General features: G+C 42.7%; 1 protein-coding gene across 8 annotated transcripts; it reads right to left on the reverse strand.

Moving 5' to 3' along the window:
• Nucleotides 1–1,128: 1,128 nt before the first annotated feature.
• On the reverse strand, nucleotides 1,129–452,728 carry clasp2 (cytoplasmic linker associated protein 2). Of its 8 annotated transcripts, XM_067981098.1 has the most exons (38): nucleotides 452,083–452,728; nucleotides 402,837–402,915; nucleotides 381,579–381,682; nucleotides 378,468–378,559; nucleotides 377,632–377,707; nucleotides 360,700–360,797; nucleotides 347,246–347,316; nucleotides 281,580–281,714; nucleotides 240,181–240,251; nucleotides 210,225–210,317; nucleotides 208,730–208,875; nucleotides 206,565–206,700; nucleotides 205,291–205,361; nucleotides 198,376–198,435; nucleotides 197,007–197,084; nucleotides 195,796–195,963; nucleotides 182,029–182,078; nucleotides 177,239–177,403; nucleotides 168,560–168,583; nucleotides 165,175–165,279; nucleotides 151,355–151,525; nucleotides 141,850–141,957; nucleotides 138,177–138,239; nucleotides 136,304–136,416; nucleotides 129,811–130,055; nucleotides 129,664–129,727; nucleotides 103,307–103,470; nucleotides 99,656–99,734; nucleotides 98,929–99,072; nucleotides 73,790–73,933; nucleotides 65,822–65,931; nucleotides 60,945–61,101; nucleotides 42,147–42,366; nucleotides 26,705–26,898; nucleotides 21,723–21,851; nucleotides 14,208–14,414; nucleotides 10,608–10,724; nucleotides 1,129–2,854 (listed from the first exon to the last, which is right to left on the reverse strand). In XM_067981098.1, the coding sequence occupies exons 1-38, from the start codon at nucleotides 452,281–452,283 to the stop codon at nucleotides 2,768–2,770; spliced, it is 4,539 nt and encodes a 1,512-aa protein (XP_067837199.1). In that variant the 5' UTR covers nucleotides 452,284–452,728; the 3' UTR covers nucleotides 1,129–2,767. The 8 variants fall into 8 exon arrangements, with proteins under 8 accessions (XP_067837199.1, XP_067837206.1, XP_067837216.1 ...); XM_067981105.1 differs by lacking the exon at nucleotides 168,560–168,583; XM_067981115.1 differs by lacking the exon at nucleotides 138,177–138,239 and having other exon boundaries at nucleotides 136,304–136,413.
• Nucleotides 452,729–484,367: the final 31,639 nt, after the last annotated feature.

The following is a 484,367-nucleotide window of genomic DNA, read 5'->3' on the forward strand; positions in this document are numbered from 1 at the left end:
CAGTGATCTAATCAATGTTTAAAAAGATAAAGAGATTCAATAGGGTAGATAAAGACGAACCACTTCCGCTTGTGGGGGAATCCAGGACAAGAGGGCATAACATTAGAGCTAGGTCATTTAGGAGTGAAATCAGGAAGCACTTTTTCACAAGTGGAAATCTGGAGTGCTCTTCCCCAAAAGGCTGTGGATGCTGGGTCAATTGAAATTTTTAAGACTGAGGTTGATACGATTTTTGTTGGGTGAAGGTATCAAGGAATATGAAGAAAAGGTGGATAAATGCAGTTGAGCTACAGATGAGCTGTGATCTAATAGAATGGCAGAACAGTTTTAAGGGGATCAATGGCCTACTCTTGTTCCTATGTTTAAGAACATCTACTGTGACTGTGTGGCAAATATATCACAGTTCCGAGAATCTCTTGCTCCGTCCTCCCCCTCCCCCTCCCCATAGGCGCACACACATCCTAAGACACAGTGCTCATTTTATCCATTTTATCAAAAACTAGGCAAACCCAGGGCCCACTGACCCCAACTGACTAATACCAAGTGCTATTTTTGGATACAAGAGCATGGTAAGTCTTTCAAAATGCAATTTATTTTTGTCCACTATGAATTCTGTAAGAACTACTTATCCAGACATCAAACAAGGCATATTGATTAACTATACCGTCCAAATCCCTGCAAGAGTTCGAACAACTAATATTCAGAGCAGATAATTCTCAACTTTTTCCCCTACTCTCTACAGATTGGACGATCGGGTTGGTAATATCTGAAAACAAATTTTCAGTGAAGTGAGACTAAGCGTAGAAGCCAGTTGGTCACAGGTGTCCTAAAAATGAGCCCCAAACACATATAAATGATTCAGACTTACACCAAAGTAAAAATACAGTTTATAAGAACTGACTGAAGTCATCCAAAGGGCATCAAGTAGAAATAACGAACACAGATGGTGGAACCCATATTCCACAAATTACTAAATTTTCACCATCATGGTAACAGAACAATGAATTGCATCATCTTCCACATGGACCACTCAGGATTACTCGATTTATTTCCCATTCCAGTCTTTTTCAAAACTTCATGAACATGGATGACAAAATAATCAATTTTGGTGACTCAAGAACGAGTTAATAATGTTATATACAGTTTATTGCCAGTGTATGCACATTTGTAAGCACATAACTATAAATACATCAAATAATACAGTGTAAACCAAATAAACATTCACATAACACTATATCCTTGATGCAGGTGCTAAAAAAAAAGCCAGTAACAGATAGAGACGGTTCCCTTAAAATCTTTAAATACATTTCTACAAATTTTTCATGAAACAAAAAAAGGGCAACTTTCTAACAGCAGCAAAACAACAGTCTGATCATGTTTTGCTTTTTCAGTTAGATTCAATTTTACTGGATGCATTCACTTTAGTTTTGGACTTCACACATCCAGCTCCACGAGCATCACCATCACAGAACAACTGGCAACAAAACTATTTCCAGTATCGACTTAGGACACGTTATTGAATGTTAGTCATTATAAAGGATTTTTATGACTCAAATGAGCAACCAGGTAAAATTAGTAGACTTTTTTTTAAAAAGCGAAAGGTACGTTAGCAGGTTGAAAGAATACCTGTTTGCAACAAGAGGTAGAGAGAACACTAATGCAATGTGCTGACATCTCCCTAGTGATCCATCTTATTTGCTTTCCCAATAGGACATTGTCAAAATCTTATGACCTTCACAGATGTATGGCGTACACATAGTAGCTATTGATGTTAAGCTTCCTGGAACGTCTACACAAAGCCATCACAGACAAGCAGGCCAGTAGCACCATCACCACAATTGTTGTCTACCTACTTAAAGTTACTGCTGAGGCAAAACTTGCCACATAGGCTTTTCTACCTGATGAAAGTGTGCATTCTACTAGAACTTTAGAAACACATACTAAATATAAACAAGTTACATACTGAGTGTGCTTGTGTGGAGCACTCCACTCCGATGCACCCTGCTTGAAGAAGAGGTGATGACATGTGTGATTCATGTCCATTTGGTAATGGTACAAGCCTCACGCAACCTGTACCTAGCCTCTTAAACCTACTACTGAGAAATAGGACACAGAGACGACTCGCTGCTGCTCAGGAATGCTCAGCTCTTCTACCTTTCTTCTGTTTAGTTTGCATTACTTTTATTGAGGGAACAGCAGAGTAAATTGGTGAATAGGCAAGTATATGGGAAAACTAGACAATTCCAGCCCCAGGTCTTGCACGACATGAAGTTACAATCCCTAAAGTTTTGTTATGACAGCATGCACCCAAAACAAGGCAGTTTGTTACTGCTTCAATCTGGTTCTGGTCTGACTTACTGGAGGCTTCTCCTTTACCGATGATTTGTGAAATCTAACCAGAAGTAAATTATGTAGTAAAAGGAAATTGTAATGCCACTGGATAGAAGCAAATAACTTTTCTGAAGCTTAAAGCATTCCTTTTTAATCATAATTAGCATTTTATTTATATAACTAACACTGGTAAACGTTAATTAGAAGACACGCAGGAGTCCGAGTGAGAAGAAAGATGAACTGATCTGAGTTTTATCTGGACTGACTGAAATACTGTCTCCTCTGATCTGGAATAAATTCTAGTGCAACAGTCACATGCAGGCTGAGGGAAGCCATTTGTTGTATACAGCTGTGATGAATCAAGTTCCAAAGAAGAGTCTGATCTTGAAAAATTGGTTATTCCTTCCCCAGAAGACCTATTTTAAAATAGCTATCTCTAGCTTTGACCAGTGAGGTCTGATGCTGAGCCACTTGTGCTGGAGCCAGTTTGTGCACGTTTAATGTACAAGTTTAACAATTTCATCTGAAACACAAAACAACATTAAGGAATGTGTTACTTTTTCAGTATACAGGGTTTGAACAGGGCTACAAACACTGTAGATAATCTAACTGCAAAAATTCAGAAGAAGCAACATTAGGTCAATAAGCTCGTTCCAGACACTCAAAGGGTGGTGAGTGTCTGGAACGAGCTGCCAGAGGCAGTAGTCGAGGCGGGTACAATTTTGTCTTTTAAAAAGCATTTGGACAGTTACATGGGGAAGATGGGTATCGAGGGATATGGGCCAAGTGCAGGCAATTGGGACTAGCTTAGTGGTATAAACTGGGCGACATGGACATGTTGGGCCGAAGGGCCTGTTTCCATGTTGTAACTTCTATGATTCTATGATTCTATAAGTAGAAACAATCTGACAAATAGGTCCTAGTATTACAACCAATATTTTACAGCAAGAATATGGAGATTTATGCTTTTGCATAAGATAATAAATATTCCACACGGTGTAATTTTTGTTTCAAATGTTGTCACCGGAAAAAGAGAAGAAAAGGAATTCACAAATAAAGGATCGAGCCCTGTCAAGAATACGAGCATTTGAACTAATTCAGAAAGACACCCCTGTTTCAGGATTTTTAAAAATTTGTTCATGGGATGTGGGCGTCGCTGGCAAGACCAGCATTTATTGCCCATCCCTAATTGCCCTTGAGAAGGTGGTAGTGAGCCGCCTTCTTGAACCGCTGCAGTCCGTGTGGTGAAGGTTCTCACACACATTTAAACAGTTCACCTGATACACCAATCACAAATACTTATGATAATACAGTATTACCAGTTATTCTCTAGCTTGAGAGAAGTGCAAGGCTATATATAAATTAAATTGCACAATATTACAATTTTAGCATTATTCTAATTTCCAACATTGATTGCATTCTAATCTGCATAAATGGCATCAAACGTGGCTTGTGCAAATTACTAGCTGCAATCTTGATTGGTGTTGTGGGACATGAGAGATGATTATAACAGAGATTTAAAGTACTATAGGATTGATAGAAAGGTACTTGTGGCGAAGGCACAGTAGTCCTTGCTGTTTATTACATGAAAATGGTGTCAGCAGTGTCATTGCACCACTGATTGCAACGCTATTGTAGAGAAAAAATAAGAGATACAGGCTTCAGTTTTTGTCATGAAGAAAACACGGAGTATTGAACTCTCATCCATCCATCGATAATGGGTGCACTGCGATTCACAGGCTTCATCATACACCTCATGTCATTTAAAGGGCTTTTGAGTCAGTTGGAAATTGTAAAATATTGCTTTCCATCAACTTTACAATCAAAAGCAGCACAAAAGAGTATAGGTTTTTTTCTAATTTTTGTTGTGGGGATGCTGGCAAGGCCGCATTTATTGCACAATCCTAGTTGCCCTATTTTGCAACTCACTGGCTTGTCAGGCCACTTCAGAATGGCATTAAGTCAATCATTTAGTGTGGGACTGGAGTCAGTGTGGGCCAGACCGGGTTGGGGTGCAGGGTCCCCATCCCGGAAGTGTTTTTACGACAATCATTTTCTTTTCTGGTGTCAGCTCACAAATTACCAAATTTATTGAATTCAATTTCACAACTTGCCAATGGTGGGATTTGAACTCTCTACCTTTGGGATGCTAAATCAGGTACTAGAACCATTACACTGTATTGATCAGGTCAATAATTAGTTAAAGGAAAAAAAAAAGTGTTTAATGATAGAGTATAATGCTTTGTAGCTTGGCTCCAGTGCAGTTGGATGAGGTTCTAGTTTGTTTATTGTGTGATGTGAATTTAGACTGCTTTGGATAGTCCCCTCAAATTCATTCTGAATGGAAGAAGAGTCATGAGGATGCTAATGTCTCTTTCAGGAACTTAAAATATGATGTCGATAAAATATTGACTTTTTTGCTTTTAGCATTGTAACAAGGAAGATAGCGAGAGTTCAAAATGGATGCCACAGAGCAAACACCTGAATGGCTCAGCAAATCAGTGCACCAATATGCTGCCCAACAGTGTTGACAGGACAAAGATTCACAACCTAAGTTCGTTGCACAATGCACTCTGATCTTAGCCTGGTTACAGGGTTAAAAATGAAAAAAAAAATCAAGCAAAGTAAATTCTTCTGGCAATCTTAATGTTCGATAGCAGTAACATTGGCAGTGGTCTGGGAGAGAATCACCTGTCTATCCTCGCAACACGGAATGAACTATGGAACCCTTAAGGTGGAATCCAGCATTTAGTGGAGACAGTTTTTCACTGCTTATCTAATGATTCTCGAAGAATCGATGAACAAGGCTAATTTCTTTCCCATTCTGCTCCATTTTAATATTAAACTTGTTAATCTCCTGTGGTACTGCACATTGAAACTGTTAAGACTGAGGTCAATACTATTTTTGTTGGGTAAGGGTATCAAGGAATATGGAGAAAAGGTGGATAAATGCACTTGGTCAACTGGTCCAAGACATGTAGACATAATTTAGTCCCTATTTTAAAGTCATATATTGATTGATATTTCCATTATAAATTCCTATATAAACATTTGTAATGGAACTGCCTACGAAAACTTGTCACACTGCAGTGCCTCAAGTAGAAGGTAGGGAGAATGAAATTAGAGCGTGGCATGTTTACATAGACAGTTCCCATTATAAATAGGGACACTGGAATTTATAATGGAAAAGTTGATAACGTGCATGCAGATGTAGGATTTTTAATTTACTTTTTTTTATTCGTTCATGGGATGTGGGCGTCACTGGCGAGGCCGGCATTTATTGCCCATCCCTAATTGCCCTTGAGAAGGTGGTGGTGAGCCGCCTTTTTGAACCGCTGCACTCCGTGTGGTGAAGGTTCTCCCACAGTGTTGTTAGGAAGGGAGTTCCAGGATTTTGACCCAGCGACGATGAGGGAACGGCGATATATTTCCAAGTCGGGATGGTGTGTGGCTTGGAGGGGAACGTGCAGGTGGTGTTGTTCCCATGTGCCTGCTGCTCTTGTCCTTCTAGGTGGTAGAGGTCGCGGGTTTGGGAGGTGCTGTCGAAGAAGCCTTGCCGAGTTGCTGCAGTGCATCCTGTGGATGGTACACACTGCAGCCACAGTGCGTCGGTGGTGAAGGGAGTGAATGTTTAGGGTGGTGGATGGGGTGCCAATCAAGCGGGCTGCTTTGTCCTGGATGGTGTCAAGCTTCTTGAGTGTTGTTGGAGCTGCACTCATCCAGGCAAATGGAGAGTATTCCATCACACTCCTGACTTGTGTTTTGTAGGTGGTGGAAAGGTTTTCGGGAGTCAGGTGGTGAGTCACTCGCCGCAGAATACCCAGCCTCTGACCTGCTCTCGTAGCCATAGTATTTATATGGCTGGTCCAGTGAAGTTTCTGGTCAATGATGACCCCCAGGATGTTGATGGTGGGGGATTTGGCGATGGTAATGCCGTGGAATGTCAAGGGGAGGTGGTTAGACTCTCTCTTGTTGGAGATGGTCATTGCCTGGCACTTGTCTGGCGCGAATGTTACTTGCCACTTATGAGCCCAAGCCTGGATGTTGTCCAGGTCTTGCTGCATGCGGGCTCGGACTGCTTCCTTATTTGAGGGGTTGCGAATGGAACTGAACACAGTGCAATCATCAGCGAACATCCCCATTTTCGACCCTTATATTGGCGGGAAGGTCATTGATGAAGCAGCTGAAGATGGTTGGGCCTAGGACACTGCCCTGAGGAACTCCTGCAGCAGTGCCCTGGGGCTGAGATGATTGGCCTCCAACAACCACTATCATCTTCCTTTGTGCGAGGTATGACTCCAGCCACTGGAGAGTTTTCCCCCCCGATTCCCATTGACTTCAATTTTACTGGGGCTCCTTGGTGCCACACTGGGTCAAATGCTGCCTTGATGTCAAGGGCAGTCACTCTCACCTCACCTCTGGAATTCAGCTCTTTTGTCCATGTTTGGACCAAGGCTGTAATGAGGTCTGGAGCCGAGTGGTCCTGGCGGAACCCAAACTGAGCATCGGTGAGCAGGTTATTGGTGAGTAAGTGCCGCCTAATAGCACTGTCGATGACACCTTCCATCACTTTGCTGATGATTAAGAGTAGACTGATGGGGCGGTAATTGGCCGGATTGGATTTGTCCTGCTTTTTGTGGATAGATAGATTTACTAAGATAGATTTACTAATCAAGTTGAAGTGATATCAAGGAGCTTAAGTTGTGATGTCTACTTTATGTATGCTTTCAATTTCTAGAGGGAAAACGATTTTACCTAATGGGGCTTCTGTTTTGGACCAATTAAATCACAGAAAAATTACTTTTTTAATATATAAATTGTTTCCAGTAAGAATAAATATTTTCATGGCAAAATTTCTTCAACTAAACTGAGAACAACACTGAAGCTTCAAAAGTTAGAATGAACTGACTGCAATAGAAAAATTGAGGACTTTTTGCTACTGTTGTTGGGAAGAAAAAAAAGTCCTTATATGAGATGGTCAAATGACTCTTGCAAAAATTCATAATGTGCAAAATGCTTGAGGATTCTGCTCAAGTAATTTTCCCCAGTTGGTGATGGATCTGTCACAATTAGGAGTAGGAAAGGCCATTAAACCCAGGAAGCATGTTCATTTAAAAAAAATATATAGTTCCATCCATCCAGCTACCCCATCTGACCATATTCCCTTCTCGCTTCAGAAATACACCTCATTATTTCTCAAAACTATCGATGTTGTCTGCTTCATTAGTTTCCCCTGGTAATTTGTTTCACAATTGTACTATGTTTGTGGTAAGCTAAATATGAACTCCCTTTCTTGAATCCTTTAACAGTGTGCTTTTCCAAATCACTAAGTCCATCAAAATTATTTCAAAGGCTTTCCTAACAGATTTTAACCTTACTGGTCCTAAGTTTCCAGATATATATCTTGACTCTTCATTAATAACAAACCTCTGTTAGTTACTTTTTAGTCCTCAGGAATGGCTCCCACATTCAGCAAACTTGCAAAAATGTTAGCTAAAGATTCACTAATTTCAAACTCATCTCATTTAAGATTTATAGGTGCATGCTGCCTGGACCAGGCACTTTGCAAGTTTTAATAGTATGTAACTTTTTCTTTTAATAACCATACTATACTAATCTCCTGTGGTGTTGCATGCGGGGAGTGAAGATCAAATGTAATCTTCATGTGATCGATGGCGGAGGATAATTAGAGCACAAAATGCAGATCTAAGATTTTTCATAAGATACATAGGTATATCCATCAATATTTGCATACCACCTAACTCCTCCAGTGCCATTTCTGGAAATCTTATGTGACTTATGCAACCTTCCTTCCTGAGTAATTAGCTATTTAATAATTACTGCCCCTTTGTATCTAGATTCCAGGGTTTTACATGGGACAATGCTTTTTCACTCCTTGTTTACTTCAATGGAAAAAACAGCTTCACTGGACTGGAGAAAACTCATGGCAATTTAAATTCAATGTTTCTTGTGGCTTCTCATCCTTTGGTTCACCTTTTTGTTTGTACTTTTGCTGCCTGCTGGATTCTTTCCAGGTTTTGAAAGTCTTTTGCTTATTCCTCATACTTTTCTTTATATTCCCACTTCATCATCTCGACCTCTATCGCCCTGTAACCAGTTTTGATTTGGCTGGAATGAAATTAAATTCTAGCCTCACCAATACTTTCTTAAATACTCCTCTATTGAAGGGCTGCCAAACATTGTCTTTAATTAACCGTTTGTAAGTCATTTCACATTCTCTGAAAGTCTGCTCTTTTGGAGTCCAATATTTTTGTATCACTACTCTTTTCTGGAACCTCATGAGTATTTTGGTTCGAAAAGTATAATAATCACTGCATCCTAGATAGTTCTCTAATTCCACTATATGCTTTAATAACTTGATCACTGCTAAACATTACATCCACAATAGCCTCTGGTTGTATTGGCTGTTTGTTTATGGAGCTGGTGCAAGACGGCTTCTGTACTCAGTTTGTCAAAGTTTTTCCCCTGCTATTTTTCCAATGAGTATCTGGGCAATTGGAATCCCCATGATCAATATTTTGGTCTCTTCACAAGTCTCCCTGATCTGAAATAAAATATCCTTTCCTGCTGCACAAGGTGCCTTCAACAACCTTCTTTTCCTTATTATCCTTGACCTTTGTCCAAACTGTCTCTGTTGCACCAATTCTCTCTATGGACACTATATCCTTGCTTGCTCTCATTGCCACTTCACCACCTGTTTTGCTTTGCTTAGTCTTTCTGTAGATCTGCACCCCGGTATATTAATCTTCCAGTTAATTACATATTACATAGAATGTACAGCATTGAAACAGGCCATTTGGCCCAACAGGTCCATGCCGGTGTTTATGCTCCACAAGAGCCTCCTCCCTCCCTACTTCATCTAACCCGATCAGCATAGTCTTTTATTCTTTTCTCCCTCATGTGTTTATCTAGCTTCCTCTTAAATACATTATGCTATTCACCTCAACTGCTCCTTGTGGTAGCGAGTTCCACATTCTAACCATTCTCTGGGTAAAGAAGTTTCTCCTGAATTCCCTGTTAGATTTATCCTTTTTATAATATGGAGACCAGAACTGTGCACAATGCTCCAAGTGTGGTCTAACCAAGGTTCTATACAAGTTTAACATAACTTCTCTGCATTTCAATTCTAGCCCCCTAGAAATGAATCCCAGTGCTTGGTTGGCATTTTTATGGTCTTATTAACCTGCATCGCTACTTTTAGTGATTTGTGTATCTGTACCCCCAGCTCCCTCTGCTCCTCTACTCCATTTAGACTCTTATTATCCAAGTAGTATGTAGCCCCCTTATTTTTCCTCCCAAAATGTAATACCTCACACTTATCTATATTGAAATTCATTTGCCAATTACACGCCCATTCTGCAAGTTTATTAATGTCTTCCTGTATTTTGTTGCAGTCCTCCTTGATATTAACTATACCCCCAAATTTGGTGTCATCTGCAAATTTTGAAATTGTACTTTTGATTCCAGAGTCCAAATCGTTTATGTAAATGGTGAACAACAGTGATCCTTGGGGAACACCACTTCCCACCTTTTGCCAATCTGAATACTCCAGCTTTTCAGAGTTTCAGCTATTCCTATAAATCACACATTTCCTTCAATGTTTTTTCAAATTCACAAACTTCTCAGGATTTATTTCAACAATGAAAGCATAAGGTGTGTGGGGGGTGAACAAATGAGGAAAATGACTTGGTAAAGAATTAAAGGAAAAGCTTGAAAAAAATCTTGACTTGAAGGCTAAAATGCAGATCATTCTGCCACAAACAGATGTTGAGCAAGATCTATAGATTTCTTTGAAAGGGAATTAGATGGTTGCTTGCAAAAGAGGAATATTAAATGGTACAATAAGCAAGTGCTGTCATATTAGGTGGCTGTTGTGAAGACAACCAGCACAACTGATGGGATGAATGCCTGGTTCTGTGTTGTAACGTGCTATAATTCTATTCTACTATATTTACTTTTCTTCTGTAACTGGCAAGAAGAAAAAAATTCTCAATTATGAAGTTAATGTTCTGTCAGGTACATTGTTCAGTAATTGAACTTTAACATCTCTCCTTCAACACTTAATTATCAGCCTGAAAAGTTGCCACATATTTTTGAAGAAAATTATATAACCAACATTGGCCATCTTAGCTGAAATTTCTGATGCATATGTTGCTATACCATGGAACACAAAAAACTATTTATAACTTTATTAACAAGTCTACAGCCATAGGTGCACAATACAAAATAGACAAAAAGCAAAACATTTAGTTTACCTTACTGCCAGTGAGTTGACCAAGATGGGGTTTAAGGTCTTCACCAATAACTGAATAGATGGCTACTAGGCAAAAGACACTTGCTTTGCGAACACTGCTCTCCGTATTGTCATAACCCTGAAAAAAATTGTGGTTGATTTAAACAGATTATTGTTATATTTTACTGCAACTGTGAAAGTTAAATTAACCTTTCTAGATCATGTGTAATGTTTAGAGAAACTTCAGTATTATATGTTTTACATGATTGCAGATATTCAGGGTAAATGTATTATAGAAATAGTTAGAGGAAGATAGGGGCAGTGTTTCATACCAAATTCCAAATGGGAGATGTTCCAAACTGAGGGGGAGGGGGGGGGGGCACCAACCAAGTGGGGAGCGACGAGGTTATCGGGGTTGGGGGGGGGGGGTACGAGGATGAGGTTGGGTCTGAACAAATATGAGTTGGGTGCATTTAATAAATGGCAACACCCACACCCAGGAATGAATGCAATGCAGTAAAGGGTAACTTTTTTGTTGCTGTTTTCATAGGAACAGGAGTAGGCCATTCAGGCCCTTGAACCTGTTCTGCCATTCAGTTAGATCATTGCTGATCTGTACCTCAACTCCATTGATCCGCCTTTGTTCCATATCCCTTGTTACCCAACAAAAAACTCCATCGATCTCAGTCTTCAAATTTTCAGTTGACCCAGTATCTACACTGGCGGGGGCGGGGGGAAAAAAGAGTTCCAGATTTTTTCACTACCCTTTGAGTAACAAAGTGCTTCCTGATTTCACTCCTCAATGGCCTAGCTCTAATGCCCTCTTGTCCCCCACCAGAGGAAATATTTTCCCAGCATCTACCTATCAAATCCCTTTATCATTTTTAAACATCTCGATTAGATCACCCCTCAATCTTCTATGCTCAAGGGAATGTAAGCGAAGTTTATGCAACCTGTCATAATTTAACCCTTTTAGCTGATCCGTTACCATCTGTTTTACGCCACTGTCAATGATGAAAGTTCCGTCCACTGTTTCTTAGAAAGACAGGGGGCGTATGAGATATGAATCTATAATGAGGAGCTCAGCAAAAAAGTTTGGTCACCTCTGTCAAAATGGATACTGGAGCCCAGCTATCCGCAGGACCAGGCAAGGCACTCTGATCTGTGGATTAGCCAGAATACTGAAGCTTGGTTCTAGATGTTACTGAAATTATTTTTGCTTTGAAGGGCAATAAGTGGGATTTGTAGATTCAAACTACTTAGACACGGGAATTCAATTAACATGGGTTCAGTTGTTCACAACAGTCAAAGTAACTGAGTTTACAGATGAAATTCGTTAACACTAATTGCTGAACTATCAATGTAGCTGTTTTAAGAGTTACGTTGGGCATTTTTTCAAAGCGGATATGGTTTGACAGTGTCTTTCAGGCAAAGCAGGAGAATGTGCAGGGAATCCCATATGGTCTCCTGTGAATTATACCTCTATTAAGTAGCAATTGATGGATAGTCAGGCTGTATTCATCAAAGTAGACATAAGGGTGCATGTTTCAATTCAAAGGAGACTTGGTCAAGCTTATGGAGATGGTTTTTCATAGAATCATACAGCACATCATGCCCATTCGGCCCATTGTGCCTGTGCCAACTCTTCGAAGGATCTATCCAATGAGTCCGACTCCCCTGCTCTTTCCCCATAGTCTAGCAAATTTTTCCTTTTCAAGTATTTATCCAATTCCCTTTTGAAAGTTACTATTGAATCTGTTTCCACCACCCTTTCAGGCAATGCATTCCAGATCATTACAACTCGCTGCTTAAAAAAATTTCTCCTCTTCTCCCGTCTGGTTCTTTTGCCAATTATCTTAAATCTGTGCACTCTGGTTACCAACCTTCCTGCCAGTGGAAACAGTTTCTCCTTATTTACTCTATCAAAACCCTTCATAATTTTGAACATCTTTATTAAATCTCCCCTCTATCTTCTCTGCTCTACGGCGAACAATCCCAGCTTCTCTAGTCTCTCTTCATAACTGAAGTCCCTCATCCCTGGTATCATTCTCATAAATCTCCTCTGTACCCTCCCTAAAGTGTGGTGCCCAGAATTGGCCACAATACTCCAGCTGAGGCCTAACCAGTGAATTACAAAGGTTTAGCATAACTTCCTTGCTTTTGTACTCTGTGCCTCTGTTTATAAAGCCCAGGAACCCACATGCTTTTTTTTTTAAAAGAACAGCCTTCTCAACTGGTCCTGCCACCTTCAAAGATTTGTGTATGTGAATCCCCAGGTCTCTCTGTTCCTGTACTACCTTTAATTTATATTGCCTCTCCTTATTCTTCCTTCCAAAATGCATCATTTCACACTTCTCTGCATTAAATTTAATCTGCCATGTATCTGCCCATTTCACCAGTCTGTCTATATCCTCCTGAAGTCTGCTACTATCCTCCTCATTGTTCACTACATTTCCAAGTTTTGTGTAATCTGCAAACCTCGCAATTATGCTCTTTATACCCAAGTCCAGGTCATTAACATACATCAAAAAGAGCAGTGGTCCCTGGGGGACACCACTGTATACTCCCTCCAGCCAGAAAAACAACCGTTCACAACTACTCTCTGTTTTCTGTTCTTTAGCCAATTTTGTATCCACGCTGCCACTGCCCCTTTAATCCCATGGGCTTTAATTTTGCTAACAAGTCTATTATGTGGCACTTTACCAAAAGTGTTTTGAAAGTCCATATACACAATATCAACGACACTAGACTCATCAATGCTCTCTGTTACTTCATCAAAGAAATCAATCAAGTGTTCCCTTTTATGTTACCTATTAATCTTTACTGATACATTCTCTTTGCCCCTCTTATTTTCTTTTTGATGTGAACACAATTAAATGTACTGGGAGAAAGCCCAAATCGTAACACCGTGTCCCCAAAATCAAATGTTATTCAAAGCCATATTAGATATAGACCATAAATTCAAATAACTGATACTCTGTGTTTAATAAAACAAGCAAAATACCAACTTCAAGTAATCCAATCTTCAAATTGAAGAGACAGAAATTAGAACCATGGTGTAGTTTATAATAAACTGGTCGATCTCCTATAGCATTGCACAAAAGCAGTTAAGACCAAGTGCTGTCTTTAGTTCAAGCAGGGTTAGAGGGTGGGAGCATATTGGGACCAAGGTGCAGGAAGGGGGTGGATGTGGCAAAAGGGGGAAAGGGAAGAAAGGAGGAAGGGATATGGTTGGGGGGGGGGGGGGGGAAGAGGAAAGAAGGAGGGAGTGGGGAAGCCAGGAGAGAGGAGGAGAGGGGCAGGATGGGTGGGGAAAGCAGGGGTGGGTGGGGGGGGGGGAAGAGGGTTAGTGCCTCAGTGAATGTGAGCCATTTATCAATTTTAATATATAATGTATTAATTTGCACTACATATCCAACACACCTTTCTCAACTTGTCCAATTCCCCTTTCAGATTCACTCAAACTACGATGTCACCTAAATGCTTTGATTGCTTTACATCACTAATACTCTGAAGCCAGTTATTTACCCACCAATTAACTTTTCAACTATAACTGATTTATTTTATGGGGGTTTAAATTAAAATTGTTATTTATATTTGAAGTTCAACTGCAGCTACATACCATCAACAGACCAGGAATCATTTCAGGCAACAACTGATTTAGAGTTTCTTTATGGACTCTCTCTATGACCTTGGTTTGCATTTTGATTGCTGCTAGGTTGATAGGACATTCTGCAGTCTGGATAATAGGACAAAGCACTTTAATACACTGCTCAGGGTTGATGGATGTCGCCAGGGCTGAAGCAGCTTCTTCGGCAGCTCTTACCACCTAATGAACAATACAGAGATGTTAGAACTCCATGAATCAACTCAGCAAGCACAATATTGCTTTTACCAGTACTGAAGGGGAAAAAAAAATCATTAATAAATATGTATAAAGGTCCTAGAGCTGTACAGAGTGATTAAAGAATAGCTCAATGCTTCTAATTCACTGAGTGAGCAGCTTTGTACCATTCCACTCTTAAATTGACTGCATCTCGGTGAGTAATAACAGTTTATTTGCCCCTAGATTCTCCCTTCTCCACCTTGTCTCTATTTGATTTCTTTCCAGATGGATTAGCTGAGATTAGTGGTCATGCCGAAGTATCATGTAATCATTCCACTGCTTAGTTTAAGTGGACAAACTCACTGTGCTGCAAAACAATCATCTCAATTTGTTATGTTACTGGACTAGTAATCCAGAGGCCTGGACTAAAATCCAGAGTCATGAGTTCAAATCCCGCCACGGCAGCTGGCGAATTTAAATTCAATTAATTAATTAAATTCAATTAATTAAATAAAAATCTGGAATTAAAATACGAGTATCAGTAATGATGGCCATGAAACGACCGGATTGTTGTAAAAACCCATCTGGTTCACTAATGTCCTTTAGGGAAGGAAACCTGCCGTCCTTACCCGGTCTGGCCGAAATGTGACTCCAGACCCACAGCAATGTGGTTGATTCTTAATTGCCCTCTGAAATGGCCGAGCAAGCCACTCAGTTGTAAAATCTCGCTACGAAAAGTCACAATAAGAATAAAACCGGACGGACCACCCGGCATCGGACCACTCGGCACCGGACACGACAACGGCAAAACACCAAGCCCAGTCGACCCTGCAAGGTCCTCCTTACTAACATCTGGGGACTTGTGCCAAAATTGGGAGAGCTGTCCCACAGACTAGTCAAGCAACAGCCTGACATAGTCATACTCACAGAATCATACCTTTCAGCCAACGTCCCAGACTCTTCCATCACCATCCCTGGGTATGTCCTGTCCCACCGGCAGGACAGACCCACCAGAGGTGGCGGTACAGTGATATACAGTCAGGAGGGAGTAGCCCTTGGAGTCCTCAACATTGACTCTGGACCCCATGAAATCTCATGGCATCAGGTCAAACATGGGCAAGGAAACCTCCTGCTGATTACCACCTACCGTCCTCCCTCAGCTGATGAATCAGTCCTCCTCCATGTTGAGCACCACTTGGAGGAAGCACTGAGGGTAGCAAGGGCACAAAATGTACTCTGGGTGGGGGACTTCAATGTCCATCACCAAGAGTGGCTTGGTAGCACCACTGCTGACCGAGCTGGCCGAGTCCTGAAGGACATAGCTGCTGGACTGGGCCTGCGGCAGGTGGTGAGCGAACCAACACGAGGGAAAAACTTACTTGACCTCGTCCTCACCAATCTAGCTGTCGCAAATGCATCTGTCCATGACAGTATTGGTAGGAGTGACCACCGCGCAGTCCTCGTGGAGATGAAGTCCCGTCTTCGCACTGAGGACACCTTCCAACGTGTTGTGTGGCACTACCACCGTGCTAAATGGGATAGATTCAGAACAGATCTAGCAGCTCAAAACTGGGCATCCATGAGGCGCTGTGGGCCATCAGCAGCAGCAGAATTGTATTCCAGCACAATCTGTAACCTCATGGCCCAGCATATTCCTCACTCTACCATTACCAACAAGCCAGGGGATCAACCCTGGTTCAATGAGGAGTGTAGAAGAGCATGCCAGGAGCAGCACCAGGCGTACCTGAAAATGAGGTGCCAACCTGGTGAAGCTACAACTCAGGACTACATGCATGCTAAACAGCGGAAGCAACATGCTATAGACAGAGCTAAGCGATTCCACAACGAATGGATCAGATCAAAGCTCTGCAGTCCTGCCACATCCAGTCGTGAATGGTGGTGGACATTTAAACAACTAACGGGAGGAGGAGGCTCTGTAAACATCCCCATCCTCAATGATGGCGGAGTCCAGCTGAAGCGTTTGCAACCATCTTCAGCCAGAAGTGCCGAGTGGATGATCCATCTCGGCCTCCTCCCGATATCCCCACCATCACAGAAGCCAGCCTTCGGCCAATTCGATTCACTCCACGTGATATCAAGAAACGGCTGAGTGCACTGGATACAGCAAAGGCTATGGGCCCCGACAACATCCCAGCTGTAGTGCTGAAGACTTGTGCTCCAGAACTAGCTGCGCCTCGAGCCAAGCTGTTCCAGCACAGCTACAACACTGGCTTCTACCCGACAATGTGGAAAATTGCCCAGCTATGTCCTGTCCACAAAAAGCAGGACAAATCCAATCCGGCCAATTACCGCCACATCAGTCTACTCTCAATCATCAGCAAAGTGATGGAAGGTGTCATCGACAGTGCTATCAAGCAGCACTTACTCACCAATAACCTGCTCACCGATGCTCAGTTTGGGTTCCGCCAGGACCACTCGGCTCCAGACCTCATTACAGCATTGGTCCAAACATGGACAAAAGAGCTGAATTCCAGAGGTGAGGTGAGAGTGACTGCCCTTGACATCAAGGCAGCATTTGACCGAGTGTGGCACCAAGGAGCCCTAGTAAAATTGAAGTCAATGGGAATCAGGGGGAAAACTCTCCAGTGGCTGGAGTCATACCTAGCACAAAGGAAGATGGTAGTGGTTGTTGGAGGCCAATCATCTCAGCCCCAGGACATTGCTGCAGGAGTTCCTCAGGGCAGTGTCCTCGGCCCAACCATCTTCAGCTGCTTCATCAATGACCTTCCCTCCATCATAAGGTCAGAAATGGGGATGTTCGCTGATGACTGCACAGTGTTCAGTTCCATTCGCAACCTCTCAAATAATGAAGCAGTCCGAGCCCGCATGCAGCAAGACCTGGACAACATCCAGGCTTGGGCTGATAAGTGGCAAGTAACATTCGCGCCAGATAAGTGCCAGGCAATGACCATCTCCAACAAGAGAGAGTCTAACCACCTCCCCCTGACATTCAACGGCATTACCATCACCGAATCCCCCACCATCAACATCCTGGGGGTCACCATTGACCAGAAACTTAACTGGACCAGCCATATAAATACTGTGGCTACAAGAGCAGGTCAGAGGCTGGGTATTCTGCGGCGAGTGACTCACCTCCTGACTCCCCAAAGCCTTTCCACCATCTACAAGGCACAAGTCAGGAGTGTGATGGAATACTCTCCACTTGCCTGGATGAGTGCAGCTCCAACAACACTCAAGAAGCTCGACACCATCCAAGACAAAGCAGCCCGCTTGATTGGCACCCCATCCACCACCCTAAACATTCACCACCGGCGCACTGTGGCTGCAGTGTGCACCATCCACAGGATGCACTGCAGCAACTCGCCAAGGCTTCTTCGACAGCACCTCCCAAACCCGCAACCTCTACCACCTAGAAGGACAAGGGCAGCAGGCGCATGGGAACAACACCACCTGCACGTTCCCCTCCAAGTCACACCCCATCCCGACTTGGAAATATATCGCCGTTCCTTCATTGTCGCTGGGTCAAAATCCTGGAACTCCCTTCCTAACAGCACTGTGGGAGAACCGTCACCACACGGACTGCAGCGGTTCAAGGCGGCGGCTCACCACCACCTTCTCGAGGGCAATTAGGGATGGGCAATAAATGCCGGCCTTGCCAGCGACGCCCACATCCCATGAACGAATTTAAAAAAAAAAATACCCTGCCTGGTTAAATATGTGTTTCCGGAATATTGAAAAGGGTCAATTTTACTCTCCTCCTTCCCATACGCACAGTGTTAGTATTGCAAAATGTTACTTATGGTAAAATTAGTTCGCTATATTGGATAATACAACCTCCTACTGTCGGGTAAATTTTCTGATATGTGCACTCTTGGAGCAAAACACAGCCTGCCAAGACTGCATGTCGGGAAGTTACAGGTTGGGTGCAGATGATTTCCTGATAAGTGCTCTTGGTAATGAGGTTTCACTCGGAACGCACAATTCGAAAAATTGCCCTCGTGTTTCTCCTCCTCACTTGCACTTTAATATTAATCAGAACCTGTTTAAATTGCTGGTCCTCTGTCTTTTCTGGCCACCTGAAAGCTGATCTTAGTCAACACAATCTCTGTTCTGCTCACCAGCAATGTTTAAAATTAGAGTCTGAATTAAACTTCTGGAGAGCAGATTGGAATGGAACATGTGACAAATATAAGCCAAACTGGTATGGTAACCTACAGTGGGGATCTTTTATATTTAGTTTGTCAATGAGAGAAACATAATTGAGGCTACGAGGTTGTGCAAACATGCATTCCTCACTGGTGGTGGGAACTCCATCTATATGTCTGGTCTCAAGGCAACTCTGGTTCTCCAGTACCATTCAGCAGCAATCACACAAGGAGAATCTTGAATCAATTACATTAGGAGAACCTGGAACACTTGGGAAATAGTGACCATAACTTAATTTGGAATATTTTACTTGAGGATAACTCCATCAGGTCTAAAATGGAGTCTGTCACCCATGTTCCTTGGGATAGGAAATATAGTCCCCACCACTTACACAGTCCACACTTATCCCGGGCAGCCACCTATATCGAGCAAATGGTGCTAACCATTTGCCATTACCATAGGCGTCAATTACAAAGGTGCCGCTTATACTGTATTTAGCACGCTGACTATGTTGGGCAGCTGTACGCACCTCGTTAAAGTGCGGCTGCGTAGCCCCGTTCAGCTCTCCAACAGTACAGGTGGAAATGATCAGACCGCTCGCTCTCTCCTGTTTGGATCATTACTGGGGCATTTAGACAGAGCGGGAAGTGCAGAAACAGAGGATGAAGATTCCCTCTGTGCTTTTAAACAATTTCTTGTTTACACTGGCCACCGCATATAGACACCAACGCACCCGCTATAAGCGGTGGGGACTATACCAGTGGAAGGCAGAACTTGCAGTTACCACATAAAAAAATGACTAGATTTCTGAGCGAACAGTGAAGAATAGTTTCCATTTTTTCCTCAATGTCCTTTAAAAACATACATTTCCTTTCTGCTACTCAAAGAAAATGAGAATTTCCTTCAGCCAAAATGGACTTGGTTGGCATCACAGAACCAGCAGTAGATAGAGCCAATGTAGGGTTTTATCTACTGCTGGCTGTGATGCCAACCAAGTTACATAATACAGGGTATTGAGGTGCCAATGTCCCAAGTGTCAGCATTTTTTAAAAAAAGGTAGTGATGATGAAGCCCATCGTAAATACTGTATTTATTCACTACGGCTCAAAGTGCAGTGCTGAAGGCATCCTTCAAAAAATATGAAAAATGGACCTATAGTCAACAAGTTATTCTTGCATTGTGTATTGGTAAGGAGGTCTGTCAGCCAAAAGCAATTACTGGCGTTCTACACTACAGCAGGAATTTTAAATCAGTGCTGAGCTGAATTAGATAACACTGGGTAAAGCAAATAGTTGAACCAAAGGTTTCAATGATTAATTTGGATGAAGACAAAGACTCTTATCATCACTCTGTCAGATGATAATGGAGCAACTGAAGAACCCGGAGATGAAACTGGTTTGTGAATAATGTTAGAGGAGATTTTGAAAGCCTTAGAGGAACCCAACACTTTCTGTCTGGTCACACAAGTCAATATGCAGTGTTATTGTGCTGGTGAACCTGTCTCAGAATGCAGTGAGGGAACACTCTATCTGAACCAGATTCATTTTCAGACCTGAAGCTAGAGTTCTCTGGAATTTTAGGTCTTTGAGTTTGGAAGAATGAAGTTTATACACTCTTGCCAATATGATAACCTTCTGGTGAGCAAGATGGCCACAATGAATTTGAAGCGATCGTTGCAGTTCTTCAAGTTGCATAATATCAAAAGACAATGCAAGTAGGTAGTGTGGTTGTTAACCAGTGGGAAGGATCCATGACATGTGATATAGATGTTGAAACCAGAAATTGAAATACAAGATGAATTGACAAGAACTGATCCAACCGGTGGACTGATCCTGAGACACAGAAAGTTGTATTAGCAAAATGGCAATTTTACATTGGCCATTCTAAAAATCAAATTTTACTGAGTTTTCAACTACACTATTTTAAACTTCAGGAAATTTTAACACTAAGTAGTGAACTACACTGTAAAACTGCACCATTTGACAGTGTAGAAAAGCACTGGAAATGGGAACAAAAAACCTTAATTCCTTCCTACATGCAGAAGTAGCAGTTCTGACTGCCGTCAACAATATAGGTAAAGAAAAATCCCTAATGCTGCAGTCCAGAAAAAAAGCTTTACATACAAAGTGTGAGGCAACTCAAACAATATGGCTGTGCAAGGGTGGAAATTTCTTCATGGAACATTCTCCTGAGGTGATTCTGCTCTTGCCCACCCCATCCCAAAGAATGGTACAAGTCTTAATTGCGTGAGAAGGTAGAACAAATAGCAGAATTAAGGGAGCGAGAAAGTGTGAACATGATTGTGTCCAGTTGATTCATCTTTGGGCTCCAGTTTCGGATTGCAGTATCTGCACCAAATGTCATAGTTCTCAGTGACTGTTATCTAAGATACTTCCATAAACTGCCTTTCGGAGTGCTCCAAAATTAACAGCCATTTTGTTTGCTGCAGGTGCAGAGAAAAAGAAAAGTATGGAATGACTGACCCAAGTAGGGAAAGGGTAGCAGGAGGAAAAAGATCATCAAACACAGTATATTTTGGGGAGGAAGAACATACCAGACAGATTGTAAAAATCAAAGGCAAGTGAGGTAGAGAGAAAAACTGGAATAATAAAATAATAATAAGGAGTAGCAGAGTTATGCAGAAGCCTCAATAAGATCCAACATCAAGATTTATTTCTTGTGCTCTGGTCAGCACAGTGGAGACATGATGGTAATGTACACATATGACAGTTTTCTCCATGTCCTACTGCTAGAACACTATTTTCCACAAATGCACAATTTTCAGCTATTTTTAAATGTACAAAGAACAATGGGTCCTCTCAGCAGTAAGTTCTTTCAGGCTTAACTGAAAATAATTCTATAAAAGGTATTATTATAGAATTTGTTTTCTTTTAAAACAATGTTTTCATTTTTTGTACATTTAAAATTGCTGTGAGCTCCAAGGCACTGGCTTGTTTCCACATTTACGAACTGTGCTGAAGGACAGCTTTGCCCAGTACCCCTTACCATAATTTGGTCTGAAGCACCAAAGAGTATCTTGAAAAGATTGCATGCAATCAATACAGTTGTAAAACTTTTTTTTTTGCTAGGTGATCAGTTAAAGAGTAATATTTGCAGAGAAACTTTAAAACAAACTAAATTTGCTATTCCTCCACTTTCAAAAAAAATCTGTAAACAACCAACCTCTTTTTGGGGATCTTTGTGAGCTTCCAGTGTCCTTATGATAGTGAGTTCTGCATAATTTTTGAATCTTTCTGGCTGGTGTTTTAAAATCTCTTTTAAAACTCGCAATGCCAATGCTCTGATTGTATGCTGTAATATCAAGAAAAAAGAAACTCAAAGCTAACAAATTTTTCATTTCACGAACTTTGAAGACAACGTATGTACACAAAGATGAACAGGAAGAAGGTTTTCAGAATTTGAAGTAATAGTTCACTTAAAGTGAATTCCAGAAAATATCAAGTCCCATCCAACAACAAAAGTTTCACACCATAATTATGGTTATTTGAAGGACAGGATGCCCCCAAGGGGTATGGCATTCTCCTAAAATGGGAAGGATGAAAGAAGAGAGAAAAAAAATACAAAAAACTTCAACATATTAACACATTGGGGTCAATCAGCTTACACATGTTCTCATGGCACGACACACATTGACATCATGCACACAATACATAAAAAAAAGTTAGCATTGAGAAAAGGAGATTTAGCTCATGAAATTTCAGTACCTTACTTATGGCACCTCAACTGCATCTTCTATACCCCAAAGTTTTTCCTCATTATCTTGGTTGGTGGAGTATTCCAAACATTTATCACTATGAATAAAATTTTCCCTGATAGCTGCTCTAAATGTGTTCCAGAAATTTCCATTTTGTTTCCTAGTCCTACTTTCTTGGCATTTTGATGTAATACTTTGGGTTTGTCTTTTTCGGTTTGTTTTATCTATACCATTTAATATTTTGTATACTCTGATGAGGTCGCCTCTGTAGCATCTTCCTATTAAAGTGCTAAATTTAAGCTTTTCTAACCTTTCCTCATAGCTCATCCCCTTTAAATCTGACAATAGGTTATGTTATCTTTTTTATGCCCTTCCTAATTGTTTTCCCTGGTGTGGTAACCAAAACTGAACACGATACTCTAAATGTGGTTTGCCAGTGCAGTGTAAGGCCTTTGCATAACTAGCGTAGACTTGTATTCTATTGTGCTAGCTTTCTGTTAACTTCTTTAAATGGCTTCACCACATTTTCTGGACATTGCAACACGAGTGTCAGCTTGGCTCAGTGGTAGTACTCTCACCTCCGAGTCAGAAAGTCGTGGGTACAAACCCCACTTCCAGGATTTAAGCACACAATACAGGCTGACACTTAAGTCTTGTACTTAGAGAATGCTGCATTGTCAGAGGTGTCGACCTTCAGATGAGACATGAAACCAAGGTCCCATATACCTGTTCAGGTGGACGTAAAAGATTCTATAGCACTATTCAAAGACAGAGGAGTTCTCCCAGTGTCCTAGCTAACATTTATCCCTCAATGCCATCAAAACAGATTAACTGATAATTTATCCCACTGCTGTTTTTAAGGCCGATGTGCAAATTGACTGCTGTGTTTGCCTACATAACAACAGTCGCTACACATCAAAAGTACTTGGAATCTTTAAAAGAGCTATCCAATTAGTCTCATTCCCGTGCTCTTTCTCCATAGACCTACAAATGTTTCTGTTTCAAGTATTTATCCAATTCCCTTTTGAAAGTTACTGTTGAATCTGCTTCCACCACCCTTTCAGGCGGCGCATTCCAGATCATAAGTCGCTGCGTAAATATTTTTTTCCTCATCTTCCATCTGGTTCTTTTGCCACCTACCTTAAATTAGTATCCCCTTGCGAGTGGAAATGGTTTGTCCTTATTTACTCTATTAAAACCCCTCAGTTTTGAAAACATTTATTAAACTTCCACTTAACCTTCTCTGCTCTAAGGAGCACAATCCCAGCTTCTCTAGTCTCTCCACATAACTGAAGTCCCTCATCCCTTGTACCGTTCTAGTAAATTTGCTCTGCACCCTCATCATATAACATGCTGATGTCTTCCTTTATGTGCCGTGTGAGTCAGGAGCAGTCAGTGCCTTGACATCCTTCCTAAAGTGTGGTGCCCAGAATCGGACACAATACTCCAGCTGTGGTCTAACCAGTGATTTATAAAGGTTTAGCACAACTTCCTTGCTTTTGTACTCTAGGCCTCTATTTATAAAGCCACATTCATTGAATATGAAACAATTTGGGGCATCCTGAGGATGTGAAAGGTGCTGTAAAAATGCAAGTTCTTCCTTTTTTTTGCTAATGACTGCTACTGACTTACATAGCACATAAAGGAAGACATCAGCATCTTATATGATGAGATTATTTAAGTACTTGTATAGCTAACAATGGGTCACTTCAACTAACCCAATATTAACTGATTGAGTACCCAAATGGAAGTGTGGTGACAGAATGTGAACTGGTAATTGAGACTGCTCAATGTGTTGAGGATCCCACCAGATAGAACTTGGTTCTTGCAAGCTATCAGGATGGCATTCATAATTTGTGAGCAATAGAATCTTTAGGGAACAAGTGACCATAGTATGATCAAATTTGACATCATCGGGCAATCCGTGTCAACGAGGAGTATGACATAAGTATGTAATTTCAAGAAAGTAGACTTCAGTGAAAGAGGGGCAAACCAAAATAAATGAAGAACGTAGTAAAAGGATGTGCCACCACTGAGCAACGGCTGACACAACAGCCACCTTCTTTCAAAGTTCCAACTTGACTCAATCAGTTGAACAGTCCCTGTTCTTAATCAACAATTATGGATTTGAATAATTGACAGCTAAATTCAAAAAGAGCTGTCAATCATACACATAATTGAACAACACAGCATTATTTATGTTTGAATTATGTGGCTTGGTTCCTCCCTCAAGTCTGTAGCCTTGGGAACAACTGAACAAATCTAGTCAACACTTGTGATGAGTTAAGCTGGGGATAGGATTTTGAATGTAGATGATTTTAAAACTCTTAGTTTTGTGACTGATTTACAGGGACTGCTACCAAATTGGAGACAGAAATGCTTAACCTTTGTCAAAACAGGTGTAGAATGAAGGGAATGGAACTTTGAAAGGAACTTGGGAGTAACAATGAACTTGATACTTTCAATGTCAAGACCAAATTGAGAGCAAATCAGAATTGCAAATAAAATGTTGGGATACATAACCAGAAGAGTGGAGTATAATTCTACTGAGGTTGTGCTGAGGCTTTATAAGGTACTATACAGACATCACGTGAAATACACCATGCAGTTCTTGTCATCACAGTTCAAAGGGATATACATTAGAAAGGGTGCAGAGATGGCCAATAAAAATGATCCCAAATGTAAAGGAGATAGGCTATGAGGAAGGTTAGGGAAATCTAAACTTTACAGTTTAAGAGAGAAGGGGATTAAGGAGTGACCATATTATTAAATGGCATTGTTAAGGTGAACTCAGATTATTTTTGTGAGGCGAGTTGAACAAGCAGCATAAAATTAAATAAGCAAAAATTACATTACAAAGCAGATTTAAAAAAAATTCTTGACTCCAAGAGTGATAATCTACCAAGCAAGGTAATGGAATCCAAAAACTTAAGGGGAGTTCAAGATGCATTTGACTGCTAGGCTCTGTTGATATATTGGAGAGACCAGCTTGATGGGTTGAATGGCCTTTTCTCTTCCTTGATTTTTTTTTCTTATGAGTGAAAGGAATCAACCTATTATTAATCCCAGATCCCTCTCAAAATCTCCCTGTAGTAATTCAATTCCATTCCATGCCATTCATTATGTTATGCACAATGTGCTGGCAAAGTTCTGCGTGGCCTGCGTGGCATTGGGCTCGAAGGGGTGAAACAGATTCTTGGCTGTGCCTCTGCAAGAAGGTAAATGGGGAGGGAGGGCAGAGTGTGAGTGGGGCATCCTGGCCGCTGTGGATGTGATTGTTCTGCATTTCAATTTGAAACGTGTTGCTCGGACCTTGAGACAGGAGACAGTGCTTAGTAGTGGTATACAACATGTCACACTGATCCTGAGAAGGAAATACTCGAAGATGAATGCATTTCCCTACATCCTCTATCTATATCCATTAAAGTCCTGGCACAGCAAGTTCACTTTCCTCAAACTCAGACTGCAGATGTAGTGGTTCCAATTTAATAACTGAAAGCTTGAACAATAAGGTGGGTTTTGAGAAAGTTTTTAAAAGGAGAAATGTCAGATGCACAGGTTCAGAGCGATAATTCCAGAGAGTAGGGCTGACTGAGGTGGCTAAAGACTCTGCCACTGAAGATAGGGGTGGGAGGGAGGGACGAATGCACAAAGGCCAGAGTCAGGCAGTTGAGTGCGGGAGGGTTTTTAGGGTTAAGAGACTTCACTTTCATAGGAAATAAACATATTCAGGAATGGTGGTTCTACTCCATGCTCTCTCTCACTCCTCTCGGACTGTTTTCCTGGCTTTTTTCACTGCCTTCCATTTGAAGCTAGGTTCATTTTTTGTTCTTTCCCTTTCTGAACTGCTGTTCAAACAATCACCTATCCAGGCCTGATCTCTATAAAGTGAAGGAAGGAACATAACAATATGGACTTGCACCAATCACAGAAGAACATCAGCTGCAGTAGGTTTTCCAGTTAAATAGATTGTGGGGACCAAATGTGGGACACACATTTGCTAATAGAAGAAGAAATATTCTGAAAGCAATTAAGCTAAATGGTAAATACCATTTAAATGAAAAGCCTGTGTACAAAGAAGCTTCAGAAAACAAACTGGAAAAAACAACTGCATTTTGGACCAGATTGATGCATCAAACTGGGAATTAAATTGCACCATTCCACAGAGTTGGCTGTGGACTTAGACCCATGATTCCCTATAAGGGGAGTCCCTGATCTCAACTAGAAGCCAGGTGTTTACCCACAGGATGGGAAAATTGAAGGCAGCATAAAAGGAAACTGCTCTGCACACCTCCGTGACCCAGTCCAATCCTACATTGGCCAGCAGCATAATCTGGGGAAATGGGTGAAATATAAAGGCACAGCATATACGTATATACGTAGATACAGACACAGCATACATGGAGACACACTGAAATGGCCAATTAAAATAAGAACCAACTTAACTTACCTCTCTGTCTCCAAGTGTCTCGAGAAGCAGCAGCAAAACAGTTTTGAAATGTTCATCCCACACTCCTAACGACTCTTCTTGAATTGATTTAAGGAGTTCATACATTGCTGCTTTACGTTCTTCTATTCTCTCATTGTGATTGGAAAGTTCCTTTAGCAGCTCTGCAACCAAATCAGACTGGTCCAAAGAAATATCTGATCACAAAAGATAAATAACTATTAATGCTTAAAATATGGGGCTGAGCAAATGGATGGAAATGTTTTTTCCTGTTCCTGAATATTCCTATGTTCCTTTTCACCAAGCACATAGATACAAGATTAAATATAAGAGATCTGGAACAGAGAACAGGAGAAACCTTTTTACACATAGGGTTATGAGGCTGTGGAATGTACTACTGGAGTTAGTGATTGAAGCAGAGAGCACGTCAACATTTAAAAATAGGATAGATAGGTGATTGAAAGGAAAACGGAATAAGGGTATGCAGGAGCAGGGTGGGCACACAGTATTAGGACTAATAGTTGCCAACAATGGGGCAAATCCAACAACGAAAGGGGAAGTGGTACCTCAATCAAGGACTTTCCAGCACACACGACTGCCTAACCAAGACAACCATGTTCAATTTTCCTTCCTCTGGGATGATAAAGTATCCACTCATCAGCTCAGTGCAACTAAGATTGGGACCAGAGTAGAGTGGCTGATTTGAATCTGCATCCTTCCACTTTGTGGCACTGAGCATTAGTGCTTCACAACACCAGCACAAGATAGTGCAGTTAGTTTAATCATTGCTATATAAATGGCAAAAAATGTGAAAAGCGCAGGTTAGCAATACAAGTCACACAAACCACTCCTTCCTGCAACCAATGTGCACTATGCAAATCTTTTAAATAGATTAGTTTCTAATTCATAGAATCATAGAAGGTTACAGCATGGAAGGAGGCCATTCGGTCCATTGAGTTCGTGCCGGCTCGATGCAGAAGCAATCCAGCTAATCCCACTGCCCCGCCCTATCCCTGTAGCCCTGCACATTTTTTCATTTCAAGTACTTATACAGTTCCCTTTTGAAGGCCATGATCGAATCTGCCTCCACAGGGCACAGAATGTACTCTGGGTGAGGGACTTCAATGTCCATCACCAAGAGTGGCTTGGAAGCAGCACTACTGACCGAGCTGGCCGAGTCCTGAAGGACATAGCTGCCAGACTGGGCCTGCGGCAGGTGGTGAGCTAACCAACACGAGGGGAAAAACCTACTTGACCTCGTCCTCACCAACCTATCTGTCGCAGATGCATCTGTCCATGACAGTATTGGTAGGAGTGACCACCGCACAGTCCTCGTGGAGATGAAGTCCCGTCTTCGCATTGAGGACACCATCCAATGTGTGTGGCACTATCACAGTGCGAAATGAGATAGATTGAGAACAGATCTAGCAGCTCAAAACTGGGCATCCATGAGGCGCTGTGGGCCATCAGCAGCAGCAGAATTGTATTCCAGCACAATTTGTAACCTCATTGCCCAGCATTACCAACAAGCCAGGGGATCAACCCTGGTTCAATGAGGAGTGTAGAAGAGCGTGCCGGCAGCAGGACCAGGCGTACTTAAAAATGAGGTGCCAACCTCGTGAAGCCACAACTCAGGACTACATGTATGCTAAACAGCGGAAGCAACATGCTATAGACAGAGCTAAGCGATTCCACAACCAATGGATCAGATCAAAGCTCTGCAGTCCTGCCACATCCAGTCGTGAATGGTGGTGGGCAAACAACTAATGGGAGGAGGAGGCTCTGTGAACATCCCCATCCTCAATGATGGTGGAGTCCAGCACGTGAGTGCAAAAGACAAGGCTGAAGCGTTTGCAACCATCTTCAGCCAGAAGTGCCGAGTGGATGATCCATCTCGGCCTCCTCCCGATATCCCCACCATCACAGAAGCCAGTCTTCAGCCAATTCAATTCACTCCACGTTATATCGAGAAATGGTTGAGTGCACTGGATACAGCAAAGGCTATGGGCCCCGACAACATCCCGGCTGTAGTGCTGAAGACTTGTGCTCCAGAACTAGCCGCGCCTCGAGCCAAACTGTTCCAGTACAGCTATAACACTGACATCTACCCGACAACGTGGAAAATTGCCCAGGTATGTTCTGTCCACAAAAAGCAGGACAAATACATTCCGGCCAATTACCGCCCCATCAGCCTACTTTCAATCACCAGCAAAGTGATGGAAGGTGTCGTCGACAGTGCTATCAAGCGGCACTTACTCACCAACAACCTGCTCACCGATGCTCAGTTTGGGTTCCGCCAGGACCACTCGGCTCCAGACCTCATTACAGCCTTGGTCCAAACATGGACAAAAGAGCTGAATTCCAGAGGTGAGGTGAGGGTGACAGTCCTTGACATCAAGGCAGCATTTGACCGAGTGTGGCACCAAGGAGCCCCAGTAAAATTGAAGTCAATGGGAATCGGGGGGGGGGGGGGGGGGAAACTCTCCAGTGGCTGCAGTCATACCTAGCACAAAGGAAGATGGTAGTGGTTGTTGGAGGCCAATCCTCTCAGCCCCAGGACATTGCTGCAGGAGTTCCTCAAGGCAGTGTCCTAGGCCCAACCATCTTCAGCTGCTTCATCAATGACCTTCCCTCCATCATAAGGTCAGAAATGGGGATGTTCGCTGATGATTGCACAGTGTTCGATTCCATTCGCAACCCCTCAGATAATGAAGCAGTCCGTGCCCGCATGCAGCAAGACCTGGACAACATCCAGGCTTGGGCTCATAAGTGGCAAGTAACATTCGCACCAGACAAGTGCCAGGCAATGACCATCTCCAACAAGAAAGAGTCTAACCACCTCCCCTTGACATTCAACAGCATTACCATCACTGAATCCCCCACAATCAACATTCTGGGGGTCATCATTGACCAGAAACTTAACTGGACCAGCCATATAGATGCTGTGGCTACAAGAGCAGGTTAGATGCTGGGTATTCTACAGCGAGTGACTCACCTCCTGACTCCCCAAAGCCTTTCCACCATCTACAAGGCACAAGTCAGGCATGTGATGGAATACTCTCCACTTGCCTGGATGAGTGCAGCTCCAACAACACTCAAGAAGCTCGACACCATCCAGGACAAAGCAGCCTGCTTGATTGGCACCCCAACCACCACCCGAAACATTCACTCCCTTCACCACTGGCGCACAGTGGCCGCAATGTGTACCATCCACAGGTGCACTGCAGCAACTCGGCAAGGCTTCTTCGACAGCACCTCCCAAACCTGCGACCTCTACCACCTTGAAGGACAAGAGCAGTAGGCACATGAAAACACCACCACCTGCACGTTCCCCTCCAAGTCACACACCATCCCGACTTGGAAATATATCACTGTTCCTTCATCGTCGCTGGGTCAAAATCCTGGAACTTCCTTCCTAACAGCACCGTGGGAGAACCTTCACCACCTGGACTGCAGTGGTTCAAGAAGGTAGCTCACCACCACCTTCTCAAGGGCAATAAATGCTGGCCTCACCAGGGACACCCACATCCCATGAACGAATAAAAAAAAACACTCCCTCGGGCAGTGCATTCCAGATCCTAATCACTTGCTGTGTACAAAAGTTTTTCCTCAGATCTCCTTTGGTTCTTTTGCCATTCACCTTGAATCTAAGCTCTCTGGTTCTTGACCCTTCTGCCAATGGGAACAGTTTCTTTCAATCTACTCTGATGTTAGACCCTTCATGATTTTGAATACCTCTATCAAATCTCCTCGCAACCTTCTCTGTTCCAAGGAGAACAATCCCAGCTTCTCCAGTCTATCCATGTAATTTAAATCCCTCATCACTGGAATCATTCTAGTAAATCTCCTCTGCACCCTCTCTAAGGCCTTCACATCCTTCCTAAAATGTGGTGCCCAGAACTGGACACAATACTCCAGTTGTGGCCGAACCAATTTTACAGAATAAATAAATTATGGTGCAATGAAACTAATAATATTTCAAACTTCTTGGGAATTCCTTTGTTACAACTGTAGATTTTTACAGATGCTGATTTATACAGCAGCTGTTATATTTTACAGAATGTTTTTGATAGTAAAAGCTAAAACGCAGTTAATAAGCAAACAATAACATTAAAAATTATTTCAAAATATCCTGAAAACAAGTCAATGTTATGTAATCTTTTAGTTCTACAATAAGGCTGGAACAAAGGACCGTGGAATGAAAATCAATGAGGGTTGAATACAGTCTTCCAGAAAGGAGCAAGTGTAAATATCTGCCCCTATCGTATTCCAGAAATGTAAAAACATGCAACAATCTCTTTTAGGAGTCCCATGGAGCAGCAAGCACATGGGGAAATTGCGTTAACCCGTGCTGCTGTCACCTTTTAAAAACTGCATCTGCTGGCCAAAATGTTTTGTCAACACAGTATTACCTGATTCGATGTTTGTGGTGCTAATATGTCAACATACATACATCAAATACAGGTATAGCACTTTTATATGCTTACATAATTTTAATTCATGACCTTGTGATAAACTTGGTCAGAACTAGTTTCCTGTAAATTTACAACACACCAAGTGTCCTGTTTTGCATTCATGAAGCCAAACCACTGAAATGTTAATTTACTGTTCTAAATATCTTTCTTCAAAGTGTTCAAGACATGCATCAATCTACTCAAGCAGTAAAAACATTTTTCCCATACAAGTCACCTTTACACAAAAGTATCACACACTACATTCAAATTACAAAACATTAAGATAACCAACTTATCAATGTAATCTCTCAATTCTTCCTGACCCTATCCCAAATTCATAGCTGTTAATAGTCATTGTCAGTAGCATATTGCAATGACAGACACTGACCAGCAAGTCCAAAGTTTGTATCATCAGCTTTCACAAGAGGTATGTATTAATCTTCCAGAAACATCACTTGGAAAAATGAAGGAACAAGACAAAATGAAAAACATTCTTGCAAAGTAAAAGATTGAAAGGCCTTTTCATTTGTTGTTTTAAACACAAATCATTTCAGACAAGAATCAATGTAGCTTGGGGGCCCAAGTAATTAAGGAATATAGCCAAATATTATTCACACAACATGCCACAACATTGAAAAACTTAATTTGACAATATAGCATGTCAACTCAATGTTCCTAAAAGGGCCCCTCAAACTCTTGAATTGCTTCATTTCAGTACAGTTCAAACTGCAAAAGTATTTCCCATGAGAGCCTACACAATTTTTTTCTCTCTTCTAACGGAATTATGTTGCAACTTCATTTAGTGTGAGAACCGCACCTTGGAAATGACATCATTTAATCATTCTGCATAAAAAAGTTAATTCTTGTGGAAAACTAATTGGAAAGGGATTTTTTTTTAGTAAAAGGTAGCATTATTTTAAATAAAATGGACATTCTCACTCAATGGATGGCTGATGCAGGAAATGGAAAATGTCACACCTGGTGCTTTTTCTATTGGGGCCAAGGCTTACTGTTCGAACAGAGGGGGCTTTGTTCTGCATCTAACTGTGCTATACCTAACCAGACAATGCTTGATGCTGACACTGGTTGCCCAAAGGAGAACATTTTGCATTCCCCAGTATTAACATCCTTCACCTTTAAAAACAAAATCACCTTCGCACTAGTCTCATAGCTTCATGAAAGGGATGGGTTCTGCAGCTGTACAACTAAATCAATGAGGTAGTTAATGGAGGAAAGGTAATAGTAATGGGAAATTTTAATTATCTACTAAGAGGGTGGATAAACAAGGGGCAGGCACAAGAAATGGGAGGCCCTCTAAAGACATTTAATGATTAATCAATTCTTGCTTCTAACGCAGCATATTGGGACGACAGGCAGTAATTGATTAGATTTAGTGTTTAATAATAAACCACAGCTGGAGGTGAGGAAACACATGTCCACCCCTACAAGGCAGTGAACATTCAGGGGGGTGATATGGAATGGGCCTGGGGAGATCAGAAGGGGGCAGTGGAAAAAGAGGCACAGGGAAGAGATTAGATTAACCGTAAGGGCATGAACGAGGCAAGACATTTGCTGAGAAAGGCAGTTGGAGTTGCTGTGGTGGGAGCCAGGAATGGGTACTGTGGAGAACACCTAATGCAAAGCAGAGGAAAGCTGTCCTGCAGGGCTTGAGGCTGGGACGCACCAGGAAGTGAGGTTGGCTGCAAAGAAGCATTTGTTGTGGTGGGAGGTTGAGAAGGTCATGAAGGGGGGAAATGTAGGATTCTGGCAGATAGAGGCAGAAGGAGATGGAAGATCAGTGAGAGCACATTGCGGACGGAAGGCAGCTGATACACGGACAGGGTGCTCAAGTCCAGAGCGGCAGCCAATATGTACATGCAAGTGGAAAGAGAGGAAGAGCATATAAGAACTTAGAAGGAAAAGTTTAATGTAGCTTGGAAATTCTTTGAGTAGGGCAATGAAGAGTACAGGTCGAAATCTGGAACAAATGGTGAGGTCAAGAGTCCGGGCTCGCCTCAAAGCTGAAATCGGTGTGATGATCAGGGCCAGGGCTCACGGTGCATGGAGAGAGAAAGCTGAAAAATATTTTTCCTTTCTATTCCCTCTTTTCTTGCAGTGTCATACTCTCTTCTTAGACATTGCACTCCTGGGAAGAGTTTAGTAATGACCAATCCACAACCACCGTCAAAACAGGACAAAGAGTTTACTCTTCTGGTGACACCTTGTGCTCATCAAGATAAGCACCAGTGAAATGAAAAGAGAGTATTTTTCCACTTTTTGCAGTTAAAATAAACATCAAACTCGCCTAGATCAGATAAAGGTGAATTAGATACAATGGTTAATTCCACAATCCTGTGCTCCCAGCAGGAATGGGCACATCAAAAATAGGGCTACAACACTTTAACCCTGATTCTCTGATCTGAGCTCCCTGCAAGCATAATTCCCTCACTGGGAGTGTAAAATTAGCCCTACAGAACAAAGTTTCTTCTGCTCCCACATTTTGCTTTAACCGAGAGACGTGCTCAAAAATTTTCAAACAAACTCAGCTCCCAGAACACAGGCCAAGTGGCATTCCTCCTGGGCAAAGAAAAACTTGCCCTTTCTGCAACTTTGTTTTGCTCTATTCTCTACTGCCCTCCATTCTGTCTCCTTTTCTATGTCTCTCAATTATTTTCACTTGTTGCTTCTCTACCGGTTTGATTCTTTTTCTCACACTCTCCTTTTGTGTAAGTCTCTCCTTGTATCCTCATGTCTGCAGGTCTCTTATCTCTTTATCTGCCTCTCTCACACATGGTTTATCTGTCTGTATGTCTCCACTTTTCTGTATGTTTGGCACCCTGTATGCCCCAGACATTTTCTCTTCTGCGGACTGCACGGTGTGCGGATAATACACAGTGTGCTGAGAGTTCGGTAAGTGTGGGAGTTTGGTGAAGTGGGGGAAGGAGGTGCTGCTTTGCCTTGCTTTTCCAAACTTTTCCTGCAGAGCGGTAGTGGACCTGAGAGTAGAAAACTGAGATTGTGGAATAAAAGCAGCAGCAGACCTGCACCAAGAGACAACTACTGTGCGACATCACAGGGACTTAACTCCTGGATCTAAGATAAATAAGAAGCAAAAAGTAATCCAAGTGGGACGTCACCAAGGAAGAGGTAAGTGATTGGCTGGTGAGTATTTTCCTGCTGAATTTGTCTAAGGTTAGACTTTGTGGATTCTCTGGTCTCTGTTGTGTAGTGGGGGACTGCTGTTCAGCAAGGGCCCTTGAGTATACCTTTTTAATTGAAGTGAAATTGGTGGGATTCATTTAATTTGAATTAATTAGTTAAAGGGTAAGTCATGTCAGGACAGCCCAGCCCCGTGTTATGCTCTTCCTGCTCTATGTGGGAAATCAGGGACCCTTCCGGTGTCCCTGACGACCATGTGTGCGGGAAATGCATCCAGCTGCAGCTACTGACAAACCGCATTGCGGCACTGGAGCTGCGGATGGATTCATTAAGGAGCATTCGCGATGCTGAGAACGTCGTAGATAGCATGTTTAGTGAGATGGTCACACCGCAGGTAAAGGTTGTACAGGCAGGAAGTAATTGGGTGACCACCAGGCAGAGTAAGAGGAGCAGGCAGGCAGTGCAGGGGTCCCCTGTGGCCGTCCCCCTCTCAAACAAATATACCGCTTTGGATATTGTTGAGGGGGATGACTTATCAGGGGAAGGCAGCAGCAGCCAACGTCCTGGCACCAGGGGTAGCTCTGCTGCACAGGCTGGGAGGAAAAAGAGTGGAAGAGCTATAGTGGTAGGGGATTCTATCGTAAGGGGAACAGACAGGCGTTTCTGTGGCCGTAAACGTGACTCCAGGATGGTTTGTTGCCTCCCTGGTGCCAGGGTCATGGATGTCACTGAGCGGCTACAGGGCATTCTCAAGGGGGAGGGTGAGCAGGCAGAGGTCGTGGTCCACATTGGGACCAACGACATAGGTAGGAAGGGAGATGAGGTCCTGCATCAAGAATTTAGGGAGCTAGGTAGCAGATTAAAGAGCAGGACCTCAAAGGTTGTAATCTCTGGATTACTCCCAGTGCCACGGGCTAGTGAGTATAGAAATAGGAGGATAGAACAGATGAATGCGTGGCTAAAGAGTTGGTGCAGGAGGGAGGGTTTCAGTTTCCTGGATCACTGGGCCTGCTTCTGGGGAAGGTGGGACTTGTACAAGTCGGACGGGTTGCACCTGAACCAGAGCGGGACAAATATCCTTGCGGGGAGGTTTGCTAGCACTGTTGGGGGGGGTTTAAACTAACTTGGCAGGGGGATGGGATACAGAGTGGAGCTACAATAGGGGGTGATGTGCAGCCAAATATAGAGAAAAAAACAAGTCAGCTTGGAAGACAGGGCAAATATGTGAGGGCAAGGCTGGATGGCATCTATTTTAATGCAAGGAGTCTTGCGAATAAGGTGGATGAACTGAAGGTGTTGATAAACACATGGGAGTATGATATTGTTGCTGTCACAGAGACATGGTTGAGGGAGGGGCAAGACTGGCAGCTCAATATTCCGGGGTACAGAATCTTCAGGCGAGACAGAGGGGGAGGTATAAGAGGAGGGGGGGTTGCAATATTAATTAAAGAATCAATTACTGCCATAAGGAGGGATGATATATTAGCAGGTTCCTCTAATGAGGCCATATGGGTGGAGCTTAAAAACAAAAAGGGGGCAAGCACTTTGATGGGAGTGTACTATAGGCCCCCAAACAGTCAGGGGGAGATAGAGGAACAGATATGTAGGCAAATCTCAGAAAATTGTGCAAATAATAGGGTAATAATAGTGGGGGATTTCAACTTCCCCAATATTAACTGGGATACTCAGAGTGTAAAAGGCTTAGAGGGTACAAAATTCTTAACGTGCATCCAGGAGAGCTTTTTGAGCCAGCATGTAGAAAGTCCTACAAGAGAGGGGGCGGTACTGGACCTAATTCTAGGGAATGTGGTCGGCCAAGTGGAAGAAGTGCTAGTAGGTGAGCACTTTGGTGACAGTGACCATAATTTGGTGAGATTTAAGGTGGTCATGGAAAAGGACAGGGAGGGGCCAGAAATAAAGGTTCTAAATTGGGGGAAGGCCGATTTTAATAGGATAAGGCAGGATCTGGCCAAAATGGACTGGGATCAGCTGCTTGTAGGAAAATCCGCATCGGAGCAATGGGAGTCTTTCAGAAGGGAGATTGAGACCATACAATGGCAACATGTTCCCGTAAAGGTCAAGGGTGGTTCCAAGAACTCCAGGGAACCTTGGATGTCAGGGGATATACGAGAATGGATTAGGAAAAAAAGGAGGGCTTTTGGCAGATACAAAAGGCTAAAGACGGAGGAAGCCCTAGAGGAGTACAAAAAGTGCAGGGGGATACTTAAAAAAGAAATTAGGAGATCAAGGAGGGGCCATGAAATAACACTGGCGAGCAAAATAAAGGAAAATCCTAAGATGTTTTATAAGTATATTAAGGGTAAGAGGATGACTAGGGAAAAAATAGGGCCCATTAGGGACAAAAATGGCAATCTGTGTGTGGAGCCGGCAGATGTAGGAGGGGTTCTAAATGAATTTTTTGCATCTGTTTTCACTATGGAGAAGGACGATGTAGACATAGAAATACGGCAGGGGGACTGTGATATACTCGAACATATTAACATCGAGCGGGAGGAGGTATTGGCGGTTTTAGCAGGCCTAAAAATGGATAAATCCCCAGGCCCGGACGAAATGTATCCCAGGCTACTGTGTGAGGCAAAGGAGGAGATTGCGGGGGCTCTGACACATATATTCAGAACCTCTCTGGCCACAGGGGATGTGCCAGAGGACTGGAGAACCGCTAATGTAATACCATTATTCAAGAAGGGGAGTAGGGAAAAACCGGGGAACTACAGGCCAGTGAGCCTAACATCAGTGGTAGGAAAATTATTGGAAAAAATTCTGAAGGAGAAAATTAGTCTCCACTTGGAGAAGCAAGGATTAATCAGGGATAGTCAACATGGCTTTGTCAAGGGAAGATCATGTCTGACTAATTTGATTGAATTTTTTGAGGGGGTGACTAGGCGTGTGGATGAGGGTAACGCAGTGGATGTGGTATACATGGATTTCAGTAAGGCCTTCGATAAAGTCCCCCACAGGAGACTGGTCAAGAAGGTACGAGCCCATGGAATCCAGGGTGCCTTGGCACTTTGGATACAAAACTGGCTTAGTGGCAGAAGGCAGAGGGTGATGGTCGAAGGTTGTTTTTGTGACTGGAAGCCTGTGGCCAGTGGGGTACCACAGGGATCGGTGCTGGGTCCCTTGCTGTTTGTGGTCTACATTAACGACTTGGATATGAATGTAAAAGGTATGATCAGTAAGTTCGCTGATGATACAAAGATTGGTAGGGTGGTAAATAGCGAGGAGGATAGCCTCAGTCTGCAGGACGATATAGATGGGTTGGTCAGATGGGCGGAACAGTGACAAATGGAATTTAACCCGGAAAAGTGCGAGGTGATGCACTTTGGAGGGACTAACAAGGCAAGACAGAGGGTCAGAGGGATCTTGGTGTGCAAGTTCACAGATCCCTGAAGGCGGCGGAACAGGTAGATAAGGTGGTAAAGAAGGCATATGGGATACTTGCCTTTATTAGCCGAGGCATAGAATATAAGAGCAAGGAGGTTATGATGGAGCTGTATAAAACACTGGTTAGGCCACAGCTGGAGTACTGTGTGTAGTTCTGGTCGCCGCACTACAGGAAGGATGTGATCGCTTTGGAGAGGGTACAGAGGAGATTCACCAGGATGTTACCAGGGCTGGAGCGCTTCAGCTATGAAGAGAGACTGGGAAGATTGGGTTTGTTTTCCTTGGAGCAGAGGAGGCTGAGGGGGGACATGATTGAGGTGCACAAAATTATGAGGGGCACAGATAGGATGGATACTAAGGAGCTTTTTCCCTTCGTTGAGGGTTCTATAACAAGGGGACATAGATTCAAGGTAAAAGGCGGGAGGTTTAGAGGGGATTTGAGAAAGAACTTTTTCACCCAGAGGGTGGTTGGAGTCTGGAACTCACTGTCTGAAAGGGTTGTGGAGGCAGGAACCCTCACAACATTGAAGAAGCATTTGGATGAGCACTTGAAATGCCATAGCATACAAGGCTACAGACCAAATGCTGGAATATGGGATTAGAGTAGACAGGGCTGATGGCCGGCGCGGACACGATGGGCCGAAGGGCCTCTATCCGTGCTGTATAACTCTATGACTCTATTCTCTCTCTACCTCTTCTGTTTTAGCTGCATGACTCACATCTTTCCTCCCTTGGGGCTTCAAAATTCTTATAGGTAGAAAAATTATCTTATCTTTCTCAGGGAGCGAAGGAAGAGGATTCCTGGCATCCAATTTGACTACGGCAGAGGAGGATGGGATTAAAAACTTCAAAAGGGCTATCTTGCTAGTGCAATTGATTACAGGATGACACTAATTGACGACCACTGTTTTTCAATCCCATTCTTGGAGGACTCGATACCTCCCAAACCTGCCCCATCAGGTGATAAGTCAATGCAATTGCACACAAACAATTTCACCCCACCAATACAGCACCAACTATTGATAAAACATACCCACAGTCAGGAAACAGTGGGAATGCACAGTAATTGCTTTCAACAAGACGAGAAGGAGGGGGAAGCTTGGATGCACTGCTGTTGACAGCACCTGAGCTCCTATTGCTGAAGTATAAGCTTTAGTTGATAAATGTACAGTTGGAGAGCTGCCACCTAAACATTGTTCAGTATTATAGCCATCCTGATTCACATCCCATATATTTTGCAGAACTATTGCTACTTGAAGCGGTTTTGCAATGTGTTGGTTCTGAACTCATCCCACCATGAGGCAGAGTAAGAGCAGCAGCTGTCTGATCCATCGTGGGCACGACAGTACATTACTGGCTGTAGAACTTTGCCGATGATGAGGAAGATCCGTACAGGTCAGTTGTGCAGATATGGAGTACATTCGGCTGAGAGCTCAGCCTGCCTGGACTGACTCATGCTGCCACCGGCGGCCAGTTACAGGGACTGGATCCACTCGTGGCCCCTGACACGCCCTAACGCCGCCCCTGCTGTGAGGGCATCTTCAGAATTCAAAAGCAGTTTTATGACGACTTGGGGTCTGATCCAACAGGCTGTAGCAAAGTCCCATCTGCATGGAGATTACAAAAGGCACTGGAGTGTGCTACATAAACAGAAAGCCTTAATGAACCTGGGAGAAAGTGATCTCCATTCTGTTTCTTCCAACGAACGGTAAAACTGCAGCATTGGATTCATGCCAAATTCCTATAAGCTGTTGTGTGAGAGAAGAACACCACTAGTCTTGAGAGATCAGTGACTGAACCACAATTTATTGCAGCGTGACTGTGTGGAGAGAAAAAATACAAGAGGCCAGTCAGAGGACTGGATGTCCTAGAAAGGTGGCATAAGGCTGAAGCCGGTTGCAGAGGTAAGAGGGGAGGGTTGTGAAGTGGTGGAGTGATTTGTAGGCGAGGGCCTATGCAGGACAGTTTACGATGTGTCAACTACCTTGATGTTCAAGATATCCAAGTCCAATGTACCAGGGTTACTTATTACCAAATGATCTGGGTCACCATATAAAGGGCTTTGGCAAATAGATATGATAACCATGTGTAATCCTGATTTATTTTGCAAGCAAGAAAGAGTTGTTCACATTGTTAATTCTGTGATCAGAAACAGACCAGACGAACACAAGTTGCTTTTTAGGTTATAGCACTTATATTAAACACTTTTCTTTTACACTTATGAAATAAATAATTCATAGAATCACAGAAAGTTAAGGCACAGAACGAGGCCATTCGGCCCATCACGTCCACGCCGGCCGAAAAAGAGCTATCCAGCTTAATCCCACTTTCCAGCACTTGGTACGGAGCCCTGTAGGTTACGGCACTTCAAGTGAACAGCCAATACTTTTTAAATGAGTTGAGGGTTTCTGCCTCTACCACCCTTTCAGGCAGTGAGTTCCAGACCCCCACCGTCCTCTGGGTGAAAAGAATTATCCTCAGCTCCCGTCTAATCCTTCGACCAATTACTTTAAATCTATGCCCCCTGGTCACTGACCCCTCTGCTAAGGGAAATAGGTCCTCCCTATCCACTCTATCTAGTCCCATCATAATTTTATATACCTCAATCAATTCTCCCCTCAGCCTCCTTTGTTCCAAAGAAAACAACACCAGCCTATCCAATCTTTTCGCATAGCTAAAATTCTCCAGCCCTGGCAACATTCCCGTAAATCTCCTCTGTACCCTCTCTAGTGCAATTACATCTTTCCTGTAATGTGGCGACCAGAACTGTACGCAGTACTCAAGCTGTGACCTAACCAATGTTTTATACAGTTCCAGCATAACCTCCCTGCTCTTATATTCTCTGCCTCGACTAATAAAGGAAAGTATCCCGTAGGCCTTTTTAACCACCTTATCTACCTGACATGCTTCATGGATCTGTGGACATGCACTCCAAGGTCCCTATGTTTCTCTACATCTCTCAGTATCCTCCCCATTTATAGTGTACTCCCTTGCCTTGTTTGACCTCCCCAAATGCATTACCTCACACTTCACTGGATTGAATTCCATTTGCCACTGTTCTGCCCACCTGACCAGTCCATTGATATTGTCTTGCAGATCTCCTTGCAATTGTCAACATGGACAAAAGAGCTGAATTCCAGAGGTGAGGTGAGAGTGACTGCCCTTGACATCAAGGCAGCATTTGACCGATTGTGGCACCAAGGAGCCCTAGTAAAATTGAAGTCAATGGGAATCAGGGGGAAAACTCTCTAGTGGCTGGAGTCACACCTAGCACAAAGGAAGATAGTAGTGGTTGTTGGAGCCCCAGGACATTGCTGCAGGAGTTCCTCAGGGCAGTGTCCTCGGCCCAACCATCTTCAGCTGCTTCATCAATGACCTTCCCTCCATCATAAGGTCAGAAATGGGGATATTCGCTGATGATTGCACAGCGTTCAGTTCCATTCGCAACCCCTCAAATAATGAAACAGTCCGAGCCCGCGTGCAGCAAGACCTGGACGACATCCAGGCTTGGGCTCATAAGTAGCAAGTAACACTCACGCCAGACAAGTGCCAGGCAATGACCATCTCCAACGAGAGTGAGTCAAACCACCTCCCCCTGACATTCAACGGCATTACCATCACCAAATCCCTTACCATCAACATCCTGGGGATCACCATTGACCAGAAACTTAACTGGACCAGCCATATAAATACTGTGGCTACAAGAGCAGGTCAGAGGCTGGGTATTGTGTGGCGAGTGACTCACCTCCTGACTTCTACCATCTACAAGGCACAAGTCAGGAGTGTGATGGAATACTCTCCACTTGCCTGGATGAGTGCAGCTCCAACAACACTCAAGAAGCTCGACACCATCCAGGACAAAGCAGCCCGCTTGATTGGCACCCCATCCACCACCCCAAACATTCACTCCCTTCACCACCGGCGCACTGTGACTGCAGTGTGCATCATCCACAGAATGCACTGCAGCAACTGGCCAAGGCTTCTTCGACAGCACCTCCCAAACCCACCCCTACCACCTAGAAGGACAAGGGCAGCAGGCACACGGGTACAACACCACCTGCACGTTCCCCTCCAAGTCACACACCATCCCGACTTGGAAATATATCGCCGTTCCTTCATCATCGCTGGGTCAAAATCCTGGAACTCCCTTCCTAACAGCACTGTGGGAGAACTTGCACCACACAGACTGCAGTGTTGAAAAATGGCGGCTCACCACCACCTTCTCAAGGGCAATTAGGGATGGCCAAAAATGCTGGCCTCGCCAGCAGCACCCACATCCCATGAACGAATAAAAAAAATAATTAAATGACCATTCAGAAATTTAAAGACAGATCTACGCAACAGTAAGCCATCAAATAATAGCTTCTGAACAAACTGTACTACCACCAACTAAAGGTTCTTAATCCTGAAAAATGTCTGTTACTTACCATCAGGAAACTGTTCAGCATCATCATCAAACATGGCTTCTTTTAAGGCAGACTTATTGACAGAAGTGCTATCAGAATAGTTGTAGGGATTATAATCGCGTGGTCGTGGACTACTGCGTTGGGGCATGGTGTTCAGTAGTGAAGTCTTATTGTCTAGGGCTGTTCGCCCTGAGTCAGTGGCATCACCGCCTCCTCGGATATCGGCAACACCACCAGTGGCCTATTGAACAGAAGCGGAAAAATAAGTTCCGTTAGTAAAAGCAGGGTTTAAGGAATTGCAAAGAAAATATTCCTCCCCTTTTTCCCGCACTTTTTTCCCCCCACACCCTACTTTCTCCCCATCGCTCCTAAAAAGAGTGACTCGTTTTGAATATACTTACATTCGTAGTGCTTGCTCGTTGGTACCTCATCCAAGTGCCCATTCTAAATGTGTGAATCTAGAAATTAAGTGCTTGGCAACTCGCTGAACTGTGGGGTGCATCACACCCAAGTGTGACCCTGTCCTCACCCGACATCCACATTTGCCCACAAGGAACACTTAACGAAGAGTGATCAGAAGTGGGAATCATTGCTGATTTTTACCCTCCCTAACCCAGGCACATGTAGGCCAACTATACCAGCTCACCTTCAACGAGATCAGCTAACTCAGCACAGACCAGGGATTGAACCTTTACCTTGCTGGTCTGTATGGATCAGTACCATGGGCACATTTCCTTATTTCATCTTTGAGGAGAAAGCTTTTTAAAAAAATTGGAGAATGTAAATCCTTGTGTCATACCTCTTTATCCATATTATATTTTACCTCTTCTCCCAAGCCAGATAACATTTCCCCAGATAGAGGATGAGCAAGTCCACTGTTCAGTGGATTCTATTATTATCGTTCTTAAGTTGGCCACTAGGTGGCAAGTCAGAGTTATCCAGAACAAACACTTTGATTTTCCCTCCTTCACACTCAAAACTTGTCCAGTTTACAAAGAAGTTTACATAGAATGGACAGCACAGAAACAGGCCATTTGGCCCAACTGGTCCATGCTGGTGTTTATGCTTCACACGAGTCTCCTCCTACCCTACTTCATCTCACCCCATCAACATAATTTTCTATTCCTTTCTCCCTCATGTACTTATCTAGCTGCTGCTTAAATGCATTCTCCTGCCCAAGGTGGTCCACCTGCACTTGCTTGTAATCATGTGCAGACAATCCGCAGATGCTTACTGTGCGACAACCAGTCAGGATAACTTGCATTCACAGTCTCACCCTAGCAGCAGAATTAAGACCAAGAACTCATAACATCCATGTCCCATTACAGGCACAGCATGTTGCAATATCATTGCCGACCCTCCTGGATTGGGGCATGAATCAGGCCGGGAGAACTATGTGCTTTGAATTTCCGGCAGCAGCAGTCTCTTCACTCCGTGATGTGACCCACCCGCCGCCACAGGAAGCTGGCCCCCACTTAGAAGTGACTGGAAACGGGACTGTCTGGTTGCCGGTGGGGAAGAGTCGGAACGGGGAGAGGTGCAGGGCGAGGTGAACAGGGGCGAAGGGTAGAAAATAGGTGACTGGGGCTCGGACGGGGAAAGAAAGTGACAGTGAAATGGACACCAGGGAGGGAAATGGGACTGGGCGGGTTGGGCGAAGGGAGACTGGGGAATGGGGTTGAGGGATGGAGCTCAGCATTTCCTGCAGGACCAGCAGCAACGTGGTGAGTAGGACCGCGGTGCTCAGAAAGAGTCATAGAGTCATACAGCACGGATAGAGGCCCTTCGGCCCATCGTGTCCGCGCCGGCCATCAGCCCTGTCTACTCTAATCCCATATTCCAGCATTTGGTCCGTAGCCTTGTATGCTATGGCATTTCAAGTGCTCATCCAAATGCTTCTTGAATGTTGTGAGGGTTCCTGCCTCCACAACCCTTTCAGGCAGTGAGTTCCAGACTCCAACCACCCTCTGGGTGAAAAAGTTCTTTCTCAAATCCCCTCTAAACCTCCCGCCTTTTACCTTGAATCTATGTCCCCTTGTTATAGAACCCTCAACGAAGGGAAAAAGCTCCTTAGTATCCATCCTATCTGTGCCCCTCATAATTTTGTACACCTCAATCATGTCCCCCCTCAGCCTCCTCTGCTCCAAGGAAAACAAACCCAATCTTCCCAGTCTCTCTTCATAGCTGAAGCGCTCCAGCCCTGGTAACATCCTGGTGAATCTCCTCTGCACCCTCTCCAAAGCGATCACATCCTTCCTGTAGTGCGGCGACCAGAACTGCACACAGTACTCCAGCTGTGGCCTAACCAGTGTTTTATACAGCTCCATCATAACCTCCTTGCTCTTATATTCTATGCCTCGGCTAATAAAGGCAAGTATCCCATATGCCTTCTTTACCACCTTATCTACCTGTTCCGCCGCCTTCAGGGATCTGTGAACTTGCACACCAAGATCCCTCTGACCCTCTGTCTTGCCTAGGGTCCTCCCATTCATTGTGTATTCCCTTGCCTTGTTAGTCCCTCCAAAGTGCATCACCTCGCACTTTTCCGGGTTAAATTCCATTTGCCACTGTTCCGCCCATCTGACCATCCCATCTATATCGTCCTGCAGACTGAGGCTATCCTCCTCGCTATTTACCACCCTACCAATCTTTGTATCATCAGCGAACTTACTGATCATACCTTTTACATTCATATCCAAGTCGTTAATGTAGACCACAAACAGCAAGGGACCCAGCACCGATCCCTGTGGTACCCCACTGGCCACAGGCTTCCAGTCACAAAAACAACCTTCGACCATCACCCTCTGCCTTCTGCCACTAAGCCAGTTTTGTATCCAAAGTGCCAAGGCACCCTGGATTCCATGGGCTCGTACCTTCTTGACCAGTCTCCTGTGGGGGACTTTATCGAAGGCCTTACTGAAATCCATGTATACCACATCCACTGCGTCACCCCCTCAAAAAATTCAATCAAATTAGTCAGACATGATCTTCCCTTGACAAAGCCATGTTGACTATCCCTGATTAATCCTTGCTTCTCCAAGTGGAGACTAATTTTGTCCTTCAGAATTTTTTCCAATAATTTTCCTACCACTGATGTTAGGCTCACTAGCCTGTAGTTCCCCGGTTTTTCCCTACTCCCCTTCTTGAATAATGGTACTACATTAGCGGTTCTCCAGTCCTCTGGCACATCCCCTGTGGCCAGAGAGGTTCTGAATATATGTGTTAGAGCCCCCGCAATCTCCTCCTTTGCCTCACACAGTAGCCTGGGATACATTTCGTCCGGGCCTGGGGATTTATCCATTTTTAGGCCTGCTAAAACCGCCAATACCTCCTCCCGCTCGATGTTAATATGTTCGAGTATATCACAGTCCCCCTGTCGTATTTCTATGTCTATATCGTCCTTCTCCATAGTGAAAACAGATGCAAAAAATTCATTTAGAACCCCTCCTACATCTGCCGGCTCCACACACAGATTGCCATTTTTGTCCCTAATGGGCCCTATTTTTTCCCTAGTCATCCTCTTACCCTTAATATACTTATAAACCATCTTAGGATTTTCCTTTATTTTGCTCACCAGTGTTATTTCATGGCCCCTCCTTGATCTCCTAATTTCTTTTTTAAGTATCCCCCTGCACTTTTTGTACTCCTCTAGGGCTTCCTCCGTCTTTAGCCTTTTGTATCTGCCAAAAGCCCTCCTTTTTTTCCTAATCCATTCTCGTATATCCCCTGACATCCAAGGTTCCCTGGAGTTCTTGGAACCACCCTTGACCTTTACGGGAACATGTTGCCATTGTATGGTCTCAATCTCCCTTCTGAAAGACTCCCATTGCTCCGATGCGGATTTTCCTACAAGCAGCTGATCCCAGTCCATTTTGGCCAGATCCTGCCTTATCCTATTAAAATCGGCCTTCCCCCAATTTAGAACCTTTATTTCCGGCCCCTCCCTGTCCTTTTCCATGACCACCTTAAATCTCACCAAATTATGGTCACTGTCACCAAAGTGCTCACCTACTAGCACTTCTTCCACTTGGCCGGCCACATTCCCTAGAATTAGGTCCAGTACCGCCCCCTCTCTTGTAGGACTTTCTACATGCTGGCTCAAAAAGCTCTCCTGGATGCACGTTAAGAATTTTGTACCCTCTAAGCCTTTTACACTCTGAGTATCCCAGTTAATATTGGGGAAGTTGAAATCCCCCACTATTATTACCCTATTATTTGCACAATTTTCTGAGATTTGCCTACATATCTGTTCCTCTATCTCCCCCTGACTGTTTGGGGGCCTATAGTACACTCCCATCAAAGTGCTTGCCCCCTTTTTGTTTTTAAGCTCCACCCATATGGCCTCATTAGAGGAACCTGCTAATATATCATCCCTCCTTATGGCAGTAATTGATTCTTTAATTAATATTGCAACCCCCCCTCCTCTTATACCTCCCCCTCTGTCTCGCCTGAAGATTCTGTACCCCGGAATATTGAGCTGCCAGTCTTGCCCCTCCCTCAACCATGTCTCTGTGACAGCAACAATATCATACTCCCATGTGTTTATCAACACCTTCAGTTCATCCACCTTATTCGCAAGACTCCTTGCATTAAAATAGATGCCATCCAGCCTTGCCCTCACATATTTGCCCTGTCTTCCAAGCTGACTTGTTTTTTTCTCTATATTTGGCTGCACATCACCCCCTATTGTAGCTCCACTCTGTATCCCATCCCCCTGCCAAGTTAGTTTAAACCCCCCCCAACAGTGCTAGCAAACCTCCCCGCAAGGATATTTGTCCCGCTCTGGTTCAGATGCAACCCGTCCGACTTGTACAAGTCCCACCTTCCCCAGAAGCAGGCCTAGTGATCCAGGAAACTGAAACCCTCCCTCCTGCACCAACTCTTTAGCCACGCATTCATTTGTTCTATCCTCCTATTTCTATACTCACTAGCCCGTGGCACTGGGAGTAATCCAGAGATTACAACCTTTGAGGTCCTGCTCTTTAATCTGCTACCTAGCTCCCTAAATTCTTGATGCAGGACCTCATCTCCCTTCCTACCTATGTCGTTGGTCCCAATGTGGACCACGACCTCTGCCTGCTCACCCTCCCCCTTGAGAATGCCCTGAAGCCGCTCAGTGACATCCATGACCCTGGCACCAGGGAGGCAACAAACCATCCTGGAGCAGCAAGTAAAGTGGTGAGTGAAACCTGGGGACTTTACTGTGAGTAAAGAGTGAAAGATTGTTCCCACTGGTGGGCAAATGAGGAACAAAAGCACAGAGGCCAAGGATTCTCACTGGAAGAACCAACGGGGAAGGGAGAAGGAAGGTTTTTGAACTGAGGGCTATTATTGGGATGCTTCACCACAAGTGGCTATTGAGGCAGAGACTAGATCATTATATAAATGGGAATGGGATAAGCGTTTGAAAATAAGAAACATAAAAGGATCTGGGGAATGGGGGTTACTGGAAAGAGCACCGCAAGTGCCAGGGGCCAAATGACCTCCTCCTGTGCTGTAATTTCTATCATCCCTCCCAGCCCAGGGAATGGTTCAGAAATGTTGTTGCTGAGCTGAATTTAGGACAATGTCCCTTGAGAGAAGTGTCCCAAACACCGAGCCCACTGCCCTTAGTGCGATCACTCAGTTTGGTTCAGGTGTGCCAGCCGGATTTGACATGTGACATCTAAGTACAGATTGGCTCTGACTAAGGCTCCCAATTTAGAGTTGTTACTTTCATATCGAACCCAAGTCCAAGCCAGAGCCCAAGGAGATAGAGAGAGAGATGGGCCAATTAAAAGTGGCATGGACTGGGGAGCCTGACCACATCTTGTGCAGTGCTGGGGGATTCTAGCTGTAGTTACAAGGGGAATATCAGAGGGTTATAGGATTGCTACGAGATATAGATAGATATTGGGATGTTACACCAATTGCTAACAGTTACATATAGACTCTCAGTGAGTTATTGTATTACTGTTGGTTATGAGGGGAATCCGAGAGTTACCAGTATTACTATTAGTTATCAATGCAATTTCAGTGAGTTACCTATTAGTTACTGGTGGAATCAAAGTTCCTCCCACCTCTGGTTTCCCCCCTCCCCCATCTTTGGTTTCCTCTCTTCTCCACCCTTGGTTTTCCTTCTTCACCTGCTCATGGGGAGCCTCCTGATTCTCGGAACTTCTCAAACAACGGCTGCGGGCGTGAAACCACGAGCAAAGATACTCAACTGCAGGAGACCCAACCGTTATAATGTAAATGCAGTAACATTTGCAGGCATCACGTGATCATTCATCATGTGATCAAACCTCCAGGAATACTTCCAGCCAGAGTTGGAATGCCTAATACACAGCATTACCAAGCTACTTAATAAAATAAATTGGATTTTTTAAAATGTGCATTCTGAAAATATGCAGAAGTTGATCCATTTAGTCTCAAAGTAAACTTCATCAACAGCAAGAACAGATTTGGAACATATTCCACTGTTACATTGAAGGTCTTGCCTTAGGTGTTCTCTTGGATACGGCAGGACTGGTTACGTCCATAAGTGGTCCGAGCATCTTACATTTAGGGGTGTGACTGTACTGCTTAATATTTGACCATAGGATGGTGTAACTTAGGGGTGTAAGAATTGTACCCACTTATGATCTGAGCCAGACTCTCATATCTTTTTGCACGTGTGCTTCTTCAATCTCTAGATGTGGACCGAGAAAACACTGATGAGATAAGGCCAGATATGAATTGTTAAGATGCTTTATCTCACAGTGAGTGAACATACAGAGCAATAGTTATGATCAGATTCACTTGGTTCAATCAGTATTATGTGTCTTTACATAATACAAAATAATGAACCATCCCCATTTTTCCACATCATGTTTGGCTTAAGCAAAGTAACTTCCACTTATCCTACATTCTAATCTTCTTGCAGACTTTCCCAAACTTGACTGCCTTTGCCGTTTCCTGTTTTTTAAAAAAATGTTTATACTAGTTCCTTACTTATAATTTTAGAACAGAAAAAGTGACAGTAAGTATTTCACAATATAAAAAATAATGCTCTTTGGTTCTTTACAACACTAGCTGTCTCTGCTTTCAACCTATCAAATTAAACATAGCTTTAAGGAGTGTAGTTCAATGCATTTGTGCAATTTCCAATGCTATTGGGATTTAGTGATCTGTTTCAAAATATGGGGGAGAATCAATATGCTGGGGAGCATAAGCTTGTTAATGTACCCATGCCATAATGCACCGTTTGGGAACAGAATTTGTTGCATATTCTGGGAAGACAGTAAGCTTATTTCCTGGCTTTAGCTTATTTCTAACCACCCAGCAATGTGATTTATGCACTTACATAACTGAATGTGACGTAGTGATTTAACACTTGTGCAAACTACAAGGGGATGAGAGTCATGCACCGGGACTACCCATCAAGTATCAAGGAATGCAACAAGCAGTGAACATAATAAAGAATTCAGTTTCTCTATCAAGAAATCATAGGCATGATGTGGAGATGCCGGTGATGGACTGGGGTGGACAAATGTAAGGAATCTGACAACACCAGGTTATAGTCCAACAATTTTATTTTAAAATCACAAGCTTTCGGAGATTGTCCCCTTCGTCAGGTGAGTAAAGAAATCATAGGAACAGATGTAGGCCATTCAGCCCCTCAAGCCTGTTCCACCATTCAATTAGATCATGGCTGATCTGTATCTCAACTCCTGTATTTGCTCCATATCCTGATTTGCTTACCTAATAAAAATCTGTCTATCTGTCTTGAAAATTCCAGTTGGCCCAGCATCCACAGGCTTTTGGGGGAAGAGTGTTCGAGACTTCCACTACCCTTCGTGTGAAAAAGTGTTTCCGGGTTTCACTCCTAAATGGTCCAGCTCTAATTTTAAGATTGTGCCCCCTTGTTCTGGATTCACCCATCAGAAGAAATAGCTTCTCTGTATCTACTCCATTGAATCCTTTTATCGGTCTTTAAACCTCACATTTGCTTGTGTGCACTCAAGGAATACAATGTTTTTTCTGCTCCATGCAAATCTCATTATTGGATAGCCGCAAGGAAACTATTGGAAACAATTAAATAAGTACTGTATATTTAAGATAGTTCGAGGGAGAGCAGAATATATTCTGACTACAATTCCTTACTAAATCCAGGAAAGCAAACCACAGGAAATAACAACATGTATTTACATGAAACTTTTAATGTAGAAAATGTCTCATGGTATTTTACATAGAGGGAAGAAGAAAATAAATAGAAGGACTAAAGGAGCAGATGGTGAGAGAGATAGGACAGGTGACTGTAGGATTCATCAAAGATGGGTTTTGAGAAGGTTTTTTAAAGTAGGGCTATGTGGCTGAAGGCTCTTCCTGCAACGGTGGGATGAAGAAATGGATGCACAAAAGGCCGGAGTCAGAGGAGTGAACTATGCAGGTGCAGATATAAGGCTGGAAGAGGTTGCAGATAGAGGGTGGGGCAAGGCACGCCCTTAAGGCATCTGAAGACACGGACGAGAATTTTAAATTTAATGCTTTGCAAAATACATTGCCAATTTGGTCAACGAGGGTGGGAGTGAAGGGCAAGCTGGATAGGATAGGGACATGGGAGTTTTGAACAAGTTGAAGTTTATGGAGGGTAGAAGGTGGGAAGCTGGCAAAGAGAACATGGGACATCAAGTCCAGAGATGATAAAAGTGTGTTTAAGGGTTTCAGTACAATGGCAGTGTAATATGGACAGAGGTGGCAATATTGCAGAAATGGAATTAAATGGTTTTGGTGAGGAATGTGATGTGGGTTTGGATATAGACAGGGTAAGTGAGTGGGCAAGAAGGTGGCAGATGGAGTATAATGTGGGGAAATGTGAGGTTATTCACTTTGGTAGGAAGAATAGAAAAACAGAATATTTTTAAAATGTTGGTGTGGAGAGAGACTTGGGTGTCCTTGTACAAGAAACACAAAAAGTTAGCATGCAGGTACAGCAAGCAATTAGGAAAGCAAGTGGCATGTTGGCCTTAATTGCAGAAGGGTTGGAGTACAAGTGTACAATTGTACAGGGCTTTGGTGAGACCTCACCTGAAGTATTGCGTACAGTTTTGGCCTCCTTATCCAAGGAAGGATATACTTGCCTTAGAGGCGGAACAACGAAGGTTCACTAGATTAATTCCTAGGATGACTGGGTTGTCCTATGAGAAGAGGTTGAGTAGAATGGGCCTATACTCTCTGGAGTTTAGAAGAATGAGAGGTGTCATTGAAACATATAAGATTATAAGGGCGCTTGACAGGGGAGATGTCAAGAGGCTGTTTCCCATGGCTGGAGAGTCTAGAACCAGGGGGCATAGTCGCAGGATAAGGGGTAGGCCATTTAAGACTGAGATGAGGAGGAATTTCTTCACTCAGAGGGTTGTGAATCTTTGGAATTCTCTACCCCAGAGGGCTGTGGGTGCTGAGTCGTTGAGTATATTCAAGGCTGAGATACATAGATTTTTGGACTCGAGGGGAATCAAGGGATATGGGGATCGGGCAGGAAAGTGGAGTTGAGGTCGAAGATCAGCCTTGATCTGATTGAATGACCAAGCAGGCTTGAGGGACCGTGTGGCCTACTCCTGCTCCTATTTCTTATGTTCTTATGGGTTTGAAGCTCAGCTCTGGGTTGACCAGAATTGCAAGGCTGCATAGTCTGGTTCAATGTTTTAAAAAATATATACTTTTTGTTCTCGGCATGTGGGCGATGCTGGCATGGCTGTATTTGTTGCCCCGAAGTGGTGGTGGGCCTTCTCCTTGAACCAATGCAGTTCTTATGGTGATGGTACTGGGTATGGAATTTCAGTGTTTTGATACAACCAAAAAACACCAGTGTATGTCCAAGTCAGGAAGTGGTGTGATTTGGAGGGGAACTTGGAGATGATGGTGTGCCCATGATATTGTTGCGAGTCTTTCTTGGTGGTACAAGTTATGGGGCTGGAAGGTGTTGTCGAAGTAAGCTTTGCCAGTTGCAGTTCATCCAGTTGATAGTACATACTGCTACCACAGTACACAGGTGGTGGAGGGGGCAGTTATTGAGTGCAGTGGTGGGGGTGACAATTAATTGGACTGCTTTGTCCTGGATATTATTGAGTCTCTTTAGTATTGGTGCAGCTCCACACATTTAAGTGAGGGGTCCACATTCCGCACTTGAGCGTTGTAGATGGTCAAGAGGCATTGAGTGGTTAGGATGTGAGCCACACTGCAAAGTACCCAGCCTCTGCCCTGCTTTTGTAGCCAGTGTTGATATGGCTGGTTCAGTTAAGCTTCACTGATAACCTCCAGGATGTTGATGGTGGAGGACCCAATGATGGTGGTGCCATGAAGGTCAGGGAGATGTGATGGGTCTTTTCTTGTTGGAGATAGCCATTACCTGGCACTTGTGATGTGAAATGTTATCTGCCATTTCTCAACCTAAGCCTGTATGTTGTCTAGGTCCTCCTAAAGGCCGGCACAGGCTGCATCATTATTGGAGGAGTTGTGAATAGAAATGAATGTGGCAGAATGATTATCAAACAGCCCCACTACTGACCTTATGACATAGGTAAGATTATTGATGTAGCGATTGAATGCAGAGAAGGCTGTCTGACAGCGATGTCCTGGTGCTGCGATGTTTGACCTCTGACAACCACAGCCATCTTCCTGTCCATCAGGTACAATTCCAGTCACATGATGGTTTTCCCACTGAGATCAATTTTGCTAGGGCTCCTTGGTGCCATACTTGGTTGAATACTGCCTTGATGTCAAGAATAACTAATCACATCTCAGCCTGAGCAGATGACCGGGGAAGGAGATAATGGCTAAGAAATGGAGTTTATGGTGGCGGCCAAAAAACAATGGGCCTGAGATACCTCTTAAAGCAACACTTATTGTGCAATGGAAGAAATGTTCATCTTTTATACTGAGCACAAAATGAAATGCTTTTGTTTGTAAGACGATGGAAGCTATTCTTAACTTTCAAATTAAGTTGTGACCTAATTCACGATCAGCAAAATAGTTTTTAGGAATGGGCATTCCACTGGTTAAATTATTGTTTATGTTATGTTTTTTTTATTCGTTCATGGGATGTGGGCGTCGCTGGCAAGGCCAGCATTTATTGCCCATCCCTAATTGTCCTTGAGAAGGTGGTGGTGAGCCAGCCGCTTTCTTGAACCGCTGCAGTCCGTGTGGTGAAGGTTCTCCCACAGTGCTGTTAGGAAGGGAGTTCCAGGATTTTGACCCAGCGACGATGAAGGAACAGCGATATATATCTAAGTCGGGATGGTGCGTGACTTGGAGGGGAACGTGCAGGTGGTGTTGTTCCCATGTACCTGCTGCTCTTGTCCTTCTAAGTGGTAGAGGTCGCGGGTTTGGGAGGTGCTGTCGAAGAAGCCTTGGCGAGTTGCTGCAGTGCATCTTGTGGATGGTACACACTGCAGCCACACTGCACCGGTGGTGAAGGGAGTGAATGTTTAGGGTGGTGGATGGGGTGCCAATCAAGCGGGCTACTTTGTCCTGGATGGTGTCGAGCTTCTTGAGTGTTGTTGGAGCTGCACTCATCCAGGCAAGTGGAGAGTATTCCGTCACACTCCTGACTTGTGCCTTATAGATGGTGGAAAGGCTTTGAGGAGTCAGGAGGAGAGTCACTCGCCGCAGAATACCCAGCCTCTGACCTGCTCTTGTAGTCACAGTATTTATATCGCTGGTCCAGTGAAGTTTCTGGTCAATGGTGACCCCCAGGATGTTGATGGTAGGGGATTCGGTAATGGTAATGCCATTGAATGTCAAGGGGAGGTGGTTAGACTCTCTCTTGTTGGAGATGGTCATTGCCTGGCACGTGCCTGTGCGAATGTTACTTGCCACTTATCAGCCCAAGCCTGGACGTTGTCTAGGTCTTGCTGCATGCGGGCTCGGACTGCTTCATTATTTGAGGGGTTACAAATGGAACTGAACACTGTGCAATCCATCAGCGAACAACCCCATTTCTGACCTTATGATGGAGGGAAGGTCATTGATGAAGCAGCTGAAGATGGTTGGGCGTAGGACACTGCCCTGAGGAACTCCTGCAGCAATGCCCTGGGGCAGAGATGATTGGCCTCCAACAACCACTACCATCTACCTTTGTGCTAGGTATGACTCCAGCCACTGGAGAGTTCCCCCCCTCGCCCCCGATTCCCATTGACTTCAATTTTACTTGGACTCCTTGGTGCCACACTCGGTCAAATGCTGCCTTGATGTCAAGGGCTGTCACTCTCACCTCACCTCTGGAATTCAGCTCTTTTGTCCATGTTTGGACCAAGGCTGTAATGAGGTCTGGAGCCGAGTGGTCCTGGCGGAACCCAAACTGAGCATCGGTAAGCAGGTTATTGGTGAGTCAGTGCCACTTGATAGCACTGATGACAACACCTTCCATCACTTTGCTGATGATTGAGAGTGGATTGATGGGACGGTAATTGGCCGGATTGGATTTGTCCTGCTTTTTGTGGACAGAACATACCTGGGCAATTTTCCACATTGTCGGGTAGATGCCAGTGTTGTAGCTGTACTGGAACAGCTTGGCTAGAGGCGCAGCTAGTTCTGGAGCACAAGTCTTCAGCACTACAGCCGGGATGTTGTCGGGGCCCATAGCCTTTGCTGTATCCAGTGCACTCGGCCGTTTCTTGATATCACGTGGAGTGAATCGAATTGGCTGAGGACTGGCTTCTGTGATGGTGGGGATATCGGGTGGAGACCGAGATGAATCGTCCACTCGGCAATTCTGGCTGAAGATGGTTGCAAACGCTTCAGCCTTATCTTTTGCACTCACGTGCTGGACTCCGCCATCATTGAGGATGGGGATGTTTACAGAGCCTCCTCCTCCCGTTAGTTGTTTAATTGTCCACCACCATTCACGACTGGATGTGGCAGGACTGCAGAGCTTTGATCTGATCCATTCGTTGTGGAATCGCTTAGCTCTGTCTATAGCACGTTGCTTCCACTGTTTCGCATGCATGTAGTCCTGAGTTGTAGCTTCACCAGGTTGGCACCTCATTTTTTGGTACGCCTGGTGCTGCTCCTGGCATGCTCTTCTACACTCATTGAAACAGGGTTGATCCCCTGGCTTGTTGGTAATGGTAGAGTGAGGAATATGCCGGGCCATGAGGTTACAGATTGTGCTAGAATACAATTCTGCTGCTGCTGATGGCCCACAGCACCTCATGGATGCCCAGTTTTGAGCTGCGAGATCTGTTCTGAATCTATCCCATTTAGCACGGTGGTAGTGCCACACAACACAGTGGATGGTGTCCTCAGTGCGAAGACGGGACTTAATCTCCACGAGGACTGTGCAGTGGTCACTATTACCAATACTGTCATGGACAGATGCATTTGCGATAGATTGGTGAGGACAAGGTCAAGTAAGTTTTTCCCCTCGTGTTGGTTCGCTCACCACCTGCCGCAGGCCCAGTCTAGCAGCTATGTCCTTCAGGACTCAGCCACTTTGGTCAGTAGTGGTGCTATCGAGCCACTCTTGGTGATGGACATTGAAGTCCCCCACCCAGAGTACATTCTGTGCCCTTGCTACCCTCAGTGCTTCCTCCAAGTGGTGCTCAACATGGAGGAGGACTGATTTATCAGCTGAGGGAGGGCGGTAGGTGGTAATCAGCAGGAGGTTTCCTTGCCCATGTTTGACCTGATGCCATGAGATTTCATGGGGTCTGGAGTCAATGTTGAGGACTCCCAGGACCACTCCCTCCTGACTGTATATCACTGTACCGCCACCTCTGGTCGGTCTGTCCTGCCGTTGGAACAGGACATACCCAGGGATGGTGACGGAAGAGTCTGGGATGTTGGCTGAAAGGTATGATTCTGTGAGTATGGCTATGTCAGGTTGTTGCTTGACTAGTCTGTGGGACAGCTCTCCCAATATTGGCACAAATCCCCAGATGTTAGTGAGGAGGACTTTGCAGGGTCGACTGGGCTTGGTTTGCCTTTGTCGTGTCTGGTGCCTAGTGGTCCGCTGCCAGGTGGTCCATCCGGTTTTATTCTTCTCTGTAATGCTGCTCTTTAACACCTTAGTGAATCATCCTTCGGTGCCTTGGCTTGTTGGATAACTCAAAAGCCAATAAAAGTGTTTGGCACTATGAACTTTTAAACACGTTAGCATCATATCGCCTGCACCAAAACGATGCTCAGGGCCGTCTAGATACTTCTGGTTTACTTTAGAGATTGCCAACCACCCAGCCTGTGGGTTAAATCTGGCTTGTTTCTCAATTTTAAAATGGGCTGCAAAGCAGCTCCTGACTGAAGAAAAATTGCTTTGCCAACCCTGCCAGCAGAAGCAGCTGATCGGCAATTCACATTATTCATGAGTGACATCCAACCTTTTGACTTAATAGGCCACTTAATTGCACATCATGGAATCCGACATGCATTATACTCTTAATAGTACAATTACCAAATTCAAGGCATATACGTAAAATGATTTTTGTATAAGCCAAATTACAGGCTTAAAATTTAAAATTAAACTTAGGCAGTTTAAAAAAAGCACAAAAGCATTCTCCCTTCCCCAAGCTAATTTGCAAATTAACTTTTTGAATTTGCTGTTCCATTTCAGGAATGCAGTGCAAGATCAAAAATCAACTGAGCTTTCCAGGTTGGGTAGTGAGGTTGTAGGCCTCATTAGGCTCACCGATTGTAGTTTAGATAGCTCTGACACAGAGTGTGGACTTCAGTGATTATAAAATTTGCTGATGATGCCGCGCTACGCTGGCCATCTGAATAATGTAAGGAAGATTAATAGCATTCAAAAGGGCCAATTAATGTCTAAAGAGTATGAAATGGATTTTCATGTAGATAACTGGCCTGAGGGCCACTTTGAAGCCTGCCGGCCCCTAGCTACAAGCTGGAAAATTTGTATAGTGTCCTGGGTTAGCTGACATCTGGGTGGTTTCATTACAAGCAACATGGGCCTCAGCTTCAAAGTGGCCAGAGAGCCACTCTGGAGCCAGCTGACTCAGGGACAGCATGCTGCAGGCGTATAAATTTGCATGGTTTCCTCGGTCAGCAAGCTCCAGAGTGTCCTTCAGCTGGTTCAAAGTCTTTGTTTGTAGTGGTGTTGCTCCACGATGCTCCCTATAATTGTTATGATCGGAACATTCTAGGAGGGCGGGAGACACAAATGAAGTGTCTCCACCTTGGCCGAGAAATTGCTATGTTTTTTGCAAGTCAGATAAATCTAAACTAAGAGCATGATTTTCTTCTTGAAAGATAAGTCCCCAACCCTGTCAACATTTTGCTTCACCATTTAGATTGATGCAAGGGTGCAAAAGAGTTTGCAGTGCCCACTCATATTGCTGTCATGTGGAGGCAGCCGATGTATATGTATTTGCAGATATATGTATAATTTAATGCAGGTGCACAGCACTGCGTTTCACTCTGCAACTATGGTTAATACTTTTAACCACCACAGAGCTGGAGAAAGTGGTCAGCGTTTTTGGTGTTAGAAAATGTACACCAGAGTTTCCATTTGATTAACATTTTTCAAACTGCTGCAGTTGATGCACATTATTATGTGTACCAACTCTCCTTAACAAATGCCATTTCCTTGGCAACCAAGATGCTGGAATATTGCTGCCAAAGTATATAGTATACTCAGTCAGGTTTGAAGCTGGAATTTTGTGTAAAACTACCAGTCGTGACATCACAATGTTGCACTCCTAGCTTTTTTTAATTGAGCCCATCTATGATCCCCTCTGGAATATGATTGTTTATGGTCAACCTTTTGATCTGACCGACCAGTTAGACACCTTCCAGTACAGCGACTGTTTGAACCAGCTTTAGTTCTGACCTCTGGCCCAATTCATGCCTTCACCCTTCTGACTTGAGCTACGAGTTCAGCTTGAAGCTGTTTTATTTAATTTTACTGCTTTTTAAAAAAAAACACTTTGCATAGGACTCCAGGCATAAATTGACATAGGATATAAAAAAAGTCAGTGGAGCTGAGGGCAGGTGCATCGAGGGGAAGCTGGAATAGGTCAGAAGTCTGGAAGGAGGAACATGATCACTGAGAAGGGTGAAGAAGTGAGAGAGAGCAAAAGAAGAAAGAAAATGAGAGAAAGTAAATAAAAAATGAGAAAAGAGGCAAGTTGAGGAGATGAGAGAAAATGAAGGAACTCGAAGAAGAGAAAAAATCTGAAGCAGAAAAGAATTAAATCTCCTCTTTTGATGAGGAACTTGCTGATGGTGGAGGTAATGAGTTGAGTGAGCACGTGTTAGGATATAAGTAGATGGCAGATTGCTTCACATTATGTCCATGTGTTCACTTCCTGACATTTATGCTGATGAAGCAATCTGACATTTATATACATATGCGCCTAATTTGATGTTTTCCCCATCAAACTGATGACATGAAATTCATGTTGAAAAACTCAAGGAGGAAATACTTTTTTAAAAAAAATTATTCATTCATGGGATGTGGGCATCGCTGGCAAGGCCAGCATTTATTGCCCATCCCTAATTGCCCTGGAGAAGGTGGTGGTGAGCCGCCTTCTTGAACCGCTGCAATCCGCGTGGTGAAGGTACTCCCACTGTGCTATTCGGTAGGGAGCTCTAGGATTTTGACCCAGTGACGATGAAGGAACGGCGATATATTTCCAAGTCAGGATAGTGTATGACTTGGAGGGGAACGTGCAGGTGGTGGTGTTCCCATGCGCCTGCTGCTCTTGTCCTTCTAGGTGGTAGAGGTTGCAGGTTTGGGAGGTGCTGTCGAAGAAGCCTTGGCGAGTTGCTGCAGTGCATCTTGTAGATGGTACACACTGCAGCCACAGTGCGCCGGTGATGGAGGGAGTGAATATTTAAGGTGATGGATGGGCGCCAATCAAGCAAGCTGCTTTGTCCTGGATGGTGTCGAGCTTCTTGAGTATTGTTGGAGCTGCACTCATCCAGGCAAGTGGAGAGTATTCCATCACACTCCTGACTTGTGCCTTGTAGATGATGGAAAGGCTTTGGGGAGTCAGGGGGTGAGTCACTTGCACAAATGGAGCAAGTCATACAATTGGAGCAAGTAATCCCATTTGGTTTTTTTATAAATTAATCTTGGGTAATGTGTCAATTAGGACAGCTTCAATTTTTTTACAATTTCCCAGCACTATTTCTCGCTAACCGTGACATGTTCTATGTTCCATTAAGATTGATGTCATATTTTTGTATTTACCAGTTCTTCAACTTGTCCAAAATTCTGTTGCACCCACCCTGCCATGAATGAAGTCCCGCTCACCTACCACCTCTGTCCTTGTCAACCTACATCTACTCCCAGTCTCCCAACAGATCAAATTAAAAATCATCGCCCTCATTTAAGAGTCCCTCCAATGTTGTACCTCACCCTGTCTCTGCAACCTCCTCCAGCCTTATCATTCAGACCATATTCTTTGCAGCAATGACTCTGGCTTCCTGTGCACCCCATTTTTCCATTCTACTATTGTGGCAGAGTATGAAGCCGTCTGGCCCCTCTCAACCCATCTGACATGATACCTCTTTCCTTGCATTTAAAAAAAAATCGTCCTCAAAATCTGTCTCTTGAAAATATGCCTTCATTCATCTCCTAACTTTTCCCTTTCTGCTTGCATCTGTTTTTTTTCCTCTGTGAAGCACCTTGGGACATTTTCTATGTTATAGGTATTATATATTTGCAAGTTTTGTTGTGAATTCTGATATCTTCATGTACAATGTTGCAAATGATTGTATTTTTATCTCCAAACATAAAGCCTTAGAGAGGGTGCAGAAACGATTTACTAGAATGATTCCAGGGATGAGGGACTTTAGTTATGTGGATAGACTGGAGAAGCTGAGGTTGTTCTCCTTGGAACTGAAAAGGTTGAGAGGAGATTTGATGGAGATATTTAAAATCATAACTGGTCTAGACAGAATAGGTAGAGAAACTGTTCCCATTGGCGGACAGGTCAAGAACCAGAGGACAAAGATTTAAGGTGATTGGCAAAAGAACCAAAGGTGACACGAGGAAAAACTTTACACAGCGAGTGGTTAGGATCTGGAATGCACTGCTGGGAGGGGGTGATGGTGGAGGTAGATTCAATCGTGGCTTTCAAAATGCAACTGGATAAGTACTTGAAAGGAAAAAATTTGCAGGGCTACGGGGATAGGGCGGGGGAGTGGGACTAGCTGGATTGCTCTTGCATAGAGCTGGCGCGGACGGCCTCCTTCTGTGCTGTAACATTTCTATGATTCTATTTCTATGATAAATTGCAAGGCAATGTAAGCATCCATCAGCAAAAGGTGGGAATTGGAATTTTAGAAGAATTCAGGATCATTCACTGAAATTATCTTGTAAATGCCGTTTCCAGCAGAACTATACAAGTACTGGAAAACAACTTAAGAACATTTACAATGTCTACATATTTGGGAACCTTACCATAAAAGGCATACTAATGCACTGAAGATTCAAGCACGGGTAGCTATTTCATTGTGTAAAGTATTATAGTTAAGCCTGATCCTATCCTCACCTGACTTCCACAGATTCATAATTGCCAACTATGGTCACTGGATAGACTTCAGGAGTGGAAACCCTGGATGATTTTCCCACACCCAGCCCAGGAGTGCTGACACCAACTGTAGCACCTCAGCTATTGCCCCAGCTCAACTAACTCATTACACAGGCTGGGAATCGATTTGGGGCTTTCTGGCCTGGGTGCCTCAATTATTCATTATCTTTACGGCCATTTGGGAGCAGGGGGAGTGGTGGAAGAGGGGGGAAGCACTACATATTTTTGCATATTCAAAGAAATATCCTCCCCAAGTTCGCATCAACTGAAGTGAAATACTTTTAATAGAAATGCATAAAATGCTCACCAGTTCCCCATCATCGTCTTTTTTAGCATCCCGTCTCAAGGGTTCATTCATTTCTTCTTGACTAAGGAAACTAAAGTTCTGGATTGCTTCGGTCATTCCTCGAAGAGAGCTGTATATTTCTTCTGAATTCATGTTCTCTGTGTCATAGTTAAATGCACTGTTTACAGAACAAAAATTACAAATTGTTAAAGTTTTATTGCAGAAGTTTCTGTTGATTAAAATCTACATGTAATTAAAATCACATCTAAATTTATTGCATTATGTTGGATAAGGAAAGCACAACACAAAAACTAACCAAGGAAAACATGCTCATAGGTTCTGTCGAAACTTAACACTATACCAATGCATTAACACCCAAACCAGTAGTACAAAGAGAAACTTTATTAAGCCCAACTTGTATACAAGTGAAAGAGCACCTCAAAACAATGGTTGAGGGTACAACTTCTTCGAGTCAGTGAAACAGCTCATGTTTATACAGTCCAATAAAGAATGCCCATCTGCTACAGAATATGGGCATACACATACATTCTTTATTGGCTCAGGTAGTTGGTCAATCAAGTAGCGAGCCTGCCCCCCGAACATCCATAGCCATCTATTACTTTTGCACGTAGGCCTGAGCATTCCCTTCCTCTCTACATTCCTGTCCTTGTTATCAGTAGGGCTGAAGTCAGTCTCAAGGCCACATGGCCATTCAAGAAACTGTATTCTCATTGTATTCTTGTAGTCAGCAACACCCTTATCTGCTAGAGAGGCCAGGCTGTACTAAGCACCTGTTCAACTAACTTAATTATCAACATACCAAGGCTTAAACGTAATTACACAATTGTGCTTCTCTGTGTGCTGTAGCTAAACCTATTATGTGAGTTAAGTGAGTTAATATGGTCAAGTATCCCTTCATGCACTTCCCAGTTCCATATTGCTACAACTGCCTGGTTTTGAGATCATGTACGGTATTGATAAATAATAATACTAATATGACTTAAGGCGGGGAGGAAATAGGGTCTGGGAGAGATTGGCTGAAAATTATGATATGCCATTTATTTGTTAACATGGCCATTTAGGTTTTAGATTTGATGGCCACATTTGTTACATGGTAAAAGGAAGATTTTGTTGATGGAGAAGCTGCACAGGAAGGAAACCAATAATGCCAGTCTCTCCTTTTTGCCCCAATCCCCTGCCCTACTGTCACCAAAAGAACGTGCATATATTTTTTTCCTTTTTTGTAATTTTTGTAGTCAAATGCATCTATCTTCTCCTCAACCCCCAGATGCTGAGCCACACACTAGCCAACTTATAAATGCAGCTCAAACTTGTCCACTAATTTGTACAGGGCACTGCTTACTGTCACAAACATACATATCACACCCACTTGGAAAAGTATTACGCAAACTGACAGAAAGAAAAACATGAAAAGGCACTTAAGTATTGTGAATAGGTAGAAAACAATAAAAAGGCAGAGATGGTTGGGCAACACGGATAGTGACCTCAAAAGGTAACAAACAGAAGTAGGATGATTTTCTAAATTTCACAACAACTTGCATTTATATAGCACCTTTAACATAGTAATACATCCCAAGGCGCTTCACAGGAGCGTTATCAAACAAAATTTGACATACAGATATTAGGACAGGTGACTAAAAGTTTGGTCAAAGAAGTAGGTTTTAAGGAGCATCCTAAACAAGGAGAGGTAGAGAGGTGGAGAGATTGAAAGGAATGAAGTGTTCAATGAGCAAAGGACACATTTTAAATTACTGAGGTGACAAAGTTACATTTACAGACAGATGGGTAGCAGAGAAGTACTGCAAAACAAAATATGTAATAAACATATTAAAAATGTAATTTTGCTTTTCCTTAAACCTAATTGCACATGCCAACATTCTTACCAAACCCTAAAGAATAACAAATTCTCATTATTTTTTCTCACTGAATCCAATGACTAGGGTACAGTTCCAAAGGTGGTTACAGCCCACCATACCTCATGCAGGTAGCTATTCTTCATGTGTTCGCCTAGATAGTGTTGGTTGGCCATTAGACCCATGAAGGAGAGCATCACAGCCAAGTCCGATTCTATCCGCACACGTTATCCACATACACGTACATTGCGGCAAGCGTACAGCAAGTAGAAGCTGGAACCCTGCCTGATGTTTTGCTGTTTTAGCCGAAGGACACTGGCAACTCTTAGCTCTCCACTCTGCTGCCCAGCCGAGATTAGCTAACTCAGCAAAAATTAGGGATCAATCTTGTAACCCGCGTGATATGCATGATTAGAATTTGCAGAGAAAATTCTAATCACATTCCCTTGGATTAAAAAAAGCAAATTCCCCGTTCCAAGTACGCAAACTAAGCAAATGGGATTAGAAAAGCAAACACATGAAGTGGATAAACTGATTTATGTCAAAATATATCACTTTCTAAGCATAGTTGTGCACATATGTGTTAGCCGTGGCTCAGTTGGTAGTACTCTTGCCTCTAAGTCAACCCACTCAGTTGCATCAATCTACATTACTTTCTCATAGGGCATCTAGTGATTGGTAATAAATGTTGGTCTTGCCAGCGATGCCCACATCCAGAGAATGAATGAAAGAGAGCTGGACCACAGATCTATCTACAATTGACCAATGCCAGGTTTTTCCTGCCTGCATATTTCAGTATTTTTCGTTTTCCTGCTTACGATAAAGGAGCATTCTTCTGAAAGTGAGGCACTTCATTAGCAACCTGGTTGAAAACTGACAAAACATATTTCAACACTGAACAGGCAGCCTCAGGAACAATTGTGGTAAAAGCAGAGTTTTCATCCTGCTTCCAACAGGAAAAAATTCTGTAATATATGTACAGAAATTATATATGACTTTAGATGGACAGTGTAACTACAAATTATAAATTGCCTTTCATAGCTGTATCTTGAAAAGAATTCCTTTGTCTCTGTGCTAGGAGAATGGCCAGTCACAAAACTGTCCTAACTCATCCACATTATTTATGAAAGTATCTACAAGACGCAGGCAGGCTCTTTGATCTGCAGATCAGCTGGGATGCAGGTTTGGTCTATTATACATGGACAATGCATTAATTAATGTCAGCCTTGGCTCTGTGGTAACACTCACTCCTGAGTCAGGTTTGTGTTCAAGCCCCATTTGAGACTTGGGCACATGATTTAAGCTAACACTTCAGTGTAGCACTGAGGGACCATTGCACTTTCAGAGGTTCAGTCTTTTGGATGAGACGCTAAAACAAGTTCCTGTCTACCCTCTCAACCGCACATACAAGATTCCAGAGCACCTATTCGAAGAAGAGCAGGGAGTTCTCCCCGTGCCTAGGCAATACTTATCCCTCATCCACCAAAAATAGATTATCTGGTCATTTATCACAATTGCTGCCTATTGGACCTTGCTGTGCACAAAACTGGCTGACATGTTTCCCTATATTACAACAGCAGCTACATTTCAAAATACTTCATTGGCAGTGAAGCGCTTTCGGATGGCCGAAGTTATATAGGCGCTATATAAATGTAAGTTCTTTATTCTTTCTTAAAAGATATGCAAGGTCTGGGGGGTTTGTGAATAGTAGCACATGAAGTGATTCAGACACAGGATGCACATTGTATCTTTGGATTTGATTGGCAGCTATTCATTCAGACTCCTCTTGCCAGGGTTTTATTGTATCTTCAGTTCAGTTTATTCAGCTTCTAAAACAGATACTTGGATTCGATGCAGTGGGCAGGAATATCACTTCACCCATCTACTAACAGGGAGTTAACACAAGACCGCTTCCACCAAAAGTATTGCAGATTATCGAACTGTGTAAAATATTCTCAGATATTTTAACTCCTTGTGGACTGACTCATTATTGTTTTCCAAGTATTTGTACCATTAATAATTTCCCATCATTTTGCTTCTGGGCAATTTCTGGTTGCAAATATTGATTTTAAAACCAATATTTACCACCTTTCAGAGAAGACAGGAGAATGCAACGCATATTCCACATGGTCATTGGTGTAATGCACTTTAGATAACAATTAATGGTTAGTTCCGTCACATGCCTTCCCACTCACAGCAAGCCTGAATGTGCAGTCTTGGGTTCAAAGGAGACTTAATCTCCATTGGAAATTGCTTTTTTGTCATATTAGTTGGGAGAGAGCTCGAATTATAACAGCAAACTTGGAAAAAGGCTCAAAAATTCCGATGTTTCTAGCTTACCCTTTAAACCAGGGATACTTACAGGCCAACGCAATTCTTACACATCTGTGCTACTGCCCTCAGCAAGGTTCAAGGCAGTCTTGCTTTTCTGCACTGCTTTTGCACATTGCGCTTCAACTCTCAATCCCGCTCTTGAACGAGTGTCACTATTTCTATTCACGTGCAGAAATAGCAAAAGGACTAATCTACCAGTGGATGTCTGTTCACATACAGTTGGATTGATGAGTGTTATTTAGTATAGCCAGTTCATCCCGTTGCATTTTGTCTCCTTTGTGTTGTAGCTAAACGCGAAATTCCACGCATGTCTGCTCCATGGCAAGGAGAAGGATTTAATTCCTAGCCTGACTACTTGAAATATGTGAGATGCCCAAGATGAAGCCATTGGTGCTGTTGGTGTTTAAAGGCAATTCAGTTCACTATCGATCCTGCTAGCGTCAGAGGCTCATGCCTCCTGCATTCCCCCATTAAGATCTTCCCTAAAATACACAAATTCAAGTGGACATTTATGATTTGATATTTTAATCAATCAATGCTTTTAATTAAATCTACCGACATGAATGTGTAAATAACCAATGAGAACTTATTTCTGGGGCTGCAAAAATTCTTAGAAGTGATGCTTGAATACAAGTCTGCTAGCTGATTCATCAATAACTGGAGGTGTCTTGCCTCTTCAGTTCACATTACCTTGGTGGTAGAGTATTCTGAGTTGCGTTGGTTGGTGAAGTGAGGGGACTGGACCACCCTGCAGGTGAACGCGGTGTGCTTCGTGCTATAGAACTGTTGCCAGCTCCCTGCTATGTAAAACAAAAAAGTTAAATGCGATTAAAATTTAGTCAAGCAATTTCCCAATTTTATCTAAAGCAAAAGTTACCATCAGAAAATTATTTGATATTTCAAATCAATAGGTGTAACATCTCAAAAAATATTTTTTTCCAGTTCATTAGTTCATGATCTTATCCAGTTTGGTAATCTACATGACCGACAGATCACCATTTAGTTATTTCCAACATTACATCAAATAGCGCAATACATGTATCTCGCTTTCTCAGAAAATGCTAATATACTTTAGCCAAAAACAGTTTATGTTCAAGAATACAACTAAAATTCACTGACAATAGCTCATGTGTATGGAATGATGGTGTGTGAGCCCTCCTGTAGAGCTTTACAGCACAGAAAGAGGCTTTTCAGCCCATCAAGTCTGTTTTTCTTCACGAGCAACCTAGTTGAATCTAACTCTCCTGCTTGTTCTCCAATATTCCTCTTCTTTAAGCAACTTTTTAATTCCCATTTGAAATTGCTTATGGACTTGGCTTCAACAACCCCTTCTGTGTAAAGACATTTTTTTTTACAAATCTCCCTTTTAATTCTTTTAGTGATTTATCTTAGATTTGTGCCCTCTTGTTACTGTTTCACCAACCAGTGAAAACAATCTATCATGACTTAGTCTGTCAAAACCCTTACTAATATTGAAGATCTCGATCAGGTCACCCCTCAGCCTTCTTAGCTCCAGTGAAACTTCTCAAGCCTCTCTTCCATAATTGTAACCCCTCACCTGGTAACATTCTAGTGAATCTGCACTGCACCTTTTCCATTGGTTTTGTATCCCTAATATAATGGAGTGTCCAAATTTGCACACAATATTCCACAACTGCGGACTAATTAGGGTCTTGTACAAGATCAACATTACCTCCTTGCCTTTGTAATCTATAGATAAAAAAAAAATAAAGATTCTGGTTCCATTTTTAATGGCCGTACCTGCTTCCAGTGCCTCCAATGGTCACCTCCAATTACCTATTTGCACACCAACGCCCCTCTGCTTCTCTACTCCATTTAAAATCTTACCATTTCTTTTACCCATTTTTGATTCCAAAATGTAATTACTTGACATTTCTCCACATTGAGTCACATCTGCCACCAATCTGACCATCCTGCAGGACTATCTGTGTTCTTCGACAGTCTTTGAAGTCCTTGTCACAATTTTCCATACCTCCCTATTTTGTGTCATCAGCAAATTTCAATATTGTTCCCTCAAGATCAAACTCCAGATCATTTATATATACAGTAAAAGAACCCTCAACTCAGACCCATGTGGAACATCACTCATCACGTTGTTCCAGTCTAAGGAACATCCGCCCTTTGTTTCTGCCTTCCAATCATCTCTTTATCCATCTGGCCATATTCCCTTTAGTTCCATGTGCCAATCCAGGGGACTGGAGGCCAATTAGCTTAACGTCTAAAGATCATGGAATCCTTACTCAACGATATAACAGAAAAACATCTAGAAACCGAAAATATAATAAAGATTAGTCGGCACGGATTTCAAAAGGGAAGGTCATGCTTGACCAACCTTATTGAATTCTTTGAAGTAGTAACAGAAAGGATAGACAAGGGTAATGCAGTAGATATAATATATTTGGATTTTCAAAAGGCCTTTGATAAGGTACCACACAGTAGACTCATGACTAAGGTCAGACCATATGGAGTCACGGGACAAGAAGCAGAACGGAAAGCACGCTGGCTACAAAACAGAAAACAGAGAGTAGGGGTTAAAGGTAGTTACTCAGACTGGCAAAAGGTGGGAAGTGGTGTTCCACAAGGTTCGATGCTGGGACCACTGTTGTTCACCATTTACATTAACGATTTGGATTCAGGAATCGGAAGTACAATTTCAAAATTTGCGGACGACATCAAATTGGGGGGTATAGTTAATACCGAGGAGGACTACGACAAAAAAACCAGGAAGACATTAATAAACTTGCAGAATAGGTGTATAATTGGCAAATGAATTTCAATATAGATAAGTGTGAGGTGTTACATTTTGGTAGGAAGAATAAGGGGGCCACATACTGCTTGAATAATAAGGGTCTAAATGGGGTAGAGGAGCAGGGAGACCTTGGGGGTACAGATACACAAATCACTAAAAGTAGTGACGCAGATTAATAAGGCCATAATAAAAAGCAAACCAAGCACTGGGGTTCATTTCTGGAGGGATAGAATTGAAAAGCAGAGAAGTTCTGTTAAACTAGTATAGAACCTTGGTTAGACCACACTTGGAGTACCGTGAACAGTTCTGGTCTCCACACTATAAAAAGGATGCAGAGGCACTGGAGAAGGTGCAAAAAAGATTTACTAGGATGACAACAGAACTGAGAGATTATACCCATCAGGAAAGACTGAACAGGCTGGGGCTCTTTTCTTTGGAAAAGAGAAGACTAAAAGGTGACCTGATAGAGGTCTTCAAAATTATGAAAGGGTTTGATAGAGTAGACATGGAGAAGATGTTTCCACTTGCAAGGGTGACCAGAACTAGGGACCATAAATATAAAATAGTCACTAATAAATCCAATAGGGAATTCAGGAGAAACTTCTTTACCCAGAGTGGTTAGAATGTGGACTCGCTACCACAAGGAGTAGTTGAGGTGACTAGCATAGATGCATTTAAGGGGGAGCTAGATAAACACATGAGGGAGAGAGGAATAGAAGGATATGTTGATAGGGTTAGATGAAGTAGGGAGGGAAGATGCTCGTGTGGAGCATAAACACTGGCATGGACTTGTTCGGCTGAATGGCCTGTATGTGTGCTGTAAATTCTATGTAATTCTTTATCATAAGTCTCTTATGTCCTACCTTATCAAATGCATTTTAAAAATCCATATAAACCTCAAAAGGACACTTCTGAAATACTAGGTCTGAAGCCAAGTAATAATACTCATAGCTTTTCTCTAGGACACAGAATTGAAAAAAAATGTCCTGTGTTGTGGTATAATGGCCAAGTGGCAGTCTCCTTTAGATGCACAGTGGTCAACTAGTCTCCTGGACAATCTGTCCAGATGATAAATTGGCAGGTTACTATCCTGAACAGCTACTTTTTTGGAAGTGTGTTTGTTCAAATGATAAAGATGAAGGATGGGTGACATTCTCACAACCTTTAAGATATGACAGCAGCAGGAGTACAATGCTGGTCTCCTGGGGGAAGGAAGGAACTTGGTCTATCACATGTGCACACACTGCAAATTGATTTCACTGCTCTCAACTCAGAGCACTCCCACCCTGCAGAATTTGGGGAATCCATTGTGGAATGTTGGCGATATTCTGGATCTGTTGTCTTAAAACACAGGCATCTGATGATAATTATCTGAAAACTAGGCTGCTTTCTAATAGAACCTATCTATGCAGCTATGCTTGGATGTGGGGTAATGTCAATGCTGAAAAGTAGAGGTGGTGGGTGGTTGCATGCTTCTGACTTCCTGCCAGTGACTGCCCTATAACACCTAGCAAGTGGGACAGTGGCCTTCAAAGGGCTGAATACTGATCTGAAGCACATTTCGTTTCAATTTGAAACAACATTTGGACGGTTTTGGTGAAAATTATTCTGGTAGGTTATATTCCAGGAGTGCCAGAGATGTTTTTGTGCCCTTTCTAGCCCCCAGAATCACATTGCAACACAATTGCCAGAACATCATAGTTGACCAGGAAATAATCTGGGTTGATAACAAAATGATACGTGTGAATCGAAGTGATTTTATAGAACAGGCATTTACCATTTCTTTTCTTTTGAGGTAAATCAGTACTATGTTGTGATTACATTAATCATGCAGTTTGGTGGAATATCAATAGCTACATTTTCTGCTTTTAGAAGGAGTTTGTAATCTCCCCCTTCTTTATATTGATGGAAACAAATTTGAACGATGCTGACCTGTGCACTCAAAAATGTACATTTTGCACCTCCCAAGGGGCGATGCAGCCACTTAACTAGCCAAGGCCATTCATCCAACTGGAGGGAGGTCTTGGAAAAGTGTTACAACCTTACCAGGGGACCATGCGGAGTCAGTAACATTACAGGAACATTGTCTCAAAGGACAGATATAGGGAGGAGGATCATGTACGATAACAAGTTGCAAGTTTTGTGCCTCTACTTTTGTGGTCTGCAAAGGAATTCTTTACATTAGTTCATTATTTTTTTAAAATTCGTTCATGGGATGTGGGCGTCGCTGGCAAGGCCAGCATTTATTGCCCATCCCTAATTGTCCTCGAGAAGGTGGTGGTGAGCCAGCCGCTTTCTTGAACCGCTGCAGTCCGTGTGGTGAAGGTTCTCCCACAGTGCTGTTGGGAAGGGAGTTCCAGGATTTTGACCCAGCGACGATGAAGGAACGGCGATATATTTCCAAGTCGGGATGGTGTGTGACTTGGAGGGGAACGTGCAGGTGGTGTTGTTCCCATCTGCCTGTTGCTCTTGTCCTTCTAGGTGGTAGAGGTCGCGGGTTTGGGATGTGCTGTCGAAGAAGCCTTGGCAAGTTGCTGCAGTGCATCCTGTGGATGGTACACACTGCAGCCACTGTGCGCTGGTGGTGGAGGGAGTGAATGTTTAGGGTGGTGGATGGGGTGCCAATCAAGCGGGCTGCTTTGTCCTGGATGGTGTCAAGCTTCTTGAGTGTTGTTGGAGCTGCACTCATCCAGGCAAGTGGAGAGTATTCCATCACATTCCTGACTTGTGCCTTGTAGATGGCGGAAAGGCTTTGGGGAGCCAGGAGGTGAGTCACTCGCCGCAGAATACCCAGTCTCTGACCTGCTCTTGTAGCCATAGTATTTATATGGCTGGTCCAGTTAAGTTTCTGGTCAACAGTCAATATTATTTGGCTTTTGTGCTATTTTCAGAAAGGACAGTTACTATTCAACGTTCATTTTGTTGTAATTTGTTGTAAAGCTTAATCTTTCCCAAATGCTGAGAAAGACCGCAAATAAATAGCTAATTTATTTTCTCATCCAAAAGTGAAGAAAAGTGACTTTTAGAAGCCCACTTTTTAAACACAGCATGAAAAGCCATATGTGAAGGTAAATTCAAACAGTTTCTTGTTACTCACTTATACAAATTAAAGACTTACCAATGAATACCTAGGAGCAACAAGCACTCAGTCATACGGGCTACTGTTCCTATTTTCATAGAGATGGTTGACCCTCCTATTTCCTATGCAGCCCAGAACTGCTTTGCAGCAACCCCTCTATGATATTTCTTTGATGGGAACATCGAGTTTAAGAACAAATCACAAGGTCCCTTGCCCAAATTTTCAGTTATTATTTTTGAAACAATTCTTTCAACTTTTTTCTAATCTCATCATTTATTTTGTCTGTTTTACCATATCTCTTTTCCATTAGTTCATACATTCAACATTTAACTGTACACTTTTAGCCTCAGAATTTCATGTCTTCTCCCATCCTCCTTTCTATGATTTCCTTCTTGTCAGACAAACTCCCGTTAAGAATCTCCTTAGTCACAGCTGAGCATAAGACTCTGGCCCCATTCAGAAAAAGGCATAGCTTCAAGGTGCTAATTGCATCAGAGCAAAAACCACATCATTTAGGATCATTACTATCATCATAATTATCACTGGATGAAATTACTTTCACTGTCTTCCTTGGAGAGGTCAGAAATGCAGGTGTCAGCACAGCATCTCTTAGTCACAAATCAGATGTGGAAAATGATTGTTTATATGTCCAGAATTATTCCAGCATTCATTTTGTCAGTACTGCAATGTTAATTCTGCATTTTAGCAAACCGTCATTAAGCTAACACCATTACATTTCACTCTTGGTAGAAAATAGTGTGTTTCATTCAAGTCATGAGGAATAGTTGCACAATTTCCCAAGTAATGAAGCATCCTCACCCTCACCCCCCAACATGATCCTTGATTATTTGAACACGATCATTATTTGGTCTTGGCATTAGAACCAAGGACCAAGAGATTGGCTTTATTTGGGCATTTTATTCAAAAGCAAAATAAACTCAACAATTTAAAGACTAAACTCAATGCTTTCATTGGTGCCAACATCTGATGGGTGCAACCTTTTAGAAAAAGGTTGTTTCTTTCCGGCAGGACAATGATTAAAGTGTACATACTTACATTAATACAAGCAAAACAAAAAAGTCACTTCTATTAAGTTGCTGGAGTGAAGAGGGTACAAAGTAGTTTTATGTAGAATCAAAGAATGATACAACACAGAAGGAGGCCATTTGGCCCATCGTGCCTCTGCCGGCTCTTTGAAAGAGCTATCCAATTAGTCCCACTCCCCTGCTCTTTCCCCATAGCCCTGCAAATTTTCTCCCTTCAAGTATTTATCTAATTCCCTTTTGAAAGTTATTATTGAATCTGCTTCCACCACCCTTTCATGCAGTGCATTCCAGATCACAACAACTCGCTGCGTAAATTTTTTTTTCCTCATCTCCTCTTCGGTTCTTTTGCCAATTACTGTAAATCTGTGTTCTTTGGTTACTGGCCCCTCTGCCACTGGAAACAGTTTCTCTTTATTTACTCTATCAAAACCATTTATGATTTTGAACACCTCTATCAAATCTCCTCTTCACCTTCTCTGCTCTAAGTTCTCTAGTCTTTCCACGTAACTGAAGTCTTTCATCCCTGGTACCATTCTGGTAAATCTCCTCCGCACCCTCTCTAAGGCCTTGACATCCTTCCTAAAGTATTGTGTCCAGAATTGGCCACAATACTCCAGCTGGGATCTAACCAGTGTTTTATAAAGGTTTAGCATAACTTCCTTGCTTTTGCACTCTATACAGCTATTTATAAAGCCAAGGATCCCGCATGCCTTTTTAACAGCCTTCTCATCTTGTCCTGCCACCTTCAAAGACTTGTGTACATACAGCCCAGGTCTCTCTGTTCCTGCATCCCCTTTAAAATTGTAACATTTAGTTCATATTGCTTCTCTTCATTCTTCCTACCAAAATGTCTGACTTCACACTTCTCTGCGCTAAATTTCATCTGCCATGTGTCTGCCCACTTCACCAGTACGTCTATGTCCTCATTGAGTCTGCTACTATCCTCTTCACTGTTTACTCCAATTCTGAGTTTCGAAAGAATAGGATGGATTTCTAACAGGGTTTGATGAAAGTTATGTAATATTCCAAATATGTAACGAAACAATACCTTTCATGCACAATATAATGAATAAGGTAGTCCGTGCCTTTTCTAAATTTTTCCCTCCCACAGAAAAAAGTGAATTATAAGAGCACAGCAACAGTCATTATGCTTGTTTTGTGCATCTACTGGTCTTCCCATGATCGAATAATTGGAAAGATGCTCAAATCTATACACTACAAGAATTTTTCCACAAGGAGTACTCATTTTAATTTTATTAGGTGCTTATGTTGAGCTCAATTGTTCACAGGAAAAATATTGAAAACCAATTCAATAAAACAAAGATGCTGCAGGAAAACTGTTTTCTCTGGTTGCTGAAATATCTCAACATATAACCAGAATCCACAAGCCATCTTCAGTTACAAAATACTACAGGGTAAAGATACAATGTCTCCTGCAACAGCTGTGTTGTAACATCCTAAAAACCTGATCATCAATACTTTTCATGTGCTGAGGTCAAAAATAAGCCACATGGCAAGCCTATCTCAAATGAGATGGTTGAACTACATTAACTACCTGCTTTAATTAAATCAAAGTTAAACAAATTATCCGTTATATAAACAGGTAGTTGGAAACAAGTGTGCTAAATTTGCAGTTTAGATGATCACATGAGCTAGGCTTGTTCAAGTTTTGCTCTTGTAGTTCATGATTATCCTGATTCTCTAGTGTTCATCTGCCAGTAACTCACTGAGTTATCCATTATTGTAAATGCCATATAAAATACCTGGGTAGTGCTGCTTGAATTACGAAGATGAGTTTGAAGAAGTTTGGTGGCTCCATCCTGGAACGTTTTGGGTAGAGCTCCAAGTAGCATGCTGAATTCTGGAGTGTTGAGTTGAAACAGGCATATCAAAACTGCTTGAGCTGCCTAAAAGAAGAAAAACAGTCTTTAAAGTGTCAGCAAGAGGAAAAATTAGTTCCATCCATTATCATATCTATAACTTCAATAAAACAACTTGTGCAATGTTTCTCCAGTTTCACATTTATCTTTCACTATCATTCATTTAAATATCTTTTTGCTTAAAAGGAGCAGTAATCCTTAACTGACACTAGCAGTCAGAATTCTGGTACTATGGCCATCAACAATTTTCATATTAAATTCATTTTAACCAATTTCTAGCAGAATAATACTCCTACACCCCTCCCTGCAATGCTGTTTGCAGAAGAGACTTCATAAACTACAGATGCACATTATTGTCCACTAAGTTGGAGATGTTAAAAGCTCACCTGAATGATGGGCTAAAGATATCCTTAAAGTTTCCTAGGTCCTCAATATTCCCTAAATATCTGTTTCTCACTGGAAGCTGACATTTCAGTGCAGTGTTAAGGTACTACTACACTGTCACAGGTGCTGCCTTTTGGATAAGACAGTAAAACTGAAGCCCTATCTGCCTGTTTACAGCACTATATCGAAGTACGGTGGAAAATTCTCAGAGTGCACTGCACAACATTCATTGCTCAAACATCACCAAAACAAACTACCTGGTCACTTATGTCATTTGTTGTTTAGGAGACCTTGTGTGCAAAATAGTTACCGTATGTGTGATCAAAACAGTGACAACACTTTTAAAAACAATTCAGTGGCTACGGAGCACTATGGGGTTTCCTGAGGATGTGCAAAGTGTTATATAAATGCAAGATCTTTAATTGTTCCTACTGCTCTGCAGACAGTTTCCATTTTAGGCATCAATACCAACATCAAACCGACAGATATAGCACAGCTAGAATCAGAGTAAAGCTCCGTCTACTCTGTCCAACAACGTGCCTCAGCACTCACGACTACACCAATGTGACATTTTTTCCATTTCTTGCACCAACTGTCCTTACACCTGAGTGTAGATTCAGATGGGACAGAATCAGAACTGGAGATAGAAGGCAGGAAATTAGTAAGTGACTTAGAAAGGCAAAGGAAACAAAGGTTAGAAAATAAACAGCAAGGGAATTTGGCAGTGCTTAAAGGTATATACCTTAATGCAAGGAGTATAGTGAATAAGGCAGATGAGCTGAGGGCACAGAGAGACACGTGGCAGTATGAGAGAGGAAGTATTAAGGGGATAGCATCTTTGAAAGTAGATAAATCACCAGGGCCAGACGAAATGTATCCCAGGCTGTTACAAGAAGCAAGGGAGGAAATAACAGAGGCGCTGACCATCATTTTCCAATCCTCACTGGATACAGGCGTGGTGCCGGAGGATTGGAGGACTGCTAACTTTGTACCATTGTTTAAAAAGGGAGTGAGGGATAGACCGAGCAATTACAGGCTAGTCAGTCTAACCTTGGTAGTGAGCAAATTATTGGAATCAATTCTGAGGGACAGGATAAACCATCACTTAGAAAGGCATGGAGTAATCAAGGACAGTCAGCATGGATTTGTTAATGGACGGTCGTGTCTGACTAACTTGATTGTATTTTTTGAGGAGGTAACGGGGGGGTTGATGAGGGTACTGCTTTCAATGTTGTCTACATGGATTTTAGCAAGGTTTTTGACAAAGTTCCACATGGCAGACTGGTCAAAAAAGTACAAGCCCATGGGATCCAAGGGAGAGTGGCAAGTTGGATCCAAAATTGGCTCAGTGGCAAGAAGCAAAGGGTAATGGTCGACGGGTGTTTTTGTGACTGGAAGGCTGTTTCCAATGGGGTTCTGCAGTGCTCAACACTAGCTCCCTTGTTTTTTGTGATATATATTAATGATTTGGATTTAAATGTAGGGGGCATGATTAAGAAGTTTGCAGATGATACAAAAAGTGGCCGTGTGGTTGATAGTGAGGAGAAAAGCTGTAGACTGCAGGAAGATATCAATGGACTGGTCAGGTGGGCAGAAAAGTGGAAAATGGAATTCAATCCAGAGAAGTGTGAGGTAATGCATTTGGGGTGGGCAAACAAGGCAAGAGAGTACACAATAAATGGGAGAGGATACTGAAAGGCGTACAGGAAGTGAGGGACCTTGGAGTGCATGTCCACAGATCCCTGAAGATAGCAGGACAGGTAGATAAGGTGGTTAAGAAGGTACATGGAATACTTTCCTTTATTAGCTGAGGTGTAGAATATAAGAGCAGGGAGGTTATGCTGGAACTGTATAAAACACTGGTTAGGCCACAGCTTGAGTACTGTGTACAGTTCTGGTCACATTATAGGAAAGATGTGATTGCACTGGAGAGGGTCCAGAAGAGATTTACGAGGATGTTGCCAGGACTGGAGAATTTTAGCTATGAGGAAAGATTGGACAGGCTGGGGTTGTTCTCTTTAGAACAGAGGAAGCTGAGGTGTACAAAATTATGAGGGGCCTAGATTGAGTGGATAGGAAGGACCTTTTCCCTTAGTAGGGAGGTCAATAACCAGGGGGCACATTTAAAATTATTGTTAGAAGGTCAGAGGGGAGCTGAGGAAAAATGCTTTCACCCAGAGGGTGATGGGGGTCTGGAACTCACTACCTGAAAGGGTGGTAGAGGCAGAAACCCTCAACTCATTTAAAAAGTACCTGGATATGCACCTGAAGTGCTGTGACCTACAAGGCAATGGACCAAGTGCTGTAAAGTGGGATTAGGCTGGATGGCTCATTTTTGGCCGGCGCGGATACGATGGGCCAAATGGCCTTCTTCTGTGCTGTAAATTTTCTATGATTCTTTCTATGACCTGTCTGAATGACATTGTCAATTGTTGCCAAATGAGGGGCAGTTTTGTGCTCTGGCCTATGTTTAGTAGGAACTGGATTGAGAGTACCCAAACTCATTTCACATAGTTATCCTTACAATCAGCAGGTCAACAAAATTTATCAAAATCAGCCCGGGCTTAATTTAAAACTGCGCCCAGAGGTGAAAGGACAGTGTTCAACCCACTATATAATATTCTTCTTGCAAATATCCCTATACACACTTATTGTACACTGCCCATTGCATATGCTTTGCCAAAGTTTAAGGATCAGCCTTGGCTCAGTGGTAGCACTCTCATCAATTAGTCAGGACATCGTGGGTTCAAGTCCCACTCCAGAGATTTGAGCACATAATCTAGGTTGGCACTTGAGTGCAGTACAGAGGGAGAACTGCACTGTTGGAGGTGCTGTCTTTCAGATGCAACGTTAAACAGAGGCTCGGTCTGCCCTCTCAGATGGACGGAAAAGATCACATGGCACTATTCAAAGAAGAGCAGAGGAGCTCTCACTGTGTCCTAGTCAACATTTATCCCTCAAACAACATCACGAAAACAGATTATCGGGTTATTTATTTCATCGTTGTTTGTGGGAACTTGCTGTGCGCAAATTGGCTGCCGTGTTTCCTAGATTACAATAGTGACTCCATATTAAAAGTACTACGTTGGCTGTAAAGTGTTTTGGGACGTCCTGAGGTCATGAAAGACACTACATAAATGCAAGTCTTTCTTTTAACAATGAACAGTTTAAAAAACTTTTTAGCCTGGTTGGAGTGGATTTAGACAAATCACCTAAAATTTCTGCAGGATTTCTCTTGATCTACTGCCATAACCTCAGTGGAAAATTGGGCCCCCCAGCGAAATGGTACATATTGCTAATAAAAGGACTGTTTATGCCATTTCTCCAGGGTTTTCACCAATCTTATGCTGAAGCTACGGTAGCAGATTGGGAGAACCTCCATAGAAATTGTCCCCCAATATCTTTTGAATAAGCCAAAGAACTGCTAAGATTAACAGATGCTCCTGGTACTGAATACTTAAGTTGCAATAAGAATAAATTAAAACTTTCTATCAAGTGAATAAGTCTCAAATGAATTTTACCAGTTTGGTAAAGACCCAATCTTTGGTTGGCCCTTGAGTGGTCAACTGCTATCTAGTCTATGCTCTAAATTGTCAATAGATGGATGTGTAAAAATACAAGTGCTTTATTTGCTGGATTTTCTTGAGTTGCAAGGAAGCACATGTCCAATAAGTAGGATCTGCTGGACTGATGTATGCAACATCTTTGACAATCTCATCAATTAGATCTGGAGCATCCAAACTTCGTTTACACAATGCACTTAGTTCTATACCTGTGTGTAAACATGTAAACAATTATAATGCAAGGCACCAATCCAACTTTGCTAATTTGAAAACTAACTGAGAAAATTCACATAAAAACACTTAACCCAAGGTAAGTTACAGATGGATTTAAAAGATTTCCACCAATATATTGGAGCAGTACAGAGAACAGACTTTTCTAAACTGTCACGCGCATCATAGGAAGAGTAGGCCATTCAGCACCTTGAGCCTGTTCCGCCATTCAATCAGATCATGGCTGATCTGTACCTCAACTCCAGTTATCTGTCTTTGATCCATATCCTTTGATACCCTTAATTAACAAAATTCTATCAATCTCAGTCTTGAGCATTTCAATTGACCCAGCGTCCACCGCATTTTGGGGGAAAGAGTTTTCCAGATTTCCACAACCCTTTGTGTGGAAAAAGTGTCTCTTGATTTCCCTCCTGAATGGCATAGCTCTAATGTTAAGATTGTGCCACCTTGTTCCGGATTCCCCCACAAGAGAAAATAGTTTCTCAGCATCTACCCTATCAAATCGTTTTGTCATTTTAAACACCTCGATTAGATCACCCCTCAACCTTCCATGATCAATGGAATACAAGCTAAGTTTTGCAACCTGGCTTCATAATTTAACCCTTTAAGCCCCGGTATCATTCTGGTGAATCTGTGTTGTACCTGCTCCAAGGCCAATATATCCTTCCTGAGGTGAGGTACCCAGAACTATACGCAGCACTCCAGATGGTGCCTTACTAAGGCTCTATTCAAACTGAAGCATAACTTCCTCCCCTTTATATTCCAGCTCCCTTGAGGTAAAGGCCAACATTCCATTAGCCTTTTTGATTACTTTTTGTACCTGTTCACTAGCTTTTAGTGATTCATGTACACTGACACCCAAATCTCTTTGCTCCTCCACAGTTCCTAGTTTCTCACGATTTGTCTTTCTTGGATCCAAAATGGATGACCTCACACTTCCCTACATTGAACTCCATTTGCCACAGTTTTGCCCACTCACATAATCTGTCCATGTCCCTTTGTAACCTCCTGCTCCCATCTGCACAACTTTCTGTACCTCCTAACTTAGTGTCATCTGCAAACTTGGATATACAACTCTATTCATTCATCATTGATATACATGGTGAAAAGTTGAGGCCCCAGTACACGTCCCTGGGAAAAACCACTTGTCATATCCTGCCAATCAGAGTACATTCCCTTTATCCCTACTCTCGGTTTCCTACCTCCCAACCAATTTCCAACCCATGTCGCAAGGTTGTGTCCAATTCCAAATGCTTTCATATTTGTCAATAATCTCTTGAACGGAATCTCATCAAATGTCTTGAAGTCCATATAGACAACATCTATAGACACTCCCTTATCAACTATGCAAGTGGCCTCAAACATTCAATTAATTTGTCAGACTTGATTTACCCTTCAGAAATCCATGCTGACTCTCCCTGATCACCTCATACTTGTTCATGTGCTCAGGCAGTCTGCCCCTGATGACAGATTCCAGTAACTTCCCCACAACTGACTGCACTTGTCCAATAGATACGAGGTTCTTGCAGCCCTTGTGGACGAGTGCAGGGACTGCAGGGAGGATGAGCAAACTGGCCACGGCATTGTGGTTCAGGAGACCATTTAACTGGGGGGAGTAAAAAGGAATGTGGTTGTAGTATGCGATAGTATAGTTCGAGGGATAGACACTGTTCTCTGCAGCCAAGAGCGAGAGTCCCGAAGGCTGTGTTGCCTACTGGTGCTAGGGTTGTAGAGGAACTTGGAGTGGGAGGAAGAAGATCCAGTTGTCGTAGTCCACGTAGATACCAACGACATAGGTAGGACTAAGAAAGAGGTTCTGCTGAGGGAGTTTGAGCAGCTAGGGACTAAATTAAAAAGAAGAACCACAAAGGCAATAATCTCCGGATTATTGCCTGAGCCACGAGCAAATTAGCACAGGATAAATCAGATCAGAGAGATGAATGCGTGGCTCCAAGATTGGTGTGGGAGAAGTGGGTTTCAATTCATGGGGCACTGGCACCAGTACTGGGGAAAGAGAGCATCCATCGGGACAGGCTTCACCTGAACAATGCTGGGACCAGTGTTCTGGTGAACTGAATTACTAGGGCAGTAGAGAAGGCTTCAAACTAAATAGAGGGAGGGAGGGCGGGGGGGCGAAGTTTAGATTCGTAAAGAGAAAAGACAAGGAAGTAGTACAGGAAAGTGATGGGGGTAATGATAAACAGAGTGTATCAGGAAGGGACAGGGCATACAAACATAAGAGTGCACTAGCAAATGGGGCCAGGGTAGGAAAGAATGGTAAAAAGACAAAATTAAAGGTTCTTTATCTGAAATGCGCGCAGCATTCGTAATAAGATAGATGAATTGATGGCACAAATAGAAACAAATGGGTATGATCTCATGGCCATTACAGAGACATGGTTGCAAGGTGACCAAGGTTGGGAGCTAAATATTCAGGGCTATTTAACATTTTGGAAGATTCTGAGGGGACTTGATAGGGTAGATGCTGAGAGGATGTTACCCTTCATAGGGGAATCTAATACTAGGGGGGCATTGTCTCAGAATAAGGGGTCGCCCGTTTAAGACGGAAATGAGGAGGAATTTCTTCTCCCAGAGGGTCATGAATCTTTGGAATTCTTTACCCCAAAAAGCTGTGGAGGCTGAGTCATTGAATACATTCAAGGCTGAGTTAGACAAATTTTTGATCAGCAAGGGAGTCAAAGGATACGGGGAAAAGGCGGGAAAGTGGAGTTGAGGTAAAAAAAAAATCAGATCAGCCATGATCTCACTAAATGGCGGAGCAGACTCGAAGGGCCAAATTGCCTACTCCTGCTCCTATCTCTTATGGTTAGAGAGATATGCCTTCTTGAACCGCTGCCATCTGTGTGGTGAAGGTACTCCCACAGTACTGTTAGGTAGGGAGTTTCAGGATTTTGACCCAGCGACGATGAAGGAACAGCAATATATTTCCAAGTCAGGATGGTGTGTGACTTGGAGGGGAATGTGCAGGTGGTGGTGTTCCCATGTGCCTGCTGCTCTTGTCCTTCTAGGTGGTAGAGGTCGTGGGTTTGGGAAGTGCTGTTGAAGAAGCCTTGGTGAGTTGCTGCAGTGCATTCTGTAGATAGTACACACTGCAGCCACGGTGCGCCAGTGGTGGAGAGAGTGAATGTTTAGGGTGGTGGATGGGATGCCAATCAAGCGGGCTGCTTTGTCCTAGATGGTGTCGAGCTTCGAGTGTTGTTGGAGCTGCACTCATCCAGGCAAGCGGAGAGTATTCCATCACACTCCTGACCTGTGCCTTGTAGACGGTAGAAAAGCTTTGGGGAGTCAGGAGGTATGTCACTCGCAGCAGAATAACCAGCCTCTGACCTGCTCTTGTAGCAACAATATTTATGTGGCTGGTCCAGTTAAGTTTCTGGTCAATGGTGACCATCAGGATGTTGATGGTGGGAGATTCGGCGATGGTAAGGGGAGGTAGTTGGACTCTCTCTTGTTGGAGATGGTCATTGCCTGCCACTTGTCTGGCGCAAATGTTACTTGCCACTTATCAGCCGAAGACTGGATGTTGTCCAGGTCTTGCTGTACATGGGCATGGACTGCTTCATTATCTGAGGGGTTGCGAATGGAGCTGAACACTGTGCAATCATCAGCAAACATCCCCATTTCTGACGTTATGATGGAGGGAAGGTCATTGATGAAGTAGCTGAAGATGGTTGGGCCTAGGACACTGCCCTGACAAACTCCTGCAGCAATGTCCTGCATCGGAGGGGTGTTGCTTCGTTGGTGGATAAATTCTAACGAACAACACCATGATCTGTTACAATGAAGAACATTAGATACATGCAAACTAATGGGAACATCGATTTAGAAGGATATCTTTTCAATAAGTAGGCTTTTTTTTGGGTCACGCATGTCCATGTAAAAAAGAGAACTGGATCTTTTACTGCCAAAACAAACGTATTTTTTTTATTTGTTCATGGGATATGGGCGTCGCTGGCGAGGCCGGCATTTATTGCCCATCCCTAATTGCCCCCGAGAAGGTGGTGGTGAGCCGCCTTCTTGAACTGCTGCAGTCCATATGGTGAAGGTTCTCCCACAGTGCTGTTAGGAAGGAAGTTCCAGGATTTCAACTCAGCGATGATGAAGGAATGGCGATATATTTCCAATTGTAAACAATTTTACAACACCAAGTTATAGTCCAGCAATTTTATTTTAAATTCACAAGCTTTCGGAGACTTCCTCCTTCCTCAGGTAAATGTTCAGGAGCTCCTCGAAGCCTCCGCATTTATACATATAGAACAATACATGGTGTTTACAGAATGCCCCTGCAACTGCCCGTTGCCAAGGCAATCACCGTGTTCAGACAGAGAGGTGTCACCTGCAGAACCCCCGAATACACATTCAACAAAAAAACAAACAGGAAAAAAAACAGAGAGAGGCAGAAACATCCGGAAGGCAGAGAAAGCCAGCAAATGACCCATTATATTAAAAACAGATAACATTTGTTCGCTGGTGGGGTAACGTGTAGCGTGACATGAACCCAAGATCCCGGTTTCCAAGATCCCGGTTTCCAAGTCGGGATGGTTTCCAAGTCGGGATGGTGTGTGACTGGGAGGGGAACGTGCAGGTGGTGTTGTTCCCATGTACCTGCTGCTCTTGTCCTTCTAGATGGTAGAGGTCGCGATTATAATCTAGCTTTCGCTGGCTTTATTCAGATTATGTAAAATTTTAATGCATATATTGCAATTTACACTACAAACATAGCACAAATTATATTTACACAGAGGAATTGGTTAAGTCACCAAGCCCTGATGGCTTGCACCCTAGGCTATTGAATAAAGTTAGAGGAGTTATAGCAGAGTCTCTGACCAAAGTTTTTCAATTCTCAGATTTGCAAATTGTGCTATGGGACTGGAAGTTGTTGATGTAAGGGGGAGAAGGATAAACTGGGTAATAGACCTGTTAGTATAACATCAGTTGTGGGCAAACTCTTAAAGCCTATAATTTAAGATAAAATTAGCAAGCATTTGGAAATGCAAGGGTTAATCAAGGACAGCCAGCACAGTATGTGTTAACTGATTTGTTTATATAAAACACAAATGAACACCAAGCAGTTTTCATATTGAAAACAATCAATTTACAACACCTTGGTTATGAAAAATAAAGCTGCAACTTACTGGCTCTCTAAACATCTTGAGGTAAGCTAATTGAGACAGATCAGAGAGAGAAAAGAAAAAGAGAGGAAAAAAGAGAGCCCCTCTTCTTCAGTCTAAAATGGGGGGAGCTGGTGTTACCAAGCTCAGGGAAACATTTGCTTTAGTGTGAAAGGAACGGATTGACATCCGGGCCTTTGGGGGTCGAAAGGAGGGATCTTCTCAAGCTATATGAAATATTTGAGATGTACATAATAACCTTACCTCTGTATACTATAATTTTTGTTCGGTAAGGGTATCAAGGGATTTGAAGCTAAGGCAGGTTAAATGGAGTCGAGGTACACACCAGCCATGATCTAATTGCATGGTGGAGCAGGCTCAAGTGGCTGAGTGGCCTTCTCATATTCCTATACTAATTAACACTTCAAAGCACCATTTTGTGTCTAAACAAACTTTTAATATGCTGTCATTTTGAGCCAAAAGGTTGAATCTAGATTACAGAAATATTATAAATTTTAAAAATCTAACTCAGGCAAAGATAAAGTCCAATTTTCTACAGTCAGGTTAGGGAACAATTGGAAGCAGACACCCTCACAGGCCAGTGCTGGGTCCACTTTTGTTCTCCGTATAAATAGATGATTTTCACTTGGGCATAGGGAACACAATCCTGAAATGTACTGATGACACAAAAGTTGGAGGTTTGGCAAACAGTGAGGAGGACTGTACATGAAATTATGAGAACATTGACAGGTTAGTAGAATAGGCAGAGAGGTGGAAGATGCAATTTAATGCAGAAAAATGTGATTTTTCTCCCCTCCCATAATGTATTACAAGGAACCTGAGTGTACGCTTAATGAAATACATAATTCCTAGAAAGTGCTAAAGCAGGTGGATAAAGCCATAAAAAAGACAACATCATTTTCAGTTTTATGAAAAGTGTCACAGAGTGCAAAAATAAAGAAATAATGATAACTTTGTGCAAGGCAATAGTTTGACCACATGTAGAGTGTTGTGTGCAGTATTGGGCATCCCATTAGAGAAAGGACATTAAAACTATGGAGAACTTCCAACATAGATTAATAAGAGCGATGCCAAGGATGTGAAACTATAATTTCACATTTTTTGTGATATTCTGTGGGAGAACCTTCACCACACGGACTGCAGCGGTTCAAGGCGGCGGCTCACCACCACCTTCTCAAGGGCAATTAGGGATGGGCAATAAATGCTGGCCTTGCCAGCGACGCCCACATCCCATGAACGAATAAAAACAAAAATTAATGATTTGGACTTAAATGCAGGGGACATGATTAGGAAGTTTGCCGTTGATACAAAAATTGGCCATGTGGTTGGTAGTGAGGAGGAAAGCTGTAGTCTGCAGGAAGATATCAATGGGCTGGTCAGATGGGCAGAAAAGTGACAAATGGAATTCAATCTGGAGAACTGTGAGGTAATGCATTTGGGGTGGGCAAACAAGGCAAGGGAGTACACAATAAATGGGAGGATACTGAAAGTGTATAGGAACAAAGGGACCTTGGAGTGCATGTCCACAGATCCCTGAAGGTAGTAGCACAGATAATTAAGGTGGTTAAGAAGGCATATGGAATACTTCCCTTTATTAGCCGAGGAATAGAATATAAGAGCAGGGAGGTTACATAGGAACTGTATAAAACACTGGTTAGGCCACACTTGAGTACTGTGTTCAGTTCTGGTCACATTACAGGAAAGATGTGATTGCACTCGAGAGGGTATTGAGGAGATTTACGAGGATGTTGCCAGGACTGGAGAATTTTAGCTATGAGGACAGATTGGATAGGCTGGGGTAGTTCTCTTTGGAACAGAGGAGCCTAGATGTGCACCTTTAGTGCCGTGATCTACAAGGCTATGGACCAAGTGCTGTAAAGTGGGATTAGGCTGGGTGGCTCATTTTCGGCCACCAAATGGCTTCCTTCTGTGCCGTAAATTTTCTATGATTTTATAGTTATGAAGAGAGATTTGAGATGCCAGGACTCTTTCCACTGGAGCAGGGAAAGCTAAAAGGAGATTTAAAAGAAGTTTTTTTTAAATTATGAAGGATTTTAATAGGGTGAATAAGGATAGACTATTTTCTTTGAGAGGGGTCATCAATTTAAAATAGTCACAAAGAATGAGGAGAGATGTTGAGAGCAATTTCTTTCCTCAGAGGGTTGTTGCTGTGTGGAATGATCTGTTGCAGGGAGTAGTTGACCAAGAGATCATTGCATATTTTCTTGAAAACTTGGATAACAAATTAAAGCTGAGAAAGATCCAGGGCTGTGGGGAAAGAGCAGGGCAGTGGGATTAGCTTTGGACTGCTCTGGCAACAAAACAGCATAAACTCAATGGGCCAAATGGCTTCCTTCTGTGCTGTAAACTTACAGTTCTAGGATAATTTAAAAGCCGGGAGGAACTATTTAACAGAGCACTGAAAATCCTTAACAGATTTCAAAATATGTGCATATTTTCTTTCGTACATCATTTCAGCTATTTCCTTTCATTCTTTGAATGTAGTTCAACTTCCCCATACAAATGAATACTCTGCAAACTGGGGGAAAACCACTTGGGGCAGAGTCCATTTGCAAGATTAGCATTGAAAATACATGGCACAGTTGATAATTCTGATGCCCGGTATAGAATTGAGCCACACAAACTATGTCCCAGACTACATCCTAAGTCATTGGGTAACATCAGCGGTGCTACAACTGGTTGGGGTGTGTGGGGGGGGAGGGTAGAAAGACATTAAATCAGCCGTTGTTCCCTGTCCCTATCACTATCTAGTGAATCCTACTGCAATGTATAGTTGTGTGGAAAGTGGTTGAGGAAAGGATCAATCTCAGTTTTGAAACTATTTATGGTTGAATATTCTGCCAACAATCACTATCTAGGCTCATGGGAAACAGCTACTTGGGCATGGTAGACTCAGTGGCCAGCACCTGTGGAACCTCAACCCTTCAGAAGAGGAAAGAAAATTGGTTTGATGGTGAAGAGGGGAATAAGAGAGACTGGCACTATACAGGAGCCACTTCGGTTTGCTGGTCTTTCCAGCCCCTCATCATACACATACAGTCTTTTTCTGAATAATAGCTCTGTTCTCAATTGAAGGAGGCAGAAGAGAGGCAGTTGAAAGACTTAGAACGTGGTTATGTTGCACTACCAATCTGAGACAATAGCTGCACCATGAAGCACAGTCAGCAGATGAGATACGCTGAAGGTTTCAAATGGCACGCTGCCTGGCATAACATGGGTGCTGTGAACTGTGCTTTACGCTGCAGCTACCAGTTTCAAATTATTAGCGCAACTTAATCACATGTTGGCCTTTCAGGAAAGAGCTTTGTGTGTGCATGCATACATTTTTAACATTGAGATTGTGGGCAAGGAACATCAAATAGCCAACTGGTCCATAGTACACTTTTTAAACCTCACGAGCAGGTCAATCCCAAGCAGTGACACTGCCTTCCTTAACAGGCACACCCTGCTTCACTTCAGTGTTATGGAGTCAGCTCAGGATCTGACTCTAGAGTCTTGCTGCCACTTCTGTGAACTGCAGTTGAAGCTGCTGTGCATCAATGCAAAAAGTGGTAGTATAAATGAACTTTACAGTATGGTGGCAAACTGCAAGATACACTAAATTGGAAAGCAAGTTGAAAGGAAACAGGGAGAGGGGTGTTTTATGTGAAGGCAGAATCCAAGTATTTCTCATTTGTGCAACCTCTATGTAAAAATGGATAACACCACGATGTAGTCGAGGGGTCAAAGACAGAATCTATTTGGTTAGAATTAAGGATCGATAGAAGAGCTATTACGCTACTGGGCGTAAACGAAAGGCCACCAAATATTGGGAAGGAGATAGAGGAGAAAATTTGCAGGCAAATTACAGAAAGATGCAAGACCTATAGAGTAGTGGCAATGTGGAACTTCAATTATCCCAATATAGACTGGGACAGTAACAATGTAAAAGGGGAAGGAATTCCTGAAATGTGTTCAAGAGAACTTTCTGAAACAGTGTGCTTCCAGCCCAACCAGGAAGGAAACAGTGGTGGATCTAGTTCTGGGGAATGAAGCTGGCCAGGTGCAGCATGTTTCATTGGGGGAGCATTTGGGTAACAGTGATCATAATATTAGGTTTAGAATAGTTATGGAAAAGGACAAGGAACAATCAAATGTGAAAATGGTCAACTGGAGGAGGGCAAATTTCAATGAGTTAAAAGGGAATTTTGCCCAGGTGGATTGGAATCAAAAATTGGTGGGCAAAACAGTGACTAAACAATGGGAGGCCTTCAAGGAGGAAATGGTTTGGGTACAGAGTAGGCACATTCCTACGAGGGGTGAAAGGAAAGGCATCCAAACCTCGAGCTCCCTGGATGACAAAAGACAGAGATTAAAATGAAACAGAAAAAGGAGACTTATGACAAATGTAAAGTTCATAATACAATAACGAACCAGGCTGAATACAAAAAGCACAGAGGAGATCTAAAAAAGGAAATAAGAAGGACAAAGAGAGAGTATGAGAATAGATTAGCAGCTAACATAAAAGGGAACCCAAAAGTCTTTTATAAACATATACATAGTAAAAGGAAGGATGGGACCGATTAGGAAGAAAAAAGAAGATCTTCTTGTGGAGGCAGAGGGCATGGCTGGAGTACTAAATGAATACTTCGCATCCGTCTTCACTAGAAGAGGATGGTGCCATTGTAGCAGTAAAGGAGGAGGTAGGAGCGATATTGGTTTGGATAAAAATAGATAAAGGCGGTATTTAAAAGATTGGCAGCACTCAAAGTAGAAACGTCACCCGGTCCAGATGGGATGCATCCTAGGTTACTGAGGGAAGTAAGGGTGGAAATTGCTCTGGCCACAATCTTCCAATCTGCCAGAGGACTGGAGGATTGCAGGATTGCAAATATTACACCCCTGTTCAAAAAAGGAGAGAGGGATCAACCCAGCAATTACAGGCCAGTCAGCTTAATGTAAGTGGAGGGGAAGCTTTGAGACACAATAATCTGGGACAAAATTAATTGGCACTTGGAAAAGTATGGGCTAATAAATGAACGTCAGCACAGATTTGTTAAAGGAAAATCGCGTTCGACTAACTTGATTGAGTTCTTTGACGAAGTAACGGTTGATGAGGGTAGTGTGTTTGATGTTATGTATATGGACTTTCAAAAGGCATTTGATAAAGTACCACATAATAGACTTGTTAGCAAAATTAAAGCCCATGGGATAATGGCAGCGTGGATACTAAATTGGCTAGGGCACAGAAAGTCATGCTGAACGGTTGTTTTTCAGACTGGAGGGAAGTATACAGTGGTGTTCCCCAGGGGTTAGTATTAAGGCCACTGTTCTTTTTGATATATATTAATAACCTAGACTTGGGTATGGAGGGTATGATTTCTAAGTTTGGAGATGACACTAAATTCGGAAATGTAATAAACAGTGTGGAGGATAGTAATAGACTTCAGGACATAGACTGGTGAAATGGGCAGGCACATGGCAGATGAAGTTTACGGCACAGAAGTGTGAAGCGATGCATTTTGGTAGGAAGAATGAGGAGAGGCAACATAAACTAAATATTAGAGGGACCTGGGTTGCACATACAAAAATCTTTGAAGGTGGCAGGACAAGTTGAGAAGGCTGTTAAAATGCATATGGGATCCTGGCCTTTATTAATAGAGGCATAAAGCACAAAAGCAAGGAAGTTATGCTAAACCTTTATAAGACTCTGGTTAGGCCTCAGCGAGAGTATAGTGTTCAATTCTGGGCACCACACCTTAGGAAGGATGCCAAGGCCTTAGCGAGGGTGCAGAAGAGATTTAGGAACGTAGGATCAAGAGTAGGCCATTTAGCCCCTGGAGTATGTTCCGCCATTCAACAAGATCATAGCTGATCTGAGACCTAACTCCATAAAAATACCTTTGCTTAACAAAAATCAATCTCGGATTTGAAATTAATTGAGCTAGCATCAATTGCCATTTTGCGGAAGAGAGGTCCAAACTTCACTACCCTTTGCGTGTAGAAGTGTTTCCTAACTTCACTCCTGAAAGTCTTGGCTCTAACTTTTAGCTCATGTCCCCTAGTCCTAGTGGAAATAGTTTCTCTCTATCTACCCTATGAGTTCCCCTTAATATCTTGAAAATTTCAATCCAAAACTGAGCATCCATGACGCGCTGTGGGCCATCAGCAGCAGCAGAATTGTATTCCAGCACAATCTGTAACCTCATGGCCGGGCATATTCCTCAATCTACCATTAGCAACAAGCCAGGGGATCAAGCCTGGTTCAATGGGGAGTGTAGAAGAGCATGCCAATATCAGCACCAGGCGTACCTAAAAATGAGGTGCCAACCTGGTGAAGCTACAACACAGGATAACATGCAAGATAAACAGCAGAAGCAACATGCTATAGACAGAGCTAAGCGATTCCACAACCAGATCAAAGCTCTGCTGTCCTGCCACATCCAGTCGTGAATGGTGGTGGACAATTAAACAACTAATGGGAGGAGGAGGCTCCGTGAACATCCCCATCCTCAATGATGGCAGAGCCCAGCATGTGAGCGCAAAAGACAAGGCTGAAGCGTTTGCAACCATCTTCAGCCAAAAGTGCCGAGTGGATGATCCATCTTGGCCTCCTCCTGATACCCCCACCATTACAGAAGCCAGTCTTCAGCCAATTCGATTCACTCCACGTGATAGCAACAAACAGCTGAGTGCATTGGATACAGCAAAGGCTATGGGTCCCGACAACATTCTGGCTGGAGTGCTGAAGGCTTGTGCTCCAGAACTAGCCGCACCTCCAGCCAAGCTGTTCCAGTACAGCTACAACATTGGCATCTACCCGACAATGTGGAAAATTGCTCAGGTATGTTCTGTACACAAAAAGCAGGACAAATCCAATCCGGCCAATTACCGTCCCATCAGTCTACTCCCAATCATCAGCAAAGTGATGGAAGGTGTCGTCGACAGTGCTATCAAGCAGCACTTACTCACCAATAACCTGCTCACTGATGCTCAGTTTGGGTTCAGCCAGTAGCACTCAGCTCTAGACCTCATTACAGCCTTGGTCCAAACATGGACAAAAGAGCTGAATTCTAGGGGTGAGGTGAGAGTGACTGCCCTTGACAGCAAGGCAGCATTTGACTGAGTGTGGCACCAAGGAGCCCTAGTAAAATTGAAGTCAATGGGAATCAGGGGGAAAACTCTCCAGTGGCTGGAGTCATACCTAGCACAAAGGAAGATGGTAGTGGTCATTGGAGGCCAATTATCTCAGCCCCAGGACATTGCTACAGGAGTTCCTCATCTTCAGCTGCTTCATCAATGACCTTCATCCCATCATAAGGGTTGGAAATGGGGATGTTCGCTGATGGTTGCACAGTGTTCAGTTCCATTCACAACCTCTCAGGTAATGAAGCAGTCCATGCCCGCATGCAGCAAGACCTGGACAACACCCAGGCTTGGGCTGATAAGTGGCAAGTCACATTTGCGCCAGACAAGTGCCAGGCAATGATCATTTCCAACAAGAGAGTCTAACCACCTCCCCTTGACATTCAACGACATTACCATTGCCGAAACCCCCACCATCAACATCCTGGGGGTCACCATTGACCAGAAACTTAACTGGACCAGCCACCTAAATACTGTGGCTACAAGAGCAGGTCAGAGGCTGGGTATTGTGCAGCGAGTGACTCACCTCCTGACTTCCCAAAACCTTTCCACCATCCACAAGGCACAAGTCAGGAGTATGATGGACTTCACCATTGGCGCAACGTGTACTATCTACAGGATACACTGCAGCAACTCGCCAAGGCTTCTTTGACAGCACCTCCTAAACCACCTCGGATAAGGGCAGCAGGCACATGGGAACACCACCACCTGCACGTTTCCCTCCAAGTCACACACCAACCTGACTTGGAAATATATCACCATTCCTTCATCGTCGCTAGGTCAAAATCCCGGAACTCCCTACCTAACGGCACTTGTGGGAGAACCTTCACCATACGGACTGCAGCGGTTCAAGAAGGTGGCTCACCACCACCTTCTCAACGGCAATTAGGGATAGGCAATAAATGTTGGTCTTGCCAGCAACGCCCACATCCCATGAACGAATAAAAAAAAAATCAAATCACCCCGTAATCATCTAAATTCCTGGGAACACTTTACTGGAATGGTACCAGGGATGAGGGACTTCAGTTATATGGACAGACTGGAGAAGCTGGGGTTGTTCTCCTTAGAACAGAGAAAGGGAGATTTCATAGAGGTGTTCAAAATCATCAACGGTTTTGACAGAGTAAATAGGGAGAAACTGTTTTCAGTGGGAGAGGGTTTGGTAACCAGAGGATACAGACTTAAGGTAATCAGCAAAAGAGCCAGAGATGACATGAGGAAACATTTTTTAAAAAAATGCGGCGAATTGTAATGATCCGGATTAGACTGTCTGAAAGAGTGGAAGAGTGGTGGAAGCAGATTCAATGGTAACTTTCAAAAGGGAATTAGATAAATACGTGAAGGGAAAAAATTTACAGGGCTATGGGGAAAGAGCAGGGGAATGGGACTAATTGGATAGCTCTTTCAAAGAGTCGACAGAAGCAAAATGGGCCGAATGGCCACCTCTTGTGTTGTACCTCCTATGATACCATAGTGGAACAGAAAATCAGAAGTAGCAAACTGTTAGGTTTTTAAGTTGTTATACTAGATATACTACTTGGGTTCAGTATCAAAGACCATTGCATAAGGGGACCTTGCACCCCCTACAAAACAGAGTATGTCTTTATCTGGCCGATATCTAGGTAAATGTAGCAAGACCCCAGGATTGTCAGGGAGAACTGTTGCCACTCTATTCCAGCTTCCTGGAATGTGTCACGTGCTGTCACACGGCCTCGTCTTCAGTAAGCAGATGAACATAAACCAACAGGCTGAAGCTCAGGATATAAATCAACAGACAAATTAATTTAACATTAAATAGGTAAATGAACAGCATGCATTACAGTGTATTTGCTGTAATTAAAATCTTTACTAATCTCTTCAAAATGTCAAAGGCTCTTTTCCTGTGCTCTTTCAACATAAAATTGAACTTTCCAACATTTCTTCTTACTTGGCAAAATGCTACCTTATTGTCAGATCTAGCTTATTGTCTTTGCTCACTTTAAACTCATTGACTGACTTCCAAGGTAAAGACAGCCTCAGATATATTATTCAACAACCTTTGAAGATATACTGAAACAAAGCTTGAACAACTGTATCTCTCAATTACAATCATATCAACAGCCATTCACAAGTTATCAATTAATAATATCTTTGGTTATCAAAAATCTATCAATCTTGGATTTAAAATTAACAATTGTGCTAGCATCAATTACATAGAACGTTTGTCCACACAAATTCGTCTACCATTTCAGACCAAGTTCTCAAGATGTCCAAACTGAGCAGAATGACAAATAAGCAGCAAGGTGTCAAGTAGTAATTTTCTGGAACTATGCATCTAAAAAGAGAACATTTTACATTCCAAACCCACTTGTGTTGAGACCATGAAATTTACAAAATGTTCATAGAAAAATGTTGCCTCTGTCATATGTCTATAATGTACAAATACAAAGGTTCTAAAGGTAATTTGTTATGGTTTTCCTCTACTCCCCCTAATTTCATAGCAAAACTTATAAATTGAACACTACTTGCTAGATGTATCCAATTATCAGCATCAATTTAAGATACTGTTTATTGGTACCACCTTCCCAGTCGTCTTTCACCAAGCCCACTGCAACCCTGAACAGTCTTTGGGTAATGCATGGTATCTGCCCAGATTGCAGTGTCAAATTCCCTACCTGGATAAGTACCTGACCTCCACTGCTGCTTTCCCACCAATCTAGCTGAGAGTTTATATTTGGATTGTAAGGAATTGCCAGAATAAACTGCACCCTTGCCTCCATGGTGCAATGTAGTGTGTTACGGCTTTTTAATTTAATAATGTTAGAATGTGGATTGCTGCCGATCTAGCAGCCAGATAACATTTTTAAAATTAGTTAGTATTCTAAATGTCTAGGACCTTTAAAGATTATATCAGAGCTATATCATGTTAAGAGTGGATTCAATACAACAATCTGCCCTACACAGGTGGAAATGATGCTCCAAATGTTTTTTACCAGTTAAGTCAAAAGACCATATGGTAGCGTTAGACTTGTGGTTTGCCTCCTTTAACATACTGCTATTAATTACCTATTTTCGATGAGAACACAACTTATGAACGCCGGGAATTAAGCTGGTAAATTCTTTGTTGGATGCGCAAGTCCAATAAATACAAGAATGCCTTTTTATTGCCAATCCTAGTATGTGTTAACCTATTTTTAATACTGATCTAGATGAGATTTTTAAAAATAATATTCAATGAAACTGAATGCCTCAATGTTGTAAATGTCTGAGAGAATGCTTCCAATGTGAAAACATTTTTAAAAAATTTTTAAACCACTTCTAGAAAACCCATAACTAAAGCAGTCTATGTAGGAGTTTATTCAGCATGTGACCACTGTTTGGCTATTCTTCATTGAAAGTAGGAAAGTGTTATTTTTTGGCAGTGTTAGCAATAATCATTGAGCTGTCTGATGATTCAAATTACCATTTTCTGCTGGCTATTTCAACTGACTGCAGACAAGCATAGCTCTGTGTCATCCACTGTACCAGGGTGTACAGGCAATAATTATGTTATCTTAACCATCATGGTGCTGGCTCATAAAACATAATTATTTGTAATTACTAGAAATTTATAAAGACAACAAAGCAACTTCTCAAAACTAGATGTTTAGTCATATTCTGGGGGCAGGGGAAACTGCAGCAACACTGCTAAGTTCTCTAAAGGAAGCTGCATCTTCATATTTTTGCCAATCTGTAAATTGTGCTGACTGATTTACTCAAACATGCACAACCAAAAGCTGTGCTACATAAACTGAACAAAACAGCCCTCTCGTTGCAATTGGGATGAGCTCCAATTTGCAGAGTATTACAAAACAACAAAACTATCATCCTGATGATGCAAAAAGGAAATATATGAATGAACCTTCTTTCTTCCTGTTGACTAATCAACATCTTGCATTTAGGTAGTGCCTTTACCATGGAAAAAACATTCGAAGGTGTTTCTCAGAAGAGCAAGGAAAAAATGAACATCGAGCCAAATATTAGGTAGGACGACCAACAACTTGGTTAAACAGGTGGGTTTTATGGTGCATCTTAAAGGAAGAGAGGGAGGTGGAGTGACAGAGGGGCTTAAGGAGGGAATTCCAGAGCGTGGTCCTAGGTGGCTGAAGATACAGCTGCCAATGGTGGAGAGAAGGAAAATACACAATAGACCAGAGTCAGAGAAGCAGAGTTCGAGGGCGGGAAGTGTAGGGCTGGAGGAGGTTATACAGATAGGGAAGGGTGAGGCCATGAAAGGATTTAAACATGAGGAGAATTCTAAATTTGAGGCACTGGGGACTGAGAGTCAATGTAGCTCAGAGATAACAGAGATGGATGAGCAGGTCTTGGTGCGGGACAGGATACAGACAGCAGAGTTTTGGATGAGCTGAAGTTATCAGAGAGTTGAGGACTGGAAGCTAGCTAGATCACCATTGGAATAGTTGAGTCTGGAAATGACAAAGACATGAATGAGGGTTTCAGCGGCAGATTGTCTACCTGTTTCCCTGCCTCAGCCAATGTTATAGTTGGAAGTCGGTGGTCTCTGTGATGGAGGATATATGGGGTCAGAAACTCAGCACAGGGTCTAACAAGATGGCGAGGCTGCAAACAGTCTGGTTCAGCTTGAGACAGTAGATGGGGAGGGGGATGAAATCGATGGCAAAGGTATGGAGTTTGTGGTGGGGACTGATGATGATGCCTTTGGTTTTGCTATGTTAAGCTCATGGAAACTCTGGCTCATCCGAGGCTGGATGTTGGACAAGCAGTCTGACAACATAGAGGCAGCGGAGGGGTTGAGAGAGGTGATGGAGAAGTAGAACTGGGTGTTGTCAACATACATGTACTAAGATTATCAAAAAACCCGTGTTGCTTATAAACTTAACTCTTGTGTAAGGTGGAATATGTTACACAGCTGAGGGAAGGTGTCAGTCTGACCCTTATGGAGTGGCTGGCCTACTAACAGTATAAGTCAATGTAACATGTTCACTTTCCTTAACAACTCTAGAATTTAGACACTAAGCCACAATTTTAATCATGGCCAAAGATATTTTCCAAAAAAACAATTCTCATTGTTTTGTGTTTGCAACATGTCATTGAACCTTTATTTTGTGTTTGGTTAATCTTTTGTTGCTTTGTCCTTTATCAGCCTGTACCATTTTAAACTTGTATATTTTTAAAGATTATTCCCTTTTAATTATCTCTCCCTTCTCCTAATGTTGCTAATTTCTCATTATGGTACGTTTCATCTGTCTAAGAGGCCATTCTTCACAGGCGAGCCTAGGCCATGTGTGCAGACAGCTTATTTGACCTCCGGAGACTGAGTCTGGGGAATTAATAATGGAGAATAAGGAAATGGCGGATGAACTGAACAGATATTTTGCGCCGGTCTTCACTGTAGAGGATACAAATAACATGCCAGAAATAACTGTGAATCAAGAGGAGGGAGGAACTTAAAACATTTACAATCACAAGGGAAAGGATTCTGAAAAAAATTAGAACTAAAAGCTGACAAGTCCCCAGATTCTGACAGACCTCATCCTAGGGTCTTAAATGAAGTGGCGGCAGAGATAGTAGGTGCATTGGTATTAATTTTCCAAAACTCCCTAGATTCTGGAAGGGTCCCATCATTTTGGAAAATAAGGAATGTAACTCCTCCCTCCAAGAAAGGAGGGAGACAGAAAGCAGGAAACTACAGGCCAGTTAGCTTTACATCTGTCATAGGGAAAATGCTAGGATCTATTATTAGGGAGGTTATAGCAGGGCACTTAGAAAATCGCAATGCAATCAGGCAGAGTCAACACGGCTTTGTGAAAGGGAAATCGTGTTTGACTAATTTATTAGAGTTCTTTGAGGAAGCAACAAGAAACGTGGATAAAGGGGATCTTGTGGATATGGTGTACTTGGATTTCCAGAAGGCTTCTGACAAAGTGCCACATCAAAGGCTACTACACAAAATAAGAGCTCATGGTTTAGGGGGTAACATATTAGCATGGATAAAGGATTGGTTAGCTAACAGGAAGCAGTGAGTAGGCCTAAATGGGTCATTTTCAGGTTGGCAAGATGTAAGGAGTGGAGTGCCACAGGGATCAGTGCTTGGGCCTCAACTATTTACAATCTGTATCAATGACTTGGATGAAGGGACTGAATGAATGGTTGCTAAATTTGCTGATGACACAAAGGTAGGTAGGAAATTAAGTTGTGAAGAGGGTATAAGGAGTCTGCAAAGGGATATAGTTAGGTTAAGTGAGTGGGCAAAAATTTGGCAGATGGAGGATAATGTGGGAAAATGTGAACTTGTCCACTTTGGCAGGAGGAATAGAAAAGCAGTATATTATTTAAATGGAAAGAGACTGCAGAACTCTGAGGTACAGAGGGATCTGGGTGTCCGAGTACATGAATCACAAAAAGTTAGTATGCAGGTTGAGCAAGTGATTGGGAAGGCAAATGGAATGTTGTCATTTATTGCAAGGGGAATGGAATATAAAAGTAGAGATGTTTTGCTACAGTTGTACAGGGCATTGGTGAGACCACATCTTGAATACTGTGTGCAGTTTTGGTCTCCTTATTTAAGAAAGGAGATAATTGCTTTGGACGTGGTTCAGAGAAGGTTCACTCGACTGATTCCTGGGATGAGAGGTTATCTTATGAGGAAAGGTTGGACAAGTTGGGCCTGTATACACTGGAGTTTAGAAGAATGAGAGATGATCTTAATGAAACATATAAGATCCTGAGGGGACTAGAAGGGGTAGATGCCGAGAGGATGTTTCCCTTTGTGGGAGAGACTAAAACTAGGGGCCACAATTTAAAAATAAGGGGTCTCCCATTTAAGACGGAGATGAGGAGAAATTTTTTCTCTCAGCGGGTCATGAGTCGGACCTGTGGAACTCCCTTCCCGAGAGTGGTGGAGGCAGAGTCATTGAATATTTTTAAGGCTGAGTTAGGTAGATACATGATTAACAAGGGAATCAAAGGCTATAGTAGGTAGGTGGGAAAGTAGGGTTGAGGTCGCAATCAGATCAGCCATGATCTTATCAAATGGCAAGAGCAGGCTCGAGGGGGCGAATGGCCTACTCCTGTTCTTAATTCGTATGTTCGTAAGTTCGACAGCTGGTGGGACATCACAGCTGAGGCCAATCTTCTCCTCACCTCACATACTAACTTCCAGCAGAGGTTGGTTGCTAGACAGTGATCAGAAAAAAAGAGGCGCTCCTGGCCAATTTTCCTCTCCCTAACCCAGAAGCATTGAGGCCAATTGTACCCTTTGCTTAGCTGAGATCACCTAGCTTACCAAAAGCAGAGCATTAAAAATCTCAACATACTTTGGAGAAACATGTATTAAAAATACATACGCAGCAAAATTTAAGTTATGTGACCATAAGCTGAATATCTGCCAAAATTGTCTGCTCTGGTAACAGGACATCCAACTTGAATTAACAGCAGACCAATAAGGTTAAACTGCAACCTCAGAACCTCCCTTTACAGCTGACAAAAGTGAAAAGGGATTGGAATGTATAAAAAGAGTAAATCAATGCCTCAAGGATCATGTAATTTTATCTAAATTATCCCCAAAATAACCCTAAATTCAGAATGCAAAGGCATGGTACTTGAATTCTGATTGATGGGATTATTCTTAAAAGATAAGCACATGTTGTTAACTACAGAAATAAATTCTCTTTCAATGACATCCCAGTCAAGAGAAACACTATCCAGGACCATAGATATGAGTAACTCTGAAACATTCAGAAGGATACGGGCAAGACTAAAGCACATGCATGAATATAGCTTTGGCAGTTTTTTGCCTTACTGCCCGTAACCTGCTATTACCCATAGTACTACATTCTTGACTATCAACAATGATTACTCGAGGGAAAAAATTAGTACGATTTAATCTTGGTTTGATTTCCATTAGTGTTTTAAAAAGTTAGGCGTTTCAATTATTCTGTTGTTGTTTTGTCATCTGAATACTCTTCTAAGTAAACAAAATAACTGATTTCTACTGCACTATTTTTATCTGCTTTGACAATCATGGTAGGACACCTTCAAAATAAAGAAATAATGGAGTAGTTCTTTTCAATTATTCAGTCTACTGTGACCAAGAAAATAGTACAAAGCCAAAATGAAATATGAAGTAAGGGAAACTTGTGGTCATCTTCTCCCCCTCCAAATCTTTTCTCAGTTTAGAATCCTGTTCAACCTTTTTTGTAAAAATAAGCATCAGTGTATGCACCTCTCAAGTTGAAGAGTCAAGTCACTGAGAATTTTTCTTTCTTTCTCTCCCTTCCTCCCCTGAGATATTGTGAATTCTTGCAGCGCATTCTTCTGCTATAGTGAATCTTTTGCAGAGGAAGGCTACCGTAGCACATTCTACACTTAGAGCTGAATCCTGTTTAACTTTTTTTGTAAAAATAAGCATCAACGTATGCACCATCCAAGTATCTACTTTTAACAATGCTTCAGGATAATTATTTTGAACTACAGTATTCTTTTACTGTTCTGTGCAATATGGTAGCAGATACACAGCACATTCACCATCAGCCATAACAGGTACCTTTCTAACATCAGAACTTTTTGGCTCTGTTGTCCAGGTGATGATCCGTGATACTGCCAGACGTGTTTCACTAGAATTTACAAAATCTGCAGGGTCCATCTGTAGAGTCAAGGTCTCAATGTATTTCAAAATGGCAACTTTCACCTGTAACCAAAAATCAGTTGATGTTGCTTTTCTCTTATGCATAAAGCCATAATTTACACAAAGTTAAAACCTTCTCCAGGTTTGCCAAGAACAAGTATCTGTATTATTAGTAATCAAAATGAATTCAGAAACTATCAAGGGGAATTCAAAGGGAGTAAAACCAGGATGTCCTCGCATTTTATTTATCAGTCTATAAATTCTCCCCACCCTGCTTTATTCACTTTTAAATTTAAAAGAAAGTTGTGTTGAATTTCCCATTTGAATTGCCAAATATTGAGGACACACAGGTGAACCCCTGCATAGGTTCACATTTTTGGGGGAGTGAAAAGGAAGAAGGGAGGCTTTTGTTTTTCAATTTGACTTTGTCAAGATTTGCAAGAGATCAGAAATTGACAGTAAAAGAAAACAAACTGAAAACCAAGAGTGAGTTTTCCTTTTTTGGAGGGTGGGGTGAGAAAAGTTCATTGAAGGAAAGACAGAAAGGACTAGGAAAACTAAAAGACCATAATCCACAAAGCAATCAAAACATATCCTAAGATTACAGACGCTAAATCTGATGGTTTTCTATGCATACACAACTAACCTTCAAATTTGGAGTCTGTGTCTGATCAACCGTGAATCTCATCAAAATACTGAACTGAAGGTCATTTGGGAAAGACTCTCTGCAAAATAATGTTTAAATGTGTTGTTAGCTTATTGACATTTATCAAACTTCCTTGTACTTTCTCGGTGCTTATCCATACTTTAACACAAATTTTCTTAAAGTTATCTGGTGTTTTCTGTGAAGGTTGAAAATATATTAAATGGCACAGTTTGTTGCTGCTACAGTGTAAGCATTTGGTAACAAAAGCTCAATGGCATTATATTTCTCCATCAAAAGGCAGGATTTTGGCACATCTGTGGAATTCCCCAATCTTTCCAATGTGGAAATGTACCATTGTGCTGCCAGTCAAGCAGCCGTACGCTGATAATAGTTCCACATTGTTAGTGGCACAGTGCTGGTACTGAGTTGCCATTTGAAATCAATTAAAAAGGAAACAGATAACTCTTCCCCTTCAAAAATGCAAGGAACCTATCTGTTCAGTGTATAATTTCCAGACAAGGTTAGATATATCACTGATGGAAAAAGCTGAAATTTTGGCAACAAGCACAGCTGAGATTTTCCCTCTTCTCTGTTGTGATTTAACCCCAGCACCAAAGTGACATTTTGAATTGTCAAACCAGCCATCCCCATGTTCTCCAGTTGCCAATTTTTGACTATTTCGGACCAGTTTTGAACTAGAGGCCTGTGTTAGGTGGAGATTTGGCAGATGCAATACAATATTGCACTTTGGCAGGAAAAATCAGAGAACAAGTTATGATCTTAATGGCAAGAAACTGGAAAGTACTGCAGTACAAAGGGATCTGGGGGTCCGAGTGCAAGAAAATCAAAAAGTTAGTATGCAGGTGCAGCAGGTGATCAAGAAGGCCAACGGAATGCTAGGGGGATAGAATATAAAAACAGGGAGGTATTGCTGCAGTTATATAAGGTATTGGTGAGACCGCATCTGGAATACTGCATACAGTTTTGGTCTCCATACTTAAGAAAAGACATACTTGCTCTCGAGGCAGTACAAAGAAGGTTCACTCGGTTAATCCCGGGGAGGAGGAGGCGGACATATGAGGAGAGGTTGAGTAGATTGGGACTCTACTCATTGGAGTTCAGAAGAATGAGGCGATCTTATTGAAACATATAAGATTGTGAAGGGGCTTGATCGGGTGGATGCGGTAAGGATGTTCCCAAGGATGGGTGAAACTAGAACTAGGGGGCATAATCTTAGAATAAGGGGCTGCTCTTTCAAAACTGAGATGAGGAGAAACTTCTTCACTCAGAGGGTAGTAGGTCTGTGGAATTTGCTGCCCCAGGAAGCTGTCGAAGCTACATCATTGAATAAATTTAAAACAGAAATAGACAGTTTCCTAGAAGTAAAGGGAATTAGGGGTTACGGGGAGCGGGCAGGAAATTGGACATGAATTTAGATTTGAGATTGGGATCGGATCAGCCATGATCTTGTTGAATGGTGGAGCAGGCTCGAGGGGCTGATTGGCCTACTCCTGCTCCTATTTCTTGTGTTCTTACACTGAGTTGAAACTGCTCAAGCCAATTTTACCTAGTATTGCTACAGGTGTTAGAGACAAAGGCTGGAGTTTCCTGCTTGTGTGTTCGCCAACTTGCAATTTTCCCCCTATTCATTTTAATGGACAGAAAAATCACAGGCTGGCGAGCGTAGAAGCGGAAAACCCAAGCCAAAGACTTCAATGACACCAGTCTGGGCTGGGTCCAAACACAGGTCCTAGAAATGAAAAGACAGTGTGCTATCCCACTGTGCCACGTTGTCCCTGGGCAAGAAACATTAGCCTAGAAATTTGGACACACCCAATTTTGGGTGCACGGGGAGCACAGGGTACATTCACCTGTGCCTGATTGGTGAGACCGAGCCACACCCAATTTTGGACCTCAGGCCTCATTTCCATCGAGCGAGCAAGTTGTGCAGAGCTGCTGGCGAAGCGTAACTGAAGATCAGGCTGCGACGACATTAGCAGCAGCCCTCAAGTAAATGAGGCAACTGGGTCAGAAGGAGGGGCGACAGGGTCGGGAAGGATGAGCGACTGGTTCAGGAGGTAGCGGTGGCTGGGGGGGCAGGCAGCAGCAGCCCACGTTCTTTTTAGTGTGGCTCCTCCCAGCTCCATATTCAGGTAAGTATATTTTTAAAATTTACCCTGTTGGTTATGGCCTGGTATTCGTGAGTGGCCTTTACCAATATGGTGGGGGGCGCACTCCGGCTTGTAATGAGCTAGTGCTTCCTGTCCATCATATTTGAGGCTTATAAGGTCGTGGAGGCCATTAAACACCCAAAAAACAGGTGCTGTGAAGCCGAATTTCTAGGCCATTGTTAAGATATCTCATTCTAGGTGAAGTGTTCTTTAAATGTCGTTCAACCACAACAAATAGTTAACCTGTATAAACACTTTCATTCAATGGTGGTAATCTCCTAACACTATACCTTTTAAGCATTTTATGATGACCATTAGATGGAGTGATCAGGTGGTGTTTTCCACTCTGTTGTATATAAGGCCCCATTGTGGATTGGTCAGAAGACAGAGTAGATATTGTTGGGATGTGTTAGGAGACAACACAGTAGAAATGACAAGTGAATGTAAACATACACACTAATAATTTTAATCCCAAGCAGCATAAGGTCAGGAAGAGAATCAAAGAGTAGGCTGGGAAGAATCTCAAAAGTAGCTGAATTTAAACATTTCAAGAATAAGGAAGTCCATGCCAACAGTAGATATCATTTTCCTCATTCATTGTTACTACAGAATGGTTGGACATGCCTCATCACTGGAATCCCCTCCTATACTGTTTTTCAATATACTAGCACACCAAACCTGTAGAACTCCACGAGTGGTCCTCCCCTCCTCCAGCAGAACCTTTCCCATTGATCCACCAATTCACAGCTAGCTGATTTTCCATCAATTCCAAAATCTTCGTTAAAAGCTTTAAGCAGCCAGCCTCACCAAAATATAGCCCCTGAAAATCCAGGTAGATTAGATACTCAAAGAATTCTAATGGATGTGTGAGACATGACCTGCTCCAAGTCCATAGAAAATATTGTTTATGGCCTCAGTGCTCTTTACATGAACATTCCTAGATTGCCATAAAATACTATCAAGCATTTTCCCCACTATCAGCAATAGGCTAAATGGTCTATAATTTCTAGGTTCATGCCTCACTGCTTTTTGAATAACATTTGCTGTCCTCCAATCCTCACTAAGCTCCTGTATTTGTGAAACACTAAAATAAACTAACAGAGCCACAACTATTTTCTCTTTAACATCCAATGACTACAGAGTGCATACCATTTGGTCCAAGTGCCCGATAAACATTTAATTCCTTGTGTTTCTTCATAACATATATTTTACTGACATCGTCATGTTAAGATCCGGAGTTTGTTGACCATCTTTTGTGAAGAAAATTTACCCAAAAACTCTGCCACTTACATTTGCGGCATGAATGTAAAATTGTACAAAGTATGGAGCAAAGTGTATAAAAGGGTTTTCTACTTTAGAGTTTAATAGAAAATCAGGACAAACTCCTAAACCACATATACTTACTTTAAACAAGTGCAATTTTATTTAGAAACATATTATATGTAGAGTGAAAATGTGACATTTGTCACATAATGCTGACCTTGCAATATCAAGTGCTTTCTGTACCTTTGCCTGTACAGAACCAAGCAAATCAGCACCCATTTTCTTCAATAGTTGAGTCAGTAAAACAAACAACCAGTCTTGAAGGTCTTCCTTATGGACATGAATGAAGTCAACCAGTGTTTCCAAAAACATACTGAAAACCTGAAAATATGCACATATCAAGAATCATGATCTTGTAGCAAGCCTCATACTTGAATAATAATTTCACTGAATTCACTAAATGCCAACTTTTGCAGCCAAGCAGAAAACTCTGGGCAGATTTGCATGTGTATTATATAATGTATAGAGTTATTTTTTGGATTCTTGCATTTTGATACCCTCAAATTTTCATGCAACTGCAGTATCTAGAAAGCTTTAACATTTTACTTGATGCTAAGAAAATGGTTTCCCAATTTAAAAAGTCAGGTTAAATCTGAAATTTTGTCTCTTATTTGTGTTATATAACCACTATGCAAAGTGGATTTGGGTGAGCATCATCATGAGAGTGGCAGTGTAAGTCAGGTTAGTAACCTGACTCTCGCCTTGAAGCCATGCAGGTGTGAGACCACTTCTGGTATGTAGTTTCCCATGCATGGGCTTTGCATTGGTGCACTACAACTGCAGCATGGTGCAAAACCAAGTTTAAAATGTACCCAGTCAGCTTACTGCACTTGCAGGGAACTTGTTTTTCACCCAATTTTTTTTGTATCAATTTTCTTGCTCCTCTGAAGGCATTGACTCCATGCTGGGTCATGGTCCCACAGGCACGGGTTGCTGTCCAATGCCTCTCCCAAGTAGCCACAATTCATGCGTGCACCTTGACAATAGGCTATTTGACAGCATGATGCATCATGTTTTCTCGTAATCCAGCGCCCACACACATGCATTTCCAGCAGAGGTCATCAAGTGGTGACCAGGAGCAGGGAGTGTGATACTGCAGAGATCTTCCCCCTCCTTATCCTGGTGATGCTGAAGCTAATTGCATTCTGCCACCAATATGGCCCAGATCAACTAACTCAGCCTAGACCAGGGAGCAAACCTGGGATTTTAATTGTTTGTATAGCTCAGCTACTCACTAACTGAGCCAGAGCATCTGGGAACTTTTTAAACTTAGTATGGTATCTTGTTAAAGTTATGAGAGAAGCAAAGCTCACATTTATTGCCTAGTAACATTAAAAGTTAGCCACCTGGGAAGCATGCATGTTCCTCTGTTGTTTGGGTCTGTGGGGTGCACATCACACTATACATATACTGGTCTTAGACTGGTATCTGAATTTTAACAACACCCCGATGGAAAAATCTGACAAATACTACCTTATACGTGATTGTGTAATACTTCACTACATTCATTGCATTACTTACATTAAACAAAAACATTGATAACAGTTCTAATACAACAGGTGATTAGTTGTGACATTTGTAGCTAAATACAAACAGTTTCTCTACACTTCTGCTCCATCATGGCAGAGTTCTACAATTATTCATTAATTTTACTGTACAGGAATAAAATTGAACCTCTTAATAGCAAGGTGAAAATGAGATCACACTGCTGACTGTGGGTTTATTTCGTAAATTTGAAAAGGCCCACAGCTGATGGAACAACTGCACAAATGTCTTAAGGTATCTTAAGTAGCAGAATAATAGCAGTAACACATAACCAATGCAATATCTTGTCACTGGTGATCCAAATACTTGGGTTGCGCTTAAAGCAATTTTAGTTATTGACCAACGGGGAGAACATGAGATATAGCTTAAAAGACACACCAATCTTGGACACTGCAGAAAGAAAAGTAAATCCAACAGAAAAGGGAAGAACAGTGTGAAATATAAAGTAGTATACACCATAAACCATGAAAATGGACTGTTAAGAAGCTACAGCAGCAACAGCATTGCATGGTTTGTTTTAGAATGCATAAGTCACTGCATTAGGTTCATAGCATAACAACTTTCCTGAAGGACAAAGGAATTCCAAATCGCTCAACTTAATGGTCCTCTATTTTTTTAAACCATCCTTTCTAAGTGAACCACTTTTACATGCCCCTGAAGACATGGCGAATACTGAACATTTACTGAGACTGTAAGTGTTCACCCATGACCCACCACTCAGTAGCACAGAACATTGCAAATCCAATGTACGCTACTGCCGTGGAATTTAGTACCTATATTTTATCTGCTTAAATAAACTCAGCCCACCAAAAGAATAGGGTGACTTAAGCCCCCTGGTCCAAATAAAGTTTGAAGAAACTTGAACTCCAGCTCTGTCAAACACATCTGGTGGAGTGCTGATGCAATTACATTGTATGCCCAACTATTACCCACTTCACCTTTTAAAAAGGTGAGCTGTTTATTTTCATCCATTCTCTAACATGCTTAGCCATGTATTTCCAATGAGATAATGGGCCTGATTTTAGCAGGCCTGCGGGTTTCCGGCGGGTTGGGTTTCGGGTGCGTGGCCTCTGCGCCCGGTGAAATTAGTGGGTTTCCCGCGCGATCGGAGCAGGCAATCCACTAATTGGAGCTACTTACCTGGTCCTCCGGGGTCCGAGCTGCTGGTCTGCGCGTCGGGCGGGCTGCGCATGCGCAGTACGATCTGTCAGCTAGAGGCTCTCTAGTTAAAGGGGAAGTCCTCCACTGACAGATGCTGCAACCAATGGAACAAATTACAGCATGGAGCAGCCCAGGGGGAAGGCTGCTCCCAGTTTAATGATGCCTCACCCCAGGTATCATCAGATGGGGTGAGGAGGAGGGGGGGGACAGAGATCTTCCACCCGGCGGGCGGGAGGAAGCGGCCTGCCTCTGCCACCAAGAAGGCCTGGCTCGAGGTGGCAGAGGGGGTCACCTGCGCCACCAACATATCGCCCACCTGCATACAGTGCAGGAGGCGCTCCAATGACCGCAGTAGGTCAGCCACAGTGAGAACACGTAGTCTTTCCCCTACACTCTGTCTGCCACAACACTGCCCCCACCCCACATCTCCTTCGGCACCGCCAACACTACTCTGTCACATCACCCCTCATACCCACTCAAACCCCATCCTCATCTTACCTGCACCTACTCACCTCGCCAGTACTCACCCCGCCACTAACACGCAACCCAATCCTCATACAATCTCATGGCTCTATCCCATACTCACCCTCTCGTGCATCTCCCTCACGGCCAGCCTCACTCAACCTGCCACCACCTGTGCTGCAGCCACAGGGCATGCATCACATATGTGCAGTAGGCAGCGTAAGGCAAACGTGTCGTGAGCATGAAGGGGATGCACAAGGGTGTCTGAGGGTTTGCCATGGGTGTTACCTATATTGAATTTCAGAGCAACAAACATCACACATTATATTGGCACCACCACTGCCATGTCTCCGCGAATCCTGTCTGTTGTGTCCAATAATGCCCGCTCCTGGGTATCACTATGAGGACCCACCACTGATGCCACCCATTGTGTTACTGCAGAGTAGGTGCAGGTGTATTTGCAGGGCTCTTCCGCACAGACGACTGAGAGACATCGGCGGTGTACCCGGCTGCACCCTGGAAGGATGCGGAGGAGAAGTTGTGGAGGGCAGTGGTGACTTTGGCAGCGACAGGTAAGCAGATGGTGCTGGGGCCAGCCAGGAGCAGCTCGGCATGAAAGAGGCTGCAGATCTCCACGACTACATGTCGAGTGAATCTGCGCTCTCCGTGTGCACTGCTGCTCGGAGAGGTCCGGGGAGCTGAGCCTCCGTCTGTGGATCCTGTGGCGAGGGTAGTGCCCTCTGCGACGCATCTCTCTCTGCGGTAGCCCTCCCTCCCGCTGTACAGGTGGATGTGTCACAGCACTCTGTTGTGGAGCTCCACGTGTCAGAGGTGGACGGCGTGGATGGCGAGGCTGGTGATGCTGTTCGCCCTCCGAGGGGGTCATGACTGCAGCTACGGCGGCCCCCATCCGCAATATGTACATCTGAGGGGGTCCGCAAGGTAGGCACATGTCTCCGGACCCCGGGGTGACTTTGACCGTCAGGAGGGGGGTGGTGGAGGCCACACTTTGTCCCAAGTGACAGAGTGGCCTCCTGCAATGGGTGAGGGTCTCCACCCCCCACCTGTCAAATGGACCTTTGCAGCTGCCACAGGCTGACGGCTGCAACACGTCCAGTTCAACTAGGACTGTTTCCCCCAGTGTGTGAAACAGTCCCATGTTTCCCCAAAATCACACACAGTCCCTTAATCAGGTCATTTAATGACCTGAACAAGCAAAATAAATAACCTCAAGTGGCATCCCGCTGGCTTTAATTGCCTGCGGGATTCCCACCAGCGGGGGCCACGAACGCACCCCCGCACGTCATCGGGGAACCCGGAAGTGGGCGGGATCGTGGCGCGATCCGGTCACGTGACTGGATATTGGGATTTTCAGGGACCCCCCGCTGGAAACCCACAGGAAACCCAACGGTAAAATCGAGCCCAATGAATCAAATCTTAAATCTGTTGGAAAACCCTCATCACAAACTGGTTAAAATTCATGTACGGAGGGGTTTTTTTTTAAAAGAGGAGGGGAAAGAGAGGGCAAATAGCAAGATTGTTTAGCTGGTAGGGTGCATTCATCCTTAAAATATAATGCCACGTGATCTCTTCCAATACAACACAATATGTTTTATCACACGATGCCACATGCAAAAATTTTAAACCATCAACATGAATAAAACCACTGAACTGTATACACTCATGACTCACAACAGAACACAGAGGCTTACTGGGAAAGATACAAGTTGCAAGAGATGTTTCCATTTGAACAATTAAGACAATCCTACCAAGCAGGCAATTTATCTTCCTTCTTTATTTCCACATGCTCAACATAACATAAGGAAAGACATCAAGGAACTGTTCCTAACTTGGATGAAACTCTTTCTGCAAGGTACAGACAATAATGGTTGATCGACGTGAGCCAAGTAGCAAACTTCCAGACATCAAAAAAGACCTTCTTTAGATTGGCACAAGATGCAGCAGTGGATCTGGTGGAATGATTCCTGCCTAGATGATGCAACAGTTCAAAATGCTTTCAACATCCATTTTTTCCATCTTTATTTGGAAATAGCAGATGTTCCCAAGACACAAATTGTCAGGTCTTATGGACAGATTTAGTTCCACAAATGAAGACCAGGACTATTTAGCATTCATCTGATGTAAGTTCCAGGTAAGGCTAATAAAAAGGTACACAGAAAGAGGGGGTAGTAATTTCATTTAAAGTAAATCTGCTTGGGTCTGTGGGGTGCCAAGCAGTACCAAGAATCCAGTTCTTCACATAAGGATCTTCAAATTACAGTAAAATGAAGGGTGATAAATTTAGCACAAGTTTAATCTTTCACAAAGCAAAGGAGAAGAAATTCCTGAGAAAAAAACAAAAGAAAGCAACAAGCAGCAGAGTACACCCTGACAGAGATAAAAATAACTGTGAATATTGGAAATTTGACATAAAAACAAAACTGTTGGAAATGAAATGCAGGTGATATATTTCATCAGAATGATTTTGCTGGATTTTGAGGTGTCTGTGCACTGAGCTTGAAGATTATTACATTTCAAAAGCAATTCAAAGTGTCTGTTAAGCACATTGGGACATCCTGAAGACGTGAAAGGCACTAAATAAATGCAAGCTTTCTTCCTTTGGTGTCCAGTATCCTATTTCCAACAATTGAGGCAATCACACTGAATCCTTGGTATATCTAAAAAGGCTTCACAAATGGAAAAAAGTTACTTAACGAAAGGCAACAAAGACAGATGTTCATGCGTGTCTTCGGTTCAAAGAGATTTATTCAAAACAACTTTTGATACTGACCAATGGATGCATGTTTGAGGTTGACTTAAGTAGAATTGAGTAACCTGCAATCCAAGAGGGTATCAGCAGAAATGCCACAGAATTTTATTTTAGCCTTAAACAACTTAAATTTGGTAAAGTCAAAAACATGAATAACATTTGCCTTCTACACGTCCAGGGACTGAAGGACTGGTTACACAGTTGTTAATAGCAATTAACCTTATATCTGGTGTGGGAGGCAACAAATCAAGCTCTGCTGCCAACAAAAGAAATGCAAACCTGTTCCAGAAATACCGTTAAGAAAGCAGGATGAGAAGAACCATCCAAATTCCCAATGCTTCAATTTCTAAAAAGGGAAGTGTTCCAGGTGATTTCCCTTCACTCTTAAAAATGGGAATGAATAGTGAGTTACACTGTGCAGCTACTTCTGGTTTAATGGGCCCTCAGAGGAAGTCACGTCCGGTTTATGGGACCTCAGATGATATCATGTCCGGGCCAGGGGCTCTGATGATGTCACTGTCTCCTGCAAAGTTCTAATTTGCAGGAGCTCAGTGCCTTGCTGCTGCTTTTTAGGATTCCTGCTTTTCTTTGCAAGGATCCATCACAAACACCAAAAATAGCTGCTTTTGATTCGTTTGCTTGCAATTCATAGTTGTACAATTGATCGTCTGATTAACCAGTTCAGTTGTATAATTGTAGTGGTACTAATCTTAGTCGTGGCAGGCATGACTGCATTAATCATAGTGACTCATTGGTTCCTAGTCATTACACGAGACTGGTCCTGTGCTTCATGTGGCCACACATTTTTCCCAGCTGCCCTGTGCTCACTGACTTACATTAGCTCAGGATCTGCCATGCCTCGATTTTAAAATTCTCAACCTGGTTTTCAAATCCCTCCTGTGGCCTTGCCCCTCCCTATCTCTCTGACCTCCTCAAGCACCACAACCCTCCGAGATCTCTGCACTCCTCCAATTCTGGCCTCTTGTGCAATGCTAATTTTAATCACTCCACCATTGGCGGCCGTGCCTTCAGCTGCCTAGACCCTAAGCTTTGGAATTCCCTCCCTAAACCTCTCCGTCTTTCAACCTCTCTCTCCTCCTTTAAGACGCTCCTTAAAGACTACCTCTTTGACCAAGGTTTTTGTCACCTGTCCTAATATTATTGTGGCTCGGTGTCAAATTTTGTCTGATAACACTCCTGTGAAGCGCTTTGGAACGTTTTACTACGTTAAAGGCGCTATAAAAATGCAAGTAGTTATTGTTGTTCAGGCATCAAGGCACAGGGCTCCTGGAAGGTTGAACTTCGGGGTTGAGAAAGTCATCAGCGGACCTGACCGTTCACGTATGAGCAGGGGAGTGGTGTTACCAAAGGTTCCAAAAACTGGAAGTGGCTGCATAGTGTTGCTAATCACCCCACATAAAAAACCCATCACCTTTTCCCTTTAAAGTGTCGCTCTGAAAATGAGGATGGGGTTGAAATTGGTCTTTGGCGGTAATGCAAAACGTGTTGGTGAATCGACAGCCCATGTTATGATGATTTTAGTGGAAAAGAAAATCATGCGAGGTGTAAAATGGGATGTCCATTTGCGATCCTTCATTTTGCATTACTGCCAAAAACTAATTTCACTCTGCAGGGTCCCCCTGCATATTGCTGAGCACTTCTGGGACTGCCCAGGCGGAAAGCACACCTGTCCTTACCGTTCCTGAAAGTGTCAGCCAATGGCTCCCCTCTCTTCTACTTTACTCACTGCGACTCTTGCATGCCTGTCCTCTCTACCTGCACAGGTCAGATCACAGCGCGTACTCGCAGTCGTCTGTTATCAATGAGCAGAATAAACAAGGTTTGAGCTGAGTGTGGATCACTGTGCCTTGTTTTAAATCGGGAGTGTCATCACAGTGCATTGTCTTAAATCAGGAATGTACAGAGCTTCAATGCAATACAGCCTGACTGCCACTGACTGGATTAAATTACACATTCCGAGCCGAGTGCTGGATGAGTGGTGTCCAATTACAGCTCCCACTTCCCTGCGTTGTCAGTACAGTTCTTTATTAGGCAAAACGTCATGGTCAGCAAACGCAGCCTTTAAAAAAGGTAGTCATTTCCTATCCATTAGTGGAAATGTAATGAATGTGAAAGAGTGGATATCTACTCTTAAATTTCAACTTGAAATATGCAGGATTTTCTCAACCCATAGAAAGATGTGTCGAAGGGAAATTTTATTTGTGTTTTTCAATTCTACCAAATTTGAGTTGTTTTAAGCTAAAAACAAAATCTGCACAATTCCTGCTGATGCCATCTTGGATGTGACAGGCTGCAAAATAATTATTGCTTCTACCTAGTTCTTTGATTGAATGCAGGAAAGCCAAATCAAGAGGGTGGGCCAACACCAAGGGTACCTGCACTCTTGGTATTGGAGCTGCTTCATAGAGTCATAGAAAGTTACGGCACAGATGGAGGCCATTCAGCCCATCATGTCCGTGCTGGCCAAAAAAGAGCTATCCAGCTTTATCCCACTTTCCAGCACTTGATCTGTCGCCCTGTAGATTACAGCACTTCAGGTGCACATCCAAGTACTTTTTAAATGAATTGAGGGTTTCTGCCTCTACCACCCTTTCAGGCAGTGAGTTCCAGTCCCCTACCATCCTCTGATTGAAAAAGTTTCTCCTCAGCTCCCGCCTAATCTTTCTACCAATTACTTTAAATCTATGCTCCCTGGTCACTGACCCCTCTGCAAAGGGAAATAGGTCCTCCCTATCCACTGTATCTAGTCCCGTCATAATTTTATATACCTCAATTAAATCTCCCCTCAGCCTACTTTGTTCCAAAGAAAACAGCACCAGCCTATCCAATCTTTTCTCATAGCTAAAATTCTCCAGCTCAGGCAACATTCTTGTAAATCTCTTCTCTACCCTCTCTAGTGCAATCACATCTTTCCTGTAATATGGTGATCAGAACTGTAAACAGTATTCAAGCTGTGGCCTAACCAATGTTTTATTCAGTACTAGCACAACCTCCCTGCTTTTATATTCCATGCCTCGGCTAATAAAAAAAAAACTATCCCGTATGTCTTTTTAAACCACCTTATCTACCTGTCCTGCTACCTTCAGGGATCTATGGACATGTACTATAAGGTCCCTTTGTTCCTCTACACCTCTCCTCCCACTTATTGTGTGCTCTCTTGCTTTGTTTGCCCTCCCCAAATGCATTACCTCACACTTCTCTGGACTGAATTCCAAATGCCACTTTTCTGCCCACCTGACCAGACCATTGATATCTTCCTTCAGTCTACAGCTTTCCTCCTCACTATCAACCACACAGCCAATTTTTGTATTATCTGCAAACTTCTTGATCAAGCCCTCCACATTCACATCTAAATCATTTATATCACAAAAAGCAAGGGACCTAGTACTGAGCCTTGCGGGACCTTTTTTTTTATTTGTTCATTGGGTGTTGGCGTCGCTGGCCAGGCCAGCAATTATTGCCCATCCCTAATTGCCCTCGAGAAGGTGGTGGTGAGCCGCCTTCTTGAACCACTGTGGTCCATGTGGTGAAGGTTCTCCCACAATGCTGTCAGGTAGGGAGTTCCAGGATTTTGACCCAGCGACTATGAAGAAACGACGATATATTTCCAAGTCACACACCATCCCGACTTGGAAATATATCACCGTTCCTTCATCGTCGCTGGGTCAAAATCCTGGAACTCCCTTCCTAACAGCACTGTGGGAGAACCTTCACCACACGGACTGCAGCGGTTCAAGAAGGCGGCTCACCACCACCTTCTCAAGGGCAGTTAGGGATGGGAAATAAATGCCAGCCTCGCCAGCGACGCCCACATCCCATGAACGAATAAAAAAAAAGTCGGGATGGTGTGTGACTTGGAGGGGAACGTGCAGGTGGTGTTGTTCCCATGTGCCTACTGCCCTTGTCCTTCTAGGTGGTAGAGGTCGTGGGTCTGGGAAGTGCTGTCGAAGAAGCCTTGGCGAGTTGCTGCAGTGCATCCTGTGGATGGTACACACTACAGCCACAGTGCGCCGGTGGTGAATGGAGTGAATGTTTCGGGTGATGGATGGTATGCCAATCAAGCGGGCTGCTTTGTCTTGTACAAGCCCACTGGAAACAGCCTTCCAGTCACAAAAACACCCGTCAATCATTACCCTTTGTTTCCTGCCACTGAGCCAATTTTGGATCCAACCAGCTACTTTCCCTTTGATCTCATGGGCTTGTACTTTTTTGACCAGTCTGCCATGTGGGACCTTGTCAAAAGCCTTGCTAAAATCCATGTAGACTACATCAAACACGTTACCCACATTGACCCTCCTTGTTACCTGCTCGAAATATTCAATCAAGTTAGTAAGACATGACCTTCCCTTAACAAATCCATGCTGACTGTCCGTGATTAACCTGTGCCTTTCTAAATGACGATTTATGCTGCCCCTCAGAATCGATTCCAATAATTTGCCCACCACCGAGGTTAGACTGACTGGCCTATAATTACTTGGTCTATCTCTCACTTTTTAAATAACGGTACAACGTTAGCAGTCCTCCAATCATCCGGCACCATGCCTGTAGCCAGGGTGAATTGGAAAATGATGGTCAGAGCCTCCTCTATTTCCTTCCTTGCTTCTCTTAGCAGCCTGAGATACATTTCATCCAGGCCTGCCGATTTATCTACTTACAAAGATGCTTGTTCCAGAAGTTCTGAAAGGGCTGCTGGTAGAGGCCTTGCCTGGGCCACCAGACAAGGCTACCTGTAGCCCAGTGCATAGGCCTGTCCCTCAGTAGCAGCCCACAGTTAGAACTGAGGCTTGGTTGACAGCATTTATAACTCCATACTGCAGTAACTCAACTTGACTAAAAAGCAACTCTTAGCAGTTTGTTCTGGGAGAATAGCCATACATAACTAATCATGCTGGTCAATCACAATACTGCAAGAAGTAGTCCACAGTCCTTGGTTCAGGGCATCCACTGCAATATTCAGCCCTTCGTCCACTGCAAAGGAGATTCTCCACCAAAAGGAGGGAGATTCCCTTGTCTGGGCAATCCTGAGAATAGAAGACCTGTAATTTTGTTTGGTGAGAGAAACCTTTCCAGTGACTATATGGTGGGCTATCCTCATTTGTACAGCATCCTCTGGAATATCTCTACAACTCTTTGTTTTTAATTGTCAAGACATCAGATTTCTTCATGGTACTTCCATTGCACTTAGTACACCATGTTCAATTCGTTATTGGTACAGGTACTCTGATATCAGGAAGTTCATTTTCACAGAGAGTGATCAGTACTTGAAATGGACTTCAAGGTAGAGTGGTGGAGGTGAAAACCCTGGAATCATTTATGGAACAATTAGATGTAGCAATGGGGGGAGTGGGTGGATGAAATAGGATTAGCCAAAGCTGTAAGTATCATGTAATGAAAGTCGATGGACCAGATGCAAGCAGTTCATCATTTCAAATTGTTGTTCAGCTGCATCTTGCCATACCTCCCTTGTGGTGATCCAAGGATGCCAGGTCAAATATCAACTTGAATGCCGCTGACAACTGAAGAACTCAACATGACATTCAGGCTTACAAAGGAGCTAATGTCTTAGCAGAAAAGTTCAGTTTGGCTGTCTCAAGTTGCATCTCAACATTACTTGCAAGTTTCCAAACTTGTAACTTTCAGAAATAAGGAGGGGCCTGGACTCACCAAGTGTTAGTTCCATCGGAAAAAAAGTCAAAATGCAGGACACTATAAAAGTCCAAAGAATGGGCAGGAGTTCCAACAACCAGCTCCATATCAGAGAAGGGTGATCAATACTTCAACTGAGATAACATTGGAATCTCTGGAATCTGGATCAGTCTCCAGGACTGTGGAAGGCAGTGCCAGAATTGTGCTCAAGCTCAATGGAGCAAAGAGGAATAAATGTTATACCAATTAAATGTTACTGATCCTGAGGTCTCCTCCATTTAATCAGCCCTAGCACATTTAGAAGGAGCTGAGAAACATCCCTATTTTTGCATTCCGAAATTTTCACCTGGACACCAGCTAAGAATGCTAAAGGCAACTACATGCAAAATATAAAAGAGCTGAAAAAGCAGCAGCATTAGTCCGTAGAATTCTGCAGTTACTGTGGCAGCATGGAACTACTTATCAGCTGCCACCAAACTGGAGCAGTATGCAGTACCAGCCAGTGCTACGTCTAAAATACACTGCAGCAATACTTTGGAGGGCACAATTCCTCAATTGTTACAACCAAACTTAGCTGACACCTAGGCCTGAACTTGTGGTAAGCTGTTTCAAGCTACATCGTCCCACTTCTGTTGCTTATCGCAATAAATGAGGCAATGTTAAAGCCGCAGAAACAATTATAATGCCCATCTGAGCTGTTAAATTTGAGAGTGAATTTCGTGCAGTGTTTGATTCCAGTTGATCTTTTATCAGCTGCTTATCACTGAGTTTTTTTTAAATTCTCTGGACAAGAAATAATTCATCACATAATTTTACATGAGAATTTTTCCAACCAAGTAAAACTGGGAGAAGCTCTCCATTGATGAATTGAAAAAGAATTGCACAGCAGCTGCTGGAGGCCTTGCCTGAACATGGTTTGCCTATAGTCCAGTGCATAGATGGTCCGTTGGTAATCGCTCTTTATATAGTGCAGAAAGGAAATATCACACAGATGTTGCCCCAATGTCACAAACATCAGAAACATCTTCAAAAGTACAATACTGTCATGATTTTCCTCGTTGAGAACCTCGGCTGATGTTCTGGAGGATGCTGGACTAAGAATTTTTTTCTTAGAAAATTAATACTAAGGTCATAGTCCTACAATAATCAGAAGTTGTTAAACCCTCAAGCTGTTATTAAAATGGCCAAGTTAAGTACCTCTGAGAAAATTAAGTCTTGCTTTGCATTCACTCTAATGAGGGAAATTACGGCTGATTGAACTGAAATATTACATCTAAGTTACTGAGGACCTCTGCCTGCTGAATGATAAATTTAAAGCTCAAATACTCCAGGCTTGAAGTGAGGAGTACCAGTACTTTCAATGGAAAATATTCACCATTGAATTTAATGACACAATTGTAAATTTTACCACTTGTTTAATGCAAGACACTTTCTTTTGCCGAAACACTGTGGGTCTTGAAACTGGCCAGGAATGTACTTATATAACTTACTTCAACACTTCTCATTTGTCTATGCCATCAATTTAAAAAAAAATGTTTATTTGTAAGCACCTTTCTGATTTCAAAGGAATCAACAAAAATGGTTCAAAAGTATTTTGGCATCATTGACGTTATTCCTTAACTGTATGACGGTATTGAATATATTGAACAAATTCTGATTGTGAATTAATTTCTTAATTAGGTAGCTCCTACTAATGAATAAATGACATCTCTACCCTGCAACAAGGCAGTGAAATAATCAATTATTGTTGAATAAATGAGTCATGTTACTTTTGCTGTACTGATTTTATAAAGTTTGAAATTTAACACATTGTAGCAAACACAAACCACCTGTAAGTACAGTATTCAAATAAACTAGGTTAAATGTACGATTGGGTGGATCCAATCTAAAATGCTGGATGTCTGAAGTTCTAAAGAACCTGGTTAAAAGGTAAGACTTATAATTTATCTCAATAGATATGGTGATGCACACAAAGACCAAACATGCTTTGGGAAGGAGGGACAGAGATTGACCCTTTTTAGACCTCAAGCTTCTTGTGCAATTTTATATATTCCAAGCACATATTAATATCCAGCCAAATAGGAAGTGCTCTATTGCTGTGCCAAGCATCATAATACAGAGACAATGTAGGTAAAGCACTTGACAAGCAATGTCAGTTCATTAGTAGATCACAGTGCACACTATTTTAGAATAAAATTAACAACTGCTTCTCAATTATGCAGCACTATTCAAGCTTCTCGAATGACAAAAATTGTGATCAACAGAGCGCAAAAGGTTAATTTCTGTCATGCAAAGGTTAGGCTTCCAACAAATACTGAACACACTTACTCTCTATTGAGAGTTCCAACACAGGGGTTTGCATGCAAAAAAAAGATAAACAGACTAATTAGTTGCCATCAATAAGAATACCTATGGGGAAGAAAGCATATTTAACATTTTTCTTACCACATCAAGATATGCAAGTTTGATGCAGGGCCTATTCAATTTATATTGTACTGCGCTCATACAAAAGCTTCCTTTTTGCTTGTGTTGCAATCCATTAATGGCCTCACCCCTCTCCACCTCTAACCTCCTCCAGTGCTGCAACCTCTCCCAAAAAAATTCCATTTCCTCTGATCCCTACCTCTCATGTATTCCCTCATCTCTTTGCCCCGCCATTGGTGACCATGTCTTCAGCCACCTAAACCTCCACACTGGAATCCTCGACCTAACAACCTCCCTCTCCTCCTCAAAACTCATCTCTTTGATCAAGCTTTTGGTCACTCATCCTAATATATCCTTCTTTGGATTGGCACCCTTTTTTTTCCTTACGTGTGAAGCGTCTTGTAACATTTTCCTACTTTAAAAGTGCTATATTATTGCAAGTTGTTGTATTTTCTCTCTTTCCTTGTACCACCGTCACCTCACTTCAGTAAATCTAACCCAACAATTCAAAGTCTAAATCTATACTTAAAACAAGTTAACAAAAACTTGAATGGTGCAGCACATTACAGCAACAGCATGCTGTGATGCATGCATCTATATAAGCTCCCAATTTTAGCCAAGATACTGTTCGGCAGGCCCAAGTAGTGGCAGAACAATTACTCTCAGCAGTTATAAACAATTTTACAACACCAAGTTATAGTCCAACAAATTTATTTTAAATTTCACAAGCTTTCGGAGGCGTCCTCCTTCCTCAGGTGAATGTTTTGGAAATGAAACGTCACGCTACACGTAACCCCACCAGCGAACAAACGTTATCTGTTTTTAATATAACGGGTCATTTGCTGTCCTCCTTCCGGACGTCCGGAAGGAGGACAGCAAATGACCCGTTATATTAAAAACAGATAACGTTTGTTCGCTGGTGGGGTTACGTGCAGCGTGACGTTTCATTTCCACAACATTCACCTGAGGAAGGAGGAAGCCTCCGAAAGCTTGTGAAATTTAAAATAAATTTGTTGGACTATAACTTGATGTTGTAAAATTGTTTACAATTGTCAACCTCAGTCCATCACCGGCATCTCCACATCTCAGCAGTTAGTTGCTGAGCTGTTTTGGAGGACTTTGGCCTTGATCACACCACTGGATTAAACACCAAGTGGAGGCAAGGATTCTCTTCCCGGTCCCTTTTTTTCCCCAAAGAAAATGGGGAAAGAGAACCAACAGTGGAACTTGCCCACTCATTCATGTTTCTTGTTGCCCAACTGCATAGCTGCATTGATGGACGTTATGGGGACAGCTACATCCTGAACAGTCCGAGATGAAGTGGACCCGTGTTGTGGGAGCAGCATATGATACTATCAAGTTGGATTTTAAAAAAACTAGAGTTTGTTCAATCAAATGCTATTGTGTTAAACTGTTGTGTTCCACTGTTGACGTACAGTAAAACAAGTAAACAGTGAGTTACTGCTTCACTTTGTAATTATTATGATAACTTTTTAAGCTTATCCATATTTAGAATGTCTTGCCTTTCTCCTCAAAGTCCTCCTGTGGTTTAAAACCTACATTTTCCCCACATTACAATATTGACACTGCCTAGTAGTTAGCATCACTCGCAATTAGATCAACGTTCAAATTGCTCATTTGACATTGGCTGGGTTTACCCCATGAAGGAAAGTTGCAATAGTTTCAACCACAGTCTGAAAAAGAACAGAGAGGAAATACTGTCTCTTTGTACCTTTACAAATCAGATATAGCTCCTGGCAAATTACCAAGAAGCTACATTGACAGTCCATGGGGTGTGCTATGCAAGAGATTACCAGATTTTGCAACAAACTACCACCATGCTAACCTAATTTTCATTCTTATTTTGACTTACTTGCTGTTAAGCATTACAGTGATGAGATATGCTACAGGTATTATAATTTTCACAGCTGTATTAATAATGTCACATGGTAAGATAGAATTCTGAGTGAAGCACAAGGGACACTGTCAGTAAGATATCAGGGAATACATGTTGTCATCCACACGGTCTTCCCTTTCCATTAGGTATGGTGGTGCATACATAAACATTAATAATGAAACTAGGGGCATAGTTTTGGGCAACATTTTTGCAATTAGAGGATACTTCTATTCAAAGAAAGAACATATTATCCAACTTGCTTCTTCATTCCAGTATGCTCCATATACTGCACGAGTCTGGCTCAATAATACCTCAAGGGAAAGACGGACTTTCAGTCTAAAACATCTGCACCTCCCATTGAACTGAGATGAAGTAGCAATGATGCTTAATAAAGCTATGGGGTTTTGCCAAGCAGCAAGCCATCATATGTGAAAACTTACCATTTCAACAATAGCCCATCTGATTGTTGCAGTGATTGACTAGCTAAATGCACCAGCGTGGTATGTTACGAAGCCATATATCCCAGGAAGCTTACAAGTTCATTCCCTTATCTGGGGCAAGTTAGTTAATTTCAGCCAGAATAGCAAAGGGGCACTTTAATTTTCCCTAAGGGTCAGAAAACAAAAATATCAGGATTTCCCACCCAATCATTATCCAGTGAACCCTATCAGAAAACACATGTGAATGTTGGATAAAACGCCAGATGGTATAAGCTAGCAAAGCTCACTTCTCCAACAGCTACTTGTGAGGTACTGGAAGTTTCCTGGAATCCAGAGGACTGTGGCCAGCATGAATCACACTCTTTAAGAAAGGAAAAGAACAGAAAGTTGAGGAGGGATGTGTGTGAAGAGAGAGAAATAGCCAACAAGTTACTACTGTTCCATTGGACCTCTCCTTAACATTGCCCAGAGGTTTTCCATCCCACATGCGAGAACAATGGAGAGTACAGCCGCTTTGCCAGAGTCAGTCTATCCTCACTGAGAACAGGAAATAGCTTGGAGACCATAGTGGAAGATATTTCTTTGCAAAAATGTCATGGTCTTGCATCTGATACCTCAGAAAGATGCCATTATTGTCACACAATAAGCATAAAATATTGATCTATTAATCAGGAGGCAACTCTCAAGCTGTATGAAGCTGGGTGCTAATAATGTCCTTCCCTACTTCAGATCCAGTTGAAATTTCTCACAACTAGAAAGTCAAGACTTTGCAAACTCCTTACCAAGCAGCTTAAACAAGGTGTTCGGATGAGGCATGTATGCACTGCTCTTCGTGTATATGGGGAAGAAGAAACTGGAAACCAAACAACCAGTGACGAATTTGGATGTGGTAAGGCTGTGGGGGGTCTTAAAAGTGAGGATAAGGATCTTGGGAGCCAATTTTCCAAGGCAGAGGAAACAACTGGAATAAGCTGGGATGCACGTGATACAACTGCAATTTAGGGCGGTAAGACTGAAGAAAGCTTTTAGGAAATCGGTCCTCAAGGTGGTGAAAGCATGGATGAGGGTTTCAGCAAGGAAAGGGGTGACGTAGTAACAATGAAAACAAAGTTCTGAAGATGGGATATAAAGTTTCGCTCATGGTCAAATGGAAAGGTGAGGCTGCCCACTGCCAGGCATAGCCATAAGGCAACCAAGGAGCTTGTTGGAATCTGAATCACAGGTAACTAAGTTATTAAGACCCAATTTTACTGATATTGAGCAGTAGGAAATTATAATTCATCTAGGACTTAATGTCAAACAAGTAGTCGGACGGTATAGCAACAGTACAAACACCAATGGTGGCAGACAGAGTGTTGTTTGTCATCGATATACATGCAATGATTTCACTCAAAGGTATAAATGAAGAATAGAAGGGTGCCGAGAGCTGAGGTCTGCAGCATATCAGAAGTGGCTCTATCGGCGTAGGAGAAGAAACAGTTACAAGTAATACAGGGGTTGCACTGGATAAAGTGGTGTCACAGAGGTGCACCATGGAGGAAACTGGTGGAGAAGAATGGAATGGTCAACAGTGTTGAAGGTGATGGAGAGATCTCGGAGGATTAGCAAGCCATAGTTACAGTCACATAGGATGTCATAGGTGACTTGAAATCATGGAAACCCGGTGTTATGGGCTGGTTGGAAGCCAAATTGAACCGTCTTGAACAGGGTGTCATAGGAGAGGTCAAAACATATTTAAGTGGCAACAATGCATTCGAGCATCTTAAAGAGAACGTGAAGATTAGAGGCAGGATGCCTGTATGTGAAGTTAGAAGGGTTGAAGGTGCGCTTTTTAAGGAAAGGTTGATGATGCTGGTTTTAAAAGGTTTGGGAACAATGGCTGAAAGTGAAAAGGTGACAATGTCAGTAAGCACAAGGCAGAGAAGGAAAGTTGAGAGTTCAGAGGCTAGGTTGGAAGCAGGTTGAGGGGAGCATGTGGTGGGCTCCATAGAAGAAATAGAAGTCTTACGAGGGCTGCAGAATGTAAAGGCCTTAGCAGCAGAATGGACAGTCTCAATTTTGGAACGAAGTCTATGAGCTCCTCACATCAGAAGTCTGGGCGACAGAAGTCAAAGGAAATTGTTTGTGGTGGTGAAAAGGAGTTTGGGGTTTCCTTGTGCATCCAGGATGACCCTGGAGTAATGGGAAAATTTTCCCACAGAGAGGCTGTAACATGGTAACAGGGAGGAGACCACCGTTGGTCCATCTAGCCCACCTATCCATAGTATTCCCTTGGTGCATATTTAAAAACCCTGAATCTCATTTGTTGACAAGAGTCTGTCTAGATCCTTCTTGCAACCCATTAGGGTTTCTTGTCCACCACCCATGCCAGCAATCTGTTCCAAATACTTGCCACCCTTTTCATAAAAAATCCTGCTTTTCCTATTTTCTTTTGTTGTCCTTAATTTGTAAATATGACCCCTTGTGCTTAAATACGACAGAAGACAGAAAAGCTTACTTGGATCCAATTTGTCCAAAACTTTCATAATTTTAAACACTTCTTTCAAATCTTCTCACAGTCTTCTCTTTTTAAAGTCGATCTTTCCTTGTGTCATTTCCTTAAGCTCTGGGATCAACCGTGTAGCCCTTCTCTGTATCCCAATAACTGGATATCCTTTTTGAAATAGGGAGATCAAAACTGCATAGTACTTCAGATGTGGTCTCACCGTAGCCAAATACAGTTTTAAATTGACCTATGTGTATTTATAGATTATACCCCTTGGTATGCATCTTAATATTCTGTTTTTTCAAAAAACTGCCTGGGAACACTGTGCTGATGGTTTTAATGACGTGTCCACTAAAATCGCAACATCTCTTTCCTGCCTCAAGTACATTCCCACTTAGCACATAATCCAAAGCAACCTTACATTTCCCTGTACTAAACTGCGTCTGCCATTTCTCCGACAACAGGTTGAGCTTGTCAAAATCCTTTTAAATTTGTGTGCATTGATAGGCTTGGGCCTTTATGTTGTGGCCAATATGTGGAATAGTGCCAAATGCCTTCTTGAAATCCAGGTCGGTAACATCCAATCTCTCCCCTATCTGCTCGGCCTGTCATCTCCTCAAAGAAATCTAATAAATTAGTCAAGCATAACCTCCCACTCCTAAAACAATCCTGACTGTCTTGGATTAGCTCATGTTCCCTCAATATGCTCCCTTATATTATCCTTCATAATACTTTGAACCAGTTCCCCAACAGTGAAACTAAGGCTTGCAGGTCGAGAATTTGTTGGTTCATCCCTCAACCCTTTTTTTTGAAGATGGGAGTCACAATTGCTATTTTCTAATCCTCTGGGATTTGGCCACAGTCCAGTGAACTGTTTTTAAAAAAAAAATCTGCAAATCATTTTTAAAAATTATTAATTCTCAGGTTGTGGGTATCACTAGCAAGCCCAGCATTTATTGCCTATCCCTAGCTCTCCTAAGGTAGTGGTAGGCTTTCTTCTTGAACCACTGCAGTCAGTGTGGTTTGTGGTGGTTTACTAGAACTAAGTGTCTTGCTAAGCCACTTCAGAGGACAGTTAAGAGTCAATCATGTTGGCATGGGATCGAAGTCACAAATAGGCCAGGCCAGGTTTCCTTCCCTAAAGGATATTCACAATCAGTTGAGCCAATTCCTTCAAAACCCTGGGATGAAAGCTGTCAGAGCTAGGAACCTGTCTTACTTTTATTTTGCCCCTAACCTATTGCAGGGATAAATTTATTTTCCATCTTTAAAACTATCCCTTTGAAACTATTCCACTTTCCTTCCACATCGTGTCCTTCCAGTATCTGTTGCCATTTTACCATTCCTATGCATTGTCTCATACCCTTAAAATCATCTTGATTAAAATTTTGCTTCTTAATTGGTATCCTTTTGTTTTTTGCCCTCATATGTACCCTGGACATCAGAATGTTATGGTCATTGGATTCCAAATGTTCCTGTACTTTGCTTATTATTCCCTCCTCAATTGTTAAGACTAAATCCAGTATTGCATTACCCCTTGTGGGTTACATAACGTACTGTTTTAGAAACAAATCCCTCACAATTTCAATAAATTCCTGTGCTTATTGTGCAGTCTAGTCAATATGAGGAAGATTGAAATCCCCCAGGATTACTATGGAAGATTTGGCACACATCTGTCTTATTGTCTCCCACAAAACTGCATCAGCCTCCCTTAATTATTTGGTGTCCTGTAATATATTCCTATTACTAAATTTTTCCCTTCACTTCTATTCAAACAGACTCAGTATCCAACTCCACTGTAACTAGTCCCTCTCTAATAAATAGTGCCATCCCGCCTCCTGCCTTAACTTCTTGGCCCTTCCTAAAGCACACAAAAACCTGCATGTTAATTCCTAATCATCATTTGATTTCAACCAGTCATTCCTACAACATCTATTTATTCCCGACGAACCAGCATTTCTAACACACCAATTTTATTCCTTATAGTTCTTATCCATATAAGCACAATTTAGGTTATCCGTTAATATCCTTACTCCTTCTTCCCTAATTATGCTTAACCATCAGTCTGTTCTGCTTTTCCTTCCCCGCTGCTATGCTAGTTTAAATCCACCCACTTCCTTATTTACCCTTTCAACAAGAGCATTGGTACCCCTCCAATTCAGGTGAAGCCTGTGCCTCCTGAACAGCTTCCCTCTGTCCCAGAACTGGTCCTAATGTGCTAGGAATCTAAAATCCTCGCTCCTCCACCATCTCTCAAGCCACACATTAATGGGTTTACTCTGTACTTGCCTAGCCTGTCCAATGCGGGCACAGGAAGTAATCCTTTGATAACACCTCTGGCTCTTCAGCCTTGACCCTAACTCCTCATACTGCCTCTGCAGGATCTCCATGCTACTCTTTCCCATGCCACTGGTTCCTACATGGACCAAGACCTCTGGTTGTTCTCCCTCCCTTTCCAAAAGTATTTCCATCCGCTCCATTATGTCCTTTGCCCTGGCATCAGGGAAGCGATACGCTATTTGGGACTTAGTCACAGCTACAAAAAGGCCATCTCTTCGTCTAATAATTGAATCACGTACCACTTCCACTTGCCTATTCTCCTCTTTCTTTTTGTCCCCCGGGAAGTACTTGTTCCATTGTACCATGGCATTACTTATGCTTATTCTCCCCTGTATCTCTGATTTTGTCCTCATCACAGATACGTAGCACTGAATAACAATTGGACAGTTTCCAATTAACAGGGATTCCTTGCTCCTCTCTTGCCTGCCCTACGGGGGATCACCCATTTCTCCTGTTCCCAACTCCTCTCTGCCTGTAACCACTTCCTGGAACTTATGTTCCACAAATTTTTCTTCCTTCTATCTGGTGCGCAGTGTGTTCAGCTCATGCTCGAGCTCAGCATTTTTCTGCTCAAGCAACACAACCTTCTAACAATTCATACATTCATACTCCTGCTAGATATCTTGTGGATCCAGGAAGGCCCACAGCATGCCACACACATAACTGGCTTTGCCATTGTATTTGCCATTTTTCTAAATATAACTCTCTGCCTTAGTTTCTAAAAGTAAGTAGATTTTTTTTGTTGGGTGGAAGAGGGGTTGGTGGGAAAACAATGTAGTAATACATCGTTGGGCTTTACAATGAAAAAGGCGGCTGACTAAGCTGCTAGCACTTCAAACTCGTGGTGACGCTGTATGCAAATTCCTGGTCTACGACGTGCAATATCATACCGTATGCAAATTAGTAAATCAGAGTGTTGGGGAAAAATCCCAGCGTTCATCCAGTCAGAAATGTGGTCATGTTAGATATGGTGGTCGACAATCAAGCCAGGTGTATGCTATATGCTGTTGTAACCGGGGTAGCTGTAAAGGTAGGAGACCCCATGTGATTTGATGCAGATGTGTGTATTCAAGTTGGAAGAAAACTAGCTGTTGGGCCCAATGATGATGCCGATTGTGGACCAGAAAAATAGATTGAGGATTGAAGAGAGCGCTGGAGAGGAGGTTACTGGATAGTTTTTTTCTCTGGAGCAGAAGGTAAAAGGGAAGAGATTAGTGACAGGGAAAAGAACATGGCTGGTGAAGGGATTGTTGGAGAGTATAGCCTTGGAGATGGTGAGGCCTACGCGAAAGCAAGTTTGAGGGAGTGACTACATAGGTGGTTGAGAGTTTTTAAATTGGACTATCAGGCTGAAGAAAAAAAAATAAGGCAAAGAACTTGGAACAGAACCAGGAAGAATTAAAAGGATGAGAAGTTGCTTAATGCAGAGGCTGAGTGACAACAGTAGGGAGGCGACTCTGTCAAGGGAGGCATTGATTGGACAATGAGAATTCTGAAGGAAAGGTGAGATGTTAGAAGTATTAGTAACTCAGAACAATAGACAGGCAGTTTGTGAACATTCCAGGGGCAACAATAAGATCACAAAGGAAGAAATCTGCATTGGTAGCTCTTTCCCATAGATGAACCCTCAAAACTTTTGATACTGTAGGCAAAGTAGTAACATACATCTTTGACTAATGACAACCAGCCAATCTCTCAGACAGATTGTCTGGATGATTTGAAAAGAGTGGCCATTTTGAATTTCACTTGCTTGAGCAATTTAACAGTTGCAGCTTGAGGATAGGATAGAATATGCCATTTTGGGGGGGGGGGAAATCACAAAGTGGTCCTTCATTTCCTTTCTGCTCTGTAATCCAAGTGCAGCATATTGCTGATTTCAGCAGATGTCTGCAAGCAGACAGTTCCCTTAGTGATCTTAGTGGACAACTCCTATGAATATGGCCAATTGAAATTCAAAATGTGAGGGCTGGAGACTTTTGACTGTTTTCCTAAACCAGGAATCTCCACTGATTCCCTTCCATTATGGTCTGTAAAGTTGCAAGCAGCCCCATCTTGCTTCCGCATATGATGGGTCTGCAGCTGTGGTATCAGTGTTGAGTAGTTGGTGCAGGACCACCAGATGGCTTGGACTTGGGTTGAGCACCTCAAGAACCTGCAAAAGGAAAATTTCCAAGTGTTTCTGGTGCAATCTCTGTTTAGGCCTTTAGACAGGGCAACCTACTCCCCAAGAATTAGGTCAGTCCCTAGATGCCATCCTTGAAATGGCCTTCAGGTTCTGCCAGAATCTCAACCTGTTAATCAAACAGTCCTTTGCCATCAAAGGACAACAACTATGTGAAAACCACAAACGACTGCTCAGAGGTAGAAGTTGGACCCCATGAAGGTGGTCCACCTTGGCTGTTCCCAATAATCTGCCAGATCACTTTGTCACAGTTATTTCCCATCCCAAGTAAAATGTTCAATTTTTCAGAAGCCTTCCATTAAATGCATAAAACATATGCAATGATGACCTCAGTGAAGACCCTCCTTGTTTCATTCAGAGTCAGATAAGGTATACTTGAACTCCACAAGGGACGCAGGAGGCTTCCTCTGATTTGACGCTCAAGGACGGACAAGCAGGACCCTTGAAAGCTAGACTTCCCACAACATCTCCTGTGAGTTCTGGAATAGAGACACTGACCACAGAAATCTTGCAGCTAAGCAAACTTCCAGTCGTGGAAATAGCCTCCCTCTGAGTATAAGTGGCCATGATGGGGATCGTAATTAACCTTGGCAAGCAACTAAGTGTGTAAAGAATTCATGGGAATGCTTGCAATCTAACCCACAGTGAAAATGGCTGAAAAGGGATCTCCTGTATCAGCCACTGCTGAAGGAGCTGTCAGGCTTCATTCTGCTGGGGATGGGGGATGCTAATGTCCCTGGAGTCAATACTGACTACAAATATACAACCTCATCAGGAAACGATAAACATTTCTTTGGTGCAAAGGATGAATAGCTCTCATTAAGGAAAGACCAGAGTACTGCACGGTTTTCTGTTTTCTTAAAGAATGGACTAAGAATCATCAGCATCAATATCTGTTCTTGTACATCCACAGTGGTCAATGCCACAGATTTTTAAAGATTGGTGCTAAAAGGTCCAGCCAACAAGAACTCCACTGCAAGTCTATGTTGTTTCTTGGACAGAATTACAAATTACTTCATCCAGTCAGCATTTTTAGTCAATGATGTTAACATAATGTTTATATCAGCAACAAACAAGCCCCACTGGAAAGGTCCAGTGCTGCCCCACCCATTTATTTGCCAATCTCCGCTCACTTTTATAGCACATATTCTCCTGAAGGATGGCTTCCAGAAATGCTGGAGTCAGTGCCATCTCTATGGGGGAAGAATCTCAGTCCCAATTTACAAAGTGCTACGTCATATTTACACTGATTTGAGAGACATCCAAGGTATGAATTTCACAAAGGTGAAGGCCAAAGAAAACACATAGTATGGTATTGAAATCTGAACATCTTGGGCATCTGGGTACACCTGCTTTTGACTGAAGCACCATGTAGAATAAAACAGATGAACAACAACTTAGTCAAATGAAGAAGAATGACTTTCTGCACTTGAGGACAGCAACAGCTAGTGTCCACCTACCAACAGGAAAATAAATGAAAGAAAGAACCTGCATTTATAAAGAGCCTTTCATGACCTCAGGATGTCCCAAAGAGCTTTACAGCCAATTAAGCACTTGTTGAAGTGCAGTCACTGTTGGAATGTAGAGAAACAGGTCAGCCAATTTGCACACAGCAAGGTCCAAACAGCAATGAGATAATGATCAAAATCTGTTTTAGCGATGTTGGTTGAAGGATAAATATTGGCCAGGACACTGGGGAGAACTCCCCTGCTTCTCTTCTTCGAACAGTGTCATGGGATCTTTCACATCCACCTGAGAGGGCACACAGTGCCTCGGTTCAATGTCTCATCCGAAAGTTGGCACCTCCGACAGTGCAACACTTCCTCGATACTGTACTGAAGCATCAGCCTGGATTATATGCTCAAGTCTCTGGAGTGGGACTTGAACCCACAACCTTCTGACTCAGAGGTGAGAATGCTACTACTGAGCAGAGGCTGACACCCAAGAAGCAACACAGCAAATCAAAGAAAGAATCTCCACAGAGCACAGAAAGGAAAGATTATGTGGGTAATTTCCCAATGTTTGTGTTCAAACTTCTTAACAGGGCTGTCCAGTTTGCCATTTTCCTTGTTCCTTGGGCTTGTTCCTGCAATATATGGAGGGTACTGGAATGTTGCAATGACATGAAATGATAGTTCTTGAAGGGAATAAAATATTTGGCCCATTGTCATCCTGATGTAAAGTAGTCACTGGTTTGAAAAAAAATAGATCTTTTGATTTCATTTGTCAATTAAGATTGGTGTGCTGTATATCATACTTTTAGAAGCCAATAAGATTTAAAAGTTTAATTCATTTTCCTTCCTTAAGCATCCATACTATAGAAATATGAAGAATACCATTTATTTTGTTACATGGAATTTACCACTTAGCATCTGTAGTTGGTTGAAAATCAATTAAACTAGGAAAATCAATTAAGTTAGGATAAGTGATGTCAGGAGATGGGCATCCCAAATTAATTACATCAAGAGGTTCAGATAATTCTGTGTTTTGACTATAGTATTAAATGTTAAATTATCAAAAGTTCTGAAAATAGATATTACTTTGCAATCATATTTCAACCTTGATGTTGGCAAGTATGAAAATTGTGCATTCCAGCAACATTTGAATCTCGTGATCCTTAAAATCACCTTTAAATAAAACTTGCACGGAGAGGTTGGTGGGAGGCAGCTACGTTCTGCAATGTTCAGCGCTCGAGTACTGTGATTGTAGAAGGAATTTCTGTGCTTGATGTGAGGAATTTAAACATGGAGAACTCTGCTTAAAGTTTTAAATACAAATCGCTAGCATTAAGAAAACATTGACTAATTGTGGGAATTGAGCCTATTGGCTAGATTTTCTCTGGGGATGGGAGGTGGGGGAAGGGGTGGAATGATGGTAACCATCAATGGCCAAGACACTCAATGCAGTTGATGGATGAAGATGTCCTCAACGGAGGGATAAACAACCACCATGAAAATCACGTAAAGCATACGAAGTGATAATTGGCAGTTGTTTTTTTTAAATCACATTTGGAAAAGTTGCAACTCTCCATGAAAAATAATAGAATTGGCAAAAACTACAACAGTCTGGAATTCTAAAGTATGCCACTGATATTGATGAGCTAAATATAAAAACGTTTTAAGCAAAAATACCCTAGCATACCTTGCTATGAGGATCCGCAAACATCCTAGTGAAGATTTCACACAATCTTTTCAATTCAACACGACTGTTGAGAAGAGAATAATTATGGATTAGCTACACAATACTACACAAATTGCAAACACAATGTAGACTTATTAATCTCTCTACCTTAATGACCGTTGGTTCTTCAGTAAGTTCTGTAAGCCTAGCAGGCCCTCTTTCCTTTCTGAAAAATTGGTGCTTGCACAGCGATTAAGGACCTCAGCTACATCTTCAGTCTGTCGCATATATGTAGGAATGCTGCCGTTTCGAGAACTGTAGGAACGCTCAGAGCAGACGCTGGATGCGTCACTGTTGGCATCATCATCTGAATACATTCCATACGATTCATACCTTCTCCTTGCTGGCTTTTTCTGTAATGTAACAGGATTTATTATATACCTTCACTTTTTTTTAATATCAGCTTATCTACAATGAAATAAATGATTGAAAGTTCATTTGTCTTTCTTTCACAGTAAGGTTAAGTTAAAGCCAATAATCACGATTCAGTTCCTTGTTGTCTCCGGGTAGTTTACCCTCAGGTGCCACCGAGTTCACTTGCACAATAAGCAAAATAGATGCCTGCAAATTAGTCTAATTCTATCAAATGATATAACTCCTAAATGATGGGTAATACTATTCTTATCCACCACTGTCCCATGAGCTCATGTGATCATACGCATAAATAAACAGCACATAACGGCATTGTTCTCCAGAAATTAGACAATTAGTTTGACTTTGTAGAACATCAAAATACTTTTAGAATTTAGAAAAAGATTTTTCTGGAACAATACCTTCGAGACCACTATGTTCCACAAATGTAATTAATCCTGCAACATTGGTCATATGTTTATACTCTACCTTCTGTGGCAAGCTTCACAAGATGGATGAGAAGTGTTACCAAAAAGATAACCTATGTGTGCAAGTGGAAGATGTGGGCATGGTTCTTGATGAATACTTTGTGTTTGTTTTCACAAAAGAGGGGGACGATGCAGAGAATGTAGTTAAGGAGGAGGAGTGTGAAATATTGGATGGGATAAACATGGTGAGAGAGGAAATATTAGGGGATTAGCATCTTTGAAAGTAGATAAATCACCAGGTCCGGATGAAATGTATCCCAGGCTGCTAAGAGAAGCAAGGGAGGAAATAGCAGAGGCTCTGACCATCATTTTCCAATCCTCCCTGGCTACAGGCATGGTGCCGGAGGATTGGAGGACTGCTAATGTTGTACCGTTGTTTAAAAAGGGAGAAAGAGATAGGTCGGTCAATCTAACCTCGGTGGTGGGTAAATTATTGGAATCGATTCTGAGGGACAGCATAAATCGTCATTTAGAAAGGCACAGGTTAATCAAGGACAGTCAACATGGATTTGTTAAGGGAAGGTCATGTCTGATGAACTTGATTGAATTTTTTGAGCAGGTAACAAGGAGGATCAATGAGGGTAACACGTTTGATGTAGTCTACATGGATTTTAGCAAGGCTTTTGACAAGGTCCCACACGGCAGACTGGTCAAAAACGGAAAAGCCCATGGGATCCAAGGGAAAGTAGCTAGTTGGATCCAAAACTGGCTCAGTGGCAGGAAGCAAAGAATAATGGTTGACTGGTGTTTTTGCAACTGGAAGGCCGTTTCCAGCGGGGTCCCTTGCTTTTTATGGTATGCATTAATGATTTAGCCTTGAATGTGGGGGGCTTGATCAAAAAGTTTGCAGATGATACAAAAATTGGCCATGTAATTGATAGTGAGGAGGAAAGCTGTAGACTGCAGGAAGATATCAATGGACTGGTCAGGTGGGCAGAAAAGTGGCAAATGGAATTCAATCCAGTGAAGTGTGAGGTAATGCACATGGAGAGGGCAAACAAGACAAGGGAGTACACAATAAATGGGAGGATACTGAGAAGTGTAGAGGAACAAAGGGACCTTGGAGTGCACGTCCACAGATCCCTGAAGGTAGCAGGACAGGTAGATAAGGTGGTTAAAAAAGGCATACAGGCTATTTTCCTTTATTAGCCGAGGCATAGAGTATAAGAGAAGGGAAGTGATGCTGGAACTGTATAAAACATTGGTTAGGCCACAGCTTGAACACTGCGTACAGTTCTGGTCACCACCTTACAGGAAAGATGTGATTGCACTAGAGAGAGTACAGAGGAGATTTATGAGGATGTTGCCAGGGCTGGAGAATTTTAGCTATGAGGAAAGATTGGATAGGCTGGGGTTGTTTTCTTTGGAACAAAGGAGGCTGAGGGGAGATTTAATTGAGGTATATAAAATTATGACTGGACTACATACAGTGGATAGGGAGGACCTTTTTCCCTTCGGAGAGGGGTCAGTGACCAGGGGGATAGATTTAAAGTAACTGGTAGAAGGATTAGATGGGAGCTGAAGAGAAATTTTTTCACCTAGAGGGTGGTGGGGTCTGGAACTCATTGCCAGGGTAGTAGAGGCAGAAACCTTCAACTCATTTAAAAAGTACTTGGATGTGCACTTGAAGTGCTGTAACATACAGGGCTATGGACCAAGTGCTGGAAAGTGGGATTAAGCTGGACAGCTCTTTTTCGGCCGGCACGGACACGATGGGCCGAATGGCCTCCTTCCGTGCCGTAACTTTCTATGATTCTATGAGGTATTGTTTCGCAACAACAGGAATGTTTTACCATATAACACACATTGTATTAGTCTAGCACTAAGGTGGAGCTGCGTTTAACTAGCTTTCCCCTTTAAGGTCACAAAATCTAATTGCTATAAATAGCTACATCCTGAGATCAATTAAAGGTTAATTGGCATTGTGGAAAGAACCTTGTAGATTAATTGTTCCTTGTAATTCTCAGGCTCCAGGTCAGAAGGATGCAGCAGGAAGATGCTTTTGGTTCATTGTTAAATTCCCTCTCTGTCCAGTTCGAATTTATTGCTGTTGCATCAATATGAGCCAATCAAGGTGGTGGGGTCTGGAACTCACTGCCTGAAAGGGTGGTAGAGGCAGAAACCTTCAACTCATTTAAAAAGTACTTGGATGTGCACTTGAAGTGCTGTAACACTTTCACCTGACCCACTAGACACATTTTCAAATGATTGTTACTTTATTATGTTAATTACCTCCTCAACAGAATGATGTGAAAAGATCTGCCAAGTTACAGCATTACAGAAGGATTCCTTCAATACACATTTAATAAATGTAATCTGTGTTCAAAGTGTAAGAAAAGAGCTGTGCTCCCTTGGGCAACTGAGCCTGACAGACCATGAAGGTCTGGGCTCTTTTTAGCAGTGTAGCAGTATAGCCCACTGGTGGAATACAGGACTGATTCCAACACCTGCAGGGCTGAGAATGACAAGTTAACAGTATAATAGTGAAAATATAAAACATCCTTCCTAGGCTCCTTCCCAGCTTCAACTCACATCGACTAAGTCCACGTGAATAATACCTCTTGCATCTTGGAGTTTTTGACCATTTTATCATGGAAGGATTCTAGTGTGATTAATGGTTACATTTAAGTTAAAGGTTTGAAATCCAGCTTGGAACTAATTATGTTACTTCAAATACAGTACATATATTCATTAAGATATTAAGTCATGCTGTTCAATTCAATTCTTGAACAATGTAGCTTGGTGCTTTCAGCACAACATACATTACTTCATTGAAAAACAGTCTTGGAAAGAAGAATATCTCTACCTTACTCCGTATGTCTCCAAGGAGCTGATAGCAATTTTTGGAAAGAAAAATCAAGAACAGTGAAACGATGTTTTGTTAGTAGTATTTATTGTTTCAGCCAGTTATGAAGCAAGTTAATGAAAGCACAACCAACAGAAGCAACAAACAAAAAAGTGGGGATTCAAAGAGCTGCATATACAGACATATGAAAATGATAAAGCTCTCATACACACCCCATTTTGAAACATAAATTAGCTCCAGTAAACCTGAATTTGTAGAGAAAGTGTAGAAATGTAGATGCTCAAAATTATAATCTAAACCCATCTTTTTGTATAGCCTTCTCATTATCAAAGATGTTATCCACCACATACCTTATTTAATGATGATAAAAGGGAAAAATTACCAGTTTGTGTAACAGACACAAAAGGAATATATATCTAATTTTAGGAGGTTCATGAAGCGAGGAGTCAAACATTCCTTCTTAACCGCATTGTTGAGGTTGTTGCTTCTTGTAAAATTCCAACTTTCTCTCTAAAACAGAGACTTTCAAACTGGGGTCCCTGGATTCTCTGGGGTCAACAGGGAACCCCACAAGGTCCAAAAAGTCATCAGATTTCTGTCCGTCATTCAGGCATTCCATGCGCTGAGAGCATCGTGTTGGGAGAATCCTGCATTCCATATTTTTCCAGCCCTACAACCCAATGAGGTCACTTTGCTCCTCCAAATCTGGCCTCTTGCACATTCCCGATTTTCATCGCTCTACCATTGGCAGCCGTGCCTTCACCTGCCTAGGCCCTAAGCTCTGGAATTCCCTCCCTAAACCTCTCCTCCTTTAAGTCGCTCCTTTAAATCTACCTCTTTGACCAAGCTTTTGGTCACCTGTCCTAATATCTCCTATATAAATGCAAGTTATTGTTGCTTGGTGATTTATCAACATGTGAGATATATTGTTGCATACTAACAGAAAACTTTTTCTGTGATGATTGCCCAATTTTCCCTTGGGTAGCTGACAGCGTCTTTTAAAAGATAGGACAAGAGTTCTTGGGGAGTATGTCAATATTTGGAGGGGATCCTTGGGAATGTGTCAATATTTGTACTGGGACCAGCCAACAGGAAAGTTTTAAAACCACTTTGCTTAAGAACATAGTTTTCAGTCAGGAGAGCTCTATAAAGCTTTGTTTAGTTGCTCTCCCAATGGCTAAGAGTTTAGCTGATCAGTAGCCGAGCTATACAGACCGAAAAAGGTCCCATGTTCAACACCTGATCTGTGCTGAGTTAGCTGTAGCCAAGGCTGCAAGAAAGCTACAATTGGCCACGGAAGCCCTGGGTTAAGGAGGGGAAAGTAATGACCAAAATCTCTTGCTCATGGAAATTATCTTGTGACCCTTCCGAGAAGTCTTAATGTGCAGATGGACAACCGGTGAGGACAGGTTCAAGTTTGGCTGCGATGCAGCCAATGTCCTGCCAAATTCATTGTCAAGATTCAAACATGAATAGCCACTTGGAGGCAGTACTGGAGAGTGATCTTCCCCTGGAACTGCACCCCAACAAGGAGTCAATCCTTCAAGAAAGACAGGAAAAGGAGAAAATTGGAAGAGTTTTTTTAAAATGCTCTTTTTAAGGATCTGGTGGACACCAGAAATCCAAATCCAAGAAGTAATGAACTTGTATTTATATAACACCGTTCCACTTCCTCAGAAACACCTCAAAGTGTTTCACTTACAATTAATTACTTTCAAGTGACTGTCATGTAGACAAATGTGATCGCTGCTTTGCGCACAGCAAGATCCCCCCAAACAGCAATGAGACCAATGACCAGTTAATCATTTGTTTAATGGATATGACTGAGGGAAGTGTGTTAGCCAGGACATAGGAGAACTCCCTTCTTCAAATAGCAGCTACTTTGAAAGATGGCACCTCTACAATACAGCACACCCTCAGTTTTGCGCTGAAGGGTCAGCCAGGAATTATGTGTTCATGTGCTGGCGGGGGTTGAATCCCAATATTCTGTGAGGGGATGTGGTATCTACTGAGCCAGAAACACCTAATTTAGGCATGACCCTCTGAAGCAAGGTACTCTGAGCAACAAACCTTGTATCCCTGTATCAAGCGCATCCACTATACACTGATATTTTAGTTTGTGGTCTATATCCAACCATCTACCAGTGGGAGTACCAGGACAATAATTGGCTCCAGTTCTGGCTGAATAAGATGCCAACAAATATAGTGTTGGTCACAGCTCTGGACCCCACTGATTTGTTTTCCTACTAATCTGCAAACTCTTTCAAATGAGTTCCAATATTTTCATTTTTATATCAGAATCTTTCCTGGGTTCCTTTTCAGTTGTGCAGGTGTATGCTTTGACATTTCCTTCTTGATTATTGATATCTGCTAACACTACTTTAGCAACCCACAACAAACCCTGGTTGTAAAATTGGAAGCAGCAACATGCACTTCTAGGGGACAAAAGTCAAGCTTTAGTTGAGAGACCACAGACAACAGTGGCAGCAAATCAGCATGGCCCAAGCCAACAGCCCAAAACAAGCTAATACTGGAGGAGTCCACACAGGAAACAGTTAGTGTACTGGGCCGTTAGTTTTTTCCAGTTTGCTATGATAAGCAACTTGTCACAGCTCTGCTGAACAGGAGCAAGGGGTGCAAGCAGTCATGGAGTGACGCTTCTACATAGGAAGCTGCTGCTGATGGAGGAGAAGAATTGAGGGGGCAATAAAGGATTGGAGATTATGCACAGCACAGGCAGGATAGGGCAATTCACAAGACTGATATTAGAAGCTCTGTAAAGAATACTGTTTCTGTGATTACCCCAATACAACAATTGAGCTGTTCTCTAATATATGGAGAATAATGAATGACATAATATTTTGCATCATATCAGTAGCCTTTTAAAAGAAAGACACTCATCAGAGTTCAGATGATTAATGGCAAATAAATGGCCATATAACTTAGCAGTACGTACCAAAGCATCTGCAACAGCTTCCTCTACATCAGATCCTGTGTTGAGAACTCGCATGGCACTCACTGATGCAGACAATCTACTGGACTGATTAAACCCATAGCGATCGGACCCTGCTATTTCATCAGCAAGAAACAAAAGCAACTTTAAGCACTTATCAACAAAATAAATATCACATTTCTGAACACTCTTCAAGGAATCAAAATATGAAAGGATCACTGAAAAATGTGTTCAAACAGAACAAAAGATCACATGCATAATGGCTTGTGATATAAGTAAATGCTGTAAATCAAGAGAGCAAATAGAAAAAACTTAGAAGGTTTCTGCCGATCCTATCAGTTTACACAGGACAGTGTTATTTTAAATGATATTAATGCTGCAGAGTTTTTCTTTAAAAAATATTGCTATGCAGGGTGATACAGATGTGATGCTGCTCATTAAATCTATTAATTCACTGGTGCAAACAAAAAGGGTTAATAGCAAAACCGCATCAGTAACCTCTGCAAAAGCTATATTTTTATCTTTAATTTTCTCAGATTTTAGTTTCATTGCAATTATTTTCAATATATGTGGGGTGACTCCCATCTCTGCCCAGTGTGCATACTCTATTGGAGCTACAGAGACCCAGGGTGCAGATATATCGATCCTGACAGGAAGAAGTGCAAGTAGAAACGGCCATTAAAAAGGCAATGGGACTTTGGATTTTATACACACGGGGGCGGTGACTATTAAAGCAAGGCGTGATGTTGAAGTTGTACAAGACATTGGTTAGTTCACAATTGAAGTACTGTGTGCCATTAGGATATTAGAGCCACGGAAATGGTACAGTGAAATTCACTAGAACGATAACTTAAATGTTTTTTTTAACGTTTGTCTGTTAGAACATTTTTTGAGCATTGTAGTTATGAAAAAAGGCTCAATTAATTGGGGAACTTTCTTTCTCCCCCACCATCGGAACAGAGCTGGGTAAGGTTTCAAAACTCTAAAAGGATTTGAGAGGGCAAATAGTGAAAGATTGTTTCTATTAGTTGGATTCATATTAAGGGGCATAAACTGAAGATTATTAAAAGAGCAAAGGGGAAAGTTAGAAGTGATATCAGAAAGCACATCTTCACACAAAGGGTAGTGGAAATCTGGAATTCCAAAAAGCTGTTGAGGCTAGGTCAACTGAAAATTTCAAAACTGAGATTGATAAGATTTTTGTTGTATTAAGGATTACGAACCAAGGCGGGTAGATGGAGTTAAGATACAGATCAGCCATGATCTAATTGAATGGTGGAACAGGCTCGAGGGGCTGAATGGCCGATTCCTGTTGCTATGTTTTCACTCAGTCAGTTATTAGAATGGATTATTTTACAACAAATGGCTACTGCTGCAGAAACTGTAATACCATTTAAAAAAGAATTAGATAAACATTAGAAAAAGAATACATGCAACAAAATGATCTGGGGAATTTAAATTACATGTGATAGCTTTAGTTGATAAGTGTGAAGCGCCTGAATGATCTCCTTCTGTGCTGTAATTTCTATGATTCTAAGTGTAAGAATGTGTAAAGATCCCAGAGTCTGAGCTATAGAGGGGGAGAGATAGATAGATTGACAAATTATCCACACCGGAAAGAACGTTAGATTTGTTAAATTTCTGAATTTTTTTTAACATACAAAAAGTACAAGAATCTCTGCAGCAATATACACATTTAAATAACACTGTAACCGAAGTGAGGTCTTCAAAAATATAATTACCAGTTTGGTGAGAAAATAAGGATGACAAAAATGTTCTTTGTGGATACAGATTTAGGAACATGCCAACCAAAAAAAAATGTCAAATTGAAAAGTTTGCACAGACAACGTTGGCATGCTGTTACCCCATCTTTCACCTGAAGTTGAGTATGTGTCTGAGGTGTAGAGAGCACCAGTTGATCTGGAATGATGTCTGGAGGCTGTAAGTATAGGATGACACAAACCCTGTCTATTACCATGGCAAGCCTTGCATTACAGGCAAATATTAATTTGAATGCAAAGCTTTCACCACTCTGATAAAAATAGCACGAATCAACAGAAATAAGTAGGTCAAAATGCTGCTAACACTGGTTCTAAAAATAAATGCAGAGATTACATGCAATTCTACTTTCATGTCATCTTGAAAGTCAAGAATCACCACAACTAGAACTATATATCCCTTCTTCCATCGCTCTTGGGTGCGACACTGAAAATCCTACTCCCCTCCATCATACATCAAAGCAAGTTTATCCAGTGAGTCGTGACGATCCCCAGTCAATGGTGATTTTAGCTGGGGCAGTGTTACAGGCACTGTAGATGGCTGCGGCATTCCTAGAATGGGGAGGGGACAGTCAGCCGGGGTTCTTGCTCAATTGCCATCAGCAAGTCTGTCCATTTGGATGTTTGGTGAGGACAAGATTGAGCTTGGCTATGATAGCCTATATGGGTAATTAGCCTGCTGACACTCCCCAAGGCTCACACATGAATAATGACCACTTGGATGAAGTAATGGAGGGTGACCATCACCCATGAAATCATAAGCCCAGGAGGTAATGTCTTCAGAGTAGGAGGAGAGAAAATTGCTGAGATTAAAAAAAAACTAACACTAATTACAAGATTAAGGCAGATACATTTGACCAATGAGAAAATTGCTGCACAGTTGTCATAATTTTAAATTGCACCATCTTCTGCAGCAAAATCATGGTGCATTGCTTTGAATACTGGTACTTACATGGTTTGCTAAAATGCAGAGTACCTTTTAAACACTAATAATTCCAACCAATTCAGTCAGTAAGCTATATTTAGCTGGCTTCATTACATCTTAACAATCCAACAGCCTAATTGTTTTGACCTAAATCTGTGCTTGTGATATTAATAAAAAGAGTGCAATAAATAAAAGAGTTAATGCATAACTACTACCTACCATGTTTATCCCACTCATAAGACAAGATTTTATGTCAATGTATTTTATGAATATCTGTGCACATTATGTTCTCAGCTGAAGGCTCTCTTAACTCTATGATTTCTATCTGTAACAACTTCTGTTTTTGTTGAGAAGGTTTTCTTTATTTTTTTGGATTTTAAATTACTGCCAACATATTACCAGGATAAGTTCAGGCCGTCATAGGGACAATTATGGAAGCTATATTCCTCTAAGATTTTTGAGCTTGTGAGGCTGAGCTATCAATCAGAGATTACGCAAGTTGCACTGTACAAAAAGCGCACCCTCCTACGCACCCTTTCATCAAGAGAATCAAAGAAACACTTCAAAGTGGATCAAAAATGGTAAAAATCATTTTCAAGGAATAAAAATGAATTCCCCATGGATTCGATAGTGCACAGAGAATGCTTTCAGTTTGGAGAATGAAGACCATCTTACCAGGTTGACCACTGCCATATTCATTCACACCAGGATAACAATCAAGATACTTATTATTATGTAAAGCTACATGCACAGTGAACAAAATAGGACAGAAAAAAAAAATTAGTTTGCCTTCCTCTTTCCTACGATGAAATTATTTTGATTTGTTTTTGGGTCCCATGCTTCATTCCTTTATAAAGCATTCCATCTCCTTTAAAATTGTCATATCTCAATACTTAAAGTTGAAACTGTTTATTAGATGCATATGTAAAACATATATGTAACATAAAAAAACTTTCACAACTCTAACTAATCTGTGCAAACTCAAAACAAAGCTAACCAGAAACAATAAGCCCTCCCAACCCAAGGAAAAATACCCATTACAGTCACACCCAGTTATATCCTTATTTTTACAGACCATTAAAAACCTGGAAAATGTGAGTTTGGACAGTCCTTTTATGGTAATCATGAAGTTTCAATACATTTCAAAATCCTCTTCATATATAGATCTGTAACTAGTTTAGTTAGTGCTTCATGAACATTATAAAATGGACATCCAGGTAAAAATGAATCTGATTTGTGCATAATTGCTGACAAGTATAATCTTACCAATAAAAAATCCAATCTTATCATTGAAAAATCTATCAGCATACTCAAGTGTTAAATAAAAAAAGCTCTGCTTGTAAAACCTCATCCATTCAACTACCTTGTATAAACAGTTCCTTTTCAGTTTTGTGCAAGGCCAAATGAATCGAAGTACAAGAAATGAGCTACTTTGTAATATTGCTGCACCTTCTGCAATCTGCACAGAATAGACACGACCCCAGAAACGGGCCCAGTTTTCTTTTCAGTGCCTTTACCAGTCACTGAACCTGCTGCAGGCTATCTAACCACAAGGTAGCCGATGTACTGTAACAGTGCCACTCTGTTTTGCACAAATATTCATTGAATTATTAAGTATCAAGGTGTAACGTTACTATGAATCTTATCAATATAACATATAAGTTACACAAGACATGCTATAATGCAATGAAACTGGTTAAATCCCTTCCAGCCCAAAAGGTCCAATATTTAATGCTTCAATGAAACGCAACAGCTGAAGGTCAGTGCAAGAAAAGGGAATCACACTAAATATTTCACTGATAATGAAAAACTATCGAAAGGATGGAACTTTAAAGAAATGATCTCAAAGTCGAACCTTAAAATGACAGTACAACAGATAGAGAATACCTATTTTTGATGCATTTTACCATGCTAAGTAAAATATGTTGATTTTAAAAAAGTATTAAGCCACTTTGTTTAGGTTCAAATTGGCTATCCAATACAAACAGATTTATGTCTGTTCGAAACATTGACAGGTGGTTTGCAAATGCAAATAAAGTTAATCATGAATTGCATCTGATGGCTCAATTTCGTACCACATGAAAAACAACAAGTACCAGTAACAATTATCGATTTAGGGTTGCTAGTACGTGAAATTGTACATATATCTGTCACTATCAGTCAAAAATTAGCAATTAAAAAATAAATAAAACACCTTTTAAAGCACAATAGCTTCCACCGCGATAGCAATATCTCAATGTGCTTCCATTTTTTAAAATCAACTAATAGAAAAAAATGGCAGTATTCTTGTTCAACAATCTCAATAGACTGACAAGATCCTTGTAATTTCACAAGCTTTCGAATTTTTGGAGCCAGTAAAAGTCAATCCTTTGATGATTAGATTTATTCAACTAAACAGTGCTACAATACGTTTTCCTGCTTCACAACATTCAGCATTGAAAACTTACATGCTATATTTTTAAAATTGGAAAGATTTTCAGTATAGTAACTGTTAAATTAAACTGATGAGTATTGCAGGCTATCAGTTGACTGACAAAAAAATGATGGAGAATAATGGAATAATGGAGAAATTCTTGGCTGGAAGACATTTAACTTGCATTTTAACAAGCAGATACCAAATTCACCAAAGCATACAGCAAATGCAATGAAACTATCTTGATGCATAGTCATGAAGTAATTAAGATGCTCAATGTTGCAGGTTAAACTACTGGAAGTGAATAAAAAGAGGGTGTTCTACAATGAATACTAAATGGAAAAGGACAATGCAGCCAAACAGAACCACCAGCTGGAGGGCAATGGAGGAGAAATGGGTAGCCATGCATTAAGTAAGGACTCCTTGTACTTACCAAGTGGAGTAAAGGATCGAACAGGACTGGTGTCCCTGCTGCTTTCACGGCTGGCGTCCCGGCTGCAGCCCTGACTCACACTAGGTCGAGGGATACGGCTGCCTCGAACTAGCAGGGATCAGGATGGGCATAGAGCAGCACAATTACTAAAAATAAAGATACTGAAATATTCTTCTCATAATCATTAAGCATCCACTTTCAAGACTGTAGCCTCAAGATTTCAAAACTGAAGACACGAATGTACAGTGATGTCCTCTTGTCTCATTTTAAAATACTTATGGTCTGCATTTTCCTTCAATTGGGCAATAATGTTGCAACCAGCATTTAATTCACCAACTTACCATTATGGTTATTTCATACCAACTGGTCGTAATGACCAGATTAAAATACAGCAATTGACTAGCTTAGGAAAATAGCCAATGCCTGTGGTAAAGCGATAATCCAGATTGGTGAAGTGAGATCAGGTTTCAAAAACCAAAACTTGCTTTTGCACGCTCCTTGCTACTAAAAAAAAGAGCCATTGCAAAACGTGGAATATTGCCCATTAAAGATAGGACTCTAGGCATATCTAAGAAACAAAAAAGTTATTTTCTTTAAATTAGCAGCATAGAGTTTTGACCACCTTCTCGTTGGCCTTGTATCCTGACATTCAATAAATAAAATCAGAAGGTGGGCCAGTAATTCTACAAGTTTGTTCCATTTACCCTATCATGCATGCCTTCAGTGATTCTCATCAAGATTAATGCCAACAGGAAAATCATTTGGGCAGAGGCAACCATAACATAGTAAAGTTTCAAATAATGATTGAGAACAGCATAAATAAGACAAAGGCCAAAGTAATAGATTGGATTAAAGCTAATTTTGAGGGGAAGAGAATGGAACGAAGGAAAGTAAACTGGAAACAAATTTCGACAGACGAAGAGATAGAACAACAGTGGGAAATATTAAAAACTTTGATCAATAAGAGGTCAGGAGAAATATATTCCTCTAAAAGACAATAACAAACTAGCCAATTATGAAAGACCATGGATGAATAAAGAGATAAGGGTAAAATTGAAACTAAAGAAAAAGGCTTACAATAAGTACACAGACAATAAAGGAGAGGATGATAAAAGGGAATACGAAGAAGTTAGGAAAGAAGTCAAAAATAATTAGGAAAGCAAAGAGGAACTACAAAATTCAATTATCAAGGAATATAAAAAGAAATAGTAAAGTATTCTACAGACACATAAATAACAAAAGAAAAATCAGGATAGGGATAAGGGATGCACAAGATAAACTCACAGGTAATGACAGCGAATTGGCAGAAATATTGAAGTTACTTTGTCTCAGTATTTACCAGGGAGACTAACAAAGTGGGCAGGACATTAGAAGGAGAGATCAAAAAACATATACAGAAAGACATTTAAGATAGACTGGGGGTGGGGGGGGTGCAGATAAATGATAAACTATTCAAACTTAGAGAGGATAAGACCACTGGTCCAGATGGATTGCATCTGGGCATATTAAAAGTTAGGGAAGAGGTAGCAGAGGCACTATTACATATATATAAAAATTCATTAGAAAAGGGAATAGCACCAGAGGACCGGGGACAGCTGATGTTCTATCTCCTTTTTAAATATAGGAATAACAAGTCCAGGGAACGACAGACCAGTTAGCTTAACGTCGGTGGTAAGAAAGGTAATGGAATCTTTATTCAAAGATGCAATAGAAAGACATCTAGAGAACGAAAATATAATATGGAACAGTCAGCACGGATTTCAGAAGAGACAGTCATGCTTGACCAACCTTATTGAATTCTTTGAATAAATAACAGAAAGAGTGGATTAGTAGATTTGGGTGTTCAAAAGGCCTTCATAACTAAGGTCAGAGCATTTGGAGTCAAGGGACAGGTAGCAGAATGGATAGCAAACTGGCTACAAAACAGAAAAGAGAGTAGGAGTTAAGGGTAGTCACTCAGACTGGCAAAAGGTGGGAAGTGGTGTTCCACGGGGATCGGTGCTGGGACCACTGTTGTTCACAATTAACATTAACGATTTGGACTCGGGAATCGAAGTACAATTTCAAAATTTGCAAACGACACCAAATTGGGGGAGTAATAAATACAAAGGAAGAATGTGTCAAAATGCAAGACGACATCAATAAACTTGCAGAAGGCGCATGTAATTTTCAAATGAATTTCAATATAGAAATGTATGAGGTGGTACATTTTGGTAGTAAGAATAAGGAGGCCACATATTGCTTGGATAGCAAGAGTCTCAATGGGGAGGAGGAACAAAGGGATCTTGGGCACAGTTACACAAATCATTAAAAGTAGCGACGCAGTTAATAAGGCGATAAAAAAGGCAAACGAAGCACTGGGGTTCATTTCCAGAGGGACATAATTGAAAAGCAGAGAAGTTATGTTAAACTTGTATAGAACCGTGGTTAGACCACACTTAGATTGCGGTGCATAGTTCTGGTCTCCATATTATAAAAAGGATATCGAGGCATTGGAGGTGCTGTAAAAAAGATTCACAAAGATGATACCAGAACTCAGAGGATATACTTATCAAGAAAGGCTGAACAGGCTGGGGCTCTTTTCTCTAGAAAAGAGAAGGCTGAGGGGTGACCTAATAGAGGTCTTTTAAGATAATGAAAGGGTTTGATAGAGTAGACGTAGAGAAAATGTTTCCACTTGCGGGGGAGTCAAAAACTAGAGGTCATAAATACAAGATAGTCACTAATAAATCCAATAGGGAATTCAGGAGAAACTTCTTTATCCAAAGAGTGGTAAGAATGCGGAATGTGCTACCACAAGGAGTAGTTGAGGCAAATAGCATAGGTTCATTTAAAGGAAAGCTAGATAGGCACATGAGGGAGAAAAGAACAGTTTACTGTAAGGGTTAGATGAAGTAGAGTGGGAGGATGCTCCTGTGGAACATAAACGCTGGCATAGACCAGTTGGGCCGAACGGCTTGTTTCTGTGCTGTAGACTCGTATAACTCAATGTAGTTGTTACTATCAAATGAATTATTTTGCAACATCAAGCAGTAAACTTACTGCCCACAGGAAAGCCTGGGCATAAAATGAAGTTTTTTTTATTCGTTCATGGGATGTGGGCGTCGCTGGCAAGGCCAGCATTTATTGCCCATCTCTAATTGCCCTTGAGAAGGTGGCGGTGAGCTGGCGCCTTGAACCGTTGCAGTCCGTGTGGTGAAGATTCTCCCACAGTGCTATTAAGTAGGGAGTTCCAGGATTTTGACCTAGCGACGATGAAAGAATGACAATATATTTCCAAATCGGGATAGTGTGTGACTTGGAGGGGAACGTGCAGATGGTGTTGTTCCAATGTGCCTGCTGCCTTTGTCCTTCTAGGTGGTAGAGGTTTGGGAGGTGCTGTCGAAGAAGCCTTGGCGAGTTGCTGCAGTGCATCTTGTGGATGGTACACACTGCAGCCACTGTGCACCGGTGGTGAAGGAGTGAACGTTTATGGTGGTGGAGGGGTGTCAATCAAGCTAGCTGCTTTGTCCTGGATGGTGTTGAGCTTCTTGAGTGTTGTTGGAGCTGCACTCATTCAGGCAAGTGGAGAGTATTCCATCACACTCCTGATTTGTGCCTTGTAGATCGTGGAAAGGCTTTGGGGAGTCAGGTGAGTCACTCGCCGCAGAACACCCAGCCTCTGACCTGCTCTTGTAGTCACAGTATTTAAGTTTCTGGTCAATGGTGACCCCCAGGATGTTGATGGTGGGGGATTGGGCAATGGTAATGTCATTGAATGTCAAGGGGAGGTAGTTAGAATCTCTCATGTTGGAGACGGTCATTGCCTGGTACTTGTCTGGCGCGAATGTTACTTGCCACTTATCGGCCCAAGCCTGGATGTTGTCCAGGTCTTGCTGCATGAGGGCACAGATTGCTTCATTATCTGAGGGGTTGCGAATGGAACTGAGCACTGTGCAATCATCAGCGAACATCCCCATTTCTGACCCGATGATGGAGGGAAAGTCATTGAAGCAGCTGAAGGTGGTTGGGCTTACGACACTGCCCTGAGGAACTCCAGCAGCAATGTCCTGGGGCTGAGATGATTGGCCTCCAACAACCACTACCAACTTCCTTTGTGCTAGGTATGACTCCAGCCACTGGAGAGTTTTCTTCCCGATTCCCATTGACTTCAATTTTACTTGGACTCCTTGGTGTCACACTCTGTCAAATGCTGCCTTGCCGTCAAGGGCAGTGACTCTCACCTCACCTCTGGAATTCAGCTCTTTCGTCCATGTTTGGACCAAGGCTGTAATGAGGTCTGGAGCCGAGTGGTCCTGGCGGAACCCAAACTGAGCATCGGTGAGCAGGTTATTGGTGAGTAAGTGCCGCTTGATAGCAGTGTCGACGACACCTTCCATCATTTTGCTGATGATTGAGAGTAGACTGATGGGGCGGTAATTGGCCGGATTGTATTTGTCCTGCTTTTTGTGGACAGGACACACCTGTGCAATTTTTCACATTGTGGGATAGATGCCAGTGTTGTAGCTGTACTGGGCCAGCTTGGCTAGAGGCACGGCTAGTTCTGGAGCACGTCTTCAGCATTACAGCCAGGATGTTGTCGGGACCCATATCCTTTGCTGTATCCAGTGCACTCAGCCGTTTCTTGATATCACATGGAGTGAATCGAATTGGTTGAAGACTGGCTTCTATGATGGTGGGGATATCAGGAGGAGGCAGAGATGGCTCATCCACTTGGCACTCCTGGCTGAAGATGGTTGCAAACACTTCAGTCTTGTCTTTTGAACTCATATGCTGGGCTCTGCCATCATTGAGGATCAGGATGTTCATGCAGCCTCCTCCTCCCATTAGTTGTTTAATTGCCCACCACCATTCACGACTGGATGTGGCAGGATCGCAGAGCTTTGATCTGATCCGTTGGTTATGGAATCGCTTAGCTCTGTCTAAACCATGTTGCTTCTGCTGTTTAGCATGCATGTAGTCCTGTGTTGTAGCTTCACCAGGTTGGCACCTCATTTTTAAGTACGCCTGGTGCTGCTCCTGACGTGCTCTTCTACACTCCTCATTGAACCAGGGTTGATCCCCTGGCTTGTTGGTAATGGTAGAGTGAGGGCTATGCCGGGCCATGAGGTTACAAATTGTGCTGGAATACAATTCTGCTGCTGCTGATGGCCCACAATGCCTCATGGATGCCCAGTTTTGAGCTGCTAGATCTGTTCTTAATCTATCCCATTTAGCACGGTGGTACTGCCACACAACACATTGGATGGTGTCCTCAGTGTGAAGACGGGACTTAGACTACACAAGGACTATGTGATGGTCACTCCTACCAATACTGTCATGGACAGATGCATGAGGACGAGGTCGAGTAGGTTTTTCCCTCGTGTTGGTTTGCTCACCACCTGCCGCAGGCCCAGTCTGGCAGCTATGTCCTTCAGGAGTCGGCCAGCTCATTCAGTAGTGGTGCTACCGAGCGACTCTTGGTGATGGACAATGAAGTCCCCTACCCAGAGTACATTTAGTACACTTGTTTCAACTTCCACAAATCTTCCTATACATTTTTAAACGGTAATGTAAGGAAAGGGTTAATCAGATTGTCCTGAAGTCTGCTAATGTTATACTGCTATTGATATCTGTATTTATTGTATTAATATTAACCTTAAGTCTTTTCCTGTTAAGTGAGGAAGTATAAGTCAATTTAGATGTAGTGACCACTGAACTGTTGAACTAAGACTGACCTTAAAAGCAATGGTCAGTTTAGTCATTTCAGCAAACCTAATTAAAAGACATTCCAGTGCATACTGATGCATACATTACAGAAAACTTTAATCAGTTGATAACAAGTGCAGGAAAAACAATAAGTTCTGCAAAGGGAAACAGCTCCCAGTATACATCATACTTTTTAGAAGCAAGAGATTGGTACGAAATGGTACTGAATCAAAGACAGATTTATAATTAAACATTCCATTTGGTGGACTAGCAATTATATGTAACTAGAATGATACTATCGATAAGATAATAAAGTAGAGGAGTTGCACCAGTCTACAAAAAAAGAACTAGTTAAAACTAAAATTATTGATAAGGGACAAGGGAAGAACCTCATTAAAATTCACCGTATATGGGGTTGCAGTTTAACTTTTAGTATAATCATATAGTGCAGGAATGTGTGGATTGTCATGTAGAGGGGGTAAGAAAAAGGTACAAAAAGTGGGTGTTGGAACAGGTACGTAGGATTCGATAAGATCTGTTCCACCTGCATACCGAACTCGGAACCGTGATGCCTTTGAGCCCCTCAACTAAACTCGCAAGATTTTGTTGCAAGTAACGTCTTTTAAGTGTATGTTTAAGTATTATTATACATGTACTGTATACTTGATAAACAGTGAATGTCAGGTATCTGATTTAAGAATCTTATTGATTTGAGGAGTAAATTGTAATTAAGAACACCTATCCTCTGTAACAGGTTAGGTTTATCAGACGTTAACTGTAATGCAGTCATAGAATCATAGAAAGATTACAGCACGGAAAGAGGCCATTCGGCCCATCGTGTCTGCGCCGGCTCGATGCAAGAGCAATCCAGCTAGTCCCACTGCCCCGCCCTGTCCCCGTAGCCCTGCAAAATTTTTCCTTTCAAGTACTTATCCAGTTCCCTTTTGAAAGCCATGACTGAATCTGCCTTCACCACCCCCTCCGGCAGTGCATTCCTGATCCTAATCACTCTCTGTGTAAAAAATTTTTTCTTCATAGCACCTTTGGTGCTTTTGCCAACCACCTTAAATCTATGTCCTCTGCTTCTTGACCCTTCTGCCAATAGGAACAGTTTCTCTCTATCTACTCTATCGAGATCCTTCATGATTTTGAATACCTCAATCAAATCTCCTCGCAACCTTCTCTATTCCAAGAAGAACAACCCCAGCTTCTCCAGTCTATCCACGTAACTGAAGTCCCTCATCCCTGGAATCATTCCAGTAAATCTCTTCTGCACCCTCTCAAAGGCCTTTACATCTTTCCTGAAATGTGGTGCCCAGAACTGGACACAATACTCCAGTTGTGGCCAAACCAGTGTTTTATAAAGTTTCATCATGATTTCCATACTTTTGTACTCTATGCCTCTATTTATAAAGCCCAGGATCCCTGCTTTCTCAGCCTGCCCTGCCACGTTCAACGATTTGTGCACATATACACCCAGATCTCTCTGTTCCTGTACCCCTTTTAGACTTGTGCCCTCTAGTTTATATTGCCTCTCCTCAATCTTCCTACCGAAATGTATCACTTTGCATTTTTCTGCATTAAATTTCATCTGCCACGTGTCTGCCCATGCCACCAGCCTGTCTATATCCTCTTGAAGTCTATCACTATCCTCCTCACTGTTTACTACCCTTCCAGGTTTTGTGTTATCTGCAAATTTTGAAATTGTGCCCTGTACACCCAAGTCGAAGTCATTAATATATATCAAGAAAAGCAGTGTACAGTGGTGTCCCCCACTGTACACCTCCCTCCAGTCCGAAAAACAATCATTCATCACTACTCTGTTTCCTGTCACTTAGCCAATTCTGTATCCGTGTTGCTACTGCCCCCTTTATTCCATGATGATAAGCCTACCATGTGGCACTTTATCAAATGCCGTTTGAAAGTCCATATACACCATATCAACTGCATTGCCCCCATCTACCCTCTCTGTTACCTCATTAAAAAACTCTACCAGGTCAGTTAAACACAATTTGCCGTCAACAAATCCGTGCTGGCTTTCCCTAATCAATCCACACTCATCCAAGTGACTGTTAATTCTGTCCCGGATTATCGTTTCTAAAAGTTTCCCCACCACCGAGGTTAAACTGACTGGCCTATAGTTGCTGGGTTTATCCTTACACCCTTTTTTGCATAAGGGTGTAACATTTGCAATTCTCCAGTTCTCTGGCACCACCCCGTATCTACTGATGTTTGGAAGATTATGGCCAGGACCTCCACAATTTCCTCCCTTACTTCCCTCAGCAACCTAAGATGCATCCCATCCGGACCGGGTGACTTATCTACTTTAAGTACAGCTAGCCTCTCTAGTACCTCTTCATCAATTTTTAGCCCATCCAGTATCTCAACTATATCTTACTTTAGTCAGTCATACTAACAATTTACATAAAATGTTTGAGGTCATGGAAAGATGAAAACCAAACTATGTAATTAGGATGGCAGAAATCCAGTATGCAGGTTCCTATTACATCTTAAAATATACCTGGTAAGTTTCACCACCTCGGTAGCCTCACAATCTGAACTTTCAGCCAAGAAAGAGCTGCAGTCACCATCAGTTGTGTCCAAGGCCAACAGTTGGCTTAAGTGACAAAACTCATCTTTATCGAGTGGTTTTACCCATGTCAAACAGCATAGTTAAAACTGAGTGCCACTATGGAATGAAAGAAATAGTGAAGGAATACAGAAAGGGTGAAGGGAAAAAATTGAATGTGTAGGATAAATTATAGTTATGATTCCTGCCAATAATCCAGCTAATTTTGAACCCAATTTTGACCACTATTTTTTTTTTAAAAACACAGGTGGTGAAACGATTACAATAATTTGACAATTTCTGCAACCTAGAATCCAAGATACATATTATGACTACAATAAAGCTGTGATATTCCCAGTTTTATTTCAGATCTCAATGATTTGACACCAATGTGTTAAAATAGTGTCTCCAGCCCCAATGCCTATTCATGTGACCTCAATCATTCTTGACCAGCTACAATTTTGCTGCCACTCCAGCCAAATACATCCAAAGCTTTAAAGTTTTTGCCATACGGTAAACAAAAAGCTTCAAAAAATCCCATGGCTATTAATTACAACTTTATAATACTACTACTGTTCTCTTCATAAATATTTAAGACATTTTGATTTTACCAATCACAAAATCTGGCCTAAATCTAATTTAATTCTGATTTGTTAAATATAGCATTGTGGCTAAGTAGCGTGTTTTATTAAATGTACTGCAGATATGCTCAACATCAAAAAAGTATAAAATTATTACTGCAATCATTTAGCAGGAGTTATAAACTGCAGAAAAGACTTAACTGCTCAGCAAATTCCAAAAGAAAAACGGACAAAAACTGGACACAAATTCGGTCTTGCCTTTGGAACTGGTCTTATCACTGGATCAGCACAAACTATTCTCCCTCCTGTCACCCACGTCTCTTTTCACTTATAATATGGGCCCTTTTCACTGAAAGCAGATGTGAAAAAACAGGCCAGCGTTAGACAAAATAAGGTGACCTGCATTCAAGGGTGATTTGCTAATGCTGAGCTGTAGTAGTTCCGGCTCGTCTCGTACTTAATTTCTGACAGGCAGACGGATGGCAAAGTGGCATTTCTAGAATCAACAGAAAGAGGAAAAAAGCCAGCTGCCATCAGCATACATGTGGAAGCTGGTAAGTGTCACTGACGGACAGTATGTAGAAAAGAAATAGGAGGAGAAGGTGGTCACAGAGACTTGGGATGGAGCAGAAGTGACTGAACGGACACAAGAGGTAAAATTTCTCACCTAAAGTCAATCGAGATGGGCTTGCTTCTCTGCTGCATCCTTGACTACGTGGTATCTTACTGCGTTTCTGCCCTGGAGCTCCTGTGGGCATGACACGCTGAGCTCCAATGCTCACAGTTGAAAGTGCAGTGCTACTCAATACTCTTCCAGGAGAACCAGAGCGACTGGCAGCTGAAATAAAAATATGCAGAAAATATTCCATAGCTGTGCTGCTCAGATGACAAAAGAACAAGTAACTAGAACCATTTGTGTGCACAAAGTTATGTTTTCAAATGCTTGCGCTTTTTGTTACGATACATCATATGCACATGGTGACAGTGAAGTGGTCAAAGGTATCAGCAAAACGAATGAAAATGTACAGTTTAAGGAAAGCTAACCTGGTTGTGCAAGTACCATTAATGTACAGTCGCAGCAGTGCCAGTTAAGTAAAAACTATCAAACCTGGTTACTTCACCAATTTACTCAATTGTTTTTCTATAACTGCATATAATAATCTTCAATTATTCACTGCATCTGGTTTTACTAAGTCAAATCCATACATTAAGATAAAACTGTCAGTTTGCTAAATTATTTTAGAATGTTGTAAACAAGAAACAGCATGTCACTTTCAGAGTTAGCAACCCTTAACATTTAAATAATGAGTAGGAAAAAAGTAAGATGCACAATTTGGGTTACATAAAATAAATGAACACAATTCACTTTAAACCTCTAACTTATCATTCGGCTTTAAATTTAACTAACTAGATGGTCTTGAAGTAATGGCTTAACTAAAATTCACATCAATACATCTGAAGCAAGTTACATCAGTGAAGATTATTGAAACACTTAGTTTACAATTTCCCACAGGGTTTCTCTACCACTTCATTTTCAAAATGAAGCAAACAAAGATATAGATGATTAAAATAAAATAGAATGCATGCTTCAATGGCCTTCATTGTAAGGAGGTACGCGAAACTTCTAATTATGTAACCGTATTGGCATTATTCACTTCATGGTTCATCTTTACTTTCAATCTGCTATAGGCCCCCTCCCTTCTTTGTTTTGCTCAGTCCAAAAAAGAAATTCAGTTATTGTCCACTTTCACACACTTTGGTCCCTCCCCAACACCCCCTCACCACAAAAGATGCTGGTGGACCTGCTGCTCATTTCATGCATTGTGCGTTTTCACATCAGGTTTATAGTATTTGCAATTTTTTTTCTTCTTCGATATATACACAAGCACACATACATGACAAGCATATCACAGACACCACATCTAAAATCCAGAGAATCTTACCACCGTTTGGGTTGGCTGACTGTGATCCTGAACAAGTGTAAAGGCACGATTAGGGTTTTTTAAAAATAATTTTTTTGCGTTTTGTTTTTTTGGAAATCCGTGACGAGGGAAGGAACAGAGCAGATTTAAATGAATGGCAAATGGAGGAAACAAAGCTTTTAGTCAGTTCACTACAAGACAAGAGAGGTTGTGCCAAAGCAGCATGCTGAAGAACTCTTAAAATCTGACTCATACACAATGCAGGTGAAATTAAGACACACGAACAGGTGACGCTTGTAGCCAAGTATCACTGCACATTATTCTACTGTAGTTAAGTAAATAAGAGATAAACAAGAGCTTTTCTCCCATCCTCAGTAAAGGTGCATAGCTAGCCATTTATTAACACAACACAGTCGAAGAAACTCTTTAAATAAAAAGGAATATGCAAGACAAGCCAAGAAATAAAATCCTAAAAAGCAATAAACACTGTCGAGTAAGAATTTTAGTAGATCAGGACCAGGTATAAAACGAATAAGCATTAAAGAATGGACTGGCAACTCGTGCAACAGTTAAGACATTCACTTCATAACCCTGGCCTCACGCTTAGATGTATCAAACACTCTTGGATGAGTTTCATCAGTTCTTAAACGTTCAGGCCACTTTACAGTAACAGACCCTGTTCCCAAAGGGAAGCAGATAGTGCCTTGACCACAGTGTGCATCTGCAGTCACTGAGAATAAAGTAACACTAACATTAGCAGTTCGAAGTAAATTACAAGATTGTTCTCCTCTAGCTGCTCCATGAAGAGAGTTCCTGAAGAGAATGGGCATGGAACAAAATTTAGGCAACACACTAAAGCTGGGTCCCAAAACACTAAAATTCACAAGCACATCAACGGCTGTGCTTTTTTCTGTGATTATGCAAAATACACCTTTTTAAATTGGCACATAAATAAGGCAAAATATATATAAAATATAGAGTATACTTCCATTAATACTGTATAAGTCATGTGACAAGTTAGGTTTTTTTTAAAACTTCAGGGGTGGATTTTACAGGAGTACTGTATATTTGAGGTTGTAACGTCTGGTAAAGTTGTCTGTAACTATACTGATTGAATAATGCAAATAAAGTACCACTCAAATTTCATGCATGTGAAAGAAAATTAAATGAAATGCAGTTTTTCAAATGTATTCTGGAGTGAAAAATGGTCACTAAACTGCAAGCTTTAAGGCTTAGAACCAAAAGAATTAACGCGGCAAAAATCAGTATGTTAACGTTGCAATACTGACATTTTGCTTTTTCTCCCCCACAACTAGTAAAATTGTTTTTTTGAGGTGCTTTCTGCACAAACTAAAAGTTGTAGCACTCAACACAAGCAAACTCCAAAAAGGATGATCTTAAAATAATTCAGAAATTAAAGTTAAAAAAATAAAGTAGTAGTCAGCTGCTCAAGTAGCAAGCAAAGAATCAAGGTGTTTACGCATGGTTTAAGAAATATACAGTGTATCGTTGAGAAATGGAGATAGCAGCCAACTGAGAAATGAGTACCCCAAATACACCAGAAATTTGAAAATATATTCAAGATATTTTTAGTCTCAGATTACACAACATGCAACAAAAGGTCATGAAATTTTGCGACTTTTTGCTCTGTTTGAATGGATCTTCGAAGCAAAAATGGAATGGTTGAAAATTTGAACAGAAATTTGGTAATTGAAACAACTTTCCAAAATATACTGATCAATGATTAGTGTTTGTCACAACATGGCTTTCCAACATTCATGCTTATGGATCATAAGTTTAATGTGGTGTAACAGTTATAATGCAGGTGACAGAGATTATAGTTTTCATATGGAAGTGATTATGAACAGACAGAACATTAATGATACGTATCCTCCAAGTACACAATACTATAGGCAAGTAACTGCTGTTAGAAATGAAACTGCCACTGTATAGGCCACAGATCAAGAGCAGAGGGTGGGGGAATTAAGAAGTGTATACTATGCAGAAATCAAACATGATTGGAAGGTCCAGCAAAGAGCAACTACTCCAGGCTTTTTCTTGCTCTTTTCCTATAACTTCCCACCTTATCCCCTTCCCAAACTCCCAGTGGCTTCTATTTTTGACACCACAAAGTTCTCTTCATTTTCTCTCTATTCTCCCTGACTTCCCTGGGCTGTGCACCAATCCTGGGTAGGTGCAGCTGGCAAGAGATTGTAAAACGTCAGTCTTTAGTGAACTGCTTGGAGGTATGCGAGAATAGTCCAGTCGTGATTCTCCTTTTCATCTTACTTCTGCCCCTCAATCTCTCCCACTGTCTTTCCCCCCCCTCCCCCCAACTTCAGATAGTTGATCTACAACTGGTTTCTCTCCTCAGTACAGCAGCTGAGATTAGCAGCTCAGTGGTGTGGGATTCAGTTTACGTTCCTTACTCCTCATATGTTGGTGTTCCAAAATGCTACAACACTGTAAAATCCCATTAGTGTATCTCCACCCATGGCTCAGTGAGTAAATGTGCTGTCCAGTTAACAGATTGGGAAGGTCCCAAGTTCAATCATTGGTCTAGGCCGAGTTTGCTGATCTCAGCTGGGGAAGGCTTAGCTTCATCACCTTGTATTTTGGGTAGGGGGGAGAAAAGAGACCAGAAATCAGCCAAAGTTCCCACTGCTGATTACGATCCAGTAACACCTGTTGAAAACGTATACGTGGATGGCAGTTGAGAACTCCTTTGGGCTCGGGTGTGACGGCATCAAACTAAAATAGCTGGCCAACATTTGCCGTTCCTGTTCACAAATGAAGAATGATCACTTGGGGAAAGTACTGGAGGGCTGTTGATGCCTCTGGAGCTGCACACTGGCATGAGTCAGTGTCTTTAGGAGAGGAGATGAGAGAGAGAAGGAAAAGGAAAATGCCTTGAGCAGAAATTCGACATCAAACTTTTGTCTATTTAGAGCTTTTAACATAACAGTATGAGATTTGAACAAACAAAGTAATTTTTTTTGGGAGGGAAGGGGCACAATTTGTAAACTGTTCAAGCAGTTCACAATCAAAAATCAAGTTTTTAATTCAAGAGCTGTGAAATGACATAAAATATAGTGCTCTGAAAGGCACATTCATCTAATTCCCTGCTCATAATATCTTCTTTCTTTCCCCTCCTGTTCTCCCCCGCTCACTAAGCAGTGTTTTCTAAATTCAATTTTCCAACTCAACTCCAATAACTTAATGGGCAAATTCACTGCACGCTGTGGTACTGTACCAATACAGACAAGCAAACACTCCAGTTCAAGCTCTGGTCTGTGCTGACGAAATTAACCTTGACCAGGGTAGAGGTTGGGGAACCACCATCAGCTTCAGTGCCTCAGGCTATGGGAGTGGGGTAAAATAGCTGCTGAGAGTTGGATCCATCTTAAAACATACATAATGAGATAATACGTAATTGAATAGTTGCATTTGTATAGTTCTTTGATTATAATCAAAGAGGGCTTCACGCAATGAATTACTACTTGGAGTGCAGCCATCTTATGTCAGCAACATCCTAGAGAGAGCGATGAGATAGGTGACCAGTTATTGGTTTTTTTTTAGTGGTACTGGTTGAGGGAGGAATGTCACTAAGAATATCAAGAGAACTCCCAGTTTTTCTGTGAATATTGCCAAGGGATCTTTAACATTGGTCTAAACAGGAAGATAGGGCTGTAGTTTAATATCTCATAGAAGAATCAAAGAATGGTTACAGCACAGATGGAGGCCATTCAGCCCATTGAGCCCGTGCTGGTTCTTTGTAAGAGCAATCCAGCGAGTCCTATTCCCCAAGATAGAATCATAGAATGATGCTTAGGCCAAAGTTACAGGGCACCCCCAATACTCCTGAAGTGGACAGCAGCCTAGGTTGTGCAGTCAAGGACAGCGCAGCATAAAGAATGCCTGTGATGCATCTACCATCACTTATTATTCAGGCTTACAAATGAATCACCACTTAATTGAGTTACCAGTGGGCTACCAGTGCTAGGAACATAGGAATATAGGAACAGGAGTAGGCCATTCAGCCCCTCGTGCCTGCTCCGCCATTTGATAAGATCATGGCTGATCTGTGATCTAACTCCATATACCTGCCTTTGGCCCATATCCCTTAATACCTTTGGTTGCCAAAAAGCTAGCTATCTCAGATTTAAATTTAGCAATTGAGCTAGTATCAATTGCCGTTTACGGAAGAGAGTTCCAAACTTCTACCACCCTTTGTGTGTAGAAATGTTTTCTAATCTCACTCCTGAAAGGTCTGGCTCTAATTTTTAGACTGTGCCCCCTACTCCTAAAATCCCCAACCAGCGGAAATAGTTTCTCTCTATCCACCCTATCTGTTCCCCTTAATATCTTATAAACTTCGATCAGATCACCCCTTAACCTTTGAAACTCCAGAGAATACAACCCCAATTTGTGTAATCGCTCCTCGTAACTTAACCCTTGAAGTCCGGGTATCATTCTAGTAAATCTACGCTGCACTCCCTCCAAGGCCAATATGTCCTTCCGAAGGTGCGGTGCCCAGAACTGCTCACAGTACTCCAGGTGCGGTCGAACCAGGGTTTTGTACAGCTGCAGCTTAACTTCTGCCCCCTTGTACTCCTGTCCTCTAGATATAAAGGCCAGCATTCCATTAGCCTTCTTGATTATTTTCTGCACCTGTTCATGACACTTCAATGATCAATGTACCTGAACCCCTAAGTCTCTTTGGACATCCACTGTTTTTAACTTTTTACCATTTAGAAAGTACCCTGTTCTATCCTTTTTTGATCCAAAGTGGATGACCTCACATTTGCCTACATTGAAATTGCCACAGTTTTGCCCATTCATCTAATCTATCAATATCACTTTGTAATGTTATGTTTTCATCCACACTGCTTTTGGAACATACCTCAGCAAGAGTTATCAAAAGGGAAAGGGGGGAAAAAAAGTGGGAAAAATAAATTCTCCACTCCTAGACAATCTGTTTGCCAGCCTCTGCTGATCAGATTCTTTAGACTGTTGCTAAAATCCATACAAGCATTGTCTGTAATGACTTGACATTTTGTTTTTCCTCTCTATGGGGAAGCAGCTTGCCTCCACATCACACTTCCCTGTTAGCAACTCATCTGGCATGAAGTCATATACACATAGCACATTGGAGAATCATCACACTGCATCATCCACTAAAAGGAATTTTAATACAGCAGGCAAACCTCTATAAAGAGAGGTGAAAGAGCCAAAGTACCCCCATAATATAATGAGTATTAAACCCAACTGGGTACGGTAGTATAGTGGTTATGTTACTTGACTAGACTAATAATCCGGAGATATGAGTTCAAATCCCGCCACGGCAGCTGGGGAATTTAAATTCAGTTAATTAGATAAATTCAGGAATAAAAAGTGACCATGAAATGACCAGACTTGTAAAAACCCATCTGGTTCATCAATGCCCTTTAGGGAAGGAAACTTGCCGTCCTTGCCCGGTCTGGCTGAGATGTGACTCAAGACCTACAGCAATGGTACTTAACTGCCCTTTGAAACGGCTTAGCAAGCCTCTAAGTTGTACAATCCCGCTACAAAAAGTCATAATAAGGCAAACCAAGCCCAGTCAACCCTGCAAAGTCTTCCTCACTAACATCTGGGGACTTAAAATTACAAAGCAATATTGATAGATCAGGTGAATGGAATTCAATGTCGACAAATGTGAGGACATCCACTTTGGATCAAAAAAGGATAGAACAGGGTACTTTCTAAATGGTAAAAAGTTAAAAACAGTGGATGTCCAAAGGGACTTAGGGGTTCAGGTACATAGATCATTGAAGTGTCATGAACAGGTGCAGAAAATAATCAAGGCGGCAAATGGAATGCTGGCCTTCATATCTGGAGGACTAGAGTACAAGGGGGCAGAAGTTATGCTGCAACTATACAAAACCCTGGTTAGACCGCACCTGGAGTACTGTGAGCCGTTCTGGGCACCGCACCTTCGGAAGGACATATAGGCCTTGGAGGGAGTGCAGCGTCTAAAAATTAGAGAGCTGTCCGACAGATTAGTCAAACAACAGCCTGACACAGCCATATGCACAGAATCATAACTTTCAGCCAACATCCCAGACTCCACCATCACCAACCCTGGGTATGTCCTGTCCCACCAGGAGGATAGACCCACCAGAGGAGGTGGTACAATCAGCAGAAAGTGGCCCAGGGAGTCCTCAACATTGACTCTGGACCTCATGCAGTCACATGGCATCAGGCCAAACATGAGCAAAGAAACCTCCTGCTGATTACCACCTACCGTCCTCCCTCAGCTGATGAATCAGTCCTCCTCCATGTTGAGCACCACTTGGAAGAAGCACTGAGGGTAGCAAGGGAATGTACTTGGGGCGGGGGGGGGGACTTCAATGTCCATCACCAAGAGCCACTACTGACCGAGCTGGCCAAATCCTGAAGGACATAGCTGTCAGACTGGGCCTGCAGCAGATGGTGAGAGAACCAACACGAGGGAAAAACCTACTTAAGAACATAACTTAAGAAATAGGAGCAGGAGTAGGTTATCCGGCCCCTTGAGCCTGCTCCGCCATTCAAGAAGATCATGGCTGATATTCTACCTCAACGCCATTTTCCTGCACCATCCCCATATCCCTTGATGCCTTTAATATCTAGAAATCTATCGATCTCTGTTTTGAATGTACTCAATGACTGAGCCTTCACAGCCCTCTGGGGTAGAGAATTCCAAAGATTCACCATCCTCTGAGTGAAGAAACTTCTTCTCATCTCAGTCCTAAATGGCCTACACTTTATTCTGAGACTGTCACCCCTGGTTCCAGACTCCCCAGCCAGGGGGAACATCCTCTTCGCATCGATCCTGTCGAGCCCTCTAAGAATTTTCTATGTTTCAATGAGATCATCTCTCATTTTTCTAAACTCCAGAGAACGCAGGCCTAATCTACTCCATCTCCCCTCACACGACAATCCCGCCATCCCAGGAACCAGTCTGGTGAACCTTTGTTGCACTCCCTTCTATGGCAAGTATATCCTTTCTTGGGTAAGGAGACCAAAATTGTACACAATACTCCAGGTGCGGTCTCACCAAGGCCTGATATAATTGCAATAAGACATCTTCACTCCTGTACTCAAATCCTCTTGTAATAAAGGCCAACATACCATTGCTTGCTGCACCTGCATGTTAGCTTTCAGTGACTCGTACAAGAACACCAAGATCCCTTTGAATATCAATATTTCCCAATCTCTCACCATTTAAAAAATACTCTGCATTTCTGTTTTTCCTACCAAAGTGGTTAACTTCACATTTATCCACATTATATTCCATCTGCCATGTTCTTGCCCATTCACTTAGCCTGTCTATACCCCCTTGAAGCCTCTTTGCATCCTCCTCACAACTCACAGTCCCACCTAGTTTTGTGTCATCAGCAAACTTGGAAATATTACATTTGGTCCCCTCATCCAAATCATTGATATAGATTGTGAATAGCTGGGGCCCAAGCACCAAGCCCTGCGGTACCCCACTAGTCACAGTCTGCTAACCTGAAAAAGACCCGTTTATTCCGACTCTGTTTTCTGTCTGTTAACTAATTCTCAATCCATGCCAGTATATTACCCCCAATTCCATGTGCTCTACCTTTGATCACCAACCTCCTGTGTGGGATCTTATCAAAAGCCTTCTGAAAATCCAAATACATCACATCCACTGGTTTCCCCTTATCTATTCCACTAGTTACATCCTCGAAGAATTCCAATAGGTTTGTCAAACATGATTTCCCTTTCATAAATCCATGTTGACTCTGCCAAATCCTATTATTATTTTCTAAGTGTCCTGTTATCACATCCTTTATGATAGATTCTAGCATTTTCCCTACTGCTGATGTCAGGCTAACAAGGTCTGTCGTTCCCTGTTTTCTCTCTCCCTTCTTTCTTAAAAGTGGGGTTACATTTGCTACCCTCCAATCTGCAGGAACCATTCCAGAATCTAAGGAATTGTGGAAGATGATAACCAATGCATCCACTATCTCCATAGCCATCTCTTTCAAAACCCTGGGATGTAGATCATCAGGTCCTTGGGATTTATCAACTTTCAGTCCCATTAATTTCTAAGTACTATTTTTTTTTACTAATACTAATATCTTTCAGTTCCTCATTCGCACCAGACCCTTGGTTCTCTAGTATTTCTGGGAAGTTTTTTGTGTCTTCTTCCGTGAAGACAGAAACAAAGTACTTGTTTAATTTCTCTGCCATTTCCTTATTCCCCATTTTAAATTCTCCCGTCTCTGTCTGTAAGGGACCCACATTTGCCTTCGCCAGTCGTTTCCTTTGTACATATCTATAGAAGCTATCACAGTCCGTTTTTATGTTCCTTGCTAGTTTATTCTCATATTCTATTTTCCCTTTAATCATCAATTTTTTGGTCCTCCTTTGCTGAATTCTAAAATGCTCCCAATCCTCAGGTTTACTGCTTTTTCTGGCAACTTAACAAGCCTCTTCCTTTGATTCAATACAATCTTTAATTTCTCGTTAGCCACGGTTGGACCACTTTTCCTGTTGGGGTTTTTGTGCCTTAAAGGAATATATATTTGTTGCAAATTATGTATTAATTCTTTAAATGCTAGCCATTGCCTGTCTACCGTCATACCTTTTAATGTTGTTCCCCAATCAACCACAGCCAACTTGCGCCTCATATCTTCGTAGTTTCCTTTTAGATTTAAGACCCCAATTTCAGATTGAATTACATCACTTTCAAATTTAATGAAGAATTCTATCATATTATGGTCACTCTTCCCTAAGGGCTCCTTTACAACTTGACCTCGTCCTCACCAATTTACCTGCCGCAGATGCATCTGTCCATGACAGTATTGGCAGGAGTGACCACCGCACAGTCCTTGTGGAGACGAAATCCTGTCTTCACACTGAGGACACCGTCCATCGTATTGTGTGGCACTACCACCATGCTAAATGGGATAGATTCAGAACAGATCTAGCAGCTCAAAACTGGGCATCCATGAGGCGCTGTGGGCCATCAGCAGCAGCAGAATCGTATTCTGCCACAATCTGTAACCTCACGGCCCAGCATATCCCTCACTCTACCATTACCAGCAAGCCAGGGGATCCACCCTGGTTCAATGAGGAATGTAGAAGAGCATGCCAGGATCCCACAGCCAACGGATCAGCTCAAAGCTCTGCAGTCCTGCCACATCCAGTCGTGAATGGTGGTAAACAATTAAACAACTAACGGGAAGAGAAGGCTCTGTGAACATCCCCATCCTCCATGATGGCGGAGCCCAGCACGTGAGTGCAAAAGATAAGGCTGAAGCGTTTGTAACCATCTTCAGCCAGAAGTGCCGAGTGGATGAGCCATCTCGGCCTCCACCTGAGATTCCCATTATCACAGAAGCCAGTCTTCAGCCAATTCGATTCACTTCACGTGATATCAAGAAACGGTCGAGTGCACTGGATGCAGCAAAAGCTATTGGCCCCGACAACATCCCGACTGCAGTGCAGAAGAGTTGTGCTCCAGAACTGGCCGTGCCTCTAGCCAAGCTGTTCCAGTACAGCTACAACGCTGGCATCTACCCGACAAAGAAGAAAATTGTCCATATATTGTCCTGTCCAAAAAAAGCAGGACAATTCCAATCCGGCCAATTACCGCCCCATCAGTCAACTCTCAATCAGCAGCAAAGTGATGGAAGGTGTCATTGACAGTGCTATCAAGCGGCACTTACTCACCAATAACCTGCTCACCGATGCTCAGTTTGTATTCCACCAGGACTATTTGGGTCCAGACCTCATTACAGTCTTGGTCCAAACATGGACAAAAGAGCTGAATTCCAGAGGTGAGGTGAGAGTGACTGCCCTTGACACCAAGGCAGCATTTGACCGAATGTGGCACCAAGGAACCCTAATAAAATTGAAGTCAATGGGAATCAGGGGGGGAAACTCTCCAGTGGCTGGAGTCATACCTAGCACAAAGGAAGATGGTAGTGGTTGTTGGAGGTCAATCATCTCAGCCCCAGGACATTGCTGCAGGAGTTCCTCAAGGCAGTGTCCTAGGCCCAACCATCTTCAGCTGCTTCATCAATGACCTTCCCTCCATCATAAGGTCAGAAGTGGGGATGTTCGCTGATGATTGCACAGTATTCAGTTCCATTCGCAACCCCTCAGATAATGAAGCAGTCTGTGCCCACATGCAGCAAGACCTGGACAACATTCAGGCTTGGACTGATAAGTGGCAAGTAACATTCGCGCCAGGCAAGTGCCAAGCAATGACCATCTCCAACAAGAGAGTGTCTGACCACCTCCCCATGACATTCAATGGCATTACCATCACCCAATCCCCCACCATCAACTTCCTGGGGGTCACCAGGCACATAAATACTGGCCAGGACAGGATAGGACTTGGACAGGACAATACCTGGGCAATTTTCTTCTTTGTCGGGTAGATGCCAGCGTTGTAGCTGTACTGGACCAGGCTCATAAATACTGTGGCTACAAGAGCAGTTCAGAGGCTGGGTATTCTGTGGCGAGTGTCTCACCTCCTGACCCCCCCAAAGTCTTTCCACCATCTACAAGGCACAAATCAGGAGTGTGATGGAATACTCTCCACTTGCCTGGATGAGTGCAGCTCCAACAACACTTAAGAAGCTCAACACTATCGAGGACAAAGCAGCCCGCTTGACTGGCACCCCAGCCAGCACCTTAAACACTGACTCCCTTCACCACTGGCGCACCCTGACTGCAGTGTGCACCATCTACCAGATTCACTGCAGCAACGCGCCAAGGCTTCTTCGGCAGCACTTCCCAAACCTGCGACCTCTACCATCTAGGAGAAGGGCAGCAGGCGTATGGGAACACCACCACCTGCACGTTTCCCTCCAAGTCACACATCATCCTGACTTGGAAATAGATTTCCGTTCCTTCATCGTTGCTGGGTCAAAATCCTGGAACTCCCTACCGAACAGCACTGTGGGAGAACCTTCACCACACGGACTGCAGTGGCTCATCACCACCTTCTCAAGGGCAATTAGGGGTGGGCAATAAATGCTGGCCTTGCCAGCGACGCCCACATCCCATGAATGAATTAAAAAAATAGCTTTCATACTCGTATATAAAAAAAGTATTTTATTTAAACTGATGACACAAACTGAATGGCCCGGAAATTGCTCTTAAAATAACAGCGAGGCTAACAGGGCTCATCGTTATTTCAGTGGAAATGGAACAGCAAGTTCCGGTCCGTGTACGTGCACAATCAAACGCAGAAATCCGGAAATTGTTCAGCATTTGCCCTGCCCCTCCGACAGCTGTCCAGCTGAATGAATGGACCGGTGCGAACTTGCTCTCCTGCCCAGCTGGAAATGAACTAATCGCTCCATAAAAAAGGCGCACTGGATTTTTTTTTTAGGTCTAAACTAACTTTTAACGGTGTGGTCAGTCTTAATGACTGCCAGACAACCTCTCCGGCACTGAAAATTAACTTTTAAAAATGTGTAGTCTCATTACTTCCGATTTTAATTATACACTTTTTTTTTTACTTCTTCTTTGTAACTTTTATCTCTGTCTTTTAACTTGATATTTCTGATCCTCTCTTTATTTCGCTTTCTCCAACTGATTTTACATTGAATTTACTGTTATAGCTTTCACTTCCTGATTCTGACTTTGGACGGCTTGTCAAAGATGATTCAAGCTGACTGGTTGAGGGGAGAAAGAGAGATCCTTTCCCCGCTCTCGTAGGTCACAGAAGCCCGGGAAAGGATGCTGCACTTTTTGCAGTTCACCACTGAAGCAAGTTGCCCCCAAAAGCGGGTGAGATTATAACTAACGAGCGGTGGGCGACATTCGTTCGCCGCTCAGCGCAATTTGCGGGCCAATAACTAATTGTAGAATACTATTTTTATTCCATTCTTAAGGGAAACCTTTATAATTGACTGATGGGCTCAGTTGTTACATGGCCTTCAATGATTGGGTTGTCATTTTTGCAGAGTTAACCATGGAGCATCCATAAATCATTCAATGACCATAAAAGCATGATCTGCACATGTTAACATGTTTGCAGCATGTAAGAAACAGACCTCAAACAGGGCACTTCTCCTTATTGTTATCTTTTGAGATAATTGTGAAATGTAAAACAATACAGCAAGACAAAGGTGAAATGTCCAAAGGACAGAAATGGAAGATCTTTCTGTAATGGTGAATCCCTGTATAAAAGGAACCAAATGCTGCTTTCTTGTTCTGACATTTGCAAAATTCACGATTTAAGTCACATTTGCTGCTCATGGCCGTCTACTACTTTAATGAATTAGCTGAACTTAAAACCACCAGAACATGCAAAAAAAACTGAACAAAAATATAAACAATAGCAAGATACCTTTGTTATCTTCAGATGATGTTAAACCTGAGGCATAGAACAGTTGTTCAAAACTTAGTGGATCATTCAACATTTTAAAAAGGGCAAGTACAATACTAATGCATCCTCTCTGCGTATAAACACAACAATATTTGCTATACCCCCGACTTATAAATCTAGATGTGTCCCATCACACTGCATGGCAACACGCCAGATACATACGTTGGGACTGAGACACCACTTTCATACGACTTCGCCCTCTGGAATCAGCAGCATCTCCACCACCAGTGGCAGATCCCGAGAGTAGTTGCTTATTACGAACGCGACCTAGAAAGAAAATAAATGCAAGTTAGAAAAGGAAAGCTATTGACAAATATGATGGACTGCTCTATGCATTGATTAGCTTTTATTTTTAACCTTTTAGAAGAAAATTCATGTAAAAAGGCAAAGTGCAAAAGATAAAAGGTTTGGTTATCAAACACAAATGATTTATGACAACATATGATCCCTTAAAGGGGTGGGTACCTGAATCAAAATGTTATTGAATAATCTAAACTCCATTGATTTGCAGCTCATTAATCCCAATGCATTTCACATTTTGCACATGTTCCTGATAAACTAGAATCTGAGGCTCTGCAAAACCAGGTGATTAATGAACAGAGATCAAAATAATCCAAATGCAATTCACATTGTGTTATACTGAAGTATGCAGGCTATAAATTGCATCAGGATTGAGGTGCAAATTAATAGGGAACAGATGGTTGGTGTCACCGGACATCATTCAGATTCAGAACTTCAGATATTGGTCACCAAGCCTTGGTTCCAATAAAGTTAAGGGGAAAGAATTAAAGGAGGAAAAAAAATCAGAGGAAAGATTTCCTTCCAGGTTCAGTAATTCCTGTGGCCATGGAATTGCAGAGCATTAGAGGACCTGATTACGGCCTACCAGGTCAAGAAATAGAGTTGATATGGAACTTGATACTCAAATAAAGGTAACATGTGAGGGGGCAAATACAATTGTTACGGATGATTTCAATTTATCAGGGGTACACTGGGAGGATTATAATGGAGTAGAAATAGTCAACATATAACTACTGGACAGAATATTGGCATGCAACATGAGTCAAATCATGAAGGAACCTACAAAGCAACAGGGCCACATTGGATCTAATACTATAGAACAACCATGGGATGGTGGAGGAGGGTTTAGTTCGAGAACAATTCTAACAATGATCATGATATAGTCAAGTTTAAAGTCAGATTTATAATGGAGAAGGGGAGAACAACAGAGACACTCAAACTTTAGGAAGGTGGATTTTGAGAGAATAAGGAGGTTACAATGGAGGCTGATTGGATAACGTGGCAAATATGTTGGACTCTTTGAAAAAGCAATGAAATTAGGAACGCAGTGGGTGTTTTAGCAATGGTTTTCACATAGGAGGTTGGCCGACAACATTGGAAAGCATGGAACTGGTGGGGGGGGGGGGGGAAGGGGAGTAATTAATGAACTGGGTTAGAAATTGTTTGAATTAGGTACACAAATAAAGTGAAGTTCATTTGAGGGGGAGTAGAAGGATGAGGTTGCATCCTTCTGGCAACAAGCAAATGCGAGTGAGATTTGGGTAGATTGAGAAATTGGGCTGATAAGAGGAAGTTATGATTTAATGTGGAAGATGGCAAGACTGGGGAAAAGAAAAGCAATGCAAATACAAGAATAATGATATTATTCTGCAGGATACAACACAGGAGAGGAATCTGGGAGTACTGGTGAATAAATGGGCGTAACATCTGCATAGTATGCACCCAACAGGCTAATTGGGATAGTTAGTTGGAGAGACAGAGAATAGGTTGGAGTAAGTGTCACCGAGTTGCTACAGAGCATTGGTCCAGCCCTACCTGGAGTCCTTGTACAATTCTGGCCACCGTACTACAGTAGTGGCATCTTAGTTTTCAAGAAGGTATTGCAAAGGGCAATTTAGTTGATACTTGGTATAAGACACCTGAGCTATAAGAAGGTACAGAAATTAGAAATATTTGCACTTTAGAAGAGAAAGCTGAGGGAAGATCTCATTGAAGTACTCAATTCAAATTCAAGCAAGCTGGATGGTTGTTTGGTGAGGGAAACAATTGAGGAGTACGAGGGGTAGGATAGTGTGTGATCATTATAGTCTTTTCCAGTCATAATTTAGCCAAGTTATAATAAGAAGGGGCTGACAGGAAGATGGCCAAATGCTGTGCACCTTCCCAAGGTGACACATGTGTCTCATGTGAAACCAACAAGAGAAAGCAACTTATCTATAAACTATGAATGTGAGCCAAGATATAGAATGAGAATCTAGGAAGAAATCCAATTTAGGGAGAAAAGCTGATAAATAAAGAAAAGCATATATTATAAGGGCTAAGATAAAGAACAGAACTAGCAACCATAACAAAAACGGTAAAGGTGTGAAATAGCAATGTTCTGGGCTGTAGGACTCTCCATAAAGGGAAGTTACACAGAGCACTTCGTAACTCATATAAACACAGCTACAATACTGTGGTCAGGAAGCTATCCGAGCACAGAACAGTTAAAATACACTTGCAAATGACCCACAAGCAGAACAAAAAAAAAGTATCAAACCTTTAAAAGTTTATCCTGAACACAAGATTTTCTCAGCAAAGACTATTTTCAAAACCTCTCCAATTCAGGCAGGTTGGGAAGCCAAACTGACCTGACTGCAGTGAGCTGAGACACAATAACTTACTGCGGAATTAGTGACAGAATTGGGCCATTCATTGTGAGATTATTGTGCTGTAAAAATGCTTGCAAATACATAAACTACCTTAATAAGAATGTCCATCCTTTCTCTCCACCTCCCAAAGAGAAAGGTCATACTTTGTTGGAACTTCTAGTTACAACTGATAACTTGCTAGGCTACGCTGGTGTGGGACTGGAGTCACATACAGGTTGCCTTCCCTAAAGGACATTAATGAACCAGTTGTTTTTTTTAATGAAACAATCTGACAGCTTCATGGTCACTTTTCCAGGTTAAAAAAAAAACTGAATTCAAATTCTCAGTGCTTACCATCTTCAGAAGATGTTCCTAAACAGGAAGAAAGTTTCAAAGTGACAACATACATAATCTTAGTACAAGTTAATGTGACTATGGCTTTTGACAGTAAAATTACTTGGTGAACTGATTAATGCACCTTAATTTTGCTGAAGGGATTATTGGTGTATTTGAAAACAGTTATAGAAAACACTGATTGAAAAAAAGCTTTAGAAGCTTGCTGGGAAAAATGCATGTAGTTAATTTTGAGCCCTTAAAATTTGCTGGGAAATAATTACACCAGTTAACTTTGAATGACACACATATGACAAATGTATTATACTACAAAGCAACTTGTCGGTACTGTCTCTTAATGGGAAGATTTTCTAGGCACAACTTGCCCACATGTTCCACGCTTTATCAAGTTCAAATAAATGACTACTCCTCAGACTTCCAATTAAGAGACAAGACAATTTGTAATGTTAAATCTAGCACTTATACCTATAAGCATATTAAAACATGTTAGTTGCAGATCTATAACAGGGTTATAAGGAAAGACAGATAGACAATGTCCTTACCATCTGCTTTGTCAGATGCATCATCTTTGTAACAGAGCAAGCAAAGAACAAGAAAGAGTTAGTGTGTTAGATTTCATGTACAATAAATTATCACCACAGGTGAAACATTAATTTATGGCAAAGACTTTTTGGAAACAGGATAGCTAGCAATGCATAAAACAATATTTAAGAAAGCAAGAATATGAAAGGTATCAAGTAAGAGGCTGCATGTGTGGTTTGCAGCATGTACATTACCTGCTGCATGATGAAACATAGCTCAAGACACAATAGATCTTCACATTTACTTGTATCATGTATTGTCAGACTCACTGCTGGTGAGAACCAGGAATGTTTAAGTTGTAGTGACATACTGAGAGGTGTCACTCGTGGAAGAGTACATCAGCTGGAAACAGCAGCTAACAAATCTACTAACAGATAAGGGGAACTGTACATCAGCTGTACCAATAAATATACATATTACTGCAGCTTCTCACTCATCCATTTGACTTCGTAAATGAATGGCAACAGCGGATTTTAATGAGAAACTTCCAGCTTTGTCAGCTGCTGGCTGTAAGTCTGACAAGGAATTATACCACTAGCTCCATCATGGGCACATCTTTACATTTTCATGCATCAGGTTATGTTTCATAAAATTAATGCAGTTTTTTTTTTACAATTTAAAATTTTCCAGTTTTCTTAAATATTCTTCATTGCATTACATCCTATCACTGTGTCACCACAAATTACCTTTTAGTCCCTCTTGGTAGAAGTTTCAACAAGAATAAAAAAGGCTACGTGTCATAGTGCACTGAAGCCCCAAAACCCTGTGTTAAAGAGTAATGCGATTTGGGTCACACATCTGTAATTCCCCATGTGGTGTGCATCATTGGTCTCAGCTGTGCCAAAAGGGTGAGGTGCAATTTCATCACAGAAAAGAAAGTGGGGAAAATTGGGGGTGGGGGCACACGGTGTGGAGCAACCCAGGCTGCATACCTAGTGGACAGCATTGGCAGCAGCAGCATAAGATATGGTTGTTTGCTGGCACTCTATGTAGGGGGATGCTGAGTAAACCTAGAGTAGGAAGAGGGAAGAAAATATAAAACAACAACAAAAAAAATAGGAATTTAAAAAAATATTAGTGCATCTCTTGTGGCATTGTTCCAAGGGTAGGCCAGGGCCTGAAGTGTGGTTCCTGATGTTCACCACGATTCTGCTGTAGGCCAAGTGCAACATCGCTATAACACAGCACATTTACTCAAGCAATACATCACAAGTGATGAGAAAAAATGACACCTTCACAACACAGAAACATATCGGACCTCAGATGGATTAGATATGTTATATATTATGACTATGTTATATGTATTATGAGAGAAATAGAGAGATATGAATAGTTATGGCTGCTACACACATTGCATTACAATATAAAATGAAAATGGATGAAGAAAACTAGTCATTTTCTGCTGATATTTCTGAATTTGCTAATCTGGACTTTTCTCAAGGGCAAGAGGTGGGGAGTTATAAATAGCTCAAAATCAATAAAAACTTCCATTAACAATTAGCCCCTGGATCACTTCCCCACAAGGAATAACAGAGGCTTTGAAGGGATAAGATAGGTCAAACACAGCTCTGTTTTAGTAGCTAAACATCAAAACTGTGCTCCAAACCTCAGAATACCTGCAAGCAATGCCATGGCAGTTTCATTTATATTTGTACTACTGTTTATCCCTCACTTCCAAACCTTGAGATGCAGGTAGCTTTGTTGATCTTCCCTTCCCAAAACTAAATCATTCTTATTTACATTACAAAATACACAGTTTTTGCTCTAGCTCTCAGGTGGATTTGCAGTATTTGTTTGACATTTAAATATTTTGATCTTCCCTTCCTCCCCCACAAAACAGTCCTCCTTTTACTCAGATATTTGTTTGGTTATAAAAGATATTTTTTCTTTCCTTCTCCAGGAGAATTTGTACGTCTTGCCCAAGATGTTGTCAATGTAGTGCTGCACAAGGGTGGTTTCCCCACCACTGTAAAATCTCCAATGGCCAATACCCTAAATAGGTAGTCCTATGGGCCTGACTTACCTGCTTACTCTAGCTGCAATGCAAAGCAACTGCAACATTTCCCTTCAGCCTTGGTTCCAAATTCAGTGCCTTTCCGTGATGCAAAAAAAAACTTAATATCCCACACAAGTTAGCTATGTTTTTTTATTTACTATTTCAGATGCTGTAAAAATATTATTTTCGATTGCTTGTGCTTCAAAATTTTTGGTTATAAATGTTCGACTTGGTTGCCATGCAATACATTTTGTTTTGGTGCATTCTGAGTATTGTAACTCCATTGGAGAAGAATGAAAACTGCAACTTCCATACTGCATCGCTCAAACACAAAATGCTTCAACAGCACCCAATGCCCATGTGAAATTTCCAACTCTGGGAAAACCCATGCTCCAGGTTCCAGAGAAAGAGAGAGCGAGAGAGATACAGGCCTGTGCCAGGAATTCCTTGTTCCTAATTGCTGAATTTGCATGGTGGTTCTCCTGCAGCATTTACATTCTGGGGATTTCCGCGGCTGTTCCCCCAAAGTTATGGCAGACAACCAGGAGAACCCCTGCAGAAATTCACCCTTGAAGACTTTTGATCAGTTGAGTTTGTGTCGGCGATAGTTAATTTTGTAGTGTTAGTTAATACAATTTACACAAATTTTGCGCTCGCATTTACCATCCAAATTTGATCTAAACTTCATCTTACTTTGCAGCTGAATATTGAAAGTATGTTCCCTTCTTTTCCAATATCCCCAATTGTTAAAACATTACCAGTATATTGGCACTCAAAAAAAAATCAAAATCATATCATCTCTAACATTATACTTGTTAAAAGACAGCACCATTCCTTTACCCTGTTGTTACGACAATACACAAGTCCAGTAATTATTTTGGTTGCTCTACTGCATTCACCTTCCTTTAATCAACACTGTAATTCCTATAATTAGTCCATCTCCTACTACAAAGCCCGTTTTTGATCCACATCTCCCTCCCCTAATTCTATGTTCTATTATTCTTAGCATCAGTCGCATGAGGTACTTCACCTATATGTCCTTTTAAATTCAAAAAACAGAATATCAGATGAATTCTACCACCTGTAAATGTAATCTTTTCTTCAGGAGTGTCCAGTAAATACTTAAAGCATAGAATACTATGAGTCACCCATATCAATCCCACAACCTTCAGTATTTCTTTTTACCAAGTAACTATCTAACTCCCTTTTAAAGGAATGTATGGACTTTGCTTCAACAACTGTTTGTGGAATAGAATTCACCTTCTATCCGTCCTCTGTGTGAAGACATTTTTTCCAACCTGCCTATTTCTTTTTCTGAATATCCTAAATGCGTACTCCCCTGTAACTATCTAGCCAACCAGTGGAAAACTTACATCATTATTAGCCTCATCATAATCCTTCATAATCTTTAAGACCTCCATCAGGTCACCCCTCAACTTTCTCAACTCCAGTGAAAAAAGTCGCAACTTCTCAAGTTTCTTTTCATAACATAACTATAATTCCTCATCCTTAGTTACATCCAGTGAATCTAAGCTGCACCTTTTCCATTGCTTTTATATCCTTCCTATAATGCCGTGCCCAAAACTACACACAATACTAAACTGCTAAGATCTTGTACAGATTCACCATCATTTTCTTGCTTTTGTATTCTATGCCTCCAGATACAAAACCAATGCTTCCATTTGGGTATGATAGCCTAGTGGTATGTTACTGAACTCATAATCCAGAGGCCTGGACTAATAATCCAGAGAACACAAGTTGAAATCCCACCATGGCAGTTTGAGAATCTGAATTATAACCTCTGCTTCAAATATTTTTCCAATTTTCCCTTAATAAATGCAACGGTGTCTGCCTCACTACTTTCCATGATAAAGCATTCCAGGCTTCAAAATCCTTTGCCTAAAAAAAATTCTCCTAACCCCTCTCTTCATTCTCTTAGTGAGTATTTTAAATGGATGATCCCTCATCACTGACTCCCAACCATCAAAAGCCTTCAGAATTTTCAAAACCTCGATTAAATCTCCTTAGCCATCAATACTCCAGTGGATATAGTCCCAGTATCTTCAGTCTCCCTTCACAACTATTGTTTCCCATTCATGGAATTATCCTGGTGAATCTAAATGGTTTTAATGCACTTTCTGTAATGGGGAGTCTAAAACTTGCACACAGTACTCCCTCACCAATGTTTTGCTCAAATTTATTACTTCTTAGTTCTTGTACTCTATCTGCTATTTATAAAACCTAAAATAGTGTTGGCCTTTTCTTTGGCGTTATCTACCTGCACTCGAATTTTCAGGTAATTATATGCTTGAATCACTAGGACATTTGTTCATCCATACCCTTCAGCATTTTTCAATTGAAAATTTTATTATTGTTTGCTTTTTTCCCCAGAAAAGTACCCTTGTCCTTGACTTTCGTTTCCTATTCTTGTACTGAGCTGTTCATAAATTCCCAATGACATACTAATCCTGTCCGCTGGTAACATTCATACCTCTGGGTCAGAAGGTTGAGTCCCACACCAGAGCTTCAAGCACACAATCTGGACTGACACTATAGTGAGCTTGTTGTATGAGACAGACAATATCCTTTGGGTGAGACATGATACAGAGGTCCACTTCTTCAGGTAAAGCTACCAGTATCACAAAAATCAGGAGACATTACGAGCACAGAATGGTTGCTATGCTTGGGCTACATAACAACATGGTGCACTCTGAAAAATATCTTGTGTAGAGAACCTTGAACTATTTTGACATAAGGAACTATAAGGTAAATTCCATGATCCCATGCTCCCAATGAAAAACTGGGCTTGGAGGGACTACATGTTGAAAATAAAGCTACAACACTACAACCCCAATTCTCCGAGCTAAACTCTCCAAGCACAGTTCCTCGCAGCAACAGAGGAATTTACCCTTATATACTGTATTATTCTATGGTTTTCAACAGATGGCTGTAGTACTGGTAGAAACAAATAAAAATGCACAAACATTTTTTTTTGTTTGTTATTATGAGTACGATGTCAAACTTGCTGATTTATAATTCCCACGAGTATCTCTTCTTTTTTCTTCACAGTTTTTAGGTATTGTTGCCAAGTTACAATTTCTGTCAAATTTTCCCTTATTTCTGTCTGGTATTCTCTTAAAATAAAATCCACGTGCTTTCACTCAGTCCTCAAATGTCTTACTTCCTCATTTTAAAAATCTTCCTTGTACACTCCTCCCTTCATCTTTCCATCTTTGCTGCAGGATCAGACTGGGGTCTTTCTTCCTGAAGACTACAGTGAATTTAGCCCCACAGTCAGTTTCTGTAAGTCATTTGCTAGCTTTATTCACTGACAGTTCAATTGGTTGTCCAGTGCATTGCTCACTATGATTAATGGAACATAATGTTGACAGTGATATCACTGTTAAAACATAGGGACATTTTTAAACTACAATTTGGCTTACATTTTTGAGACTATCTAGCTTATTACTAGCTCCAATACTTACATCCATATGCTTAAAAGTAGACTCCTTGATCAAAGCATTTGCGTTTTTTGTTTAATTCTACCAACAAATTGAATTTATATAGCGCTTTTAAAGTAGACACTTCACAGAGGTGCAAGCAAATAAAGTCCTGACTCTGAGCCCAAGGATAAGATAGATATTAGGGAGCATGACCAAAAGCTTCGTCAAAGAGGCGGGTCTTAAGGAGGGGAGGGAGGTGGAGAGACAGAGAGATTTAGGGAGGGAATTCCACAACATGGGGCCTAGTTAGCTGAAGGCACAACCACCAATGTGGAGGTGATGGAAGGGGAATGCAGAAGAAGCTGGAGTCAGAGGAGCAGTATTCTGGGGGGGGGGGGGGGGTGGAGGTGGGGGATTGTAGGGCTGGTGAAGGTTACAGAAATAGGAATGGGAGAAGCAATGGAGAGATTTAAACACAAGGATGAGCATTTTAAATGTGAAACCTTGGGGGACCAAGAATTAATGTAGGTCAATGAGGAGAGGAGTGATTGCCAAGTGAAAATTGGTGCGGTATAGGGTACAGATACCAGAATTTTGGATGAGCCTGAAGTTTAGGGGTTAGAGGATGGGGAGACCAGCCAGGACTGCATTCGAATAGTTGAGCCTGGAGGTGACAAAGGCATCGATGAGATTTTATTTGCATATGGGCTGAGCTAGAGGCGGAAGCAGAAGTAGGCGGTCTTTGTGATGGAGGGTATGGTGTCAAAAACTCAGCTCTGTGTCAAACAGTCTGGTTCAGTATGAAGTAGTTACTGTATAGGGGGATGGAGTCAGCAGTATGGATATATAGCCGGTGGCAGTGACTGAAGATAATATTTAGCTGGATGAAATTGCAGCTCATCCAAGATTGGACATCAAACAATGCGACAGCACAGAGACAGTGGAAAGGTCAAGAGAGGTGGTGGAGAAATACAACTGGGTGTAATCGACATACTGTGAAAGCTGACCCCCCATGTTGGCAGATGTCATTGCCAAAGATATAGCATGTACATTAGAAAGTGGAGGAGGCAAGGACAGACTCGCAAGCTGATGGCACAGGAGTGGGAAGAGAAGCCATTGATACAGATGCTTTATCTACAATTGAACGGGTAAGAGTGGAACCAAGCAAGGGCGGTCCCACCAATCTTTCAAAAAAATTCTTTTGTTGCAGGGTCACATTTATTACCAACCCTGTTCATCCCGAGGTGGTAGTGGCAAGTCTTCTCCTTAAACGACTGCAGGCCTTGTGTTGATGGCTCTCCTACAATTATGTTAAGTATGGAATTATAGGTAACTGACCCAGCCACAATGAAGAAAAGGTGATGAATGTCCAAGTTAAGATAGTGTGCGACTTGGAGGGGATAGCACTCTCATGTCCTTCTTGGTAGTACATGTTGCAGGGGAGGGAGATGCTGTCATCTAACCTTGGTGAGCTGCTGCAGTGCATTCTGTAGATCGTACATACTGCAACCACAGATGAAGGGAGGGTATATTAAATCCTGTGGCAGGGATGCTAATCAAGTGAATTGCTCTGTCTTAGATAATGTTGTACTTCTTTAGCGTTGTTGTGGCTGCACCCATACAGGCAAGTACTCTATCACACTCCTGACTTGAGCTTTATATATGGTGGCGAAGCTTTGAGTGGTCAAGAAGTGAGCCACTCAACAGTACCCAGCCTCTGTGCTGATCTTGTAGCAACAGTGTTCATATGTGAATCCCAGTTTAACTTCTGGTCAATGGTGACCCCCAGACTGTTGATGGTGGGGGACTTGGCGATGGTGGTGCCAGTGATGGTCAGGCTGAGATGGATGGGCTTTTTCTTGTTGAAGATAGTCATTACCTGGCATTTATATGATGTAAATGTTACCTCCCACTTGTCAGCCCAAGTCTGGATGTTGTCGAGGTCCTGCTGTTAGTTAGAGTTGGCTGCTTCATTAACAACATCCTTTATGGAGCTCAACACTCCAGAATCATCAGTGAAGAGTGCTACTGGGCAACAGAGGCGAGGCACTGAAGGATGGCTTGGTGAACAGTGTTGAAAGCTGCAGAGAGGTTAAGGAGGATGAGGAGGGATGGTGCACCATGGTCACAGTCATTTGTAACATTGGTTAGGGCTGTTTTGGTGCTATTGAAGGGGCAGAAACCTGACTGGAGCAATTCAAGCAGGGAGTTGTGGGAGAGGTGGGCAGAAAATTGGTAGGCAACGTATTCAAGGACTTGAGAGGAACAGCAAGTTAGAGATGAAGCAGTAGTTTGTCGGAACAAAGGGGTGGAGGGTAGGTTTTTTGAGGAGGGGTTGGTGACGCCAGAAAGAGAGGCGGACAGTGCCTCAAGACAGGGAACCATTTATAGTGTCAGCTAGCATGGAGTCCTGGAAGTGAATTTAGCTGGTCAGGAGTTTTGTGCAAATGGGATCGAGGGAGCAGGGGTTAGGCCTTATGTAGGAGATAAGTTCATAGAAGGCATAGAGGGCAAGAAAAGAAAATGGGACAGAAACTAGAGAAATCAGTCTTTGGAGTTAAGTGCACAAGGGGAAGGTGAAAAATACTAACAATTCTGAAGGTTGCATGATGTACTTTATAATGTATACAGTTAGTAGCATTCTTGCCTCAGAGTCAAAAGGTTGTGGGTTCAAGCCCCACAGCAGGACTTCAGCACATATTTAGGCCGTCTGAACTGAGGCAGTGCTGCATCGTTGGATGTGCTGTCTTTCAGATGAGATATTAAACTGAAGCCCTGTCTGGATGTAAAAGATCCCATTGCACTATTCAAAGAGCAGGGAGTTCTGATGTCCTGGCCAACATCCACACCGCAAATCACCATAAATAAAATGAACCCTGAAACATTCTCAGTGGTAACATTATATTGTATTAGAATGAAGTTCTATGCCACAATTAAACAGCAAATTATAAACAAGATCATCAACTAGCTACATTACATACCAAATTCTATTGTGTAATTATTTTCCCAGTTTCACATAATTAAATTAATTGATGATTTTAACATTGCTACTGGTATCAAGATGTAAAAAAAAAATCCAATGTTTAACAAAGAATATAGTACACAACTTCAAGCATCTTCAGCCTCATGGCAATGATTCGTCGATCAGTGGCAAGGGAGATAAAAAGTTTTGGTGAAAAACCTGAACTAATAAATCTTACCAAGTGAAGCATAGGATCCTGCAGGGATATTTGATGTAGTTAAGCGGCTCGCCCTTGTGTGTCCAGTGGTATGCCGTGATTTCGCAGATGCAGCCGCATTTACATCTATATCACTTCTAGAGCGCTGCAAACCCCCAGGGGTGGCTGCAGACTTTGCACTTGGCCCTGAAACAATGAAGGGGAAAGATTTTGAAGTTTAACAGGCGTTACTAAAAATAACAAAGTTCAAGTGCAATAATGGTTCTGAATCTTTAAAAAAAATTGACCGAACAATAAAATTGACCTAACAATAAAATTATCAACATTTTAAGAAATAAAATATTGGGTAGGTATCGAATAGAAATAGGACAAAACAATGTAATGATCTCTTCTATAATTACATACGTGTATCACAAGGGAATGTTCATCTGCCCATTTCAAAAAGTTCAATTATAACAGAAACTGAATCAATGATCCATAATGCACAACAGACTGGAAGGAATAATTACACTGAAAACCCCAAGGTTTGATTTCCAGACTGTGCTGAGTCAACTGATCTTAGCCAAGGCAGTGGCTCTGTTGCTACAAATGGATAATAGCAGCAATGGCATTGGAACATTATCACCCCCATGTTCCCCTCCAAGTCACATACCATCCTGACTTACACATACATCACTGTTGCATCATCGCCATTGGTTAAAAATCTTGGAATTCCTTACCTAACCACCATTACAAGGACTCTAGCTGTTCAAGGGGTAGGCCCTCCCACCAATACATCCTCAGAACAACTTGGAATGGGCAATTAATGCAGCCTTGCCGGCATCACTCATATCCAGAGAACAAATATATAAAAAGGGCTGTGGCTGAGCTGGGCTTTAAAACCTGTTGATTGAGGAAGGAGGGGACTCTGACAAGGAATCCTGCTTTTCAAAGCTATTCCTGTTGAAGTATGCCTGTTCTGCTCGTATTTCTTGTAAGATTTCTGTTCCATCTTTCCTCAAAAATACCTTTGCTGCCAAAAGGTATTTTAACAGCTGCTGATGTAGCCGTCAAGGCAGTGACCCTAAATGTGATCATGGCAATTTGTGGAGCAATACATTGAAAAGTCATGGATCTTGCTGTCAAATCCAAGGTATAGACAGCTGCTTCCCAGTGCAGTGTTATAGTCTGTAATTTGGTTTTGGACTGGGGCAGCAACTGACTTTGGAAAATACCCATTTTATGTGGTCCAAGAGTGCCAAATTAGCCCGATGGCATGTCTTCTGAACCTGATTGTACCACTGCTGGTAAATTCATTAGCCAAGTACATCAATTCTCTGACTCTCATTCTACGGGCTCATGGTTCATTCCCTATACAGTAGATTTCCCATTCCAAGAAGTAAAACTATCAAGTCTGTGCGTGATATCTGCACAAGATTTCGCTGAGACCCTAGCATTAGACATTGACAACATGTGTATGTTGATCTAGAAATTTGTAACCATGATCCAATAGGATGTGGTCATGACAATTCTTGTGCAAACTGCCTGACAGAGAGGTGCGGAGAAGAACCAGGTTCTGGGACCCTGGGAACAATTATATTCAGACTTCGCGCAATTCTTACACTAAACAAGTCTGTATTTGGAGCTTTGGTCCAACAATTTTTCCTTAGGCAACATGTAACTATATCCTCCTTTGAAGGAGTCTTATTTCTGGTTATTTTTAAGTAGAAGAGAACTATGTATAGCGGGTCTAGGCTTCAAGTCCATTATTAGTGAAATAAATTGGTATTAAAAGTAATAAAGCCAATAAGTGCTGGTGATCCCTTGGTACTGAGATGAAGGAGAGTCCCAGTATCAAGTGAAGTCCTGAACATTGCAGTGCCAGTGTTTTCTTGGCAGCAATTAATGCCAGCATGAGTTCAGCAACCAATGACTGGGTTTGACTGGGTTTCTTAGGCTTGTCAAAGTTTATGGCACATAAGGAGGCTATTTGATCTATCATGTCTGTGATGGTGCTTTTCTGGTGCTTTAGTGTACCCAAGGCAAATTTGACAAGTCACAAAATCATGTTTCTATAATATGCATTTTAGGCAAGGATCATAAGCTTCAGTAACTGTGAAGGTTTTGACCTTGCTCTTTTTGATGTATATTAATGACCTGGACTTGGGTATACAGGGCATAATTCCAAAGTTTGCATATGACACGAAACCCGGAAATGTAGTAAACAGCGAGGAGGATAGTAACAGACTTCAGGAGGACATAGACAGACTGGTGAAATGGGCAGATACATGGCAGATGAAATTTAACGCAGAGGAGTGTGAAGTGATTCATTTTGGTTGGAAGAATAAGGAGAGGCAACATAAACTAAAAGGTACAATTTTAAAGGGGTTGCAGGAACAGAGACCTTGAGGTATACGTACATAAGCCTTTGAAGGTGGCAGGACAAGTTGAGAAGGCTGTTAAAAAGGCATACAGGATCCTTGGCTTTATAAATAGAGGCAGAGAGTACAAAAGCATGGAAGTTATGTTAAACCTTTATAAAACACTGAAGTATTGTGACCAATTCTGGGCACCACACTTCAGGAAGGATGTCCAGGCCTTAGAGAGGATGCAGAGGAGATTTACTAGAATGGTACCAGGGATGAAAGACTTCAGTTACGTGGAGACACTAGAGAAACTAGGGTTATTCTCCTTGGAGCAGAGAAGGTTGGGGGGAGATGTGATAGAGGTGTTCAAAATCATCAAGGGTTTTGATAGAGTAAATAAGGAGAAACTGTTTCCACTGGCGGAAGGTTCGGTAACCAGGGGACACAGATTTAAGGTAAATGGCAAAAGAACCAGAGGTGGCATGAGGAAAAAAAAATTTATGCAGCGAGTTATGATGATCTGGAATGCACTGCCTGAAAGGGTGGTGGAAGCAGATTCAATAATAGCTTTCAAAAGGGAATTGGATAAATACTTGAAGGGGAAAATTCTGCAGGACTATGGAGAAAGAACAGGGGAGTGGGACTAATTGGATAGCTCTTTCAAAGAGCTGGCAAAGGCACGATGGGCCGAATTGCCTCCTGTGCTGTATCATTCTGTGATTCTATGAAAATGCTCATCATCAAAACTATTGCAGTTTGACAGTATTTTGGTGTCAGGTCAGGTATTAAAACCTGCTCCCATAATGACAGTAAATGAAACGCCTGTCAATGCTGAGTAACGGGCGGCGGTCAAGTAACCTGGCCACCTTCAGTAAGTGTCAACGGCTTCAGGTGGATAAACGCCTGGAGAATGGTAGTGAGACCCTTGCTGGAGGAAATACCATTAAAAGGCGGATGAACCTAATCCTTGAATCAGCCAACGACGTCCAGAACCTGCAAGCTGCGATGCAGCTACAACATATAATAAGTCAATAAAAGAGCAACTACAGACAGCCTGAAACACAACACCAGAGTTCAAGCCCGCGACTTATAGAGCACTGTGGAGGACAGTCACAGGTGCTCCGACAATAGTCGATCAATGATGATGATTATGATTGACAGTATTGAAAGACTTCTGCAATTATTTGTGAAGACATGGCGACTCAAACATGGAGGCAGGCAGTTTGTTTTGATGCAGGTAATGGGCTAGTGCTGAAGGGGATATTGCATCTCAGCCCAGCTGGGGAACACACCGTTCTGAGGCCTTAGCCCTTTGCACGCTACTGCTTTTAAGGAACAAAGAACATGCCTTAAGATGTCTCAAAGCACTTCACAGCCATTTCATTAATTTTGAAGTGTAGTTACTGTTCTGTAGGCAAAGGCAGCAGCCAATTTGAGCACAGCAAGGTCCCACAAACAACAAGGGGCCGGATGACGCAAGCCATTCGTTAGACTTGCACTTGCCCATCGACTTTCTACGAGCTTTTGCACTGCAAGTTACTGTCAACAGGACAGCCAAACAGCACCCTCTACAGGGCATCTGGGCCTGTGTGAACAGGGCAAGCAACTGTGTATCTCCTGAACTAATCATGCTAAAGAATCGTTAATGAGCAGCGCAGAGACTGAACCAGGAAGTGTAAGTTAGAATAGTGAATTTAATGTCAAATCAGGTGCAGTAAGCAAAGACTGAATTAAGAGTCAGAGATAAAATAGACAGAAAGAAAAAGTTTTTAAAAATTCTATTTTTTTTTAATATCTCCAACAATGAAGGAATGAAACTCCACACTTGTAAAAGTTAATTTTCAGTGCTAAAGAGGTTGTTTGGCAATAATTAAGATGTACCACGCCGTTAAAAGGGTACTTAGACTGGAACGGTCAAGCCCTAACTTTATTTTTGGTAAGTTTAGTCCGTATCTGTGAGGTAAGTACAGGAACTTAACGGCGTTCAATATATATATTTGAATGATGAGTCAGCTGGTGAGATGCTGTTTTCGCACAGGACAAAGAAAGAAGAAAAAATATAGAAAAACAGTGAGAGAAAAAATGAAGTCCGATAAATAAAAGCTGGAGAAATAAAACAAATAAAAGGCAAACGCAGTAGAGAGGACAAAGGAAGATGGTAATGGACTTGAAAAAAGTGAAAGATGGTCCAATTACTTTTTATAGGTCACTGATAGTCCAGTTTGTTTTCATAAGTACAAACTAATGCAAGGTAGCACTGAGTGTTGTAATGTAGAACAGCAAAGGAAACTAGGCCAATGTTTAATTAATACAACAAGAATGTCCCTGCGTCCAGTCTGGAATGCGAGAGATCAGATTGTAGGATATACATGAATAAAAATCACGAGGGTGGATGTTAAACAACGTCCACTATCCCGAATATGTATTTCATAGTTTTATTTCTGAATTTTTAAACACAAAACTAACCTCTTGAGGCACCTCCACTTGCAACTGACCATTTAGCAGGAAAGGCACGGCTGGAAAAAAAACAAAACAGCTTACATCAACCCAGATGGGGAATATAAATAAACACAGATTGCATGCCACATGTCCCATGCATCTCATCATATATTATTATATTCAATGCTTTTAAAAAAGAAACTTAAAAATTTCCCATTAGGTAACCAACATCTCAATAGGGCCTCCATCTTTGACATATTATCAATATATATAGTTTTCCATCACTGACCCTTGGCTTCCAGCATCAACTGCTGCCAACTGCTTTCACTGAATCATGGTGGTTGCTGGTTTGTCACAGCAGCTGAATAAGTTGAATTCCATTTTTATTACATGAGATCCCAGAATTTTTACTGATGTTTTGTAGATTGAATTCTGTGACACCGTTCATTTCTCCATTGAAATCTCAAACTGGTGCCCTTGAATGTTAAAGCAAAACTGGGATGCAGTCTCAGGGTCTAATAATATTTTGAGGGGATGGGGGTCCCAGAGTTCCAAGAACTGTAGAGTGCAAGGTTCTAGCATTATTGGGAGAAGGATCTTGACGCCTGGGGGTATTGGGAAGGAATGTCTCAGGATGAGGGTGCATTGGAGAGCAGTCTGAGCATTGGGTCTCAATGTTTAGGACACCCAAATCCCAGATTCCACGGTGTTGCTAGAGTCCAGAAAGACGGAGGAGGGCTCGAGTCTGGTCGTGTTTGGGGTCGCTGGGATTTGGCAAAATTGAGAGGTACAGGGTCTAAATTCTAACAGTCTGGGGGGGGGGGGGGCAGGATACCGGAAACAAAACTGCTGTTGGCTACTCACGAACTAAAAGGTCGTATCACGACCGCACCCACCCCGCATCAGCCTCTTCCCTGACCCATCCACGGCTCCATTGACAGTCTCACCACTCCCTGTGCCCATCATCAGCAAGTTCTTGCCTATATTTTACTGCTTTAAAGCATTTAACCATAAAGTTTATGCTTTTTAAAATTAATGGACAGAAAATAAAATGCTGGAGCTGTGCAGTTTACTCGTGCATGAGAAAAGAAGTCGAAGATTTAGTGCACTATTAGCAAGTTTGTCAACATTCACAGTCTTAATAAACAAATTTCACGAAGCAAACCAAAACCAGCACAAAAAACTCAATGTTTATGCAGTTTTCAAGATTTATAAATAAACATTTCTTTAAGTCTCAAAATGGTTCAGAAAATACTCTTTTTAAAATTGGATTTTCAATAGTAATAAACAGCCATCCAATTTCTAGAAATTCTATTAATGTGTTTTCTTTTCTAACTGTCAACACTGAAACCGAGTCACAGGTGCTGTCTGCCAATAAAATTTAAATAAATGCAGACATGCCTGGAATAAAGCTTTGACAATGCAATCTGCAATTTCATTTAAAGCCTTTTGGAAAAAGCAAGGAAACTCTCAAATCCTCACAGAATGAGGAGACACACCCTTCTACATTTCAGGTCTTGTTGATACACAGATTGCTTGCTGGGAAATTCTGCTAACTGCACATGCTCAAACTGCATCGATGCAATTAAAAGCTCTCTCCATTTGCCGTGAGATAAAAAATATCCAGTCAAAGCCCAGGCTTTTGAGAGAACATAGGAACTGCAGTAATCCAGTCACCCCATGGAGCCTGTTCCGCCATTCAATTACATCATGACTGATCTGTACCTCAACTCCATTTACCCGTCTTTGTTCCATATACCTTGATACCCTTGCCTAACAAAAATCTATCACCCTCAGTCTTAAAAATTGCTGTTAATCCACCATCCACAGTCTTTTGGGGGAACAAGTTCCAGATTTCCACTGCCCTGCGTGAAAAAGTGTCTCATCATTTCACTCCTGAATGGCCTACCTCGAATTTTAAGATCATGTCGTCTTCTTCTGGATTCCCCACCATAGTATTAACACTCCTGAGTTCAGATACTGCACAGTGCTAACACTCTCCAAGTGCTAATCTTGAAGGTGGTAACATGCAGTTCTTACAGTAAAGGAGCCAGACTGTGCTAATGCTAACACACAGATGGCCACCGAAAGCACGTATCTAGTCTGGTGGGGGAATCCAGAAAAGAGGTGCATATTTGTCTATCCACCCCATCAAACCCCTTCATCATTTTAAACCCCTCGATTAGATCGCCCCTCAAACTTCTAAACTTAAGGAAATACAAACCAAGTTTATGCAACGTGTCCCCATAATTTAAGGCTGCGTTTGTCGACCATGACATTACGATTAATAAAGCAGTGTAGTGACACCACCAGGAAGTGGGAGGTGTAATTGGCCAGCACTCACCCAGCACTCTGCCTGAAATGTCGAAGTTGATCGAGTCATTGGCAGGCACACTGCAGAGTGGAGTGTCAGTGGTGTCCCTTGTCTGAACTCGGGATTGTTAGTGGTGTGCGTTATCTGAACTCTACAATGTATGGAGCTTCAACACAGCACAGCTCCAAAACTCCCGAGTTCAGACAAGGCATAGTATTAACACTCCTGAGTTCAGATACTGCACAGTGCTAAAACTCTCCAAGTGCTAATCTTGAAGGTGGTAACATGCAGTTCTTACAGTAGAGGAGCCAGACTGTGCTAATGCTAACACACAGATGGCCACCGAAAGCACGTATCTAGTCTGGTGGGGGAATCCAGAAGAGAGGTCCATATTTCTCTTCTTTATGAGGAGGGAATTCTGTGAGGTTATGCTGAAATATGTTAAATTTGGCCCAACTTTCACTGGTCAGTATGGGCACACACCTGCGTTGAGAGAATATCTAAGGCAGAATTTGTAGCAAGGTGGTCATCATCCTGCTATCTTGTGCATTCCAGGCACCATTATTCAGAGAGACTTAACATAGTAAGAACAACTTGCGTAGTAGACGCATGACTAAGTTCAGAGCATGTGGAGTCAGGGAACAAGTAGCAGAATGGATAGCAAGCTGGCTACAAAACCGAAAACAGAGAGTTGGGGTTAAGGTTGGTAAAAGGTGGGAAGTGGTGTCCCACAAGGATTGGTGCTGGGATCATTGTTGTTCACAATTTATATTAACGATTTGGACTCAGGAATTGGAAGTACCATTTCAAAATTTGCAGATGACACCAAATTGTGGGGTATAGTTAATACTGAGGAAGAATGCGACAAAAGAATTTCAATATAGATAAGTGAGGTGGTGCATTTTGGTAGGAAGAATAAGGAGGCCACATACTGCTTGGATAATAAGAGTCTAAATGGAGTAGAGGAACAAAGGGATCTCGGGGTACAGATATACCAATCACTAAAAGTAGCAACACAGGGCATAAAAAAAGGCAAACCAAGCACTGGGGTTCATTTCTAGAGGGATAGAATTGAAAAGCAGAGAAATTATGTTAAACTTGTATAGAATCTTGGTTAGACCACACTAAGTACTGTGCACAGTTTTGGTCTCCATATTATTAAAAACAATAGAGGCACTGGAGAAGGTGCAAAAAAGATTCACAAGGATGATACCAGAACTGAGGATATACTTATCAGGAAAGGCTGAACAGGCTGGGGCTCTTTACTCGAGGAAAGATAAAACCGAGGGGTCATCTGATAAGACTTCTTTAAGATTCTGAAAGGGTTTGATAGGGTAGATGTAGAGAAAACGTTTCCACTTGTGGGGGAATCCAAAACTAGTGGTCATAAATATAAGATAGTCACTAATAAATCCAGTAGGGAATTCAGGAGAAACTTCTTTACCCAAAGATTGGTAAGAATGTGGAACGTTCGACAACAAGGAGTAGTTGAGGCGAATAGCATAGATGCATTTAAGGGGAAGCTAGATAAGCACAAGAGGGGGAAAGAAATAGAAGGATATGCTGATAGGGTTAGATGAAGAGGGGTAGGAGGCGGCTCGTGGGGAACATAAACACCGGCATAGACAAATTGGGTAAAATGGCCCGTTTCTGTGCTTATAGACTCTATGAGCTCGATTTTCGCACCCACAATCGGGTGTGTTGGTGGCGGGGAGGCTGCGAAAATCGGAAGCCCGGCTCCAACCCGCCTACTTCCAGGTTTCCCACTGACGCGCTCACGTGCGCGCGCAACCCCCGCATGTGGGACTCCCGCCAGCTGGTGCCACTTAAAGTAATTGAACAGGTACTTCAGGTTGTTTACAGACCTGATTGACCTGTTATTTTAGCAGGGATGGGATTTTGCAACTGATTGGGACTGTTTCCCGTACTGGGGGAAACACTCCCAGTTCAAATGGACGTGTTGCAGCCATCAGCCTGTGGCAGCTGCAAAGGTCCATTTGGGGGGGGGGGGGGGGGGGCGGGAGAGAAAGAGAGACACTCACTCATTGCAGCAGGCCACTCTGTCACTTTGGACGAAGTTTGGCCTCCACCACCCTCCTCCTAACAAAATTTACCATCTTGCACACTTACCCCGGGGTCCAGAGACATGTACCTCCCTTGCAGACCCCCTCAGATGTACATCTTCCGGATGGGAGCCGCCGTAGCTGCAGTCATGACCTCCTCAGAGGGCGAACAGCATCACCCGCCTCGCTGGCCACCTCTGACACGTGGAGCTCCACAACACAGTGCTGTGACACATCCACCTGCACAGCAGGAGGGAGGGCAACCGCAGAGAGAGATGCGTCACAGGGGGCACTACCCATGCCACAGGGTCCATAGACTGAGGCTCAGCTTCCTGGACCTCTCTGAGCAGCAGTGCACACGGAGGCTCAGAGTCACTCGACATGTAGTCGTGGACATCTGCAGCCTCCTTCATGCCAAGCTGCTCCCGGCTGGCCCGAGCACCATCTTCTTACCTGTCGCTGTCAAAGTCACCACTGCCCTCAACAACTTCTCCTCCGCATCCTTCCAGGGTGCCAATGGGGACACCGCCGACGTCGCTCAGTCGTCTGCACAAAAGAGCCCTGCAAATACAGCTACACCCACTCTGCAGTGACACAATGGGTGTCATCAGTTGTGGGTCTTCATAGTGATCCTCAGGAAAGGGCATTATTGCACAAACCAGACAAGATCCGCAAAGACGTGGCAGTAGTGGTGCCAATATAATATGTAATGTGAGTTGATCAGAAATTAATTATAAGTAAAAACCATGACAAACCCTCAAACACCCTTGTGCATCCCCTTCATGCTCAAGACACGTTTGCCTTACGCTTCCTACTGCATATATGTGATGCATGCCCTGTGGCTGCAGCACAGGTAGTGGCAGGTTGAGTGAGGCTGACTGTGAAAGAGATGCATGAGAGGGTGAGTATGAGAGAGAGCCATGAGATTGTAAGAGGATTGGGTTGAGTGGTAGTGGCAGGATGAGTACTGGCGAGTTGAGGAAGTGCAGGTAAGATGAGGATGAGGTTTGAGTGGGTGTGAGGAGTGATGTGACAGAGTAGTGTTGGCAGTGCAGAAGGAGATGTGGGGTGGGGGCGGTGATGTGGCAGACGGAGTGTCGGGGAATGAGTAAGTGTACTCACTTTGGCTGACCTACTTAGGTCATTGGAGCGCCTCCTGCACTGTATGCAGGTGGGCGATATGTTGGTGGTGCAGGTGACCTCCTCTGCCACCTCGAGCCAGGCCTTCTTGGTGGCAGAGGCAGGCCGCTTCCTCCCACCCGCCGGGGGGAAGATCTCTGTCGGAAGATCTCTGTCCTTCCCCTCCTCCTCACCCCATCCAATAAGAGCTGGAGTGAGGCATCATTAAACCTGGGAGCAGCCTTCCCCCTGGGCTGCTCCATGCTGTAATTTTTCCTATTTCTTGCAGCATCAGTCAGCGGAGGACTGCCCCTTTAAATAGAGCTCCTCCAGCTGACAGACCTTACTGCGCACGCGCAGTCCGCCCGCCGCGCAGCCTAGCAGCGGGGAACCCGGAAGAATAGGCAAGTGGATCCAATCAGCCTGCGATTGCGCGCAGAGCAGACTGATTTCACCGGGCACGTTACCCACGCGCCCAATCTACCCCCCGCCACAAACCCACCGCCATGGTAATATCGGGCCCTATGTAACTATGTAATATGGTGCCTTCAACATAGGGAAACGTCGCAAGGCACTTCACAGGAGTGTAATCAAACAAAAATGGACACCAAGCCAAAGAAGGAGAAATTAGGATGGGTGACTAAAAGCTTGGTTAAAGAGGTAGGTTTTAAGGAGGAGAGAGAGATGAAGAGGCAGAGATGTTTAGGGTTGGAATTCCAGAGCTTAGGGGTCAAGAGAGATGCTGAAAGCATGACTGCCAGTGGTGGGGCAAAAGGAGTGAGAGATGCACAAGAGGCCAGAGTTGGAGGAACGCAGAGTTGTTATAGGGTGGTAGGGCTGGAGGAGGACACAAAGATAGGGAGGGGCAAGGCCATGGAGGGATTTGAACACAAGGATGAGAATTTTAAAATCAAGGCAATGGTGGACTGGGAGCCAACAATGAGCACAGGAGCGTAGGGTGAGCGGGACTTGGCGCGGGTTAGGATACGGTCAGCAGAGTTTGGATGAACTCAAGTTTATAGAGGGTGGAAGATGGGAGGCTGGCCAGGATAGATTTGGAATAATCAAGTCTGGAGGTAACATATGCATGGATGAGGGCTTCAGCAGCAGATAAGCTGAGGCAGGGGCTGAGACTGGCCGTGTTACGTGTTACGGAGGTGGAAGTAGACAGTCTTTGTGATGTTGAGGATATGGGGTCCGAAGCTCAGCTCAGGGTCAAATAGGGCACCGAGGTTGCGAACAGTCTATTTCAGCCTGAGACAGTTGCCAGGGAGGGGGATGGAATCAGTAGGGAGGGAACAGAGTTTGTGGCAGGAGCCGAAGACAATGGCTTCAGTCTTTCCAGTGTTTAATTGAAGGAATTTGCAATTCATCAAGACTGAATGTTGGGCAAGCAGTCTTACAACTCAGAGGCAGTGGAGGGGTCGAGAGATGGTGACGGTGAGGTAGAGCTGGGTGTTGTCAGTATACATGTGGAATGTGACGTCATGTCTTTAGATGATGTCACCTAGGGGCAGCATGTAGATGAGAAATAGGAGGGGACCAAGGGGGACTACAGGGCTAACGGTGCGAGGCGGGAAGAGAAGCCATTGCAGGAGATTCTTTAGCTACGACTGGATAGGTAATAGTGGAACCAAGCAAGGGCAGTCCCACTCAGTTCAACAACAAAGGAGGCGTTGGAGAAGGATGGTGTGGTCAACCGTGTTAAAAGCTACAGACAAAGATGAGGCGGCATAGTGCACCAAGGTCACAGTCACAGAGGATGTCAATTTTGACTTTGTTTAGGACTGTTTCAGTGCTGCAGAACAGGTGGAAACCTGATTGGAGAGGTTCAAACATGGAGTTGAGGGAAAGATTGCGGACAGGTATGGAGCCAATGGACAGCAGCATTGCCTTGTACTCCACAGCTGCAGAAAACGCACAACGTCTTTTGGAATACAGGTAACAGCTGTTGGGAATTTCAGGCAACACAAACTGCAGAGTGCCTCCTCTTCATCCCTACAGCCGCTCTGCCAGTTAGGTTATTGTATCTATGAATGCTGCTGATCCTCCTTCCATTGCTCCTTCTCTTCCGCATTCAAAAAGAGATCACAAGCGAGCAAGGCTATTTGGCTCACCTTGAATCAAATACTGATCCCTCTTTGTGTGAAGAATTTTTTTTTTTATTCGTTCACGGGATGTGGGCGTCGCTGGCGATGCCAGCATTTATTGCCCATCCCTAATTGCCCTTGAGAAGGTGGTGGTGAGCCGCCTTCTTGAACCGCTGCAGTCCGTGTGGTTTCCTGATAGATTCAAATTAGGAATGCTGTGTCATTTTCTCCGAAACTGGCAATCCACCTTGTGGCACTTCTTTGCACTAGCCCCAGCACTTCAGAAGCTCCCTTATGCCTCAGTGGCCAGCACTGCACGAGGGACTCAAGGAGTGGTCTGAGCAGCAAACTGTTCACAACTTACTCTGACATAAAGGCCTGGACTTTTCTTATGAAAACAACCCATTTCTGGTTGGAGTAGAGGTGGTCTAGCAAGTGAAGTGGGGCAGGGCCCCTCAGCCAAAACTCCGCACCAAAACTGGCTGCCTCGATTTCTGCCATGATTTCCCTCCCATGACCCCACTGTGGCCCTGATCGTTCTGCTGGCAGCACGCTCCCTAAAATGAAATGAAAGGTGGAGGGGTGCTGGTTAATTGCAAGCATATAGGGGTGCGATTCTGGAACACAGATTTGACCAGGAGTCACGTCTATAATGTTGAAACTGCAGTTTCTGAGCAGTCAAGGCTACTTTATAAGACTTCCACCTATGGAAGCAATAATTGTTGCCACTACGGAAGTGACAACTGCTCTTATACTCTTCCTCCTGATGTCTGGCTGGCCGCTACATTGATCTCCTGGACTGTCACAGTCACCAGGCTCTTCCTCACTTCATGTAATGCCTCCCTCATTGCATTGCAGGTGCAGGTTCTGGACTCTTCCAATGGTTCCATCATCAGCACATGAAAGAGACTGTCTTCACTGCCTGCACGTGAGACAAATGCTCCAGAGTCATTGATCTTTAACAGTCTCGGCCCTTGAGATATTGGTCTTGGAATCCTCAGCTGAGGTCTCTTGCTTATGTCACCTCCAGGGAGAGACAGATGTCTCCTCAAAGTTGCCCACCAGCTCCTCCTGCTCAGGGATCCACCCAGTAATAACTGCCCTGTGTCGGTAATACCACCTCCCTGAATAGGTGAGTCTGAGCTGTTGTTTGAGTAAACAAGATGCCATGACAGAATGGGTGGATCAGGTGCAGGAAGGGTCCTTCTCGAGCCACCAGGCTGCTCAGATGTTTCCTCCTCGAAGCATTCAGCACCTTTGAGAGGGTTGCAAAGGACAACCAACTGGCTTGTGCATCATAAGGTTGTGCCATGCTTCAGTATCGCAGTGTTTGCCTGCACCTCGTCGAGAGCTGACTGTTGTTATTTTAAAAGTTTTGCAGTGATTTTCACAGAATTTTGGCCCTTGCTCACCCAGAAGTGGGTGGAAATTGTTGAAGTGTCACACACCAAGATACTAAAAAAAAAACTCAGTCAGGAGGCACAAAACTAGTTCAACGGCCAGGTAGAGCAGTAGCACAGCAGCTACTTCCCAGGTCGAGGGCCGACCAAATGGACAAGCAGGTGAATGAAGTAGCAATGAGGACTGGCCAGTCTGGCAAGCCAGGCCCCACACTATAGAGAGCTACACGGCACCAATTTGTGCCAGTCATTGTGAACCTGGAGTCATGTATGGCAAGCCAACAGCATGATTTGTAAAAACTCCCACGAAAGTCGCGTCTGCAGGGGGAGGGAGGCCTCCACATTGAGCAGCCTCCCACTTCGCTTTGATTCTGAAAAACCTCACGCCAGGCCAACCTAGCAATTGACTTGTGGGCTCCTTCAAATATGTGACCTCATGAACGGGCACTACAAGGTCATACAGGATGCTGTAGCCATTTCTCTAAGGCTGAATTTGACAAATCCACTGCATTGACTAGTTCAGATTATTTGAGCTACAAGGTTGATTTAGTGAGGCACATTTCATTCAGCAAGAACAGGTGAAGGTGACGTCATCAGGTGTGACGTCATCAGGTGTGACGTCACTAGCGGAGCCATATCTTTTAAGCAGGCGCTGAGTGACGTCATCGGGTGGCCCGGCGCACGCGCAGAAGGATGACATCATTGGGTCGACCGAAAACCAGAACTTGTCGCTAATCACTCCATCAAATTAAACATTCTGGGAGAGAGCCGCAGTGACCGATGGGACATTGATGTGGAACATGGATTATTTTGTTGTTTTCAGGTTTATTGGCTGGAAAATGGGGGGGGGGGGGCGCGCTCGGGCAGGTTGTCACCTCTCATGTTAAGAAGTTAATAGTGACACTGCGTCCTAACTCCCGGGCCGGTCGACGATGCGCATGTGCAGCACCTCTGTGTACTTGTGCTGGGCCTTCCAAAAAATCAACTCTGCCATTTCATAGAACCATAGAAAGATCACAGCAAGGAAGGAGGCCATTCAGTCCATCGAGTCCGCGCCGGCTCTAAGCAAGAGCATTCCTGCTAGTCCCACTCCCCCGCCCTATCCCCGTAGCCACGCAAATTTTTTCCTTTCAAGTACTAATCCAGTTCCCTTTTGAAGGCCATGATTGAGTCTGCCTCCACCACCCCCTCGGGCAGTGCATTCCAGATCCCAACCACTCATTGTATAAAAAAGCTTTTCTGCATGTCACCTTTGGTTCTTTTGCCAGTCACCTTAAATCTACGTCCTCTGGTTCTTGACCCTTCCGCCAATGGGAACAGTTTCTCTCTATCTACTCTGTCTAGACCCTTCATGACTTTTAATACCTCTATCAAATCTCCTCTCAACCATCTCTGTTCCAAGAAGAACAACCCCAGCTTCTCCAGTCCATCCATGTAACTAAAGTCCTGAACTTCCAAGTCCAAGTCTTTAATACATATCAAGAAAAGCAGTGGTCCCAGCACCGATTCCTGGGGAACACCACTGCACACCACCCTCCAGTCCGAAAAACAACCATTCACCACTACTCTGTTTCCTATCACTTCGTCAATTCTGTATCCATGTTGCTACTGCCCCCTTTATTCCATTCTGCTCAAGAGTGCGCTCCGGGGTGGGGGGGCAGGGTGGTGACTGTGTGGGAGAACGTGATCTCGGTCCAACCCGGGTTTGCGGGGCAGGAGAGTAGATCGTGACCCAGATGCAGAGATGGATCACGTTCTCCCTCCTCCCCACGCCCTCCGTTAGATCTGGATCATGTTCGCCCTCTATCTCTCTCTTCCTCCTCCCCGTTAATCCCCCTCTCCCCCCCCCAGACCTGTAACGTGTTCTTCTCACCCTCCCTCCCGTTAATTGTATCCATGTGATTTATATCAATTCGTGTTAATTGTATTCAGGTGGTGCGAATCAATTCGGAACGCTCGTGTCCATTTATAAGAAAGCTAATCTAGGGTGTGGGGGTGGTAATGTGGATCTCTGTGAATAAAGGCTTGGTAGCAACTGAATATCAGGCTCTAGTAGTCTATCCTTCACCACCTGGCTATCCAATTCATTACCCAACCCCCACATAGACCTGAATCGTGTTCTCCTCTCCTCTGCCCCCCCACAATACCTGTATTGTGCTCTCCTACACCCCCCACCCCCGCTACCTGCATCGTAGTCTCCTCTTCCCCTCCCATTAGATCTGCATTCTGCTCTCCACTTCCTCCCAAGTTGGCTGTGCTCTCCACGCTCCCCCTGGCTCCCTAAACCTGCATCGTGCTCTCCTCCCTCCCCCCTTATGTCTGCAGCGTGCTCTCCTCTCCACCCCACTTATACCTCGATCGTCCTCTCCTCTCCCCACTTACACCTGTGCTGTGCTCTCCTCCTCCCCCCATACTCCCGTTATACCTGGATCGTGTGCAGGAATGACAACAAGTTGGGCCATGTTTTCGGAAGGCCAGGCACAGGCGCAGTGCGAGTGCGCGGAAAGTGATGTCATCAATCTGGAGAAGTCCTGTGCATGCGCGATATCAGAGGGGCACGAAAATCGAAGTCATGATCCAACGTCACTATTCAGTCTCATAATTTAACCCTTCAAGCCCTGGTCAATCTGCACTCTACCCTTTCCAAGGTCAAAATATATTTCCTGAAATTCGGTGCCCAAAATTGAATGCAGTACTCGAGATGGAGTCTGACCAAGGCTCTGTACAATTGAAGCATCACTTCCTCACTATTGAATTCCAATCCCCTGGAGATAAAAACCAACATTCCATTAGCCTTTGATTACTTTTTGTACCTGTGCACTAGTTTTTAAAAGTGATGTATGTACATGGACAACTAAATCCCGTTGCTCCTGCATTACAACAGTGACTACACTTCAAAAGTACTTCATTGGCTGTAAAGCACTTTGGGACGTCCTGAGGTCGCAATAAATACAAGTCTTTCTTTCTTCCTCCACAGCTCCTTATCTCAATTAAGAAAATATTTCAATTTGTCTTTCTCAGATGCAAAATGGATCACCTCACACTTCCCCACATTAAGCTCCATGTGCCACAGTTTTGCCCACTCACTGAATCTGTCTATATCCCTGCTTCCAAACACATAACTTCGTGAGCCTCCTAACTAAGTGTCATCTGCAAACTTATACATATACAACTCTTTATTCCTTCATCCAAGTCATTAATATATATGGTGAAAAGGTGAGTCCCCAAAATAGATCCCTGGGGTACACCACTTGTCACATCCTGCCAATCAGAGAACAAACCCTTTATCCCTACTCTCTATCCCTGGCCTCCCAACCAATTACCAATCCATATTACAAGGTTATCTCTAATTCCATGTGCTCCTTTTTTTTTGCTAATAACCTCTTGTGCGGAACCTTATCAAATCCCTTCTGGAAATCCATATAGACAACATCCATAGACACTTCCCTGTCCACCATGTTCGTGACCTCCTCAAAAAAGTTGTGGGCTTGAAATAAAAAGTGTAATTAAGATATTAACAAGACATTTCAATGGGTGAATTTAATCATCTTATTGTGGAGTTTGTTTTTTAAAAATGTTGGTTAAAACCTGATTTTGGTCATAAATTCTAATTACTGATGAGTAATAGCAGAGGAAATTCTTTGAAAGAGCATTTTGAGTGATTTGATTGGTTCATTAACAGTGACAGGCAACAACTTACATAAGAACATTAAATTAGAAGTGATTACATGGGGATCCTGACCTCATTTTGTATATGGTTTTACTTTTTTTAAACTTAAACTTTACATTTTTCTCCCTAATCTAACCTATCCTATCCCACTTGAACTTTTGCTCTCTGCTCCCCCCAGAAATAAAGATTAAACCCTTTACCTTCTTCCTTTTGACTCTCATCGTCCATTTTGGAGGTGGAAACCTGTTTCAAGGCTGTATTTTCAGCCAATCAAAAGCCCAGGCTTAGATCAATCTTGGACATATTTTTACACATCAAATGAAAAAAGGGCAACACAGATATGCATATTGCCAGCCTCCAGAACCCCAAAATTCCTGAACAAACAAATTTATCTGTGATCAAAAGGTTAATATGTAGTCCCGATAAAAAGATATTTCGTAAGTGTAAAAGTTAGAACCACAATCACAGTAGAAATAGAAGATAACTATTCAACAACGGTGAATTACCTGCATTCTTGAAGTACGAAAGACCTATAATGTATAAGTGCTACAAGCAAGGAGTTAGAATGGGCAGAATAATCCCTACATTATCTCAGTTCATTTCTTCCACCGAACAATGTCAATTTAAAATGATTCTTTAAAGGAGCAGTGGATCTTCATCAACGACAGAACTTCCAAGTGATTTTACTGTTGTCAAGTAAAAGTCACATGTAAATCATTTTTGTTTTGATCAGGGTCACAGTCCTTCCATACTACAGGGGCTTCCATTTAAAATGTAAGCTGAACCAGTAGGTGACATAGTTCCACTAACCACATTTTCTGCACAATGCAAAACACAGTGACAGACTCTCAAATTGTGACCTTTACTATTAATTTTTTAGACAACTTAATCTGTTGGAAGAAAATGTTGATTCAATATATTATGAAAGGTTTCAGGGCTAAACAGAGAATGGCTGTATTGAGGCTGGTGGAGATGTCCACCAACACCCACACTAGCTCCTCTCCCACCCCGTAGGCTGAGTATTGTTGTCAGGTCTGAAACCACAATAAACCTGGTGTTGTGGGAGTTTTTGCCTTATGAGACACCGACACAGTGATTTATTTTCAGGAAAATAATTTTAAAAACAATCTATTCATACTTAAGGCTCTCTTGTGAGCTGGAAGAGGACCGGTCCGAGTGGGGGAGAGATGCAGCGCTAGTGGAACTCTTCAGGTGAGCCTGAAAACCTTTTTGATAGGAAGGCTCCAGGGAGTTGTACAATGCATCAGCTTCCGCAGGAAAGTGGTTTCGAAGACTCCAATAAGTTCTATCCAGAAAAATTAAATATTACAAGTTTAAGCATTTGAAAGGAACATTAGGTGTTCATCTGTAAGCAATGTTATAGATAGCCTCTACTTAACTAATTTCTGGGAAAACAAATCAAAGTCAAATGTGAAAAAAATCTGCATAGCAACAGAAAAGTAATGAAATAATTGGATTCAAATTGCTGAGTATTATTCCACCCAATGATTTTTCTAACAGGAACATGTTAATTCTGATGTTACATAATTACCTCAGTGTGTTTAATGTTGAGTAAATAAAAATATGTACAATTTCTAATCTTAACGTCATTTAAAATCTGGAATTCACTGAAAAACTACGCAGGAAAACCAAGACTTTCCCCATCTCCATTTTCTCCTGTCCTCAAGAAGCTGACTCTTGCTTAAGTATGGTTACACAGGCACGATGAGCCCTCTGGTACTTCATCGAAGTTGCCATTCTCCGTGCACGAGTCAAGATGACGGTCGGCAAGACGTTCGCTCATTGTGTTCTCAAAGGTACATGCATAAGCACCTTCCATCAAGAGACATTGGATAATGACCAGGCACAGGAATCCTGGCTGACTTTTCCCCTCCCAAGCTCAGGGGCTGAAGCTAATTGTAGTGCCCTAACTGCTGACCCGACTGAAATGAACTACCTCAGCACAGATCAGCAAACAAAGCTGGGACCTTCTGACTATATGGCTTAGAACCACACGAATCCATGTTTTTACCACTGGGAGAGCTAAACAGAACTCTCTAAAGCAGTATGGGGACAATAGTATTGCAGCAGTTTGTATCATCACATTTATTATCTTCAATGGGCAGAATTGCAATTAATTAAATACTGATATTTAACAAAAAAGTGTGTGTAATTGAAGATCACCAATGTAGATTACAATTACAGTTCCATTTTATAAATATTTTCTCTATGTATTACATATCCACAATTTGTTACTTAGTAATTCAGTAAAAGGCTCAATGCTAATCTGCAGCAGATTTGCTGTACATTGTTTTAAAAGATTTGATTAGCTCTGTAGTAGTTCCATACTTTCTAGCTTCCAGTCTGGCTTCTGCATCAGCATCAGAAATGCCCTTCTTGATGGTCTCCACCAGAACAGCCACATGTCTAAGCAAAATATAGAAATTAATGATGCATCTGTTAATATCTTAACCAAAACACCGTAACCATTTAAATACCTATGTATCATGCATATAGAGTGAAACCCATCAATACCGATTGTAACAGCCGACTGGTGTACCAACACAATGTACTTCCAAATTATAACAATGGTTTCTTTTCCTCAATTCCCAGCATTCCACATTATTCATCATGCTGTCAAAATAGGTGTCGAGCAGAGGCAGAAGGGGGGGGGGCGGGGGAGAGAGAAAAACTATACAATAAGTAAGCATGGGCATCCATACCTCATCATAGAGCAGCACTGACAAAGACCTGGAAGCAGGTTGTCTTTGACTGAGGGGGATGCAGAACAAAATATGATATGGGGACTGGACCTAAAGGGAAGGCATGAAAAAAAAACCCCATACTACTTTTGAGACAGACTTTAGTCTTTTGAGATAAGTAGCTTTATAACACAGGCTGTAATCTGAACTTGGGGTTCACAGTACATGTTTACTCTAGATAGTTGATTTCTTCAGAAGGGTTTATTTGTATCAACTAACTTCACAATCTAAGTGAAAATTGATGATCTCTTACTAAAAATACAAAGTGAAATATTTAAAATCCTGAACTTTCAATTTTACCAAATACATATTTTCCCTTTTTTGTTTTAAGCAACTGTTTGATGGAAGCTGTGGATGAAGCTTCTTGCAGGATCTAATCAATAACAAAATAAAGGAGAAGTACTGTTATACAGTCGAAAATTGAGATTTGGAACTTTTGCTTTTAACAAATCGCAGGTGTCAGAACTTGTAAAAGTATGTCACCAGTTTGGGAATTTACTTTTGAGGTAAATTTTTACTCTATATGCTATTACACAGTATACACATATGAAATATACTTAGTCTTGTACACAAAATATTCAATTAAAATGAGTTATGCAAAATAACCACAACATTGGCTTCTGCTCAAGACTGTTCGCAAATGTCAGGATGTCACCAACAGTAAGCCCTACATAGCTCATATGGTTTTACTCTCAATTTGAGATGCAAAAATAATCAATTTTCAAATTTGCATACAATATTTAGCACACCTATTGTCTCTATGACTTGGCATTTCTGTAACACTTTATAATAATCACTACAGGTTTACAAATAAAAGATGTAATGAGCTTTGAAAAAAAATAGATATTAGATATTGATCAATTTTATGCACACCGATTGTACAGACTATTTTTCTCCTCCCCCAACCTTTTAAAATGAAAAGATTCTTTTTTTGAATTTCTTCCTTATGTCCTTACCTTTCCAGGGAATGTGTTTGCCATTCCTGCAGCAACACATCTAAAAACTCGTAACAGCGTCTACAAATAATAATACGGAAAAGTCAGTCTTGTACAAATGAAATCATCAATGCTTTCCAAGTTGAGTTCAAACTCTTGCTTGACAGCTGGAATTTTAAGTTAACAAGAAATCTTTCTGTGAACAGACTTACATAATGTAAAGAGGTTACTTCTGCCCACATATGTCACCAAATGCTGCATAAACATACACAGTCAACAGCAAAAGATTTCAGGTTTTCTGCTATTTAAACCGGGGCAGCAAAGCATAACCCTCAATAGCCTATTTCTCAAGAGACTGTGTCTTGGGCTTTTCCAACGACCCACTAACAGTTTCTGTTGGTGGCCTGACAATCTGAAATCTACACTAATGTTCTTTAGGGAAGGAAACCTGCCGTCCTTAACTGGTCTGGCCTATACGTGACTCCAGACCCACAGCAATGTGGTTGATTCTTAATCGCCCTCTGAAATGGCTGAGCAAGCAACTCAATTGTACAATCTCGCTGCAGAAAGTCACAATAAGAATAAAACCGGACGGGCCACCCAGCATCAGACCACTAGGCACCGGGCACGACAAAGGCAAACCAAGCCCAGTCGACCCTGCAAAGTCCTCCTCACTAACATCTGGGGACTTGTGCCAAAATTGGGAGAGCTGTCCCACAGACTAGTCAAGCAACAGACTGACATAGCCATATTCACGGAATCATATCTTTCAGCCAACGTCCCAGACTCTTCCATCACCATCCCTGGGTATGTCTTGTCCCACCGGCAGGACAGACCCATCAGAGGTGCTGGTACAGTGGTATAGTCAGGAGGGAGTGGCCCTGGAAGTCCACAACATTGACTCCAGACCCCATGAAATCTCATGGCATCAGGTCAAACATGGGCTGATTAACACCTACCGCCTTCCCTCAGCTGATGAATCAGTCCTCCTCCATGTTGAGCACCACTTGGAGGAAGCACTGAGGGTACCAAGGGCACAGACCATACTCTAGATGGGGGACTTCAATGTCCATTACAAAGAGTGGCTCGGTAGCACCACGACTGACCGAGCTGGCAGAGTCCTGAAGGACATAGCTGCCAGAATGGGCCTGCGGCAGGTGGTAAGCGAACCAACAAGGGAAAAACCTACTCGACCTCATCCTCAAAAATCTACCTGTCGCAGATGCATCTGTCCGTGACAGTATTGGTAGGAGTGACCACCGCACAGTCCTTGTGGAGACGAAGTCCCGTCTTCACACTGAGGACACCGTCCAACGTGTTGTGTGGCACTACCACCGTGCTAAATGGGATAGATTAAGAACACATCTAGCAGCTCAAAACTGGGTATGCATGAGGCGCTGTGGGCCATCAGCAGCAGCAGAATTGTATTCCAGCACAATCTGTAACCTCATGGCCCGGCATATTTTTTTTTTTTATTCGTTCACGGGATGTGGGCGTCGCTGGCGAGGCCAGCATTTATTGCCCATCCCTAATTGCCCTCGAGAAGGTGGTGGTGAGCCACCTTCTTGAACCGCTGCAGTCCATGTGGTGACGGTTCTCCCACAGTGCTGTTAGGAAGGGAGTTCCAGGATTTTGACCCAGCGACGATGAAGGAACGGCGATATATTTCCAAGTCGGGATGGTGTGTGACTTGGAGGGGAACGTGCAGGTGGTGTTGTTCCCATGTGCCTGCTGCTCTTGTCCTTCTAGGTGGTAGAGGTCGCGGGTTTGGGAGGTGCTGTCGAAGAAGCCTTGGCGAGTTGCTGCAGTGCATCCTGTGGATGGTACACACTGCAGCCACAGTGCGCCGGTGGTGAAGGGAGTGAATGTTTAGGGTGATGGATGGGGTGCCAATCAAGTGGGCTGCTTTATCTTGGATGGTGTCGAGCTTCTTGAGTGTTGTTGGAGCTGCACTCATCCAGGCAAGTGGAGAGTATTCCATCACACTCCTGACTTGTGCCTTGTAGATGGTGGAAAGGCTTTGAGGAGTCAGGAGGTGAGTCACTCGCCGCAGAACACCCAGCCTCTGCCCTGCTCTCGTAGCCACAGTATTTATATGGCTGGTCCAGTTCAGTTTCTGGTCAATGGTGACCCCCAGGATGTTGATGGTGGGGGATTCGGCGATGGTAATGCCGTTGAATGTCAAGGGGAGGTGGTTAGGCTCACTCTACCATTACCAACAAGCCAGGGGATCAACCCTGGTTCAATGAGGAATGTAGAAGAGCATGCCAGGAGCAGCACCAGGCGTACCTAAAAATGAGGAGTCAACCTGGTGAATCTACAATACAGGACTACATGCATGCTAAACAGTGGAAGTACATTCGATAGCAGAGCTAAGCGAATCCACAACCAACGGATCAAATCAAAGCTCTGCGTCCTGTCACATCCAGTCGTGAATGGTAGTGGATATTTGCACAACTAACGGGCGGAGGAGGCTCCGTGAACATCCCCATCCTCAATGATGGCAGAGCCCAGCACAAGTGCAAAAGACACGGCTGAAGCGTTTGTAACCATCTTCAGCCAGAAGTGCCAAGTGGATGATCCATCTTGGCCTCCTCCCGAAATCCCCACTATCTCAGAAACCAGTCTTCTGCCAATTCGATTCACTCCACATGATATCAAGAAACAGCTGAGTGCACTGGAAACAGCAAAAACTATGGGCCCCAACAACATCCCGGCTGTAGTGCTGAAGACTTGTGCTCGAGAACCAGCCACGCTTCTAGCCAAGCTGTTCCAGTACAGCTACAACACTGGCATCTACCAGTCAGTGTGGAAAATTGCCCAGGTATGTCCTGTCCACAAAAAGCAGAGCAAATCCAATCCGGCCAATTACCGGCCCATCAGTCTACTCTCAATCATCAACAAAGTGATGAAAGTGCTATCAAGCGGCACTTACTCACCAATAACCTGCTCACCGACGCTCAGTTTGGATTCTGCCAGGACCACTCGGCTCCAGACCTCATTGCAGCCTTGGTTCAAACATGGACAAAAGAGCTGAATTCCAGAGGTGAGGTGAGAGTGGCTGCCCTTGGTATCAAGGCAGTATTTGACCAAGTGTGGCACCAAGGAGCCCTGGTAAAATTGAAGTCAATGGGAATCAGGGGGAAAACTCTCCAGTGGCTGGAGTCATACCTCGCACAATGGAAGATAGTGGTGGTTGTTGGAGGCCAATCTTCTCAGCCCCAGCACATTGATGCAGGAGTTCCTCAGGGCAGTGTCCTAGGCCCAACCATCTTCAGCTGCTTCATCAATGACCTTCCCTCCATCATAAGGTCAGAAATGGAGATGTTCGCTGATGATTGCACAGTGTTCAGTTCCATTCGCAACCCCTCAGATAATGAAGCAGTTCGTGCCCGCATGCAGCAAGACCTGGACAACATCCAGGCTTGGGCTGATAAGTGGCAAGTAACATTCTTGCCAGACAAGTGCCAGGCAATGACCATCTCCAACCACCTCCCCTTGACATTCAACGGCATTATCATCACCGAATCCCCCACCATCAACATCCTGGGGGTCACCGTTGACCAGAAACTTAACTGGACCAGCCACATAAATATTGTGGCTGCAAGAGCAGGTCAGAGGCTGGGTACTCTACGGCGAGCGACTCACCTCCTGACCCCCCAAAACCTTTCCACCACCTACAAGGCACAAGTCAGGAATGTGATGGAATACTCTCCACTTGCCTGGATGATTGCAGCTCCAACAACACAAGAAGCTCGACACCATCCAGGACAAAGCAGCCCACTTGATTGGCACCCCATCCACCACCCTAAACATTCACTCTCTTCACCACCGGTGCACCATGGCTGCAGTGTGTTCAATCTACAGGATGCACTTCAGCAACTCGCCATGGCTTCAACAGCACCGCCCAAACCTTCAACCTCTACCACCGAGAAGGACAAGGGCAGCAGGCACTGGGGATCACACCACCTGCACGTTCCCCTCCAAGTCACACACCATCCCGACTTGGAAATATATCGCCGTTCCTTCATTGTCGCTGGGTCAAAATCATGGAACTCCCTACCTAACAGCACTGTGGGAGAACCTTCACCACACAGACTGCAGCGGTTCAAGGCGGCGGCTCACCACCACCTTCTCAAGCGCAATTTGGGGTGGGCAATAAATGCTGACCTTGCCAGCGACGCCCACATCCCATAAACGAATAAAAAAAGTGTTTTTTGCTTTTTGCCTTACTGAAACAATGTTGACCAGCTCTTACAAATAAACCTGACCAATGGACCACCCATGGTGCTGCTCCAAGTAGTGTAGGAATATAGAGTGAGCTTTTGATGTCATTGCTATCCACTGCGGCCGATCAACAGCAGTTTGCTCTAATATGGCAAAATTATCAAAGGAATAGATCACATACGAGATTAAAAATAATGAAAACGTACAAGGCCTCAGATATAATACTCATCTTTTATTAATCTATCATTTTACTTAAAATACAAGTAAATTTGTTCTTCTTTCCTGGCCAAAGATCGCCTGGCAGTTATTTTTGTTATGGATCTGTACTCATTTTCTGAGTTACCTCTATAATTATAGATGAGTTTTTTTTTTCTCCCTCCACTTCCCACTGTGGTTCATCCTAAAGCTGCCACTGAAATTGCAGTGCGCAAGGAGATTTTTCCCCACTGTGTGGGCTCCAGTGACCCACACCTGAACAGTCAAATCAGCCAGCCACACTGGGACTGCACCATGTTTTTAGCCTAGCTGGCTGACTGATTCCTATCTGAATGACCAATGTCTAAAGTCAGCATCAAAGCACCTCAAACATCCCTTCTGGCCCAGTGCAAAGACCGATTCCCTTCGGCAACACAAAAAGCACCTTTACAAACTAATCCGTTCACTCAGAAATTTTATTTAATGGCTTAAACTGTACAAAATGCTGAAAAAGATGAATACAATTATGCCACTCATACTTCAGTTATTTATACATTTTCTGGTTTGTCATAGCACACTCTGGGTACTTTAGTTTCACAGAAGTTAGATGAAAATTTCAATTCTTGTTGATGTATCTCTCTCTCACACATAATTTCTTCACAGGAGCCAGGAATACTCCAATCCTTTCCTACCTGATTGTTATAGTGCAATCTGTGTATTTCTGGGCCACAGGAGTAGAGCAAAAACTAATACAACTACTATGATTCATCTCTGTCACGCACGCACGCACTTGCCAGTAGCAGCTGGATTCCAGCTGAGGAAACCTGAGCAACTACCTTAATAAAAGATCAAGTTCAATATAGTAATCATGACCAAACGTCTGGAATACATGGGAAGTGGTACTGTTACACATTTCTCCTCTGCACTATTCTCTCATGTGCAATGTCCTCAGTCACGTCTTTAAGACCCCCGCCCCCCTCCACAATCTGGAGAGTACATTTACCACCCAATATCTAGTTGCACCAGTGTCATCTGCGGTGATTCGGGGGGTGGGGGCGGGGGGGGAAATGGATTGGGAGGAACAATGAAACCCTCAGTGTGAACTGGATACTATGATTTGGCACAGGCGTTTCTTTTATTATTCAGAAGGCAGACTGATTAGCATTCTAGTGAAACAAAGCCAACTGTAAACCACCAAATTCTTAATTTACATGAATTCTTATTTTAAAGGATTAAAATACAGTTTTCACACCAGGTTTTACCCAATTCCTATTGCCCCTCAAAGTCAAAAATAATGGATAAGCAAACTCTGTCCTTGATATGGGCCCACCTCATTTTACAAGAATTGTTGACTGGCACTAACTTCGAAAGTGAGACATCTCTGCCTCTCTCATTATTCCGGACACAAACCTCCTACACATTGCATACCACCTCCTCCCCTTCCCCACTGCAGAGAGGAGGCTAAAACCTTAAACTCTGTATCGCCATCAGAATTCTGTCTTGAGGATTGACTCAACACGAACTACCAAACAAAACGACCATCTTGAATGAGGATCCTTTCCCTCCTTGGTGTGTGAGTCATGGCACCAATTTTGCCTGGTTAGCTAAGATCTCTGCTGTGTTCAATGAATGGAAGCCGTTCCACAACCAAGGGAGTGAATATCTCTTGAAGGTGGCAGAGAAGCCACATCACAACAAACTAATCCGGTAGACAAGAAATACAATTGAGATGGCTGAAATGCCAACTAATTTGCCCCAAGCATCATTCTGGATAACTTGTGCATTTCTGGGAGTTAACCCCTTACGAACTGCATTTCACTTAATAGCAACATCATAATATAAATTAATCTGAAAATCTCTTCTAGGCTAAAAAAAAGTCCATTTTTTGATACATGACCAGCATAAACACCTTGCGCTCACATGCAGACTGATGGCAATTTCTTCATTGGGTAAACCACTGAACATTCACTTTTCACTTACACGAGCAAAGAATTGTCCGCGTATATAATTTGATCATACTACAGCCATAGTATAAGAGAAATGGTACACCACCCTCAATTTATACACTCACAAACAGGACTGAAACCTGCTCACTTGAACTAGACCAGGCATTTAAAATAAAAACATCTAATTCTACAATATGCACTAGCCTGATGAATATTAATATTCAAAATTCTGATTTAATCAAATCTGACTAAATTGCTTTCCAATCACTCCCACTGCACAAAATTTATTGCCCACTCAAAGCAATTAAATTAATAATCCTGATCCATGACATTAGAACCATCGAGAGGATAGAGTGAAGATCACTAGAATTATACCAGGAATGAAAGGTTTTTCAACAAAGTGGAAAATGTTCGATTTCCAAGTATTGACATTTGAAAGCTTGCTGAAAACAAATTACAAAAATGGCCATTCTCAGTTTGTCTTGGCTTTGATCAGCTACTTAATCCACAAGAGCATACAATCTTCTCTGGAAACAAGCGATTAAAATAAATGCTTTCAATGTCTTACCTCCTCACAGCCACTGACTTTGAAGTACAATTGCTAGTTATCAAGGGAATCAACCTTGGAACGTGAGTGTGCTGCATGAAAAAAAAATTGAATAAGTTAGCATCCTTTCCAATCAAATGAATTTATACCATCAAGATCTATTTTTTTATATATATATATATGTAACACGCAAAGAAGTTTTTTTTGCTGCATGAGAAAAACTGAAGTAGCACTATGCATACATCACCGAGGGCCTGAAAAACAACCTTCTGAATATTTAAGCTCTCATGACCTTATTCCTCAAGAAAATTTGACACTTTCTAAGGAAAGTTCTCTATCGCTAGAGTAAAAGAAACCATGGACTGATAAATGTCATTTGGTCTATCAAACCAGTTCCTTTCACGGACACTGTGGACTCTATCCAACCCGCTTTATGTCCTAAAGAAAATTTCAGCAAAGCCTCTTCCTACCTGTATACGATCTTCAAATGAGTCAGGGCTAGTCATAACACACAAATCTATAGTCTATTTATACGCGTAGCATATTTTATACTCCCAGGGCCCAAGCCGACTCCAGATGGCTCCTGATCTTGCAACAGCGGCACTGGTGAGGGAGTGGAGCCATGGCCACAGCCAAGGTGTGGGTGTTCTGTGATCAACACTGAAAGATGTCAGATGATTTCTTGGGACAGTGGATGACAGCTGACTGCAAGATTGTCCACTTGTACAGGCTAAGTGAATAGCTTTACAAAAGGCACAATAAAATGCCTTCTGCCACAAGACCTAGGATATGTAGACAATGCAGTTGATTGCCTGAACTTCCACTTGCACTTTTGAACGTTGTGCTTGGTCACAAACATGTCTGATGGAAGTAAGGTCTTGTATTGGACACAATTGGGATTTTTCTCAATTGAACATGCATTCCACACGTTCCAGCAACATTACCACCTGGTCAAGTGCTGGCTCTGCAGGAGGCACTGAACCAGATGTGTAGTCTGCTGCCTAAAAAAAGTTGACCATACCGATAGGCACTTGGCATAAACCCTCACGGCAAGGCCAGTTTAACGACAGTGCTGATTGAGATTCAATATTGGCAGAAAGCACTAATACTTCCTGTTGGCTTCACTTATCTACAAATGGAAGTAAGACTCCTTTAGCTCAGTGTTGCTCACTAACAGTACAAAAACCCTCAGCAATTCCTTCTAGTCTGTGGAGGATGAACAAATAAGATTATAAAAAATAATTTAAGTAATCAATAACAAAGGTTCAAAGAGAATATATACACAATGTACTCACACGGATGATGCACCTAATTGTTGCTACTCCAGATGTTGCCATCACTTTTGCACAGTTTGGGATGAGGTTAAATAATGTAGGCACAATGGCTTCAGCACTATGATCAAACTTGTTGCCTAGAACTGTTGACAGGTGCCTGTGTATAACAAAATTCCAACAAATGAGCTTCGAACAAAACAAAGACAACACATCTCCCTGTTAAAATTATAGCCATACCAAAGTAATAAAGATTGGACTTGTACAGTTAAAAGATACAAAAGTAACCCAATTTCTGACTGTACTACACAACTGAATTCTTTCTTATTTTTACCTAAAAAGTGTGCCCTTCTTGGGAAATTAGCATTTTAATCATAGCGTTTCTTAATAGCAATGCACACAGACACACGAGATATAAAATCATGCAGACTCAACTAACTTGCAGTTTATTTATCCAATGAAATGACAATATATCAATTCTTTAAATTAAAAATGTTCTTTTGTATTTAAATTGAAAATCAAATTACTTAAATATCTTTCTTTTAAAAAAGCGCTATTTTGGCGAGATTATCGGCGATTTTACAAAATAAAATTGGACAATGGACAATTACCCCTATCATGGACTCTCCATGACCCTTTTAAACTCTCAAGGAAGAGTGCCACTTAAATACTTCATGGTCCCAAAGTTAATTGAGCGAAACGCAGGAATATTCATCCATCTTCACCACTCAACCTTGATCTGCTAACGTCCATCAACAACATCACACAACAGAGGGGTGGGTGGGCACATTTGTAAATGCTCTGGTAGATGGGATTTTGACAAATCCCATGAATTAACTTTCTGCCCAAAATAGCACATTTATCGACACTAACATCTGTCAATCCTTAACCCATCTGCTTAATTGGTCCAGGCCTTTTTGAATGCTGTTCATGTCCCTTATTTTGCTCACCTGGTCTTGTACCTTGGTATAAATCAGTAAACTTAATAATATCACTCTACTCAAAGTCATTTATGCTTGAACTGAAGGACCCCACTCCGTGGCACATCTATTTTCCATGTTTCACATCTCTGCTTTCTAGTGGCAGAACCATTTTAGAATTCATCTAACTGATTTTCCATCAATTCCATAAGCTTTAACCTACTTTAAAAATCACATCTTCACAATGGGCCAGAATTTGCTGTAGCAGAGCATCTAATGGCATCTGCTGTTAGTTAGACTTGCCCCTGCACCCTTCAACTCAAAGAAAATTTGCCCATAAAATTGCTGAAAATGCGAGCTGATAACTGTGCAGCAAGGGAAACAGGGTATGTGGGACCTGAGTGAACAGAGCAAGCAACAGGGTATCTCTTTAACCAATGAGTGTTAAGGATTGGGAAATAAATACAGGAAGGACGGAGAAGGAAAGTGAATTCAAGGGAGTGAATTCAACGTCAAATCAGGTACAGAAAGAGAAATAAAGAGAGGGAAAGAAAGATTGGAATGAGAGAGAGAGAAAAAAAGACAGAAAGGAAAAGTAAAAAAAAAAAAAAATTTGACTATTTAAAACCTCCCCGAAAAATTCAAAATCTGAAGTAATGAAACTCCACACTTGTAATTGTTAATTTTTCCCAGAGGTTGACTGGCAGTCATTAACACTTATCACATTGTTATAAGGGTACTTACGCTTGTAATGACAAGACTTAACTTTCTGCAGCGAGTTTAATGGTCAAATACTGCAACTTACTAAAAAAAGGGGGATGCTAAGGACAAGATGACATTTTTGCGAAGCTAAAGGCAGAGTGACGCAACTCAGACAGCAACTTTTGGATGTTCATATTTAGCCGTGCATATGCTCCTTGCCTGAAGTTGCTGTACCATTTACCCACAAATAACAGCGAGTGCATTTGACCTTGCTGTTATTTTGACAGCAGCTTCTTGCCCTCACACTGAGACAATTGCCACATTACAGGCCCTAATTGCCACAGAGGCCATTTAGGTTGCATTATAGAAACATATGTTTGTGTTTACTCCAGGTTGCTAAAAAAAAACTTAACAGGATAGACTGGTGAACATGTTCCTGGAATCATTTTATATAAAGTACATTCAATCCTATAATGGAATTCCATAGCAGTACATTCTTACTGTAGCAATTCAGAGATATTTTAAAATCTATCAAACAGGTTAAAGTATACTTCCAACAATACTTACGCTACAGTAATGCAAGCTTCCCTGACAACCTGTGACCGAAGATCTTTAGCTGACAATTTGAAAGCTCCTTCTAACAATCTTAAATGCTGGAAAAAACAATCATATTCTGTAGCTCCAGCAATCAGCAGTGATCGAATCTTCTTGAGCTAGGAGGCAAAAGGAAAAGTCTTCAATCATCTGTGCACCGGGTCTCCCCTGATGGCTCAGTGGGTTTAGCACTAAGTAGTTGAGTTGAATAGATCAGGAAGATAACAGATTTGATCCTTGGTCTGGCTGAGTTAGCTGATCATAGCTAGTATTGCGGTAGGGGTGTTACAATTGGCCTCTGCATCCTTGGGTTAGGGAGGGGCCAAAAAGATAACATGGATTCCCATTCCTGATCGATATCCAGCAAACCCTACTGGAAATACTCATGCATGTACATCAAGTAAGGCTATCATCACACTCAACTATGATGGTCACAACAACTAACTAGCCTGTCGACACCTGCTGTTCAGGTTCATATATGAATAATGGCCCCATAGGCAAGACATTGGAGGCAAATGGCTCTTAACGAACCATACCCCCAGAAAGGAGGCAACACCTGAGGAGGAGAGAGGATATTCAAACAAAATTAGTGCATGAAAACTGGGGGAGGGAGGAATCTATGCATTGACTGGGTCAAATTTTCAGTAGTTTCCAATATAACCAAAAACATTCTCCAAGTGCAAGTACAAATTACCCTTCATTTATTTTACATGGTCCACACACTATTGCATGCACCAATAGGAAAATATGTAGTACTAACACTTAGCCACAAGATGCTGCTAGCCCATTTCAGAACATATAAGATTGCACATTACATACAAGCCTCAACAGTAACATCTTATTCAAGGCAATAATGCACTAGCTTTAGCAAAGCAAAATCCATTTCTAAATGGGGGAAAGAGAGACGGCAGGCTGGATAGCTCCATTTAAGTTTCCCACTAGCTCAGAGTTGATCGATACAGACCACAAAAGATTCAATCTCCAGTCTGAGCCGAGTCAGCTGATCTCATGCAAGAGGTGAGAGGGAAGAGGGAGACAGAAGGAAGCACAAAAGGAGAGAGGGAGGGACGGAAGCAAAAAACTTAAATTCCATCATTTTGGGCTAGATTCAGAAGATGCTAGAGGTAAAAGGACAGTGCCCCATTGCACCACCCAGTTCCCACAACAATGGTCTTTTTAAAAATGTTCAATTATAGATAAAATGATATCTTTACGAATGAGTTCATAGAACAAAATATGCCCAATTAACAGTAAATTATAAGCAATCTCAAGACCAGTGAGATGAGTAGTATGGAAAAATAAAAGTCACACTGATGCAGTGGGTTATGATTTCCTGAAGTTGAGGTTAACACATTCAGAAAGAAGTTCTGAATTTCATCTTAGCCTTCCAACAGTGTGCAGGGAAAAAAATATTTATGCATGTCAGTCAGCACAAAAATCATCCTACACAAAAATTGTCACAACTCACAGCATTGGCTCGCTGATCCCAGTCATGCTTATCATCAGACAGTATTTCTCTTATTTTGTTCAGCGTTTCTTCAAGTTCTCTGTTGGAGAAAATCTGAAAGACAAGAGTTATAACTCAGGAGGTCATTTCAGCAAGTACACCATCTTTACTGAGACATTTGCCTCACAAAGAAGTGCATTATCTTGTGCCAAAACGATTGGTAACAATCATGCAGCTGACCAAGTCAAAACTATTACTTAAATACTTTTAGAAGAGATCATTGAACATCTTTAAGACTCAGGAAAACCCACTTACATTTCTTTCCCTGATTTTCAAAAGGTTTTTGGCATGCAGTCCTCCTGAAGAAGTTGGAAGATGGCTAAAACTTGGATTTTATCCTAGGCGTGTACCACAACTCTAAAATCTATGCAAGGCTAGATGAAAGCTTGAACCTATCTTGTGAAAAAAGAGCTAGCCAAGGTTGTTACTCAAAGATTTAAATCAAAATTACAACACGGAAACAGGCCATTTGGCTCAACCGGTTGTATTTATGTTACCTTCCACACGAGCAGTTCCCCTTTTCAACATCACCCAGCGTTCCCTCAAAATATAGTTATCCCTTTTATTTTCAACCAAAACGTACCACCTCATATTTACTGACACTGAATTCCATCTGCACTTTATGCCCATTCCACCATTTTATCAATAGCCTCATGCAGCTTCCTCTGGTCCACAAAATAATTTATTACATCTCCTACTGTAATTTCATCTTCAAATTTGGACACCACTTCTCCCATCCATCTATCCAAACAATCGACGTACACTGTGAACAGAAGCGGTCCCAGGACAGAACCCTGTGCGACAACATTACCCACGTCCAACCGCTCCGCGAAGCTGCTTTTAACTCCTAGTCTGTTTCTTACAAGCTAATGCCCGAAGCAGGAAGGGCAACCCTGGCTATACAAGCAGTAGGAAGCTTACCAGTGCTTTGTACTTTTGCTGGCAATACTTCAGCAGCAGTCTCTACACATTTGGAGATCCCCTAGGCTTGGCTCTGCTAAACTGCACCTAACTTCTTTGAATTTAAGCGGTGTGTCATATTGGGTAAACAGGAAATCCAACTATGTGTAGATTTCTCATGAGCTTGGGTTGCAGACTCAAATATGATGGCTTTCCATAAGTACCAGACACCTGACTTACCAAAGACCAGAATTGACTATTTTTCACGTTTGTCTCCTTTACAATACTTGAATACTTTACAATACATTGGACTAAATGATTCAGAGTAGAGAAAAAAAACAGTATTTAAACTTTTACATGTAAGCTATGCAGTATGTGCTGGTCCTAATACAGTTTCAGTAATGCCATGACAATTGCTGAACTGTTTAAAATAATCAACTCATAGTACCACAAGCACACCAGCTGTTACACAAAAACAGAACCAAAATTGAATGAAGCCACCTGATAGAATGAACGCCATTTATACATAGATCTCCCGTGGCATTGCTCACAGTAAATCAGAGGATTATATATTGTTTTATGGCAGGAGTTTATACCATGAAATGCAGAATGTATTATTACAATGAGGGCAGGGGATATGTTGCGGTGTTATAAGCTGGATACCCCGGTGAAGGATAGAATACTAGAGCCTGGTCTTCAGTTACTTCCAAGCCTTTATTTACAGAGCTCCACATTATTACACCCCAGATAAGCTCTCTTATAAATGGATGCAAAAGAGTCCCCAATTCATTCGCACCACCTGAATACAATTAACAATAATTGATGCAAATCACATGGATACAATTAACAGTGGTGCAATACCCCACAACCAATCATGTGGTTTTCATTCAGGAATACAACCATTCGTGCCAACTTCTTTACTCACCATCACATCAATTTTAACTCATGTTAAGTTTTCAAGTGCCTCTCTCAACCCAAGAGTGAAGGAAGTTTCCAGCAAATTAGTGTAACAGTTATTCCTCTGGTTGGCATGTGCCCTACCTACCAACAGTTCAATCCAGCTCTTAATTTTAAATGGAGGGGGGATGAGCTGAGTGCTTGCTGACTATGGCCAACTTTTGAAGTAACTTCCTTTAATGTTAGGCAGGTAGAGAGAACACAGGCATTTTAAAAGATGCTACTGACGAAAATTGAAGTACCAGTGAAAGGATTGATTGTCTGGAAAAGTATTTTCCACAGCTACCTGAAGTATGAGTCAGTGGTTTGCAATTTCTGCTACACAATTATAGTTCCAAGGAAAACAGCCCCAGCCTATCCAATTTTTCCTCATAGCTAAAATTCTCTAGTTCTGGCAACATTCTCGTAAATCTCCTCTGTATCCTCTCCAGTGCAATCACATCTTCCCTGTAATGTAGTGACCAGAACTGTACGCAGTATTCAAGCCTAACTAGTGCTTTATACAGTTCCAGCATAACCACCCTGCTCTCATTTTCTATGCCTCGGCTAATAAAGCAAAAAGTATTCTGTATGCCTTCTTAACCATCTTATCGGCCTGTTCTGCTACCATCAGGAATCTGTGGACATGCACTCCAAGGTCCCTTTGTTCCTCTATACCTCTTAGTATCCTCCCATTTATTGTGTATTCCCTTGTCTTGTTTGACCTCCCCAAATGCATTACCTCTCACTTCTCCAGATTGAATTCCATTTTCCACTTTTCTGCCCACGCGACCAGCCCATTGATATCTTCCTGCAGTCTACAGCTTTCCTCCTCACTACCAACCACACAGCCAATTTTTGTATCATCTGCAAACTTCTTAATTGTGCCCCCTATGTTTAAGTCTCAGTCATTAATATATTCAACAAAAAGCAAGGGAACCAATACTGAGCCCTAAGGAACCCCACTGGAAACAGCCTTCCAGTCACAAAAACACCCATCGACCATTACCATTTGCTTCCTGCCACTGAGCCAATTTTGGATCCAATTAGCCACATTCCCTTGGATCCCATGGGCCTTTATTTTTTTGACCAGTCTGCCATGTGGGACCTTGTCAAAAGCCTTGCTAAAATTCATGTAGGCTCTCTCTCACACACACTACTCAAAATAGATGAATCCTTGAAAATCATTTTCCTCTCAAAACTTGCGTCAAACTTCTGAGTTCACATTTACCTTGTTTTGATGGTTATAATGCTTTATTTCTCCTAAAGACATAAAACCACAGCTTTCCAGTTGTAGTGAACAGATACCTGCAGATATGGATAAGCAATGCATGCTTTTCACCGAAGTACACAGATTCAGATTCATGCAACTTGGGGAATGTAATTGTTGAATCCCTTCAGCTGATAGTGATAGCTCTAGAAAGTCACATGAACATAAAGTGTTGACTTCTCAAGACAGGCTGGGGGTCTCATTTGGAAAACATTAGTGATTTTAAACATGCAAAATGCTGTAGAGGAAAGTTTGATCACTGTCTTGCAAAATTTGTAATTTTTGATATCAAAATTATGTTGCAAAGTTTATTTCCAATAAGATGTTTCTCAGCTAGTGAGAGTTCAAGATAGTGGGCAAAAGAATTTTCAAAAAATACTTAAAGCAATCTCATTTGTTCCCTTCTCTTATTGAAAGCTTTTGCTCAATTAGTTGATTTCATATGTCCTCAATAGTTCCTCACTGGTGATTTGTCGAGCTGCTTCCCTTGCTTTTGCTTCATACCTCCAGTTCTGACTTGCCATTTGATCAAAATGAAATTTGAGCTAATCAGTTGAAATTTGTACACATAACAGCCAGTGGATTTAATGGACAAAATTCTAGCTAGACACATCCAACACAAATAAATGCTCATCAATCTCTTCATTTGTGCTGCTGTTTTTCTCTGTGTCTCTAGCCCATCTGCTTCTCAGTGATTTGGTTCTCTCTCTCTCTCTCACACGCATACCATATTCTCTTTCATTGGGCTCTTTCTGCTCATTTCTTTATCACTGCTCTTCTATTTCTCACTATCTCTTTTCAGTTTGGTCAGGACATCACAGGTAGCAGGTTGTCAGTGAGGAGAATTATCTGGTCAGAGCTGCAGATTGTTTTTTAGGTTGCAAGGAGACATCTGGCAAAGGCTGCAGGTTGGGATTGTGGGGGGAAGATAATGCTGGAAGCGAGTGCAATACTAAAGGCAGATTTCATACTTTATAGTGGGGAGGATAACCTGGACTGTGTCAGCATTGAGCATGGATGTAGGAGAGAAGCAGAAGGGTCCCAGACTCTGTCAGTACTGGCAGCAATGGGAGGCAAAGGTAGATGTTGGTGGTGCACTGTGGGTTGGCTAGGGTATGTCAAAACTCCGGGAAGGAGGGTTGGGAAAGAGTGGCACTGGGGTCTGGTAGCACTGGGGAGGGAGTCCCAGGTCTGGTAGTGAGCTGATTGGAAAATATCATCAGTTTCAGGCTGCAACTCAGGAGTACCGTGAGCTTTAAATGCCTGGCTTTCCTGCTCCTTCCATAAACATTATTTTGCATCTGTAATAGAGTGCATCATTTGGAGTGAGAAGTCTCCAGTGTGACCAATTAAAAAAGTTGCTTTTATATTGTGTCTTTGTCATAAAGTAATGTCTCAATGCATTTCACAAATAGGTTTAAGGAAAGAGATGTCAAACCAGGAAGGGAGAGATCATGAAGGGTGACCAAAAACTCAGCTGAAGGGTTTAGTATTCAGCAAGTTTTTAAAAAGGTGGAGAGAGACGTGCAAAGTTTTAGGAAGGGAGTTAGGAGGGGGGAGGCCGGAGTCAGAGGAACTAAGCATTGGGAATCATAGAATCATACAAAGGTTACAGCATGGAATGAGGCTATTTGGCCCATCGAGTCCGCGCCGGCTCTATGCAAGAGCAATCCAGCTAGCCCCATTCCCCTGCCCTATCCCTATTGCCCTGCAAACTTTATCCTTTCAAGTACTTATCCAGTTCCCTTTTGAAGGCTATGATTGAATCTGCCTCCACCACACACTCAGGCAGTACATTCCAGATCATAACCACTTGCTGTGTAAAAAGTTTTTCCTCATGTCACCTCTGGTTCTTTTGCCAATCACCTTAAATCTATGTCCTCTAGTTCTTGACCTTTCCACCAATGGGAACTGCTTCTCTCTATCTGCTCTGTCTAGACCCTTCATGATTTTAAATACCTCTATCAAATCTCCTCTCAACCATCTCTGTTCCAAGGAGAACAACCCCAGCTTCTCCAGTCTATCCACGAAACTAAAGCCCCTCAACCCTGGAATCATTCGAGTAAATCTCTTCTGCACCCTCTCAAAGGCCTTTACATTTTTCCTAAAGTGCGGCGCCCAGAACTGGACACAATACTCCAGTTGTGGCCGAACCAGTGTTTTATAAAGGTTCATCATGACTTCCATACTTTTGTACTCTATGCCTCTATTTATAAAGCCCAGGATCCCGTATGCTTTTTCAACCGTTTTATCAACCTGCCCTTCCACCTTCAACGATTTGTGCACATATACCCCCAGATCTCTTAGAGTTGTGCCCTCTAGTTTATATTGCCTCTCCTCGTTCTTCCTAACGAACTGTATCATTTCACATTTTTCTGTGTTACATTTCATTTGCCACCATGCCACCTGCCTGCATATATCCTCCAAAAGTCCATCACTATCCTCCTCACTGTTCACTACCCTTCCAAGTTTTGTGTCATCTGCAAATTTTGAAATTGTGCCCTGTACACCCAAGTCCAAGTCATTTATATATATCAAGAAAAGCAGTGGTCCCAGCACCGACCTCTGGGGAACACCACTGTACACATCCCTGCAGTCCGAAAAACAACCATTCACCACTACTCTCTGCTTCCTGTCCCTTAGCCAATTCTGTATCCATGTTGCTACTGCCCCCTTTATTCCATGGGCCGCAAACTTGATGATAAGCCTACCGTTTGGCACTTTATCAAATGCCTTTTGAAAGTCCATACACACCACATCAACTACATTGTCCCCATCTACCCTCTGTTACCTCATCAAAAAACTCTATTAGATTAGTTAAACACGATTTGCCTTTAACAAATCCGTGCTGGCTTTCCCTAATCAATCCACACTCATCCAAGTGACTGTTAATTCTGTCCCAGATTATCGTTTCTAAGTTTCCCCACCACTGAGGTTAAACTCACTGGCCTTTGGTTGTTGGATTTATCCTTACATCCTTTTTTGAACAAGGGTGTAACATTTGCAATTCTCCAGTCCTCTGGCACCACCTCCGTATCTACGGATGTTTGGAAGATTATGGCCAGATTATTTCTCTGCAATTTCCACCCTTACTTCCCTCAGCAACGTAGGATGCATCCCACCCAGACCGGGTAACTTATCTACTTCAAGTACAGCTAGCCTCTCTAGTACCTCTTCTTTATCAATTTTTAACCCATCCGGTATCGCAACCATATCTTCCTTAACTGAGACTCCGGCAGCATCTTCTTCCTTGGTAAAGACAGATGCAAAGTACTCATTTATTACCTTGGCCATCCCCTCTGTCTCCATGAGTAGATCGCCTTTATGGTTCCTAATCGACCCCACCTCTCCTCTTACTTCCCGAATCTGTTTACATGCCTGTAGAAGACTTTTGGATTCCCTTTAATGTTGGCCACCAATCTTTTTGTTTATTCGTTCATGGGATGTGGGCGTCGCTGGCAAGGCCAGCATTTATTGCCCATCCCTAATTGCCCTCGAGACGGTGGCGGTGAGCCGCCTTCTTGAATCGCTGCAGTCCGTGTGGTGAAGGTTCTCCCACAGTGGTGTTGTTCCCATGTGCCTGCTGCCCTTGTCCTTCTAGGTGGTAGAGGTCGAGGGGTTGGAAGGTGCTGTTGAAGAAGCCATGGCGAGTTGCTGCAGTGCATCCTGTAGATGGTACACACTGCAACTATGGCACGCTGGTGGTGAAGGGAGTGAACGTTTAGGGTGGTGGATGGTGTGCCAATCAAGCGGGTTGCTTTGTCCTGGATGGTGTCGCGCTTCTTGAGTGTTGTTGGAGCTGCACTCATCCAGGTAAGTGGAGAGTATTCCATCACACGCCTGTGGGTTTTGGGGAGTCAGGTGGTGAGTCACTCGCCGCAGAATACCCAGCCTCTGACCTGCTCTTGTAGCCACAGTGTTTACGTGGCTGGTCCAGTTAAATTTCTGGTCAATGGTGACCCTCAGGATATTGATGTTGGGGGATTCGGTGATGGTAATGCCATTGAATGTCAAGTGGAGGTGGTTAAACTCTCTCTTGTTGGAGATGGTCATTGCCTGGCACTTATCCGGCATGAATGTTACTTGCCACTTATCAGCCAAAGCCGAGAAGCTGTCCAGGTCTTGCTGCATGAGTCATCTATTCTCATTCTCTCTCTTTGCCTCTCTTATTTGCTTTATCACTTCTCCTTAGAACTTTCTATATTCTGCCTGGTTCTCACTTGTGTTGTCAACCTGACATCTGTCATATGCCCCTTTTTTCCATTTCATCTTACTCTTAGGGGAAAGGGAAATAGGACATGAAAGGATTTAAAGAGAAGGATAACGATTTTAAATTTAATGCATTGGGCAAATGGGAGCCAATGTTGATCAGTGTGAATAGGAATGATGGGCAAGTGGGACTTAGTGTGGGACAGGATACATACAGTAATGTTTTGGCCAAGTTGGAGTTTATGGAGGATTCAAGATAGGAAGCCAGCAGAGAGTTGTGGAGTAATCGAGTCTGGAAGTAAGAAAGACACATAGAAGGGTTTCAGCGGCAGGCAATGGCATGGAAGCAAGCAGTCTCGGTAATGGATAGGATGTAGGGTTTAAAGTGCAGCTCAGGGTCAAATCGGTCAAATAGGTCAAATAATACCAACGGTCTGACTGAGCCCAAGACCAAGGCCAGGGAAGGGGACGGAATCAGTAGCAAGGGAACAGAGTTTGCGTGGGGGACCATAGATGATTGCTTCAATATTTCCCATGTTGAGCTCGGGGACATTTGACTCATCCTAGACTTCAATTCGGACAATCAATCTGACAGCATGAAGGCACGCCCACACACATTTTTATATAAACGCAGTTGAATCTCCACTAGCATTGTTCATGTTAAATCAGATGATACAGTATTTCATAAGACAGCAGTGTTACATCATGAAATACAGAATGAAAGTATTATAATAGAGCCAGTGATTTGTGATACAATATCCTGTAATTTCCCCCTTGAGCACAACCTTCCCCATCAGTTTCTTGACTCATTAGCACTTAAATTTTAATCAGCAGTACTTTCAGTGCCAGTGTTCTGCCTCTCTCAACCTACCCAACAGTGAATGCAGTTTCCTCTGGCACTCTGACAAGTGACTGTGCCAGAGGTATGTGCTCCACGTACCAACAATTGAATCCAAATTCTAATTTAACATGGTGGTAGTGAGCTGACCACTTGCCAACTGTATGGTCAGCTGTTACAGTAACCACCTGGAAACTTCCTTCAAAGTTCGGCTGGCTGAGAGAAGCAGAGTGAACTTATTGCCTTGATCTTTCTTCTAATGGTAGCTGTCCATTTTTATTCATAATTTCCTGAACTTCATACTTGATGGTTTTCATTCCTGTTTTTTATTCTTGCTGACTGAGGTACTCCCTACCTGTTGTGATTTGCTGCTGTTTTATGAATATGAAATTTGAAGCAATCAAGTTCAAATGAGCGCAAAATATATTTATACAAGAACTACTTGGTGCCTCCAGTGTGACAGACAAAATACACACTACACGCACAACTCACTTAAGTTTTCTTCAGCTTATTCTCGGGATTGCATTTTTACTGCACAGCCAGAGTTGCTTTGAGGTGGTGATGGTGGATGTGCCCTTTGAACTGCTTCAGTCCCACAACAATGTTAGGTAGGGTTATTTTCAGAATTTTGACCCAGTAATGAAGGAACAGCAGTATATGTTCAAATCAGGATGGTTTGTGACTTGGAGGACTTTGAGGTGACTGTGTTCTCATTATGTTGAGTCTCTTGTTCTTCTCGTTGGTACAGGCTGCAACGCTGACAGGTGCCATTGAAGTAACTTTGGTGAGTTGCTGCAGTACATAGTACACACTGCAGCCACAGTGCACAGGTCAAGGGGTTGATAGTGAGCTGAGTGGCAGAGGCACTGATCACGTGGATCACTCTGTCCTGCATGATGTTGAGATTGAGTGTTGTTGCAGCTGTATGCATCCAGGTAGGTGGTGACAATTCCATCTTACCTTAGGCTTGAGCATTGTACATGGTGATGGGGCTATGAGGGGTCAGGGGCCGAGTACTCCTGCTCTGTTCTAATAGCCATATTATTGAGCTGGTAGGCCCAGTTACGCTTCTGGTGAATGGTGACCCCCAACATAATGGTGGGGACTCATAATTGAAGGTTCGGGGGGGGGGGGGGGGTGGAATAGTTGTGTTAATTATATCCATGTGATTTATCTCAATTAGTGTTAATTGTATTCAGGTGGTGTATATCAATTGGGGCTCTCTTGTATCCATCTATAAAAAAGAGAGCTGATCCAAGGTGTGGTGTGTGTATAATGTGGAGCTCAGTGAATAAAGGCTTAGAAACAACTGAAGACTTGGCTCCAGTATTCTCTCCTTCACCACTGGGCTATCCAATTTATAACAGGTTGGACTATGTCTTAGTGGTGGCGGCCATTAACTGCCACTTATGAAGCATGAATGTTACCAAATTTTGTCAGCCCAAGCCTGAACATTATCCAGGACCTGATGTAGGCTGGCACAGGCTGTTTCATTATTAGATTAGCTGAATGCTGTGGAATCATCAACCCCACTCCTGACCGAAGGATGGAGGAAAGGTCATGGCCAACCGTCTTCAGCGATTTTATCCAAGGACACTTTTCCAAGGAACACCTACAGCGATTGCCTGGGACTGCAACGATTGGACTCTGACAACCTCAATCACTGTGTCAAGTATTACTCCAGCCACTGAAGGATTTTCTCAGACACCCATTGACCTCAGTTTTACCAGGACTCCTTGGTACCATGCTCCGTTGAATGCTGCCTTCATGTCTTGAGCAACTAATCTCACCTCTCCCCCAGCATTCAGCTTGTGTCAGTATTTGGATGAATGCTGTAATAATGTCTGGAGCCAAGTTTTTGGCGGAACCCAAACTGCAAGTCAGCGAGCAGGTTATTGGGTTAATAGGTGCCGTTTGATAGCACTGTCAATGACTCCTTCCATCACTTTGCTAGTGATTGGGAGAAGGCTGATGGGCAGTATTCAGTTAGGTGAAATTGATCTTGTTTTGTGTGAATAGGATATGCTTGGACAATTTTCCACATTGTCGGATAGATGCAAGTGTTCAGGAAACCAAAAGCTAAGCCCACATATGGTGGATCTATCCGTCCCCTGGGTCAGATATACTCAGACTGGTGCTGGTGGAGTCTGGGATGTTGACTGAGAGTTCTCTTATGATTGTGCCCTGTAGCTATTGTTTACAATAGTGTGGCTCGCTAGGTCACTTCCGAGGACATCAAGAATCAACCGCATATTGTGGGGCTGGAGTCATATGTAGGCTAGATCAGGTTCTGGTACCAAGTTCCATGCCCTGAAGGACAGACAAATGCAATGGTCATTTTTCCTGATGCTGGTCCATAAATTACCAGGTAAACTGAAATCAATTTCACAATGTGCCACAGTGGGATCTGAACTCCCAATCTTTGGGTTTCTAGTCATGGGACCATAATCAATGCTTTACAGTAACTACAAAATATACAAGCAAATCTCCTAGTGTTATTTAAATCAAGTAGACTATGTGCTGTTTGGTTCAGCCGTAGCACTCTAATTTCTTATTCTGAAGGTCATGAGTTCCTACTGCTGGATGTGAGCACATAATCTAGGTTGACATTTTTGTGCAAAACTAAGGGAATGTTGATTGTCAGCAGTGCTACTTTCTGATTGTAACCAAGGTTCTGTCTGCCTGTTCAGGTGGATGTAAAAGATCCCATGGCACTATTCAAACAAGCGCAAGGAAGTTCTCCTAACATTGATCTCTCAAACACCACTAGCGTAACAGATTATCTGGTCATTCATCTCACCGCTACAAAGAATTACAGACTGCAGTAGTTTAAGAAAGTGGCCCATTACAACCTCCTTAGGACAACGAGGGATGGGTAATAAATGTCAGCCCACTTCCTGAGAATTAATTCTTAAAAACAAGGCGGTAGATTGTCTTCCTGGGTTTTCAGAAAGGTACTTCACAATAGGTTGCTCGACAAGATAGAATCTTGCGGAATTAGTGGGAAGCTGCAACAGTGGATTAAGAACTGGCTGTCTGTCTGTGGGCAGAAAGTTGTTATCAATGGTGTAGAGACCAGTCATCTGTGATGTCCTGCAGAGATCAGTTATAGGGTCTTTGCTTTTTACTATCTTTATTAACGACTTAGACGGTTGTGTTGGGGGAATGACTTGCGAGTTTGCGGATGATACAAGGATTTGTGCAAGTGTTGGATTAGGACTGTAGAAGAGACGAAACTACTTCAAGCAGATCTCAATGTATTATGGGAATGGGCCTGCATTTGGCAAATAGTTTTTTTTAAAAAGACCTAGTTTTGTATGAAAGATGCAATAATTTAAAGAAGGCTGTACAAGTTTCTTCTTTATCCAACATCATTAATGCACTGTAGGCGGCATGCCAACGTAGTACCAATTTAAGAGCGGAGTCCATGGCATAGCTGCCAAAGTAGATCTGCCAATAACCCTGCCAAATTTGAACGGTAATGCCTGCTAACATAGGAGAGGTACTCTAAATGGCTGTCTTACAAATAGTCAATGGTAATCTGACTGAGGAAAGCTCAGGAAGCAGCTATAGAATGAGTAGAGTTGGACTTCTGAGATGTCTTCAGGCTAAATGATAGCCATTTAGCATACATGCCAGTGAGTTTATACGATATGCTGCTTCGTATGAATTACCCACAGTCTTCTCATCGTACGGCAACAAATAACTCGAGTTCCTAAAGTTCTGAGCTTGATGAACATAAAATGCTCTGTGCATCTACACAGTGATTCCATCCAATCACTAGGTAAGCAGGTAAAAAGAGGGTACAATGATCTCCTTAATCACATGGAACAGAATCTACCTTAGCAAGCAGCTCATTAGCCTGCAGGCTGAAACTAAAGCTGCTAGCAGTGTTCTTCCATGTACGATTGATGGGGCTGGAAAAGAGTGATTAGAAATCAATTTCGCTCAGTGCGCATGTGCCTTCAGCAGCAGGATGATCAGGGGAAGGGAAAAAAAATGCGGACAGAAATTTCTACATCCAGGTAAATCAGAGCGGCCATGTAACTTCCAAGCAGATGTAACCCTTGTCAAGAGCAGCTAAAGGGGGCTGATGGTTCCAAAGATCGCAGAAGGTCTATTTCTGGCAACCCATAACTCAAATATCCCTCTGGGTGCAGGTTCCATTTGTAGAAATGGATTATGAGTGACAGAAGGCATGCAATGTTATAATGGCCAACTTGCCTAAATACTGAGCTGACAGGAAGAACTAGTGAGTAGCCACCAATTTGTCAATGTGCTGCATCTTGACAGAACACAAGAGAACGAAGAACTGATTCCATGGTCACAGGAAATGCAGAATGGGAACACAACCTTTGATAACTGCTCATTAAGTTTCAAAGAAAAAAAATGCCAGCTGTGCATCTGTGAAGCACTCAATAGCAGTTTGGAATCAACCTTATTGTGGTATTATCTGTTGAAATGCACACTGCCTTACCTTAAGTTTAAAACATTGCAATGCTTTCCCTACTCAGTCTCAACAGTTGATATTCCACATCGACCCTTCCATTGTAAATTGATGGAGGCTCTGTTGGAAGTAACCTGCAGAGTTAGCCCTAAAAAGATTGCTGCCTGCCTAACAGCACGAGCAGGATCGGAGCAATGAAGCAGCTAGATTAGGAATTTACTAATAAAACAATTTTAATATCTATGGATTCCAGACAAGCACAAGAATCCTTGTCTGCAGAATTTGACTATCCTGAAGATCGGACCATAGATGTTTTGAACTCAACTCAATATAAGCATAGAGTGAAACAGTGTAGAATGAGGCATGGTTGGGTGTTGATTCTGACCGAGGGAATCATTGATCCTGATGAACATCACTTACTATCCCCAAAGAACAAAGATCAAATCTTCCGAAGCAGGACACCCCCACCTCTCTCTCCCAATTAAGCTGGTGCAGATCACCTGCACTAAGGATGTTCCGGCAGCTCATAGGCTATAGCAGAGGGCTAGGATTACAATGGCTTGTCTGAGCACATATAGCGAATTGTCTGCTTGGGGACTTAACAGTTATAGGAACAGGAGGAGGCCATTCAGCCCCTTGAGCCTGTTCCGCCATTGAATTAGATGGCTCATCAGCACCTCAACTCCAGTGTAATCTCCTCCAGTACTACAACCCTCCAACAACACTGTGTTCCTCCAACTCTGGCCTTTTGTGCATCCCCCACTCCCTTCACCTGACCATTGGTGGCTCTAAGCTCTGGAATTCCCACCCCAAACCTCTCAGTTTCTTCATCTCCTTTAAGACCTTCCTTAAAACCTATCTCTTTAGCAAAGCTTTTAGTCACCCCTCCTAATATCTCCTTCTTTGGCTTGGTGTCAATTTCTGTCTGATTAAGCTACCATGAAGCACCTTGGGATGCTTTCCTACGTTAAAGGTGCTATATAAATGCTGTTGTTAATATTGTTGTCCCATATCACTTGATACCCTCGCCTAAAAACAATAAATCAATCTCAGTCTTGAAAATTTAAATTGATCGAGTGTCCACAGCATTTTTTTTTTGGGGGGGGGTGGGGGGGAGAAAGAGAGGGGAGGAGAAAGAATTCCAGATTTCCACTACCCTGTGTGTGAAAGGGTGTCTCTTGATTTCACTCCTAAATAGCCAAGTTCTTATTTTAAGGTTATGCCCTCTTCTTCTGCATTGCCCCACCAGAGGAATTCAGGATCAATGACTCGCTAGGTCAAAATCAACACCCATCTTCTCTGTATCTACCCTAACTTATTCCTTTATAATTTTAAATACTTCAATTAGATCACCTCTCAACCTTCTAAACTCAAGGGAATACAAGCCAAGTTTATGCAACCTGATCTCAAATTAACCTTTTAAGCCCTGGGATCATTCTGGTCAATGCATGCTGTACCCCTTCCAAAGCCAATATATCCTTCCTGAGGTTCGATGTTGAAAACTGAATGCAGTACTCCAGGTGGGGTCTGACTGAGGTTCTGTACAACTGAAGCATCACTTCCTCACTTTTGAATACAACCCCTTGAGATAAAGGCCAACATTCCATTAGCCTTTTTAAATTACTTTTTGTAATGTGCACTAGCTTTTAGTGATTTGTGAACATAGACACCCAAATCCCTTTGCTCCTCCACAGCTCTATAATATCGCACCATTCAGAAAATATTCCAATTGTCTTTCTCAGATCCAAAGTGGATGATGTCACACTTTCCCACACTGAACTCCATCTGCCATAGTTTTGCCCACTCACTTAGTGGCCCCGACAACATCCCAGCTGTAGTGCTGAAGACTTGTGCTCCAGAACTAGCTGCGCCTCTAGCCAAGCTGTTCCAGTACAGCTACAACACTGGCATCCACCCGACAATGTGGAAAATTGCCCAGGTATGTCCTGTCCACAAAAAGCAGGACAAATCCAAAGCAGGACAAATCCAATCCGGCCAATTACCGCCCCATCAGTCTACTCTCAATCATCAGCAAAGTGATGGAAGGTGTCGTCGACAGTGCTATCAAGCGGCACTTGCTCATCAATAACCTGCTCACTGATGCTCAGTTTGGGTTCCGCCAGGACCACTCTGCTCCAGACCTCATTACAGCCTTGGTCAAACATGGACAAAAGAGCTGAATTCCAGAGGTGAGGTGAGAGTGACTGCCCTTGACATCAAGGCAGCATTTGACCGAGTGTGGCACCAAGGAGCCCGAGTAAAATTGAAGTCAATGGGAATCAGGGGGAAAACTCTCCAGTGGCTGGAGTCATACCTAGCACAAAGGAAGATGGTAGTGGTTGTTCGAGGCCAATCATCTCAGCCCCAGGGCATTGCTGCAGGAGTTCCTCAGGGCAGTGTCCTAGGCCCAACCATCTTCAGCTGCTTCATCAATGACCTTCCCTCCATCATAAGGTCAGAAATGGGGATGTTCGCTGATGACTGCACAGTGTTCAGTTCCATTCGCAACCCCTCAGATAATGAAGCAGTCCGAGCCCGCATGCAGCAAGACCTGGACAACATCCAGGCTTGGGCTGATGAGTGGCAAGTAACATTCGCGCCAGATAAGTGCCAGGCAATGACCATCTCCAACAAGAGAGAGTCTAACCACCTCCCCTTGACATTCAACGGCATTACCATCGCCGAATCCCCCACCATCAACATCCTGGGGGTCACCATTGACCAGTAACTTAACTGGACCAGCCATATAAATACTGTGGCTACGAGAGCAGGTCAGAGGCTGGGTATTCTGCGGCGAGTGACTCACCTCCTGACTCCCCAAAGCCTTTCCACCATCTACAAGGCACAAGTCAGGAGTGTGATGGAATACTCTCCACTTGCCTGGATGAGTGCAGCTCCAACAACACTCAAGAAGCTCGACACCATCCAAGATAAAGCAGCCCGCTTGATTGGCACCCCATCCACCACCCTAAACATTCACTCCCTTCACCACCGGCGCACTGTGGCTGCAGTGTGTACCATCCACAGGATGCACTGCAGCAACTCGCCAAGGCTTCTTCGACAGCACCTCCCAAACCCGCGACCTCTACCACCTAGAAGGACAAGGGCAGCAGGCGCATGGGAACAACACCTCCTGCACGTTCCCCTCCAAGTCACACACCATCCCGACTTGGAAATATATCGCCGTTCCTTCATTGTCGCTGGGTCAAAATCCTGGAACTCCCTTCCTAACAGCACTGTGGGAGAACCGTCACCACACAGACTGCAGCGGTTCAAGAAGGCGGCTCACCACCACCTTCTCAAGGGCAATTAGGGATGGGCAATAAATGCCGGCCTTGCCAGCGACGCCCACATCCCGTGAACGAATAAAAAAAAACTTCCTGCTTCTAGCCACAAAACTGAGTGTGCCTCCTAACTTAGTGTCATCTGCAAACTTGAATATGCAACTCTCTATTCCTTTATCCAAGTCATTTATATGGTGAAAAGAGTCCCCAGTACAGATCCCTGGGGAGCACCACTTGTCACATCCCACCAATCAGGGTAAATTTCCTTTATCCCTACTCTCTTGCTCCTACCTCACAACCTATGTCACAAGGTCACCTCCAATTCCGTGCGCTCTCATTTTTGCTAATAATCTCTTGTGCGGAACCTAATCAAATGCCTTCTGGAAGTCCATAGCGATAACATCCATAGACACTCCCCAATCTACCATGGTAGTCAGCTTTTCAAAAAAAAATCAGCTAAATTAGTCACACATGATTTACCTTTCACAAATCCATACTGACTCTCTTTGATCAACTGATACCTGTCCAGGTGCTTAGTCACTGATGATAGAGTCCAGTAATTTCCCCACAATGGATGTTAAACTGACATCTCTGTGGTTAATTGAATTGTCCCTCCCTCCCTTCTTAAATAACAATGATATTTGCAATTTTCCAATCCAAAGGCACAATTCCTGAATCTAGAAAGCTTTTACAAATTATGACTAACGCATCTACAATTTTCTAGCTTGGGGTGGAAACCATCAAGATTTGTCTATCTTAAGCACTTTAGGAAGGATGTGAAGGCCTTAGAGAGGGTGCAGAAAAGATTTATTAGACTGTTTCCAGGGATGAGGGACTTCAGTTACGTGGATAGACTGGAGAAGCTGGGGTTGCTCTCCTTAGAGCAGAGAAGGTTGAGAGGAGATTTGATCGAGGTATTCAAAATCACGAAGGGTCTGGACAGAGTAGATAGGGAGAAACCATTCCCATTGGCGGAAGGGTCAAGAACCAGAGGACACAGATTGAAGGTGACTGGCAAAAGAAGCAAAGACGACATGAGGAGAAACTTTTTAACGCAGCGAGTGGTTATGATCTGGAATGCGCTGCCTGAAATGGTGGTGGAAGCAGATTCAATCATGGCTTTCAAAAAGGAATTGGATAAATACTTAAAGGGAAAAAATTGCAGAGCTACAGGCAAAGAGCAGGGGAATGGGACTAACTGGATTGCTATTACAAAGAGCCGGCACGGGCTCGAAGAGCCGAATGGCCTCCTTCTGTGCTCTAACAATTCTATGATTCTATAAGTTGCATTATTTTCTCCATTACCCATTTTAAAAATTATATTGGCCTGTAAATTGCTCTGAGCAGTGAACCAGCAGTGGTCGCCGCTCAATAGATTTAAATTCACGCACTAAGTTACCGCATTCTTTTTGGCGGCAACGTCCTTGAACTGCACGTTCAAATAACATCAGCGTTCTTTCCCGGGGCTGTGTGAATGGTGAAAAGATCTCTAAAGCCCCTCAACCAATCAGCTTGAAGCAAGCCACGCTGTGAGAATCAGGAAGTGCCATTCATAGGCAGACAGCGCAAAGACTAAAAACCCGGATGTGCCCGATAAGGTATTATAAAGCGACATAGAGAAAGCAAAATAAAGAGGGGATAAGAGTAAAAGGCTGAGATAAAAGAGACAGAAGGAAAATGTTTTTAAAAATTCTTCAACATTTTTTTTTAAACGTCCAAAAATGATTAAAATCAAGAGTAATGAGACTCCACATTTTTAAAAGTTAATTTTTAGTGCCAGAGAGGTTGTTTGGCAATTAAGACTTACCACGCTGTTAAAATTTAGTTTAGCCTTAAAAAACTGAGCATACCTATTTTGTGGCAATATTAATTAGTTTCCAGGTGGGCAGGAGAACAAGTTGGCGTTGGTCCACTGATTGCAACCAGCGTTGTACCTTTAAGGCGAAACGGACAGATTGCCGGCAAACCTGGAAGAGCAAGTTCCGGATTTCCACCTTCAACTGCGCAAAAGCGGTCGCCGGAACTTGCTCTTCAATTTTGCCACTAATAACAGTTGGGCTCGCCATTATTTTGAAAGCAATTTCAGGCCCATTAAATTCCTCCCCTTAACTTATTTTTACATTGCCCTGTACTGCTGATATTTTGTTTTCTTCCTCCACTGTGAAAATGGATACAAACTCACTTACAGTTCCAAGCAGGAAAGTGAATACACCTTGATAGCCTTTCCCAACATGCATATGGAGACTGACTGCCTGAAGGAGGGCCGTCTGCTACTCAAGCTGGCCTGTCTCCTTAAGGTCACAAAGTTTAACCTATGAACTATAGGCTCTGAACTAGATACCGCCAGGTCAGACATTAATTAAATGGAGGCTATATGTTTAAAAACATAACATTTGGAAGGGGAATGATGGATTAGCTTTTTAAAGCTATAGATTAGCTGCTACTTGTAAATCACCAACTTCGACCCTCCTCCACCTCTTCCCATCCCACCTTGGGATCATGAATTTCAGAAAGAAATAGCCCATTCCTTTCTAGAAATTGCTTTGTTTCAATAGACCAACTGACTCCTTCAAGCAAGGTCATCAATTTCAAAGGAATGCTCAGTGTTCTTTCAAAACTTCTTTTTAATAATATATAAATGTGTCTAGGAACTGAGCTTTCTTTGAATTCGGGATCCTGAGTTGAAAGAATGCAATTTCAGCTGTTCTCTTAATGCCTATCTACAATAATGAATTGACAGTTTGTTTACATCCTAACAAAAGTAAAGCATTTTCTCATTTCACCTCAATATCTTACAGCCGCAGGATGATTAGTTTGTAGAAGAGAGTGGTGCACAAATCGATACCAAAGCACTGTCTTAATTTATTTTCCTTTTGTGTTTTCGCTCTCCTTTCAATGTATTCTTCTCTTTAAACCACCTTTCTTGACACTTAGATTAACCACTTTGCTACCAAAATGCAGTGGAATGATGAATTGGTGGAGAGTAAGGAAAGATTCTCTCTCAAAGGGCTGTATGAATATATTGCTTCCTGGATCTGATCAATTTATTGGAAATCACGTAACGATAGTGTCCTTCAGTTTCCAACATATTTTGTTTGCAATAGAGGCATGGTCCGTGAAATACTGCCAAGGCACTTACGGTTTGATCATCTTTAATACAAAGACTCAATATAGAGTCCCTGCTAAAAACAAAAGTACCAATTGCACCTGTGCCAGCTCCCTGGAAGGAAGAACTGGCCACTTAATCCCACTGTCCTGCCCTCCCCCTTTAATTTTTTTCCGTTCAAATATGCATTCACTTCCTTTTTAAAAAGTGTTCGGAATTCTGCTTCCACCGCTATTTGTATGTTCTAACAAGCTTCTACATGGAAAAAAAATAAACATTCTCCTAAACTCTCCCTTTGTTCTTTTGGTAATTATCTTCAATTTATTCCTTTTAGTTACTGACTAGCAGAAAGTTTTTCCCAATTTACTTAATCAAAACCTTCATTAGCTCTCCTCATCGCCTTCTTTGTTCTAACGAAAAGAGTTTCAATTTCACAAATCTCTCAGCCATAGTATCATCACTGTGAATCTCTATTGCACCCTTTCCATGAACTTGACATTCTTCCTAAACTAAGACATCCAAAACTTGACAACAGGGAACACACACATTATATATATATATATATATTTTTTTTTTAAATGAGAGAGAGAGAGGAGCGAGAGCGCAGGATGGAAGGGGGGGTGGGGGAAGAGGGAGACTGAAGAGAGTGAGGAGAGAGAAAAAGTAAGAGGAAAGAGGGGGGAGGAAAAGAGAGGATGGAAAACACAGCATGTGCAATGTTTTTGGAGATTCTTTGTGCAGTAAAATCTCCCCACTGATTACCTGAGTTTCTCTTCTACTCTGATTGATTCAGCCTATGAATGTATTAGGAGTGAGCATTTTTACAAGAGATTTAAGGGTACATTTTTCATGGGTTCACTCAATTAATGTTCAGGTGGCTTGTGACCACAAACATAATTTTACCGGTCATTGGTCATTATTAAATAAGTAGATGTAATGCCTTTGTTACGTGGAAATCTACAGTGCCTAAGAAATACTGGGTGGATGACTCCAAGGGGAATGATAAGCTCTGCATCCAAGGCTGCTGACCTCACTGAGAAACCCGGTGCAGGAGAGGAGCAACTCAGACTGGAAGCATAATCATCTGTCAGCCTTTACTCAGCCTCCAAGCAAAAAAAATGTGCAATCTAGCATTGGCACAATGAAAGAGTGAGAAAAGGGATCATGGCATCACACAGGGCTTTAAATGCAATTTTCCAGAGGGTACAGGAATTCAAACTTGGTTCCATATATACTGGACTCCGCAAGAAATGTGTATGAAAGTGAGGAGGACGCTTAGTCCTGATACCAGCAAACTATTTCCTTATTTCCAGCAAGGGACAAGGCACAGAAATGACTGCAATGATGCTTAATGTTGCTTACACATATGCATGTGCTTCAGCCCTAAATAATGCAACCTTCCTTTGGTGCACTTCCTGCAGTGGGATCTCCAACTTTTCAGCATCAAAGGAAGCAATGCTACCCACATCTCTTCATTTTAACATTGTGTATAATTTGCCCACTTCCCAGCCACCATCATAACGTATTCTTTACATAGGAACAGGAGTAAGCCATTCAGCCCCTCGTGCCTGCTCCGCCATTTGATAAGATCATGGCTGATCTGTGATCTAACTCCATATACCCGCCTTTGGCCCATATCCCTTAATACCTTTGGTTGCCAAAAAGCTACCTCTCAGATTTAAATTTAGCAATTGAGCTCGTATCAACTGCCGTTTGCGGAAGAGAGTTCCAAACTTCTACCACCCTTTGTGTGTAGAAATGTTTTCTCATCTCGCTCCTGAAAGGTCTGGCTCTAATTTTTAGACTGTGACCCCTACTCCCAGAATCCCCAACCAGCAGAAATAGTTTCTCTCTATCCACCCGATCTGTTCCCCTTAATATCTTATAAGCTTCGATCAGGTCACCCCTTAACCTTCGAAACTCCAGAGAATACAACCCCAATTTGTGTAATCTCTCCTCGTAACTTAACCCTTGAAGCCCGGGTATCATTCTAGTAAACCTACCCTGCACTCCCTCCAAGGCCAATATGTCCTTCCGAAGGTGCGGTGCCCAGAACGGCTCACAGTACTCCAGGTGCGGTCTAACCAGGGTTTTGTATAGCTGCAGCATAACTTCTGCCCCCTTGTACTCCAGTCCTCTAGATATAAACGCCAGCATTCCATTAGCCTTATTGATTATTTTCTGCACTTCAATGGTCTATGTACCTGAATCCCTAAGTCCCTTTGGACATCCACTGTTTTTAAACCTTTTTTTACCATTTAGAAAGTACCCTGTTCTATCCTTTTTTGATCCAAAGTGGATGACCTCACATTTGTCTACATTGAATTCCATTTGCCACAGTTTTGCCCATTCACCTAATCTATCAATATCGCTTTGTAATTTTATGATTTCATCTGCACCGCTTACAATGCCACCAATCTTTGTGTCATCGGCAAACTTAGATAGGAGACTTTCTATGCCTTCATCTAAGTCGTTAATAAATATTATGAATATTCTTTAATAGCAAGCTGGAGCCCTTTATGAGCTATTGCCTCGCTGGATTTTACATGATTGCTACAGGCCAAACTCACTGGGTAAGCTTTTTATGTGCTAGTTGCCTACTCAAATTAGGGGAGATATTCCTTCAGAAAATTCAGAATATCCACCCTTTGAGCTTCCATCAGAGGTAATAAGAACATGAGATAGGAGCGAGAGTAGGCCATCTGGCCTTCGAACCTGCTCCGGCATTCAATGAGATCATGGCTGATCTGATTCTGGCCTCAACTCCACTTTCCTACCTATTCCCCATATCTTTTGACTCCCTTGCTAATCAAAAATTTGTCTAACTCTGCCTTGAATATATTCAATGACTCAGCCTCCACCGCTCTTTGGAGCAAAGAATTCCAAAGGTTCACAACCCTCAGAAGAAATTTCTCCTTATCTCCATCTTAAATGTAAACAATTTTACAACACCAAGTTATAGTCCAGCAATTTTATTTGGACTATAACTTGGTGTTGTAAAATTGTTTACAATTGTCAACCCCAGTCCATCACCGGCATCTCCACATCATGACTACCATCTTAAATGGGTGACCCTTTATTGAGACTATGCCCCCTAGTTCTGGATTCCCGAGGGGAAACATCCTCTCAGCATTTACCCTGTCAAGCCCCCTTAGAATCTTATATGTTTCAATAAGATCTCCCCTCATTCCTCTAAACTCGAGTATAGGCCCAACCCGCTCAATCTTTCCTCATAAGAAAACCCTTCCATACCCGGAATCAGCCTAGTGAACTGCCTCCATTGCAAGTATATCCTTCCTTAAATAAGGGGACCAAAACTGTACGCAGTACTCCAGGTGTGGTCTCATCAGCACCCTGTACAGTTGCAGCACGATTTCCCTGCTTTTCTGCTCCATCACCCTTGAAATAAAGGTCAATATTCCATTTGCCTTCCCAATTACCTACTGCACCTATATGCTAACTTTTTGTGTTTCATGTACGAGGACACCCAAATCCCTCTGTACCACAGCATTCTGTAGTCTTTCTCCACTTATATAATATTTTGCTTTTTTATTCTTCCTACAAAGTGGATGACTTCACATTTTCCCACATTATACTCCATCTGCCAAATTTTTGCCCACTCGCTTAACCTATCTATATCCCTTTGCAGACATTTTGTGTCCTCCTCACAACTTACTTTTCCACCTACCTTCGTATCATCAGCAAATTCGGCCACAGTACACTCGTTTCGTTCATCCAAGTCACTGATATAGATTGTAAATAGTTGAGGCCACAGCACTGATCCCTGCGGCACCCCATTAGTTACAGACTGCCATCCTGAAAATGACCCCTTTATCCCGACTCTTTGTTTTCTGTTAGTTAGCCAGTCCTCTATCCATGCTAATATATTACCCCCTACACCATGAGCTCTTACCTTGTGCAGTAACCTTTTAAGTGGCACCTTATCGAATGCCTTTTGGAAATCCAAATACACTGCATCGACTGGTCCCCTTTATCCACCTTGCTCGTTACTTCCTCAAAGTCGTGTAATAAATTTGTCAAACACGATTTCCCTTTCATAAAACCATGTTAGCTCTCCTTGATTTTATTTTGAGTCTCCAAATATCCTGCTACTACTTCCTTAATAATCGATTCTAGCATTTTCCCAATGACAGATGTTAGGCTAATTGGCCTATAATTACCTGCTTTCTGTCTCCCTCCTTTCTTAAATAGGAGCATTACATTTGCGGTTTTCCAATCCGCTGGGACCTTTCCAGAATCTAGTGAATTTTGGAAGATGACAACCAATGCATCCACTACCTCTGGAGCCACTTACTGTGCCAAGGGCCAGATGAACCCCATTTTTGCCACTCTCACAAATTCACTATATTGTAAAGCCCCAATTTTATGTCCTAAAAGGGGGAAAATGTATGACTGTTAAAGACTACTAGCCACTTTGAAATTGTAACAAAATGGACACAGCCTCTACCAAGCTTCTTGCAAGGAATACCCGATTAAAACAGATGAAAAGCATTAAGCACCAAAACTGTATTTACACACAGCTCCCCCCATCCCCAACCAACACATATACACCTGAAATTCTCAAGCACCCGGAGCCCATTTGAAGATTCTAAGCTCTGCGGCTGGGACTCAAGTCCAGGTCCCAAGGAAAGGGTCAATTTTTCCCCAGAATTTTGTAAATTTTTCTATTACATTAAGTATTATTTCCTCCAGTTAAATATTGGGAAGATGATCTCCAGCCCCGTGACAAAATCTGTACCCATGCCACAGATTCCATGACCCTTCCCTGGCCAATGTCTTCGGCTGAAGCAGACGGTTTGCAACCTCAGCACATTATTCGATCCTGAGCTCAGTTTCTGACATCATATTCTCTCCAATACGAAGACGACTCACTTCCACCTCAGAAACACTGCCTGCCTTCGCCTCTGTCTCAGCCCATCTGCTGCAGAAATCTTCATCACCTCCAGACTCAACTATTCCCATGGTCGCCAAGTGGGCCTCCCATCTGCCAACCTCCATAAAATTCAGCTCATCTAAAACTTTGCTGCCCATATTCTATCCTACACCAAGGCCCACTCACCATCACCCCTATCCTCACTGATCTACATTGACTTCTAGTCTTCCAAAGCCTCAAATGTAAAATTTTTACCTTTCTGTTTAATTCCTTCCCTTCTGATCTCTAACTTCCTCGAGCCCCCCAACTCCCTTTCCAAACTCTGTGTTCCTCTGACTCTGGCCCCTCCCTTTAGCCCACCACGAATGGCCATGCCTTCAGCCGCCCAGGCCCCATTCTCTGGAATTCCCTCCCTAAACCCCTCTGACTTCACCTCCTTCTCATCCTTTAAGACTCTCCCTTAAAACCCACCTTCACTTCTCCTAATATCACTTCTTTGGCTGGGTGTCCATTTTATTTCTATTACACGTCTCTGAAGCACCTTGGGACATTTTTCTATATTAAAGGCTCTATATAAATGCAAGTTGTTGCTGCTGTTGTTCTCGATAAGGAAGGCAACAGCGGCTCATTATGCACTTGAACTCAGCAGTTTAGTTGGGAGCAGGGCAGACAGGCAGGCAAATAAAGATAAAGAGAGATTAAAAACAGGAAATACTAAACACACAACAGGTCCACCAGCAGCTGCCATAACCAACAGTTTAACGTTTTGGGTGTAGAAAATTTCTAATGAAGGAGTTCCACCAGAAATATTAATCTATTTTTTCTCTTTACAGTGCTGACAGACCTGCTGTGTATTGCTAACATTCTCTATTTTTATGTCAGATTTTCATCATTTGCAGTTTTTCTTTTAAAAAAGGATAACCAAAGAATTAGTTTAAGGGCCAAAATACTGTTCCAGAACATTCTAGGCATTTTAATCACGGCTTTGAATAGTTTTATTTCAGCTCAGTGCTGAAACTGTGCAAGTCCTACTATAGCAAGCCAGGATCCTGAAAGGAGCACATGCATTCCATTTTAATGGATGGCCAAATGTGGATTACAAACGCAAACGACCCAATAATTTTGTGGCCCACATCATCATGTGATAGCTCATCCTACCAAACATGGAAACGGTGTTGTTGAGCTACCAATCCATGAGATTATGGCAGGAGCAGCACAACAGTTGCTCGTGCTCAAGTCAGAGCTTGAAGCACAGAGGCTGCTCCTCAACACACTTTACCAAATCAATAAAGTCTATAAAGAATACCAGTAGCAAAGCTTCTTACACTACTTCCATACATGGAACATTCCTAGACCGTATCATTGCTTGAACCTCGGTTCCTTCTATTTAAAAGTTTAAATGAGAATTTAGAAACATTACACCATGGTGCACGTATTGCCTTTTGTTATGCTTGTAGCATTTTTCCAAGTATCTCTTTAGTCGCAGAAACTAACAGGATCAAGTAAGTGTGTGTGTGTTTAATTCAAGGAATTGCCAACTACATGGAAAAAAATTCCGAACAAATTATGCGTCAACCTTCTCCACCACTTTCCTCCTTGAAGTAGTCCTCTAAGTGATGTTTAGGTAATACTAATACCTGGAATTCAACACCTATAGAATTTCAACAAGGAATAAATTGCATGATACTATGCAGATAAATTTCAGACATAACCTTACAACTTGATTCGTACCAAAAAAAAAGAGGAAAATATGGATCAGAATCTTGAAAAATCCAACTCAGTTATAATATGTGGAGTGCTGATGGTGGAACATGTACATATATTTGTGGACATCCCCAAGAAACAAAATTTAGGCCCTGTAAAAAAAAATATTGACTTCCACAAAACAAATACGTGGAAAATTTGTAGTCTTGCAACTACTGGTCATTTAAATATAATGAAACGGTGAACGTATGGGACACCAGCTGCAGTTGGTTTCAAAGATGAAGAACTTTACATGTGCAACTCAATGCTGTATTCAATAACACTAAGCTAAACACTAAAAAAAAACTCAAGCCTGGTTGAAGATGGTCTTTCCTGGAACTAACAGCCCCCAGCAACAACTCAAAACCCCATCCAAATATTGTAAAGAACCACTTTCAGCTTCTCTCCTCCAATGGCTTCTTGGAAGGTGGTCATGGTTAAAGTAGTTCGTGCTCTTGACAACCAGGGAAACAAAGGCAGTCTTTCACTTCTTGCAACATCTCCCATGGCATCACACAGACACCTTCAAAAATGTATCATTCCTAAAACAGCGCACGGCACCACGAACATATAGGCATAGCATAAACAGAACATCATGTTATCTAAACACGGAATATATAATGAATGAGGACCTGGATCTTTTACCCTATAGGTTTGAAGAATATTTTGCACAAATATTTCCTCTTCATTTTGCTATAAAATTTATTTTGTGGACATGAAGTACAACCATGCACCATCATCCTACATTATTAGAACGATCCAACTTTCATTGAGCCCCCAACAAGAAATTCAAATTTACTTTAGATAAATTTCAACTTGATAAGTCAAAAATGTCATTACAAAAAAAGCCATTACAAAAAAATCTATGCATAGAAATAAAAATCAGGATAATACACAAACACAATGAATACACAGCATAGAATCATAACAGCCTAAGCAGTTACCATTAGTAAGTGCCTTCTGCTGCATTAAAAACAAAAGATTTCCCTGGAGAGTTTCAAATGTGTATGTTCAATATCTGACTAGTCTGAGACTAAGTCCTCGTGACTATGTTCACCAATTTAGATCAGGCACTTAACCAAAAAATTATTTGGTAACCAGAATTTCCTTCAATAAGCAACAAGTGCAGCATTTTCTTGGCACCTGTAAGTTTATGGGCAAAAAATACCGAAACATAGAAAACAGGAGCAGGAGTAGGCCATTCAGCCCTTCGAGCCTGCTCCGCCATTCAATATGATCATGGCTGATCCTCTATCTCAATACCATATTCCCGCTCTGTCCCCATACCCTTTAAATGCCTTTTGTGTCTAGAAATCTATCCAGCTCCTTCTTAAATATATTCAGTGGCTTGGCCTCCACAGCCTTCTGTGGTAGAGAATTCCACAGGTTCACCACCCTCTGAGTCAAGAAATTTCTCCTCATCTCAGTCCTAAATGTCCTACCCCGTATCCTGAGACTGTGACCTCTCGTTCTAGAACCCCAGCCAGGGAAACATCCACCCTGCATCCAGTCTGTCTAGCCCTGTCAGAATTTTATATGTTTCAATGAGATCCCCTCTCATTCTTCTAAACTCAAGTGAATACAGGCCTGGCTGATGCAATCTCTCCTCATACGACAGTCCTGCCATCCCAGGAATCAGTCTGGTGAACCTTCGCTGCACTCCCTCTATGGCAAGTATATCCTTTCTTAGGTAAGGAGACCAAAACTGCACATAATACACCAGGTCTGGTCTCACCAAGGCCCTGTATAACTGCAGTAAGACATCCTTGCTCCTGTACTCAAATCCTCTTGCAATGAAGGCCAACATACCATTTGCCTTTCTAACTGCTTGCTGCACCTGTGAGTTTGCTTTCAGTGACTGGTGTACAAGGACACCCAGGTCCCTTTGTACATCAACATTTCCCAATCTATCACCATTTAAATAATACTCTGCCTTTCTGTTTTTCCTTCTGAAGTGGATAACTTCACATTTATCCACGTTATACTGCAGCTGCCATTATTTGCCCACTCACTCAACTTGTCTAAATCGCCTTGAAACCTCTTTGCCCCCTCCTCACATCTCATGATACCACCTAGTTTTGTGTCATCAGCAAACTTGGAAATATTACATTTGGTTCCCTCATCCAAATCATTGATATATATTGTGAATAGTTGGGGCCCAAGCACTGATCCCTGCGGTACCCCACCAGTCACCGCCTGCCACCCCAAAAAAGACCCATTTATTCCTACTCTCTATTTCCTGTCTGTTAACCAATTTGCAATCCATGCCAGTATATTACTGCAATCCCATGTGCTTTAATTTTGCACACTAACCTCTTATGTGCAACTTTATCAAAGGCCTTCTGAAGATCCAAATAAACCACATCCACTGGTTCTCCCTCATCTATTCTACCAGTTACATCCTCAAAACACTCCAGTAGGTTTGTCGAACAAGATTTCCCTTTCATAAATCCATGTTAGCTTTTTCTAATCCCGTTGATATTTTCTAAGTGTCCTGTTATCACATCCTTTATATGGACTCTAGCATTTTCCCTACTGCTGATGTTAGGCTAATCTGTCTGTAGTTCCCTGTTTTCTCTCCCTCCTTTATTAAATAGTGGGGTTATATTTGCCACCCTCCAATTTGCAGGAACTGTTCCATAATCTATAGAATTTTGGAAGATGACAACTAATGCATCCACTATTTCCATGGCTACCTCTTTTAGTACTCTGGGATGCAGATTATCAGGCCCTGCAGATTCATCGGTTTTCAGTCCCATTAATTCCTCCAGCACTATTTTTTTAAAACTAATACTAATTTCCTTTAATTCCTCCTTCTCACTAGTCCCTTGATTCCCTTAGCGTTTCTGGGAAGTTATTTGTGTCCTCTTCCATGAAGACAGAACCAAAGTATTTGTTTAATTGCTCTGCCATTTCCTTGTTCCCCATTATAAATTCTCCCATTTCTGACTGTAAGGGACCTACATTTATCTTCACTAATCTTTTTCTTTTTACACACTTGTAGAAGCTTTTACAGCCCTCTTTTATGTTTCTTGCAAGTTTACTCTCATACACTTTTTCCCCTCTTAATCAATCTCTTGGTCCTTTTTTGCTGAATTCTAAACTGTTCCCAATCCTCAGGCTTGCTACTTTTTCTGGCAACTTTATATCACTCCTCTTTGGATCTAACGCTATCCTTAATTTCTTTTGTTAGCCATGGTTGGGCCGCTTTTCCTTTTGTGTTTTTGTGCCAGAAAGGAATGTATAACTCTTGCAATTCATGCATTCGTTCCTTAAATGTTAGCCATTGCCTGTCCATGTTATGTCTTTTAATGGAGCGCCCCGATCTCCTCATACCTTCGTAGTTTCCTTTGTTTAGATTTAGGACCCTAGTTTCGGATTGGACTACTTCACTTTCCATCTTAATGAAGAATTCTATCATGTTATGGTCACTCTTCCCTAAAGGAACCTGCACAACAAGATTATTAATTAACCCCTTCTCATTGCACAATACCCAATCTAGGATAGCCTGTTCCCTCGTTGACTCCTCAACGTACTGGTCGAAGAAACCATCTTGTACACACTCCAGGAATTCATCTGCCACAGTATTATTGCTAATTTGGTTTGGCCAATCTATATGTAGATTAAAGTCACCCATGATTACTGGAGTATCCATGTTAAATGCATCTCTAATTTCCTGTTTGATGCCATCCCCTACGTTACCACTACTGTTTGGAGGCCTATAGACAACTCCCACCAGTGTTTTCTGCCCCGTGTTACTTCTTAACTCCACCCAGACTGATTCTACATCTTGATTTTCTGAGCCAATATCCAAGTCTTAAAACTAATTTCAACTTTTAGCAGCTGTGTCCTCCTCAATGAGAATGTAACTGTGTTCAGCAAAAATTGGTTAGTTGCTTGCTGAACAGAGTTTAGAATATCAAATGTTAGTTATCTACCACTTAATTTGGCTACTTGACTCGATTGCCCAAAGATATCAAATTTCACTTGGAACAGGCAATTACTGTAATCAAGCTCTCTTGAACTCAACAGGGATGATTGAGAGGAATTGGAGCCTGTTCTGTCTGTCATCAAACACAACAAATACACATTGAAAATGAAAAGAAAATCCATGAAACACCCCAATTCCAGTCAAATTTGGCCTTGTAAAATATGTTGGCTTTGTGCATGTCCTCTGTACATACATACAGACCCTAATTTTTACAAACACAAAATCATATCCTAAATAAGGTTACTTGCTATGATTAACATTTTCTAATTATTAGAAATCCAACAACAATTCACAGATACCTGTACAGTGGGCACGTCGTTAAATGCCCTTATGAAATCATCTTCATCCAATGCTCCATCTTTTGATGCCCCTAAATAAGTAAAAAATCATATCATTATTTCATCATAATTGACCTCAAAGATTTAACAATATTTTTGACCTCAAGTAAAATCATTTCTAGTGAGTAAAACCATCTGCCAGGTACACAGACCAACTGTCTAATTTCATACTTGGGTAATTAAAAATGCTTTTAATAATAATACATGACAAATAATTCATTGTTACATGTAATCCCTATGCAAACATAAATTCTGAAGTAAACTCCACTGTGAAATCAATTCTACAAGGAAAGTGAATTCCAATTTTAGCATTATTAGACATAATTAAACCTGCAATAACATACCTAGTTAAAATGAATATGTTCATTTTTGCAATATTGCAACTGACAACTTTGGATAAGCATAATAAAATCTAGGTTGTCAGTGAAAATCAGAGGTAGTTTATGTAGACTATTTGTATCACTATATAGTGGAAGTGTGGATCAGCAAATTCAAATTAACTCCATTATTTCATTATTTCTGCTTCCTGGTCCATTTGCAAAACTCTTTTGTTTAGTGTGGACCACAATCTGTATTTTAACTCAACACAAATGATGCAGGCAGCAATTGCAACTTAATTGAGGTGCAATATCTGGAGATTGGTCGCGCTCGCGCTGTGTGGCCGATGCATGGTCCCAGCCGTGGGAAGACCCGGTCAAAGAAGCCTCTGAGCAGAGCGGGAAACTCGTTTTGTTCTTCTGTTCTGGGGAATCTAGTTCTGGGGAATGAAGTGGGTCAAGAGGAGCAAGTGTCAGTGGGGGAACATTTAGGGAACAGCGATCATAGTATTAGAAGGTTTAGATTTGTTATGGAAAAGGACAAGGGGCAATCTAGAGTACAAATAATTAATTGGAGGAGGGCCAATTTCAGTGGGTTGAGAACGGATCTGACCCGGGTAAATTGGAAGCAAAGGTTGGCAGGCAAAACTATAATCGAACGATGGAAGGTCTTTAAAGAGCAGATGGTTCGGTTACAGTCTAGGGACATTCCCACGAGAGGAAAAGGTCGGGCCACCAAAGCCAGATGATGAAAGAAATAGAGAGATGAAGCAGAAAAAGGGGGCATATGACAGATGTCAGGTTGATAATACAAGTGCGAACCAGGCTGAATATAGAAAGTACAGGAGGAAAAGTGAAAAAGGAATTTAAGAGGGGCAAAGAGAGAGTATGAGTATAGACTGGCGGCTAACATGAAAGGGAACCCAAAAGTCTTTGATAGGCAAATAATAGTAAACAGGTAGTAAGAGGAGGGGTTGGGCCGACTAGGGACCAAAAAGGAGACCTACGCATTGAGGCAGAGGGCATGGCTGAGGTATTAAATGAGTACTTTGCATCTGTCTTTACCAAGGAAGAAGATGCTGCCAAAGTCACAGTAAATGAGGAGGTAGTTGATTCACTGGATGGGCTAAATATTGATAGAGAAGGTACGTGAAAGGCTGGCTGAACTTAAAGTAGATAAGTCACCCGGTCCGGATGGGATGCATTCTAGGTTGCTGAGGGAAGTAAGGGTGGAAATTGCAGAGGTCCTGGCCATAATCTTCCAATCATCCTTAGATGTGGGGGTGGTGCCAGAGGACTGGAGAATTGCAAATGTTACACCCTTGTTCAAAAAAGGGTGTAAGGATAAACCCAGCAACTACTTGCCAGTCAGTTTAACCTCGGTGGTGGAGAAACTTTTTGAAACAATAATCTGGGACAAAATTAATAGTCACTTGGACAAGTGTGGATTAATAAAGGAAAGCCATCACGGATTTGTTGAAGGCAAATCGTGTTTAACCAACTTGATTGAGTTTTTTGATGAGCTAACAGAGAGGGTTGATGAGGGCAATGCGGTTGAGGTTGTGTATATGGACTTTCAAAAGGCGTATGATAAAGTGCCACATAACAGGCTTGTCAGCAAAATTGAAGCCCATGGAATAAAAGGGGCAGTGGCAGTATGGATACGAAATAAGCTAAATGATAGGAAACAGAGTAGTAGTGAACAATTGTTTTTCGGAGTGGAGGAAGGTATACAGTGGTGTTCCCCAGGGGTCAGTACTAGGACCATGGCTTTTCTTGATATATATTAATGACTTGGGTGTACAGGGCACAATTTCAAAATTTGCAGATGGCATAAAACTTGGAAGTGCAGTAAACAATGAGGAGGATAGTGATAGACTTAAAGAGGACATAGACAGGCTGGTGGAATGGGCGGACACGTGGCAGATGAAATTTAATGCAGAGAAGTGCGAAGTGATACATTTTGGCAGGAAGAACGAGGAGAGGCAATATGAACTAAATGGTACAATTCTAAAGGGGGTGCAGGAACAGAGCGACCTGCGGGCATCTGTGCACAAATCTTTGAAGGTGGCAGGACAGGTTGAGAAAGCGGTTAAAAAAGCATACGGGATCCTGGGCTTTAGAAATCGAGGCATAGAGTACAAAAGCAAGGAAGTTATCACTATCCTTTAACAAACACTGGTTCGGCTACAACTGGAGTAACGTGTCCAATTCTGGGCACCACATTTTAGGAAGGATGTGAAAGCCTTAGAGAGGGTACAGAAAAGATTTACTAGAATGGTTCCAGGGATGAGGGACTTAGAATCATAGATTTAGACTCTTTGATTTGCAGGACTACGGGGAAAGGGCGGGGGAGTGGGACTAGCTGGATTGCTCTTGCATAAAGCCGGTACGGACTCTACGGGCCAAATGGCCTCCTTCCGTGCTGTAACCTTTCTATGATTCTAATATAAATTAAGTTACACCTTACGATATTAAATATACACATTTCTATTATATGTTGCAACTAGTTACAGGTGTGTTCCTAACTGTAACAATTGAAGAAAATCAAAAATATAAAGGCGTTCCATTACAAGTGTTTGCAATACAGATCAAGTGAAATGCGTATTTCAGTGATTTCATAAAACACATAAGCCCCTTTTATGTTACTCAAAGTACATGAGTGTCAAGGAGGCCTTAACAACAGGCAACAATGGTTGAATGTTGATAGCTAGTAAGCATCCAAGAGGCAGCAAATGGAGGCAGACATCATTGGGAGGAGAATGCAGAAGCAGTTGGTTTGAGACAGGAATTTTATCATACTCCCAATGACTTAAAAACTTGGCTGGATTTAGTGAAACCAGTTTACACAAACACTAGAGTTATAACTAGAAACTCACCCTTACAGGGTTGCAGGTCTGAACACTGCAAGTACCACTACACTCTGAGAAGTGCTCTACATGTACATTACAATGACACAGGGTATGCCCGTGCAGCAAAGGCCAGATGACAATTACTGTAGTAATTTCCGATCAGTCTGCTGGGAATGCTGGACACACATCAATAAAGTCACAATTAAGTGACAACACCCAACCATCCTTATTTCCACAGCAAAGATCAACAGGATACAGTATTTGAAAAAGCAAAATACTGTTGATGCTGGAAATCTGAACTAAAAACACAAAATGCTGGAAACACTCAGCATCTGTGGAGTTCGGATGAAAGGTCATCAACCTGAAACATTATTTCTGATTCTCTCTCCACAGATGCTGCCTGACCTGCTGAGGATACAGTATTTGTTTGACTTGAGCCTCATGGCCTACACTTGGACAGCATAGCAGCAGTATGAAACTAGGAATGCATTTTGTTGCAAGTTTCCTCACCTTTCATCAAAATAACGTTTTAGTATATGCACTTCATTGAGCGCATTAAGGACTTTCTTTGCAAATTAAATTAGATTCTACATATTTGCAGATGAGATTAACAGTAATACAATTAAAAGGATGGTGACATGAACAAACATGGTGCACATTTAAGGTCCTTGTCTACACTGGTTATATTATGGTTTTGACGTGCATACACATCTCCAGATATGTGAGGGCACAGAAACGTGTTCTTTATAGTAGCGCATATTGTCAACTTTTGATTGCCTGAAATCTTTAGTCACAAAAAGATGGTGTACTACCCAAACTGTACAAGTGCAAAAGGTACAAAAGTGCAAAAGAGAGAAAGACCATCAGGATTATTTCTCTTACACTAACAACATTTCCCAAAATTTGAAAAGGAAAGAACTTGCGTTTATGTAGCACCTTTCACAACCTGAAGACGTCCCAAAGGGCTTTACAGCTAATGAAGTACTTTTGAAGTGTAGTCACTGTTGTAATGTAGGGAAATGTGGCAGCAATTTGCACATAGCAAGGTCCCACAAACAGCAATGAGATACATGACCAGGAATTATATTTTAGTGACGTTGGTTGAGGGATAAATATTGGCCAGGATGCCCGGAGAACTCCCTTGCTCTTCCTCAAATAGTGCCGTGGGATGTTTTATGTTCATTCGAAAGGCAGCACCTCCAATAATGCAGCAGTCCCTCAGCATTACATTGACGTGTCAGCCTGGATTATGTGCTCAAATTTTTCGAGTAGGGCGTCAACCCATGACCGACTGACTCAGAGGTGAGAGTGTTAACAGGCTGACACCTTGAAGTGTATTTTGCTTAAACAACAGATTATTTTGTTAGAAAATCAACAATTTGCACTAGATTTGAAATTGCAAATGAGCCAAATTGTCACCGGAGTTTGTCCATTAATGAAGAACAAAAGTTGCTTTCATTAAATATGATTCAGACTCGTCAGAACAAACTAATGTTGGCCATTTTTAATTTGTAGCATCTTATACTTTCACATGCATATCAGTTCTACTGGTAATTCACAGATGTGCCCATCAGCCAAAGGCCTGTATTATTTTTAAATCTTCCACGGTTATCCATCTCAGTGAATATTTGTATTTTATTTTTACACAGCAAACATTGTTATATCTCATCACAACAGCTCAACTTGGGTGGTGATGGTGGATTTATTTATGTTCCAGGAATGATGTTTTGATTTCAAGTCAGATTGGTAATATTAGACCTCAAGATGTGAAAAAGAAACCAAATTTCGACTGTAAAGGTAGATTCTGCCAATAATTTTATACAATAATTTTGATAGTTTAATATTCATGAATGCCAATAAAGAGTAGACTAGGTTCATGTTTGGCATACTTTTAAGACAGAAAAGGAAAAGCAGTATTCTAGAGCAACAATTTTATTTTATACACACACAGAAGTTAGGATTAAGAGCGGGAACTGTGTAAAAACAGCACTAAAAGATCATACTGGAATGGTTTCTAAATTAGCATATTAGAAATAGAAGATGAGAAACTGAACATAATTTGAGCCAAGTAATCTGCTGAAAAAGCCAAGAGATGCTTTTATTTGGTTGAAATTATGTGTGAATCAAATAAGTTTGTAGAAAATACACTTCTAGAAATAATCACTGGTTTGTGTGTAAATCTTTGCATTTTGATACTTATGATGGAATCAGAAAAATGTGCTTAACTTTTTTCCAGTTACTTTGCAAAAATATTTCAAGACATTGCTAAGTAAGCTAGGTATCTTGAATGTTCAGGTCCACAGTACCATGCATCTATTATTGTATCTCTTTCCTTCCCTCTCTCCCATCAACAAATTGTGTAGGGCTTCATATTCTTGTTGCAGTTCAGTGTTTTCTATGCTATGATAGAAATCTATTATACCAGTGTGCTCTCCCCACTGCTTGTAAAAGTGCAGTACTCAACCGATCAGTTTCGAAATCTCAGAAAAGCAACCAGGGAGACAGCTTAGAAAGGACTGACAGATTGATATTTTGGAAAGACAGAAGCAAAGGATCAGTTTAGTTCCTTGGGTTACATGCCTGTATTATTTTGTCTACTGAAGAAGTTATTAAAAGAGACTCTGTTTAATATGCAACAGCCTTTCAATCAGGAATAACTTTAAAACCCATCAGCTTGTTGCAAACCTATCCTGGGACATAGGTACGTTTAAATGCAAAGTAGTTAGAGATTCAATAATATGGGTTCACTTCGAACTTGTGCACAAGTTGCAGCAGAGCAGAATTCCTTTATAAGAAGTGAAAAAGGATAGTACCATACTGGCTCTTTCCATCTTATCCAGGTGACTTCCTCGGGTCACAGAATCCAAGCACGATAATTTTGTAAACAAACCAAATCATATCAAAATGATCCCTGCCTTTTACTAGTAGCAAGGGATCAAAAACAGACATCAGATTTGGTCAAGGTGAAGTGCTGGTACAATTATTTTTCTGCTTATACTGTTGAACAGTGACTGCAACAGTGCACTAATGGACAACCTGACCGTGCTACAATGTGTGGCCACTGAGAAAAAAAATTGAGCAACAATAGCACAGAGTACATGTTTTCAAAATGGGAAATGGAAATACTTTACAGCTCAGTGCTTGGATGGATTGTATGGGTTAAATGATCTCAGCCTACTGAAGGTGATGGCAACATGCAAACCTTCTCTTTCCAGATGACCCAACCAGGAAAAAGTACGGTCATCCAATTGGATCTCTGCTTCAGCAGCATTGGCCCAAAAGTTCAGGAATGCAATTTGTCGCAAGCCAACTCCCCAGTCACAAGGGTCCAGAGCACACTGATGGCTGAGTGAGTTATGCTAATTATGTGAGCATTGCTAATTATGCTCGAGTCATACAAACTGGCAAAGTCACAGTTTCAATCCCAGCCACAATGGTAGTATGGGTATTAAAACATCACAACAGGCCTCAGCTTCCTTCACATGTATATAGCACCGCACCATGTTGAAATACCTCAAAATTGCTTCATGAATTTACTTTTGAAGTGCCGACTTTGCAACTGCCAAGGGCGGAGTGGAAAAGAGGAGTGATGCAATTTTTCTCTAATTATAGGACAGAGTGCGACAGGGACATTTGTTTGGTGAGACAAATCTTTCCGACCTACCACATAGTCCATGATGTTGCCTTGGAAATCTACCATGCACTCTGCCACAATATTATGAGGGAAATTCCTCCAGCCAAATATCAGCTCAAGAGACCAAAACTGAGTAATTTCTAGATATGGATGTCTGGACGACAATAACTCTTGGGTCCATGCGTTTTTGGATGCAGTAACTGATCTGACTTAATAGTGGCTCAATGGGATACTGAATAAAAAATAGAGACATGTGACTTGAGCATTTTGAGAGTCAATGCAGAGGCAGCTGTTCCAGTACAGCTACAACACTGGCATCCACCCGACAATGTGGAAAATTGCCCAGGTATGTCCTGTCCACAAAAAGCAGGACAAATCCAATCCGGCCAATTACCGCCCCATCAGTCTACTCTCAATCATCAGCAAAGTGATGGAAGGTGTCGTCGACAGTGCTATCAAGCGGCACTTACTCACCAATAACCTGCTCACTGATGCTCAGTTTGGGTTCCGCCAGGACCACTCGGCTCCAGACCTCATTACAGCCTTGGTCCAAACATGGACAAAAGAGCTGAATTCCAGAGGTGAGGTGAGAGTGACTGCCCTTGACATCAAGGCAGCATTTGACCGAGTGTGGCACCAAGGAGCCCTAGTAAAATTGAAGTCAATGGGAATCAGGGGGAAAACTCTCCAGTGGCTGGAGTCATACCTAGCACAAAGGAAGATGGTAGTGGTTGTTCGAGGCCAAGCATCTCAGCCCCAGGGCATTGCTGCAGGAGTTCCTCAGGGCAGTGTCCTAGGCCCAACCATCTTCAGCTGCTTCATCAATGACCTTCCCTCCATCATAAGGTCAGAAATGGGGATGTTCACTGATGACTGCACAGTGTTCAGTTCCATTCGCAACCCCTCAGATAATGAAGCAGTCCGAACCCACATGCAGCAAGACCTGGACAACATCCAGGCTTGGGCTGATAAGTGGCAAGTAACATTCGCGCCAGATAAGTGCCAGGCAATGACCATCTCCAACAAGAGAGAGTCTAACCACCTCCCCTTGACATTCAACGGCATTACCATCGCCGAATCCCCCACCATCAACATCCTGGGAGTCACCATTGACCAGAAACTGGACCAGCCATATAAATACTGTGGCTACGAGAGCAGGTCAGAGGCTGGGTATTCTGCGGCGAGTGACTCACCTCCTGACTCCCCAAAGCCTTTCCACCATCTACAAGGCACAAGTCAGGAGTGTGATGGAATACTCTCCACTTGCCTGGATGAGTGCAGCTCCAACAACACTCAAGAAGCTCGACACCATCCAAGATAAAGCAGCTCGCTTGATTGGCACCCCATCCATCACCCTAAACATTCACTCCCTTCACCACCGGCGCACTGTGGCTGCAGTGTGCACCATCCACAGGATGCACTGCAGCAACTCGCCAAGGCTTCTTCGACAGCACCTCCCAAACCCGCGACCTCCACCACCTAGAAGGACAAGAGCAGCAGGCACATGGGAACAACACCACCTGCACGTTCGCCTCCAAGTCACACACTATCCCGACTTGGAAATATATCGCCGTTCCTTCATTGTCGCTGGGTCAAAATCCTGGAACTCCCTTCCTAACAGCACTGTGGGAGAACCGTCACCACACGGACTGCAGCGGTTCAAGAAGGCGGCTCACCACCACCTTCTCAAGGGCAATTAGGGATGGGCAATAAATGCCGGCCTTGCCAGCGACGCCCACATCCCGTGAACGAATTTAAAAAAAGGTCCCATGTGTCTAGAGTGGAACATTAAACTTGAAACCTGAGCCCTAATAGATGGACATGGGTTAGTATCCATATTTAACAATTAATCCACCACATGGGTTGCCCATCACTTTCTCCTGTCTCCCAAAAGAAAATGTCATGCAGTTAGTCCACTACTTACAGACTAAAACTAATAGTCAGATTTGTTTACACGTTAATACACAGAAGTCAAATGTTGCAAAATATTCAAATCAGCACAACTTATAAAAACAACATAATTAGGATCAATACATAATGGTGAAAAAACTCTTTTTTGAAAGTATTTCTTAACAGTTTGATCAGCAACAAAACATTTTGGATGACGCAGATACGTTTGTCTTTTGGTAGACATTCCAGATGGTTTTTTTTTACATGGACAACGCAAAACACAGTTCAGAGCAATCATTCTTCACTGAGATCTCCTCCCTTAGCCTGTGCACATAGCAATTACTCATCCTCAGTGACGACAACCTGCATCTCAATTTCCCCTTGCTCCCTCTCCTCGGAGCTCTTTGCCCTCCTGTTCTTCCTTAACCTCATCCTTTACATCAACTCTCCCAACCACACCTATGGCCAGCCTTCAACCTCTCCATCTCACGTGGCTTTACCACCTCCAAGGTCTCAATATGGCCACCTTCGACCACTTGCTTATCTCCTTCACCGTACGTGTCGCTATCTACCTCCAATTTCACTACCCGAACTCTGCACCAATTCACTAATTCTGTCTCAACTATTCATCTCTGAACCATCAACTGTCATACACCACTGCAGTCAATTTCTGCCCACAAACCTTCATCCTCACAAATCACTCACCAACTCCCATCTCTGTCACTGTCCTGATACAACTCCAACCTTAACACCCTGACATCTGACTTGAGTACACCTGGCGCACAACAGGTCTTGTCCACTACAGTATTTGATATTACATCAAGCATTTATTTCCACAGTCAAAAGCTCAGATTACTCCAGGATCATCTTGGATGGCAAGGCAACCTTTGACTTATCACTGCCTCAAGAGTTTTCCCTCTCCCCTTCCACCCTCACTCCAACAGCAAATGCCTTGTGCATTATTTCTCCTCTCCATCCATACTACCTCCCAACCCCCAGGCACTTTGCATATTCTTGTGTCTCTCATTACTGCCCTCTCTCATCCTTTCTGTCAGATTAGCCTCCAACCCCCTCAATACTCTTCCCATGCAACATCCTTCCCAGGCCCCAGTTTTCCCCTGCTTTCCTGGCAGTGTCCCTCTTTGCAAAAATGCCATCACTCCCCTCCTCAAAAAGCCCACACTTGACCTCCGGCTACTGTCGAATTTCTAACCTGCCCTCATTATCAAGGTGTCATAACCTCACAATTACAAGCTTACCTCTTCCAAAACTCCCCATTCAAATCCCTTCAGTACAAATCCCTTCCTACATCACCAAGATAATGCCAACATTACCAACAATATCCTGTGGTGCTTTATGCCTTCTTGTCCTGACTGCACCATTAGTTAGTCATGCCATCTCTCTTCCAACATAAAAATCTCAAGGCTGGAAGAGACCATAAATCCATCTGTTCACCTTCTTGTTGTCCTCCCTGTATCTGATAACATGTTGTTCATCAAAGTAATTATCTAATTTTGCTTTGAAAGTATCGAGGTTACTTGCTTTCACCTCTTCCCTTGGAAAACTGTTCTAATGACCTAAAGCAAAATCACTTGCTGTGCTTTTCCAGCATTCTGTTTTTATGTTCTAATGACCTATCTGCTCAGTCATATTTCATTACATCCTGCCTGAATCTAACCCAAATTAAACTAACCTCCTTACTTAATGTGGATAAATGTGAATTCCTGCATTTAGAGACAAGGAACAAGTAGAGAGATTGTGATTAATTTGAATTGGCAAACATGGATCAGAATTGTATGCACAACTGAATAACTGATAAAAGAATAAAACATCAGAATAAAATAACCGTGCACAAATCCCTTTTCTATTTTTTCCAATGATAGCTGACCCTGTTAAATGAATGAAACCTTTAAACGAATTGTAAAAGTCTGGATTTATTCATTTAAGCGTTGTATTGTCTCGCAAAACCTTTTTTGCCAATCAATGTGTTAAGCTCTTACAAGCATTTTTGTTTAGGTGTGAAAATTGCCTCATAACCAATTCAGTGATGTCTCAGTTTTTTTCACCAAATCAGGTGCTAAGGCTCAAGTATTTTTGACAATCAACGTGACAAGCGCTTTTGTTTAGGTGTGTAACCCACTTCATCAGGCGTTAATGCTCTAGCTTTGCAATGCTGATAACTTACCCTTACCCATGTTTTAGCAGAGTGATTATTGACATCACTGTGTCAACCAATGAGTTGCACTGTCAACCAATGAGTTGGAGGCAGAGCAGGACTAATGACAGGACTCAGTCTATCTTACAGCATGTGGAGGTGCCGGTGATGGACTGGGGTTGACAATTGTAAACAATTTTACAACACCAAGTTATAGTCCAACGATTTTTATTTGAAATCTACAAGCTTTCGGAGGCTTCCACCTTCCTCAGGTAAATGTCAGCTCCTGGCATTTACCTGAGGAAGGAGGAAGCCTACGAAAGCTTGTAGATTTCAAATAAAAATCGTTGGACTATAACTTGGTGTTGTAAAATTGTTTACAATTATCTTACAACAAACAAAGTCTACTTACTCAGCAAACAGAGTCTGTTTAAACAGTGCAATGCAGCAAACAGTCCAGAGTCTATTTAAAAGGAGTCTCAGAACTCATAACCGAAATTATAGCAACGTCTCCCGATAAAAGCACGGTGATTTCTCCAGCAAAATGCAGTGAGTGGAGGATAGTTACACAATACAAATGATTATTTCTCCAGCAAAATACAGTGAGTGGAGGATAGTTACATACAATTTACGTGCGTAAAATCAAAAACCAGACACTTACAGCAATGTGGTCTCCAGGTGTGATTGACGGGAGAATTACCCAATCATCTCCATTCTGGCCGAGAACAGTGGTGTCACTATATGTAGCCACATTTTAGTGGCGCACAAACCCTTTGGCAACTGTTGCACAAGTTCTGTCACTGTGAATAATGGAAACACTACCTCTAAAGAAGAAGGTTCTTTTTTTGGCCAGGAGTCCTCCGCCTGCACAGCGGACCCTTTCTCCGATTTTCAGAATTCTCACTCCATCTGAACCCCTCCCCCTGGCCTCGTACCCTCTCGATCTTTTTATTGGTAACTCCTGGCATGACATCGGCCATCTCAAATTCACCTCTCCCCTCACTCACTCTAATCTATTTCCCTTCAAACTTGCAGCACTGCATTCTCTCAGGTTCAACCCTAACAACATCATTAAACCTACAAGGGAGGCACTGTTGTCGTTTGGCAAACAGACCTACCTCTACCTTGCAGAGGCTGAACACCAATGCTCCTGACATCTCCTACCTCCCCCTGGATCATAACCCCAACGCCCAACATCAAGCCATCGTTTTTCAGACCGTCACTGACCTCACTGCCTCTGGAAATCTTCCTACCACAGCCTCCAACCTCATAGTCCCCCAAACCCGCACAGCCTACTTCTACCTTCTTCCCAAGATTCACAAACAGAACTGCCCTGGTAGACCCATCATTTCAGCCTGTTCCTGCCCCATAAAGCATATTTCTTCCTATCTCTACTCTGTTTTCTCCACTTGTCCAGTCTCTTCTGACGGCCTCCGCCACTTTAACCATTTCCAGTTCCCTGGCCCTTGTCTCCTTGTCACGATGAACTTTCCTCCACACCTCCACTTCTTCCTTGAATGGTGGCCCAACGAATCCCCACCACTCTCTTCCACCTGGCTGAACTTGTTCTTACACTGAACAACTTCTCCTTTAACTCCACTCACTTCCTCCAAATAAAAAGGTGTCGCTATGGGAACCCGCATGGGTCCTAGCTATGCCTGCCTATTCATGGCATAAGTGTAAACAATTTTACAACACCAAGTTATAGTCCAGCAATTTTATTTTAAATTCACAAGCTTTCGGAGACTTCGAAAGCTTGTGAAGTCTCCGAAAGCTTGTGAATTTAAAATAAAATTGCTGGACTATAACTTGGTGTTGTAAAATTGTTTACAATTGTCAACCCCAGTCCATCACCGGCATCTCCACATCATGGCATAAGTAGAACATTCTTTGTTCTAGTCCAAATCCGGTACCCTCCCTCACCTCTTTTTCCATACACTGATGACTGTGTTGGCGTGCTTCCTGCTCTTGCCCTAAACTGGAACATTTCATCAACTTTGCTTCCAATTTCCACTCCTCCCTCGCTTTTACAAGGTCCATTTCTGCCTCTTCACTTCCCTATCTCTATTGCTGGGGGTAGGCGGTCCACCAACTCCCACTGCTACCTTGATTACACTTCCTCCCACCCCCCTTCCTATAAGGACTCTATTCTATTCTCCCAGTTTCTCCGTCTCGGTCTCTGTCACATCTGTTCCGATGATGCCACCTTCCACACCATATATCTTCCTTTTTCCTCAACCGAGGATACCGCTCCACTATGATTGACAGGGCCCTCGACTGTATCCATCCCATTTCCGGCACTTCCGCCCTCACTTCTTCCCCTCCCTCCCAGAATAGGGTCCCCCTTGTCCTCATCTTCCACCCCACCACCCTCCACATTCAACTGATCATCCTCCACCATTTCTGTTTCCTCCAGCGCAGTACAACCACCAAATATATCTTCCGCTCAGCATTCCGAAGAAACCATTCCCCTTGCGACATCCTGGTCCACTCTTCAATCATCCCCCACACCCGCAGGCCTTGCTCCGGCATCTTCTCATCCAAGCATCGGAGATGCAACACCTGCCCTTTCACCTCCTCCCTTCACACCATCCAGGGCCCTAAACACTCCTTTCAGGTGAAACAGCGATGTACTTGTCCTTCTTCCAACTTGGTGTACCATATTCGCTGCTCACTATGCGGTCTCCTCGACACTGGGGAGACCAAACGCAGATTGGGGGAATCGCTGAACACCTCTGTTCACTCCATAAGGTTGACCCTAAAGCTTCCAGTCGCTTGCCACCAATTCTCCATCTCACTCTGACCTCTCTGTCCCCAACCTCCTTGAATCATTGTAAGGAATCTGACAACACCAGGTCATAGTCCAACAATTTTATTTTAAAATCACAAGCTTTCGGAGATTATCCCCTTCATCAGGTGAATGAGTGAAAGGTTCTCAAATCGCACATCTTATATTAGGCTGGGACAGCATCACACCAATCAAAAGGTGTCGCTGTTGTTCAAACAGGCCAGTCACGGAGAACAGTACGTCCCAGTACACTGAACATACATTGTGTCAATTACACAGACAGAGGGAAAGTGACCCAAATGGCAGACAGAGAGAGAGAGAGAGAGAGAGAATATTAAAAACCGAGAACTTTTTTTTTCCCTTTTGCTGGTGGGGTTACGTGTAGCGTGACATGAACCCAAGATCCTTTTGATTGGTGTGATGCTGTCCCAGCCTAATATAAGATATGCGATTTGAGAACCTTTCACTCATTCACCTGACGAAGGGGATAATCTCCAAAAGCTTGTGATTTTAAAATAAAATTGTTGGACTATAACCTGGTGTTGTAAGATTCCTTACATTTGTCCACCCCAGTCCATCACCGGCATCTCCACATCCTTGAATCATAGAATGGCTACAGCATGGGAGGAGGCCATTTGGCTCTCTGCAACAGCAATCCAACTAGTCCCACTTCCCCACCTGATGCCATAGCCCTGCAAATGTTTTCCCTTCAAATACTTATCGAGTTCCCTTTAGAAAACCACGATTGAATCTGCCTCCACCACCCCCTCAGGCAGTGCATTCCAGATCACAACCTCTCGCTGTGTAAAAAAAAGTTTTTTCTCATGTCGTCTTTGGTTCTTTTGCCAATCACTCTAACCTTTCTATGTCCTCTGGTTCTTGACCCTTCCGCCAACGGGAACAGTTTCTCTCTATCTACTCTGTCTAGACCTTTCATGATTTTGAATACCTCCATCAAATCGCCTCTCAACCTTCTCTGATCGAAGGAGAGCAACCCCAGCTTCTCCAGTCTATCCACGTAACTAAAGACCCTCATCCCTGGAATCATTCCAGTAAATCTCTTCTGCACCTCTCTAAGGCCTTCACATCTTTCCTGAAGTGCGGTGTCCAGAACTGGACACAATACTCCAATTGTGGCCGAACCAGTGTTTTATAAAGGTTCATCATAACCTCCTTGCTTTTCTACTCTATGCCTCTATTTATAAAGCCAAGGATCCCGTATGCTTTCTTAACTGCTTTGTCAACCTGCCCTGCCACTTTCAACGATTTGTGCACATATACCCCTAGATCTCTCTGTTCCTGCACCCCTTTTAGAATTGTACCCTTTAGTTCATACTGCCTCTCTTCGTTCTTCCGACCGAAATGTATCACTTCACATTTTATCTGCCACATGTCCACCCATGCCACCAGCTTGTCGATATCCTCTCAAAGTCTTATCACTATCCTCACTGTTTACTATCCGTCCAAGTTTTGTGTCATATGCAAATTTTGAAATTGTGCCCTGTACTCCCAAGTCCAGGTCATTAATTTATATCAAGAAAAGCAGTGGTACCAGCACTGACCCCTAGGGAACACCACTGTATACACCTCCTTCCCGTCCGAAAAATACCCATTCACCACTACTCTCTGTTTCCTGTCACTTAGCCAATTCTGTATCCATATTGCTACTGCCCCCTTCATTCCATGGGCTTCAACTTTGATGACAAACCTTGTATCAAACGCCTTTTGGAAGTCCATATACATCCATCAACCATATTACCCTCATCGATCCTCTCTGTTACCTTAACAAAAAGTTCAATCAAGTTAGTTAAACACGATTTGCCTTTAACAAATCCATAACTGTTAATTTTGTCCTGGATTATCGTTTCTAAAAGTTTCCCCACGACCGAGGTTAAACTAACTGGCCTGTAGTTGCAGGGTTTATCCTCACACTCCTTTTTTTGAACAAAGGGTGTAACTTTTGCAATTCTCCTGTCCTCTGGCACCACCCCCGTATCTAAGGATGATTAGAAGGTTATGGCCAGTACCTCTGCAATTTTCATCCTTGCTTCCCTCAGCAACCTAGGATGCATCCCATCCGGGTGACTTATCGACTTCAAGTACAGCTAGCCTTTCTCGTACCTCCTCTTTATCAATTTTTAGCCTATCCAGTATCTCAACGACCTCTTCTTTCACTGTGACTTTGGCAGCATCTTCTTCCTTGGTAAAGACAGATGCAAATACTCATTTAGTACCTCAGCCATGTCCTCTGCCTCCATGAGTAGATCTCCTTTTTGGTCTCTAATCAGTCCCACCCCTCCTCTTACCACCCATTTACTGTTTACATGCCTACAGAAGACTTTTGGATTCCCTTTTATGTTAGCCGCCAGTCTATTCTCATACACTCTCTTTGCCCCTCATTTCCTTTCTCGTCTCCCCTCTGACCTTTCTATATTCAGCCTGGTTTTCACTTGTATTATCAACCTAACATCTGTCATACACCCCTTTTTTCTGCTTCACCTTACTCTCAACCTCTTTTGTCATCCAGGGAGCTCTCGTTTTAGTTGCCCCACCTTTCCCTCTCCACTGATGCTGCCTGATCTGCTGAGTGTTTTCCAGCAATTTTTGTTTTTATTGCATTCTATTGTTAGCGTCTTGCCAAACTTGATACAACAGTTAAAATGGATAAAAGAACTGGTTAAGTGAATAAAATTACATGGCAAAATCATTATTCATTTAACACTGTAGATAGATGGATAGATAGCTAGCTAGCTAGATGTATGTATGTATGTATATAGATAGAAAATGTCTAAGATATATATTAATATATTAATATATTTGATATAGATGTATCTCCAATACAAATAGCCCTATCAGATTTTTGATCAGCAAGGGAGTCAAAAATATGGGGAAAAGGCAGGAAAGTGCAGTTGGGGAGAAAATCAGATCAGCCATGATCTCATCAAATGGCGGAGCAGCTCGAAGGACCAAATGGCCTACTCCTGCTCCTATCTCTTACGGTCTTATGATCTTCCAAATCCACTGATGTTATTTTAAACATCTCAACTTGGATCCCCATCTTAAGCTCTCCATAATAATAGTCTCAGATCCTTGAGTCGATCCCCATGTCTTATTCTGCAGCCCACTTATCATCTTAGTTGCTCTTCTTTCAAAAAATACCCCCTCTGTATTATGGGTTCCATGATTGCTCATAAAACTTGAGTTGGGGCTCTCACCAATGTTCCACATAACGGCAGGATTGCTTCCCCATTACTCTTTCCATGAACCAAATATCCCATTAACTTTCTTGACTGTCACCAAAAAATATCTTGATGTCTTGAGGGATATACTTATCATAATCCCAAGATCCCTTTTCTTATCTGTCTCCCTATTCATAGAATGATACAGCACAGAAGGGTGCCATTTGGCCCATCATGTCTGTGCTGGCTCCCAGAGAGCTATCCGATTAGTCCCACTCCCCTGCAATTACCCATGGCCCTGCAAATTTTCCCCTTCAAGTATTTTCTAATTCCCATTTGAAAGTTAGTGTTGAATCTGCTTCGTCCATCCTTGCAGGCAGTACATTCCAGATTGTAACAACTCGCTGCGTAAACATTTTTTTCCTCATGTTGCCTCTGGTTCTTTTGCGAATTACCGTAAATCTGTGTCCTTCAGTTACCGACCCTTCTGCCACTGGAAACAGTTTCTCCTTATTTACTCATATCAAAGCCCTCCATGATTTTGAACACCTCCTTCATATCTCCCCTTAACCTTCTCTGATCTAAAAAAAACATCCAGTTTCTCTAGTCTCTCGACATAACTGAAGTCTTTCATCCTTGGTACGATTCTAGTCAATCTCCTCTGCTTAAGGCTTTGACATCCTTCCGAAACTGCGATGCCTGGAATTGGCCACAATACTCCACCCGGGGCCTAACCAGTGCTTTATAAAGGTTTCGTATAACTTACTTGCTTTTGTACCCTATGCCTCCATTTATAAAGCCGTGGATCCATTAAGCCTTTTTAAGAGCCTTCTCAACTTGTCTTGTACCTTCAAAGACTTGTGTACGCTCTCTGTTCCTGCACCCCCATTAAAATTGTACCATTTAGTTTATACTGCCTCTCCTCATTCTTCCTACGAAAATGAATCACTATTAATCGTGATCTCTCTATCTTTTCCTTGACCCGAAGTGCATGACTTCAAATTTATCCACATTACACAATATCTGTAGGCTCGCTCCCCGGCCAGGCCATCTTCAACAATGACTTTGCTTCCACTTCATCATCTTCTGATCTTTCCATGGATTCATCCAGGGCCCCTTATGATTCCTTATTCACATGGTACCCCTTGATGACATCATAACTATTTCCATATGGTCAGACTGGCTGTCCAACATTAAGTCATGGACGAGCCCACCTTACTTAAAAATAATTGGATAGGCCCTCGCCAAAAGTTCCACACCTTTGCCATCAACTCCATCCCCCTCCCTGTCTGTTCACTCAGGTTGAACCAGATTGGAAGCAACTGCAGCATTCTATTCAACTCTGAGTTAGGCTTTAAACCCTATACCCTATCCACTACCATTAACAAATACTTTCACCTCTGCATCAATGCTCACCTCCATTTCCATCTTATCCCCATTGCTGCCAAAACTCTTACCCGTGCTTTTGTTAACTCAAGGATTGACAACCACCTTGTTGGCCTCCACAAACTCCAAGTTGTCCAAAACTCTACTGCTCACATTCCATTCTGCCCGATGCACCACTTGCCCCGATCCTTGCTAACATATACATAATAAGAATAAAACCGGACGGACCACCGGCATCGGACACGGCAAAGGCAAACCAAGCCCAGTCTGCAAAGTCCTCCTCACTAACATCTGGGCACTTGTACCAAAATTGGGAGAGCTGTCCCACAGACTAGTCAAGCAACAGCCTGACATAGCCATACTCACAGAATCATACCTTTCAGCCAACGTCCCAGACTCTTCCATCACCATCCCTGGTTATGTCCTGTCTCACCGGCAGGACAGACCCATCAGAGGTGGTGGTACAGTGATATACAGTCAGGAGGGAGTGGCCCTGGAAGTCCTCAAAATTGACTCTGGACCCCATGAAATCTCATAGCATCAGGTCAAACATGGGCAAGGAAACCCTCCCTCAGCTGATGAATCAGTCCTCCATGTTGAGCACCACTTGGAGGAAGCACCGAGGGTAGCAAGGGGACAGAACATACTCTGGGTGGGGGACTTCAATGTCCATCACCAAGAGTGGCTCGGTAGCACCACGACTGACCGAGTTGGCCGAGACCTGAAGGACATAGCTGCCAGACTGGGCCTGCGGCAGGTGGTGAGCGAACCAACACGAGGGAAAAACTTACTTGACCTCGTCCTCAACAATCTACCTGTCGCAGATGCATCTGTCCATGACAGTATTGGTAGGAGTGACCACCGCACATTCCTCGTGGAGACAAAGTCCCGCCTTCGCACTGAGGATACCATCCAACGTGTTGTGTGGCATTATCACCGTGCTAAATGGGATAGATTCAGAACAGATCTAGCAGCTCAAAACTGGGCATCCATGAGGCACTGTGGGCCATCAGCAGCAGCAGATTTGTATTCCAGCACAAACTATAACCGCATGGCCTGGCATATTCCTCACTTATCAATACCAACAACCCTGGTTCAATGAGGAGTGTAGAAGAGCATGCCAGGAGCAGCATCAAGCGTAACTAAAAATGAGGTGCCAACCTGGTGAAGCTACAACACAGGACTACATGCGTGCTAAACAGCAGAAGCAACATGCTATAGACAGAGCTAAGCGATTCCACAACCAACGGATCAGATCAAAGCTCTGCAGTCCTGCCACATCCAGTCGTGAACGGTGGTGGACAATTAAACAACTGAAGTGTTTGCAACCATCTTCAGCCAGAAGTGCTGAGTGGATGATCCATCGCGGCTTCCTCCCAATATCCCCACCATCACAGAAGCCTCTCTTCAGCCAATTCGATTCACTCCACGTGATATCAACAAACGGCTGAGTGCATTGGACACAACAAAGGCTATGGGCCCCGACAACTTCCCGGCTGTAGTGCTGAAGACTCGTGCTCCAGAACTAGCCACGTCTCCAGCCAAACTGTCCCAGTACAGCTACAACACTGGCATCTACCCGACAATGTGGAAAATTGCCCAGGTATGTCCTATCCACAAAAAGCAGGACAAATATAATCTGGCCAATTACCGGCCCATCAGTCTACTCTCAATCATCAGCAAAGTGATGGAAGGTGTCGTCGACAGTGCTATCAAGCGGTACTGACTCTCCAATAACCTGCTCACCGACGCTCAGTTTGGATTCCGCCAGGACCACTCGGCTCCAAACCTCATTACAGCCTTGGTCCAAACATGGACAAAAGAGCTGAATTCCAGAGGTGAGGTGAGAGTGGCTGCCCTTGGTATCAAGGCAGCATTTGACCAAGTGTGGCACCAAGGAGCCCTCATAAAATTGAAGTCAATGGGAATCAGGGGGAAAACTCTCCAGTGGCTGGAGTCATACCTAGCACAATGGAAGATGGTAGTGGTTGTTGGAGGCCAATCATCTCAGCTCCCGGACATTGCTACAGGAGTTCCTCAGGGCTGTGTCTTAGGCCCAACCATCTTCAGCTGCTTCATCAATGACCTTCCCTCCATCATAAGGTCAGAAATGGGGATGTTTGCTGATGATTGCACAGTGTTCAGTTCCATTCGCAACCCCTCAGACAATGAAGCAGTCCGTGCCCACATGCAGCAAGACTTGGACAACATCCAGGCTTGGGCTCATAAGTGGCAAGTAACATTTGCGCCAGACAAGTGCCAGGCAATGACCATCTCCAACGAGAGTGAGTTTAACCACCTCCCGTTGACATTCAATGGCATTACCATCACCAAATCCCCCACCATCAACATCCTGAGGGTCACCATTGACCAGAAACTTCACTGGACCAGCCACATAAATACTGTAGCTACAAGAGCAGGTCAGAGGCCAGGTATTCTGCAGCGAGTGACTCACCTCCTGACTCCCCAAAGCCTTTCCACCATCTACAGGGCACAAGTCAGGAGCATGACGGAATACTCTCCACTTGCCTGGATGAGTGAAGCTCCAACAACACTCAAGAAGCTCGACACCATCCAGGACAAAGCAGCCCGCTTGATTGGCACCCCATCCACCACCCTAAACATTCACTCTCTCCACCACTGGCGCACCGTGGCTGCAGTATGTACCATCCACAGGATGCATTGCAGAAACTCGCCAAGGCTTCTTCAACAGCACCTCCCAAACCCGCAACCTCTACCACCTAGAAGGACAAGAGCAGCAGGCACATGGGAACAACACCACCTGCACGTTCCCCTCCAAGTCACACACCATCCCGACTTGGAAATATATCGCCGTTCCTTCATCGTCGCTGGGTCAAAATCCTGGAACTCCCTAACAGCACGGTGGGAGAACCTTCACCACACAGACTGCAGTGGTTCAAGAAGGCAGCTCACCACCACCTTCTCAAGGGCAATTAGGGATGGGCAATAAATGCTGGCCTCGCCAGCGACGCCCACATCCCATGAACGAATAAAAAAAAACTTACATTAAAACTTAGTTTAGACCTGGTATTTTTAAGCGCACCTGTTTTGTGGCAATATTGGCCCAGAAATTGTTTAGAAAAGAATGGTGAACTCAACTGTGTTAGTGCTGAAATCGAGGAGCAAGTTCCAGCGTTCACACATGCACAGTGAAAGGTAGAAATGCGGAACTTGCTCCTCCTGGTTTGCCGGCAATATGACAGCTGCGAATTAAAGTGGTATCACTGGCTGCAATCAGTGGAAACAAAGGACCAAATTGCTCATCTGCCCAGCTGGAAAGTAACTAATATCGCCACAAAACAGGTACGCTTAAAAATACCATGTCCACACTAAGTTTTAATAACACGTTAAGTCTTAATGACTGCCAAACAACTAAAAATTAACTTTTAACAATGTGGAGTCTCATTGCTCCTTATTTTAATAGGTTTAGGCCATTAAAATTCTTGTTTATAAAAATGTTTTTTTTTTAAACTTTTCCCATCTGTCTCTTTTTCATTTAATTTGATTATTTCTTACCCTCTCTTTTCTCGCTGTCTGTAACTGTTTTTACAAATGATTTTAACGTTGTACCTTTCACTTCCTGGATTTTTAGGTTCCAAGCTTGCAGAAACTCTTCGCAGCTTGTCAGAAATGCTGCAATCTGATTAGTCGAGAGGAGAGGGTAATCCTCTTGCTTCTTCCATGGGTCCGAGCTTCTTTGGAGCAAATGCTGGGCCCTTGCTCTGCTTAGAAAAAGTGCACCCAGTAAGTTAGTGGGTTATCTATGGAGCGGCGATAACTGTTGGTTTGCCGCTTTGAGCAATTTCTGGGCTAATATTAGTTACTTTCCAGCTGAGCAGGTGAGCAGGCTGTTGTTGGTCCCTTGTTTCCACTGATTCCAGTCGGCAAAATCCCTTTAATTCGAAGCTGTCATATCACCAGTGAGCCAGGAGGTGCAAGTTCCGGATTTCCGTGTTTCACTGCGCATGTGCAAACGCCAGAACTTCCTCCTCTATTTCGCCACTAACAACAGTGAGCGCTGTTGAGCTCAGCGTTCTTTTTAAGCAATTTATGGGCCAAATTCTGCTTACAAGCATAAAGAAAATAATGCTCTGCAACTTTTAAAATAACCACTCATGATTTTTTTTGAAGGGAACCTCACTAAAACATTGTTGAAGGGTTATTAATCTGGTTGGTAGATGTATGGCGAATGATGATCCAGGGGATGTTATTTTTTTTCTCAGGTTTTGAAATAACGAGTTAAAATGGAAGCTTCATCCTTTACCCAGTTTCAAAACAAAGACTTGATAATGAGTTATGTACTTAACCAGGTCAGGTTGGTTGATATGGAAATTGGGATATATGGACTTCGTTCTAGATACTAATTAAATGGTTCATGATGAAGGCGTTAAGAGAAAAGGTAAACCCAGACAACGTAAGGACCTTCTCAGCACCAACAACTTGCATTTATATAGCATCTTTAATGTAGAAAGTGTTTCACAATGGAGGAAAGGAGCAGGCACCGTCATTTACACGAGGATTGGGAGAGGTGGCTGAAAGTTTGGTCGGAGAGCGGTGTTTTGAGAAGACTTTTAAAGGTGGGGGGAAAAGACAGAGATGGATTGGAAAAGATGTTTCTGTGGATGGTGCCATGTGCGCCGGTGGTGAAGGGAGTGAATGTTTAGAGTGGTAGATGGGGTGCCAATCAAGCGGGCTGCTTTGTCTTGGATGGTGTCGAGCTTCTTGAGTGTTGTTGGAGCTTCACTCATCCAGGCAAGTGGAGAGTATTCCATCACACTCCTGACTTGTGCCTTGTAGATGGTGGAAAGGCTTTGGGGAGTCAGGAGGTGAGTCACTCGCTGCAGAATACCCAGCCTCTGACCTGCTCTTGTGCAGCCACAGAATTTATATGGCTGGTCCAGTTTCTGGTCAATGGTGACCCCCAGGATGTTGGTGGTGGGGGATTCAGCAATGGGAATGACTGCCAAACAACGAGAAATTAACTTTTAAAAATGCGGAGTCTCATTGCTTATTTTAATAACTTTTACCTTCTGTCTCTTTCATTCAATTCGATTATCTATTATCCTCGACTTCTTTTTTACTGTCTATAACTGTTTTTACAAATGATTTTAGTGTTGTACCTTTCACTTCCTGGATTTTACGTTGCAATGTGCTGAAACTCTTCACAGTCTGTCAAAAATGCTGCAATCTGATTGGTCGAGGGGAGAAAGCGATCGTCTCACTTCTCCCATGGGTCCTACCTTCTCTGGAGCTAATGCTGGGCTCTTCTCCGCTTCCTATCAGAGGAAGTTCACCCAGTAAACACCGTGGTAAGTTAGTGGGTTAGTATAAATCTATGGAGTGGTGAGCACTGTTGGTTCGCTACTCCGAGCAACTTCTGGGCCAGTGGTTTAACAGATTGATTTGATTTTAGCTAATGAGAGCATACAAAGATCCTGAATCCACATAAATGAAAGCGTTTACCTATAAATTTATGGAGCATCAGTGGAATCATTTTTCCAACAGGGCTTACTTTTGAAGATTATATCTGTACATTAGGAACATCGGAACAGGAGGAGACCATTCAGCCCCTCAAGCTTGTTCCACCACTCAATTAGATCATGGCTGATCCGTACCTTAACGCCATTTACCCGCCTTTGCTCCATATCCCTCAACACCCTTTGCTAACATTCCCAAAGTAAAACACAAACAGGGTGTTAACACGTCTTAGTGTATGTTGTCAGAATGAAAACTAAACTTTCAAGATATTGGACGGATTTAGGTTGTAGGCCAGTAGCACAAGATATTTCTCTTTGTGGATATTACATCTCTCATCCCAAGCTTTTTCTCCCAGCTTGTTAGGGTAAAAAGATAAGTCAGAGGCCATAACACTAAATACATCACCACCCCAAACGATTTGTAAATAACAGTTCTAATGTCTGAGCAAACATGGGCCCAATGACAATCACTTCCACCTCTGAAGCATAGCTATCTACATCCCAACCTTATCCCACGGTCAGTGAAACTCTTACCCGTAACTAAGGCTCAACTTCTCCAACAAACCCTCCTTGCTGGACTCCACGAGCTCCAAATTGTTCAAACCTCCACTGCTCACATCCCATCCTGCCCCAAAGGCCCCGATAGAAGCATTTGACCCATCACGTCCATTCCATGCAGACTACATAATTCTATCCTTTCCATGCAGGCTAATCATCTGGCACTTGGCTCTCACAACCTATTGGTCCCCTAATTAGAAACCAAGCTACTCCCCTATTTCGCCAGGGAAACAAATAATTAAGACATGCCATTAATAACTATAAACCCTTTTCAACAAATAATGAACCAACCGCTTTTTAAAGGTATCAATTGATTTCTAATCAACCAATTTCTATGAGAGTCTGTTCCGCATGTTCATTATCCTGTAGGGGAAAAATGCAGACTCTTTCTTGCTAGGAACGTATTTATTGTTATTTCTTTGTACATGCCTCACCTTATATTTATACCCACATTAAAATCCATCTCCCATATCTCAGCCTATTTGCATAGCTAGACTAATTCTCTACACAAACAATCAATCTCATTTACAACTACTACAGGAAGGGGTTGACAAACCACAATAGACACCTTGTTCCATATTATTCACAAACATTTTCAACAGCAAGGATCCCAAAACAGATCTCTGTGGAACATCACTAGTTAATTATACAGACGGAACATTTTTGCCTTCCTTTTCCTTGCAGAGCCGCGCAGACCTGAGAAGCAGCAGACCGAGAGCGGATTAAAAGCAGCAGCAGACCGACAACAAGAGAAAACTGCAGTGTGACATCACAGGTGAGACAGGTAAGTGGTTGGTTGTGACTGTGGGCTAAGTTTTAAGTTAGTCTATAGCATACAACTAAATTTTAAAAAACTAAACTTAATTTAATAAATCTATTAAATTAAACGAGGCAAATAATTTGATTAACACTAAATTAATTAATTAAATAAAATAATGGGAGAACAGGAAATGTGTTGCTGCTGCAATACATGGGAACTTGTGGACATTTTTGTCCAGGGCGATTACATCTGCAGTAAGCGTCTGCAGCTCGAGAAACTTCGGCTCCGAGTTGAGGAGCTGGAGTCCGAGCTGCAGACATTGCGAGACATCAGGGAGGGAGAAAGCTAACTGGACCTTTTGCTCCAGAAGGCAGCCACACCCATTAGATTAAATACTTTAGAATTGACACGTGGTCAGGGACAGGAGGGTGTGACTGCGAGTAAGGCAGGTATGGGGATCCAGGAGGTAGTATTGCAGGAGCCTCAGTCCCTGCGCTTGTTCAATAGATTTGAGGTTCTTGCAACCCTTGTGGACAAGTGCGGGGACTGTGGGGAGGATGAGCAAACTGACCTTGGCACTGTGGTACAGGAAGTGATCAAGTGGGGGGAGTAAAAAGGAAGGTGGTCGTAGTAGGTGACAGTATAGTTACGGGGATAGACACTTCTCTGCAGCCAGGTGCATGAACCCCAAAGGCTTTGTTGCCTACCCAGTGCCAGGGTTAAGGACATCTCCTTCAGGCTGGAGGAGAACTTGGAGTGGGAGGGATCCAATTGTCGTGGATCACGTAGGTACGAACGACATCGGTAGGACTAAGAAAAAGGTTCTGCTGAGAGAGTTTAAGCAGCTGGGGACTAAATTAAAAAGCAGAACCACAAAGGTAATAATCTCTGGATTATTACCTGAGCCTCGAGAAAATTGGCATAGGGTAAATAAGATCAGAGAGATGAATGCATGGCTCAAAGATTGGTGTGGGAGAAGTGGGTTTTGATTTGTGGGGCACTGGCACCAGTACTGGGGAAAGAGAGAGTTGTTCTTTTGGGACGGACTACACCTGAACCATGCTGGGACCAGAGTTCTAGCGAATTGAACAACTAGGGAGGTAGATAGAGCTTTAAACTAAATGGGGGTAGGGTCCCAGGGGAGAGAAATCTAGAATGCTAAAGAGAAAAAGCAAAGAAGCAGTGCAGGAAAGTGATTGGGGTAATAATCAGATTGTGTCAGAAAGGGACAGAGTACACAAACTAAAGAGTGCACTAACAAATAGGGTCCGGGTAAGAATAAATGGTAATAAGACAAATAAGGCCACAGTACAAAAAAATGTTAAGATGTCTAAAAATGTTAAAAAGACAAATCTAAAGGCACTGTATCTGAATGCACGAAGCATTCGTAGTAAGGTAGACGAATTAACAGCACAAATAGATGTAAACGGATACGATATAATTGCAATTGCAGAGACCTGGCTGCAGGGTGACCAAGGCTGGGAGCTGAATATCCAAAGGTATTCAATATTTAGGAAGGACAGGCAAAAAGGAAAAGGAGATGGCATTGTTAGTAAAGGATGAAATCAGAGCAATAGTGAGAAAGGATATTGGCTCAGAAAATCAAGATGAAGAATCAGTCTGGGTGGGGCTAAGAAGCACGAAGGGGCAGAAAACACTGGTGGGAATTGTCTATAGGCCTCCAAACAGTAGTGGTAATGTAGGGGATGCAATCAAACAGGAAATTAGAGATGCATGTAACAAGGGTATTACAGTAATCATGGGTGACTTTAATCTACATACAGACTGGCCAAACCAAATTAGCATTAATACTGAGGAGGATGAATTCCTGGAGTGTGTACGAGATGGTTTTTCAGACCAGTATGTTGAGGAGCCAACTAGGGAACAGGCTATCCTAGATTGGGTATTGTGCAATGAGAAGGGGTTAATTAATAATCTTATTGTGCGGGGTCCTTTAGGGAAGAGTGACCATAACATGATAGAATTCTTCATTAAGATAGAAAGTGAAGTAGTCCAATCCAAAGCTGGGGTGCTAAATCTGTCTTGGGGCCTCAATTATTCACAATATTTATTAACGACTTAGGTGAAGGCATAGAAAGTCTCATATCTAAGTTTGCCGATGACACAAAGATTGGCGGCATAGTCAGCAGTGTAGATGAAAACATAAAATTACAAAGGGATATTGATAGATTAGGTGAATGGGCAAAACTGTGGCAAATGGAATTCAATGTAGACAAATGTGAGGTCATCCACTTTGGATCAAAAAAGGATAGAACAGGGTACTTTCTAAATGGTAAAAAGTTAAAAACTGTGGATGTCCAAAGGGACTTAGGGGTTCAGGTACATGGATCATTGAAGTGTCATGAACAGGTGCAGAAAATAATCAAGAAGGCAAATGGAATGCTGGCCTTTATATCTGGAGGACTAGAGTACAAGGGGGCAGAAGTTATGCTGCAGCTACGCAAAACCGTGGTTGGACCGCACCTGGAGTACTGTGAGCAGTTCTGGGCACCGCACCTTCGGAAGGACATATTGGCCTTGGAGGGAGTGCAGCGTAGGTTTACTAGAATGATACCCGGACTTCAAGGGTTAAGTTACGAGGAGAGATTACACAAATTGGGGTTGTATTCTCTAGAGTTTCGAAGGTTAAGGGGTGATCTGATCGAAGTTTATAAGATATTAAGGGGAACAGATAGGGTGGATGGAGAGAAACTATTTCTGCTGGTTGGGGATTTTAGGAGTAGGGGGCACAGTCTAAAAATTGGAGCCAGACCTTTCAGGAGCGAGATTAGAAAACATTTTTACACACATAGGGTGATAGAAGTTTGGAACTCTCTTCCGTAAACGGCAATTGATACTAGCTCAATTGCTAAATTTAAATCTGAGATAGATAGCTTTTTGGCAACCAAAGGTATTAAGGGATATGGGCCAAAGGCAGGTATATGGAGTTAGATCACAGATCAGCCATGATCATATCAAATGGCGGAGCAGGCATGAGGGGCTGAATGGCCTACTCCTGTTCCTATGTTCTGAAACAAAGGAAACTACGAAGATATGAGGTTTGAGTTGGCTATGATAGATTGGGAAGCTTCATTAAAAGGCATGACGGTGGATAGGCAATGGCTAACGTTTAAGGAACGAATGCATGAATTGCAACAATTATACATTCCTTTCTGGCACAAAAACACAAAAGCAAAAGCGGCCCAACCATGGCAAACAAAAGAAATTAAGGATAGTATTAGATCCAAAGAGGAATGATATAAAGTTGCCAGAAAAAGCAGCAAGTCTGAGGATTGGGAGCAGTTTAGAATTCAGCAAAAAAAGGACCAAGAGATCGATTAAGAGTATAAGAGTAAACTTGCAAGTAACATAAAAGTGGACTGTTAAAGGTCCTGCAAGTATGTAAAAAGAAAAAGACTCGTGAAGACAAATGTAGGTCCCTTTCAGTCAGAAACGGGAGAATTTATAATGGGGAACAAGGAAATGGCAGAGCAATTAAACAAATACTTTGGTTCTGTCTTCACGGAAGAGAACACAAATAACTTCCCAGAAATGCTCGGGAACCAAGGGACGAGTGAGAAGGAGGAATTAAAGGAAATTCGCATTCGTAAAAAAATGCTGGAGAAGTTAATGGGACTGAAAGCCAATAAATCCCCAGGGCCTGATAATCTGCATCCCTGAGTACTAAAAGAGGTAGCCATGGAAATAGTGGATGCATTAGTTGTCATCTTCCAAAATTATATAGATTCTTGAACAGTTCCTGCAAATTGGAGGGTGGCAAATGTTACCCCACTATTTAAAAAAGGAGGGAGAGGAAAACAGGGAACTACAGACCGGTTAGCCTAACATCAGTAGTAGGGAAAATGCTAGAGTCTATTATAAAGGCTGTCATAACAGGGCACTTAGAAAATATCAACGGGATTAGACAAAGTCAACATGGATTTATGAAAGGGAAATCATGTTTGACAAACCTACTGGAGTTTACTGAGGATGCAACTGGTAGAATAGATAAGGGAGAACCAGTGGATGTGGTTTATTTGGATTTTCAGAAAACCTTTGATAAAGCCCCACATAAGAGGTTAGTGTGCAAAATTAAAGCACATAGGATTGGTGGTAATATACTGGCATGGACTGAAAATTGGTTAACAGACAGGAAACAGAGAGGAGGAATAAATGGGTCTTTTTCAAGGTGGCAGGCAGTGACTAGTGGGGTACCGCAGGGATCGGTGCTTGGGTTTGCTGATGACACAAAACTGGGTGGGGTTGTGGGTTGTGAGGAGTTTGCAAAGAGGCTTCAAGGCGATTTAGACAAGTTGAGTGAGTGGGCAAATATGTGGCAGATGCCGTATAATGTGGATAAATGTGAAGTTATCCACTTCGGAAGGAAAAACAGAAAGGCAGCATATTATTTAAATAGTGATAGATTGGGAAATGTTGATGTACAAAGGGACCTGGGTGTCCTTGTACACCTGTCACTGAATGCAAACATGCAGGTGCAGGTGCAGCAAGCAGTTAGGAAGGCAAATGGTATGTTGGCCTTCATTGCAAGAGGATTTGAGTACAGGAGCAAGGATGTCTTACTGCAGTTATACAGGGCCTTGGTGAGACCACACCTAGAGTATTGTGTGCAGTTTTGGTCTCCTTACCCAAGAAAGGATATACTTGCCATAGAGGGAGTGCAGCGAAGGTTCACCAGACCGATTCCTGGGATAGCAGGAGTATCGTACGAGGAAGATTGGGTCGACTCGGCCTGTATTCACTTGAGTTTAGAAGAATGAGAGGGGATCTCATTGAAACATATAAAATTCTGACAGGGCTAGACAGACTGGATGCAGGGAGGATGTTTCCCCTGGCTGGGGGGTCCAGAACGAGGGGTCACAGTCTCAGGATACATGGTAGGACATTTTGGACTGAGGTGAGGAGAAATGTCTTCACTCAGAAGGTGGTGAACCTGTGGAATTCTCTTCCACAGAAGGCTGTGGAGGCCAAGTCACTGAATATATTTAAGAAGGAGCTAGATAGATTTCTCGACACAAAAGGCATCAAGGGGTATGGGTAGAGAGCAGGAATATGGTATTGAGATAGAGGATCAGCCATCATGTTGAATGGCGGAGCAGGCACGAAGAGCCGAATGGCCTACTTGTGCTCCTATTTTCTATGTTTCTATGTTTCCACCTATCACTCTGTCTATTGCTATTAAGCCAATTCTCAATATTCCACGAGCCTTAATCTTCCCAACTAGTTTCACAACAACTACTCTGTCAAACATCTTTTGAAAATTTAAGTAAACTCTTTCTTCTGAATTACCCTTGTCCATTGGCTTTGTTATCTCCTCAAAGAATTCCAGTAGGTTCAGCCTATGACTACTAAAACCGTACCGACTACTCTCTAAGATACCTGTGCTTTTGAAACGTTAATTTACAGCATCTCGTGGGATGGCGTAAGCATTTTACCAACTGCAGACATTAGATTTACCAGGCGGTAATTACCAGTTTTGAACCTTGTTCCTTTTTTTGAAAAATGGAACTACATTTGCTATGTTTTTTGACTTGTCATTGTGACTGGATTCCATTATTACAGCATTCAAATAACATTAGATTTATAATATCTCTAATGAACCAATTAGCACTCCCTGCATCATTCTTGGGACAAAATGGAAGAACATGGATAGATACCCTTTGACTCTCTCTCTCTCCTTGAAAGAACTGGTGTTTTTAAGGTTTAAAGGTCTCAGACTTGTCCTCCTAAATTCATCCAGTCTGTACTTCAAGAGCCAGCTTTTTCAATTACAGGCCCTCAGTCTTTGCATGGAATGGCATTAGGCTCAGGCTATCACTTCACAAGTACTGAAGGAGTGCTGCACTTTCCGAAATACCTTCTTTTAGATGAAACGTTCAACCGAGGATCTGTCTGTCCGCTCAAAGATTCCGTAAAAGACACAAAATAAGGGATGTAAAACCTTTGCTCATCTGGACATGTCAGACCAAATTTGCAACCAACATCAAAGAGATCTTTCACTCCTTTACACGAACTGGCTTTCGACTGAAGCACTGAACTTACTTCGGTTACATAAGTTACGGGCAACTGAATTAAATACCAAGTTTAATTATGAGGAATGAGCTGCGAGGGGGGGTAGGGGGGTACTTGGAAAGTTCCTAAAATTTTCACTCATCATTCACCTAGACCGCAATAGTGCACATTCACAAACCGCCATCCTGAGATCCCACGGCAAAGCTGGAGAAGTTAATATCTTCTCCCAAAGTTTCTGGACATGTCTTCAGCTTCAACAATACTGGGCTGGGATCTTCAAGAAGGTCAACAGAATTGTAGTTGACTCCAACCTGCTCCATTCTCTTGTTAGCCTGTTAGCTGACATCTCAAGACTCCAGTCTGAGCCACCCCACTGATGTTGATTGCAAGGCAGTATATTATATTCCACTTCTCTAGCACCACATGCTGGTGCCACGTTACACCATCACCCACACCACAATGAGAAATATATCGACATTTATCCTGGGTTCAAAGAACCTAACTTCATTGCACCCAGTCAGACAGATTTAAATGATAGTGAGTTTTAACAATCTCCTTTTGTTCATTTGTGGACCACAGGTAAATGGAAAATCATCAACTAAACGGAGTTTTAAAAATTGATTGCCTGTTTTCAGGTGGCACTGACATAAGATGAATAATTCACCTGTGTAATCTACAAGTTATACTATAATCTGAATGCAGTTCAATGATATAACAACAACTTTTACACTCACCTTAGGCTAATTTTACTCTGTTCTACTTGTAATTTTGATCATAAATTTTATAAGCCACTCCTGCTCTGGCTCCAACCTATGTCGGGAAAGGAGAAGTGCTGTTTCATGGCCTTCCTTTGGATGCAGATCTGTTGAATCCTTATGAATTCTGGTCGATCCCCAACCTAATATATCTGCTCGTCGTCATCTTGAACTCTTATCTCCATTCAGATAAAAGGTGTCACTATAGGAATCTGCACAGAGCCCAGCTACGCCTATATTTTTGTCGGATACATTCAACACACTTTTTCCTGTCCTAATCAGACCTCTCCTAAATCACTTTTTCTGTTAGATTGATAACTGCGTGGGTGCTGCTTCTTAATCTTGCTCTAATCTTGACAATTTCATGAAGAGGCTTCCAATTTCCATCCATTCTTACCTTCACATAGTCCATCTCTGACTCCTCCCTTCACAGACCCCTCTCTTTCCAATGATGGTCTTTTTACATATCTATTACAAGCCCACCTATTTCCAGCGCTACAAACAGTGTGCTTATTTTCTCCCAGCTTCTAATAAAGACTCCAACCCTTTCTCCAAGTTTCTGTGTCTCATCTGCTCTGATGACCTTACCTTTCACACCAGAGCTTCTTAAATGTCCTTTTTTTTCAGCTGAGGATTTCCCTCTGCAGTGGTCAGCAGGACCCTTGACCAGTTCTATTCCATTTCCTGTGCTTCTGTTCTGATCCCACCACCTCCTCTCAGTTACGACAGGATCCCAGAGTTATAGGAACATCGAAACAGGAGAAGACCATTTAGCCCCTCGAGCCTGTTCCACACAAATCTGTGACCTAACTCAATACACCCGCCGTAGCCCCATATCCCTTAATACCTTTGGTTCACAAAAATCTATCAATCTCAGATCCAAAATTAACACCTGAGCTGGCATCAACGGCGGTTTGCGGAAGACAGTTCCAAACTCCAGCACCCTTTGCATGTAGGGGTGTTTCCTAACTTGACTCCTGAAAGTCCTGGTCCTAATTTTTAGGCTATGTCCCCTAATCCTCGACTCCACAATCAGCGGAAATAGTTTCTCTCTATCTGCCCCATCAGTTCCTCTTGATATCATGAAAACTTCGATCAAATCACCCCTTAATCTTCTAAATTCCAGGGAATACAACCCTAGCTTGTGTAATTTCTCCTCATAATTTAACCCTCGGAGTCCAGGTATCATTTTGGTAAATCGATGCTGCACTCCCTCCAAGGCCAATATATCCTTCCTAAGGTGCGGTGCCCAGAACTGAACACAGTACGCCAGGTGTGGTCTAACCAGGACTTTGTATAGCTGTATCATAACTTCTATTTCCTTATATTCTAGTCCTCCAGATATAAAGGCCAGTATTCCATTAGCCTTTTTCATTATTTTCTGCATCTGTCCATGATATTTTAATGATTTATGTACATGGACCCTAAGTCTCTTTGGACCTCCACTGTTTCGAGTCCTCACCTTCCACACCATCAGCCATCATACGTACCAGATCATATTCCACCATCTATATGATCCCAACATCTTCATCCCCATTCTGGCTACAAGTATGGCCCCAGCTACCTGTGGTTTGCCAATTAAACTCACTCTCCTGTTCCCACTCTGATCTCAATTATTGGCCTTGTATACTGTTCCAATGAAGGTCAATTTGAGTTTCAATATCAGTATCTCATCTTTCCCCTAGGCACTCTGTAGCCCTCTGGTCTGAACATGTGATGCCATTTGCCTGCAACACTTCCACATTACCTTGTGATCTAAAATGCCAACCTATCCATAATTAGAAACATTCTAAAATGATATAATTTAATTCTTAGAATAATTAAAGGTGTGATCTATAATAAAGAATAAATGAAAAATTGAAATAATTTACTGAACCTGACTCAGTGAAATGCAAAATATTAATGGTATTGAGTAAAATATGAAAATGCTTCATGAAATGTTAGAATATAGAAATGGTCATCTAATGTAACTAACATGTTAAAATTATTTTAACAATGAATGACAAAGATGTATATGAATTAATAATGTAAAATTTAGATATTCATTTCAATTTGTTAAATGAATATTGATTCAATTGAAATATTAAAATTATTTGCTGTGGCTGATGAAATGAATAAATATTTATCAACTGAAAAGTTTAAAATTGTAACTAAATGAATATCCGTTAAAGTAAAGTAATTTATGGAGAAACAATTCAGGAGAAATTAAAAAGAGAACTCTGCAGTCCTGACCTTGAATCACCTGGGAAGCTGCAGTCAAGGCTGGATGGGAGGGGGGAGAAGAACGAACAGAGGTGGGAATAGCCCAGAGACCATAAAAGATTTTAGGGGGAAAAAAAATCAAAAAATGATTGCAGAAGGAAAAATCAATTAATAGCAGGTGTGTAGGCGACAGAGCCCAGGAGCAATCTTCACAAAATTATACAAAAACAGACATACGGTGACCAAAGACTGTTGTGATGATGATGAAACAAACACAGCAGGGGGGGGAATGGGGGGTGTTGAAAAAGTGGGCTCGCTGACACCAAAAATCATTTTGCTGCAGAGAAATAGGGAAAAATTGAAAATAAATATGGAAACAACAAACCAGCAGCAAGCAATAGCACTCCAAGCAGCAACAGAGTCAGAGGCTCAGCGGAGGCGGACATGATCAGGGTCAGCCCAACGTTTTAAGAACAGAGATGTAGGGATGGAGGTTAAGTGGGTCCAACACACCACAAAAAGTATTTCATGGGGTTGGGGGGGGGGGGGGGGGGGGAGGGTGGTAAAGAGAGTTAAGAACTGCAGCAGAGCATATTGTGGCCTGAAAAAGCAGGATAGTGGCAGCCAGAGTGGGGCCTCAATTAAGGGTGCTGATAATGGCCTGAAACAATAGGAGAGTGGCAGCCAGAATTACAGTGTCAATCAGGAGGCGCTGACTAACAACAGGTGGTTAAATAAATAAAAGCTTGGGAAAAATCCAAATAGTGGCTTTGGAGCTGGGAGAGAAAGTTCAATTTAGTAAATACATTTTCTTTTCAAAAGAAAATTGAGGCAAAGTGGTCTAAAACATGAGAAGTGTTTAAATTAATATTTTGAAATAACTTTCAGAAAAAGCAAACCATATATCTGTAAAAACAGCACCTATGTGCAACACCATCATGAGTGAAGCTGCGACAGGCAAGGTGCAGCGCCCTTAAGAAAAGCTATTAAACTCAAAGGATTCAGAGAGCAAACCCTGGGAATGGATAAAAAAAACTGGCTGTAAAGTTGGAAACGAGTAGTCATTCGAAGTTATGGCAGAGTGGGAAAGGGAAGTACTGAATGGGGGAGATGGGCTCAATGCTGGGGCCACTACTGCTTCACATTTACATAAATGATGCCAAAGTAGGAGGGGCAATGGAATCGCGAGAGGCAACTCAGAAACTACAAATGAGTTGGACTATATAAGTGGGCAACAATGACAAATGAAATGTAATGCAAACAAATGTAAAGCGTACACTTAGAAAGTAAAAATAGGCAACACACACTCCCTGAATGGTGCTGAAATAGCTCAAGATGAAGTTGAAGAAGAACCCTAAGCGTCTTCGTAGACTCAACGCGAAGCATAGCCAACCAATGCAGAGCAGCAATCAACACTGCCAATAGCATGTTGAACCACATAACCAAAACAGTAGAATACAAGTCAAAATGAACTAATGAGCAAATTTTGTCGTGCTCTCGTCTGACTGCATCTTCAGTATTGATGATGTGGAGATGCCGGTGATGGACTGGGGTGGACAAATGTAAGGAGTCTTACAACACCAGGTTATAGTCCAACAGCTTTAAAGCTTTCGGAGCTTTCCTCCTTCGTCAGGTGAGTGTGACGAAGGAGGAAAGCTCCGAAAGCTTTAAAGCTGTTGGACTATAACCTGGTGTTGTAAGACTCCTTACATTTCTTAAGTATTGCGTCCAGTTCTGGTCGCCAAGAAACAAGATAAACATTCAGGTCCGGGAGGCAGTGCAGAGAAAAGCCAGGAAGCCGATCCCCAGGGATCATATTAATATGCCTGCTCATCTCTTATTATTGAGTACTTAAAACATAGACCATTCTCTTCACACATGCTGATTGACCTATGTGTTTCCAGCTTTTTGTTTCAGAATTCTAGCAACGGCAGTACTTCTTTTTACTAATATGTCTGCTTGCTGAATAAATATCCTGTACAACACATATCTGATTCATTTTGTCATTTGTGTCAGGTATCAATAAAAAAATCATAAATGTTGAATAATGTAGACAAACCAAAAAAAAGAAACAAATTACCTTTGTGAATGGTAGCATACAACGCTCTGATATATCAAAAACTATTTTTCTTTAGCTCCTGAAAATAATTTTCAACTGTCACAGCTGTGACTGCAGATCAAGTTGGTCAAGAAATATGTTCGTAATTTTCTACTGTTAGTCAATCATGGCTTTTCTTTTTCAAAATCACGAACCCGTGAAGTTAGTTCTTATATTCAGCACACCGTAGTGTTTGAACTTAGATCAAAAATATAATGCAATTACAGTGTGTACATTTAGTGCTAGTAGGTTGATATTAAAACAAGAAACTATGGCGCATAACACATTTCCCATCCTGACTGCATTGCAACTTTGCCAAAATCAAGCACCAGGTTTCAAATTTCTTCCCCATGTTATACAATGAGTTAGGAAACACACTGCTGTGAGTAAATTTGAATAAATGTTTAATGTGATGATTACATGTATAATAAATGTTACTACAAATTTCTTAAGATCCTAATAAGACCCAAGTATAATAGGTACAGTAAACTCAGCAACCTCCATTTGATGCCATTTTTTCTTCGTTGTTTGGAGAACCTCAATTTGCAATAGCTGAAATGTAGTTACATATAACAGAAGCGTGAAGTGATTTGGTTTGGATTAATTCCTCTGGATGAAGAGTTCTCCGGAGGACTCGAGTAAAATCAGGAAAAAATAACTTATGGACAAAATGGACCTCATTACTTGCTCTGATGAAAGGTCAACGACAAGAAATGTTAAATCGAATTCTGTCTCCACAGATGCTGTCTGACCTGCTGAGTTTTTCCAGCATTTTCTGTTTTTATTTCATTACTTGTAGGACGCTCTCTCATTGGTTGAACCGGACTGATATAAATCCTACTCATTCTCGCAGCTTATCAGAATAGGATTCAACTATATCATTGACATATCTATGGTGCTGGAGGCAACTAAAAATCAATTTAAAATCTGAGCAGACAGTGCACTACAGGTACCCTGCAGACATTAACCAACAGCGATCCCAAATTGGTCAAGGGCATGTAAGTGCGTCATCGAATAATTCCACCACTGTACTACTGCATTTAAGTGATTCTGATCTTATGGTAACTAGATCACACCATATGGCATGGATATAACATGGTAACAAGCAATTTGCATCCATTTTGGAAACTAACATCCTTATTCCACCATGACAAGTTGCAGATAACTGCTCAATATCTGTCTTATAATTGTATATGTGAAAAACAGCTTTTTCATAAAAAGGAACAGGATGGGGGAGGGGAAGAAGGGGACATGAGTTGAGTGATGAATGCTAGGTAAAACAAAGGCAAAAAAATAATTTTACTATTTTGATTTCATTTATAGAATCATAGAAATGTTACAGCACGGAAGGAGGCCATTCAGCCCATTGAGTCCGCGCGGGCTCCATGCAAGAGCAATCCCACTCCCCTATCTCCGTTGTCCTGCAAATTGTTTCCTTTCAAGTACTTATCCAGTTCCATTTTGAAAGCCACGATTGAATCTACCTCCACCACCACTCCCCCCAGGCAGTGCATTCCAGATCCTAACCACTCGCTGTGTAAACAAGTTTTTCCTCATGTCAACTTTGGTTCTTTTGCCAATCACCTGAAATCTTTGTCCTCTGGTTCTTGACCCTTCTGCCAGTGGGAACAGTTTCTCTACCTATTCTGTCTAGGCATGTTATGATTTTAAATATCTCCATCAAATCTCCTCTCAACCTTCTCTGTTCCAAGGAGAACAAACTCAGCTTCTCCAGTCTATCCACATAACTGAAGTCCCTCATCCCTGGAATCATTCTGGTAAATCGTTTCTGCACCCTCTCTAAGGCTTTATGTTTGGAGATAAAAATGCTATCATTTGCAACATTGTACATGGAGATATCAGAATTCACAACAAAACTTGCAAATATAATACCTACAACGTAGAAAATGTCCCAAGGTGCTTCACAGAGAGAAAAAAAAAGATGCAAGCAGAAAGGGAAAAGTTAGGAGATGAATGAAGGCTTATTTTCAAGAGATCGATTTTGAGGAGGATTTCTTTTTAAAATGCAAGGAAAGAGGTATCATGTCAGATGGGTTGAGAGGGGCCAGACAGCTTCATACTCTGCCACAATAGTAGAATGGAGAAATGGGGTGCACAGGAAGCCAGAGTCATTGCTGCAAAGAATATGGTCTGAATGATAAGGCTGGAGGAGGTTGCAGAGACAGGGTGAGGTACAACATTGGAGGGACTCTTAAATGAGGGCGATGATTTTTAATTTGATCTGTTGGGAGACCGGGAGAAGATGTAGGTTGACAAGGACAGAGGTGGTAGGTGAGCGGGACTTCATTCACGGCAGGGTGTGCGCACAGAATTTTAGACAAGTTGAAGAACTGGTAAATACAAAAATATGACATCAATCTTAATGGAACATAGAACATGTCACAGTTAGCGAGAAATAGTGCTCGGAAATTGTAAAGAAATTGAAGCCGTCCTAATTGAAACATTACCCAAGATTAATTTACAAAAAAAACCAAATGGGATTACTTGCTCCAATTGTATGACTTGCTCCATATGTGCAAGTGACTCACCCCCTGACTCCTCAAAGCCTTTCCACCATCTACAAGGCACAAGTCAAAGGTGTGATGGAATACTCTCCACTTGCCTGGATGAGTGCAGCTCCAACAACACTCAAGAAGCTCGACACCATCCAGGACAAAGCAGCTTGCTTGATTGGCGCCCATCCATCACCGGCGCACTGTGGCTGCAGTGCGTACCATCTACAAGATGCACTGCAGCAACTCGCCAAGGCTTCTACGACAGCACCTCCCAAACCTGCAACCTCTACCACCTAGAAGGACAAGAGCAGCAGGCGCATGGGAACACCACCACCTGCACGTTCCCCTCCAAGTCACACACTATCCTGACTTGAAATATATCACCGTTCCTTCATCGTCGCTGGGTCAAAATCCTGGAACTCCCTACCTAATAGCACCGTGGGAGAACCTTCACCACACGGACTGCAGCAGTTCAAGGCGCCGGCTCACCGCCACCTTCTCCAGGTGATTAGGGATGGGCAATAAATGCTGGCCTTGCCAACGACGCCCACATCCCATGAATGAATACATTTTTTAAAAAAAATATTTCCCCCTCATATTTTTCAACATGAATTTCATGTCATCAATTTGATAGGGAAAACATCAAATTAGGCACATATGTCTATAAATGTCAGATTGCTTCATCAGCACATCTCACACATTATATCCATGTGTTCACTTCCTGCCATCTACTTATATCCTAACAAGTGCTCACTCAACTCATTACCTCCACCACCAGCAAGTTCCTCTTCAAAAGAGGAGATTTAATTCTTTTCTGCTTCAGATTTTTTCTCTTCTTCGAGTTCCTTCATTTTCTCTCATCTCCTCAACTTGCCTCTTTTCTCATTATTTTAATTTACCTTCTCTCATTTTCTTTCTTCTTTTGCTCTCTCACTTCTTCACCCTTCTCAGTGATCATGTTCCTCCTTCCAGACTTTTGACTTCTGACCCATTCCAGCTTCCCCTCTATGCACCTGCCCTCAGCTCCACTGACTTTTTTTTTAAATATCCTATGTCAATTTATGCCTGGAGTCCTATGCAAAGTGTTTTTTTTTTAAAAAGCAGTAAAATTAAGTAAAACAGCTTCAAGCTGAATTCGTAGCTCAAGTCAGAAGGGTAAAGGCATGAATTGGGCCAAAGGTCAGAACTAAAGCTAGTTCAAACAGTCGCTGTACTGGAAGGTGTCTAACTGGTCGGTCAGATCAAAAGGTTGACCATAAACAATCATATTCCAGAGGGGATCATAGATGGGCTCAATTAAAAAAAGCTAGGAGTGCAACATTGTGATGTCACGACTGGTAGTTTTACACAAAATTCCAGCTTCAAACCTGACTGAGTATACTATATACTTTGGCAGCAGTATTCCAGCATCTTGGTCGCCAAAGAAATGGCATTTGTTAAGGAGAGTTGGTACACATAATAATGTGAATCAACTGCAGCAGTTTGAAAAAAGTTAATCAAATGGAAACTCTGGTGTACATTTTCTAACACCAAAAATGCTGACCACTTTCTCCAGCTCTGTGGTGGTTAAAAGTATTAACCGTAGTTGCACAATGAACAGCAGTGCTGTGCACCTGCATTCAATTATACATATATCTGCAAATACATATACATCGGCTGCCTCCACACGACAGCAATATGAGTGGGCACTGCAAACTCTTTTGCACCCTTGCATCAATCTAAATGGTGAAGCAAAATGTTGACAAGGTTGGGGACTTATCTTTCAAGAAAATCATGCTCTTAGTTTAGATTTATCTGACTTGCAGAAAACACAGCAATTTCTCGGCCAAGGTGGAGACACTTCATTTGTGTCCCCCGCCCTCCTGGAATGTTCCGATCATATCAATTATAGAGAGCATAGTGGAGCAACACCACTACAAAGGACCTATTACTTCGAACCAGCTGAAGGACACTCTGGAGCTTGCTGACCGAGGAAACCATGCAAATTTATGCCTGCAGCATGCTTTCCCTGAGTCAGTTGGTTCCAGAGTGGTTCTCTGGCCACTTTGAAGCTGAGGCCCATGCTGCTTGTAATGAAACCACTCAGATGTCAGCTAACCCAGGACACTATACAAATTTTCCAGCTTGTACCATGGTGTCCTAGGGGCCAGCAGGCTTCGGAGTGGCGCTCAGGCCAGTTTGAAGTGAAGCCTCACATTCTGTTCAATGAAACCACTCAAGACCCACAAAGATGCTCTCCAGCACTAAAATTATTGGCGTGGCCTAGCAGGGAGGGAGACTCTACTCAATGGATACAAGGAACAGATGGAAAATTTACATTTAAAAACAAATCTATGAAAAGGGGAATATTTTGAACAAAAAATACTCCTGCACTTCCCTTCCCCTTAAGTCAATACTGCATTATTATTTGATTCAGTACAAGAGGTACAATTCAGCAGACAATAATTTGCTGCTGGCTAGTACACTAAACATTTTCTCCACACATCGTTCCCAGCAACCACCAGAATCAATATCTTCAAACATCTGTCCTTATGAAAGTCATCTCTGGTTGTTCTGTTATCTCATCAAAGACAGGAAAACATTTTTAGAAAAATAAACTGAACAGGTAATTATTTGCCTTTTCATCTTTCTCATGAATTACATATTGTCCCTTCAGTATTCATGCCAATTATATCTGTACTTTAAAGACAAGTCACATTATTAAATGCAATAAAAAAAAATAGAACACCAGTCCCACTCTACCTGATTTAGATCCGGGTGCAGAGGCTGATCTTTTGCCACCAATGCTTGCACTTCCCATTTTCTTAGTAGCAGATACCTTAGAACTGGCTGATGGTCTGTTTCCATCCACAGATTCCTCATCATCGAAGCTTTTATCTTTTTTTTAAAAAAAAAAGCACACAAAATATTAAAGCTACAGTAAACCTTGAATAACCAACCATCATTTCAAGTTCTTGTTAAAAGAAAAATCAATATCAATCACCATTACTATGATTTTCATTCTCCATGATCAGTGTGACTGTAAAATGAAAATGAAAAAATACCCACCCTGGTGAAGCAGCATTAATCTAGCCTTTCTCGTCCTATATATCAAGCACTTCAACCCAGACTGGTGTAAATCTGCATACCAGTCTATTCTATTGACATTTCAATCCTGTTTTAAATGCCAAAATGCACTCGTGAAGCAAATCCTTGTTTCTGCTGCTTTTGTATGTGCTCCAACCTACACATCCTCCCACTTTGTGTCACCAGCTCTCTGCCTTTTCCACCCAGATTCTGCAACTTACAGGCACAGATCCTCTTGCAAATCAGCCGCCTCATTCCTTTTTTAAAAAAATGCTGTCAATTCCTCTCATGCAAGAAGCTCCCAATAGATCACATGACCAAGTGTAAGTCAATTTCCAATAACAATCAATTCACGTCCCCATCTCAAAATACTCGCCATGAATACAACAGAGGCTTATTCCGGCATCTTTACCCTTTCTCCCTTCACTAGGTGCTCAGCAGCCAATCAGCTAAGAGATGACATCATCCTGTGCAGCCAGTGCCGAATAAGAGGTGAAAATTTCTCATGCATATAAATCCCGTTTTCATACACAACTGCAATTTCTTTATTGCAGATTCTACCAGACAAACCCTGCTCAGTTGAAATATGATCTAGCACTCAAGTCAAAAAGTCTAGAAGCCATAAGGTTTTCTACACCTTATTTCTTTTAGCATTCTTCAGTTACACAGCTAATGTTACTTCAATAATCAATAGTAAAACGTCTTTCATTAGTAGGACACCATTCATTTCATACATTAAGTGAGGAGCAGCTTTTGATTTTAGCCAACCGATAAATACTGCATGATACAAAGTACAATATTGCTCCGTAAGTGTCACTGATGGGATTTTTTAATTGCTAGCCTACAGTACAGCTGTGCTGATGTAGCTGCACAAGCTTGAGCTCTGTGCTGTCAAAGCTGAGATTTAATTAATGAATGCCAATGAACGGGGCGAGGCCCAGTTGTGTTGTTTTGCATCCTAATCATTTTCTTAAAGCCCTCTACACACAAAGAGATCTGAATATTAAGTATCGAAAGTAGAGATTTTTTTTAAATACACATGCAATTTTGCAGACACATTTGAAATCAAAAACAATGTACTGTAGTGAAATGAACAAATACAGAGCTACGGGGAAAGAGCAGGGGAACGGGACTAATTGGATAGCTCTTTCAAAGAGCTGGCACAAACACAATGAGCCGAATGGCCTCCTCCTATGCTGTACCTACTATGATAAAAAGTCTTTCTTTAAATGAATTTAAAATTATAACAAATTTCACAATCCACCTATCAGAGACCAGTCAATCTTTGTACTTAACAGTATTTAAGAACTTAATAGTATACATAAAGCCGAATGCTAGTTAAGAGCTCATCAATCGGCACTGTTTCTTTTATATTAATTGCAGCCAGTTTTATACCTTGGATTGGTGGAAACAGTTCCACAATATGAAATGACTATGTACTGATGACAACACAGGAACAACTCCTCGTTCAGGATTTGTACATGCACAGCTACTCACTCTAAAGTCACCTTCACAACTTGATCATACTGGCTGCACATCTTCATCAATGTTAATGGAAGGTCTGCACAAGCCAGCAACACCAAGTGTACCAACGGCTTGTGGCTATTTACGTTTTCCATCCGCATTGCTTTATCCGTAGAAATAGCAAATAAAAAGGTGGTGCTTCCTGCCCACAGAGAAATGTATGCTGCTCAATTTATATTAAAGTGCAGTAATTTAAATAGGGGACAAGATAATTCTGCCATATATCACCCTCGGCAAGATGATGGGTGAGTGAGTGCATCCAAGCTCCTGTCAATGATGCACTAAATCCATTCACAGGCATTTGTAGGACTTGGCAGACTGCCCTCCAACCTTCTTTCTGTCCATATGAAAAAACACTCAAAAGCCTGGCATTCCGCATGTAACTATAAATGAGATCCACAATTCTATGAATTTACACTCCAAGGTTCAGCACGTTCATGCTCTGAAGTGCAACACTGCCTTGTTTCTATTTTTGATTTAAACAGCGGAAATATCAAATTTAAGTACATTAACTTCAATTTATTTTAATAGAACTAAAATAAAGTATCCTTTTATCTATTCAGCAGAACGTGAAAGAAAATGTACCCAAAGGTTTTCTTGTTTAAGCAGGAGCTTAAGTATTTACATTTAGTCTTTTGAAATGAATGGTCATGCTGCCTGAATGCAGATTAACTGTAGAAAACAACGAGAACCAATTAGTCAATGTTCAGATGTGCAATGAAACTAACGGAGATCGCTTTAGAATACCAATCACCCTTCATTCAACCTGGGAGTACTTAGCTCCTACAAATAACATTAACAAAAGTGAACTTTAAAATACTGCCATACAGAATCTCAAGCATCATAAGGAACACAATCAATCTACAAACTTAACAAAAGCTAGATATATTTCATCTATTCAAGTTTTTTTTAATTATCCGATTTCTTCAATTTTATTCTGCCTCTCAGTTTATTTGTGTCGTTCTTACACTAATATTGGTGTGTTCGGGGGTGGGGGGGGGTAATTTTATCTCTCTCAATAATGCTTAATGCACCGTTGGTGTGCAGCTGAACGACACAGATCAGAAAGATCACTGGCCTGATCCCTACACTTGCTTTGAGTTCATGAATCTCAGCTGGGATAGCTTTTTTTAAATTTCAAACTATACTTTATTTCACAGAATTTAAGGATACAGACAGTTCAATGTAAATATCACAATTACAAACCAGTACAATTCAAACACAGTATTTCTTATGACTCATGGTGTACAATACAAAGTGAGGTGGCCTTACATAGTGGCCTTTCCCCATAGAGCCTTTGCATAGGTCGCACCTCACCTCAGTGCATCCCGCAGCACGTACTCCTGGACCTTAGAGTGTGCCAGTCAGCAACACTCGGTCGTGGACAACTCCTTCAGCTGGGATAGCAGTAGGAGTGCAATTGGCCTCAGTATGCACATGCTCAAGAGAAAACTGAAAACAGGGTTCCCACTCCTAATTGGTCACTTTCTAGTCATTACAAGAAAACATGACTTGTAAGTGAGACAGTCAGCTGTGATTCTTTCAATCATTCCCATTTCAAACAGGCAGTCAACTTTCGTCTTAAAAATGGCCATATGGTTGAGGTCTCGAAGTGCTGCCAACACCCATGGAAACATACCACAGTCAGAGGTGACTGTCTTAAGGAAAGAGGAGTTGAGAGAAAAAAACGGTTTTGCATTTTTTCCCTTCTACTGATGGCATGTTTTTTCAAATTGATTATCTCAACACATGACAAATTTCTGCCACTCTACATTATGCGCTTTTAGAATGGAAAATTTTCTTCAGGTTTGGAGCTAAGAATCCCTCCGTTAAACCTATTTTCTTCAAGGCTATGAGGTCAGTCTCAAGGTCCTGGGAGAAATTCTGTCAGAGTTCACCACCGAGGACAGCAAATCCGCTTCAAGAAAGAATTGGAGGTCAACACACTCATCCTTGGGGCTTTCCTCAACCACAATTATCAGGATTATAACACCCTGCCCGAGCCTTCTCAAAAACTGAAAATTCTGAATGCATCTTTAAAACTCCCTCCCAGCAGAATGAGATACTGTTGAAACTAATTTCTCACGCTCCGAGTCCCGTAACAGTGTAAGTCAAGCCTCTTCTGTTGAGAAGCATCTGCATCAGACCAATTCTATAGTAATGGTATTCAAACTACTCTACCTAGGAACCTCCTGCAAACATTTGCACACATCCAGGGACCCTCTGAAAATACAGACACACTGGACGGTATACCTGTCCTAAATTTTGAATATTAGAAAAGATGACCAAAAGTATGGTTGAAAAGATGGGTTTTGAGGTGGCTCTTAAAGCAGTAAAAAGGCAGAGTGGATCTGAGACAGCTGAAGACTCTCGCCATCACTGATGGAGTAGAGGGAGGGAGGGAACTTGAAGTTTGTTGTTCTCCATATAAACCAACCTTTTTCTCCATTTTAAATCAAGTGAGTATTCTTCCCAAATTCCAAATATGCTATCTGAGGCACTCTGGCCTCCTCCCTCCCTGCATCTTTATTGGGCTGAAATGAAGACTCACCACACAATTTCCTACTCTCATTTTTTCACAGGACTTAAAACTGTGGAACACTATCACTTGATGTCACCCCTTTCTCCTGTAATCTTCAGGCTTTTAGACCCCAAGCTTATCACCAATATACTAGTTGATTCACCTTGTCTTTTCTCCTGGTATGTCCCTCAATATGGATTTTAGTTCTTCAAGATTCCTTAAAACAAAAACGGACTTGTGAAAAATCTGCTTTAACACCATCTTGAGACAATGGGAAAACATTACTCACACCAGAAATGCAAGGACACACTACAACTAAAGAACAAAATTCAAAATGGAATTTTGATGACCTGAAAATGGAGCTTTAAAGATCGAAGTAGGTTTATAAAACACAAAATTTAAGTACTAAAATACTTCACCTGCCCATCAAATAACAGTATTTTTTCCATGAAAATTATTTAGATTTATGTTCTACATGTATCTCAATTCATGTCAACAACTAGTCTTATCTATAATCACAAACATTAAAATACGGTAAGCTGCTGCCATTTATGAGACTTTGCTTTCAGAAGAATTCCAGACAGTCAAGAACATGCTAATGAAAAGGCCCTTTTCTTAAAATTCGTTCATGGGATGAGGGCGTCGCTGGCAAGGCCAGCATTTATTGCCCATCCCTAATTGCCCTAGAGAAGGTGGTGGTGAGCCGCCTTCTTGAACCGCTGCAGTCCATGTGGTGAAAGTTCTCCTACAGTGCTTTAGGTAGGGAGTTCCAGGATTTTGACCCAGCGACAATGAAGGAACGGCGATATATTTCCAAATCGGGATGGTGTGAGACTTGGAGAGGAACGTGGAGGTGGGTTGTTCCCATGTGCCTGCTGCCCTTGTCCTTCTAGGTGGTAGAGGTCACTGGTTTGGGAGGTGCTGCAGTGCATCCTGTGGATGGTACACACTGCAGCCACAGTGCGCCGGTGGTGAAGGGAGTAAATGTTTAGGGTGGTGGATGGGGTGCCAATCAAGCGGGCTGCTTTGTCTTGGATGGTGTTGAGCTTCTTGAGTGTTGTTGGAGCTGCACTCATCCAGGCAAGTGGAGAGTATTCCATCACACTTTTGACTTGTGCCTTGTAGATGGTGGAAAGGCTTTGGAGAGTCAGGAGCTGAGTCAATCACCGAAGAATACCCAGCCTTGTAGCCACAGTATTTATATGGCTTAAAAAAGGTGCCTTAAAAGTGACTTCAAAATGGAGTTTTCAGCAGCCCAGCCGAACTCTAAGAAACAGAAAAAGCTAATTCTAAGTAGCATGAATGCTCAAACGAAAGAGATGTTCTTCTCAGGCCCATTAAAATGTTAGTAGACATTTACTGGGCTTGTAAAATTTCAGAAAGGTTTGTTTGAATCCATGGTTGGTCAGAGATCTGTGTTCAGTTAGCTGTTGATTAAAATATTTGAACAATGGGCCCCCGCAATCAGATTCTTCCATGCCACATGGCAACTCAGATTTCAAAAGAGAGGGAAAACAAATGACTAGGATGATCTTCATGTGCCTGACTGCTGAGATTTTGATGTCAATCCCTAGTAAAGGATCACTGAAAGAATCAGGCTTAAATTGTTATTTTCCATGCACTATCAATTCATTTAGACTGTACATACTATGGATTTTAGGTTGCATATTAAAACAGAGTTATCAAGTAATTAATCGACTAGTTAAGAAATTCCATGCGTTGTAAGGATAATTGACAAAATTAGCAGTGTGAACATTTCAAGCAGGGTTGGATACCGTTAATGTATTCAGAATACACTTATGGAGCGATTGTATCACTATGGATGTATGCAGTTGCTGCATATGCATGACTACTGGACTACGCTATCCATTATACGCCAATTGAATCCTGGTAAAGGCATAATTTGTTTGCCAAGAAATGTTGGGCTGTGATTGTGCTGTCAATGATAACTGTTGCTGCTGCAGTTCTTCTGATAGTTCAGGTGAGACTCTTCAATCAGATCAATTTGCTTTTGGCTCTTCGTTTCCCATATTGATCTTGGAGCAATATATCACACCACTGCCAGGCCACATAGACTATTATATTTAGGTCCAAGTGGCAGAGGCGTGAAAACTGGCTTAATTGCAGGAAAATAGTGATCGCCATTGATTATAATGGAGGCGGGGCTGTTTTCAGTGAGGGTGACGGCTGACCAGCACAAAAATCTCACAAAAATTTAGAGTGGCCTAATTAATGGCGTAATTCACTTACTCCACAATTTCCACTCTCTTCTGTGCCATTCAAGGGTCTCAACGACATAGATACACTGTTGCAATGGTGCAAGCCCTCCGGAAAATCTGGGCAGGGGACAAAAAAAATGCCACTTTTATCTGGAGCTGTTTAGTTCCTTCGTTATTGAAAGCTGAGAAGTTATGGTAGTACATTAGCTACCTGACGTGTCTGGAGGGTTTTGTTTGCTCCACAGTTAATCAGCAGTCATTATAATTTGTTGACTTGTCTTTTTAAAGTGATTGACACAAAAGGGGTGCATTCTTGCAGTACACATCAGTCACTTGGTTAAGAATAAACTGAATAGGTATATTTGAGAATCAAAAGGTATAAAAGATGATGTTTTTACAACAAATGTGCAGTGAAAGATAGGTGGAAAAGCAGTCAGGAGCTTCCCGAAAAGGGGAGTAGAAAGTGAGAGCGTGAGAGTGCAAGAGATTACAGAAGCTTAGAGAGACTTACAGACAATGCAAGTCAAGTCTTTAAGTATATCATTTGAATGTACAAGTTTCCCTGAGAATAACGGAAGCAAAATTTGATCTCGCTTTACACCAAATATAGCTACCAACATGCAAGGTGGATCTACCCAAGAAACAGATGATCTAAGAGGGAACAGATACAACAACGAAGGAAAGAACCTCGCTGCTCTGATTCCCAGTAAGCCGACACAAGGATCCCAAAGGACGGCAATGCAACCAACTCTGTTATTCAAACTCAGAAGGATGAGATTGTACAAGCTTTATCAATGACTCCAGGAGCTATGTCCATATCATTATAAACTGAACTAATTATAATTTGAATATATACTAAGTACTTGCTATCTGAAGATGTTAACTTGTCAGCTATATAAGGAATCTAACCACATACTAATCTCACTGACAATGATCTCGGGTATGCAGCTTAATATCAAGCCTGTTAATCAGATCAGTTACTGTAATGTTTCAGAACTGCCTTAGTAACCTCAATTATTAATTCCTTCAGTTCACAATATCGACCTAAATAGTTACAAACCTTAATGTTTAATCCTTAAACACTGCTAATTTTTTAATTAAAATGTTAATAAAAAAAGTTAGTTTGCGGCTTCATGGTCTGACTTAGAATCATAGAATGATATAGCACAAAAGGAGGCCATTCGATAAAGCTATCCAATTATTCCCACTCCCATACTCTTACCCCATAGCCCTGTAATTTTTTTCCCTTCAAATATTCATCCAATTCCCTTTTGAAAGTTACTATTGAATCTGCTTCCACCACCCCTTCAGGCAGTGCATTGCATGTCACAACAACTCACTGCGTCAAACAATTTTTCCACATGTCGCCTCTGGTTCTTTTGTCAATCGCCATAAATCTGTGTCCTCTGGTTACCAACCTTTCTGCTACAGGAAACAGTTTCTCCTCATGTACTCTTTCAAAAAAGTTCATGATTTTCCAACATCTCCATCAAATCGCCTCTTAACCTTCTCTGCTGTAAGAAGGACAACCCCAGCTTCTTCAGTCTCTCCACATAACTGAAGTCCCTCACCCCTAGAACCATTCTACTAAATCTCTTCTGCACCCTCAGGCCTTCACATCTTCCCTAATGTGTGGTACTCAGAACTGAATACAATACTCTAGCGGAGGCCTAACTAGTGTTTTATAAAGGTTCAGCATAACTTTCTTGCTTTTGTACTCTGTCCTCTATTAATAAAGCCAAGGATCCTATATGCTTCAAAGATATGTGTATCTGCACGCCTCCCCCCAGTACCTCTGTTCTTGCAACCTCTTTAAAATTGTACCATTTAGTTTACATTGCCTCTCCTCATTCATCCTACCAAAATGTATCACTTCACACTTCTCGGCATTAAATTTCATCTGCCATGTGTCTGCTCACTTCACCAGTCTGTATGTCCTCTGAAGTCTGTTACTATCATCCACATCATTTACTACATTTCTGAGTTTAATGTCATCTGCAAACTTTGAAATTATACCCCCAATACCGAAGTCCAGGTCATAAAGAGCAGTGGTCTGAACACTGATCCTTGGGGAACACCATTGCATCCTTCCCTCCAATCTGAAAAACAATTGTTCACCACGACTCTCTGCTTTCCGTCTCAGACAATTTTGTATCCATGCTGCCACTGTCCCTTTAGTTCCATGGGCTTCAATTTTGCTAACAAGTCTATATGTGGTACTTTATCAAATGCCTTTTGAAAGTCCAGAAACACAATATCAACCGCACTACCCTCATCAACCCTCTTCGTTACTTCATCAAAGAACTCAATTAAGTTAGTCAAACACAATTTGCCTTTAACAAATCCATGCTTTCATTTATTAGCCCATACTTTTCCATGTGCCAAGTAATTTTGTTCCAGATTACTGTCTCAAAGTTTCCTCACCACTGACGTTAGGCTGACTGGCCTATAATTGCTGGGTTTATCCTTCAAGGATTTGGCCATAGGTTAATTGGTTCACTCAGTTGTTTACATATATCCTAATAGGGGGGTTGGTAGTGTAAAGGTTAATGTAATTTGGACTTGTTGATGCAAGATCATTCCAGCAGACAAAGTTTAGGTATCTAGTACCTCCGTAGACAGGCCAAATGGCTTGTTGATGAGACATTAAGGTGAAGGGGTTAACAATTCATTTGGTGCCTTTTGATTAATGTAATATAATTGACTAGTTCCAATGATTTGGCAAGGCAGAACTTATAAACTACACACAGCATGAAAATAATGATATGCAATACAACATTACCAAATGTTAAATCGCAGCTCCAAGTGGTGGGGCAGAAATTATACCTCTTACAGGAGACACATCACTTCCATTTTCTGGGATTTCGACCCCATAATCCTCTCCATCACCAATACCACCTCCGTAATATCGCCCATCCCCACCCCTGCGTCGGCTCATCTGTTGCTGAGACAGTCATCCATTACCTCTAGACTTGACTATTCCAATGCTCTCCTGGCCGGCCTCCCACCTTGCACCCTCCATAAACTTGAGCTCATCCAACACTCTGCTGCCTGTATCCTAACTCGCACCAAGCCCGTTCATCCATAAGCCCTGTGCTCATGGACCTACATTGGCTCCCGGTCAGGCAATGCCTCAATTATAAAACTCTCATCTTTGTTTTCAAATCCCTCCATGGCCTCACTCCTCCCTATCTCTGTCACCTCTTCCAGCCCTACAACTCTCCAAGATCTCTGTGCTCCTCCAATTCTGGCCTCTTTCGCATCCCCGATTTCCATCACTCCACCACTGGCGGCCGTGCCTTCAGCTGCTCCAAGCTTTGGAATTCCCTCCCCAAACCTCTGTCTCTCTCTCTCCTCCTTTAAAATGCTTCTTAAAACCTACCTCTTTGATCAAGTTTTTGATCACCTGATATCTCCTTATGTTGCTCAGTGTTAACTTTTGTTTGGTAAAGTTTCTGTGAAATTCCTTGAGACCTTTTACTACGCTTTATAAATGCGGGTGGTTGTTATTGTTAACAATCTTGTTAGCTAGCACAAGATAACATAAAATCTGTTGTCCTTCTGTTGTTGTTTCTCTCTGACTCTCCTTTTCTGTTTCCAGCCTTATCTTTCTCTTCAGCTCCTCTCCCTCTAACTCGTTTTGCTTCCCTCTCTATATCCTCTTCTGGCGCTCTGACTTCTCTTTCCAGTTAAGAGCTGGTGGCAGGGCAAACAGCTGCTAGCAGCCGTAGGCTGCCTTTTCCAATGAGGGTTGCAATGAAAATGGGGCTTTCCTGCAACCTTCTCTTCCTAACACCACTCATTTTTTTTTGGAACATCAATCCAAATTAGGATGAGTGCAAGTCTCTGTCAGCTTAAAATGCTTTCTAAAAGTTTATGGAACACAAGATAAAATCTACAACAGGTGTAAATTCAATACAGGCTGTCATTTTCTCCTCTTTCCAGAAGAATAGAGTATAAACTTGACCTGAATAATTTTGAGAAGCTGAGCACAAACTGCAAAGAAAGTGAAGAAACATAATCCAGAAATTGAGCAAACTAAATGATACTGATTGCAGCCTGCGAAGTTGGGCACATTGTACTGCTCAAATTGCACAATGCAAATTCAGCTAACAGAATTAAAGCTCTGGGCAAAAATATCATATCCAAGTCCAGGCTTTTGGGAGAGGTTGAGACTTTCAAATGAAAACTTCAATCATGGCATTGAAAGACACAAAAGACAAAATCAACATGTAAATTTACTCCTGTTGTTGTGAAATATGTAATTTGTTTGGATTTTTAAAAATTTGTTAAAGCATTTTGTCTCTCGGAAGTTTCATTTACTGAGGAAAAAAGTGGCAGATGAATTTGAGTGTTTCAATTAGAAGATGACCATGGATCAGGACAGTGAAAGATGACCAAGCAAAATTCAATGGGCAATACTGACAAAGGAATATACAATGGGTAAAGCTAACAAAAATGTGAGCAAAAATAGTGACAAGATAAAGTAAGGTTTGTGGACAGGAAGATATGCATCTTGTTTTTGGGCTTTTACACTGGATATTTTCTCGGGTTCAGTGGCACTGGCCACTCATATAATCAAATCTCATGTCCGCATGTGCACTTTTTCGGCCCAAAATGTAGGTAAACGATAGCGGAACCTAGAGATCACAACAGAAGACCCTGTATAAGCTTTTGAGCTCAGTGCCTTTCCTTTGAGAAAAACCCTGCGTAATTGTGGGCTTTTACACAATTATAAATTTAATACATTTTTATTACAAGATGTTTGGAGCACATTGCTGAGTTAGGTGGGGTAAGGACATGAAGAATTTCAACAGCAATGATAAGGATTTTGAAGTCAGTCCACGAGCACATGGAAAGTTAGCAAAGACAGAAGTGATGGGAGTGGAAACATGTGTAAGTGAGGATGGAGGCTACTTAGTTTGAATGAGCTGCAATTTGTGATGAGTGGAGTTGGAGAGGCCAGTTAATAACAGCATAAGAGAAGTCTTGGGTTTGACAAAAAGGGAGCACTCGGGGCAGACGCAGGCGATATGAGAGGCGTAGGAGCGTGGTCTTAATAATGGAACGGATGTGAGTAAGGAAGCTCATCTCAGAGTCGAGAAGCACAATGAGATTTCACACATCAAAAATTGGGTGCAAGTAGGATTCTGTTTTGCCAACATTGACTGGAGGAAACTTGAGCTTATCCAGGTCTAAACATTGGACAGGCAGTTGGAGAGCATTGTCACTGCCTCAGAGTTCATGGACGAGGTGGAGGGGTAAACTCTTGTATCAATGGCATATAGATGGAAGCATGTAAATCATGATTGGGGGGGGGGGGCTAAGGAGAGAGTCCTGGGGTACTTCAGAGGTGATTGTGTGGGGTACATGAGGAAAAACTGTGAAAATATAACATCTTTGTGATGATTAGTATGCGTGGAACTAGCAGTGTGCACTTAGGTGAACTGCAAAGGAGACAGATTTAAGGAGAGTAAAATAATCAACCATATTCAAAAGGTGGCCAGAAGGGTGAGAGGATGAGAAACAACAAGCCATGGTCACACTTACATAGTATGTTGTTTGAGGCTTGAACCAGAGCAGACCCAGTGCTGGGGAAAACATATGGAAGCTGTCAAAAGTGTGTTTCAGCCTAGTTTTAAGGCAATTTGTTCCAGAACTTCAGAAAAAAATTGTTGCAGAGAAGAGAGGGGCAAAGAACTTTTTAAGGAGGGGGTCATAGCAGTGATTTTGAAGGAATTAGGTACAGTGCCTGAGAACATGGAGGATGTTAGAGGAAGTTGGTTAGCAGCTGGGACAGGAGATGAGACTAGGCAGGTGATAAGGGATTCATGGATGAGTGTAATGACAGCCAAGGGAGTGATTTGGGGGGCGGGGGAGGGTGGCAAGATAGGGGAGGGGTCAGATTTGTGGATGACCTCTATCTTGACCGGGAAGTCTATGAGCTACTGGCGATTAGTGTCCAAAGTTAGAATGGAGGGTGGACAAGATATTTGATGGTGAAACGGGGTGAGTTTGGAGCTGTTTCCACTCTCCAACATGATCTTGGAGTACTAAGTATCCAATCAAGCCGGATCCAGTAGCAGACAGCCAGGCTGGTCACTGCCCATGTGCATTTGAGGTTGCGGCCCATAAATCTCAGCTTACATCAGGGGATGATAATGGGGATGAGAAATTGGTGAGGGTATAAGGTGGTCAAGCATGTTGAAGTTTGAGGAGATGCTACCATTGAACCAAGCTTAAACTCCATGCCTTAGCTCTGATCCCAATCCTCCTTTCGTTCTTAAAGTCTATCCAACAATGCATAATATGGGCATCCTACTTGACAAAGAGCTGAGGTTCAAGCCCCGCATCGAACATATCACCAAGACCGCCCATCTTGACCTCTGTAATAATGCCCACCTCATCGCCACTGCTGTTTGTTGCCCGTGCCAAGAATTAACTTTTCCAATTCCTTCCTTACCAGCCTCCCAAATTCCACCCTACATAAATTTCAACTTAGTCCAACATTTCTGCAATCTATCCCATCAAAATGCCCTGCCAAACTCCATTGAGTTAGCAATTACTGGATGCAGTAACTTAGGGGGGAGATTTTGGTAAGGGAGGAGATTTCAGTAAGGGAGACAACTGGGGGCTGGTAGACGAGGAGGATCTTGAAAGAGAGAGTGGGAGGGGTGGCAGTGGGTGAGGTGTTGGGCACCACTGAAAACAAGTGTATTTAAATGGCTTTTTCATGGCAAGAATCCTCCCAAGGCTGCAAATGAAATATCAGGGTTGCAACTTCTGAGCAATGTTGCTGATGGCTGAGTGGTGGCTGGCTTACTGGGCAACCCAAAACCAGGGTCTACAACTGGAGAGGAAGGAGTACTTCAGCTGCGGAGGTTTAAGGAAGGCGTCCTGTCAGAATTCCTCCTCCATCATTATTCTATCAACCTCTCCCTGTTGTCCACCTCCCATTTGACTCTGGGCACACTGCCGCACTTGCTTGTGGAGTAAAACATTGCCACCACACCCACCGCATCAGCTTCAGTGGTGTTCAAGAGGTATTCATTGGTACAAAAAATGAGCTTTATTCATGTTATACACCATTAATGTAATACATAATATGCTGGGACAGAAGTACTGCAATTTTTTTTTTTAAGCGGCAAAAAAAAACCGATTTCAATTTGGCCTTACAAGCTTTCTCAGCAGGCAACTTTTGAGATTCAAGCTAATTGTTACTTATGAATGAAGTAAATTACATAAAACTTTTCCCTTTCCATTAATGTTGCAAGCTTGGTTCAATGGAGCACTCTTGCCTCCGAGTCAGGTCACGAGTTCAAGCCCCATTGCAATACTTCAGCGCATAATCTAAGCTAACACTCGGTGCAGCACTGAGGGAGTTCTGCATTGTCAGAGCTGCCGTCTTTCAAGCAAGACATTAAACAGAAGTCCGTTTGTCCGCTCAAGTGTTAAATGATCCAATGGCACTATTCAAAGAGCCAACATTTATCCCTCAACTTCCACCACAAAACCAGATTGACTGGTCATTATCTCAGCTATTTGTGGGACCTTGCTGTGTGTTTTTAAATGGAGAGAGATTGGGAAATGTTGATGTTCAAATGGACCTAGGTGTCCTTGTGCATGAGTCACTGAAAGCTAACATGCAGGTGCAGCAAGCAATTAGGAAGGCAAATGGTATATTGGCCTTTATTACAAGAGGATTTGAGTACAGGAGTAAAGATGTCTTACTGCAATTATATAGGGTCTTGGTGAGACCACACCTGGAGTATTGTGTACAATTTTGGTCTCCTGACCTAAGAAAGGATATACTTGCCATAGGAGTGCAACGAAGATTCACCAGACTGATTCCTGGGATGGCTGGATTGTCATATGAGGAGAGATTGAGTAAACTAGGCCTGTATTCACTCAAGTTTAGAAGAATGAGAGGGGATCGCATTGAAACATACAAGATTCTTACAGGGCTCGACAAGATAGATGCGAAGAGGATGTTCCCCCTGGCTGGGGAGTCTAGAACCAGGGGTGACAGTCTCAGAATAAACTGTAGGCCATTTAGGACTGAGATGAGAAGCGGTTTCTTCACTCAGAGGATGGTGGATCTTTGGAAATCTCTATCCCAGAGGGCTGTGGAGGCTCAGTCATTGAATACATTCAAAACAGAGATCGATCGATTTCTAGATATTAAAGGCATCAAAGGTTATGGGGATAGTGCAGGAAAATGGCATTGAGGTAGGAGATCAGCCATGACCTTGTTGAATGGTGGAGCAGGCTCGAGGGGCTGGGTGGCCTACTCCTGCTCCTATTTCTTATGTGTGCAAATTGGCTGCCACACTTGCCTACTTAATAGTGACTACACTTCAAAAGCACTTCATTGGCTGTGAAGTACTTTGAACATCCAGAGGAAGTGAAGAGCGCTATACAAATGCAAGTTCTTTGTTTTCAAGAGCCATGTCATCAAGCAGAAACTCTGGGAAGGATGCAAAATTTGGCTGAGAAAGGTACATCCTAGCTCAAAATCCAAGTACAGTTACTTCCAACCTCCATTAAGAATTAATGCATTAGCCAGACAGACGCACTCCAGGTATAAACCCCATCCATGGCAACTGATGTGAAATCTTGCGCTTCTGATGAGAAACACTAGTGTCTATGGTTGAAGGAGGTTGCAAACTCAGTTTTTAAAATCTCATTTGAGAAATAGGAATTGTACTATATTAAACTGAAGTATCCCTTTATGAGGATGCATGCTCACAGAACTCAGGATTCTCCAATCATCTACTGGCATTGCAGTTAATCAACCTTGTGCTACAACAACCACCGAGGGACTTGGCTGAGATGATGTTTGGTATTCAAAACATGAATAATCAAACTAGAAGGCATCATTCAAACGGGTTAACATCTAGGATTGCCGCCATCTTGGTCAAACATACTGCACTGGTGTTATCTATTGACAGCTGTCATCTATTGACTAACACGTCATCATGCTAAAAATTGTTATGAGAATCGTGAAATTGTGAAGAGAGAGTATGAGAATAAACTAGCAGACAACATAAAAGGGAATCCAAAAGTCTTCCAGAGACATGTTAACAGTAAACGGGTAGTAAGAGGAGGGGTGGGGCCGATTAGTGACCATAAAGGAGATCTACTCATGGAGGCAGTGGGCATGGCAAAGGTACTAAATGAGTACTTTGCATCAGAAGAGGCTTCCAGAGTCTCGGTAAAGGAAGATATAGTAAAGATATTGGATGGGCTAAAAAATGAGAAAGAAGAAGTGGTACTAGAAAGGCTAGCTGTACTTAAAATAAATAAGTCACCTGATCTGGATGGGATGCACCCGAGAATGCTGAGGGAAGTAAGGGGGAAAATTGCGACGGTACTGGCCATAATCTTCCAGACATCCTTAGATACGGGGGTGATACCAGAGGACTGGAGAATTGCAAATGTTACACACTTGTTCAAAAAAGGGTGTAAAGATAAACCCAGCAACTATAGGCCAGTCATTTTAACCTTGGTGGTGAGAATACCTTTGGAAACGATAATCCGGGACAGAATTAAGAGTCACTTGGATGAGTGTGGATTGATTAGGGAAAGCCAGCACAGCCAAATTGTGTTTAAATAACTTGGTAGAGTTTTTTGATGAGGTAACAGAGAGGGTAGATGAGGGCAATGCAATTGATGTGTTGTATATGGATTTTCAAAAAGCGTTTGATAAAGTGCCACATGGTCGGCTTGCTATCAAGATTGTGGCCCATAGAATAAAGGGGGCAATAGCAACATTGATACAGAATTGGCTAAATGATAGGAAACAGACAGTAGTGGTGAATGGTTGTTTTTCAGACTGGAGGGAGGTGTGCAGTAGTGTTCCCCAGAGGTCAGTGCTGGGACCACTGCTTTTCTTGATATATATTAAAGACTTGGACTTGGGAGTTCAGGGCACAATTTCAAAATTTACAGATGACACAAAACTTGAAAGGGTTGTGAATAGTGAGGAGGATAGTGATAGACTTCAAGAGGATATAGACGCGCTGGTGGCACAGGCAGACACGTGGCAGATGAAGTTTAACATGGAATGCATTTCAGTAGGATAAATGAGGAAAGGCAATATAAACTGAAGAGCACAATTCTAAAAGTTGTGGAGGAACAGAGGGATCATCTTGGGGTATATGTGCACAAATCATTGAAGGTGGCAGGGCAGGTTGAGAAAGTGATTAAAAAAGCATACAGTATCCTGGGCTTTACAAACAGAGGTGTAGTGTACAAAAGCAAGGAAGTCATGATGAACCTTTATAAAACACTGGCTCGTCCACAACTGGAGTATTGTGTCCAGTTCTGGACAAAATAATTTAGGAAGGATGTGAAGGCCTTAGACAGGTTGCAGAGGAGATTTACAAGAATGATTCCAGGAATGAGGGACTTAAATTACGTGGATAGAATGGCAAACCTGGGATTGTTCTCCTTGGAACAGAGAAGGTTGAGAGAAGATTTGGTAGAGGTATTCAAAATCATTAAGGGTCTTGACAGAGTAGATAGAGAGAAACTGTTCCCATTGGCGGAAAGGTCAAGAACCAGAGGGCATAGATTTAAGGTGATTGGCAAAGGAACCAAAGGTGACATGAGGAAAAATTTTTTTTTTAAAATGCAGCGAGTGGTTGGGATCTGGAATGCACTGCCCGAGGGAGTGGTGGAGGCAGATTCAATCATGGCCTTCAAAAGGGAACTGGATAAGTACTTGAAAGGAAAAAATGTGCAGGGCTACAGGGATAGGGCGGAGGAGTGGGACCAGCTGGATTGCTTATGCATAGAGCCGGCACGGACTCGATGGGCAGAATGGCCTCCTTCTGTGCTGAAACCTTTCTATGATTCTATAACTACATACAATTACAACCATTTAGATTTGGACGCAGTTCCCTTGAGGATGCACATCCTAAGAGATACCTGTCACTGAAGTGAAAGATTAAGATCGGGGTTACAATTTGATTCAATGCTGTGCTTGGGGATTACCATCTGCATGCTGAAAATGGAACAGTTATTGATCACTTTGTGACAAATGCAACTGTCTAGAAGATCACAGAGCTTTAACTAAAATGCCTTGCATATACAATGTTGAGCAAACAACTGCCAGAATTATCTGGTGTGAAGCCTGAAAACGGCATTCAGCGTAAAGGAAGTAAGCCCTGCAGAAATTTGTATCTGAGGAGGCATGGTGCTCAAGTTCTGAGGCTTCTTTCTCCCCATTCATTCATAACCCCAGTTTCATGAATCACCTTAGGCACATTATGACCATAGGCAGGCAAACTGGCAGTTTTAACATTGCACAGAGCTATGGATTTATTAACAGATGATTACACTAACTTGAATTCCATAGCTAGTTCTAAAAGTTTTAAGTTCCATCGGGAGCTTCAACAATGTTGTCTATAAAGTGTTCTGAACAAGACAAATTGCTGTGAGTGGATAAAATTGCTTTGAGTGAATATAACCCAACTCGGAGGCATACACCAATGTTAAATTGTTATTGATGAAAGCAGAAAATCAAAGCCAACTTATCAGTAAACTTGAAAACTTACTTGAAACCAAAGGCAGCATGACATGGGGGAATGCAAGTTAAATCCCCCACACTGCTGAATTCTCAATCTTAGCTATTTTGCTGACGGCAGATACCGGGTGGAAGCCAGGCATCTCCCTAAAAAATGAAGAAATATTGCAATGGAGTCTCATTAGGGACAGAAATCATGTTCTATCACAGCGATCCAATGGGGACAACAGTACCAAATGTCTAAGATACTTGTAAAAGTTTACAGTAAACAGTTCTATCTTTCATAAAGTGGTTGGCTACATTTGTTATCACAACACAGTTTTAATAGTGGGTGGTCTTATCTCTGATGCTTTTTGTTTTCTGGTACTCTGTAGGGCCACATTTACTTTTTCCAACTGCATTAGAGGTCCAAGATGAGTGGCCAAAGTTGAAGATCAGAAAGCTGGGTTATAACATTGGAATGAACAGTAAGCCAAAAATGGATCAGCACAATATCAAGTTTTTAAAAACCTACTACTGTACTGTTACGCCAAATACTTAAAATAAATTGTTTTTTCCCCACAAAAATGGCCCAGCTTGTTTGAAACACAATAGCCCAAGGACGTATGTTATCTTGCAACAGCTATCTAAGGGAGGGGCCAAGTCATTCAGTTCCAATACAAGCATCTTGTGGATTTTGTTTGAATATATATTTGGTAACCAGCTCTACTTAAGTTGAAGAGATTCACATTTAAACTTCCTTTATCCCAGTCAAATTTTGAAAATATATCTCAGCTTGTCTTGTTCCAACTGACTATCTGTTTGAAGCCATTGACGACAGTGAAGTTGGTAGCAAACCAGTTAATATTCAGGGACCTTGTGCCAAATGCAGTCCACTTTGAAGAGCATCATGAAATGCAACTGTTTTTTATTTTCTATCTCCTCAGGAAAAATAGCGTAGGCCGTAACTACTGAAAAATCTACAGTGTGTCATTGCAGCTGTTCACATCAATTTACTGTTTAACAAATCGGTTTGGCTAAGCCATGGGCAAGTGGAGTGTTTCATCTACCACCTTCTGGAATCGAGGAAGATTGCAATAGAACCAGTAAGCCAAAATTCAGTGACGTTGGTTTTCTGTTTGGTCCTTAGGTTCGCTACAAATTACAACGGATATTAGGGAGGTGGAGGCATCTCAGGGTCATGGAGAGCAAGGAATTGTCGAGGTAGGTAAGTGGGGATCCAATGACAACACTCAAAACATTTCTTGTAAATACTTTCAAATACTATTTTTCTTTATCGCAACCGAAGGATATAGTAAAGAAGGAAGAAATAACTTGCATTTATTTAGATCCTTTCACAACCTTATGACATGCCAAAGCGCTTTACAACTAATTAAGTGCTTTCGAAGTGTAGCTACTGGTGTAACGTAGGGAAATACGGCCACCAATTTGCGCAGAAGGTTCCACAAACATCAATGAGGTAAATTACCAGCTAGTGTTTTAGTGGTGTTAGTTGAGGGATAAAAATTGGCCAGAACATGAACTCCCCTGGGATGTTTTACACCAGAGAGGACAGAAAGGACCTCAGTTTAACATCTCATCTGAAAGACAGCACCTCCAACATGCAGCACTCCCTCAGTACTGCAGTAAAGTGTCAGCCGAGATCATGTGCTCAAGTCTCTGGAGGAAGGTTCTAACTCAGGATCTTCTGACTAAGAGGCAAGACCGACAATAAAAAAATATGGTTCCTAATATAGCAAACAAATGATAAAACCTTTCATGCACAAAAAAAAATTCATTTTACCCCCAAAATTGGCCATGGTCTTTTGGAACTGTATGACCAAGAAGTTTTTTTTTAAATTGGATTGAAGCCGATCCTTTCTAGGAAACTAGCTTCCAGTTTTCCTCCTTTCCTGCAGCTTGTTTCACTCAGCTCAATCAGGAACTCCCCCAATATTTTCAGGCCTCCAAAAATGCGACAACTTAAATTTTGCACCTGAAAATTTTGCCCGTTATTGTTTGAAGTTTCTCAAAGGGTAGAGCTGCTACATCCCAGCTGTAGTGCTGAAGACTTGTGCTCCAGAACTAGCTGCGCCTCTAGCCAAGCTGTTCCAGTACAGCTACAACACTGGCATCCACCCGACAATGTGGAAAATTGCCCAGGTATGTCCTGTCCACAAAAAGCAGGACAAATCCAATCCGGCCAATTACCGCCCCATCAGTCTACTCTCAATCATCAGCAAAGTGATGGAAGGTATCGTCGACAGTGCTATCAAGCGGCACTTACTCACCAATAACCTGCTCACCGATGCTCAGTTTGGGTTCCGCCAGGACCACTCGGCTCCAGACCTCATTACAGCCTTGGTCCAAACATGGACAAAAGAGCTGAATTCCAGAGGTGAGGTGAGAGTGACTGCCCTTGACATCAAGGCAGCATTTGACAGAGTGTGGCACCAAGGAGCCCTAGTAAAATTGAAGTCAATGGGAATCAGGGGGAAAACTCTCCAGTGGCTGGAGTCATACCTAGCACAAAGGAAGATGGTAGTGGTTGTTGGAGGCCAATCATCTCAGCCCCAGGGCATTGCTGCAGGAGTTCCTCAGGGCAGTGTCCTAGGCCCAAACATCTTCAGCTGCTTCATCAATGACCTTCCCTCCATCATAAGGTCAGAAATGGGGATGTTCACTGATGACTGCACAGTGTTCAGTTCCATTCGCAACCCCTCAGATAATGAAGCAGTCCGAGCCCGCATGTAGCAAGACCTGGACAACATCCAGGCTTGGGCTCATAAGTGGCAAGTAACATTCGCGCCAGATAAGTGCCAGGCAATGACCATCTCCAACAAGAGAAAGTCTAACCACCTCCCCTTGACATTCAACGGCATTACCATCGCCGAATCCCCCACCATCAACATCCTGGGGGTCACCATTGACCAGAAACTGAACTGGACCAGCCATATAAATACTGTGGCTACGAGAGCAGGTCAGAGGCTGGGTGTTCTGCGGCGAGTGACTCACCTCCTGACTCCCCAAAGCCTTTCCACCATCTACAAGGCACAAGTCAGGAGTGTGATGGAATACTCTCCACTTGCCTGGATGAGTGCAGCTCCAACACCACTCAAGAAGCTCGACACCATCCAAGATAAAGCAGCCCGCTTGATTGGCACCCCATCCATCACCCTAAACATTCACTCCCTTCACCACCGGCACACTGTGGCTGCAGTGTGTACCATCCACAGGATGCACTGCAGCAACTCGCCAAGGCTTCTTCGACAGCACCTCCCAAACCCGTGACCTCTACCACCTAGAAGGACAAGAGCAGCAGGCACATGGGAACAACACCACCTGCACGTTCCCCTCCAAGTCACACACCATCCCGACTTGGAAATATATCGCCGTTCCTTCATCGTCGCTGGGTCAAAATCCTGGAACGCCCTTCCTAACAGCACTGTGGGAGAACCGTCACCACACGGACTGCAGCGGTTCAAGAAGGCGGCTCACCACCACCTTCTCGAGGGCAATTAGGGATGGGCAATAAATGCTGGCCTCGCCAGCGACGCCCACATCCCGTGAACGAATAAAAAAAAACATCTCTTGTATGTCTGTATTACTGAAAATTAACTCAAAAGGGCATCGGCTGAAAAAGTGATGGAAATTTTAGGAATGCTTCATACTCTGATGAAGACACAGAATAAAAATCCTATATTTAAGTAGCATCTTCAGTTATATTAAGCTGTTGCAAAAATATTCAGAAAAGCAAAGATGCAAATGAATTCAAGTTTTACATCTCTTGGTCCAAGCTGTAAATGCTCGGACCCTGAACAGATGGGACAGTCTGTTCACCTGAAAATGTAGGTAAGGAGCTGCAGTTTTGGAACCTGGTAGCACAGAGAAGGTGGTCAGCAGTCTAGTGGATGATAGCAAAGACAATGAAGAGAGATGTCTAGGCAGGTCCTTGACTATGGAATCACTGGGAAAAGGATCCTGTAATCTGGTTTCAGTGTCCAGGAGCATTGTGGCAGTTCTGGGATCAACGAACACTGGGAACGTGGTCTCAGAGCATTTAAAGATCATCTCAGGGTCTGGGAATTGTGGAAGGGGTGGGTCCTGGGGTGCAACATGCCTGAAGAATGGGTTTTGGAGAATGGAGCTGGAGGCAAAGTCTGACAGTATTGGGCATTGCTGGGGTCTGCCTTTTGGGATGTGGGGTCCACTAAAATGGGAACCATACAGCAGTTGGGCCCTTTCAGATCATCAGGCCTTAAACTCCACATCGTGTGCCCACCAGTCAGCCCCTTTTCCTGTCTGTAACCACTTTTGGACTCTTCGGTAGCCCTCTTTTCCCCATCAGCTGGTTCTGGTCTTTCTGCTCCCGGCTTAACGCATTTAAGAATAATTTTTCTGTCAAATACAGGGGGGTACCTGTGTGGAGGCAAGCACTGGTTTCATTTTAGGAAAACACAACCTTCAGGTATTTGCACATGTGCAACCTCAGGGCTCACTGGACTGCCAGCTCAGCAGCTGGTCGCTCCAGCTCACGTTATCAACAATATTCGGTGTGCTTGCCGGGATCCTGTTTCAAGTTCTATGACTCTTATTTCCGGACAGCACACGAGGAACACACAAAGTATGCTCGAATCTCAGTGAACATAAACGTCACGCAAGATCTGCTCGTAATATTTTATTTTCCAAATGCTATGGCAACAGGATTAAAAATAATGACTGTTAAAGTCAAATATCTAGTGAAAATAAATGTCAAATAAAAAGTGAGTTTTTGAAATCAATGTTAGTAGTTTTCAGAAAATGCAGGACAAATCCAACCGGCCAATTTCTGCCCCATCAGTCTACTCTAAATCAGCAGCAAAGCAATGGAAGGTGTCATCGACAGTGCTATCAAGCGGCACTTACTCACCAATAACCTGCTCACCGATGCTCAGCTTGGGTTCCACCAGGACCACTCTGGTCCAGACCTCATTGCAGCCTTGGTCCAAACATGGACAAAAGAGCTGAATTCCAGAGGTGAGGTGAGAGTGACTGCCCTTGACATCAAGGCAGCATTTGGCCGAGTGTGGCACCAAGGAGCCCTAGTAAAATTGAAGTCAATGGGAATCAGGGGGAAAACACTCCAGTGGCTGGAGTCGTACCAAGCACAAAGGAAGATGGTAGTGGTTGCTGGAGGCCAATCTTCTCAGCCCCAGGACATTGCTGCAGGAGTTCCTCAGGGCAGTGTCCTAGGCCCAACCATCTTCAGCTGCTTCATCAATGACCTTCCCTCCATCATAAGGTCAGAAATGGGGATGTTCGCTGATGATTGCATAGTGTTCAGTTCCATTCGCAACCCCTCAAATAATGAAGCAGTCTGTGCCCGCATGCAGAAAGACCTGGACAACATCCAGGCTTGGGCCGATAAGTGGCAAATAACATTCGCGCCAGACAAGTGCCAAACAATGACCATCTCCAACAAGAGATAGTCTAACCACCTCCCCTTGACATTCAACGGCATTACCATCGCCAAATCTCCCACCGTCAACATCCTGGGGGAGACCATTGACCAGAAACTTAACTGGACCAGCCATATAAATACTGTGGCTACAAGAGCAGGTCAGAGGCTGGGTATTCTGCGGCGAGTGACTCACCTCCCGACTCCCCAAAGCCTTTCCACCATCTAAAGGCACAAGTCAGGAGTGTGATGGAATACTCTCCACTTGCCTGGATGAGTGTGGCTCCAACAACACTCAAGAAGCTCGACACCATCCAGGACAAAGCAGCCCGCTTGATTGGCACCCCATCCACCACCCTAAACATTCACTCCCTTCACCACCGGCGCACCATGACTGCAGTGTGTACCGTCTACAGGATGCACTGCAGCAACACGCCAAGGCTTCTTCAACAGTACCTCCCAAACCCGCGACCTCTACCGCCTAAAAGGATCAGGGCAGCAGGCACATGGGAACACGACCTGCATGTTCCCCTCCAAGTCACACACCATCCTGATTTGGAAATATATCGCCGTTTCTTCATCGTCGTTGGGTCAAAATCCTGGAACTCCCTACCGAACAGCATTACGGGAGAACCTTCACCACACGGACTGCAGCGGTTCAAGAAAACGGCTCACCACCACCTTCTCAAGGGCAATTAGGGATGGGAATAATTGCTGGCCTTGCCAGCGACACCCATATCCCATGAACAAATAAAAAAAAGATGGCCAGCTGAACAGATGGTGAAAAAATAATTCCACTAGACAATAAGAATTAAGCAGAAAATGTATTTTACTCAAGTGTACTTCCTAATGTAATGCCAAACCTATTAAATCACCATTAAGATGCTGACTACAAACAGTAAACTAGACAATGGTATATAACACCACTACATAGTTTCACTGCGATGAAAAAGCAGGTTTTTTTCAGTTCTGACTGGCTAATATTTGTAGTTGTCATTGAATACTTAATATAAAATGTTGAAGGTCAAACAACCATGAAGAAATGTTGATGCAACATCTTGCAAAGGTCAATTAACATAGTAGAACTATGGAAGGCTGGAAAATGAATGTACTTAACCTTGAAGCAAAGAGAGCCTGCTTAACCGGCACAATGATCCAGCTTAAAAAGAGTCTTGCCATCACGAATCCTTTTTTAAAAAGCAACACTAAGTTGCATACAATGATTATCAATATTCCTTCTTACTCTTGCATACATTTCAGCCAATTTTAAAAATCTTGCATTTCAAAATAAGTAAGTGTTAATGACAGCACCGAGGGTTCCGCCTTGGATTGGTTACAGAGCTGAGAGAGAGATAAATAAATGGTCGACGATGAATCATCCAAGCTCTAAGTATACCCAATGATGTCACCAACACTTAATGTTCAAACAAATCTAATTTACAACTGACAAGAGGATGAATAGAAAGGATGTTGAACATATTTCTTGGTAACCATTTTAGTATCAATACTCCACCTTTAGCATACTAATTTTATTGCTGCAGTGCAAAAATAAATGACAAAAAATTATGGAAAAATATTTACCTGTTAAGTATTCTGATTTGTAAAAAATCAGAAGCAGATAAACTCCCAGACATAAAACCAATATTCTTATGTCACTTATTCAAGTGATCTAAGATCACTTATGTTAAGTGCTAAAGGAACACAAATATACCTGATGATAATCAATTAAACAAAAGTTCTTCACAATTAATATAAAATTTGCTCCTTTTTTCCCCAAAATAAATCCCACTGCACAAGACCACTTTGTAATCAACTCAGCAATATTAAGTTTTCTAACAAACATTCAACAAAAATCCACTTCAGTGTTCCTCCCATAAATCGCAAGAGAGAAAAATTTCCTCCAAGTTATTTTTACTTAACATTTCATAAAATGGAGAACTACTTTCAATTTTGGACACAACACCTCAGGAAGCACATACTGGCCTTAGAGGGGTGCAGTGTAGATTCACCAGAATGATACCGGGCCTTAAAAGGTTAGATTGTGAGGATAGGTCGCACAAACATGATTGTATTCCCCAGAGTTTTATTTTAAGGTTGAAGGGTGATCCAATCAAGGTGTTTAAAATGATGCAATAGAGTAGATACAGAGAAACTATTTCATCTGGTGGAGGAATCCTGGTGGGGACATAATCTTAAAATTAGAGCCAGTCCATTCAGGAGTGAAACTAATAAACACTTCTTCACACAAAGGGTAGTGGAAATCTGTAAATCCCTCCCCCGAAAGGTTGCTGGGTCAATTGAAATTTTCAAGGCTGAGCTCGATAACTTATGTTCGGCAATGGTATCAAAGGATAAGGAACAATGGCAGGTAAATGGAGTTGAAATACAGATCAGCCGTGATCTGATTGAATGTCGGAATAGATTTGAGAGCCTAAATGGCCTAATCTTATTCCTTTATTCCCTCAGATAGGTACAGTCAGGAGGTGTGAGGCAATGCTCCTTCCAACTCAACCAAAAAAGTCACAATTGTGAGGCTGTTTTTCAACAACCTCCTGTGGTCCCTTTAAGGATGCCTAACACCCAGTACAAATGAGCGGAGCCGATGGTGGAAAGGGGAGTGTCTATGGATGTCACCTATATGGACTTCCAGAAGCTCAGCCCATTTGTACTCCAATTTTACAATCAGGGTACTACAACCAGCATAGATTGGTAAAACCACTGATTGACATAAACAAACCAACAGCTGTCAATAGATAAACAATCAGCACAACATCTGTTGCCCAATCCAATATGGCAGCCAGTTTTTCCCTCATTTTGTGCTTAAAAAAAAGGCGAAACAAGGTTGAATTTCTGCCCCATTATTCCTGGGGATAAGAAGTGAAATAAAGGAAAAATCAGCTAGTGTTCTTGATGCCAACGATGCCTCTCAGATATGAGATATGAGCACCTGGCAAGAACAATCAGGCTCAGCTGTTATGCCCCACCCCAACCATGATCAAACAGCTTGCGCACACGAGGCCGAGACTTACACAGGTGTGACAGGGTGCCGAGCACATGGGACCATATCGTAGCTTGAGTACAGGAGGGAAGAAACAGGGACAAAATCATGCGGCATAATAGCGAGAGAGTCTGGAGGTTGCTCAGCATTAAAAAACTTGTGCAGTCACTATAACTTCAGCTTGCAGCCTCAGCATTTATTCAGCATGTGTGAATTGTTTAATGCTTCAATCCACTGAACTCAAAACAAAAGTTGCTTAGAAAAAAAAAGATACATCAGTGTATGAGAATAGAATAGCGGGCAACATAAAAGGGAACCCAAAACATAGAAATACAGAAAATAGTAGGCCATTCGGCCCTTCGAGTCTGCTGCATCATTCAATAGGATCATGGCTGATCCTCCATCTCAATACCATATTCCCACTCTCTCCCCGTACCCCTTGATGCCTTTTGTGTCCAGAAATCTATCGAGCTCCTTCTTAAATATATTCAGTGACTTGGCCTCCACAGCCTTCTGTGGCAGAGAATTCCACAGGTTCACCACCCGTTGAGTGAAGAAATTTCTCCTCATCTCAGTCCTAAATGTCCTACCCCATATCCTGAGACTGTGACCCCTCGTTCAGAACCCCACAGCCAGGGGAAACATCCTCCCTGCATCCAGTCTGTCTAGCCCTGTCAGAATTTTGTATGTTTCAATGAGATCCCCTCTCATTCTTCTAAACTCAAGTGAATAGAGGCAGAGTCAACCCAATCTCTCCTCATAAGACAGTCCTGCCATCCCAGGAATCAGTCTGGTGAACCTTCGCTCCACACCCTCTCTGACAAGAAAATCCCCTCTTAGGTAAGGAGACCAAAACTGCACACAATACTCCAGGTGTGGTCTCACCACGGCCCTGTATAACTGCAGTAAGACATCCTTGCTCCTGTACTCAAATCCTCTTGCAATGATGCCTTCCTAACTGCTTGCTGCACCTGCATATTTGCTTTCAGTCACTGGTGTACAAGGACACCCAGGTCCCTTTGTACATCAACATTTCCCAATCGATCACCATTTAAATAATACTCTGCCTTTCTGTTTTTCCTTCCGAAGTGGATAACTTCACTACATGCATGCTAAACAGCGGAAGCAACGTGCTATAGACACAGCTAAGCGATTCCACAACCAACGGATCAGATCAAAGCTCTGCAGTCCTGCCACATCCAGTCGTGAATGGTGGTGGACAATTAAACAACTAACGGGAGGAGGAGGCTCTGAAACATCCCCATCCTCAATGATGGCGGAGTCCAGCACTTGAGTGCAAAAGACAAGGCTGAAGCGTTTGCAACCATCTTCAGCCAGAAGTGCCGAGTGGATGATCCATCTCGGTCTCCTCCCGATATCCCCACCACCACGGAAGCCAGTCTTCGGCCAATTCGATTCACTCCACGTGATATCAAGAAACGGCTGAGTGCACTGGATACAGCAAAGGCTATGGGCCCCGACAACATCCCAGCTGTAGTGCTGAAGACTTGTGCTCCAGAACTAGCTGCGCCTCCAGCCAAGCTGTTCCAGTACAGCTACAACACTGACATCTACCCGACAATGTGAAAAATTGCCCAGGTATGTCCTGTCCACAAAAAGCAGGACAAATCCAATCTGGCCAATTACCGCCCCATCAGTCTACTCTCAATCATCAGCAAAGTGATGGAAGGTGTCATCGACAGTGCTATCAAGCGGCACTTACTCACCAATAACCTGCTTACCGATGCTCAGTTTGGGTTCCGCCAGGACCACTCGGCTCCAGACCTCATTACAGCCTTGGTCCAAACATGGACAAAAGAGCTGAATTCCAGAGGTGAGGTGAGAGTGACTGCCCTTGACATCAAGGCAGCATTTGACAGAGTGTGGCACCAAGGAGCCCGAGTAAAATTGAAGTCAATGGGAATCAGGGGGAAAACACTCCAGTGGCTGGAGTCATACCAGCACAAAGGAAGATTGTAGTGGTTGTTGGAGGCCAATCATCTCTGCCCCAGGACATGACTGCAGGAGTTCCTCAGGGCAGTGTCCTAGGCCCAACCATCTTCAGCTGCTTCATCAATGACCTTCCCTCCATCATAAGGTCAGAAATGGGGATGTTCACTGATGACTGCACAGTGTTCAGTTCCATTCGCAACCCCTCAAATAATGAAGCAGTCCGAGGCCCGCATGCAGCAAGACCTGGACAACATCCAGGCTTGGGCTCATGAGTGGCAAGTAACATTCGCGCCAGATAAGTGCCAGGCAATGACCATCTCCAACAAGAGTCTAACCACCTCCCCTTGACATTCAACGGCATTACCATCGCCGAATCCCCCACCATCAACATCCTGGGGGTCACCATTGACCAGAAACTTAACTGGACCAGCCATATAAATACTGTGGCTACGAGAGCAGGTCAGAGGCTGGGTATTCTGCGGCGGGTGACTCACCTCCTGACTCCCCAAAGCCTTTCCACCATCTGCAAGGTACAAGTCAGGAGTGTGATGGAATACTCTCCACTTGCTTGGATGAGTGCAGCTCCAACAACACTCAAGAAGCTGGACACCATTCAAGATAAAGCAGCCCGCTTGATTGGCACCCCATCCATCACCCTAAACATTCACTCCCTTCACCACCGGCGCACTGTGGCTGCAGTGTGTACCATCCACAGGATGCACTGCAGCAACTCGCCAAGGCTTCTTCGACAGCACCTCCCAAACCCGCGACCTCTACCACCTAGGAGGACAAGAGCAGCAGGCACATGGGAACAACACCACCTGCACGTTCCCCTCCAAGTCACACACCATCCCGACTTGGAAATATATCGCCGTTCCTTCATCGTCGCTGGGTCAAAATCCTGGAACTTCCTTCCTAACAGCACTGTGGGAGAACCGTCACCACACGAACTGCAGCGGTTCAAGGCGGCGGCTCACCACCACCTTCTCAAGGGCAATTAGGGATGGGCAATAAATGCTGGCCTTGCCAGCGATGCCCGCATCCTGTGAACGAATAAAAAAAAAATCTACATTATACTGTATCTGCCATGTATTTGCCCACTCACTCAACTTGTCTAAATTGCCTTGAAGCCTCTTTGCATCCTCCTCACAACTCACTATCCCACCAAGTTTTGTGTCATCAACAAACTTGGAAATATTGCATTTGGTTCCCTCATTCAAATCATTGATATATATTGTGAATAGCTGGGGCCCCAAGCACTGATCCCTGCAGTACCCCACTAGTCACTGCCTGCCACCCCAAAAAAGACCCATTTTTTCCTCCTCTCTGTTTCCTGTCTGTTAACCAAAAGTTTTTTCTAAACATATAAATAGTAAACAGTTGGTCAAAGAAAGGGTGAGACGAATTAGGGACCAAAAAGGAGATCTTCTTGTGGAGGCAGAGGGGGCATGGCTGAGGTACTAAATCAGTCTTTGCATCAGTCTTCACTAAAGAAGAGGATGTTGCCAATGTCACAGCAAGGTACTGGAGAAACTGGATAGGATAAAATAGATAAAGAGGAGGTACTTAAAAGGTTGGCTGCCCTCAAAGTAGAAATGTCACCTGATCCGGATGGGGTATATCCTAGGTCGCTGAGGAAAGTAAGGGTGGAAATTGTGGAGGCTCTGGCCACAATCTTCCAATCCTCCTTAGATATGCGAGTGGTGCCAGAGGTCTGGAGAATTACAAACGTTGCACCCCTGTTCAAAAAAGGGGAAAGGGATAAACCTGACCAGTCAGTCTGACAGCAGTGGTGGGGGAACTTTGAGAGACAATAATCCCGAACAAAATTAATGAACACTTGTAAAAAAAAATATGGGTTAATAACAAATCCGTGCTGGCTTTCATTTAACGGCAAATCGTGTTTGACTAACTTGATTGAGTTCTTTGGTGAATGGAGAGGATTGTGCAGTTGATGTGCATATGGACTTACAAAACACGTTTGATATGGCAGCACATAATAAACTTGTTAGCAAAATTGAAGCCCATGAGATCAAAGGGGCAGTGGCTGCGTTGATACAAAATTGGCTCAGGGACAGAAAGCAGAGTGTAGTGGTGAACGTTTGTTTATCAGACTGGAGGGAAGTATACAATGGTGTCCCCTAGGGGTCGGTATTAGGACCGCTGTTCTTTTTGACTTGGACCATATTAATGACCCGGACTTCATTTCCAAGTGTGCAGATGACACGAAACTCAGAAACGTAGCAAACAATGAGGAGGATAGCAACAGATTTCAGCAGGACATAGACGGGCAGATACATGGTAGTTGAAATTTAACACTGAAGTGCAAAGTGATTCATTTTGTTAAGAATGGAGAGAGGCAATATAAACTAAATGGTACAATTTTAAAGGAGGTGCAGGAACAGAGAGACCTGGGGGTGTACGTCGAATCATAGAATGGTTACAGCACAGAAGGCGACAATTCGGCCCATCGCTGTGTAAAAATGTTTTCCCTCATGTCGCATTTGGTTCTTTTGCCAATCACCTTAAATCTGTTTCCTCTGGTTGTCGACCCTTCCACCAATGGGAACAGTTTATCTTTATTTACTTTAGCTAAACTCTTCATGGTTTTGAACACTTCTATCAAATCGCCTCTTTGCTCTAAGGAGAACATCCCCAACTTCTCCAGTCTATCCATGTAACTGAAATAACTCATCACTGGAACCATTCTTGTAAATCTTTCCTGCACCCTCTCTAAGGCCTTTACATCCTTCCTAAGGGGTGGTGCCCAGAATTGGGACACAATGCTTCAGCTATGGCTGAACCAGAGTTTTATAAACGTTCAACATAACTTCCTGGGAAGCTATTCTGGGACCACACCTTCGGAAAGATGTCAAGAACTTGGAGAGGGAAGCAGAGGAGATTTACTAGAATGGTACCAGAGATGAGGGACTTCAGTTATGTGGAGCGACCAAGGGGGAGATGAGGAAAAATTTGTTTCGGCAGCGAGTTATGATGATTCCGAATGCATTACCTGAAAGGGCAGTGGAAGCAGATTTAATACTAACATTCAAAAGGGAACTGGATAAATATTTGAAACAGAAAGGCCATGGGCAAAAAGCAGGGGTGTGGGACCAATAGGATAGCTCTTTCAAAAAGCCTGCACAGGCACAATGGGCCTTATGGCCTCCTTCTGTGCTGTATCATTTTCTGTTTCTAGCTGCAGACTCCCACCCTTCGAAGAGTGTTTATGGGGGAATTGGGAAGGAGTTAGAAATTAATTTCAGTCTCATCTGAAAGCAGATTTATCCAATACTTTTTTGTGAGGTGGTAAATGAATTGTAGACCACTAGGATGCTCACAACTCCAGGTGACTGAAGGAGACGCACTTAATAAAAAATGTTATTCATAAGTAACCCCTTGAAATAAATTAGTCTGGACAAAGTGTAATTAAAATTCAATCAGAAGTCACGAGTCAAAATGCAGGAAAGGCTTGCATTACCAACAAATATTTAGAAGTGCGGCTAAGCAGGCCTGCTGATTGTTATATTCCAAGAACAAATCTGAAATTATCCAATCAATCCATGAATGGTCCGATCAGTTTCTTGCATAAACACTGTACCAGCACTTAGAGTCATAGAGAGTCATAGAGCTTTACGGCACGGATAGAGGCCCTTCGGCCCATCGTGTCCACGCCGGCCATCAAGCCCTGTCTACTCTAATCCCATATTCCAGCATTTGGTCTGTAGCCTTGTATGCTATGGCATTTCAAGTGCTGATCCAAATGCTTCTTGAATGTTGTGAGGGTTCCTGCCTCCACAACCCTTTCAGGCAGTGAGTTCCAGACTCCAACCACCCTCTGGGTGAAAAAGTTCTTTCTCAAATCCCCTCTAAACCTCCCGCCTTTTACCTTGAATCTATGGCCCCTTGTTATAGAACCCTCAACGAAGGGAAAAAGCTCCTTAGTATCCATCCTATCTGTGCCCCTCATAATTTTGTACACCTCAATCATGTCCCCCCTCAGCCTCCTCTGCTCCAAGGAAAACAAACCCAATCTTCCCAGTCTCTCTTCATAGCTGAAGCGCTCCAGCCCTGGTAACATCCTGGTGAATCTCCTCTGCACCCTCTCCAAAGCGATCACATCCTTCCTGTAGTGTGGCGACCAGAACTGCACACAGTACTCCAGCTGTGGCCTAACCAGTGTTTTATACAGCTCCATCATAACCTCCTTGCTCTTATATTCTATGCCTCGGCTAATAAAGGCAAGTATCCCATATGCTTTCTTTACCACCTTATCTACCTGTTCCGCCGCCTTCAGGGATCTGTGAACTTGCACACCAAGATCCCTCTGACCCTCTGTCTTGCCTAGGGTCCTCCCATTCATTATGTATTCCCTTGCCTTGTTAGTCCCTCCAAAGTGCATCACCTCGCACTTTTCCAGGTTAAATTCCATTTGCCACTGTTCCGCCCATCTATATCGTCCTGCAGACTGAGGCGATCCTCCTCGCTATTTACCACCCTACCAATTTTTGTATCATCAGCGAACTTACTGATCATACCTTTTACATTCATATCCAAGTCATTAATGTAGACCACAAACAGCAAGGGACCCAGCACCGATCCCTGTGGTACCCCACTGGCCACAGGCTTAGTTTGAATAGTCCCAGTTTATGCACAGAATACTGTAATAAAGAAAAACTTAAATCTGAAACAGTTAAGACATAACCAATAACAACTCCAAAAAGGTGGTAAGTCTTAGGATGAATTGGCAATGAGCTTAAAAAGATGACAAGATCATTTTAAATAAATTCATCAGTAAACAGGGTTGAAAGCATTTAAAAACTTAGCTAAAACAAACAAGTTTTCAACCAAACTAGATTCTTTTTTTGAGCCCTAGCACGTCACCTAAAATAGTTACACCTACCAATATTGGGACCGTCCTATTATGCTCTTGTTTTATCGCTTCAACTTTATAGCTTTGTGTTTCATGCAGTTCATGCTGTCATTTTGATTGCTTCAAAATTTTCACACAGCAAGTCAAGAGTGAATCAGTATGAAGTGGGTCAGTTAGATAACACAAGATAGTGCTGATAATAAACCAATGTCCTGAATGTCTACATTACAGTGGAACCTCCATTATCCACCATAATAGATGCGAACCCCATCTTCCCAGTGGTGAATGAAAGTCAGCAGCTAATTGACATTATATTTTCGTCTTAATGTTGCAGCAATACCCCAGTCACAAGAATGAAGACAAGCAACATGCGGTAACAAAAACTGAACATCATCTTTTTTGGGCAATGAGGTTGATTTGTCAGATAGGAAACCAATGACTGACGACACAAGCTCCTACTTGTCCAAACCGCTCATCACTCTCCTTCAGTCCCCTGTCCCCCTCAAAGCATCAAATTCAAAACCCATGTCCTTCACAAATGTTTCCAGTACCTCACCCCTTCCTAACCTCAGCAATCTCCTCCATGTGCCAGACTTTTGGCTCCCCTGGCATTCCTCACCTGATGGCAAAGTTCTCAGTAGTCTAGGTCCTGTTCTCTGGATTCAATCTAAACTGCTTCATCCTGCTAACTCTCCACTATTTTAAAAACTTCCACAAAATGTATCTTTTCAACTAAGTATTTGGTCACCCCTCCTAATTCCATTAACATTGAAAAAAAAATTGGTTTGTTCTCACTTAAGTGAAGTGCCTTCATATATTTCATTACATTAAAAAACATGACACAAATGCACATTTTTGATGTTGAAGTTGGTATTGAAGACATCTCATTCAAAGCTTTGTCCTGTGAAAATTATGTTATATAATTAAGGCTACAGATGATTGGAGAGCAGATACTGGATGTCCCACTATTTCTTGTTCCTTTAAATACAAAAGCAACACCTTGATTTCGCAAGGCACCGTCCAGACTTCACCACCAGTATTGTCCGCCAATTTTAAAAACTACCTTATTTTGTCTATGCTATCGCTTTCTACTACTTTTCAAATCATAACTGGCAGCTCAGTTTAAATGTGGGGAGGGGAGAAAAATCGCCATCCCTTTACAATTTGCATAGGCTGCCTTATGCACCATCTTAACTTTTGAGATGGCTAATTGTTTTAAAAATTCATTCTCGGGATGTGGGCGTCTCCCGCAATGCTGTCAGGTAGGGAGTTCCAGGATTTTGACCCAGTGAAGATGAAGGAAGGCAAAAAAACATCCAAATCGGGATGGCGTGTGATTTGGAGAGGAACTTGGAGGTGATAGTCTTCCCATGCATTTGCTGCCTTTGTCTTTCAAGGTGGTGGAGGTAGTGGGTTTGGGAGGTGCTGCATAAGAAGCCTTGGTGAGTTGCTGCAGTACATCCTATAGATAGTGCACACTGCAGCCACGATACACCAATGGTGGAAAGAGAGGTTGTTTGAGGTGGCAGTTGGGCTGCCAATCAAGCGGACTGCTTTGTCCTGGATGGTGTCAAACTTCTTGAGTTTTTATGCAGCCGCACCCATCCTGACAAGTGGAGGGTATTCAATCACACTCCTGACTTGTGCCTCATAGGTGGGAGGGGTTTTGGGGAGTCAGGAGGTGAGTCACTTGCCACAGAATACCCAGCCTCTGACCTGCTCGACTAGCCATGACATTTATATGGCTGGTCCAGATGAGTTTCCGGTCAATGGTAACTCCCAGGATCTCGATGGTGGAAGATTCAACGATGGTGATCCCATTGAATGTCATGGGCAGGTGGTTGGATTCTCTCTTGTTGGAGATGGTCAATGCCTGGCACTTGTGTGGCACAAATGTCACTTGCCACTTATCAGCCCAAGCTGCATGTTGTTCAGGTCTTGCTGCATGCAGGCATGGACTGCTTCATTATCTGAGGAATTGCGAATGGAGCTGAACACTGTGCAATCATCAGCCAACAGCCCCACTTCTGACCTTATAGCTGAGGTTGGATGATTGCTAGAAATGTACTTCACAGAATACACGCAGAAAACAGCAAAGCATAGCTTTATTATTTTGGCAACCCTAAGCAATTAATTACACTGATACATTAATACACTGAAATGCCACTGCATATAGGATATATCTCCCATAAAAATTAATACACTGAAATTACCTTTGCAAAATGCCACTTACCACAGTTAACTCAAAGGCCATGAACAAAAAATTATGGTCTTTGTATGAGTGGCAGAAAGTTTCGAATATATTATTTTGCAACACATTATTCGTTGTGAAGGACAAAGATCAAACTGATTGAACAGTAGAAGCATGTCATGTCCCATGATTTTCATCTGCGAAACCACCTTCTAAACTGTTATATAAATGAAACGATAAACAAATTTATAGGGAAGTATTTTCAATATACAATTCCAAACGTGCAAAAATTCACCTATTTCCATGTAATCTTGTTTTATTTTGCAAAGAAACCAAACAAAAAGATGAAAACACCTGAACTTAAAATTGAATACATAAGCATCGCACCGAGGTGTGAACAGCCACAGTATCTTACTCTTATGTCAGCCTTGACCTTTGAGGGCCTTTATTCCTTGCTCTCATGTTTTTCAGCCTTTCATTGACCCTCTTTTCTTATCCAATTGTACCTGTGTTTACAGCTATCTCTTCACTTGTTTTGACTTTTTCTTGAAGTATTTCAGTTTGTGCCTTCAATTTTTTTTAAGCCCACTTAACCAAATGGATTTGGCTGGAAAAATGGCTGTAATAAAAGGTTTTACCATGCATACATAACAACTTTTTCAACACACTGACATGAAGAAATCCATATTCAAAAGACTCACAGCAAACTGTTCTTTAGCTCAGACAAGCTACCATCTGGTTTTATGGTGATACAATAATACGCACTTAAATTGCACCAATGCTGCAAATCATTCCTGGCACCATTTCACAAAGCTCCTGCACATATCATCTCACCCGATGTGAAGTGCACCATTTTTTTCCCCCTGGCATTAATGAGTGATGAATTTCTAAAAAGAATGTGGCCCCCTCAAGGGACCCATAGCCATAATTTAGAACTGCAGATCCTACAAACTCAATTCTGGGACAATATAGGAAGTTGCAACATGAATCTGGGCTGGTGCCCTTCAGCTGTATGTGGCCTAAATCAGTTGCGACAAGATACAGGAGTATTCTGTGTTGTTCAAAGCACTTAGAGAGAATAGAATTAAATGACAATTAATACAAAAAATGCCATGATTTTTTTTCAAATAAAACCAATCTTTTGAGTAACATTTCGATTAACAGCCTTTTGGGTGCTGCAATTTGATACCATTCCCCAAAATGTTTTCACTTTTCTTGTAAATGCATTTGAATAATTGTTCTCCGCTTGCACTATTTCTCATCACCCAAGATATTCAACATTTTGACCATGCAGACCATTTCTGCAGATGAACCAGTTCCTCAGATAACGTGCAGTCCTCAGCAAGTAAATAAGCCCATTTGACCAAAATATCAATTCACTGCACAATCAAAACTACAATTCCACAAATGCTCCATTCATTAGGCATTTTATTTGCACACAAAACACAGATTCCATGAGCAATTTTGATCGGATACTTTTTTTTCATTTTATAAATTTCAATAAATATAGCCATGTTATCTCTTACTGCAATTAAAATGACTGGTTTTTAATTTTTATCAAGAAAAATCTGTAACTTCTGCAGTCATGAACCCTTCAGGTGAATAAACAAAAAGAAAATTTAACACATCTAATGCAGATCAGAAGATTTCAATGTTCATATTACCAATAAATAATTAGAAATACTGCTTGCCCATTCTAAGCAGGCTCGATGATTGTTATATTACAAAAAAATCTGAAATTATGCAATCAATAAAAATTCAATAAACCACAACAAGCTTGTCCTTCTTCCTTGCATCATATTTAATAGATCTACAAAAATAAAAAGTGTGATAGCGTAAGCTTTTGTCTCCTACATTTATCCATGAAAATTGCTATTCGACATGTTCTGGCTATATTTCTTGTTGTCACTCACCATCACCCATGGCCATGTTTCTACAAAAGCTGCCGCTTGCAGAATGAAATACCAAATCTGATCCTGAAGCAGCTGAGTAACTGTACGTGCCTGTGCCGCTATCTCTAGTGCACCACAAAGATAAGCAAAACACTGTGACCTAGTCAGATCTGCAGTTTCACACTGCAATAGCCAACAGCTGTTGGATGAGTTCAGAATAAAAGTCTCTCTGCTTACAGGGTTTTGTGCAAAAGCCTCCTGAAGCTTGTAAAACAAATACCTGAAATCACGTTGGCTCCTGATGACCCACTTGGCACGGTCATAAAAATTTACGATGTTTCTGAAGAACAGCTTCACACAAGCACACAGACCACCACCTACTGTACATCAAAATTCTGCTCACTGATCACAGGATTCCAGTATAGAGACTCTTAAGAGAACCACAACACAAGACACATGTTCAGTAATCAGAATATCTGTATTCCCTGCAGATGCTCACTGTAATCAGACAGCAGTCACGTGGGCCAAAGGATAACAGCTTTCCTGCATATTAAATATTTTGTATTTAAGCCAAATTTACAATATATGCAGATTTGCACACAAACTTTAATTTAAGCTTCTGAATTAGGCAATGCATTATAGAAAAAATAAATTGAAAAAATATTTCTTTTACATCTGAGTAAGCTATAAAAGCAGCACATGAAAACAATATCAACGGCTTCAGTGTAGGGGAAGCTACACAACATTTTACGTAGCATGGTCCTATTGGAGACAGCGACACAAGCCGACAGGATACGCAGGTGCAACGAATGTGCAATGTGTCTTTTGTCATGGAAAATGACAAAGCATTTCAACTTCCAGGCTTCATCAACTATGGCAGCTGAGCAAGAACAGAGGAATCAAAGAAGCTAAATGAATGCAAATCAGCATAAAGCAAACAAGAAAAAGCTCTGTAGCTTTATCAACAGAGCCAGAATTTTCTGTTTATTCCAGGCATCCCTTGAGCAAATCAAGCCCAGGCCTTCCTAAATGAAACTCTAGGATTGACTATCCTCTGAATGCCAAACCCTTAGGAGGAGGAGGAGGAGGAGGAGAATACATAGCAAAAAGTGGCAATGTTTTCTGCAAAATTAGCAATTCAAACCAGAACTGAAAAATTGTAAACATTTGGAAACTGCAATTAGCATCATCAGAAGTTATTTTATTTACTTCATCAAGACCAAATCCAGTCTTCAGATCAGGCCCAATTACAGGGCACAAGACAATTCAATCAGGGACGTGGGAGGACTGTGACGATGGAGGCTAGAAAAGATCCAAGGAGGAAGGTGGAGCAAGGTAATGAGGTGGGGCAAAGTAGAATGGTGGGGGAAAATAGAGTGGGGTTACAGTGGCGGGGGGGAGGGGGGGGGGGGGAAAAGAGAGGAATGTAGAGCAGAGTTAAAAACCAGGGGGACCTGGGGAAGGGGGAGCACGATTAGTGGCCAGGGAGAGGGGGAAGGTAGACTCCAGTAAATGGCCAAACGAAAGTTAGAGGGCGAGGAAGCCGGAGGCAGAAGAAGGGATAAGGAAACTGAGAATCGAAGACTGCTGCAGGACCCCAGACTAGGGTGGAGCCGCAAGCAAGCGTCCACATGGTTTCAATTAATTAAATAAAATCTGGAATGATAAAAACTAGTATGGTGGCCATGAAACTACCGGATTGTCATAAAAACCTATCTGGTTCACTAATGTCCTTTAGGGAAGGAAACCTGCCATCCTGACCTGGTCTGGCCTATATGTCACTCCAGACCCACAGCAATGTGGTTGATTGTTAATTGCCCTCTGAAATAGCCTAGCAAGCCACTCAGTTGTACAATCTTGCTACAAAAAGAATAAAACCAGACGGACCACCCGGCATCGAACCACTCAGCACCGGACACGACAAAGGCAAACCAAGCCCAATCGCCCCTGCAAAGTCCTCCTCACCAACATCTGGTGACTTGTGCCAAAATTGGGAGCGCTGTCCCACAGTCTAGTCAAGCAACAGCCTGACAGAGCCATACTCACAGAATCATACCTTTCAGCCAACGTCCCAGACTCTTCCATCACCATCCCTAGGTACGTCCTGTCCAAACGGCAGGACAGACCCACCAGAGGTGGCGGTACAGTGATATACAGTCAGGAGGGAGTAGCCCTGGGAGTCCTCAACATTGACTCTGGACCCCATGAAATCTCATGGCATCAGGTCAAACATGGGCAAGGAAACCACCTGCTGATTCCCATCTACCGCCCTCCCATGTTGAGCACCACTTGGAGGAAGCACTGAGGGTAGCAAGGACACAGAATGTGCTCTGGGTGAGGGACTTCAATGTCCATCACCAAGCGTGGCTCAGTGACACCACTACTGACCGAGCTGGCCGAGTCCTGAAGGACATAGCTGCCATTCTGGACCTGCGGCGGGTGGTGAGCAAACCAACACAAGGGAAAAACCTACTTGACATTGTGCTCACCAATCTACCTGTTGCAGATGCATCTGTCCATGACAGTATGGGTAGGAGTGACCACCGCACAGTCCCCGTGGAGATGAAGTCCCGTCTTTGCACTGAGGATGTCATCCAACGTGTTGTTTGGCACTATCAACGTGCTAAATGGGATAGATTCAGAACAGATCGAGCAGCTCAAAACTGGGCATCCATGAGGCGCTATGGGTCATCAGCAGCAGTAGAATTGTATTCCAGCACAATCTGTAGCCTCATGGCCTGGCATATTCCTCACTCCACCATTACCAACAAGCCAGGGGATCAACCCTAGTTCAATGAGGAGTGGAGAAGAGAATGCCAGAAGCATCACCAGGCGTACCTAAAAACGAGAAGCCAACCTGGTGAATCCACAACACGGGACTACATGCATGCTAAACAGCGGGAGCAACATGCTACAGACAGAGCTAAGCGATTCCACAACCAACGGATCAGATCAAAGTTCTGCAGTCCTGCCACATCCAGTCGTGAATGGTGGAGGACAATTAAACAACTAACGGGAGGAGGAGGCTTTAAAAACATCCCCATCCTCAATAATGGCAGAGTCCAGCACGTGAGTGCAAAAGACAAGGCTGAAGCGTTTGCAACCATCTTCAGCCAGAAGTGCCAAGTGGACGATCCATCTCGGCCTCCTCCCGATATTCCCACCATCACAGAAGCCAGTCTTCAGCCAATTTGATTCACTCCACGTTATATCAAGAAACAGCTGAGTGCACTGGATGCAGCAAAGGCTATTTGCCCCGAAAGCATCCCGGCTGTAGTGAAGCCTTGTGCTCCAGAACAAGCCACGCCTCTAGCCAAACTGTTCCAATACAGCTACAACATTGGCATCTATCAGTCAGTGTGAAAAATTGCCCAGGTATGTCCTGTCCATAAAAAGCAGGACAAATCCAATCCGGCCAATTATCGCCCATCAGTCTACTCTCAATCATCAGCAAAGTGATGGAAGGTGTCGTCGACAGTACTATCAAGCGGCACTTACTCACCAATAACCTGCTCACAGATGCTCAGTTTGGGTTCCGCCAGGACCACTCGGCTCCAGGCCTCATTACAGCCTTGGTCCAAACAGGGACAAAAGAGCTGAATTCCAGAGGTGAGAGTGACTACCCTTGACATCAAGGCAGCATTTGACAGAGTGTGGCACCAAGCAGCCCTAGTAAAATTATGTCAATGGGAATCAGGGGGAAAACTCTCCAGTGGCTGGAGTCATACGGAGCACAAAGGAAGATGGTAGTGGTTGTTGGAGGCCAATCTTCTCAGCCCCAGGACATTGCTGCAGGAGTTCCTTACGGCAGTGTCCTAGGCCCAACCATCTTCAGCTGCTTCATCAATGACCTTCCCTCCATCATGAGGTCAGAAATGGGGATGTTCGCTGATGATTGCAGAGTGTTCAGTTCCATTCGTAACCCCGCAGATAATGAAGCAGTCCGTGCCCACATGCAGCAAGACCTGGACAACATCCAGGCTTGAGCTGATAAGTGGCAAGTAACATCTGCGCCAGGCAATGACCATCTCCAACAAGAGAGAGTCGAACCACCTCACCTTGACATTCAATGGCATTACCATCGCCGAATCCCCCACCATCAACATCCTGGGGGTCACCATTGACCAGAAACTTAACTGGACCAGCCACATAAATACTGTGGTTACAAGAGCAGGTCAGAGGCTGGGTATTCTGTGGCAAGTGACTCACCTCCTGACTTCCCAAGGCCTTTCCACCATCTACAAGGCATAGGTCAGGAGCGTGATGGAATACTCTCCACTTGCCTGGATCAGAGCAGCTCCAACAACACTCAAGAAGCTCGACACCATCCAGGACAAAGCAGCCCGCTTGATTGGCACCCCATCCACCACCCTAAACATTCACTCCCTTCACCACCAGCGCACCGTGGCTACAGTGTGTACCATCTACAGGATGCACTGCAGCAACTCGCCAAGGCTTCTTCGCTAGCACCTCCCAAACCCATGACCTCTACCACCTAGAAGGACAAGGGCAGCAGGCACATGAGAACACCACCACCTGCACGTTCCCGTCCAAGTCACACACCATCGCAACTTGGAAACGTATCGCCGTTCCTTCATCGTCGCTGGGTCAAAATCTTGGAACTCCCTACTTAACAGCACTGTGGGAGAACCTTCACCACACGGACTGCAGCGGTTCAAGGCGACGGCTCACCACCACCTTCTCAAGGGAAATTAGGGATGGGTAATAAATACTGGTCTTGCCAGCGACGCCCACATCCCATGAATGAATTAAAAAATTCAAGTGATACCAGTACAGTAAGCCCAATGAGAGGAGGGGGAAGCGGGGGAAGAGTGGGAAAGGACTGGGGCGGGGAGGAGAGGTGATGTGGGGACGCAAAGGAGGGGAGGGGAGGTTGGAGCAGAATTCTTGCACACATTCTTTATTGAATATATTTCCATATAGGGATGGATTAGAGCTTTAACACTGAACACAAATGTTCATTAGTTAGCGTTTTTAGCGGTTGGCAAGTTTTTTTTTTAAAGCGGTTAGTGTTTTAGTGTTAGATAAACGGTAAATTGCTTTAAAGCTAAACAGTTTAAATAACTGTTGGCTAACATGGCAGGGCAGCTGGGGCCTGTCACATGCACATTCTGTGCCATGTGGGAACTCCAGAACACAGTGTCCTGGAAAAATCACAAGTGCAGGAAGTGCCATCAACTGTTCGATCTCAGAGTTTGAGCTTGAGGCGGCTGGCGCCACTCCAGTGCAAGCAGGAAGCTCAGAGTTTCATGGATAGCACGTTTCAGGAGGTGGTCGCCCTGCAGCGACAGAGAATTCAGGGAGAGAGGGAGTGAATGACCAACAGACAGACTAGGAGGATCAGGCAGGGAGTGCAGGAGTCCCTTGGGAGTGTGGCACTCTCAATTCAGTGTTGAATAGCAGTGAGGGCGTTGACACCTTGGGGGAGTGCAGTCAGGAGCAAATTCACGGCACCATAGGAGATTCGGCTGCACAGGGGGGCAAAAGAAATGCAGCGGTTATAGCAGATTCGATAGTCAGAGGGATAGACAGGCGTTTTTGCAACCGCTAACGAGTCCTGCATGGTGTGTTGCCTCACTGGTGCCAGGGTAAAGGACAGCACTGAGAGGGTGCAGAACATTTTGAGGGGCATGGGGGTGGGGGAAAAACGAGAGGGGAATAGCCAGAAGTCACTGCCCACGTGGAAGCCAATGACCTAAGAAGGAAAAGGATTGAAGACCTGCAGTCAGAGTTTCAGGAGCTAGGGAGGAAGTTAAAAAGATGGACCGCAAAAGGTAGTAATCTGTGGATTATTCCCAGTTCCACATGCTAGTGAGTATAGGAACAGTAGGATAAGACAGGTAAATGCGTGACTGGAGCAATGGTGCAAGAGGGAGGGCTTCAGATTCATGGGGCATTGGGACTAGTTCTTGGGAAGGAGAGATCTCCAAGATGGACGGGTTGCACCGTAACAGAGCTGGGACCAATATCCTCGCTGGGAGGTTAACTAATGCTGTGGGGGAGGGTTTAAACTAATTTGGCAGGCGGATGGACACCAGGATGAAACATTAGAGATGAGGAAGAAGGTGCATAGAGGACTGGGAGCGACAAATAGCACTAGAGTAAAGAAGAGAACAGAAATAGGAGGGATCAGACAGGGGGCAAATGTGAGGCAGACGAAGATGAGTTTGGAGTGCATGTGTGTAAATGCACGTAGCGTGGTACATAAGGTTGGTGAGCTGAGACTCAAGTAGTCAAATGGGACCATGATATAGTGGCAATAACAGAGACCTAGGACAAGAAGTGGGGGGGGGGGGGGGGGGGGGGGGGGGGGGTGCGGGGTGCGGGGAAATGGGTGCTTGGCTACAAGGTATTCAGGAAAGATAAAGGAAGGAAAAAAGGTGGTTGCCAGCAATGAATCACAGGGCCCGATATTACCAGAGCGGCAGGGGGGCGGGGATTGGGCGAGCGGGTAACGCGCCCGGTGAAATCAGTCTGCCCTGAACGCAATCGCAGGCTGCTCCCAGGTTTAACGATGCCTCACTCCAGGTATCATTGGATGGGGTGAGGAGGAGGAGGGGGGGGGGGGGGGGGGGGGGGGGCGGGGGAGGACAGAGATCTTCCCCCCGGCGGGCGGGAAGCGGCCTGCCTCTGCCACCAAGGCCTGGCTCGAGGTGGCAGAGGAGGTCACCTGCACCAACATATCGCCCACCTGCATGCAGCGCAGGAGGCGCTGCAATGACCTCAGTAGGTCAGCCGAAGTGAGTGCACTTACTCATTCCCCGACACTCCGTCTGCCACATCACTGCCCCCACCCCACATCTCCTTCTGCACTGCCAACTCTACTCTGTCACACCACCCCTCACACCCACTCAAACTTCATCCTCATCTTAACCGCACTTACTCACCTCGCCAGTACTCATCCCGCCACTTCCACTCAACCCAATCCTCATACAATCTCATGGTTCTATCTCATACTCACCCTCTCATGCTTCTCTTTCACGGTCAGCCTCACTCAACCTGCCACTACCTGTGCTGCAGCCACAGGGCATGCATCACATATGTGCAGTAGGCAGTGTAAGGCAAACATGTCGTGAGCATGAAGGGGATGCACAAGGGTGTTTGAGGGTGTGTCATGGTTGTTACTTATATTGAATTTCTGACCAACTCACATTACATATTATATTGGCACCACTACTGCCACGTCTTTGCAAATCTTGTCTGGTTTGTGCAATAATGCCCTTTCCTGAGGATCACTATGAAGACCCACAACTGATGCCACCCATTGTGTCACTGCAGAGTGGGTGTAGGTGTATTTGCAGGGCTCTTTTGTGCAGACGACTGAGACACGTCGGCGATGTCCCCGGTGGCACCCTGGAAGGATGCGGAGAAGTTGTTGAGGGCAGTGGTGACGTTGACAGCAACAGGTTAGAAGATGGTGCTCGGGCCAGCTGGGAGCAGCTCAGCCTGAAGGAGGCTGCAGATGTCCACGACTACATGTCGAGTGACTGTGCACTGCTGCTCAGAGAGGTCCAGGAAGCTGAGCCGAGGGCTGTGGACCCTGTGGCGAGGGTAGAGCCCTCTGCAACGCATCTCTCTCTGCGGTTGCCCTCCCTCCTGCTGTGCAGGTGGATGTGGCACAGCACTGTGTTGTGGAGCTCCACATGTCAAAGGTGGACGGCGTGGCTGGTGATGCTGTTCGCCCTCCGAGGAGGTCATGCCTGCAGCAACGGCGGCCCCCACCCGGAAGATGTACATCTGAGGGGGTCCGCAAGGTAGGTACATGTGTCTGGACACCAGGGTAAGTGTGCAAGTTGGTGAATTTTATTGTTAGGAGGAGGGTGGTGGAGGTCAAACTTTGTCCAAAGTGACAGAGTGGCCTGCTGCAATGAGTGAGGGTCTCTTCCCCACACCCCCCTGTCAAATGGACCTTTGCAACTGCCACAGGCTGATGGCTGCAACACGTCCATTTGAACTGGGAGCGTTTCCCCCAGTACGGGAAACAGTCCCAGTTGTTTGTAAAATCCCAACCCTCCTAAAATATTTCGTTAATCAGGTCTGTAAACGACCTGAAATACCAAAATAAATAGCTTAAGTGGCACTCCGCCAGCTTTAATTGCCGGCAGGAGTCCCACATGCGGGGGCTGCGCACACATGTCAGCGCGTCTGTAGGAAACCCGGAAGTGGGCGGGTTGGAGCCGGACTCCCGCCCCGCCCCAGGAATCCCCGATTTTTGGAGCCCCCCCCCCCCCCCCCCCACCCCCCACCAGGAACACACCCGATCGCGGGTGCTAAAATCATGCCCATAAAATCAGAAAATTTACGGCACAGAAGGAGGCCATTCGGCCCATCGTGTCCGCGTCGGTCGAAAACGAACCACCCAGCCTAATCCCACTTTACAGCACTTGGTCCATAGTCACATAGATCACAGCACTTCAGGTGCACATCCAGGTACTTTGTAAAAGAGTTGATTGTTTCTGCCTCTACCACCCTTTCTGGCAGTGAGTTCCAGACCCCCACCACCCTGAGTGAAAACATTTTTCCTCAGCTCCCCTCTAATCCTTTCACCAATCACTTTAAATCTATGGCCCCTGGTTATTGACCCCTCTGTTAGGGGAAATAGGTCCTTCCTATCCAATCTATCTTGGCCCCTCATAATTTTGTACACCTCAATTAAATCACCCCTCAGCCTTCTCTGTTCCAAGGACAACAACCCCAGCCTATCCAATCTATCATCATAGCTAAAATTCTTGTAAATCTCCTCTGCACCCTCTCTAGTGCAATCGCATCTTTCCTGTAATGTGGTGACCAGAACTGTACGCAGTACTCAACCTGTGGCCTAACTAGTGTTTTATGCAGTTCCAGCATAACCTCCCTGCTCTTATGTTATATGCCTCGGCAATTAAAGGAAAGTATTCCATATACTTTCTTAACCACCTTATCTACCTATCCTGCTACCTTCAGGGATCTGTGGATATGCACTCCAAGATCCCTCACTTCCTTTACACCTTTCAGTATCCTCCATTTATTGTGTATTCCCTTGCCTTGTTTGCCCTCCCCAAATGCATTGCCTAACACTTCTCTGGATTGAATTCCAATTGCCACTTTTCTGCCCACCTGACCAGCTCGTTGATATCTTCCTGCAGTCCACAGCTTTACTTCTCACTATCAACCACACGGCCAATTTTTGTATCATCTGCGAACTTCTTAATCATGTCCCCTACATTTAAGTCCAAATCATTAATATATACCACAAAAAGCAAGGGACCTCGTACTGACCCCTGCAGAACCCCACTGGAAACATCCTTCCAGTCACAAAAACACCCAACCATTACCCTTTGCTTCCTGCCACTGAGCCAATTTTGGATCCAACTTGCCACTTTCCCTTGGATCCCATGGGCTTGTACTTTTTTGACCAGTCTGCCACATGGGACCGTGTCAAAAGCCTTGCTGAAATCCACGTGGGCTACATCAAATGCACGACCCTCATCGACCCTCTTTGTTACCTCCTCAAACAATTCAAACTAGTCAGTCAGACACGACCTTCCCTTAACAAATCCATGCTAACTGTCCTTGATTACTCCGTTCCTTTCCAAGTGACAATTTATCCTGTCCTTCAGAATTGATTCCAATAATTTGCCCACCACTGAGGTTAACTGACTGGCCTGTAATTATTCGGTCCCTTTTTAAACAACAGTACAACGTCAGCAGTCCTCCAATCTTCCAGCTCCATGCCTGTATCCAGTGAGGATAGGAAAATGATGGTCAGAACCTCCGCTATTTCCTCCCTTGCTTCTTTTAACAGCCTGGGATACATTTCATCCGGCCCTGGTGATTTATCTACTTTCAAAGGTGATGATCCCCTTAATACTTCCTCTCTCACTATGTTTATCCCATCCAATATTTCACACTCCTCCTCAACTACAATGTCCACATCGTCCCTCTCTTTTGTGAGGACAGGCGCAAAGTATTCATTAAGAACCATACCCATGTCTTCCGCCTCCACACACAGATTATCTTTTTGGTTTGTAATAGGCCCTACTCTTTCCTTAGTTTTTCCTTACCCTTTTTTGTTCCTAATCGATCCCACTCTTCCTTTGACTACCATTTTACTATTGATGTGTTTATAAAAGACTTCTGGGTTCCCTTTTATGTTAGCCACTAATCTATTCTCATACTCTTGCTTTGCCCCTCTTATTCCCTTTTTTAGGTTTCCTCTGTACTTTCTGTATTCAGCCTGGTTCTCTACTGTATTATGAATTGTACATTTGTAATAATCCTCCTTTTTCTGTTTCATTTTAATCTCTATATCTTTAGTTATCCAGGGAGCTCTAGCTTTGGATGCCTTTCCTTTCCCCCTCGTGGGAATGTGTCTCCTCTGTGCCAAACCAACACCTCCTTGAAGGCTTCCAATTGTTGAATTACTCTTTTGCCTGCCTATTTTTGATTCCAATCTACCTGGGCAAGATCCCCTTTGATCTCACTGAAATTAGCCCTCCTCCAGTTAAGTATTTTCACATTTGATTGTCCCTTGTCCTTTTCCATAACTATTCTAAACGTAATATTATGATCACTGTATCCGAAATGTTTCCCCATTGAAACATGCTCCACCTGCCCCACTTCATTCCCCAGAACTAGATTCAGCACAGTTTCCTTCCATGCTGGGCTGGAAACACATTGTTCAAAAAAGTTCGCTTGTATACATTTCAGGAATTCCTCCCCCTCTTCACCCTTTACATTGTTACTGTCCCAGTCTATATCGGGACAATCTAAGGTAGATTGGGAAATTAGATTAAAAGATATGATGGTAGATAAGTAATGGCAAACATTTAAAGAAATAATTCCTAGTTCTCAACAAATACACATTCCCGTGAGGGATAAAAACTCCATGGGAAAAGTGATCCAACTGTGGAAGATGATGCTTACAATGTTGCCAAAAAGAGTAGTAAGCATGAGGAATGGGAGTGTTTCACAAGTCAGCGAAGAATGACCAAGAAATTGATAGAGGGAGAAAATTGAATATGAGAGTAAACTAGCAAGAAATATAAGAACAGATTGCAAGAGCCTCTACAGGTAAGTAAAAAGGAAGAGATTAGCAAAAGTAAATGTGGGTCCCTTAGAGGCAGAGACAAGAGAGATTATAATGGGGAATAAAGGAATGGCAGAGACATTAAACAAATATTTTGTATCTGTCTTCACAGCAGAAGACACAAAAAACATAACAGAAATAGTGGGGAACCAAGGGTCTAATGAGAGTGAGGAACTTAAAAGTAATTAATATTAGTAAAGAAAAAGAACTGGAGAAATTAATAGGACTGAAGGCCAACAAATCCTCTGGACATGATTGCCTACATCCAAGGGTTTTAAAAGAGGTGGCTGCAGAGATAGTGTATGCATTGATTTTGATCTTCCAGAATTACCTAGATTCTAGAACAGTCCCCATGGATTGGAAGGGAGCGAATATAACCCCCGATTGAAGAAAGGAGGGAGAGAGAAAACAGGGAACTACAGGCCAGTTAGCCTGACACCAAGAGCAGGGAAAAAGCTAGAATCTATTATTAAGGACGTCGTAACAAAGCTCGTGGAAAATCATAATATGATTAGGCAGAGTCAACACAGTTTTATGAATGGGAAATAGTGTTTGACAAATCTACTGGAGTTTTTTTTTGAGGGTGTAATTGGCAGGGTAGATAAGGGGGAAACCTTAGCATATTTGTATTTTCAAAAGGCATTCGATAAGGTGCCACATAAGAGGTTGTTACACAAGATTAGGGCTCATAGGATTGGGGTTAATATATTAGCACGGATTGAGGATTGGTTAACGAACAGAAAACAGTAGGAATAAATGGGTCATTTTTGGGTCGGCAGGTTTTAAGTAATCTAAGGCCGCAAGGATCAGTACTTGGGCCTCAGCTGTTTACAACATATATCAATTACTTAGATGAGGGGTCCAAGTGTAATGTATCCAAGTTTGCTGACTATACAAAGCTAGGCGGGAAAGTAACCTGTGAGGAGGATGCAAAGAGGCTGCAAAAGGACATAAACAGTTTAAGTGAGTGGGAAAGAAGGCGACAGATGAAGTATATAATGTGGGAAAATGTGAAATTATCCACTTTGGTAAGAATAGAAAAGCAGAGTGTTTCTTTTAAAAAGGTGAGAGACTCGGAGATGTTTGTATTCAGAGGGATTTGGATGTCCTTGTACATGAATCACAGAAAGTTAACATGCAGGTACAACAAGCAATTAGGAAGGCAAATGGTATGTCAACTTTTATTGCAAGGGGGTTGGAGTATAAGAGAAAGGAGTTCTTGCTCCAATATATCGGGCTCTGGTGAGACCACACCTGGAGTACTGTGTACAGTTTTGGTCTCCTTATCTAAGGAAGGATATACCTACCTTAGAAGGGGTGCAACGAAGGTTCACTAGATTGATTCCTGGGATGAGAGGTTGTCCTATGAGGAGAGATTGAGTAGAATGGGCCTATACTCTATGGAGTTTAGAAGAATGAGGGGTGATCTCATTGGAACATATAAAAATTCTTAAAGGGCTTAACAGGGTAGATGCTGAGAGGCTGTTTCCCCTGATTGGAGAGTTTAGAACTAGGGGTCATATTCCCAAGAGGTCGGACATTTAGGACCGAGATGAGGAAAAATTTCTTCACGCAGCGAGGGTTGTGAATCTTTGGAATTCTCGACCCGAGAGGGCTGTGGATGCTCAGTCGTCGAGTATATTCAAAACTGAGATTGATAGATTTTTGGACACTAAGGGAATCCAGAGAAATGGGGACAGGGCGGGAAAGTGGAGTTGAGGTAGAACATCAGCCATGATGTTACTGAATGGCACAGCAGGCTCCAGGGGCCGTATGGCGTGCTTGTGCTCCTATTTCTTATGTTCTTAAAATTTAAGTCCCCCATTATGAATACTCTATAGTTCTTGCATTGTTGTGTAATTTTCTCCTCTATCTCCTTTCCACGGTTTGGTGGCCTATAGAAAACACCCATTGTCCCTTAATTCTAACCAAATAGATTCTGTCTTTGACCCCCTCAACTACATCATCCCTGTCCAGTGCTATAATAGTTTCTTTGATCAAGGGGGAGATTCAAGGGGTTCAGAGTAAACATGTTCCCACAAAGAAAAAGGGTAGGACTGCCAATTCTGGAGCCCCCTGGAAGTCAAGGAGCATACAGGGCTCGATAAGGCAGAAAAGAAAAGCTTGAATTGGACACCGAGAATTCAATACTGCAGAAAGCCTAGAGGAGTATAGCAAGTGCAGGGGTGAAATTGAAAAGGAAATTAGGAAAGCAAAGAGAGGGCATGAAAAAATATTGGCAAATAAAATCAAGGAAAACCCAAAGATGCTTTATAAATACATTAAGAGCAAGAGACAAGTTGAGAAGGTTGTTGAAAAAGCATATGGGATCCTGGGTTTTATTAATAAAGGCATAGGAAGTTATGCTAAACCTTTATAAAACACTGGTTAGGCCTCAGCTGGATTATTGTGTTCACTTCTGGACACCACACTTTAGGAATGATGTCAAGGCCTTAGAGAGGATACAGAAGAGTTTTACTAGAAAGTTACCAGGGATGAGGGCCTTTGGTTATATGGAAAGATTGGAGAAGTTGGAGTTGTTCTCCTTAGAACTGAGAAGGTTAAGAAGAGATTTGATAGAAGTGTTCAAAATCATGAATCGTTTTGACAGAGTAAATGAGGAGAAACTGTTTCCAGTGGCAGAAGAGTCATTAACCAGAAGACACAGATTTAGAGCCAGAGGCGACATGAGGAAACATTCTTCTGCGCAGCAAGTTTTTATGATCTGGAATGCACTGCTTGAAAGGATGGTGGGAAGCATGTTCAATTCTAACTTTCAAAATGGAATTGGATAAATAGTTGAAGGGAAAAAATTTACAGGGCTGCGGGGAAAGAGCAGGGGAATGGGACTAATTGGATAGCTCTAAGAGCCAGCACAGGTATGACAGGCCAAATGGCCTCCTCGTGCGCTGCACCTACTATGGTACTATGATTTAATCATGTTATCAAAGTACACAATTCCATAAAGATAGAATAGCAGGCAATTTTATTTTACAAACAATTATAGTATGTTAATTTGAATGAATGCCAGTTTAACAGATTCTACTGCAAAAAAAAAGGAAAATTGGTTAGTAACTGTCAGGGCGAAGTGGAGTTGGCATTTGCTGGTAGAAATCATCTACAGTTTCTGTGGTGTATTGAGTGTGAAAGGAGCTGAGTTGAACTGTAAATTAAACAAAAAGCTCCAAGGGGAGCAGGGCCAAACTTTAAAATAGAGAGTGGGAGTGAAGTGGGGCTGCGCCTGGCATGGCAATTGTACCACAATCATTCTTCTCCCACCCTGAGGGCTCCTACTGCCCCATTGTCTCTATCCCCGCTTGAGCTGATTTCATGAGCCCTGGCAACAATCTCTGTTCCTGGATGTAAGCGTAGCAATGCTATGATTCTGGTCTGTCGGAAATCATAAAGACAGTTCCCACAAAAGCACTGGACACTCAGGAATTGCTCAGCACAAGGCTACTGGGTTCCAGGAGCAAAAGCTATGATGAGGCATAGCAGCAACCAAGCAAATAAACACAGCATGGGCAGGTAACAGTGGACCAAATCTTGCTGGAGCAGCACATTAGTTAGACTTCTTCCTGTACCCTTCAGCTCAATTATAATTTGCACCATAACTTGCTGGAAGTGCGAGCTCAGAACTCTGTGGCGAGGGCAACGGGGCTTCAGGGACCTTAGTGAATGATGGGACCATGATGTATCTCCTTAACCAATGACATTTAAGGATTGAGGAAGAAACAGAGGAATGATGGAGGAATGGGGTGAATTAGAGTCAAATCAGGTACAGAAAGATAAATTGAGAGAGACAAAGACAGATTGGATTGAGAGAAAGAGACTGAAAGGAAATAAATTAAAAAATTAAAAATTTTTGAATTTTTTTTTAAAAGTCAACAATTTACTACATGCAGGAATGAGATTCAACAATTTATATTGCTCCCTTTCTGGGCCCAAAAGATTGATGGGTATTGCATTAATAATTATCACGTCACTGTTCTTCAAATGTGATGTTAAATATAGGTCCCATTGCATTGCCAAAAAACATCCAGAGAGCATTCCGCTCTGCCCCTACCAGTGTCTCACCCAAATTTCCTCCCTCAAATCAGTATCTCCGGAAAACAAATTGTTGAGTCATTTATTTTACTGCTGTTTGTGAAGCAGAAGAGCTGCCTCGTTTGCCTACATAACAATCTTTATATTCAAAAGTAATTCACTGTGTTAAGCACTTTGTAAATTTGTTTCTTTTTATTTCAGCCTCTGTTGGATGATGAAATGATACTGATCTGCAGTTCAGAGAACAAAAGAAAATTTGGGCTTGCAAACCAAAGGTTTTGGCTGTTCAAAATTTACCCAGGAGATCTGCTGACTCGCCACTCAAAAGAAGCTGTCTGTAACCAACTGCGAGAAGGAGGATGAGGACTGTTTTATGGACAGCATGTGTTTTAAAGCATACAAAAGATTACTCTACTAAAGGAAAGGTAGTTGGAGCAGATTAATTTTCTATTTTGAATGTATGCAAATTTTACTTTATATTCTGTAATCTGGTTACTTTGCCCATTTCTTCTGCTTCATTATGTTTAATTTGTGAATAAACAACTTATTTTACCCTGTATAACTTTGATGTTGCATTTCATTTTCAGCAATGTGAAGTAAACCCAGGGTGCAGCATGTGGCTCATATATTCCTGTAAGCAATGAGTTAAATTTCTGGATCCAAGGATCATACATTCTCTGCAACATAAAATGTATAGCTTACAGATTTGTGGAGGATGAGATCTGCCCAAGTACTGTAGAACTAATGCAAGAGAAAAGGCATTTTTAAAAAGCAAGGAATGCAACAGAGGGAATTGATCAATTATTCACTACAGCAAAGGGTTCATCTATTAGGGACACATACAAGTTAAAAATTAAGTTAGGAGAACAAATGCACTTTAGACAGACCATTTTCACACAATGGCTAAAGAACTATGGATTAATTTGCCTTGGAAGGCCATTGTAAATGTAAATGGATTCAAAAGACAAGATACAGTTCCAGAGAGGGAACAGGGATTGAGAGTAGATTAGAGCAAGACTAATCAAAAAGCCTTTATTGTTCCTAAAAATTCTTACATAAGGAAACCATAAGCCATCATTGCACTGAATGCCTTGTACCAAAACACAAAACAGAACGAATATGAACTCACATTAGGTATACATCAACAGGTTTATTAGAAGCATTATAACCTGAAGTCAGCATCCTCGCACAAAAAGGCTAATGAATGCCTTAATCAAGGAAACGTAGAGACGCAGCCATGCTGGGAAAAGCGAAGATGTTTTGTTGAACATAAACTAATTGAAATAACAATTTGCATCTCACAATGAGCAATCTACCATTCTTCTTCGCTATATTTTGCATGTTCTGATAAATTAAGAACTTATTACAGTATAAACTGCAGATTGTCCACTGAAGAGCCAAATACCCACTTTTTACATCATTCTATGCTCACCCACCCCCCCTCCGCCCCACCCTCGTCGTCAGTCTTTACTGAACAAAGGGGTAGAGCAGAATCGCTTCTTCCTGTCTGCTCCTATTCTTACATTTTCTGATGTGAATTACATTTAAGAGGACAGGAACTGAAAATGACTCAATTTACATTAAGTAGCAAAGAAGGTGGTTGTTCAGGTTCAAATGATTTGTGCATAGGCACTTCCAATTAGCCAGGCCAAGTAAAATGATTATCAAATTCACATACAAACACACATCTGCTATATATTAATAATGATGAGTGGTCTCAAGGTTCTAAAGGTATCACACTTGTAAATGGCGCTCTAAAAGTAACTTTACACGACCAATGGGTTATAATAGGGCCTGACCTTAAGTTATCCAACAGCCCCTAAATAAACGCACATCAATCCTAAGTAAAAGTGTATCCCCATCACTGAATAAGACCTCAGTCCTCAAACCCCGACCTTTCCCAACATTGCACACTGAGCAAGGTTTCATCCCTCAACCAACTGCACTGCACCCCACCCTACCCTCAAGGCAAGATTTCAACCCCGATAAAGTTTGATACCCAGTCGTTCAATCATACCTAACATATTGAACACTAGAGACTGAATCAGGCTGATGTTCTTCACAATTCTGGCAGTTGACAAAATAAAAGGCTTTATTTTTCTCCCTACTTAAGAGGAAGAGGAGACATTACAAAATATTAACGTAAAAAAGTTTTACAATTAGATAACAACTGAATTTTCCATATCAGAAACCAGAACTTTGTGTACAAGATTTACCCAGACCTCTATTTTTCAACCACATTCTTAAAAGGGTAACTGATTCTTTTTTAGACTTTCTTGCTAAATCTTAGCTTTTAGCACCAAGTTTTTACATTAGTATTTAACTGGAAACATATGGCTGTTTAATTATAAATAAATATTAATTATTTTGTGAGCTATACCTGCCATTTCGAAGGCTTGGATATCATAGCATTAGACTACCTTAACTCCAACATGCAAATTGTAAGTGGCATATTTATTAGCCCCTATGGTATGCTGCTCATTAGAAGCTTCTGGAATGTAGGGGTTAGGTCCACCTGCAGGAAATTCGACATTAACCATAATCAGAACACCAAAATTTATAACACCCAACCTCAAAACTGCACATCTTACTACATCAATATTAATTTTTCTATTGTTTGCATCAGCCATCTTCGTGGTCTCCTTTTGTGAGATTGTCAGTTCAGTAGAAAACAATCACATCCAACAAGAACAGATTGAAACTGCTCTAAGCTCTTCCCCCATGGACAATTACAGAGGGAGTCGACTTGCATTCCATCAGTCTGACTAGCATTTGAATCCAACTACGAGAGACATTGAAGAACAAGGTTTTGATCCATTGTGCTAAAGTCTCCTCCCCCACCACAAAATAAGTTGTGGAGATGCCGGTGATGGACTGGGGTTGACAATTGTAAACAATTTTACAACACCAAGTTATAGTCCAGCAATTTTATTTTAAAGTCACAAGCTTTCGGAGGCTTCCACCTTCCTCAGGTGAATGTTGTGGAAATGAAATCCTCGAAATGAAATCGCATTTATAAATCACAGAACAATGCTTGGTGATTACAGACAGTTTTTTCAACTGCCCGTTGCCAAGGCAATCAGTGTGCAGACAGACAGGTGTTACCTACAAGGTCTCCGAATATACAAATCACCAAAAAAAAGATAGAGAGGTAGAAACATAGAAAAGACAGCATCTGACCCGTTATATTAAAAACAGATCACATTTGTTCGCTGGTGGGGTAACGTGTAGCGTGACATGAACCCAAGGTCCCGGTTGAGGCCGTCCTCATGGGTGCGGAACTTGGCTATCAATTTCTGCTCGACGATTTTGCGTTGTCGTGTGTCTCGAAGGCCGCCTTGGAGTACGCTTACCCGAAGGTCGGTGGCTGAATGTCCTTGACTGCTGAAGTGTTCCCCGACTGGGATGGAACCCTCCCGTTTGGCGACTGTTGCGCGGTGTCCGTTCATCCGTTGTCGCAGCGTCTGCATGGTCTCGCCAATGTACCATGCTCTGGGGCATCCTTTCCTGCAACGTATGAGGTAGACAACGTTGGCAGAGTCACAGGAGTATGAACCATGCACCTGGTGGGTGGTGTCCTCTCGTGTGATGGTGGTATCTGTGTCGATGATCTGGCATGTCTTGCAGAGGTTACCGTGGTACGGTTGTGTGGTGTCGTGGTCGCTGTTCTACTGAAAGCTGAGTAATTTGCTGTGAACGATGGTCTGTTTGAGGTTGGGTGGCTGTTTAAAGGCGAGTAGTGGAGGTGTGAGGATGGCCATAGCGAGGTGTTCGTCATCATTGATGACATGTTGAAGGCTGCAGAGAACATGGCGTAGTTTCTCCGCTCCGGGGAAGTACTGGACGACAAAGGGTACTCTGTTGGTTTTGTCCCGTGTTAGTCTCCTGAGGAGGTCTATGCGATTTTTCGCTGTGGCCCGTCGGAACTGTCGATCGATGAGTCGAGCGTCATATCCCGTTCTTACTCGGGCGTCTTTCAGCGTCTGTAGGTGTCCATCGCGTTCCTCCTCGTCTGAGCAGACCCTGTGTATTCGCAGGGCCTGTCCATAGGGGATGGCCTCTTTGACGTGGTTAGGGTGGAAGCTGGAAAAGTGGAGCATCGTGAGGTTGTCCGTGGGCTTGCGGTAGAGTGAGGTGCTGAGGTGCCCGTCTTTGATGGAGATTCGTGTGTCCAAGAAAGAAACTGATTCTGAGGAGTAGTCCATGGTGAGCTTGATGGTGGGATGGAACTTGTTGATGTTATAGTGTAAGCTTGATGGTGGGATGGAACTTGTTGATGTTATCGTGTAAAGAGGCCATCCCCTATGGACAGGCCCTGCGAATACACAGGGTCTGCTCAGACGAGGAGGAACGCGATGGACACCTACAGACGCTGAAAGACGCCCTAGTAAGAACGGGATATGACGCTCGACTCATCGATCGACAGTTCCGACGGGCCACAGCGAAAAATCGCATAGACCTCCTCAGGAGACTAACACGGGACAAAACCAACAGAGTACCCTTTGTCGTCCAGTACTTCCCCGGAGCGGAGAAACTACGATGTTCTCCGCAGCCTTCAACATGTCATCAATGACGACGAACACCTCGCTATGGCCATCCCCATGCCTCCACTACTCGCCTTTAAACAACCACCCAACCTCAAACAGACCATCGTTCGCAGCAAATTACCTAGCTTTCAGGAGAACAGCGTCCACGACACCACACAACCGTGCCACGGTAACCTCTGCAAGACATGCCAGATCATCGACACAGATACCACCATCACACGAGAGGACACCACCCACCAGGTGCATGGTTCATACTCCTGTGACTCGGCCAACGTTGTCTACCTCATACGTTGCAGGAAAGGATGCCCCAGAGCATGGTACATTGGCGAGACCATGCAGACGCTGCGACAACGGATGAACGGACACCGCGCAACAATCGCCAAACAGGAGGGTTCCCTCCCAGTCGGGGAACACTTCAGCAGTCAAGGACATTCAGCCACCGACCTTCGGGTAAGCGTTCTCCAAGGCGGCCTTCGAGACACACGACAACGCAAAATCGTCGAGCAGAAATTGATAGCCAAGTTCCGCACCCATGAGGACGGCCTCAACCGGGATCTTGGGTTCATGTCACGCTACACGTAACCCCACCAGCGAACAAATGTTATCTGTTTTTAATATAACGGGTCAGTTGCTGTCTTTTCTATGTTTCTACCTCTCTATCTCTGTTTTTTTTTGGTGATTTGTATATTTGGAGACCTTGTAGGTAACACCTGTCTGTCTGCACACTGATTGCCTTGGCAACGGGCAGTTGAAAAAACTGTCTGTAAATCACCAAGCATTGTTCTGTGATTTATAAATGAGATTTCATTTCGAGGATTTCATTTCCACAACATTCACCTGAGGAAGGAGGAAGCCTCCGAAAGCTTGTGAATTTAAAATAAAATTGCTGGACTATAACTTGGTGTTGTAAAATTGTTTACAAAGTTAGTCAACAAACCAGCTTACAAGTAATGCTCAGAAAAACATGTTTGTAAGACAGGCATTTAATGCACATCCTGCAACATCTATTCAAAGAATTCAACATGATCTCTGCATTTTGTTTTTTGACTCTGCTGAGATTTCAGCAACAACAACTTGCATTTATATAGCACCTTTAACATAGTAAAACGTCCCAAGGCGCTTCACAGGAGCGTTATCACAGAGGCCAGAATTGAAGGAGCACAGAGATCTCGGAGGGTTGTCGGGCTGGAGCTGGAGCTGGAGCTACCTGGTAGCAAAGAAAGCTTTTTTTAAAAAAAAGTGCAGTCACAGTTATAATGTAGGGAAACTCGACAGCCAATTTCCACACAGCAAGGTCAACAAACAGCCATTAAAGTTGTAATTGATTTTCTTTGTACGATGATCTGCAGGCAGGTTCGTTCAACAAGATTGTGTTAGTGTTCAGTATGTATCTACATTTGAAGGATAAGCATTGAAAATAAGCACATCTTTAAGGAACATTACTTTGACTTGCAAATCACCACTGAATATGTCTCAGCAGTTGACTACTCGGAAAGCCAGTACAAATGATGAATGAAAACCTTCTTCAGGTATTTCTTCAACAGCAAGTAGTGTGTAGATCTAAAAGTCTAGGAAACACAAATAAAATCAATAGGAGAGCTTCATTGTTTATTTCTCACATGAAGATGATGCATAGGGGTCATTGCGAATTCCTAAAGCAACACTTCTTTTTAAAATCACTACACAGTGCTCCACTAATCTTACTTCCATGATGCACAGAATCACCCAGTGTCTAAATCCTGTACTTCAAGTGCATGGTCATCATTTGACCAGTGCTCTTCTTACATGAACCAATAGGCTGCAGAAACATACTCAGTTCCAGACATATCAGTTGGTGTACCTTCCCCAGAGACCACCTTAAATTTCTGTGACCTAGCTCTGACTCAAAAATGTCCAACAGACATGAGCTCTCAGGTTACAACTTAGACACCCATTTGTCTTGCAGCAACAAATACATAAAATGAACCTTAATTTATAGAAGCAATATCCAATGATGTTAACACTTATCACGAACTCCTGCAGAGTATCTGGTTCACCATATCTACATACAGCTTCCTACTTTCCCAGAAATCCTATAATGTTAACAAACCAAGATTCAAATGCAGAATGCAGCTAACCTTATGGTTAAAACTTTCCAAAAAGCCTTTTCCTCGCATCAAATTTACTAACAAACTCTTATGATTGAATGCACTGAAATACTCTTGGCGAGTGTGGAGCACCACACCCACATTCATTCATTGCTGCTTCATAGTTACGGCTTCAGGTGTCCGAAAGTTCTCTACTTCAGCTTTGATGTGGAAACGGTGATGAGCAGTTGCATAAACTTCTCTATGAAACAAACTGGCTCATCTCATCATTTGATAAATTCCTTCACCTGTTCAATATTAGCACGGTTATCTCCTCCAATAGCAAAATCTGCATCTGAAATTAGTCGCAGTTGATTTCTGGATAACATGACAGTAGTTTTCCATAGTCATTAAATGTTCCCTTCATTAGAATTTATTCCAATTTTCTGTGTACTGGGTTCTCATATCATTGCCAATAATATTTCTCTGATATGGCAAATTATAAATCTACATTAGAGTTGAAATGCTTGTATCACTTAGGAGCGATGTAGCAATGAGGAAGAGCTCGTGTCAATTTTTGTCTGATTTAACTCCTGTGAAGCGCTTTGGGATGTTTTACTACATTATTTACACTATATAATTGCAAGTTATTGTTGTATCTCTGTTAAAATGGAGTTCAGCTTCAGACAATTGTCTCTTGAAACATCCTTCTCAGTGATTTCCCTGATATTAAATTCTGACTGTCAGCTAAAATTATTTTCATTGCATCCATGATTCCTGGCACTGTCATTTGGTTCACTTGGATAAGTTCATATTCTTCAGAAGACAGACACTGCGCAATTTTCCATCCAAGGATCCTTGAAATTATCACAATTAGCTTCTTCACTTGCACACATTCTCCACTTCTGGCTTGTGCATAATTCTTTAAAGATCCCAGAATTTCCTCTATAAGTCAGGAATTTTCCTACTATTACGTGACAGAGGGCTCCAGTTAGGTAGAGTCACCTTAGAGGATGTTCTGCTTGTATGATCGGACTCAAAAAGAAAGAGACTTGTATTTATATAGCACCTTTCGTGGCTTCAGGATTTCCCAAAGTGCTTTACAGCCAATTAAGTACTTTTGAAGTGTAGTCACTGTTGTGACGTAGGAAACGCCGCAGCCAATTTGCACCCAGCAAGATCTCACAAACAGCAATGAGATATACGACTAGATCATCTGATTTTAGGTGTTGGTCGAGGGATAAATATTATCCAGGACACCAGGGAGAACTCCCCTGCTCTTCTTCGAAATAGTGCCATGAGATCTTTTATGTTTACCTAAGAGCGCACAGACTGGGCCTCAGTTTAAGGTCTCATTCAAAAGACTCCCTCAGCACTGCAGTGGAGCGTCACCCTAGATTTTCTGCTCACAACCTGCTGATTCAGAGACGAGAGTGCTACCACTGAGCCACGTCTGACTCAAGGGCTAACAACATTTTGCTCAATTCCTTAAGCGACAATGTGATTTCTACACGAAACATATGCAAAACCAATAGCTGGCTTTATCTGGTGGTAGCCTGTCATCCATTGTGAACATGGAAGCTGCTCCATCAAAATGCTTGCCCTCACAATGTCTGCTGGTGAAACTTCAAGAAAACATCCTCGATTAGGTTGGCAGTAGCATCTCCAGTTAATTTCAAGCCAATTCCAACAGAGCCCAAAAAATTTTCATTTAGAACCATAGTTTTATTGGAGTGCACACTGACCACTTTTGCAGACATCACATATTTGACACATTTCTCTCATTTGTCATGATAAGCAAGTTTATTTTGAATTTATCAAAAATTGATAACTTTGGGAAGCTGCCTCCACTTTAAGGCCAAACAATCTTCCTCTCAAAGATCGAGAAAACTGTGTTGGTTTCCTTCATTATGCTCATTGCCCAAAAGCAGCTGAATGACATCAGAATTTTCAAGAGTGCCATTTTGCAAACTGCTGATCTTCATCCGGGGTGTTTGATGATTACAAATTTACACAATAAGGTTTCTCATGCAGAGATCTAATTGCATCAAATTGGTAGCAAGAGCTCTTTTCTAAAAAAAGTTGACTGGCAATTTTCTGATTTTAGGCACCACTGGTGATGAAAACAGACTCAATAAACACTGAACTTCAGGAGGTAGCATCATTCAGTTTTGACACGTGCGACAGGAGTACTTCATATCACATAATTATCAAAACCCATGGTGTAACTTTCAGGATTTCTGAAACCAGAACTTAATATTTTTAATTGTCTGTATGGTTAGACTGCAAACATGTAGTGATCTGAAGTCAATATTGGCATCACCACAAACACTATCCCTTTAAGTTTATATATATATATATATATATATATATATATATATAGAACTTAAAGTATATAAAAAATTATAAAGTAATCTAACTAAATCTGATCTTGAACTCCTTTTGCATTTAAACATGATTCTTAGAGAAACAATAAAATCTAATAAGCAATACTCCATTAATTAACATATGTCTCAACCTGGAAAAGCATCAAAAGCCAATGAGTAAATATACATACTGCGAAAAAACGAAAAATAACAGGTACAGTGTATACACTGTCTCTGTATGGACATAAGGCGGCCATTTGGCCCCTCGAACCTATGCTGCCATTCCATTAGATCATGGCTGATCTGTACCTCAACTCCATTTACCAGCCTTTGATCCATATCCCTTTATACTCACCTGACAATAAATTATCAATTTCAGTCTTGAAAATTTCAATTGACCCTGCATCCACAGCCTTTTCAGGGAATTAATTCCACTACATTTTGTGAAAAAGTCCTTTCTGATTTCACTCCTAAATGTCCCAGCTCTAATTTTAAGGTTATGTACTCTTGTTCTGGATTCCCCAACCAGAGGAAGTAGTTTCTCTCTCTACCCTATCAAATCCTTTTTTCATTTTAAACACCTCGATTAGATCTTCCATGCTCAAGGGAATACAAGCCAAATTGATGCAACTTGTCCTCATAATTTAACCCCTTTAAGCCCTGGTATCATTCTGGTGAATCTGCGCTGTACCCCCCTCCAAAGCTAATATGCCTTTTCCAAGGTTTGGTGCCAAAAACTGAACGCAATAATCCTGATGAGGTCTGGCCAAGGCTCTGTACATTGAAGCAACACTTCCTCACTAAGAAATATGATTTCTAGTCCAAATCATAACCATGTATCTCATCCTGAAAAGCCTCAGGCGCTTGGCTAAAAAGCAAAGTTCACACCTTGCGTCTGTGATAATACTAAGGGAGTCAACATTCCACAAGAAATGATATTTCTGACATCAGACAAAATGATTGGGAATATTGCAGAGACAATAGAAGCATGAAACAGACACGTTGAAGACCAATTGTCAGAAACAGGTAACAAGAAGTCCCATGGCATAATCAAAAACTCAGAACCTGGACACAGATTAATCCTGTTATGTTAATTGCAGGAGCTTTGTTCAGAAAATTGGATAACCTTTGTGATTGGCATATATGGGGGGGGAAAGCAAAAAACAAAAGGGAAGGTCTGTGACAGGGTAGGGGGCAGGAGTGATTAAATGACAAAAGGAATGATGGTGCAAGGCAAGGAATGTGGTAATAGGACAAGTAAAAAAAACAAAAGATGGGTCTGGAGGAGCTGTAAATGGGAACAGCAGAACCATTACCAGCACCTGCTGTTGGAAAAAATGAGAGCAGTGAGTTATGATCTGAGTCCAGAAGGTTGTGCAATGCCTAATCGAAAGATGAGGTGCTGTTCCTCGAGCTTCCATTGAGCTTCATTGGAAGAGTGTAGGTGGTCGAGGACAGAGAAGTCAGAGTGGGATGGAGAATTAAAATGGCAAGCGACCTGAAGGTCAGGATCACGCTTGCGGACTGAGTGGAGGTGTTCAGCAAAGCGATCACCCAATCGACATTTGGATCTCCCAATGTAGAGGAGACCGCATCGCGAGCGGCAAATACAATATGCTAAATTGAAAGAAGTGCAAGTAAATCGCTGTTTCACCTGGAAGGGGTGTTTGGGGCCCTGGACGGTGGCCAGCAGGTACCAGGAGCTTTTCATGAGTGGCATGGTGACAGGCACAGCTCAACATCCTTCTGACCACTGCAGGGTTACATACCATATTCAAATTGCATTTTCACTCTTTGAACGTACAGGACCTCAGCAGCAACTGTTTGGTTTCTACTATAATAGAATTGCAGACAGGCAAACCAATGCAATATGGAGTTCATGCTCTTATACCAGGTCTCTGGGTAACACCTTCCAACAGTTGTCATTACAAGTTTCAGAATTTCTTCAGCAGCTATAGGATTGATAACTGCCTTCTGTATGGTGAAAGTACCTATGGAGGACAGCTTGTGTTGTGCCAGATGCTTTTATGTTCTAGACAATGTATGTTTTGAGCTTAGTCTTCACCAATTGTTTAATCCATCTCCTCCTACTGTGGGCTTCTGGTAAGATTCATGTCTGCTGTCTGGCTGACTCTCCCTCCAGGGTACTCAGGAACAAGTCAGAACTTGCCTTCCCTGTAAACTTTTTCTTCTGCCAAAAATTCACTACACAATCTGGCTCTGCATTTCAAACATAGGCTGAAGAAAGCTCTCATTCTGCAAGCATAATATTAAGAAATCGCAAAGACCTGCTTGGACACATTTTCATAAGCCACAAACTTAATCTGCATTGGAACTTTGCTGCCATTTTTTAAAAAATGAAATTAAATGGTAATTTCTTATAATGTTGATATGGATTAGTGCATTATTGTAACACTCATGCACAAGCCATCACAGATCCGTACATGCACATCGCACACACACCACTCGCATTCACTCTCTTGCATATACTGATGGGTTTTCATCTATCTTACAAGAGTGCTAGTACAAGTGCATGGAAAAAATTGCTTGCGTGAAAAATGTTACACTTTGAGGCTTAACGGTCTTGGTGGGGAACGTAAGGAGAGAGAGAAAAACAGGTTTAGCGGCTGATCAGCTCTGGTCCTATTGAAAAAGTCAAAGCACAATGGGGGAGAAAGACTCGACATCAGTAGGATGGAAACACATGTCAGCAGTGCACATGCACTGAGGAATTTCTACAAATGCTAAGTAATTATTTCATCCAAATACTTATTTTCAAGGATGCTGAAAGCTAATCAGCTCTTGCTGCATGACTGCTAGGGGAGAGGAAAGTGTTGGCAGAAAGGACAAAGTGCCTGGTGGAATTTCATTTTTTTTAAAAATGAGAGAACTGATTGCAATATCTGGTTCTTTCCAGAGATCATCTCTGTGAAACATTTGGTGTTGATCATGTCAATGTTATTACAGCTGTGCAGAATTTGAAGTTGAAAATGTGTAGAAGGTTCACAATCGCTCAGGTAGGCTGGGTAGCCACATGGAGAACTGGACTGTAATGATGCAGAGACACAGAAGTGGACCCACTGCTCACCACCCAAGGAAACTGAATTTGCTTACTCCATCTCTTCAAACACACAAATTTCACAAGATGTGCAAATTGAGAAATTTATGACCTTGAAAATTGGAACGTACCAGGGGAGCTGGCTTAAGTATGATGCTGGCTTGGGACATGCTGAAGTGTCGATTGGGACATTCCAATCAGGCAGTGGTTGTATTATTCATATTATATTTTATATATTCATTAAATACACACATAATTCCTTTGGTAAAAATACTTGTGCCACCAGAGAATGATAATATTGAACTTAATACTCAAAATTCTCAGTTATTACTGCCACACAAATTAAACAATAGAAAAACCATGGTCCACTTTTATTTTCTAATTCCACACACAAAATTATTGTTACCATCTTGTCTGACCTGAACTCAATTAAACAAATCTGTTTTGCTTACTAAATGTAATTCATAAATTTCAAGAAAATGTCATTGGCTGCTACACATTTATTATACTTAAATCTTTATTTTATGTTTGCCTGCATAACAAAAATCATTGCACTTCAAAAGTAATCAATTGTGTGAAGTGCTTGGAAATGTTCCAAAACAAGGCACTACAAAAATGAAAATGCCACTGGTATGATATCAACATACTGCTGCACTTACAAATTGGTCTATTTACTTTGTCATTTCCTATTTAGCGCATTAAGTTTCCTGAATATACAATTACAGACAGTAATAATTCCAACACAACTAAATTATCAATTAAGGTAATTTTGTAGCACAAAGTTTACAGAAATCTTTATATCCATAAAATACCAGTTTTGTGCTTTTTATGAACAGGTATAAATACAAATATATTGATAAGAACAAACTTGCTCCCAGAATTAAAAGTGTCATGTGGTACAGAATTTCGACACAAGTGCACCAAAATGGCACACTTCATTTTTTTCAATTGTGCATTTAATAGTTATTTCATGTTGACACACTGCTACTACAATCAAAAAAAATAAATGCAAGCCTTCAAAGAATTAGCACTTGTATGCACTACATACTTACCATGGCTGAAACTCAAAATCATGTTCCCAGACTTCTGCACTTCATCAAACTTTCCAAACAGAGTCTGTAATCTAAAAACAAATAATTTAAATCACATTAGTACATGTACAGAATAACTCCCAACATTTACTGGAACACTGCAGACAGTGAACAAAACAGCTGCAATGTAGTTAAGTTTTTATGAGAAAATAAGCCACATCCTGTTTCAGAAAACTTCAAATGAAATGCAATTAAATTCTCATCTGTACATGTGAATATATTGAGATAGCTACATTGTTATCCTCAAACAAATCACCAGAACAGGAAGCAGTTGCTTTCCAATAATTCTTTACAGCACTGGTTACAATATTCTTTATCCTTTTTGTTAGCTAGGGAAACAATTAAAATATAAAATATGACTAAAAACCTGTGCAATGACTAGACAAATGTTTTCTTTCTTTTATTTCATATTTTCTACCTACCTACAACAATTTAGTACTACCCAACAGATGTGCCAGACATTGCACCATGTCTCGACATAGAGGCAGTGGAAAGAGCAACAAAACTGATTACGAGATTTAGATCATTGAGCCACAGGCATCTGAGGAAGCCTACCCCAATCCAATGAAAAAGATATATTCAGGTTTTTAAATCATGGAGGGAAATGATCAGAAAGAACAAAAAGATATGCAAAACCAGTTAAAAGGAAAATAATCGGAAAAAATTGATGAGCTAAGCTCAGTGGAAGGAATTTCTACACATTTTGCCATTTTTTGCAATACACTGCCACCAAGTGTTGTAAATCAGCAACTTAACTGAAACATTAAATTATATAGGACAAATTTATGATCTAAGGGTGGTCGGAAATAATAATGTTTTTAAAAAAAAAAGCCAGATCACGAAGTTAATGACCGATGTTACCTCACATACAAAATACACTAATACCCATAAAAACAAGTTTATTTTGCTGAGCATTCAGACTTTAGAAACTAATCAAAATAACACATCACCCACCATTTTACCAATTAACCCAGTCCATTACCAATCAGAAATGCACCAGGATGAAAAGCACAAGAGGAAGCATTTAACACTTTTAGAAACTGTGTGGTGTTCTCCCACCTTAATTATTCAATGCATCATATTTCAAATGCTTTTTCCCTGATCTTGCGTGTGTTCCTTCAATTTCCACTTTTTCCTGCCCACACGTTGCAGGTGAATATGGGATACTATTCCAATAGGAAAAAGGTATCAATTAAACCTTATCCTGCGGATAACCATATTAGGGACAAATTATTGAAAAGGCTAGGGACTGGGTTTAAAATATGTAAATTCAAGGCCAGTGCAACTATTGGGTTAAGCTATTATTAAAAAGGTCAAGACTTCAAAAAGTGACACAATGAAAGGCCTTCTCAGCTGCCTAAAAATATGCATTATGTATATAATGTAAAAAATTTAGTTCAACTATTACTTGAAAGTTATGAATAGAACCCTCTAAAGCAACCCATCTTTAGCTGCAGGCCACTGATTATGAATCAGAATTTACTAGCACTTCAATCACTGGTGTAATAATTAAACTAATTGGAATTAAAGTGCCTGATTATAAGCCATGTTGGACCTTTGTTTCTGCACCCTACGTTGTCTCCTACATTTTCACAAGACATCTCAACTGAATTTACGACAGAACACTGACCAAACTCAGTCACATGGATGATTGATTTGTGTCACTTACTACAGAGAAACTTGCCCAAAAAAAAACAAATATTGTGAAGTTACTGGTATACCCACTAGTTCAAATACACTTCTCTGCAATAAGAAAATAGTAATTTACTTTCAATGTGTAAGTCTCATTTGTTTTTTAGTCTACAGCTAGAGGCGTGCTTCTCCAAGTAACTGAATTTGAAGGTGTATTGGCATGGGCTATCACAACAATCCCCAAAAGAGCAACTCTGCTCCTGCTCAGCATAAAACTGCTTGCTCCGCCCTGGTGCTTTATATCATTTGCCCCAAAACATATCTAAAAAAGAAAACATATTATTTGTACTTGCTGCAAAACCACAAAGAATAGCGAAGTGGATGCAGCATGTGGAAGATACTCATCAGAAGAAAAACAACACTACAAGGCAGGTTACCTTTGCTTCTTCTAAATATCATGCCACTAGAGATCAATCTAATAGTTAATCAGGGACGGAAACAGAGAGGCCTTTGAGGGAGAGTAGAGATTCCATCTGAGAGACTTGCAAACCTAAGTGCCTTCATGAGTTCTAAGTCCAAACAATAACATATAGTAAAAGCATGTGGATTACTCCAGGTCAATGCTCCACACACAAGTTAATAATGGACACCCATTTGAAGGGTTACTCAGAAGCAGCTGAGAAATGGAGCACATTACTTTTTATTGACCCAATAGATTTCCCGCCAGCCAGGTGTTAGCAATGCAAAATACACTGCATAAATCCAGACAACAAACCACTGACAATCTCGGCAAATATGGACCGCTTTTGGCAGGAAAAATGGATGTTTCCAATGTATTGTATGGTCAATATGTCAATATTGATAACCAGTGCCTGGATCTCAGTAAATCTGCATGCTGAAACTAGAGCCAAAAATATTTTATTCCCTAACAGGTATTTCAGGTCATGCGTACCAAAAGCTGCAAAGAGAAGGTACATTTACTTTTGGGAAGGAAGGAATTACTGTTGAAAGGGTATAAAGCTGGACCTGGTCCCTAAAGTGAGAAGTACTGCATGAACCAGAAGTTGGTTGGTTATGACATGCCCCATTGACAGTGCTCTACCCAAAAAGGGCTACTGTGGACAGAACACCTAGACCCACAAAAGGCGGCTCTATCTACCTCCAATGCCTGCTGCCAATCCAAGAATGGCCCAAAAGTTCTATTTGTGGTATTTGTATTTTAAAATTCTCATCCTTGTTTTCAAATCCTTCCATGGCCTTGCCACTCCCCATCTCTATAACCTCCTCCAGCCCTGCAACCCTCCGAGATGTCTGCGCTCCTTCAATTCTGCGCATGCCCAATTTTAATTGCCCCACCATTGTCTGTCGTACCTTCAGCTGCATAGACCCAAAGCTCTGGAATTCCCTCCCTAAACCTCTCTGCTTTTGCCTCTTTCTCCTCCTTTAAAACACTCCTTAAAACCTACCTCTTTGACCAAGTTTTTGGTCACCTGAACTAATATCTCATGTGGCTCCAGGTCAAATTTAGTTTGATAACGCTCCTGTGAAGCGCCTTGGGATATTTTACTACGTTAAAGGCGTTATATAAATAAAAGTTGTTGTTGTCGCAACGAAAGAGCATCTATAATAATTGCTGCTGCAGTCCCCTGGGCAATTGAGCCTGCTTCTATATTGAAGGCATCTACTGATGCTTGCTGCTGCAGCAACGTCAGCTGGAGGACATTCCCAAACAATGCAGATACGACACCCTCAAAAGGTTTCTGAGGGGTCTTTGCCATAGGATGGGCACCATTTGGTTGGAAAACCCAGCCCAGTGAATTTAGCCTCTCCTGTAAATCCAGCCACCTTGATTTCAGATCAGGTTGTAGCGGATAAGTCTTCTCATTGAATGCTTTGTAATTGGGATTGAAGAACTCCTACCAGTTATATAGCACCTTTAATGTAAAGAACATCACTTGGCACTTCACAGATAGAAGTGAGAAAAACACTTGAAACACAACTGTTCATCAGTATCCAGTGGCATTTGCAACAGAATGCATGAAACACAATGGACCCATGAGGTATTAATTACTTCAGGTGTAACAGAGGGCTGTTTACCCATGTCCCTTGGCAAGAGAGGTAGATTGGATGAACCTCTCAAGGGTTGGATTGCAGGATCTCCGCCAGGTCCTGATTCAATTCATGCTAGATAGAATTCACAGCACAGAAACAGACCATTCAGCCCAACAGGCATGTGTTTGTGCCCCACCACGAGCCTCGCCCCATCTTACTTCATCTCACCCTATCAACACAGACTTCTAGTCCCTTCTCCCTCATGTACTTATCTAGCTTCCCCTTAAATGCACCTAGGCTATTCACCTCAACCACTCCATGTGGTAGCGAGTTCTATATTCTCACCACTCTCTGAGTAAAGAAGTTTCTCATGAATTCCTTATAGGATTTATTAGCGACGATCTTAAATTTATGGCCCCTAGTTTTGGACTCTCCCACACGTAGAAACATCTTCTCTCCGTCTATCCTATCAAACCTCTTCATAATTTTAAAGACCTCTACCAGGTCACCTCTTTCCTGAAGAAAAAAGCCCCAGTCTGTTCAGTCTTTCCTGATAGTTATGTGCTCTCAGTTCTGGTATCATCTTTGTAAATCTTTTTTGCAGTTTCACCAGTATCTCTATATCCTTTTTGAAATATGCAGACCAGAACTGTGCACAGTATTCTAAGTGTGGCCTAACCAAGGTTATATATCAGTTTGACATAACTTCTCTGCCTTTGAATTCTATTCCTCTAGGAATGAACCCCAGTGCTTTGTTTGCATTTTTTTTATAGCTTTGTGAACCTGCATTGCTACTTTTAATGTGAATCTTTACCCCCAGATCCGTATGCACCTCTACCCCACTTAGATTCTTATTTTCCAAAGAGTAGGTGGCCTCCTTATACCTCCTACCAAAATGCACCACCTCACACCTATTTATATTGAAATTAATTTGCCATTTACATGCCCATTCTGCAAGTTTGTTAACATCTTCTTGTATTTTGTCGCAGTCTTCCTCAGTACTAACTATACCCCCGAATTTGGTGGCATCCGCAAATTTTGATATTGTACTTACGATTCCAGAGTCCAAATCATTTATGTAAATGGTGAACAACAGTGGTCCCAGAACCGGATCCCTGCAGAACACCACTTCCCACCTTCCGCCAGTCTGAATAACTACCTTTAACGCCTACACTCTCGTTTTCTGTTTTGTAGCCAGTTTGCTATCGTGTGCTACTTGTCCCTTGACTCCACATGGTCTGACATTAGTCATGAGTCTACTATGCGACACCTTATCGAAGACCTTTTGAAAGTCCTGGTATATCACATTACCCTTGTCTACTCTTTGTGTTACTTCTTCAGAGAATTCACTAAGGTTGGTCAAGCATGATGTGCCCCTTTGAATTCTGTGCTGACTATACTTAATTATATTTTCGGTTTCTAGATGTTTTTCCATTACATATTGAGTAAAGATTCTAATATATTTCCTACCACCGTCATTAAGCTAACTGGTCTATAGCTCCCTGGATTTGTTCTATCTCCCGTTTTGAATATAGGAATAACATTAGCTGTCTGCCAATCCTCTGGCACTACTCCCTTTTCTATTGAATGATAACACACACACACACACCACACACACACCACACACACACCACACACACACCACACACACACCACACACACACCACACACACACCACACACACACCACACACACACACCACACACACACCACACACAGTTCAGATTCTAAAGGTTTAGCCAAATAATCTTACTAACTGATGGGGAAGCTGGTCAGTGAAGGCCAATACCTCAGTTATCATTCTCTTGGTTTCCCAGTCAAGATAGTCTGTGTGACAATTTCCTTACAATAGGAGCTGTAGGAAAGGTAGAACAGGAGACTCCTTAACTTCAGAGTCAAGGGCAGCTACTCTAACTGGGAGCTGAAGTGAGAAATTGAGCATCAACTCTATGAGACATACTCTCTTGTCTTTCCAGGCTGCGCCCATAAGATCTTGAATGGCACTTTGTAGTTGAAGGGAGCTGCAGAGAGTGCCATGCAAATGTTGCTTGAATAGGACCGATCATAAATATGCAAGCCTTAATTGCCAACCTACTGCCAAGTTCACCCTCAGAAAAAACTGAAAAGAAATAGGTTGCTTTGGAGGACAGCATACCCAACCCATTCAGCTCCGATGCAGGCCATTTGCCGGTGACTATTGGTATCAGCTGAGGCCAACACAGGACCATAATATAAAAGTTAACACATTTTGCCAGAGTATCGTGGAAACTCCCTCTTGATTACACATTCAGTCTGATCTGAAATGAAAAGCCCAAACAAATGTTGGTAATTGCTAGCATCAATATGCTCATCTGCAACAGTAAATGCCAACAAATACATCAAAAACTGTTCAAACTTGATGCAGTTGTGACCACTAGCTTAATAAATTGACAAGATGAAGTGCAAAATTTGCAAAATATTTACACAGAATACCATGGAAACTCTCACAAAAAGATCCACAACAATGGGAGCTGACTGTGAGCTTTTAATGACTAGCTGCTGCATTACGTCAATATTTTAATACTAGTCAAGCCCTTGTAAAAGTCCCAAGGAACTGAATACCATCAGATCCTGAACCAGTCTGTTCTTTACATTTCCAATTCAATTCCTCCAGATACCAAACAAAATGCTATTTGAAAGATCCATTTCAACCAAAACAGCACAAAACCACTGCTATAAGGATCTGCACTGAAAATATAGGAACAGGAATAGGCCATTCAGCCTCAGAAGCCCATTTCCCCATTCAATTAGATTACAAACCTCAAATCCATTTACCCGCCTTTGATCCATATCCCTTGACACCCTTGCCAAGTAAAAAAAAAATGTCAATCTCAATGCTGAAAATTTCAATTGACCCAACATCCACAGCCTTTTGAAGGAGGGAATTCCAGATTTCCAATCATTCTATGTGAAAAAGTCCTTCCTGATTTCACTCCATAATGATCTAGTGTTCACTTTTACACTGTGCCCCCTTGTTCTAGATTCCACCACCAGAGGAAATAGTTCCCTCTGTATCTACCCTATCAAATCCTTTTATCATTTTAAATACCTCGATTACCCCCTCAACCTTCCAAACTCAAATAAAAGTTTGTGCAACCTGTCCTCATAATTTATCCCTTTAAGCCCTGGTATAATTCTGGTGAATCTGCACTGTACCCCATCCAAGGCCATTATATTCTTCCTGAGATGCAGTGCCCAAAACTGAATGCAGTACTCCAGCTGGGGTCTGACCAAGGCTCTGTACAACTGAAGCAAAACTTCCTCCCCATTGTATTCCAGCCCCTTTGAGATAAAAGCCCACATTTCATTACCCTTTTTGATTACTTTTTTTTTTAAAAACCTGTACACCAGCTTTTCATGATGTGTACCACCTGGATCCAAATCCATTTGCTCCTCCATAGCTCGTAGTCTCTCACCATTAAGAAAATATTCTTATTTGTCTTTCTTAGATTCAATGTGGATGACCTCACTCTCCACATTGAACTCCATTTGCATACACCTATTTACAGAAAATTATTTCATTATGAATTTAAAGGAACAGAAACGAGCCAGAGGAGAAAAAGATTAAGAACTGAAGAACCATTTATTTTTGTTTCTTATCTTTCTTCCCAAAAAATAGCTACATGTTAAGAAACAAAATACAGTAAAATCAACTCCATTACAGAAAAATGCTGAACCAATCTTAAAACTAATTATCTTGAAAGAAGAACCAACACAAACAATTTAGAAGAACTTCCCATCAGCAGACTTCATAGCCAATAACTACCATACAAAAAGGTTATTTTTCTTTGCCAATTCTCTGTGCTCCCACAAGCATGGCAGAAGGAAAAAAGCAGGTTGGCCCAAAGGATACAGACCACCTCACCAAGATAGCATTCCAACCAGAGAAGGGGGGATTCCTTACCCCAAGCACCAACCCACTCCCACTCCTTCCCCAGAAACACCATCCCCCACCTCCCATATTCCCAGCACTTCCTGCTGGAGAGAAAATGGGAGCTGCAGTTAAGGTCTTAAGTTGTTTCAGTCATTATTACAGCCAGAGGGCTGCAAGTAGAAAGATATGGCACTGTTCCCGAGAATGCGCTGATTTTCATTGGAACAGTCGAGAAGGCCAAAGAGAGAGGGGTCAGTGTGGGAGTGGAATGGAAAATTGAAGTGGCAAAGAACAGAGAGCTCGGGCTTGCACTTACAGCCAGAACGAGGTATTTAGCGAAGTGGTCACCTAATCTGCTGAATACCTTTGTTCTGTCCACACGTGAAACCCCAAGCTCCCTGTTGCTTGCCACTTCAATTCTCCGTCCCACTCGGATCTCTCTATCTCTGACTTTCTGCACTATTGCAACGAAGCTCATCGCAAGCTCAAGAACCGACACCAAAGCTTTCTACTAGAAACTCTGCAGCCCTCTGGCCTTAATATTGACTGTAGCAACTTAAGAAACAGAACTAAAGCTCTCTTTTACCCTCTGGCAGGAAGTGCTGGGAATGTAAGAAGGGTATGCCGGTGTTTCAGAGGATAGAGGGAAGGAGCGGGTTGGTGCTTCGGGGCTCCCCTGCCTTGGTTGGAACACTGTGCTGGCAAGGTGGTTTACACCCTGGCTTTGACCTGCTTTTTTTTCCTTCTATCTGGCTCCTGAGCCATTGAAGCCTGCCCTGCTTCGCCAGTTTTTCACCCTTCCTTTTCCACCAACCTATCCCCCATCCCTTTAGTTATTCACACACTTCGTCTCCTATATCTTTTATTTCTCACATTAGCATGAGACAATGAGGCAGATTATCAAATCTACCATTTAACCATCTCATATTCTACATTTAAGAACTTCATAGGTCATTCCATTTCTTTTCCAGTGTGAGGCTGTGTTGTCCTTTTTACCCTTTCCCAAATGCTGTACATCTGTAATATCTTACAATTCTCATCAAGGGTCCATACCCGAATCATCATCTGTTCTCGCCACAGATGCTGCCTGACATGCTGAAATTTGTTTCTGTTTCAGATTTCCAGCATCTGTAGTATTTTACTTTTTGTTCTGAAAATTATGAACTTGCATTGAAGGCCAATAACTGTACTTCAGCTTTTTAATTTTAAATAGACATTAATATAAATGTTGATAGAAAACAATTTTTCAAATATGCAGATAAGATCCAGTATTCAAGAAGTTAAGTTTGTGGGGGTGGGGGGGGGGGGGGGGGGGGGAAGAAGACAGAAGAGTACTTCTTGCTCAAAATATTCCCCTCTCTAAGTAAAAATATATAGTTAGAAGCATCTGATTTTATTACTTGTGTGGAGGTCCTCGATTTGCACCTCACTACTTGATAGCTCTGTGACATTATTAACCAGTTGTAAACAATTTTACAACACCAAGTTATAGTCCAGCAATTTTATTTTAAATTCACAAGCTTTCGGAGGCTTCCTCCTTCGTCAGGTGAACGATGTGAAAATCGTTCACCTGACGAAGGAGGAACATAAGAACATAAGAAATTGGAGCAGGAGTAGGCCAATCGGCCCCTCGAGCCTGCTCCGCCATTCAATAAGATCAAGGCTGATCTGATCCCAACCACAAATCTAAAGAACACAAGAAGTCGGAGCAGGACCCGGCCACATAGCCCCTGGGCCCTCTCCGCCACCCACAGGGCATTGACCGATCCGAACTCAGCTTCATGTCCAATTTCCTGCCCGCTCCCCATAACCCCTAATTCCCTTTACTTCTAGGAAACTGTCTATTTCTGTTTTAAATTTATCTAATGATGTAGCTTCCACAGCTTCCTGGGGCAGCAAATTCCACAGACCCACCACCCTCTGAGTGAAGAAGTTTCTCCTCATCTCAGTTTTGAAAGAGCAGCCCCTTATTCTAAGATTATGAAAGCTTGTGAATTTAAAATAAAATTGCTGGACTATAACTTGGTGTTGTAAAATTGTTTACAATTGTCAACCCCAGTCCATCACCGGCATCTCCACATCATTATTAACCAGGACAGGGTCCCTGTGTGTCCGGAGATGGCTCAATTGGAAAAAGGGACATGACATGGAAAAAGCCAAATTGCCACGCAAAGGCTGCAGAGCCCTGGGAAACCACACCAATGGCTGGATCAGCCACTGTTTTTTTTTCCTACAAACTGAACAAAAAAGTAGCTCCCTATGGAATAAAAAGGAAAGACTGCAAATGCTGGAGATCTAAAAGAAAAAAAGTGCCAGAAACAGACAGGTCAGTCAGCATCTATGGAAAGAAAAGGCAGAGCATGAAGCAGCTGAAATGTCATAACCTGTCCTTCCTCTTGATATGCTGACTGACCTGCTGTGTGGTTCCCAGTCATACATTCTCCTGGGAGAGGCAAAAAAAAGGTAGTCCAATTTAGAAAAAGAAAATTGTGGGAAATTCCTCTTCAACCCCAAAGTGCACTGAAGCAAACTGTATGAAACCATGTCAACCTTCTAAACTCATGCATCAGTAATTTCTGCGGGGGTTCTCCTGATCATCTGCCATAACTTGGATGGAAGTTCGGAGGAGACACCGGAGAAAGTGTTCACATAATTTCTTCAGGGTTTCCGCCAAAGCTGGGGTGAGAGAGATCGGGGAATCCTTGCACATGTCTTCCATTCTATGTATTTCAGATTTTGGAGGGGGGCGGGGGGGGAGGGGTGGAGGAAGCAAAAAAGATAAGGAAAGAAACGGAAAATGGGAAATTTTAAAAAATGGCTAAACCAACTTTTCCAAGTAATTTATCGGTTCATTGGGCGGGATGCTTCACTTCCTTAAAATCACAAAACACAAGATAAGTCTTGAACAGTGACAAGGCATCATCACATTCCACAAGTTTTGTGGAATCTTGTTTGTGCTGCCTTTCCAACCATCAAACCCACAAGTATGAAAGCAGATTTGGTTATGGACCCACAAGATAAGAATGGAAAGTATTAGATTGCACATCAACCAGGAGGAAAGTCCAATCCAAACTGAATCACACATACTACAGTCTGGCTCAACTCAAACACCGAGCACCCAAAAAGATTGCTACCCTTTGCTGGCAAAACTGTGGAGAGAAGGGAAAACTCTTATGTCACAATTAGGAATGCCGAGCAATCCAAACAGACAAAACCTCCATTACGAGAGCAAAAAATAAATTACCAAAAACAAAGAACTTCAATCCAATAACAAGACTACTTCCATTGATAGAGTAAGTTTCAGTGCTTGATTTTGCAAATTTGTTGAAGTTCAGTTACTGTAATATAGGCAAACTATTACGGTTCTTCCTATTTGATGCAAACAAATTCAGTGCCATGATGGACAGTGGTTGGCCCCAACAACCCATCACCAATAAGATACAGATACAATTTTTTCAGAAAATCTTAGAAAAAAAATGCTCCCTGCTTTGGAAATAGGCCAAATTTCTCTTAGTATAGTTTCTACCTCGAGAACATTGCAGCGAGGATGAGTTCCTTTCCACTTGCCACTTAAATTCCCCATCCCACTCTGACCTCTCCATCGTTGGCCACCTACACGGTTCCAGTGAAACTCAAGGAACAGCACTATAACGTTTTATTAAGCATTTTTCAGCCCTTTGGTCTTAATATTGACGTTAATGTCTTCAACATCTTAACTGTAGCTCCTACTTTCTTTGCAACAGGTGATATGGCATGGGTGCTTGGGGTAGTGACCCTCTCTCCGAATACCATGCTGGCAGGGCAGTCTGCACCCTGATGGTGGCCCGCTTTTTCTTCAAAGGCTGCTGGATTCTGTTCCACTTTGCCAACTTTGCCTGTTTCTTATGACCTGCTTTACCCCTTTCTGTGAACGATGGGCACCACTGAATACAGTTTGCATAATCAGCAATGAAAACCATATCATGATCAAACTTGTTTGAATAGGTCATTTGTATTTGTGGTGCCCTTCTCATGGAGAGGGCATTTGGTGAGAGTGTTTTTTTGTCTAGGTGTCATTGGACTCCACCCAGTGTCACTCCGCTGTCTATTCCAAAATGTCCCCACACACCTCAGCTATTCACATGTCTACACTGGTTCTTCCTATTGTCTCATGCCAATATCACTTCAGCTATTTAACCAACTCCTGTTTTCCATTCAAACACTTAACAAGTCATTCGCTTCCTCCTTCGTTTGCATGTTTTTTTTCCGCCCTTTCCTCCGTTTTGTTCCTTTTTAAATGCTGTTCACGATCATTTTTTTTTTGTTAAGAGGAAGGGGAACACCTGAAATGTTAACTTTCCTGCTCTCTCCACAGATACATACCAATTCCAGTATTTTCTGTTTTTGTTTCAGATTTCCAGTATTTGCAATTATTTTGCTTTTTTATTTACCTCATCGTCCCGGTTTGCCAACAAGCAGAGATAACCAATGACCCACACACCTATTAGAAACCATGGAGTGGCTAGGTAGGGTCATTATAATTGGTTCACATTGACCAAATCTTTGGGAGTTCTGCATACAACACTGACACCTAAGCCTTAGTAAACTTCACAGCACACGATCTAGCATTACAAGCTACCTCAACATCTGACATCATTAAGGTTTTAGGGTCAAGGCTGAAGTAAGACCACACCACAGAAGAGCCCAAAGTTTCTTTCCAGTGGCAAAAGGCAATACAGAGCCCACCTTTACTCGTGCACTTCAGCTCTATTAATCTTGCAGCCAGCTACAATGCCCTCCCAAACTTGACAAAACCTCACTTTGACTAAGTACCCCTACTTCTTTTTAGTTATGTACTGCAGATCCAGTTCCAATGACTATTTCATGAGCAGAGGTGTGTCAAGCAAAACCAGCAACAGAACGGATGATATTTTAGAGCATGATGTGGCCACAGGCTTCTAATCTGACCAATAATCATTCTTCAAAAGAAGATTCTGTCTTCAGTTAAAACTTCACAATTTGGATTCTACAAATTCCAGAGCAGAATTTTAAAAAAGCAATTCCTGTTAATGGAACAGCAACTGCTAACTCAGCTATCGATTATGGGAAGAGAACAAAATCTTCGTACTGATCGGTGAGAGGACACTTCATGCAGCATGGAGTCATAGGAACAATTTGACTCTGGCATAATCTCAGTGTGAAGAATGGAATGCGAGAACTTTCAGCTCAAATTACAATGGATAAGGATTTCTACAACAGCTTGGTTTTGCCTACTTTGTCTTCAATGTAACCCTCTATACTGATCCACTTCAATGTACTGTAACTTTAGGATCTTATTTGAGTTTCTTTTTAATGATTTTTTTTTAAGCATTCAATTAAAATTGTTTGTTATATCATAATATCTTCAATTGACATCTTTCCAGCTCAATTCCTGGAAGAACATCAGTTAATAGGTTTAAACTTTATACCATTTCATATGGGATGCTTATGCACTTGCCTGAACTATCTTGAGAAACAAAGTCAAGATGATGCTAACAATAAAGCATGATGCGTTTGTAAGATATGTGCAGTACTTATATCCTGAACTATTGTAATAAACCATTTTGCATTGCTTGTAAATATATGTCACAGGTTGATTAACTTTTAAATGAAACTTTTACAGGTTTCAGAGGTTTAAATTGTCACCGCCTATGGTATGACAGTGTTACAATCTGTTCCAATAAACATCAATGAAGTTAATGAACCAAAGTTCTCAAATCAACGCTGTAAAACTACTGAACCTACAAAACATACAATCTATAAAAGGATTGATCATCATTAAGTCACTGAAGTAACTTACCGTGCTTGTGGAACTCCCTTCTTGCTGAGGTCAACTCGTACTTTCTCCCCAACATGACGATAAATTTCCACCATGGTACTCATGGCTGTATCCCTTACCTATGGAGTTGCAAAGGAAACCCATTAGTATATGTTCAATCAAGGTGGCAGGGGTGCGGGGGGTGGGGTGCGGCGGTGAAGAAAAAAAGAGGTAGGGATGGAAAAACTTGTTTGTGATCAGACATTAATAAAGTATGACTAAGCAACATCACAACAGACTTTCAACAATAAAAACCAAACTAGTCACCAGTCAATCCTTGGTCTACGTTAAGTTATCCAATTTCAGCTGGGGTGGAAGGAGAGCACGACAACTGTCCTCAGTGTTCCTTGGTTAGAGACAGAAAAAATAGCCAGAACTCTTGCTTTTTATCATTATTCAACAATCACCGCTGCAAACGCACAGTGCGAACATGTGTCAAAGACAGAATGAGGCTGGACTGTGAGGCTGCAGCAGATGAAAAGCCGACCGGTACTCAATGTCAAGATTGATCCACGAATAATAACTACAGTGAGGTAATGAAGGCCAGCTGCTACCATGGAACCCCCGGAAGAGACTAAGGAGCACAGTTCCATGAGGAGCAAACTAACAGATAAAGACGACAAGAAAGAAAATACATGCAATGTGCCTTCTTGAAAATTATTATACCCATATTTTTCTGGCCAAATGTTAGTTATGATGGAAATGTAGAGAATAAAGAATATTTCTGTGATTAAATAACACCAAGGCCAGAAGTGTACAAGACAGCAAAACAAGATTTTGTGGATGAATTTCCAAATGTCAAAAGTTTCTGAAGACGAACACCACCTGAAACTGGCAGTGACACAAATATCAAAACATTATAGACAGAGGTTCCCCATTCTGATACAGCTTTACAATGTCTAAAACTGGTTTCAAAAGCTGTTGGGGAGAAAACAATTAATTGGTGGGGGAAGTCAATAACATTGGGGTTTATGATTATTTAAAAAGATGAATATTCTGCAAAATACAGCAACAAGAAACATTTCAGCTTGGCTCAGTGGTTGCACTCTCTTCTCAGAGTCAGGCAGTTGTGGGTTCAGGCCCCACTCTGGGGATTGAGCACACGACCTAGGCCGACATTTCAATGCAGCATTGAGGGAGTGCTGCAGTGTTAGGGGTGCCATCTTTCAGATGAGATATTAAACAGAAGCTGCGTGGGTCTGCTCATGTGGATGTAAAAGATCCCAAGGCACTATTTCAAACAAGAGCAGGAAGTTCTCCTGGTGTCCAGGCCAACATTCAACCCTCAACCAACACGATCAAAACACATGAACTAGTCATTACTTGTGGGACCTTGCTGCACACAAACTGGCTGCTGCATCTGTCTTCATAACAGAGGTGACTACATTTCAAAAATAATTCAACACCTGTGAAGGGCTCTGCAACAGCCTGTGAATGTGAAAGGCGCTATAAAAATGCAAGTTTGTTCTTCTATGACTAGCATTATCCTTTGATGAGCAATAAAACAAGCAGGCATGACATTCTCAGGAATCAATTATATCAGAGGTAAAGGATGTGCAATGCGTGGACTAACTTGGACACAAATACTGAAGTCTGTCACACGGTAGCATGAGGTAAGAGCACCCTGTACCTATAACCACTTTACTTGCGGCCAAAGTCATAACGATCCTTTTTTTTTCCTTACTAGGTTAGTCCAGTCATCTGGAGGAGAGATCTCATGCATTAGTTGGAGACCTGCATCCAGGACATATGATTTCAGAGATGCTATGTGTTCATTCCTGTCAATTGAAATGTAATTTCTCCAACTGTTGATTCACAAGAATTCCTCATCATTGCTGGCTGGCTTTCACAAAGTCTTGGCTGTCAACAGCATCCAGCCAAATCATGAGCTTCCAATATGCAAGTGGCCTGTGATGCACAATGCAGGATTTACATACAAAAGTACAGTATCCAGGATAATCATACATCCCCTTCATCCTCAACCAATCAACTGAACATGGCAACTGACTGCAAGGCCAGTTGTTGGGGGAATGTGTTACAGCCCTGACAATCAAGCTCACAATTCTGATAACCCAGAGATGACATGAGAACATAGCTACAATCAGGTACAAGAGAATCCACTTCAAAGGTAATGAAGAACTCACCTCTCCTGAGTCATGAAAGGCTAAGGACTCAAAATGCCTGCACCAACAGAAAGAGAGATGGCATTGCCAGGGGAGCTTAGGTTGACACTTAATGATTCTCCATTGCTAAGACAATTTCATAATTTTTGGCTAATACCAGGTCTCTCATACCTTGTATCCACACGAATTTTATAACATACTTGTACAAAACTGTCACTGGATTGAATAAACTGATTGCCAAAGTTCAGCGCATTCTTCTCCCATTGTTAAATCAACAACTATTCCGATTATCTGAACTTGCTGTTGCTATATCTTATGTAACACATGATTCTATATATAAAAAAAAAGTAGGAAGGAAAGACAGTTTTTTTTAAAAAATTGTCTACCTGAACAGGATTTTTCTTAGTTTGCATTTATCCAACATAGATTTGAATGAGTACACCAGATCCAAGAAGACCTACTTTGACCAGTTCTATTTTAATATATGAGCAGAAAGTAGACAAGGAGAAATGGGGTAACAGTAAGCACTCATACCCAGATTTCCCCAATTTATGAAGTGTGCCCAGGTACGGTAGCATAGTGGTTATGTTACTGGGCTAGTAATCCAGAGGCCTGGACTAAAATCCAGAGTCATGAGTTCAAATCCTGCCACGGCAGCTGGTGAATTTAAATTCAATTAATTAATTAAATTCAATTAATTAAATAAAAAAATCTGGAATTAAAATACCAGTATCAGTAATGATGGCCATGAAACTACCGGATTGTCGTAAAAACCCATCTGGTTCACTAATGTCCTTTCGGGAAGGAAACCTGCCGCCCTTACCCGGTCTGGCCTATATGTGACTCCAGACCCACAGCAATGTGGTTGATTCTTAATTGCCCTCTGAAATGGCCTAGCAAGCCACTCAGTTGTAAAATCTCGCTACGAAAAGTCATAATAAGAATAAAACCGGACGGACCACCCGGCATCGGACCACTAGGCACCGGACACGACAACGGCAAAAAAACACCAAGCCCAGTCGACCCTGCAAGGTCCTCCTTACTAACATCTGGGGACTTGTGCCAAAATTGGGAGAGCTGTCCCACAGACTAGTCAAGCAACAGCCTGACATAGCCATACTCACAGAATCATATCTTTCAGCCAACGTCCCAGACTCTTCCATCACCATCCCTGGGTATGTCCTGTCCCACCGGCAGGACAAACCCACCAGAGGTGGCGGTACAGTGATATACAGTCAGGAGGGAGTGGCCCTGGGAGTCCTCAACATTGACTCTGGACCCCATGAAATCTCATGGCATCAGGTCAAACATGGGCAAGGAAACCTCCTGCTGATTACCACCTACCATCCTCCCTCAGCTGATGAATCAGTCCTCCTCCATGTTGAACACCACTTGGAGGAAGCACTGAGGGTAGCAAGGGCACAAAATGTACTCTGGGTGGGGGACTTCAATGTCCATCACCAAGAGTGGCTCGGTAGCACCACTACTGACCGAGCTGGCCGAGTCCTGAAGGACATAGCTGCTAGACTGGGCCTGCGGCAGGTGGTCAGCAAACCAACACGAGGGAAAAACTTACTTGACCTCGTCCTCACCAATCTACCTGTCGCAAATGCATCTGTCCATGACAGTATTGGTAGGAGTGACCACCGCGCAGTCCTCGTGGAGATGAAATCCCGTCTTCACACTGAGGACACCATCCAACGTGTTGTGTGGCACTACCACCGTGCTAAATGGGATAGATTCAGAACAGATCTAGCAACTCAAAACTGGGCATCCATGAGGCGCTGTGGGCCATCAGCAGCAGCAGAATTGTATTCCAGCACAATCTGTAACCTCATGGCCCGGCATATTCCTCACTCTACCATTACCAACAAGCCAGGGGCTCAACCCTGGTTCAATGAGGAGTGTAGAAGAGCATGCCAGGAGCAGCACCAGGCGTACCTAAAAATGAGGTGCCAACCTGGTGAAGCAACAACTCAGGACTACATGCATGCTAAACAGCGGAAGCAACATGCTATAGACAGAGCTAAGCGATTCCACAACCAACGGATCAGATCCAAGCTCTGCAGTCCTGCCACATGTCCACCACCAGTCGTGAATGGTGGTGGACAATTAAACAACTAACGGGGGGAGGAGGAGGCTCTGCAAACATCCCCATTCTCAATGATGGCGGAGTCCAGCACGTGAGTGCAAAAGACAAGGCTGAAGCGTTTGCAACCATCTTCAGCCAGAAGTGCCGAGTGGATAATCCATCTCAGCCTCCTCCCGATATCCCCACCATCACAGAAGCCAGTCTTCGGCCAATTCGATTCACTCCACGTGATATCAAGAAACGGCTGAGTGCACTGGATACAGCAAAGGCTATGGGCCCCGACAACATCCCAGCTGTAGTGCTGAAGACTTGTGCTCCAGAACTAGCTGCGCCTCTAGCCAAGCTGTTCCAGTACAGCTACAACACTGGCATCCACCCGACAATGTGGAAAATTGCCCAGGTATGTCCTGTCCACAAAAAGCAGGACAAATCCAATCCGGCCAATTACCGCCCCATCAGTCTACTCTCAATCATCAGCAAAGTGATGGAAGGTGTCGTCGACAGTGCTATCAAGCGGCACTTACTCATCAATAACCTGCTCACTGATGCTCAGTTTGGGTTCCGCCAGGACCACTCGGCTCCAGACCTCATTACAGCCTTGGTCCAAACATGGACAAAAGAGCTGAATTCCAGAGGTGAGGTGAGAGTGACTGCCCTTGACATCAAGGCAGCATTTGACCGAGTGTGGTACCAAGGAGCCCTAGTAAAATTGAAGTCAATGGGAATCAGGGGGAAAACTCTCCAGTGGCTGGAGTCATACCTAGCACAAAGGAAGATGGTAGTGGTTGTTGGAGGCCAAGCATCTCAGCCCCAGGGCATTGCTGCAGGAGTTCCTCAGGGCAGTGTCCTAGGCCCAACCATCTTCAGCTGCTTCATCAATGACCTTTCCTCCATCATAAGGTCAGAAATGGGGATGTTCGCTGATGACTGCACAGTGTTCAGTTCCATTCGCAACCCCTCAGATAATGAAGCAGTCCGAGCCTGCATGCAGCAAGACCTGGACAACATCCAGGCTTGGGCTGATAAGTGGCAAGTAACATTCGCGCCAGATAAGTGCCAGGCAATGACCATCTCCAACAAGAGAGAGTCTAACCACCTCCCCTTGACATTCAACGGCATTACCATCGCCGAATCCCCCACCATCAACATCCTGGGGGTCACCATTGACCAGAAACTTAACTGGACCAGCCATATAAATACTGTGGCTACGAGAGCAGGTCAGAGGCTGGGTATTCTGCGGCGAGTGACTCACCTCCTGACTCCCCAAAGCCTTTCCACCATCTACAAGGCACAAGTCAGGAGTGTGATGGAATACTCTCCACTTGCCTGGATGAGTGCAGCTCCAACAACACTCAAGAAGCTCGACACCATCCAAGATAAAGCAGCCCGCTTGATTGGCACCCCATCCACCACCCTAAACATTCACTCCCTTCACCACCGGCGCACTGTGGCTGCAGTGTGCACCATCCACAGGATGCACTGCAGCAACTCGCCAAGGCTTCTTCGACAGCAACTCCCAAACCCGCGACCTCTACCACCTAGAAGGACAAGGGCAGCAGGCGCATGGGAACAACACCACCTGCACGTTCCCCTCCAAGTCACACACCATCCCGACTTGGAAATATATCGCCGTTCCTTCATTGTCGCTGGGTCAAAATCCTGGAACTCCCTTCGTAACAGCACTGTGGGAGAACCGTCACCACACGGACTGCAGCGGTTCAAGAAGGCGGCTCACCACCACCTTCTCGAGGGCAATTAGGGATGGGCAATAAATGCCGGCCTTGCCAGCGACGCCCACATCCCGTGAACGAATAAAAAAAAAAGATCTATTGGGAATTGGATTAATACTTTACAAATTCATTTTTAGCCAACAGGAATGGTCTTTCATCAAATTAATCTATGTTGCATTTGAACCCAGGTCTTAAGAAATAAAGAACTATGCATAAGTGAATTGTGCTACCCACCATGTCCATGTGTGAGGAATCCTTGAAAAGGTTAAGCATAAATTATGGCATTAATTAGAGTGAGTGTACAGCACAGAAACAGGCCATTCGGTCCAACAGGTCTATGCTGGTGTTTATGCTCCACACGAGCCTCCTCCCACCCTTCTTCATCTAACCCCATCAACATATCCTAATATTCCTTTCTCCCTCATGTGTTTATCTAGCTTCCCCTTAAATGCACCTATGCTGGTCGCCTTAACTACTCCTTGTGGTAGCGAGTTCCACATTCTAACCATTCTCTGGGTGAAGAAGTTTCTCCTGAATTCCCTATTGGATTTATTAGTGACTATCTTATATTTGCAGCCCCTAGTTCTGGTCTCCCCCTCAAATGGAAACACCTCCACATCTACTCTGTCAAACCCTTTCATAACCTTAAAGACCTCAACTGGGTCACCCATCAGCCTACTCAGAAAAGAGCGCCAGTCTGTTCAATCTTTCATGATAGGTATAACCTCTCAGCTCTGGTATTATCCTAGTAAATCCATTTTGCACATTCTCCAGCACCTCTATACCCGTTTTATAATAGAGACCAGAACTGTTCACAGAACTCCAGGTGTGGTCTAACCAAGGTTCAATACAAGTTTAACACAGCTTTTCTGCTTTTTAGTTCTATCCCTCGAGAAACGAACACCCGTGCTTGGTTTACCACCAGATCCCTCGGCTCCTCTTCCCCATTTAGAATCTTATTTTCCAAGGAGTGGTCTCCTTATTCTTCCTACCAAAATGTACCATCTCACACTTATCGATGTTGAAATTCATTTGTCAATCACACGCCCATTCTGCAAGTTTATTAATGTCTTCGTGTATTTTGTGTCAGTCCTCCTCAGTGTTAACTATACCCCCAATTTGAGGTTGTCCACAAATTTTGAAATTGTACTTCAGATTCCAGAGTCCAAATTCTTTATGTAAATGGTAAACGTTTGTAAACAATTTTACAACACCAAGTTATAGTCCAGCAATTTTATTTTAAATTCACAAGCTTTCGGAAGCCTCTTGGTGTTGTAAAATTGTTTACAATTGTCAACCCCAGTCCATCACCGGCATCTCCACATCATAAATGGTAAACAGCAGTGATCCTTGTGGAACACCACTTCCCACCTTTTTCCAGTCTGAGTAACAACCTTTAACTACTACTCTGTTTTGTAGACAACTTGCTATCCATTCTGCCACTTGTCCCAACTCCACATGCTCTGACTAAAGTCATGAGTCTACTATGCGGTACCTTACTGAAGGCCTTTTGAAAATTCAAATATATTACATCTACTTGTCTACCCTTTGTTACTTCTTCAAAGAATTCGATAAGGTTGGTCAGGCATGACCTTCCCTTTTGAAATCCGTGCTGACTATGCTTTATTATATTTTTGGTTTCTAGATGTTCTTCTATAACATCTATGAGCAAGGATTCCATGATCTTCCCTACCATAGACGTTAAGCCAATTGGTCTATAGTTCCCTGGATTTGCTCCCGCTCTCTTTTTAAATATAGGAATCACATTTGCTGTCCGCCATTCCTCTGGCACTATTCCTGTTTCTAAAAAAATCACTATCAATCCTCTGCTATCTCTTTCCTAACTTCTTTTAATAAGCGCGGGTGCAATCCATCTGGATCAGGGGTTTTTGTCTTCTCTAAGTTTGATGATCAATTATCTCACCCCTTTCTATCTTAAATGTCTTCATATATTTTTTGATCTCTTCTTCTAATGTCATGCCCACCATGTTAGGCTCCCTAGTAAATAATGAGGCAAAATAATTATTTAATATTTCTGCCATTTCACTGACATCACCTGTGAGTTTATCAGGTGTGCCCCTTAGTGGCCCTATCCCTAGCCTGATTTTATTATTTATGAGTCTGTAGAATACTTGACTATTTATTTTTATATTCCTTGATAATTTAATTTTGTAGTTGCTCCTTGCCTTCCTAATTGTTTCTTTGACTTCTTGCCTAACTTTTTGTATTCTCTTTTGTCATCCTCTCCTTTGTTGTCTATGGACTTAGTGTATGCCTTCTTCTTTAGTTTCAATTTTGTCCTTATTTCTTTATTCATCTGTGTGAGTCATTCATTACTGGCTAATTTGTTCTTGCTTTTTAGTGGGATATATTTGTCATGAACTCGATTGATCACCGTTTTAAATGTTTCCCACTGCTGTTCTATTTCTGCAGTGGACCAACTCTTTTTTTTCTGTTTACCTGAACAGTTAAAAAGATTCAACATCTGCAAGGCACAATTGATCTGCTGTAAGTTTATAGAAATGACAAACTTCTAAAATGTTGAGCATTTTGACATACTTTAATTCAGTACTGTAATCCTTGGGACAATAGTTCATCATAGCAGTCAACTGCAATCAGTGTTTAAAAAATCTATAATATATTGAAGTTACCATGTATATCGTCCACTCCTAATTTGCGCATCATTCTGTCATGCTTCTAGGTGGCACATCAATGGGAATTACCCATTATAACCCAATCTGTCACAGTCACACCTGCAGCTGCACACCTCTACAACTAGTTGAAGCTTCATAGGAACCAGAAGCTGCAGATCCCCATACCTACAGTGTCACTAATGCACCTCAAGCGAAATTCTTTTGTCCTAACTTTCCATGGGCAATGCCATAGGAGATTCACTATACAATGCACAAGAGTGTAAGTTGCTTAAATTTCATAAATTTTTATTAACTTGACTATTTCAGACTTTCCCCCCCAGAAATAAACCCATTTAAAGAAATGTGATCATGATCAAAGCACCTTTGAGAAGTTGACATTGATACATTCAGTTCTGATTGTTGGCAGGTGATGCAATTTAGAATCATAGAAATTTACAGCACAGGAGGATATTTGGCCCTTCGTGTCTGTGCCAGCGCCAGCAGAGAAAGAGCTATCCAGCCTAATCCCACTACCCAGCTCTTGGTCCATAGCCTTGCACTTCAAGTGCATATTCAAGTACATCTTGAATGCGATGAGGGTTTCTGCCTCTACTACTCTTTCAGGCAGTGAGTTCCAGATCCTCACCACCTTCTGGATGAAAAAAATCTCTCAACTCCCCTCCAATCCTTCCACCAATTACTTGAAATCTATGCCCCCTGGTTATTGACTTCTCTGTTAAGGGAAATAGGAGCTTCCTATCCACTCTATCTAGGTCCCTCATAATTTTATACACCTCAAAATTAAATCACCCCTCAGCCTCCTTTGTTCCAAAGAAAACAATCCCAGCCTATCCAGCAGCTGAGGTGGCAGAAGAAAGGAGAGGGAACGGCCCATAAAAAGGCAGGAGTCAGAGGCCCAAGATCAGCTGAGGCTGCAGAACAGAGGAGAGGGAGCAGCCCATAAAGAGGCAGGAGTGGGAGGCGCGAGAGCAGCTGAGGCGGCAGAACAGAGAGGGAGCCGGAGTGCGAGTGTCAGGGATGGAGAGAAAAAAAAACAAAGTGACATCAGCACAAGGGAAGGAGCTGATTGGCGAGTAGCTGGTGAATGTTATTTATTAAATTTTTAGTTTATATTCAGTTAAGTTTAGTTAATAAGGTAATAAATAGAGGCATGGCAGGGCATCTTAGTCCCATGGAATGCACATCTTGTGCCACGTGGGAACTCCAAGACGTTTCCTGTGTCCTGGACGGCCACAGGTGCAGGAAATGTCGCCAGCTGGAGGAGCTTGAGCAACAGCTGGCGTCACTGCAGTACATCTGCGAGATTGATATCTACATGGATAGCACGTTTAAGAAAGTGCAGGCAAAGAGGGACTGGGTGACTGCCAGGCAGACAAGCAGGACCAGGCAGGTAGTGCAGGAGTCCCGAGGGCATCTCACACTCTAACCAGTATTCAGTTCTGATCACTGATGGGGGAAAAGGGTTCCCCGGGGGAGTGCAGCCAGAGCCAAGACCATAGCACCATGGGTAGCTCATCTGTACTCCCGGGGGGGGGGGGGGGGGGGGGCGGAGGAGAGAAAGAGCGACAGTGATAGGGGATTCTATAGTTAGGGGAGCAGACAAGCATTTCTGTGGCCGCAGACATGATTCCAGAATGGACACTCTTCTCCGCAGCCAGGAGCATGAATCCCAAAGGCTATGTTGCCTACCGGGTACCAGGGTTAAGGACATCTCCTCTGGGCTGGAGAAGAACTTGGAGTGGGAGGGATAGGATCCAGTAGTTGTCGTGGTCCATGTAGGTACCAACGACATAGGTAGGACTAAGAAAAAGGTTCTGCTGAGAGAGTTTGAGCAGCTAGGGACTAAATTAAAAAGCAGAACCACAAAGGTGATAATCTCTGATCTTATTTACCCTATGCCAATTTGCTTGCCGCTCAGGTGATAATCCAGAGAGATGAATGCTCAAAGATTGGTGTGGGAGAAGTAGGTTTCGATTCGTGGGGCACTAGCACCAGTGCTGGGGAAAGAGAGAGTTGTTCCGTTGGGACGGACTACACTTGAACCATGCTGGGACCAGAGTTCTAGCAAATCGAATAACTAGGGAGGTAGACAGGGCTTTAAACTAAATAAGGCGGTGGACCGGAGTGGGGGGCCCCATGGAGAGAAATCTAGAACGCTGAAGAGAAAAGACAAAGAAGCAGTGCAGGAAAGTGATTGGGGTAAGGATAATCAGATTGTGTCAGGAAGGGATCGAGCATACAAACAAGAGTGCACTAACAAATAGGGTCCAGGTTAGAAAAAAATGGTAATAAGACAAATAGGGTCATAGTACAAAAAAATGTTAAGATATCTAAAAATGTTAAGCAGACAAATCTAAAGGCAATGTATCTGAATGCACGAAGCATTCGTAATGAGGTAGACGAATTAACAGCGCAAATAGATGTAAATGGATACAATATAATTGCGATTACGGAGACATGGCTGCAGGGTAACCAAGGCTGGGAGCTGAATACCCAAGGGTGTTCAATATTTAGGAAGGACAGGCAAAAAGGAAAAGGGGGTGGGGTGGCGTTGTTGGTAAAGAATGAAATTAGAGCAATAGTGAGAAAGGATATTGGCTCAAAAAAATCAAGATGTAGAATCAGTCTGGGTGGAGTTAAGAAGCACCAAGGGGCAGAAAACACTGGTGGGAGTTGTCTATCGGCATCCAAACAGTAGTGGTAACGTAGGGGACGTCATCAAACAGGAAATAAGAGATGCATGAGTACTAGAGCAATCATGGATGTCTTTAATCTACATATAGATTGGCCAAACCAAATTAGCAATAATACTGTGGAAGATGAACTCCTGGAGTGTGTACGAGATGGTTTTTTAGACCAGTACGTTGAGAAGCCAACCAGGGAACAGGCTATCCTAGATTGGGTATTGTGCAATGAGAAGGGGTTAATGAATAATCTTGTTGTGCGGGGTCCTTTCGGGAAGAGTGACCATAACATGATAGAATTCTTCATTAAGATAGAAAGTGAAGTAGTCCAATCCGAAACTAGGGTGCCAAATCTAAACAAAGGAAACTATGAAGGTATGAGGAGTGAGTTGGCTATGACAGATTGGGAAGCTTCATTAAAAGGCATGACGGTGGATAGGCAATGGCTAACATTTAAGTAACGAATGCATGAATTGCAACAGTTATACATTCCTTTCTGGCAAAAAAACACAAAGGAAAAGCGGCCCAACCATGGCTAACAAAAGAAATTAAGGATAGTGTTAGATCCAAAGAGGAGTCATATAAAGTTGCCAGAAAAAGTAACAAGCTTGAGGATTGGGAGCAGTTTAGAATTCAGCAAAAAAGGACCAAGAGATTGATTAATAGGGGGAAAAGAGAGTATATTTGCAAGGAACATGAAAGCAGACTGTAAAAGCTTCTACAAGTATGTAAAAAGAAAAGAATTAGTGAAGACAAATGTAGGTCACTTAGTCAGAAACGGGAGAATTTATAATGGGGAACAAGGAAATGGCAGAGCAATTAAACAGATACTTTGGTTCTGTCATCACGAAAGAGGACACAAATAACTTCCCAGGAATGCTAGGGAAACAAGGGACTAGTGAGAAGGAGGAATTAAAGGAAATTAGTATTAGTAAAAAAAAGTGCTGGAGAAATTAATGGGACTGAAAGCCGATAAATCCCCAGGGCCTGATAATCTGCATCCCAGAGTACTAAAAGAGGTAGCCATGGAAATAGTGGATGCATTAGTTCTCATCTTCCAAAATTCTATAGATTACAGAACAGTCTCTGCAGATTGGAGGTGGCAAATGTAACCCCACTATTTAAAAAAGGAAGGAAAAAAAACAGGGAACGACAGAACAGTTAGCCTAACATCAGTCGTAGGGAAAATGCTAGAGTCTATTATAAAGGATGTCATAACAGGACACTGAGAAAACATCAGCAGGATTAAACAAAGTCAACATGGATTTATGAAAAGGAAATCATGTTTGACAAACCGATTGGAGTTTTTTTTTGAGGATGTAACTGGTAGAATAGATAAGGGAGAACCAGTGGATGTGGTTTATTTGGATTTTCAGAAGGCCTTTCATAAAGTCCCACATAAGAGGTCAGTGTGCAAAATTAGAGCACGTGGGATTGGTGGTAATATACTGGCATGGATTGAAAATTGGTTAACAGACAGAAAACAAAGAGTAGCAATAAATGGATCTTTTTCGTGGTGGCAGCAGTGACTAGTGGGGAACCGCAGGGATCAGTGCTTGGGCCCCAGATATTCACAATCTGTATCAATGATTTGGATGAGAGAACCAAATGTAATATTTCCAAGTTTGCTGACGACACTAGGTGGGATCGTGAGATGTGAGGAGGATGCAAAGATGTTTCAAGGCGATTTAGACAAGTTGATTGAATGGGCAAATACATGGCAGATGCAGTATAATGTAGATAAATGTGAAGTTATCCACTTCGGAAGGAAAAACAGAAAGGGTCGATGAGGGCAATGAGGTTAATGTGGTGTATACGGACTACCAAAAGGCATTTGATAAAGTGCTGTGTAATAGGCTTGTCAACATTTTTTTTTATTCGGTCATGGGCTGTGGGAGTCGCTGGCGAGGCCAGCATTTATTGCCCATCCCTAATTGCCCTAGAGAAGGTGGTGGTGAGCCGCCTTCTTGAACCGCTGCAGTCAGTGTGGTGAAGGTTCTCCCACAGTGCTGTTAGGAAGGGAGTTCCAGGATTTTGATCCAGCGATGATGAAGGAACGGCGATATATTTCCAATTCAGGATGGTGTGTGACTTGGAGAGGAACGTGCAGGTGGCGTTGTGCCCACGTGCCTGCTGCTCTTGTCCTTCTCGATGGTAGAGGTTGCGGGTTTGGGAGGTGCTGTCGAAGAAGCCTTGACGAGTTGCTGCAGTGCATGCTGTGGATGGTACACACTGCAGCCACTGTGCGCCGGTGGTGAAGGGAGTGAATGTTTAGGGTGGTGGATGGAGTGCCAATACAAGCGGGTTGCTTTGTCCTGGATGGTGTCGAGCTTTTCGAGTGTTGTTGGAGCTGCAATCATCCAGGCAAGTGGAGAGTATTCAATCACACTCCTGACTTGTGCCTTGTAGATGGTGGAAAGGCTTTGAGGAGTCAGGAGATGAGTCACTCGCCACAGAATATCAGATTGAAGCCTATGGAATAAAGGGGGCAGTAGCAGCATGGATACAGAATTGGCTAAGTAACAGAAAGCAGAGAGTAGTGGTGAGCGGTTGTTTTTCGGACTGGAGGGAGGTGTGCAGTGGTGTTCCCCAGGGTTCAGTACTAGGACCACGGCTTTTCTTGATACATATTAATGACTTGGACTTGGGTGTAGAGGGCATAATTTCAAAATTTGCAGATGACAGAACTTAGAAGTGTCGTGAAGAGTAAGGAGGATAGTGATCGATTTCAAGAGGATACAGACAGGCTGGTGCAATGGGCGAACATGTGGCAGATGAAAAATGCGAAGTGATACATTTCGGTAGGAAGAACGAGGAGAGGCAATATAAACTAGAGGGCACAATTCTAAAAGGAGAACAGGAACAGAGATCTGGGGGTAAATGTGGACAAATCATTCAAAGTGGTAGGGGAGGTTGAGAAAGCAGTTAAAAAAGCATATGGGATCCTGAGCTTTATAAATAGAGGCATAGAGTGTAAAATCAAGGAAGTCATGATAAACCTTTATAAAACACTGGTTCGGCCATGACTGGAGCAGTATGTCCAGTTCTGGGCACCACACTTTAGGAAAGATTTGAAGGCCTTAGAGAGGGTGCAGAAAACATTAACTGGAATGGTTCCAAGGATGAGGGACTTTAGTTACGTGGATAGACTGGAGAAGCTGGGGTTGTTCTCCTTGGAGGTTGAGAGGAGATTTGATAGTTATTTAAAATCATGAAGGGTCTAGATAGACTGAATAGAGAGAAACTGTTCCCATTGACGGAAGGGTCAAGAACCAGAGGACAAAGATTCAAGGTGAATTGCAAAAGAACCAAAAGGTGACATAAGGATAAGCTTTTTTTTTTAAAAAACACAGCAAGTGGTTTAGATCGAGAATGCGCTGCCGGGGGTGGTGAAGGCAAATTCAATCGTGGCTTTCAAAGGGGAACTGGATAATTAGTTGAAAGGGAAAAATTTGCAAGACTACGGGGAAAGGGCAGGGGAGTGGGACTAGCTGGATTGCTCTTGCATTGAGCCGGCACGGACTTGATGGACCGAATGGCTTCCTTCCGAGCTGCAACCTATGATTCTATCTAAACTTTCCTCATCGCTAAAATTCTCCAGTCCTGGCAACATCCTCGTAAATCTCCTCTGTATCCTCTAGTGCAATCTCATCCTTCCTGTAATGTGGAGACCAGAACTGTACATAGTACTCTAGCTGTGGCCTAACTAGTGTTTTATACAGTTCTGGCAGAACCTCCCTGCTCTTATATTCTATTCCTCGACTAATTAAAGAAAATATCCCGTATACCAACTTAACCTTTATCTGCCAGTTCTGTTATCTTCAGGGATCTGTGGACTGGCACTCCAAGGTCTCTTAGTTCCTCTACACTTCTCAGCATCCTACCAATCATTGTGTATTCCCTTGCCTGTTTGCCCTCCCCAAATGCATTACCTCATTTCTCCGGATTGAATTCCATTTGCCACTTTTCTGCCCACAGTCAACAGCTTTCTTCCTCACTATCCACCACACGACCAATTTTTCTATCATCTGCAAACTTCTTAATCATGTCCCCTACTTTTAAGTCTAAATCATTGATATACACCACAAAAAGCAAGGGATCTAGTACTTAGCCCTGCGGAACCCCATTGGAAACATCCTTCCAGTCACAAAAACACCCGTCAACCATTACCCTTTGCTTCTGTCACTGAGCCAATTTTTGATCCAACTTGCCACTTTCCCTTGGGCTTTCACTTTTCTGACCAGTGTGCCATATGGGTCAAAAGCCTTGCTGAAATCCACGAGAACTACATCCAACCTGACACCCTCGATGGCCCTTCTCGTTACCTCCTCAAAAATTTCAATAAAGTTAGTCAGACGTGTCCTTCCCTTAACAAATCCATGCTGACTGTTCTCGATTAATCCGTGCCTTTCTAAATGACAATTAATACTGTCCCTGGGAATTCTTTCCAATAATTTGCCCAGCACCGAGGTTAGGCTGATTGGCCTGTAATTACTTGGTCTATCTCTTTCTCCCTTTTTGAATGGTACAATGTTAGCAGTCCTCCAGTACCACGCCTGTAGCCAGAGAGGATTGAAAAATGGTCAGAGCCTCCGCTATTTCCTCCCTTGCTTCTTTTAACAGCCTGGGATACATTTCATCCAGGCCCCGCGATTTATCTACTTCCAAAGGTGCTAAACTCTATAATACTTCCTCCCTCACTATGGTTATCCCATCCAATATTTCACATTCCTCCTCCTTAACTACAATGTTTGCATCGTCCCCCTCTTTCGTGAAGACAGATGCGAAGTATTCATTAAGAATCATACCATCGTCTTATGCCTCCACACACGTTACCTTTTTGGTCTCTAATAGGCCCGACTCTTTCCTTAGTTATCATCTTGTTCTTTATGTATGTATAAAACATCTTTGGGTTTTCCGTGATTTTACTCGCCAATATTTTTTCATACCCTCTCTTTGCTTTCTTAATTTCCTTTTTAATTTCACCCCTGCACTTTCTATACTCCTCTAGGCTTTCTGCAGTATTGAGCTCTCAGTATCTGACTTCAGCTTTCCTTTTTTGCCTTATCCTACCCTGTACGCTCCTCGACATCCAGGGGGGCTCCAGATTTGTCAATCCTACCCTTTTTCTTATGGGAACATATTTACTCTGAACCCTCACTATCTCCTCCTTGAATGCCTCCCACTGCTCGGACGCTGATTTACCTTCAAGTTGCTGTTTCCAGTCCACTTTTGCTAAATCACATCTCAGCTAGGTAAAATTGGCCTTTCCCCAATTGAGAACTATTCTATTGAATGTTGTCATGTAATAATTTCAGCTGCCTCAAAAGTGCATAATACACCAAAGTTAACACACCACTGGATAGTTCATTTGTTTGGTACAAACACAGAACATGCAACAGTGCATTATCAGTATCTGCTGCAACTTAACATTCCTGGTGCACAGAACAAGCCCCTCTTTTTAGTACAATTATTGTTTTCGACATAGAAGTGCAGTTTCAAAGGAGTCAGCTTATAGAGGAGTTCTCAAAAAACGGTGCATCAGAAATTGTTAAACAGCTTTACTGCTTTGCACATTTGTGACACCATACTGCATTTTGTAGTCTGCTGTGAATTGAAGAATCAACATACCTGGCTATTTGGATCCCCGAGCAGGTTGCATATGTGTGGTACTATTTTGCTTAACGTTAATAGTTGTGCTCCATAACTGCAAAAAATAATTTCAGATTAAATAATTTCGTATTTTCATTTTCAGAAAACATACACACAGCACACACAGTCTCCAGTCTAGCCCATTTCATTAGAGAAATTGCTACAGGGCAATTAGGATGCAAGTAGGGAAAGATGTCATGCATCTGAACTAAAAGCATTTTAATCATAAGTACATAGTTAACTTGAAAAAAACCTTTATTTTATCAGTAAATACAAACAGTTCACTTTCTACAATGCCTCAGAATTCTCAAATTAAAATACATTGCATTCAGAAAAAAACTTTTAATTTTGGAAATAAGGGAAGAAAAAAGTGGGAAACATTTTAAATTTTGCACGGCAGTAATCAACAGACTGTATATGCAAAGTTTAAGTAAAAGTCACCACAAATTACTTCTTCACAGTTGGGTTATTGCATTGACTGGCAAAGTAAACATGAAATCCAACATTTATCACTTGCTTCAGAAATGCTCAAAACCAAGGTGGCACTGAAACAATGATGATTTTGGTCACAAATACCATTGGGAAATTTCTACTAGAAGAAAGCCACCATGAAAAGCAAGCATAATTGGGCACTCCATTTTTAATTTGCAAAGTGGTCTACCTGAAGGTGTTCTTTATTGACATTCAATTAAATTTTTATTCGAGGAGTCGGTTGCAGATTGATCTAAAAACACTAAACTTTTGAAATAAGTCAAGCTTGTTGTTTTAACAGGTCACATGTTAACAACTGAATGGAACAAGTACTTCTGACTTACATGTTGAGTGTGGTAATGAGACACAGGCAGACTCCTTCACGTGTCCGAAAGTTCTTGTGTTTAAACCCTGAAGTTAATCGTTCCCAAACATACTGAAAAAAAAGTTGACTATTATATTACACAGAAACCAACTCAAATACTAGTGTTTCAGCGTCACCAGTATCTCCCATAAGCAGACCCCATAACCCTTACGATCAGGAGTTTACCATTGCTACCCAATATTTAATCTTATGACGGCATGAATTGGAATTGGGGGGGGGGGGGGGGGGGGGGGAGGGAGAAGCGGAGAGGACATAATGAAACGCCCTTGTTAGGTGAACTGAATACTGTGAACTCATACACATCCTCACGTGCATTTCTCCTATCTTCTGATAGGTGGACTGATCAACATTTCAGAGAGACAAGGCTAATTATAAGCCAACAGTTTACAGTGAAACCTAATCCATTTTCTAGCACGTCATAATGTAGAAAAAAAATTGAAACACATCACTACTGTTGCTGTTAACTGGTTAAATACACCTCTTCTGATCAGTCATTTCTTTGAAACTGGTCAATAATAAGCTTAAGGAGAGAGCCCTCACTCCCTGTGTCCAACTTCCTCACCAGATCTAACCAGACTGCGTCTTCCTTTATGACTTAATGGACAGCCTGGCAAAGGCTTGACCTCTGACCCCTCCCCATCTCTCCATTTCTAGGGAATGGCCTGTTCAGCTGCCAATCAAATTAGCTACCACCCTCCTCTGTATTAAACAAATCCTACTGTTCAAGCTCAAATTCAGCTGAAGTGATATAATGGCTCCTTTGAATGTCTTTATGGTGCCAGAACTTCAAACCACATGGTTTGCCAGGGTTACACGATGTAAGCAATATCACTCAGTACCACGAGGCTATGTAAGTGGCAGCCCAGGTCTCTCCATACCCAGACCATGTTGTTACTTCAATTGCCCATTACAACACTTCTAAATTAGATACTTCCTCCACCAGACTACACCCAAAAAAATCTCAAACACGAGTCAATCACCTGAAAGCTAACCTTCCAACCCTAAACATGTCTACTTTTGTGAAGGAGGGAGGAAGAGCACCTTTGTAAAGAAGAGGGGTCTTTTTAGTGTTTAGTCAGTCATAAATGCATTAATGTTGTAGAAAAAGGCAGATTGAGAGATTTTCTGATAACCAAAAAGAAAACTGTTCAAGTGTTAAAAAGGTTGAGCACCATGCCCAAATATCACACCAACTGGGTGTGCCCTCAAAAGATGGAAACATACTCCAAAATGCAAGTGACCATTATGCATTAGCAGTACCTTATCCCCCATGACAAACATCTGGGTATGGTATCTATAGACCACCGGCCAGTTGGCAGAAATGATCTACGGTTTCCATGTAAAACAAAGTAGTTGAGTTTTCCTGGTCTCCTTCAGGCAGACCTAGAGATGAGATCCCTATTGGGTTTACATAGGATACTGTCATATATCCCTACTGCCCTAATGTGCAGGTATTATAGGATATAGTCATACATCCTTTACCTTTAATACAAGTTCGAGGACTATGAAACACAAACGTCTGGGTAATACTCTTTATTAAATCAAGTCAATGAGATAATTAAACTCAACTTGTTACATGCAGTGCTTATGAGATATAGCCACTAATTATAACATTATAACTGATATATCAAGGACTCCTTCGGGAGGTCGGAGGCATGTCATTTTTACTGCTTACGCTAGCCTCAGCAAAACTAGGTCAAAAGTCCCCCATGGAGCCCCAATATATTGTATCTTTTATAGGTTTAACTACGTAGGACAAATGTAGGTACCATATGTCATCACGTTCTGTGTGTATGCCGTTGACATGTAAGCTTGTTTCATGGTAAGGTCAGCTGCTACCAATTGTTGTGCGTGCCTTTGATTTCTTAGATCGTTTATTATACTCGGGACATTCCACACACGAGTGCTCATTCGTTCTCTGTAGCATTGAAGTCATCTCTTCCCAGTACATTCATAACAACCCCTATTCATATCAGATGACTCCCTACAGTCTCCTAAATACCGACTATATTTCTGATCTCTTCTCATGATCAGTTAATGAGGTTATGTCTTCTATGGTCCAGGCCTGATTTTGTATTGCCATTACAATCAATGCAGAATCAATCAATGCAGAATCAATCTTTAGCATGTGAATATATATTTTAAAAGCTTACTATGGCTATTTTATCCGGTACACCTATACTTACAGTTCCCCATAATCCCAAAATACATGGCAAACAAGCCATGGAGGAGCCATGTGCTGTGATAAGTGTATTTACCATTGTCCAAATAAGCCATACTGACCAGGAACATGCTAGGTTCAGCCTCCAGTCTGTGCTGGATAAGCCAATTTCAACCAGATCAGCAGCAAGAATACTACAATTGGGCTAACAAGAGAATATGGGATGGTGGGGGGCAGAATGAAAAGAAAATAACTGGCTGGAATGCCAGCACCTAATTATTATCCAATGACACCAGTTGGAAGGTAAAAGTGTCTTGTTGTTGGCTAAGCATTCATTGCACGGTGAGTTAGCTATCCAGATTATATGAAGAAAAGCAACTTGGGCAAGGGACCAAAGAACATAGTACTTTGGTACCTTGTGAAACTATAATCAAGTACAAGTCAGATTTTTCAGAAAAGAGAAAATTGGAAGGAAAATGAATAAGCATCACAGAAGAAAAGAGCAGATGTTTTATCCTGTCAGACGAGATGCCTGCAAAGATATGGTTCACAAGTAGTTTACCAATTGCCAGGACAATGGTTAGGACCAATTATGGATAGGTCACAAGGAAGGTTCTGCTTCAGTAAGAACTGTAGTAAAACTAACAGAGAAAGCCTGTCCATCCTCAGAAGCTCTCACTGTACAGCACCAGACTAGTTGTTGATAGAAGCAAATGTATCCAGCAATTTTAACACACTAGGAACTGAAAAGACTACAATAATTCATCACGATCATTGCCTTAAAAGTTAAATGATTTTTTTTTTAAAACTTGAAAATACAATGCTACTATTCTAATGTTTAAGGAATAACTGGATTATGGATGGAAAAAGCCAGTACAAGACAGGTGGGAACCCAAAAAACTAACATACCTGGGGTGACACAGCCTGGTCCATTATTCGGAGAAGGAGGTTCTGCGTCTGCTCTCTGACTTGATCTTTGGTGTCGCCTAAACGATCGACAAGTGCTGGCACCACTGGAGAAAAAAAAAGCAGACGAGTGATCAATCTTTGCAGACGGTAAAGTAAAACAATAACACAGTAATATTATGTCCTTGTGCGCAGCCCTTGCTTTCATAACTGATGTTAAACAAAACCCAAGAAGTTGAGGTTTTAAAACCATTCACTAATTTCAACTAACAAAACAGACATGAACCAAACAAAAAAGTTGGCAGATAACTGTTAGAAGTACTAACAGCTGTTGAAATGGTGCTTGGATCTGCAAGTGCTTATTTGACACACAGGCTACAAGATTTGCTGTTTTATAACAATAACACTGTTTATGCCATGGAGGAGATAACACCAGGACCACTGATGTACAGCGACTGAATAAATCAAATTCCATTTTTATTAAATGCTACTCTGGCATTTTTACTGGGGCTTTGGCCATTTAATTCAACAACTCGGTCCACATTCTATCAAAACTGTAAATAAGTGGTCTTGATATTATATACAAATTTTTCTATTTTTTTTTAATGCCGTACCATTTTAATGCTGACAATAAACAGCAAGATGACATGCAAGCTACACCAATTTGCGGTAGACATCTGTTATTTAATCGTACTGGGGAAGGGATTTGGGGTTATCTGCACTTGGGGGCAGTTCGATGATTTGGTAGCACTGGGGAATGCCCTGAGCATCATAGAGCTTGACAGTTTGGCAGCATAGAAGGGGGGAGTCCTTTGATCTGACATTGCTGAAGTTTGGCACAGCTGTGGGTTAAATCTGAGGTTGGGTTCACTGGTGTCCGTTAGCAGTGAGAGGACGGTGAGGATTTAGGCCTCATCGCACTCTATGAGGAGGATCCCATATCTGGCAGCTCTGATTTGTGACTTTCTAAAGGATCTCCATAAACATTGAAATTGGTGTTTTGTGATTGGTTCCTGGATGGGCATTTGTGTTTGTCTGTCTGCTTCTCTCTCTTGGCGTTAAGAAAATGCAAATATTCTAATTACCATCAACAAAAAAAAGGTGATAACTGGGGCCTTTAAAATGTAACTTTTTTTTAAAATTTGAAAATGAAGACATCACAGCTTGTGATAACCAGGATGATGAATTTACACAGACAGTTGATGTTGACATAGGAGTTTAAATTGGAAAAGATTGACATAAAAGTGTGACAGAGTGACAACAGGTTTTGTAGATTTGTGTGCCTGCACTTCCAGATATATATAGATTTTTTTTTAAAAAGGTATTTAATAAGACCTCGGCCTTTTGGCTAAGATCAAGTGTGTTCCTATTCGGGCTTATTTGGATCTGAGCGGATTGGAAAGCTGGCTGCGAACTCATGTGCTTGCAAAGTGCGGACTTTGCTGCGATTGGTCGATTTGTGTGCTGACTCCGCCCCTAAATTTGCATCGGGACCACATCAATACTGCAATGGCAGTGAAGGGCACCCGGGCACTCGGCCATGGTGTGCCAAACACCGCCAGGGTGACGGTAAAGACAGTTGAAAGCGTTACGCCGATGGATCGTGCGTTTTTCGTTAGACGAGTTTTGGTCGAGTGCTGTGGATTCAAAACAACGGACATCTTCTGCCTACAGGATTTCCCTCGAAGCAGATACTTTGATGTCACCTTTAAGACCGTCGCTGGATGCCAGAAGCTTCTTCAGGTCTTCGAGGAGAAGGGGAGCGAAGGACTGCTGGCGATTCTCACTGCGGAGCCGCTCTTCACCCTCCCAACGCAGAGGAATCGGAAGCTGATTGTACACATGTACAACCCACACGTCCCGGTCGATGTGCTGACATTCTTCGCCAGATACGTCAACAGGGCGGAGAACAGCGTTGACATCACCGTCCAGTTCGGGATCTGGACCAGCAAGAGGGAGGTCACGGCAACGTTGAGAGTGGACGCCCACGGCAACATCCTCCACCAACCCCCCCCCGCCTCCAGCTTCGCCATCGGAGGAAGTCGAGGGTACATCATGTACTTGGGGCAACCCAGAGTCTGTCGCACCTGCGGCAAATCCGGCCACGTGGCAGCCTCCTGCACTGCAACCGTCTGCAAGAACTGCAAGCAGGAAGGACACCAGACTAAGGACTGCAAGGAGAGCAAGCGCTTCAACCTGTGCGGGGAGGAAGGCCATCTCTACAGGGCCTGCCCCAAATGCAGCTTCAGCTACGCCCAGGTGGCCAAGAGCAACACAGCGGAGGAGGAGGGGGCAACAAGCAAGGCTGCCCCAAAGGCCAAGACCCCTCACCCAGCCGAGACCCCCTCCAAGAAGTCCCTGGCCCAGGAAGACAAGGAGCGAGGAAAGGGTCAAGCTGAAAACTGCCAGACCTCAACACCCAGCTCCGAGCCTCCCCACCAGACGACAGAGTCCATGGACGAGGAGGCAGCAGAGGAAGAATGGCAGCTGATGAGCAAGAAAAACAGAAAGAGGAAGCCAGAGGAAAGGAAACGAGCCCCTGCAGACACTGCAACCGGGGTAAAAGAGCGCTCGAGTCGCAGTCGGACTGCAGCGACTACCCCGTGTCTGACGAGGAAGAACGACAGGAGCGAAGCGGTCAGACGTCCCACCGAAAGCGGCAAAATGTCCAAGGTGACACCGACGCGATCGGCAGTCCCCATCGCCAGAACACTGGGAGCGACAACGCCTTCAGCACCCTCCAGCTCCGGGACGCCGGCAGCATCGTAGTGCCCAGCGCACACCAGCTCCGGGACACTGGGAGCAGCACCGCAGAGAGCGAAGAACGGCTCCGGGAAACTGGGAGCAGCAACGAGGAGCCCCAACCGATCGAGGATCGCACGGACTCTTCACCCGACACCACGCCGCCGATGTCACCCCGGCGGAATGACGACTCCCTCTCTGAGGCAGAACAGGATGCGTACCTCAGCTCAGGGAGCGTGGAACACTTTGCACAGATCACCTGGATGCAGGGACACGGCCAAGAGCTGGAAACAGCAAACGGACTGTCGGGTGAGACTTTAAACTGTTGTTAAAATGGGTCTGAAAGTCGCATCCATTAACGTGCGTAGCTTTAAATGCACTACTCGATGTGTGTCGACCTTGGACTACCTGGCCAAGGTCAAGAGCGACCTGCTGTTCTTATAGGGGTGCGGCCTGCCGCACCTCAGCAGTTACCGGCAATGGTCGCATCGGTGGGCCCACGGGCCGTCGATCTGGTTGGGAGGCAACGATCGCCGTGCCTCCGGCCTGGGGATTCTGCTGCGGGGAGGCAACTTCATCACCGAAGGAGGTGGTGGGGGGTCGTCGCCTCGTAGCAGATGTAATGTACAAAAACGCTCCGCTCCGGCTGATCAACGTGTACACCCCGGCTCTGAAGAGCGAGCGGCTGGCCGTCTTCCAGCATCTCCCACTGCTGCTGGCGACGTCCAAGCCAGTCATTCTCGGCGGTGACTTCAACTGCATCATCGATGCGGCAGAGCAGACAGCAAACTGGACACCACGTCCAAACTCCTGATGGAAGCGGTGAAAGACGCCAAGCTGTGAGACGTCTTCAGCAACCCTGCAGACGGAGCGGCGCGTCAATACACCTGGTCCAGACCAGACGGGTACGTCCGTTCCAGGATAGACTTCCTGTTTGTGTCCCCGAAGCTCAAGGTCAGATCCACCAAGGTCACACCGGTGTTCTTCTCTGACCACTGCCTCCTCCTGGCCGACTGTCACCTCCAGGACGATCAGAGAGTGGGCACGGGGACATGGAAGCTGAACGTGAAACTGTTGACCCCGGGAAACATTGAGGAACTGACGAGGGATTACAAAGGTTGGAGAACCATAAAGCCCCTCTTTGATTCCCCAGTGCACTGGTGGGAAGCAATCAAGGTGATCATCAAGAGGTTCTTCATCCTCAAAGGTGTTCAGAAGGAGAGAGAGAGGCAGAGAGAAATGTCCCGACTCCAGAAAAGCATGCAGAATCTTCTCCTGCTTGTCGATGGGGATCGATGTCGGGGAGGAACTCAGAGGTGAAGGACCAGCAAGCCTCGCTCTTTGCCTCCGAGGCCTCCAAGATCATCTTCCGGTCCAGAGTCCGCTCCGTGGAGCGGAACGAGACTTGCTCGCGCTTCTTCTTCCAAAAGGTGCACAGAGAGAGCTCTGTGATCAGCAGCCTGAAGGAAGAGGACGGCTCAGTCACGTCCTCGCAGCCCGACATACTGAGGATCTGCAAATCCTTTTATGCCGGACTGTACGACACGAAGCCCACAGACAGCGCGGCCTCCCAGTCCTTCTTGTCGTCTATCACGGAGGTTCTAGACGACAGCAAGCGGGAGAGTCTGGATCACCCGCTAACTCTGGACGAACTGACAAAGGCCGTCTGTTCCTTCGAGAAGAGTAAGACTCCCGGAAGCGACGGCTTACCGGTGGAGTTGTACTCGGCTATGTGGGACTGGGTAGGCCCAGACCTGCTGGAAGTGTACGGGGGTATGCTCCTGGCAGGCAGCATGTCAGACTCCATGCGGAAAGGCATCATCACCCTCATCCACAAGCGGAAGGGGAAAGAGGGAAGAAATCAAAAATTGGCGACCCATCTCACTACTTAACGTGGACGACAAAATTCTGTCCAAGGTCATCGCCAATCGGGTCAAGTCAGCCCTGGAAGCGGTGATCCACCCCGATCAGACCTGCGCCGTACCCGGCAGGAAGATCTCTGATAGCCTGGCGCTACTCAGGGATACGATTGCCTACGAACAGGACTGGGGCTGGGGGGGGGGGGGGGGGGGCAGTGAACACCTGCCTGATCAGCCTGGACCAGGAGAAGGCCTTTGACAGAATATCCCACACGTACATGGACGTGCTCTCCAAAATGGGGTTTGGGGAGGGAATCCACAATTGGATCCAACTGCTCTACACAAACATCAGTAGCACAGTTTCAATCAACGGGTGGGAATCAAAGCTTTCCGATCAAATCTAGAGTCAGGCAGGGCTGTCCTCTCTCCTCCGTCTTGTTCGTGTGTTGCATCGAGCCCTTTGCAGAGTCCATCAGGAGGGATGCGGGCATAAGAGGGGTGACGATCCCAGGCAGCGGAGGCACTCAGGTCAAGGCCTCCCTGTACATGGACGACGTCGCCGTCTTTTGCTCGGATCAGCTGTCGGTCCGCAGATTGATGAGCATCTGCGACCAGTTCGAACTGGCCTCGGGGGCCAGGATAAATCGTAGCAAGAGCGAGGCCATGTTCTTTGGGAACTGGACCGACCGATCCTTTGTCCCCTTCACCGTCAGGTCGGATTACCTGAAGGTGCTGGGGATCTGGTTCGGGGGGGCCGGGGCGTGCACCAAAAACTGGGAGGAGCGTATTTCCAAGGTTAAGCAGAAACTGGGACTGTGGGATCGACGATCCCTCTTGATTGTGAGCAAGAACCTGGTCATCAGGTGCGAGGTGCTCTCGGTGTTGCTGTACGTGGCGCAGATCTGGCCCATACCTCGCTCGTGCGCCGCAACAGTCACCCGAGCCATCTTCCGCTTTGTCTGGAGATCAAAAGTGGACCGTGTCCACAGGGACACGATGTACAAATCTCCAGAGAAAGGGGGGAAAGGCGTGCCCAACGTGGCCCTCATCCTGATGGCCACCTTTGTGTGCGGCTGCATCAAGCTGTGCATGGACCCTCGGTACACAAACAAAGTGTCACTACGTGCTGAGGTTCTACCTGTCCCCGGTGTTGAGAAGGATGGGCCTGGCCACGCTGCCACGGAACGCTCCGTCCAGTTGGACCATTCCGTCCTTCGTGGAAAAGTTTGTGCAGATAAACACCTTTGACCACAAGGTGATCAGTAAGTGGTCCGCACATAACGTCCTCGAGAACCTGAGGGAAAAGGAGATGGTGGATCCTGTCGGTTGGTTCCCCGAGCAGACTGTCAATGTCATTTGGCAGAACGCCTCATCGCCAGAGCTTTCAAACAAGCACCAAGACCTAGCTTGGCTGGTGGTGAGAAGGGCCCTTCCCGTCAGATCCTTCATGCACTCCCGGACTCTCAGCGCCACCGCACGCTGTCCCCGAGGAGGCTGCGGTGGAGACGAGACCGTCAGCCATCTCCTTCTGGAATGTGCCTTTGCAAAGAAGGTCTGGAGAGATGCAGTGGTATCTGTCCAGGTTCGTCCCGAGCAGTTGGGTAACACAGGATTCTGTGCTCTATGGGCTGTTCCCAGTGACGCACACTGAGACGGACATCAACTGCTGCTGGAAGACCATCAACTCGGTGAAAGACGCCCTTTGGTCTGCCCAAAACTTGCTGGTCTTCCAGTGCAAGGAGCTGTCCTCGACAGAGTGTTGCAGACTGGCACATTCCAAGGTCCAGGACTACGTGCTGAGGGACGCACTGAGGATGGGTGCGGCCGCCGCAAAGGCTCTGTGGGGAAAGGCAACCGTTGAGAGCCTTCCCGCCATTGTATACAGAGGGGCTGCAATCAGGGAAAAACCCCCTCGGGCAGAATGTAAAATTCAAATTGATGTAATGTACCCGTAATAAATCTGTAATGTATCTGTAATGAATCACCTGTATTGATTGTGATGCAATGAGGCACCCTAGAGTGTCATGAACTGTAATTATGACCAATGTGTTTCATTGAACTGTACTTGATGTAACCTGCAAATTGCATAATCTATATTGTGTACGTTTGGAATGTAATGTGACAACTGTATTGTATGTACTGCTGCAAATTTTATGAATAAAGCATATTTTTTGAAAAAAAAATAAGATGCTACATAGGAACAGGAGGCCATTCAGCTCCTCAAGCCTGTTTTGCCATTCAATTGGATCATGGCTGATCTGATGCTTAACTCCATCCACCCACCTTGGTTCTGTGACCCTTTATACCCTTGCCTAACAAAAATCTATCAATCTCAGTTTTGAAATTTTCAATTGACCTAGCCTCAACAGAATTTTTTTTTGGTCGTGGGCAGGAGGGGGTTGGTGGAGAATCAGTTTCAGATTTCCACTACCCTTTGTGTGAAGTGCTTCCTGACATCAACCCTGAAGAGCTTCGTGCCAATTTTAAGATTATGCCCCGTTCTTCTCGCCCCATTAATCTAGTCTCAATCATCAAAGCGATGGAAGGTGTCGTCGACAGTGCTGTCACGTGGCACTTACTCACCAATAACCTGCTCACCGATGCAGAGTTTGGGTTCCGCTAGGACAACTCTGCTCCAGACCTCATTACAGCCTTGGTCCAAACATGGACAAAAGAGCTGAATTCCAGAGGTGAGGCGAGAGTGACTACCCTTGACATCAAGATAGCATTTGACCGAGTGTGGCACCAAGGAGCCCTAGTAAAATTGAAGTCAATGGGAATCAGGGGGAAAACTCTCCAGTGGCTGGAGTCATACCTAGCACAAAGGAAGATGGTAGTGGTTGTTGGAGGCCAATCATCTCAGCCCCAGCACATTGCTGCAGGAGTTCCTCAGGTCAGTGTCCTAGGCCCAACCATCTTCAGCTGCTTCATCAATGACCTTCCTTTCATCATAAGGTCAGAAATGGGGATGTTCACTGATGATTGCACAGTGTTCAGTTCCATTCGCTACCCCTCAGATAATGAAGCAGTCCGTGCCTTGCATGCAGCAATACCTGGACAACATTCAGGCTTGGGCTGATAAGTGGCAAATAACATTCATGCCAAATAAATGCCAGGCAACGACCATCTCCAACAAGGGAGAGTCCAACTACATCCCCTTGACATTCAACGGTATTACCATCGCCAAATCCCCCACCATCAACATCCTGAGGGTCACCATTGACCAGAAACTTAACTGGACCAGCCACATAAATATCATGGCTACAAGAGCAGGTCAGAGGCTGGGTATTCTGTGGCAAGTGACTCACCGGCCTGACTCCCCAAAGCCTTTCCACCATTTACAAGGCACAAGTCAGGAGTGTGATGGAATACTCTCCACTTGCATGGATGAGTGCAGCTCCAACAACACTCAAGAAGCTCGACACCATCCTGGACAAAGCAGCCTGCTTGAGTGGCACCCCATCCACCACCCTAAACATTCACTCCCTTCACCACCGGGGCATCGTGGCTGAAGTGTGTACCATCTACAGGATGCACTGCAGCAACTCGCAAGGCTTCTTCGACAGCACCCCACAAACCCGCGACCTCCACCACCTCGAAAGACAAGGACAGCAGGTACATGGGAACACCACCACCTGCACGTTCCCCTCCAAGTCACACACCATCCTGACTTGGAAATATATCATCGTTCCTTCATAGTCGCTGGGTCAAAATCCTGGAACTCCCTACCTCACAACACTGTGGGAGCACCTTAACCACACGGGCTGCAGTGGCGGCTCACCAACTTCTCAAGGGCAATTAGGAATGGGCAATAAATTCTGGCCTGGCCAGCGAAGCCCACATCCCATCAACGAATTAAAAAAAGCTCCCCCACCAGAGGAAATAGTTTCTATCTATCTACCCTATTAAATTCTTTCGTCATCTTTAACACTTCAATTATATCACCACTTAATCTTTTATACAGGAGACTGAGGTAGGAAAACTGGGTGAAGCATATAACGTAAGTAAACAGAAGCAGCAAGTGAAGGTGGCAGGAGAGGAAGCTTAAAAGGTCTGGTGAGGCTGTAGCAGTATGGGGAAGGGACTGGTATCCAACTGGGCCAGTCTTCAGCCAGCAGTTTATCCAAGAACAAAATGATTTTGTACCTCCTTTGACTTGGTCAGTGCAACTTTGATATCAAAGCAATGCTCTAGAAGAGATTTATTGATATGCCAAGGACCACTGGGACTCCCTTGCAGAGTGCAACTTGCTCAAAGTAGTGAGAAGCAGGCACAAAAAAAACAGCTCGCTCAACAACATTGAGGCCTTTGGCACTCGGGAGGCTGAGTGATCATTTGAAAGAGCAGTGACAGCACGCTTCAGCTACATCAAAAACATCACATCTGAGACATCCTACAGACTGCTCTCCTGCAGGACATGAGCTGGAAAGCCCATCACCTAAAGTGTGGCAGAGGGATCTAAGGAGGTGCCTCCTTCTCAAGGATTTGGCACCATTTCCCACTTCAGCCAGGCTCCAAAAAAAAGTGATCAGGTGCCAAAGAGCAGGCAACACTGGCAGCATTTGCATTGCCAGATGTGGCTCCAGCTATTAAGTGGATATGGTATGACCTAACACCCAGATGGTTCAGGGCCACAACAGCCAACAGAATTGTCACAGGCAACCTCCCACCACAACAGCTCCTCCCAATCAAGGAGCTCATCACTGTAATTTTATTTTAAGGAGCAGGTCAAGTACTTTTCATAGGCTTAGGCATAGGTATTGAAGCACTTAACACAACGTAAATAGCAACAAGATCGACCCCATTTATTTGTTATCTGGGTACATATTCTTGTACAGGATTATGGTGAAGCTTTAAGTGCTGGCACAGGACAAAAAGAAAAGAACAGAATGCAGGTTGAGTGGAGGGCATGTACATAACTTCCATGGTAGCTACAATGTGTGTGCTATGAAAGCATAAGCACAACCACAGCAGACAGTCGCAGGTAAAAGCCATTACTAAAGGTAGTTAGCAATCACAAGTTTCACTCTACTTTACCAACCTGCAAATCAGTTCCCCATGTCCTTGCAAACTGCTAACCCATCTCCAACCTCCCTTTCCTCTCCCAAGTCCTTGAACATGTTGTTGCCTCCCAAATCCATGCTTATCTTTTCCACAACTCCATTTTAGAATCTCTCTAGTCAGATTTCCTCCCCTGCCAAAGCACTAAAACAGTCCTAATCGCTGGGATAGGGAGGGAAGGACCTGGCCACAAGATAGGGAGGGGCGAGGCCATAACTGGATTTGAACATGAGGTTGAAAATTTTACAATCAAGGCGTTGGTGCATCAGAAGCCAATGTAGATCAGCAGGCACGGGGTGATGGGTGAACGGGACTTGGTGCGAGTTAGGATGCGGACAACAGAGTTTTGGATGACTTTAAATTTAAGGAGGGTGGAAGATGGGAGGCCGGCCAGGAGAGCATTACAATAGTCGAGTTTGGAGAACAAAAGTATGTTGTACTCTACAATAACTCTGAGGCATGGGCCTTATTGTATCGCTGCACTGCTGATGTGTGGGGGCTTCTGACAGGCACTGCAAAGGGTCACCGTGGTCTCCAAAAAGCCATTTATTTTGTGGGGCCCTTCAAATAATTGTGGCACAGCTGTTGTAGAATGAGAAACTCCCAGAAAAAGTTACGCTTAATTGAGTGATCTTTCTGTTGTCACATTACCTGCACTTTCACGAATGAAACCACTTCCTTTTCATGTAAACATTGAAGTTCACATGTGGAACCCTGATTAACACATGGGTATCATCTATGTCAGTCAGAAAAATGGTTGTTAACATATCAGTTGCTGGGTCCTTGTATTAGGATGGTTATGGAAGTGTTTCCCTTAGCAAACATGTCGTCTGCCACTTGCATCACAGATCTGTGGACAGTAGATTGGCCACCTTCACCTGGGATGGCCTGAAAGTAGCTAGGGGCATAACAAGCTACATGTAGCACCATATCATTCCTGTAGTCTGAAAATCAGCCTGTCGTAGGTGCCATAGCTCCGTTACTATCTATCTGAAGTGAAGGAGCTGAAAACAGGTCTCCTCAGACATCCAAGGTCTGTGACCCCACGTCCTGGGTTAGTGCCAAGTATGACATTAAGGCTCTCCTTGCAATCAAAAGGGGGCACTCCAGAAAGCACGCACTTAGTCAAGTCACTGGAACAGCATCGAGCTGAAGAGACCTGACACACAGTTCTTTGCTTAGGTATGAAACTTTCAAGTTACATGATTATTTTGATATTTCGTCCCTTCTCCTCCTCCCCTTGCCGAGAAAGGGGAAGTACTTTCAACAAAAAGTACTCCCCTCAACTTTTCTCAAAGGAACAGAAGTAGGCCATTCAGCCCCTCGAGGCAGAACCACCATTCAATTAGATCATGGCTGACCTGTACCTCAACTCCATTTACCAGACTTAGCTCCATATCCCTGGATACCTTACCCAACAAAAATCTATCGATCTCTGTCTTGAAAGCTCCAATTGACCCAGCATCCATAGCCTTTTGGAGGAGAGAATTTCATATTTCTACGATCATGTGTGTGAAAAGGTGCTTCCTGATTTCCCTCCTAAATGGCCAAGCTCAAATTTGAAGATTAAATCACAGAAAGATTACAACACGGAAGGAAGCCATTCGGCCCATTGGGTCCGCGCCAGCTCTATGCCAGAGCAATCCAGCTTGTCCCACTCCCTCGCCCTATCCCCGTAGCCCAGAAAACTTTTGCCTTTCAAGTACTTATCCAGTTCCCTTTTGAAGGCCATGATTGAATCTGCCTCCACCACTCCCTCAAGCAGTGCATTCCAGATCCTAAACACTCACTGTGTAAAAAGGTTTTTCCTCATGTCACCTTTGGCAAAAGAACCAATCACCTAAAATCTATGTCCACTGGTTCTTGACCCTTCCGCCAATGGGAACAGTTTCTCTTTATCGACTCTGTCTTCATGATTTTGAATACCTCCATCAAATCTCCTCGCAACCATCTCTGCTCCAAGAAGAACAATCAAGGGCAATTAGGGATGGGCAATAAATGCTGACCCCGCCAGCACGCCCACATCCCATGAACGAATAAAAAGAAATCCCAGCTTCTCCAGTATATCCAGTTAATCATTCTAGTTAATCTTTCCTGCACCCTCTCTATGGCTTTCAAATTTTCCTAAAGTGCAGTGCCCAGAACAGGACACAATACTCCAGTTGAGGCTGAACCAGTGTTTTATAAAGGTTCATCATGACTTCCATATTTTTGTACTCTATACCTCTATTTATAAAGCCCAGGATCCCAAATGCTTTTTCAACCTGCCCGGCTACCTTCAACGATTTGTGCACGTATACCCCCAGATCTCTCTGTCCCCGTACCTCTTTTAGAGTTGTGCCCACTAGTTTATATTGCCTCTCTTCATTCTTCCTACCGAAATGTATCACTTTGCACTTTTCTGCGTTAAATTTCATCTGCCACGTGTCCGCCCATGCCACCAGCCTGTTTATATCCTCTTGAAGTCTATCACTATCCTCCTCACTGTTTACTACCCTTCCAAGTTTTGTGTCATCTGCAAATTTTGAAATTGTGCCCTGTACACCCAAGTCCAAGTCATTAATATATATCAAGAAAAGCGGTGGTCCCAGCACCGAACCCAGGGAACATCACTGTACACCTCCCTCCAGTCCAAAAAACAACCGTGATTCCTTGGGCTTCCATCTTGATAAGCCTACCGTGCGGCACTTTATCAAACGCCTTTTGAAAGTCCATATACACATCAACTGCATTGCACTCATCTACCCTCTCTGTTACCTCATCAAAAAACTCTATCAAGTTAGTTAAACACGACTTGCCTTTAACAAATCAGTGCTGGCTTTACCTAATCAATCCACATTCATCCAGGTGACTGTTAATTCAGTCGCGGATTCTCGTTTCTAAAAGTTTCCCCACCACTGAGGTTAAACTGACTGGCCTATAGTTGCTGGGTTTATCTTTACACCCTTTTTTTGAACAAGGCTGTAACATTTGCAATTCTCCAGTCCTCTGGCACCACTCCCTTGAATGTAATAAATATGTCCCCTTGTTCTTTATTCCCCCACCAGAGGAAATCATTCCTCTGTATCTACCCTATCAAATCCTTTTAACATTTTGAACACGTCAATTAGATCACTCTTCAATCTCCTGTACTCCAGGGAATACAAGCCAAGTTTATGCAACCTGACCTCGTAATTAGAACCTTCTAACCCCTGGTATCATTCTGGCGAATCTGCACTGCACCACCTCCTCGGCCAATATATCCTTCCTGAGGTGCAGAGCCCAAAACTTCACAGCAACATTAAGTTTTTTAAAACTATGTGGGGATTAAAAGTTTACGGTTAGAAAATAGTGGGCAAGTAGAAGGCAAACAGTAAACGGTGAAATCTAAAATATACACACAGAAAAAGAAAAAGAATGGAGAAAAGGGACAATGGGATAAGCAAATCTTAAATGTTATTAACAAATTACAATGCTTATTTTACTAGTTTAAAGTTGTTATAATAAAGACAACCCTGAAATTTGAGCAGGTTTTTAAATCATTAACATTTGTCAGGGAGGGTCTTCAAGCTTTGCAGTGCGCACGCCCAAAAACATCAGATTTTTTTTGAACCTGTTGACCGCCTACGGGTTAATGTTTAATGCAATGCACCTTCACCTGAGTTGGGCCAGTTGTGATCCACCTACTCCCTTACATACATATAGCAACGAGTGTAATACAAGAGTCCCTGTCTCTGTCCTTGCATGATGCATTCATTAAATAACTCAGATCTGACCATAAGCAGGTGAGAAGATACAGCTGCCAATATCTCAAATTTTCCTCCACCTCCCCCCTTATTGAATGCTGCTCCTTGCAGACCAGAAAGATTGCCACACCGTTTCGTTCTGTTTTAATACTTTCCTTTGTCCCCATTATTCTGGCAGATCATTACTAATGCTCGACATAGCTATGACATCCAAGTCTTGCCCAAGGGATGCATTTAAGGGGCAGCTAGATAAGTGCATGAGGGAGAAAGGAATAGAAGGATTATGTGGATAGAAACTTGCAAGGGATATCAAAACCAAAACGAAGAACTTTTATAGTTATATTAGGAAAAAGAGGGTGGTCAGGAGCAGTGTTGGCCCCTTAAAAACTGAAAGTGGGGATATTGTCATTGACAATGGGGAAATGGCGGACATGTTGAACAATTACTTTGCATCAGTATTTACAGTAGAAAGAGAGGGTAGCATGCCGGAAATCCCAAGAAAACTAATATTGAATTGAGGACGGACTCGATAAAATTAACATAAGTAAAGCAACAGTAATGAAGAAAATAACAGCACTAAAGAGTGACAAATCCCCAGGACCAGATGGTTTTAAAGGAAGTCGGTGTGCAGATTGCAGATGCCCTAACTATAATCTTTCAAAGTTCTCTAGATTGGAAAATTGCACGTCACTCTGCTTTTTAAGAAAGGAGAGACGGGGAAACCAGGGAATTATCGACCATTTAGCATAACATCTGTTGTGGGGAAAATGCTGGAGTCTATAATTAAGGATAGGGTGACTGAACACCGAGAATTTTCAGTTGATCAGAGAGAGCCAGCATGGATTTGTGAAAGGTAGGTCATGCCTGACAAACCTGATTAAATTTTTTGAAGAGGTGACTAAAGTAGTGGACAGGGGAATGTCAATGGATGTTATTTATATGGACTTCCAGAAGGCAATTTGATACGGTCCCACATAAGAGACTGTTAGCTAAGATAGAAGCCCATGGAATCAAGGGAAAAGTACAGACTTGGTAGAGAAGTTGGCTGAGCGAAAGGCGACAGAGAGTAGGGATAATGGGTAAGTACTCACATTGGCAGGATGTGACTCGTGGAGTCCTGCAGGGATGTGTCTTGGGGCCTCAATTATTCACAATATTTATTAACGACTTAGGTGAAGGCATAGAAAGTCTCATATCTAAGTTTGCCGATGACACAAAGATTGGTGGCATTGTCAGCAGTGTAGATGAAAACATAAAATTACAAAGGGATATTGATAGATTAGGTGAATGGGCAAAACAGTGGCAAATGGAATTCAATGTAGACAAATGTGAGGTCATCCACTTTGGATCAAAAAAGGATACAACAGGGTGCTTTCTAAATGGTAAAAAGTTAAAAACAGTGGATGCCCAAAGGGACCTCGGGGTTCAGGTACATAGATCATTGAAGTGTCATGAACAGGTGCAGAAAATAATCAAAAAGGCTAATGGAATGGTGGCCTTTATATCTAGAGGACTAGAATACAAGGGGGCAGAAGTTATGTTGCAGCTATACAAAACCCTAGTTAGACCGCACCTGGAGTACTGTGAGCAGTTCTGGGCACCGCACCTTCGGAAGGACATATTGGCCTTGGAGGGAGTGCAGGAAAAGTTTACTCGAATGATACCCGGACTTCAAGGATTAAGTTACGAGGAGAGATTACACAAATTAGGGTTGTATTCTCTGGAGTTTCGAAGGTTATGGGGTGATCTGATGGAAGTTTATAAGATATTAAGGGGAGCAGATAGGGTAGATAGAGAGAAACTATTTCTGCTGGTTGGGGATTCTAGGAGTAGGGGGCACAGTCTAAAAATTAGAGCAAGACCTTTCAGGAGTAAGATTAGAGAACATTTCTACACACAAAGGGTGGCAGAAGTTTGGAACTCTCTTCCACAAACGGCAATTGATACTAGCTCAACTGCTAAATTTAAATCTGAGATAGATAGCTTTTTGGCAACCAAAGGTATTAAGGGACATGGGCCAAAGGCAGGTATATGGAGTTAGATCACAGATCAGCCATGATCTCATCAAATGGCGGAACAGGCACGAGGGGCTGAATGGCCGACTCCTGTTCCTATGTTCCTCTGGGTTAGATGAATATGGATGGGAGGAGGCTTGTGTGGAACATACACACCAGCATAGACCAGTTGGGCCGAATGGCCTATTTCTGTGCTGTAAATTCTTTGTAAATCTATGCTTTTACAGCACCATTCTTCAAACCTACCACAAATAAATTATGGTCGGATTCCAGACATCATGCATAATGCAAAGCAATGGCAAACTACTATTTTCAACATGCCATTACTGTGCTTCACTGCTCATTTATTATACATGTAAACAAGACCATATTTACAAAAACAGCCTTTTTGCCATGAGCAGAAAACAAAAATGTTGCAAGAAAGCCCAGAGAATATAGGTATAGTTCATGTGTGAGTAACTAGAGAATCTGATTGGAATTTTCAGCTTACTCCCAAAACTCCAACATTACATGTTCCGTTGCTTCCTACCAAACATTATTTGAGAAGAAATCCTGCAGCAATACCAAAAAAGTAAAAGATCACTGGGTCCAAAGTAAAAATGGAGTGGCAACAGTAATTTAGGAAAACTACTATCTCAGTTTCTATATAACTGCCCTAGTTACTAATTCATCATCAGTTTTAAGTTCAAAAATAAATTTAAAATCTCTTGATTCAGTCAAGATTCTATGACTTAACTTGAAAAAAAATTAATGACAACTGCTAAATCAAAACACTGACATATTCTTGGAAGAATGCAGTTGGATGGCACTCCCTCTGATACTGTTGCCACAACAGTTCCTCGTTTCCCAGGATACAATGCTGTACTATTCCATTAATACCCATCTATTATGCTCCCATTTTGCACTTAATAGTCTCAATTACCTATACTAAATCCGATAGCAGGAAACAAACTCAAGACATTAAATTATTTAATTTTTTTTAAAAAGTGTCAATTGTATTAGAGTACTGAGTGCACACATCTACCACAGAGATCCAATAAGTCTTTTATGAAGGTATTAATTTGTAGATCTAAGCATTTGAGACATTTTTGGGGAGAAAATGAATGCTGCCTTTTCTAAGCGTTTCATAGCTCCAAAAACATTTAACTAGCTGATATTCTGTAGCATTCATGAAGAGTAGTTTTGTTCAGCATGATCCCATTCTGAGCCAGAGAATAGAGCACAGCAGGGTCTGGGGAGTGGAACACAGTGGCAGGAAAAGGAAATAGGAAGCATTGTATCGAATTTCTAAATTAACACCACTGGACTATGCGAGGAGCAGGCGGTTTCCCTCTAATAGTGCCTGGGGACTTGGTGAATGGTTTAGTAGCTGTTTTGAGAACTTTTTTTCCTGGACCTGATTTGCAATCAAAGCGTTCTATCAAGAATAATTTTTGTCCCATCAGAAAATCAGGCAAGTCTCGAAAGCACCAGAATTATTTTTTATGGTTGACAGCAAATCTGGACACTAACAGAGCAAGCTAAGACCTTTGGTTCATATGCCACGTCCTACCTTCCTGTGCTTGGAAGTACATTCTGGGACATGCAAATTGTTTCTGCTGCTTAGATGAACCTCTTCATTCAGGGACCTTGGGAATGCATAACTCAGGCTTTAGAGACAAGGATAAGACAGTGTAGAAAAAACAGGCCATGTTAGATTTAGTGATGAGTAATGAGACAAAATTAGTCAACAATCTAATGGTAAGGGAACATCTAGCTAACCATAACCATAACATGCTTCAATTCAGTTAGAGGGGAAGAAAAGTGAATCACGAAACAAGGTTTTAAATTTAGGTAGAGCTGACTTTGATGGATTGCAGCAGAAATTGACCACAGTAGACTGGGTAGAACTGTTAACGGATAAAACTACAATTGAACTGTGGGAGATGTTCAAAGAAGTATTTGGTGCAATACAAGACCTGTATACCCATAAAGGGCAAGAGCTCTGCTTGTGCAATTGAACAACCTCGGTCAACAGAAAAGGTAAGAGGTAATATAAAAGTAAAAGAAAGGCCTTATATAATCCCACGGACTAAAAGATATGAAGAACAGCAAATGGATACAGATAAATTAGTAGGAGCTGCAAAAAGGGAATACAAGAAAAAACTTGCAAGGGATATTAAGGACAGCAACAAAGGTTTTTACAAGCATTTAAGAAAAAGAGGATGGCTCAGAGTAATATGGGTCCCTTGAAGAAAGAGATGTAGATGATATTGTAATTGAAATTGAAGAAATGGCAGCCTGCTAAATAATGACTTTGTATCAGTGTTCACAGTAGAGGAAGAGAATAAAGTACCAGAAATACAAGGAAAACTAAAAATAAATCAAGGGGAGGAACTTATTAGATTTAATACAAGTTATAAAATGGTCATGGAGAAAATAATTAGACTGACGACTGACAAATCTCAACGACCTGGGTTTCCTCCCCAGGGTATTAAAAGAAGTAGGTGAGGAAATTGTAGATGCTTTGGTCATGATCTTCCAAAACTCTCTCGATTCAGCAATTATCCCCTTGGATTGGAAAATTGCCAATGTCACTTCATTATTTAAGAAGGGTGGGAGAGATAAACCAGGAAATTATAGACCTATTCGTCCATCATCTGTTGTGGGGAAGTTACTAGAATCTGTTATTAGAGACAGAGTGACTGAGCACCTGGACAAATATCAACTGATCAGAGAGAGCCAGCGTGGATTTGTGAAGGGTAAGTCATATCTAACTAACCTAGTTGAATTTTTTGAAGAGGTCACTAACATGGTAGATAAGGCAGTGTTTATGGATGTTATTTACACGAACTTCCAGAAAGCATTCGATAAGCTTCCACACAAGAGACAGTCAGGAAAAATGGAGGCTTTCGACGTGGGTAGGGAATTGATTAGGAGGTAGGAGACAGAGATTAGCAATAATGGGCACGTATTCCAATTGGCAGGATGTGACTCGTGGTACGTAAGAACATAAGAAATATGTTCCTATATACCATATAAGAGTATGCCATACCGCCCCTCGAGCCTGCCACTGAATACAAAGTGGCGGAAGTTATGCTTCAGTTCTGTACAGTCTTGGGTCAGATCCCAAGTGGACCACTGCATTCGGTTTTGGACACCATCACCAGAATTCTACCAGGGCTTAGAGCGTTAAATTATAAGGCCAGGTTGCATAAACTTGGCTTGTATTCCCTTGAGTATATAAGATTGAGGGGTGATCTGATCAAGGTGTTTAAAATGTTAAAAGGATTCAAAAGGGTAAATACAGAGAAACAATTTCCTTTGGTGGGGAATCAAGCACAAGTGGACATAATCTTAATATTCGAGCTCGGCCATTTAGGAGGTAAACCAGGAAGCACTTTTTCATTCGAAGGGTTGAATCATAGTAGGTGCGGCACAGGAGGCCATTCTTTGAAAGCGCTATCCAATTAGTCCCATTCCCCTGCAAATTTCTTTCCTTCAAGTATTTATCCAATTCCCTTTCGAAAGTTATTGTTGAATCTGCTTCCACCGCCCTTTCAGGCGGTGTATTTCAGAATAAAACTTGCTGTGTAAAATAATGTTTCCTCATGTTGCATCTGGCTCTTTTGCTGATCACCTTCAATGTGTGCGCTCTGGTTACCGACCCCTCTGTCCCTAGAAACAATTTCTCCTTATTTACTTTGTCAAAACAGTTCATGGTTTTGAACACCTCTATCAAATCTCCCCTTAACCTGCTCTGTTCTATGGAGAACATCCCCAGCTTCTCCAGTCTCTCCACATAACTGAGGTCCCTCATCCCTAGTACCATTCTAGTAAATATCTTCTTCACCCTCTCTAAGACCTTCACATCTTTCTAATGTGCGGCGCCCAGAATTGAATACGATACTCCAGCTGCAGCCGAACCAGTGTTTTATAAAGCTTTAGCACAACTTTCTTGCTTTTGTACACTACGCCTCTATTAATAAAGTCCAGGATCCCATGTTGTTTTTTTTAAAAAAAGTTGAGAAGGTTGTTTTTTTTAAAAAAAAAACAACCTTCTCAACTTGTCCTGTCACCTTCAAATCTCTCTGTTCCTGCACTCGCTTTAAAATTGTACCATTTAGTTTTTTCGCCTCTCCTCATTCTTCCTACCAAAATGCATCACTTCATACTTCTCCACCTTAAATTTTATCTGTCATGTGTCTGCCCACTTCACCAATCTGTCTATGTCCTCCTGAAGTCTGTTACTATCCTCTACATTGTTTACTACATCTGAGTTTCGTATCATTTGCAAACTTTGAAATTATACCCAAGTCCAGGTCATTAATCTATATCATAAAAGGGCGGTGGTCCTAATATTGACCCCTGGGGAACAATCATTTACCACTCCTCTTTGCTTTCTGTCCCTTAGCCAATTTTGTATCCATGCTGCCACTCTCCTTTTAATCCCACGGGCTTTAGTTTTGCTAACCAGTCTATTATGTGGTACTTCATCAAATGCCTTTTGAAAGTCCATATACACAACATCAACTGCAGAATATGACACCTCTATTGTCCAGACATTGTTGCAAAACTATTATATTGCAATATATTTATTTGAATACATAGCTAAATAGTCCAGACAATAAAATTAGTCAACAGAAGTTGTGCAAAGGCTTTACAATGCACGAGTTGAATCACATTTAGTATCCTGTATTCAGTTATGGTGACTGCTACAAAAATAGATTTACTTGAATTGGAAAGGATGCAAAAAAAACACAACCCAGGCTATGTGGAAGGATAAACGAGGACAATTAAAGCTTTACAGTCTAGCGAGAAGTTGGTTACGGTGTGCATACATAAAAATATTAAAATGGCAAAATAAGGTTAACCCAGATTGCGACTTAAAAATACGCCAAGAAAATAGGAAATGAGTGAAAGTTAAATTTACGACACATAAGAAAAAGCTCCTTACTCAAGTTGCTTAACTGGACCAGCCATATCAACACTGTGGCTACAAGAACAAAGCAGAGGCTGGGTATCTGCAATTCTTGACCCCCTCAATGCCTCTCCACCATCTATAAGACTCAAGTCAGGAGTGTGATTGAACACTCACACTTGAATGAACACAACTACAACACTCAAGAAACTGGACACCATCCTCGACAATGCAATCTGGTTGATCAGCGCCCCTGCCACTGGACTCAATAACCACCCCCTCCCGTTGGAATATGTTCTATCAACAGGAGGCACTGTAGCAACTCCCCAAGCTTACCACCTCAGCACCTTCCAGCACCATGGCGTCTACCACCAAAAAACACGAGGAAAGTAACTTTTTTTAAATTTGTTCATGGGATGTGGGCGTCGCTGGTGAGGCAGGCATATATTGCCATTCCCTAATTGCTCGAGAAGGTGGTGGTGAGCCACCTTTTTGAACCGCTGCAGTCCGTGTGGTGACGGTTCTCCCACAGTGCTGTTAGGAAGGAAGTTCCAGGATTTTGACCCAGCAAACATTCTGCAAACATAACCACCTCTAAGTTCCTCTTCTAACTCACACAACATCCTGACTTGGACATATACCACCATTAACTAAAACTTGGAATTCCCAACTAAACACCATTGCAACAGCACCATCACCACAAAGACCACAAAAATTCAAAGAGAAGGCTCATCATCACCTTCTCAGGTCAATTAGGGATGGGCAATAAATGCTGCCCTGCCAGCATTGCTCAAAAAATAAAAACAAAAAAAGACATTTGGTGCAAATAAAAACAAAACAATATTCTTCATCAACATTTTCAGTGGTTGATTTATTGGCATGACCAGCTGGTTTGGAATGGAGTGCACTGCAGATTTGGAGAAAACAAATTGGGAAGTTAAGAGGGGAAGTTTACTCACCTGTTCCAAAATGGGGCTTAAAACGATCTTTAATGCGATCCACAAGTGCTCCTATGACATCTAGTCCAAGTAATGTAACCTGCAATTACAAAAAATGTTGAAGGACAAAGATTCTACTAACTTCTTCCTTTTTGTAGTTAAGAGTAAAATTTACTAGTGCAATGTAATAATACCTTACACTTTACTGGACCAAGTGAATAGATGGAAGCACATGAGCTTTTATCTCAAAAGATGGCTTCGAGCAAGTCATTACAAAAGGTACTGTAAGACAGTTTTCAACTCTTAAGTTCATCTGGCTGTGACCTGGGAGTGTTTGATGCTGACACTGGGTGCCTGAAATAGGAAGAGTTCCATTCCCGAGCACCAACATCTGTTACCTTGAGCACAAAAAAACTACTAAAAAAAAGCAAAACAAAAATATGACTTATCACCTACCCATACTAGTACTTATCCAGCCAATCCACAATTTCATACAGCCTTGCACGATGCGGCCAACTGATCCACCCCCGCGCTCTTATTTGCTGGCTGTGCATGCTGTCTGATAAAGCAGCACTTTGAATCCACATACTCACATGCGAGTTCAGATTGTTTCTTCCCCAACAAATGCTGTCAGCTGGTCGGACACGGGGACCATGGTAGCAGATTATAAACTAAATTTACAATGGTGGCAGGCAACTTAGGGAAGGTTGATTGGGCAGTCCTACTTGGCAGAGATATGACAGCACTGACAAAAAAAAACTTTTAAAAACATCCTTACACAGAAGGAAGCCACTTATGTTTCTATGATCAAAAGAAGGGCATATGATAAAACAAATCCAAATTGACTAACTGGTTATGTCCAAAGGTAAATTCGACTAAAACAGAAATAGTTTTACAGGTTTAAGGTTAGTAATGCAGGAGACTAAGGATAGATAACCAACTCAACTGAGGGAAATGAAAGCTGATTATCAGAGCAGCAAAAAGACAGGAGGAAGAGGATATGTGTGACAGTGATAGCAAGGTCTTTGTCAGCTATGTTAGGAGTCAGGGGACCAGTGATGATGGTACAGGGCCGCTGAAACATTCTGCAGGGTAGATTCAGGTAGTGTCCCAAGATAATGACTGAGGTTGGAAACGGCTACTTTGCATCAGTCTTTACTACTGATGATGTTGGGTTACCAATATAACACAGAATTGATGCCATCAATAAATATGTTGAATTTAATGTGGATATCGTCCTTGCTGGAAGTAGAGCTCAAACAGATTGGGCAGTTGGTCCCAAATACATTCACCCCAGCGTGTTCAAAGAATAGGGGTTGCATTATTTGAGACACTTGCTCATATTTAGACTGGAGAGAGGTCCATGTGGTGTCTGTATTTAAAAAGGGCAGTAAGTCAAAACCAAGAAACCTACTTCAACTTGTTATCGGCAAGTTACTAGAAGGGATCATTAGACGCGGTACAATCACCTTGAAAGAGAAACTGTTTTAAGAGAATCTCAGCATAATTCTGGAAAATGCTCTGTCTCATCAACTTAGTTGAATTTTTTGAGGAAGTTACAAAGTTAGTGGATTGTGGAAACCTAGTTGACATTGTATACCTAGATTTTTAAAAAGCCTGTGATCATGTACCATGGAAAAGGTTACCAAGTGAGGTTGAGTCTTGTCGGATTGGTGGATAGATATCGGGTTGGATAGGTTGCTGGTTGCATTTGCATAGACAGAAGGTAGTCGAGGCTCTGCATGGGGGCTGGTCACTAGTGGAATTCCACAGGGATTGCCATTAGGGCCGCTACTCTTCATCTTTATCAACAATCTGCACAAAGACATCAGGAAAATGATCTACAATTTTATGGATGATAACGATATACACAAACGCAAAGACCTTAGCCGGAAAAAGATAGATTGCAAGCAGATTAAGAGGCAATAGGGTCATATCGTGTGCTGATGGGACCTCCAGAACAGGGACAGTGGAATTAGGAACTGAATGTCGAACAGTACATAAGGTGGGGAGCGACTAAATCACAGGACCTAGCAGGAAGTGCATTGTTTGTAGATGAGGTCAGACACATGCTTTCTAGCAGCAGCCAATAGACTGGCTTTGGATGTCTCAACTAAAATGGGCCAAAGTTTACACACCGTGAATATTAGTGCCTGCCTTGGTACAAGACTTTGGCTGGAAAGCAACTTGTGCCCTATTTGGACTATATGGATTATCACAGCTAGGATATATGTTTTTCCTCATACTGGAAGCTGAAATCACAATCATAGAATGGTTACAGCACGAAAGGTGGCCATTCGGCCCATCGAGTCCGTGCTGGCTCAATGCAAGAGCAATCCAGCTAGTCCCACTCCCCTGTTCTATCCCTGGAGCCCTGCAATTTTTTTCCCTTCAAGTACTTATCCAATTCCCTTTTGAAAGCCACGATTTAATCTGCCTCCACCACCCCCTCAGGCAGTGCATTCCAGATCCTAACCATTCGCTGTGTAAAAAGGTTTCTCCTCATGTTGCCTTTGGTTCTTTTGCCAATCACCTTAAATCTCTGTCCTCTGGTTCTTGACCCTTACAACAATGCGAACAGTTTCTCTCTATCTATTCTGTCTAGACCCTTCATGATTTTGAATACCTCTATCAAATCTCCTCTCAACCTTCTTTGTTCAAAGGGGAACAACTCCAGCTTCTCCAGTCTATCCATATAACTAAAGTCCCTCATCCCTGGAATCATTCTAGTAAATCTCTTCTGCACCCTAAGGCCTTCACATCTTTCCTAAAGTGCTGTTGTGGCCGAACCAGTGTTTTATAAAACGTGCATCAAAACCTCCTTGCTTTTGTACTCTATGGCTCCACTTATAAAACCCAGGATCCCATATGCTTTCTTAACCACTTTCTCATCCTGCCCTGCCACCTTCAATGATTTGTTCACATACACCTCCAGATCTCTGTTCCTGCACCCCTTTTAGAACTGTACCCTTTAGTTTACATTGCCTCTCCTAGTTTCTCGTACCGAAATGTATCACTTCACACTTTTCTGCGTTAAATTTTATCTGCCATGTGTCCAGCCATTCCACCAGCCTGTCTATGTCCTCTTGAAGTCGATCACTATCCTTCCAAGTTTTGAGTCATCTGCAAATTTGGAAATTATGCTCTGTACACCCAAGTCCAAGTCATTAGTAAATATCAAGAAAAGCAATGGTCCTAGTACTGATCCCTGGGGAGCGCCACTGTATACCTCCCTCCAGTCTGAAAAACAACCGTTCACACCACTATTCTGTTTCCTGTTACTTAGCCAATTTCAAATCCATGCTGCCACTGCCTCTTTTATTCCATGGGCTTCAACTCTGATGACAAGCAGCACTTTATCAAATGCCTTTTTAAAGTCCATATATACCACATCAACTACATTGCCTTCATCAACCCTCTCTGTTGCCTCATCAAAAAACTCAATCAAGTTAGTTGAACACAATTTGCCTTTAACAAATCTGTGTTGGCTTCCCTTACTTAATCCACACTTGTCCAAGTGATTGCTAATTTTATCTCAGATTATCATTTCTAAAAGTTTCCTCAATATCGAGGTTAAACTGACTGGCCTGTAGTTTTTTTTTATTCGTTCATGGGATGGGAGCGTCGCTGGCAAGGCCAGCAATTATTGCCCATCCCTAATTGCCCTTGAGAAGGCGGTGGTGAGCCGCCTTCTTGAACCGCTGCAGTCCGTGTGGTGAAGGTTCGCCCACAGTGCTGTTAGGTCGGGAGTTCTAGGATTTTGACTCTGCGACGATGAAGGAACAGCGATATATTTCCAAGTCTGGATGGTATGTGACTTGGAGGGAAACGTGCAGGTGTTGTTCCCATGTGCCTGCTGCCCTTGTCCTTGTCCTTCTAGGTGGTAGAGGTCGTGGGTTTGGGAGGTGCTGACGGAAGAAGCTGGGTTTATCCTTACACCCTTTTTTGAACAAGTGTGCAACATTTGCAATTCTCCAGTTCTGTGGCACCACCCCCGTATCTAAGGATGATTGGAAGATTATCGCCAGCACCTCTGCAATTTCCACCCTTATTTTCCTCAGCAACCTAGGATGCATCCCATCTGGACCAGGTGACTTATCTACTTTAAATGCAGCTAGCCTTTGTGGTGTCTCCTTTTATCAATTTTTAGCCCATCCAGTATCTCAACTACCTCCTCTTTTACTATGACTTTGGCAGCATCTTCTTCCTTGGTAAAGACAGATGCAAAGTAGTCATTTAGTACCTCAGCCATGCCCTCTGCCTCCAAGCGTAGATCGCCTTTTTGGTCCCCAATTGGTCCCACCCCTCCTCCAACTACTTGTTTACATGCCTATAGAAGACTTTCATTGACAAGTTGAGTCTATCCACATCAGCAAGATACAAAACACACAGCAATACGATTGATATGCTAGGCAGAGCTGAAAACCTACTTGATATTAATACAAAACTAATTGAGTAGCTGTTTTTAAAAAGCACAAGAGTCAAGTTATTGACTGTTTGGGAAGGGTATGTGACTTAAAAACTTACTATATTTTAATATTAACACATGTAACTTGAGCATACATGTCTCATCAACAGGTGAACACAGTACTCTGATTTGATTCACCTCACCGAAACCATAAGACACATTGAGAATTATGATTCAGCCACCTTCCCCATGTCTTAATGCAAAAGTCAGTTTCCATTATCAAGTCCATGCTTCCCACGAATTAAAACCTGATGGATTGCACAAAACATCTCAAATAAAATCGTCACAAAGCAAGCAATGAACCCTTCTACTATCAGGCTGTGCACAACAAATAAGGCCAAGCAACTGCTTGCTCAAGATCTCAAAACCAATGGAACAACATCTCACTGACAGACAATGTAAGCTCAAACTAAAAACAATGGATCTATTTTATTAAATATTACTATATAGAAGCAAGAATTAAGCAGCAAATCACTGCACTTAGCTCTACACAATCTGTTTCAAAGTAATACAAATTCTGACGTTCTTTTCAGTAACTTTTGATCTCGAAACATATTCAAAAGCATTATGAAAGGGTAACATCAAGAGTCCCTTGTTAAGCGCAGCCCACAAAGCTGCACAGTGGAACAGGAACACCAAAGAACACGGGATACTAGCTTGGATGTAAGTCTCCTTTTGCCTTCACGTCCAAGATAACAAAACAAGATTTAATGGTATTCCTCCCAATTATTCAAAATTGACCTAATTGGAATTCGTTCCTGCAGTGTCAGTCCAGACGCCACAGAATTTGCAACTATAAATAATTTCAACAAACAAGATTTGCCATAACTCGGTTCAGGCAGCAAGTGCTTGTGTATTCACCCCAACAGAACACTCAGAGCAAACCATTGTTTATTGCCGTGTCAAACCAGACACAAGTAATCAAACATGCAAAATCCCTTCCAGCAAGTAACAGAAACCAGGCTGAGGCTCTGGGCCTGGGGCCGGGCCAGGGCTCTGCACGTGGGGGAGCGGAGGGCTGAGGCTGTGGTCCCAGGGCTGTAACATGTTCCTGTGGATTTGATCAGGTGACCACTGATCACGTGACATGTGCCAGGGTCACGACCCCTCCCTTATATAAACACATTTGCAACTTGTTAATTTCAAACCTGGGTCCGTAACAAGAGGCAAGATGAGCAGAAATTGTTTTACGCAGCGAGTTGTTATGATCTGGAATGCGCTGCCTGAAAGGGTGGTGAAAGTAGATTCAATGGTAACTTTCAAAAGGGGATTAGGTAAATATTCGAAGGGAAAAAATTTACAGGGCTATGGGGAAGGGCAAGGGAGTGGGACTGATTGGATAGCTCTTTCAAAGGCATATTGGGCCGAATGGCCACCTTCTGTGCTGTATCATTCTATGACTAATTTTTTTTTATAATACCAGAACTAAGGATACATGCTACATATTCTTTTAATATAGAAATAAAGAACACTTCTTCATATATTCAGGATGTACTTAACAACTTCACAGTCAATTACCTTTTTTGCAAGCAAACTGGCAGCTAGATTAACACACTATGGTCCCACAAAGAGCAAGTGAGATGAATGACCAGGTTATCTGTTTAAGTGATGTTGGCTGAAGGAATGTTGGTAAGGGCACCAGAATTCCTTGCTCCTCTTTGATAGTTCCATGGGATCTTTTACCTCCACCATGACAGGCAGTGAGCGTTTCGGTTTATCAACTTATCTGACTTATGAGACCGCCAACAATACTGCACTCTGCCAGGATTGCAACAGTGTGTCCGCCTAGATGTACTCAAGGTGAGAGCGAGCCAAGTTGACAGAAATTCCTATGATCTGAAACAGGACAGACACTTAGCTCCATCACATGCAGCACCCAAGTTTCAGTATTTTTGTTCTAAATATCCTAGTTGATGGATTTACATTTACTGCCATTTATATGGGTATGCTCAACAAAAGGGTTACATTAAAAATGTAAAATATCTCCACAGATGATTCATGCATAAAACTTACCTACGATATAGTGAGAAATATAATTGACATGCTTATTAATGGGCATCAGTGTTAATCTACAATTGTTCTCCAAAATAGGTCTGTTATTTATTTGATTTGTAACAGCTTCAAAAAAAAATCACTCAAGTGCTTTTCGTTCAAACATATTCAGCAGCAAATTTTTTTGAACATAATTTCATTTTAAATTGCAAATTTAAAAACTTGAGTAGCCTCTATTCTATAGCCAATATGATTTAAAACTAATGATAAGTTTGTCTTGCTTGCTTAAAAACAAAACCATCATCGTATGGTACAGTACAGGAGGAGGCTATTCGGCTCATCTTGCCTGTGCTTTGAGCAATCCAATTAGTCCCACTCCCCTGCTCTGTACTCATAGCCCTCCAAATTTTTTCCCCTTCAAATATTTATCCAATTCCATTTTGAAAGTTACTACTGAATTTGCTTCCACCACCCTTTCAGGCAGCGCATTCCAGATCATAACTCTTCGCGTAATAAAATGTTTCCTCGTGTTGCCTCTGGTTCTTTTGCCAATCACCTTAAATCTATGTCCCCTGGTTCCCGGCCCTTCTGCCACCGGAGACAGTTTATCCTTATTTACTCTATCAAAACCGGTCATGATTTTGAACACCTCTATCAAATCTCCTCTGAACCTTCTCTGCTCTAAGGAGAACAACCCCAGCTTCTCCACATAACTGAAGTCCCTCAGCCCTGGTACCATTCTCGTAAATCTCTTCTGCGCCCTCTCTAAGGCCTTGACATCCTTCCTAAAGTGTGGTGCCCAGAACGGAACACAATACTCTAGCTGAGGCCGAACCAGTGTTTTATAAACGTTTAGCATAACTTCCTTGCTTTTGTACTCTATGCCTCTATTAATGAAGCCAAGGATCCCATATGTTTTTTTTTAAAAAAAGCCTTCTCTATTAGTCCTGCCACCTTCAAAGATTTGTGTACATTCACCCCCAGGTGTCTCTGTTCCTGCACCCCCTTTAAAATTGTACCATTTAGTTTTTATTGCCTCTCCTCATTCTCCTGACCAAAAAGTATCACTCCACACTTCTCTGCGTTAAATTTCATCTGTCATGTGTCTGCCCATTTCACCAGTTTGTCTATGTCCTCCTGAAGTCTGTTACTATCCTCCACATTGTTTACTACATTCCCAAGTTTCATGTCCTCTGCAAACTTTGAAATTATACCCTCTATACCCAAGTCCAGGTCATTAATATATATCAAAAAGAGCAGTGGTCCTAATACCAACCCCTGGGGAACACCACTACATATTTCCCTCCAGTCTGAAAAACAACCTCCCACCACTACTTCTTACTTTCTGTCCCTTAGCCAATTTTGTATCCGCGCTGCCATGGTCCCTTTAGTCCAATGGCCTTTAATTTTGCTAACAAGTCTATTATGCGGTAGTTTATCAAATGCCTTTTGAAAGTCCACATACACATCAACCGGATTACCCATTCAACCCTCTCCGTTACTTCATCAAAGGACGCAATCAAGTTAGTCAAACATGGTTTTCCTTCAACAAATCCATGCTGACTTTCATTTATTAGCCATAATTTTCCAGGTGCCAATTAATTTTGTCCCAAAGTTTGCCCACCACCAATGTTTGGCTGACTGGCCTGTAATTGCCAGATTTATCCCTCTCCCCTATTTTGAACAGGGGTGTAACACTTGCAATCCTCCAATCCTCTGGCATATCTAAGGAGGATTGGAAGATTGTGGCCAGAGCCTCTGCAATTTCCACCCTTACTTCCCTCAGTATCCTAGGATGCAGCCCATCTGGACCGGATGACTTTTCTACTTTGAGTACTGCCAACTTTAAGTAACTCTTCTTAATCTATTTCTATCCTATCCAATATCATTACTACCTCCTCCTTTACTGCTACATTGGCAGCATCCTCTTCTCTAGTGATGACCGTTGCGAAGGATTCATTTTGTACTTCAGCCATACAAGATTCCCTCCTTTATTGTCCCTAATTGGCCCGAGCCTTCCTTTGACTATCCTTTTACTGTTTATAAAAGACTTTTAGGTTTCATTTTATGTTAGCCACTAATTCTATTCTCATCTTTGCCCCTCTTATTCTCTTTTTTAGATCTCCTCTGTACTTTCTGTATTCAGCTTGGTTCTCTATTATATTATGAACCTTACATTTATCATAAAACTCCTTTTTCTGTTTCATTTTACAGTCCTGGATGCAGATTTCCAGAAATCCAATAAACTAAGCAATAAAGTAAAATTCTTAGAACGGAAAGTTTATTTAAATTTTAGTACCTTATCATTATCGTGCAAAGTATGATTCCACCCGACTCAATTTATGCAGTTTATTTACTTATGGAACCAAATGGGTCGCTGCACCAGAAAGGTTGGATTCCCCCCCCCCCACCCCGTCAAAACATTTATCTACCAACAAAATTTTTGCTGAACCAACCAAGGTCATTCAGATTGATATAAACATCGGTTCATCATCAACTGTAAATGGGCTACTGGCTAGGTGTTAATTACATACTGTGTGGCTGGGGGTTGACTGACCAGTTGAAACTGGTGTGTATCTGAAAGGTATACATTGGAGAGCATATCGATAAGACCACAGAGAGCCAGAGTGCAGAGAGAACCGCTCAATGGAGTGAACTGCAGAGTGAAGACCTTAAAACGGGAATTTGGAGACAGCGAGAATTCAGTGTTAAGTAGTGGCTAAGTAGTACTGAAAGTGTGTGTTTACTGTATTGTAATTTAGCTTCGTTTTTTTAAACTTAAAAGAACTGCAAGTCAGTTGGCAGTTATCTGTCAGTCAACTGTAAATAGGTCACTGGATAGGTTTTAATTAGATAGTGTGTGGCTGGTGGTTGCCTGACCAGTTGAAACTAATGAGTGTCTGAAAGGTATTTATTAGAGGGCATATCTGCAACAGCACATAGCATAAAGTAGGTTAGTGAACTGCTAAACTGAGTGAAGACATTAAAACGGGAATCAGGTGCAAAGGGAGAAGGAGGTGCCATGTAGTTTAAACTGAGGGACAACAGGAAAAGAGAAGGAAGAGAGCGGAGCACTTTAAGTGAAGAGAACTTGAAGTAAATAGACAGTAAATTTAAACATTAAATAAATAAATCAGAATAATTACTAATTAATTTGAAATCAAACTAAATCCATCTACTAAATATAATCTAGACCTCAAGTGATTCTATTAGTTCTAGAAATAAATTACCGCTGATAAACAAAATATAAATGAAGATTAGAAAGGGCAGCACAGGCAGTGTGTCGGGACTGCAGAATGTGGGAATTGGTGGACAGCGAGACTGTCCCGTATCACCATACCTGTAGGAAATGCCTCTACCTTGAAACACTCTAGCTCAGAGTCTTTGAGCTGGAGTGCGAGTTGGAGACCCTCGGACAGATAAGGAGGGGGGAGTAATTTCTGGATCGTTTATTCCAGAGTATCTCAGAGAAAAACACAGATGCAGGAAGGGGAGTCTGTGACTATCAGTTAGCAGGGTAGGGGGAAACCTAGGGGAGGCAGAGGAGGTCCCGCAGACAATGGTCCTATTCAACAGGTATGATGTACTTGCTACCTGTGAGGATAAGGATGAAGGCTGCAGGGAGGATGGCCAGAATGCTAATCATGGCGCCATGGTGCAAGAGGCAATCCAAGCAGAGGGAGCAAAATCAAATAGAACAGTTGTTGGCAAATGGAGATTCGATAAGGGGATAGATCGCATCCTCCACAGTCGTGACCAAGAGTCCAGGAGAATGTGTTGCCTACCTGGGTGGCAGGGTGAAGGATATCTCAGAACAAGTGGAGAGGAACTTGGAAAGGGAGGGGGAAGATCAAGTTGTCATGGTCCATGTCAAGACCAATGACATAGGGAAGAACAGGGAGGAGGTCCTGCTTTGGGAATATCAGGAGCTAGGAACTAAATTAAAAGGCAGGACTCTACAAGTGGTAATCTCAGGATTACTACCTGCACCACATGCTAATTGACATAGGGATAAACAGATCAGGAAAGTGAATGAGTGGCTGAAAGAGTGGTGTGGGAATGAGGGATTCCATTTCATGGGACACTGGTACTGGGACAGGAAGCTGTAAATTCGGGACAAGCTTCAAACCGGAATGGGATCTAGTAGAAAAGATAAATAGGCTGTGGATAAGACTTTAAACTAGTTAGATTTGGGGGGGGGGGGGGATCTGATCGAAATAACAGGAGCCTGAAGATAAAAGAAATGTGAGATGAGAGTGATGGTCAGGCCAAGGAAAGGAATAAACGGTCAGGGAACAGAATAAGTTATAGAACATAAGTATAGAATAACTTAAAAATAAAGTGAGAGGAACAATTAATAAAAACAAATTAACTTGCCTGTACAGCAATGTACACAGCATCCAAAACTAAATGGGGGAACTGGGGGCAATAATTCGGAGAGAGGAACCAGATGTAGTAGGGATAACTGAAACATGGCTGCACAAAGAACAGGACTGTCAGTTAAATATTGCACGATATAACATATTTAGAAAGGAACAGGGAAGGAAGGCGGCAGGTGGGATAGCTGTACGAATTAGAAGTAACACAATGGCAGTAGAAAAAAAGACATAACTAACATTAAGATAGAAACAGAATCAGTATGGATTGAGAAAAAGGGATTGATTTCGCTATTGGGGTATACTACAGACCACCTAATAATAATGGAGGGAGAAATATGCATGCAAATCTATGAAATGGGAGTAAAAGACACAGAATAATCATGGGAGATTTCAACTACAGTGAAACTTGTACAAACGGACACCCCCAAAAAGCAGACACTTTTTGACAGTCCCAAATAACTTATATTGCAATAGACACAAGCTGCACCTGAAACCATGGTTACTCACAAATTATGACCTACGCACAGCCATCAATGCACCAAGTCCATTTACAACTTAAAACACTTCACACGCAGATAAGCGTGAAGTGGCAGCGAGTGAAAGAAATGGCTTTTGAGGATTCGAGATCTCTTTACCCAGCATCCATAACAGCAGAGAAACCGCTCTATCTCTGGGATTGAATGCCTGCTTGGCTCTAAACTGGGGGGGGGGGGGGGGGGGGGGGGGTGGGAGGGGAGCTCAGGAGGAGAAATGGAGACCAAGAGCAAGACATGGAGAGAATGGTTTCCCATTTTCCCCGCCCTCGATTTGCCCTCTTTGCCTGATGGCCTCCTGGTTCTTGGAACGTCTCATACAACAACTGCTGGCGTGAAACCACAGATAAAGATTTTCAACTACAGGGGACCCAACCTTTATATAAAAGGTAATCCAATAAGATTTGTAGAAGTCACGTGGTCCGAACATGACATGATCAAACCTCTTGGAATGCCTCCATCCAGAGTTGGCAACCCTACTCCACCAGTACATCAGGTACTGATGAGCTGCTAACTGCACTTCAAACATTAGCAGCTGTAACACACGGAGGTGGGGGGGTCCACAGGACATTGATCTCCCCTGGCTGGGCCCTTCCTGGCACTCTGCCCCTACAGCAGCCACCTTGCTCTGTGGAGGCTGCGAACATAGCAGATCCCAGGATCAGAACATCCCTCCCACAATGGAAAAGGACATCCCTCCCACAATGGCAATGAACTGGGAAACCCAAAGAACAGAAAGTGAACTGAAATCACAACCCACTGGCAGAGCTCCAGGATTAGGCACGATCCCAGGTGAGGGCAAAAAAAAAGGATCACTGCAGGAGATACAACCAATCCCAGGACATGTGCCCCATCTGGTATACAATGACCATTTTGAAAATAAGTATATCTGATGCAAGTTCCTTAGGTTTCCCTAATTTACATGTTTCACTGTACCCCCAAATAAACTGGCAAGAAGTAGTAGTAAAAGGGGTTTACACAGTGTGTACAGGACTCCTTTCTTACCCAGTACAATAAGAAGCCCAAGAGATGAATCACTGTTGGATCTAGTAATGGGAAGTGAACCAGAGCAGGTAAGAGAACTAAGCGCGAGGGAGCATCTAGGCATTAGTGATAACAACATAATAAGGTTTAAGATAATGACTCAAAGCGACACAAGTAAGCCAAATAACAAACTAATCGATTGGAAAAAAAGCTCATTATGGAGGGGGATGAGGATGGAACTAGGGAAGGTGAACTGAAAAAAAAAACTGACAGATAAAATAGGAGTGGGAAACATTTGAAAACGTGACCAATAAGAGTTCAAGAGAAATATATTCCGCTAAAAAACAAGGACAAACTAGCCAATAATGAGACATCATGGATGAATAAAGAGATACGGGTAAAATTGAAACTGAAGAAAAAAGGTATGCATCAAATACATAGACAATAAAGCAGAGGACGACAGAGGAACACGAAAAGGTTAGGAAATAAGTAAAAAAAAACTAGGAAGGCAAAGAGGAATAATGAAATTAAATTGTCAAAAAATATAAAAAGAAACAGTATTCTATAGACACAAAAATAACAAGGAAATTTAGGATAGGGATAGGGCCACTAAGGGATGCACAAGATAAACTCACGGATAATGACAGCGAAATGGCAGAAATATTGAAAGGTTACTTTGCCTCAGTTTTTACCAGGGAGATTAACAAGGTGGATATGATATTAGAAGACGAGATCAAAAAGGATACCAAAACACTGAACATAGAAAGGAGGGAGATAATTAATTAACTAATCAAACTTAAAGAGGATAAAGTCCCAGGTCCAGATGGATTGTATCCGCACATATTAAAAGAAGTTAGGGAAGAGATAGCAGAGGCACTATTACATACATATAAAAATTCATCTGAAAAGGGAATAGTGCCAGACGACTTTTGGACAGACAACTTTTGTTATTCCTGTATTCAGAAAGGGAGAGAATACAAATCCAGGGAACTATAGGCCAGTTAGCTTAACGTTGTTGGTAGGAAAGATTTTGGAATCTTAACTCAAAGATGTAATAGAAAAACATCTAGAAACCGAAAATATAACAAAGAATAGTCAGCATGGATTTCATAAGAGAAGGTCATGCTTGATCAACCTTATTGAATTCTTTGAAGTAACAGAAAGAGTAGACATGGGTAATGCAATGGTTGTAATATACATGGACATTCAAAAGGCTTTCAATAAGGCATCACATAGTACTCATAACTAATGTCAGAGCCTGTGAAGTCAGGGGACAAGTAGCAGAATGGACAGCAAATTGACTAAAAAACAGAAAACAAAGTGTAGGGGTTAACGGTAGTTACTCAGACTGGCGGAAGATAAGAAGTGGTGTCCCACAGAGATCGGTGCTGGGACCACTGTTGTTGACCATTTACATAAGTGATTTGGATTCGGGAACCTAAGTACAATATCAAAATTTGCAGATTACACCAAATTGGGAGTGGGGGGGGGGTGGGGGGAAGTCAACACTGAGCAAGACAGTGATAAAATACAAGACGACATTAACAAACTTGCAGAATGGGCATGTAAACGGAAGAAGAATTTCAACAAAGTGTGAGGTGGTGCATTTTGGTAGGATGAATAAGGAGGCCACCTACTCCTTGGAAGGCAAGCAGATTCACAAACCATTAAAAGCAGCAATGCAGGTTAACAAAGCCATAAAAAATACAAACAAAGCACTGGGTTTCAGTTCCAGAGGAACAGAATTCAAAAGCAGAGAAGTTATGTTCAACTTATATAGATGTAAAGAATCTTACAACACCAGGTTATAGTCCAACAATTTTATTTGAAAATCACAAGCTTTCGGAGATTACCTCCTTCGTCAGGTGAGTGAGTCACTCACCTGACGAAGGAGGTAATCGCCAAGAGCTTGTGATTTTCAAATAAAATTGTTGGACTATAACCTGGTGTTGTAAGATTCTTTACATTTGTCAACCGCAGTCCATCACCGGCATCTCCACATCATGGCAACTTATATAGAACCTTGGTTAGACCACACCTAGAGCACTGCGCACAGTTCTGGTCTCCAAATTATAAAAAGGATACAGGAGCACTGGTGAAACTGCAAAAAAGATTTACAAGGATGATGCTAGAACTGAGTGTACAACTATCATGAAAGACTGAACAGGCTAGGTCTATTTTCTCTAGAAAAGAGAAGATGGAGAGGTGAAGGGGGTCAATAGGGTAGACGTAGATCAGATGTTTCCACTTGTGGGGAGTCCAAAACTAGGGGCCATAAATATAGGATAGTCACTAATAGATCCAATAAGGAATTCAGGAGAAACTTCTTCACTCAGTGTGGTAAGAATGTGGAACATGGATTGATTGAGGCAAATAATATAAATGCATTTAAGCAGAAGCTAGATAAGTACATGAGGGAGAAAGGAATAGAAGGATATGCTAATAGGGTGAGAAGAAGTAAATAGAGTAGAAGGAAGCTCGTGTGAAACATTGCCAAATGGCCTGTTTCTGTGCTGTAAATTCTATGTAACGATTTTCCACAACCCCACACTTAATTTTTATTGCAATAGAAGTCAGAACCAATGACTTCTAGAATAGACTCATTTTTTTAAGCTTGTAGTGGTCTCCACCTCAATTTCCTTTGGTGGTTCTATCCTACTTTTAAAAAGGTGCACTTACTGGTTCAACATCCTTAAAATATTTGGACTATCCTTAACCCAATCTCCATATTAATTTATCTGTTTGAAATAAGACCTTTTACCGTAGACTATCAATCTAGCACGGCTTCTTAGATCATGGGAAAGTGAGTCATACTTCAAATCCTTTAATTCAAAAGATCATTCATTTAAAAAAAACAAATCACAAATGAATAATGCATTCAAGTCAGAACAAGTAGGAATGTAACCATGAAGCACCAGCAAAAAAAGGGCCGCGATCATTAGCAAGCAGAGCAGCAGATAAAATAGTTCACAATATCTTCCCAAAATGCTTTTAGCCACCTTCTTGATTTCTCAGTAATCTGGGAATATAGTGTTAAAATTAACATTTCTCACACACTAAACAGGTTTAAAAAATTTAAAATAATTAACAGAATCATGAAGTTTGCCCATAGCAATATAATTTCAACTTTTCTTTTCTTTAAAATGCACACCTGCAATGCACTGAGGCTTGAATTCTATGTTCCTAGAATTTGCATTTTCTTCCATGCAGATATGGAGGCTTAACTGGTAAGTGAACTACAAGTCTTAGCATGTATCAAGATTATTCATGGTTGGTCGACGGGCTTATCAATCGTAGGGTATGCCTTGTTCCAAGGATCAACTAAAAAAGATAGCATTAAGTAAATCAGTGAAATAACATGCACCAAAAGCAGAGAATGGGAGATATACAGAATAAAGAAGAAACACAGCAAGAAAAGGATGAAAGAGTCAAAGTTTAGAAACTAAGATACAGAGACAACTATGAGAAAAAAAGTGTATGAGAAATGAGCAGAAACAATGGGTGACAAATAAAAAGTATATAGAGGGATGGACATAATTGGAAAGCAAAACAAAATGATGGCTACTGGAAGCCTAATTTTGAAAAACAAACCTTGAGAAATGCCATGGGAGATCAACGATCCAACAATGTTCTGGTATATACATATTATGTAATACATTTTGTAACACTACTGAAATACTCCAACTCACTACAAGCAATGCAGTTTACTGAAAAAAAGACATGGTTACGCCTCTTACCCACCTCAGACCCCATTTTCCTATTTGATTTCTGTTGAGAATAAACTACCTTCCCTGGACAGCTTAATAATTTCAAACTTAAATTTTCATTGTCCTTTTCAGAATCCATTCCACTGCCTCCATTTATCCATCTTTGTCCCCAGTACCCTAAAAGCAAGTTAAAAATATAGGAATCTCCACCTGAAATACAAAACTGGGACCTAAACATTCAGTGTCTAATAACCACCACCACCAACGCTGCCCACAATTTCTTTTTGCAGTGCTACAGCTTGAAAAAAAATGATCACCCTTGCACCATTTAGAGCAGAAATAACCCTGGAATTCTGGGAGAATTGATCAAAGACTGGTAAAAAGTTAAAAACGGAGGTGCCCATAAGGACTTAGGGGTTCAGGTACATAGATCATTAAAGTGTCATGAACAGGTGCAGAAAATAATCAAGAAGGCAAATGGAATGCTGGCCTTTATATCCAGAGGACTGGAGTACAACGGGGCAGAAGTTATGCTGCAGCTATACAAAACCCTGGTTAGACCGCACCTGGAGTACTGTGAGCAGTTCTGGGCACCGCACCTTCGGAAGGACATATTGGCCTTGGAGGGAGTGCAGCGTAGGTTTACTAGAATGATACCCGGACTTCAAGGGTTAAGTTACGAGGAGAGATTACACAAATTGGGGTTGTATTCTCTGGAGTTTCGAAGGTTAAGGGATGATCTGATCGAAGTTTATAAGATATTAAGGGGAACAGATAGGGTGGATAGAGAGAAACTATTTCCGCTGGTTGGGGATTTTAGGAGTAGGAGGCACAGTCCAAAAATTAGAGCCAGACCTTTCAGGAGCGAGATTAGAAAACATTTCTGCACACAAAGGGTGGTAGAAGTTTGGAACTCTCTTCCGCAAACGGCAATTGATACTAGCTCAATTGCTAAATTTAAATCTGAGATAGCTAGCTTTTTGGCAACCAAAGGTATTAAGGGATATGGGCCAAAGGCAGGTATATGGAGTTAGATCACAGATCAGCCATGATCTTATCAAATGGTGGAGCAGGCTCGAGGGGCTGAATGGCCTACTCCTGTTCCTATATTCCTATTTCCTAACACTCACGGAGCGGAAATAAAAAGGACTCATTGGCCCAGAATTTGGTGAGAAAATAATGGCGATGAATAACACATGTCGTTATTAATGTGTAAATCATCCTGCAACTTGTGGCAAGTAAGAGATACCCCGTGAAGTGCGAATCACCACAAGTTTCTGGACAATTTGCACCACTCCACCATTAGCCTCGCGAAAACAGTAGCTTGCCCTCAACCTCCCCGTGAGTTTCAAGAAATGCGGCATTTACACATTAATTACCAATAAAACTCACCTCAAAGTTAGGGCTAGTACGTAACAGCACAAGTACCTTTTTAATGACGAGATTTATGTTTCTGCAATACCACTCAACCTCTCTGGCCCAGAAAGGGAATAATTGAAACTGTGGAGTCTCATTGCTGCAGGTAGTAAATTGTTCTTAAAAATTTTTTTTTTAAATTTTAAAAAAAATCTTACTTTTCCTTGGTCTTTTTTTTCTCTCTCAATCCAATCTTTCTTTCCCTCGGTTTCTCTTTCTGCACCTGATTTCACTCGAATTCACCCTATTTCCTTCTCAGTCATTCTCATTTCTTTCTCAATCCTTAAATCTCATTGGTTAAGGAGATAGACTGTTATTCCCGTCATTCACCAAGGTCCCAGATGCTCCACTACCCTTGCTGCACCGTTACCAACTTGCATTTCCAGCAAAAGGGAAAAGGTTTCTCTTTTGTGGAAATTGTGGAAGAGGCAAAAGGTTTTTGAGATGAAGGGTGAGGGGAAAAGTCTAACTAACAGGGCACGCCACAAGATGCCCCGCTCCAGCAACATCTGGGCCATTGTGTCAGTAGATGCGTCAGCCTTGGCTCAGTGTTTGCTCTGTCGTCTCAGAGTCTGAAGGTTATTGGTGCAAGTCCCACTCCAGAGACTTCAGCGTATAATCTGACTGAAATTTCAGTGCAATACTGAGGGAGTGGAGTACTGTCAGAGATGCCATCTTCCGAAACTGAGGCTCCATCTTCCTTCTAAAGTTGACTCAAAAGATCCCATGGCACCAATTCGAAGAGCAGGGGAGTTCTCCCCAGCGTCCTGGCCAATATTTATCCCTCAACCAACATCACTAAAAGCAGATTATCTGGTCATTATCACACTGCTGTTTGAGACCTTGCTGTGCGCAAATTGGCTGCCGCGTTTTCGACGTTACAACAGTGACGACACTCCAAAAATACTTAATTGGCTGTAATGCGCTTTGGGACGTCCTGAGGTCATGAAAAGCGTTATATAAATGCAAGTCTTTATATATGATTTTGTATCGTGCTCACTTAATGTGAAAATCACCCAGCGGTAGAGCTAAATTGTAGTATTATCCTTCCAAACTTGGATTGTGTCTGGAGAGTGTTTGAGCTGTCTAACCCTATGGTGACTGAAATGTATCACTCAATAACAATATTGCCTGAAATGCGATTTTTCCTTTTGCACCAACACAACAAAAATGCCTAGAAACACTGACAAAAAAGATGTACTTCTGATCTGCATTACACTTTTTTTTTATTATTCGTTCATGGGATGTGGGCATTGCTGGCGAGGCCGGCATTTATTGCCCATCCCTAATTGCCCTCGAGAAGGTGGTGGTGAGCCGCCTTCTTGAACCGCAGCAGTCCGTGCGGTGACGGTTCTCCCACAGTGCTGTTAGGAAGGGAGTTCCAGGATTTTGACCCAGCGACGATGAAGGAACGGCGATATATTTTCAAGTCGGGATGGTGTGTGACTTGGAGGGGAACGTGCAGGTGGTGTTGTTCCCATGTGCCTGCTGCTCTTGTCCTTCTAGGTGGTAGAGGTCGCGGGTTTGGGAGGTGCTGTCGAAGAAGCCTTGGCGAGTTGCTGCAGGGCATCCTGTGGATGGTACACACTGCAGCCACTGTGCGCCGGTGGTGAAGGGAGTGAATATTTAGGGTGGTGGATGGGGTGCCAATCAAGCGGGCTGCTTTGTCCTGGATAGTGTCGAGCTTCTTGAGTGTTGTTGGAGCTGCACTCATCCAGGCAAGTGGAGAGTATTCCATCACACTCCTGACTTGTGCCTTGTAGATGGTGGAAAGGCTTTGGGGAGTCAGGAGGTGAGTCACTTGCTGCAAAATACCCAGCCTCTGACCTGCTCTTGTAGCCACAGTATTTATGTGGCTGGTCCAGTTAAATTTCTGGTCAATGGTGACCCCCAGGATGTTGATGGTGGGGGATTCGGCGATGGTAATGCCGTTGAATGTCAAGGGGAGGTGGTTAGACTCTCTCTTGTTGGAGATGGTCATTGCCTGGCACTTGTCTGGCGCAAATGTTACTTGCCACTTATCAGCTCAAGCCTGGATGTTGTCCAGGTCTTTCTGCAGGTGGGCTCGGACGGCTTCATTATTTAAGGGGTTGCGAAAGGAACTGAACACTGTGCAATCATCAGCGAGCATCCCCATTTCTGACCTTATGATGGAGGGAAGGTCATTGGTGAAGCAGCTGAAGATGGTTGGGCCTAGGACACTGCCCTGAGGAACTCCTGCAGCAATGCCCTGGGGCTGAGATGATCGGCCTCCAACAACCACTACCATCTTCCTCTGTGCCAGGTTTGACTCCAGCCACTGGAGAGTTTTCCCCGATTCCCACTGACTTCAATTTTACTAGGGCTCCTTGGTGCCACACTCGGTCAAATGCTGCCTTGATGTCAAGGGCAGTCACTCTCACCTCACTTCTGGAATTCAGCTCTTTTGTCCATGTTTGGACCAAGGCTGTAATGAGGTCTGGAGCTGAGTGGTCCTGGCAGAACCCAAACTGAGTATCGGTCAGCAGGTTATTGGTGACTAAGTGTCGCTTAATAGCACTGTCGACGACACCTTCCATCACTTTGCTGATGATTGAGAGTAGACTGATGGGGGCGGTAATTGGCCAGATTGGATTTGTCCTGCTTTTTGTGGACAGGACATACCTGGGCAATTTTCCACATTGTCGGGTAGATGCCAGTGTTGTAACTGCACTGGAACAGCTTGGCTAGAGACGCAGCTAGTTCTGGAGCACAAGTCTTCAGCACTACAGCCGGGATGTTGTCGGGGCCCATAGCCTTTGCTGTATCCAGTGCACTCAGCCGTTTCTTGATATCACGTGGAGTGAATGGAATTGGCTGAAGACTAGCTTCTGTGCTGCTGGGGATATCGGGAGGAGGCCGAGATGGATCATCCATTCGACACTTCTGGCTGAAGATGATGCAACAAAGCAAATAAACCAAAAGTCAACTGCAAGAATTTGGTTGATCTTTCACAATAAAGCTTGCTCTATCAACTCTTTATTTACTTCATTAAATCATCTTTATCAAACATAATGAAACCTGTAAATTATGGACACCTTAGGGTTGTCCTTTTTTGCAGGGGTCCTTATTTTCAAAATGGTCATTGTATGTACTGTAAAAATTCAGTGGAAGAGAGTGTTCTTTACCCAGCATTCATAGCAGCAGAGAACCCGCTCTATCCCTGGGATAGAGTTGTACAAACGTTCAATTCCAGAGATAAATGCGGTTTCTCTGCTGCTATGTATGCTGGGTGAAGAGCTCCCCATCCCACAAAAGCCATTTCTTTCACAGGACCTGCTGCCGCCACATGCTGACCTCACAAAAATTTGGGGGCAGAAAAGCAGCAAGCTACAAGGGGAACTGCCAATGATGCCGAAACAGTGAAAGTTCTAGATGCAGCAGCTTTGCAACAGGCTGTGTCCCATGTTTTAAGTTATAAAAGGGCTTGGTGCATTGAAGGCACAGAGTTCGTAATTTGCAAGTGACCATGGTTTAAAGTGCTTTGTGTATTTTAACCACTTAAGTTATGTGTGAGTCTCTCTAAGTGTCTGTTTTTTGGGGAGAGTCCGTTTATACAGGTTTCACTGCAATTTGCTCTCCTTGTTTTCTCCTCTTACATGGATGTTGACATGCTGGAGCACAGTCCTACAGTAAGTAGTAGCCCTTTGGTGCCTCACCAAGCTGTCGTTCCCCACGTGAAGCTAAACGAACAGTTCAAAATGGCAGCCATTGTATCAAACATCCACATCTGGCACTTCCAGCAGGGGCCACTGAATCATGATTGGAAGTGTGAATCTTGGCCAACTTTTCCCTCTCCAGCTGAAGTACCAGCCCCCCTGGCAGACTGCTCAGGACCAGGTAACTCATCAGAAACTACAGAGTCACATTTGGGGGGCTTCCTGGCGCTCTTGCTCAAATTCAACTTAGAATACTTGTATGACAATAAGCTGACACACATCCCCAAAAATTGTTTTCAGTTAGCTACAGGGGTAAAAGTCTCCACAAAAAACAGAAGATCTTATGTTTGGGGAGCAAGAAAAATTAGAATCATGTGTCAAAATGAATGCACAAGCGACAATGATACACTCCGTGTTCTTGCATTCATGTTATTGCATCATGTTTGCCATCTTCCTACAAACACAATGCCCTTTTTAGCAACTGCATGAATTGCATATTAAGCTCTCTGTATAAAATTTCACAGTATAGTAAAATTAATTTACACATTGGCAGTTTATAAGTAAAAGGCAAAATACTGCAGATGCTCAAATTCTGAAACAAAAAACAGAAAATGCTGGAAACACAGAGCAGGTCAATCACCATCTGTGGAGAGAACTGACAAGATAATGTTTCAGGTGCAGACCCTTCTTCAAAACTGAAGAACAACGAGGTGGACAGGCATATTACTATAACCAGAAAAGGCGGGGGGATAATTGTAAATTGACTAGTGTCCATCCAATTGAAAAGGCAAAGTTTCCACCCATTATCACCACTGGAAAAGAATGAAAGAACTACATTTACATAGTGCCTCATCACTCAGAACATCGTAAAGCCCTTTGCAGCCAAAAAATTATTTGAAATTCAGCCACTTATGTAGTTGAATGATTATTGGTTAAGGGAGAAGTATGTTGGCCAGGACATGAAGAACTCTGCTCTTCAAGTAACCTCCAGCTGAACAGGCAAGACAGGTCCTCAGTTTATCATCTCATCTTTAAAAAAAAAAGGCAGCTCTGACAATGCAGCACTCCCTCAGTACTGTACTGAAGTATCAGCTTAGATTATGTGCTCAAATCCTGGAGTGGAGTTTGAACCCACAAACTTCTGGCTGAGACAAGAGTTCTTACCAAGCACACACCTGAGATGAGCAAATTCCATGTGCAATGAACATTTCTAGTTGATTACAATGGAAGCCAGTTATTTTAATATAAAGATAACTTTACCTGGCTTGAGCACATTTCCCAATAACATAACAAAATATTTGCCAAGTTCTAACATCATGCTTACTAAACATATGGTGAAAGAATTACAAAATTTGAGCATTAAGACTGAAGAAAGGGAGTACAACCACAAAGAATGGCAATCTTAAAACATTTGGATTTAACCAGTAATAATTTCTCCCCCCCCCCCACCCCCATCAGTACAGGGCTATGCATTAAGTGTTTTGTTGCTTTGGGATGGAAATAATCGAAGAAAAAAGTCCCACAGCAGCAAAATTTTTGTTTTAAAAAGTTGAACGGTAAACTGTACCAGTGATAAAACGTTAAAATACAAATTAAAGCTTGCCTCGCCCTCAATTAAATACGGCAACCTGCATTATAGACATAGCTTTTTCTCAACTTGTACCTCAGATTAATATAAAACGCTGACAGAACACTTTCTTTTTCCATACACTAATCCCAGCACCTTGAAACAGAGACAGCCCAAGGAGCTGCAGCTGTGCGTTTTCATCTTCTGGATCCCAACCTGACAGGCTGACTCAGTTTCCTTGGCAGAATATGGTATACAAACAGATCTGCAACTTTGTCTGGCTATGAATAATGACTATAAAGGCTGGCAGGACCAGCTATTTGACACTGCACAGTGCTTGAGAAGTAAAAGTTGCACTATATATTCCTCAATATTGCTGCAAACAGACAGTAGCTTACAAGGCTTGGGGTTTTTTTTGATATTTATGAACTACAAGCTAACTTCACTATAAAGAATCATGCTTACAAAAAGCACCCGGTTTTAATGATCCCAATGGCAAGACCCAATTTTTTCAATGGAAATCAAGTCTACTATAACGAACACTTAAGCAGGATCAACCCAGGTACAATGATGGAATTCAAGCTGAGGCTAATTGAAAGATAACCAATTGTAATGTGAATGACACATGCATTCGTTGCCTAATAAGACATAATGTGGAGATGCCGGTGATGGACTGGGGTTGACAATTGTAAACAATTTTACAACACCAAGTTATAGTCCAGCAATTTTATTTTAAATTCACAAGCTTTCGGAGACTTCCTCCTTCCTCAGGTAAATGTTCAGGATCTCCTTGAAGCCTACGCATTTATACATATAGAACAATACATGGTGTTTACAGACTGCCCCGGCAACGGGCAGTTGCAGGGGCAGTCTGTAAACACCATGTATTGTTCTATATGTATAAATGCGTAGGCTTCAAGGAGATCCTGAACATTTACCTGAGGAAGGAGGAAGTCTCCGAAAGCTTGTGAATTTAAAATAAAATTGCTGGACTATAACTTGGTGTTGTAAAATTGTTTATAATAAGACATAAACTGACATGGCAACAGGCATGGGGAGGCAACTGAAATGAGGAAACAAGCACATGCTTGAAGATGGCGAGTATGAGAACTTATTTGTCTCTGAAAACAAAAATTCAAATCATCGATGATTTGGACCATAAAGGAAAATTGCAAGCCATAATCTGCAAAGGACTTTGCTTAGCAAAGAGCCCTGTTGCAACCATGTGGGCCAACAGAGGGAAAAAAAAGTCTGCTATTGTCGAAGATGAACCACAGATTTAGAGAAAACAAATCCATTCTGCGACTTCTGAAGGTGTCTATCGCTGGTTTAAAACAGCCAGAGAGAGCAACTTTCCAGTGTCGGGATATGCGTTCCACGTGAAGGCTGAAACATTTGTCTGTACTTTAGGCATCGAAAACATCAAATGGATGGCTGGATGGCTGGATCGCTTTAAGCAGCGACGTGATTTAAAATTCAGGGCAGTCATCGGCAAAAAGAGTGGGGTTACAACAGATGTAATACATGGCTGACTTATGTTTTTCCATATCTTACAGAACTACAGTTCAAGACACATTTAAACTGGACTTTGAGCTCTTTCTCAATAAAACTCTGGCCAATTCAGGTGATGCCTGCGCTGGCACTAAACAAAGCAAACAGCATGTTACCCTTCTACGAATAGGAAACATGGACGTAACTTATGACAAGGGCAGCAGGTGCACGGAAACCCCAACACCTCCAAGTTACACACCATCCTGACTTAGCCATCGCTGGGTCAAAATCCTGGAACTCCCTACCTTACAGCACTGTGGGGATATCTTCACCACATGGACTGCAGCAGTTCAAAAAGAAGCCTCACCACCACCTTCTCATGGGTAATAAACGCTGGCCTTGCCAGCGACGACCATATTCCAAGAATAATTTTAAAAGAAGTTGGTAAAGCAGCGAATCCCAGGTGTTCTAAAAATATAAAGATGTTGCCAGTATGTACAACAACAAAAAAAAACTGGATGACCGGAGACTCTGGACTGAAATGGACCAGATCGTTGGACAGAAAAATGCAATCTCAACACTGTAAAGTGCTGCTGTTCATCGACAATGCCCCTGTGCATTCGAAAGTTCAAGTCCTGAAAAGCAGTAAACGTGCACTTTCTCCCCCCAATGCAACAAGTGTTCTGGAGCCCATGGACCAGGGTGTTATTCCATGCTTAAAATTATGGTACAGAAAGATAGATGACACCGTTAAAAACTCCAGGTTGACATTCTGCAAACCATGCACTTCACACACAAAACATGGGAACTGATGTTACAAACATGTTTTGTGAACTGCTTTAACATGCTGGATGGTCTGCAGAAAATGGTGATGTAAAGAAGGAACTGTTAGATTTGAAGGATCTGCGATATGCTGGGAATTTCAGAGGCAAAATGACAGGAAATTGAATTCAAAGTAAACCAAGCCCCTACACAAGCAACCATTAGAGATGAGGACATTATTGAATCAGTGACATTGAGTCGGGGAGAGAATGAGGAAACTTCTGGTGACGAAGACATAGAAACAGTTATCCCCCCACTGAATAAGTTCAGAAAGGCAATCGCAACTGTGCGAAACGTCACACAGCCATTAACTGGAACTAAGGATTTTTTTGGACATTTGGTTAACAAGATAGAAATAGCATGCATGGAGAAAAGCACAAATAATATAAAGCAGTGTACACTGCGTAGTTTTTTTTAAAACATAATAAAATGATGTTCCATGGCCTTGCCCCTCCTTATCTCTGTAACCTCCTCCAGCCCTACAACCCTCAACGATCTCTGCACTCCAAGTCTGGCCTCTTGCACATCCCCAATTTTCATTACTCCATCATTGGCGGCTGTGCCTTCAGCTGCCTAGGCCCAAAGCTCTGGAATTCCCTCCCTAAACTTCTCCACTTCTCAACACCTCTCTCCTCCTTTAAGATGTTACTTAAAACCCACCTCTTTAACCCTATGTCCCAATATCTCCTTATGTGGCTCAGTGTCAAATTTTGTTTGATAACACTCCGGTGAAGCGCCTTGGGATGTATTATATTATAGGCGCTATAAAGAGGCAAGTTGTTGTTGAATTCAAATCAGTCGTTTCCTTATTTTTCTGCTGCAGCAAATTGCCAAACATTACTATAGTGAACATCCTGATATAACTATCTTTTCTGTCGGTCCTGGGGAGGGGGGAGGTTCGGTATAGTGAAGTTCATCTGTATTTGAACAAGATAAATCCTTCAAATCAGGCAGTTTAAAATGGTCCTGTGAGATGTTAAAGAAGTGTACATTGGCTGAGGAAAACTAGTCGAACTACAAGAAACAAGTTTGAATAAATTAAATCACTCAGAGTCTATGAGGCAGATTGAGTGAACGAATGCTTCAAAATTATTTTTGAGCAGAAACATTACACCCCAGTCCTATCAATATCATGCCGTGCAGACGTTTTAGATTGAGTGACAAGAAATGTTTTTAACCAACAAGCAAACACAAACATTCAAACAATTTCTGCAGTTCAAGGTCAACTGTCAACTTTGACTTTATCTATCACATCTTCAGAAGGAAGTAACATTCAAATCATCAATAATGATCAAATTTACATACAAGCACAAGCAAATATACATACTGGTACATCATCTGTGGCATTGCTCAAGAGTCGTCTGACACCTGGATTGTACATTCTGATGTTTACTATGGTCCCACTGTCAGCTAAAATGACAATTGTTTACCCAGGACTGTAATACAGCAAATTTGCTAATATCATTTACTGACTTCAGGTTTAAAATTTTGCACTCTTTATTGATACTGAAAGATACAAGCCCTCACATAAATGACATGAAATATTTACCAACTGCTTTACTAAACTTGCTTAAAATGCAATTAACTTTGGTCTTCTCTTCCCAAAAACCTCTTTTCCAGTTATTTACAATTGTTTTTAGCTCATACTGTCTGCCTCAAACTCACCCAAAAAGGTAATCCTATTCATGGTTTAATTAGGTGGAATAAGTTAATTACGTCATTCTACTGTAGAAAAGCAAAATGCAATTTATGCCCCAATATCAGAACATGTACTGTACTATGAAACCGTTCCATTTACTAACTAGTCTCTTCTCATCTCCACTAAATTCACTGGAAATAATTAGAGTGCATGTGGCTTGCTGAAGCAGGCCAAATTCCCCAGGGATACCCAGTTACCTCATGTCCTGGCACCCTATACTATACAGCAAGCCTGAAGTTGAGTAACACCACCCTGATGCATCAAATGAAAGGTAATCATGGGATAAGAGTCAGTAATTTAATTTAAAGGAAATTACAGAAATTTGAACACAGAGCAAAGTCATTTCAGCCCATTGTGTCTGCCACTGCTAGCTCCAGACCAGAGGCGTCTCATTTAGTTCCTTTTTCCTGTTCTTTCCCCATATCTTTTAATATTCATCATCGGTTTATCCAAGTCTCTCAAACGTTCAATTGAATTGGCTTTAACAGCCACTTACAATGTATTTTGTATTCTAAAATCCCACTGTGTAAAAAAAAATTTATGCCTTCTGGCTATCCATTCCCCAACCAGTGGAAGTAATTTTTCATACTTCATCCTCTAAAACCCTTTCAAAATCTAACACTTCTATTCCATATCTCCTTAACCTTCTCTGCTCCACAGTTTTAAGCTTTGAATCGTAACTATATCCTCTCATCCCTGGTACCATTATAGTGTGATAGATTAGATGGGTTGTTCATGTACTTTTGACAGGTTATAGTGACATGAACAGTACCATTCATAGTAGGTACAGCACAGGAGAAGGCCATTTGGCCCATCGTGCCTGTGCCGTTATTATTCACCACAATCATTTACAGGACAGTGAAACCATTTTTTGCTGTTGCAAAATTGCATAGACACCGTCTGTTAATGTGTTAGTTTGTGGTAATTTAACATTCCTATCTAGCATCTTAAGCAGCCATGAGAATGTTCAAAGATTAATGTTATTTGGGAACACTGAGCATCGAGTTAAGTTTGTTTAGAATTAATGAAAATTTTGTCATGTTAAACACTACAAAAAAAATAAAACAAACCAAACCAAGCTCCCACCATACTATACCACTGTTCCAATCATTTTTTTTCTATTTAACTGAGCTTAACCAGTACTGAACTTTTCTGAAAATAAAGGATTCTAAATGTAGGTTTGAGAACAATCAGCTACACAAATATGAGAGTGGAGAACAGGAGGCTGGCCAGGATAGCACTGGAATAGTCGAGTCCGGATGTGACAAAAGCATGGAGAAAGCTTTCAACAGCAGAGGAGCTGAGGCAGGCGATGTTACATAGGTGAAAGTAGGCAGTGTCTGTGATAGAGAGGACATAGGATCAGAAGCTCAACTCGGAGACAAATAGGATGCTGAGGTTGAGAACAAGGATACAGAGTTCGTGCCGGGGGCTGAAGACGAAGGCTTCAGATTTCCCAGTGTTTAAGTGGAAGAAATTGCAGTGCATCCAAGATCAGATGTCAGGCAAGCATCTGACAGCACAGATGGAGGGGTTGAAAGGGGTGGTGAAAAGGTACTGCTGGGCATGGTCAGTATAAATGTAAAACCGACCCCATATCTGCTCAAAAAATAACGTCGTGTGAACAACGCACACAGTTATTAATGTGCAAATTGGACAGCAACTTGTAGCGAGGAACAGCTACCCTGTGAATTGCGAATCACCACAAGTTGCTGGACGATTTGCATTACTCCGCTGTTAGCTTCACAAAAACTGCATCTCGCGCTTAACCTCCCGTGAGTGTCATGAGGTTGCTGGATTTGCACATTAATTGCCCATTAAACTTGCCACAGAAAGTGAAGTCTAGTAAATAGCGCAAGTAACCTTTTAATGATAATTAAGTGATAATTGTTGATGACTATGATTGCAGTCTGAGTTGCGCTGATCCGCCGTTAACTTTGGGAAACAGAATCTCGCGGTCTGCCTCGCCATTGAAATGCCTTGAATGATGTGGAGTTGCTGTATTTGTGTGGTAAATACAAACTAAACTCGCCAAAGGAAGTTGTCATCATTTCAAGTCTAAGTACCCTTTTAACCACATGATAAGTGTTAATTACTGCCAATCAACCTCTGACATTGAGAAAATTAACTATTACAAGTCTAGAGTCTCATTCCTTCAGGTTTTGATTGTTCTTGGAGATTTAAAAAAAAAAATTTTTAAATTAAAATATTTACAATTTTCCTTTTTGTCTTTTTTTTCCCCTCTCTCTCAATCCAATCTTTTTTTCCCTCTCGGTATTTCTCTTTGTGCCTGATTTGACATGGAGTTCACCCACTTTAATTTACACTTCCTCCCCAGTCCTTCCTGTTTATTTCACAATCCTTCAATCTGATTGGTTAAGGAGATACACAGGTCCCAAATGCCGTTTCCCTCGCTGCGCCGTTATCAGCTGGCACTTCCAGCAACTTATCACGCAAAAATCTAAACGTTCAAGGGCAAGTCTAACCAACGGCAGATGCCGTTAGATGCCCTGCTACAGCAAATTATGGCCCAACGAGGGAAAAATTTGATAAGGCCTATTATTGGGCGTGGGAAGCGCAATCCACTATTAACCTGCGCCCAATGGCACTTGCGCAGGCAGGACAAGAACTTCGTCCAGCCTCAGTCCTTACCTTTAAGCAGCGTTGAAATTCAGGCCTTGCACAATGATTGAAATAAATTCACACTTTCCACTAGCAGGGGGAACCCCAATCCCGTAAAGGGAGACTATCCCTTAAAATCTCTTAAAGATAGCCAGTACCTGTTATTCGCTAAAAATAACAATCTGCTATCTGCACGGAGATCAGACATCGCACACTTAAAACACAGATGCAGGTCCCGTCCCTATGTTTATAAATTGAGGAGTTATGTCAAAACACTGAATAAAACTTGCACAACACTAAATCCCACATCCTCCAATCTGCACGCTGGACCTCACCAATTTGCCAATCTGAGTTTGTCCCAGGCCTGCGAGAGAGCGTGCACCAAGGTTCTTTGATGATGCACTAGAGGTATTGATGCAAGAGGTGGATAGAAAGAGGGCTATCTTATATCCACAGGGGGGCAAGAAGCCCTCCAGGCATATGTCCAAAAGGCAGCGGGGGACACCACGAACATGGGTGCAGTACAGCAAGAAGTTCCATGCTTTGACACGAGTGGTCAAGGTGAGTGAGGTCAACTGTCAAGTGGCATCTCCTACCAACTGCACCAATGCTCCATGTACTACACCCTCATACCAACAAACTCTTTCAATCAATACTCAACTCTTCCAATCAGATGCTTCCTCTCACCCTTACACATTAACACTATTGCAAGCCACACACACACAACTCACAGGCCATATAAACTGGCAGCTATTCAATCATGACAGGCACATCACCCAGACACACGTCCTGCTTTCTTGCGGGAGAAGACGGCAAATAACGGGAGGCAACAAGTGGCGGCGGCGGCATTTAGCCCCTCGAGCCTTTTCCGCCATTCAGTGAGATCATGGTTGATCTGTGACCTAACTCCATATACCCGCTTTAGCCTCATATCCCTTAATACGCTTGGATCACAGAAAACTATCAATCTCAGATTTAGAATTCACAATTGAGCTAGCATCAGCTGCCTTTTGCAGAAGAGCATTCCAAACTTCTCCCACCCTTTGCTTGTTGAAGTGTTTCCTAACTTCATTCCTGCACGTCCTGGCTCTAAATGTTAGGCTATGTCTCTGCATCTAGTATTCAAGCATAGGAGACCTCCAAAAACAGTTACAAATGCATAGGCAGCCAGAAGCAATAATCCAGCCACTAACCTGCAAATCCTGCATTGTCTCTTTAAATAGCGCTGGTGGGGATCCTCCAAGCATTCTAAGACATGATCAGATGGTCGTGGTTAAGACTGTGCGCTAAGTTGAGCGTTAAGTCCCAAAATGGTGTCGATCACTTCAAATCAGCATTGCACATTGATTGTATCCATTTTTGCCTTACTTTATATGCTGCCAGCGTTCAGTATTTGCGCATGCGCTAATACCTATATTGAGATAGCGTCCGGCGCACATCACGCCAGAAACATGAGTGCGCAGCCAAGACGCCATCTTGGCACTTCGGAAGACCACATAGTGCCGAAACAATGGGCGCTACATGGCCCAGTTCCAAGCCCAATATCATCATCTTTGGCACTGTCAATTTTTGGCTGATTACATACCTGTGATGCACATTGGGACGCTTTACTACATTAAAAGGTGCTATACAAATGCAAGTAGTTGTCGTTGTGTATTAAACAAATACAATACTGCATAATAAATGCAATGTATAATCCGCAAGATTAATTGATCCTTTTCAGGCTTCAGGCCTTATCCAGTTTTTAAAAAGTCCAAATACTTCTTCCAGATCACTTCATGGAACACAAAACTACAGTTTCTTATCGGAAATACACTTCAAATGCTTAGGGAGTTTGTGTGTCTGAGCAGATCTCCAAGTTCAAACAGAACTGGTGCACACAAAGATCCTCAAGTTCTCTTTTTTCCATTACTTTTAAAATAGGGCAGTCATTGCAGCAAAGCAACATCGAACCGATTCTTATAAAATTAAAACACAGCATCATGTTCCGCCTCACTGTTTGGGATCTGAAGTGGTTGGGTGCTTCAAGTGTTTTCAGTTACAACAGGTTAATGTCAGTTGTTTTGTATGCATAAAAACAATCAAAATTAAACAATGAAGACACACTTACGAACAAAATTCCCATCAACAGTTCTGATTCTACATTGAATGACAGATGTAAGGAATCTTACAACACCAGGTTATAGTCCAACTGTTTTTTTTGAAAATCACAAGCTTTCGGAGGCTTTCTCCTTCGTCAGGTGAGTGTGGGATTCGGATTCCATGGAAGGTTACCGCATTTATAGTCAGAGAACAATACCTGGTGATTACAGATAATCTTTCCAACTGCCCGTTGTCAAGGCAATCAAAGTGTTCAGACAGAGAGATGTTACCTGCAGGACCACCGAATACACAAACGGCCAGAACAAAAGACAGACAGACAGACAGAGAGAGAGAGAGGTTAGAAACATACGAAAGGAAGAGAAAGACAGAGAATGACCCGTTGTATTAAAGACTGATAACTTTTTTTCGCTGGTGGGATTACGTGTAGCGTGACATGAACCCAAGATCCCGGTTGAGGCCCGGTTGATTTTCAAAAAAAACAGCTGGACTATAACCTGGTGTTGTAAGATTCCTTACATTTGTCAACCCCAGTCCATCACCTGCATCTCCACATCTTGAATGACAGAGACTAATTTACAAACTAACACCCATTTAACACAGGCACTACACATGACGAAGTACTTCGACTTAGCAGTTTTTAAAAATCTAATTTAAGAAGCTACTTAAGAAAATGAAACATCCTCCCTTTGAAATGTAGGGAAAAAGTATTGCCCTATGCTGCTGGTGACCATTAAGACATTACATAGCCCATATTCAGCTCAATCTTCTCTACCATTGTGCAGATGAAACATTTTGATCCTAATGAGACGTTAAACCCAGGCCTAGTCTGTCCCCTCAGGTGGAGTAAAAGATCCCAAGGCATTATTTGAAGAAATGAATGGGAGTTCTCCTGATGTCCCAGCCAGCAATTATCTCAAACAAATAGACTATTAAAAAAGAGATTGTCTCATTGCTGTTTGTGGGAGTCTACTGTGCGCAAATTGGCTGTCACATTATGAAAGTGATTGCACTTCACAAAGTAAGTCATTGGCTGTGAAGTGTTTGGGACGTCCTGAGGTCAAGAAATGCGCTCTCTTTGTTACAGAAAGAAAATTAAGATTTTCCGACCATACAAACCAAAGTTTTTTAGATCACAGGTGTACCACTGTATTGGAGATTTATACGAAACAATGTACAATTTGGTAGAAACTAAATTCATTCATGTTTTGATGATTGGCAACTCGGAAGTTCAACTTCCAAGCCAATAGCAGTATTTTTCCAATGCACACAGAAGTTATGAAAACAACTTTTGGATTCTTCTGTAGTTTTTCAAGTCAACTTTGAAGTACATTAACCAAAGAACTAACACCAAATTTAGTTTCATTACATTAAAAGATCCAAAGTAACAAGACAGCAACATGGTAAATCATGCAATCTTGGCTGTTTCTTCAGACTCATCCCAGAATCTAATATTTAAACCTCAACAGCCACACAAGAAACTCCATTGAGACTCCACCTATACCATATGATTCAGATCGTGGTACAAGTGTGGTTTCTTTAAGCAAATGCAATTTAATTTTAATCCTGAAATGCGTCATTTCAGACAGGTTAGCTAAAGCATCACACATGGACTAGCTTCCCTTCTTATTGCCAGAAATACAGTTTACATTTTACAAACTAAAATTCCATTCTGATCCCTTTGAAGTGGAAAAGCCATCTAAAAACTCTGTTCCTTCAAAAGCTTATTCTCCACTTGAACCAGAATTCCAATTCTGCTTCTAACTCATTTCATAACAAGTTATACAGTACCTTTCACGTAACAAAATGTCCCAAGGCACTTTCCAAGGGAAGCAGTGGATATAGTGAAGGAAAATAAGGATACAGTTGTGATGATGGGTCTATCGATATCTGAAACATCAACATTTGAGTTACTTCGAAACTACAGCACTGAAACAGGCCATTCGGCCCAACTGATCTATGCTGACATTTATGCTCCACATGAGCCTCCTCCCTCCCTACTTCATCTAACCCTATCAGGATACCCTTCTATTCCTTTCTCCCTCATGTGCTTATCCAGCTTCCCCTTAAATGCTTCTATACTATTTGCCTCAACTACTCCTTATGGTAGTACGTTCCACGTTCTTACCACTTCTTGGGTAAAGAAGTTTCTTCCTAATTCCCTATTGGATTTATTAGTGACTATTTTATATCTAGTTTTGATCTCCCCCACAAATGGAAACATCTTCTCTACGTCTACCCTGTCATAATCTTAAAGACCTCTATCAGGTCACCCCTCAGCCTTCTCTTTTCTAGAGAAAAGAGCCCCAGGCTATTCAGCCTTTCCTGATAAGGATATCCTCTCACAGTTATGGTATTATCCTTGTGAATCTTTTTTTGCAACTTCACCAATGCCTCTGCATCCTTCCTCTAACATGAAGAGCAGAACTGTGCACAATACTCTAAGTGTGGTCTAACCAATGTTCTGTCCAAGTTCAACATAACTTCTTTTCTTTTCAATTCTATCTTTATAGCAATGAACTTTGATGCTTGATTTGCCTTTTTTTACGGCTTTATTAACCTGCGTCACTTTCAGTGATTTGTGCATCTGCACCCCAGATCCCTTTGCTTCTCTATCCCATTTAGACTCTTATTATCCCAGTAGTATGTGGCCTCCTTATTCTTCCTACCAAAATGCACCACCTCACGCTGATCTATATTAAAATTCATTTGCCAATTACACACTCATTCTGCAAGTTTATTCATGTCTTTATGTATTTTGTCACAGTCCTCTTCAGTATTAATCATACCCCCCAATTTGGTGTCATCCACAAATTTTGAAATTGTACTTCCGATTCCCAAATCTAAATCGTTAACGTAAATTGTGAACGACAATGGTCCCAGCACCGATCCCTGTGGTACACACTTCCCACCTTTTGCCAGACCGAGAAGCTACCCTTAAACCCCTACTCTCTGTTTTCTACAGAGTAACCAATTGCTATCCATTTTGCTATCTTTCCCGACTCCACATGTTCTGACCTGAGCCATGAGTCTATAATGTGGTACCTTATCGAAGGCCTTTTGAATATCCAAATATATTACATCTACTGTATTACTCGTGCCTACTCTGTTACTTCTTCAAAGGATTTGGCTTTCCCTTCTGAAATCCATGCGGTCTATTCTTTATTATATTTTCAGTTTCTAGATGTCTTTCTATTACATCTTTGAGTAAAGATTCCATTATCTTTCCTACCACCAATGTTAAGCTAACTGGTCCACTGTTCCCTGGATTTGTTCTATCTCCTTTTTAAATAGAGAAATAACATTAGCTGTCCGCCAGTCCTCCAGCAAGTCATTATATATGTAATAGTGCCTCTGCTATCTATTCCCTAACTTTTTAATATTTGTGGATGCAACCTTAGTTTGATTAGTTTATCAATTATCTCCCCCCTTGTTATTTAAATGTTTTAATATCTTTTCCGGCCTCCTCTTCGAATGTCCTGCCCACCTTGTTAGTCTCCCTGGTAAATACGGAGGCAAAATAACTAATCAATATTTCTGCCATTTTGCTGTCGTTACCTGTGGGTTCATCTTGTGCATCCCTTAGTTGCCCTATCCCTATTCTGATTTTTCTTTTATTATTCATGTGTCTGTAGAATACTTTACTATTCCATTTTATATTCCTTGATTATTTAATCCCATCGTCCCTCTTTTCTTGGCTTTTTTTTTACTTCTTTCCTAACCTCTTCGTATTCCCTTTTGTCATCCTCTCCTTTATTGTCTATGTACTTAAGGGTATGCCTTTTTCTTCAGTTTCAATTTTACCCTTATCTCTTTATTCATGTATGGTGTTTCATTATTGATTAGCTTGTTGCTTTTTAAGAGGAATACATTTCTCCTGAACTCTACTGATCACCGTTTCAAATATTACCACCCACTACTGCTCTATTTCTTTGCCTGTCAAAATTTACTTACAGTTTACCTGCCCTAGTTCCACTCCTAGCCTCTCAAAATTAGCTTTTTTTTTTAGAATCTATTACTTTGATCTTTGTCAATCGTTAATTTAAACCTTATCATGTTATGATCGCTATTGCCTAGATGTTTCCCTACGCTTACTTCTCATTTTTTTTTTCTGGTTCATTTCCATTACTAGATCCAGCAGTGATTCCTCTCTTGTTGGGCTTTGAATCTTTGGAATTCTCTAGCCCAGAGGGCTGTGAATGCTGAGTCGTTGAGTATATTCAAGACGGAAATCGATAGATTTTTGGACACCAAAGGAATCAAGGGATACGGAGATAGGGCGGGAAAGTGGAGTTGAGACAGATGATCAGCCATGATCTTACTGAAAGGTGCAGCAGGCTTGAGGGGCTGTATGGCTTACTCTTGCTCCTATTTCTTATGTTCTGATCGTTCATGTTACCCTTATTCCTTAACTTGATCTGACCTTTACTCCTCATTTTTTATTTCTTTTTCCTTCAGACTTACGTTCTCTTCCCCAGATCCTCTGCCCACCTTACTTGTTGAAGTCCTCTTGACAGCCTTATTTATCCTTTCCACTCGGACACTGGTCCCATTGCGGTTCAGGTGGAGCCCATCCCAAAGGTACAGCTCCTTCCTGTCCCAGTAACTTGTTTGTTCTGTCCATAGATGCTGACTGACCTGCTCAACGTTTCCAACGTTGTCTGTTTTTGTGAGTGATTGGAAGCAGAATTCTGCAGGAGTTGGGATTTGTGTAGGAATCCAACAAGATTAGTTTTGTCCGCAGGTACAGTCACAGGATGCAATTGGTGACTTTGACGAGGTGTTGCCAATGCTGTGAATGGGACCAAAAAACAGATGGGATGTACTTGCGAACAGGGAGCAGTGGAAAAGGTGGGCATCGAGCTGGTGGTAATGACACATACAACACTTTGAGAGGATGGGGAAATGAGAGTTGCCGCAGTGGTCAGAGAGGACAGAGGAATTGTGGATAGGCTATTTAAGAAGGGAGGGGTGATTATATTGGACTTGGGGATCAGGAAAAAATTGTAAATGATGCCCAAGGAATGGTCAGAGGTTGACCATGTCGACCAGCATTAGGTCAAAAAATGGTATTTAACAGGTCAGATGGGGATGAAAGGGGCAGAAACTGGCAATTCAGAGGAAATAAATATTGGCCCAGAATTTGCTCCAAAAATATCGGACAGCCGAATTGCACTCATCGTTATTTAAGGGTAAATGGAAGAGCAACTGCCGACGAGCACACATGCGCAGTCAAACACGAAAATCTGGAAGTTGCTCTATGAGATGCCCTGCTCCTCCAAAAGATGCGTGGTCAGGACAGCTCGCCAGCTGGCTCTCCATTCAAACAAATGGAAGAGCGTGAAGTTGCTTCATGGACGTCGTAAGTACCCACTACACTAGAGAGAAAAACTTTGGGCTTGTTTGAACCGACGTGAGGAGCCTGTTTTGCCGCCATTTAAATTTTGTGCATAATTAATGAAGCCAGGATTCAGCTGGAGGGAGCTTTTCAGCTGTTAAGAATGAACTCTGTTTAAAAAAAACTCTCAGCCAAATGACCTGAAAGAGTCCTGGAAGGATTTAAAGAGGCCTGTGTGGGGAAAATAAAAACCTGGCTGAATTGGTGGGCGTATCTTCTCTCTCAGACTTTTTCTTCTGTATTAACAGACGCTGCTCAGATGCCCAATAGAGGACGCTACACTTTTATCAGCTCCCAATTCCAGGAAGTTGCCGCATGAAAGCCAGTGGACAGTTTGTGGGTGAGTTTAAAATCTAACGAGCGGCAGGCGCTGTTTGTTCGCCGCTCAGAGCAAATTCCAGATCATAATGATGGCAGCAGGGGATCGGGGGTGAAAGCGGAGCAGAAAATGGACAAGTAAATTTTGGTGACTAAGTAATCCAGGAACTTCTTGAATCAGATTATTACATAGAATTTACAGCACATAAACAGGCCATTCAGCCCAACTGGTCTGTGCTGGTGTTTAGGCTCCTTGACACACTACGGCAATCAACCAAGTTCCAATAGACCATGGTTATCCACAATACATCACCAGACACACAAACTAATCCCCACTCCCTCTCCCCCAATGTGTCCCAATTTCTTTAAGAATATTAGACAATATATGACCTCAGTGCTATTGCCCTCCATAGGGCTAGATCCCAATGGTCACAGGGTTATTCCCCACTTCATCTCTCATACTCTGAACAGCTTCATCAAAATGTATTCCTTACTGTCTTAAAATGTGTAACACACTCCACTTCCACTGCTTCTCAGGATAGGTTACTCCACAATTTATCCCTCTCTGCACAAAGAAATTATCTCAACTGTGTATTCACCTTTTCCCATCATATTGATCATTCTAGGTTCCACTTCAACTGTTCCTTTAAAGATCTTAAATATCACAATAACATCACCTCTAAGTCACCTTTTTTTTTTACAATGTAAACATTCATAATATGTATGGCCTACTCCTGCTCCTATTTGTTAGGAGCTTAATCTTTTCTCGTAGATCTGTGGCTAATCTCACATGTTGTATAAGATTAAGCTGTCTTTCCTTGTAATCCTTCTAAATCGAGGACATCTGCCAGCCAACCCAGTGCTACACCACCCAGGACTGTATATAAAACTCAAAAGTAGGTTCAAAACAGTACTTTGCACAAGCTATCGCTTCCTGGGATTTGTGCTCCATGCCTTGGGCTATACAAATCACGATTTCTATAAAATGTCAATCTTTCTTGCACTGCATGAAAAGATTTTTGCTACTCTTACAATGCAATTTAATACACATTTGGCATTCATGCCACACTGTCTTGTTACATTAGTACCAAAACATCCAGTACGACAATGTCAATTTTCTCCCCACTTTGAACAAACTGTTTTGCATACAACTGTTCCACAATTTAAAAACTTGCTCCAGAAAAACACACATCACAAGTACTCAATCTCCAGGTGACCCCCGCCCCACACCACGCCCACAGCAGATAATCCACCATGCTTTTCCAGGAAAGCAAGAAAGCTAATCACAACCAAAAGACTGCCAAATTAGCTGGAAACAGTTTTAAATGATTTACTGTACATACAAAAAAAAAACAGGTCACAAAGGCCCATCACTGTACTGTTCCACAATAAAAATCAGAATCCGGGAAGTGGGGTTGATCAATCCAGATTCACGGAAATGTTAGCATCACTAAAAGTAACTTCATTCAATGCCCAGTAGAAGTTCAATATTGAAGCTGCTATCCTACATGCTATCCAAAACGATCAGTAAGCACGAGGTTGTCACCCCACAGGCTCAGAGAGTTCAGGATAGCAAGCGGGTGGCCATCCGAAAGGGCAGGAAGAGGCAAGCAGTGCAGGAATCTTCTGGGGTGTGCCACTCTCAAACCGGTATTCAGCACTGAATACCAGTGAGGGAGACGACACTGCGAAGGAGTGCAGTCCTGAGCATGGCACCAAGGGGCAAGGGACTGCACAGGGGAGCACAGTGAAGTGTAGAAATGCAGTAGTCATTGGGAATTAGATAGTCAGGGGGACAGACAAGCATTTGTGACCACCGACGTGAGTCCCGCATGGTGTGTTGTCTCCCTGGTGCCAGGGTAAAGGACGTCACTGAGAGGGTGAAGTACATTCTGCAGGGCAGGGGAAGAGGAACAGCCAGAAGTCATGGTCCATGTGGGTACCAACAACATGGGAAAGAAAAGGGATGAAGTCCTGCGGTCAGAGTTTCAGGAGCGAGTTGAGGAAGTTTAAAAGCAGGACCTCAAAAGGTAGTAATCTCTGGATTACTCCCAGTGCCACTCGCTAGTGAGTACGGAAATAGGAAGATAAGGCAGGTTAATGCATGGCGAGAGACATGGTGGAAGAGGGAGGGCTTCAGATTCTTGGGGCATCGGGACCAGTTCTGGGGCAGGAGGGACCTGTTCAAGACGGATGGGTTGCACCTCAACAGAGCTGGGACCAATGGCCTTGTGGGGAAGTTCACTAATTCTGTGGAGGAGGATTTAAACCAACGTGGCAGGGGGATGGGCACCAGGATGTCGCATTAGAAAGGAGAAACAAGGTGCACAAAAGATTGGGAGAGACAGATAGCACTAGAGCAAGAAACAGTACAGTATTAATAGAATATGAGAAGGTCGAAGATAGGCTTAGAGCACGTGTATGTAAACGCACAAAGCGTGGTAAACAAGGTTGGTGAGCTGCAGGCGCAAATAGCCACATGGGAATATGATGTTGTAGCGATCACGGAGACCTGGCTCAAAAAGGGCAGGATTCAGTACTAAATATTCCTGGATACAAGATGTTCAGAAAAGATAGGGAAGGAAAAAAAGTTGGGGGGTGGGGGAGTGGTAGTATAGATTAAGGAGAATATTGCAGTGCTGGAGAGAGAGGATGTCCTTGAGGGTCAAGGACAAAATCTATTTGGCTAGAGTTAAGAAACAATAGAAGCGCTATTAGACTACTGGGTGTATTCTATAGGCCATCAACTAGTGGAAAGGAGATAGAGGAGTACCTTTGCAGGGAAATTACAGAAAGGTGTGAGAACTGGGATAGTAATAGTGTAAAGGGCAAAGAGGGAGAGGAATTTCTGAAGTATGTTCAGGAGAACTTTCTTGATTAGTATGTTTCCGGCCCAACGAGGGAGGAGGCATTGCTGGATCTCGCTCAGGGAATGAAGTGGGTCAAGTGGAGCAAGTGTCAGTGCAGGAACATTTTGGAAACAGTGATCATAGTATCATAAAGTATAGATTAGTTATGGAAAAGGACAAGGAGCAACCTAGAGTAAAAATACTTAACTGGAGAAGGGCCAATTTCAGTGGGGTGAGAATGGATCTGGCCTGAGTAAACTGGAATCAAAGATTGGCAGGCAAAGCTGTTATCGAACAATGGGCAACCTTTGAAGAGGAGATGGTTTGGGTACAGTCGAGGTACATTCCCACGAGGAGGAAAAGATAAGGCAACCAGAGCTCCCTGGATGACGAAAGAGATGAAGCAGAAAAGAGGGACGTATGACAGATGTCAGGTTGAGAATACAAGTGAGAACAAGGCTGAATATAGAAAGTACAGAGAAGTGAAAAAGGAATTACGAGGGAGAATGAAAATAGACTGGCAGCTAACATAAAAGGGAATCCAAAAGTCTTGTATAGGCATATAAATCGTAAAAGGGTAGTAAGAAGAGGGATGGGGTTGATTAGGGACCAAAAAGGAGATCTACGCACGGAGGCAGAGGGCATAGCTGAGGTACTAAATGAGTACTTTGCATCTGTCTTTACCAAGGAAGATGATGCTGCTGCCAAAGTCACAGTAAAAGAGGGGGTAGTTGAGATAGTGGATAGGCTAAAAATTGATAAACAGGGGGTACTAGAGAGGCTGGCTGTACTTCAAGTAGAAAAGTCATCCAGTCCAGATAGGATGCATCCTAGGTTGCTGAGGGAAGTACAGGTGGAAATTGCAGAGGTGCTCGCCCTAATCATCCAATCCTCCTTAGATATGGGGGTGGTACCAGAGGACTGGAGAATTGCAAAAGGGTGTAAGGATAAACTCAGCAACTACGGGCCAGTCAGTTTAACCTTGGTGATGGGGAAGCTTTTAGAAACGATAATCCGAGACAAAATTAATAGTCAGTTGGACAAGTTGGATTAATAAAGGAACGCCAGCATGGAATTGTTAATAGCAAATTATGTTTAACTAACTTGATTGAGTTTTTTTTTGATGAGGTAACAGAGGGTTGATGAGGGCAATTCAGTTGATGTTGTGTGTATGGATTTTCAAAGGGCTTTTGATAAAGTGCCACATAATAGGCTTGTCAGCAAAGTTGAAGCCCATGAAATAAAATGGGCCAGTGGCAGCATGGATACGAAATTGGTTAAGTGACGGGAAACAGAGTGGTGGTGAACGGTTGTTTTTCGGACCGGAGGAAGGTATGCAGTGGTGTTCCCCAGGGGTCGGTACTAGCACAGCTGCTTTTTTTGATATATATTAATGACTTGGACTGGGGGGTACAGGTCACAATTTCAAAAGCTGCAGATGACACAAAATTTGGAAGGGTAGTTAACAGTGAGGAGGATAGCAATTGATTTCAGGAGGACATAAGACAGGCTGGTGGAATGGGCGGGCACATGGCAGATGAAATTTAATGCAGAGAAGTGCGAAGTGATACATTTTGGCAGGAAGAATGAGGAGAGGCAATATAAACTAAATGGCACAATTCTAAAGGGGGGTGCAGGAACAGAGAGACCTGGGGTTATATGTGCACAAATCTTTGGAAGTGGCAGGATAGGTTGAGAAAGCAGTTCTTACAAAAGCAAGGAAGTTATGTTGAACCTTTATAAAACACAGCTGGAGTATTGTGTCCAATTCTAGGCACCGCACTTTCGGAAGGATGTGAGGGCTTAGAAAGGATGCTCAAAAAATTTACTAGAATGGTTCCAGCGATGAGGGACTTCGATTACATGGATAGATTGGAGAAACTGGAGTTGTTCTCCTTACAGCAGAGAAGGTTAAGAGGAGATTTGATGGTCATGTTCAAAATCATGAAGGGTTTAGATAAAGTAAATAAAGAGAAGCTGCTCCCATTGGTGAAAAGGTCGAGAACCAGAGGACACAGATTTAAGTTGGCTGGCAAAAAAACCAAAGGCAACACGAGGAGAAACTTTTTACGTAGCAAGCAGTTATGATCTGGAATGTGCTGACTGAAAGGGTGGTAGAAGCAGATTCAATCATTGTTTTCAAAAAAGAATTGGATAATAGTTGAAGGAAAAAAAATTGCAGGGTTATGGGGAAAGAGCGGGGTGAATGAGACTAATTGGATTGTTCTTACAAAGAGCTGACCGGGCTTGGTGGGCCAAATGGCCTCTTCTGTGCTGTAACCATTCTATGACTCGAGGATAACTTCAAAGTAAGTTATTTGTTTACGTCTATGACACCCAATCCTATCTCTTCCCATGACCACTGACTGAAGGGCTACTGCTGTATTTTCCAACTGCCCATTCAACATTAATTCCTAGATGAGTCTTCACCTATAGCATCAGTTGTGTGTCGAAACTTAACACTATACCAATGTACTAACACACTCAGACCAGTATCACAAAGGGAAAAGTTTTACTTTAATTGACTTGTATACAAGGGAAGCTGTATTCTGAACAATGGTCAGAACAACCTCTTCACTGAACAAAGGAAACAGTTTACATTTAATACAGTTTAATTAGCAATGCCCACCAGTCATAGAATATGGGCGTACATGTACATTCTTTATTGGTTCAGGTAGTTGGTCAATCAAGTAGTGAGCCTGCCCCCTCTGGACGTCCAAAGCTCATTCCTATATTGGCACGTAGGCCTTGTAGGCCCGAGAACACTATCCTCCCTACATTCTAAAGCTGGTTATCAGTAGGGCTGAAGTCAGTCTCAAGGCCACATGGCCTCTCAAGAAACTGTATTCTCATTATATTTTATAGTCAGCAATACCTTTATCCGCTCGGGGTAGGGGGCGGGGGGGGGGGGGGGGGGGCAGACAGTACCAAGCACCTGCACAGCCAACTTAATTATCAACATACCAAGGCTTAAACATAATTACACAATTGTGTTTTTGTGTGTGTGTGCGCTGTAGCTACCCCATTATGGGAGCCAAGGAGTTAACACTGGTCAAATATCCATCATGCATTTCTTCTTTACTATGGTCAAGTAACTGTTCATGCATTTCTACATTAACATGGTCAAGTAACTCTTTATGCATTTCTACATGTTTTAGCCTTGGTTCAATGGTAGCACTCGCGTCGCTGAGTCAGAAAGTTTTAGGTTCAAGTCCCACTTCAGAGACTTGAGCACAAAATCTAGTCTGGCACTTCAGTGCAGTACTGAGTTGTGCTGTACCGTCGGAGATGCCGACTTTCGGATGAGACGTTAACAGATGCCCCTTCTGCCCTCTCGGGTGGACGTAAAAGATCCCATGGTACCATTTGAAGAACAGCAGGGGAGTTCTCCCAGTGTCCTACCAATATTTATCCTTCAACCAACTTCAACAGAATAGATTATCTGGTCATTATCACATTGCTGTTTGTGGGACCTTGTTGTGCGCAAATTGGCTGCCGCGTTTCCAACATTACAACAGTGACTACATTTCAAAAGTACTTTATTGGTTGTAAAGCGCTTTGGGAAGTCCTGAGGTAGTGAAACGTGCTATATATGCAAATTCTTTCTTTCTTTCTCCCCAAATTCCCTCCTGCTTTTAGCTTGGTGCCCGCAACCTCCTCTGTCAAACTCCTGGGATATTTTATACCGTGAAAATGCTATGAAAGTGCAACTTCTACCTGTTGTTAACTTCATACATTTCAATATCAGTAAAACGGAGAAAATTGTGTTTTGTTCTCGACAGCACCATGCCTCTGCCACCCATTCCATCTCGGCTGCTCACACAAACTGAGCCTGGTTGTGTGCACCCTTGGTTTTTGTTTGACCTTTGTGTGAGCTATCTACCCCATATTTATTCAGTCCGTTGGCATAACTACCTTCTTCCACTTGCAGAACATTGCCCACTTACACCAATACCTCACCACCTCCACTGCTGAAACCATACCCCACACTTCAATCACCCAAAGGATGAATTTCTCAAATGAACTCCGAGTCAGTTTCCATCTACACCCCTCACAAAGTGAGGGAAGGGGCCCTGGAAATAGCGGATGCATTGGTGATCATCTTCCAAAATTCTATAAACTCTGGAACAGTTCCTACAGATTGGAGGGTGGCAAATGTAACCACACTATTTAAAAAAGGAGGAAGAGGAAAAACAGGGAATTACAGACCAGTTAGCCTAACTTCAGTTGTGGGGAAAATGCTAGAGTCTATTATAAAAGATGTGATAACAGAACACTTGGAAGGCATTAACAGGATTGGACAAAGTCAGCATGGTTTTGTGAAAGGGAAATCTTGCTTAACAAATCTACTGGAGTTTTTTTTGAGGATGTAACTAGTAGAATAGATAGGGGAGAACCAGTGGATGTGGTGTATTTGGATTTTCAGAAGGCTTTTGATAAGATCCCACACGAGAGGTTAGTGTGCAAAATTAAAGCACATGGGATTGGGGGGAATATACTGGCATGGATTGAGAATTGGTTGACAGACAGGAAACAGAGAGTAGGAATAAACGGGTCTTTTTCCGGGTGGCAGGCAGTGACTAGTGGGGTACAGCAGGGATCAGTGCTTGGGCCCCAGCTATTCACAATATATATCAATGATTTGGATGAGGGAACCAAATGTAACATTTCCAAGTTCGCAGACAACACAAAGCTGGGGTGGAATGTGAGCTGTGAGGAGGATGCAAAGAGGCTCCAATGTGATTTAGACAAGTTGGGTGAGTGGGCAAGAACATGGCAGATGCAGTATAACGTGGATAAATGTGAGGTTATCCACTTTGGTTGTAAAAACAGAAAGACAGATTATCTGAATGGTGATAGATTGGGAAAAGGGGAGGTGCAACGAGACCTGGGTGTCCTTGTACACCAGTCGCTGAAAGCGAGCACTCAGGTGCAGCAAGCAGTTAGGGAGGCAAATGGTATGTTGGCCTTCATTGCAAGAGGATTTGAGTATAGGAGCCGGGATGTCTTACTGCAATTATACAGGGACTGGGTGAGACCACATCTGGAGTATTGTGTGCAGTTTTGGTCTCCTTATCTGAGGAAAGATGTCCTTGCCATGGAGTGCAACAAAGGTTTACCAGACTGATTCCTGGGATGGCAGGACTGACGTATGAGGAGAGATTGGGTCGACTAGGCCTATATTCATGTGAGTTTAGAAGACGGAGAGGTGATCTCATCGAAACATATAAAATTCTAACAGGACTAGACAGACCAGATGCAGGGAGGATGTTCCCGATGGTTGGGGAGTCCAGAACCAGGGGTCACAGTCTCAGGATATGCCATTTTAGAACTGAGATGAGGAGAAATTTCTTCACTCAGAGGGTGATGAACCTGTGAAATTCTCTACTACAGAAGGCAGTGGAGACCAAGTCATTAGATGTATTCAAGGAGATAAATATATTTCTTAACGCTAAAGGGATCAAGGGATATGGGGAAAAAGTAGGAACAGGGTACTTTTTTTTAAAATTCGTTCATGGGATGTGGGCGTCGCTGGCAAGGCCAGCATTTATTGCCCATCCCTAATTGCCCTCGAGAAGGTGGTGGTGAGCCGCCTTCTTGAACCGCTGCAGTCCGTGTTGTGAAGGTTCTCCCACAGTGCTGTTAGGAAGGGAGTTCGAGGATTTTGACCCAGCGACCATGAAGGAACGGCGATATATTTCCAAGTCGGGACGGTGTGTGACTTGGAAGGGAACGTGCAGGTGGTGTTGAGTGGTATTGAGTTAGATGATCAGCCGTGGCAATTTTAAATGACGGAGCAGGCCCAAAGGGCCGAATGGCCTACTCTTGCTCCTATTTTCTATGTAAATTCAGCTAACCCAGAATGCCATAATCCAGGACCTCTCCTGAAGAAAGTCCAGCACATCTATTACTTCCCATCCTCATCCAGTTCTGCTTTCTTCCTGTGTCGCAGCAAATAGATTTCAAGATCCTAATTTCCAAAAAAATTCAGTCTACCCAGATAATATTGCCCAACCTACCCCTGCCCCTCCAAAGAAAAATCTTCCAGCTATTCTGCCCATACCCTGTGTAAATCTTTTCCAATGCCAAATTACTTTGCAACCTTTCTCTCTGCTTTCAAGAGCCTCCTAGAATCCTATCAGTTCAACTTTGCCTTCAATCTCCCCTAACATCTTTCATCTGGTTGATGGGAGACCTTTACCATAAGACAGATACAGATCCCCTGATGACATGGTGGAGATTGAGAACATGGCCATGTCACAAGTCATCGACAGTTCTGCATTCTACTGCTCTATAGCACAACATACTGGAGCACAAGATGTACCACATAGCCAAATTATTTCAAGTTGCAAAAAGGACAGCAAATTAGTGTCCAGATCTTCACATCAACAGTATTACAAACTGAAGGCTCACAAATTATTTATGCAGTTTCACTTTAAATATGAAAATGTTATACAACTTGTGCAAAACTGGCCAAGTAGACAGAATATGAACTGTTCAACTATAAAGATTTTCAGATTATAACAAGAGAATCACTTCAAATCACAAAAAACTTGTGCACCAATCTGTTACAATGACACATTCTCGATCGTGGGCAAGAACCTGGTCATCAGGTGCGAGGTGCTCTCGGTGTTGCTGTACGTGGCGCAGGTCTGGCCCATACCTCGCTCCTGCGCCGCGACAGTCACCCGAGCCATCTTCCACTTTGTCTGGAGATCAAAAATGGACCGTGTCCGCAGGGTCACGATGTACAAATCTCCAGAGAAAGGGGGGAAAGGCGTGCCCAACGTGGCCCTCATCCTGATGGCCACCTTTGTGTGCGGCTGCATCAAGCTGTGCATAGACCCTCAGTACGCAAACACAAAGTGTCACTACGTGCTGAGGTTCTACCTGTCCCCGGTGTTGAGAAGGATGGGCCTGGCCACGCTGCCACGGAACGCTCCGTCCAGTTGGACCGTTCCGCCCCACCTGTCCTTCGTGGAAAGGTTTGTGCAGGAAAACACCTTTGACCACAAGGCGATCAGCAAGTGGTCCGCACGTAACGTCCTCGAGACCCTGCGGGAAAAGGAGATGGTGGATCCTGTCGGTTGGTTCCCCGAGCAGACTGTCAATGTCATTTGGCAGAACGCCTCATCGCCAGAGCTTTCAAACAAGCACCAAGACCTAGCTTGGCTGGTGGTGAGAAGGGCCCTTCCCGTCAGATCCTTCATGCACTCCCGGACTCTCAGCGCCACCGCGCGCTGTCCCAGAGGAGGCTGCGGTGGAGACGAGACCGTCACCCATCTCCTTATGGAATGTGCCTTTGCAAAGAAGGTCTGGAGAGAGATGCAGTGGTATCTGTCCAGGTTCGTCCCGAGCAGTTCCGTAACACAGGTTTCTGTGCTCTACGGGCTGTTCCCGGGGACGCACACTGAGACGGACATCGGCTGCTGCTGGAAGACCATCAACTCGGTGAAAGACGCCCTTTGGTCTGCCCGAAACTTGCTGGTCTTCCAGCACAAGGAGCTGTCCTCGACCGAGTGTTGCAGACTGGCACATTCCAAGGTCCAGGACTACGTGCTGAGGGACGCACTGAGGATGGGTGCGGCCGCCGCAAAGGCCCTGTGGGGAAAGGCAACCGTTTAGAGCCTTCCCGCCATTGCAAACCGAGGGGCTGCAATCAGGGAAAAACCCCCTCGGGCAGAATGTAAAATTCAAATTGCTGTAATGTACCTGTAATGAATCTGAAATGAATCTGTAAGCAATAATCTGTGTTGAGTATGATGCAATGAGACACCCTAGAGTGTCATGAACTGTAATTATGTCCAATGTGTTCATTGAACTGTACTTGACGTAACCTGCAAATTGTATAATCTGTATTGTGTACATTTGGAAAGTGATATGACAACTGTATTGTATGTACTGCTGCAAATTTTATGAATAAAGTATATTTTTTGGAAAAAAAAATTTGTTACACTTGAAATAGTCAGCAAACAGCACCAATTTGTACTTAACTTGCCTATTAAATATTGAGATATTAGGTAGAGTACATATAAAGCAATATGAAGGACCAGTGTTGAAAGAAAACATTCTACATTTCCGCTTCTATGGTGGATATTAAAATTGACCATTTCAAAAATCAATTTGGCGATAGTCAAATACAAACTGTTGCTTGCTGTTAACCACCACCTCGAAACATGGAGTACCAAGAAAAGCAAAATCTGAGTGACTCAAGATGCTGAGCTGGATTCTGCAACTACAGTTTAGCTGCTCACTTTGTTCTAAATTTGGACCCTAAGATATCATTTTTCATCGACACGCCCAGACGTCACTGTTACGAAATGAGTTACCCTGCAAAAACTTCCACTACACTGTCAACAGTCTCTACTTTGATCTGCAACGGCCGTTCACTGAACCTGCCAATAAAGTGTTTCATCTATACACACCAGAATAAAAAAAGAAACTCGGACTCACTCTAAGTTACACATTTTAGAATTTTCTAACTATGGAAACAAAATCAGCCCTATTGTAGCTAAAAAGCAACCAAGTAGTGTAGTTTCGAACATTAACGCCACGACAGGTATAGACACTGGCAGACTCCACGACTCCAGACACGGTCTAACACTTTGCAGATCACAAGATACTACATACAGCAAATACCCGGCAGGGAAACAAACATTTGTAGATTCCACTATACCAAAGCCGGCGCAACGTTTTACATGTTACTGAATCCTGCAGCAAAGCAGGGATATCGACACCAAGAGAGTCCACTACCCCAGATACCGTGCAATTCGCAACTCATTGGGTACTGCATCAAGTACATCAATGAATCAATAAATCTTGCACATTTCAACTGAGGCACTTGACCGGTTCACCCTCCCAAACTGATGTGGGTGATGCCTCGGGTCCTTGGAGCATTTCAGAGCCTCGCCCGTGCATCCTTCCGACTGGCTTCCGGAAATCTCAGCCTCCTATTCTCACACATGTTTTCGAAATGCATCCTTGCGGACAACTATTTCGATAATCATGGCAACTCCCAGACAAGGTCCCACCTACTGCCATTGGTTACGCCTGTCCCATAACAGCCTAGTTCCTTGGCAGCATCCTGTTGCAAAGCTCCTGGAGGATATGAGGTCTTGCAGCACCACATGAAGCTTAATATTGGGGGGGGGGGGGGGGGGGTGGTGGTGAGCGGATGACTGGTAAAACTCGGCGGGTGCAGGGGGTCACTTAAGCGGCCTTGCTGGGCTCCACTTCCCCCTTACCTTGAAGTTGCTGGAGTTCACCCATCCCGTTAGCTCATCCACGATGCCGTCCAGTGCCCGTTTCTGGTCATGATCCACGTCCGTGGACCTCCTTGGGTCGCTCAGGTAAGCGATCAGCTCCTGGCCGACCTGTAGCCGCCGATTGACATCCCTCTGCGCCACCTGCTCCGAGAAGTACTCCAGGCTGTACTCGGACTCCATGTCTGCCGGGGCAGGGAGAGTCTCACAAAGTTACCCTGGACAGCCTCCTCCCCACCACCTGCCTCAACTTCCAGCGACACTTTCCACCTCGTGCAGCCTAAAAAGGAATGAGAGGATCCGCGGGTCCCCGCTGCCTTTATCCGCCAGCCCTGTTGCAGTTCTCCGTCAAGTAGCCAGCCCTTCGCCCTGGTCCAGGCCTTTTACTCCTCACTACTTCCAGACTCCTCCTCACTCCTCCCGTGAACAACTCGAGCCGCAGCAGCGCCTCCTCACACGAGGCTCATCCAATCCCCTTTTGTTTTTAATTTTCTCCCTTCAACTTAGTAATTCGCCCGTAAAACGAATTATAAATAAACCAGAGTGAGTACGCGCCGCTCCGGCGAGTGACGAGCCCCGACGTCCCCGACAGCAGCGAGTCCGCCCACCCGCCCTGTTAACTCGCCGCACGCAGCGTCGGGGTGTGTGTGCGCGCGCGCCGAGTGGCGGGGGAGGAGGGAGGGGCTTTGACGCAACAACCGCCTCCCGCCGTGCTCGCGCTCGCGCTCGCGGCGTCTCTCGGTTTGAAAATAAACAAATAAACTGAGCAGAGGAGGTCCTGTGCGGTGCAGAGCTGTCTGACACACTGCCTCCGAAACAGCGTGGCAGCACAACAGCAGCAAAGAGAAAACTCCTACCGTTCGCAGTTATTTAATTTACTCGTGATTCACGACATCAAACTGGAATCAGCATCAGAAAGTAAGAGAGAAAAAAAAACACACACACACTCTCGGCATCGTCTGAACACGACAGAGTGCGAGGGACCAATCCGGCGCCTGGCGCACGATCTGCTTCTGTGGCCATGGAAACCGTACACAGGGAATGAGTCTAGATATCACCCGCACTCCGGCCAGAGCGAAGGTCGCGCTGGTTATTGCCTTGTGTCCGCTCTCATCCAGTGGCATTTACGTGGCCAGCTTCTGAATAACAGAACTGTCAATTGCTGGTTTGTGTTTTTAAAAAAATGACATGTTTAATCCAAAGTCAGAGATGCTGGCGCCTAATGAGTGATTCTTAAGTCGTTATGTGGATAGAGTGTTAACTGCATGAATTCAACCCGCTCAGGTCAGCTCCAGAATCTGGCAGTTGTTTCCTGGTTCAATCATTTCCCTACAGATGTACCATGGGAATAAACTAGATTTGATTTTTTTAAAATGAAAACAAACCCATTAAACATGTTTCACTTGTGTGCTTATCATTAGCGTAAAAAATGGAAGTTCGGGGAAGAAAATTGTATAGTGTTGGAGACCATATTTGCTAATTAAGAGTATACACCCGGAACATTGTCTTTTTTCAGCAACTAACAGACGTAATGTGTATCATCCCTGTGCTTGCTGACCTACATTGACTCCCGGTCCAGCAACGCCTCGATTTTAAAATTCTAGAGAAAAGAGCCCCAATCTATTCAGCCTTTCCTGATAAGTTCTGGTATCATCCTTGTTAATCTTTTTTGCATCTTCTCTAGTGCCTCTATATCCTTTTTATAATATGGAGACCAGAACTGTGCACAGTACCCCAAGTGTGGTCTAACCAAGGTTCTATACAAGTTTAACATAACTTCTCTGCTTTTCAATTCTATCCCACAATAAATGAACCCTCGTGCTCTGGAATTCCACCCCTAAGCCTCTCTGCACGCCATTTCTCTCTCTCCTGTAAGACATTCCTAAAACCTACATCTTCGAACAAGCTTTTAGTCACCTGCCCTAAGGTCTCTTTCTTTGGCTCGTTGTCGGTTTCTATCTGATTACGCTCCTGTGAAGCACCTTGGCACGTTTTATTATATTAAACGTGCTATATAAATGCAAGTTGTTGTTGAGTTTCCAACATTGTCTGTTTTTATTTCAGATTTTCAACACGTAGTCTTTGTTTCTTTTTATTTGCATATCAGATGAAATTCAAAAACAGGTATAAATTTCTTGTCAAAATGCAGTCATCTGATGCTAAAGTGTACTATCTTCAAAAGCCTGGTCCAGGAATTACCACTGATCCTTATGTCATCGATATAAACATATAAAGAGTAAAAGGATAGTCCAAGGAAGGTGGGACTGATTAGAAACCAAAAAGGAAATCTTCTTGTGGTGGCAGAGGCCATCGCTGAGGTACTAAATCAGTACTTTGCATCGGTCTTCACAAAAGAAAAGGATGCTGCCAATGTCACTGTAAAGGAGGAGAAATTGGATAGGATAAAAATAGATAAAGAGGAGGTACTTAAAAAGTTGGCAGCGCTTAAAGTAGAAATGTCACCAGGTGGGATACATCCTAGGTTGCTGAGGGAAGTAAGGGTGGAAATAGCGGAGGCTCTGGACATAATCTTTCAATCCTCCTTGGACATGGGAGTGGTGCCAGAGGACTGGAGGGTTGCAAATGTTACATTGCTGTTCAAAAAAGGGGAGAGGGATGAACCTGGTAACTACATGCCAGTCAGCTTGATATCGGTGGTGGGGAAACTTCTGGAGACCACAATCTGGGACAAAATTAATTGTCACTTGGAAGCACATGGGTGAATAAATGACAGCCAACATGGATTTGTTAAAGACAAATCATTACTGACAAATAATGGTTGATGAAGGTAGTCCAGTTGATGTTGTGTATATGGACTTTCAAATGGCATAGATAAAGTGCCACGTAATAGATTTGTTCGCAAAATCTCTTCAGCTGCATCTCAACATTTTATGTCAATCCAAGACCTCTCCATAGATTCCCAGTGGTGAAACTTCACATGCTACTTTACTTTCTTCAAACTTTTAAAAATCTATATTTACAGACTTTAAAACCCATCAGTTGTCTATTTCCATAAGTAGGAAGCATGTGTGCACTGTTGATCTTTCACCTATTATTCTCTCTCTCTTTCCCCCGCCCCTGCCTTCCAGTTTCAATCAGACCTAGAAAGGTGCTTTCCAATGCCACCTCTGATGAAGTATGTCCATCTGAAATGCTGCCCTTTTTTTCATGGTGCTCATGGACCAGCTATGTACTGCTCGCGTTTTCCATTCCTACTTCAGATTTCCAGCATTTACACTTTATCTTATACGTTTGTATTTTTGGCAAAAGGTCACTCAGCCCATCTGAGTTCATCCGTTTAGAATGACCCTAAAGTCCCCTATTACATCATCCAGTTGGTTCTTAAATGTTCCCAGGATGAAAACTTTCACCTTCACTATTGATTCCAGAAGTTCATTCCATATGTTCATCACTTCTTTGTGTGAAGAAAAATGCCCTGATATCAATCCTAAATTTGCCCATTACTAGCTTGAACCTGTGAGCCTTTGCCCTATTCTCGCAATTTACTTTAAAGCAATTATCTGGATTTACCTTTTCTGTACCATTTACAATCTTACATACTTCTATGGTATCATCTTTCAAAGCCCAGGTTTCTCCAGACTTTCCTCATTACTCAAATCTCTAAGACTGGGGATCAACCTCATAGCTCTTTGCACTGCCTCCAATGCTTGAATGTCTTCCTTGTGTCTCAGTGACCTGAAGTGGACACAGTCATCAAGGTGCGGCCTGACCAGACATTTTAAAATTTGATGATGACTTCCTCTGACTTGTATTCTATTGTTTGGCTATATAGTTTAACATTCTATTGACTTTCTTGATTGCTGCTCTGCATTGGTTGGATATGTTAAGCATCAAGTTTACTGAGAATCCTAGGTCTTTTTCAACTTTATCCTTTTCTATTTCAACACCATTCATGAAGTACATGTGATGCCCTTTGTTCCTTCCAATGTATAATACTTTACATTTGTTTGTATTGAATTTCATCTGCCTTTGTTCTTTCCACCTTTCAACTTTGTCCAACACATTCTGGAATTTCTGAGTGCCTCCTCCACTGCCCCTCCTAGTTTGCTATAATCTGAAAATTTGACTAATTTGCATTGGGTTTCAAAGTCCAAGTCATTGATGTAAATTAGAAACAGTAGTGGTCATACAGCCCCTCAAGCCTGTTCTGCCATTCAATCAGATTGTGGCTGATCTGTACCTCAACTGCATTTACCCGCCTTTGATCCGCAACCCTTGATACCCTTAACCAACAAACCTATCGTTATAGAAACATAGGACAAGGTCCTGACATTGGTGTACCTCATTCAGAACTCCCCCCCCACCCCCACCACCACATCCTGACAAAACAAGCCTAGAACAAGTACCCATTGTATTCTACCATTTGACCAAGTTGTTACCCATACACACCTTCGTGTGGAACTTTGTCAAATACCTTCTTGAATTCCAGTAGAACATGTAATAGGGTTTACCACAGACCAGTTGGGATGCCACTTTCTCAAAAAAGTCAAGACTGGATCTTCCTTTCTGAATCCATTTTGACTGCTGTTAACTCAGTTATTATTGTACAGATCTGAGTTTGGTATCTCAGGAAATTCTGTCACTACCTGTCTCATCCACTGAAAGTTTGCATCCTTTGTTGACCTTCACATGCTACCCTTGTCATTAACAGGTAGAAGTACCGTAATAAAATTGTATTTTTACCATGATTATGCTATATACCATGAAGTTTTACCTTGAAACAAGGTACACGTACTTAATGAAGTTTAACAGAATTCTATCAATATTACTATTGGGTAATATGCTTTATCCTGGGAAACAATGCTGCATGCTGGAAATGAAACTTTCTCAGCCAGATTGTGGTTTCCTGAATGTCCCGGTTTCTCTCCCATCTTCCCTCATGTCATCCCAAGCTCATCTGTCTATGTGGCCCACTTCCTTTTTCCCTTGATCCTATTCCCACTAAACTGCTGACCACCCAACTTCCCTTCCAGGCTCCAATACTAGCTGACATTGTAAAAAGTTCCTTCTCCTGAGGTTCTGTCTTGCTTCCTTTCAAAATCTACCTTAATCACTCTCCTCATCAAAAAAAAAAATCCTTGACCTCTTTGGCCTTGCAAAAACCAACCCATCTCCAATCTCCCTTTCTTCTCCAAAGTTCTTGTTGCCTCCCAAACCAATCCCCATCTTTCCCGTAACTTCAATTTTGAATTTCCCCAATCAGATTTTTGCCTCTGCCACAGCACTGAAACAGCCTTGACTAGAGTCACAAATTACATCCTCTGTGACTGTGACTCTGATGCATTATTACTCATTGCCTCCTTCATTCTCAGCAGCCTTTGTCACAATCACCCCACACCATCCCCCTCCAATGCTTCTTCTCCGTCATCTAGCCCGGTGGGACTGCCCTTACTTGGTTCCACTCTTAACAATCCGATCATAGCCACAGCATCTCCAGCAGTGGTTTCTCTTCCTGGCTTCATTAACTGTTACCTCTGGTGTCCCCCAAAGACCTATCCTTGACCCCAAACTCTTCCTCATCTTCATACTGCCCTTTGGTGACATCATCCGCAGACATAGGATCAGCTTCCACATGTAGGCTGATAACAGTGTTGGGAGTGGGACTAGCTGGATTGCTCTTGCGTAGAGCCAGCACAGACTCGATAGGCCAAATGGCCTCCTTCCGTGCTGTAACTTTTCCATGATTCTTTGATTCTACTTGTACTTCTGCACCGCCTGTCTCAACCACTCCATTACCTCTGTGTCTGCAGGCTGCTTGTCCAACATCAAGTATGATGAAGCTACAATTTCCTCTGGCTAACCATTGATAAGACCAAAGCCATCATCTTCGGCCTTCACCACAAACTCCTTATCTTTACTATCGATTCCATCTCCCTTCTCAGCCACTGTCTCAGGCTGAACCAGATTATTTGCAATTTGGGTATCCTATTTGACCCTGAGCTGACTTTCTGATCCCATATCCTCTTCCACCTCTTTAATATCCCCTGCCTCAGCCCATATGCTGCCGAAACCCTCATCCATTCCTTTGTCACCTCTGGACTCGGCTATTCCAATGCTCTATTGGCCAGCCTCCCATCCTCCACCCTCCGTAAACTTCAGCTCATCCAAAACTTTGCTGCCCGTATCCTATCCGCACTAAGTCCCTTTCACTCATCACCCTGTCCTTGCTGACCTACATTGGTCCCCTAGCACCTCAAATTTAAAATCTCATCCTCGTGTTTTCATCCCTTCATGGCCTTGCCTCTCCCTATCTCTGTAACCTCTTCCAGGCCTATAAACACCCCTCCTGAAATCGCTGGCCTTTTGTGCATCCACCTCCTTTTGCCCCATCATTGGCAGCCATGATTTCAGCTGCTTAGGCCCCACACTCTGTAATTCCCTCCCTAAAACCTCCACCTCCCTCTCCTCTTTTAAGACCTTTTTTAAAACCAACCATTTTGACCAAGTTTTTGGATACCCCTCCTAATAACTCCTTTTTCTGCTTGGCATCCATTTTTGTCCTTGCACACCTGAGAAGTGCCTTGGGAGGTTTTTTCTACATTAAAGGCGCTATCATAAATGCAAGTTGTTATTGTTGTTTATTCCACAATTTTTCAAATTCATATGTTAACATTTCAAAAGCCTGTTATTGTTACAATAGTAAGTGAAATCACAATCTCCTCTGAATGGATGAAATGTAAACAACATATAAATTATTCTCCAACTTTCAGCAAAGCTATAATTAGAGCTACTTGGGGGAACAAAAGCTACTGGAACTACAGCTTAGACCCACTGTCTGCAGCTGCCAATTGTTGCAGAAACTACTGAGTTTATTCCAAACTGCTGACACACAGGCAAAAGCAACTTTTGAACTGAAGTAACCTGAGTTCAGTCGCTGGCCTGAGCTGGCTGGAACCGGTTTGAATTAGCTAAGTTTTGTGAAAGACAAAGGAGATGTGATAAGACACAAGTCCTTATTTAGAAAAGGAGTAATGAGGTAATGCTACCTAAGTCCTTGAGACAGAGCCAATGAGGAGAAGACACAGACTAGGCGAGCAAGCCTAAACCAACGGGAGAGAGAGACAGCACAGCCTGAAGAGATAAGATTTAGAATAAGAATGAAGAATCTCGGGCGTGGAGCCAGAGCGAAGACTCCGGAGACCAACCATCGCGGAAGTGGAAGGACCTACATCAGGGATGTAGAGACGACGGCGAAAGAGAGAACGGAACGCCTGGCCAGCGTCAGCTCTCCTTTTCGGGTATTAGCCTTTATATTCTGTGACCACTCAGGGAGTGTCAGAGAAACCTAGTGGGTGTGCGTTTAGATCCTAGTTTGGGTATAAAACTGTATAATCTGGTGCAAACTGCATGTCTATATGATCTAACGACGTGAATAAAGCAAATTGAGAGTTAAGAGAGAATTGACTCTTCTCTTTGTACTAAGCCAATAACCATAACCGGTGACCTCTGGTCAACACAATGCAGATCCTAGGAAAGCACAAAGGGGAGGAAGTTATGCTTCAGTAGTACACAGCCTTGGTCAGACTCCATCTGGAGTACTGCGTTTAGTTTTGGGCACCGCACCGGAGGAAGGACATACTGATCTTGGAGTGGGTGCAGCGCAGATTCACCAGAATAATGCCAGGGCTTAGAGGATTAATTACTGAGGACAGGTTGGCTTGTATTCCCTTGAGCTTAGAAGGTTGAGGGGTGATCTAATTGAGATGTTTAAAATGATAAAGGGATTTGATTAGGTAGATACAGAGAAGCTATTTCCTCTGGTTAGGGAATCCAGAACAAGGGGGCAAAATCTTAAAATTGGAGCTAGGCCATTCAGGAGTGAAATCAAGAAGGACTTTTTCACACAAAGGGCAGTTGACATCTAGAATTCTCTCCCGAAAAAGGCTGTGGATGATGGGCCAATTCTTTTTGAAGACTGAGATTGAGTGATTTTTGTTAGATAAGGGTGCCAAGGGATATGGGTTAAAAGCAGGTAATTGGAGTTGAGCTACAGATCAGCCATGATCTGATTGAATTGCGGAACAGGCTCGAGTGGCTGAATGACCTACTCCTGTTCCTATGTTCCACTTGAATTTCATTTTTAAGTCCAAGGGACGCAGACTTGAACATTTATGGCGGACAACTGGTTTAGCCATTCAATGCCAGATCTGCCTGGACTACTTAAAGCACTATCAGGTCCTGCTCTCCTCTGCTCAACCTGCTCACTATTCGAGGATCATCCTGGAATGCAAAGATAACCCCCGGCTTCTCTTCACCACAAATTGTCTTCTTGAACCCCTCTCCCCTGCCTCCTCTACCCTCACCTACAACAACAAGGACTTCATGGACTTCTTTGCCACTAAGATTGAGACCATCTGTTCAGCTGCCTCTGCCACTTCCCTCCTTTCCCCCAGCCCACCAAGCTAAACTTCCCCGAAGGATCCCCTCCCTGTCCCAACACTGAACATGCATTTTTCTCCAGTTTCTCTCCTATCTATCCTCATGCCCTCTCTGAGCTCATCTTGACCACGAGACCCACCTCCTGCTCCCTCGACCCGATTCTCACCAAACTGCTGACCACCCAACTTCCCTTCCTGGCCCTCATGTTAGTCAATATTGTTAACGGTTCCCTCTCCTCGGGTACTGTCCCCCTCCCCTTCAAAACTGCCATCATCACCCCCACCTCAAAAAACCCACCCTTGACCCCTCTGTCCTTGCAAACTACCGCCCCATCTCCAACCTCTCTTTCCTCTCCAAAGTCCTTGAACGTGTTGTCGCCTCCCAAATCTGTGCTCATCTTTCCCGCAACTCCATATTTGAATCCCTCCAATCAGGTTTCTGCCCTTGCCACAGTACTGAAACGACCCTTATCAAAGTCACAAGTGACATCCTATGTGACTGTGACCGTGGTAAACTATCCCTCCTCATTCTTCTCGACCTGTCTGCAACCTTTGACATGGTTGACCATACCATCCTCCTCCAACACCTTTCCTCCGTCGTCCAGCTGGGTGGGACTGCGCTCACCTGGTTCCACTCCTATCTATCCAGCCATAACCAAAGAATCACCTGCAATGGCTTCTCATCCTGCTCCCACACCATTACCTCTGGAGTCCCCCAAGGATCTATCCTTGGCCCCCGCCTATTTCTCATCTACATGCTGCACCTTGGCCCCATCCAAAAACAAAATATCTGGTTCCGCGTGTACGCTGACCATACCCAGCACTACCTCACCACCACCTTGCTTGACCCTTCCACTGTCTCTCATTCGTCACACTGCTTGTCCGAGCAAAAATTGCCTCCAACTAAATATTGGGAAGTCCGAAGCCATTGTTTTTGGTCCCTTCCACAAACTCCATTCCCTATCCACCGACTCCATCCCTCTCCCTGGCCACTGTTTGAGGCTGAACCATATCGCAACCTTGGCGTCCTATCCGACCACATATCTGCTCCAACACCAACACCACCTACTTCCACCTCCGTCTGTGCCCCTGCCTCAGCTCACCTGCTGCTGAAACCCTCAACCATGCCTTTGTTACATCTAGACTTAACTATTCCAATGCTATCCTTGCCGGCCTCCCATCTTCCACCCTCCATAAACTTGAGCTCATCCAAAACTCTGCTGCCCGATTCTGAACTTGCACCAAGTCTTATTCACTCATCACCCCTGTGCTCGTTGACCTACATTGGCTCCTGGTCCAGGAATGCCTCAGTTTTAACAGTCTCATCCTTGTTTTCAATTCCCTCCATGGCCTTGCCCCTCCCTATCTCTGTAACCTCCTCCCTACAACCCTCCAAGATCTCAGTGCTCCTCCAATTCTTGCCTCTTGCACATCCCCGATTTTAATCGCTCCACCATTGGTGGCTGTATCTTCAGCTGCCTAGGCCCTAAGCTCTGGAATTCTCTCCCTAAACCTCTCTGCCTCTCTACTCTCTCTTCTCCTTTAAGATGCTCCATAAAACCTACCTCTTCGACCAAGCTTTTGGTCACCTGTCCTAGTATCTCCATATGTGGCTCAGTGTTAAATTTTGTTTGCTAATGTTCTTGTGAAGTGCCTTGGGACGTTTTACTGCATTAAAAGCGCTATTTAAATGCAAGATGTTATTGTTGTATGCCAGAAGGAACTGGGAGAACTTGGGAACGTGACGATGGACCTTCTTCTGAAGCCACTGCAGTTCTTGTGTTAGGTAGGGAATTCCAGGATTGTAACACAGAAATGGTAAAGGAATGGTGATACAAGTATACGTCAGGATAGTGTGTGACTTAGAGGTGATGGTGTTCCCATAATATTGCTGCTGTTGCCTGTCTTGGTGGTAGAAATTGCAGGGCTGGGAGGTTCTATTGAAGTAAGCTTGGTAAGTTACTGCATTGCATCCTGAAAGTTGTACTGCAGCCACAGTGCCAATCAGGTGGACTGCTTTGTCCTTGTATGGTGTTGTGCTTCTTGAGTGTTGTTGTGGCTGCCTCCATCTAGGTGAGTGGTGACTATTCCATCACAACTTTGAGCCTTGTAGGTTGAGAAGATACTATGGGGAGCTGAATTATCATCAGTAATGATGCAGCCATAAACCCAGGGTGACTGAGCATCAGCAGTGTGTGTTAATGGCAAAAGAGCTAATGTACCTGAGGAATGAGCTTAAATGGGCCACATGACTTTTTCTCAAACCTGACTTCTTTTATGTTATTATGTTCTTTGCTCTTTGAGGAGTTAGGAAGTGAGCCACTCATCACAGAGTACCCAGCCTATGCTCTGCTCTTGTCGCCAAGGTGTTGATATGACTGATCCAATTTAGCCTCTGGTCAATGGTGACCCCCTCAAGGTATTGATAGTAGTGGACTTAGTAATGGTGCTGCTGTTGAAAGTCAGGGGGAGATAGTTAGAACATTTCAGGAATAGGCAGATTGTCATGGGCTCATAAACTTTCACAAGCACATTTTTACAAAGATGTTCATCCCCAAACATGCAGTGGTATAATTGTAATGACAAGATCTACATGAGAAAACTTTAGCACTCATTCAGGTATACGGGAGTGGTTATTTATAAAGGCAGAAAAAGTAAAATGCACAATAATCTTAAAACAATATTAAATTTTGAGGAAAAAATATCTTCTGTCTCACAGACTGGTTGGTTTTTAAACTTGGTTTGAGCAGGCCGAAATTCCATATCTGGTGGATGGTTGCAGCCATAGTGGAAAGTTGATTTGGTCCACCTCTCAGAATTGGTTGCAGTGAGGTTTTTCAACACTGTGGTGAAATCCAACTTGTAGAAATAGAGTTTCATCTAAAGTCTAATATCCCAGCTGGAAGATATGAATTTTCTGATACCTGGAGGATATTTCCAATTCTTTTTATCTTAACAGTTCTGTCTACTTCCTATTTTGACAGCAGAGTCCACACGTCAATGTACAAACAGAAACCTCTATGGTCAATATTCAAACTCAGAAATTAGCTGTATCACGTTAAATGGAATCTTACACAATTTTACCCACTCATATAAAGAGAAAGGAAGAAAGAACTTACTTTCATATTTTGTTCATTTGTTTGTCATTCGACATCAAAGAAGACAGCCAGAATATCATCTTATTTTCGGCAGTGAATTCATTGATGACTGATGAGACTGATTTTTGCTCGGAATGAGCGACAACAGAGTGAATGGTGGATCTCAGATACACCAGGTTGGGGATCTTGATTTTTTAAGTGAAACTTCCTCAACTGGCGTTTACATTCAGCATCAGCACTGCGACAGGCCTCATATTAAGAGATGCCTTCATGGATGGTTTTTCGCTATGCTTTCTTATCTTGAGCAAGTTGTTCCCACTCATGGGCGTCTATTTTGCACTGTTTCAAAGTCGGTTTTAAGCAATCCTTATATCTCTTTTGCTGTCGCTTCCCAGATGTCAATGTACCATAAAAGATCTTTGAGATTCGTTCATTAGGCATTCGTACCACATGACCTGACCATCGTAGTTAGTATTTAGTAGGCAGGCAAGTAGAAGTCCTGCCCCATCGCTAACCCACCAATGGAGGAAAACCCAACCCTGTATCTCATAACTGGTTAAATTTCTTCATTTTACACCTGCACATAGCCCAAATCAAAGTGTATATTCCATTCCAAGAACTCTTAATACTGAGGGCACAAGAATTTGAATTTTTTTTTATATATTCGTTTATGGGATGTGGGCGTCGCTGGCGAGGCCGGCATTTATTGCCCATCCCTAATTGCCCTTGAGAAGGTGGTGGTGAGCCGCCTTCTTGAACCGCTGCAGTCCGTGTGGTGACGGTTCTCCCACAGTGCTGTTAGGAAGGGAGTTCCAGGATTTTGACCCAGCGACGATGAAGGAACGGCGATATATTTCCAAGTCGGGATGGTGTGTGACTTGGAGGGGAACGTGCAGGTGGTGTTGTTCCCATGTGCCTGCTGCTCTTGTCCTTCTAGGTGGTAGAGGTCGTGGGTTTGGGAGGTGCTGTCGAAGAAGCCTTGGCGAGTTGCTGCAGTGCATCCTGTGGATGGTACACACTGCAGCCACAGTGCGCCGGTGGTGAAGGGAATGAAAATGTAATCTAAATATACAATATATTTGCATTACTATTGTACCACTATTTCCATAATGTGGTGGCTGTGTTTCTGTATATAATATACCCATTTCTGTGGAGAGTGGAATTTCAGTACATGCTGTTTGTGTTTCACTGCAGAGTGTACGTATATCATGATATAGTGCATGTCATTTTACTGCAAATGCAAGTGTCTAAAGAATGTATATAAGAGAATAAAAGAAAAAAAACTCTTATATTTACATAAAACCTTTCATGACCTCACAGCCAGTGAAGTACTTTTGAAGTGTACTCACTGTTGCAATGTGGGGAAACACAGCAGCCAATTTGAGCACAGCAAGATTCCACTAACAGCAACGAGGTTAATGACCAGATAATCTGTTTCAGTGATATTGGGTGAGGGATAAATATTGGCTAGGACATCTGAAGAGCTCCCTGCTCTTTTTTGAATAGTGCAATGAGATCTTTCATACTCACCTGAGAGGTTTAACGTCTCATGTGAAAGACAGCATCTCCAACAGTGCAGCACTCCCTCAGTGCTATACTATAGTGTCAACTTAGTTTAAATACTCATGTCTGGATGGGGCCTAAACCCACAACTTTCTGACACAAAGGTGAACCAAATTGATGACAAGTCTGGATGTAATAAAACAATGGCACTGAATTTACCTGCCATTTTTGGTATATCTTGTCCGTGTGACTCACCTCCTGCTCTCTCGACCCTATTTCCATTAAAGTTGAAGTCAATGGGAATCAGGGGGAAAACTCTCCAGTGGCTGGAGTCGAACCTAGCACAAAGGAAGATGGTAGTGGTTGTTGGAGGCGAGTCATCTCAGCCCCAGGACATTGCTGCAGGAGTTCCTCAGGGCAGTGTCCTAGGCCCAAGCATCTTCAGCTGCTTCATCAATGACCTTCCCTCCATCATATTGTCAGAAATGGGGATGTTCGCTGATGATTGCACAGTGTTCAGTTCCATTCGCAACCCCTCAGATAATGAAGCAGCCCGTGCCCGCATGCAGCAAGACCTGGACAATATCCAGGCTTGGGCTGATAAGTGGCAAGTAACATTTGCGCCAGACAAGTGCCAGGCAACGACCATCTCTAACAAGAGAGAGTCTAACCACCTCCCCATGATATTCAATGGCATTACCATCGCCGAATCCCCCACCATCAACATCCTGGGGGTCACCATTGACCAGAAACTTAACTGGACCAGCCACATAAATACTGTGGCTACAAGAGCAGGTCAGAGGCTGGGTATTCTGCGGCGTGTGACTCACCTCCTGACTCCCCAAAGCCTTTCCACCATCCACAAGGCACAAGTCAGGGGTGTGATGGAATACTTTCCACTTGCCTGGATGTGTGCAGCTCCAACAACACTCAAGAAGCTCGACACCATCCAGGACAAAGCAGCCCCTTTGATTGGCATCCCATCCACCACCCTGAACATTCACTCCCTTCACCACCGGCGAACTTTGGCTGCAGTGTGTTCCATCCATAGGATGCACTGCAGCAACTCTCCAAGGCTTCTTCGACAGCACCTCCCAAACCTGCAACCTCTACCACCTAGGAGGACAAGGGCAGCAGGCACATGGGAACAACACCACCTGCACGTTCCCCTCCAAGTTACACACCATCCTGACTTGGAAATATATCGCCGTTCCTTCATCATCACTGGTTCAAAATCCTGGAACTCCCTTCCTAACAGCACTGTGGGAGAGCCTTCACCACATGGACTGCAGCGGTTCAAGGCGGCGGCTCACCACCTCCTTCTCAAGGGCAATTAGGGATGGGCAATAAATGCTGGCCTTGCCAGCGACGCCCACATCCCCTGAAAAAAAATCTGCTGACCACCCAACTTCTCTGCATAGCCCCCATGCTAGCTGATGTTGCCTGGTTTCCTCTCCTCAGGTATTGTCCAACTCATTTTCAAAACCGTCATCACCGTCTTCTCAAAAAATCCAGCCTTGACCCCTCTGTCCTGGCAAACTGCCGCCCCATCTCCAACCTCCCTTTCCTCTCCAAAGTCCTTGAACATGTTGTCACCTCCTAAATCTGTGCCCATCTTTCCCACAACTCCATGTTTGAACCTCTCCAATCAGGTTTCAGTCCCTGCTGCAGCAATGAAACAGCCCTAATCAATGTCACAAATGACATCCTATGTGACTGTGACCGTGGTAAACTATCCTTCCCCATCCTTCTCGACCTGTCTGCAGCCTTTGACACACCATCCTCCTCCAATGCCTAACTTCCATTATCCAGCTGAGTAGGGCTGCGTTCGCCTGGTTCCATTCTTATCTATTCAGTCGTAGCCAGAGAATCTCCTGCAATGGCTTCTCTTCCCACTCTCGCAGAAGTTCCTCCGGAGTCCCCCAAGGATCTATCCTTGGCTCCCTCCTATTTCTCATCCACATGCTGCTCCTCAGCGACATCATCAAAAAACACAATGTCAGGTTCCACATGTTTGCTGACGACAATCAGCTCTACTTCACCACCTCCTCTCTTTACCCCTCTACTGTCTCTGATTTGTCACACTGCTTGTCCGACATCCAGTATTCCATGAACAGAAATTTCCTCCAATTAAACACTGGGATAACCAAAGCAATTGTCTTCGGCCCTCGCCATAAACTCCGTTCCCTAGAAACTGATTCCACCCACCTCCCTTGCCACTGTCTCAGGCTGAACCAGATTGTTTGTAACCTTGGTGTCCTACTTGACCCTGAGCTGAGCTTCCGGCGCCATATCCTCTCAATCAGCAAGACCGCCTACTTCCACTTCCGTAATATTGCCCGTCTCCTCCCCTCCCTCAGCTCATCTGCTGCTGAAACCCTCATCCATGCTTTTATTACGTTCACATTCAACAATTCCAATGTTCTCATGGCCAGTCTCTCATCTTCCACCCTCCATAAACTTGAGCTCATCAAAAACTCTGCTGCACAAATCCTAACTCACATCAATTCCCATTCACCCATCACCCCTGACCTATTGGATCCCAGTCCAACGCCTCAAATTTAAAATTCTCATTCTTGTGTTCAAATCCCTCCATAGCCTCATCCCTCCCTATCTCTGTAACCTCCTCCAGCCCTGCAACTCTCTGACAACTCTACGTTCCTCCAATGCTGGTCTCTTATGCATCTCCGAATTCCTTTGCTCCACCATTGGCAGCCGTACCTTCAGCTGTCTAGGCCCTAAGCTCTGGAATTCCCTCCCTAAACCTCTCTCCTCCTTTAAGACGCTCCTTAAAACCTACCTCTTTGACCAAGCTTTTAGTGAATTTTTAATAATCAGTAAATTTTTGTCTGATTACGCTCCAGTGAAGCGCCTTGGGACGTTTTACTGCTTGTGTTGTTTTATCTGGGGCTTAAAATCAGTACATTTTTCTTCAGTCTGGAAATTGGGGTGGAAGCTATTTCCACCATTCTTCTGTCTGACAGTCGACGTGCCTGAATTTGCAATCATAGTTTGGCCCTTCCCCTATCGAGACCCCACAGAGTCATTTAAATAAATACAAATTCTGTGATGCCAGCACACTGAAGTTCTGAAAATTACATTCGCAATACACCAGAGATAACTTAAAACGGGATTTATGGCAGAAATTGGAAACTTTTGAGCCTGAACAGTGCAGAAACTTTGCCTATGGACATACTGGAGCTGGGAACGAGTTTTTGGAGCAATTACATTTTTTTTTTGTTTTACTCATAGACAGAGCTGGTCTTGTCTCTGGCTGTTTATAGGACCGTGAGACCGCCAGGGTTTTTTATTTTATCCCTTCCCACAGGACCAGGTATGGGATTCGAAATGAGCATTTCTTTGTTTCCCATTTTAAGAAGGAGCAGCAGCAGCACAAACAGAGAGGATGGAGGAAAGGAAAATGAGGCAGCATTTGAGGAGGTTGTGTGCTTTAAGATATTAAACCACTCTCAAAGAATTTTTTTAGGCAATACAGGTACAGTGAAGACCTTAGTGAGGAGTTCTGAGTTAGAAGAGTATGCTTCATCAAATAAGCAATAGGACAGCCGTGCTAGCTACTACATGAAGACATATGATCACGGTTATCTACCTGGACAGCTTTATTTGTGGCTATGAAAGTCATAACTGCACTCAACTTCTGTACCATTGGGTCAATTCAGGCAGCCAAGGGGGAATCTGTACAATATCAGCCATGATGCTGTCTGGGCATGCATTTGACAGATAGCTGACACACTTTTCCGGAGAGCTGGGGAATTCAACCAGTTTGGCATCACAGCAAGGCAGCAGCGAGATAGGTCCATCCAGTTTTATGGTGTTGCTAGCTTTCTCAAAGTGCAGGTTGTAATAGATGGCACTCAAGTTGCTCTGCGAGTTCTGTAGGGACAAAAGGTTTAATGTGTTGTTATTCTTTAATTTGGGGAAATGCCTTTTTTTCTTCACATGATTTAAATTTATATTTACTTTAATGGCCTCTTTTTCCGAAAGAAACTTCAGGCATAAACCACAGCTTTGGAAAAAAATAATTTATTATATATTAGAAAATCAACAACAGAATTAAACAACAAATTCAATTCATGCAAGATTTAGAATTACTTTAACAATGATAAAAAAAAACCTTCTGACTCTCCAAAATGCATACCTTTTTGGAATAAAGTCTATCTTAGACTAATCCCTTAATGAAAGTTTATGTATACTCATGGTTTTGCTCAGGCTTGTCGAGGCCCTCTAAATATCTTGATGGACACAGTTTATGGTGCAGCACATAGTTTTCTCTTGTATTCAGATCAGCCATTAGAGAAGCAATCTGTAAGCCTGCATCCAGGTAGAAAGCAGTGAGGAAGTGAACCTTTCCTTTACATGGTTGGGTTTATAGTCCTTTTAATTTTGAACCACACCTCTGGAGTGGTTGCTTGCCAACAATATGCTTATTCAAGTACAACCCCAGAATTGATTGACACACTGTATGTTTTCTTCAGTGTCTTTCACGAAGCTAAATAAATAGGTCCTCAGCCGATCTGGAGCCAGGTTCTGCAAGTTGCTAGGGTGATCTATTCTTCTTTTATGGTCTTTAACAAGATGCAACTCAACAACCTTTTTGTTTCAGCCTGCTGGAGCCAATTTTCCACTTTTATATAACTTTTGTTTATCATATGTATTTTTACTGCAGTTCCCACAGTCAACCCCCTCAACTTCCTGAACAGAAAGGGCTACCACTTGCTCACACACAGATTGTGTGTGACAACAGGCAAAGAGTCCTCCAGGTTAGGGTTAGGGGTTTGCTGAGACTTGCTGAAGTTGACATGATGCATTTGTCTTTCGGAGTTTAGCCCTCCCTTAGCTCTTCAAAGAAGACAATTATGTTAACGGACAGCTTGTGGGTGTCAAAGTGTATTCCCTACTGCCATGGATAATACTCCCCCCAAGAGCTGCACATATCGCAGTAGAGAAGCAGTACAATGAAGGATTCTATCAGAGTGCCCATTGAACAGACTATTGGAGTTTTAAAGGACACTTTCGCTGCCGTGCAAGGGCAGGAGGGGCATTGCAATATGCACCTCTGTGGTTCCACATTGTTATAGCCTGCTGTGCCCTGCATAACTTTGTAATCCAAAAAGGCCTGATCATGGACATTCTTGGGAAAGTTGCCCTCACTGCTTTGAAGGCAGAACAACAGGGAGGAGGGCATTTGGAAGCCAAGATTCTTCAGGGACTGCTGCAAGGGACATCAGTGCACAACTTAATAATGAAGTGTTCTTATCTTTTCACCACATCCTACCTTTGTCACCACTGCCATGAAGCCTTCTACCCACCTTCAAATAAATGACAAATCGTTCAATCCAGTACATCCTAGAACATCACATCACATCAGACCTCTTTGTCCCAACATGACCATGTAAGTCTTAATCATCTGCTTGAATAAGTGAACCCTTTCATGTATGACTATAATCTCCACAAATAACAGCACAACACAAGTGCACATTCCCCTTTGACACAAGATCCAAAGTGAACGGAAGCTACTCTTTCCTTAAACCATGCTTCCCCTTGGTGTCCAAATATACTTTTCTTTCACCTATTCTTGTGCTTTTCCTAGGTACAAATTGAGGGTCAACATCAGGAGAGGTGGTTGGGGTTGGCTACTCCTATGCTACAAAAGACTCCTGGGACTGACGTGGCCCCTCCTTTTAGGGCAGTTTGGTTCTGGAAGGGAGCCACTGCTGGCTGGATCTTTGTGCCTGGGCAGCCTGATGTCACCTCCTATGTGTCATTGGCATGGTGCTCTGAGGAAGAAGGCCTAGCGTATGCTGGTGCCCTGAAAAACAGCAAGCTTTTGCATTCACTATTCTCACTAGGCCTTGATTCTGTGTCCCCACTGATCAGCAAGTTGTCTGGCCTAAATGCAGCTATCAGATCCTGAGAGACAGAAGGCTGCATCCCAGCCCCAGGGTCTGGAAGCTGGTATGCAGGGTCGTGTCTAATCTGTCCCCCACAAAGATAAAGCTTCCTTGATGTTGCCGCAAATGAGGGCTGTAGACTCAAGAGTCACAGCTGCCAGATGCTGCACATCCTCGGAGACTGACCTCACAGTCAGTAAGTAGGTGTGATGTTCCTTGAACATCCTTCTTTTCAGATGAGTACCCATGAAATCTGGGTCCCTCAACTCTGAAGCCATGGGCAGCCTTCACCACAATCTCCCGTGAGAAGGCACTAAATCCTTACCCACTCCTCCAGTTTCCTAAAGCTCTGTGAATCAGCAGGTGCCACATCCTCACTATAACTATCTAATTCCCCCCTGGAGAAAGTATCTGAGCTGGTGCTTGCGAGTGACACTAGGTGAGATCAAGGGGGTTGTGGCAGAGGAACATGGACAGGATCTTGGTCCATGGACTCATGGGTAGGCTTGACCTCCACGTACTTTCCTTCACCACCATTATTGTTTTCCTTTTCTTCTGCTCCTCATCCACCTCCTTCGTCTCCTTGTCACGATCTTCCTCCTCCATCAATCTCTGCCTTTCCAACCCCCACTCATCGCTGCGCTGGATCTGCATCAAAGGAGGGTACAAGCTAAGAATGGGTGAGCATCAATCCCTTGGGAATGGAAAGACAGAGAAGGGGTTGCAAGCTTGTGGCTGTGTGCTGCTTCACAGAGATGCCACAGTAACTGTGTAGGTGTGCACGCACTACCTGATGCCTGCATTGTCTACCAATTTTGGCATCTCCCTCGGCTAGAGCAGAGTGCCTCCCCAGCAGCTGTACGATCTACTCCTTGTAGCGATAAATTCCTTAATGTTGGGGATGCCCCCTCTGGTCCCCTGCCTCTCACAGGCATTGATTGTGCGCAACTTTCTCTTGCAACAAGATTGAGTGAATAAGGTGAAGTTTAGCAAATGAAGGATGTCTCCCAGGTGGCATCAAACAATTGATGTCACGGATCTGCCCCATTAAAGTGGAGGAAGGGGTTTTAAGGTTCTGCATGCAAATAATTGCTGTTGTTATGGGAGATAGCTATTTGCTATTGTAGATTCTGAACTGTTAATGGGTTTCTGGCATAGTAGTTGTTTCTTGAAATCTGGAACTCTCTTCCCGAAAAAGGTGTTGAGCCTAGGCCAATTGAAAATTTCAAAACTGAGATTGATAGATTTTTGTTCGGCAAGTGCATTAAGGGTTACGGAACCAAGACGGGTAGATGGAGTTAAGATACAGATCAGCCATGATCGAATTGCATGGCGGAAATTGCATGGCGGAACACACTCAAGGGCTAAATGGACTACTCATGTTCCTATGGTGGTCCTTCCAGGAGTCCCACTCGAGGGAGCAGAGAAGGAAGAAGAGGAGGAGGAATGGGCAAATGGAGCTGCATCTGGAAAGAAAGGAAATAGAAGGAGTTTAACAGTGTTTATAGGCCCAGAACAACAAACCTGCAGTTTTCTGAGGAACAGTGCATCAGGCAGCTTTGATTTCTCAGGGAGCCAGTAACAGAGTTGTATCACATCCTACAATAGCATTGCCTGTTGCAAAAAAGATCACTGAGGCCCGGAACTTCTTTGGCTTCAGCTCCTACCAGACATCCACAGGGAATATCAGCAACATCAGTAAATCTGCAGTCAATGCTTGTATTAAACAGGTGACTGATGCCTTGTTCACCATTACTTTCTCCATGGACATCTAAAAGCAGCAGGATCGGGCTCAAATTGCAGGATTTCCCCAAATTCATGGTGTCATTAAATGCATCCATGACATTCTGGGGGCAATGAGACTGCCTTCTCGAATCGCAAGGGCTTCCACTCTATTAATGTGCAACTGGTGTATGATGACCAGCAGCAGATCACGCAGGTCCATGCCCGCTTTCTTGGCAGTTGCCATGATGCTTTTATATTGTGTCAATCATCCATCCTCTCACTGTTTGTCCCTGCACAGCAAGTTATAGGCTAGCTGCTTGGAGACAAGGGCTATCCCTGCACACTTGGTTTACGACTCCTCTTTGGCAGCCACAGTCAGCTGCAGAACTCCACAACAATCAGATTAATGGCCCAATTACAGCCCTAATCGAGCAGACCACTGGAGTCCTCAACCAACAATTCAGATACCTGGACAGATCTCGTGGCTTCCTGCAATACAACACAAAAAGAATGTCATGTATGATTGTGCTTTTCCATGTTGCATAACTTCGCTCTGCAATGGACAATACGTGGAGCCACTATTGGAGGGCCTTCAGCATGATGAGGGGGAGGACACTGATTACATAGAGGATGCCGCAGAAGTAGGATAGGTCCAACACTCATCTGTAGCCAGAAATGTTCCACAGTAGCTTACCGAAGAGAACTTCAGCTAGTACTGCTTGCGGCAAACTAGTCTTGCCAGTTTTCTGCCATCTGTTCCCATGACTGCTGCATCAGGCACCTCTGAAAGGGCAATGGCCATCTTCTTCCTGACTCCTTGCTGCAGGGCTTTCTGATCCTGGCTAGTAAACATGTCTTTCCTCACTTTGTAACAACCCATTCTTCAGCAATTTTGCTCAGTTGACAGGTCCCTACTGTCCTCAATGCATCCAACTCAAGAATTTTCTCTTCAACTAATTTTTAAAGGCCTTCCCCCTAACTCCAATCTACCTTTCTTTTCCCTTTTGCTCACTCACCATTTTCTTCTCCTCCCTGTAAAGTGCCCTGAGGAGCATCACATAAATGCTTGTTGCTGTTGTTAAATTTTTCCTAATTGTAGCTTGCAGTTAATTATGAGGATTATTCATTCTTCCCTTTCTTCGGCTGGCCTCACTGTGCACAAGTTAAAACTCATTTTTTAGTCCACATATTAATAACAGGAAAATCAGCTGATAAGTTGCTTTCTTTGTAATCCCCAAAAAACAAAAATAACTCAACAGCACCAACAGTGATTTCCAGATGATCATCTTTATTGCTGAGTTTGGAGAATAAAACTGAATGAGCGATATGGGTACTGGTGGTGGTTGTCTGGTTCTGCCAGCTTTCTAGCACGTCATTCCATGCCTGCTGAAATGTCGGGGGGGGGGGGGTGCGCGGAAGAGATAGGGGAGTGGTCTTCAGTCCAGTCAATGTCATTTCAGAGCTCGGTGTGGTGCAGATTTAAGTTTACATTTTCAGCCGATAATTGATTTTTGATTTCCTTGTAACTTTGATAGCAGTGAATGATATACTCATATAGTATGACGTAGAGGGATAGGACATGGTGGCCTGGAAGTTGGGCTGTGCAGCACCCTTTTTTCAGGCGCTATGCAGACATCTAAGGCTCCAAATTGGTGGGCAGGAAGTGTACTGTCTGCCATATTGGGTAAGGACACAAAAGAGGCGTCCTCTACCCACGCCTGAAGTAGATGTTAGGCCCTTTGTATATGCAAATAAGGGGTCTAATGACTGCTTGAGGTCCCCGCTGCAAGATTAATTTGCCCTGAGGCCATCGCGAGCTTCGCTCAGGGAAACTAGCCCTACAGAACTCCTGCAACAAAAAAAAAACATAAGTTACTTACCTGAATATGGAGCCACTGATGCCTGCCACTACCCCCCGCCCCGACTTTTCAGGCTACCGATTGCCCCTGTTCACCAATCGCTCCCCCACCCTCGAGGACCGCGATTTCCACCCCCCCAGCAAGCCTTCCCTGCACGGTAACACCTTCCCACCCACCAGGCACTGATCCCTCCTCGGTCTCCATTCCACTGCCACCCCACCTCCCCGCCCTTCACTTACCTGAGGTACGCTGTGACACTACTAGCGGCCCAATCTTTGTTCCGTCTTCTCCAGGTGGCTCCGCCCATAACACTGGCCTCATGGCAATGAGGTCCATGGCCCAATATCCGGGGCTCCTTGGACCTTTCCATTCTGGCGCAGGGTAATCACCCTGCGCAGGGTGGGTGCTCCCGAATTTCTAGCCTGGTACTGCTGATCATGGCTGTGCTGACAGGGAAAGGCACTAATAGTAAGTAAGGTTCTGTCCCATAGGGAGCGAAGAAATAAATCTGGTAGTGAGTCACCCCATGCTGTTCTCATATACCCTATAATCTTGGCTCTCAGACAACATTGGCAGCTGCCACCCTCTTAGCTGGGAAATGTTACACACTACTGAGAATCGGGGCTGGAATGTCCTCCACGATCCTGCCTGAAACAGAGTGGGGTGGTGGTGGAGAATTAGGCATGATTGGGTGGTGAGGCCGACTGTTGTCTCACCACCTCAAACGCAATTTCCCTCCTTCTGCCCCGGTCATCCACCCATTCCCTGCTCGCCACAGCAAATGCCAGTGGGGGAGGGTGGGCAAGTGGGGCCCAGATCCCCAGCCCATTCTCTCTTCCCCCTGTGCCCCAGTTAATGCTGCTTCCCAGGATTGCCTATGAAAGGTGGTAGTAAGCCTGGATTAGTGGTGGCAGTGGCTTCAATGGAGAATGGAGGGATAGTGCCTATTAGAGGTCTCCTCTCACTCCATATAGACCCCACTCAATTAACTGCCCAGGCCTCATTCTCTGCTGAGGCCTACATGCAGCTCTCTTGACCCTCGGGGCTCACGCTGCTTTAAATGTTCGGCTACCTCTTCTGGTGCTACAGGGGGCAGTTCCGTTGCAGCATTGCCAGGATTTTGTGGCCAGGCACTGACAGGCTCCCTTCATCAACAGCACCTCCCAAACCCATGACCTCCACCACCTTGAAGGACAAAGGCGGCAGGTGTATAGGAACTACATTAACTCCAAGGTCTCCTCCAAGTCACAAACCATCCCGACTTGGACGTATATCATCGTTCCTTCATTGTCGCTGGGTCAAAATCCTGGAACTCCCTACATAACAGCATTATGGGAGCACCTTCACACACGGACTGCAGCGGTTCAAGAAGGCGATTCACCACCACCTTCTCCGAGCAACTAGGGATGGGCAATAAATGCTGGCCTTGCCAGTGCTGCCCACATCCCAAGAATGAATTCTTAAAACTGCAGCAGGATTCCAAGTGGGAGGTCTGCCCTTCTGCTTTAGGGGCTTTACAGGGTAATTTATTGCAGAACTCCAGTAACCTTTGAATGAAAGAATTCTGTCTAACTTTTCTTACTCTTAATTTCTTGGCCAGGGTTTTCCACTTCTGCACTCAGCAGCCCGCAATTTTCCATCCATTAAGGTGAATCGGCAGAAAACACAGAATAGCTAGTGCAGAAGTAGAAAATCCCAGCCCTTAATTTTTAACCTGTATCTCGTTATTTGAACACCTCATCATTTGCCTGAATTTATTTTGTCGATTCCTTACAACTTGAATTCTCCTCATTTCCAAAGAACACAAGTCCAACTTCCTTAACATCTACTTATAATTTGAACTCCTTATACATGGAATCATTTCTGTTGCTCAACTCTGTACCCTGCAGTTCTATTCACCTAATGTTGGCAATCATATCCTTGCCAACATTAGGTGAATAGAACTGCACACAGTACTCCAGATGTAAGCTGATCAAAATTTTACAGAACAACGCAACCTCTCATTTTTTTTCCATCCCTCTGCTAATGCACCCAGTGCCTTATCAGCTATTTTAAAAAACTAAACCTAAGCACTATCGAGTTACATCAAAACTACAGCACAGAAACAGGCTATTCGGCCCAACTGGTCTATGCTGGTGTTTATGCTCCAAACACGCCTTCTCCCTCCCTACTTCATCTAACCCTATCAGCATACCTCTCTATTCCTTTCTCCCTCATGCGCTTATCTCATTTCTTCCTAAATGCATCTATGCTATTTGCCTCAACTACTTCTTGTGGGAGCAGGTTCCACATTCTTACCACCCTTTAGGTAAAGAAATTTCTCCTGAATTCCCTATTGGATTTATTGGCCACTATTTTATATTTACGACCTCTAGTTTTTGACTCCCTCGCAAGCGGAAACATTTGCTCGATGCCTATCCTATCAAACCCTTTCATTATCTTAAAGGCCTCAATCAGGTAACCCCTCAGCCTTCTCTTTTCGAGAAAGAAGAGCCCCAGCCTGTTCAGCCTTTCCTGATAAGTATATCCTCTCAGTTCTGGTATCATCCTTGTGGATCTTTTTTGCACCTTCTCCAATGCCTCTATATCCTTTCTATAAATATGGAAATCAGAACTGTGCACAGTACTCCAGGTGTGATCTAATCAAGGTTCTGTACAAGTTTAACATAACTTCTCTGCTTTTCATTTCTATCCCTCTAGAAATGAACCCCAGTGCTTGATTTGCCTTTTTATAGCCTAAATAACCTGTGTCGCTACTTTTAGTGATTTGTGTATCTGTACCCTGAGATCCCTTTACTCCTCAATCCCATTTAGACTCTTATTATCCAAATAGTATGTGGCCTCCTTATTCTTCCTACCAAAATGCACTACTTCAGACTTGTCAGTATTGAAATTAATTTGTCAATTACACGCCTATTCTGCAAGTTTACGAATGTCCTCTTACATTTTGACGCATTCTTCCTTTGTATTAACTGCACCTCCCAATTTGGTGTCGTCCGCAAATTTTGAAATTGTATGTCTGATTCCCGAATCCAAATCATTGATATAAATTGTGAACAACGGTGGTCCCAGCATCAATCCCTTTGGAACACCACTTCCCACCTTTTGCCAGTCTGAGTACATACCCTTAACCGCGACTGTGTGTTTTCTGTTTTGTAGCCAGCTTGCTATCCATTCTGCCAACCGTCCCGACTCCACATGCTCTGACCTTAGTCATAAGTCTACAATGCGGTACCTTATCGAAGGCCACTATGTTGCTAGTTTCATAGTTTTGTCCAGTATAATGTCTCAATCTCTTTCATTATGAACACTCAGTACCACCGTTCCATTTAAGATTATAACAGAATTTTAGTTGCTGGCTTCATTTACTTAAAAAGGTGAAATTGTTAACTTTCTTTGCTTTAATTATCACTGTTACTCATTTGACGAGAAAGGAATGGTTCTATTGTGTAGATTTGTATGTTTGACACAGTCATGCACAACACTCATATTTTCCGAGAAATGTAATATTGCATTTGTGACATTCATTTATCTTTTATGAACTACATAAGTGCAAGAAATATTGTTAAGTTTATTAAAGACTTGAACATTAACGGACTTAAGGAAAGTATCAGTTGTGACACCTAAGGGGTTAAAAGCAGGAGTGTGAAACACAACAATAGTTCTTGTGAAATGTAGCGCTTGGTTAGAATGAAAGGATCTCTGCTTGATAGTTATGCTGAGCTGTACAAAAAGTTCTGCAATCTGAAACTGAATGAGTCCACCATGTCAGAAGCCACATCTTTGTTTACCAAATCTACAGAGGTTCTTATATTCAAACCACATGTATTCTACAAACTGAAATTGACCATTATGGACTTTCTCCATTTATGTATATGATATGATTGTTTTGGAACTGGTCTGTGTGGCAATATCTTCCATTTTGAATAAAGTTTGGTGGCATAACAACAGCAACAATTTGCGTTTGCAAAGCGTCTTTGACATAGAAAACATCCAAAGGCACTTTGCACAGCAGAAACAAAAATCAGACGAGTTTTTGCAGGAAGGTGAGGAGACATTTCAGAAAGCTTGGTTGAAGAGGTGTATTTTGAGATGGCTCGAATGACCTTCCTCATCTGCAGTTATCACATGAGCTTATGAAATTATAAAGTACTGAATTGAAATACAAAATATGCAGAAACTGCAAGCAAAGGGAGAAAAAGTCAGAACTTTTGATTAACTTAATAAATTGCTATTAAAAGACAATTTTTCTGAAGTTCTTTCAAATGATTTATTTGTGTGACCACTGGATTAAGAAATCATAATCCTAAATCATATGGCCTCGTAACCACAGAATTAGATGAACCAGCAAGCAGGTGGGAAGACTCCTCACACTGTCCTGTTGGCATCTGATATACCAAATCAGGTGTTCGGCTACAGCACCATGAGCCTGGGACTGCACAGCTCAACAGATCACAAGAATTTCTAACTGTAATAAAGTGTGATTATTGGCTGAAGAAGGATCTGGGGTGCATAGGGGAAGATTGAGTGCTGCCATAAAACCCAAGAAAATCACTGACTGTGCAACAATCAAGATCCCCAGAAAATGGCACAATATTTGCACCTGATTATGATGAATTCTCACCTTCATTTTGTTCTCAGTATGTGGACAATGCTGGTAAGGCCACATTTATTGCCCATCCCTAATTGCCCTGAGAAGGTGATGAACTTTCTCCTTGAAATGCTTGTGCTTATGGTAAATAATTGTTTTACACCAGAGAAACTTACTTATACACTTCACGGTCAACCATGTACTATGGGACTGGAATCACATGTAGGCCAGAGCATGTAGGAGTGGCAAATTCTTTTCCCCCAAAGAGCAGCAATTAGAAAGTTTGGTTTTTACAACAGATCTTTAATTATCTTTTTTTCCTGTGAGCCATTACCAGATTTAATGAATTCTATTTCACAATTTGGCATCATGGGATTTAAACTCACAAACTCTAGGTTGCTAGACCAGTACCATAACCACTACCCTATTATATGGATTTGGGTTGTGATTGGGCAGCAACAAACACTTCCAGAACATGAGAGAGAGGAGCGAGATAATGCCACTCAGGGAGGAGGAACCAGGCTACCTCGGCTACGATGTACAATGTGGAGGTTTAAAGGGTCTTCCCAGCAATGTCACACAAAGTATTTCCAGGGTTGCCTAAGAAGTTTGGACTGAATAAAACTGGTAGAGGCTCAGTATACTGACCCCCTCAATAGAGACCATACAGGGGTGAGCATGAAGCAGAAACTGAGTGAGCAGGTATCTTAAAATACAAGGAAGGATTATTGTTTTATCAAAATGATCGTTGACAAGGAACCAAATGATTTCCAACAGATAATGGTACCTTGGCATATCCTAGTAAACTATTAAACGTAGTCTGAAACATTCTAGTCACTGGACACCAAAGTGTAGAGCAGATAAAATGTCACTTGCTGCTACAGTTTTACTGGCCAACCATTTTCAAGGATTTGGTACAATAATTTAAGATGTGTGACCAATGCCAGACAGTAGATAAACTGGGGGATTAAACCAAAGTGAGGTTGCAATCCCTATTAATTATTAACAAACCTTTTAAAGGGGGTGGATTAACAAAAGGGTTAATCAGACTTTCCTGAAGTATGCTAATGCTTTCTCTTTATATTGAAGTAATAGTAAGCTTAAGCCTTTGCCTGTTGAGCAGGGAAGTTTAAGTCAATTTAAAGTACCACTGGGCTATTGAGTCAGGCTAATCTTAAAGCAATGGTCAGTTTAATCACTTCAGTAAACTTAATTAAAAGACATGCCAGTGCATATTAACTCAGGTATTTCTGAGAACATTAATTAGTTGATAGCAAGTGCAGAAAAAAGTTAGTTCTGCAAAGGAAAATATTTGGGTTGATTGGTACGAAAGGGTACTGAATCAAAGACAGACTTATAATTAAAAGTTTCACTTGATGGAATATATGTAACAAGTGTGAAACTATCGATAAGATAACAAAGTAGAGGAGTTGTACCAGTGTACGGAAAAAGAACTAGTTAAAACTAAAATTATTGATAAGGGATAAGCCAATTAAATTCTTCTTATATGGAGTTGTATTTTAGCTTTTATATAATTATTATAATGCAGAAATGTACAGATTGTCACATGCTTTGGGGGGGGGTGGTGCAGGGGGGCTAAGAGAAATATATAAAAATTGGCTGTTTGTAATGAGTTTAAATTCGTATGGGCCTAAGATACTAAGCTCAGAACTGTTACACGTTTGAATCCCCAGTCAACCATCATTAGGTCTGGTTGTAAGTATTACCTTTTCAGCATATGTTTATGTACTATTACATGTAATTTATGCTTAATAAATCTGTGATACCTGATATTCAATGTATAAGAACTGTATTGATTTGGGCCATAAATTATAAATAAGAATACCTATCCTCTAACTAGGGTATACATAAAGCAGGAATTTTGCCTGTCAAGAGCAACTTAAGGAAAATGCTGGTAGACTACACATCCAGAAATCTGGATAATAATCAAAATTAACTGAAAAGGATGGAAAAATTGAATCAGAATACAGGAAAAATCGAAAGTAGTCAGCATATAGAGTCACACAAAAGGCAGTTCAGGCTAACTAAAATATTATTAGAAGAAAGGATCGAGAAAATACAAGGACCAATTATTGAAAGGAACAAAAAAAATTGTTTCAGAATGTGTGAAGTAGATAGTGTGAACATCAGATCGGTCCTTTGGGGAAAAGCTTGGAAAGGTGCATGTGTGTTAAATCAATTCCTTGCGTCGGTCTTGATAAATGAAGATTCTGAACAAATTGCTCACCAGTCACACAGGGTTATGAATCCACAACTCTATGTAAAGGTCGGTGAACATGTGTCGTGAAGAAACTCCAAATATAAGGTGTTTAGGCCTAAATAACCAGTCATCTCTTCCACACTTACTTACGCTGGGAAATATGGATAAATTGTGGCGCCAGTGGGTTTTTTTTAAAAAGGGATGCAATGTTTCTCTTGCCGTCCCTTTTTAATTGTCTCCATGTGTCATTGACTATATGCAACCAAAAGAGTGGATCATCCCACACTCCCGCCAACAGTCTCTGAAACTAGCTGGTTAGGTTCATAAGTGCACTCGAGGTGACGCAATCTCAGATTTTCTATCTTCCTGTAAATTAGGGGAACTGCAGATTTTAGAAATTCAGTGTTTGGGGAACTGAGAACACAAACCTACACCCCAGTGAGCTGGTCATCTTATAACTAGGATTGGATGCATAAAGGCAAAATTGGCAAACCTCAAGCAGTAGTGGTTGGGAGATTGTTTTGCCACGTACAGCAGCAGATAGTGGGAGAGACTTACATTAAAAGCAGTAAATGCTATTTTGATAAATCTTCTCAAAAGAAAACATTTCTCAATCACTCCCCAGAGAGCTAATTGGGTAAATGAACTGTGTGACATGCTATTGATCAGGAAGGTCCAGGTTTGATCTCTGATCTGTGTTGAGTTATCCAGAACACTTACAATACCTACTGGATAGTCAAGGGTGACGTGACAATTAGCCTTAATGTCCATTAGTTGGAGAGAAGAAAATGAGTCTAAATTTCCTGCTCCTGATAATGCTCAATGACTCCTGTTCGCGTGCACGAGTATGGACATAATAACTCATTTATGACAGTACTCCCAATGATATTTTTAAAAATAATCACAAAATTAACCAAAATACACAGAACAAACAAACTTTTTTTTAGGAAGCTATAATCATTCATAACTATTTGTTTTTCAAAAGTGATCCTGGGGACAAGAACCTCTCCATTTAAAAAAATTCCTATTGCTATGAAAATTGGATTGCATCCCCCACAAGAAGTGTACACTGTTTGCTTTGGCTGTATAAGTTTTTTATCTTCATGAGTACAAAAAGTTAAAACAAAGTTCAATATATCTTACTGTGTAGTCAAGGGTGACAATGACAATGGGGCAGACATATGTGTGATTTTGATGCTGTTTTTTGTTATATATCAGGTGGTGAAGCAACATAGTGCAGTCAGAAAGAAGGAAGGACATACAACTCATGAAGTTATCTCTAGTGGTTGCTGGGAGCACAGAAAGACTTGGAAAGATTGTTCTGGGACCCATTGAACAAATCAGAGTTGCCATGGCTTCATACCAGTCACAACAACCTTTGTTCAACAACCAGTGGTTAACTCCACATGAAAACTGTAAATAAGAGCAGATTTTCAGGAGCCAAATTCCTGTTGTTGAAGCAGCTCCACAAAAAGCAAAAGCAGTGCTCTGGTTTCACTGCTGGTCTTCAGTGTGGAGTTAGGACTGATGCAAAATGGTGATGCCCGGCTGCAGCCAGCCTTTATGTTCCTAGAATAAACATGGAATCATCAAATTTTGTGATGTTGGACAGGTGCACTCTATTTTTATTATTCGTTCATGGGATGTGGGCGTCGCTGGCGAGGCCAGCATTTATTGCCCATCCCTAATACTCGGGTATGAGGTATGCAATCCTGATCAAGTCCACTGTGTGTGCAACAGATGGGCTTGCACATAGAATCATAGAAAGGTTACAGCAGGGAAGGAGGCCATTTGGCCATCGAGTAAGTGCTGGCTCTATGCAAGAGCAATCCAGCTAGTCCCATTCCCCCACCCTATCCCCATAGCCCTACAAATCTTTTCCTTTCAAGTACTTATCCAGTTCCCTTTTGAAGGCCATGATTGAATCTACCTCCATCACCCCCTCTGGCAGTGCATTCCAGCTCCTAACCACTCGCTGTGTAAAAATGTTTTTCCTCATGTCACCTTTGGTTCTTTTGCCAATCACCTTAAATCTATGTCCTTTGGTTCTTGACCCTTCTGCCAATGGGAACAGTTTCTCTCTATCTACACTATCTGGACCCTTCATGATTTTGAATACCTCTATCAAATCTCCTCTCAACCGTCCCTGTTCCAAGGAGAACAATCGCAGCTTCTCCAATCTATCCATGTAACTAAAGCCCCTCATCCCTGGAATCATTCTCGTAAATCTCTTCTGCACCCTCTCTAAGGCCTTCACATCTTTCCTAAAGTGCGGTGCCCAGAACTGGACACAATAGTCCAATTGTGACCGAACCAGTGTTATATCAAGGTTCATCATGTCTTCCATACTTTTGTACTCTATGCCTCTATTCATAAACCCTAGGATCCTGTAGGCTTTTTTAATCCCTTTCTCAACCTGCCCTGCCACCTTCAACGAATTGTGTAGATATATCCCCAGATCTCGCTGTTCCTGTACCCCTTTTAGAATTGTGCCCTTTAGTTAAAATTGCCTCTCATTCTTCCTACCAAAATGTATCACCTTGCATTTCTCTGCGTTAAATTTCATCTGCCACGTATCTGCCCATGCCCCCAACCCCGACTATATCCTCTTGAAGTCTATCACTATCCTCCTTGCTGTTCACTACACTTCCAAGTTTAGTGTCATCTGCATTGCATGAGATGTTATAATTATTTGCTGATAATGTGGGACCGTCTAGTTATGAATCCTAACGAAGAACATAGATGAGTAACCTTCCCATACCTAGCTGTATTCTCATAGGCAGCGTACACTTTTTGTCCAGAAAGTTTAAAGAATCTATTCAGCTGTGGGAATAATGGTGCTCCTATATGATACAGCATGAAGGAGAACACAGGTTACATTTTCCCATGAAGTCAGTTCCTGATCTTATCAAATGCTGGGTGCTTGCTTATAGGGAAGAAGGTAAACATCGGTGGGCAA

This window comes from Heptranchias perlo, chromosome 3 (genome assembly GCF_035084215.1).
Source record: "Heptranchias perlo isolate sHepPer1 chromosome 3, sHepPer1.hap1, whole genome shotgun sequence".
In the NCBI taxonomy this organism is placed as follows: domain Eukaryota; kingdom Metazoa; phylum Chordata; class Chondrichthyes; order Hexanchiformes; family Hexanchidae; genus Heptranchias; species Heptranchias perlo.

Bases quoted from the DNA above. Each gene is read 5' to 3' on its own strand.
- clasp2 (XM_067981098.1), bottom strand. From the start codon at position 452,283: ATGGAGTCCGAGTACAGCCTGGAGTACTTCTCGGAGCAGGTGGCGCAG. The intron at 177,404-182,028 runs GTTAGTTTTGTG...TCATTGTTTCAG, and splicing joins AAGTGGAGGTGCCTCAAGAG to GGCCAAGTGCAAAGTCTGCA. The intron at 10,725-14,207 runs GTATGTAGCTGC...AATTTTTTTCAG, and splicing joins TGATTCCTGGTCTGTTGATG to GGTTATGACAATACGGAGAG.